This window comes from Schistocerca piceifrons, chromosome 9, assembly GCF_021461385.2.
Source record: "Schistocerca piceifrons isolate TAMUIC-IGC-003096 chromosome 9, iqSchPice1.1, whole genome shotgun sequence".
Lineage (NCBI taxonomy): Eukaryota > Metazoa > Arthropoda > Insecta > Orthoptera > Acrididae > Schistocerca > Schistocerca piceifrons.
In genome coordinates, this window is record NC_060146.1 from 24,175,597 (window position 1) to 24,752,312 (window position 576,716).

At 42.2% G+C, this 576,716-nt stretch overlaps 1 protein-coding gene and 1 pseudogene across 1 annotated transcript; one reads left to right on the forward strand and one right to left on the reverse strand.

The window, feature by feature from the left end:
* Positions 1–46,119: 46,119 nt before the first annotated feature.
* LOC124717221 (YLP motif-containing protein 1-like) lies at positions 46,120–334,529 on the forward strand. Its single transcript, XM_047244009.1, has 20 exons — positions 46,120–46,125; positions 48,854–49,092; positions 60,634–60,685; positions 118,367–118,743; positions 170,002–170,074; positions 183,008–183,195; positions 216,674–216,812; positions 225,610–225,828; positions 229,391–229,634; positions 235,844–236,254; positions 244,566–244,776; positions 248,020–248,104; positions 250,598–250,714; positions 264,776–265,024; positions 268,778–269,129; positions 281,905–282,224; positions 297,106–297,180; positions 310,723–310,848; positions 324,523–324,589; positions 333,473–334,529. Exons 1-20 carry the CDS (start codon positions 46,120–46,122, stop codon positions 333,583–333,585), a joined length of 3,663 nt encoding a protein of 1,220 aa, XP_047099965.1. The 3' UTR covers positions 333,586–334,529.
* A 160,338-nt stretch (positions 334,530–494,867) lies between these two features.
* Positions 494,868–494,985, reverse strand: LOC124717606 (annotated as a pseudogene).
* Positions 494,986–576,716: the final 81,731 nt, after the last annotated feature.

Consider the following 576,716-nt stretch of genomic DNA (forward strand, 5'->3'; position numbering starts at 1 on the left):
GATTAGAGATCGACAGTATCAAGAGTGTGCCGGGAATATCGAATTTCAGCCATTACCTCACCATGGACAACCCGTTTGTCGACGGCCTTAATTAATGACGGAGACCAACGGCGTTTGCGTGGCGTTGACAGTGCTAACAGACAAGTTGGTTTGGGTTGTTTGGGGGCAGGGACCAAACAGCGAGGTCATCGGCCTCGTCGGACTGAGGGAAGTTGGGGATGCAAGTCGGCCGTTCCCTTTCAAAGGAACCATCGCGGGATTTGCCTGGAGCGATTTAGGGAAGTCATGGACGGTCGGATGGTCGGACGCGGCAGAGAACCGTCGTTCTCCCGAGCGCGGGTGCAGTGCGCTGTAACAGGCAAACAACAGTGCGTGAGATAACCGTAGAAATCAGTGGCGGACGTACGGCGAAGGTATCCGTTAGGGCATTGGTGCTCAATGTGTCGTTAATGGGATACGGCTGCAGACGACCGACGCGAGTGGCTTTGCTAACAGCACGACATCGCCTGCCGCGGCTCTCCTGGGCTCCTGCCGTATCACTTGGACCATAGACGATAGGAAAACCGCGGCGTGGTCAGACGAGTCCCAGTTTGAGTCGGTACGAGCAGAGCGTGGCGCAGACTCCACGAAGTCAGGGATCCAGGTCGTCGACATGGCACTGTGGAAGGTGGTAGGGGTTCCATAATGCATATGGGATTGGTTCCCAAGAATGTGAGTGGCTCGAAGACTTCTTAACTAATAGAACCCAGTACGTTGTCCTCGATACTGAGTGTTCATCGGAGGTGAAGGTATCATCTGGAGTGCCCCAGGGAAGTGTGGTAGGTCCGGTGTTGTTTTCTATCTACTTAAATGATCTTTTGGATAGGGTGGATAGCAATGTGCGGCTGTTTGCTGATGATGCTGTGGTGTACGGGAAGGTGTCGTCGTTGAGTGACTGTAGGAGGATACAAGATGACTTGGACAGGATTTGTGATTGGTGTAAAGAATGGCAGCTAACTCTAAATATAGAAAATGAAAATTAATACAGATGAATAGGAAAAGAATCGTGTAATGTTTGAATACTCCATTAGTAGTGTAGCGCTTGACATACTCACGTCGATCAAATGTTTGGGCGTAACCTTGCAGAGCGATATGAAATGGGACAAGCATGTAATGGCAGTTGTGGGGAAGGCGGATAGTCGTCTTCGGTTCATTGGTAGAATTTTGGGAAGATGTGGTTCATCTGTAAAGGAGACCGCTTATAAAACACTAATACGACCTATTCTTGTGTACTGCTTGAGCGTTTGGGATCCCTATCAGGTCGGATTGAGGGAGGATATAGAAGCAATTCAAAGGCGGGCTGCTAGATCTGTTACTGGGAGGTTTGATCATCACGCGAGTGTTACGGAAATGCTTCAGGAACTCGGGTGGGAGTCTCTGGAGGAAAGGAGGCGTTCTCTTCGTTAAACGCTACTGGGGAAATTTAGAGAACCAGCATTTGAGGCTGACTGCAGTTCAATATTACTTTCACCAACTTATATTTCGCGGAAAGACCACAAAGATAAGATAAGAGAGATTAGGGCTCGTACAGAGGCATATAGGCAGTCATTTTTCCCTCGTTCTGTTTGGGAGTGGAACAGGGAGAGAAGATGCTAGTTGTGGTACGAGGCACCCTCCGCCACGCACCGTATGGTGGATTGCGGAGTATGTATGTAGATGTAGATGTAGATGTGGGCTGTGTTTGCATACAATGGGCTGGGTACCCTTGCGAAAATGGTTATGTTCGGCTTCTGGGACTTCATGTTCCCAAACAACAAACTGGACTACAGTTGCTCGCGATTAGTTTGAAGAACATTCCCGAAAATTCGAACGAATGATTTGGCCACGCATGTTGCCCGACACGAATCCCATCGAATATTATTGGGACAAAATCGAGAGGGCAGCTCGTGCACAAAGTCCTGCACCGGCGAAACCTTCGCAGTTGTGGACGGCTGTAAAGCCAGCGTGTCTCAGTGTCTGTGCAGTGGATTTCCAGGGACTCGTCCAGTCCGTGCCACGTCGTGCTGCTGTAGTAAGACAGGCGGACGGAAGTCCGATACGATAGCACAAGGTGTCCCACGACTTTATTCACCTTACTGTTGATCACATCCTGAGTACCGCGCACTGGATGGCTCTGCCAATGATCGTATTAATTCGTTTATCTGTCGGGAATGTGGCGGTAACAGTTAGGCTTAGGAAGGTTCGAGAGACGAGGGTTAGCGGGTACGGCGGAGTTGGGGCGACCTTGAGCCGCTGCCCCCGGCCTGCGGCTGTTGCTGGGGGCGGGAATCCACCCCCGGAGGCAGCTGGCGTCGGCCCGGCCTCGCTCGTATCGACCCGGCGCGCCGGCGAGTCCTGGGGGCGGCGGCCAAGCGGGGCGGCCTTCACGCCCCCACTCGCCGCTACGTAAAGCCGCGGCGGGCTGCACCCTCCAGTGTCAACAGACACGGAGGAGGTCTGAAGGCGGCTGGGCTCACGTGAAGAGGCGGCTGCCACTGGCTCTGTTGCTCTTCTGGTTTCTCTAGAGAATTTCATTTATCACCGTGAGGGGCTTTTAGTGAATGACCAGTAACCCCCTCCTTCATCACTGATTTCTTAAAGAATCGGACTACTGTCTAGGAAATAACTTCAGAAGTCTGATTATTTTCCCTCTCTCTCTATTCGTTTACTCGGTTCCGACTCTTCGTGGCCCCATGAACCAAATCACGCCACTTTTTCCTGTCTTGCACTTTCTCCCGTAGACCTTCCAGGTTGGAACACATTGCTTCTGTGATGCTATCGATCCATCTCATCCTCTGACGTCCTCTTCTTCTAGTTCCTTCAATCTTCCCCAGAATTAATGTTTTTTCCAGCGAGGCATGCCTTCGCATTGTGTGTCCAAAGTAGGTCACCTTTTGTTTTAACATTAGACCTTCCAGGGAGAAATCTGGTTTAATTTGCTCCAATATTGATCTGTTGGTTCTCTTTGCAGTCCATGGAACTCTAAGAAAAATGGTTCAAATGGCTCTGAGCACTATGGGACTCAACTGCTGAGGTCATTAGTCCCCTAGAACTTAGAACTAGTTAAACCTAACTAACCTAAGGACATCACAAACATCCATGCCCGAGGCAGGATTCGAACCTGCGACCGTAGCGGTCTTGCGGTTCCAGACTGCAGCGCCTTTAACCGCACGGCCACTTCGGCCGGCGAACTCTAAGAAGTTTCCTCCAACACCACAATTCGAAGGAGTCAATTCTCCGCCGTTCAGCCTTTCTAATGGTCCAGGTCTCACATCCATCCATCACAACCGGAAAGACCATAGCCCTCACAATACGGATCTTTGTTGTTAGTGTTATATCTCTGGACCTTATAACCCTGTCAAGGTTTGACATCGCCTGTCTACCGAGCAACAGGCGTCTCCGGATTTCATGGCTGCAGTCGCCATCAGCAGAGATCTGGGAACCGAGATAACTGAATGTGGTCACTGCCTCCATGGTTTCTCCTGCTATATCCCACGAATTGGTAGGTGTAGTTGCCATAATTTTCGTTTTCTTCACATTCAGCCTAAGACCGGCCTTTTCACTTTCGTCTTTCACCTTCAGCAAGAGTGTTCTCAATTCTTCTTCACTTTCTGCCAACAGGATCGTATCATCCGCGTACCTGAGGTTGTTTACATTTATTCCAGCTATTTTAATTCCTGTTTCTCCTTCATCTAGCCTCGCATTCCTCATAACATGTTCTGCATACAGATTGAATAAGCACGGTGACAGTATGCAGCCTTGCCGGACCCCTTTCTGAGTCTTTATCCATTTCGTTGTTCCATACATAGTTCTCACCGTGGCTTCTTGGTCATGGTATAAACTCCGTATGAGGTGATCTGCTACACCCATGTTTTTCAGTACGTTCCATAATTTGTTGTGATCGACGCAGTCAAAGGCTTTGGCGTAGTCAATAAAGCAGAGATACACATCTTTCTGGAATTCTCTCGCTTTTTCCATAATCTACCGAATGTTAGCAATTTGATCTCTAGTTCCCCTTCCTTTCCTAAATCCAGCTTGTTCTTCTGGTAGCTGTCGATCTAGATATTGGCGAAGTCTATTTTGTAAAATTTTCAACATAGCTTTGCTAGCGTGTGAAATAAGTGCGATTGTTCGGTAATCTGAGCATTCTTTAGAACATCTCTTCTTTGGAATGGGGATGAATACTGATCTTTTCCAGTCTTCTGGCCACTGCTGCGTGATCCGTATTTTTTATCATATTGAGTGCAGCACTTTCACTGCACTTTAACGAATGTTAATAACTGCTTTATACGAGGTTTGGAACTTTAATAGTCGCAACTATTTATCAACTTTACCACTCAGTTAATGTGTTGAGTATCTGATGTTACGGCTGAAGACGCGAAACCGTTAATGTGTCACTTTTGTCAGTTTTGAATTATTCATCCTTAGACTAACGAATATTTTTTATGTAGGTGGTGTTGTACAGATTTAACGAATGTTAATAACTGCATTGTACGAGGTTTGGAACTTTAATAGTGGCAACTATTTATCTACAGCTCGTACAGCTGGTCGTAGATTGTGTTCCAAAAATGAACAGCATAGAGACAGAAGTGATGACACTTTCTGCAGAACCTGACCATCATTTTGTAGGACAATGTTTAAGCACTGATTTGTTTTACTGATGGGGCCGCTAAGTGCTGTACCACACACTGCACTCCTGTGACTTGAGCACTCGTAAGTTCAACTCGATTTCTAAACTGAAGGAAACATTTTACGGCATTCGCTTCAGAACTACTACAAGTTCTTCGAGCAATAGACCGCGCCGCTCGAACTGTCAATACAACTGCACTGCTAAGAGTACCCTACGACTTCCACATCGCTGGCAACGGGTTATACACAATGCTGGTGACTACTTTGAAGCCGGCCGAAGTGGCCGAGCGGTTCTAGGCGCTACAGTCTGGAACCGCGCGACCCTTACGGTCGCAGGTTCGGATCCTGCCTCGGGCGTGGAAGTTTGTGATGTCTTAAGATTAGTTAGGTTTAAGTAGTTCTAAGTTCTAGGGGACTGATGACCTCAGAAGTTAAGTCCCATAGTGCTCAGAGCCATTTGAACCATTTGAACCAGAGATATGTAATCAGGCAGAATACGGCACTGTGTTCGGCAACGCCTATATAAGACAACAAATGTGTGGCGCAGTTGCTAGATCCGTTACTGCTGCTACAATGGCCGCTACAATCGGCGCACGAGCGATGGGACACAGCATCTCCGAGGTAGCGACGAAATTGAGATTTTTCCCGTACGATCATTTCACGAGTGTATAGTGAATATCAGGAATTCGGTAAAACATCCAATCTCCGAGATCGCTGCGGCCGGAAAAATATCTTGCAAGAGCGGGGCCAACGACTATTGAATCGTTCAATGTGACAGAAGTACTACCCTTGCGGAAATTGCTGGGCCAGCGAACCAGACAACGAAACATAGTCGATATGGGCTTTCGGACCCGAAGGCCCCCTTGTGTACCCTTGATGACTGCGCGACACCAAGCCTTACGCTTCGCCTGGGCCCGTCAACACCTAGTCGGACGAATCTTGTTTCAAACTGTATCGAGCGGATGGACGTGTACGGGTATAGAGACATCCTTGTGAATCCATGGACTCTGCATGTCAGCTGTGGACTGTTCAAGCTTGTGGAGGCTCTGTAATGGTGTCAGGTGTGTGCAGTTGGAGTGGTATGGGACCCCTGAGACGTGCAGATACGACCCTCACAGGCGACACATAAGCACCCTGCCTCATCACCAGCATCCATTCGTCTACATTGTGCATTCCGACGGACTTGTGCAGTTCCAGCCGGACAATGCGACAGCCCACACGTCCTAAATGGTTGCAGAGTGGCTCCAGGAACACTCTTCCGAGACTTCCGCTGGCCACCAAACACCCTAGACATGAACTTTATTAAGCGTATCTGTGATGTCTTGCAACGTGCAGTTCAGAAGAGATCTCCACGTCCTCGTACTCTTACGGATTTATGGAGAGCGCTGCAGAATTCAAAGTGCCAAATCTCTCCAGCACTACATCAGACATTAGTCGAATCCATGCCACGTCGTATTGTGACACTTCTGCATGTTTCTCGTGGTTACGATGTCGCCCTCTTATTGCGGGCAATAAAGCGGTTAATATGGAAGTACTTCACACTGCTGTGTACTGGAAATGGAAATGAGCGTCTGCCGCCATTGGCCAGGAGGCCCCTTACGGGGCAGGTCCGTCCGCCTCGGTGCAGCTCTTATCACATTCGACGCCACACTGGGCGATCTGCACGTCGGATGGCGATGAAATGATGATGAAGACAACACAACACCCAGTCCCTGAGCGGAGAAAATCCCCGACCCATCCGGGAATCGAACCCCGGCCCGTAGGACGGCAATCCGTCACGCTGAGCACTCAGCTACCGGGGCGAACGATAGAGCAGGAATCGAGGTTGTTTGCGTCAGCGTGACAATGCAGCGTGTCGTAAAGCTGTACCCGTGAGGCAATTGTTTGTGGACCTTAACATCCCTGAAACCACGAGTAGATTCGTTGCGAGATCCAGCGCCGATTTTAGGATCTATACACCACTTAGAAATAATTTTACGAACACTAACACGTATAAATGACATTTTAGAGCAATTGTCAAATTGAAAGGCTGCAACGCATCATTTAAGCTTTGCTATTTAATTGTATCAGTTTATGGTGTAACAAACAGATGCTGTTAGGGAACGAAAAGAATCTTAATCATTCAGGGATTGAATACAATTTATTAATACGGCTTTGAATAACTTCCTTTGTTCAAATACAGAATAAATAGTTGAGATCAGTGATATAGCAAAATACAGCTTTTTTAATTCTAAAAATTACAAAAAAAAATGGTTCAAAGGGCTCTGAGCACTATGGGACTCAACTGCTGAGGTCATTAGTCCCCTAGAACTTAGAACTACTTAAACCTAACTAACCTAAGGACATCACAAACATCCATGCCCGAGGCAGGATTCGAACCTGCGACCGTAGCGGTCTTGCGGTTCCAAACTGCAGCGCCTTTAACCGCACGGCCACTTCGGCCGGCTAAAAATTACATATTGCCATTATAAACAAACATGTTTCTTAGGAAAATAGACGATGACAGTAGGAAAGTATTGACCAAACACTACTTAGCGATATTCAATTCGAATACAGTACTTTCACCAATAATTAACGGTAAAATGGAAGTTTTCAATTATTTTATGCCCCACTTACATTTGTTACTAGTGAAGCTACTCAAAACGTCTTTGTAAATTAGTTGTCCAAAAATATCTCAATCAGTACCGCACTGGACGAAAGGAAAATGTTGAGTCTGTCTTCTAACATAGAGGTTTGGACCCTGTCTTCGACCAAGTTCAGTTTTTGAAATATCCTTGTCCACAGCTCTTAGTGCTCACCAGTAAACTGTCGAGTCTTTAAAGCAGTGTTTTCCAACCTCTGGGTCGCAAAGCCTTGCTCAGGGGGCCGCGGTCCCAGGAGAAAAGGAAGTCGTCCGTTTTATGCTCGCTCGGAGCGAAGCGCGAAGACAATAACAACCTCCGTACTTGCCGAGGTACCCGGACAACTGACTGCAGTGACCGGAAACGCGCGCCTCGACTACGCCCCCGCTCACCGCTTCTCACACCCACGCCTCTACCGCGGCAAAGAATATGATTATGTCTCTGCCTGCAGAGTACTGCCACCTCTTTGCACATTGTACTTGGATTCTCGATCGGTATAGTATCAATAGAAGGAAAATTAAATACGTTGCCTTTGAAATCGTTGACATACTTTTATTATGGTTCAGGGGCTCGCCAGAATATTTGTACTTGGAAAGGAGTCGCGAATTCGAAAAGGTTAAAAAACACTGCTTTAAAGAACTCCCATGTCAGGTTCAAACGTACGATTACTTTGCAAATGAGGTAACTATTTGAGGTAGGGAACCTGCGGTCGGAGAAGGGAGGAGATATGGGAGTAAACTTGTCTAGCCGGCCGCAGTGGCCGAGCGATTCTAGGCGCTTCAGTCTAGAACCGCGCAGGCGCTACGATCGCAGGTTCGAATCCTGCCTCGGGCGTGGATATGTGAGACGTCCTTAGGTAAATTAGGTTTAAGTACTTCTAAGTTCTACGGGACTGATGACCACAGATGTTAAGTCCCATACTGCTCAGAGCCATTTGAACCATTTTTTGAATCTTGTCTACAGCTGTTTTCAGCTTATTTACAACTAACATGCGTTAAGTTTACACGTTCTGTGCTGCTTATTTACATGTACATTCTGGGCTAGCATTGTAGGCGACTCTCCCATTGGGCCATATCTTCTACATGGCTGTCTGAATGGCCACCTGTACTTGAGATTCGTACAAAGAGTTCTACCTGAATTGTTGGGGAACGTAGCCTTGGCCGTTCGTGAGAAGATGTGGATGCAACATGACGATGCGTGGATGTCCGCAACTGTCTCAATGCTTCATTTCCTGGCCGCTGGACTGGAAGGGGGGCTCTTGTCACGTGGTCTGCGAGGTCGCCTGAATTGAATACCCTCGATTATTTGCTGTGGGGATATGTAAAGTTACTCCCGTACGAGACCCCAGTGGATACGGAAATGGAATCAGCTGCCGGAATTGTAGCTGCCTGTGATGTGATTCGAAAAACACCAGGGATATTTGCCAGGGTGCATCAAAATCTTGTTCACCGATGTCATACTTGACTGAGGTTGATGGTATTTTATACGATAGAGACCAAACGGTACGTTCATTGTCGCACTGATGGTATTTGCAGTTAACTATAACTACTATAAATAAACAAGTACAGAGTAATGTGATTTAATTTCTATGACCTCGTTAAGAACATAATAATTCCAATCCCAAAGAAAGCAGGTGTTGACAGATGTGAAAATTACCGAACTATCAGTTTAATCAGTCACAGCTGTAAAATACTAACATGAATTCTTTACAGACGAATCGAAAAACTGGTAGAAGCCGATCCCGGGGAAGATCAGTTTGGATTCCGTAAAAATGTTGGAACACGTGAGGCAATACTGACCTTACGACTTACCTTAGAAGAAAGATTAAGGAAAGGCAAACCTACGTTTCTAGCATTTGTAGACTTAGAGAAAGCTTTTAACAATGTTGACTGGAATACTGTCTTTCAAATTCTAAAGGTGGCAAGGGTAAAATAGAGGGAGCGAAAGGCTATTCACAATTTGTACAGAAACGAGATGGCAGTTAGAAGAGTTGAGCGACATGAAAGGGAAGCAGTGGTTGGAAAGGGAGTGAGACGGGGTTGCAGCCTCTCCCCGATGCTATTCAATCTGTCTATTTAGCAAGCAGTAAAGGAAACAAAAGAAAAACTCGGAGTAGGAATTAAAATCCATGGAGAAGAAATAAAAACTTTGAGGTTCGCCGATGACATTGTAATTCTGTCAGACACAGCAAAGGACTTGGAAGAGCAGTTGAACGGAATGGACAGTTTCTGGAGGATATAAGATGAATATCAACAAAAGCAAAACGAGGATAATGGAATGTAGTCGAATTAAGTCGGGTGATACTGAGGGAATTAGATTAGGAAATGAGACACTTAAAGTAGTAAAGGAGTTTTGCTATTTAGGGAGTAAAATAACTGATGATGGTCGAAGTAGAGAGGGTATAAAATGTAGACTGGCAATGGCAAGGAAAGCGTTTCTGAAGAAGAGGAATTAGTTAATAATGTGTATAGATTTAAGTGTCAGGAAGTCGTTTCTGAAAGTATTTGTATGGATTGTGGCCATGTATGGAAGTGAAACATGGACGATAAATAGTTTAGACAAGAAGAGAATAGAAGCTTTCGAAATGTGGTGCTACAGAAGAATGCTGAACATTAGATGGGTAGATCACATAACTAATGAGGAAGTATTGAATAGGATTGGGGAGAAGAGAAGTGTGTGGTACAACTCGACCAGAAGAAGGGATCGGTTGGTAGGACATGTTCTGAGGCATCAAGGGATCACCAATTTAGTACTGGAGGGCAGCGTGGAGGGTAAAAATCGTAGAGGGAGACCAAGAGATGAATACACTAAGCAGATTCAGAAGGATGTAGGTTTTAGTAGGCACTAGGAGATGAAGAAGCTTGCACAGGATAGAGTAGCATGGAGAGCTGCATCAAACCAGTCTCAGGACTGAAGACCACAACAACAACAACAACAACAACAACACCTCCTTAAGCTGGTTGGTGTCTCCGACTGCAGGTTTTGTACCTCTAACTGTTTAGTGGAGCACCCTCTATGCCGTGTTAAATTTTAGCACGCTGTTAGGAAAACACCCTGTATACGCACACCCATTTTTAGAATATGATTGGACTCCAAGAGAAGACATTTTTTTTTAATTTTAAATTTTTGTGGTGCTGGTCCCCCTAGACTGCAGCCTAGAAAACTTTCAGTGTAAAAGCGGCTATCAGTCAAATATGAAGTAAACCACTCGGTCGTTGTGATTTGCACAGGTTGCGAAGCGTTGTGGTGAGACCGCGCGGCGGTCACAGCCTCACGCGCGGGCGACTACTGTAAAGGGGCCTGCACTCCGCGCGGGACTTCCCCTCTCCGGCGGGACTTCCCCGCGCGGCCTTGAGGTGCGCTGTGCTCTGCCGACGCCCCCCCCCCCTTCCTTTCCGCGGCGCCGACCACCGCTATTGATCCGCCACGTCCGCAGCCAGCCGCCGCTGTCGGGCCGTCGACCCGCGTCGCCCCACTCCCGGCTCGCGGGTCACGGGTTCGAATCGATGCGGCGGCCGGGCCGCTGCCGTGACGTCACACGCCGTCTGTCGGTCACGGCCTTGCTCTGCGGTTAACAAGTGACGGCGGCGGTCTGCCCGAGATCCCGGGAATGCGCACCGCGCATCGCGCAGGGGGGCGTCGGCACGAGTCACGTGCATTAGCCGGCGGTACAGTGATGAGCCAAAACGTCCCAACCATCTGCTTCATAGCATCCCAGGACGACCATTAACTGTGTGAACTCAAAATGGGGGGCATCAAAATCACACCAAATCGCATTAAGGGTACCCGGAGACGGGGGAGGGGACGGGGGGAGGGGGGCGGTACATAAAAAGCCTCACGTCGACTTTCAGAGAATATACACTACTGGGCATTAAAATTCCTACACCACGAAGATGACGAGCTACAGACGCGAAATTTAACCGACGGGAAGAACATGCTGTGATATACAAATCATTAGCTTTTCAGAACATTCACACAAGGTTGGCGCCAGTGGCGACACCTACAACGTGCTGACATGAGCAACGTTTCCAACCGATTTCTCATACACAAACAGCAGTTGACCGGCGTTCCCTGGTGAAACGTTGTTGCGATGCCTCGTGTAAGGAGGAGAAATGCGTACCATCACGTTTCCGACTTTGATAAAGGTCGGATTGTAGCCTATCGCGGTTGCGGTTTATCGTATCGCGACATTGCTGCTTGCGTTGGTCCATATCCAATGACTGTTAGCAGAATATGAAATCGGTGAGTTCAGGAGGGTAATACGGAACGCCGTGCTGTATCCCAACGGCATCGTATCACTAGCAGTCGAGATGACAGGCATCTTATCCGCATGGCAGTAACGGATCGTGCAGCCGCGTCTCGATCCCTGAGTCAACAGATGGGAACGTTTGCAAGACAACAACCATTTGCACGAAGAGTTCGACGACGTTTGCAGCAGCATGGACTATCAGCTCGGAGACCACGGCTGCGGTTACGCTTGACGCTGCATCACAGACAGGAGCGCCTGCGATGGTGTACTCAACCTCGAACCTGGGTGCACGAATGGCAAAACGTCATGTTTTCCTATGAATTCAGGTTCTGTTTACAGCATCATGATGGTCGCATCAGTGTTTGGCGACATCGCGGTGAACGCACATTGGAAGCGTGCATTCGTCATCGCCATACTGGCGTGTCACCCGGCCTGATAGTATGGGCTGCCATTGGTTACACGTCTCGGTCACCTCTTGTTCGCATTGACGGCACTTTGAACGGTACGTTAAATTTCAGATGTATTACGACCCGTGACCCTTCATTCGATCCCTGCGAACCCCTACAGTTCAGGAGGATAATGCACGACCACATGTTGCAGGTCCTGTACGGGCCTTTCTGGATACGGAAAATGTTCGACTGCTGCCCTCGCCAGCACATTCTCCAGATCTCTCACCAATTGGAAACGTCTGGTCAATGGTGGCCGAGCAACTGGCTCGTCACAATACGCCAGTCACTACTCTTGATGAACTGTTGTATAGTGTTGAAGCTGCATGGGCAGCTGTACCTATATACGCCATGCAAGCTCTGACTTAATGCCCAGGCGTATCAAGGCCGTTATTACGGCCAGAGGTGGTTGTTCTGGGTACTGATTTCTCAGGATCTGTGCACCCAAATTGCGTGAAAATGTAATCACATGTTAGTTCTAGTAAAATATTTTTGTCCAATGAATACCCATTTATGATCTGCATGTTTTCTTGATGTAGCAATTTTAATGGCCAGTAGTGTGCGAGAGGCTATCGATATGTAATACAACACTTTTTTTTCTGAAATCAGGCTTCTTGTTTTCGGGATTCCAAATACACCTTGCTGTTGCTCACTCTTTTGGCTTCAAAACCCTGTTTTTAAACATGATCTCCGTTCAGTGCGACGGGGGTGCCTGCGTGCCCACCTGGTACAACTCTACTGGTCGACCTCGGAGTCTTGCCGCATCAGTAACCTCCGCATGTCCTGTCTCTTTTGGAGTAGATCATTCGTGGGGTCAAGTAGATGGAAGGTGCGAGATCTGGGCTGTAGGGAACAGTCCAATGTAGTTTCGTGAGCTCCTCTTGGGTGCGTAGATTGTTTTCATGCAGATGTTCATTTAGATTGTATGGCAACGAACACGCTGAAGTCGTGATGGTAGCAGAATACACTTCCGAGTTGATAGTTGCTCAGTGCGGGAAGACGTGAAACAAATTAAATAAATAAAATATTAGGAGCATCTGGCGGCCAGTGGTCAGCGTCTGTTCCGCTAGTTGAGGCGGCTGCACAAAATCTTCTCGAACTCAAAAATCGAATCGTATACCTGTGGTCTCAACAGAGATCACCACAAAAACTAAAATTCAACTTGAACGCATGATGGAAAAGACGACCACAGAGTGACTACCCCAGGCACCAGTCGATTGACTGGATTCACCTGATCATCGGATTCTGGGGGATCAGTGACACCATGCGGAGAAGAATCGGAGCTTCTCAACAACTCCTCACACTGTCAAAACGAAACGTAAAAATTTTATTGGTACAATTAATGTGAACACCCTCACTAAAACAGGCAAATTAAAGCAGCTTACCATCGCAATGGGAAAATTTAACCTGAAAATCACTGCACTGCAAGAGACAAGATTCACAGATGAAGGACACACTTTAACACAGAGAATTACAGGATCTACAAGGGCAAACCTGCCATAAAAGTAAGAGACAAACTACCACTTTTCGGAACAGGATTCGCCGTACACACTTCCGTACTCAGTTATTGACTTCACGTCTCCCAATGAAAGAGTCTCCCTGTTATCAGTAAAATCAGCAAATAAAGCATACACTCTGATCAATGTGCACGCCCCCACAAATCACCACAATAAAATCTACCCTGAAACAGTGGACAATTTCTGGGAAACACTAGAAGAAACAACAAATAAAGTATCTAGGCACCATGTGAAAATCTTAGTAGGCGATTTTAACGCACAATTAGGGAAGGAAAAAAAATTCATAGATACCACTGGACCCCACACCAAACACAAACGAACCAAAAAGAATGGTGAAAAACTAATCGACTTCTGCAGAAACTTTGGACTTAAAATAATAAGTACCCAGTTTCAAAAACCTGCACATAAGTTAACCACATGGAGATCATCCAGTCTTAGACAGGGTGAATACCAAACAGACCATGTCGCAATTTCCAAAGAAAACATAAAAGAAATTCAAAACATCAGAACCCGCAAAGGTGTCTTTAAATCAGATCATCATCTTCTCCAAATAAAAACAAAATTCCAACCCAACAGAATGCTAAAAAGGCCACCCAAAAGTACCAAACCAGATCCGGAATATCTGCAACTCAACAAAGAAAAAAATCATCATGCAAATTAATGAGGAAAAATCAACAGACTGGAAGAAACTAACAGAGAAAATTCAGGAAGCCCTCAAATTAGGACAACCCCCTCGCAACAGGAAACATCGCTGGTGGAATGCAACCTGTGATGAGGCAGTTGACAACCGAATAACTGCATGGAAAAAATTTAGCAGTCACAAAACTGAAGAAAACTGGGAGAATTTTTATAAGACTTTCGGAGAATACTTACAGGGATACAAAGCGCCTAGCTTGTGCTTCAAGAAACCCGATGGCTCTTTGGAAACCAACACGAAAAATAACTACAAAATCTTAGCCCAATATTTCAGTTCCCTCCTCAACTGCGAACCACCCCAAGAAAAACTTGTCTTCTCTTCTCCAGTATTCACATACCCAGACTCACATGCCCCGGATCTTGAAGAAATTATGGAGATAGTCAAGCAGTTGAAAAATAACAAAGCACCAGGAGAAGATGGGATCATTGCTGAGTTCTGGAAACTAAACGATCCTATACTTATGCAGAAATTACACCATATAATGTCAGACATATGGATAACGGAGTAGATACCAGAGGACTGGAAATGCGCTCTAATTCACCCGCTACACAAAAAGGGCGACAAGACAGACATGAACAATTACACAGGAATTTCCCTGCTCCCAGTCGCTTACAATATCCTTTCCAAAGTGCTTTTAAACAGGATAGAATCCCTAGCAGATACACTAATTGGTGAATACCAGGCCGGATTCAGAAAGGGACGCTCATGTGCGGAACAGATCTGGTGCTTAAAGACATTATTACAAATGAGGAAATGCAGAAACACAGTAGTTACATTCATCGACTTCAGGAAAGCATATGATTCAGTGGACCGTGGAACCCTGTTTAAAATCACGGAAGAATTTGGAATCAACCGAAAGACACGAAAAATCACAGAACAGACACTTACAGGAACAACGGCCAAAGTGAAATTCATGGGCGAAGTATCAGAACCCTTCGAAATCAAATCTGGAGTCCGACAGGTGGACAGACTATCCCCAATCCTTTTCAATATTGTTCTAGAAAAGATAATCAGGGAATGGGCTCACGTAAAGGGTATCCAAATTGGTATCAAGAAAGAGAACCGAATTAAAGTCAAGTGCCTTGCTTTCGCTGACGATATTGCAATTATCACCAATAACAGAACAGAAGCGATTCACGCAGTGGAAAAACTACATGAAATTTCGCAAAAAACCGGACTACAGACATCTTATGAAAAAACCCAATATATGGAAAGGCAGCCAGAAAATGAATCCCCTTTAATAACAAAATATGGTAAAATTGCACAAGTCTGCCATTTTAAATACCTCGGTGAAACTATACAGTCCTCAGGATTAAACCGAATTGCCAACGAACAAAGAATCACCAAGCTCCAGAAGGCCTACAAGCTAACATGGACGCATTACAACAAGAAGTGCATTTCGACAGACGCAAAATTAAGGCACTATACAACAGTGATTCTTCCAGAAGCAATCTATGCAGCTGAAACAATGGTGATTGATGGTCATTCAAAAATTAAGGAAATAGAAAAGCAGGAAAGAAAAATTCTCAGGAAGATTTACGGTCCAATCAACAAAAATGGCATTTGGATGAAGAGACCACAAAACGAACTCTACAGAGAGATCAACATAGTAACAGATGAAATCAGAAAGCGCCGAGCCAAATTTTATACACACATCTACAGGATGGAAGACTCCAGAACAGCAAAGAAATTATTCAATATTATAACAAGGAGTAAATGTGGCACAGAATGGCTGAAAGAAGTCCAGAGGGATCTACAGCAGATCAACATAAAAAATCTCGAAGATCGCACCGAGTGCCGGCATAAAATCACAAGTGTGAAGTTTGGGGAAAGAACATCGCGTCAGCCTGGTAAAAAATGGACAGAGGAACGGAAGAAGGAGCATTCTGAGAGGACGAGGAGGTTTTGGGGAGCAAAGAAGAAAAACATCCAAAGATGAAATTATGAATTCAAGTTCAATCGCTCTCCTAAAGGGGAACAATCGTTATAATAATAATAAATTAGCAGCTCTTCGGAATGTGTTCTCGCTATCAGCTATCACTATTTAACCATCGGTAAATAGTAATGTCATAGAATAATTCCTTTCGTTTACCGGTGTAACCCATTGCTTTAGCACGCCATCAATACAAATATTGAAATGAATCGGAGAGAAATCGCTTCCTTGTCTTATTCTGAATTAACTGCATCATGGGTGAGAAGTCTGAGACCGCTACTGATATTGTCTGCCAAGTCATTCGTTTGAACAGCAGGGCGCCCAACACATTTCACTAGGGCACGCCTGAAGTTACTTCTGTATGTGTCGATGACTATCTATCCGAGGTAACACGCACCGAGTAACACAATAAAGTGCAGATATTGTTAGATCCTTTTTTTTTTACTACAGTTGCGCTCTACAAAAACTGGGTTCAGTTCCCGGCAGGGGACTGGATGTTGCGTGTCCATCATCATTGACTCGCAAGTCGCCGATATGGCGTCACCGAAAAAGGACTTGCAATACGGCGGCCGAAGTCCTCTGAATGGGGTCTCCCGGCCAACAATGCCATACGATCATTTCCATTTTTTTGCAGTTCGTGAATCTTGGTACAATAGACTACATAGATGACGTAATAAACTGTATCATTACAGGCAGCACTGGTAGCATTGGTAGGGAAAGAAACATAAATGAATGTGTGAGAGAGAAATTGGAAGCGTAGGACTTCTCTTTGTTGTTTGTTTGGCTTCTTCTTTTTCTGGCGTGTTATTAGAATAGCACGTTGTTCCGTGTTAGTAAATTGTGTATTTTACCTGCTTACAAAATATAAATTGCACTTTATAAGTAAAAATAATTTGTTGATTGGGTAACATATGAGATTTTGTGTAATCAAAGCAATTACTTCCTTGTAGTAACTGCATGTATCCACAAATATGAAAAATCTATGTAATTATTGTTATTGTATTGTAATCAATAGAACATGTTTACATCATGACCTGAGGCAAGAGTTTCTGTTATTGCTGATAAGTGCACAAGTTGTTCATGAATATCAGAAACATGTTTTACATTAGTTCAATTGAGGATTAAAGTGATGTTTGATATGTTTTGCATCTTTTGTTTTAAAATTTTACCTTTTCTGGCGAAATTGGTTTTCTAGCACTATATGATAAATATGTACTTTTATTTTTACTACCTCATCCCTGTGTTTCACGATACAATTCAACAATTTTCGAATAAAAACCGAATTAAACACTGACAATTTCAATTTTTCTATAAACACTATTTATTTTTTAGTAAACCACAGGAGGATAACTAACCACGTAGAATAAAAGTTTTTTGTACGTTATGTGGCGCTTTATACATCCTGAATTAGTCTCTAAGCGGTTCTCCGCTTCTGGTTTCTAAGGGAATCTGGTAAGACACTGATCGCATACGCAAACAAAGCGATCGAAATGAGGTAACGCCTGATAGATATGCAACACACCTTACATACAGGTAATGCAGCTACGATATTATCTGACCAAGACTATTAGGGGAACTACCGTACATTGATAGTCTGCAGTAGCCTACGTTACTTTTTCAAGTCTGTTTTTTACTCTTCTTGTGTGCATTGCGGAGAGTTTGTGACGTGTTGCCTGGTGAGGGCCGACGCTTGCCCATGTGCTCCGGGCGCTGCGGCAGGCCTGAAACGTCCCGCGTGTGACGTCATCGAGAGCCCCGCCCGTCGTTGTGAGAGGCACTGGGGACCGCCAGCGAGCAGATCAATACAGCGCCTACCCCCATCCCAGCTCCCCCTCCCCATCCCGTTTTGTCTTCTGCATCGGCAGACACTGAGTGTTTAGGGCATCCTGTGGCTGTATTCTGCACGTGCGAGGAACAGTACAGAGAGAGATGGGGGTGGCCTGCGCAATGCAGTGCGCTGTACGAGCGGTGTTAAACTGCTGGGAAGGAGGCTCCGACGTGGACGCATTGATATTACGACACCATGAAAGCGACGCGCAATAAACGTCGACATGCCACATAGTGTCCAGTCTAACTTTACAATCTGACTGCAAAAATAAAAGCTTTATTTGACTTTTGCAAAAAATTATGTATTTTTACTTTTCAGGTGATTTATTGAAGCTTTAACCCAATACGTAAACGGAACCCGTCCTAACCATTACTAAAGCGATTATAAGAACAAAGCTACATAGCTAGCATAGGATGCAGCACACAGATTATATTACTAACAAAACCACCGCGCTAAGCCTCATCACCTATTTCGTCCAAATTTGTGGTAGCTGCAGGGCTTGGCCGGAAGTGAAAGTGTGATCTCTAGGTGGCCAAAACATTAAAAAAGTAAAATTTTTCGCGCGGGTCGGACAGGGCATATGCCATTTATGTTAGCGCTAGAGTTGTAAAACTACCGTAGCCTATCATATTAAGGGGGGTAGGACGTCAAACGGGCCGACTTGGAGCAGGAGAGACACCACAGGACATTTTAATTTCTACTGTCTATACTTTTACTAATAAATTCATAAAACTTTGTCACCACGACCAGGAAGGATTGAGGACTCACACTCATCGCAGTGGAAGTTCGAAAACTTAGCAAAATACCTTTTTTTTACATCTGAAGTTTCATCAAATGCAGCCAGTAGTAAGTGAAAAAATGATGAAATTTCACATGTAAAAAAAAATCTGTTTTGTTACGTTTTTGAGCTTCCGCTGCTAAGAGTATGAATCCTGAATCCTTCCTGGTCATGGTGACAAAGTTTTATGAATTCACTTGTAAAAGTATAGACAGTGGAAATTAAGATGTCCTGTGGTGCCTCTCCTGCTCCAAGTCGGCCCGTTTGACGTCCTACCCCCTTTAAGTAGTTCTACTGGTTGCATTGGCCGGTTACAATCGTAGCCACGTTGCCAGTATGTTGGGTGTGTTGCATATCCATCAGGCGTCACCCAATTTCGATCGCTTTGTTGGCGTTGTTGTTGTTGTGGTCATCAGTCCTGAGACTGGTGTGATGCAGCTCTCCATGCTACACTATCCTGTGCAAGCTTCTTCATCTCCCAGTACCTACTGCAACCTACATCCTTCTGAATCTGTTTAGTGTATTCATCTCTTGGTCTCCCTCTACGATTTTTACCCTCCACGCTGCCCTCCAATACTAAATTGGTGATCCCTCGCTGTCTCAGAACATGTCCTACCAACCGATCCCTTCTTCCAGTCAAGTTGTGCCACCTCCTCATTAGTTATGTGAGCAACCCATCTAATCTTCAGCATTCTTCTGTAGCACCACATTTCGAAGGCTTCTATTCTCTTCTTGTCCAAACTGTTTATATTACACGTTTCACTTCCATACAAATACTTTGAGAAACGACTTCCTGACATTTAAATCTATACTCGATGTTAACAAATTTCTCTTCTCCAGAAACGCTTTTCTTGTGATTGCCAGTCTACATTCTATATCCTCTCTACTTCAACCATCATCAGTTATTTTGCTCCCCAAATAGCAAAACTCCTTTACTACTTTAACTGTCTCATTTCCTAATCTAATTCACTCAGCATCAGCCGACATAATTCGACTACATTCCATTATCCTCGTTTTGCTTTTGTTGATGTTCATCTTATATCCACCTTTCAAGACACTGTCCATTCCGTTCAACTGCTCTTCCAAGTCCTTTGCTGTGTCTGACAGAATTACAATGTCATCGGCGAACCTCAAAGTTTTTATTTCTTCTCCATGGATTTTAATTCCTACTCCGAGTTTTTCGTGTGTTTCCTTCACTGCTTGCTCAATATACAGATTGAATAACATCGGGGAGAGGCTACAACCCTGTCTTACTCCCTTCCCAACCACTGCTTCCCTTTCATGTCCCTCGACTCTTATAACTGCCATCTGCTTTCTGTACAAATTGTAAATAGCCTTTCGCTCTCTGTATTTTATCCCTGCTACCTTGAGAATTTGAAAGAGAGTATTCCAATCAACATTGTCAAAAGCTTTCTCTACGTGTACAAATGCTAGAAACGTAGGTTTGCCTTTCCTTAATCTTTCTTCTAAGATAAGTCGTAGGGTCAGTATTGCCTCACGTGTTCCAACATTTCTACGGAATCCAAACTGATCTTCCCCGAGGTCGGCTTCTATCAGTTTTTCCATTCGTCTGTAAAGCATTCGCGTTAGTATTTTGCAGCTGTGACTTATTAAACTGATAGTTCGGTAATTTTCACATCTGTCAACATCTGCTTTCTTTGGGATTGGGATTATTATATTCTTCTTGAAGTCTGAGGGTATTTCGCCTATCTCATACATCTTGCTAACCAGATGGTAGAGTTTTGTCAGGACTTGCTCTCCCAAGGTTGTCAGTAGTTCTAATGGAATGTTGTCTACTCCCGGGGCATTGCTTCGACTCAGGTCTTTCAGTGCTCTGTCAAACTCTTCCTGCAATATCATATCTCCCATTCCATCTTCATCTACATCCTCTTCCATTTCCATAATATTGTCCTCAAGTACATCGCTCTTGTATAGGCCCTCTATATACTCCTTCCACCTTTCTGCTTTCCCTTCTTTGCTTAGAACTGGGTTTCCATTGTTGGCGTATGCGGTCAGAAACTGGAAGTGGTGACCCGTCTAGAAACTGAGTAAGAATGTATGATGGGCTACGTAACCTTCGGAACTCTTCAGTTCTACATAGTTATCCTCCTGTCAGTTGTTTAACAATAAACAGTGTTTGTAGCAAAATTGAAATTGTTAATGTTTAATTATTGTTTCATTCGAAAATTGCTAATCTGCAACGCGAACCAGAAGGATGTTGTAGAACAAATAAAAAAATAATACAGATTTAATCATGTAGCGCTCTAAAATGCAATTTCCCACAAAAAGAGGTAAAATTTAAGAAAACGGTAAAACAGGAAGATATGAAACACCGCTTCAGTACTTTGTCGACCTTGCATAAAACATGTTTCTGATACTCATAAACAACTTTCCTGTTATCAATAGTAACACGAAACTTTTTGCCTTCAATCCTGATGGAGAACGTTCTGTTTAGTACATAATAACAATAATTATATAGATTTTTTATGTTTCTTCATGTACTCTGTTATTGCATCAAAAGTAATAGTTTTGGTCAGAGGGAAGCGCGGCATTTACGCGATCAGCCAATAATTATTAGTTGTAATATGCGTTTCAGTCCGGAACCGCGCTGCTGCTACGGTCGCAGGTTCGAATCCTGCCTCGGGCATGGATGTATGTGATATCCTTAGGTTAGTTAGGTTAAAGTAGTTCTAAGACTAGGGGATTGATGACCTCAGATGTTAAGTTGGTTCAAATGGCTCTGAGCACTATGGGACTCAACTCCTGTGGTCATAAGTCCCCTAGAACTACTTAAACCTAACTAACCTAAGGACATCACACACATCCACGCCCGAGGCAGGATTTGAACCTGCGACCGTAGCGGTCGTGCGGTTCCAGACTGTAGCGCCTTTAACCGCTCGGCCACTCCGGCCGGCTCATATGTTAAGTCCCATAGTGCTCAGAGCCATTTGAACAATTTTTGTAAAATTCGATTTATATTTTGTAATGATAAAAAATACACCCTGGGCTAGCAGTAATGGAGGAGGAGGAGGATATTGGTGTTTAACGTCCCGTCGACAACGAGGTCATTAGAGACGGCGCACAAGCTCGGATTAGGGAAGGATGGGGAAGGAAGTCGGCCGTGCCCTTTCAAAGGAACCATCCCGGCATTTGCCTGGAGTGATCTAGGGAAATCACGGAAAACCTAAATCAGGATGGCCGGACGCGGGATTGAACCGTCGTCCTCCCGAATACGAGTCCAGTGTGCTAACCACTGCGCTCTAATGGTGTGCGATTCTAATTACGTGCAAAACAAGCGAACAGAAAAACAAAAAACAAACAGAGGTCGTCGGGTCCCAGTTTCTCGCTCACACATTGATTTAATTTTCTTTCGGTGCCAATGGTGCCGACATTCTCCATAATCTTACGATCTGCCACGTCATTCGGGTACTGTACCTAAACTACCGAACCCTAGGTTCGGCAGGAGACAACTCTAGTTAGCGGGCTGTCCAGCCAGAGCTGCAGCAGTGCACAGTGTTGATGCGAGGTGGGGCGGAGTGCGCCACTGCGCCGGACTTCTTGTTCTTCTGTTTGTACGTTACTACAGATAAACCGTGTACTGTATTTGATAAAATGCATGAAAAGGATATTGAAGCATCCCCAACTCTCTTGTGGTTCCATTTTTAGGTACTCCACGCCGACGTCTGCTCGTAGATACGTATCGTCGGTAGGTTTCCCGGCTTTACTTCTCGGCGTGACAGCGACGACTCTCCGATGAGGTGCGGGCCTTGTGTTTTGCTATTACTGCGAGTCTTGTAAATATCGCTTTTGTTTAGTAATTTGCCCGGCTAAAACTCTCCCCTTTTATGATTAAGACAGCCTGTGCCACCTTTCGGAGGGAGTGGGAACATCAAAGAGTCACAAAAGTTCATATTAAGCAATCCGTAGAACACGTAAACGTTCACTTAGCGTGTTAGATAATGCCAATGCTTTCCGCTAGATGGTGCTAACTTACTGCTCAATAGCTTTGGTTCCGTAAAACCTACACTGATTCGTACTAGGTAAATGAAATAAGTACAACACTCTTGTATTTCACTTTCACTCTATATTCAAGAATTAAGATGGTGATGGATGATGGTCTATTTAAAAGGTTCCTAGCCTGGAGGAATCTAAATAGTCCGCAAATGCCGATTCGCAACTAACGGCACACGACACTTTCAAAAGTCCACACGTTAATATCTGAATACCGTTACCTCTGAATTCACTCGTATCAGCAGATAATTTGAGTTTCTGTCGTCTATATGTACGTAAAGTCCTACAATCCCCTTAATACTCTGTTGCTACCAACAGTCAGAGATCGCACACTACATCACTTTTAATCTCCGTAATATTCTAACAGTTTATCGTGAATCTTAACACGATAACGTCCAATCTAATTAATGTCTCGCTGACTGACACGGGTTCCCCGCCCTTTAACGAAACAATCAAGGAAAAAAGGTCGCAATAATGACGATCAGGCCTTTTTATAGGTTTTTCATCACAAGAGTGTAACGTCACTGCCTTCTCCATGACGGAGCTTCCGTGGCTTTGCTGTACTTAGACGTTAAACTACTTGCTGATATACTATAATTTTGATCTGCAATACCGAGCTCTGATTCTACACTATTTTCCCCTCTAAAAATTCTGTTCTTAATTTTAAATTATTCTTTCTATAGCTTTTATCACTGTAAACTGAACCGAGGTGTTACAATATGCAAAGGAAAAATTGGGATTACAGATAAATTTCAAGGTTAATGATTTGTACGTGATACGGTAATATTCATTGTAAAAGCTGTGCAAGCAACAATTTCTGTGGCATCTTGCACGCGTTGTAGACGTCGCATTTTTCAGTCTCATGGATGTTTTAAATGTTCTAATAAAAACAGATTTGGTTGACAGTCGTAAAAGATTCTCTCCCGTCGCACCGTTTGTCAGTAAACCACGTGTGAGGCATAATTTCACCTAATATTGTCGAGGAGACTTTGTGATTAGAATGAAATGGATTTTCATGCAGTCTCCTGGGAATGTGATTTCTTTTTCTTTCTCTCGACAAGATAAGAGTAGTTTTGAAGCTTTGTCGTCAAAGCATTTAGCTGACGATAAAAACAGACATCGTAGGGTTGCATTAGCAGTGTGCATTTGAGGGCGGGGGGGATGGGAGTTACTCCAACACTGCAAGATGGGAATTATTCTTCATTTGAAAAATCTTGTCGTATACGTGTGGGTTTGCTTGTACTTTCCACGAGTCAATTACCAAAAGAAAGTTGTTCTCATACACTTAAGGTTTAATCACCTGAAATAATGTTTTAATTTATTCGAGTCATCAGACTTCTGACTGGTTTGCTGCGGCCGCCACGAAATTCTCTCCTGTGCCAACCTTTCCATCTCAGAGTAGCACTTGCAAGCTGCTGGATGTGCTCCTCTACAGTTTATATCCTCTACAGCTCCCTCTAGTACTACGGAAGTTATTCCCCGACTCTTAACAGATGTCCTAGTGCAATGTTACATGCCGTTGAGGCAAGCGACATTTTCCACGCCCTGTTTGTGACAGGGAAAGATGATCGTAGGCAATAAGTCACGAAACAGGTAATGTGCGCGGTGGTTTTGTTTCACGTTTGTGCAGAGTTGAATGGCGAGGTGTGCGGTTCGAGTAATCGGCAGGGACGTAGGTTGCAAGTGCTCCTCTGAGGTGGAAAGGTTGCTGCTGTGGGCGGGGGCGTTTATGTTCTGACGTCGCGGATTGGCGGTGTCTTGACTGTGAAAGAGCAGACACCCTCTCCAAAGATGCATACAGCAATGCATAAAGGAAGCTATAAAGTGAAATGGCACTTAATTCTTGTCAGCCTTCGAGTCGGATGTCATGTTTGAATTAAGTTGTATCTGCTACAAGTTACGAAGTAACTGCCATCTGTACACCTACTGAAAGAAACACAAGATAGTCAATGATGAAATACTGACGCATTTCGTAATTAGAACAGATATCGTTTTTCCTTACTAAGCACGGGTCTTCGTAGATGCTACTTTGCAGGATCTCCACATAAAGGAGATAATTAAAGGCGACCGAGTTACATTAAAGGTAAATTAACACGCGATACGTCGGGTGACAGATCAACTGTGAATGTTCTGGCTCAGCTCCAAATACATAAGAAGAGGTTCGGAAACACTTCACTATCGGCTTGTCCCTTCTTCTTGTCATTATCTCGGCTTGTTTACAAAGTAACGTAGAAACTGGAAATAAAAGTTAAAGATTTCGCGTAGCGTCTCGAACCCATGCCTTTAGCACTATCGTTCTGTTCTCTGTCCGCTGTGTGGAGCCTACGTCAACATAAATGGCTTACGCCTCGCTCGCCAAAAATGCTAATTTTTGTACACGCTTGGCCGTCTGGAGCATGCAGTCTGTCACTTTCATTTGAGGGCAAGTCCAGTATGTATCATAAACTTGGACGAAATTAAGTTATGTGACAAACAATTATAAACTTCATTTTACGGAGCTATATGAAGATATATTAAGAAAATTTTCATATAGCATGTTGCATAATAATTAACGTAACTAGAGAAGCAAACGTGTTCTTACACATTTACGTGCTTATAGAATCTGAAATATACTGTGGCGTTTAGTAGACTAATGTATCGTGTTCTCTTACATGTGCGTCTAGATCTGTGGCATTACATCAACACTCTCAGTCGAGACAGGGAGTGAAACTGAGAGTAACAGAGCAAAACCTTACAAACGTCCCTTACAAAGATAAACTCAGGAGTAATGGCTCGGTTTAATTCTCGTACCATTGCAAAGAAGAGTGAAAGAGATATTAGTGTCGGTGTCTAAAATTCTCAAAATGCTATGCAATCACTATAAGAATTTAAACGGAATTTGCGACTGATTATGCCAATTTTTCAGCCATAATACATACAACAAAAAACCGTGCTCTATGGTTGGTCATCTGTTCTATAATTCTAGAACGTGTTGTGAATTTAGATGTAAAGAGGTATCTCCAAAAGGATGGCCTCCCCTATGCCAACCAGCATGCATTACGAAAACATCGATCGTGTAAAATCCAACTCGCAATTTTCTCACATATCCTGAAAGCCATGACTCGAGACAGTCAGGGGGGCGGGGGTAAGCTACTACGACAAACATAACGATTGCGTTACCGTAGCCAACGTGAACAACAGTAGAACAGGTTTATATGAAAACTATGTAGATGAAGAAGATAGTGAAAGAATGTACGATAAGATTTAGCTGGCTATTCAGAAAGTTAAAGAATACGAAAATTTAATTGTGATTGGTGACTGGAATTCGATAGTCGGCAGAGAGAAAGGAAGAGCGGGAAAAATACTAGGAGAAATGGACTTGGGAAAAGGAATGAAAGAAGAAGCAATGTGGTAGAATATAGCACAAAGCATAATTTATTCATTCTTAAACCACGGTTTAAGATTCATAAAAAATGACTGTACACGTAGAAAAGAGATGGGAACACTGGGAGGTTTAATACTACATGTATAATGGCAGGATAGATACTTCAAAATCAGGTTTTAAAGTGCAAGACACTTTCAGGAGCAGATGTGGACTCTGACCGTAATTTATCGATGTTGAACTGCAAATCAAAACTGAAGAAATTACAAATAGGTACGAATTAAAGGAGATGGGCCCTGGATAAGTTGAGAGAACCAGAGGTTGTTGAAAGTTTCAGAGGGACCATTAGCCAATCTTCGGCTGAAACAGCGGAAAGCAATACAATAGAAAGCGAATGGGTAGCTTCGAGAGATGATGTAATTGTGGCGGCAGAGGATTACATAGGTAAAATGAATAGGCCAAGTAGAAATCCGTGGGTAACACAGAAGATATTGAATTTGATTGGTGAAAGCAGAAAATACAAAAATGCTGGCCTGAAGCTAGCGGAAGGAAATGGTGAAAATGAGATTGACAAAAAACGCAAAATGACCAAGCAGAAATGGCTATGGGACAAATGCAAGGCTATAGAAATATGCCTGACTAGCGGAAACATAGATCCCACCTATTGGATAATTAAAGAGACCTTTGGAGGAAAGGGGAGCTACTGCGTGAACATCAAGAGCTCAGATGGAAAACCAGTTCTATGTAAGGAAGAGGAAGATGGAAGGTGGAAGGAAGATGTAAATGGTGTTTATGTAAGGAAAACAAACCTGGGGGAAGTAGGCGCAGACAGGACGGGGGATATGATAATCCGAGAATAATTTGACATAGCGTTCAAAGACATGTGTGGAAACAAGGCCCCTGAAGTAGACTAGATTCTCTCAGCATTACTGAGATCCTTCGGGAAGTCAGTCGTAACAAAAGTATTCCACATGGTGTCAAGATTTGTGGGGCAGGTGAAATACCCTCAGACTTCAAGAAGAACGGGATACTTCCAGTTCCAGGGAAAGCACGTGTTGACAGGTTTGAATACCGTCGAACCGTCAGTTGAATATGAAATAAAAATTAAATCACCAACAAACGTCACTTTTTCGTTTAATCCATTTACGCAACCGCTTTCGGTGTTCATTTACAACACCTTCAGGTTCCCTTACCAACGTAAATAGGGAGGAATGCAATCTCGTGGGCAGCCATAACAAGAGCCAGTATTATACAACTGGCGTCCGTAGATCTCTCGCTTACACGACACTATCCCTTTGTTCATCAACCTACGACGGTTGATACTTAATATTAAGCCGGCCGCGGTGGCCGAGCGGTTGTAGGCGCTTCAGTCCGAAACCGCGCGACTGCTACAGTCGCAGGTTCGAATCCTGCCTCGGGCATGTATATGTGTAATGTCCTTAGGTAGTTAGGTTAAAATAGTTCTAACAAGGGAACCTCCCAATCGCGCCCCCTTCACATTTAGTTATAAGTTGGCACAGTGGATAGGCCTTGAAAAACTGAACACATATCAATCGAGAAAACAGGAAGAAGTTGTGTGGAACTATGAAAAAAATAAGCAAAATATACTAACTGAGTAGTCCATGCGCAAGAAAGGCAACATCAAGAATAATCTAAGCTCAGGAGTGCCGTGTTTCACTGGTTAGCGTGAACAGCTGTGGAACGAGAGGTCCTTGGTTCAAGTCTTCCTTCGAGTGAAAAGTTTATTTTTTTATTTTCAGACAATTATCAAAGTTGACGCACTCACACATAATCAACTTCGCTATTCAGAATTCCAGGACATGTTCAGATTTGCTTGGATATATGCAGGATTTGATGTTCTATCATCATCATCATTATCATCATTTAAGACTGATTATGCCTTTCAGCGTTCAGTCTGGAGCATAGCCCCCCTTATACAGTTCCTCCATGATCCCCTATTCAGTGCTAACATGGGTGCCTCTTCTGATGTTAAACCTATTACTTCAAAATCATTCTTAACCGAATCCAGGTACCTTCTCCTCGGTCTGCCCCGACTCCTCTTACCCTCTACTGCTGAATCCATGAGTCTCTTGGGTAACCTTGCTTCTCCCATGCGTGTAACATGACCCCACCATCTAAGCCTGTTCGCCCTGACTGCTACATCTATAGAATTCATTCCCAGTTTTTCTTTGATTTCTTCATTGTGGACACCTTCCTGCCATTGTTCCCATCTACTAGTACCTGCAATCATCCTAGCTACTTTCATATCCGTAACCTCAACCTTATTGATAAGGTAACCTGAATCCACCCAGCTTTCGCTCCCATACAACAAAGTTGGTCGAAAGATTGAACGGTGCACAGATAACTTAGTCTTGGTACTGACTTCCTTCTTGCAGAAGAGAGTAGATCGTAGCTGAGCGCTCACTGCATTAGCTTTGCTACACCTCGCTTCCAGTTCTTTCACTATGTTGCCATCCTGTGAGAATATGCATTCTAAGTACTTGAAACCGTCCACCTGTTCTAACTTTGTTCCTCCTATTTGGCACTCAATCCGTTTATACTGATGTTCTACACATGGCAAAATTTGAAAACGTTAAAAACATATGTTTTGACAGAGCACAGGGAAAACTGTGCGACTCTGAAACTGTTGCATTCATTTGTTGCAGTTTATGTGACAAACTCTTATGTTTCCATCACTTTTTTGGGAGTGATTATCACATCCACAAGAAATCCTAAATCGGGCAAAGTAGAAGAATCTTTGTACCCATTCGCCAAGTGTACAAGTTAGGAGGGTCGACAACATATTCCTGTCATGTGACGCACATGCCGTCACCAGTGTCGTATAGAATATATCAGACGTGTTTTCCTGTGGAGGAATCGGTTGACCTATGACCTTGCGATCAAATGTTTTCGGTTCCCATGGGAGAGGCACGTCCTTTCGTCTACTAATCGCACAGACACTAAACTTATTACAGCGAACAGAGACGTCAATGAACGAACGGTCAGATCATAACTTTGCGAAAATAAAGAAAGTAAATTTTCCACTCGAGGGAAGATTTGAACCAAGGACCTCTCGTTCCACAGCTGTTCACGCTAACCAATGGAACACGGCACTCCTGAGCTTAGATTATCCTTGATGTTGCCTATCTTGCGCATGGACTACCCAGTTTGTATATTTTGTTTGTTTTTTTCATAGTTCCATACAATTTCTTCCTGTTTTCTCGATTGATCTGTGTTCAGTTTTTCAAGGCTTATCCACTGTGCCAAGGGAGAGAAGGAAACGTAGTAGGTGAATATGGATTGCGGGCAAGAAATGAAAGAGGAACCCGCCTGGTAGAATTTTGCACAGAGCACGACTTAATCATAGCTAACACTTGGTTCAAGAATCATAAATGAAGGCTGTATACATGGAAGAAGCCTGGAGATACTGACAGGTTTCAGATAGATTATATAATGGTAAGACAGAGATTTAGGTACCAGGTTTTAAATTCTAAGACATTTCCAGGGGCAGATGTGGACTCTGACCACAATCTATTGGTTATGAACTGTAGATTAAAACGGAAGAAACTGCAAAGAGGTGGGAATTTAAGGAGATGGGACCTGGATAAACTGACTAAACCAGAGGTTGTCCAGAGTTTCAGGGAGAGCATAAGGGAACAATTGACAGGAATGGGGGAAAGAAATACAGAAGAAGAATGAGTAACTTTGAGGGATGAAGTAGTCAAGGCAGCACAGGATCAAGTAGGTAAAAAGACAAGGGCTAGTAAAACTCCTTAGGTAACAGAAGAAATATTGAATCTAACTGATGAAAGGAGAAAATATAAAAATGCTGTAAATGAAGCAGGCAAAAAGGAATACAAACGTCTCAAAAATGAGATCGACAGGAAGTGCAAAATGGCTAAGCAGGGATGCTTAGAGGACAAATGTAAGGATGTAGAAGCTTATCTCACTAGGGGTAAGATAAATACTGCCTACAGGAAAATTAAAGAGACCTTTGGAGAAAAGGTATGAATATCAAGAGCTCAGATGGAAACCCAGTTCTAAGCAAAGAAAGGAAAGAAGAAAGGTGGAAGGAATATATAGAGGGTCTATACAAGGGCGATGTACTTGAGGACAATATTATGGAAATGGAAAAGGATGTAGATGAAGATGAAATGGGAGATATGATATTGCATGAAGAGTTTGACAGAGCACTGAAAGACCTGAGTCGAAGCAATGCCCCGGGAGTAGACAACATTCCGTTAGAACTACTGACAACCTTGGGAGAGCCAGTCCTGACAAAACTCTACCGTCTGGTGAGCAAGATGTATGAGACAGGCGAAATACCCTCAGACTTCAAGAAGAATATAATTTGACAGATGTGAAAATTACCGAACTATCAGTTTCATAAGTCACAGCTGCAAAATACTAACGCGAATTGTTTACAGACGAATGGAAACACTGGTAGAAGCCAACCTCGGGGAAGATCAGTTTGGATTCCGTAGAAATGCTGGAACACGTGGGGCAATACTAACCTTACGACTTATCTTACAAGGGAACCTCCCCATCGCACCCCCCTCAGATTTAGTTATAAGTTGGCACAGTGGATAGGCCTTGCAAAACTGAACACAGATCAATCGAGAAAACAGGAAGAAGTGGTGTGGAACTACGAAAATATAAGCAAAATATACAAACTGAGTAGTCCGTGGTAAGATATGCAACATGAAGGACAGTCTGAGCTCAGGAGCGCCGTTGTCCCGTGGTTAGCGTTAGCAGCTGCGGAACGAGATGTCTTTGGTTCGCGTCTTCCCTTGAGTGAAAATTTTTTATTTTCAGACAATTATTATCTGACAAACTCTTATGTTTTCATCACTTTTTTGGGAGTGATTATCACATCCACAAGAAATCTTAAATCGGGCAAAGTAGAAGAATCTTTTTATTCATTCGCCAAGTGTACAAGTTAGGTGGGTCGACAACATATTCCTGTCATGTGACGCACATGCCGTCACCAGTGTCGTATAGAATATAACAGACATGTTTACCTTTGGAGGAATCGGTTGACCTATGACCTTGCGATCAAATGTTTTCGGTTCCCATTGGAGAGGCACGTCCTTTCGTCTACTAATCGCACGGTTTTGCGGTGCGGTCGCAAAACACAGACACTAAACTTATTACAGTGAACGGAAAGATCATAACTTAGCTAAAATAAAAGAAGTAAACTCTCCACTCGAGGGACAACTTGAACCAAGGACCTCTCGTTCCGTAGCTGCTTACGCTAACCACGGGACCACGGCGCTCCTGAGCTCATACCTTTCTTGATGTTGCCTATAATGCGCATGGACTACTCAGTTTGTATATTTTGCTTATTTTTTCGTAGTTCCACACAACTTCTTCCTGTTTTCTCGATTGATCTGTGATCAGTTTTTCAAAGCCTATCCACTGTGCCAACTTATAACTAAATCTGAGGGGGGTGCGATGGGGAGGTTCCCTTGTTAGAAGAAAGATTAAGAAAAGGCAAACCTACGTTTCTAGCATTTGTAGACTTAGAGAAAGCGTTTGACGATGTTAACTGGAATACTCTCTTTTAAATTCTGAAGGTGGCAGGGGTAAAATACAGAGAGCGAAAGGCTATTTTCGATTTGTACAGAAACCAGATGGCAGTTATAAGAGTCGAGGGTCCTGAAAGGGAAGCAGTGGTTGGGAAGGGAGTGAGACAGGGTTGTTGCCTCTCCCCGATCTTATTTAATATGTATATTGAGCAAGCAGTGAAGGAAACAAAAGAAAAATTCGGAGTAGGTGTTAAAATTCGTGGAGAAGAAATAAAAACTTTGAGGTTCGTCGATGACATTGTAATTCTGTCAGAGACAGCAAAGGACTTGGAAGAGCAATTGAACGGAATAGATAGTGTCTTGAAAGGAGGATACAAGATGAACATCAACAAAAGCAAAACGAGGATAATGGAATGTAGTCGAATTAAGTCAGGTGATGCTGAGGGAATTAGATTAGGAAATGAGACACTTAATGTAGTAAAGGAGTTTTGCTATTTGGGGAGCAAAATAACTGATGATGGTCGAAGTAGAGAGGATATAAAATGTAGACTGGCGACGGCAAGGAAGGCGTTTCTGAAGAAGAAAAAGTTGTTAACATCGAGTATAGATTTAAGTGTCAGGAAGTCGTTTCTGAAAGTATTTGTATGGAGTGTAGCCATGTATGGAAGTGAAACATGGGCGATAAATAGTTTGGACAAGAAGAGAAAAGAAGCTTTCGAAATGTGGTGCTACAGAAGAATGCTGAAGATTAGATGGGTAGATCACATAACTAATGATGAAGTATTGAATAGAATTGGGGAGGAGTTTGTGACACAACTTGACAAGAAGAAGGGACCGGTTGGTAGGATATATTTTGAGGCATCAAGGGATCACAAATTTAGCATTGAAAGGTAGCGTGGAGGGTAAAAGTCGTAGAGGGAGACCAAGAGATGAATACACTAAACAGATTCAAAAGCATGTAGGTTGCAGTAGGTACCGAAAGATGAAGAAGCTTGTACACGATAGAGTAGCATGGAGAGCTGCATCAAACCAGTCTCAGGACTGAAGACCACAACAACAACAACATTTCTTCAATAATATTGAGAGATTTCAGACGCATTATAAAGTTAGTTACATCATAAAGCGATGAACTGAGGATAATTTTTTTACTGGCTATCACCACACAGCTGTGTGTGTGTGTGTGTGTATGTGTGTGGTACCAAAAAACCATGCTTCTCCTTTCCTTTCGCTCTTAGTAAAAAAGGCAATGAATGACATACGTAGGTTTGAGCGTAAATATTTACTAGCTTTTAATATAGGGGGTATCGTGACATTCCTTTTTTTAATTGATAAATTATACATTCCAGCAGTAAAAAGTTTATAAAGTACTTTTTTTTGATAAATGGCAAGATTTTGGGCTTCTAAAATTGTTTGGAGCAAATTCCCAGGCAAATGGCCATTTATAAATGCCCTGCCCACTGAACACTTGTCCGCCCCACATTTCTACCGCCGAGAGACCTTAGACCTTAGTATTTGACATAAATGTCGGCTCGATACCTGTACCCGTTGCTGGGAAAAACGTGACTTAACTTTACCACCTCGCTGGAATAGCAGCGCCTCGTTTTCGAAGAGCAACAGCTGCGAATGAGGAAGGAAAGACAGTGGAGCAGGGGGGAGAACGCATGCTGTGTATGGGCGAGAACCGCACCCGCAGCCACCCAAGCCGAGGAAGTTCCCTTAGGACAGCGACGGCACTCGGAACTACTGATGAAGAAGCTGGGTTGCAACTGCGTAGGATCACGACCTGCCTTCTCCCTTCGTAGAGAGTATGAATTTTCGTACCGACAGAATGTTAGTCTAAGCAGTTCTCACAGCAAGCAGCGTCAGCTGCGCTATACCTGCGTCGCTAGGAGGAGGGCGCAGCAAGACGTCAGTCTCATTGGCACTATCGGATGCTGCCTCGGGCATGGATGTGTGTGATGTCCTTACGTTAGTTAGATTTAAGTACTTCTAAGTCTAGGGGGCTGATGACCTCGGATGTTAAGTCCCATAGTGCTTAGAGCCGTTTGAACCATTTGAACAAACGTCAAGAACTCCAGACTTCCCACTCACTACCGACTTAAATCGTCTGGGTTGCTGTAGCGACTCACTAATAATTCCTGGACGTATGTAATTTAGAGCAACCAACGGAACAACGGAGAACAGATAAAAATGACAATCACAAATAATTGATCATAACGTCCGCCACCAGAGTCGCATGATCGATTCACAATCGCACCTTCGATATGCATCGTTTGGACCCAGCGACCCCGATAGGCAATCATTCTTGGAAATTACCAGGAGACGCGTTACGACGTCGACGGTAACATCAGGGTACTCCGTAGCGCGGAGCATCCCTTCCACGTGGTCCTGATCAGGCCGATCGCAAGCCTGGTTAAGGGCTGTCGAAATTACAGGCATTCGACGAGCGTGAGCAAGAGCTGTTAAGTTCTGATAGCGACGGAGGGCAGTGCGGATGTTATTGGCACCTCGCAAAGAAGTTTGATTGCAGGAGACAACGTACCGAGCCGCCCGTTTAACCCGCGCGGCCAACAGCCAGGTAAAGATCTCAAGCAACAGTTGTAAATCACATACTGGATGCTGGCAATTTCGCTGCCACAATATAAATGAATACAGATTGTGTAAAAGTGTGAAGTGATGTAGCAACTGGCGATCAAAATGGAAACAGGCAACCGGCTGGTGTGCCCGAGCGGTTCTAGACGCTTCAGTCCGGAGCTGTGCGACTGCTACGGTCGCAGATTCGAATCCTGCCTCGGGCACGGATGTGTGTGATGTCCTTCGGTTAGTTAGGTTTAAGTAGTTCTAAATTCTAGGGGACTGATGTTAATGACGATGTTATGACGATGACAAATACACGCTTCCAATGTGCGTTCACCGCGATGTCGATAAACACGGATGCGACCATCATGATGCTGTAAACAGAAGCTGGATTCATCAGAAAAAATGACGTATTGCCATTCGTGCACCCAGGTTCGTCGTTGAGTACACCATCGCAGGCGCTCCTGTCTGTGATGCAGCGTCAAGGGTAACCGCAGCCGTGGTCTCCGAGCTGATAGTCCATGCTGCTGCAAACGTCGTTGAACTGTTAGTGCAGATGGTTGTTGTCTTGCAAACGTCCTCATCTGTTGACTCAGGGATCGAGACGCGGCTGCACGATCCGTTACAGCCATGCGGATAAGATGCCTGTCATCTCGACTGCTAGTGATACGGGGCCGCTGGGATCGGGCACGGCGTTCCGTGTTACCCTTCTGAACCCACCGATTCCATATTCTGCTAACAGTCATTGGATCTCGACTAACGCGAGCAGCAATGTCGCGATACGATAAACCGCAATCGCGATAGGCTACAATCCGACCTTTATCAAAGTCGGAAAGATGATGGTACGCATTTCTCCTCCTTGCACGAGGCTTCGCAACAACGTTTCACCAGGCAACGCAGGTCAACTGCTGTTAGTGTATGAGAAATCGATTGGAAACTTTCCTCATGTCAGCACGTTGTAGGTGTGGCCACCGGCGCCAACCTTCTGTGAATCCTCTGAAAAGCTAATCATTTGCATATCACAGCATCTTCTTCCTGTCGGTTAAATTTCGCGTCTGTAGCAAGTCATCTTTGTGGTGGAGCACAGTAGTGTATGTACATCACATCTACACGGTTTCCGTCATATTCGAATAATTCCTTCGCAATGTGTCGTATTTTTCTTTTTTTTTACGTGTATTTTCCTTACTGCGTCAAGTTCTGAAACGCCATCAGGTGTCATTCCATCTCGCAGTGGGCAGTGGTCATAGTATATTGACTAATTAATGTAGATTCCTCTTCTTCTTCTTTTGTTTCAGCCTCTTTGGGGTACGCTGGATCAATGATTTCTTTGTGCGTTGTTCATTTTTTAGGGCCTAGTATTTCTTCATTCTCTCTGATCATTCGATTAACAGTCAGGGTTCTAAGATATACGCTGTGGATAAGCTTAATCGAATGATATTTGTGTGTCTGCTGACTACCATCAAGGGGCTGTAATTGCATATACGTGAGGTAGTACGAGGCTTGTGGATTGGAATGAGGAAACCGTCGAGGAAACCGTCTGGGACTGGCACGAAAAGGTGGCGTAAAAATGTGACCGATCTGCGTTCACACTGGCGACAGAAGGGGACGAGGTGTCCGGTAAAACTTCAGTGCGAGGCCGTCAGGGCAGGGCGGACTGTTCGTAGAACCCGCCTGGACAGCATCGTGGACTTCGTCCACTGCAACGTTAGCAAGCAGATCCATCGTCGTATCCACGGGACCCGAGCCAAAGGAGAGTCTGGAGACCGCCATAATGTTGTCAGGGTGGTGACGTTCTTCATAGTACAGCATAAAATGGAGGCCTTACCCTGTATGTCCTTGGGTATCAAAACGCCGCCCATCATCGGTCGTTAAGAACAGTAATTAAAATCGTCCGACGGTGGCGTCCTTCAGCTAAGGCGTGGTAGGTAGAAGGACGCTCCTGAGCTAACCCATCGTGTGTGCGCGCCCTGACCGTAGCTCCTTCAAGGTGGCGGCGAGAGAGAGATGTGAGCTGTGCTTTGGGACGATTCACCATCGCCTGGCGCTCTGGTAAATACGGGACCATAGTACATTCCCGGAGAATGGTGAAATGGAATTCCTGAGTTCGCCGCCGCCACGCCAGTACCTTCCTTCAAGGCCTTGCGGGGGGCAGGCTTTGCACAGCACACCGCCGAGACAGGACAGACTCATAGGCATCACGCCGTCGGAAATAAGCTGTCCACGTGGTCTCGATGAACTCCGGGCAGTCGGGTGAGGCAAGGTGGATCGTGGTGAGTTCCCGTGGTCCACAGCCCCGCCACATCCTTTGGAGGCAGAGACTGATGGCCCAGATACACTACTGGCCATTAAAATCGCTACACCACGAAGATGACGTGCTACAGACGCGAAATTTAACCGACGGGAAGAAGATGCTATGCAAATGATTAACTTTTCAGAGCATTCACAGAAGGTTGGCGCCGGTGGCGACACCTACAACGTGCTGACACGAGGAAAGTTTCCAACCGACTTCTCATACACAAACAGAAGTTGACCGGCGTTGCCTGGTGAAACGTTGTTGTGATGCCTCGTGTAAGGAGGAGGAATGCGTACCATCACGTTTCCGACTTTGATAAAGGTCGGATTATAGCCTATCGCGATTGCGGTTTATCGTATCGCGACATTGCTGTTCACGTTGGTCGAGATCCAATGACTGTTAGCAGAATATGCAATCGGTGGGTTCAGGAAGGTAATACGGAACGCCGCGCTGGATCCCAACGGCCTCGTATCACTAGCAGTCGAGATGACAGGCATCTTATCCGCATGGCTGTAACGGATCGTGCAGCCACGTCTCGATCCCTGAGTCAACAGATGAGGACGTTTGCAAGACAACAAACATCTGCACGAACAGTTCGACGACGTTTGCAGCAGCATGGATTATCAGCTCGGAGACCATGGCTGCGGTTACCCTTGACGCTGCATCACAGACAGGAGCGCCTGCGATGGTGTACTCGACGACGAACCTCGGTGCACGAATGGCAATTTTTTCGGATGAATCCAGCGTCAGTTTACAGCATCGTGATGGTCGCATCCGTGTTTATGGACATCGCGGTGAACGCACATTGGAAGCGTGTATTCTTCATCGTCATACCGGCGTATCACCCGGCCTCATAGTATGGGTTGTCATTGGTTACACGTCTCGGTCACCGCTTGTTCGCATTGACGACACTTTGAACAGTGGACGTTACATTTCAGATGTGTTACGACCCGTGGCTCTATCATTCATTCGATCCCTGCGAGACCCTACATTTCAGCAGGATAATGCACGACCGCATGTTGCAGGTCCTGTACGGGCCTTTCTGGATACAGAAAACTGCCGTAGCCAGCACATTCTCCAGATCTCCCACCAACTGAAAACGTCTGGTCAATGGTGGCCGAGCAACTGGCTCGTCACAATACGCCAGTCACTAGTCTTGATGAACTGTGGTATCGTGTTGAGGCCGCATGGGCAGATGTACCTGTACTCGCCATCCAAGCTCTGTTTGACTCAATGGCCAGGCGTATCAAGAACGTTATTACGGCCAGAGGTGGCTGTTCTGGGTACTGATTTCTCAGGATCTATGCATCAAATTTCGTGAAAATGTAATCACATGTCACTTGTAGTATAATATGTTTCTGCAATGAATACCCGTTTATCATCTGCATTTCTTCTTGGCCAGCAGTGTATATGCGTCACGGTCAGAGAACGCAACGGGCCAGACCTCAGCGGCCTGCACCCCGCTGACAATATCGCGGCAGATGTAAACACGATCGGGGCGGCTGGAAGAATGGCTAGTGAAATCCGTAATATGCGGACGATCCCCATGAACATGCTCCCAAGAATCCACTAGGTTGAGGTGCTGGAGAATTGTTGACAGCGCCGCGCACGGAGAGTAATATGGTAATGGGTCTTTGGGAGCCTGTGTGCGGTTGAAATCGCCTCCGATGACTAATGCATCCTGGTTACCCAGGAAAAGAGGCGTGGCTGTCTGTGAGGAGAAGGTGGAACGTTCGCGGCGGCGACCCGAACCAGATGGCGCAGAGACACTGACGATCGTCAGACCCGAACTTTTCGACTCTGTAAGCGCAGAACAGGCACTCAGTGATCATAAGGCCGTTGCTGCATCCCTGAATATGGAAGTAAATAGGAATATAAAAAAAGGGAGGCAGGTTTATCTGTTTAGCAAGAGTAATAGGAGGCAGATTTCAGACTACCTAACAGATCAAAACGATAATTTCTGTTCCGACACTGACAATGTCAGGTGTTTATGGAAAAAGTTCAAGGCAATCGTAAAATGGCTTTTCGACAGGTACGAGCCGAGTAAAACTGTGAGGGACGGGAAAAACCCACCGTGGTTCAACAACAAAGTTAGGAAACTACTGCGAAAGCAAAGAGAGCTTCACTGCAAGTTTAAACGCAGCCAAAACCTCTCAGACAAACAGAAGCTAAACGATATCAAAGTTAGCGTAAGGAGGGCTATGCGTGAAGCGTTCAGAGGATTCGAAAGTAATATTCTATGTACCGACTTGACAGAAAATCCTAGGAAGTTCTGGTCTTACGTTAAATCAGTAAGTGGCTCGAAACAGCATATCCAGACACTCTGGGATGATAATGGCATTGAAACAGAGGATGACACGCGTAAAGCTGAAATACTAAACACCTTTTTCCAAATCTGTTTCACAGAGGAAGACCGCACTCCAGTTCCTTCTCTAAATCCTCGCGCAAACGAAAAAATGGCTGACATCGAAATAAGTGTCCAAGGAATAGAAAAGCAACTGGAATCACTCAACAGAGGAAAGTCTACTGGACCTGACGGGATACCAAAAAAATGACTCTGAGCACTATGGGACTTAACATCTATGGTCATCAGTCCCCTAGAATTTAGAACTACTTAAACCTAACTAACCTAACGACAGCACACAACACCCAGCCATCACGAGAGAGAAAATCCCTGACCCCGCCGGGAATCGAACCCGGGAACCCGGGCGTCGGAAGCGAGAGCGCTACCGCACGACCACGAGATGCGGGCGACGGGATACCAATTCGTTTCTACACAGAGTACGCGAAAGAACTTGCCCCCCCCCCCCCCCTTCTAACAGCCGTGTACCGCAAATCTCTAGAGGAACGGAAGGGTCCAAATGATTGCAAAAGAGCACAGGTAGTCCCAGTTTTCGAGAAGGGTCGTCGAGCAGATGCGCAAAACTATAGGCCTATATCTCAGACATCGATCTGTTATAGAATTTTAGAACATGTTTTTTGCTCGCGTATCATGTCATTTCTGGAAACCCAGCATCTACTCTGTAGCAATCAACATGGATTCCGGAAACAGCGATCGTGTGAGACCCAACTCGCTTTATTTGTTCATGAGACCCAGAAAATATTAGACACATGTTCCCAGGTAGATGCCATTTTCCTTGACTTCCGGAAGGCGTTCGATACAGTTCCGCACAGGCGCCTGATAAACAAAGTAAGAGCCTACGGAATATCAGACCACCTCCGTGGCTGGATTCAAGAGCAAACAGAACACAGCACGTTGTTCTCAATGCAGAGACGTCTACAGACGTTAAAGTAACCTCTGGCGTGCCGCAGGGGACTGTTATGGGACCACTGCTTTTCACAATATACACTGCTGGCCACCGTAAATGCAACACCCTGAAGGAAGCATCCGAATCGAGTGAAATTTACACCATGGGTTTGCAGCGATGAGATATGCAACTGATTAGAATTTCAGCGCAGACGCACATCACGCGCGCCTGTGGCGCCAACTCATAGCGCCATTTAAGGCTTGGCGATTTCGACGAGTGTACGTTCGGCACGTGTGTTTACCTTGTGGTTGTTTCACAAGACGATCAGTTATGCCTCGTAGACAACAGGGAACATCGTTTGATCAAGTATCCGAGTTCGACAGAGGAAGGATAGTGGCTTACCAAGATTGTGGATTATCATACAGAGAAATCGCTAGTCGTGTTGGACGAAACCAAACAACTGTAATGCGGATATGTGACCGTTGGATGCAGGAGGGTACGATGGACCGACGTGGTCGATCGCATTCACCTCGGTGCACCACTGCACGTGCTGATAGGCAAATTGTGCGCATGACAGTGACGGATCGCTCAGTGACATCCCGAACCATAGCACAGCACATTGCGTCTGTAACGCATCATCCAGTGTCTGCGCGTACCATTCGACGGCGTTTACAGCAGAGTGGTCTGTCCGCAAGACGTCCATTGCTTCGTCTACCATTGACGCAGAACCACAGACGTCTCCGTCGCCAATGGTGTGATGACAGACGGATGTGGACGGCAGAATGGAATGACATTGTCTTTACTGACGAGGCACGCTTCTGTCTGCAGCACCACGATGGTCGGATTCGAGTGTGGAGACACCGTGGAGAGAGGATGCTGGACAGCTGCATTATGCACCGCCACACTGGTCTTGCACTGGGTATTATGGTATGGGGCGGTATTGGATATTACTCTTGCACGTGTCTAGTACGCATTGCCGGTACTTTAAATAGCCGGCGCTACATATCCGAGGTGCTGGAGCCAGTTGTCCTTCCTTACCTTCAGGGCTCGGCCACAGCCATATTTCAACAGGATAATGCGCGACCACACGTGGCACGCATTGTCCAGAGGTTCTTCGTCAATAACCAAATTGAAGTGCTTCCCTGGCCGGCTTGCTCTCCGGATCTTTCGCCGGTAGAAAACATGTGGTCCATGGTTGCTCAACGAGTGACCCAGATTACATCCCCAGCTGCCACACCAGATGATCTTTGGCAACGTGTGGAAGCTGCTTGGGCTGCTGTACCCCAGGAACACATCCAACGTCTCTTTGACTCAATGCCGAGACGTGTGGCAGCGGTGATCTCCAACAATGGCGGCTACTCTGGCTACTGATTCTGGCAGGAACCACATGTCACAGACGTCTGTAAACTTAGTCATTTGATACTTGGTCAACATGTTATCTACAAAATAAATTTTGTTGTGCTACCTCTTATCGTTCTTGGTGTTGCATTTACGGTGGCCAGCAGTGTATATAAATGACCTAGTAGGTAGTGTCGGAGTTTCCATGCGGCTGTTCGCGGATGATGCTGTAGTATACAGAGAAGTTGCAGCATTAGAAAATTGTAGCGAAATGCAGGAAGATCTGCAACGCATAGCCACTTGATGCAGGGAGTGGCAACTGACGCTTAACATAGGCAAATGTAACGTATTGCGAATACATAGAAAGAAGGATCCTTTATTGTATGATTATATGATAGCGGAACAAACACTGGTAGCAGTTACTTCTGTAAACTATCTGGGAGTATGCCTATGCAACGATTTGAAGTGGAATGATAATATAAAATTAATTGTTGGTAAGGTGGGTGTCAGGTTGAGATTGATTGGGAGAGTCCTTAGAAAATGTAGTCCATCAACAAAGGCTTACAAAACACTCGTGCGACCTATGCTTGAGTATTATTATCAGTGTGGGATCCGTACCAGATAGGGATGACGGAGGAGATAGAGAAGATCCAAAGAAGAGCGGCGCGTCTCGTCACAGGGTTATTCGGTAACCGTGATAGCGTTACGGAGATGTTTAGCAAACTCAAGTGGCAGACTCTGCAAGAGAGGCGCTCTGCATCGCGGTGTAGCTTGCTCGCCAGGTTTCGAGAGGGTGCGTTTCTGGATGAGGTATCGAATATATTGCTTCCCCCTACTTATACCTCCCGAGGAGATCACGAATGTAAAATTAGAGAGATTCGAGTGCGCACGGAGGCTTTCAGACAGTCGTTCTTCCCGCGAACCATACGCAACTGGAACAGGAAAGGGAGGTGATGACAGTGGCACGTAAAGTGCCCTCCGCCGCACACCGTTGGGTGGCTTGCGGAGTATAAATGTAGATGTAGATGTAGATGTAGATGTAGATCGTGACGCCACTAAACGTGAGGCCACATCTCCGACATCAACGAGGATAGCGTCACATGAGAGGGTCTCCAACCCACTACGAGTAGGGGAAGGATGAGAGACATGTGCTGTAAACCACGGGGAGCACGCAAAGCTGCAACGCGAACCTCCTGAAGGAGAGCGATAACGTCCTTTGCATACAGCATGTCACGGAGTAAAGCCGGTTTGCGGCGCACACGAATGGTGTTGACATCGACCGTAGCCGTGCGGTAAGTCTGGAAAGGTGCCATCGCCGGGACGACTCAAACGCGGGTGAAGTTCGGCCTCTGTGGAAGGGCGGACAACTGTGACGGGCAGAGAACCGACTCTACCCTCGCTCTGTACACTTCCAGAATGTCGCCCTCCTGGGAGACACACGTGTCACCGGGCCGGTTCAGTGGAGCACTATCAGAGGTGTGCCCACAGCTACCATCAGACAGGGGAGGGGAGGCAACTGCAGCCGGCGAAGGCGGGGAAAGGTCTGTGTCTGGGGGTGGGCGCTGCGCTGACTGTACGTGGAGGCGGGGAGCACGTCGCACCGTCACGTGTCGGGGCGTCAGAGGACAGCGCGCCGGCCACCCTGCGCAGGCATCCGGTGGACGCACTCTTTAGAAGGCGCACGGCGTTGTCTCTTCCGTTTTCTCCGCGACCGCTGCTTCCTAACGTGCTGTTGGATAGCGGCTATCGTATGGCGGGTGGCTAGATGGCAGAAAAGCGAGCGCGGTACTGCTCCGTGATCAACAAGCATGGTGCGGGGACAGACAGCTTGTGGGTGCTGACGGTCATCGTTCATTTGTATTGGCTCCTGCAGCAGTGTAGGAGAGACAGGCGAAACGTCCATCCCGTCGTCGCGAGGGGTCGAGAGCGGTACCGAGTGATTCAGCACTGCTGCACGCGTGAGATGGGGGGGAAGGGCGACGGCTGCGATCGGCGTCTGAACCTGTTGTCTACGTCGGCGACACTCTGAACGGACACAACCTGAGAAGGTGCGGGAGTCGCCATAGTATGTCACGACAGCCCTACAGCCGGCAATAGCCAAGAAGGAAGGCACAAGTTTCGTAGACACCAAGGACACGGTCTGTTTCGCACGTTTTCCACATTTCAAAAAAAAAAAAAAAAAATGGGTCTGAGCACTATGGGATTTAACTGCTGAGGTCATTAGTCCCGTAGAACTTAGAACTACGTAAACCAAACTAACCTAAGGACATCACACGCTTCCGTGCCCGAGGCAGGATTCGAACCTGCTGAGCGGTTCCGGACTGACGCACCTAGAACCGCTCGGTCACAGCGCCTGGCCGCTCTCGTTTGTCCCACCTGCATGATGTATACGTTTCATATCTCTCCGTACGATATTACACCTCGTTGTACTTTGGGCGTATGGTGATATCTTCACTACGAGCAATGCTTTCCAAAACACTGAATTGTTTCTTCGCAAAGTAAACGCATTTATCCTCTGTTGTCCGTTTCTCAGACTAACGTGGAGCTAAATCAATCGAAACAACTGCTACCATCATTTCTTGCTAACGCTATTTTCGTCTTTCGTGTAAAACTTTTTAAAAATATGTGTACCTTACGGGATTCGAACATGTGACGTCTTAGTTTGCAGTCGGTTGCGCTCCCCGTTGCGCCACTTTTTTTTTTTAATTTCTTTTTGTTCGTTATGGCTCGTTGCATTTGTTCGTGGTGGACATCCCATGACATCCATTCAAGTTCATCATTGATTTCACTCAGTTTTTTTTAAATTATTACAACAGAGGGCACCTAACCCTCTGACCGAACACGCTGGGCTTCTGTGACGGCGCCGGCCGAACACATACTGGATAAAGAGTGTCTGCTGAGTTCCTTCTTCACAGGAAATCAGCAGTAAGTTTGGTTAAGACTAAGTTTGTTGTGCTTTGGGTTGTAGCTCATGACTCGACAATCTAGTTATAATATAGGGGCCGATTTGGAAAAGTTTTACAGTTCCTTAGTTTTGAGCGAGTTTAATGACGTTGCCCGGAGCAGAATGTCCGTCATCGCACATATTGCTGCCCTGAATGGGTGCAGCAAAAACGCGTCAACTGTCGCAAGGCTTCCACTATCAGCGTTCACAAAATTCCTGTCTATTGTTGCTTAAAAGTTGTAATTGCTGTTTGCAGAAAAAATACGTGATATCCTAGTAACTTCGGATAACGCTCCTATAACACACGTATCGCTTCATCTTACTCCTAGTCTGTGACGTCACCAGAGCATCAGCCAATAACAGAGCATTTTCGATCACGTGACCAGATCTTGCGGTTTAATGATTTTTAAGCTTTAATTACATAAAAATAACAGATACGAGGATCACTCCGAAAGAAATGCACTCTATTTTTGTAAAAATACAGTTTTCATTCTGCATGTGTGAAAGTTTTCAAGTGTGTAATACATCCTTCCCGTTTGTTTTCAAACTTAGTTCAACCTGTTCTCGTGAGTGGCGCCGTCACAGCATGTCTTCAAGGTGGCTGCTACACTTGACGTTCGTCAGAAGCAACGTGCTGTCGTAGAATTCCTGTGTTGTGAAAACGAGACAGTGGGAAACATCCAGAAGAGGTTGAAAAAGGTGTATGGAGACGCTGCTGTCGATCGCAGTACAATTAGTCGGTGGGCAAGCAGGTTACGTGATGAAAGCGGGCACGGCAATATCGAGGATTGTCCTCGCAGCGGCAGGCCTCATACTGCACACACTCCAGACAATGTGCAGAGAGTTAACAAATTGGTGACTGCTGACAGACGCATCACAGTGAACGAATTGTCACGCTACGTTGGGATAGGGGAAGGAAATGTTTGCAGAATACTGAAAGAGTTGTCGTTAAAAAAAAAAAAAAGGTTTGTGCCAGGTGGGTTCCCAGGATGTTGGCAGTCGCTCACAAAGAAACAAGAAAAAACGGGTTGCAGAGAACTTTTGGAACAGTACGAGAATGGTGGAGATGAATTTCTTGGAAGAATTGTGGCAGGTGATGAAAAATGGCTGGATCATTTTCACTAGAGACGAAGAGGCAATCAATGGAGTGGCATTATGCAAATTCACCCAAGAAAAAAAATTCAAAACCACAGCTTTTGCTAGAAAAGTTATGGCTAGAGAGTTTTTCGATTCCGAAGGACTCTTGCTTGTGGACATTGTGCCAAGTGGAACCACCATAAATTCTGTTGCCTATGTGACGACACTGAAGCAACTTCAAACTCGACTGAATCGTGTTCGACCACATCGGCAAAAGCAGGATGTTTTGCTGTTGCACGACAGTGCACGGCCACATGTCAGTCAAAAAACAATGGAAGCGATCACACAACTCGGATGGACAACACTGAAACACCCGCCTTACAGTCCTGACCTGGCTTCACGTGACTATCATCTTTTTGGGAAACTGAAAGACTCTCTTCGTGGAACAAGGTTTGAAGATGATGACTCCCTCGTGCACGCTGCCAAACAGTGGCTCCAAGAGGTTGGTCCAGAATTTTACCGTGCGGGTATACAGGCGCTGGTTCCAAGACGGCGTAAGGCAGTTGAGAGGGATGGAAATTATGTGGAGAAATGAAAATATTGTTCCTAAAGGATAAACCGGTTGTCACGCGGGAGACGGACGGTTTTGAACTGCGTAGTACTGAGGGCGCGGTGGTGGGAGGTGGTTGTGGTGGGGATAGTTGTGATCCACACCAGACGCCATTTCATTTACTTACTCACTATGGAGCAGTGTGACTTGCAACGTTTGTCTATGGCAGTTTCGTGAAAAGTGGTGAGTCTATTATTGCTATGCAGCGATTGTTCCGTACGCGGTTTAATGTCGGTCGACATGGGGCTGTTCCGAGCCGTAACACAATCCTCAGATGGGTGGAAAACTTCAGATCAACTGGAAACATACTGGACAAGAAAAGCATCCTGGGCCGAGACGCAGAGTAACGACACCAGAAAATGATGAAAGGGTGAGGCAAGCGGCAGTCAGATGCCCAGGACGGTCGGCTAGACGTCATGCTAGTGAGTTACGAATCAATCGTGAATCGGTTAGACGAATTTTGCACAAAGAATTAAAATTCCATCCCTACAAAATGCTCATTGTCCAACAACTTAAGGAAACTGATTTTGCTGTACGAGAAGACTTTCCTTGCAGAATGCAAGTGATTTTGGGATCGAATGAAAAAGAAATTTTATTGATGAGCGATGAAGCTCATTTTCACTTAAACGGGACCGTGAACAAGCAAAACCTACGTTACTGGGCTCCAGAGCATCCACCCTTATCCACCGGCGTCCTCTACACTCAGAAAAAGTAACAGACTGGTGTGCTCTTGGCTCTGTTGGCATTATTGGACTTTTTTTTTTTTTAAGAGAACGGGGCCACAGTTACTGTTAATTCGGTTCGTAACATTTGTGTGCTTGAAACACTCTTGAAACCAGAACTAAGGAGACGACGAATCGCTTTAAAACGCGTTCGGCTCCAGCAGGATGGGGCAACATCGCACACTGCAAACACTTCAATGACAGTTTTTAGACGCACGTTTCGTGGCCGGATCATCTCACGTTTTGGCAGTGTTCTTGGCCTCCCAGGTCTCTCGACTTGTCAGTATGTGACTTTTTTCTGTGGGGAGTACCTTAAGAACTGTGTCTATAACCACAAACCGAGAAATTTGCACGAGTTGAACAATGCAATAATTCAAGAAATTGCTGCCATCCCTGCAGAGATTTTAGTCCGTGTGATGGAGCATTCTGAGAAGAGACGTGAAGTCCTGCATTCGAAATGATGGACATCACCTTGACGACATTATTTTTCACAAATAACTTTGTTAACTGAAATGGCAAATAATGAGCTTTGATTTTGTGTAAATAAACATGCCTTAATTTTACAATTGGCTGAGTATTATTTCATTAAAAACCGTCCGTCTTCCGTGTGTCACCCTGTGTCTATTGTTGTTGTGGTGGTCTTCAGTCCTGAGACTGGTTTGATGCAGCTCTCCATGATACTCTATCCTGTGCAAGCTTCTTCATCTCTCAGTACCTACCGCAACCTACATTCTTCTGAATCTGCTTAGTGTATTCATCTCTTGGTCTCCCTCTACGATTTTTACCCTCCACCCAGCCCTCCAATGCAATTTGTGATCCCTTGATGCCCCAAAACATGTCCTACCGACCGGTCCCTTCTTGTAGTCAAGTTGTGCCACAAACTCCTCTTCTCTCCAATTCTATTCAATACCTCCTCATTAGTTATGTGACCTACCCATCTAATCTTCAGCATTCTTCTGTAGCACCACATTTCGAAAGCTTCTATTCTCTTCTTGTCCAAACTATTTATCGTCCACGTTTCACTTCCATACATGGCTATACTCCATAAAAATACTTCCAGAAACGACTTCCTGACACTTAAATCTATACTCGATGTTAACAAATTTCCCCCTTTATATCCTCTCTACTTCGACCATCATCAGTTATTTTACTCCCTAAATAGCAAAACTCCTTTACTACTTTAAGTGTCTCATTTCCTAATCTAATTCCCTCAGCATCACCCGACTTAATTCGACTACATTCCATTATCCTCGTTTTGCTTTTGTTGATGTTCATCTTATATCCTCCTTTCAAGACACTCTCCATTCCGTTCAACTGCTCTTCCAAGTCCTTTGCTGTCTCTGACAGAATTACAATGTCATCGGCGAACCTCAAAGTTTTTATTTCTTCTCCATGGATTTTAATACCTACTCCGAATTTTTCTTTTGTTTCCTTTACTGCTTGCTCAATATACCGATTGAATAACATTGGGGAGAGGCTACAAGCCTGTCTCACGGCGACGAAAAACGTCTTTGCTTTAATAAGTTCCATCCCAACTCGCATATCATATCTGCCACACTCTCTCCCCTATTACGTGATAATACAAAACGAGCTGCCCTTTTTTGCACCCTTTCGATGTCGTCCGTCAAACCCACCTGGTATGGATCCCACACCGTGCAGCAATATTCTAACAGAGGAAAACGAGTGTAGTGTAAGCTGTCTCTTTAGTGGACTTGTTGCATCTTCTAAGTCTACTGCCAATGAAACGCAACCTTTGGCTCGCCTTCGGCACAATATTATCTATGTGGTCTTTCCAACTGAAGTTCGTAATTTTAACACCCAGGTACTTAGTTGAATTGACAGCCTCGAGAATTGTACTATTTATTGAGTAATCGAATTCCAACGGATTTCTTTTGGAACTCATGTGGATCACCTGACACTTTTCGTTATTTAGCGTTAAGTGGCAGACCATACAGGAATCCTTTCTAAATCGCTTTGCAACTGATACTGGTCTTCGGATGACCTTACTAGACGGTAAATTACAGCATCATCTTGAACAACCTAAGAGAACTGCTCAGATTGTCACCCAGGTCATTTATATAGATCAGGAGCAGCAGTGGTCCCAGGACGCTTCCCTGGGGAACACCAGATATCACTTCAGTTTTACTCGACGATTTGCCGTCTATTACTACGAACTGCGACCTTCCTGACAGGAAATCACGAATCCAGTCGCACAACTGAGACGATACCCCATAGGCCCGCAGCTTGATTAGAAGTCGCTTGTGAGGAACGGTGTCAAGAGCTTTCCGGAAATGTTGTAATGAATCAGAATAACAACCATATTTTTAACATAGGGAAGTAGCCTCGTACGGGGTTTCGTAAGAAGTGGTGCTGTGGTTGTGTTGCGCGGTGTATATTGGCATTTACCGCGGAATGCGAGTTGCTGCAGTCTGCGCGCGTGACTCACTCTGGTGCGGCGCTGCACGGCCGCGGCCCGCCCGCTGCCAAGGCGGCCGTGGCTGCCGCGGCTACCCGCGCGGCCGCCCTTGGGCCCCGACCCGGGCAGCGGCTGCCGCCAAACAGGAAGACCCGCCGGCCGCCGGGGCCGGGAATAGCGGCCGGCCGCTGCTATTCCGGGCGCGGCGCGCGCGCGAATAGCCCGGGTTCACACCCCGCGCCGGGCAGACGGCCAGCGCCGCACGCTATAAACTCCCGGAATAGCGCGGCGCGGGGCCGCGGTTCAAGTCCCCGGCAGGCCGCACCGATATAGATCGACCGCAGTGGCTATTCGCGGCTCGCGCGCGCCGCTTCGCTTCGAAAATGTCACCGCCAAATGTCTGGTAATGTTGGCACCATTCAGTAGAGCCGACGCAGCCAAGTCGAGGGCCGAGTGCACCGACCTCCATTAAAAGGTAACCGCAGTGTTAAAAAATGTATCGGCTCGACCGCTTGTTTATAGTGCAAAACACTAAGATTGACGCGTTTCGGAAGTCAAGCTTCCATCAGCAGAATAATAAAAAGTAAAAGAACCTGTTAAAACTCACTAAAATGGAACATGCACCAGGCACAATAGAATTCATAATAAAATGAAAACATCGTGGCTAACTCCCTTGTTGCAGCCGTGTCTTCCAAGGTGCCTCTCCACATAGTCGTCAAAATATAAAAAAACTCTAGTAAGGTTATCCGAAAACCAGTATCAGTTGCAAAGCGATTTCGAAAAGATTGCTGTATGGTGTGGCAGGTGGCAGTTGACGCTAAATAACGAAAAGTGTGAGGTGATCCACATGAGTTCCAAAAGAAATCCGTTGGAATTCGATTACTGGATAAATAGTACAATTCTCAAGGCTGTCAATTCAACTAAGTGCCTGGGTGTTAAAATTACGAGCAACTTCAGTTGGAAAGACCACATAGATAATATTGTGACGAAGGCGAGCCAAAAGTTGCGTTTCATTGGCAGTACACTTAGAAGATGCAACAAGTCCACTAAAGAGACAGCTTACACTACACGTCTTCGTCCTCTGTTAGAATATTGCTGCGCCGTGTGGGATCCTTACCAGGTGGGATTGACGGAGGACATCGAAAGGGTGCAAAAAAGGGCAGCTCGTTTAGTATTATCACGTAATAGCGGAGAGAGTGTGGCAAATATGATACGCGAGTTGGGATGGAAGTTATTAAAGCAAAGATGTTTTTTGTCGCGGCGAGATCTATTTACGAAATTTCAGTCACCAACTTTCTCTTCCGAATGCGAAAATATTTTGTTGAGCCCAACCTACATAGGTAGGAATAATCATCAAAATAAAATAAGAAAAATCAGAGCTCGAACAGAAAGGTTTCCGTGTTCGTTTTTCCCGCGCGCTGTTCGGGAGTGGATTGGTAGAGAGATAGTATGATTGTGGTTCGATGAACCCTCTACCAAGCACTTAAATGTGAATTGCAGAGTTATCATGTACATGTAGATGTAGGTATCGCCTATGGTGTTCAACATCTAACCACATGGCTCTCTCTCTCCTCCATCGTCGTAAACCGCCCGTGCGTCTTCGTTGATACCACACACCACGTAGCCAAACACGACACTGAAACGCGAGTGAGCTCACGCGCAAGTAAACAAGGAGGTCACAGACATGTCTATACTAACAGATAACGTATACATCTTCCAAGGACCTCATCAAATGATGGTATCCTGCCAGTTGCTAAAAATGAAGTTTAATTTTATTATCAGTTTTATTGTGCCTGGTGCAAGTTCCATTTTAGCGAGTTTTAACAGGTTCTTTTTCTTTTTATTATTCTGATAATGGATTCTTGGCTTCCGAAACGCGTTAGTCTTAGTGTTTTACACTATAAACAAGTGGCTGTGCCGGTATATTTTTTAACATTGACATTCAGAACCACGACCTCTCATACAGTATGGATAAAATAGAAGTTAACCGCGTTGGAATCACCGTACGACCCTGTCCAGCGCCAAATTCTAGTGTATCGATCTCTTGACACTGTCCAGAAACTGCGCGGCCACACCAGAGTCGACACGACCAATCGACGCTACAGACATTAGCGAGGAATCGCAGCGCCCTCACGCTGACGAAGAGAGGATTCCAGTGATGTAATGGACCTTCTGCAACCAGCTATATGGTTTTGTAGGTTAGTTTTACTTAAACATCGACAGTTGTCACATCCGATATTATCGATAATAACTTAAAATCCATCGACGTGTCGATTAACTATCGATCATTCTGGACAAGTATTTCAAATGAAAAACAGCTTTCTAAGAATTTTTATTGCTTAAAATACAATAACATGATTCAAATGGCTCTGAGCACTATGGCAACATCAGAGGTCATCAGTCCCCTAGAACATAGAATTACTTAAACCTAACTAACCTAAGGACATCACATACTTCCATGCCCGAAGCGGGATTCAACCTGCGACCGTAGCGGCGCGCGGTTCCAGACTGAAGCCCCTAGAACCGCTCGGTCACACCGGCCGGCTATGCAATAATACAAAATATGCAAATTTTGTTTTATAAAAAATAAGGTATTTAAATTCTCGTCTTGTAGTCTGTTGTTTTCATTTATTTATTTATTTACACGTCAAGTTCCGTAGGACTAAATTGAGGAGCAAAGCTCCAAGGTCATGGAACGTGTCACTACGTGAAATTACAACATATAATAACAGATAAAAATAAAATCTCTATGAACCCGAAAAAAGTCAACCATAACTTTAAGTAAAAGCAATCAACACAACAACAAGAATCAGCTTAATTTTGCAACGGAATTGCTCGACAGAACAGAAGGGGTGACCCATGAGGAAACTCTTTAGTTTCGATTTGAAAGCGCCTGCCTTACTGCCAAGATTATTGAATTGAAGTGCTAGCTTATTGAACATGGACGCAGCAATATAATGCACACCTTTCTGCACGAGAGTAAGGAACTGCAATACAAAGGTAGATTGCATTTCTGCCGAGTATTAACTGAGTGAAAGCTGCAAATTCTTGGGAATAAGCTGATATCGTTAACAAGGAACGACAGTAAAGAATATGTATATATAGAGGCCAATGTCAAAATACCCAGACTCGTGAACAGGGGTGAACAAGAGGTTTGCCAACTGACACCACTTATTGCCGGAAATAACCTTTTAGAATGGGAAGAGTTACGCAAAAATATAATACCATACGATATAAGTGAATGAAAATAAGCGAAGTAGACTAATTTTCGTGTCGAACGATCACTCACTTCAGATATCGTTGGAATAGTAAAAATGGCGCACTAAGTTTATCAACAAGATCCTGAACGTGGGCTTTCCACGACGGTTTACTATCTCTCTGAACACCAAGAAATTTCAACTGTCCAGTTTCACTAATCATATGCCCATTATTTGAAATTAAAACGTCGGGTTTTGTTGAATTGTGTGTTATGAACTATAAAAACTGAGTCTTACTGTGATTTTGCGTTAGTTTATTTCCAACAAGCCATGAACTTATGTCATGAACTGTACTATTTGAAACCGAGCCAATGTTGCACACAACATCTTTTACTTCCAAGCTAGTGTCATCAGCAAACAGAAATATTTTAGACTTATCCGTAATACTAAGGGCATATCATTTATATAAATAAGGAACAGGAGTGGCCCCAACACTGATTCTTGGGGCACCCCCCCCCCCCCCCCCATTTCCCCATGCCTCACTCAGACCCCACATCACAGCCATTCTCAACACTGAATAATGACCTTTTACTGTCGGTTGCTAATGTAACTGGTGAACAAACAGTGCTGGTCCAACTTCTGGAGCAATATTTTGTAATCAACACAATCACACGCCCTGTCGCTCGAAACCTTTTGCTTAACCCATCTAGTACCTCACAGAGAAAAGAGAGTATAGCATTTTCAGTTGTTAAATGACTTCTAAAGCCGAATTGTATATTTGATTGCAAATTGTGTGGTATAAAATGATCAATTATCCTTACATTCAGAGCCTTTTCAATAACTTAGGAAACACTGATGGCATAGAAATAGGTCTAAAATTGTCTACATTATCCCTTTCTCCCTTTTTATAAAGCGGCTTTACTACTGAGTACTTTGATCGTTCAGGAAACTGACCATTCCTAAAGGAAAAACTACAGACGTGGCTAAATACAGGGTAACATGTGCAGCACGGTACTTTAATATTCTGCTGGGCACTCCATCATTACCACGAGAGTCCTTAGTCTTCAGTCATTTAATTATTGGCTCAATCTCCCCCTTGTCTGTATCACAGAGGAGTATTTCAGACATTACAACATTAAAAGATACACGTAAGGTGTTTAAATTCTTTCCTTTCGTCTGTTGTGTTTTAAGTAATTATTTACACTGTCATGGAGAAAACCCTCACTGCAGGAATTGAAGTCACTGGACACCACGAAAATTTATTGGCCATTACGCGCAACATAGTATTAGATTTTGCACAGTATTCTAATACACAAGTATGCTTGTCTATTACAGGTATTTCAAAATATTGATGTAGGCCAATTATGGAATTACTGACTGGTGTAACGAACATCGACATTCCGTTGTTGCTGGTTGGGCAAAAGAAGTAGATCATACGATTTCAAACTGTTTTTAGACGTATCAGTAGACGCATTGCCTCAGCTGATGGATGCTTCTGTTTGAGGTGTTATTTTTTTTATGTAGTTGATGCGATGATAGCAGCATACTCTTTCAGTAGTACTTGTGCAGCGTTCTCTGCCTCTTTAAATCTACTGAAACAAGTTTTTTAAACCTAGGATCTAATAATGTCACAAGCATATCAACAATCAATGTGTTAAATGGTTTCACTCTTTCATGGAATGATTTAGTCAAACAATACTGTTTAATCTAGGAATCCAGAACACTTTATTTTAAAATGCATTATACAGTACAATCAGAAACACTTGACAAATCTTTAATATGTCATTTTTTCCTTTACTAACTTCGGTGTGTTACAACAGCCTTATTTGTATTTGTATTTCTTCCTACAAGTAAGCAAGATCATACATTTGAAGATGAAAATCAGTATAATGCACATTCACGGACCCATGTTATTTACGTGTGTAGGTACGAGATGCGCACGACTGTGAGTTGTCATCACTGGAAGGCAGACAAGAAAATTCCCTCTTTTATGACCCCTCCCCCACAGCGACCAATCTGTTAACAACACAGTTTATAAACAATTTAGCCGGCCGGAGTGGCCGTGCGGTTCTAGGCGCTACAGTCTGGAGCTGAGCGACCGCTACGGTCGCAGGTTCGAATCCTGCCTCGGGCATGTATGTGTGTGATGTCCTTAGGTTCGTTAGGTTTAATTAGTTCTAAGTTCTAGGCGACTAATGACCTCAGAAGTTAAGTCGCATAGTGCTCAGAGCCATTTGAACCATTTTATAAACAACTTAGACTGGCTAAGCCGCCATGATATTTGTTGTTGATTAAATATCCCCATACAATCTACTTTCCCCCTGCACTCCAAACGCCATGGAGGTAATAGGAACCTACAATTTTTCAGGTGCCACTTCAAAAAGAATTATATTATAAACTATAGGACTATCGATAGTTAAACCAGACTACCAATAGGTGTATAGTGCAGTTAATATTGATTAATCGATAGTTTATCGACGTTTAAGTAATACTAGTGTAGGTTAAGAACCCAGGTAACACACCCTAAAGCCATTCCACCTGGTGGGCTGTCGTTTACGAGTAAAAGCCGAAAAACAATTTAGCTTGTTCCGCTAGAGTATTAAATCAGTTTAGTAATGGGTAGCATAACAGACTGGAACACTGATGGTAGCGGCGTCGAATCCCGTATTGTTCCTATGATTTACCATTTGTTAAAGTTTCATTTTTCTTCTGTTATTTGCTTCTAATGTAATGTTTTTAAATTTTCTAATTCTTTGCTAAGTAATTTGAACGATTGTATAAACTTCCTGATTTCTTCTCATTTCTCCATTTGGGCTCAGAATTGTTGGTGGATTTGCAGTTACCAATCACAAATCAGTTCTTTTTTGTTAATTTTTTTGCGTTTTCCTCTCGCATTTGTTTTGTGAGTGTGCGGCATTTAAAATGTTCGACGGCGCAAACTCATCAACCAGCAACCAGCAAATATTATGACGAAAGAATGGAGGAATTTGATGAAGAAACCATATGAATGTAGAAACACAGCTTTTATAGTTCGTCCATTATGCGAGAGCAATTTGTGTTTTAAATGTTTGTGTGATTATTACCCCCCAAAAATCTCGCAACGAAAAACAAATTTTTGTGACTGTTGGACAATCAAGTATACTAATAACTATTTCGATTTTTTAGTCCTTCGATCGGTATTTTTTAAGTGGTTAAATATTACAATATATAAATAAAGAGCATTGAAACCATTGGACAAAGTTTACAAATGGAAAAAGAATGACAGGAAGACAATATGATAAAAAAATGAGACACTTAAAATAATGGTTAAAATGACTTGACAAAGGATTGGAAATTTTAAAAAGATTACATCTGAAGCTAATAACTGAAGAAAAATAAAATTTAAAAATAAATTTGTAGGAACGTGACGAGATTCAAGCTCGTCACATTCAACGTTCCAGTTTGTTACGCTATCCAGCACGCTACGGCGGCAGTCGATAGTTTGATGTTAATTTAACGCTGCAGCGGTACAGGGTAAACTGTTTTTGGGTTTTTGATCGTAAACGAGGGCCCAACAGGGAGAACGGTTTCAATGTGTTCTACCTTGGTTCTTAACCCGCAAAACCAAATATGTGGCTGCACCTCTGCTGACCTCCTCTCGTGAGGTCAGTATAATATGGAGCGTGGAAGGGCTCAGCCCAGATCGAGACATCAGCTGCACCAGTCAACGTAGTCATGAATTGAGGTGAAGCTAAAAATGGTTGAAATGGCTCCGAGCACTATGGGGCTTAACATCTGAAGTCATCAGTCCCCTAGAACTTAGAACTACTTAAACCTAACCAACCTAAGGACATCACACACATCCATGCCCGAGGCAGGATTCGAACCTGCGACCGTAGCGGTCGCGCGGTTCCAGACTGAAGCGCCTAGTACCGCTCGGCCACAGCGGCCGGCATGAAAACACAGCTGACTCCATCATGGAACCACCACTAGCTTACGCAGTGCCTTGTTGACAATTTGGGTCGATGGCTTTGTGGGGTCTGCACCAAACTCGAACCCTACCATCAGATTTTACTAACTGTAATAGAGACTCATCTGACCAGGCCACTGTTTGCCAATCGCCTGGGTCACGAGCCAACTGTAAGCGATGTGCTGTTAACAAAGACACTCGCGTCGGTTGTCTGTTGGCATAGCCCATTAACGCCAAATTTCGCCGCACTGACCCAACAGATACGCTCGTCATACGCCCAACATTGATCTCTCCGGTTATTTCATGCAGTGTTGTTTGTCTATTAGCATTGACAACTCTACGGAAAAGCCGCTGCTCTCGGTTGCTAAGTGAAGGCGATCGGCAACTGTGTTGTTCGTGTGGAGAGGTAGTGCCTGAAACTTGGAATTCTCGGCACACATTTGACGCTATGGATCAGACTATTGAGCTCCCTAACGATTTCTCAAAATGAATGTCCCATGCGTCTAGCTACTACTATGATTCCGCATAAAAGTCTGCTAATTCCCGTCGTGGGGCCATAGTCACTTCAGAAGCCTTTTCACATGATGCACCTGAGTCCGACGGTTCAAAATGGCTCTGAGCACTGTGGGACGTAACATCTGTGGTCTTCAGTCCCCTAGAGTTGGAACTACGTAAACCTAACCAACCTAAGGACATCACACACATCCATGCCCGAGGCAGGATTCGAACCTGCGACCGTAGCGGTCGCGCTGTCCAGACTGTAGCGCCTAGAACCGCTCTGCCACAACGGCCGGCCTAGTAATTGCAATGAATCCTGATGCAATTGGGAATTCCTATGTGATGTTCTGAATAGATGTTTGCCTATTACACATTACGACCCTCTTCAGCTGTCGGCGGTCTCTGTCAGTCAACAGACGAGCTCGGGCAGTGCGCTTTTGTTGTATACGTGTCCCTTCACGTTTCCACACCACTATCATATAGCAAATAGTGGTCCTAGGGATGTTTAGCAGTGTGGAAATGTCGCGTACAGACGTATGGCAAAAGTGACGCCGGCGGGTGTGGCCGGGCGGTTGTAGGCGCTTCAGTTTGGAACCGCGAGACCACTGCAGTCGCAGGTTCGAATCCTGCCTCGGGCATGGCTGTGTGTTATGTCCTTAGGTTAGTTAGGTTTAAGTAGTTCTAAGTTCTAGGGGACTGATGACCTCAGATGTTAAGTCCCATAGTGCTCAGATCCATTTGAACCATTTTTGAACAATCACCCGACCACGTTCGAAGCGCCCCATACTGCTCTCTCACTATGTCTAATGACTACTGAGGTCGCTTATATGGAGTACCTGGCAGTAGGTGGCGGCACAGTGCAACTAATATGAAGAACTTATTTTTTGGAGCTGTCCAGATACTTTTTATCACATAGTATAGATACAAATTGTATTTATATTACATGTGGTCAGTACTTTGCAACCTCCAAAGCGCTTGTAGTGGCTTGCAGAAGAACGTTCTTCGTTCAGCATGTGAGGTACAAAGGGAACTGAGGTGTTTGGCTTGTGATTTGTCCTTGTCCACAATCACAGGACGTGTCCTCTGTTGAGAAGCCCCGTATCCTCAGGTTGTCTCTGGATCGTGCAACTCCTGGTCGTAATCTGTTTAAAGATTTTCACACCAGCCAGCTTTCATTGTGTCCAGATGGCTGTTCTTCAGGTTCTGGCACCCATCCGCGCAGGTGAGGCGTCGACTTCTTCCGTAACTCCACCCTTGCCATCTCTGGTAAGACGGTGAGCTTCTCGGATGTCCTCTGGAAGCTCTTTTGCGATCTCAGCCGTTGCTGTGGTGGATTATGTCCGTGCAGTGGATGGGCACTGTTCTGTTCCACTTTCAGTCTCTCCTTATCGGCCAGCCACTGTGCATGGTGGCGGTGTTCCAGCCAGGTAGTAGAGCTTATCGGTTGGGATAGGTCGTAAGCAACCTGTGATCCCCCTGCAGGTTTCGTTGAGAGCAGTGTCTACTTGTCTGGCATGAGATGACCTATACCAGACTGGGGATGCATATTCGGCAGGAGAAAAGCACAGTGCCATTGCAGAAGAGCGAATAGTTTGTGGTTGTGAGCTCCAGTGTGTCCCCGCTAGTTTGCGAATTAGGTTGTTTCGAGTGAAGATTTTAATGTTCTTGCAGTGGGTTTTGAATGTCAGAGTTCTACCGAGATTGACTCCTAAGTATTGAGGGGCGTGATGATGCTGCAACTGGATGCCTGATCGCCGGCCGCTGTGACCGAGCGGTTCTAGGCGCTTCAGTCCGGAACTGCACTGCTGCTACGGTCGCAGGTTCGAATCCTGCCTCGGGCATGGATGTATGTACTGTCCTTAGGTTAGTTAGGTTTAAGTAGTTCTAAGTTTAGGGGACTGGTGACTTCAGATGTTAAGTCCCATAGTGCTCAGAGCCATTTGAACCATTTTACGAGTTTCCTTGGCTCTGTAGTGTACCTACTTCTCCATCTACGCTCTTAAGCCAGTGTACAGTTTATGGCGGAGGGTGCTTCATACCAGGTGTAGTGATTTTCCGTCCTGTATCTTTCACCTACTGAACAAAGGAAGAATGAGTTTATACAGGTGAAGAGTATCCAAACACGTGTTAGTGAGCATTAATATGGAATGTGTACCCTCTTCGCCTTTATGACTGAACTCTGCTGGGGACACTTTCAATGAGGCGACGGAATCTCTGTGGATGAAAGGCGGCCCCATTCAACTCAAGAGCCGAGTCGAGGGAAGGTAGTGATGTTGGACGCTGGAGTCTGGGGCGAAGTCGACGTCCTGACTCGTCGCAAACGTTCAGGTCGGGACTCCAGGCAGGTTAGTCCATTTCAGGAATGTTACTGTCCACAAACCGTTGTCTTGCAGATGTTGCTTTACGACACAGTGTATTGACGAGCTGATATCAACAATCGTCGCCTCTGAACTGTTCCTCTACTGTACACAGTAGTCAATGCTGTAAATCGTATTCATATCCTTCCACATCTAGCGTTTCCTTAAGCCCAATAAGAGGGCCACGCCCTAACCACATGTATCTGTTCAAGATAAGGCTGATCGCCCGGAAGATCATGGCCACCTATGTAATCTGATCAGCCAGAGCCCCATACCTATTAGCCGGTATCTCCACTTTTGTCACAGTTAACAGCTGCGACTCGTCGTGGCATGGAAGCAGTGAGGCATTGCTAGGTCGCTGGAGGTACTTGACACCACAGCTGCACACACGTCACCTAATACCCGCAAATTCCCGGGAGTGGGGCTGTGAGCTATGACGGATTGTTAATCGCATCCCAGATATGTTCGTTTGGTTCAAATCTGGCGAGTTGGGGCCAGCACATCAATTGGAACTCGCCACTGTGTTTCTCAAGCCACTATATCACACTCCTGGCCTTATGACATGGCGCTTTATCTTGTTGAAAAACGCCACTGCCGTCGGGAAACATGATCGTCATGAAGGAGCGTACGTGGTCTGCAACCAGTGGACGACGCTCCTTGGCCATCAAGGTGCCTTTCACGAGCTCTCCTGGACCCATGAATGCCCATGCGGATGTTCCCCAGAGCGTAATGGAGCCGCCGCCAGTTTGTCTCTGTCCAGCAGTACTGGTGTCAGGGAGCTGTTCTGCTGGAAAACAAGAGATTAGCGCCATCTCACCAGCATGATGAAGAAGGTATTGGGTTTCATGAGACCATGCAACGCTCTGCCACTGCGCCCCCGTCCAGTGCCGATGGTCACGTGCCCATTTCAGTCGTAGTTGTCGATGTCGTCGTGTTAGCATTTGCACATGATTGTTTGCATCGTCGGCTGTGGAGGCTCATATTTAGGAGTGTTCGGTCTATTGTGCGTTCAGACTCACTTGTACTCTGCCCAGCGTTTACGTCTGATGATAGTTCCACCACAGTCCGCCGCCTGTCCAGTTTTACCAGCCCACCACGCCCGACTCCTGTAATGAGAAGTGGCCGCCCAACCCCACGACGTCTGGATGTAGTTACACCTTGTGTTGAAGTCACTCCCACAACACTCTTCGAACACCCAACAAGTCGTGCAATTTGCGAAATGCTCGTGCCTCGCTTCCGGACCATCACAATCTGGCATTGGTCAAATGCAGATAGATCGTGCGCCCTCCCCATTCTACACACAGACAGCACGCTCACTGATGCTGCATGCACTGTGAGTGTGTCTGACTAACAGCCATTCCTCGCCAGCTGATGCTGCTATCGCCTATCGATAGTAGGCTTGTGGTCATAATGTTCTGCCTGATCTATGAAAGAGATAAATTAATCAGCAGCAGTCTTTCACGTTATCTAAACTATCTGGCAATGCTTGAATAGTCTTTTGACTTCACGCCTGTGCACACTGTGTTGGTAACACTTTGTCTGCTTGCAAGCTATGCTACTTTAGAGACAGTACAGCTGTGTGGTTCAGCATAACCTTGAGGTGTGGGGTCCAGCGAATTCAATCAACGACAGTACGTGAAAAACATGCAACAATAGGGTCACGTTGGTCGTTAATCCTTGTATCGGTAACTTCAGTATGTCGTTTAGAAGTTACACCGTGAATTTTGAGATAGAATTTCCTGATGATGTCCCAGCTCTAGCAGAGCCCTAAGAACGTGTTCTTTGTTCCAGCGCTGCCCAGGCGTGTCCTAGCTGCCGCCATGTCACCTTCCAGCTGCCAAACGTGAGTACCTTACTTTTATTTCACACACACCAGTAAAACTCCACAGCCCATTCTGCTACTTTCGTTCCTCCTAATAGCCGCAAGGCGCATTTTCTACAAAGTTTCAGCAGATACGAGGGTTGTCCAGAAAGTAAGTTCCAATCGGTCGGGAAATGGGCACCGCAGTGAAAACCCGATGAAGCTCTGAACAGACGTGTTGGGCAGTGTCTCTAGTATAACCGTCGATCGCATCAAGACGTTCTTTCAGTTGTGAGCGCACTGTGAGCGAGTAAAGGTGCCTACAACAGCGATGTCTCCCGCCAAGTAGGAGGGCCAGCTGACAGGCTTCTCCTTAATGAATGCAGCCCCCCTAACACAACTGCCACGCACTTCCTTCTTCACGGCAGTTCTCAGCTGCACTCTGCAGGGGCAGTGAAGAAGCTCCTGCAGCCTTTTCTATGGGAAGTGTTGGATCACCCACAACACAGCCCTAATTGGCTCGTCCTGAGTATCATCTCTGTTCACATGAAACGCTGGATACGAAGACAACACTTGGGCGCAGGCTACGCGCTATAGACCAGCGTAGAGAATTATCGGAAAGCACAGGCGGCTGCCTTCTGTGACGATGGAAATTTGGTGTAACCCTCCGACAAATGTCTAAGTCGGAGAAGTATTTGGGAAGTGTAGCTAACTCTTGCAAATAAAATGTTTCTGATTTTCACTGTGGTTTCCATTTAGCGACCGATTGGAGCTTACTTTCTGGATAACCGTAGGATTAGGATTTACAGTTTCTATTTTGCAATGTGTAGTGGGAGTTAACCCAAACAAATACTGCTCGTCACATCTTTTATGCGACGCCCAGCATCGCGGTCCTCTAAATTCCTCGCAGAAGAATTACTTATTGCTGATCATTCTGCGAGGAATTTAGAGGATACCATAATTCTGCACAAAGAGGTAAAACGGTGGAGATTAGATTTATGGGGGGCACTTGAAATTTTGAAACACTTTGCGTAAAAAACGGAAATATTTTGAAGTAGGCATTTCCTCCAAGGCTTCAAGCCGCTACTTCTGGCCGCGTAGCCAAATTTACCGCTCGCGTGATGTTTGTTTTCATCAAGATTCTGTTTCCATTTATGAAGTCTACTTTTAGTTTTGTAATTTCATATAGCGTACTTTTTCATGTGTAGCTACTGCCTCTCTCTTTTTATATTTCAGATTTAATACATGCCATTGGTACCCCTCTTCCCCTCCCCCGCCTTACACCCTTTTTCACCGTATTTAAATCTGCTTATATCCTTTTTAAGTATCTTGTTCTTTCACATTATGTACGTACTGCTCAGATCGATTTTACCCATTTTTGTTTTTATTGACTATTCTAACATTTCACTATGTACCTGCTTTACTTTCCTCAGATTTTAATTGTTTACATAGTCTGCTTCATCATTCACTCCTACTTTCCCTATTTGGTATTTCGCATATTTCGTATACCCCTTCCTCCCGCCCTAGAGTTACCAACATTTTTTATCAAAATAAGGGAGACTTCGACCGACAAAATAATAGCCCTATGCAGTTTTTATTAAATCTTAAAACAATTTATTTTGACAATAAACCAAAAAAACTTGGTAATAGCAATTACAAACCGAAGGTTTACAAATTTTTTTTTACTTAAAACTACATTTGCTTACATTTTTGGCACCCTGAAGTTTGCTATCATTCTCTACAAATTTATCAAATGCTTCACATGGGTAACCGAAATTAATACTCATTTGTTACTCAGCTTTCATTAAATCTACTTCACAACGGTTCCTATCATCAAACCATGTACTGTTTATCAAAGAAAAATTCTTTCTGTTTGAGCATTAGATGCCAGTATAATGAAACGAAATTCAAGAATCTTGTTTATGTATGGGGCTTTAACACCTTTGACCTCTGTCTCAATCAACACTGATACCCACTTTTTCACTGTGCTACAGTCAATGGAAATTTTTGTGCTTATTATATTTTTCAAAATAAAAATTCATGACGTCGGTTGTGTTCGTTTATGTCCAGCTGATCATGAGTAAGCATGTTCTGAAAACCATTAAAATTAAAAAATATCCTTAAGGACATTGGGAGCAAGGACTGAATTGTACCATTGTTAGAAATGTTTACATTTTTTACAATGCAAGAGTGAAAGGTATCGTAGAATTCAACAAGATTATTTTGAATGCTCTTCTGACTGACAGGATCTAATTCAAAGTGCTTGAGCGCTTCAGGAAACATTTTACTATTCTTGTAACTCGATGCATCCGAAGTCACAGAGAAAAAGATGCTACACTTGTCTGGATCATGAAGCACATCTGTGAAGTCACTTCCACTTCGTGCTGCTAACAGATTTTTTGCAATAGTCTGTTCTCTCGTCCGATCAAAATGCATTTATTTGTCCACACCAGAATGGACAATTATGCTCATTGAAAGTTTATTTGCACAGTCCACCCTAGTACAACTAAGGTTGTGTTGTGTTTCCCCGAATGATACATCACTACTAAGTCAGCTACTGGAGCTCAGTCGGATTCACCACTTGTAGGGCCATCACTTCGGCACTGAGAACAGATGGATGTCTTAGAAGACGTATTAATTCCCCTGACTCCGCTGTTGTGCCCTTCAGTTCTGACCGTGCTGTATTTTGCCACCTAATGCTGTGCTGATCTCAGGCTTGTCACACCTTACCGGATTAACCCATAAATGAATTTCTTGCCACTTGGAAAGATACTCAAATGATGTGGGCTATAAATTGAAACTAACAGCGTATGCAGAAGAACATGGAACCAGAGCAGCTGAGCGGTACTTTGGGCCCCCGCCATCAGAAAAACCATTCGTGGTTGACGAGCTAGTGAAGAAAAACTGTAAAAAATAGGAAGACTAAATGTGCAAATAGAGGACTGAATGCAAAATGGCCAAAACTAGAAGATGACGTATTGAAATGGATTAAAGAACACCGTCGAAATGGGACTGGAATCAACGCAAAAATGATTCAGTTACACACTCATAAGTTAGCGCTACAATGGAACTTAACGGATATTAAGGGTGAAGTTGGTTGGTGCTACAGGTTTGTGAACCGTCATGTAAGTAGCAATGCGAACCAAAACCAAAATATCTCAGTAAATGCTACAAGAATATGAAGAGAAAATATTATCTTTCCATCACTTTATTATTCAACATTGAAAGAAAACCAGTGCAGAGCAAAGCCAAATAGCAAACATGGACGAAACTCCTCCGACACTTGATGTGCCGAGTAACAGAACTGTTGGCATGAAAGATGCTAAAACTGTAACTATAAAAACAAGTCGACATGAAAAAAATGCACTGCACTGTTGTCCTTTCATGTTGTGGTGACGGTATTAAGCTTAATCCAATGATTATTCTCAAGCGCAAAACAATGCCGAAAACTTCTGAAATAATGCCAGGCGTTGTTGTTCACGTACATGAGAGGGGTTGGATGGATGGGGTTGTTATGAAATTGTGAATTAACAGCGTGTGGGAGGGAAGGAAAGGTGCTTTACTGAAGAAGAGTTCTCTTCTTGTGCTAGATCATTATAGATGTCATTTGAAAAATTCTGTTAAAGAGGAACTGAGACAGGGAAATAAAGAGCTTTCTGTTATTCCGGGAGGACTTACTTCACAGTTGAGACCTCGATGAATAAACTTTTAAGCTATGTATGAGAAAGGAATAAGAAGAAGAAGAAGAAGAAGAAGAAAGTCCAGATGTCGATTTTCAAGGATTTTAGGGATCAATTCTGTTTTATTAACTAAGAATTTTTTAGCATGGCTCTGCAATCTAATAAGGAAAATGTTAAGTATCTTACTTTCTTAAAAACCTGCTTAAAATTAAGGTGCGTCTTATAGTCCATAAAATACGGTACTTTTTCTTGGCATGTTCCCATATTTATTTACAATTCTTGGTATGTTCCCATATTTATTTACAAGTTCTTCTTGTACTGCTTGATGCTTGCGTATGCATAAATTAGCACTGTTTACCTGACCCAGCTTGCTCTTTACTTGCCATATGTCTTTAATGCGTCTCTCTTTCCCTCACCCTACCTCCCCCCTCCCCCTTTTAATTTTAGCTGTTAGCCTTGTTTGCGCCATATAAATGTCTGCTAGAGCCAATGTGTTTCATTAAAAAAGTTTTACGGCCAAGTCCTACAGTATTGGGCTACTACCATCAATTATCTGTTTGAACTGTTGGTTGCTTCGTTGATTGTGGGAGTGGATCAGACAGTGAGACCACCAGTCCCTTGCTCGAAGATGGTAGAAATAAAGGGACGAACAACAAAAACCGCAGATTTAGTCAAGGGGAAGGGCAAACGACCAAACAAAGAGGCAAAAGAAAAGTCAGGACAGAAGGAAGATGAAAGAACAGGAGGGGATAGGGGGAAACGGGGAGAGCAGGGGTGCTCCAGAAACGCTACACACAGAGGGGCACCAGGACCGCCACCGGCCTGTCCTGATCGCCATACCATATCACGATCACTACGCAACAGTGACGACACCAGGGGAAGAAGAGACAAGGAAGGGGGAAACAAAACTGCACGAAAGACCATACAAAACACAGGGAAAAGGCGGGAAGAACCCGACCAGTGTGAAGGCAAGTCCTAGGCCTTCATAACCGAAGCTAACGGTAACCGAGGGGCTTCAATTCCAGAGGAAGATTCAATGACTTAAACCTGTGAGGACAAACCACTTTTGTCATGGACTGTGCGGCTGGTCCCGGCGGAGGTTCGAGTCCTCCCTCGGGTATGGGTGTGTGTGTTTGTCCTTAGGATAATTTAGGTTAAGTAGTGTGTAAGCTTAGGGACTGGTAACCTTAACGGTTAAGTCCCATAAGATTTCACATACATTTGAACATTTTTGAACAAACCACTTTTGCGAAGAAAACCGAGGACAGACCTAACCATGTGAGGGGCGTCCACTAAAAGCCGAGACAAGGAAGGTGGGATGGCATATTTAGGGTGAAGGGGCAAAAGTTGGGGGCAATCTACCAAAATATGGATTACTATGAGGGGAGCACCGCGAATACAAAGCGTGGGAGGCAGCTCATTGCTGAGTAAGAAATCTTGGGTCAGCCTATTGTGGCCAAGACAAAGACAACAGAGGATGGTAGATTCCCATCGGGAGAGGTGGAGGGAAGAATACCGCACGGTGTGAGTCTCCTTGTAAACACGAAGTTTATTAGACATGGCATAGCCTCAGAAGAGGCAACCCATGATTGAGCAAAAAGGGATTTGACATAAAGCCACTTCCCCCCCCCCCCCTCTCCCAACCCCCAGGCAGACTATCAACAAGTTCATTATCCTAGATACCCATGTGCCCAGGAACCCAAAGGAATCAACCAAACAAGCAGCATCACCAATATTAGCAAGGAAGGTCGTGAATGGCAGAGACCAAGGGTTGGCAGGAAAAACACCGTGTGACAGCATGGAGGCCACCCTTCTAACCCATAAATAACAAAACACTGGTGAGGTTAGACTATTTAATAAAGCAGAGGGCCTGATAGGTGGGTATCAGGTCCACAATAAACACCCCACACCTGGCGGGCAAGACATGGTGTCTTCTGCCAAAAGAAGGTGTGAAGGCACATCCCACACGATCAGCGCATTTAGAGCCACTTTTGTAAAAAAAAGGCATCCCGAAACTCCCGTAAGAACATTCAGAACAAACAATGGAACACTAGCAGAGTGATGGAGACTTTTGGAATCGGAAGAGATCCCTCTGAATCTGATCTGAGGCTGAGGAACAATCCAAGGGGGTGGTCAACAGAAAACCGGGCAAAGAGGAGAAGGAGGGGAGATGGAAATCATGGTGGAGAGAAGTGAGGCATATCCAACCAGTAAACACACACAAGGTTCAGCAGTGGGCAGGCAGTGGTCAAGGGCTGCGAAAAGAATAGATTAAGAGTGGTGAACAGGGGAAGAGCTCATAGTGATGGCATAGGATACCAGGAGCGTGGATGACTGAACTGAAAGGGGAGGGATCCTAGGGTCAACCAGAAGACTGTCGATAGGGCTCATGCAAAAGGCACCAGTGGCTATATGGATACCATGATGATGAACCAGGTCCACGAGGAGCAGCGTGGGAGAGGCAGCTGATCCATAAACATGACAACAATAGTCTAGAACAGGGGAAGAGCTCATAGTGATGGCATAGGATACCAGGAGCGTGGATGACTGAACTGAAAGGGGAGGGATCCTAGGGTCAACCAGAAGACTGTCGATAGGGCTCATGCAAAAGGCACCAGTGGCTATATGGATACCATGATGATGAACCAGGTCCACGAGGAGCAGCGTGGAAGAGGCAGCTGATCCATAAACATGACAACAATAGTCTAGATAGGACAGAACTAATGCCTGATAAAGGTGGAGAAGGTTGAACAATCTGCACCCCAAGATGTGGGCTCAAGGAAGCAAAGGACATTGAGTTTGTGAAAACAGCTAACCATTAGAAATGGGTATGGGACAACCAAGTTAGCTTTCTCTCAAAAAGAACACCCAAGAAACAGAACTGAGGGGCCACAGGTGTTTGGTGTTGAGGTAGAGCTCCAGACAGTAGTATGCGCCACCCTAGACGTAAGGGGAGAGAACTGAAAAGTGTGCAAGAATGTATATATGGAAGTGCACCTGATGGCAGCCTGGAGCTGTTATTGAGCAGAGGCCACTGAGTGGGAGGTATCTCAAATACAGAAATCATCCACATACAGAGCAGGGGTGACTAACGGTCTGTCAGAAGCCACAGGTCCATTAATATCAATGAGAAAAAGGAGGACATGTAATATGGAGCCCTATGGAATGCATTCTCCTGGGTCTGAAGAGAGCTGAGAATGGTGCCATCCTTAACTCTGAACGACCTGTGGGACAGGAAATGGTGAATAAGAATTGGGAGGTGGCCCAAGAATCCTATTCATCGAACGTAAGGAGGATGTGATGGCGCCAGATTGCGTCGTGGGGCCGGCCGGAGTGGCTGTGTGGTTCTAGGCGCTACAGTCTGGAACCGAGCGCCCGCTACGGTCGCAGGTTCGAATCCTGCCTCGGGCATGGATGTGTGTGATGTCCTTAGGTTAGTTAGGTTTAATTAGTTCTAAGTTCTAGGTGACTGATGACCTTAGAATTTAAGTCGCATAGTACTCAGAGCCATTTGAACCATTTTTGCGTCGTGGGCCTTACAAAGATCGAGGAAAATGGTGGCAAAATAGCAGCACTGAGAAAAGGGCTGCCCAGTTGTGGTTTCCAATCGAAGCAAGTGATCAATTGGAGACCATCCCTCCCAAAAGCTGCACTGGTAAGGAGGTAAAAGGTTCCATGACACAAGGACCCAGTTGACTTGCTAAGCCACCATGCATTCTAGTAACCTGCGGGGGACAGTAACTATCAAGGGATGATGGATCCTTGCTGGGATTAAGGACAATAACCACCATATTATCTCTTCATTGAGAGGGGAAAATGACTTGGAGCCAAATACTGTTAAACACCTGGATGAGATATCGTCATTGTGAAGGACTGAAGTGTAGAAGCAATTGGTTATGGATAGAATCAAGGCCAGGGGCTGAACCATGGGAAGAAGAGAGTGCCAGAAGAAACTCCCATTCAGTAAAAGGTTCATTGTCAGATTCCGCCTGACAGGGGGTAAAACATAAGTGGGGGCTTAAGCCCACTGTTTCTGGAGAAGGAAAGCAGCTGGATAGGAGGCTGACGCTGTTGCCGTCGTAAAATGGGTCATGAGGTGTTCCACGAGAACTGAGGATCTGTACAAAGGCCACCTGGAAGGGCAAGGCCTGGAGTGAAAGACTGCCACTGACAAACTTGGAGAGGGCAGAGTGTATTTCACACCTTTGACGAAGGGATAGTAGGAACTAGAGAGGAGACGAAGCATTCCTAACACACTGACGTGATCTTATCTTACACTGAGGCTTGTCAGAAATATGACCGACTTCTCCCTGTGTTGATCAGTTCTTCCTTTGCCTTTAGTACGTCACTTCCCCCTCCTCCCTCTTCCTTACCCCTGCAGTTTCCAAGCCTTATCCTCCATGTGCCGCTCCTCCCTCCCCCTCCCCCTTCCCAGCTGGAGAAGTGTGGAGGCCTGCTTGCTACTATTTCTTGGTAACAGGACACACAGTCTCTGAGCCCCAAGGTCATCCACTCTTCTACTGTTCCAAATCTTTCAGAAGCCTTGTTTCCACCGTGAACTGCCCTCCTGGACCTATAAACGAGAAGAAGAAGAAACACAAGCTTTGAACAAGTCACCTCTGATGAACCTGAAAGTGCCATCTCTCCCCTCACAATCTTAGTATGAGCTTTTATTTATGGGTGTCAGCCCATCCAGAGAGAGACCTGGCAGTGTAATGGGCTCCTGCCCATTCGCCTCCCAGTTGGATGCCCAGTCCCTGCTTATTCAATAGAATTATCGTCACGTGTCAGAGTTTTCAATCACTTATTGCCTTTAATTCGACAGCTTTTGTCACTCTCCAGGAATCTCATTTTACTGATGCGTAATCACCGACCCTTTATGGTTTCTGTGCTTTCTGTTGGAACCAGTTCGGATCTCTGAGAGGTCCTGGTGGCGTTCGCACGTTGGTCCACACGGATGTTGTTAGTACCTGGACCCACGTTCGTATCACATTGGAAGCAGTTGCTGTCTGGATCCGCTTGGACTGTGCATGCACAGTTTGCAATCTCTATCTCCCTTCTGACACGTCACTTACACATATTGCTCTCACTGCCCAGCTTCACCAACTCCCCCCCCCCTTCCCCCTCCTTGAGGATTTTAATGCCCACCACCCTTTGTGGGACAGTGCCTTTTCTTCTAGTCGGGGCTCCTAACTGATCAATTTCTTTTGGACCACGACCAGCGCCTTCTTTATGATGGCTATCCTACTTATTTGAGTGCTTCATATGGTACTTTCTCTGCCATTGATCTTTCGCTCACTTCTCCTCCTTTTTTTCCTTCCCTCCACTGATCACCACACGACCTCTGTAACAGTGACCACTTCCCATAGATTCCCTCGTTCCCTTCCCGCCTCCCAATGGCCAAGTTACCTCGCTGGTCTTTCCACCACCACCCACTGTGATCAGAGGCTCTCTTTGGGCGCCACCCAGCCACACCAAGGCACAACAGCCGTTGCTGGGAGTTCTGATGCTCCAGAATGACAGGCAACCACTCCTAGGCATACATGGTCAGGCAAGCCCAGGTATCAGAAGTGTGATCCCTGTCCTGTTAGGGAGCTCAGGAAGATGAGTACACATGGACTGGCTACAGATGCTGGTGACGAAGCAGGACAGAGAGAGGCTACAGCGGAAAGGAAGAGGGGAAGGAGGGGTGGGGGGGAGGGAGGGGAATCCACGCTGTAGATCCTAGGGAGGGAGTTCTTCCAGAAATGAGACACACTATGGCGAGAAGCCCCAAAGGGGGACCAAAAAAGTCAGAGAGGGAAAATGAGAAAGAGAAGCAAGGGGAACAATGCCACGAGAAAAACAGAAAACCAGGTGGATAGCCAGATTGATATAAGTAAGAATACTGAGAGATGGGAAGGTGGGGACAAAGTACAGGGAAGGGAATGCAGCCTGGGAAGGAAGAATGGTCTGCAATAGCTCAGGATCCCGTGTGCACCACGCACGAACTCACGAAAGAACCGTGAGCCGCTGGGGGCGTATTTTAGCTGTTGATATTTGGGGGTTACATGCACATTGTACTAGGCAGGACCCTTATAGCTTCAACATCAGTTTATGTCAAAATGTGATTCTGTGAGTGAGTATACTCTTCTAAAAATTTTTGGAAATTAATGCTTATCAAATCTGGTTCCCTTCTGTGGTTGACATTTGTAACTATTTTGTAATAATTTGTTCAGTAGGTCCATATTCCTTCTGAAGAAGACAAATTTGGTTTTGTCGAAACCATGGTAGAAGATTAATAAACCATTAATGCTGCAACTGATTGGCTGTTATTTCCCAATCCTATCAAGTTTCTACGTGCACCGTTGCTGAACTGCTTCCATGTTTAAAATATTAAAATTTTGTGCAATGGCACATTTCAAATTTTAAAACAAGCAGACACGTGATGTTGTGATTGCATAATGGAAACGCGAAGAAACAACCACAGCTAAACAAAGAGCAGGTAGCCACCATTTACTCACGGACAGGATCACAGAGAATTGCAGAATGTGGCTGTAAGAAATAACATGAAATCGACAAAATGGATCACTCTTGAGTTCCAAAGTGCTATCAGCTGCCCAGCTAACACAGTAACCTATAAATTTCTGAAATCAATGATAATCAACGCTTCATGTGATGTAGGGAGCGACATCACTGATGAGTGGAAACGAGTGATCTGGAATGATGCGCTCTGGGAATCCGATGGAAGGGTTTTGGGTTTGGCGGATGTCTGGAGAACATTAGCTGCGGCCATTTCTAGTGACAGCAATGAGGTGCAGGGGAGCTGGTGTGCGGTATGTGGGTATTTTCGTGGTTAGGACCTGGTTCCCTTATTGTGCGTCAGAAAACACTAAAAGCGAAAGGATGTGAATGCGTTTTACAGTATTGTTTACTGCCTACACCTGAACAGTTCAGATTCGATGACTGTTTCAGCACAACAATGCACTGTGTTATAAAGCAGCATCTGTGAGACAATGATTTCTGGACAATAACGTTCCTGAAATGGACTGGCGTAGCCAGAGTTCGATCCTGTATCCAATGGAACACCTTTGGGATGAGTTACACTACTGGCCATTAAAATTGCTACGCAAAGAAGAAATGCAGACGATGAACGGGTATTCAAAGGACAAATATATTATACTATAACTGACATGTGATTACATTTACACGCAATTTGGGTGCATAGATCCTGAGAAATCAGTACCCACAACAACCACCTCTGGCCGTAATAACGGCCTTGATACGCCTGGGCATTGTGTCAAACAGAGCTTGGATGCCGTCTGCAGGTACAGCTGCCCATGCAGCTTCAACACGATACCACAGTTCATGAACAGTAGTGACTGGCGTATTGTGACGAGCCAGTTGCTCGGCCACCATTGACGTTTTCAGTTGGTGAGAGATCTGGAGAATGTGCTGGCCAGGGCAGCAGTCGAACATTTTCTGTATCCAGAAAGGCCTGTACAGGACCTGCAACATGCGGTCTTGCATTATCCTGTTGAAATGTAGGGTTTCGCAGGGATCGAATGAAGGGTAGAGCCACGGGTCGCAACACATATGAAATGTAACGTCCACTGTTCAAAGTGCCGTCAATGCGAGCAAGAGGTGACCCAGACGTGTAACCAATGGCACCCCATACCATCACGCTGATTGATGACGAATACACGCTTCTAATGTGCGTTTACCGCGATGTCGCCAAACACGGATGTGACTCTCATGATGCTGTAAACTGAAGCTGGATTCATCCGAAAAAATGACGTTTTGCCATTCGTGCACCCAGGTTCGTCGCCGAGTACACCATCGCAGGCGTTCCTGTCTGTGATGAAGCGTCAAGGGTAACCGCAGCCGTGGTCTCCGAGCTGATTGTCCCTGCTGCTGCAAACGTCGTCGAACTATTCGTGCAGATGGTTGTTGTCTTTAAAACGTCCCCATGTGTTGACTCAGTGATCGAGACGTGGCTGCACGATCCGTTACAGCCATGCGGATAAGATTCCTGTCATCTCGACTGCTAGTGATTCGACGCCGTTGGGATCCAGCACGGCGTTATTACCCTCCTGAACCCACCGATACCATATTGTGCTAACAGTCATTGGATCTCGACCAACGCGAGCAGCAATGTCGCGATACGATAAACCGCAATCGCGATAGGCTACAATCCGACCTTTATCAAAGTCTGAAACGTGATGGTACGCATTTCTGCTCCTTACACTAGGCATCACAACAACGTTTCACCAGGCAACGCCGGTCAACTGCTGTTCGTGTAAGAGAAATCGGTTGGAAACTTTCCTCATGTCAGCACGTCGTAGGTGTCGCCACCGACGCCAACCTTGTGTGAATGCTCTGAAAAGCTAATCATTTGCATGTCACAGCATCTTCTTCCTATGGGTTAAATTTCGTGTCTGTAGCACGCCATCTTTGTGGTGTAGCAATTTTAATGGCCAGTAGTGTAGAACGTCGACTTCGCTCGAAACCCCATCGTCCAACATCACTACGTTCCCTGGTTTCAGCTCTGGAGAAGAGCGGGCTTCTAATCCTCATAGACATTCAGACACCTTGTATTGTATTGTATGTCAACCGGGGGCCGAGAAACGACGGAGAGGCTCCGCCCTTCCGCAGTCGCAGTGGTCCTCAACCCCACGCAATCCACTTCACCCCTCCACCGCCCGGCACCGAACCATTCTTTCAGCGTTACTGTGCGGTTTGGCCCCCGGTGGACCCCCCACCCCTCCCCCAGGGTACGTCTCACACCAGACGAGTGTAACCCTAAGTTTGCGTGGTAGAGTAATGGTGGCGTACGCGTACGTGGAGAACTTGTTTGCGCAGCAATCGCCGACAAAGTGTAGCTGAGGCGGAATAAGGGGAACCAGCCCGAATTCGCCGAGGCAAATGGGAAACCGCCTAAAAACCATCCACAGACTGGCCGGCTCACGGGACCTCGATACAAGTCCGCCGGGCGGATTCGTGCCGGGGACCAGGCGCACCTTCCCAACCCGGAAAGCCGTGCGCTAGACCTCACGGCTAACCGGGCGGGCTTCAGACACCTTACTGTAGGTGTTCCGAACTGAACTGAAGCCGTCGTAAAGGCGAAGGACGGACGCACCCTCACCGCTGTCCGCTAATGTGTGTCGAGGTATTTCTGATTAGATAGTGTACAATGGGATGCTGAAAAATGGGGCCTCCGAATTTTTTATTGTGTTCTCAATATCAGTTGAGGTATTGCATGTCATGCCTGTTACTCGGTCGACTTCCCCGCTTCGATGACACAAGTTGCAACCCTCTGCCGCTGAGGTCTCCGACTATATCGTGTAACATGGCGATGTGTAACTACGGGGTGTTCAGAAAGTCTCTCTGCAGCGCCGTATGACTGCTAGCCGCGCGTGCCGTATGCCGCAGTGAGTATACCGAAATGAAAGTCAAGTTATTAATTTATTGAATATTCATTTTTACTTACAAATTTTCATATTAAATGTTTAATTAAATGTTGAAACTGTCCCCCGTGTTGTTGAATACAAATTCAATTCGTCTAATCACGTCTCCAAACACAAGCTGTAACATTTCTTCTGTAACAGAAACAGTGAAATTGGATATTGCCGTTTTCAATTCATCGATGGATTTTGGACGGTTTTTATAGACAGTTGCTCTCGCTGCACCCCAGAAGAAAAAATCAGGTGGTGTTAGGTCAGGGGCCTGTGAAATTGTGCGATCACCAAAAACATCAGCAAGCAGTGACATTGAAACGCGATCTGTATGCTCGGTTGCTCCATCTTTTTGAAAATAACCGTTCAGTACATCACTTAACACAAGCTCTCCTATGAATGGGTAGAGAATATCACCGCAGTATCGTTGTACGTTTATTGTTTCGTTGAAAAATATGGGGCCGACAATCCGACGTCTAGAAATTGCTATCCAAACTCCTATTTTCACAGAATGATGTGGTTCCTTATGAATACACAATGGATTTGCAGTACTCCACATTCGAGAATTTTGCGCCTCATCAGTGAAAAACGTTTCTTTAACAATATCCCTTCCATTTTTTTGAACGAAATTTTTGAAACATTGACAATAATGCAGTCTCTTACCATGATCACGATTTTTCATTTCTCGCACGACTGTCACTTTGTGTGGGAAAAGTTCTAATTTTTTCCTTACAGCTGTGTGGGACCTTCCGACACTAACATCGATTTCCTGGACGAGTTTTCTTACTGATCTGTTCGGACTCGTGGACATTTTATCGGAAATATCGAGTAGTTTATCCTCAGACTAAACGCTAGGACGAACACCCCTCGGTACTTCTGTCACTGAACCCGTACTTCGAAATTTGGTAATCAAATCTCGCACAGTTTCGCAGTGTGTGAGAGTTGTCTCCGGGAAAACTGAATTAAATGTTTGACGAACTGAAACTGTGTGTTTACCGCCAGCTTTGAACACTTGTTCGACTAAAAACACACGTTCTTCAATGGTTAGCATTTGAACAGTGACAAAAACGAAACAAACGAACAAAGGCGCTAAACTTAAACGTTCACGTCACCACGTAACGACAGACACCAACGGCACTACTGACGCTGGCTGAGATAAACGAAACAGTGGAATGTTGGGAGAGTCCACTTGAAGGGACGTGACCCTGGCAGGCGAACAATCACACGGCACGCGCGGCTAACAATCATACGGCACTGCGGAGAGACTTTTTGAACACCCCGTGTATCACTGCGTGAGCAACAGCGTCCTGTAATTGAGTTTCGCGTTCGAAGAGGTCGTCCTCAAATGGAGCACTCCTTCCTTCAGCAGGACAATGGCAGCGCTGCGACATCTGCAACAGTCCGGTGCCTCGGGTTTACTGTCATCGATCATCTTCCGTGCAGTCCCGATTTGGCCCCATCCGATTGTTATCTGTTTCCAAAACTTAAAGAACGCCATCTTGGGCTTCACTTTGACAGTGAAGCAGACGTGAGGTTGTGGCTCGGTCAATATTCCGTCAGGAAGGTCACTGTTCGTAGTAATTGACGGAAGGTTATCGAGTAAACCACAAATATCTGGCGATTCCAAGGAAGTGTTACATGCCTTCTGCTGTTCGTAATCTACATAAAAGGTATAGGAGATAATGTGAGCAGCCCTCTTAGATCGTTTGCAGACAGTTCTGTCTCTTAATATCTGGTAAAATCATCAGATGTTCAAAACCAATTACAAAATCATTTGGACAAGATATCTGTATGGAGCGTAAAGTGTCAGTTGACCCTATATAACAAAAAGTGTGAAGTGCTAAATGCAGTGCTCTATGTTTTGGTTACATGATAAATCACGCGAATCTAAATCCTGTGACTTCAGCTAAATACTAAATGTTGACAATTACGAATAACTTGGAAAGGTCGCATAGATTACCGTGTACCCGACTTTCGCCTAAACCGACAGGCAACGCCTCGGGCACTGAAGCTTCGCGGGATTGCATAAGCACAAGGCGTTGCCTCCTCAGGCTGCATCGTCACAACGGGGACGACAGACGGCAGGACAAGCGCCACCAGAGGTCATCGGTGCCAGGGATCTACTTCCTCCGCCGTGTGACGTGTGCGGATCTGGATCGGCACGAATCCCTCCGCGGCCAGCTATATAGGACGGTGCAAGCCGACACGTCGGCAATTTGCTCCACCAAGACTCTGGGCCAATCCATGCGCCGGCTCTCAGCAGCCCATCCGTCAGAGCCCGCTCGGAAGCCTCCGCAGCGGGGCGGATGACTTTACATAGATATCCCGAGACGTACACTGTGTGATCAAAAGTATCCGGACACCTGGCTGAAAATGGCATACACGTTCGTGACGCCCTCCATCGGTAATGCTGGAATCAATATGGTGCCTGCCACCCTTAGCCTTGATGACAGCTTCCACTCTCACAGGCATGTGGTCAATCGGGTGCTGGAAGGTTTCTTGGGGAATGGCAGCCCATTCTTCACGGAGTGCCACACTGAGGAGGCATCGATGTCGGTCGGTGAAGTACATTGTGTACCGTGATTCCTCGCTTCACACAACATTTTTCCACTGTCCAATCGTCCATTGTTTGCGCTCCTTACACCAAGCGAGGCGTCGTTTGGCATTTACCGCCGTGATGTGTAGCTTAAGAGGAGCCACTCGACCATGAAATCCAAGTGTTCTCACCTCCCACCTAACTGTCATAGTACTTGCAGTGGGTCCTGATGCAGTTTGGAATTACTGTGTGATGATCTCGATAGATGTCTGTCTATTACACATTACGACACTGTTCAACTGTCCGCGGTCTCTGTCAGTCAACAGACGAGTTCGGCCTGTACGCTATTGTGCTGTACGTGTCCCTTCACGTTTCCACTTCTCTATCACATTGAGAACAGTAGACCTATGGACGTTTAGGAGTGTGCAAATGTCGCATACAGATGTATGACACAAGTGACACTCAATCACCTGACACATTCAAAGGCCGTGAGTTGCGCGTAACACCCCATTCTGGTCTCCCACGAAGTCTAATGACTACTGAGGTCGCTGATATGGAGTACCTGGCAGTAGGTGGCAGTACAATGCAACTAACTTTCTGGGGATGTCTGGATGGTTTTTATCACATAGTACACTTGTCAGCCATCTATGCTGAACCCTCAATCTCTGTCGCTGATAACCGCGCAGTTGAGTGCCCCACAAACCAAACACCATCATCATCATCAGCAGCAGCAGCATTCGTTATGGATTATCAGTGGCATAGTCTTCATACTCCACTACGTTTATTTACTGTGTGTTCCAGGCGTATGGCTATTGGTGTCTGACAAGTTCTATTATTTTTATTGAGAAAAATGTTTTAAATGGCTCTAAGCACTATGAGACTTGAGGTCATAAGTCTCCTAGACTCCGAGCTACTTAAACCTAACCAACCTAAGGACGTCAGACACATCCATGCCCGAGGCAGGATTCGACCCTGTGACCGTAGCAGCAGCGCGGTTCCGGCCTGAAGCGCCTACAACCGTTCAGCCACAGCGGCCGGCCTTTTATTGAGAAGAGTTGTTCCTTTGTTATTAAATATGTAGAGTCTTGTACCGTAGGAAGCAAGGGAGAGGGTGTTATTATGCTTTGCCAGTATTGAAACTTCTTTATTTAAGTGAGTGTTTCTGTACTTAAATTGAAGAATGGCTGTGGAGATGAAACTTGTGCGTTATTTGATTCTGAAACAGCTGTGTAAAACTGAACGTAGCGAGGCTACTTTCTCTTTACTTTTTCTTATCGTGTCAACACTGACCTACAATATTCTAGCACAACGCAATCTGACTGCTCAAAAAAATCGCAACCTGACTTCAAATGATTCATTCAAAAGAATGGCCCTGACTAAAAAGAATTATTAACAATAACATATACATTTCATTAAGCGCTTACCTCACAAAAATCTTCATTACGCGAACTACTGCAATTCAGCGAGCGTCAGTACTGGCAGCTAAATAAAAATTCTAAGTACCTAGCCTAATAGGCGAGTGGTTAGCAAAGGAAAGATTTTATTGCAAACCAAATAATGTGTTTTTTACCATAATAATGTGACATACAGTTCAAACACGAATATGAATCGTCACTGACATCCAGTACAAAGATATATAATCATGAATAATTGTCAGTCTCCAAGTGGGATACTTCCAGATCGTTATCCTACGCCCACACTTCAGACCTCTACCCTCCATCAATGCTAACTTCCCACACGTAACATCCATTACTGCTGGCTGTTCACCTCCAACTGCGCAACAGTACTTCTATCACTGCTGGCTACTAACTTCCAACTGTCCGACAGTACTGGCTACTAACTTCCAACAACGAGTCCAACCAGCCACAGAGTCTCTTACAAAGAAAGCGCAGTCAGAGATCCAATGCAAAGCGCTACACAGCGGTGCCAACACAGAAGCAGCGCACTTACAGTATCCTCTTTCTACAACAGAAATGCCCACATGGATTAACACAGTTCTTTATTTACATGAACAGATAGCTGCTACTTAACTTTAATAGCGTCCATGTGTTGTGGTACAGGCTCATCCGTAATAGTTGTCTTGCACACAATATGGGTAATCTTACTATTACAAACTTTCAGTCTCGCTGCTAGTCTCGATCTGGTTGCTGTGCCCTGTCGCAGCCCGGGTGAGTAAGTGAGGCGCTCTGGTCAGCGGCGGGGACCTAAATACGTGCTGTCGAGCGGGCGTTGGCGGCGTGTTGCCTGTGGGTGTGTCTATGGCCTCTGTCGTGATAGGTGCGCTCGATACAGCACCTGCTGTTGATCTTCCTGCTACGTCTTTCCCGACTGGTTTGCTGGCGACAGCTTACGCCAGAAGAAAATAAATCCTTCTTTTTGTTTACCTATGTCTTACTACTGCTTATCAAGCATCTCCCCATGAGAGATATACACTGGTGTACAAAATTAAAGCAACAAACCGCTATTTCCTCGTCCTGTATCTAATTAATGATGTAATCATACAAACTGTGAGCAGATGTCCGTATGATCGCATTCTGCATGGATGGTGTCAGTTCGGTCAACTGAAAACCGCGTCAGTGATGACGTCAGGGCACCTATCAAAAGGAGTAGTGTTTGCCGGTAGTCCCACATCCACAATCGCTGCATACGCAGTCACAGATGGTGCAATATGGCACAAAGAAGACGCCTACCAGACTCTCTGTGCTGGTGGGCCATAAGAAGAATGGAAGCAGGACAGTCGCAAACTCGTGTGGCCTAATGGCTTATTGTGAATCGTTCTGTCGTTTCTCGTATGTGGCGACAGGTTATGGAGACCGAAACTGTATCCCGAAGGTCAGCCGACCACTTGCGACACCAGAAAGAGGGGCTGTAAGGGCGCTTCAGTTCAACCTGAGTACTGCACAGCAGCTGGCGTCTGAGCTCGCACCGTCCACCGGCCGTGGTGCATCGAGGCAAGCGGTGTAAAGCAGGTGCTGAAACAGCGGCAGGAACGGGCGCGGGGTTGCCGCTAACGAAAACGCGGCGGCACCGAACGGGAGCGGCCCGCGAACGAACAACCGAACGAACGGGAATGGAAGGGCAAGCACGACGAGAGACAAGCGAGCAAGACGCTAACAACAAAGTATTAAGCAACGAGGTCACAAGAGATAACCTCACGAAATCAAAACAACGTCCACTCGTAAACGGGAAGTAAGCACACGCCACGTAAACAGCGAGATATCAACCGACTCAGCACGAATACCAGACTGCCTCACTGAGGTTTTTTTTTCCTTTATTGAATTTCGATTCCCTCCTAAGGGGGCGGGCTGGCAGCAGCTTAGAACGCTGCTCTGCAGCCTACAGACTTTTTAAAACGTAAGAAGAAGATAAGAAACAAAAACAGCAGGCGATAAAATAGTGACTTAAATTGTAAAATGGCGGAAAAGTGTGGAAAGAATGAGATTTTCGCTCTGCAGCGGAGTGTGCGCTGATATGAAACTTCCTGGCAGACTAAAACTGTCCCGAGTTGGAGTCTCGGTCGGGCACACAGTTTTAATCTGCCAGGAAGTTTCAAGTGTGGAAAGTTAAAACATAAAACAAAGGGTTGGCAATGCTAATAAAATACACAGGAAGCAGACAGGTAACATAGTAGACATACAATTAAAAAACACGGCGACAGTCTGGTTTCTGTTCGCAAGAGATATAAAAATCACACCCAGCGACAGTATGATGTCCGTTCGCAACACTTCGGAAAAGACTCACAACACTGAACGCTCACTGTATACACTGCACTAAAATGCCGGCACAAAGAGGGCAGATGGGGGGGGGGGGGTGATGGACCTGGACAGATGAGGGGAAAAACAAGGAGGGAGGAGAGGAAAAACGAAAGGGGGGGCAACCAAAGGAGGTAGAGGACGTATAAGGGGGGGGAGGGGCAGGGCAGACGCGAGAGGGAATGGGAAAAGGCAGAGGAGGGGAATGCAAAAGGACTCGGGGGAGAGAAGGGGGACAGAGAGAGGGTAGGTGGGGAAAAAAGAGGAAGGAAGGGGGGAGAGGGAGCCTGGGAAAAGGATGGAGGAAAGGAGGGGGGGGTGAGAATCAGAGTTGATAGGAGGGATAAATGGAGGGAGAGGGGGCATCATTGGGGAGGGGGAGTTGATGGAAGCCACCTTGGGAAAGGAGGTGAAGGGTGTAGAGATGGAGGGTATGGGGGACACAACAGTGAAGGCGTGGCAGGGGGTGGGTATGGGAGATGAGAGGAGCAATCAGGGGGTGAGGGGGATCAAGGCGGCGGGAGGTGGAGAGTATGCGGATATGTTCGAGGAATAGGAGCAGATGGGGGAAAGGAATGAGGTCATAGAGGACCTGCGTGGGGGACGGAAGGCGTATACGGAAGGCGAGGCGGAGTGCATGACGCTCAAGGATCTGGAGGGGTGGGGGAGGGCGGATATCCAGACGGGACTGGCAAAACAGAGGATGGGACGGATTAAGGATTTGTAGGTGTGGAGGATGGTAGAGGGGTACAACCCCCAAGCCTGGCCAGAGAGGAGTTTGAGGAGTCGGAGGCGTTTGTGGGCTTTGGATTGGATGGAGCAGAGATGAGGGATCCAGGTGAGGTGACGGTCAAACCTCACTGAGTGAGAGGCAGGAGCCTAAATACACGACAGGGTGTGTCGCTATTGGTGGCTGGGACCACTTGCTCCACAGTGGCGCCCTCACGTTGGACTCGGGACCAGGAGCGCGCGCGACTGCAGCTGAGACCTCTAGTGGTCATCGAACTCCATGCCTCCTGGCGCGGATTCGAAACCCGCGGCGCCCGGTACCGGAGGAGACTTCGACAGAATGGCCTTTAGATAACTGATGATGGTCGAAGTAGAGAGGAGATAAAATGTAGACTGGCAATGGCAAGGAAAGCGTTTCTGAAGAACAGAAATTTGTTAATATCGAGTATAGATTTAAGTGTCAGGAAGTCGCTTCTGAAAGTATTTGTATGGAGTGTGGCCATGTATGTAAGTGAAACGTGGACGATAAATAGTTTGGACACGAAGAGAATAGAAGCTTTCGAAATGTGGTGCTACTGAAGAATGCTGAAGATTAGATGGGTAGATCACATAACAAATGAGGAGGTGTTGAATAGAACTGGGGAGAAGAGGAATTTGTGGCACAACTTGACTAGAAGAAGGGATCGGTTCGTAGGACACGTTCTGAGGCATCAAGATATCACCAATTTAGTATTGGAGGGCAGCGTGGAGGGTAAAAATAGTAGAGGGAGACCAAGAGATGAATACACTAAGCAGATTCAGAAGGATGTAGATTGGAGTAAGTACTGGGAGATGAAGAAGCTTCCACAGGATAGAGTAGCATGGAGAGCTGCATGAAACCAGTCTCTGGACTGAAGACCGCAACAACAACATTGTCGGAGACCTGCTGTATGTGTGCCTCTGACGCGTCTTCAGAGAAGAAAACGTCGGGAGTGGAGTCGCCAACATTGTCCCAAACATTGCGGAAGAAGACCGACATCGAGGAGGAACGCTAATGGTGTCGGCAGACATTGTGTTGACCACTCGAACAGCCCTTCATGAAATCGTGTCGGTGAATCGGAATTGTTTAACTGATGTCAGGTTCGTGATGAGGTCTTGGGACTTCAAGTATGCTTGTCACGAGGTGCTGTGCACCCACACTTCGTAATGGTGGACGATAGTACTCGACCTCGTAGAGAACGAGAGGTTGACGTTTTCTTGGAAACGAACATACTGCACGCATGGCGTGGCCTGCTCGCCCTCCCGATTTAAATCCCATAGAGCATGTCTGCGATGCACTAGGCTTGCGAGCAGCTCCGCAGGACGAATGGGCATTATTGCCCCAACATGACACAAATGACGCTGTCCGTCGTTGTCAGGTCTGTATTGCTGCCAGAGATGTTCACCTCCCCACAGCGAGCGCATTAACCAGTTGTCGCAATGTGCGTGCAAATCTGTAAAGTTGGAAAAAGTGAAGAACTTTTTCGTCTGCTGTCATGTATGTTGCAGTGTGTACGTTCTGTATCCTTCATGTTGTTTCAACTTTACCACCACCTGTTTATACTGTTTTGTGGCAAAATAAACGCAGCCTTGCAAAATTTCCGTTTCTTGCTTTAATTTTGGACACCAGTATAGCATAGATAATGCTGTGGGATGGCAAACCAAAGACTGCAGCAGAGCACTTAAAAAATGCAACAGCCCTACTAAAGAGACTGCCTGCACTACGTTTGTCCGTCCTCTTCTGAAGTACTGCTGTGCGTCGTGGGATCTGTATCACATGGGACTGATGGAGGAGATCGAAAAAGCCAATATAAGGTCAGCGTTTTTTTACTGCCGCCAAATAGGGGAGAGAGTGTGACGGATATGATATGTGAACTGGGATGGCAGTCATAAAAACACAACTCTTTTCCGTTGCGACAGTATTTTATCATGAAATTTCAATCACCAACTTTGTCCTCAGTGTGTGTAAATATTTTGTTGGCTTCAATCTAAATATGGAAAAATGATCATTGTAACAAAATAACAGAAATCGAAGCTCGCACGGGAAGATCGCAGTGTTCGTATTACCTGCACACCGTCAGAGAATGAAACGGTAGAGAAATAGCTTGAAGGTACTTAATTATGAATTTCATAGCAATCACGTACATGTAGATGTAGAACAAAGAGTCTACAATGACGATGTCAATAAACTGGTACATCGTTAGAAGCCGCGTACTCGTCGCCAGGTTGACTATGTTGAGAAGTAAGTAGGTGGACATCAAGAATAAGTAAGTATGTAGAGTGTTCATAACGTTTGTTTTGTTTAAGAAATTTTTAATGTTTTCACGGGAAAAATTTGGAGACATTATTTTTCGGGCCACCCTGATGTTTAATGTCATCAGAATGTCCGCAGGCCAAGTTTTTAACTTTTCTGACATATTTTTAAACACAAGAGCAGCGATAGGTCGTGAAGAGTTCGAATAATGGTGGTGCATCTAGATTCTAGATCTGCATCTGCATGTGCATCTACATTTCACTAGCCACTGTGAAGTGGATGTGCAGAGTGAGTGGAGGGCAACAGGCAGATGCCGTGTTTCTAGATTTCTGGAAGGCGTTTGGCACGGTGCCCCACTGCAGGGTGTTAACAAAGGTACGAGTATGTGGAATAAGTTCACAAGCATGTGAGAGGCTCGAAGACTTCTTAAGTAATAGAACCCAGCATGTGGTCCTAGAAGGCGAGTGTTCACCAGGGACAAAGGTATCGTGAGGAGAGTTCCGAAAATCTTATGCGACTTAACTGCTAAGGTCATCAGTCCCTAAGCTTATCCACACTTAAATTATCGTAAGGACAAACACACACACCCATGCCCGAGGGAGGACTCGAACCTCCGCCGGGATCAGCCGCACAGTCCATGACTGCAGCGCCTCAGGCCGCTCGGCTAATCCTGTGCGGCGGAGAGTTACAGGAACGTGTGATAGAATCGCTGTAGTTCTCTATTCACATAAATGTTTTTTGGGACGGGTTGGGCAGCAATTTACTCGAGCAGTACTCACGAATAGGTCGCATTAGCGTTCTATATGCTGTCTCCTTTACAGGTGAACCACTCTTTCCCAAAATTCTCCCAATAACCACAGTTGACCATTCGCCTCCCCTACCACATTTCTCACATACGCGTTCCATTTCATATCGCCTTGCAACGTTATGACCAGATATTTAAGTGACTTCACTGTGTCAAGCAGGACACTAGTAATGCAGCATTAGAACATTACAGATTTTTTCTTCCTACTCATCCGTACTAACCTACATTTTCACACATTTAGAGCTAGCTCCTTTTCATCACACCAACTAGAAATTTTGCCTAAGTGAGCTTGCGTTTTCCTACAGTCACTCACCTCACCGCACCACAGCTTATATGCAGTAGTGTCAACGAGTAATTCGTTGATCCTTCTTTTCAAACCATTCATTACAGAATGTTCAAGTAAAACATCAGGCTACGTCTTCAATTATTTGCCGGATGTTTTCTAATCTCCGTCTTCTTCTATAGTTTCTGCCCTCTACAGCTCCCTGTAGTAGCATGGAAGTCTTTCCCTCATGTCTTAACGGATGCGCTATCATCCTGCACCTTCTCCTTGTCAGTGTTCTCCACATATTCAAAAATGGCTCTGAGCACTATGCGACTTAACTTCTGAGGTCATCAGTCTCCTAGAACTTAGAACTACTTAAACCTAACTAAGGACATCACACACATCCATGCCCGAGGCAGGATTCGAACCTGCGACCGTAGCGGTCGCTCGGTTCCAGACTGTAGCGTCTACAACCGCACGGCCAATCCGGCCGGCTTCCACATACTCCTTTGCTCTCCGATTCTGCACAGAATCCTCTCATTACACACCTTACCAGCCCACCTAATTTTCAGCATTCGTCTGCAGCACCACATCTCAAATGCTTAGATTCTCTTCTCTTCCGGTGTTCCCACAGGCCATGTTTCACAAGCATACAATTCTGTGCTGCAAACGTACATTCTCAGAAATTTATTCCTCAAATTAAGGCCTATGTTTCACACTAGTAGACTTCTCTTGGCCAGGAATTCCCTCTTTGCCAGTGCTAGTCTGGTTTTGAAGTCCTATTTGCTCCGTCCGTCATCGGTTATTCTGCTGCCTAAGTAGCAGAATTCCTCGACTTCATCTACTTCGTGACCATCAATCGTGATGTTACGTTTCTCGTTGTTCTCATTTCTACTACCTCTCATTACTTTAGTCTTTCTTCGATTTGCTCGCAATCCTTATTCTGTACTCATTAGCGTGTCCATTCCATTCAACAGATCATGTATTCTTCTTCACTTTCACTCAAAATAACAGTGTCATCAGCGAAACGTATCATTGATAGCCTCCCTCGCTGAATTTTAATTCCACTCCTTAATCTTTCTTTTATTTTCATCATTGCTTCTATGCTGTACAGATTGAACAGTAGGGGTGACAGACTACTTAATCCGAGCGCTTCGTTCTTCGTCGTCCACTCTAATTATTCCCATTTGGCTCTTACACATGTTGTGTAATACTCGTCTCTCCCTATAGCTTGCCCCTGTTTTTCTCAGAATTTCGAACATCTTGCACGATTTTACGTTGTCGAACGCTTTTTATAGATCGACAAATCCTATCAACGTGTCTCGATTTTTCTTCAATCTTGCTTCCATTATCAACCGCAACGTCAGAATTGGCTCTCTGGTGTCTTTACCTTTTCGAAAGTCAAACTGATATTCATATAACATATCCTTAGTTTTCTTTTCCATTCTTCTGTATATCATACTTGTCAGCAACTTGGATGCGTGAGCCGTTAAGCTGATTGTGCAATACTTTGGGTTTGTCTTGTTATAACTTATTGTTCTATGAAATTTCCTCGGTAGGTCGCTGCAGAGGTGAGGAAATGAAGTAAGTCTGTTTCTTACTACTTTTATGATGTTTTACTTGAACATTCTGTGATGAATGGTTTGAAAAGAGGGATCAGTGAATTACTCGTTTACACTACTCCATTTAAGCTTCACTTTCGCATAAAATAATTGTTCCGTTTCGTCTCCAAAATTAACAACGATGCTTTTATCACAGAATGGCTAAATGTTGCAAAATACCTGTAGGTGTTCTGGACTAAATCCCCTCAGTTCCAGTAAAGCGACGACAATTCTTCAATGATAAAACACGCGAAAAATAACATTCAGTACACACTGCGCGAGATTATTTCACCTGAAGATATGATTCGGCTGTCGAAAATAAAGCTTTCTAGCGAAGCATTGAAATCTGTGCTTCCAACATCGTTACCCAAGAAAGAAAGAAAGGAAGAAGGATGCATGGGAAAGGAAAAAATTGCTACTGAAAGGGTTCAAATGGCTCTGAGCACTATGGGACTTAACAAGTGAGACCATCAGTCCCCTACAACTTAGAACTACTTAAACCTAATTAACCTAAGGACATCACACACATCCATGCCCGAGGCAGGATTCGAACCTGTGACCGTAGCGGTCGCGCGGTTTCAGACTGACGCGCCTAGAACCGCTCGGCCACCCCGGCCGGCTACTGTGAAGGGAACACGTACCAAAGAAAGGAAGAGTGTCATATAGAAACAAAATTACGTAAGCTAGATTTCGTTACATCAACGCCAAAACAGGAAGAAAACAGATCAAACAGGCAGTTGATTTTTTTCCGGAGTCAGATCCAGACTTAGCACGCCATAAGAGTAACTCAGATGTACTGGGTGACAGTTACTGAACTATATGAGAAAAAACTCAAATTAGCTGGAAACTACGGGGCACACACTTTATTCAATATGTAAGCGTCACTACAGGTATTCGGATTTAGGTTATGACGTGTTCGATATGCCTGCCGTCATTGGCGATGATGTGACGCAGACGAACAATTCTGCATGGCCCGTTGAAGTGTCAGAACATCGATGCTGTGGATGACTTCCTGAATGGCTGTTTTCAGCTCAACAATGGTTTTGGGGTTATTGCTGTATACCTTGTCTTTAACATTGAATGGAAATGAAGTCCCATGCTCTTGACGGAGTGTAGAGGAACGATGCCAGAACCCGCACCATCTTACTTGGCAAGGCCCTAATGGAGATGGTTTGGCGTTGCTCCGACCGTAATGGGGATGAATGATGATGATGAAGGCGACACAACAACACCCAGTCACCTCGGGGCAGGTGAAAATCCCTGATCCCGCAGGGAATCGAACCCGGGAGCCCGTGCTCGGGAAGCGAGGACGCTACCGCGAGACCACGAGCTGCCGACGTCTTTAACATGGCCCCATAAAAAGGACTCGCAAGTGTTCAGATCCGGAGGATATGGCGGCCAATGGAGACCCATGCCAGTGGCCTCTGGGCGTCCCAGAGCCAGAATGCGGTTCCCCAAGTGCTCCTCCAGGACATCAAACACTCTCCTGCTTCGATGGGGTCGAGCTCCGTCTTGCATGAACCACATCTTGTCGAAATCAGGGTCGCTTTCGATAATGAGGATGAAATCATCTTCCAGAACTTTCACATACGGTTCGGTAGTCGCCATACCATCAAGGAATGCTCCACTCATTATTCCGTGACTGAACATTGCAAACCATACAGTCACCTGTTGAGGGTGAAGAGACTTCTCGGACGCGAAATGCGGATTCTCAGTCCCCCAAACGCACCAGTTTAGTTGTTGACGAACCCATCCAAATGGAAGTGGGCTTCATCACTAAGCCAAACAACAATGTGCATACTAATTTTCGTCATACCCCGCGACCATCCGTGCAGTTTGAACGTCCTAACGCAAACCGTTCAGAAGTTATGGCGATTTTATTTCATATTGTTTAATAATTGTCACCCTGCAGATATGGACTTATTCTTTGGCGAGGAAGTATCCGAAGAAGAACAGTAGCCTAGGACATCAACTAAGAATCAGAGGAGCTAAAAAAGTACGCTATTTACTAGGGACCTAGATTGCTTAGTCTCTGTGATTGTACCTTACTAATCGTCCTTTCGTGGAGAAGAAAGCACTGTTTTTGTGCAAGTACTTTTGAGCATTATAATCAAATTTACAAGACATTTCAGTTCAGTGCTGTGTTGGCTAACTTTTGGCTGCAATACAACAGTGCTACAGAGCTCCATTTCAAGGTTTTTTTCCATTTTATTGACCTTTATCTCAATTGTGGCACAGACCGCCACAGAGGGTCTTTTCTCTATTTTGTGGGGTAAAATCCCGCAATTTTTGTTTTAGCTAAATTGTAAATATCTCGTTGAGAATTAATCGTACAGAGCTGGCATCTGGAGGTATTATGGGTAATAACCGAAACTATGACTTTAATTTGAAATCGAGGGGAAAATCTTCTCCTCATTTACCAAAATATTAGAAAAGCTGAGAACTGCGGGGCTTCACTCCCACCTACCCTATGGCATTCGATACAACGAGTCTAATTCATGTAAGCTTCCAGAATGTGAAATGCGAGTCATCGTATTTCAGATGTTCCGACATAAAGAAAGGCATAAACCTTCGAAACAGTAACCATGTTTTTGAAGTTAAGGAAATATTGGGGGAGGAAGTGTCCCACAAGTTTTTAACAAAAACTAGCGTTAAGTAGCCTTCTTTTGCGATTAAAAGCAGAGTAAATTGCGGAGATACGTTCGTTGTAATTGTGTAAGATGAGAATGTTATCTGTAGAACGTTAATAAGCGGTACGCGCAATATCTCACTTTTTCCAGAAAAGCTGCAACAGAAAGGTAATCGAAGGCGAATGTGAGTGTAAAGCAGCCTGTCGGACGCTGTAAACATATTGCTGCATTTTACTGCTTCATTAATAGTGAAAGAGATTTTTTTAAAACAACCGTTTTGGAACAATGTGAGAATCCAGGCCGCTCTCACTGCAGCTTGTACTACGAAGGCGAAACGGTTATAGAACACACACAGTCTATTCAATTTTCAGCAACGGATCAGCAGTCTTAATAAACAAGAGATAATTGAGTGTGCCTCTTGTCATATGTCACGAGGAGTATGTGAAAGTGAAGGTAAGGTTATACCCTACTCACTTGTGAAAGAGTTGGCAATTCCGCCTCGCAGTAACATCTTGAACTACAAGGGAATATTTTTATGCTATTAGAAGGATTTATATTTCTGTACTCGTTCCGCCCTATGTAGGCCGGTGTCAACAAAATATTTCCGCATTCGGAGGAGAAAGTTGGTGGTTGGAATTTCGTGAGAAGCTTCCGTCGCAACGAAAAACGCCTTTCTTTTAATGATTTCCAGCCCAAATTCTGTATCATTTCTGTGACACTCTCTCCCATATTTCGCGATAATACAAAACGTACTTCCTTTCTTTGAACTTTTTCGGTTTAGTCCGTCAGTCCTACCTGGTAAGGATCCCACGCCGCGCAGCAATATTCTAAAAGAGGACAGACAAGCGTAGCGTAGGCAGTCTCCTTAGTAGGTCTGTTACATTTTCTAAGTGTCCTGCCAATAAAACGCAGCCTTTGGTTATCCTTCCCCACAACATTTTCTACATGTTCCTTCCAATTTAAGTTGTTCGTAATTGTAATAGCTAGGTATTTAGTTGAATTTACGGCTTTTAGATTAGACTGATTTGTCGTGTAACCGAAGTTTAACGAGTTCCTTTTAGCACTCATGTGGATGACCTCACACTTTTCGTTATTTAGGGCCAGCTGCCACTTTTCGCACCATTAATATATTTTTTCTAAATCTTTTGCAGTTTGTTTTGATCTTCTGATGACTTTATTAGTCGACAAACGACAGCGTCATCTGCAAACAACCGAAGACGGCTGCTCAGATTGTCTCCCAAATCGTTTATAGAGATAAGAAACAGCAAACGGCCTGTAACATTACCTTGGGGAATGCCAGAAATCACTTCTGTTTTACTTGATGACTTTCCGTCAGTTACTACGAACTGTGACCTCTCTGACAGAAAATCGCAAATCCAGTCACACAACTGAGACAATATTCCATAAGCACGCAATTTTACTACGCGCTGCTTGTGTGGTACAGTGTCAAAAGCCTTACGGAAATCCAGGAATACGGAATCGATCTGAAATCCCTTGTCAATAGTACTCAGCACTTCATGTGATTAAAGAGCTAGTTGTGTTTCACAGGAACGATGTTTTCTAAACCCACGTTGACTGTGTGTTAATAGACAGTTTTCTTCGAGGTAATTCATAATGTTCGAACACAATATATGTTCTAAAATCCTGCTGCATATCGACGTTAAAGATATGGGCCTGTAATTTAGTGGATTGCTCCTACTACCTTTCTTGAATATTGGTGTGACCTGTGCAACTTTCCAGTCTTTGGGTACGGATCTTTCGTGGAGCGAACGGTTGTATATGATTGTTAAGTATGGAGCTAATGCTCAGCATACTCCGCAAGGAACCTAATTGTTATACAGTCTGGAGTTGTCCATTGATGAAATGATAACTACAAACGCGAGAAAGTTTTGCAGGAAATCATTGCGTACCATCAGTTTTGGTCCCAGATTTTCTTCTAGTTGCGTGTTGCTTTGCATTTGGAAAGGAGAAGAATTTAGTTTCAGAAGGAGAGCTGCTACATGTGAAGTCACAGCCAACGTCAGAACGATTGCAGTTACCCTTCCTAGAACCTGAAGCTGCTTTGTGGGTAGCATGACATTTCCACGCTCCCTATAGTTTCTTCACTAAATAGCCCGTTGTTATGACCATGAAACTACGATAGTCCACCCATAGCTCTGGCTTTTTTGATTACTCTGGGAGTTGGATCATTGGAAATATGACATATGAAAAATTACGATATTGCAGTGCCTGTATTATTCCGAATGCAAGTCAGAAGCAAATTTGCATCGTAAATCGGAATAACGCAAGCACTGCAGCATCGTATTTATCTGTCGATACCGGGCAAGCAGCTTTCAAGTAAAATGTCTCCCCGGTATGGGCATATACGTAATGGATATACGAGTACAGGTATTGGGCACATGGTTGACGACGTATGGAAGTTCGGTTCTGGCCGTGAGTCGTGTACGGATAGCCAAATGGTAAGGCGGCCGCTCGTGATAAGCGAGAAACTGGGGTTCATTATACAGCTAAAGGTAGCTCATATTTGCAACTGCGAATGTGAAATATTAATTCGTTTTATTACATGAATGATAAAAATGTTTACGTAACTTGACAGAACCATTTGGCACAGGAGTGCTTGACAATTCGCAACTGTCATTGACTACTAACGCACGTGATGCGTTAGTTCACAAACACTTCTCTTGAAGTACAATGTTCAACATTTACAAAAGTACATTTCCGTCTGAGTCTTGAATAACACTTTAATCCTATTCGATGAGGCTTACTGCTTCAGCTCAGGTTGCGAGGAGGGGCAAAGCGCTTCAATGATCGGCTCTGTATTGTCCTCTGTGTCAGGGCATTGATGGATTGGAGTGAGACATTGCTAATGTCTACGTCGTTGATACATATTGCCGACTGTGGTGTGGCACCGTGATCTTCGGACGATACTACAATCCTACTGGTCACTGAAAATTTATAAGACGGCGTTTATTCGATCTTAGGTGTCTACCTCAAAAAATCCGCCAAACCAGGTTTTCTGCATATTCGCGAGGTGTTCGTTAGTCAGAGTAACGTGACACCGTTCGAGCTGTCTTTATTTTATATACGTTCAATATATCCTCTTAGTCCCGTTTAGTATGAGCGCCATACAATTGTGCAGTATTCGAAGATGGGCTACGCAAGTGATTTGTGAGCGTTATCCATGCAGACCAGCTGCAGCGTCAGTCAATGGAGTGATGTCTGCCACCTGCGTTATCTATGAGTGAGTCTTTGTTATTATTCCATTCCACATCCCCATAAATTTTGACACCTTCGTATTTGTATTAATTTACTGACTGCAATCGTGCTTTTGATAGTGTGGTCTTAGGATATTTGGTTTTGTGATTTTTTTGCAGTGCACAACTCTACATTGCTGAACATTTACGGCAAAGCGCCACTGTTTGATCCACTTCGAGATCTTACAAAAATGTGGCCTAATATACGTTCAGCATTTTTCAGGTAGTGTCTCTTCGCAGATGTCTGCGTCATCTACAAAAAGTCAGAGATAAGTATTAATATCGTGTGCTAGGTTATTAACATACGAGATCGACAGCAAGGGTCCACACCCATTTTCGTCGGGAAAGTCTGAACATACCTCAACATTACATGCTGCAACATTCGCACCAGTAACTATTCAGACTAGAGCCATTTCTGAAACATCCTGGCAGATTAGAATTGCCTACCAGCCAAGGACTCTAAACTGGGACCTATGCCTTTCGGGCAAGTGCTCTTCCGGCTGAGCTACCCAGACACGACTCATGACCGCTCCCGTAGATTTACTTCTCATTATTTTTTAGTCAACTGTCTTGATCGCAAAGTTTTTTGAGCAAGCTTACCAGTTTCCGCTATGCAATATTCGTCCTCGGAATCTACAGTAGAAGTAAGAGAAGAAAACATTACTGTCTGCTACATTAAGAGATTAAAAAAACAAAACAGAAATTATAAACATGGTACACCTCTCATTCTGATGCACTGCAACAAAGCCTTAACACGTAGAAGTAACACATGTGAGGGTTGTCGTGCATGTTTCAACCAGTTTGTATAGGATACAAACTGAATCATAAAGGTCGCTGAAGCATGCATATTGTACAGATAATTGTACAAAATAATTAAAAGAAGATTCATTTAGAGTTACAGTTAAAAGTGTTCTAAGTTGTATGGAAATAAGCACAAAACTTCTCTATCTAACAATATAAAGTGCTATTATTTTCTCACAGTTTATAGCTGATCGCATTGTAGCAAATTGTTCGTACAGTAAAATTTGTTTACAAAATTTGTGCTAACATTGCGTATTTTATGATTTTTTCTTTATTGTTATTTCATCCCCCCCCCCCCCCCCCCCCGCCGCCCCATATGATCAGGGAGGGGGGTAGGGGGCGGGAGTGGGCTGCCAGCGGTACAGTCTAGCAAGGATATTTATGGATTAAAAATTTGAGAAGCTTTTAAATACAATGTAGAGCTGATTACACATGTACAGAATGGGTTTGGCTGAAAGTTTAAAAGGAAATGAAAACTCTGACAGGTAAAGATAAAAATGGACATTTAAAACTGAAAATGAAACTGCAAAGTTCGTTAAAAAGAAGCACTGCACTTTCACTAAGCAGCTCAAGTACCTGCATTGGTTGAAGAAACTGTAGAGAGACTAAGCGTTTGCCTGATGCTGGTTTTAAATTTATAGGTCGTATCTGTAGAAAGAGGGTAGGCGGTAAGGTGGGTGTTGGGAAAGGCGAAAAGGAAGGAGAGGTCTGGTGGGAGGACGGGGCCATGGGAGGACAGATGGGAGGGATATGGAGAGGGGGGAAGATGGGGGAGCTCTAATGTGGAGTGGAGTTAGGTGGGAAAAGCTGTAGTTGTTAGTATGGATAAACATCGGAGCGTGTCTCATTGTCTGGGAGAGGGAGTTGGTTGAAGCTGCGTTCAGGTAGGATATGGAGAGCCGGTAGGCTTAGAGACTGTGGGACACGCTTGTAAAAATGTGGCAGCATACCATAGTTCGTGATCAGAGGGGAGACAATGGGGTTATTGGAATATAGTTTGTAAATAGTATGGGAGATCCAGAGGTGTTCAGTGTCAGTGAAGAAGGATGGGAATGTGATGAGATGGCAGAGTATCCATGTGGGAGAAGGTAAACAGATGAGGAAAGCGAGGTGGAGTGCATGGAATTTGATTATTTGGAGAAATTTGTAGAAATTTGTTGGAGCGGAGAAGATGCAACATTTACAGGGTAGAGAGTGGTCAGATTAGGATTTTGTAGGTGCGGAGAACAGTGGAGGGGTATGATCTCCAGGTTCAGCCTGTTAATAGTTTCAGTAGTTTTATTCTGTTGTGGGCTTGCTGTTGGATGTTCAGTACGTGAGTTTTACATGTTAGTAGCAGTGGCGTAGCGTGGTTGTAAAGGTTGGGGAGACTCTGCAGTTATTATAGGGAGACAAAACAGTACAATAAACAATAATTTCAACAAATGAAACAATATGCATCAAGTAAAACAACAACAACAACTACTATCACCACTACCTCTACCACCGCCACTAATAATAACAATAACTCGTTCAAGAAAAGATGACAAATTTGTAGAACTCCAGCAGCAAGAGAAGAAGCACTTGTATTTTCTTGTACACAAATGCAATGCGCATGTCTTTTCTTTCCACGAATAAGTCTGTAACTCCGTCTACAAAGATCTGATCACTGGATAGCTTTCCAAGTAGTCTTTTCTATTGCTAAAGTGCTGAAACACGACAGCCGGATATTGGACATTGAATTCCTTAAATAATTCTTCACTCTTTTAAGAGCACTCATGCTTCGTTCACTGCTTGCTGTAGTTGCGGGTAGGGTCAAAACCGAATGCAGGACTCTAAGTCATTGTTGACAATGTACTTTAAGAGGATTCTTGGAGATAACTGTTTTTTTTTCTCATCAGCGTATATGTTACACAGTTCATTTTCAAGTTGTTCTTGTTTGAAAAAAGGGTACTGTTCTAATAATTGAAGCAGTTTCAACTTTGGGAATTCTTTTTGATAGTTCGGGAAACACTTTTCGTTCAAAAGTTCAACAAACTGAATTTGGGGAAAGTCTTGAAATCTTCTTTCCATCTGAACAATTTGCAAATCTAGTATCTCGTAAGTTAGTGCCCTGAGAGATGTCTTTTGACTGTCACAGAATGATAAGTTGCCATTCAAACACAAGCTGCATTTCATGCATTCACAATGCATGTCTCCGTTCTTAATTGTCTTAAGTTTCTCAAAACAGTTCTTATTTCGTCGTGGCAAGCAGTTATACTGACAGATTTTGACTGAAGAACATTAAAGAGATGACCAACATAAACGAAGCACCCTCGGTAGAAGCAAAGCAAGTAGACAAACGTAGGATCATCCATCCGTCGTTTCGTTCCCACGGCACAGCTCAAAGATTCTGGGTCCCACTGAGAGTCTGTATCATCAAATATATGATCAAAAACACTATACAGCCCTGAGACATGACTAGATGTTGTTGAGACTGCCCTGGAACGAAAGTTCCAGCGAGTGTTGCTTGCATGTTGCAGTTTAAATCCTTTCTCAGTTAGCAATACAGTTCGTTTTGATGATTTGCTGAGAAACGAATAGAATGCAGTAAGATCACTTACAAACATGCGTACTTGTGTTATGATTTTGGAGGCATGTAACAGTACCAAATTCGGTTGGTGTGCGTAACAATGAATAAACAGCGCATGGGGACAGAACTGCTTCACCAATTGTTGTAGTCCTTTTTCTCTGCCCGTGATTACTGAAGCGCCATCATATGTTTGACTAACCACTTTTCCTTCCACACTCCATTCTTTCAATACTGAATGAATATGCTTGACAAACCTTCAGCAGTTTTATCTCCAGAAACATCGTAAAATCCAACGAATATTTCCTCAATGTTGTCTGCAATACAGTACCTGAATATTATACTCATTTGACTCTTGCATGACACGTCTAATGTTTGATCAGCCTGAATCGAAATGAAATTGCAGTTCTGAATTTCAGATTTTACTTTCTCATTAACTGCCAGACTTATCATTTCTATTACGTCATTCTAGGTATCTGGAGAAGTTCCTTTAAAGGTTGACGATGATGACAGATGGTCTCGGATTAACTGTTCTCCTTCAGCTAGTAAATGCAACAATCCCAGATAGTTACCTTTGTTGCTGGGGGATTCGTCTTCTCGATGGCCGCGAAAGGCTAGTTCTTGTTTACAAACAAAGACGATTGCCTGAATAAGACGGGCCAGTACTCTCCTGCTGGATGCAACTTGTTTGTTGTTTTTTATTGCCGTCAGACGAGCGGCTTCAGAAAGGGCGTGCTCAGTTCGGTGTGCGGACATTTGCCACGCTGGTTATTTGCCACGCCGGACATTTGCCACGATTTTACCTGCTCCGAAGGGTTGGGTCCCTTGTCTCCCCCTCCTCCCCCTCATCGCTGTCGCGCGGGAAAGGTTTTTTCTGAACCTTTCCTCTGGTTTACTTAACACAGGGCCAGAATCTCTTTGGATTTTCCGCCACATTTATAGAGAGACTTTCGTTGTGGAAACTATTAAATGCATCTCGCATTCAAATTCGCACCAAATTTCGAGCCGCAGTAAAAGTTCGCCAATCTTGGACATTTTGCGTTCGCCAAAATATAAGTGCCTTTTTGGATGCTCCTGCAGCAGCTTTCTGTCCTGTTTTGTGTACCATGGGAGATCAGTGCCGTCTCTTATTAATTTATTTGGTATGAATCTCTCGAGTGCTGTTGATAGTATTTCTTTGAATTTCAGCCACATATGGTCTTCACTTACATCGTTTGGAAGTATTGAAGACTGTCTCTTAGAAAGACGTCGAGCGAATTTTTAGCTGATTTTATAAATATATTTCGCGTTTAGTTTTGGTGAATTTCTTTGTTACGGAATTGATCCTCGCTCGACTGTGTGTTCACTAATCCCTGTATCCGTTGTGATGTTCAGGATTATTTGTGGCTAAGAGGTCAAGTGTATTTTCGTAACCATTTACAATTTGAATGGTCTCGTGAACTAATTGTACAAAATAATTAAAAAAAGTATTTAGAACAATTATGGAAGTTGTTTTCTATCTACAATAGGGTCTAAAAATGTATTTTTGCCAACATACGGAAGGTAGACTGAAGTCACTGCCAACTTTAATTGTATGAGTAGGGTACCTATTTGTGATGAGACTCAAGTTTGCTTTGAACTGTCCAGCAACTGTTTTATCTGAGACCAGGGGTCGTTAAAAGGAGCCAGTTATTAATTTATTCCGGTTGTCCAATATAACCTCTGCCCATACTAAGTCACAGGAACTATCTGCTTCAACGTCACTTGTGAGCTGAAACACACATTACATTATTTTTCCTTAAGTTGTGCTTCTTGTTTCTGTTGTAGTGCAGATCATTACAATTACAGCTTTTCCCAGCAAAACCTAGGATGCTTTCTCTGTGACCTGTAAATACCAGAGCTAAACAATGAAGAATAACAACGTACGTTACAAGCATAGCATTCTGTACTACTTCATTTCCTTATTTCTAAAATTTTAAAATTGTACGTCGACTTTAGATGACTTGTCAATCATAGATGTTCTTATCTCTATTTAGTGAAAGTATTTTCAGTCATATTTTGAACATTGTCCCGCTACACTTTATTAACTAATATTTCGCCGCAAGGGATATCGGATTTTAGAGAGTAAATTAATATTGAGTATGTCGTTCTTCTTTTCAAACATTCACAGTCCCACTTCTTCTTTCCTTATTGTCTTTTGGGCATGCAGTTGTAGTAATTAAAGTAGGCACAAATGCAGTGATCAGAAAGAAATCATTAGCATACATTCGGATTCTCTTTACATCGTTCCTTTCTTGTTGCTCCCCAGCCGATGGACTGTTTCTATCGCGATCAGTAAGCGTGAAAGGAACGTACCGTACGGACAGAGGAATCTGTATTTATACTTGGCAGAACTAATTACATACTGACATAATCGTCGGTATTGCTTTCGTTTCCCAAAAGTTATAAATATTTCGATTTCGGGAAAGAAGCTCTGTATTTCGACAAGATGTCGAAGAAGAACGTCCCTTACGTACTGGTTGTATCGAGTAAGATGTGGAGACGACGGTTTGAAAGCGGACAGAAGTACGAGGAAAGGCGTCCCTTACCTAAGGGATCGCTACTCAAGCTACCTGGCGAAGGAGCAAGTGTGGCAAATGTCCTCTCCGTACTACTTTTGCCCAAAAACTGAAATGATTCTTTGTTCTGCAGGTGACGTTTTGATATCTGATGCTTTTGTGCTTCCCTGTCAAAGTTCTTTATTGTACAAATGCCCTCATTGCATCATTCCGTTTCAGCACCAAACAGAAGACATGTATAATTATATAGTCTGTTATTAATTGCATTCGCAGTCAGCCAAGCATACTTTTCGTACCAGGCTGTCTGAAAAGTGCGTCTCTGTTTGGCTTCACTTATGACTACACTGAGTATTCTGTAGGAGTAGGTCATTTGTCCTTCAATTGGCACTTTTTTTTCGTACGTTAATGTAGAAAAAGGCGTTTTTAATAAAAATTCTATAAGGTGTTCAGCTGCTGGCTCACTCATGTTGGCGACACAACGAAAATATGCACTAAAATCACACAAGAATGACTATGAACACAAACCGCGCGACTGTTCACTTCCGTGTTAAAAGCCAGCATAGAAGCGGCAGAGACTAGTCTCGATACCTGCTAGCAAGTGCAGCGCACCGGCCTTCGTGGAGGAGGGAAAGTGGAGGGGAGCCGAGAAAGGCACTAAAGCGCGCAGGCGCACACAGCCAGGTAAGGGAAGGGAGGCAGAGACTGGCAGCAGTCGAGTCTCAAGCAGGCAGGCACACCAATACTCAGAGTGCGGCGACGCGGGCTACAAAACTGATGTCTTCGCACATTTAGTGCTCTTAGTAGAAAGTTGTTTATATTTTTGTTATGAATTACTATTGCATCTTTTTTAGGCACGAATACAGGGGAGACTAAGTCTCCCCTCACGCTACGCCACTGGTTAGTAGCCAGTTGAGGGTTAGTCCAAGATATTTTAGCGTATTAGTTAACAGGATACTACAATCATAAATCGTAAGGCAGAAGTCATGGAGAGGGAAGGTGCAGGTACTTCATCCTATAATTATTGCCTGGGTTTTGGCGGAGTTCATGCTGAGAAGCCATTAGTTATACCAGGAAATAAACTAACTGAGATGAATTTGGAATGACCGTTGGGATTTCTGGAGTGTATGGTAGAGGATGAGAAAAACGATGTCATCAGCATACTGAAAGAGATGAACTGATAAGTTTGGTTTGGACTTATCGGCACTGTAGAGGAGATAAAAGAAAGGAGAGAGGACAAATCCTTAGAGAACTCCTGTACTGAGATGGAAGGTGCGGGGGCTGGTATTATTAATAGTGACAAAGGATGGGTGGACAGAGAGGAAGGATGCAATAAGGCGGACATAGTTAATGGGAAGAACATGTACTGGAGTCTGAAAAGGAAATGGGAGTGCTCTAGGGATTCAAGGCTGTCGTTAGGTCGAGGGAGACAAAAATAGCGGATTTACGAGAGTTGCGCTGGTAGGGCAGGAGGTGTGGGAGCTCGTCATCAGAGGAGAAATGGAGGCGGAAGCCACACTGGCTAGTGGGAAGGAGGTGGTGTTGGTTCAGCTGTTGATGGATGCGTCGGCAGACGATGGACTCAGAGACTTTTGCTAAACACTGAGGTGAGGCAGATGGGGCAGTAGGAGAACGTATCAGTAGGAGGTTTGTACGGTTTAATGAAAAGTAGGATTTTGGAGGTTTTTCATTGTTGAGGATAGAAATCTGTGGAGATGATAGCAGTGTAAAGGGTCGCTAGGGTGACTAGAAAGGAGACGGGGAATTCTTCAAGGTGTCGATAAGTAATGCAGTCATGACTAGATGAAGTGTTGCGTTTTTTATGGATTACTTGTTTTATGTCATGTGCTGTGGTTGGTGTATTTAATTTTGTGTATGGTATGTTGTCCAAATACTGGAAGATGGGAGCCAGGGATGTGACAGCGGTATGGATGATGGGGAAAAATGAGTAATCAAAATGAGGGGCATCAGGGATGGAGAAGATGGTGAGATAGAATGCAAAACGAGAAGCTTCGCTCAGGTTGGTGGTTGAGGGATAATTGTTGTGGAGAAGCTGGTAGTGAGGTATGGTGTTATTGCCAATGAGAAGATGGAATGCTTTCCAGTACTTGGGAGAATTAATGGGGAGTGTAGTTTTGAGACTGGTGCATGTCTGTCCCACCTTTTTTACATTTAATAAATTACTGACATGTTTCCGTACTTGCTGGTGGTGTATGAATATATCCCAATCCTGAGCCTGCAAGAAGGAACAGTACATGAATGGGAGTCTCGGCAGAATAGTAGGGCTTGTGGGGGAGGGGGGAGGGGGGGGGACAGAGACAGTACACGGTCTTGGTAGGAATGTGGGTGGGTATAGCATCTCACAAGTTCTGCTACAGGAAGGATGCTGCGTGGGAGATATCGGCATGTTGCTGGAAGGTTAGGGGATGTCTTCCTGTCGTAGTTTCTGTGAGTTCCTGGTAAGCATTCCAGTTGGCACGGGAGTGGTCTTGGTAAGTCTTGGATAGAGATTGGGATGGGGCCACGGGCATGAGGCTGTGTGTAAGGGATGTTGGAAGAGTACAGGAAGGTCGCCTCTTCCAGTCAGACTGAGGACTTCTGCAGTGAGGTATCCAAGGAGGTTTTGAGATACTAAAACGACATCTGGGGTTGTGTTGCTTTCATGACAGGTGTGGTGTGGGATGGGAAAATGACGCCTCGCTGGAAGCTGGTAAACTGACGTCACCGCTGGAGTTCTGTGGGGGAGCTACTATGGATGTTGAGGTCAACGCCGTTAATATAGATGGAAAAGGTATGGTTTGTGTGGTTGAGGAAGACTTAGGGGATGGGATGATTACGTTAGATATATTTGGTGGCACATGTAATGGTTAGAATTAAGAAGAGGATAAGGTTTTCGATGGGAGTATTGTATGAAGGTTTCAGCTGAACAGGGATGTTCTTGTGGAAGCCAACTGCATCTCAGCCTCTGGCCAGGGGAAGGAGGTTATCTGTTTGGAGGAGAGGTTTGGATGGTGTGACAGGGTTGGAGGAACGTTTCATTGAGGATGAACTTAAGGATGATGAAGAGGGAGTGGATGTTGTGGTAGAGTAGTTTGTAGTGCTGTCGCGCCATGATAAAGGATGAAATTGGTTTGTGTGGGTGAGGTGTAGAGGAGGTTTATACAAGAGCATCGAGGCGGCTGCAGACAGAGTGGACTTGGTTGTAGAGGAGGTAGCTTGGGTGTCGGGATGGAAGATGGGGCAGGCAGCAAGGGAGATTTTTTGGTATGTGTGTGTGTGTGTGTGTGTGTGTGTGTGTGTGTGTGTACGTCAGAGTCGATGGACGTTTTGGATGACGATTGTCATGAGTTTGATAATGTCTTCAACAGTGGGAGTTGGATGAAGGGAATTGTTGGGATCAATGTTGCTATCAGTGGGCTGGATTGGGACAGTGAGCTCAGATTTGGCAGGTTGTGGCTTACCTTTGCATTTCGCAGATTACGTAGGGTGGGAGTTGCAAGTGCTGCGGATAGGAGGGGATGCTAGGTCAGGCCAGTGTTTGAGAAAATGAGAATTTTTGCAGTGTGGACAAGTAGGTGGATTTTTTCAATCTGCAGTATGGTGATCATTGTAATGTTGGCAGTTCTGGCAGAGGTAGGACTGAGGATGGGATCTGGAAGACTCGACCCTGTGTCGGTGGTGGTGTATCAGGGCTCCCTCTTTAGGGAGGGCAGATTCAGAGAAAACACGGACGAGGCGAGTGGGTCCAATGTCATTATTAATCCGAAGGGCATTTCAGACTTCTAAATCCGGGTGGTTGTTCATACATTGTGATGACTTTAATTGGTATTTATAGAGGAAGAAGAGGGAAGAAACTTCGAGGACATGTACGAGGTGTGTAAGAAACGTAATGAGACTGACAACCCTATGTTGTCCTCCTTGTGTAGACCGGTGTCTTCATCCCTTCCAAATGCTCAGTCCGAGATTCAGCTCCGTAAAGCCGTCATGTGATTTTTGAGAGCGCCATCAGTGAAGTTGTGTTTTTGTTGTATGTTATAAAAGTGAAACAGTGGAATTTAGAGCAAGGTTATGCCATCAAATTTTGTGCCAGACTTGGAGAATCAGCTAGTGGGACCTTCGAAAAGTTGAAACAGACTTATGGGAAACGTTTCTTATCAAGAGCATAAGTTTTCGCTGACACATATCAGTTTTGGAAGGCCGAGAACACGCTGAAGATGAACCTCTCTCACGGAGACGTTCAAATTAAGAAACGTTGTGTGTGTGCGTGCTCTTAAGGGGAATTTTACTATCTTTCGGTTCAGAAAATCTACTTTTTTAAAATTGCATTTTTGGATCCTTAAAAGTGTTTAGAATCCACCCCTAAAACGGTTTTTCCGAATACGGAACGGAAATGTTTGTTATTCGCGGTTGTACAAAAAAATGCACCTGCCTGAAATCGGCCTTTTTCACACACCAGTTTTTTTCTTTCGAAGGACGAGTTATTGTACCGGTGCTTGGGAGGAAACGCACAAAATTGAAATGAAAGTTTGAACGCTTGTGTTTGGAAGTTAGCCCCCAAGCATTTGCATTCTGGTGCGAAGACTGTGGAGATTGCGACTTTTCTGGCAGTGAGCAGCTTCAACGAAAGATATTCAGCAATTCTGAAGATTATGACAACGATGGACGTCACCCTGGGACTCTATTCGACGCAGTTCACCAAGCATTCGGACGACCACCGGATTCAAGCGGCCGAAAACCGCTTGTCACCGGCCGTACGAGCGGCTCTGGAGCAGCGCAGGATGGCCCAGGTCGAGCAGAACGCCCTCTATGAGGAAGAGAAAGGATTAGTTTATGGATCCGGAATAGCAGATTGAATGTACGTTGCATAATATTGCATTTATATGTAGTCTAAACTTCAAACGCGTTTTCCTCAAAATGACCTATTTTTTTTTTTTTTTTTTTTTTTTTTTTTTTTTTTTAGCGCGGTATGGTAACTTCAAATCTACTGAACCGATTGGCACGATTCTTTGTTTCCGACGAAGTTAACTAAATTGTCTAGGAGTTGTACCACTTTTATTCCGATCCATCAACTATAAATATTTTTACTTGGCCGACGAAGTCGAAAAATCGATGAAAAAAACCTATTTTTTTCAAATGGCTGCCATTTTGTTTCCTATGGTCTAAATAACTTAATCGTGGTACAAGTCCAAAAGAATCTTACAGATTTAGCTAACGTGATCTCGATTCTGATTTCAGACGAGTCGGCTGACCTGTGACATACCGCGCGTGGAGGTCAACATCGAAATTTTGTTTCGTTTCGACGGCACTTCTGCCTTTGCTCTTCGACATTTCCACTCGAAAAATTCCAGTTTATAGAGGAAATACCAATAAACATTTTGACCAAAGTTGACTTTGATATCTATAACTCATCACGAGAAAAAAATTCTCAAAGAACATGCTTTTTTCGGGTCAAAAATAGTAAACCCTCCTTAATCAAGCGTTTTACTAAGATGTCCTGGAAAGGCCCAGGAAAAGGGTGAATCGAGTGAGGCCGGACATTGCAGACAAGAGGATGCTGAATCGTGACAACGCCCCATGTCATTCGGCCAGTGCCATCGGAATTTTTCACCTGAAAAGGTATAGCTGTTGTTCCACAGCTACTACACTCACCTGAACTGAGTCCCTGTAACTTTTTTCTTTTCCCGAAACTGAGAGATCTGTTAAAAGGACGCCACTTTAGAATTATCTAGAACATAAAAACATTGTGACTGTTAAGGGTCCTATGAATTGAAGTCCTTAAGCGCTGCCACCAAGGCGGGGAACAACGATTCTGCCGGTATATAGCTGCCGGAAGAAATTACTTTCAAGGGGGCAGAATTGTTCTTTAAAAAAAAATTCCCAGATAAGAAAGTGAGTCTCATTACTTTTGTCACACGCCTCGTATATTAGTCTGCTTCACATATTCCAGTTCGTATTGCGGTTAGGAAAATAAGTAATAAAAATGAAAATGGAAATGAAATCGGACGTGGAATGACAGAAAAGAGTGAATTACAGGGAAGTGTCAAGAAATAAATAAAGGAGATAGCATAATTGATGGTGGTACGACAGTGAAGTATAGCGTTCATCGGTAGCTAGCGCGGGCTGGCCGCAGGTCCGTGCCGGTCTATCTCGGCTGCAGTGCTTGATGTGCCGTTCAGCGTAGCGGCCGTCCTTCGAGGGAGAGGCGCGCTGACCCCTGCGCCCTGACCTCACACAGCGCGCCAGTTGAGGTTGACCTCTGCGACCCTGCGACGACATTCTCTGACAATTCACACTAGGACCTCAAACGTGAGGAGTTAAATTCTTCAAAAATTTCCGAATAAATGGTTGAAATCACTTTGCCCGTTAAGGACACGACCGGAATGCTTGTAACATCCCATCCGTTGCTTGTCTCTGGTTTTTGCGTGTCTTCGCCCCTGACAAACAACTTACAGAGAAATTGGGAGTGGAACTGTACGCAAAAATGGATAACGCTAGATTTAAATGTGGCCCTATCACCCCTAATTAATCTGCGGTGGTAGTGTTGTCGATAAATCACACCTATTTTTTCTTCCAAACTTGAACGATCACGAACACTTAGGGTGTTCAATGACACTAAAGACGTACACAAAAATAAAATAAAGCAAAAAAGGTGAATTCAGGATCAACTACTGAAAGTAAAGGCCGTACTGAATCTCAATAATTTTGTTACAATATTCAGATCAATGCCGAATAAAACACAATGAACAATTTACAAGTTATCCTCCTAACTGGCATTCGGAGTAACTGTGTTAAAATCGGTCCAAAACGCGATCTCTTATAACTTATATACGAAGAACCACTACACTGCAAAGTAATGTGAAACCTCTGTGTAAACAGAAATTGCCCGTGATCCAACTCTTTAACGTTACTCCTAACACAGGCCGAAGCGGGAGCCATCTCACCGTAATGTTCCTGCTGCAGCGGCGGTCTCCGACGGCGACGGCGCGGCCGTGCGGTCGGCGTGCTGCGTCTCGGAAAGTACACTCCTATACTACTCGAACAACAGTCTGTTGTCCGTAAACTTCTCCAATTGCAACAATGTTTCCGTGAGCAATGAGCTGGCGCGGCTGACGTCCTCCGTCCTCTCGGTACGAGAGCCCAGAATGAAAGACCTCTACCGAGAGTCCAGCAAGATCGCTCTTCACCTTTGTTTTCTCACATCAACTGATACCGAGCGAATCACACCACTAGAAGCTCTCAAAATACCCAGTTTGCCAGTGCCGACCAATGTACGGCCTGGGAATAGAACTCTTTTCCTCAATTCTTTTATTTCTACAAAATTTCACAAGTAAACTTCGCCCTCGCCGGCTGGGAAGAACCACAGCTGTGGCCAATAACACGTATACTGGAAGTTTTCTCCCAAGAGACCACTCGAGATTTTCCCGGCAAGATTCCCCGCCGTAGCGAACACAGATTCTTGCATCGAAAGTTTGTTATTCGGAACTCCTGGCCTGCCCTACTTGAGTGACTCGAAGGCGTAAAATTAGTGGGACACAGGCGAGAGCACGCACAGGAAAGCCCGTCCAGCTATCCCCTGTTCTGTTTTGGTAAACACTTGAACACCTGCAGCCGCGCGTCCCTCTCAGGTTGGCGGCCGCTGTGGCCTCTCTAAACGGATTACAGGAATCCCCCAGTTCACCATTCGTATCGTCAGGCTGTGGCCTTCTGCGGCTAGCCGGGGAGGTGGCCGAGCTCTGTCTCGCGTACTGCCTTTCCGCAACATCTCATAATTATAAAATCGCTGAATTCTCGCGTGCCGACGCGTTTCCACATAGATTTTCTACACCGTAATGTAGAGTATTACTACAACAAAACTTAAAGTGTCACGTTAAATGGACTCATGTAAGGTGAAAGGCCGTTGCCACCTTACATGCTGTCTCTTATTGCCCACAATTTCAAATTCCTCCAAACTGCTCAGATATCTACATCTTTATGACTTGCCATACTGCAGCATAATGAGAGGTATATTACGTTTGTATTATAATTTCTGTTTCGTTTTTTAACCTCTTAATCAAGTAGACTGTAATGATTTCGTCTTTTAATTCTATTGTAGATTCTGAAGATGGTTATTCCGCTAATCTTGTTCAAAAAACTTTGGTCATCACGACAGTTGCATAAAAATTTATGTAAAACGTATAGTCGCTCTCCAGTTGATTAAAAAATGGTTCAAATGGCTCTGAGCAGTATGGGACTTAACATCTGAGGTCGTCAGTCCACTAGAACTTAGAACTACTTAAACCTAACTAACCTAAGGACATCACGCACATCCGTACCCGAGGCAGGATTCGAACCTGCGACCGTAGCGGTCACGCGGTTCCAGACTGAACCGCCTACAACGGCCGGCTCCAGTTCATTAGTCTGTCAGATTCTTCTCAAGCTTTTCTTCTCCCCAACTGTGCCGACCGGCAGCCGTGTCATCCTGGGCCCAAAGACGTCACGGGATGCAGATGTGGTGGGGCATGTGGCCAGACACCGCTCTCCTGGGCGTATGTCGGTTTACGAGACTGGTACTGTTGCGGTTCATGGCTTGTTTGGGCGGAGTCTTCTTCCGCCAGCACCTCAGCTCCTACACTCTAACAGAGTATAGTACACTGCCCAGTGACGTTTATACGACCACCAGTCGAACGCCTGAACAACCACCTTCTGACTAGGGGACTCGTTCATGCAACTGGTTTCCACTGACTGCTACTCGACAGACGTGGACTCTTCACGCCTTTTGTTAGAGGTGTGAGCGGTCCTCGTCTACCAAGTTGAAATCTACGGTAACCAGCTGGCTAGTTCGGGGTGTAAAGGCACCAAACTACAGGGTCATCAGTCCCCTCTTTCCTGACGCAAGCAAGGCTCGAGGTACAGAAACATCCAACACCACACGTAAAAAGAAAACGAATGGAATGAACAAAAATGGGGAAAACATACACCACAAGGAAAAGTAGAAGGTATTAGAACCAGAGACCAGATGGTCTGGGCTGGCTGATCACAATAATAAAAGAGGATGAGCCAACCACTCTGCAACACATTAAAATGTCCATCCCAAAAAGACAAGGCGAGGTGAACACATGTAGGGAAAAGACGACCACAAAGACAAACAAATGCAAAGTGCGACAGAGTTAAAATGGAGGGAGGGTGGCGACCTCAGAGAGAAGGCTAAAACCCCTCCCTTAGATGGTACGTTAAAAACCCCCGCTCACGAATAAAAGGTAGAACTAAATCTGCTGTTGAGGCATTGCCGCACAACACCGAACGTAGGGTGCTGGCAAATTTAGAAGTCTGCCGCAGAGCGGCTAAAAGTGGGCGGTCCGACAAGACGTGGACGACAGTCATATGAGAGCCAGAGTGACACGGAGGTGGGTCCTCGTGACAGAGTAGGTAGCTGTTGTGTCACCGCCAGACACCACACTTGCTAGGTGGCAGCCTTTAAATCGGCCGCGGTCCGTTAGTATACGTCGGACCCGCGTGTCGCCACTATCAGTGATTGCAGACCGAGCGCCGCCACACGGCAGGTCCAGTCTAGAGAGACTCCCTAGCACTCGCGCCAGTTGTACAGCCGACTTTGCTAGCGATGTTTCACTGTCTACATACGCTCTCATTTGCAGAGACTACAGTTTAGAATAGCCTTCAGCTACGTGATTTGCTACGACCTAGCAAGGCGCCATATTCAGTTACTATATTCAAGAATGTATTCTGAACAGATAATATCGTGAAGCATGTACCGTCAAGAGCGACGTTAATCGTTTATTGATTAAAGTTGAGTACGAAACTAATTACGTCCGCTTTCTGAATTCTCATTCCTTGTCATGTTCCAGACCTCACGTCAGTATAGTTCTTCCCTCCTCACGCCAGCCTGCATGAGCTAAAACCCGTGCATTTCGGCCTCCTGTAGTAATACGGTGTTGGCTCTTCTGCCAACACAACAGTAGCGGAGCCGGCAGAGAAGCACAGAGGCCCGGACGGAGGTCTTCCACACGCTGGTGACCGCCTTTTGAAGCGCAGACCGCCGCGAGCCGTGCAGGGAGAGGGTCAGTGAGGTGCTGGAAGGCGCCGACTCCAGGGCCGTGACCAGCCTGAACCAGCTGGTCACACACATTCTCGATTCGGCTTAACCCTGGGGAGTTTGGTGGACAGGGTAGTACCGTAAACTCAGCTGGGAACAACGCACGAACGTTATAAGCTGTGTGACACGTTGCGTTGTCCTGATGGTAGATGCCATTATGCCAAGAAGACACAGACTGCATATAGTGGTGGACACGGTCCCCGAGGACGAATTAATGCTCGTTTTGGCCCATAGTCCTTTCCTGAATGACGAGATCGCCCATGGAATTCCGCGAAAGCATTCCCCAGACCATAAGGCTCCCTCCTGCGGCCTGGGCCCTTAACACGATTGTTACAGAGTCCGATGTAGCCTAAAACACGATTCATGTGAGAAGGTCACGTGTCGCTACTCGGTGGACGTTCATTTGCGGCACTGGCGTGCGAATTGCAGCCTTCGTCGCCGATGAACAACAGTCAGTGCACGAACCAGTCGCCTGTCGGGGTGGCCCATAAACAACAACGTTTGCTGAACGGTCGTTGGGGAGACCCTGCTGGCAGCCTCTTGCTTTATCTGGGAAGTCAGCTGGTCTGCAGTTGCACGACTGTTCGCCCGTAGGCCACAGCCATCGTTCAGCCCTGTCATCTGTACAGTATTGCAATGCCTTTGTTGTTCAGGACTACGGCGCAGTGTTCGGTCGGACATGCATGCATATGCAAAGGAACAGCCACCGCAGCGGCTACGTCCATTGTGTAAGACGTGAACTGTATTCACAGTTGAGAATATGGAGAATCGTCAGCTGTATAATGGAACGACGAGTACCAAAATTGTCGGACGGAGACTCGAACTCTGGTTTTCCGTCTATCTTGAGCGGTCGCCTTACCGTTAGTCTATCCAACACGACTCACGGACATGTAGTTTGACGACATGAGGATGTTTGGGTCTAGCGCTGAGTCTTGCTCGGACAGCCTAATGGTAAGGCGACCGCTCACGATAGACGGGAACCCTGGGTTTGAGTCCCAGTCCGGCACATTCCATTAGACAGCTGATGGTTGCTCGTATTCGCAACTGCGGAAACATTTCAAGCTTTTCATCTGTCACCTGTTGTGAACCACAGTTGCCTTGGCGCCGATTTTGGATAGCGGCTTCTACCACGAGCCGTATACTCTAACCGCAGTGGCACTCGAACAGTTCACAAACTCAGCCGTTTTGGAAATGCTTCCACATCTACATTTACACCTACATGGGTACTCTGCGAATCACACTTACGGGGGGCAGGACGTCAAACGGGCCGACTTGGAACAGGAGAGGCACCACAGGACATTTTAATTTCCACTGTCTATACGTTTACAAAAAAATTCATAAAACTTTGTCAGCATGGCCAGGAAGGATTCACGATTCACACTCATAGCAGTGGAAGTACAAAAACATAACAAAATAATTTTTTTTTCGATATGAAATTTCATCATTTTTTCACTTACTGTTGGCTGCATTTGTTGCTATAGTTACATTTTTCTTCGCAAATAGGAGAGATTCTTCGATGAATTTTGCACAGCATACAAACCATACTTACAGGTGTCTGAAACTCTAGAATTTACCAAATCTATTAAAAACTGTGGTAAAAATTGAGATAATTAACTACAAAATTTGATTTTTTTCTAGACATAAAGTTTAAAACGTAACAGCTCATTCATTTTCTCATAAATTTAATAGATTCTAGAGTTTCAGACACCTGTAAGTATGGTTTGTATGCTGTGCAAAATTCATCGAACAGTCTCTTTACTTATGAAGAAAAGTGTACCTATAGCAACAAATGCAGCCAATAGTAACTGAAAAAATGATGAAATTTCACATGTAAAAAAAATTATTTTGTTATGTTTCTGAACTTCCGCTGCTACGAGTGTGCATCCTGAATCCTTCCTAGTCATGCTGACAGAGTTTTATGAATTCACTTGTAAAAGTATAGACTGTGGAAATTAAAATGTCCTGTGGTGCCTCTCCTGCTCCAAGTCGGCCCGTTTGACGTCCTACCCCCTTTAAGTGCCTGGCAGAGTGTTCATTGAACCACCTTCACAATAGTTCCACTGTCGAACAGCACGCGGAAAAAATTAACATCTGAATCTTTCCGTGCGAGCTTTGTTTTCCCTTACTGTATTATGATGACCTCTCTATGCAGGTCGGCGTCAACAGAATATTTTCGCATCCGGAGGAGAAAGTTGAGGATTGAAACTTCATGAGAAGATCCCGACGCAAAGAAAAACGCCTTTGTTTTAATGACGTCCACCACAAACACTGTGTCTTGCACGTGACACTCTCTCCATTATTTCTCGGTAATACAAAACGTCCTGCTCTTCTTTGTACTCCGTTAATCCTGTCTGGTAAGGATCCAACACGTCGCAGCAGTACTCCAAAAGAGGACGGACAAGCGTAACGTAGGCAGTCTCTTTAGTACATCTGTTACATTTTCTAAGTGTTCTGCCAATGAAACTCAGTCTTTGTTTTGCCTTCCCCACAACATTTTCTGTGTGTTCGTCCCAATTTAATTTGTTCGTAATCATCATTCGTAGGTATTTATTTGAATTTGCAGCCTTCAGATTTGATTGATTTATCGTATAAACGAAGTTTAATTGATTGCTTTCAGCATTCACGTCGATGATCTCATACTTTTCATTGCCTACGGTCAATTGCCAATCTTCCCACCATACGGATACACTACTGGCCATTAAAATTGCTACACCATGAAGAAATGGAGATGATAAACGGGTATTTATTGGACAAATGTATTGTACTAGAACTGACATGTGATTACATTTTCGCGCAATTTGGGTGCATAGATCCTGAGAAATCGGTACCCAGAACAACCACCTCTGGCCTTGACACGCCTGGACATTGAGTTAAACAGAGCTTGGATGGCGTGTACAGGTACAGCTGCCCATGCAGCTTCAACACGATACCACAGTTCATCAAGAGTAGTGACTGCTGTATTGTGACGAGCCAGTTGCTCGGCCGCCATTGACCAGACGGTTTCAATTGGTGAGAGATCGGAAGAATATGCTGGCCAGGGCAGCATATTCCTGTCTGGTAAGGATCCCACACGTCGCAGCAGTACTCCAAAAGAGGACGGACAAGCGTAACGTAGGCAGTCTCTTTAGTACATCTGTTACATTTTCTAAGTGTTCTGCCAATGAAACTCAGTCTTTGATTTGCCTTCCCCACAACATTTTCTGTGTGTTCGTCCCAATTTAATTTGTTCGTAATCATCATTCGTAGGTATTTATTTGAATTTGCAGCCTTCAGATTTGATTGATTTATCGTATAAACGAAGTTTAATTGATTCCTTTCAGCATTCACGTCGATGATCTCATACTTTTCATTGCCTACGGTCAATTGCCAATCTTCCCACCATACAGATACACTACTGGCCATTAAAATTGCTACACCATGAAGAAATGGAGATGATAAACGGGTATTTATTGGACAAATGTATTGTACTAGAACTGACATGTGATTACATTTTCGCGCAATTTGGGTGCATAGATCCTGAGAAATCGGTACCCAGAACAACCACCTCTGGCCTTGACACGCCTGGACATTGAGTTAAACAGAGCTTGGATGGCGTGTACAGGTACAGCTGCCCATGCAGCTTCAACACGATACCACAGTTCATCAAGAGTAGTGACTGCTGTATTGTGACGAGCCAGTTGCTCGGCCGCCATTGACCAGACGGTTTCAATTGGTGAGAGATCGGAAGAATATGCTGGCCAGGGCAGCAGTCGAACATTTTCTGTATCCAGAAAGGCCCGTACAGGACCTACAACATGCGGTCGTGCATTATCCTACTGAAATGTAGAGTTTCGCAGGGATCAAATGAAGGGTAGAGCCACACATCTGAAATGCAACGTCCGCTGTTCAAAGTGCCGTCAATGCGAACAAGAGGTGACCGAGACGTGTAACCAATGGTACCCCATACTATCACGACGGGTGATACGCCAGTATGGCGACGACGAATACACGCTTCCAATGTGCGTTCACCTCGATGTCGCCAAACACGGATGCGATCATCACGATGCTGTAAACAGAACCTTGAGTGATTCGAAAAAATGAAGTTTTGCCATTCGTACACCCAGGTTCGTCGTTGAGTACACCATCGCCGGCGCTCCTGTCTGTGATGCAGCGTCAAGGGTAACCGCAGCCATGGTCTCCGAGCTGATAGTCCATGCTGCTGGAAACGTCGTCGAACTGTTCCTGCAGATGGTTGTTGTCTTTCAAACGTCCCCATCTGTTGACTCAGGGATCGAGACGTGGCTGCACGATCCGTTATAGGCATGCGGATAAGATGCCTGTCATCTCGACTGCTAGTGATACGAGGCCGTTGGGATCCAGAACGGCGTTCCGTATTACCCTGCTGAACCCACCGATTCCATATTCTGCTAACAGTCATTGGATCTCGACCAGCGCGAGCAGCAATGTCGCGACACGATAAACCGCAATCGTGATAGGCTACAATCCGACCTTTATCAAAGTTGGAAACGTGGTGGTACGCATTTCTCCTCCTTACACGAGGTATCACAACAACGTTTCACCAGGCAACGCCGGTCAACTGCTGTTTGTGTATGAGAAATCGGTTGCAAACTTTCCTCGTGTCAGCACGTTGTAGGTGTCGCCACCGCTGCCCCCTTTTGTGAATGCTCTGAAAAGCTAATGATTTGCATATCGCAGCATCTTCTTACTGTCGGTTAAATTTCGCGTCTGTAGCACGTCATATTCGTGGTGTAGCAATTTTAATGGCCAGTAGTGTATTTTTTCTAAATGGTTTTGCAACTTGTTGTGATTCTCTGATGACTACTGGTCGATAAACGACAGTATCATATGCAAACAACCTTGGAAGGCTGCTCAGATTGTCTCCTAAACCGTTTATATAGATGAGGAACAGAAGAGCGCCTATAACGCTACCTTGCGGAACGCCAGAAGTCACTTTTGTTTTACTCGATGACTTTCAATCAATTACTACGAACATCTACCCTTCGCCGAAAAGCGAATGATGGTGCCCTTTTAGATGGTTCAAATGGCTCTGAGCACTATGGGGCTTAACATCTATGGTCATCAGTCCCCTAGAACTTAGAACTACTTAAACCTAACTAACCTAAGGACATCACACAACACCCAGTCATCACGAGGCAGAGAATGTTGTGTCTAGACAAGACAGCCTAGACACAATGAGAGGAAGCCGAAAGGCACGCGCTACGCTCACGCAGATGGGCGTGAGGTCTGAAACAGGATACGTAATGAATGCTATAAAGAAAAGTACGTAGCTTCTGGAATACTTAACTTTAATCCATCCTTTTGGTACATCTGGAGATTGTGGCGATACAAGTGAGACTCTTTAGATACATGCAATGTTGCTAATGGCGCCTTGCTAGGTCGTAGCCATTGACTTAGCTGAAGGCTATTCTAACTATCTGCTCTGCAAATGAGCGAGGCTTCGTCAGTGTGCATCGCTAGCTACGTCGCCCGTACAACTGGGGCGAGTGCTAGTTCGTATCTCGAGACCTGCCTTGTGGTGGCGCTCGGTCTGCGATCACACAGTGGCGACACGCGGGTCCGACATGTACTAATGGACCGCGGCCGATTTAAAACTACCACCTAGCAAGTGTGGTGTCTGGCGGTGACACCACAGAGAAAATCCCTGACCCCGCCGGGAATCGAACCCGGGAACCAAGGCGTGGGAAGCGAGAATGCTGCCGCACGACCAGGAGCTGCGGACCATTTTAGATGGCAGATAATCGGTCCGTGACCGCATTATGGCAACGACTGCAGTGTTTTCCGCGTCCCCCGGCTCATTTATATACCCTCTACTGCTAGCGCTGCCGCTGTCCCCCCTACCCCCCATCTCTACACCCTACATCTCCTTTCCCAAGGTGGCTTCCATCAACTCCCCCTCCCGGATGATGCCCTCTCTCCCTCCATTTATCCCTCCTATCAACTCTGATCCTCACTCCCCCTCCTTTCCTCTGTCCTTTTCCCAGGCTCCCTCTCCCCCCCTTCCATCCTCTTTCTTCCCCACCTCCCCTCTCTTTGCCCCCTTCTCTCCCCCCAGTCCTTTTACATTTCCCTGCTCTGCCTCCTCTCATTCCCTCTTGCGTCTGCCCTTCTCCCCCTTTATTGGTCCTCTCCCTCCTTGGTTCCTACCCACCTTTTTCGTTTTTTCCTTCCTCCCTCCTTGTTCTTCCCCCTCCTCCAGTCCCCCCCCCCCCCCATTTGTCTTTGGCTCGGGAGTGTCATCTTTGTGCCGCCACTTTCGTGTTGTGTTCTACATTGAGTGTTTTACAGTGGGTGTTCCGTGTTGTGTTTTTTGGGAAGTGTTGCGAACGGCCATCATACTGTCACTGAGTGTGCCTTTTATCTCTTGCGAACAGGAACCAGACTGTCGCCGTGTTTTTTAATTGTGTGTGTGCTATGTTACTTGTCTGATTCCTGTGTCTTTTATTAACGTTGCCAACCCCTTTTGCTTTCTGTTTTAACTTTCCGCATTTTTCCGCCATTTTACATTTGACGTCACCATTTTATCGCCTGTTTTTCTTGTTTCTTTTCTTCTCCCGTTTTTTAAAATAAAAGTCTGTAGGCTGTAGAACAGCGTACTAAGCTGCTGCCAGCTCGCCCCCTTCGGGGGAATTGAAAATCAATAATGGAAAAAAAAAACGCTGCCGCCTGCTGTCTCTGAGTGCTTATCGCACGTTGACGTCGAGTATAGGCGTTGGTCACATAAATGTGACTGGCTGTTGGCCTTGCAGTTTGAAGTGTGGCACCACCTGTCAGCTTCTTATAATAAGTTTATTGCAACCAAATGGGCATAGAAATGCACAGTACAATGATAATAACAAACGAAACTAGAAATTTTACCTATTGACGCAGAAGAAACTGACAAGGGAACCTCCCCATCGCACCCCCCTCAGATTTAGTTATAAGTTGGCACAGTGGATAGGCCTTGAAAAACTGAGCACAGATCAATCGAGAAAACAGGAAGAAGTTGTGTGGAACTATGAAAAAAATAAGCAAAATATAGAAACTGAGTAGCCCATGCGAAGATAGGCAACATCAAGGATGAATCTGAGATCAGGAGCGCCGTGGTCCCGTGGTTAGCGTGAGCAGCTGCCGAACGAGAGGTCCATGGTTCAAGTCTTTCTTCGAGCGTAAAATATTATTTTTTATTTTCAGACAATTATCAAAGTTCAGGCACTCACACATAATCAAATCCGCTCTCCAAAATTCCAGGACATGTTCAGATTTGCTTGGACATATGCAGGCAGGATTTGACGGTCTACACACGGCAAAATTTGAAAACGTTAAAAACATGTTTTGACAGAGCGCAGGGAAAATTGTGCGACTGTGAAACTGTTGGATTCATTTGTTGCAGTTTATGTGACAAACTCTTATGTTTTCATCACTTTTTTGGGAGTAATTCTCACATCCACAAGCAAACCTAAATCGGGCAATGTAGAAGAATCTTTTTATCCATTCGCCAAGTGTACAAGTTAGGTAGGTCGACAACATATTCCTGTCATGTGACGCACATGCCGTCACCAGTGTCGTATAGAATATATCAGACGTGTTTTCCTGTGGAGGAATCGGTTGACCTATGACCTTGTGATCAAATGTTTTCGGTTCCCACTGGAGAGGCACGTCCTTTCGTCTACTAATCGCACGGTTTTGCGGTGCGGTCGCAAAACACAGACACTAAACTTATTACAGTGGACAGAGACGTCAATGAACGAATGGACAGATCATAACTTTGCGAAAATAAAGAAAAATTTTGTACTTGAGGGGAGCCTTGAATTAAGGACGTCCCCTTTCGCAGCTGCACACGCTAACCACGGGACCACGGCGCTCCTGAGTTCAGATCATCCTTGATGTTGCCACCTATCTTCGCATGGACTACTCATTTTGTATATGTTGCTTATTTTTTCATAGTTCTACACAACTTCTTCCTGTTTTCTCGATTGATCTGTGTTCAGTTTTTCAAGGCCTATCCACTGTGCCAACTTATAACTAAATCTGAGGGGAATGTGATGGGGAAGTTGCCTTGTGAGTAGCACAGTCACTGTGCTGTAGTGGTTGTGATACTAGACTGTTGCATGGAGGGTCGTAAGTTCAAAACCCACCTGAACTGCAAAATTTTAATTTCTATATTCGATTCGAGTACTTTCTAGAAGTATCCAAAAACGTCAAGAATAATTGTGCTGGAATGTTCTGTAACTGTATATATACATTATGTATTCTGGTCAGAGGCAGTTCGCTCCGCGCTCTTGTACGTGGAAGTGCTGAATAAGCTTTCGTTAAGTCAAGTAGTGTTCGTCATTCATCTAATTACACCTTCTTCTACGTGACATTATTCTGGTGGAGGTGCCGGGTATTGGAACTTGTGGTAGCGCACGTTATCGACGACACAGTGGCTCCCATCAGGCCTCGACAGAGCCGCCGTTTACGTGGCGAGAAACCCGAGATCGCAATCTACTGGAGACGGAAGAAGAAGAGGAAGTTAGGATGACAGAATCTGTGTGCCACCACATGAGGCACCACATGGCCAAAACCCAAACAAGTGGCTGAAAGTATATGAGTGTATAGCCAAATTTAACAAATGGGATGACACCGTGTGTTTGATTGACGTATTTTTCTACTTGGAGGGCACTGCCAAACAACGGTATGAGAACAACGAGGAGAAGTGTTCCAGGCGGAACTGCGCAAGTATTTCTGCGACACTAAACGACAGAAGTGCAAGGCTGAAGATAAATTAAAGTGCAGGCACAGCGTCCAGGAGAAACTACAGCATCCTTCATTCAAGACGTCTTGGAGGTGTGTAAAATAGTGGATCCTAGGATGAAGGAGGAAGATAAGGCTCCACATCTCATGAAGGGTGTTCCTGAGGACATGTATCAAGCCCTACTCCTGAAGGAGGTTTCGACAGCAGAGGACTTCATAAAATGGTGCCAGTATATCGAGACACTGCAACAGTGTAGTATCATAACCACTACACCACGGTGACTCTGCTACTCAGCTTCTTCTGCGACAATACTGTGAATTGCACAGTCACTTGTTGACCGTGTCCTTTTGGTACAGGGTTCTATATCGTAACGTTTGCATATTTGATGACACAGTTAACACTCACACATTGCATTTAGTTCATGATACGACGTGTCGTTGCCAATAAGGTGGTGGAAACCATGGGATTGCCGTTGTGATGGTCACGTGTCTCATTTGGAAGTTGTCGCTTGTCCATGTTCGGTCAGTCATGGAGCCTGTGCTGTAAAATTCTGGAGGTACGTCTTCCCTTTTTTCCTTCATTGTTTGAAGTAGACTTTCCAAAGCGCTGCTCATGCGTAGCATCAGGTTTGTCCGCAGGTCTCCAGTGAGGAAAGGTTCCCGCGCCAGCAGGTGCACAAGTCTGGATCGTGTTGTTTTGGACACTCCTACTGCTTTCTTTATATAGTCCGCCTTCACTCTTTCTAGTATCGTTAGGTTGAAATGGGTCTAAGCATTATCCGGCTTAACGTCTAAGGTCATCAGTCCCCTAGATTCAGAACTACTTAAACTTAACTAAGCTAAGGACATCACACACATCCATGCCCGAGGCAGGATTCGAACCTGCGACCGTAGCAGCAGCGCGGTTCCCGACTGAAGCGCCTAGAACCGCCCGGCCACAGCGGCCGGCAGATCGTTAGCTTTTCCTCTATAAGACGCGGTCCGATAATTTCTATGCCGTACGTCAGTATTTGGAAGATTTTGGCTCTGAATAGTGCCATTGGTATCTCTACGCTAAGCGATCTGATGTTTTGTATTTCATGTACTGCCATTATTGCTTGCATTGCTTTCTCTGTTACATGTTTTGTGAAACATTTTGCAGTTGTTTGTATTGTGACCCCTAGGTATTTGAAGTCTAGTACGATTTTCAATTTTCCCTCCCGTATGAAGATCTCGGCTGATGCAGGTGTTCTTTCTCCATTTCGGATTACCATCATTTCTGTTTTCGCCACATTTATTTCGAATCCTTCTTCAACACGCTAATCTTCCATATCGTTTATCGCTTCTTGTAACTTTGCAATTTCCTTTGCTACTATTATTCGAATGTTATCTATCAGAGTAAATCGCATGGTATGGTGAGAGCCTTACGTTGCGACTTAAGCCATTCGTGGCAAGTCTCTGTATTTCCGTCTTATTATGGATGGCTGCGGGACTCGGCTGTTCGACAGAGGATGTCACATTAAACATCTCTCAGCCGTCAATTTTCACCCTTATTTTATTTGGCAACCAGTTTCAGCCTTGTACTAAGGCCATCTTCAGGCTCCTGACTGACGTGTAGGAAGAATCTACTTCGGTCGTGATCAAAACAAATGGTTCAAATGGCTCTGAGCACTATGAGACTTAACTTCTGAGGACATCACACACATCCGTGCCCGAGGCAGGATTCGAACCTGCGGCCGTAGCGGTCGCGCGGTTCCAAACTGAAGCGCCTAGAACCGCTCAGCCACTCCGGCCGGCGATCAAAACAGGGGCCAACGGTCGGTAGATGATGGTTGAAGTGATCACTGTAGCAAATATCTACTAATACCAGTATTGCTGGCCCCTGTTTTGATCACAACCGAGGTAGATTCTTACAACGCGTCGGTCATGAGCCTGAAGATGGCGTAGTAAAAGGCTGAAACTGGTTGCCAAATAAAATAAGACTGAAAATTGACGGCTGAAAGGTGTTCGATTTGACATCCTATTTCGTAGCGAATGTGGAGCGCACTGGAGTGACTGGCGGCTGTGTGGCGTGCCACAGGAGACGAGGCCGCCCCCGCCGCCCCCGCGCTGCCTGTCGGCGGCGGCCCTGCAGCAGGCCGAGGTGGCGCTGGGGGCGCAGCGGCGGCAGCTGGCCGACCTGGAGGCGGTGCGCGCCCTCTCGCCCCCGCGGGCGCCGGTCCCGCCCCCGTCGCCTCCGACGCCGCCCCCCGAGGCGGAGGGGGCTGCTCGGCGTCTGGAGGACGCCAGGCGGCAGCTGGAGGCGGTGCGCGGCGCGCTGGAGGCGGCGCCGGTGGTCAGCTGCCGCAGCGTCGCCACCGACACTTCCTCCGAGACGCCGCCCCCGCCGCTGCGGCCCTCCAAGCGCGTCCAGGCGTCGCCGCCGCGGCGCGGGAAGGCGCCGCCGCCCACAACCAGGTCAGCTCTACAGCGCGTTTAAAAGTACACTGAAGCGCCAGAGAAACTGGTATAGGCATGCCTATTCAAATACAGAGATACGTTGCGGCGGCGCGGTTCTTTCCGTCCCTTTACGACGGACCTGCACCTACCTGTGAACATTGTCTCAGCAGATCATCAGTAGGGAAGCCGAGTGAAACCTACTGTACTTCGACGTGAACCAGGCTGCAATTAAAGTCACTAATCTACGTTTCGGGAGAAAGTTTTCACACGAAATGAAAGGTTAGAACTTTTGTCCTCAATTAATATATTCTGAAACTTAGGTGAACAAGTATCACTGCCAAGCCCGTGCTAGTCTTAACACAGTCACTCGCAATCCCTTTCACTCACGTTAGCAAGTTTATGTTGTTGCATTTCCCGAAAACGTAATAGTTACAAAAATACTGATTGTTTTTGATTGAGAATGCTCGCCAAATATTAAGTCTGTCGGTACCTAATGCAGTCACAGTTCTTAGCCACCGACCTGCTGAATACGCCACGCGCAATATACGTCTTTTCTCGTCACAAAATTCACTTAAAAATTCCGAAATTTCCACACACATTGCAATAATTATGCCGTCGCTTCCCAACACTTTTGATGTATGAAACACTGCTAGATCCGGCAACTTGTCATTTCCATCGGAACTACTACTACACATGTCCGATCTCTTTCATGGCTACGCTTCTGACTCCTCTCTAGATTGGCTCTGAGCGCTATGGGACTTAACTTCTAAGGTCATCAGTCCCCTATAACTTAGAACTACTTAAACCTAAGCAACCTAAGGACATCACAAACATCCATGCCCGAGGCAGGATTCGAACCTGCGACCGTAGCGGTCGCGCGGTTCCAGGCTGTAGCGCCTAGAACCGCCCGGCCACCCCAACCGGCTACTCCTCTCTAGAATTCTCTGTCTTCCCTACCAGCAGAGAAAGGCGCGCGAAGAATACTGCTCTTCCATTGGTCTGTTTAGTCAACAGCCAATCGCAAAACAACACTCTCACCAATAACCAATTGCAAAGCAGTAAACCTAATGACTGCACTTTTTACCGACGTAATTATCTAATATGCTGAAGTTTTGCGTATGCATAAAGTTATTTACTGTTGTTATTTATACCTGAATTAACTTTCCCTTTACCATAAACTTACTTTACAAATCTATTCTACAAAAATCCCCTTTGTCCATATCCATCCTTCTTCGAAATGTTCCCACACTAAATCCTACTACATAACTCGTTAAACAATTATCTTCATATTAACCTTAAACCACACTCACGCATCATTCATACTGCTAAAACACATTTATAACATTTTACATACACAAAAAGAACAAATAACACTTTATGAAAATACTAGAACAGTCTATGAAAAACATTCTATTACCTTAGAGCACTCTACTGGGCACAATCGAAACTAAAATCACAGTCCCCCCTGTACAACATTGTCCTCTATCGGCTGACACATAAACTACGTGCGCGTCCAGTCTCGCGTCACTATCTGTCACTATCCAGCTCTGAGACACATCTCCCACTTAACCGCCCCCAAGGCAGGATCGTTATACGGCGCTACGCCTCAACGTGAACAGGCAGAATACGGCGCTGCGGTCGGCAGCGCCTATATAAGACAAGTGTGTGGCGCAGTTGTTAGATCGGTTACTGCTGCTACAATGGCAGGTTATCACGATTTAAGTGAGTTTGAACGAGACGTTATACTTCTCGAACGAGCGATGGGACACAGCATCTTCGAGTTAGGGACGAAATGGGTATTTTCCCGTACGACCATTTCACGAGTGTACCGAGAATATCAGGAATCTGGTAAAATATCGAATTTCCGATATCACTGCGGCCGCAAAAAGATCCTGCAAGAACGGGACTAATAAAAACTGAAAAGAATCGTTCAACGTGACAGAAGTGCAACCCTTCCGCACATTGCTGCAGATTTTAATGCTGGCCAATCAGCAAGTGTCAGCGTGCGAGCCATTCAACAAAACATCACCGATATGGGTTTTCGGAGCCGAAGGCCCTCTCCCGTACGCTTGGTGACTGCACGACACAAAGCTTTACGCCTCGATTGGCCCGTCAACACCGACATTGGACTATTGATGACTGGAAGCATGTTGCCTGGTCGTACGAGTTTCGTTTCAAATTTTATCGAGTGGATTGATATGTACGGACGTGGAGACAACCTATGAATCCACGGACCCTGCATGTGAGCAGGGTGGAGGCTCTGCAATGGTGTGGGGCATGTGCAGTTGGAGTAATATGAGATCTCTGATATGACTAGATACGAGTCTGACAAGTGAAGCGTACGTAAGCATCCTATCTGATCACGTGCAGCCATTCATGTCCATTGTGTCCATGTCCATTGTGTATTCCGACAGGCAATTCCAGCAGGACAATGCGAGACCCCACACGTCCAGAATTGCTCAGAGTGGCTCCACGAACACTCTTCTGAGTTTAAACACTTCCGCTGGCCACCAAACGCCCCACACATAAAGTCTGTTGAGCATATCTGGGATGCCTTGAAACTTGATGTTCAGAAGAGGTCTCCATCCCATCGTACTATTATGGATTTTTGGTAAGCCGTGCGCGATTCATAGGATCGGTTCCAGTTCCCTCCAGCACTGCTTCAGACATTAGTCGAGTCGATGGCACGTCGTGTTGCGGCACTTCTGCGTGCTCGCGGGGGCCCTGCACGACATTAGGCAGGTGTAACAGTTTCTTTCGCTCTTCAGTGTAGTTATTGTGATATTTCGATATCAGGTAAACTAGTGCATGAAATTATTAAGTTTACAGTCAAAAATAATGGTCGTTATGACTTTGCTTTTGGTGCATGTTACGTCTTAAGTTGCTGCGCATGAAACATAGATAACACATTGAATATTCTTTAAACTGTGAAAGGTATCGCTATCTGTCTCGAGGAAATGGAATATGCCTCACATCTCTTAAACGGTCTGAGATATCAAAACAAAATTTTGCCAAATGATAGCACGCAAGGAGGAGAGTATTTTGCTTATGATTAATATGTGAAATTTCCCTACCTGACACGATGTTCAAGCAGCTAGAGATTTTTTCAGTGAAATAATGCAATTTTTAAGGACCGTCGATGCTGGTAGAGCGAGGCTTTGTGTGTTTTGCAAAAATACACTCCTGGAAATTGAAATAAGAACACCGTGAATTCATTGTCCCAGGAAGGGGAAACTTTATTGACACGTTCCTGGGGTCAGATACATCACATGATCACACGGACAGAACCACAGGCACATAGACACAGGCAACAGAGCATGCACAATGTCGGCACTAGTACAGTGTATATCCACCTTTCGCAGCAATGCAGGCTGCTATTCTCCCATGGAGACGATCGTAGAGATGCTGGATGTAGTCCTGTGGAACGGCTTGCCATGCGATTTCCACCTGGCGCCTCAGTTGGACCAGCGTTCGTGCTGGACGTGCAGACCGCGTGAGACGACGCTTCATCCAGTCCCAAACATGCTCAATGGGGGACAGATCCGGAGATCTTGCTGGCCAGGGTAGTTGACTTACACCTTCTAGAGCACGTTGGGTGGCACGGGATACATGCGGACGTGCATTGTCCTGTTGGAACAGCAAGTTCCCTTGCCGGTCTAGGAATGGTAGAACGATGGGTTCGATGACGGTTTGGATGTACCGTGCACTATTCAGTGTCCCCTCGACGATCACCAGTGGTGTACGGCCAGTGTAGGAGATCGCTCCCCACACCATGATGCCGGGTGTTGGCCCTGTGTGCCTCGGTCGTATGCAGTCCTGATTGTGGCGCTCACCTGCACGGCGCCAAACACGCATACGACCATCATTGGCACCAAGGCAGAAGCGACTCTCATCGCTGAAGACGACACGTCTCCATTCGTCCCTCCATTCACGCCTGTCGCGACACCACTGGAGGCGGGCTGCACGATGTTGGGGCGTGAGCGGAAGACGGCCTAACGGTGTGCGGGACCGTAGCCCAGCTTCATGGAGACAGTTGCGAATGGTCCTCGCCGATACACCAGGAGCAACAGTGTCCCTAATTTGCTGGGAAGTGGCGGTGCGGTCCCCTACGGCACTGCGTAGGATCCTACGGTCTTGGCGTGCATCCGTGCGTCGCTGCGGTCCGGTCCCAGGTCGACGGGCACGTGCACCTTCCGCCGACCACTGGCGACAACATCGATGTACTGTGGAGACCTCACGCCCCACGTGTTGAGCAATTCGGCGGTACGTCCACCCGGCCTCCCGCATGCCCACTATACGCCCTCGCTCAAAGTCCGTCAACTGCACATACGGTTCACGTCCACGCTGTCGCGGCATGCTACCAGTGTTAAAGACTGCGATGGAGCTCCGTATGCCACGGCAAACTGGCTGACACTGACGGCGGCGGTGCACAAATGCTGCGCAGCTAGCGCCATTCGACGACCAACACCGCGGTTTCTGGTGTGTCCGCTGTGCCGTGCGTGTGATCATTGCTTGTACAGCCCTCTCGCAGTGTCCGGAGCAAGTATGGAGGGTCTGACACACCGGTGTCAATGTGTTCTTTTTTCCATTTCCAGGAGTGTATAAGTGAAGAAGTTGCACGTTGATTTTACAAGTTGATTCTTATAAAGAGAAGGGGCTTTTTCATAAATTATTGACCGTCTAGCCTTAAATTGCTAGTTTAATATTATTCTGTTTCAAGATTCTGTCTCAATTTCTGTATAAACTGTGTTAGAATGTTGGTGACGCTGTGCTGTCTTTCGGCAAAAGAAGCCGGTTTTAACATGTCAAAAAGGGAGTTACGTATTACTGTCTCTATCAAGTACCTTCTTTATATGGTCGACAACTCGAGGCCAGTCCTGTGGTGTAACATTTGAAATGGCTTCTTTTGTCAGTATTACTGCCTTACTGAAGGTAAATTTCTTCTTGTTTTTTGCTACATTACTTTTCATCTAGGGCCATATATCCCGAATAGGATTTAAAGGAGCATAATACGGAGGAAGACTGATGAAACTATGCCCTTTAGTATTAGTTAGCTCGTCGACCTGGTGGAGTGGAGTATTTATTTGGCTTATGCAGCACCACAATTTCCATTCACTCTGTCTTATACATGCCACGTTCAACTTTATCCAATGGAACATTTCTTTCTATCCAGAGTAAAATATCCGCTTATGTCCACTGCATTGTTGGAGCTTTATGAAGCACAACAGTGGTATGCGCATTGTCCATTACTATTGTCGAATTCGGAGGAATATTTTGCAGCAGAACGTCATCTTCACAGCTGGTATTCGTGTTTTGGACGACGGCTTTTAGCGCGAACCTCGTGTTCAGACGTGGTGCACTGTTGTTATTAATGCAACGCAAACACCAAACACATGTTCACAAAACCTGACGGCTGCAGAACACTTCAAAGCCAGAGAATACCATTTTACAGGGAGAGCTGACGAACGCAGATAAGCATCTACCGTGCGACACAACATGGGCGTGGCCGCAGGAGCGCCGAACCAACCGAGTCGCTGGCAGCGTGGCAGGCAGAGCCGGCCCCCCACTGGTGTGCCAAGCGTCAAAAGTCTCAACTACACTACTGGCCATTAAAATTTCTACACCAAGAAGAAATGCAGGTGATAAACGGGTATTCATTGGACAAATATATTATACTAGAACTGACATGTGATTACATTTTCACGCAATTTGGGTGCATACATCCTGCGAAATCAGTAGCCAGAACAACCACCTCTGGCCGTAATAACGGCCTTGATACAGCTGGACATTGAGTCAAACAGAGCTTGGATGGCGTGTACAGGTACAGCTGCCCATGCAGCTTCAACACGATACCACAGTTCATAAAGAGTAGTGACTGGCGTATTGTGACCAGCCAGTTGCTCGGCCACCATTGACCAGACGTTTTCAATTGGTGACAGATCTGAAGAATGTGCTGGCCAGGTCAGCAGTCGAACATTTTCTGTATCCAGAAAGGCCCGTACAGGACCTGCAATATGCGGTCGTGCATTTTCCTACTGGAATGTAGGGTTTCGCAGGGATCGAATGAAGAGTAGACCCACAGGTCGTAACACATCTGAAATGTAACGTCCACTGGTCAAAGTGCCGTCAATGCGAACAAGAGGTGACCGAGACGTGTAACCAATGGCACCTCATACCATCACGCCGGGTGATACGCCAGTATGGCGGTGACGAATACACGCTTCCAATGTGCGTTCACCGCGATGTCGCCAAATACGGATGCGACCATCATGTTGCTGTAAACAAAACCTGGATTCATCCGAAAAAATGACGTTTTGCCATTCGTGCAGTCTGGTTCGTCGTTGAATACACCATCGCAGGCGCTCCTGTCTGTGATGCAGCGTCAAGGGTAACCGCATCCATGGTCCCCGAGCTGATAGTCCGTGCTGCTGCAAATGTCGTCGAACTCTTCGTGCAGATGGTTATTGTCTTTCAAACGTCCCCATGTGTTGACTCAGGGATCGAGACGTGGCTGCACGATCCGTTTCAGCCATGCGGATAAGATGCCTGTCATCTCGACTGCTAGTGATACGAGGCCGTTGGGATCCAGCACGGCGTTCCGTATTACCCTCCTGAACCTACCGATTCCATATTCTGCTATCAGTCATTGGATCTTGACCAACGCGAGCAGCTATGTCGCGATACGATAAACCGCAATCGCGATATGCTACAATCCGACCTTTATCAAAGTCGGAAACGTGATGGTACGCATTTCTCGTCCTTACACGAGGCATCACAACAACGTTTCACCAGGCAACGCCGGTCAACTGCTGTTTGTGTATGAGAAATCGGTTGGAAACTTTTCTCATATCGGCACGTTGTAGGTGTCGCCACCGGCGCCAACCTTGTGTGAATGCTCTGAAAAGCTAATGATTTGCATATCACAGCATCTTCTTTCTGTCGGTTAAATTTCGCGTCTGTAGCACGTCATCTTCGTGGTGTAGCAGTTTTAATGGCCAGTAGTGTAATTTTAAGCGCACTATACTTGTCTACACTGACAGCGCTCTTTATGCTGCTTCACCTGTTATCTTCCAACTGTATTCACGAGGGACATTTCAAAACTAATGCACACAATTTTTTTACGTGCGCATTTATTTTTTTGTCTCTCTTTACAGTCCTTCAGTATAGTCTTCCTCCATGATTGAATCCCAACGTCTCTGAAACTCTTTTATGCCATCTAGGTGTAACTCCCTCTCACATGAAAGGTGAATTGTTATAGTTTTACTGAGATGTAATGTTTCCGGAGTGGAGTCATTATTTCACCCTGAACTCAGTTACTGCGCGGAGATTTGTGTTGAAGATTTCCTTTCAGAGGCAAAAAATAACCTCGATGAACTGCTTTTATTATTAGTATTATTCATTTAATTGCCGCTTTGATTTAATTATTATTGTGATTACTGATTCAAAGAAAATGGTTCGAATGGTTCTGAGCACTATGGGACTTAACTGCTGAGGTCATCAGTCCACTAGAACTTAGAACTACTTAAACGTAACTAACCAGAGGACATCACACACATCCATGCCCGAGGCAGGATTCGAACCTGCAACCATAACGGTCGCGCGGTTCCGGACAGTAGCGCCGAGAATCGCTCGGGCACTACGACCGGCCCTGATTCAAAGAATTAGTGCTTTAGTATTCAGTGTCTCTAAGAAAAGAGTGTAGATTTTTGAAGTGAGTAAATAACGAAACAGATTTCACTAGACGACGTCTGTGTTCAGGGGATTGTGCATGGTAGACTAGAGATGTGGACCGCACGCTGACTCAGCTGTACTCCGCGCCTCGTCCGGTCGTCGAACTGCGTGCTGGATTTGCAGGAATTGTAGTCTACATTAACTACGGCCCAATTCTCCTCTCTATGGAAGCCTGTCTGCCGAAGTGGAGTTGTTTAAAAGTCTTTAAGTTAATGACCATATAGAGTTTGCATTTTCGAGCTTACACAGTCCAAAGAAATGTCTCGTAGGCGTGCACAAATATCTGAAAATGTGAATACATAAGATGGAGAATAATTTACGCAACGCACGCCTTTTCTATGCTGCCGAGAAATTGGTTTATTGGCTTATTATTCTCGCACAAAATCAAAAAATGCCTTTCAATTAGAAATGGCGGTCTCGCAACAATGCCTTCTCTCCTAAGTCGTGATACATTCATCCATACTACTTAAGATCAGACGCTAGGCTATATCTTTTCACAATAGTTAACATCGAACCAAATTTCTCTTAGTTTAAGGAATAGAAAGAGCGTCAGCGATAATGCTGCTTTCTCGCAGTCAGTTGCGCGCAATTACGCTTCAAATAATATCTTGTGCAGCCATACATATATTTGTCGAATGGCTCCGATAATAATTCAAAGCTCTTCCAGAGAAAGATAACCACATCCAAACATAGGCTTTTCCAGTTTAGGGAACAAGTCGAACTCGGGTGGACTTATGTCAGCTCTGTAGGGAGGATGCGAAAACACTTCCCACCCGAATTCGCGCACTTTTTGGGCTACATCATTGCGGATATGCGGGCGAGCATTGTCGCGGAGAGTAAATGGCCTAGCCTCGAGCAACTGAGGTCGGGTTTTGTGCATATTTCTCCGCAGGTTTTGCATGAAGATACGATGTGACATTGCTGTGCCACTTGTTCCACATTGGACTCTATCTGTCATGATGATTCCTTGATGATCATAATCAAAAATCGTCATTTGGTTGAGCGCGTCGAAATTTTTATGGACGTGGACAATCTGAAGCTTTGTACTCATTGGACTGTGCTTTCAACTCCTGTTCAAAGTTCCTAATCGACGTTTCATCAACAGCGATAAATCGACCCAAGAATCCTTGACGTTCACGGTCGAACCGTTGTTTGACCAAGGTTGCAGTGTCCAGGCGTAACTGCTCTTCAGCAGTCAAACAATGTAGGACCCACCCTGTAGGAATTTTTATCTTCTTCACATCATTCTTCAGAACACGAAATACTGATGTTGAGGGATTTTCCGTGGCTTCAGAGAGTTTCTCTAAAGTCGCACTGCGATGTTCTTGAAGAACATATGCTAGAAGTTTCTCACTTCGTTTCACGTTTTTGGCATTTCGGATCTTGGTCTGTCGTCTATGCTCATACGTTCACCACGAAAACGATTAACCCACGTGAAACTGTACTACGGTCTGCTGTAAAGTCACCACAAACTTCACTTCGCGCACCAGTGGATTTCTGTTGGCTTTTTGCTGTGTAAAGTTTAGACCTTGATGTACGACCTCTAGTCTTCAACAGTCACAGTACCCCCTACTTCTCGCCAATTTTATGTTAGAGTGCACAGCGAAAAAACAAAAACTTGTGCTGCTTGCTGAAGCTCCCAACTATATCTGACGTAATTTTGATTGCTGTTTTATCAAACAATCGACCGTAATACCAACCTGTGCATTATCTATGAAATGTTCCTCGTATTTATTTTTTGCTTATTTAGCATAACCAGATTAGGGCCGTAACCATTCAAAAGTATGATAAGTTTTACAGTTCCGAGTGAAAGTATACTATCACTTAACATGGAAGAACGCCGGTAAAAGTGTATTTTTAACCGGAAAAAATCCGGGAATTTTTTTCTTTCTCCGTGTATACACCATGTGTTTACTTGAGTATAAGACGACCGACCACCCCTTCCCCCTTTTCTTAAGAGGTTCCCTGAGAAAAATTTATTTTTAATATATCCTGACTATACTCCGTACGTGGACAGAAGAGCTCTGGCAGCAGTTGCCAGTATTCGACACGGGCGGGGTGAGGGGGGGGGGGGGGGCAGCGGCGTGACTGATCTTTCTCCCCCCCAACCCCTCCGGGGAACGCGGCAACACTCGGCTCGTTGAGAACCTAACAATGCCGCGTCATTCATTGCAGCATTCCTGTAGGGGCAGCATTCTGCTGACCGATGTGTTCCTTTATGGAATATTTTTTCACATGCGCTACCAGTGTTTGTTACCTGACACAAACACACATAAAAATATTTTCTTTAATGATATTGCAGCCATTTGACGGCAACAATTTTTTTTTTATTGTTATACGGTTCAGATTTCTCTGTATTGTATACCAGTTTGATACCTTTTGCACCAAGTTTTTGTACTTGAAAATGGCCTATCGGCGAACTCTGGAACGTATAATAGTGAAATAAAAACTGTTACCGCCAAGCGGCCGTATCATCATTAAAAGAATTACCACGACTATGGTTCCAGCCAAAATAAAAACTACACACAATCAGATTTTCAACATTAACAAGGTAGATCAAGATGCACAAATGTTACATGTGAAATATCGAATAAGGACGTTACCTCTATTTTTCGTGCGGGAGAACGGAAACCCCAAGATCGTCGTCATCTGATTGGTCACCTCTCGTCACGACCACGCAGTCTGCGGTATCTTTGCTGCTGTCCTCATCGTCTGGCAAGGGAATTATAATATTATGAACGGATTCTTCCCTTACGCCTTCTTCTGTGTTTGATCTTGTAATCTCTTTCCACGCGTGGTTCACGACGTCCTTCCAATTTTCAGGCGTTATTCGTTGGGGGTTGGGGGGTTGTTTGGGGGAAGAGACCACAGCGAGGTCATCGGCCTCTCGGATTAGGGAAGGACAGAGAGGGAAGTCGGCTGTGCCCTTTCAAAGGAAGCATCCCGGCATTTGCCTGGAGCGATTTAGGGAAATCGCGGAAAACCTAAATCAGGATGGCCGGACGCGGGATTGAACCGTCGTCCTCCCGAATGCGTTATTCGTGTGACACCCTCATTTACCAGCCTCTCTGTGTCTCGCAACGTAAAGTTTTTTTTTCGCTCCGTAACATCTGCTTTTAATTGAGCCCAGATGAGTTCAATTGCGTTGTAATGGCAGTGATACGGTGGAAGACGTATAACTTTGAGGGTGGAAGACGTATAACTTTGAGGCCGTGGTTCTCTGCTAAATGTATCAATCACATAATGCGTCTTCTGTGGGTTGTATCGTTTCACTAATTCCAGAAGTTCCACTTTCCGCATGTTCTGTTCAAAGAATATTTGATTATCTTTCAACCAGCTGACTATTTCGTCTCTCCTTGCAGCAGCGGTTGGTGCCTTATTTAATTGTACGGCCCATTCTCCATTACAAAAACACTACCAGAACTGACGTTTGGTAGCAAACGAGTAACGAACCAGTCTTTGAATGTAACTGCACTCATCTCCTCGTCGTAGTCGACAGTCTTTTTTTTCGTCTAACTGTAACATCATCATAGCACCGGGCACAAAACCGTTCATAGAGCCAGCATGAACTCTAATTAGTCGCCCTCCTTCACCAGTTGGCACAGTCATAGTCCTTGCGACGGAACGTGTATGACGCACGACGCATATTTCGTCAATCCGTGTTACATTTCCCGGACTCACTGCTAGCAACTCGCGCAGCAAACGACATCTCCATGCTAAAATGTCTCCGCATTCCATTAATACCTTTCGTCTAGAGAACTTTTTGCAACGGAAACCAATTTTTTTTTCAAAACAATGGCAAGACATGTCGTTCTACTTGTGAACAAACCACTGTCCGACAGTGATGCGACGGCCGGTGTGGCTGTGCGGTTCTAGGCGCTTCAGTCTAGAACCGCGCGACCGCTACGGTCGCAGGTTCGAATCTTGCTTCGGGCATGGATGTGTGTGATGTCCTTAGGTTAGTTAGGTTTAAGTAGTTCTAAGTTCTAGGGGACTGATGACCTCAGTTGTTGAGCCCCATAGTGCTCAGAGCCATTTGAATCATTTTTGTTGTTGTGTGATTGCACTTTCGTCAAAGTTGTCTGTTTTAGTCACACGACACGATCTCTTCCTTGACTTTCCAGACGTCAGAATAACACGGGTTGGAGCTGAACTGGCAGCCTCTACAGCCTCTACAGCGACAGCGAAGAGAGTCACAAATGATAGTGACTCTCTTCGCTGTCGCTGTAGAGATGTTCAATGCTTCTGCCACTGTGTCCATCACTTTACTCACTGATATCAAAGGTGCACCATTGTACTTTTCCCTTTCAATGTAAACACGCAATCTGTATATAAATTCTTGTGCTTGGCATTTCAGCGTAGCTCCTTTCCCAAATGCCCTCTTCTCTGCACTACAGGCAGCCATTTTCCACTTATAGATGACTGGGTGTTGTGTGATGTCCTTAGGTTAGTTAGGTTTAAGTCGTTCTAAGTTCTAGGGGACTGATGACCATAGATGTTAAGTCCCATAGTGCTCAGAGCCATTTGAACCATTTTTTTCCACTTATACACACTTTTTCACTTATACACATGGCAAGAAACTCACAGAAGTAGGGGAATGCACACGTATGCACACGAACCTGAACGTAGCACGTGGCGCAACTGACTGAAAGCAGCGGTCGCCCGGCACTATGGCAACACTGGGGCGTTGCCACAGTAACGTAAACAAAAGCCCACGATGTGATTGGCTGTTGTGAATGCGCAAAGCACGTGCGCCAAGGCTGAGTCAACTGTCAAGAGCTCTTCTCTCGTCATATGGAGCATAGTCAACATTACAAACTGTTTTATTGACACTATGTATCTCTACATTTTGATAATACGAGGAGAACTTTTATAGAAGAGAAATTGTTTACATTAATTTTTATATTCTCTACCGTTTTTGCTTACTAAGTCTTTGATATCACTATTTTTAATCACCACCACCATCCTAATAACACACTTGTGAGATTTGGATCTTCCGAGTACGTTGCGATTTTTGAGGTTGTGGTTACAGTGGAACCTGAGAACATAGTAGGTTTTTGCCGAATACTTATCTGATTTCATTTCTGTGCTGATGTGGAAATGTTACAATGTCCCTTGCTTCCAAATGTGTCACCTACCCGCCACGCAGTCACTGGCTACGCAGAACCAACAGCTTTCCATTCCCGTCACACTTCACAATGCGCATCGACAACCCTGCTACACTTAACACATAAGCACGCCACCGGCCTTTATCTAGACTTTTACCGTCTCCGTTGTTGTGTAGTTGTACAAATTTGAAACTCAGTTCAAATGGATTCAGGCGAACTACATTTTAAACGTTGTAGATGCTCATAGAAAGTCAAAGTATGATGTATGGATTTCCACAGTTGGCAGCACGTTTGTCATTCCCCTCCCCACACTCATCGAAGCTGGCGTCACTGTTCCCCCTTCCACTCAGGCCTTCCGTAGTGTTGTGCTTGAGACAGCACCAGCTAATACATAAATAAAAGTTCACAATCCCGATTCAGCCCAATTCTCAAATTTTAACCTGTCCTAGGATCTTGTGACATCTATTGATGCTATCTCCATGAACGTTCTTGCCTCTGTTATTTATTCTCACGATAGCATTTACAGTCAGTATTTATTTTGTTTATTAGACATTTAATTCTGAATTAATTTTCTTTCTTGTTTTTTTCTTTTTTCTTTTTTCCATTTGAATTTTATCATCTCGTTCTAAAGCTGATTAAAAGGTGGTAATATTTTCCCGATATTGGTTCAAATGGTTCAAATGGCTCTAAGCACTATGGGACTTAACATGTGAGGTCATCAGTCCCCTAGACTGACAACTGCTTAAACCTAACTAACCTAAGGACATCGCACACATCCATGCCCGAGGCAGGATTCGAACCTGCGACCGTAGCGGTCGCGCGGTTCCAGGCTGAAGCGACTAGAACCGCTCGGCCACAGCGGCCGGCTCTCCCGATATTCTAATATGTAAACAGTGATCAAGTTCCCCATTTGCAACCCATTTGGTTAATCATTACAGTACCTCGTAGCAAAATAAAATTGTGACTTGTGTTTCAGAGTCAAGTAATGTTTTTTGAAGGGCAACATTTTCGGCTTTCATTGTTACCTTTACTTAAAAATCACCATGAATGTTTGTATACAGTATCCATACATATGGGAACTTTTGTGGCAAACCTGTTAAATACAGCAAGAGTTGGTAAGATGGTAGAATTTATCGCTATGTCCTCAAGTGTTTCAGAGACTTGACAAACTTTAAGGTCCTCTCTTACATCTGGTACAACATATACCAAACGTACTGCAAAACATGCCTTATAATAATGATAAGTGCTTTATTTTTTTTAGAAAAGAGTGTCGGTACCGTTACATTCTGGCCTGTGTTTTTGAAATTAACCTTCTTAAAACGTCATTTTGACAATGAGTTAAAGATGGATCCGGTTCCTCGCAAGTACACAAATTATTGTTTTCTTTTATTACTTAAATGTTGCAGCACAGCCATGGCAGCCTCAGTAGGTATTTTATTATTTTCCTGAAATACAGGTTTTTTCGGGATAAGGAATATGATACGTCACATTTAGTTGTCCATTAAACTGTATGTGCACTTAACCTTTTACTTTACATTGTGTGTGGCCTGCGGCTGTCAACGAAAATCAGCCACAGGTCTAAATTAGGACACCACGTCATCTACAAACATGAAGCAAATTAGAAAATCGTCTGCATTGTTTTTTTTTGTTTATTACCCAACCTTTAAAATCTATATTCTGGAGAAATTCGTGGCATTTGCACGTTTGCGATCTTACCATTGTAGTATTTTGCTCGTCCTTAGCTGTAACAAGTTTGTTTTTATGTACCAAATATGTTCTTGTGTAGTTGAGCTGAACCTGCGGACATCGATAAAAATTTTGTAAAGCTTAGGTATGGCGAACCATTTCGTGTAGTTTGTTGTCCATGGTTTACGTTTCGCACTTTGACAGTGTTTACTCTCGTTTTCCCCTGCTCGTATGTAAATACTGCGCCCTGTTGTGTTGCTGTGGCTTGGACACACGTTGCACTGCACAAATCTACGTCTCTAACGTGCTTCCGACTATCGTTTATTTACTGTTTTCTTTGGGTTTGACATCCGCGAACTTTGAACTGTTTCCAATCTGCGTTTTGTGTGTGTGTGTGTGTGTGTGTGTGTGTGTGTGTGTGTGTGTGTGTGTGTGTGTGTGTGTCTGTTTGTGTGTGTGTGTATGTGTGTTCTTCGGAGTACTTCAAATGGTTCAAATGGCTCTGAGCACTATGGGACTCAACATGTGAGGTCATCAGTTCCCTAGACTTAGAACTACTTAAACCCAACTAACCTAAGGACATCACACACATCCGTGCCCGAGGCAGGATTCGAACCTGCGGCAATAGCGGTCGCGCGGTTCCGGACTGAAGCATCTAGAACCGCTCGACCACAGCAGCCGTCTTTGGAGTACTGAATACTGTTTTGTCACGTAGTACTGTTTGGTCTCTGATAACTTTTTTGTCCTGTGTGACAGCTTTCAGGATGTGGTGTTTTTCTTTTATTGTTAAAAATTGGTACAGATGGTTACTGTGTTTTAGTTTTTGGAGGCCTGATGGTTGTTTTTGATGTGGTGGTATGCAAATGTGGAATGTGTGCTATCACTTCTCAGTTCTCTTAAATGTTCTGAGTATCTTATCCTGAAATTTTTACATGTCTATCCCATATATATTGGATCACTGTCTTATTTTAACGTTTTTGGAAATTTGTAGTAAAGTCTTACGGGACCAAACTGATGAGCTCATCAGTCCATAAGCTTACACTCTACTTAATCTAACTTACACTAACTTACGCTAAGGACAACACACACAACACACACACACACACACACACACACACACACACACACACACACACACACACACACATTCCCGAGGGACTACTCGAACCTCTACATCTACATCTACATCCATACTCCGCAAGCCACCTTACGGTGTGTGGCGGAGGGTACCTTGAGTACCTCTATCGGTTCTCCCTTCTATTCCAGTCTCGTATTGTTCGTGGAAAGAAAGATTGTCGGTGTGCCTCTGTGTGGGCTCTAATCTCTCTGATTCTATCCTCATGGTCTCCTCGCGAGATATACGTAGGAGGGAACAATATACAGCTTGACTCCCCGGTGAAGGTATGTTCTCGAAACTTCAACAAAAGCCCGTACCGAGCTACTGAGCGTCTCTTCTGCAGAGTCTTCCACTGGAGTTTATCTATCATCTCCGTAACGCTTTCGCGATTACTAAATGATCCTGTAACGAAGCGCGCTGCTCTCCGTTGGATCTTCTCTATCTCTTCTCTCAACCCTATCTGGTACGGATCCCACACCGCTGAGCAGTATTCAAGCAGTGGGTGAACAAGCGTACTGTAACCTACTTCCTTTGTTTTTGGGTTGCGTTCCCTTAGGATTCTTCCAATGAATCTCAGTCTGGCATCTGCTTTACTGACGATCAACTTTATATGATCATTCCATTTTAAATCACTCCTTATGCGTACTCCCAGATAATTTATGGAATTAACTGCTTCCAGTTGCTGACCTGCTATGTTGTAGCTAAATGAGAAGGGATCTTTCTTTCTATGTATTCGCAGCACATTACAAATGTCTACATTGAGATTCAATTGCCATTCCCCCCATGTGTCAATTCGCTGCAGATTCTGCTGCATTTCAGTACAATTTTCCGTTGTTACAACCTCTCGATATACTACAGCATCATCCGCAGAAAAGCCTCAGTGAACTTCCGATGTCATCCACAAGGTCATTTATGTATATTGTGAATAGCAACGGTCCTACGACACTCCGCTGCGGCACACCTGAAATCACTCTCACTCCGGAAGACTTCTCTCCATTGAGAATGACGGGGAGAGAGGCGCGAACTATGACAAGGTGCTCTGGACACCGCGACTACCCCGCGCAGCATTTAACGCTTTTCTGAACTTTTGAAAAGTCTGAATACAACTCTTACACTTTCAAAAAGTAAAACATGCATGTGCACCAACAATATTCTATGAGTCCTCGCAGTCTTTTTCGGCGGCATGTTTCAGTAAAATCTTCTCATGGTCGTCTGTGGCTGAACATTGAATAGAAAACTGGCGTAAAATGCAATTGGAAAAGGCGAGAAATTTAGCTTAAATACCATGAAACTGAGATCCTGTTATCAAAGAGTGCCATTTCTGTTCATAGAAGGCCCCTTTCGTTGTCATCCGCGGTGCCCCTAGAACACAGCGCTACGCCGGCGATATTCGACGCCCTGTTTTGTTGCCCTTCTTGGCAAGCCGTCTTGGAGGCTGCATTTCAGCAAGATAACGACGTCCGGCACACGGCGAGAGTTTCCACTGCTCGTGCTTGTCAACGCCTGCCTTGGCCAGCGAGGTGTCGCCGCATCTCTCCGCGACTGAGAACGTTTGGAGCGTTATTGGCAGGGCTCTCCACTCATCTCGTGACTTTGACGACTCAATCCGCCAAGTGGATAGAATTTCGCACGATAACTCTCAGGAGCACATCCAAAAACTCTACCAATCAATGCTAAGCGGAATAACTGATTGTATAAGGGCCTGAGATGGACCAACGCGTTATTGACATGCTCAATTTGTGAAGCTCTTTCGCTTGAATAAGTCGTCCAATTTTTCTGAAGTTGTAATTATTTGTTTGTCTGCACAGGTAGATCACATGTACACATTTCCGTCCCATTCGGATTATTACTTCGTCGATTTTTTTCTTTATCTTAGGGTGTACTTGCGATGAGCAATCTGTTGACGAAGCGCTTGATGGGATACATGACACGAGGACCAGAAGGAGAAAGCAGAGGTATCATGATAGGCTTCGAAAGTGAGAACCTACTAGAAATATTAGTTGCGACAGAATCGACAAAATCACTCTGGCAGATTATCATTTGAAAATTAACATATATTCTTAACGAAGTAATAAATGATGAACTTCTCCCCAACGAATTTAAAGAAGGTCTAACGATCCCCATTCAGAAGGGGAAATGATTTTAGGATGTCAATAAAATAACGGATGACGAGAATGGCTCAAACACAGAACGGAACACAACAGAGACATAAGCAAGAAAAATGATAGTATTGGCTAAGAAAATGCCTTGAGCAAAATTCTGAAAAGAAATAGAAGAGAATTTTGAGGATGGGAAGATTATACACTGAAGCACCAATGGAACTGGTACAGGCATACGTATTCAAATACAGAGATATGTAAACAGGCAGAATACGGCGTTGCGGTCGGCAACGCCTATACAAGGCAACAAGTGTCTGGCGCAGTTGTTAGATCGGTGACTGCTGCTACAATGGCAGTTTATCAAGATTTAAGTGAGTTTGAACGTGGTGTTATAGTCGGCGCACAGGTGATGGGACACAACATCTCCGAGGTAGCGATGCAGTGGAGATTTTCTCGTACGACCATTTCACGACTGTAACGTCAATATCAGGAATCCGGCAAAACATCAAATCTCCGACGTCGCTGGGCCCGTCAACAGCGACATTGGACTGTTGATGACTGGAAACATGTTGCCTGGTCGGACGAGTCTCGTTTCAAATTGTATCGAGCGGATGGACGTGTACGGATAAGAAGACAACCTCATGAATCTATGGGCCCGGCAAGTCAGCGGGCGACTGTTCATGCTGGTGGAGGCTCTGTAATGGTGTGAGGGAAGTGCAGTTGTAATGATATGAGACCCCTGATACGTCTAGATACATGAGTCTGATCACCTGCAACAATTCATGTCCATTGCGCATTCCGACGTGCTTGGGCAATTCCAGCAGGACAATGCGACACCCCACACGTCCAGAATTGCTCAGAGTGGCTCCAGGAACACTCTTCTGAGTTTAAACACTTCCGCTGGCCACCAAACTCACCACACGTGAATTGTATTGAGCATATCTGGGATGCCTTGCAACGTGTTGTTCAGAAGAGGTCTCCATCGTACTCTTATGGATTTTGGGAGAGCCCTGCGGGATTCATGGGGCCAGTTCCCTCCAGCACTACTTCAGACATTAGTTGAGTCCATTGCAAATCGTGCAGTGACAAATGTCTGAAGTAGACGACCAACTCGCCGACCGCAAATAACCGCCGCCAGATCACAACAGGGGCAAAGGTCGTAGTACAGTCGTGCCAAAGAGCTGGTGTTCCAGAAAAGGCGCACCACGGTTCAAATACGGCCAAAAATTATATGAAGAACGAGATGAAACAAACCGGGATGAAACAGAGACGAAAGAAATACCACAATCGCAAAGGAAAGAGAAACAGATGTGCAGATGTTGTACGTACAGAACGCTGTATTAGAAACGAAAAATGGCAAGGCTGCTGGAGTAGATGACATCATAGTGGAAATGATGAATTCCGCAGAACCTATCGGAATTCAGTAGCTGTATAGAACAGTGGGGATAGTATGGACGTATGGAAAGATTCCTGATGATTGGACAAAGTATAAATTATGCGTGTCCTTTGGAAGTCATATCTGGAAGCTGGAGAGATTGAATAAGAGTCCCTAACCGTTCTTTTCACCAACCTGTCACCTTCTAAGGTTGTGTCCCCAGCGCAGAAGACAGCTCGTCAGTCGTGGGATCTTCTTTGGCGCAGGCTGCTAAGCTGCCAACGTGAAACTGTGATTGTGCATTTATGGGATGCCACCTGCCGAGCTTAGTGTCCGTATCTACAGACGGCAAGATCTGTAGTACTGACAATGATGACAGGCGACTCTTCACATTACGCTATCCTGTTTTGTTATATTTTAAATAATCACACATTTTGTACTGTCCTTTACAACAGTCGACATAGCTTTCTTAATTGTACAGTAACTTTTCTGACAATTTCCGATAAAGGGTATAACAAAACAGTCTGACTAGCGCAGCTGAAGTACTTCGTCTCCCAGGAGCGCCAAAGCGACCCGAAGGTGTCCGAAGCACTTCGGTTGCAATATCGTTACCCTTATGTTTCTCGAAACTAGTGAAATTTAATAAAAAAAAGCACGAGAGATTTTCATACTGAAAACTGGGTTAAATACAATGAAAAGTATATAAGTAATCAATAAGAGATGTTAGGCGTTTTGGCGCCTAGCGCCCGAATATGCCGACCAGTCAGAAGCAAGTTCAGTACAATTGGCGGACTCACCCACGGGAGTGGTACATACTGTACCATCTGTCGCTTGTACCTCACTCCACTTTTGTACCACATGCTACTTCACGTGTATCAAGCTGCATCAAGGTGAGCTTCTAGCAAAATAAAATGCTGGTGGTCAGAGGCAGGAATATAACAAAAGGCAATTATTGTACCAATCTGTAAAAAGGGTAACACGGCGCTCTGTGAGAATTACAGGGTTTGTACTACTGTGCCACTGCACGAAGTTTCAGGAAATGATAGTTTTGCAGAAAATCAGGAATAAGACACTACTACAACTAAGAGAGGAACAACAAGAATTTCGAGCTGGAAGATCGCCTATAGATGCCGTATTTACTGCCAGACAGGTTGTAGAAAAGAAATGGTAATTTGAGAAAGACATCGTAGTGGTATTCAGAGATATAAAAAAGGTCTACGACATTTTTCGAAAGGCAGAGACATGGTAACGTCTGAACGGACTGGAACTCTCACAAGGAATGGAACTTACGAGGGTTATTCGGAAAGTAAGGAACGATCGGTCGCAAAATGGAAACCGCAGTGGAAATCCGATGAATTTTTTCACAGATGTGTTGTTGCGCAGTGTCCCTAGTATGCCGGTTGATCGCGTTACGTCGTTCTTTTTAGTTCTGAGCGCACAGGGAGCACATAAAGATACCTAGAACAATAGTGTCTCCCGCCAAGTACGAGGACCTGGTGACAAATTTCGCCTGAAGCTATGCAGCCAACATTACATAAGTGTCGTGCGTTTTCTTCTTCAAGACAATTCTCAGCAGCATTCCTCAGGGGCATTGAAGATGATCCTGCATCGTTTTCAATTGGAAATGTTTCGCTACCCACAATGCAGCCTGTTTTTGTCTCCCCATGAGGTTCATGTCTGCTCCATGAAGACAACATTTCGGCAGAAACAATGAGCTGTAGGCCAGCGTAGAGAATTGGCGGAAAGCACTGGCGGCTGCCTTCTGTAACGGGGGTATTGGAAAGTTGGTACAACGCTACGTTAAAAGTCTAAGTCGGATCGGTGACTACGGAGATAAGTAGCTGGAAGTTGTAGCTAACTGTTGCAAATAAAACAGTTTTGATTTTCACCGTGGTTTCCATTTCGCGACCGATCGTTCCTTACTTTCCGGATAGCCCTCGTGGAATCAGACGTGGCGTGTTTCCTGGGTCGCCTGCAACACGGCTACCCGCAACATAGAGTCGCTATGCGGGTCATCGCTCCAGCGCGGCAGGCGCATCGACAGAAGTCAACCGAACCTCGCCTGACCTGCAGAAAGCACATCTACGGATCTTTTGCTACATCCGCGGCTACATATTCTTCAGTCAGTCCGAGCACACACTGCTAGACCGACAGCTATCTGGTAGTCAGCCGCCCTCGCCCGGCTAGCAGCAGGCAGTGCCTTCTCTGCTAGCAGAAGCAGAAGTTCGCCGCCCGGACCCGACATCGCCCTTGCAACCCGGCACCACCGCGCATCTGCTCCAGCCGTGGATTCTGAGCCTGGAAGTCTATGTGTTGTTTGTGAGATGGGACTTAAATTTTCTGCGTACTATTGATGTCTAACAAGACAGTCCGTTTCGTTTGCAAGAGAACTTTTCAGAAGAGAGTCTCGCGCAGAGATTTACTTCATCTACATCTACATGTACATACATACTCCGCAGTCCACCATACGGTGCGTGGCGGAGGGTACCCCGTACCACAACTAGCATCTTCTCTCCCTGTTCCACTCCCAAACAGAACGAGGGAAAAATGACTGCCTATATGCCTCTGTACGACCCCTAATCTCTCTTATCTTATCTTTGTGGTCTTACCGTGAAATATAAGTTGGCGGCAGTAAAACTGTACTGCAGTGAGCCTCAAATGCTAATTATCTAAATTTCCTCAGTAGCGATTCACGAAAAGAACGCCTCCTTTCCTGCAGAGACTCCCATCCGAGTTCCTGAAGCATTTCCGTAACACTCACGTGATGATCAAACCTACCAGTAACAAATCTAGCAGCCCGCCTCTGAATTGCTTCTATGTCCTCCCTCAATCCGACCTGATAGGGATCCCAAACGCTCGCTTAATGTTTTATAAGCGGTCTCCTTTACAGTTGAACCACATCTTCCCAAAATTCTACCAATGAACCGAAGACGACTATCCGCCTTCCCCACAACTGCCATTACATGCTTGTCCCACTTCATATCGCTCTGCAGTGTTACGCCCAAATATTTAATCGACGTTACTGTGTCAAGCGCTACACTACTAATGGAGTATTCAAACATTACGGGATTCTTTTTCCTATTCATCTGCATTAATTTACATTTATCTATATTCAGAGTTAGCTGTCATTCCTTACACCAATCACAAATCCTGTCCAAGTCATCTTGTATCGTCCTACAGTTACTCAACGACGACACCTTCCCGTACACCACAGCATCATCAGCAAACAGCCGCACATTGCTAACCACCCTATCCAAAAGATCATTTATGTAGATAGAAAACAACAGCGGACCTACCACACTTCCCTGGGGCACTCCAGATGATACCCTCACTTCCGATGAACACTCACCATCGAGGACAACGTACTGGGTTCTATTACTTAAGAAGTCTTCGATCCACTCACATATTTGGGAACCAAATGCTCGTACCTTAGTTAGGAGTCTGCAGTGGGGCGCCGAGTCAAACGCTTTCCGGAAGTCAAGGAATATGGCATCCGTCTGATACCCTTCATCCATGGTTCACAAGATATCATGTGAAAAAAGGCGAGTTGCGTTTTGCGTTTCTAAAGCCGTGCTGATGCATGGACAGCAACTTCTCTGTCTCAAGGAAATTCATTATATTCGAACTGGGAATATGTTCGAGAATCCTGCAACAAACCGATGCTAAGGATATTGGTCTGTAATTTTGAGGATCCGTCCTTCTACTCTTCTTATATACAGGCGTCACCTGCGTTTTTTTCCAGTCGCTCGGGACTTTACGTTGGGCAAGAGATTCGCGATAAATGCAAGCTAAGTAAGGTGCCAATGCAGTAGAGTACTCTCTGTAAAACCGAATTGGAATCCCATCAGGACCTGGCGATTTATTTATTTTCAACCCATTCAGCTGCTTCACAACCCCAGGGATGTCTATCACTAGTCCTCCACACGGGAATCTGTACGAGACTCAAACGGCGGTTTGTTTTCCAAGAAATTTAACTTGTCAAAGAATTTCCCCCGATGTTTTAATTTCACAGAATGGGCATACGATTAATGAAACTGAACAGTTGAAATTTCTTTATGTTCAGATAGATAGTAAACTGTCGTGGAAAGTCCACGTTCAGGGTCTTGTACAAAGACTTAATGCTGCCGTTTTTGCTATTCGAATGGTATCTGAAGTAAGTGATAGGTCGACACAGAAAGTAGTCTATTTTGTTTATTTTCATTATCTTGTGCCGTATGGAATTATATTTTGGGATAACTCTTTCCATTCTTAAAGGATATTTTCGGCTCAGAAATGGGCAGTTCGGACAATAAGTGGTGTGAGTTCGTGAACCTTTTGTCCACCCCTGTTCACGTGCCTGCGTATTTTGACGGTGGCCTCTCAATATGTATATATTCTTTACTGTTGTTTCCTATTAACAATATCAGCTTATTTACAATAATTAGCAGCTTTCAGTCTGTTAATACTAGGTAGAAATCCGATCTGCATTTGTATCGCACTTTCTCGACTCTTGTGCAGAAAGGTGTGCAGTACAATGCAGCATCCGTTTTCAATAAACTACCACAAGAATTCAAAAATATCAGCAGTAATCCATGCGCTTTCAAATCTAAGGTCAAGACTTTCCTCGCGGGTCACTCCTTCTATTCTGTCGATGAGTTACTTGAAAAATTTAGCTGATTCCTGTGTTATATTGTTGACTACATTTATATAAACTTATGGCATTTTATTTTTTTATTTTATCTATTATTACTTTAATGTTGAAATTTCATGTACTGACACGTTCCATGACCTTGGAGATTTGCTCCTCAATTTGGTCCTACGGAACTCGACGTGTAAAATAAAAATGTATTCAATCCGTTATTTTCAAGAAAGGCTTTTCTTATTTATTTGAACTACTAACGGATCGCAGAATTTGTGATCATAAACTGATTGTGTCAATAACTGATTTCTGAGTGTGATCACCTGACTTACTGTGAAAGTGCCCTAAGCCAGGACTCTTCAGAAGATGTACAAAAAATGCTTGAACTGTGTTATGACAGACGTAAAAAAAAAAAAGGTTTATAAGAGACGGACTGGTTCGGCAGGAAAGTGCGCTCTTAACAGAGCTTAGTCATTGGCAACACCATGAGGAAAGTTCGCCAAGAGTCAACAGCAGATGATGTGAAAATCATTGCACATGCAAATGATGTGATGACTTGGGAAGAAAATAAGCAGAATTTGCAAGAACAACTAAACGCCTGGCAGAGGGTAACTGAAGAAGAAGACGTAGAAATAAGCTTAACAGAAAGCGAAGTAATGAAAATCAGCAGGAAAAAATGAAGAAATTGAGGATGTAACTTACACTGGAATAATTAGTGAAGATGTAGAAACTTTCAAGTATCTAGGAAGAATTTTGTACTTTGACCAAGAAATATATCAGCAGAATTCAAACAACAGAAATGCACTTTCTACGAGGCGATAAGGGACAGGATAATGAATGAAATAATACGAAGCACCCTCCAGATTAACCCCTAAAAGAAACTGTTGAGAATAATGGGCTTAAGACCCCCCCCTCCCCCCCATGAACCATGGACCTTGCCGTTGGTGGGGAGGCTATCGTGCCTCAGGAATATAGATAGCCGTGCCATAGGTGCAGCCACAACGGAGGGGTATCTGTTGAGAGGCCAGACAAACGTGTGGTTCCTGAAGAGGGGCAGCAGCCTTTTCAGTAGTTGCGGGGGCAACATTCTGGATGATTTACTGACCTGGCCTTGTAACATTAGCCAAAACGGTCTTGCTGTACTGGTACTGCGAACAGCTGAAAGCAAGGGGAAACTACAGCCATTATTTTTCCCGAGGGCATGCAGCTTTACTGTATGGTTAAATGATGATGGCGTCCTCTTGGGTAAAATATTCCGGAGGTAAAATAGTCCCCCATTCGGATCTCCGGGCGGGGACTACTCAGGAGGACGTCGTTATCAGGAGAAACAAAACTGGCGTTCTACGAATCGGAGCGTGGAATGTCAGATCCCTTAATCAGGCAGGTGGGTTGGACTGTAGGTTAAAGTTAGATGTAGTGGGAATTAGTGAAGTTCGGTGGCAGGAGGAACAAGACTTTTGGTAAGGTGAATACAGGGTTATAAATACAATATCAAATAGGGGTAATGCAGGAGTAGGTTTAATAATGAATAAAAGACTAGGAGTGCGGGTAAGCTACTACAAACAGCATAGTGAACGCATTATTGTAGCCACGATAGACTCGAAGCCCACGCCTACCACAGTAGTACTAGTTTATATGCCAACTAGCTCCGCAGCTGACGAAGAGATTGAAGAAATGTATGATGAGATAAAAGAAATTATTCAGATAGTGAAGGAAGACGAAAATTTAATAGTCATAGGGAACTGCAATTTGACAGTAGGAAAAAGAAGAGAAGGAAAAGTAGTAGATGAATATGGAATGGGGGTAAGGAATGAAAAAGGGAGTCACCTGGTTGAGCCAGGAGCCACAGAGCATAACTAACACTTGGTTTGTGAATTATGAAAGAAGATTGTATGCGTGGAAGAAACCTGGAGACACTGTAAGGTTTCAGATAGATTATATAATGGTAAGAGAGATATAGGAACCAAGTTTTAAATTGTAAAACATTTCCAGGGGCAGATGTGGACTCTGGCCACAATTTATTGGTTATGAACTGTAGATTAAAACTAAAGGAACTGCATAAAGGTAGGAATTTAAGGAGATGGGACCTGGATAAATTGAAAGAACCAGAGGGTGTAGAGAGTTTCAGAGAGAGCATTAAGGAACGATTGACAAGAACGGGGGAAACGAATACAGTAGGAGAAGAATGGGTAGCTTTGTGAGATGAGGTAGTGAAGGCAGCAGAGGATCAAGTAGATAAAAGACGAGGGCTAGTAAAAATCCATGGGTAACAGAAGAGATATTGAATTTAATTGATAAAAGGAGAAAATATAAAAATGCAGTAAATGAAGTAGGCAAACAGGAATACAAACGTTGACAGGAAGTGCTAAATGGTCAAGCAGGGAGGCTAGAGGACTAATGTAAGGATGTAGTGGCATATATCACTAGGGGTAAATATATACTCCCTACAGGAAAATCAAAGAGACCTTTGGAGAAAAGAGCAGTACTTATATGAATATCAAATGCTCAGATGGAAAACCATTTCTAAGCAAAGAAGGGAAAGCAGAAAGGTGGAAGGAGTATATAGAGGGTCTATACTAGGGCGATGTACTTGAGGGCAATATTATGGAAATAGGAGAAGACATAGATGAAGGTAAAATGGGAGATATGATACTGCGTGAAGAATTTGACAGAGCAATGAAAGATTTAAGTCGAAACAAGGCCCGGAAGTAGACAACATTCCATTAGAACTACTGATAGGCTTGGGAAAGCCAGCCCTGACAAAACTCTACCAACTGGCGAGCAAGATGTATGAGACAGGCGAAGTACGTTCAGACTTCATGAAGAATGTAATAATTCCAATCCCAAAGATAGCAGGTGTTGACACATGTGAATATTATCGAACTATCATTGTAATAACTTACGGCTGAAAAATACTAACACGAATTCTTTACAGACGAATGGAAAAACTGATAGAAGCCGACATCAGGGAAGATCAGTTTGGATTCCGTAGAAATATTGGAACATGTAAGGCAATACTGACCCTACGATTTATCTTAGAAAGTAGATTAAGGAAAGGCAAACCTACGTTTGTAGCATTTGGAGACTGAGAGAAAGCTTTCGACAATGTTGATTGGGATATTCTCTTTCAAATTTTGAAGGTGCCAGGGATCAAATACAGGGAACGAAAGGCTATTTACAATTTGTACAGAAACCAGATGGCAGTTATAAGAGACGAAGGGCATGAAAGGGAAGCAGTGGTTGGGAAGGAAGTGAAACAGGGTTGTAACCTATCCCCGATGTTATTGAATCTGTATATTGAGCAAGCAGTAAAGAAAACAAAACAAAAATTTGGAGTAGGAATTAAAATGCAAGGACTTTGAGGTTTGCCGATGACTTTGTGATTCTGGCAGAGACAGCAAACGACCTGGAAGAGCAGTTGAAAGGAATGGACAGTGTCTTGAAAGCAGGATATAAGATTAACATCAACAAAAGCAAAACGAGGATAATGGAATGTAGTCGAATTAAAGCAGGTGATACTGAGGGAATTAGATTAGGAAATGAGAGACTTATAGTAGTAGATGAGTTTAGCTATTTAGGAAGCAAAATAAATGCTGATGGTCGAAGTAGAGAAGATATAAAATGAAGACTGGCAATGGCAAGTAAAGCGTTTCTGTAGAAGAGAAATTTGTTAACATTGAATATAGATTTAAGTATCAGGAAGTCGTTTCTGAAAGTATTTGTATGGAGTGTAGCCACGTATGTAAGTGAAACATGGACGATAAATAGTTTAGACGAGAAGAGAATAGAGGCTTTCGAAATGTGGTGCTACAGAAGAATGTTGAAGATTAGATGGATAGATCACATAATTAATGAGGAGGTAGTGAATATAATTGAGGAGAAGAGGAATTTGTGGCATAACTTGACTAGAAGAAGGGATCGGTTGATAGGACATGTTCTGTGTCATCAAGGGATTACCACTGTAGCATTAGAGGGCAGCGTTGAGGGTAAAAATCGTAGAGGGAGATCAAGATATGAATAGACTAAGCAGATTCAGAAGGATGTAGGTTGCAGTACGTACTTCGAGATAAAGAAGCTTTCTCAGGATAGGGTAGCATGGAGAGCTGCAACAAACCAGTCTCTGGACTGAAGACCACAACAACAACAATGGGCTTAAATGGTTTGACCACATTAAAAGAATAGGATCAGAAAGACGTCCGAGAAGAGCCCTACAATGGACAGAATCTGCAGGAAGTCCAATTGGAAGACGACGAACAAAATGGAGAGACCAGGTGAAGGACGGTGTGAACCGAAGAAAACTGCAATGGGGTGAGACGATAAAGGATAGACAATGGAAGAAAAGAGAAGCTCGGAAGAGGCTCCGTGAACGACCTGCAGATGCATAAACGTTTCAGAAAGAAGAATAATAATATGTGTGCAATGTAATTGCTGAATACAGACTACAAACGACGGAATCAAATTACTTGTCAGAACTGAAGCGGGAATGTGCAGGGACCAAATCTGCTTGGCAGAAAGCAGTATCGTAGCAACGTTAAGCGAGTGTAGAAACACTATCGCAATTTTTTCTATTATCACCTTAACAAGTTTTGTCTACATCGATTTCACCAAAATATTTTTCCTGTTTCCAGAACCAGTTTACATTCTGCAGCGGAGTGAGCGCTGGTATGGAACTTCTGGCCGTTGTGCTGGACCTAGACTCGAACCCGGGTACTCAGTCGATGGAGCACTCGCCCGCTAAACGCAAAGGTCTCCTCCGGTCCTGTAGACAGTTTTAATCTGTCAGGAGGCTTCAATAAACATTTGTTAAAAATAATGCTAGAAATGGGCTTTTCGCATATACTTCCACAAGTTCTGGGGAAAATGGTGAGAGTAATGACAACGAAAACAGTTATTAATGGCGAATATAAAAAATTAGTTGAAATTAGAGGAGGTGCCCACAAGAAAGCTTATGATCGACGTTACTTTTTGTTACTGAGTTAGTTCCATACCTAAGGAAATTAAACAGTGACTTGCAAGGAATCAACGTAATGGGTACTAAAAAAAGGTCACAAATTATTATGGTTATGGCTTATGTGACAGGAGTAGAAAATCGAACTGAATATTATTATAACGCCTGAGGTTCAATGGCCAGCGAGACCGGCGTTCGTCTTTGAAGTAAAGGAGAACTCGGAGAAGTGAAATCAGACTGGACAAGAGATGCACAGCATCACAAATCCTTATACATCGTCTTTCAGAGGCGTCCGCTTAAAATGAATGGCGTAAACTGGAAAACAATGCTTTAGCTCTGCTACAACAGAAAAGAGCTGCTAGAGATAAGCCTGTTACAAAAAGGGCAAAAGTGTTTCACTTAATACAGTACTTGCCAGTGGCTACGCGATTGGCGAAATTGATAATGACTGAACTATGCAATTATACAGCGTGTTTCCGTAAGAACGCGCGAAAATGCAACAGGACGTAGAGAATGCTCCACCGAACAATTTGAGGTAGAGTACCTGGGGTCGGATAAGCCTGCGTATGGAGATATGGAAGTGAAGTTGTCTACCGCTTGGTCTAACGTTACTGTTTTCCAGCTTATTTAGAACTAACACGCGTGCAAGTGTACAGGCACTGTGCTGTTTGTTTGAATGTGCATTCCTTATTTCCTGCAAGGAAGCAAGGAGGACGAGCCTGATTACTACGAAGTGGATTGTAAGGGGAGGTCCTATACCGTGGCCTGCGGGAGCACCTGACCTGAAACCTCCTGATTATTTCCTGTGGGGACATCTAAAGTCATTCGCGTCTCAGATCCGAGTGCGAACAAAGATGGAATTAGCTGCCGGCATTGTAGCTGCCTGTGATGTGATTCGAAAGCGACCAGGGATATTTGTCAGGGTGCGTCAGAGTCTTGATCGCCGATGTCAAGCTTGCACTGAGGTTGACGGCCGTCAGTTTCAGCTCATTTTATAAGATACACGACAAACGGTACATTCATTGTGTCAATGAAAGTATCTGCACTTAACTGTAACTAATGTAATAAAAAAGTACACAGTTCTGTGATTTTATTCCTATCACCTCCTTAAGCTGGCTTTTCTGATCCCAGGTTCCATACCTCAAATTGTTCTGTGGAGCATTCTCTAAGTCCTGTCAAATTTTTGCACGCTCTTATGGAAAAACCCTGTATGTCACAAGGTAACATGTTCCCAGTCGTATCAAGTGTACTTTAACACTAACTATAGGAGAAGGAGGTTTACCCCGGATAGATATCCACAAAAAACAACAGCATTGTATTTACAAAATGTCTAGAATGCATCGAAAGTCATCCAGGCACTGTCAAAGCGGCCTCACTGAAAGTGACAGAACCTATCAGTCTCGATCCATCGACTAATATTGCGCCGATCAGTCCTAAACAAAAACACGTAAGGCAATTTTAGACTGAAGTAACTTACATCCGTATCAAGCGAAAGAAAACCAGTGAAATTCAGCCACTCGTTCGATCGCGGATTAGGTGATTCAGAATGCGAACTGAAGCAAAATAGACCAAATGGTTCAAATGGTCCCAAGCACTATGGGACTGAGGTCATCTGAGGTCATCAGTCCCCTAGACTTAGAACTACTTAAACCTAACTAATCTAAGGACAGCACACACATCCACGCCCGAGGCAGGATTCGAACCTGCGACCGTAGCAGCAGCACGGTTGCGGACTGAACCGCTTACAACCGCTCGGCCACAGCGGCAGGCCAAAACAGCGCAGAAATAGCCAGACAGAAATGGAAGATGTCATGAAGAAATCTAAATACAAACATCTTGTCAAGCGAAATGGAGTCCTGGCAGGAAGTTGCGAACAATGTTATCGGCACGAATGGCACACTTAACTGGTTTACACAACACAAATGTATGCCAAAAATGCTTCCGCGTAGACACGCTATCAGACAGATTCACATGTGTCGGCTGTCTATAAATCCGGAAAGATAAATAAACGAAAATAGCTTTAATTGAAAGAACTGATAGTAAACAGATAGAAATGTCCTAATTATTGATTCCGGACAAGGTAGCTTATCTAAACATAGAAAACAGTGTCGTTGTGTCGCTTTATGGCACTTGCGTCAGCTACACCGGAGAGCCAGAGGAACCGGTAATCCTGCCTAACATCGTGCAGGGCCTCCGCGAGCACGCAGGGTGCCGCAACACGACGTGGCATGGACTCCACTGATGACTGGAGCAGTGCTGGAGGGAACTGACACCGTGAATCCTGCTGGGCTCTCCATAATTCTGTAAGGGTACGAGGGGCTGGACATCTGAACAGGCATTTCAGATGTGCCCAATAACGTTCACGCCTGGGGAGTTTGGTGGTGAAGTTTTCAAACTCAGAAGAGTGTTCCTGGAGCCACTCTGTAGCAATTCAGGACGTGTGGGGTGTCGCATTGTCATGATGTAATAGGCGAAGTCCGTCGGAATGCGCAATGGAGATGAATGGATGCAGGTGATCAGACAGGATGCTTACGTACGTGTCACCTGTCACAGTCATGTATCTAGACGTATCAGGGGTTCAACTGCACACGCCCCACACCGTTAAAGAGCCTCCACCAACTTGAGCAGTCCCCTGGTTACTTGCAGGGTAAATACACTCCTGGAAATGGAAAAAAGAACACATTGACACCGGTGTGTCAGACGCACCATACTTGCTCCGGACACTGCGAGAGGGCTGTACAAGCAATGATCACACGCACGGCACAGCGGACACACCAGGAACCGCGGTGTTGGCCGTCGAATGGCGCTAGCTGCGCAGCATTTGTGCACCGCCGCCGTCAGTGTCAGCCAGTTTGCCGTGGCATACGGAGCTCCATCGCAGTCTTTAACACTGGTAGCATGCCGCGACAGCGTGGACGTGAACCGTATGTGCAGTTGACGGACTTTGAGCGAGGGCGTATAGTGGGCATGCGGGAGGCCGGGTGGACGTACCGCCGAATTGCTCAACACGTGGGGCGTGAGGTCTCCACAGTACATCGATGTTGTCGCCAGTGGTCGGCGGAAGGTGCACGTGCCCGTCGACCTGGGACCGGACCGCAGCGACGCACGGATGCACGCCAAGACCGTAGGATCCTACGCAGTGCCGTAGGGGACCGCACCGCCACTTCCCAGCAAATTAGGGACACTGTTGCTCCTGGGGTATCGGCGAGGACCATTCGCAACCGTCTCCATGAAGCTGGGCTACGGTCCCGCACACAGTTAGGCCGTCTTCCGCTCACGCCCCAACATCGTGCAGCCCGCCTCCAGTGGTGTCGCGACAGGCGTGAATGGAGGGACGAATGGAGACGTGTCGTCTTCAGCGATGAGAGTCGCTTCTGCCTTGGTGCCAATGATGGTCGTATGCGTGTTTGGCGCCGTGCAGGTGAGCGCCACAATCAGGACTGCATACGACCGAGGCACACAGGGCCAACACCCGGCATCATGGTGTGGGGAGCGATCTCCTACACTGGCCGTACACCACTGGTGATCGTCGAGGGGACACTGAATAGTGCACGGTACATCCAAACCGTCATCGAACCCATCGTTCTACCATTCCTAGACCGGCAAGGGAACTTGCTGTTCCAACAGGACAATGCACGTCCGCATGTATCCCGTGCCACCCAACGTGCTCTAGAAGGTGTAAGTCAACTACCCTGGCCAGCAAGATCTCCGGATCTGTCCCCCATTGAGCATGTTTGGGACTGGATGAAGCGTCGTCTCACGCGGTCTGCACGTCCAGCACGAACGCTGGTCCAACTGAGGCGCCAGGTGGAAATGGCATGGCAAGCCGTTCCACAGGACTACATCCAGCATCTCTACGATCGTCTCCATGGGAGAATAGCAGCCTGCATTGCTGCGAAAGGTGGATATACACTGTACTAGTGCCGACATTGTGCATGCTCTGTTGCCTGTGTCTATGTGCCTGTGGTTCTGTCAATGTGATCATGTGAGGTATCTGACCCCAGGAACGTGTCAATAAAGTTTCCCCTTCCTGGGACAATGAATTCACGGTGTTCTTATTTCAATTTCCAGGAGTGTAGATTCGTGAGGTTGTCTCCATACCTGTACACCTCCATCCGCTAGATACAGTTTGAAACGAGACTTGTCCGACCAGGCAACATGTTTCCAATCATCAGCAGTCCAATGTCGATGTTGACGGCCACAGGCGAGGAGTAAAGCTTTCTGACGTGCAGTCATCAAGGGTACACGTATGGGCCTTCGGCTGCGAAAGCCCACATCGATGATGTTTCATTGAATGGCTCGCACGCTGACACTTTTTGACGGCCCAGCATTGAAATCTGCAGCAATTTGCGGAAGGGTTGAACATCTGTCACGTTGAACGATTCTCTTCAATCGTCGTTGGACCCGTTCTTACAGGATCTTTTTCCGGCCGCAGCGATGTCAGAGGCTTAATGTTTCACCGGATTCCTGATATTCTCGGTACACGCGAGAAATGATCGTACGGGAAAATCCCCACTCCATCGCTACCTCGGAGATGCTGTGTCCCATCACCTGTGCGCCCGCGCCGACTATAACATCACGTTAAGACTTAATTAAATCTTGATAAACTGCCATTGTAGCAGCAGTAACCGATTTCACAACTGCGCCAGACACTTGTTGCTTTATATAGGCGTTGCCGACCGCAACGCCGTATTCTGCCTGTTTACATATCTCTGTATTTGAATGCGCATGCCTATACCACATTGTTTGGCGCTTCAGTATATATCGTCAACGAGAAAGGAGCTGACAGCTTGGAGGCACTCGAAACATACATTGAAGAAGCGTACGACAGTCTCCACTCATTGAAAGATCATAAAGGAAAGTTCGCGAATATGCTGAACATCCTCTTCCAAAAGAAAAATGTTGGGTAAGAAGTATGTAAGTATGTAGCTCCAGATTTTTTGCTAGGAAACGAAATATAGAGGTTCTGACAACAGGCGTCTTGTTTTGCGGTACTTGTTAATGCATACTGTTCAACCAAATATCCCACTGCAATGTTCCCGCAAAAAAAAAAAAAAAAAACTTTAAAGTAACAGAAAGTAGATGGGATCAAATATCAAATACGTGACGTTCAACAAATGCACTGAGCTTTATAAACTTTCTGGATTACGTTGATATGATGCTGTAATAAAAGTTTTTGAAGTTGTCCAGTCAAAAATCATCGTCTGTAGATAGTGAGGTGGTGGATGAACGCGCTGAACATACATTTTACTTGAGTAATCTGCGTCGAAAAGATGACCCGCTGTTGCTGTGGAAAATAAGGTCGAAATCCGGGTATAACAACAACTCACCAGGGTGAGCAAATTGCTCACAGTAATTTGTGCCGCACATTATTTTAAACTTCGAAGTAATTTATTTCCATGTTGAAGTGATACAAATAATGAGCAAGCAGTTGTACACCGTACAGCGTGCGCCTTGAAGAATCATTATGTTCTCACAGATCAGGCCGGCAGACTAGCCACCTCGAAAGTTCGTGCAAAACTCAACTACAACAGTGGTCGCACATGGGCCTTATTTACATTTTGCCACAGAGTGGGTGTATTAAAACCAGAAAATTAATGAAATACAATGAAATTTGACATACATACGAACAGAAAACGACATTGTGTGAATGGCAAAATAAAATGTCATTAGGCAGTAAATCTATCTCGTTTCAGAACGGTCTTATTCGCAGTGAAAAAAGTCAGCTACATAAATATAACAATACATATTGCATTCTGGTGGATTACATTAAAAATATCGGTTATAATTTCTTCGTAGCTTGTTTCCTAGCTTCAGTAAAAATGTGCTTCATTTCAGTAGCAGCAGTCTTTCGAAAAACAGTCGGTAAGTTCCTTCAAGAAGTTTCTGACGTATATGCTGTTAGCTTTCCTGTTAACAACAGTGCTTACATTTCACACAGACAGGAAAACGCTTTGCAATTATGTAGTAAGACTCGTATTTTAATATAATTCGGTTTTTTAGTTACGAATAATATCGGCTTTAAAATGTATGTCACAAACAGTGATCATAACGGTTATTTTAGTGGTTTAAGTAAACAGCATGATTTCAAACATTCCTGCCAATTACGGTGGCTACGTCAGGCATAAGGAACACTTTCTACAGGTTTATTTAATCATAACAGTTCCTGAAGTATTACCTTCACTGACCGTATTTTCTTACGCTTTTCAGTTAGTCAAATGTGAGCGAGAATCTGCTGGTGATAAATTTTAAGGAATTGGAAAAGGTCTCAGCTGTAACTTTTCAGTACTACTCCAATGTAGGACCTTTTGTCCAATGGGCACATTTATTGCACTTTAATATCATTTTGTATGTGACAAGAAACAAACCGATATCTTCCATCGAACGAGGGCATCCCATGAAGTACGAAATGAGCAGTATTCCGTGGGCTGGCTTCGTCTAAAAATTGCAAAAACGGAATTGAAACTGTCTACCGAAATAACAGAAAACTACATATGATGACTCACCACAATCAGAGGAACAATTCTTCTGAAAAAAAAAGAAAATTATGCCCGCTAGTAAAAGCTACGATATTTTGCTGCAGCTCAGTATATTTCCGTCTAGTCCTGTCAGTTGTTAACATGATATTTCTGGATCTATACTATTATTCAAAGATCTGTTGCTATTAATTGTCCGATTATTCTGCTCTATACGTTAAAGCGTTTGCTCTGTGCCTCTTCATTTATAACATTACTTCGGCCCGACGTAGTTACTTTTTTATTTACTTTTTGGACGATGCAAAGATGTTGCTAATAGTACCTGGCAGCCAGAGTAAGTTTACCGATAGCCGGCGGTTGCAGTAGGATCTCTGGCAGGTTCGGAGCCATCTGTTTACATCAGTATCAACTCGTGTCAGCAATGCCCAAAATTTCAGTTACGGTAAATCGGAAGGGAGCAGCTCAACATAAATTTTTTCGTGTCATTGTAAGTATTTCAATAACGTCCTTTGTAATCAGTAGCAGTTGTTTTCTCGCATTCGTTAGTCACGCAATAAGTATCTACGTAAACGTACGTACTCAGCTACCCACCGTATGGTGTGTGGCGGGGGTACCTCCGTCATCCTCTCATTCTTCCTCCTGCTATTATTACATTATATTTATTTATTTTTTTATTTAACCTGAGCAGGCCAGGAATAATACTTGTCAGTACACACACGTACAGATACAAAATACACATACACATACAAAAATAATTGACATTAATAATAATAATAATAATATTGACTAGCTTAGAGATTTTTAAAACTGTGCTTCGTACTGCCAGAAACAGAAGGTGTAGATAAAGGGGAGAGGATTGAAACTGTCGGCAACAGGAGCTGTTAAGAAAGTATGATCTCTCAGTAGAGGACAGCGTAGAGGGAAGAAGTGCAAGGGGATGGAGTGTGACAAGACTGAGCTGCTGACAAGTATATGGCAGTGACAGCTATTGTGATAGGTGGACCATGAGCTGCCTTCTGAAGTTTGAAAGTAATTTAGTTTCCTAAATTAAATTTTCCGTGAGAAACTTAAGTCTCTAATTTACCTACGATAACGTTGGAAGCTGAAGAAGTGAATTAAAATTTGTGCTGCGGCCGGGACTCGAACCCGGCTCTTCTTGCTTACTAGGCGGCACCTACGGATAAATTAGAGACTTAAATGTCTCAGGGAAAATTTAATTTAAGATCTATACGATCACATGTAGTGCAGCACTTCTCCATTACGTCCAATGCTGGGGTTCTATTTCAATGTCGGAGAGCACTGGTAATAGTGACAATATAAGTGGAGATGTGAATTGGAGTTTGTGTTGGGGAGGGTATTTGACTAGGGTAGTTCGTGCAGCTATGTTGACCATAATGCTGCGGTGGTGTAATGTTCAGCAAATCTGCTTTGGAACCAAGAAGACCTCAGTTCGAGTCCCGGCCGCAGCGCAAATTTTAATTAACTTCTTCAGCTTCCAACGTTATCGTATAACTTAATTTCTGGTATATTTTGAGGAAGATCAGTCCAGAATGGGCTTTCTGATAAAGGACACGATTTCGAGATGATGGCTGTGTTCATAGGCGTCCGAAAAGAGGGGGCGGGGATAGGGAGGAATGGGGGAGGGGGCAAGAGAGGGCGCTTGTCCCTTCCTGGCTTTTTTTCAATTACAGCTCTGAAACGTTCTGGCAGATTAGAACTTTTTACGAGTCCGGGACTCGACCTTGGAACCTTTGCTATTTGCGGGCAAGTGCTCTGCCGTTTGAAGGTACTGCAAAGTACGGCAGGAATCACGAGCTATATGTGTAGTAGCAAACCGCGCCGCTGACGTCAGAGTGAACCCAATGGGGCCAATGAGCTATACGGGCCCTCAACGATCTTGTGACGTCACACTAGTCACACTAGTCGGCTTGTCTGCTACACTTCGCGAACGCTTGCCTCTGTGCAGGGCCCATGGGAAATCGATATTTAATTGAAAAGGTACCCACTGAAGGTCTTAATTTTGTCATGTGCTGTCGAGAAATTGCATGCATGTAAACACGCAGTCAAGAATTGTTAAACCCCTCTGAAATACAGGGTTATTCTAAATGACTGACATATTTTCAAAATTTTGTATTTATTCGAGTACAAATCCAACATGAACAAGCCTTATACCGATGAAAAGAGAAAATTTCAAAGTTTTTTTTTCATAATGTTTGATATAAATTTAATAATTTGTAATGATTTGGTTTTTAATAATTATTTACTAATTAGAAATGTGATACATGTTCAATGTGTCCACCATTGGCTGCACGGCAAACATCAACGCGGTAGCCAAACTCGTCCCACACATGCAAAAGTTTATCTGTTGTTACTGAGTACATGGCAGCAGTGATCTGGTTCCGCAGATCAATCAGAGTGGTTGGTAGAGGCGGGACGGAACAGCTTCCTTCACATAACCCCATAAGAAATTGTCGCAGGGCGTGAGATCAGGAGGTCTCGGAGGCCAGAAGTGCAGAGCCAGGTCCTCAAGTCCCCAGCGACTGATCCGGCACTGAGGAAGGGAGTCATTCAAAAAGCCCCCAATGCGACGGAGCTCCATCCTGTGGGAAAATGAATTCCTGGGAATCTTCCACAACTTGAGGAAACAGCCATTGTTCCAACATGTCCAGGTACATCATTCTCGTTACAGTTTTTTTTTCTGCAAAGAGAAATGGTCCATAAACCTTTGTACGGGACATGGCACAGAACACGTTGAGTCTCTTTCGTGTTGCAATGGAGAATGCGGATTTTCCAAATCCCATATGCGAACTTTGTTTCTATTGACTTTTCCACTAAGGTGGAACGTCGCTTCATCGCTAAATTTAGACGCTGTAGAAATGAGTCACCCTCCATCTTTGCTACCACAAAATGCGAGACGCTTCTCTCCGTCATTGGGGTTGAGAGCCTGTACAAGTAGTAATGGGTAGGGCTTTGTACAGCAAACGCCGTCCAGAACTTTCCGTACAGTTGGTTGGGGGTATTCCAAGTTCTCGACTGGCTCTGTTGGTAGACTTACTGGGACTGCGCACAAAACTTTCTCGAATCCGTCGGACATCATTCTCCGACACACGCGGTCGGGCTGTTACCTTTGCACACACGCCCAGTCTGTGTAAATTACTTCAACCAACGGCTAATGCTTTTGCGAGTTGGTGTGTGTGAAATCTTATGGGACTTAACTGCTGAGGTAATAAGTCCCTAAGCTTACACACTACTTAACCTAAATTATCCTAAGGACAAACACACACACCCATGCCCGAGGGAGGACCCGAACCTCCGCCGGGACCAGCCGCACAGTCCATGACTGCAGCGCCTAAGAACGCTCGGCTAATCCCGCGCGGCTGTGCGAGTTGGTGGTTGAATACCGAATTTGGTACGAAACGCCCGCTGCAATGCAATTTGCGACTCACTTCTCGCGAACTCAAGAACGCAGAAAACCTTGTGCTCCCCAGTCGCCATCTCACTCACAACTGACAGTGAAACTGAATGACGGTCCGATTACCACGCGAACTCTATAGGGCGCTTCTGGAACCACACCTCCCGCCCGCCAAAAACTTTGAAACATCTTCTTTCCATTGGTATAAAGCTTGTTCATTTTCTATTTATACTTGAATACGTACGAATTTTCGAAAATGCGTCCATCATTTGGAACGGCTGCCGGTACGAAAAGACCTGCAGTGTCGCTTGCGTGCTGTGACGAACACACCACGGTCTGTCTTTCTCGTGGCTCTCGGAATTCAACCAGCGCTCAGTAGCCCGCAGTTGCCGGAACGTATTGTGATAATTGCGTTTACTGGTGAAAACAAGATTGTTTAAAGAAGTGTGAATTTTTATCCGTAACTGATGGTTGAATACAGAATGACGACGTAATTATCAGTATATTGAGGGATTTTGTAGAGTAAGTTTTTAAGTGAAGAATAATGGTTTGCTGCGCGATCGGCACTTGTACTAATCGCCGCAGAGAAATAAGTTAGGAACTAAGTTTCATGCCTTTCCTAAAAACAGTGAGACGAAACGAAAATGGATAAATTCTTGTAAACATGTAGATCCGTTTTCAGTTGGAAATGCTCGTGTCTAGCTGAAAATTCTCGTGTCTGCTCAACACTCTTTGCTGATTCCTATTGTGAAAGAGATTTGAAAAGTGAACTGTTGAATATCAGTTCGAAACGCAAGTAGAAGACTGATGCTGTTTCAAATGTACATGTACGATCGTCCTGCTCAATGAGAGATATATTCTGGAAGAAAAATGAATCTGCCATAAAGAAGTAGAAGATATTTTACGGGTAAATATATTACTGACTAATGAAGAACTTACTAATAGACAAAACGTTAACGGTGAAAACATACACTTAACGGTGAAAACATATACAGCTCTGAAAGCGACAATGCGTACTTACGCCAACAATTAGAGATTATGGAAACGGATATAAAAGATCGTAGGTAAAAGAATGCAGATTTAGAGGATCGTTTCTTTCGACGTGTTCAAAATGTGATGCAGGGTTCTTTTTCTGTCAACAGGAATAGGTTATGAAACGACCGTGTACCAACTGCTTATCTGAAGATATTGCAGAGGCTGCAACTTTACGTTGCCTATCTTATAAATCGTTATCTTTTGCCAGGACTTTACTGTAATGTGTTTCGTCAGTTTGTAAGCGACCTGAGAGTGAATGAAGACTAAAACAAAAAAAAGTTGTAGCACAACTTTGCAGTATAGAAAAAGAAAACCTGTTATTATAATTAAAGATTATAGAGGGCTTGTCCGTACTAAAACTCTGTGAGGCCTAACCGTGTGTCAGTCTCTTCAAATGGTTCAAATGGTTCTGAGCACTATGGGACTTAACATCTGAGGTCATCATTCCCCCTAGAACTTAGAACTACTTAACCCTAACTAACTTAAGGACATCAAACGTCCATGCCCGAGGCAGGATTCGGACCTAAGACCGTAGCAGCAGCGCGGTTACGGACTGAAGCGCCTAGAACCGCTCGGCCACACCGGCCGACCGATACAAGGCGATTTAGACAAAATTTCCAGTGGGTGTGATGAATACCAGCTAGCTCTAAATGTGGAAAAGTCTAAGTTAATGAGGATGAGCAGGAAGATCACACCTGCAATGTTCGGATACAGTATTTCAAGTGTCCTGCGTGACACAGTCAAGCCGCTTAAATATCTGGGCGTAACGTTGCAAAGCTATTTAAGATGGAGCGTGCGTGTGAGAACTGTGGTGGGGAAGGCGAGCGGTCGACTTCGGTTTATTGGGAGACTTTTAGGAAAGAATGGTTCACATGTAAAGGTGCGACCTACTCTTGATTATTGCTCGAGTGTTTGGGATCCGTCCCATGTCGAACTGAAGGAAGACATCGAAGCAATTCATAGGCAGACAGCTATATTTGTTACCGGTAGGTTTGAACAACATGTAAGTGTTTATGGAGATTCTTCGGGAACTGAAATGGGAAATCCTGGAAGGAAGGCTGAAAGACGGCGGTGCCTTCCAGGCATGCCGCCGCCATGGTAATACCCGTCAGGCACTTCCCCTTTCATTTTGTTTCGGTGATTATCATACAATTTTGTATGATGTATCGTGTATCTACACTACTGACCATTAAAATTGCTACACCAAGAAGAAATGCAGATGATAAACGGGTTCATTGGACAAATATATTATACTAGAACTGACATGTGATTACATTTTCACGCAGTTTGGGTGCATACATCGCCGGCGGCGGTGGCCGTGCGGTTCTAGGCGCTGCAGTCCGGAACCGCGGGACTGCTACGGTCGCAGGTTCGAATCCTGCCTCGGGCATGGATGTGTGTGATGTCCTTAGGTTAGTTAGGTTTAAATAGTTCTAAGTTCTAGGGGACTGACGACCTAAGATGTTAAGTCCCATAGTGCTCAGAGCCATTTGAACCATTTTTTGGGTGCATAGATCCTGAGAAATAAGTATCCAGAACAACCATCTCTGGCCGTAATAACGGCCTTGATACGCCTGGGCATTGAGTCAAACACAGCTTGGATGGCATGTACAGGTACAGCTGCCCATGCAGCTTCAACACGATACCACAGTTCATCAAGAGTAGTGACTGGCGTATTGTGACGAGCCAGTTGCTCGGCCACCACTGACCAGACGTTTCCAGTTGGTGAGAGATCGAACATTTTCTGTATGCAGAAATTCCCGTACAGGACCTGCAACATGCGGTCGTGCATTATCCTGCTGAAATGTAGGATTTCGCAGGGATAGAATGAAGGGTAGAGCCACGAGTCGTAACACATCTGAAATGTAACGTCCACTGTTCAAAGTGCCGTCAATGCGAACAAGAGGTGACCGACACGTGTGACCAATGGCACGCCATACCATCACGCCAGTATGGCGATGACGAATAGACGCTTCCAATGTGCGTTCACCGCGATGTCGCCAAAGACGGATGCGACCATCGTGATGCTGTAAACAGAACCTGGGATTCATCCAAAAAAATGACGTTTTGCCATTCGTGCACCCAGGTTCGTCGTTGAGTACACCATCGCAGGCGCTCCCGTGTGTCATGGAGCGTCAAGGGTAACCGCAGCCATAGTCTCCGAGCTGATAATCCATGCTGCTTCAGACGTCGCCGAACTGTTCGTGCAGATGGTTGTTGTCTTGCAAACGTCCCCATCTGTTGACTCAGGGATCGAGACGTGGCTGCAGGATCCGTTACAGCCATGCGGATAAGATGCCTGTCATCTCGACTGCTAGTGATACGAGGCCGTTGGGATCCAGCACGGCGTTCCGTATTACCCTCCTGAACCCACCGATTCCATATTCTGCTAACAGTCATAGGATCTCGACCAACGCGACCAGCAATGTCGCGATACGATAAATCGTAGTCGCAATAGGCTACAATGCGACCTTTATCAAAGTCGGAAACGTGATGGTACGCATTTCTCGTCCTTACACGAGGCATCACAACAAAGTTTCACCGGGAAACGCCTGTCAACTGCTGTTTGTCTATGAGAAATCGGTTGGATACTTTTCTCATGTCAGCACGTTGTAGGTGTCGCCACCGGCGCCAATCTTGTGTGAATGCTCTGAAAAGATAATTATATGCATATCACAGCATCTTCTACCTGTCGGTTAAATTTCACGTCTGTAGCACATAATCTGCGTGGTGCAGCAGTTTTAACGGCCAGTAGCGTAAATTTTGCGTGACTGAAGTTAATCAGATGGACTATTAGGGCTAGGGTAATCTGATGGACTATTAGTGTCAGGGTAAACCACTGATTGATCTCACAGTACTTGCATGACTTGAGGAGTAGCACTATCAGAATTAAACTCTGCTGTAGAGACAGATTTTTAAGTGCTGGAGGTGGCCGTTGCATTAGGAGCACGGATTCCCGTGTAGTCACCGAAACTGGCCGTGGACCCTAAAGGGCAGTGCTTTAATGGGCCGCCTTTCTGGCGGACGGACTTTTTCCGCCAGCGGCCAAGCAAGAGGGTGGGAACTGTTCTTTAGGAACTGGCGTCGCCGGCGTAACCGCTTTATTAGCGAGTGGGCGTGATGCGGGAGCGTGGGTTCCTCATCCCGTGTGCGGATGCGGGTAAAGCGGCGTCGGGCGGCCGACGGCTGATGCGTTTATTACGAGAACAGCGTACCTTGTGAGACGGGACGACGAATTTCCCTGGATGTCGCGTTTCATGGACGCCGCCGCACCTCGCCAAAATGGCGCCCAACAGATCGGTTTATGGACGAGACAGAGCTTGTTTTCACTTGGAAGCTTCGCTCATCTTGTGAAATGCGCCTGGCGTTTGGCTGCAGAACTTCCGGGCATTGTGTGCTGTTTTTTCGGAGAGCAGAATGTGTACTGCACTGCAGTGATTTGTTGAGCAAGTTTGGATCTCCTTGCTAGAAAACACGATTGGCATGATAACCACTGCTGTGCCATGTTAGGTTCATTCGAGAACATGGAGGGGGGGGGGGGGGGGGGGAATGGCTGTTTTCCGGAAGATTTTGAGCAACAGGGGAGAAGGGCTTGCTTCTCGAATGCCGCGGAATGCAGGCGCTACAGCTCTTCCGTTTCTACGGAGAGAGAAGTTAATTGTAAACACGTCCAGACAGCCGGGCGAAAGTTTGTGTTTTCGTGGGTGTGAGACAATCAGTGGTGGACGTAGGGTCATCTCCCGCAGTAAGAACCTTTGGCAGCAATCGCGCGCAGGCGGCAGCATCTCATCTCTGACCGGCTACACCGGTAACATTGCACAGCTTCCGCAAATTCAGAAGCCTATCAATCGTTTCGACGACCATCTGTTTTTCATTACAGTCTTGTACTCGCAGTAGCCACTCCCAATGTCCATTGCATGCTTAATCATAATTTGACGTGAGAAACCGGGGAGTGGAACGATACAGTAGAGTGTGCTTGATTAGGTTGGCATTCTTCCACTCACAGTAGCCAGTCTCATTTACACATAAATTCCAGTTAGGTTCCCCAAGTCTGTTGCCAACCAACCTGAGTTCGTTTTAATGAAACGTTATACAGTTTAAGTTTTTGTTTATATGTTTGTTCTGTCCTGACCTTGATATTAGTAAGTAAATCTCTTTGTGATACCGTAGGTCCTTCAATAAAACGTTCTCGGTTTTCAAGTCGCGTCAGTTCGAATAAAATGCTTGAACGTTGTACCGAGCACAAGCCCGATATAAAAGAAAGGGAGCTTGACAAGTCGGCCATAGCGGAGCATTGCCTAGAAAATGGACATAAAATACAGTTCGAAAATACAAAAGTGTTGGCTCGTGCATATACATATTGCGACTCCGTTATAAAGGAAGCGACCGAGACTTGGTTAAACAACAACAATTTCAACAGAGACCAGGGTTACACACCCAGCAGAGCATGGGGGCGGGCGTTGGACGTCGAAAGGAAGCAGAGAGACAGACGCGCGACGCGGGAACGGCGGTTTCAGAAGTGGCGCCTGCCCCTGGCGCCCACTGACGTCACCGGTGCTGCCACGGCCAATAGCTGCGCTAGCTGCTCGGGTCCACTTGAGCGCGCGCGCCGCATTGGATCGATCTGATTGGCTGCTGATGATGTCATCATGCCTGTATAAGCGGGAAACGGTAGCAGCCCCGGCAGTCAGCGAACTCCTGACGACGCTGGCGGAGTGGTCGTCGAAAGCTCGAGGATTTTATTCGAACTGACGCGGCTGGAAAACCGAGAACGTTTTATTCATGTATGCCGTGGCGAAAGACTCCGAGGACACCTTAGCTCCTCGTTATCAATTTTTCAATGACACCCATTCTCACTCCGTACGACGTCATTTATTTTGTTGTGGGTTAAAAGGAATTAAATTAATTTTATGTCAAATTAGCCAACTCAGGGCTGATCCATAATGGGGCCACTAGTCAAACTTACTTGCGCTATTCATAGACGTGGCACCTATCGGGTGCGGTGGTTACTACTTTTTAGTCTTTTGGCAGATGGAGAACTGCCGCCACCATAGGCTAACTTGCAAGGCGATGTTCTTTTCAACACACTATTGAGAAAACTTAGAGAAACCAGCATTTGAAGTAGACTGCCGAACGATTCTACTGCTGCCCATATTCATCGCGCGTAAGGACCACAAAGCTAATAGACGAGAAATTAGGGCACGAGGCACACACAATCTTTCTTTCCCTCGCTCTGTTTGTGACTGGAACAGGAAAGGAAACGACGTGACAAGTAGCGGTACAGTGTACCCTCCGTACAGTGGCTTGCGGACTATCTACACGCATAAAGAAAAAGTTTTGCATCACCACGGTTCTCAGAACTTCTGAAGTTAGACGTTGACTGTGGATATTGTATCACAGTCCCTGTCACTGTTCGGAGACGTCACTAAACCCACACAAGCCGGCCGGTGTGGCCGAGCGGTTCTAGGCGCTTCAGTCTGGAACCGCGCGACCGCTACAGTCGCAGGTTCGAATCCTGCCTCGGGCATGGATGTGTGTGATGTCCTTAGGTTAGTTAGGTTTAAGTAGTTCTAAGTTCTAGGGGACTGATGACCTTAGATGTTAAGTTCCATAGTGCTCAGAGCCATTTGAGCCAAAGCCATCCAAAGATGTAAACAACAATGCATGAGCAGCACCTACTAGACACAGGGGATCTGTCAGCCGATCAGTTCGTCATTCCACCAGGAAGGAAGTACATGGTTCGTGTTGTCTGTAGTTCAACCATGCCTAAACAGTCAATACTGCGGTTCGATCGCGTCCGCTTTGTTATTTTGTGCCAGGAAGGGCTCTCAACAAGGGAAGTGTCCAGGCGTATCGGAGTGAACCAAAGCGATGTTGTCCGGACGTGGAGGTGTTACAGAGAGACAGGAACTGTCGATGACATGCCTCGCTCAGGCCGCCCAAGGGCTACTACTGCAGTGGATGACCGCTAGTTACTGATTATGGCTCGGAGGAACCCTGGCAGCAACGCCACCATGTTGAATAATGCTTTTCGTGCAACCACAGGACGTCCTGTTACGACTCAAACTGTGCGCAATAGGCTGCACGATGCGCAGCTTAACTCCCGACGTCCATGGCGAGGTCCATCCTTGTACCCACGACACCACGCAGCGCGGTATACATGTGTCCAACAACATGCCGAATGGACCACTCAGGATTGGCATCACGTTCTCTTCACCGATGAGTGTCGCATATGCCTTCAACCAGACAATCGTCGGAGACGTGTTTGGAGGCAATCTGGTCAGGCTGAACGCCTTTCACAGACTGTCCAGCGAGTGCAGCAATGTGAAGGCTAAAAATGGCTCTGAGCACTATGGGACTTAACTTCTGAAGTCATCAGTCCCCCAGAACTTACAACTACTTAAACCTAACTAACCTAAGGACATCACACACATCCATGCCCGAGGCAGGATACGAACCTGCGACGTGGCGGTCGCGCGGTTCCAGCCTGTAGCGCCTAGAACCGCTCGGCCACCCCGGCCGGCCCAATGTGAAGCTTCCCTGAAGTTTTAGAGTGGTATTATGTGGGGCAGACGTACGCCTCTGGGGGTCATGGAAGGCGCCGTAACGCCTGTGCGATACGTGAGTGCCATCTTCCGACCGCTAGTGCAACCATATCGGCAGCACATTGGCGAGGCATTCGTCTTCATGGGCGACAATTCGCGGCCCCATCGTGCACATCTTGTGAACGGCTTCCTTCAGGATGACGACATTGCTCGACTAAAGCGACCAGCATGTTCTCCAGACATGTACCCTTATCGGAAATGCCTGGGATAGATTGAAAAGGGCTGTTTATGGACGAAGTGACCCACCAAGCAGTCTGAGGGGTCTACGCCGAATCGCCATTGAGGAGCGGGACATTCTGGACGAACAGTACCTTGATGAATTTGTGTATAGTATGCCACGATGAATACAGGCATCCATCAATGAAAGAGGACGTGCTACTGGGTATTAGAGGTACAGGTGTGTACAGCAATCTGGACCACCACCTCTGAAGGTCTCGCTGTATGGTGGTACAACATGCAATGCGTGGTTTTCATGAGCAATGAAAAGGGCGGAAATGATGTTTATGTGGATCTCTGTTCCAGTTTTGTGTACAGATTGCGGAACTCTCGGAACCGAGGCGATGCAAAACTTTTTTTGATGTGTGTATATAGATTTAGATGTGGACTTTACAAAATGAGGGACATGGTTCTTAAAATGGCACATAATCCCTACGGACGGTAGTGCATGCTTAGGAAAGGTCTCCAGTGTTGGCCACAAAGTTGGTAAGGAGTCCTTTTTTAGGGCATCCCATTCCTTCAGCAGCACGATTGACAACTGTTGGAACACCGTTGGTGCATGTGGACGTCCTGCAATGCATCTCTGTAACGCATCCCACATGCGGTCAGTGGGGTTTGAGTCCAGGGAATGGGCAACTAGTCAATTCCCCGTTTTATCCTCTCGTTCTAAGAGCTCGTCCACTTGTACAGTTAGATGTCGTCGCGCATTACCGTCCATAAAAATGAAGTCAGGGCCGAATGCACACCCTGAAAAGACGCGCATGGGAAAGGAATACAGAGTCCCAACTACACTGATAGGTGAGTGTACCGTGATCAAAGATTTGAGGGTCAGAATGCCCGTGCAACTTTACTCCCCCGCACACCATGACATCTGGACCACCAAAGTGATTGTATTCGACAGTGCACCGTGGTGTATTACATGTTCTCACCTCTCGCCACATAAGGATACGTCCAATATTGCAGCTAATATTGCAGCTGATTGGTACGAGGCGCGCACGCTCGTGAGTTGTCATCACTGGATGGCAAGCAGGAAATATTTCCCTCTCATGCCCCCACACACAGCATCAGCCGTGCTACTTTCCCCTCTGCGCCCCACACAGGCCTGAGGTAAATCCTTTAATGTTTCGTGCGTTACTTGCAACACAGAGAGCAATAGAGGACACCGATTCTGGTTTCTTCAGTGTAGCAAATCGATGTTACGAAATAACAATAAATTTATTAATTCTTGGTAATTTGTAAGTTTTGTAACTTCGTAGCTTTATATGTACACACACACACACACACACACACACACACACACACACAAACAAACTTGTCTAGCTTGAAGGGGGGAACCAGATGGCGCTATGGTTGGCCCGCTATATGGAGCTGCCATAGGTCAAACGGATATCAACTGCGTTCTTGTAAATAGGAACCACTATTTTTATTACATATTCGTGTAGTACGTAAGGAAATATGAATGTTTTAGTTTGGCCACTTTTTTCGCTTTGTTATAGATGGCGCTGTAATAGTCACAAACGTATAAGTACGTGGTATCACGTAACATTCCGCCAGTGCGGACGGTATTTGCTTCGTGATACATTATCCGTGTTAAAATGGACCGTTTACCAATTGCGGAAAAGGTCGATATCGTGTTGATGTATGGCTATTGTGATCAAAATGCCCAACGGGCGTGTGCTATATATGCTGCTCGGTATCCTGGACGACATCATCCAAGAGTCTGGACCGTTCGCCGGATAGTTACGTTATTTAAGGAAACAGGAAGTGTTCAGCCACATGTGAAACGTCAACCACGACTTACAACAAATGATGATGCCCAAGTTGGTGTTTCAGCTGCTGTCGCGGCTAATCCGCACATCAGTAGCAGACAAATTGCGCGAGAATCGGGAATCTCAAAAACGTCGCTCCTGAGAATGCTACATCAACATCAGTTGCACCCGTACCATATTTCTATGCACCAGGAATTGCATGGTGACGACTTTGAACGTCGTGTACAGTTCTGCCACTGGGCACAAGAGAAATTACAGGACGATGACAGATTTTTTGCACGCGTTCTATTTAGCGACGAAGTGTCATTCACCAACAGCGGTAACGTAAACCGGCATAATATGCACTATTGGGCAACGGAAAATCCACGATGGCTGCCACAAGTGGAACATCAGCGAACTTGGCGGGTTAATGTATGGTGCAGCATTATGGGAGGAAGGATAATTGGCACCCATTTTATCGATGGCAATCTAAATGGTGCAATGTATGATTATTTCCTACGTAATGTTCTACCGATGTTACCACAATATGTTTCACTGCATGACAGAATGGCGATGTGCTTCCAACACGATGCATGTCCGGCACATAGCTCGCGTGCGGTTGAAGCGGTATTGAATAGCATATTTCATGACAGGTGGATTGGTCGTCGAAGCACCATACCATGGCCCGCACGTTCACCGGATCTGAAGTCCACGGATTTCTTTCTGTAGGGAAAGTTGAAGGATATTTGCTATCGTGATCCACCGACAACGCCTGACAACATGCGTCAGCGCATTGTCCATGCATGTGCGAAAATTACGGAAGTCGAACTACTCGCTGTTGAGAGGAATGTTGTTACACGTATTGCCAAATGCATTGAGGTTGACGGATATCATTTTGAGTATTTATTGCATTAATGTCGTATTTACCGGTAATCACGCTGTAACAGCATGCGTTCTCAGAAATGATAAGTTCACAAAGGTACATGTATCACATTGGAACAACCGAAATAAAATGTTCAAACGTACCTACGTTCTGTATTTTAATTTAAAAAACCTACCTGTTACCACCTCTTCGTCTAAAATTGTGAGCCATATGTTTGTGACTATTACAGCGCCATCCATCACAAAGCGAAATATGTGGTGCAACTAATACATTCATATTTCTTTACGTACCACACGAATGTGTAATAAAAAATTGTGGTTCCTATTTTTAAAAAACGCAGTTGATATCCGTTTGACCTATGGCAGCGCCATCTAGCGGGCCAACCATAGCGCCATCTGGTTTCCCCCTTCAAGCTAGACAAGTTTCGTTCTTTGTAGGTTTTTCGTTTGACGCTTATTTCATGAGATATTTGGCCCAACTAAGGACCGCGTTACATATTCTATTTCATGTTCACTTCTTTCTTTCTCTTCTCTCGGGCTGCTCTCCTGCCTGCTGCCAATTTTGCCAGATGTTTAGCTGTTAGTTTCCTGTTGGTCTTCTGTTTTGGAGCCTCCTGAAAAACCTCGAATTCAGTTATTGCCTTTCTGTACCTGTCCCTATTCATTGCCTCCATTTCTGTAAGTCCAAGTTCACCGAGGTCTTTCTTTATTCCTTGCAACCAAGAGTTGGGTGTTTTCCTCTGTTGAATTATATTGAAGATTTTCTTCGTTAATCTGCCATCATCCATTCTCACCAGATGATCAGAGAACATCAGCCTTCTCTTTCTCATTTCCGTTGTGACTGGTTTAATAAATTGGTAGATCTTTTCACTGTTCATCTTTACCCATTTTTCACCATTTTTTGTGTCCACCAAGGATCTTCCTTAGAGTTACTCTTTCCTTCTTCTCTATCTCATCTGTTAGACCTTTGTTCTTGAGGGGGAGTGTTTGTGCTGCATACTGAAATTCTGTTCTCGTCACTGTATTGTAGTGTAATAAGTTTGCATTTGGTGATAGGCTTTTTTTGTTGTGCAGATTCTGTGAAAAAATGTGTGCCCTCCTGAGTTTAGCTAATCGAAGTTTGATAGCTTCTTTTTCTATGCCAGTGTCCATTATTGTTTCTCCCAAATATTTAAAGTGTATGACCCTTTCGATACATGCAATAATCGTGTGCAATTCTTTGATTTCCTAATATTTGTTAGACACGAATTTAGTTTTTTCTTGTGGTATCTGTAAATCAAATTTAGCTGCATGCTTTGCTAAGGTTTCTGTTTGTTTAATTGCATCTGCTATATTTGAGGATAGGAGAGCAATATTACCTGCAAAAGCTAGTGCATCTATCGTAAGGCCTTTAACTGATCGTCCAGAAGAAATTACCTTTACTGTTCGGTGTTCCTATATTATATTTTTTCTTTAATCCTTTGATTTGAGTTTTTCAGTTTCTTTCATTAAAAAAAGAGCAGAAAGTGCAGGCTCCCCAGAATCCGAAATGCCTGCTTGTGACTTGAGGTCGAGAGATTTTACTCCCTGGGGTAATTTGTTTTCTTTTCCACTCATAATCCATAAAATTTGTAAGGTTGGAGTGCTGGAGCTTTCCGAAGATTGTTCGAGATACAACTACAGTGTTAGTCAGAGGGCTTGTGTTTGGTCCGCGAGAGCTACTTTATTTCGCTCAAGTACTCCGGCAAGCCAGTGAGGACCCCCCTCCCCCTCCCCCGCTATCCCCCACCTGCGGATGCGCCACAATCGAAGTCGCACCTCTCCGCCTGTTACAACAGCGTAACAGGTTAATGGTATACATATAATTTTCAGCCATAATTTAAATCGCCTCGTATGATGAACAGCAGATGAGGAACAGTGATTCAAAATTGGGGCGCTAGTACTGAAAGGTTGAGAAACGCATCAGTACGTATTTATTTGCGTTCAGATGGATGTTATGGTGACGGAATGTTAATTTAAGCGGGGTGTCCAAACGAGTAGCCATTTTCATGAATGCACCACTCTGTGCGCCTTCTGGCCTAGCTATGACTCGTCTGCAATGTCTGGCTGATAGTTTCCACGTAAACATGCACACCGCTTCTGTAATACAAGGCCCACAAAGTCCCGTTTATACACTTCTTTTCCAAAGTCTGTGTCGTCTTTCTTCCGCAACTGATAGATGGTTTCCATTTTTTATTTCAGAAAACCCCAGAAGTCTGAGAAAAATGAAACGTCCAGTTTGAAGAAAACTTCGTCGTCACAAACGGATGTACTGGTAAGTATTACTTACACACCTTCAAATGTTTTACTTGTTGTACATTTCCATTTGGAAGGCGCGAAGTAGTCCAAGAATAGCGCGTATGGTAGAATGTTACACAATAGTTTTCATTATTTGTCTTGATTCTGAGAGTGATAGTAATCCTGATAATCGGTGTCAGTTGATAACAGTAGTCTCCAGAACACTGTAATATCCTTATCTGGTAATGTTGGTTGGAATACACTCTAAGAAATTCTGAAGCTGGCAAGGATAAAATACAGGAGCGAAAGGTTATTTGGAATTTGTACAGAAACGAAACAGCAGGAATAAGAGTCGAAGAACGTGAAAGGGAAGGGACTGAGCGAGGGTTGTTGCCTATCCGTGATGTTATTCAACCTATAAAGTTATCCAGCTGTGAAGGGAACCAAGGAGCAATTTACCGAGCGGAAAAGTAATAACTTCGAGATTTGATGACACTGTAATTCTGTCAGAGACAGAAAGGGACTCGGGAGGGCAGCCGAACGGAATACGTATTGTTTTGAAAAGCGGTTAAAGATGACACTCAACAGACGTAAAACAAGTATAATGAAAAGTAGTGAAATTATGTCAGGTGAATTAGATTAGGAAATGAGACACTAAATGTAATCGATGAGTTTTGCAACAAAATAACTGTAGATAACCGATGTAGAGAGAGTATAAAATACCGACTGAGAATAGCGACAATAGTATTTCTGAAAAAAGAGAAATTTGTTAACATGGAATATAAATTTGTGTGTTATAAAACATTTTCTGAAGGTCTCTACATGAAGTGTAGCCTTCTACAGAAGTGAAACATGGACTAAAACAGTTCCGGCAGGAAAGGAACTGAAGCTTCTGAAATGTGGTTGTATTGCAGAATGGTGAAGGATAAATGGGGAGATCGAATAGGTAATGAGGTACTGAACAGAATTGGGGCGACAAGAAATTCGTGGCACAACTTGACAGAAAGAAGGGATCGGTTGATAGGACATGTTTTGAGACGTCAGCGGATCACCAGTTTAATGGTGAAGAGAAATGTGGGCGGCAAAAATCGTAAGACCAAGAGACGAATACAGTAAGCAGATTCAGAAGGTTGTAGGCTTATTCGGAGATGAAGAGGCTTGCACAGGATGGAGTTGTATGCAGAGCTGCGTCACACCTGTCTTCGGACTGGGGATCACAACAACATTATCGTAATCCAGTTAACATATCATGTCTGTTTACATTGCTTACGATACTTGAGACACGTTACTGCGCTAATGTAGATTTTATAGTGACCTGAACCAAATTACTATCAACTGAAACCAGTCATCTGGGCTATCATAATATTGATATGAATAATATCAATTAAAATTGTTATTAGTTACGTTTGGACGTTACTGCACCGCGCGAGGTTGCAACAAAAGGGATTTAATTTTTTTTTACCTTTGTTTGTGGCAATATTATTTTCGTTATCTCAGACTGAGCTCTTTTCCTACCCTCATTCCAGTTGGCTGCTTCTTTCAGATCATCTTACGACGGCGTGCTAAAAAGTAATGCCTCCGAATTTTTTTATGTGAAAATTCTTAAAGCTTTTTACACAAAACAAACGTTATTAACATTATACATCTTTACTCCTCATGTCTACGTATTTCCGCCCCTCTGCCTCTAGAAGGATCCGAATTGTAACGTACAACATGGCGACGTGTAACGTAACTACGTCAGTGCGTGAGACGCTTTGTGCTGTAATCGAGTTCAGAGTTCGTCCCCACATGGTGCATCCTCTCCTTCGGGAAGAGAGTGCCAGACCACGCACCAGCGCCGCAACGTCTGCGACTATCCGATGCCTTGGATTCCTGTGATCGATCATCCTCCATACACACAGTTCAAAAAAAGTTTTGCGTCATTTCGGTTCCGAGAGTTCCGGAACCTGTACACAAAACTGGAACAGAGATCCACATAAACATCATTTCCGCCCTTTTCATTGCTCATGAAAACCACACATTGCATGTTGTACCACCATACAGCGATACCTTCAGAGGTGGTGGTCCAGACTGTTGGACACACCGGTACCTCTAATACCCAGTAGCACGTCCTCTTGCACTGATGCATGCCTGTATTCGTCGTGGCATACTATCCACAAGTTGATCAAGGCACTGTTGGTTCAAATTGTCCCACCCCTCAATGGCGATTCGGCGTTGGTGGTTGGCAGGTCACGTCGTCCATAAACGCCTCGACACTTCCCTTGTTGAGAGCCCTTCCTGGCACAAAGTAACCATGCGGACACGATCGAACCGCTGTATTGACCGTCTATGCATGGTTGAACTACAGACAACACGAGTCGTGTACCTCCTTCCTGGTGGAATGACTGCAACTGATCGGCTGTCGGACCGCCTCCGTCTGTTAGGCGCTGATCATCTGTCGTTGTTTACATCTTTGGGTGGGTTTAGTGACATCTCTCAACAGTCCAAAGTGCTGTGTGTGTGATACAATATCCACAGTCAACGTCTGTCTTCAGGAGTTCTGGGAACTGGGGTGATGCAAAACTTTTTTTGATGTGTGTAGTACCTGCTTGGTCCTATCCGATTTTCCTCTGTTCCCAAAACTTAAAACACCTTTAAGGACTTCTGTTTGATAGTGACGAAACCTTGCAAGCAGAGATGAGGTTATGGCTCCGTCAACAAAGTCAAACACTCTACAGTGACGGTGTCAACAAACAGGTCTCTCGGTGGGAGAAATTTGTTCGTCGCCAGGATGACGTAGACATGGAGAATAAAGATGTAGAATGTTAACAGAATTTGTTTCATTTAAAAACCTTTAGCCCCATAAATATACTCTGGGTTAATGAATATGACACCTTCCTGAGAGACTGTCTCCACTCTTTTCCAACTTTATAAGTGTAGACCCGACGTGGTTTCAATTCAGAGAAAGAGTATCTGAGGCAATTGAGAGAATTATGCTGAATAAATTAATAAAAGTCGGTACTGATAGCCCATGGTACACAAAACAGCTCAGAATAGTGCTACAGAAGCAACGAAAAAGCGATGCCAAATTGAAAAGAACACAAAAGCTCCAAGATTGCCAATGTTTTACTGAAGCCCGAAACAAAGAGCGGATATCAATGCGAGATGCTTTTAATCGCCTCCACAACGAAAGTGTTTCTCGAAATGTGAGAGAAAATCCAAAGAGATTCTGGTCGTATGTAAAGTAGAGGAGCAGCAAGACACAATCGATACCTTCACTGAGTGATGCCAACATTAATATTACCGATAACAGCACCACTAAATCCTAGTTATTAAACAGTTTTCAGATATTTCTTTACCAAAATAACGAAGTAAATATTGTAGAATTCGAACCGAGAGCAACTGCCAACATGAGTAACTTAGAAGTGGTTATCCTCAGTGTACCGAAACAGCTTAAAGCACTCAATAAAGACAAGTCTTCCGGTTCCTTTTAGGGTATGCTGATACAATAGCCACATACATAGCAATCACATACAACTGTTCGCTCGACGAAAGATCCGGATCAAAAGACTGGTAAGTTGCACAGGTCACTCCAGAAACAAAATAGGAATAATTGCTGAAACACAGACTCATATCACTAACGTAGATTTGCAGTGGGATTTTGGAAAATATACTCTGTTCGGATATTATTGATGACCTCAAATGTAACGGGCAGCACCGATTCAGTAATTATTGTTCTTGCAAAACACAGCTAGCTCTTTATGCGCACTAAGCAGTGAGTATTATCGTCAGGAGATCTCAGATTAACTCCATATTTGTAGATCTGCAGAAGGCTTTTGACATAATACATCATAAGCAACTTTTAATGAAGTTGCGTGGCTTTAGAGTATCCCTACAGTTGAGCGACTGGATTCGAGATTTAATCTCAGAAAGGCCACAGTAAGTAGTAATCCACGAAAAATCATCAAGTAGAACAGAAGTGATATCCGGCGTTCCGCTAGGAAGCCTTATAGCTCTTTTCTGTTCCTAACCCGCTTGAACGATTTGGGAGACAATCTGCGCAACCCTCTCAGTTTGTTCACATATCACGCTGTCATTTACCGTCCACTAGAGCCATCAGAAGGTCAAACCCAGTTGCAAAATGGCTTAGACGCGGTATCTTCATGGTGCGAAATAAGGAAAAAGTAACAAAGAAATCCTTTAAATTTCGGTTACAAGATAAATCAAACAAATTCAAAGGAAGTAAATTCGACTAAATATCTAGGAATAATGACGAACAAGTTAAATTTGAATGATCATATAGGTAATTCTGTGCAGAAGACAAACCAAGGACTACGTTTTATTGGCATAACGCTTCGAAGAGGTAACAGTTCTAATAAAGAGACTGTCTATACAACCTTTGTTCATCTTCTGCTACAGTATTTTTGTGCTGTGTGGGATCCTTACCAGATGAGATTGACTGAGGACATCGAAAAAGTTCAGAGAATAGCAATCATTTTGTATTATCGCGAAATAGAGGAGAGAGTGTCACATACATGATACTCGGATTATTTGAAATTTCAAACGAAACAGTTGTCTGCTCTAATAATTCTGTGTTTCATTCCACGACGCGTTTCGGGAGTTCACACTTTCATCTTCAGGTGGAACAATGTTGTTGTTATTGTCGTGATGGTCTTCAGTCCACAGACTGGTTTAATGCAGCTTGTCATGCTACTCTATCTACGAGTAACTACTGCAACATACGTCCTTCTGAATCTACTTACTGTATTCATTACTTGGTCTCACATACGTTTATCCCCCCCCCCCCCCCCATCCCCAACCACTCTTCCCTCCAGTACTGAATTGGTGGTCCCTTGATGTCTCAGAACGTGTCCTACTAACCAATCCCTTCTCCTGGTCAAGTTCTGCCATAAATTTCTCTTCTCCCCAGTTCTATTCAGTACCTCCCCATGTGTTACGTGATCTACCCACGCAATCTTCAGCATTCTTCTGTAGCACCACATTTGAAAAGCTTCTATTCTCTTCTTGCCTCAACTGTTTATCGGCGAGGTTTCACTTCCATACATGGCTACACTCCATACTAACACTGTCAGGACAAATTTATTTTCTTCAGAAACGCTTTTCTTGTCACTGACAATGTACATTCTGTATTCGCTCAACTTCGGCCATCGTTATTTTTCTGCCCAAATAGCAAAAGTCGTCTACTACTCTTAAGTGTTTCGTTTCCGAATCTAATTCCCTCAGCATCACCTGATTTAATTCGACTGAATTCTATTATGCTCGCCGGCCGAAGTGGCCGTGCGGTTCTAGGCGCTGCAGTCTGCAACCGCAAGTCAGCTACGGTCGCAGGTTTGAATCCTGCCTCGGGCATGGATGTGTGTGATGTCCTTAGGTTAGTTAGGTTTAACTAGTTCTAAGTTCTAGGGGACTAATGACCTCAGAAGTTGAGCCCCATAGTGTTCAGAGCCATTTGAACCATTTCTATTATGCTCGTTATGCTTTTGTTGATGTGTTCATCTTATATCCACCTTTCAGAACGCTGTACATGCCGTTCAACTGCTCTTGCGACTTCTTTGCTGTCTCTGACAGAATTCCAATATCATCGCAAACCTCAAAGTTGTTATTTGTTCTCCCTGAGCTTTAATTCCTACTCCAAATTTTTCTTTGGTTTCCTCTACCGCTTGTTCAATGTACGGATTGAATAACATCGAGGACAGGCTACAACCATGTCTCACTCCCTTCTCAATCATTGCTCGGTTTTTAAGCCCCTCGACTCATATAAGTGCCATCTGATTTATGTACAAGTTGTAAATAGCCTTTCGCTCCCTGTATTTTACCCCTGCTACCTTCAGAATTTTAAAGGGAGTGTTTCAATCAACATCGTCAAAAGCTTACTCTAAGTCCACAAATGCTCCCTTTAGTTGTCCTATCTTCTGCACTGTCAGTAGTGGCTCGCGTGCGCCCACATTTCTTAGTAATCCAAAATGATCAGTTTCGATCTGATGTCAACTATTTATTTAGTATTCTGTTAGATAACACGAGTATCCTCGATTTAAAAGTATCAGACACCCATGTACAAAAGAGTTTGAAACATATGATTTCTTTATAGATGAGTTAAGGGGGGTTAGGACTTCAAACTGGCCTACCTGGAGCAGGAGAGGCACCACAGGACATTTTAATTTCCACTGTCTATACTTTTACAAAGAAATTCGTAAAACTTTGTCAGAATGACCAGGAAGGATTCAGGATTCACCCTCATAGCAGTGGAAGTTCGAAAACATAACAAAATATTTTTTTTGCATGTGAAGTTCCATCGTTTTTTCACTTTCTATTGGCTGCACTTGTTGCTGTAGATACATTTTTCTTCATAAGTAAGAGAGATTTTTCGATGAATTTTGCACAGCAAGAAAACCATACTTACAGGTGTATGACACTCTAGAAATTATTTAATTTATGAAAAAATGAATGAGCTGTTACATTTCAAACGTCATGTTTAGAAAAAAACTCAAATTTTATAGTTTCTTATCTCAAGTTTTATCACAGTTTTTAATAGATCTGGAAAATTATAGAGAGTTTTGCTTTAAGGAGTTTGTGTTTAATAAGCATACCAGGTTCGAGAGTAGTAAGATATTTGTTTTGGATGTTACATGTACCTAAGTACAGAAATTTGAATTTTGCGGAAAATGGCCGTTCAAGTTTCTGCTTGTATTTGGCATTCTTTTAGAACTGTCCAGCACCATAAGCTGGTTCTCTTTCATTTTCTAAATCAGTTTTCTTCCTTTTCACATTCCTGTGATGCACTCCTCTTGATTTTATCACCTCCAAAAGTGGTTTATCTGCTTTCACTTCACGACACAAAGCTTTGATGCAATTCACTCTGGGCTTAATTCCCATTTTCTCTAAAACATATTTCCCACTTTGCTCACCATCATTGAAACATGAAACTGCATCATAAACACCAATAGTAAGTCCATTTCTTCCCACAAAAATGGTTTTTGGCAATATTTCCCATACAAATTAGTTAAAACTTTCATTTCGGTTTCGGGCGCCGCCATGAAGTTTTCATTTGCAAGGCCCCTGGCTTCCATTACAGCAGTTGGTAGAGAATTCCTCTCATGATATTCTTCACTTACGTATGACAGAAGAATGATGTCGAGAGGGGTATGGCGCTGCGTTTTGGTACACTTAAGACCAAATAACGTTCTTTTCTAATCTTTCAAATATATATGTTTTATACATCGATCTATTCAGGTAGATGTGCGCTGCAAAATAGGCACATTTTTGAAAAATAGATGTTTTTAAACATTTTGACGTCCTACCCCCCTTAATGCGTTAAATATTTTACTACAAGGATGTAGCACCTTTATGGCTGGACGCGCTAAACCTTATTTGTGTTCTTTTTATTAGTATCGAATCATCCCCTGGATGAGTATAGTCTAGGTAATTTGTGCTCCATTTTAAGGAAAGATGGAAACCCAGTTCTAAGCAAAGAAGGGAAAGCAGAAAGGTGGAAGGAGTATATAGAGGGTCTATACAAGGGCGATGTACTTGAGGACAATATTATGGAAATGGAAGAGGATGTAGATGAAGATGAAATGGGAGATACGATACTGCGTGAAGAGTTTGACAGAGCACTGAAAGACCTGAGTCGAAACAAGGCCCCCGGAGTAGACAATATTCCATTGGAACTCCTGACGGCCGTGGGAGAGCCAGTCCTGACAAAACTCTACCATCTGGTGAGCAAGATGTATGAAACAGGCGAAATACCCTCAGACTTCAAGAAGAATATAATAATTCCAATCCCAAAGAAAGCAGGTGTTGACAGATGTGAAAATTACCGAACTATCAGCTTAATAAGTCACAGCTGCAAAATACTAACACAAATTCTTTACAGACGAATGGAAAAACTAGTAGAAGCCAACCTCGGGGAAGATCAGTTTGGATTCCGTAGAAACACTGGAACACGTGAGGCAATACTGACCTTACGACTTATCTTAGAAGAAAGATTAAGGAAAGGCAAACCTACGTTTCTAGCATTTGTAGACATAGAGAAAGCTTTTGACAATGTTGACTGGAATACTCTCTTTCAAATTCTGAAGGTGGCAGGGGTTAAATACAGGGAGCGAAAGGCTATTTACAATTTGTACAGAAACCAGATGGCAATTATAAGAGTCGAGGGACATGAAAGGGAAGCAGTGGTTGGGAAGGGAGTAAGACAGGGCTGTAGCCTCTCCCCGATGTTATTCAATCTGTATATTGAGCAAGCCGTAAAGGAAACAAAAGAAAAATTCGGAGTAGGTATTAAAATTCATGGAGAAGAAATAAAAACTTTGAGGTTCGCCGATGACATTGTAATTCTGTCAGAGACAGCAAAGGACTTGGAAGAGCAGTTGAATGGAATGGACAGTGTCTTGAAAGGAGGATATAAGATGAACATCAACAAAAGCAAAACGAGGATAATGGAATGTAGTCGAATTAAGTCGGGTGATGCTGAGGGAATTAGATTAGGAAATGAGGCACTTAAAGTAGTAAAGGAGTTTCGCTATTTGGGGAGCAAAATAACTGATGATGGTCGAAGTAGAGAGGATATAAAATGTAGGCTGGCAATGGCAAGGAAAGCGTTTCTGAAGAAGAGAAATTTGTTAACATCCAGTATTGATTTAAGTGTCAGGAAGTCATTTCTGAAAGTATTCGTATGGAGTGTAGCCATGTATGGAAGTGAAACATGGACGATAAATAGTTTGGACAAGAAGAGAATAGAAGCTTTCGAAATGTGGTGCTACAGAAGAATGCTGAAGATTAGATGGGTAGATCACATAACTAATGAGGAAGTATTGAATAGGACTGGGGAGAAGCGAAGTTTGTGGCACAACTTGACCAGAAGAAGAGATCGGTTGGTAGGACATGTTCTGAGGCATCAAGGGATCACCAATTTAGTATTGGAGGGCAGCGTGGAGGGTAAAAATCGTAGGGGGAGACCAAGAGGTGAATACACTAAGCAGATTCAGAAGGATGTAGGCTGCAGTAGGTACTGGGAGATGAAAAAGCTTGCACAGGATAGAGTAGCATGGAGAGCTGCATCAAACCAGTCTCAGGACTGAAGACCACAACAACAACAACAGTTTTTCACACATAACAATGTTTATGATGTATCTCCTGAACTGTGCGTCGTACAGTGATCTTATTTTGCATGTAATTCAGTGGTGTATGTGGATACTACTTGCGAAATTGATTACGGGTAGAGTTGATAGTAAATAAGTAATAAATTATAACGTGAAGTCTTATGTTGAAGTTTTATTAAATGAGCAGCGAAAATTTAGTGAGACAAAAAAGTTTGTAGATTGTACTTAAAGTTCTCTCATTGTCAGATAGTGGTTTGTGTGATTTCCACACGGCGAGTTGCGCTGCTTCAAGACACAAACACGGTTTCTAACTTTAATACTTGGCGTATTGTGTTAACTCTGCAATGTAAGATTATAACTCTTAATCAGTAGGCTATAGTAACATTTTAAAATTTTGAAGCCGATCAATAATACAAATATGAAACATTGATGAACAAATTTTTGTAGACTCTGGCATCCGTCAGAAGGGTAGCCTGCAAAAGGGATTGGATGAACGGTTTAGCTGATTGGTAATATGGACAAGTGACATGTAATAGCGAGAGCACAAGACTTAACACCTTAGTCTGCTGTTACTTATCAATTATCTTGTTTCAATATCTCGATCTGTTTCATGTTTTCATAACATAACTTCCTTGTAAGTTAGAAGAACATAGATGGCAATTTGTGGGGCACTTAAAATACGCTGGAGTCACACACAAGTTAAAAGTTGGATACAGTATAAAACACACAGAACAAGAGGCACTTAAAAAAGCACTGTAAACAAGGGAGCACGCATGAACAATAAAAACCGCTGGTAGGGACCTGCTGAGGGATGGGACGCCTGAGAGGAGGGGAGGAAGGTGCACAGGGGCTGGAGGGGGTGAGAGGAAGAGGCTGGGGGCGCACAAAGGGGCAGGAGACGGGCGGGGTGGGATAGGAAGTGTGAAGGCCAGGCAGAAGGGAGCACAGAGACACAGAATGGAGTTTGGGAAAGGGAGGTGGGTGTAGGAGGGAGGAAAGCCACTCAGGGTGAAGGAAGGAAGGAGGGACGGAGGCCTGGGTAGTAGGTGGGGGGAAGGTGGGGTTAGAGTTGGTAGGAGGGGTAGAGATGAGGGCGAAGCTCATCATATGGGAGGTACAGGTGCTGGAAATTGCACTGGGAAAGGAAGTGGTGGTGAGGAGATGGAGAGGGGGCAGTAAACAACGGTAAAGGCACGTAAACAAGCACAGGGTGGGGAGGAGAGAAGACACCAGGGGATGTGGGGGATTGAGTCTGTGGATGATGTACAGGGTGCAGATGTGTTCAAGGAAATGAAGGAGGTGGGGAAGGGGATGAGGTCATAGAAGGGATAGAAAGCAGGTATATGGAAAGTGAGGAGGTGGACTGTGTGGCATGCTAGGCTATGGAGGGCTTTACAGAATCTGGAAGGGAGTGTAAATCCAAGTGACACTGTCATAAAAAAGGATGGCGAGGATCAAGGATTTGTAGGTGTGGAGGATGGTGGAAGGATGCAGTCCCCATGTCCGCTCAGATAGTAGTTTCAGGAGGCAGAGTCTGTTGTGGGCTTTGCATTGTATTGTAAGGAGATGGGGAGTCAAAGTGAGGTGATGGTCGAGGGTGAGGCCAAGGTATTTCAGGGTAGGAGTGAGGTGGATAGGATGACCATAAATGGTGAGGTAAAAATCGCAGAGCCGGAAGGAGTGGGTGGTATGACCTATGATGATTGCCTGGCTCTTGGAAGGGTTGATACGAAGGAGCCACTGGTTGCACCAGGTGGTCAACTGTTTGAGGTGGGGGAAGGGTACGATGGGACTGTTGAAGGGTAGGATAAAGGACCAGGAAGGCGGTGTCATCAGCAAATTGGAGGAAGTGAACAGGCGGGGGAGGTTTGGGCATATCGGCAGTGTACAGGAGATAGAGGAGAGGGGAAAGGATGGCGCCTTGGGGCACGCCGGCATTGGGATAGAAAGTATGCAAGTTGCAATTGTGGATAGATGACGTAGGAGGGATGATGGGAGAGGAAGGAAGCAATGCAACAGATGATGTGGAGAGCATAGGTCTGGAGTTTGAAGAGGAGCCCAGGATGCTAGACATGTTTGTAGGCATTCTGGAGGTCAAGGTATCAGAGCGACAGGAGTTTAGTTGGAGAGAAAGATGAGCTGGTGGTCGACTGAGAAGGAAGGCCAGCAGCTGCACTCGGTCTAGCCAAACCGCAACTGTGTGGCCTACATCATTCATGGGTCGTTAATTTAGCTCCCAATAATATAGTTACTTTTGGTGTATGTTATATAAACGTTGTATGTTTCATACAATTTCATACAATTTCGCAAACTTGCCATCGGCCAGAGAGTTTAACCAAAGGGTCACTAGTGTTTAATTTAGGGCGTGTAATGCGACCCGTGTGGCTCAACTGCTAAACGAGTTTGAGCCAAGACATTTCGATGAAGAGGAACTGCATGTGAGCCCAAACATCTTTGGGTTGTTAGCTTGCACTCTTCGAACACAGCATCACCATTGGGGAACAAACATTGTACCACGGGATGGATCTGATAGTCAAAATGGTCACATGATCCTCGACACTAACGCAGCCTTGCAGAGCGTCCATAGTGCCCATGGAATAGCACGATACGGCTGCCCAGATCTTCACCGAACCCCCGCCATGTTTCACTCTTGGGACGTAAACTGGGCCAGAAGTTGGCAACAGTGTGAAAAAAGACTCATCCTACCAAATTACTTTCATCAGTTGCTCCATAGTCCAGGTTAGATGCCCGCAGCAACACGTTTTCCTGTTAAGCACAATTGCAGCACTTATGGGGGTATTAGAATTCCACCTCGCCTTGCAGTTTGGAGCTGTGGAGCTCCGTTCATGTCTCTTTTGCTACTGACAGGGTTTGCGAGTGACACTCAGCCCTGCAGCGAGTCTTCCTCTTATTTTTCATCACAATCCTCTTGGATGAGCATCCATAACGATTGCCCAAGACGTACTTTTATCTGTGTTGTGTCTTAGCAGATGCGTTTCAGCTTTCCACATAGACCGTAAACATCTTGAATACGGCGACTCTTGGAACACAGAACAAACACTTTGCCTAACTTGTTTACATGAACACCCGCTATACGAGCAACAACAATTTTCCCACTCTCGAATTTACTTATCTCTGACGTAATGCACTGCCAACTACACAGAACACCGTTCTGCCCGTGACTTGGCACTTGTAATGTGTTGAGGACATTACACAGGTTCCATCCGTAGCCAAATACAGCAGTGCAAACTCCAGGCTTGGCTAGCACGTGAATTTTGTTCCAGCGTACATTTCTCCTGTGTTTCCATATTTTTGTCCACACCCTGTGCAAATTCAAGCAAAGTTTTAACAGCATGCGGTAGCTATAGTCATGTAGTCTTACTACAGGTAACCTGAGAGCAAGAAGTAGCGAAAGTCTGACTTGGTGATTTTTTCCTTGATAATGACTTAGGTGCTATCGATATCGAAGTACTCGTACGTAATTTATAAGGAAACATTCCAAGTAAGAAATGACAAAAAATACTTCTAAATATAACAAGCTGATAGAATTTGATTACGATAGATGTTAATTATAAAAAAAAAAAAAGATCCCAATACTTGTCTTTTCTGCATCAAATCTGCAAATGCGAATTATCCAAAATGCAATTTTATAAAATAAATTCAAATTTTCGTGACTAGGTTACTTATAACTGCAAGCAAAGTCTTTAAAGTATCATGTTGTCTTAATACAGCTGAGGTGTTAATAACAGAGATGAAAAATGTGACACGGTAGATCACTTGCACTAAAATGAGAGGAGCTCTATGTTGAACTTTATTAGTAAATATGTGACAGAACAGCGTGGTAGCACAGTGCGGTTTTGCGCCCACAGGTGCGTCCCGGAACCAGTGGGGGACAGCCGGTGCCGCGGTCGCGCGTCAAGGAGGCGCTGCTGAGGACTGCCGAGCAGGTGTCCGCGTCTCGTGCCAGTGTGGGCACCCTGAGGACGCTGCTGATGCCCCGCCACCACCAGCACCAGCACCAGCACCAGGCCAGGCCGCAGCACCAGCCACACTGCAAGTCAGTACGGCTCTCGCCACACTGTCCTCTCACTTAACGATTTAAAGTTATCCATCCTTTTCCACGCAGCTTCGCTCTAGTGCACGTTTGACACATACATTATACACATCTCCTCTGTCCTTTCTCTCTTTCTCCACCTCTTTCTCTCCTCCACCTCTCTCTGCACTTTATACTCCCCCCCCCCCCCCCCCGCACCCTCTCACTTATCCACCTCCTCCCCACCATCTCTCTGCTCACTCGTGCCAATCCGCACTTTTAGTCCCTGCAAAAAAGATGGATTAAACAGGGTGATACTGCTCCCACAACATGGCTGTGGTGCACAGCAGCTTTACATATCAGGGGCTTGAAAATAATATTTTCCATCTAACTTTAGCCTGTCCTTCGTGTCAGGTCAATAAGGCAGGGCAATATTGCACCAACAGAACACACTTGTCGTGTAGGGCTGCCTACATGTTGGGCCCAGGGAAATGGTTTGTTGCACCTGAGATACTGGCTTGCCTGCACAGCAGCGCAGCGCAGAGCAGGCTATACAGCACAGGATGAAGAAAACGCGTTTCTGCCCAGATTTATGCTCCTGTTGGAACTACGAGATTATAAACTTGCAGTGTTGATGCCCCTGAACTCTGCCATTTGTGTGTCTGATTTGGCTGAAATTCATTTGAGGGTTTAGGAGGAGATCTGAGACACACATATATACAGTGTTATACATACAGAGTGAAGAAAATTGCCGCTCTTGGAGGTCAGCATGCGATTCTTCATCCCGATTCAAGACAAACGTTTATGTACATGTAGCAAAATCTGATTGATTCCATTTTCGGAACACTTGTGAAAACGAGGAGCTCCCAACACCGTCACATTGCACAGTGCGTCGAATGTATAGAGGAACGTTTCTCACCTCACACTACCATTCCAGATGTTGTAGCCCACTGAGTAGACTCCTGGGATGTCAAACTCACGTCCACATTGTGCTACGGTTCAAATCCTCACCAAGTTGCTTTTTCACTTTTTAGACGTCTATTCCATACTTCTCGTCATTTGTAAACAGGACATCATTTTGTCACGTGATAATTGTGTATCACTTCAGAATGGTATCCATTAACCTGCGTACATGTGTCTACTAACCATCCACTGCACAACTGTATCTGGTGCTGTCAGAATCATGTACGGAGGCTACCTGATGGGGTTCACAAACAATGCATACCTTGATAAGCTTTTAGTGCTCAGTGCATACGATAACCAAGCTGCTGTTCTGCTCATGTGTATGGTGCACTGTACCCCCAACAGTGCCATACTAATATGATTTTTTTTTGTCACCCGGAGCAGTCCCTCCGGGAAACTGGTAATCTGCATCCGTAAGTAATGGAAGGAGGTTGTCCAAGAACTAGACACACTCCACAAACAGAGGACGCAATTCTTGAAACCATTCACCAATCACCTTGGTGAAATTCCCTTGATATCGCTAGGACGTTTCAGATGTCTCAGTCTGGTTGTTCAAGTGTTACACGATGAAGAACTGCATCCACTTCATTACATATTAACTCAACATCAGCAGCCAGAAAAACGCATTGGACGAATAGAGTTACATGCATGACTTTTGGACCAAGTGGAAGATAAAGAACATTTTATAAATAATGTGTTTTGAACTGACAACTCTAGCCTCACTCATGAAGGTATTTTCAACCTCAAAACAGCCATCATTGGTCTGAACAACACCCAGGTGTTTACCTGTGAACATGGATTTTCGGTATGCTTTGGCATAAACCTGTGGGCTAGAATCGTGGGAGGAGTGCTTTTGGCCGTTATCTAACGAATCCTCGAACAAGCTCAAGGCAAATAGCCCGCCAACGTGGTGTAAACCAAAGTATGATTATGTGCATTCTGCACGACAACCGCTACTATCTCTATCACCTGCAATGCCATGGAGGCCACTTTCAACGTCTGTTGCGACACGGAAGCGATGCAGCTCTGTACTACGCTACGGGATGATTTGTCGTCGTTGCACCCACACCGTCCATTTCTGGAGACATGTTCGTAGGACCTTTTTTCCCCCATTTTCCGTCAGAAATCCGTCCCTGCAGTTTGTCGGTTTTATTAATGTTAACCCTGTGTATATGACTATCGACTTGCCCTGGCTTCGCAGGGGTAGCACTGTCTACGGCCTAAAGACTCATCTGCAGTATCAGTAATTTTGTTTTTGGACTGCTGTGCCGAGTTGCGATTAAAATTTGGAGAACAATGTTAAGTAACTGAATATCATCACTTTAGTATAACTTAAACCATTTAAGCAGCACACATCACTTTGCAGTGCTAGTCCAGTGGGTTGACCAGCCTCAGAGTCTGTCCAGAATACAGTGGCCAGTAGAGGCGCAGTTGGCAGGGCGTGTGTGGGGGTTTGGGCAGGCGTTGTAGGGGAAATGCTGTTCTATGCTGAAAAATATTAAGTGGGACGCCTCCATGCCCACACTTTCATGGTGACCATTCGAAAAGATCTTTCACCTCTTTCACCTCTGCTTTGGTTAGTATCAAAAATGCAGCGATTTATTTTCATCTGGCTTATTAACCATTTATAACTTTCAGAGAAGTGTCATCAGCGATGAATTTTGAGTAAAACCTAACATTTCTCTAGTTGCCATATTAAAATTTGCTCCTTTTGCCAAAACGCAGCGGAGTTTAGACAGTCGCACCTCCCCAAAGTACTGTGCAGACACAATTGCGAGAGAATTCTGAAACACTGGTTTATTAAGTTTATCAGGTGAGGCACTGAGGGAAAATAAGATCAGTAGCTAATGAAAAAGCACATCCCTGGTACGAAAAAAAAAAAAAAAAATGATGTCTTCACTTATGTTGTTCCAAAATCAATAACATTTCTCGTTTCACCGGCTATCGATGGCTCTTAAAAATCACGTTCTCTCGTCGAAGAAGCCTGTGGTTAGTCGAATAACACGGCAGATAATAAAGTTTTGCATAATGGTGATATGGAAAATACTCTCCTCTTTGCGTGGTATCATTCGCCAAAATCTCATTTTGATATCGGAAATATGAGGCATATTTCACTGTGGGTTTACCGCCGGCGCAACGTCATCACAAGTGAGTATGCTGCGTCAGATCAATTTTCTCGTGATTGGTGACAAATAGACCCATCTTCGCAACCGGTCCCTTCTTCTAGTCAAGTTGTGCCACAAACTCCTCTTCTCCCCAGTCCTATTCAGTACCTCCTCATTAGTTACGTGATCTACCCATCCAATCTTCAGCACTCTTCTGTAGCACCACATTTCGAAAGCCTCTATTCTCTTCTTGTCCAAACTATTTATCGTCCATGTTTCACTTCCATACATGGCTACACTCCATACAAATACTTTCAGAAACGACTTCCTGACACTTAAATCTATACTCGAAGTTAACAAATTTCTCTTCTTCAGTAACGCTTTCCTTGCCATTGCCAGCCTACATTTTATATCCTCTCTACTTCGACCATCATCAGTTATTTTGCTCCCCAAATAGCAAAACTCCTTTACTACTTTAAGTGCTTCATTTCCTAATCTAATTCCCTGAGCATCACCCGACTTAATTCGACTACATTCCATTATCCTCGTTTTGCTTTTGTTGATGTTCATTTTATATCCTCCATTCAAGATACTGTCTATTCCATTCATCTGCTCTTCCAGGTCCTTTGCTGTCTCTGACAGAATTACGAACCTCAAAGTTTTTATTTTTTCTCCATGGATTTTAATACATACTCCGAATTTTTCTTTTGTTTTCTTTACTGCTTGCTGAATATACGGACTGAATAATATCGGGGAGAGGCTACAAACCTGTCTCACTCACTTCCCACCCACTGGTTCCCTTTCATGTCCCTCGAGTCATATAACTGCCATTTAGTTTCTGTACAGATTGTAAATAGCCTTTCGCTCCCTGTATTTTACCCCTGCCACCTTCAGAATTTGAAAGAGAGTTGACGTTTACATAAATCTTAAAAAGCAGCGGACCTATTACACTGCCCCCAGGCACACCTGAAGTTACGCTTGTTTCTGTTGAAGTCACCCCGTTCAGGACAACATACTGCTCCCCGTGACCATTAACGAAATGATGGACACATTACTGTGAACCTGACACATCAAGCTATAAGTAAAGCAAAAATGAAATATTTGTGCGTAATACGTCCTGTAAAATCGTTTGAGAACGATTGCAGGGCGTGCGCCTTCGATTCTGTCATCGCTGACCCGCCGAAAGGTGGCAAAAACTTGTCGTCCTCCCCTTCCGAACAAACGAATGAACTCGCCCAGAACTCCGGACGAAAACTTGTCACTGCGCATCGGCCACCGTACAGACTCTACCAGTGGGAACCAGCCGCCAAAGACAGCGCTCCGCCTTCTTCACTCATTTGTGGAAGGCAGAGATCGGAAATGTCGGAATACTCACCGACGGGTCCCACGACGTCCTCTCCGAACTCGCTGTCTCTGTACGCTCGGAGAGTCGACTCGGCAGGGCCTGCCGCTGCTCGTGTAGCTGAAAACTCGCCACTGGCGTCTGTTGTCGGGTACAAGTGGACTACGCCAGCGTAGGCAGGAAAGGGAGTACACGAGTTGGCAAGGTGTCCACTGCACGCGTAAGCACCCGACCGAACCTCGTACGGTGTTATGCGTTACTTTGTCGTGCGAGAACAAAGCACCCTTTGCTGACAGTGTCGTCCAACTTACATAACTGCAGTCGGCTTTTTGGCTAGTGAGGTTGATGTGTGTCTCGCTGCTTCTCAGTTCGAGGCTGGACTCATCACTGAAGACAGTTCTGCTCCAGTCAGTAAGATTCCAGGCCGAAGACGTCTCTGAAGGCGGCCCGGGCAGCGGTGCTAGTTTCTGTTCGTAGCAGATCCCCTTCGTGGCACACTTACGCCGCAGTGGTATGTCGACGATATACTACGCCCCAATCTGTTGCCCTTCGTGGCAAGCCATCCTGGGCTTACGTTTCAGCAAGATATATGTCGAGAGTTGCTACTGCTCGTCTTCGTGCTTGTCAAACCCTACCGTGGTCAGCACGGTCGTCGGATCTTTCTCCAATTCAGAACGTTTGGAGCATTATGGGTGAGGCCCTGCAGCCAGCTCGGGATTTTAACGATCTAACGCTCCAATTGGACAGATTATGGCGCAGAATCCCTCAGGAGGACGTCCGACGATTCTGTGAATCAGTGCCAAGCCGAATAACTGCTTCCGTAAGGGCCAGAGATGGGTAAAAGCGTTATTGACTTGCTCAATTTGTGAAACTCGTTCTCTTGAATAAATCATACAGTATTTTCTGAAACTTTAGTTTACTTGTCTCTAGATGTCCATCACATCTGCCGATCTCCATTCCATTCGGATAATTACTTCCTGATGCGTCGTCATATTTTCTTAGAGTGTAGCGAAATACGAACAAACATCTGGTGCAAATCTCAATAGAACAAAGTCCGGAATATTCATCATTGCCCGTGGAATAGGTCCACAAACTCAAGGACAAGTACGTGAGCTTGCAAGCATGAAATGTTGAGGCATTTGATTTAAAAGCAGTTACAACACACTGTCGCTGCATTATTACCGGGACCACTTAACATATGCTGATCAGGCAGAACATTTTGACCACTTATCCAATAGCCAGTATGCCCACTTTTGGCACGGATAACAGCGGCGACATATCATGCCGTGGAAGCAGTCTGCCCTTAGTAGGTCGCTACAGCAAGTTGGCACCACGTCTGCACACGCAAGTCACCTAGATCGCCTAAATTCTGGGGTAGAGTGCGATGAGATCTGACGCCACGTTCAATCACCAGTGTTTGGTCGAGTTTAGATCTGGCGAGTGGGTTAGGGGAGGGGGAGGCACCACACTCGCCACTGTGTTTCTCAAACCACTCCATCACACGCCCGGCCAGGTGCCATGGCGCATTATCCTGCTGAAAATTGTCACTGCCGTCGAGAAACGTGATCGTCATGAAGGGGTGTACGTGGTCTGCAACCAGTGTACGATGCTCCTTGCCCGTCATGGCGCCTTGTACGACCTCCAATGGACCCATGGAGCCGGCCGAAGTGGCCGTGCGGTTCTAGGCGCTACAGTCTGGAACCGAGCGACCGCTACGGTCGCAGGTTCGAATCCTGCCTCGGGCATGGATGTGTGTGATGTCCTTAGGTTAGTTAGGTTTAATTAGTTCTAAGTCCTAGGCGACTGATGACCTCAGAAGTTAAGTCGCATAGTGCGCAGAGCCATTTGGACCCATGGATGCCCACGTGAATGTTCCCCAGAGCATAATGGAGCCGCCCCCAGTTTGTCTCCATCCCGCATTACAGCTGTCAAGGAGCTATTCCCCGGGAAGACGACGGATTCGCGCTCTCCCACCGGCATGGTGATGAAGGTGTCGGGGTTCATCAGACCCTGCAACGCTCTGCCACTGCGCCGACGTCCAGTGGCGACGGTCACGTGCCCATTTCAGTCGTAGTTGCCGGTGTGGTGTTAACATTGGCACGTGTGTGCGTCGACGACTGTGGAGGCCCAGCGTTAGCAGTGTTCGGCGCTCTGTGTGTCCAGACGCACTTGTAATGTGCCCAGCATTAAAGCCTCGTGTTATTTCCGCCACAGTTGGCTGCCTGTCCTGTTTTACCAGTCTGCCCAGCCTACGACGTGTGATATCCGTAACGAGGGGTGGCCACCCAGCCCCACGACGCCTTGGCGCCGTTTCGCCTCGTGTTGAGGACACTCACCACAGCACTCGTAGAACTGCCGACAAGCCGTGCTGTTTCCGAATTGCTCGTGCCGCGCCTCCGGGCCATCAAAATCTGCCCACGGTCAAACTCAGACAGATCGCGCGCCTTCCCCGTTCTACACTCGCAAAGCACACTTGCCGATACGTCCACCGTGCGTATGTCTGACTAGCCATGTGCCGATGCTTTTGCCTGGACGGACTTATATCAATAGTAGGTCGGCGGTGATAATCCTCTGGCTGGTGAGTGTACGTATCTGTCTGCAGGATCATTATGTAAGGAAACTGGATGAACTGCAGAGAGTAGCTGTAGCAAATGTATACATCACTTCCAAAGTCAATTACGTAGCACAAGTTCTGCCATTAGCCACAACTACGGCTAAAAGTACACGTCCAGGACACTTTGTGAGCCGAGATCACATCGTTAAAGTGAAGTATGACACTTTGATGCTCCCTACGAAATATGGTGGCTTGAAGGATACAGGGTACTTATAAGTGGTGAAAAACGAATTTTTTATGACTTTATTAAATTCTATAGTCTTTCCTGATTACATTGAGATATACACTATAGGGTTTTAAATGAAAAATTATCTATACAGGGTGAGTCACCTAACATTACCGCTGGATATATTTCGTATACCACAACAAATACTGACGAATCGATTCCACAGACCGAACGTGAGGAGAGGGGCTAGTGTAATTGGTTAATACATACCATAAAAAAATGCACGGAAGTATGTTTTTTAATTCAAACCTACGTTTTTTAAAATGGAACCCCGTTAGTTTTGTTAGCACATCTGAACATATAAACAAATACGTAATCAGTGCCGTTTGTTGCATTGTAAAATGTTAATTACATCCGGAGATATTGTAACCTAAAGTTGACGCTTGAGTACCACTCCTCCGCTGTTCGATCGTGTGTATCGGAGAGCACCGACTCACGTAGGGATCCAAAGGGAACGGTGATGGACCTTAGGAACAAAAGAGACTGGAACAGCACATTACGTCCACATGCTAACACCTATTTATTGGTCTTTTTCACTGACGCCAAGTCTAAACTGCACATAATGTGCTTTTCATTGTATATCCAATATATATTATTGGTAACAAATTTATCCATTGCAAACTTAATTCACAATAGTGGTACACTAAGAGACTAAAGTAAACGAATAAAATATAGTCATATAAAATAGTCCGCTAGACATTAAAGTTGGAACACTAAACTCGTATGCAGCGTGCACTGAATGAAACTATCCACAATGAATGACTGCGACACCAGGGTGAGCTTTATACAGCCGCGGCATCGTAATGTCTCAAAAATGGCTCTGAGCACTGTGGGACTTGACATCTGAGGTCGTCAGTCCCCTAGAACTTAGAACTACCTAAACCTAACGGACCTAAGCACATCACACACATCCATGCCCGAGGCAGGATTCGAACCTGCGACCGTAGCAGTCGCGCGGTTCCGCACCGAAGCGTTTAGAACCGCGTAGTGTCTGGAAGCGTCAAGGTGACGCGAGGCGGAGGGTTCCAGGTGCTTCTGCTGCAGTCCTTTTGATGTCGCCGCAGCCGCAGCCGCAGCGCTGGATCACGGGCGCCAGACTTTACCCGAAGGTTCCCGCACGGCGACAAATTCCAAGTATGCCCACAGCACCGTAACACTGTCATGGTTCACACCACTCATTTTCAGTTAGCCTGCTTACTACCGTAATAGTTATTTGTTTTAACTCATTACTGAATGTAGGACTGAAGACCACAACAACAACAACGAATGTATTTTAAACGGTAACTATCGTCAAACAAGGAAAATAAAAAAATTCCAACATAATTTTGTGATTTTACAAAGCATAATATAAGTAATAATTTTCGTAAATTATTATGGGGCTCCGTCCCCCCAAACGAATTTTTGGGTGGGCTCGTGCCCCCTCAGGGCCCATGGAGTGGCGCCTCTGCCTGTCGCAGTCGACACACTGTCGAATTCAAACTGTTGTCAACAATGAACGGTACACCGTACGTTGTTGAAATTCTTTATACGATCACTGTAATAAACAGGCTTACCAATCATGAAGGCACAACAAAAATGTTCAATTCTTTCAAGGTAATGTACCGTACTTATCAAACTAGCTTCGTATGATGCGCACGAAAAACTGTAAAGATAAGTACAAAATTTTTTTTAACCTGGACGATAATGTAAAATATAGAAGAAAAGAGTTTACAGGGTGTCCTCTAAATGGGTTTTCACTGTTTATCTGAGGAGCTATTAATGATAACCTGAGCCAGTTGTGATTATATGGTGCTCACATGGCTGATGCGTGCATCCATTCATTTGTTTGTCTTTTATTTATTTTCAGCTGTCAGCAGCTACACGCAAATAACAAGATTTCTGGAAACTTGCCCCTGCAGCAAAGAAAGTTTATTTTAAGGTGTTATTGGAAATATGGAAGCCTGAAAGAAATGCAGGGCGTTTGATAGACAACCATTCTTGGAAATTACCAAGTGCAGAGGCCATGGCGGACAGACCTTGATACTACACTACCGCCACGTGTAGCAGTAGCGAAATTACGCAACGAATTTGAGAGGGTAAGAAGTGTGCGTGATCTGAAGATCAGAGCGTGTGGCAGGAAGCAGTCAGCGGACGAAAGAGGGGTGAACATGTGCTGCAATCTTTCACAAGATCCCCATAGGAGTCCATATGACCAGCTACACGTGAATCATGAGTAAACAAATAAAGTGTTCACCGCATTTTAAAGCAAGCCAAATGGAAAGCCTGCGGTCCCAAGTTGCCTGATACGATGACTGACGATGCGGATGGGCGTCTCAAATTTTGTGAATGGATTTGCGATTAGAATAGTTGACTGATGTCTTTGTACGACATTTCAGTTGAATGGGACCATCCGTCGTTCTAACTGTGTGCCAGGCAAGAGATAACACCCCCCCCCCCCCCCCCCGAATCCCACTCCGCCACTGATTGTAGTACTATTCTGATGAAATGGTTGTTTAACAAACCATACGAACAAACATACTCTGCTCGACTCCAACAGCAGTAGTGGACTGCTGGAAGTACCTACAGTTACTTTTGCACAGCGTATTTCTGCCTTTTGAATAATAGGGTCTCTAACAGCTACAAGTAGAAAATTTTAGGAAGATAGGTAACATTTTCGACGAGAGCCGTCGAAACAAAAGTCCTGGCGGCGGCATACAAGTAACCGCGCGTTACCGCGCACTTAGTCTTTCGTAAATAAAATGCGTTCATATGTGACACGATGCAACAATGACGTCTCAGATGTTACCAAAATAAATTTCATAGTTTTCTTAACCACCTTCTCGTTGGAGGTTCCCGTGCTAGATCCAAACAGATCGCAAATTCTTCAGTGACGGCATGTTTCATTACACGTGCGAAACAGTTTCACACCTCTTACGGAATTTTATTTTTTTATCCTGGAATAATTTCACGTTTTCATCATAAAACATGTATCAAATGCATCTATAAACTGTGAACATGTTCATATATGTTTTTAGTGCAAACGTATTTTTTCGCATGTCGAAGCAAAGAAGAAATACTTTTTTGAAAATTTCATATAACGCTCGTTTTTACTTTTTTTGTAGCGACCGGCATGTATTGTCTTTCGGAAAATACTTCTTCATACTCCAGAGTAAAAATAGAAATGTATAATTGTTTTTCGGAATTTTTATTAAGATTTGAAATTATAAGTAACTGAGAAAGAAAAATGATCTTGGTCTTTCTAATTTCGTGATGGCCGCTTTAGTGTCTTCAATTCCAGAGCATCACGGAATTTCATCTCATTATCTGCAACCAACAATATCGAATCGTTGTGATATAAATTCAAGTAATGAACCACACATCATGAGCTACACCGCTGTGAAACAATCTTTTTTTTTCATTTCAGCAATATTTGTAATGTGTTTACTAAAGTATGCTTCCATGGCTGAAAAGTGGAACATCACTTGAGGAGGTATGAAACTACGGTAAAAAAATGAAAGGGACCTCTAGCCGCTTTTATTTCTTATTTTAATGTTTCAAAGAAAAACATTTGAAAGAGGAGACATCACACTCACTTCAAATACCTGTTTTTATTTGTTAAGTTAAGATAGGCAAATGTACTTAATAAGTATTTGTAACAAAGCTGTTTTATGTTCAACAACATTTTGCTAAAGATTTTCTACATGTTGTGAATTTAATCTATTCGTCCATCATGACTGGTCTTCTGTTGGTATTTTTCAGAGAAAGCATATTCTATTGCTTGTCTCAGTCACCATCAAAAAAAGGGAACGAACAAGGAAAAAAAATCTCGTAAGCGGAATAGAATGCCTGTATTTGACAATTCTGGGCATATCTGGTGCTTCGTTATTGACGTTATTTGTGTTCGACTACTGGCGGAGACTTTGTAGATACTAATTCTTTCTTGCAAGTCATCCTTTAATTCAAGATGACATTGAACCGCAAGAGGTTAGGTCAGATGTACTGCCATCTGCCTGCGACGCTAAGCAACAGTTCTTGAATTGTAAGATGCATTATCCCTCGCTTTAACTCCGCTATCCATAAGCGACGACAAGCAATAAGAGCATAGTTGAGTAGCATGCCGTTGGGAGCAGCACACGCTACTATTTGTTGACATTTAATATTTTTTAACTCCTCGGTAAATGTTCGAAATAGCAGCCATCTCCTTAGGTATTTTGAATACTTACTTTTAGTTTGATAAGAGATTTTATTGTGATCATACACATTTTCGAAATATATGTGACAGTATGTTCTATACTCAGCAATATTTTTCTGGAGTGTTGTTATATATTGTAGGCAATACAAGCTGCGCAATGGTGTATTGATCAGTTCCATTACAAAAATTTTTGGAGGCTCAGATCTCATCCAAATGATTTAAGCCAGATTTGTGGGTATGTAACGGAAAATGTTGGTAACGTCTGGGTGTTTAGGTGTAATTGCTGCTGTGTGACAGCAAATACTTCGAGTAAGTCTCTGTGTTTGATTGTTTGCAGTCAATTGCTTAATTATACACTTGTGTCCAAAATCAAAGCAATAAACCGCTATTTCCTTGTCCTGTGTCTAATTCACGATATAATCATACAAACTGTCAACCTGACGTCTGTACGATCGCTTTCTGCATGGAAGATGGCATTCCAGTCAGCCGGCAACCATACCAAAAATGACTCCAGGACACCTATGAAATGAGGTATGTGGGTAGCCCCACATCCACAATCGCTGTGTACGCAGTCACAGACGGTGCAGTACGAAACAGAGAAGATGCCTACAAGACTCTGTGGTGTAAGGCGGGAGAAAGAAAGGAAGCAGGACTGTCGCAAACTGATGTGACTGATGGCTTAGCGTGGATCGATCTGTTGTTTCTCGGACGTGGAGAGAGTGTATGGAGACATAAACTTTATCCTGAAGAGCAGGACAGGGTCGAACAAGTGTGACTTCAGGACAGTTATTTAGCTGTAAGGACACGTCCACTGGACGTGCTGTATCGAGGCAAACGGGTTGCAGGAGGCATCGGCAGAGCGGCCTTTACTGCTGGAGACCTGCTGTATGTCTACCTGTGACGCGTCTTCACTGAAGATAATGTCTAGAGTGGAGCCATCAACATGCCACCTGGGCAGTCGAACAGTGGGCCAATGTCGTTTGCACGGATGAGACTCGGTTTAGTCTGGAGAGTGATGTCGGTGGATCCGCACCTGGAGGGAACATGGAACTCGGTTTAGGGGCCCAAACATTGTGGTAAGAGACCAATATCGAGGAGGGGCCCTAATGGTGTGGTCTAGGATTGTGTTTACCACTCGAACCCCTCTTCAGGAAATTGTACAGGTGAATCGGCAAGGTTTAACTGCTGTCAGACGTCGTGACGAGATCTTGGGACCTCATCTGCAGTTGTCGCGAAGTGCTGTGGGCCCAGACTTCGTACTGATAGACGATAATGCTTCATCTCATAGAACACGGGTGGTCGACGTTTTATTGGAAATAGAAGACATTGCACCTATGACGTGGCCTGCTCGCTCTCGTCATTGGAATCCCATAGAGCATGTCTGGGATGCACTAGGGAGACGGCTTGCATCACGTCAGCATCCACCAAACACTCTCCAAGACTGCGAGCAGCTCTGCAGGAAGAATGGACGTTGTTGTCTCAATAGGAGACTGATGACATCACTCACAGCACGCCCCTTCGTTGTCAGGCCTGTTTTGCTGCCAGAGGTGGTCACACACCATAACTGAGCACATAACCACTTCTCGAAATGTGTGTGCAAATCCGTTAAGTTGGAAAAAACGAAGAACGTTTTTGTCTACCATTATGCATGTTCCAGTTGTTTGCGTTCTGCATTCTTTACATTGTTTCTACTTTACTATCACTTTCGTGGCAAAATAAACGGAACCTTGCAAAATTTCCGTTTCTTGCTTTAATTTTGGGCACCAGTGTACAATCATTTGTTTTTCTCATGGAGGTACACACATCAAAAAAAAGGTTTTGCATCGCCCTGGTTCCCAGAACTCCTCAGGATAGACGTTGACTGTGGATATTGTATCACAGACACAACAGTTGCCGGCCGGTGTGGCCGAGCGGTTGTAGGCGCTTCAGTCTGGAACCGCGTGACCACTACGGTCACAGGTTCGAATCCTGCCTCGGGCATGGATGTGTGTGATGTCCTTAGAGTTAGTTAGGTTTAAGTAGTTCTAAGTTCTAGGGGACTGATGACCACAACAGCTAAGTCGCATAGTGCTCAGAGCCATTTGAACCATTTGAACACAACAGTTTTGACTGTTCAGAGATATCACTTAACCCGCCCAAAGATGTAAACATCCATGCATAAGCAGCGCCTGTTACACGGAGGGGGTCCGACAGCCTATCAGTTCTAGTCATTCCACCAGGCAGGACGTACACGGTTCCACCATGCGTGGACGGTCAATATCGCGGTTCCATGGCGTCGGCATTGTTACTTTGTGCCAGGAAGGGCTTTCAATAAGGGAAGTGTCCAGATATCTGGGAGTGAACCAAAGCGATGTTGTTCGGACATGGAGGAGATACAGAGAGACAGGAACTATCTATGACATGCTTTGCTCAGGCCGCCCAAGGGCTACTACTGCAGTGGATGACCGCTACCTGCGGATTATGGCTCGGACGAATCCTGACAGCAACGCCACCATGTTGAATAATGCTTTTCCTGCAGCCGCAGGACGTCTTGTTACGACTCAAACTGTGCACAATGGACTGCTTGATATGCAACTTCACTCCAGACGTCCATGGCGAGGTCCATCTTTGCAACCACAACGCCATGCAGCACGGTACAGATGGACCCGACAACATGACGAATGGACTGCTCAGGATTGACATCACGTTCTCTTCACCGATCAGTGTCACATATAACTTCAACCAGACAATCGTCGGAGACGTGTTTGGAGGCAATCCGGTCAGGTTGAACGCCTTAGACACACTCTCCAGCGAGTGCAGCAAGGTGAAGGTTTCCTGCTGTTTTGGGGTGGCATTATGTGGGGCCGACGTTCGCCTGCTGGTGGTCATGGAAAGCGCTGTAACGGCTGTACGACACGTGAATGCTAGGCTGCAACCAATAGTGCAACTATATCGGCAGCATATTGGCGAGGCATTCGTCTTGATGGACGAAAGTTCGCGCCCCCATCGTGCACATCTTGTGAATGACTTCCTTCAGGATAACGATATCGCTCGACTAGAGTGGCGAGCATGTTCTCCAGACGTGAACCCTATCGAACATGCCTGCGATAAATTGAAAAGGACTGTATATAGACGACATGACCAACCAATCACTCTGAGGGATCTACGCCGAATCGCCGTTGAGGAGTGGGACAATCCGGACCAACAGTGCCTTGATGAACTTGTGGATAGTATGCCACGATAAGCCATGCATGCAATGTAAAAGGACGTGATGCTGGGTATTAGAAGCACTGGTGTGTACAGCAGTCTGGACCACCACCTTTGAAGGTCCCGCTGTATGGAGGTACAACATTCAATGTGTGGTTTTCATGAGCAATAATAAGGGCGAAAATTATGTTTATGTTGACCTCTATTTCAATTTTCTGTACAGGTTCTGCAACTCTGGGAACCGAGGTGATGCAAAACTTTTTTTGATGTATGTGTTTGAGACCAGTTTAATATTTAGTAGCAGAGTGTTCAAATAGACTCACGCTCTCGGTAAAATGTGACAGAGTTAAGGGCTTTATTCGGGGCTTTTCCATTGAAATTCTCATTTTCCGCCTGACACCGGACGTAGCCGAGTGTTCGCCACTTTTATCGACAAGAGGACTAGTGTGACGTCACAAGTTCGCTGCAGGGTATTTCAAGGTCCTCGTGCAATTTTCTGGCGTTTGGACCACCGTATGTATAATAAAATCATCTGTGATTGACAATGAAGTGCTCAGCTTCGCTACAGTTAACAGTGTATTGAGGGGTCCCGAGAATATGTTTTGAATGCTTTTGAATGAAAAACAGTGATTTGCTGTGCGATGCGAATTGGGCTAACCACTGCAGACAAGGGAAAACATTACGTATTAAGTTTCATACATTTGCTAAGAACAATGAGGTGAAAGAAAAATTGACTAAATAAATGCTTGTAAAAGTGCGATTCGTTTTCAGTTACTAATAATTCTGCGCACTCAATACACTTTGCTGATTGCGATTATGAAAGGGACGTGGAAAGTGAACTGTTAAACCTCCCACCTGCGACAGCACCTAAGGGTGACTGCAGGGCAGCTGCTCATCCAGTATGAGCGAACCAGTCGCGCCTTCGCCTGCAGTTACTCCTGCTCCACGTACTTGGGCTGTGCACTCCTCTGTTTAAAAACAATAGCTCGATGTAGTCGCAAGGTGGAGCCGCGCACGTGTGCTGCCGTGCCCCGTAGCTGATTCGCTGCAGATAATAACCATTAGCTATGATCATGCAGTCAAATAGTCTTGGCATTGGCAAGGATTGCGAGTTAATAAAATACACAGAAATTTAAAATAAAACATAAATGAATAATTTAATAAGGGTTCTATTCTAATGTCTGTAATTGATGTAGCCGACAGAGAATTATGCTCAATTACGTTTATTCAAGAGAGGACATCGCAAGTAAATGGGAAGTGGTCCTACATATTCAGTTAAATTACAGATAGAAAATACCCTCATCAAATGCAGTAAAGTTACTTTGAAAGTGTTATGACACTGGTACCAAAATCCCCAGACTAAATAGTCTTCAATGATACGCGAAAACTAATTCCATTTCGTGATGAGGATACACTAATGATTCACCACCTCAAACCAGTTCAAAATTGGACATAATGATATACAAATTAACACACATGATACAAAGAATAATTACTCATACTGTCTCTATGGATAGTTCTGTATTATAAAAGGAAAAAGTTACAGTCCTACCATATTCAGTCCTCTCGAAAATAAGTACATCATTCTTACGTTCTACAAACATCATTTGACTCATCATGACCATTTCCTGGACTAAACCAATATATTGCAATAGTATTTAATAAAGAAATGTTATGAATATTTGGTCACACTCAGATCGTTCATAATAATTACAAATAAAGATTTGTTCATAAATAAATAAGCGACTATCCTTGCACAAGTGCGCTCACGTTAAATGACGACTAATTGTGGCTAAATATTATTTGCACAATTACACTCATCAAAAAAAGTTTGCGTCACCTCGGTTCCGAGAGAACCAGAACCTGTACAGAAAATTGGAATAGAGATCAACATAAACATCATTTCCACCCTTTTTATTGCTCATGAAAACCACACAATGTATGTTGTACCACCATACAGCGAGACTTTCAGAGGTGATGTTCCAGATTGCTGTACACACCGGTACCTCTAATACCCAGTGGCACGTCCTCTTGCATTGATACATGCCGGTATTCTTCGTGGCACTGTTGGTCCAGACTGTCCCACTCCTCAACGGCGATTCGGCGTAGATCCACCAGAGTCGTTGACAGGTCACGTCGTCCATAAACACCCCTTTTCAATTTACCCCAGCCATATTCGATACGGCTCATGTCTGGAGAACATGGTGGCCACTCTAGCCGAGCGATGTCGTTATCCTGAAGGAAGTCATTCACAAGATGTACACGATGGGGGCGCAAATTGTCGTCCATGAAGACGAATGCCTCGCCAATATGCTGCCGATATGGTTCCACTATGGGTCGGAGGATGGAATTCACGTATCGTACAGCAGTTACGGCGCCTTCCGTGATCACCAGCGGCGTACGTCGGCTCCACATAATGCCATCCCAAAAGAGCAGGGAACCTCCACCTTGCTGTTCTCGCTGGACAATGTGTCTAAGGCTCTCAGCCTGACCGGGTTGCGTCCAAAGACGTCTCCGACGATAGTCTGGTTGAAGGCATATGCGACACTCATCGGTGACGTGAACGTGATGCCAGTCCTGAGCGGTCAATTCGGCATGTTGTTGGGCCCATCTGTGCCGCGCTGTATGTTGTGGTTGCAATGATGGACATCTCCATGGACGTCGGGAGTGAAGTTGCACATCAAGCAGCCTATTGCGCACGGTTTGAGTCGTAACACGACGTCCTGTGGCTGCACGCAAGCCATTTTTCAACATGGTGGCGTTTCTGTCAGGGTTCCTCCGAGCCATAATCCGTAGGTAGCTGTCATCCACTGCAGAAGTTGCCCTTCGGCGGCCTGAGCGAGGCATGTCATCGACAGTTCCTGTCTCTCTGTATTTCCTCCATGTCCGAACAACATCGCTTTGGTTCACTCCGAGACGCCTGAACACTTACTTTGTTGAGAGCCCTTCCTGGCACAAAATAACAATGAGGACGCGATCGAACCGCGGCATTGACCGTCTAGGCATGGTTGACCTACAGATAACACGGGCCATGTACCTCCTTTCTGGTGGAATGACTGGAACTGATCGGCTGTCGGACTCCCTCCGTCTAACAGGCGCTGCTCATGATGCATGGTTGTTTACATCTTTTGGCGGTTTTAGTGACATCTCTGAAATGTCAGAGGGAGTGTGTGTGTGTGATGCAGTATCCACAGTCAACGTCTATCTTCAGGACTTCTGGTAACCGGGGTGATGCAAAACTTTTTTTGATGTGGTTATATATGCCTTCTTGATAGAAGCGTCTTTTGATTCGTTTTTCTCTTGTGGTGTCTGATAGCAAATGACTGATCAATTTTATATTATCACACTTTTTAATAACACTTGCTAGTAAACATTTAAGTAAAGTTACTGGGAAAATAGTAAACTGTTCATTACATGAGTACACAAATATGAGGACATGCGAGGTATTCATACTATGTTCATTAGCTGCGCAAATGTGGAGAAAACCATGTTTAACAAACACTTGCTTAGCAAAAATGTTAAAGAAAGTCGTACGTCAGTATATAAAATAGATAGAGATAAGTGGCTTTCAGGGGCGATAGCTATTGTGTAATGCTACCATATGAGATATCGCATGAAGCGTTAGTTGTCGTTGTGGTCTTCAGTTCAGAGACTGGTTTGATGCAGCTCTCCATGCTACTCTATCCTGTGCAAGCCTCTTAATCTCCGAGTAGCTACTGCAACTTACAGCCTTCTGAGTCTGCTTAGTGTATTCGTCTCTTGGTCTCCCTCTGCCATTTTTACCCCCCACGCTTTCCTCCAGTACTAAATTGGTGATTCCTTGATGCCTCAGAACGTGTTCTATAAACGGATGCCTTTTTTTAGTCACGTTGTGCCACAAATTCCTCTTCTCCCTAGTTCTGTTCAGTACCTCCTCATTAGTTACGTGATCTACCCTCGTAATCTTCAGCATTCTTCTGTAGCAACAAATTTCGAAAGCTTCCAAACCACACCAAATTTCTCTTCTTTCCTTGCCATTGCCAGTCTACATTTTGTATCCTTCGTACTTCGACCATCATCAATTATTTTGCTTCCCAGATAGGAAAACTCATTTACTACTTCAAGTGTCTGATTTCCTAATCTAATTCCCTCAACTTTCCTGACTTAATTCGACTACATTCCATTATCCTCATTTTGCCTTCGCTGATTTTCATCTTATATCTTCCTTCCAAGACACTGTCCATTCCGTTCAACTGCTCGCCCAAGTCCTTTGCTGTCTCTGACAGAATTACAATGTCATCGGCGAACCTCAAAGTTTTTATTTCTTCTCCATGGATTTTAATTCCTACTCCGAATTTTTCTGTTGTTCCCTTTACTACTTGCTCAATATACAAATTGAATAACATCGGGGATAGGCTACAACCCTGTCTCACTACCTTCTCAACCACTGCTTCCCTTTTATGCCCTTCGACTCTTATAACTGCCATCTGGTTTCTGAACAAATTATAAATAGGTTTCGCTCGCTGTATTTTACCCCTGCCACCTTCAGAATTTGAAAGAGAGTATTCCAGTCAACACTGTCAAAAGGTTTCTCTAAGTCTACAAATGCTATAAGTGTAGGTTTACGTTTTCTTGACCTATCTTGTAAGCGAAGTCGTAGGGTCAGTATTGCCTCGCGTGTTCCTACATTTCTCCGGAATCCAAACCGATCTTGCCCGACGTTTATTTTTTGGTTAAAAGAATTGTGAGTACAATTCGGATTTGTTGTTTTATGCTGTAGCATTATTAAGTTTTTTATTAGTTAAAAAGGAAACAAAGAAGCTTAATTTAAAGGATAACGCTTTATAAGATATAAAATGTAAAGATGCGGCCGTTGAAATAACTGCAAATGTGCCATTAGTACATCTCTCGTCCATAACACTTGTTGTTGACAGTCAAAAAGCACTTAACTGGAATTTTTCTTTTAAGGAACTCAACATTACACCGTGAGAGACGGTCCCTTAATTTTAATTATTTTGCATAAGTTCTTTTTCCGTAGTTTCAAATTGTCACATTTATAGCATTGTGTGTTTTCATAGTTAATGTTTCTCTGCTAGTAGTTTCGTCATTAGTTACTAGTACCTTTACTTGAAAAATCTCATGTACGTTTTTACGGTAACTCTTGTTTTGTTGCCTGAATTTTTGTCTCATTATTAGGCTCATTACTCCCCTAGAAATCAGCTCTGCAGGATGTAAGATACAGAGCTCGTACAGCATCAGGCTTCAACTTGCGTTTCGGCGTGTAACGTTAGGAATATGTACACGAGCTATTCGTCCACCTGGGGCCGCTCGATGGGGTGGGTGCGAGTGGGCGGCACGAGCGCGTCACGTGGGCGCTGATGCACAGACAAGGAGCGCACGGCCGGCTCTTACAAGCAGGACGTTTGAACACGAGGTGCTCCAAGACATGGCGGAAGGTCAGATAAGCTGAAAGATGGCTAAGTTACAATTCTTTCAGAGTCTATAGTAATTTACAGTCCAGTATTAATGCAAATCAGAATACATCAGCCAACTCAGAGAAACGGGGTGCATCCAATGACGCAACAATATTTTAATATATTTAAAACTACAGACGTTGAGCACTGAAACACTTAAGTCAAAACAAGGCCCCGAGAGTAGACAAAATTCCATTAGAAGTACTGATAGCCTCGGGAGAGCCAGCCATGACAAAACTCCACCATCTGGTGAGCAAAATGTTTGAGACAGGTGAAATACCCTCAGAGTTCAACAAAAATATAATAATTCCAGTCCCAAAGAACGCAGGTGTTGACAGGTGTGAAAATTACCGAACTATAAGTTGAGTAAGTCACAGCTGCAAAATACTAACGCGAGTTCTTTACAGACGATTGGAAAAACTGGTAGAAGCCGGCCCTGGAGAAGATCACTTTGGATTCCGTAGAATTATTGGAACACGCGAGGCAATGCTTACCCTGCGACTTATCTTAGAAGATAGATTAAGGAAAGACAAACCTACTTTTCTAGCATTTGTAGACTTTGAGAAAGCTTTTGAAAATGTTGACTCAAATAAGGAGCGAGAGGCAATTTACAACTTCTACAGAAACCAGACGGCAGTTGTAAGAGTCGAGGCACCTGAAAGGGAAGCAAGCAGTGGTTGGGAAGCGAGTGAGTCAGTGTTGTAGCCTATCCCTAGTGTTATTCAATCTGTATACTGAGCAGACAGTAAAGGAAACAAAAGAAAAATTCGGAGTAGGAATTAAAATCCATGCAGAAGAAATAAAAACTTTGAGGTTGCTCATAGATTGTAATTCTGCCAGAGACGGCAAAGAACTTGGAAGAGCAGTTCAGCGGAATGGACAGTGTCTTGAAAGGAGGATATAAGATGAAGATCAAGAGAATTAAAACAAGGATAATGGTATGCAGTCGAATTAAATCAGGTGAAGCTGAAGGAGTTACATTAGGAAATGAGACACTTAAAGTAGTAAAGGAGTTTTACTATTTGGGCAGCAAGATGATGGTCGAAGTAGAGAGGATATAAAATGTAGGCTGGCAATGGCAAGCAAAGCGTTTCTGAAGAAGAGAAATTTGTTAACATCAAGTATAGATTTAAATGTCAGGAAGTCGTTTCTGAAAGTATTTGTATGGAGTGTAGCCATGTATAGAAGTGAAACATGGACGATAAACAGTTTAGACAAGAAGGGAATAGAAGCTTTCGAAATCTGGTGCTACAGAAGAATGCTGAAGATTAGAGGGTAGATCACGTAACTAATGAGAAGGCACTGAATAGGATTGGGGAGAAGAGAAGTTTATGGCACAACTTGACTAGAAGAAGGAGGCATCAAGGGATCACCAATTTAGTATTTGAGGGCAGCACCCATGGCCACACCCATGGCCCAGGGAGGACTCGAACCTCCGACGGCGGTAGGCGCGCGAACCGTGGCATGACGCCACAACAACCCAGACCAGCATAACCACCCCTATATTGACCGGCCAAGTGCAACAGGCAAGGAACTCAATGCCTCAAACTGACATCTGGCACCTGTGCAACGCAATGAACACACGTTTCCATGTTTGCATTCAACATTCTGGCGGCTACATCGATTATTAATATACCAGTATTTCACGTTTGCAATGGCTCATTTCGCGCTTACACTAATCTGTGGTCTTGCAATGTTAGTCACTTGAACACGTTATCTAGACAACTACATTTCCTAAATTACATTGTTGTTGTTGTGATTGTTGTGGTCTTCAGTCCTGAGACTGGTTTGATGCAGCTCTCCATGCTACTCTATCCTGTGCAAGCTTTTTCATCTCCCAGTACCTACTGCAACCTACATCCTTCTGAATCTGCTTAGTGTATTCATCTCTTGGTCTCCCTCTACGATTTTTACCCTCCACGCTGCCCTCCAATACTAAATTGGTGATTCCTCCATATCTCAGAACATGTCCTACCAACCGATCCCTTCTTCTGGTCAAGTTGTGCCACAAACTTCTCTCCTCCCCAATCCTATTCAATACCTCCTCATTAGTTATGTGATCTACCCATCTAATCTTCAGCATTCTTCTGTAGCACCACATTTCGAAAGCTTCTATTCTCTTCTTGTCCAAACTATTTATCGTCCATGTTTCACTTCCATACATGGCTACACTCCAAACGAATACTTTCAGAAATGACTTCCTGACACTTAAATCAACACTGGATGTTAACAAATTTCTCTTCTTCAGAAACGCTTTCCTTGCCATTGCCAGCCTACATTTTATATCCTCTCTACTTCGACCATCATCAGTTATTTTGCTCCCCAAATGGCAAAACTCCTTTACTACTTTAAGTGCCTCATTTCCTAATCTAATTCCCTCAGTATCACCCGACTTAATTAGACTACATTCCATTATCCTTGTTTCGCTTTTGTTGATGTTCATCTTATATCCTCCTTTCAAGACACTGTCCATTCCGTTCAACTGCTCTTCCAAGTCCTTTGCTGTCTCTGACAGAATTACAATGTCATCGGCGAACCTCAAAGTTTTTATTTCTTCTCCATGAATTTTAATACCTACCCCGAATTTTTCTTTTGTTTCCTTTACTGCTTGCTCAATATACAGATTGAACAACATCGGGGAGAGGCTACAACCCTGTCTTACTCCCTTCCCAACCACTGCTTCCCTTTCATGTCCCTCGACTCTTATAACTGCCATCTGGTTTCTGTACAAATTGTAAATAGCCTTTCGCTCCCTGTATTTTACCCCTGCCACCTTTAGAATTTGAAAGAGAGTATTCCAGTCAACATTGTCAAAAGCTTTCTCTAAGTCTACAAATGCTAGAAACGTAGGTTTGCCTTTCCTTAATCTTTCTTCTAAGATAAGTCGTAAGGTCAGTATTGCCTCACGTGTTCCAGTGTTTCTACGGAATCCAAACTGATCTTCCCCGAGGTTGGCTTCTACTAGTTTTTCCATTCGTCTGTAAAGAATTCGTGTTAGTATTTTGCAGCTGTGACTTATTAAGCTGATAGATCGGTAATTTTCACATCTGTCAACACCTGCTTTCTTTGAGATTGGAATTATTATATTCTTCTTGAAGTCTGAGGGTATTTCACCTGTTTCATACATCTTGCTCACCAGACGGTAGAGTTTTGTCAGGACTGGCTCTCCCACGGCCGTCAGTAGTTCCAATGGAATATTGTCTACTCTGGGGGCCTTGTTTCGACTCAGGTCTTTCAGTGCTCTGTCAAACTCTTCACGCAGTATCGTATCTCCCATTTCATCTTCATCTACATCCTCTTCCATTTCCATAATATTGTCCTCAAGTACATCGCCCTTGTATAGACCCTCTATATACTCCTTCCACCTTTCTGCTTTCCCTTCTTTGCTTAGAACTGGGTTTCCATCCGAGCTCTTGATTTTCATACAAGTCGTTCTCTTATCTCCAAAGGTCTCTTTAATTTTCCTGTAGGCAGTATCTATCTTACCCCTAGTGAGACAAGCCTCTACATCCTTACATTTGTCCTCTAGCCATCCCTGCTTAGCCATTTTGCACTTCCTGTCGATCTCATTTTTGAGACGTCTGTATTCCTTTTTGCCTGTTTCACTTACTGCATTTTTATATTTTCTCCTTTCATCAATTAAATTCAGTATATCTTCTGTTACCCAAGGATTTCTACTAGCCCTCGTCTTTTTACCTACTTGATCCTCTGCTGCCTTCACTACTTCATCCCTCAAAGCTACCCATTCTTCTTCTACTGTATTTATTTCCCCCATTCCTGTCAATTGCTCCCTTATGCTCTCCCTGAATCTCTGTACAACCTCTGGTTCTTTTAGTTTATCCAGGTCCCATCTCCTTAAATTCCCACCTTTTTGCATTTTCTTCAGTTTTAATCTACAGGTCATAACCAATAGATTGTGGTCAGAGTTCACATCTGCCCCTGGAAATGTCTTACAATTTAAAACCTGGTTCCTAAATCTCTGTCTTACCATTATATAATCTATCTGATACCTTTTAGTATCTCCAGGGTTCTTCCATGTATACAACCTTCTTTCATGATTCTTAAACCAAGTGTTAGTTATGATTATGTTGTGCTCTGTGCAAAATTCTATCAGGCGGCTTCCTCTTTCATTTCTGTCCCCCAATCCATATTCACCTACTATGTTTCCTTCTCTCCCTTTTCCTACACTCGAATTCCAGTCACCCATGACTATTAAATTTTCGTCTCCCTTCACAATCTGAATAATTTCTTTTATTTCATCATACATTTCTTCAATTTCTTCGTCATCTGCAAAGCTAGTTGGCATATAAACTTGTACTACTGTAGTAGGTGTGGGCTTCGTGTCTATCTTGGCCACAATAATGCGTTCACTATGCTGTTTGTAGTAGCTTACCCGCATTCCTATTTTCCTATTCATTATTAAACCTACTCCTGCATTACCCCTATTTGATTTTGTGTTTATAACCCTGTAGTCACCTGACCAGAAGTCTTGTTCCTCCTGCCACCGAACTTCACTAATTCCCACTATATCTATCTTCAACCTATTCATTTCCCTTTTTAAATTTTCTAACCTACCTGCCCGATTAAGGGATCTGACATTCCACGCTCCGATCCGTAGAACGCCAGTTTTCTTTCTCCTGATAACGACATCCTCTTGAGTAGTCCCCGCCCGGAGATCCGAATGGGGGACTATTTTACCTCCGGAATATTTTACCCAAGAGGACGCCATCATCATGTAATCATACAGTAAAGCTGCATGCCCTCGGGAAAAATTACGGCTGTAGTTTCCCCTTGCTTTCAGCCGTTCGCAGTACCAGCACAGCAAGGCTGTTTTGGTTATTGTTACAAGGCCAGATCAGTCAATCATCCAGACTGTTGCCCTTGCAACTACTGAAAAGGCTGCTGCCCCTCTTCAGGAACCACACGTTTGTCTGGCCTCTCAACAGGTACCCCTCCGTTGTGGTTGCACCTACGGTACGGCAATCTGTATCGCTGAGGCACGCAAGCCTCCCCACCAACGGCAAGGTCCATGGTTCATGGGGGGAGGTAAATTACATTACTCTACATTAATTATTTTTTGGTGTTGCGATCTTTTACGCGTCCGGGTATTTCTATATCTTTGTGAATATACACCAGGCCACTGCATGTAAGGTGTTTTCTGCCATTGTACGTTTTCAAATGCTGCAGCATTGGAAACGAACGTTCTGGAGCTGCTGTAGTTAACAGCAGTTTATGGAAAATTTCAGCGCCTTATTGAGTGCAGGGAAAAATAATTTCACTACACATATTTAAAGGTATAATAAAATCGATGGGCACTAAGTGAAGATCTTCTGTTTACGGTAATTTCTTGTCCACATCTTCAGTTCATTGAGGAAAGTCTCTGGGGGTTTATCATCATTAGGCCACTAATTTGCCATAGCATTAATGGCAATTTGTAACTTCTCATCTGACGCTCGCACTATGTTTTTCTTTAACAAAATCTGTATGTTTTTTAGGATTCCATTATAATTTGAAAACCTGCTCTCGCACTGGCTGATGAAACTGCCTATGAAATGAGGAAAAGTTGTACGCCTAAAGTATTCTTCAGAACTCTCGAAGTCAAGGGCGTTGTTCTCGTCTCCCCGTGGGTCAGCCGCACTTTGTTTACTGGTTGGAAATGTGATCTAAAATCTTCAGTTTCCTTAACTACATTCTCATACAGATCAGCACGTATCTTAAGAGCCACCTGTTTTGGTTATAGTAAACTGGCTAAACTACGTCACAGGCTACAAACCTAGCTGCAGCCATTGACACCGAGACTGTCGATTTCTGCATTGCTACTAAAAATGCTTGAAGTTTCTGTATCTGGCAATTCACGTATTTCAGGCAAAGATTCAGTGACATTTGGAATAGTTCAACAAACAAGGAAATTGCTTCCAGCGTTTCTCCCCACCAAGTCTTGCAGAATTTCATAGCCCTTGTTCTTCTTATTTTGGCACGAACCTGTAATACTTTGCCCTTCATCATTTTTAACTCTTAGTGGAAGCTCTGAAGAATATGATCATTTTGTTTATGTTGCCTAAGGATTCCTTGATTGCCGAAACTGTATATGAAAGGTTAAGAGCGCAGGCGCCGACTCCATGGGCCTTGAGGGGGCCCGAGCCCACCCAAAAATTCGTTTGGGGGAACGGAGCCCCACAATAATTTAAGAAAATTATTACTTATATTATGCTTTGTAAAATCACAAAATTATGTTAGATTTTTTTATTTTTTCCTTGTTTGACGCTAGTTACCGTTTAACATACATTCAGTAATGAGTTAAAACAAATAACTATTACGGTAGTAAGCAGGTTAACTAAAAACGAGTGGTGTGAATCATGACAGTGTTACGGTGCTGTGGGCATACTTGGAATTTGTCCCGTGCGCGAACTTTTGTGTAAAGTCTGGCGCCGGTGTCTAGCGGACTATTTTATGTGGCTATATTTTGTTCGTTTACTTTAGTCTCTTACTGTACCAGTATTGTGAGTTAAATTTGCAATGGATAAATTTGTTACCAAAAAGGTGCGCTTGGAAGTTGATGATACTGCAAGTCAACCTCCAACAACTATTGTGTCGTCAATTCAGGCGAGAATTGTTCATAGCCGAAAACTGGACAATCCGGTAAGCGAAGATCATTTCAGAAGTCTTGGTTGATCAAATATACTTGGATGGAATATGAAACTTCTACCGAAAAACTTTTTTGCAAAACATGCAAAGAGGCAGATGCTAAAATTCCATTACAATTTTCTTAAAAAAGAAAAAAAAAAGAGAAGCTACATTTACTTCCATATGGTTTTCTAACGGGGAAAAGGCTTTGGAAAATTCCGTCTTCTTGAAAATACGTTTAAGCATAAAGAAGGTGTTTTGAAAATAAATTCTATCACTAACGAAAGTGTGGCCTCCCAATTGAATGGACAGTTATATAGTGATACGAAGAAAGGACGTTTAGTTCTTAAGACAATTTTTACTACCATGCAATCTCTATGCCGACAAGGACTAATAATTAGAGGGCACGAAGATGTGAACTCAAATTTTTTTCAGTTGTCGGAACTCCGAAAGAATGACATACCTAAGTTTAAGGATTGGTTAGGGCGTTCAGGGTATAAGTGGACGTCCCATTATATTCAAAACGAGATCATTGATCTACTAGGAAAATCTGTGTTGAGAAAGGTATTGGCTTCAGTCAAGAAGACTGAACATTTTTCTGTTATGGTTGACGAAACAAACGATTCTTTGATTCATGAACAAGTGTCATTTTGTATTCGTACTGTCGATGATTCCTTAATCATCAACAAAGACTTTATTGGATTATACGAGACCCCCAACACTGAATCACAAAAGCTGTTTAGTATTTTAAAAGACTGTTTTGCTCGTCTTGATTTGTCATTGGAGAGGGCATTGCTATGATGGCGCCTCGAATGTGAGAGGTAAGTTCAAAGGACTAAAAAAGTTAGTTTTAGATATACAATGAGAAGCACGTTATGCGTATTGCGCTGCTCACAACTCTGACTTGGCAGCTGTAGACAGTCTCCGCCACCTTACATCATTGAGGGATATTATGGCTTTAGCCAAGTTCTTAATAAACACCGTAAGGGAATCCAGCAAAAGGATGGGACTTTTCAGAAGCATACGTTGTGATAGCGCCAACAACCAAGCTGGTCTACAACCCCTTTGCCTGACTCGATGGATTATGTGAGTTTCTAATATCTTGGGAATATTGAAAAACTTCGAAGAACTTCTAGAGTTCTTTAGAACATTTACTGCAGAGGACAAAACAAAGGCAGGTTACAAATGTGCAGGCTGCCTTGAGTCAATGTTACAATTCAAGATTTATTTCTTTTTACGTCTTAATTGCCATGGAATGAACCCAGTATAGTATGTCAATGAAAAAATTCAATGCCCTCATGTAAGTGTTGCTGATCTGGAAAAAGTATATGAGAGCTTGATTTGTATATTGAATGGAAAGCGTGATAGTTTTGAACACTTCTGGGAATTGTGTTTAAAAGATGATCCTTCGCTTCCTCAGAATCAAAGTATACCGAAGAATTATGAAAACAATGAAGCCAGCTCACCACACACTTTCAAAACCCCCAAAGGAGTACTACAAAGCTATTTACATTGAAGTTTGTGAAACTGTGTAGTCTTGCATTACTGTGCGTTTTACTTCAACTGGACTCATACAGGTTATTACAGTTGAACAAGAGTGCTTGCTTTTAGTAAACAGAGGTGAAACAAATTTGGAAAAATCAACTGAGTTTTTCAAAAATGACCTAGACATTGAGAGACTGCACTTACACTTGAATATGTTAGCCGATATTGCTAATAAAAAACAACTGGTCTTAAAAAACATGCGTGTGGTAGAAATACATTGCACAAGAGCCCACAGTTGAAGAAATGTTATGTGAAGTAGTGAAGTGCATTAAGCTTCTCCAAGTAGTTCCAATCATGACAGCAACACCAGAACGGTCATTTAGCACCCTTAGACGTCTGAAGTCATATCTCCGATCAACAATGACAGAGAAGCGATTGAACAACTTGGCTGTTCTTCATGCCCACCCAGATGTTTTGGATGAATTGGATATCCGACCAGTCATCAACGACTTCATATTCAGTAATCCAGTCAGACAGTCAACATTTGCACCTTTCTAAAGACACTCTATCCCTAATAATGGCATTTAGAGTAATATTAAAAATGTTTATAAAACAGAGAATTAAATACATACATAATGTTAAATTTTCAGTTTCGAAATATTGATACTAGTTTAATATTGTATTGCTATATTACTATAGTACTGTATTATTTATTTTCAAATACTTACATATTTTTAGGGCATAAGACCCAATTAAAACCTGCTAATTACATTTTTTGACTGAAAGTATTAGGCATACTGTATTAACTTTATTAATTTTATTAAAGCATTGACTTTGAGATATTGTTTGTGTTTAATGAAGCCAGAGCCTTATTCAAAGTAAGCTTAAATTAGCTATTTCACTTATTAATCAAAGTGCTACCACTGTACGAGAGCAATATTTTGTGTTTTATGCTTTTAATGATAGTTTAGGAATTATTTAAATATAATTTCAGTCATGTGTTCATGTTTTGCTTCTTTTTTCAAAGCCAAAAAATGTGTCAGGCTTGTTGAGTTTCCTGAAGTGTCAAGTTATCGAGAGTCCAGTTTTCGGGGTTCTAATGTTGATCATAAGACTCTAAAATGCTTAAGAAACTTTAAAACTCACTATTTTTCATCTAAAATTTAGAAAATTTCCCAGTGCAAGTCCCGCAGTATGCCTCCTCTGCCCCTCCAATATTTTTTATAAGTTTTCACCCCTGCCCAAACACAACTCATAATCCATCATCGTACCTTCCAAACTTTGCAGAAGTTTTCCAGAGAGACTTGCAGCCATTACACAACTTCCACACTGTCCCGATTCCTCCCCGTGCTATTTCCATGTTATTGGAGTCTTGAAGAAAGTTTTTACCATTGATTTTCTGCTGATGAGGTGGTGCAGGCCTGAGTATAACTCTGGTTCTGTAGGCAACCGGAAACAGCCTTCCATGAAGGCACTAACCATCTTATCTCACAGTGGTGATTACTTTTGAAATAATAAACAGCTAAATTACTTTTTTCCATCTGTCTTGCTTTCATTTGACTGCCAGTTATAGATACTGGTGGCAAACAGTGGCCCAGCTGAATGTTTACATAGCTGGCAGTTTGTGTCTGCAGTCCGATGCTGCCCTATGAGATGCAGACTTCTGCCATATGGGAATGCAAGTTCCAGAAAAGTCAGCTGAGCTGTAAGGAACTTATATTTCAACCACCTGCAAAAGTAAGCAGCTTTCAAGCACATGTGAAAGATAACCTCGGGCGTCATACACCTGGGCATCTACCACATTTAAAGTTGTAAAACTACTGCACTAAATGTAAACTATGATAGTTTACTAATAATCTTGGTCATTTGAATTTATAGCAGCATTACCTGTATGTTAGTTGTGTTGCATATCTATCAGGTGTTACCTCATTTCAGTCACTTTGTTTGCATATGTGATCAGTACTATATTTCCTTAGAAACTGGAAGTGGTGAACTTTCTAGGAACTGAGTGAGGACGTCTGAAAGGCACCATAACCTATGGAACATTTTTGTTTTACATACATATCCTCCTCTCCTTTAGTTAAAAATAAACAGTATTTCCACCAAAATTGAAACTGTTAAATTTTAATTCAGTTTTTATCCGAAAATTGTTGTTTTTTATGTGATACAGAGAGATCTTGCACAAAAACCTACCAGATTACTTGCAAGTGTGCAAAATCTTACATCGGACAAAATGCGCTGTGCCTCCCAGCATTGCACAGAGCATATATGCAACTTAAGACCAGAGCTGGAAAATAAATCAGCACTGATTTCCGATTTCCAAAAGACGTGTGATTTGCTCAGCCAATGGTTTCTGGGGCAGCCTTATTTAGGAGGCACCTGAGGTATGACTGTTGACGAATGTTGTTAATTGAGGCAAGGGTTTCACCCTCAGGGTAGCTGCCAACTAGTCACTGAAGGAATAAGATTATCCCGTCTCATGCACTCGAAATATGGGCTTGATACCTTTCTTAGAGCTCGGCTTATTTTTGGGGAAGCCATACCCATGTATGGCAGGAGTGCAATCTTCTGTTCTTTATCTCAGTTTTCTCTTTTTCCTTTTCTGCTCATCTCACAGCATCTGTGTGCCTCTGCCACCTTCTTAATTGCTCCATTTCTCTAGCCATTGGAAGTGAAAGTGTTTTTCAGGCAGACAAGCCCCATTGGTAAGTTACTGTCACTAACTATGGTCTTTGCACTATGCATCAGTGTCATCAGATTGGAGTATCTCTCATGTTCACAGACATTTTGACTTAGGCCGTTCCAGTTGGAGTGCCTTCCCGTGAGCTCTGTGGGGGGACCTCAAGCAGCAATGGCCAGGGATGGGCAAACAGCTGACATGTGGACAGCCAAGCAACCGGGCTGTAGCATACCATCAGATGAAGTTTGCTGATGATATTGTTCTGTTTGCAAACATTATAGAAGAACTTCAAATATTGGTTACTGAATTTATTGCTACTCCACTCTGAAGTTGGTCTAAAAATGAATTGTGATAAAACCAAGACCATGATGAATAAATAGACACTGGAGGGAAATATATCTATAGTAAGTACACAGCTGCAAATGGTCACAGAATGTGTCCATCTGGGTCAACTTGTAAAAATGAAATGAGACCTAAAACCAGAAAAAAAAGAAATGATTGTATGGCGCTGTTGGCCGGGGGCCCCATCCGGGGAAGCTCTGCCACCAGGTTGCAAGTCTTATTTCAAGTGATGCCACATTGGGCAACTTGCACATTGATGATGATGATGATGATGATGAAATGACGATGAGGACAACACAACACCCAGTCCACGAGTGGAGAAAATCTCCGACCCGGCTGGGAATCGAACCTGGACCCAGTCTGTGGCAGGCAAACACATTACCACTCAGCTAAGCAGGTGGACTGAAACTAGAATTATTTTAATGTATTAAATAGGCTGGCAAGCTTATGGAAGATAATCTTCAGTTTTGATGTCTAAGATGTAGGCTGAGCTGAAAAAAACAGTTTTTGACCAATGTATACTGCCAGTTACGACTTATGGCTGTGAGACATGAACATTAAATAAATTCTTTGTTAGAATACTAATAGTAACCCCAAGAGGAATGGAAATATCAATGCTGCACCTAACAAAGAAATACAGAAAGAAAGCTGTTGATCTCAACAAAGGTCAGTGATGTAGTGGAAAGAGTGAAAACCTTGAAATGCCAGTGGGCTGGTCATGTCGCTTGAAGAAATAATTGCAGGTGGTCAAAACAAGTACTGGATTGGAGCCCAATTTACCAGAAAGGACCAAGGGCTGACAGAAATGGAAGAATCTGCAGGGAACCTATATTGCATGCTGACTCAAAGAGGTTGCATTACCAAGTGATCGAATTGTCTGCTGTTGCTGCTGCTGCTGAACGTATAATATATTTACTGTTAGAAAGTTCTTAATTCGTGGCTATGGCAGAATGTGTGCTATTTCAAACCACTATGAGAATACCAATCGTTTACAGAAGAACTGATTTTATAAAAACTTTTTTGATGAGCTGAAACTTTATTCATGTCATTGGCATAAACAATTCTTGTGCCTAGGTCTTATGTATGTTGTGTGTTAACCCTCCATGAGAACAACTAATGTAATAAGAAAAGTTAATATATTACTCCTAGATACTTATAGACAAATAAATAAAACTTAGCAAATTTTTAGGTGAAGCTGTCCATCTTTTATCGAGGGCTACTGTTATGAATAAAAATCCGTGAATGTGGTAGATGCAGCAACAGTAGCGTATAATTGTCTAGTGGTGGAGTGACGAAATGATTGTTGAAATTGTGTATATGATAACTTTTGAATTTGTCAGGTGGAACCCAGTTCTGTTTGTTGTATCGTATAGTTGGGATGGTAGGAGTTGTCAGTGTGAAAAGGCCGCGTGTGTACAAAAGTGAATTGGGTGAACTGAACAAATATCAGTATAGCCTGGATGTTTTAGAACTGTCCCTCACACATATTTTAAATGGTAAAATAAGCATTCTCAAGACTCGCTGGCTATAAAATTCCCGAAGGAACTGTGATAAACAATATTCTAAGTCATTGTGATAAAATCCAAGATGATGAGCAAGGTTTTAGTTCTAAAGAACGATGTTGTGTGTTTCTTTGGAGTTTTGTAAAGCATGTTTGTGATCAGGTTTTTTTGCCCTTAACATTACTTTCTGTGTTACTGTGAGATTAGTACTAAAATTTAATGACTATGCCACATTTATTTTTGAGTTATAAGTTTCAGAACAATTGAAAGTCACCCTAGAATCATAAACATTTTACAATTATCAGAAAACAGTTTTTTTTTAAGTTTTATGATCTGTTGGAGTGAAAGGTAATAAACAACAAAAATTTTACTACTATAGCTCAGTGTCTGTGATGTGAATGGAAAACCAATGTATTAATTTTATTGCTTTCAGAAATAGTTAAGTTTAAAGCCAAAAACGAGTGAACTTCACCCCATTTGATGGTATGTGACGGTACTGCCCCGAGCTTGCTCCCTTGGGCTGGGTCGGCCAATTGGTTTGCACCGTGTGCAGAATGTTTGCTGTAGGTGTACCTGGTAGGTAGCCTATACTAGCTGCATCTGACCGCTGGCAAACTGATGGACACTTCCCAGCACCTGTGCTCCGTGGGGCAGCTTTGGAACAGCCTAAGTTTAATGTGTTGTCTTCAGAGTAATTAATATCTGAAGGTGCTCGTGTCTAACGAGTGAAACCAAAGATGCACTGAGTCATCGTGTTGCATGATGTACAGTCTGACTCCAGCTTACAGCAGGTGCTCACTGTCTGGCAGATACTACCAGGGTGAGCCACCAGCGAATGCCGCCATCTTCGACGTGAGGAGCCAGAAGGACGAGGAGCAGGCTGAGGTGCGCCATTCCAGGCTCCAGCTCCAGAGGCTGCCTGCACTCACCATCCGCAGGCAGCTCCAGGTAACTCCAGCAACCTATCAGTTTGTAATATCGTGCTTCCATTCATATATAGGGCATTCAAATGAAAACGAGTTACACGGAAAAAAGTGGGTTAACTGTTTATTGTTTCAAAACTAGGACTGTAAGTGTTAATACATTTATCCCACAGTAAACAGGACAGTCACTGCCATCGTGGAAAAAAGTCTGCAGTTGCCTACAGAACTGTGATTGTACCCAGGCATGATAGTACCTCTTCATCGGAAGCAAATCTTTCTTTAGGGTTACAAAAATATGGAAATCACATGGGAAGAGATTGGGACTGTGTGGAGGATATATAAGGACTTCACTGTGAAACATCTGCTGCATGGCACCACCCACATGTTGCGAAGGTCGTTTCAAATGTGCTGTAAAAGTTTCACTGGGAAGCTCGTACACATCCCCCGTACAGTCCAAAATCCCTCCCCGGGTGATTCCACATTTTTGGAGCCCAGCTGGAAAAACTTCCACGGCTGTTGATTTTCTTCTGGTGAAGAGCTACACACCTGGGTTCATAATGGTTCCATTGGCAACTGCAAATATTTTTCCACAAAGTCAGTGACCATTTTGTCTCACAGTGGGGTAAATGTGCCAACAATTGTCATGATTACTTTTGAAATAGTAAATAGTTACTTACTTTCTTTCCATCTGTCTCATTTTCATTTAACTGGCTATTATATCATGTGTTCAAATAGTGTGCTGCGCAAGGGTAATCATAAAATTTTAATTTTCTTCTTCTTAATGTGTCAATGACAATCATTTGGATGGAATTTAGATGAATTGTAGCACTTCAGGCAGGTGCTCTGTGTTGGGCTTGATAATGCCAGGTCCTCTTGTGTCACAATGCCTTGAGAAGGTGGTATAAATGGAACATTGAAGGAAATGACTCATTGTCTGCTTGGCACCAGATATACAGTACACATCTCAGTTATCACAGGGTCCCCATTTTGACATGCCAGTTTTACTTTGGTGAATGCCCCCAGGAAGGCAGTTGAGTGACCTCCCCTCATGTCATTTGAGACATGCTGTTTCTGTGATTATCTCCTCTTTTGGTGGCATCCAATCACATTTAGCTCTGTCTTGACAGCATTGGAGTCCCTCTTCAGCCTCTGACTTCATTAGGGGAATGTTACGTGAGAGAAAGCTTTTCGTGCAGGCTGTCCATCTAGGGAAAATCCGTGAAGTGGCTTGGAGTTGATACCAAGCATCCTGTCACCTGTCAGAAAATTTGGTGAGAGGCAATGTCAACCTATTTCAAGTGACACTTCAAGGTATTTAGGGGTAGAGCTGCAGTTGAGAGGAGTTCTCAGCCATTAGACTTTTAACTTGTAGCTGACATGTTCGTAGTGGAGGTGAAAACCACTGACTGCTATCTTGCTAGGATTTTGCTTCAGGGTGCTGACTTCATAGTAGACTCCTGGATCATTAAGAGCAGATGATTCCTTCAAATGTCTTTTGGCTGGTGAAGAGACCAAATCACTTAATTAATGGACTGGAAGCCTTTTTACTTGGTTGGTCGGTGTTGTAAAAGTTAAATGCCACGGGAGCAAGAACGCTACCTTGGGGAGGATTGGTTTTTGTCTTTTGCCACGGACTTTTGGTGTTTTGAAAGCTAATATAGACTTTTCTGTTGCTGAGCAGCTCTGTAGTGGTCTTCATAAAGCCAAAATCTTTTGTTGTGTTGTACATCTTTGGGAGAAATCTCCCGATGTTTATTGCATTGTAGGCGACTATCTTCGAGAACATTTTCATTATCACCTCAAAAAAATCAAGCTGTGACCACGAAATTCAGTGTATTGTGTTAATTCTGCTCCACATATTCACCCTTCAATGCGACACATTTTGCTCTGCGGTCGATACCTTGCTGGAGATCTTGGTTGTAGAAGCCTACATTTTGTATGTTTATATTACATTCCACTTTGAATATCCTGCAAATCATCAACCTGGAAATGCCTGCCACACAACAGCTTCTTCATCTGAGGTACAAGGAGAAAGTCCCTGGGTGCCATGTCAAGAAAATATGTGGTGTGACCTAAACTATGGCAGCCCAAAGGAGCAGCATATGTGACTGCATCCTATGCAGAATGAGCTGTGATGCTGTCGTGGAGCAGAAACATCTCTGGACAGTTTCCTGTGATGTTTTGTTTTGACAGGCTTCATCTGGAGATCTTGGTAGTATGGTATGCTCCTGTGGTGGTTTGCTCTTTATGAGTACAATCTGTTTCTAACACACAATGGCAGTCCCACAAAATGGTCAGCATCATGTTCCCTGATGATAGTCGGGTCACTGCCTTTTCAGTGGTATGCTCCTGTGGTGGTTTGCCCTTTATGTGCATACTCTGTTACCAACACACAATGGTAATCCCACGAAATGGTCACCATCATCTTCCCTGATGATAGTTGGATCACTGCCTTTTCAGTGATGGTGAATCTCCATGTCCACACTGATTGCAGCGTTCCTTTGTCTCACAGTCCTAGTGATATGTGAAGATGGTTTGATAAGTGTGGTAAATTTCTATGCAAGAATGGAACATTTTTGCTGTGTCTTCATTGTTGGTAAGGTTGATTATTCCAAGGATTGTAAAATACCATACACACTTCATTGTTGACAGCCATCTGAATTGGTCAGTGTGTCAACTGCGATTGGAAATGGAGGAAACTGAGTCTCGTGCTCTTATTAAAAATTTTCATTTGAAGGGTTGAACTGCTGCACAAATCAAAACAGAATTGGGTTAAGCTGATGTGGACTCTGCACCATCATTGAAGACCATTTACTTTCGGATTAATGAATTTAAACATGCTTGGACGAGCATCAAGGACAAAGTGTGCTTCAGCTCTCCAATTGAGGTCACCACAAAGGCAGAATCCGTGGTGTGGTAATGCAAGATCACCAAATAAAAATTCATGACACTGCTGAGGCTGTAGGCATATCAACTGAGTGAGTGCATAAAATCGTGCATGGAGAATTGGCTGTAAACAAGCTGTGTGCAAGGTGGGTGCCATGATTGCTCACAGTTGACCAAAAGTGTATCAGGCACAACATTTCAACACCTTTCTGGCGATGTTTATTCACAATTTGCAATACTTTTTTCACTGATTTGTGACTTATGACGACACTAGAGTCAAAAAATATTTACCATGACCTAGCTTATCCAGGAATCAAAGCTACCAGAAAATTGCTTGTTAATAAAATAGTCTGGCCTGATTTGAAGCATTGTTGTCACAAAAGGGCAAGATGCTGTTGAAGCTTGGCAAGCAACAAAAATATGCTGCCATGTACCTGTTCTTTTTTCCTCTTTCTCTGCCCTTCAGGACATTTTGCCCATATCCAGTTCGATACTGTAGGACCTCTCGCTGCTTCTCAGGGTTTCTGTTACATCATAATGGTTATCGACAGGTTTTCACAGTGACCTGAAGCTATTCTGGTCATTGAACATTTCTGATCGTTCTATTGCTTGGGCTTTGATCATGCAGCATCCCTCACACTATTACTGCAGACAGGAACAAATAGTCTGAAAGCCAAGTATCTGCAGATATATTGTGTTTGTGCAGGTATGGCCATATCTGTATTAGAAGCTACCATCCTGCAAGTAATGGATTGGTAGCGCACCTACACCACACTTTAAAGGCAGCCCTGGCTCTCCACTCTGAATAATGATCTGACGCCCTCCCCATGGTTTTGCTTGGCCCGTGTGCAACATTAAAGGAAAATATCAGCTGTTACCCCACCCAACTTGTTTATGGTGAAACTCTGAAAGTTCTGGGTGATTTCTTTTCTCCTCCCCCTACCTGGTATGCAACTTGGGGACTTTGCATTTTTCTTACACAAATTGCAGTCATATAGGGACACATTTGTGCCTCTGGACCCTGTGTGTTACGATTCAAAACCTGTCTTTTGTTCATTGTGTTCCTGCTCTTTTATCTGGGTTACTGATTTTAAAAAAGCCTGTGGTTCTGTCAGTAGAGATAACACTATTCAATGACCAAGAAGGATTTGGAACTGACAATCATTAAGCAAACTTACTTATGCAGCTTCCATAGTAAAATTTTTTGATGAGTTATCAAAACCTTTTGAAACCATCAGGCAAGAGACAGGGGGATGGAGTGTCTCCATTACTCTGCAATTACATTTTGAAGGAAGTAGTATGAGAATGGAGAAAGAGAATAGAAGAAGGGTGCATGAATAAAGTGAAACCTGTAAGAAAAAGAGAGAACCTTGAAATTGATTGCTTAGCTGTTGCTAATGATTTAGAAATCTTAGCAGAGAACCTAAAAGATGAAAGGAAATGGATAAACATTCTCCAAGAGGCAGCAGAAAAAACTGGATTGCAAATTTTGTTTTAAAATACCATTTACATGACCAATACTAAAAGTGCATCAAAACATATGGAATCAGAATGTTGTTGTTGTTGTGATCTTCAGGCCTGAGACTGGTTTGATGCAGCTCTCCGTGCTACTCTATCCTGTGCAAGCTTCTTCATCTCCCAGTACCTACTGCAGCCTACATCCTTCTGAATCTGCTTAGTGTATTCATCTCTTGGTCTTCCTCTATGATTTTTACCGTCCACGCTGCCCTCCAATACTAAATTGGTGATCCCTTGATGCCACCTTCTTCTAGTCAAATTGTGCCACAAATTCCTCTTCTCTTCAATCCTATTCAGTGCCTTCTCATTAGTCATCTGATCTATCCATCTAATCTTCCGCATTCTTCTCTAGCACCACATTTCGAAAGCTTTTATTATCTTCTTGTGTAAGCTGTTTATCGTCCATGTTTCACTTCCATACATGGCTACACTCCATACAAATACTTTCAGAAACGATTTCCTGGCACTTAAATCAATACTCGATGTTAACAAATTTCTCTTCCTCAGAAATGCTTTCCTTGCCATTGCCAGTCTACAGTTTATATCCTCTCTACTTCGACCATCATCAGTTATTTTGCTCCCCAAATAGCAAAACTCCTTTACTACTTTAAGTGTCTCATTTCCTAATCTAATTCCCTCAGCATCACCCAATTTAATTCGACTACATTCCAGTCAACATTGTCAAAAGGTTTCTCTAAGTCTACAAATGCTAGAAACGTAGGTTTGCCTTTCCTTAATCTATCTTCTAAGATAAGTTGCAGGGTCAGTATTGCCTCGCATGTTCCAATAATTCTACGGGATCCAAACTTATCTTCCCCAAGGCCGGCTTCTACCAGTTTTTCCATTCGTCTGTAAAAAATTTGCGTTAGTATTTTGCAGCCGTGACTTATTAAACTGATAGTTCAGTAATTTTCACACCTGTCAACACCTGTGTTCTTTGGGATTGGAATTATTATATTCTTCTTGAGGTCTGAGGGAATTTCGCCTGTCTCATACATCTTACTCACCAGATGGTAGAGTTTTGTCAGGACTGTCTCTCCCAAGGCTGTCAGTAGTTCTAATGGAATGTTGTCTACTCCCGGGGCCTTGTTTCAACTTAGGTCTTTCAGTGCTCTGTCAAACTCTTCACACAGTATCATATCTCCCATTTCATCTTCATCTACATCCTCTTTCATTTCCATAATATTGTACTCAAGAACATCGCCCCTGTATAGACCCTCTATATGCTCCTTCCACCTTCTTGCTTTCCCTTCTTTGGAAAATAAAGTAAGTTGCAGAATTTAAACACTTGGGAGAAATAATCCAGCCAAATTCTCAGAACAAAACAGTTAATGTAAATGGTGCCAGAGGAACGGAAACTGCATTCCACCTAACAAAGAAGACATAGTTATGCCTCAGAGTGCCTCACCATAAACATAGTGAAACAGTTCGATAATGTGGGGAAGAAAGAAAGTAGAGTTTGGAAATTCAGAAGCAATAAGGAGTTGTTTGGAAAAACTAAGAATAATGAAAATACAAGGTTCTATCCAAAATTTTCGGGACTGGTGCTGTCATCTGTTGAAAATCTTACCTTTGGACTAATGGTCACCATCACCCTCGAAGTAGTTCCCATCCGCGCGTACACACTGGTCCCAGAACTTCTGCCACTGGTCAAACGTTTTCTAGAAGTCCTGTTCTTTGAGGGTGTTTACCACCACCAGAGATACTTGTTGAATCCTCTCTAGAGTGTTGCATCAACGGCCTTTCAACTTGAGTTTCTGTTTTGGGAATAGTGTAAAGTCGCAAGATGCCAAATCTGGCAAGTATGGTTGATGGGGTACAACCGCCATGTTGTTTTTTGCCAAAAAGGTCCTGGTGGGCAAGAATGTGTGACAGTGTGCATTGTCATGATGCAGCAGCCAGTTCCCTTGACACCAAAGTTCAGGCTGTCTTCACCACACGTTTTCACGGAATCATCGCAAAACATCACAGTAGTATGCGGAATTCACTGTTTGGTTGTGTGGGATGAATTCTTTGCACAATTCCCTTGGTATCAAAGAAAATGATGGTCGTGCTCTTCACTTTGCTCTTCAGCTGTCTCGCTTTTTTGGGTCTTGGAGAGCCACTTAAACACACGCATATGGCTCATGCTCTGTCCCCCAAACACTTGTCGAATCATTGCATGGGTCTCTGTAGCACTTTTCCTGAGATTCACACAGAATTTGATACACATTCATTGTTCTGTTTGTGGATCCATCATAAAATCGCCACACACCAAAAAATAGAGTATTATGGAAATCACTGTGAACACACAACACTTCCTCCCAGCTGAATGCCACTCCGCACACTGATTCGTCAGATATGCAGCTCTTGCCACCTAGTGGTGCAAAGATCTACCACTCCTACTTTCCAGATGGCAGCACCAGTCCTGAAAATTTTGGATTCCACCTCATATTATGAATCCAGAGGAGACGCGAGTCACAGACAGGCACAGCTAAATGTGTGAGCTTTTGGCCAAAATGCCTTCTTCTAAACTAGACAACATTAACACAAGCACAACTCACACACACATGACCACTGTCCCTGGCCACTGAGGCCATCCTCTCTGACATCAAATCCTCATTCATTGTGAACACTGACTCATTTTTTCAGACAAGCAGATGTGAAGTTTTAGTAGATAAAATGATAAGCAAACATCATCACTATTGGTCTGCTTTCAGCTGATAGTGACTGATAGTGAGAAATGAATCAACAGTGTAGCACTAGCTTTTTACGTTTATTAAATAACTTCTTTGCAAAACACTATTGTATATTAGGAATACGACATTAAAGGTGGCACTATTTTAAACAGATTGATCCTGTATTTGAAACAAATACTAACAAAGAGATAGAGGGGCTGGCCAGTACTTACCTCAGCTCAGTACAGCCGATAGATACACATAAAACAGAACTGAAAATTTACATTCCTAGCTTTCAGAACTTTGTTCCTTCATCAGGGAGGAGAGAGGGGAAAAAAGGGAAGAAGGGAAAGTGGATTCAGTTACTCACAACCCAGGTTATGAAGCAACAGGGAAAGGTAAACAGGGAGGGTAGCAAGGACAACCATGCCTCCATCCTTGCTACCCTCCCTGTTTACCTTTCCCTGTTGCTTCATAACCTGGGTTGTGAGTAACTGAATCCACTTTCCCTTCTTCCCTTTTTTCCCCTCTCTCCTCCCTGATGAAGGAACAAAGTTCCGAAAGCTAGGAATGTAAATTTTCAGTTCTGTTTTATGTGTATCTATCGGCTGTACTGAGCTAAGTACTGGCCAGCCCCTCTATCTCTTTGTTAGTATTTGTTTCACATCTTATATGAGATTTTCCATTAATCATTTTGATCCTGTATTTGGATGGACATAGACTTAGATCTTCATGTAGCCATCCTGATTCAAATTTTTCATCCTTTTCTTGAATTACTTGAAGCAGATATTATTCCTACTATAGGGCTATGGCTGGCTGCACACCCCATCCTTATCAAACTACACATGTAAACAAGGGCACTCATATGATAGTTTGTAGGGGATGGGGGAGGAGCAGGGCCTAGACCCAAGGGTATGAAGTATTTTTAATAGTTTGGAAGATGGATGGCGTCTTATAAATAGCCATAAAAAAGTTCCAGTTGTGACCCTGTAAGAAACCTACATAATACTGACTTTTAAATAATTTTTTTGAAATAAAAGTAGCTGGGGCGTGCAGCCCCACTTGCCCCCAGGCATGGCCACCATTGCCTGTAAATACATACATTTTTGTATATATGAGTAATCTACTTCATTCTCAAATTGGACTGCCATGACATGTCCAATGCCTGTACAGAAGTGGTCTGGAAGTGAATGTAACTACTACTATGTAAATTGAAGGTAGAGGGGAGAGAAAGGGGAGGGAAGGAATTATTGATATGAGCTGCATCACGACTTTATGTGGAATCAGTGGCAATAAGCAAATATCTGCGTCGGACGAGGACTCGAACCCAGAGTCTTCTGCTTACTAGGCAGTCATGTTACCCACTGTACCTCCCAGACGCAGTGTTTATCGCAAATGTGCAGACTGTCTCAGCATGCTCCGTGGCTGACCCAGGCTCCCAACTACTGCTACCTATTCACTGTCCCCTTTGATGCCCTCTACGCTTGCTAATTTTAGAGTTCCATTGGAGGTCAAATGTAAATGTGCATCTGCACTCGAAATTGTGGATTCATTACCCTTAGAAGTGAATCATTTGTATGAATGCGTGGTATCCTATCAGACATGTCTGAAACAACAGGCATAATGCATTCCTATAAAACTATTACTGTTCTATTACTGCTGCTACTATTACTGTAATATGTTTCACACCAGAAAAAGTGTTTCCCCTGCGGTGTTTCAGTTACCCTGAGTTTGCCATTGTCAGGGTGGATTGTGCTGCAGGTGCAGTGGGGCCCCACAGTGTCACTGCCACAGCCGGGAGAGTCTCCGCCACCGGGCCCGCCCCCCGGACACAACGTGCGCCTCTTCGAGGTGCGACACGGTGACGCGCGGGCCGCTGCGTCTGCCCGCACTGCAGCCACTGCCCCCACCCTCGGGCAGACCTCTGCGGTGCAGAAGCAGGCAGAGGCTTGCAGCTCCCAACAGCTGCCATCTCCAACAGTGAGTACTGGCCACTGCGAAAGGTCCTTTGTCACTCCGTTTAAAGTACTGAAGTTGTGTCAGAGATTTCTGTGCTAACTGGATGGAGAGCTCTGGTGCTGGAACATAGAACTTCTCGTCTGTGCAGGTTTCCCTCATCTTCGTGTAGCTGAGCGTGAAGTTCCGGTAGGTCTGTTTATGCATTGTTTTCTTTGTTTCCACGTACAATGATGACCCAAATATTGTGATCACCTTTTTAATAGCATGAAAGTCTACCTATGGAATGCAGTACAACATCAGTTTTGTGTAGCACAGATTCAAAACGTCCTTGATAGGTATCTGGAAGTATGTGGAACCAGATATCTGTCATTGGATGTGATATCTATCCTGCTTCCCACAGCAAGCAAGCCTCCTGTCTCCCCAAGGAAGGAAAATTTGGGTTTAACATCCCATTGAAATTAAAGTCATTAGAGATAGAGGACAATCTCAGTGTGTATTGAGGATGGTGAGGTCACTCAGACATGCTCCTTCAAGGGAAGCATCCTTGCATATGCCTGGAATAATTTAGGGACATCACAGAAAGCCTAAGTCTCCATGGTCAGATGTAGATTTCAGTCATCATCCTATTGAACTGGAGTCCAGTGTGTTAACCTCCGTGTCACCTTGCTAGGTTACCTACCTCCTCATTCTGTGATGACATATGGACATCCAACACCTTGTCACCTTGTTACATGTTCTTCCAACTGCTTTCCATAGATGCTTAGGACAATAGCATCTTAACAGCCGACCAGCTTCACTGTTTTTGAGATGCTTATAAGGGGGTACCCCAAAAAAAAATCTGAGTTATTTTTTTAAAAGCTATATATTTTCAAATTGTTTACAAAACAGTCTTATCCTCTTCAAAATACTCTCCATTGCAACTAATACATTTCTCCCACCAGTGCTTCCACTGTTTGAAATATTTTTGTAGTCATCTTTAGAAATGTCTGACAGATCCTCTCTCATTTTTTTCTTGACTTCTTCAAAGTTGTGAAATCAGTGTACTTTCATGTCCCTTTTCATGCATGGAAATAAGAAAAAGTTCCATGGTGTCAGGTCAGGCGAGTAAGGTGTGCAGGTCAGTGGAACCATGCCATTTTTAGCGGAAACTGTCTAACAGACATGGCTGTGTGTGCAGGTGCATTCACCTGGTGGAAGAACCAACCTTCTGTCTGTCACAAGCTGGATCTCGAAGATAACCCACTAATTAGATTAGATTAGATTAGATCATGAATAAGACACTTCGTAATGATGTGGAACATGTCAAGTTAATAAAAGGTGTCTATACAAGATATTACCATTACACAAAACATTACATGACACTTTTTTGTGGGGCTTGGGGAAATTACCCACTTATGATATCCAAAAATTCATCTAATGAGTAGAAGGAGTTGCCATTAAGAAATTCTTTTAATTTACTTTTAAATGCTATAGGGCTATCTGTCAGACTTTTGATGCTATTAGGTAAGTGACCAAAGACTTTAGTGACAGCATAATTTACCACCTTCTGAACCAAAGTTAGATTTAACCTTGAGTAGTGAAGATCATCCTTTCTCCTAGTGTTGTAGCCATGTACACTGCTATCACTTTTGAATTCGTTCGGATTGTTAATAACAAGTTTCATAAGTGAATATATATATTGTGAGGCTACAGTGAAGATCCCTAGCTCTTTAAATAAGTGTCTGCAGGATGATCTCGGATGAGGTCCAGCAATTATTCTGATTACACGCTTTTGTGCAATGAACACTCTTTTATTCAATGATGAGTTACCTCAGAATATGATGCCATATGAAAGCAGAGAATGAAAATAGGTGTGGTAAGCTAATTTACTGAGATGTATATCGCCCAAAAGTTGCAATGACCCTAATCTCTGACAGTTGATCAGTTTCCTGTCAATGGCCTGTGAGCACAATCTCTTCAATGTTTTCAATATTTTCATCTATTCGTGCAGTTGATAGACGTCCAGAATGAGGATTGTCACCAATCGACATGTCACCATTTTTAAATTGAGCAAACCACTCATACACTTGAGATTTTCTGATAGTGTCATCTTGGTAAGCTGTTTTCACCATTAAAACAATTTCAGCAGCATTTTTACGAGTAGAAAACAAAAATTTCACATCTGCACTTTGTTCACTTAAATTTGCCATAGTAAAAAACGAAACAAGAATAAACCACCGCTAGCGAAAACAGTCACTGCAGATGAACAGGTCAAGCCAGGTCAACAACACAGGCTGCACTCAACTGGCAATGAGTTGCACTATACATCCCTAGTGGTAGAAGTGCAAGCTCCACCCACAGGAATGCTAGTCCAGTCTTTTTTTCCCATTCATCTTGGCTCCAGTTTCATACATTCTTTACTGTGTCATATGCTTGCAATGCCACCAGAGAGCATTCAGTCTTGTGGTGAGCAGTGGTCATAATGTTTTTGGCTCATCAGTGTATAAACCTTATGTCTGAAGTAGGGAACTATTATATGAGCACAAGATTGTGATACTTCATCAATAGACATTCACATATCCAGAATAATTCCTTCCTTCATACAGCCTATAATATTAAAAACAGTCTTATGGGTCTATTCCTGTAAATGGTTACAGGAACTTTAGTGTTCCAGAAATATTTTATGTGCTTTGGGTCTTTTACTGCATATATTATGCAGGAAATTGACAAGCATTTGCAGTACTATTCTCGATATTTATTATCTCGCACCTTGTATTTGTTTCTCTGCTGGCAAAATACACCACATACAGGATGGTCAGAAATAGCCTGAAAATCTTGTAAGGCTGTTGCAGGGTAGATTGTGATGAGAAATAACTGTTAGATAGATTGTGCCATTTCCTAGTTAATTAGCATTGAAGGTAATCCTGTGGTGCATCATTTTCACTTCTGTGGTCAGCTTTTAATGGTCACTTCTCTTGCATTGAAACTTCCTGGCAGATTAAAACTGAATGATGGACTGAGACTCGAACTCCGGACCATTGTCTTTCACGAGCAAGTGCTCTACTGACTGAGCTACTCTAGCATGACTTGTGACCTATCCTCACACTCTTACTTCTGCCAGTACATTGTCTCCTACCTTCCAAACTTTATAGAAATTCTCTTGTGAAACTTGCAAGACTAGCGCTCGTGAAAGAAAGGATATTGTGGAGACATGCCTTAGCCATAGCCTGGGGGATGTTCTCAGAATGAATTGGGCACATGTCATAAAAATATCATCAAAGGTACCTCAGAATTTGCAAGAAAACATAATAATTTAGTCGGAAAGAAAAACATAACAGCTGGAAAGGATACACCTGCTTTGTTACAGCCTGACTAGCTGGTACCAGTTCTATGCTGTGTACCATGCTACAAAATGACTAGTGTGCCCTTTTAAAGGATGATTAATATTTTATCCAGTGAGCTCATTATTGATACACCCTATACTTAAGTGCAGTTCACTATATACAATTTCACATCTGATAGTTCACATGCATGAGCTGCTGAAGTATGTCCAGTATGAAGATCATAAGGTGCAAGTAGTTGAGCAGTATTCTGTGTGTTGCAGCCACCACTCAAGCTGGTGGATGTGTCACCCCTGCGAGAACTGCCCCCAGAGCAGCCCCCGGTACAAGTGTCACCTCAGCCACCACCTCCAGTACCACGCCCGCTGCCCCCACAATCGCCGTCCCCATCGCGGAGGGGCAGCCCATCCCGACAGCGGACATCTCTTGCAAAGGCGACCTCTCGGGGCAGACCTGGCCGGCACGCTGCTTCCAGGACGCCGAGAGGTCACCCGCTGGCCATAACACGTAAGCTGTTAACAGCTCTGCACTTTGCATACTGTCTTGTGACTGTACCTACTTGGAAAAGTAGCTCACAGTTGGAATGGAATGGAGGAGTGGTTTCATTAACTGCACTGATGAAAGTGGAAAGTATTATGCTGTGCAGCACAGTTTCATATTGGTCAAATATTGTGTAGAAACTCATCACATAGTGGGAATTAACTGATAAAACTTTCATTCCATTCAAACTTATGTCTGTCATTGAACCATGAACACACTCTTTGTATTCAAATAAAAATGAAAAGTCACAATCTAAATCACATTTATTTTTACGTTGTTGGAGGTAACCAGTTTTGGTTATAATAAACATAATTTGAGCAAGATTACAGACTGCAGTAGTACAGTAAGTTCCAGCTGAGTTGGTGATTGGTATCTTATGATATTACCCATCAGTTCCAGGCAAGGGCTCCTCATGCTGTATGAAATATTGTCTGATGATTATTTGTTTGTAATTTGTGCTAACAGCCACTTTTATTTTTATTTGTTTTATGTTTAATCTAACACAATACAATGAGTTTCGAACATGTTCTGTTCATCATCAAGTATTTTTACATACATACATACATATGTACATACATACAGAGAAATGTTACTTAAAAATAAATTTTCTTAAACTAAATTAACTTAGAACATTTTGTCCGCTTTTTGTTACTGTAGTGGCATTTGCGAGGGAGGGGGACAATGGATGGCCTGAAATCGATGTCAGTCAAATCTTCTGCTGGTTTTTCTTGTTGTTGGTTATGTGATGTCACACCAGCCACTACAGTAACAAAAAGTTGACAAAAAGTTCTAGGTTAATTTAGTTTAAGACATTCATTTTTAAGTAACATTTCTCAATATATATTTATGTATAAATGCCTGATGATGAACAGAATGTGTTCAAAATGCATTGTATTATGTTAGATTAAACATAAAACAAATAAAAATTAAAGTGAATGCTAGCAGAAATTACAAATAAGTAATTATCCCACACAGTCAAAGTTCACAAACATACCCACTATGGCCAAAAATAATTGCCGGATGGTAGTTATTATAGCTTAAACTGGTTACCTTCAGTGCAACAAAAATAAATTGCAATTTGCACTGTTACTGTGTTTTTTAACCCTTTTGTGGTTAAAATTTTTTTATTTACATTTGGAGAATAAATGGTCAGAATATTTCTTCTATTATAGTCAATTTCGTAATGTTACACTAGAAATAGTACTGTGATTGAAAATAAAGTCCAATATTTTGATTTTTGAACCATATTACAAACTTCAGTAAAACAATAGCAGAACATTACACAGCGTATACTTACCTCTTGATTATTAGGTACACAATGGGGAGGCAATAACCATTTCAGTGCAAATAGAAAGCCTAAAAGGTCTTGCATCTAGGATTTCCTCCATGCACTCCACCAAATTATGTGATTTTTCATTTCAATCTACAATATTTCTTATTAGATAAATCCATTACTAAAAAATTTTAAGCTGATTGATTTTGAAAATGAGTGAGGTGGATCACAGGTGTTTCAAAAACTTAATTAAGGTTCATATTTTCATTTGAACCTAGGATTTCCAAAGTTAAATTATTTGTAGAGTAGTCTATCAGGGTGGAAAATTTAGGAAAAAAGTATAAAAAGTCAGTACAAAAACACATTTATTCTCGTGGCTATTGAATACATGAAATGTCGCACACAAATTTTTGACATAACATTTCAAGATGGCTTTGACAAATCATATACCACTGCTGTCTACATTCTAAGAAGTTTGTTGGAGTCTATACATACCACTAAATACAAGTTGTGTACAAACCAGCAGAATTATTGAAAATTTTAGAAATTTTTGAAAATAATGACTGTGATGGATAAGAAACTACAATAATAGTGTTATTATACCAATAATGGAAATTTATGGATTGAAAAATATGTAAAATAAAGGAAAGGCAACCACTCACTTATAGAGGATTAGTGGGTGGTGCACAGACATATGTAACAGAAAGCAGTTAACACTACATTTCAAGCACTTGTTCTTTTTTTCTTTTTCTCCTCATACTATAAAAAGAGCAAGAGCTCAAAAGTTAGTGTCAACTGTTTTCTTACATATTTCTGTGCACCATGCACCAGTCCTCAGTAGAAAACACAATTAGTTACTTCAGACATTCTTAGAATAGAGAAGATAGTGTTTTGATCTGATTTTCATGAAGGAGATTCACTGTGCCGGGTGCAAACACGTGCTGCCCCATCTGATTACTCAAAAATCCACCCCATGATCTGTAGTATTTTTCTACAATTTCTGAAATGTTCTTGCTAGATGGCAGCATTAGACAAATATGGTATATAGACTTCCCAATGCTCAAAACCGCATATTACTTTAGTGGTAAAAATGTGTCCTTCAACCACAAAAGGGTTAATATGAAATATGATTGTTGAAGTTCCAACATAATGCCAAAAAAAGTACTCTGTTATTCACATGGCTTGGAAATAAACTGCCTCTGAATGTCATCTTGAGGAATTTCTTGCTGTATCTGAGACACTTACTGTGTTAGTTCATGAAAGTTGCTGGGTGGAGTGTGGTACTCTCTGGGTGACAAACCAGAGGACCAGGCAGGCCAGTCAAAAATCTGTATACTCATAAAGGCATCTGTGGTGTGAACTGCAGCATAAGGTCTTGCATTATCCTGCTGAAGTGTGAAGTAAGCTATTTGATACTGTAGCAGGCAGAAATGCACTAAAGTTCAGTGAAAGTTGTGTGGTTTTAGCATGTAATTTTTTAACACTGGCAAATTGCTTCCACGCCAGCTGCCAAAGATGCTGTATTCTATGAAAAACTATTTTATATTCTGGGCATCTGCATCTGTTGAAAGGTATGATGTTACGAAGAGTTCTGCTAACAACTGTTAAAATTATTGTTTTTTGGAACGGAGTTGGTGCCATGGCCTAAAGCTGCGTCATCTGGTGCAACCTACATGGTAAACAGCACTGTACAGTGTCAACACTATGTTAGTATTAAAATTAATAAAGGAATGTCTAAAATATACACACAACATTAAGAGGTTGTAGGCATAACCATTGCTCATAATCAAAATGTACTGTTCACTGAATATTGTCAATATTATGGTGAATGAAAGGTAATGAAGACATATTTCATTCAATTATGACAATTTGCTGATAGGTGAAACTTGCAAAAATTTGCCTGCATCTAAAAAGAAAAAAAAAGAAAAATATTTTGTAGTGAGAGGACACTAAAAATACTTTTTAAAAAGGCCTAGACTGACTATCGAAATTGTCACTGCTAACATAATTAGTCATGGCACTATGCAAATTATTGAGTGGAACATATCAGATGGCTGTGTCTTATCAGCGCAACGGCAGGGCAACCTAGTGTTGGACAAAGTAAAAATGGCCCACATGAACGACTGAGAGAGATTAGCTCGCTAGCTAACGGATGCTTTCAAAGTGAACAGTGTGACATTGTATACTCATGACTAGGAGCGTTGGGTTGCTACCTTTACAAGGGCGACTAATACAGAATTTTATTATGTACTAATACCTAATTGTATAAAGAATCAAAATTAGCCAGAATGCAGTGCTTTAATTCTAAATGTTATTCAATGTGAAGTATGCATTTTCTTTCTTTACATCTAAAAATTTCTGCTTCCACTAATACATTCAAAATATGACTTTTTTCTTTTCTATAAAACATTTTAAAGGGCTTATCATGTTATGTTCCTCTTCTGTACATAAGTGTGCTGTTAATGCGGACTGGGGATAATTTAAGTTAAGGTGTTTGTGAAATCTTATTTGAAATGATGTACCAATTTGCACCATATATTTCTTAGGGCAATCATTACATGTAATGCTGTATACATATGCTTTATTTATTTATCACTGCTTTTTCCGTGTGCCAGAGTTTTCTAGCTAGATCCAAAAAAAGTAAACTACTCTGGAATAATGTTTTCTGGTCTCATATATCTACCCATTTTTTCAGATGTTGCATCCAGGTATGGTATTCTACAAAAAATAGTGTCCTTTTGTCTGCTTAGCTGGTCTAAGCATTATAAAATCTCCCTCTGATCCACTTTGGGAAAGATTTTTCTTTTTTAATATGCTTCTATTAACTGCATTAATAAATTCTGGATTGTAACCGTTTTGATAGGTTATATACTTTATGACCAGATATTCAGCCATTTGAGCTTCCCTAGTAAGGGACACTTCATACATACAATTTAATACAGTTCACAATGTAGTGGATTTATATTTCATTGGGTGACGTGACTGACTGTGTATAACGAGATCTGTCATCATTGGCTTTTAGTAAATATCCAAGACAATATTTCCAATTTTTACAATCACAATTCAAGACAATATTTTCATTTTTACCAAAAATGGTAAAGTGACATTCTCAGCACACTGCATAGTACATTGTATCTTTTGGTTCAAACTATTTAGATCCACGAAACTGTTGACTTTGACTGTTATTGCTATCATATAATATGAGAACCTAATCAGCATATCTGTTGTTGCTGTTGTGGTCTTCAGTCCCGAGACTGGTTTGATGCAGCTCTCCGTGCTACTCTATCCTGTGTAAGCTTCTTTGTCTCTGAGTAACTACCACAACCTACATCCTTCTGAATCTGCTTAGTGTATTCATCTCTCCCTCTACAATTTTTACCCTCCAAGCTTCCCTCCAACACTAAACTGGTAATCCCTTGATGCGTCAGAATGTGTCCTACCAACAGATCCCTTCTTCTAGTCAAGCTGTGCCACAAATTTCTCTTCTCCCCAATTCTATTCAGTACCTCCTCATTAGTTATATGATCTACCCATCTAATGTTCAACAATCTTCTGTAGCGCCACATTTCAAAAGCTTCTGTTCTCTTATTGTCTAAACTATTTGTCATCCATGTTTCACTTCCATTCACAGCTACACGCCATACAAATAAATTCAGAAACGACTTCCTGATATTTAAATTTATACTCGATGTTAACAAATTTCTCTTCTTCAGAAACGCTTTCCTTGCCATTGCCAGTCTACATTCTATATCCTCTCTACTTTGACCATCATCAGTTATTTTGCTCCCCAAATACCAAAGCTCATATACTACTTTAAGTCTCTCATTTACTAATCTAATAGCCTCAGAATCACCTGATTTAATCTGACTACATTCCATTATCCTCATTTTGCCCTTGTTGATGTTCATCTTATATCCTCTTTTCAAGACGCTCTCCAATCCATTCAGCTGCTATTCCAGATCCTTTGCTGTCTCTGACGGAATTACAGTTTCGTTGGCAAACCTCAAAGTTTTTATTTCTTCTCCATCATATCTATTCAATAAAATTAATCTTGTAGCATGTTGAGGGCCTTTGGACATAAATTCTTGCTCAAAGTTCATCACAAAAATATTTGCTATGCAATAGGCAAATGGTGGACCCTATGCTAAGCCCACTTGTTGTGAGTAGAAATCACCTCTTAATTTAAAATAATTACAAGATAAGGCCGTCATTTCCTTCACCTCCATAGAGGGTCTCTCTGAAAAGTATACAGATTCTCTGCGGTAATACTTTGCAGTTTTGTACATTTCAATGTTTCATTGGAACAGGAGCAGCAACATGTTAGTGTTTCATGATGCAGTTATTAACAATCCGTCACAGTTATGGTACATATGTTTGGTGACTAGTTTCGAATCAGCTGGTTCAGTCTGAAGCCTGGCCTACTGTGGCTGCTCTTAAAGCCCTGACTCATGAAAAACTCGCTGGGTGACGCTGAAAAGCTCTCATACAGCCAACTTACAATGCAGATGTGTCCCCATGTGACTACCATATGTTTGGTCTGCTGAAGGAGGCGTTAGGAGGGGGATGTTTGGATGATCACAATGTGGTTGAATACTACATGTGCAATTGATAACTGAGGCAGCCAATTTCTTACTTCCATCAAGGGATCAGAAAGCTTCCTGTGTGATGGAGAAAACATATTTCTGTTGATGTTTGGAAAAATAAGGCACTTGATTTGTATAGGTTTTATGATATTCTGATTTATATCTCAATAACCTGTGTACGTTACTGTAGCAAAGCAAAGATGAAGAGATTTAGACAAGATAAAGTAGCATGAAAGGCTGTGTGAAACCAGTTATATGACTAAAGGTCATGGTAACAACATGTCTGAAACAGTCCAACATTGGAATTGTGGTTAATGCAGTTTCTTCAGTGCGGCGTCCACCCCTCGGCGGTTTCCGAGGGGCAGCCAGGTCGGGGGTTGCAGCCACATCTGACACCAGTGGTCGAATTCGGGTCACCGGTCGATCTCCGAGAGGCCGTCTGACCGCACACCGTGGGTCTCCGACTCGCAAATCGCCACCCAGAGGAGGTGTCAGTGCCCCCACAGCTCGCAGATCTGTTCCCGGCACGTCTGCACCACCCCCGGGTCACAATGCTGTTCCAGTTGCCTCTCCAGCAACATGCCGAGCTCCTGCCAGGGTAGACGTTACGGTGACGTCACTGCCTTCCTCAGTGCCAGGGGGTCTGACCCACAGTAACCCACCCGATGTGCTGTTCCGAGAACTGTCAGCTGCAGCGGAAGCACGTCGTGTCACCAGTATACCTGCTACAGGTGCAGTATCGGATAAAACAGTCTCTGTTATTTTCACCAAACTACAATAATGCAATTAATAATGGTTAGAAAACCTTATCAACTGCTACTATGATCTGGTTAGCTTTCATTTTTCTCAGTATTTTGGGAAGGAATAAGTGGAACTTTTTGTAATTTAAATTTGAATATTCATAATGAGTGAAATGTAAGGAATAACTGTTTTTATGTTACCAAGATAAACATGTATGAGCAAAATCACAGTTTACTCCTTGTTTACTTAAATCATGATAAAATAAACTTACATTATATGAACTAAATCGTTGTTTAATTAAACAGTAATAAAATACTCTTTTATTGTATCACTCTGTTGCTGCATAAAAGCATTACTCCATTGTAATGACCCATTTGAAGCACTAAACAGTGCAGCTGCAACTTACTCCTGCTTTTCTTCTAACTATCCACATCTTATTAACAATTATCTTTGCTAATTTCATTCAACACCTGACAGGAGGTGCATTACACCACCACATTACATGACTATGTTCAACGACCCGCTACTGCTCCTGCCCAAAATTTACATCAAAGATATTGCAAAACAAAGCTAGCCCATTGGTTTCAGTGTTAGCACTTGGAGAGAACAGAAATTTGCTCATATCATATGTCTTATTTGCCATTTCCAAATGTTTCAATAATCATTACTAATTGTAATAAAAATTGCAAATGCAATTTGAACATAAAAATTTAAAAAAATAATTATTATAAAAATGTAAAAAATTTACACTAATTTTGAAGTAATATGATTTGAGTGTAAACACTATCTATATATGCATTTTATATTAATACATATGTGAATATGATGTAAATGTCATTTAAGTTTTAATAAGTCTGTGTAGGGGTCATGTTGTATACTAATGTGGTGTGTTGTGTTCTTCAGTGTGAAATGAGAGTGTCGCATTAACCTTTGCCATTAGAATCTGAATGCATATATCTCAGCTCGCTCTATTTGTTTGATTATCTATGTATCTATCTATCTGTGTATCTATCTATTTATTCTATTTATGTGATGGAGCGAGTGAAGGCTACACATTCCTGGAACAATTTAGTGCACAGTTTACAGAATGCTCATTAGAAAATCAATAAACAAAAGAATTAAAGAATTAATGAAACCTGAAAATAACTGTGAGAGAGTGAATAACAGATTACAGAGAAAAGTTCTCAACTACTGCAATAAACCCCTGTACAGAAAAGAAGAAGTGTTCCATAAGGAAACTTTGCAACTTGGATTTGAATACATGAGATTTATCACTCAGTTCCTTCAGTTCTGCTGGAAGCCTCCTGAAAATCAAACCTGCTGAACAGTGCATACCTTTCAGTATAGTGACCAAGTGCAAATCACTTTTCTGTTCACTGTTCACAGACTGGAAGTTGCAGTTCCTTCTGAATGAGTCCTTTTTCTGGGCTGAGAATATTCTTGGCGAATGCCCACTGTTGCTCCAAAATGTAGCACCATGTGACCCAGTAGAATGAAAATAAGCAAAGTCTGAGAGATCCACAGCCCTGTTCCCAACAGCACATAAACTGATGCCATATTTCTGGTATGGAGGACAGTATCTAACTAGCCAAGAGACAGATGACACAAAAAAAGTTTTAAACTTAACTGATCAGACAAAGTAGTAGTTTTCACCTTAAATGAGCAGACTAGTAACTTTGGAGCACAGAGTCAGTGCCAGGTGGTCATGTAAGCCACACGCTGCTGACTTAAGTCATGGCATTAGAGTGGTATGCATGTTCCAGTCAACTACATGGAATCTGTGCAGTAAATTGGATCAGTATGGAAGATCGATGTGTGTATGAGGAATGGTACAGCACAGCTTACAGGGCCAGAAATGAGTGTCGTGCCTTCTTGACAACAATTGGTTTCAAATCTGAGGGGAATTGTTGCTGTTGGTGAACAAAGACTGATCTCAGTCAGTTTCAAAGCAAACACTGTGGAATTAACTGCACTTAATAAAAGTTTGAAGCAGGGTATCTCCCCATTGCTGATAGTACCACCTAAAGCTGCACATTTCCAATGGACCAGAAAATATGGAAACTAGATGGTAGCTGACTGGAGGCTTGTAGATCAGTCTGATGAATCACAGTTTAGCCTCTTTTCATATGAGGATAAGTCAATTATTATCTGCAATTTAGTTATATTTTGTTTATTTTGGTAGTACTGTCACTTTATGTCAATGACACATGCTTTGTTTATTTGTTGTTATATCTTTGCAATAAAATCTGCTACGTTAATTTTGCCATCACTGTCAGGCTGTTAATCATGGCTGCTCCACTATCTATATGCACCAAAGAAGAGAAAAATTTAGTGATCCATTTTCTGTGGGTGGAAGGCATATCAGATGCCGAAATTCATCGGAGACTTTCGGTACAGTATGGGAACAGTGTTTTGCCACAATGGAGTGGCTACAAATGGATTGAAAAATTCCGAGATGGTTGCACAAGTGTTGTGCTCGACGGAACAGCCGGATGACCATTTAGTGCCACAAATGAAGAAACCATTGAACATTCACGTGAAATGATTCTCTTGGACAGACAACTAACTATTGATGAAATGGTACATCATCTGCAAATTAGTCATGGTTTTGCCTACATTATCATCCACTACAGACTTGGGTTTCATAAAGTTTGTGCAAGTTATGTCCCAAAACAACTCACACTGTTGCATAAGCAAACACACTTGGACATCTGCAAAAAAAACATTTTGATCGCTATGGTAACAAAGGAAATTGCTGGTGTCAAAACATGGATCCACAGGTAGACTTTGTCCCAGAGTCCAGCCACAGAGGACAATTGTCCTTGTAAGTCAGTGCCATCTGGGACTGGAGCAACTGAATTACAGGGTTTCAAGTACCTCTCGCCATGCCCTGAAATGAGAAATGTCCTGCACACTATCCTTCCCACCCCTCCTACAGTGGTATTCCGCTGTCCACCGAATCTACACAATATACTCATCCATCCTTACACAACCAGTGCTCCCGATCCTTTACCTCATGGCTGATACCCCTGTAATAGACCTAGATGTAAGACCTGTCCCATACATCCTCCTACCACCACCTACACCAGTCCGGCCACTAACATCGCCTATCCCATCAAAGGCAGGGCTACCTGTGAAACCAGTCATGTGATTTACAAGCGAAGATGCAACCACTGTGCTGCATTCTATGTAGTCAAGACAGCCAACAAGCTGTCTGTCTGCTTGAATGGCCACCGACAAACTGTGGCCAAAAAGCAACTGGACCACCCTGTTGCTGAACACACTGCCAAACATGATATCCCTCATCTCGATGACTCCTTCACAGCCTGTGCCATATGGATCCTTCCCACCAACACCAGCTTTTCTGAATTGCACAGGTGGTAACTTTCCCTGCAATACATTCTACGTTCCCGTAACCCTCCTGGCCTCAACCTTTGTTAGTCACTGTCCTCACCCGTCTAGCCCCCTCCCCGTTCCCATTCCAGCACTACACAGCTGTCAGTTCACCACCACACCCAGTTTTTTAATTTCTTTTCTTTTTATTTCTCTCCTTTCCTTTACTTACCCTCCCTCCCCGCCTTCTCTCCTGCCCTCCATCTAAACTGCAGCATTTCACTGTCTGCCACCCCCACCATACTATCCGTCTCCCTCCCCACCCCAGCCTCCTCCTTACCCCCACCCAGTCGCCACTCCCATAATGCACTGGTGCTGCTGCTTGCAGTATGGTTTCAACTGTGCAAGTTGCGTTTGATAGCACGCGCGCGCGCGCGCGCGCGCGCGCGCGTGTGTGTGTGTGTGTGTGTGTGTGTGTGTGTGTGTGTGTGTGTGTGTGTGTGTGTGTGTGTGTGTGTGTCAAGACTCAGCATCTCCGATATATGGAATTTGATGGAAGGGTTCCATTAGACCTCATTCTGTTGTAACATGTATAATCTTAAGTATACTAATAAAATTAATTAACATAGATTCCTACAGACTGCACAGAGGAGGCACATTTAAGAGTAGACGGTTCGATGTCTGTTAACGTTTCACAAATTCCTTCTCCAGATAAAGAAATGTACACACACATTATACACACACAATGCAATACATGTTGTTACTGTATCTCAGGGCACTATGGCCACATTGGTGTGAGTGTTGATTTTGGACGTGATGGGTAGTGGGTGGTAGGATGAGGAGGGATGGCAGGGTGAGGGGGGGGGGGGGTGAATGCTATAGTGCTGCCTCTGGGAGAGTGTGGGTTCAGGATAGAGGGCTGCCAGATGGCTAGGTTCTGAGGGGAACAGGGGTGGGAGATAGGAGAGAAGCAGACAAAATGAGAAAGGACTATACTGATGCACTGGGGGGGGGGGGGGGGGGGGGATAGAAGGCATGTGTGAGCCTAAAGTGTGGGTAGGAAAAAGGATGGAGGCAGTTTGAAGCAAGGGACTAGTGTAGGTTGAGGCAAGAAGGTTAAGGGAATGAGAGGTCCAAGGGAAGATCGGAAAGAAATGCGCAATAATTTAATTACCAAAAAGTTTAATAGCTAACAAAACAAAAAATGTCAACTGAACATGCATCTCTTACCTACTTTTCTACATAGTCACCAACATTCTTAACACATTTCTCCCATCATGGTACCAGTTTCAGTATGCCCTGTTTGTAGAAGTCTGTTTGGTTGGAGCATAGCCATCTGTGAACTGCTGATTTGGCTTCGGCATCTGTTGCAAATTGTTGGGCAGCCAGGAATATCTTCATGGAACCAAACAAATGAAAATACAATGGTGCGAGGTCTGGACTGAATGATAGATGTTGGAGTGTGCTTGCTGGTAATAGCTCCCTTGAAAGCAGAAATAATTTTGATTTAAACAATATTCCACTGTACTGGAATGTTGTCAGCAATCAGATGGTCTGGCAATGGGGTCACCTTTATCCCCCTTACTAGCAGAAATATTCATGGACAAGTGGGAGACTAGTTTTCTGAAGAGAGAACCACTCGCAAAACCTGTTGGGGATTGGTACAGATACGTAGATGACATTCTTTCTATGTGGAAAGGTTCCAACAGACAACTCCATGAATTTGTGGAAAATATGAATCAGTGGCACACTAACATAAAGATCAGCATGAAGTTGGGGGGAGGGGCAGCATAAATTTCCTGGACATTAGCCTAAAGATAGAGGACAGAAATCATAAATTTAAAATTTACCAAAAGTATTTCTTGACTGATACTTTTATACCAACTTTCTCCCAGCATCCTACAACCTACAAACATGCAGCATTCCATCACATGATCCACCGTCTCCTTTCTATCACTATGTCCCAAGAGGACTTTGACTGAGAACTTAACACATTAAAAACAGTAATCATAAATAATGAATTTGATCCCAACACCATTGATAAAATTTTAGGTAAAATTGAAGCAGCAAGCCAAGTTGCTACTGTCCCCAATGAAAAACAGACAAACAGGAAAAGAAATAGTGCAGATTACCTTTTGTAGGTAAAACATCAAACAGCATAAGTAACATCTTGAAGGCAAACGGTTTCTCTTTGTTTTTCTATGTCCCTCAAACAATAGGTAGTTTTTTGTTCAATGCAAAAGACAAACAACCAGCTACCACAAAAAGTGGGGTTTATAAAATCACATGCTGTGTGTGTCAGTCTTGCTACACTGGGCAGACGGGGAGGTCAATCTGTACCAGGCTTAAAGAACACCACAGAAGCTGGAGACTGAAGAAGCCTTATTCAACCTTTTCAAAACATTGCCTGAACAATAACCACAAACATACAATAGATGTGCAAGTCCTACACACAGAGAAAAAGAGGGCGAAACTCAACCAATTAGAAATTTTAGAAATAAAAAAAGAGATGTGTATATCCCCACACCTGTTATTAAACAAACAAACTCAATTCAATTATTCACCTCTTTTAGGTGAGATCACAACTGAGGGATAGAAGCAAAACTTTGGGCCCCAGTCTATCGTAGTTAAAAAGCTCTTGGCTACTACGTAACTTTAGTCCAGTCATTGTAGTGTAATTTGTGAATGTGTAATAATGTATATAATTTGTTAAAAAATGGTCATTCACATAATTGTACATCAAGCTATTGATCAATACCTTAAGAAATTGAGATGATTACCTTTGCTTTGTCATCATGTTTATCTGTGCATTATCATCTTTTGGATTCAACAATGTACTTGAAAATGGGCTTATAACCTGCAACCTAGGTTGTGCAATAACATTAATAAAAACAGTGTTTATTTAGTTAATTTACACTGTTTCATTAATAACCCACAGCTGATTCAATTATTATTATTATTATTATTATTATCATCAACATCATCATTATTACTGTTATTACAATTTTCACTATTAATGGCAGCAGCTGGAGTAGTTAAAGTACAGCCAGTATTAACATATTTAGTTCATATTCAGTACAGTTACACTGTCACTTAGACACTTAAATTGTTTTAATATTAATTATTGTAGTAAAATTGTTATGTCATAGGTAACTATGATGTAATAGATACCGTGTATGTGAAACCTGGGTTGATGTAAGATGGGTCTGATAGCCATAATCAGATCAAGTTAAATAAATAAAGAAAAGAAAAATATTTCATGATATTTATAACTACTTGCACACAATATTCAGAGACTTTTGGATACCACATCAGAGGTAGATTTGAAAGATTTCCATGGAACATGTATTGTTTGTTTTTAAAATAAGTTTTATTGTTATATCTGATATTCCCTCAATAAGTGAAGTGCTGTTTTTAATTTTGTTTATAACAAGGCCTGCAGCAGAATTTTCTACCTGCTCAGTCCATCTATGGTAAGACATATGTCCTGTTACAAATTATATGTCATACTTATTAATGTGCCCAGAAGAAATCACTGCTAATGGACTGACTCTTTAGAATAGAAAAGTCTGTGGTAGAAAGGATATGAGGAAAGTTTTGCAGGGGGGGTCTCGATGGAGGTAACACAGTCTGTGAGCTCTCACATTTTCTCAGCATGATTAATTAACGATGCAGTTTCAGGTGTACAGTCGAGTTGTTGACTCCATTTTATGCAAAATATTTTGATGATTGACCTAGGTGTCTTCTTATGTCTGGTTGCATTGCAGGAAATCACTGTGCATAACAACACAGCTTGTAGAACCTCAGAGAGATGACTAGGTTGGTCATTGAAATATTGTGCATGAAAAGGAATCAACAACTTAGTTCAGGGGTTTCTAACCCATATCCCATGAGCTGCATGCAGCCCAAAGCTAGTATCAATGCTGCCCAACAAGTGAGCATCTATCACATGTAAAGTTAAGAAGAATTGAAACATAATCCTAAAGATAGGATCTGATGCAAGCATTCGAAAATCAATTTGAGAATCAAAATGGTATTTATCCGACACATTTTACAAACAATATAGATACGTTGCCAGCAGATTTTCAGGTGGAATGCATAGAGCTGCTGTCTGATGTCCAACTAAAAGGTGGTTCAAACCCACACCTGGCCATCCTGATTTAGATTTTGCATGATTTCCCTAAATCACTTAAGGTAAATGTTGGGATGGTTCCTTCAAAAGAGCGTGGCTACTGTCCTTCTCCATCATTCCATAATCTGAGCTTGTGCTCCATCTCTAATGACACTGTTGTGTTGTAGATGGGTCATTAAACACTAATCTCCTTCTCCTCCTCCTCCTCCTCATAAAAAAAAGAATCTGTATCTTTGTTGGACTTTTAAAATTCTCCCTGCCCAAAGACAAATATCCCTTGCTGCACAGTCATGTGTTATACATGTCATCTTTGTTTGGAAGCAAGTATGTTTGTGAACAGCTGTTTTCATCAGTAAAGCACACAAAGAGTAAAAATAGAACCAATATCTCAGATCAACAGCTTGAGAACATTATGAGAATTGCAACTACTTTGATCAAACCTGATATTAATACATTAGTCTCACAAATTAAAAGTCAAATATCACTTTAAATCTATGATTTGTAATTAGTTATATATAAATTATTAATGAACTCTCATATATAAAGTGTAAAATAATTTCCATCTTGCTTTTTTAGAATAAAGAATCATAAATTAATAAATTCTAAACCTCTGGCCACTATATTATGTGTGGCCCAAAAATACTCATCTTGTTCCAACAGAGCCCAGATATGCTAAAAGGTTGGACACTCCCGACTTAGCTGTTCATCCACAATAAAAGCACGTCATTTGTTCATAGTCTGCTTATTTTCACTTTTAGGTCTCATAAGAAATGAATGAGTATTTTTGTGCCGCGCATTATGTGATAACAACAGAGCTCTTCTTTTACACTTCTCAGGGGCTGACAACTCTGCAGACAAACCACTGGGTGCAGAGCACGAAGCGAGTCCCTTTGCAGATGCGTCCGTGACAGACAGGGAGAGACTGGGTCTTATGGACAAACTGGACACAGAAGTACATGCCGACACAGACGCAGACTTGTGGGCCGTCGCTCAGCGGATCCGCAGGCAGCAGGAGGTGACCGACATAGAGCACAGGGTGCTGGACCTGTGAGTACACTGAACACTCCTCCAGAGATGAGTACATTAGATGTATTACTTCATTTGTACAACAATATTATGATGAGGATAGATTGCTATTCACTATAAAGATGACACACTGAGTTGCAGACAGGCACAATAGGAAGACTGTTATACTCTGAGCTTTCAGCCAGTGCCTTCCCCACATCCCTCACACAGACACACATGACGGCCGTCTCCAACTGCTACAACCAGAATGCAACTGCCATGTTGAGTGTTGAGTGAAAGCACCAATCTGAAATGGGGCAATGATGAGGGATAACAGGATGTGGGTGGGGGTACTGGGCAGGGAGGGGGGGGGGGGGGAAGAACACTGTCCGGTGGAGTGTGCAGGGACTAGACAGTGGCAGGACAAGGCTGCCAGGAGCAGCATTGGGAGGCTGTGGGTGTTGGAAGGGGGAGGGGGGGGGGGGTTATTGGCAACCCTCCCACCATCCAATCAGCTACAAATTATCATCCCTTCATCACTCAATACCTTACAGGATTGGAACAACTGAACCGAACCACATTCTTCCTCGGAGCTTTGGTTACCTATCATCATGCCCTCAAATAAGGGATGTCCTACCCGAGATACCTCCCATCCCTCCTATAATGGTGTTCCATTACCCATCAACCTCACAACATCCTAATCCATCCCTATGCAATCCAGTCCTGAGCCATTGCCACAGGGATCATATAGGTGTGGAAGATCCAGGTGTAAGATCTGCCCAATCCACCCACCCAGCGGTTCCTATTCCAATCTGGTCACAGGTCTATCCTACCCCACCAGAGACCAGGCCACCTGTGAAACCAGCCACGCCATGTACCAGCTCTGCTGCAATCATTTCGTAGCTTTTTATATTGTTGACTACCAGACATCATCTGTCCACCAGGATGAATGCCCCCCCCCCCCTCCCCCCCGCTCCTCCAAACTATGGTGAAGAGCAAAATAGAGCACGCTGTGGCACTATATGCAGCTGCCCATAATGTGCTTCATTTAATGGCTGCACTAGAACTCAAGTCATCTGGATCCTCCCCTCCACCATCAGCTTTTCTGAACTATGCAGACTGCAGTTATCCTTGCAACACATCCTCCATTCCTGAAATTATCCAAGCCTCAACTTATGGTAACGTACCACTCCCACACTCTACACCCAACAGTTTCTGCCCCCTCTGTCCAATCAACTCCTTCTAATACATGTTCCTTAACCCTCATTGTACACCACTCTTAGCCATCACACCTATCAGTCTTCTTCTCTGCTCCTCTCCGTTTTTGCTCTTTGTTCCCTCCCTCCCTCCCCCATAGTCTCCCAGTGGTGTGCCTGGCGCGCCATTTCCATGTCGTGCCATCGTATTCTCCCAGTGATGTGCCTGGCGCGCCATTCCCATGTCGTGCTATCGTATAGTCCCTGCATGCTCTGCCAGACAGTGCTGGCTTCTCTCCTCTGACCCATACCCTGTTATCCTTCCCACTTCCCTGCCCCACTCTCGATTGCAACTTTTGTTCAACAAGACTGTTGCATTCTGGCCATATTGGCTGGAGAGCGGTCATGTGTGAGTAAGTTGTGCTTGCTTATGTGAATTTACTGAAGGTGGCCTTGGCCAAAAGCTGTACTGTGGAACAATCTTTTCATTGTGCCTGTCTGCAACTCAACATGTCACTTTTATGGTAAGTAGCAATCTATCCTTTTCATTATGCTGTTGGCATTACAGTCTGTTCTTTCCCTTTGTGTCATTTGTTCTCTAAGTGAAAAGCTAGAAAACCAACTACGAGAAAGTAATGGTAAAATTTTGCCCATCGGTGCTCGTCTTGAGTCCAATCGGTTATTGTTTGGTGGTTTTTCTGATGTGTTACAAGCACAAGTTGCTAGCATTGTTAAAGATTCAACTTCCAGTGTTGGGGGGAAAGGATGAATCTTTGACAGTACTAGCTATTCATACTTGTGAAATGCTGAACAGCTTCTAAATGATCATTGCCCAAGTTCCCAAGATGAAAACCAACAAGAAGAGGTCATGAAAGCCACAAAAATTTTATGTTGGAGATAACTTACTAATCTGAGAATTTTTGTAGATAATAAATATGTCAAATTATTATACATGTGCTCAAAATGTGTGATGAGTAGCAACTGTCCCTTTCATAATATTATTACACTCCATCCTGGGTTTTCCATTGTTTAAAATGCAATAAAAGTGAGTACTGTTTATTAATGTAAGGGGCATTGAAAAAGAAATGAGCTGGAGGCATAATTACAGAAACCAGTATCTGTATGTTAGAAGTGTTGAACCTGGCTGTTGAGACACTTGTCCCACTGTGACACAAGGTGGTGAAAGGCTGTTTGTCTCATAAAATTCCCGGGGCTGCAATTTCATCCAGTTCCTCATGTACAGCTGGACGTTATCCGAGGTGAATCGTTTGTCTCTCAGAGCCTTTTCAAGGTGACCAAAAATGACCCCCTTTTGATTCATTTCCTGCAGCATGGGACAACAGTGCATGCCCAGCATTACTTGCAAATGTTGACTACCCTTCGCCAAGCGATCAAATCAAAACGACCAGGCAATCTCACCCGTGGGGTCATTGTGCTCCACGACAATGCAAAGCCTCATACAGCCAACACAGTCACGAGACTCCTACAGAAATTAAAATGGGAGGTTCTCGGCCACCCTCCATACAGTCTGGACCTCTCTCCCTGTGATTACGCCAATTTTGGTTCCCTTAAAAAGGCTCTGAGGAGCAAACGATTAACCTCGGACAACGATGTCCAGCTGTACGTGCAGAACTGGTTAACACTGCAGCCCCGGGAATTTTATGAGACAGCCATTTACCATCTTGTGTCATGGTGGGACAAGTGACTCAACAGCCAGGGTCAGTACTTCCAATGTACAGTTACTGGTATCTGTAATTGTGCCTCTGGCTCGTTTCTTTTTGAATGCCCCTTTTACAAACACCACTGACACATGTTTCATCGTTATGTGTGATATGACTATTAAAGAACCACTCAGATTACACTGTATTGTTGACCACCACTGGAAGATTGGCATGCAAGAGCAACGGTTGCTAATCTGTGATAATGATTCAGTCTTGTCTGAATCACTTCTGTATTTCCAGAGGTATGGTCTATATATTCTACAACATGGGCAGGTCATCTAAAACTGCAACTGTTCTTTGTTATTCATAGTTTTTTTGCTGAAGTCTTTCTGGGTGTGTAATATCTTTTTTTTCCTTCTGCAATTTAGTATTGGTGCCAGGGTGGTAGCAGGACTCTTAAACAAGGACAGAAAGCTGGAGACAGAGAAATGGAGAAAACATTGTGGGCAACAGGTGTGTATTACGTGTAGTAGCTGGTCTGGCATGTGTCATATGATGTCTGTATTTGGAGGTATGTCTAAAGTGAGCTGTTTTAGACTGTAAATAAAACATGAGAAAGCAAATTTGTTTGAAAACTCTTAAAAATACATCTTTGTGCACTCTATTGCTCAAGATAATCACCTTTCAGTTTTATATCTTTTAATGAACTGTCAGACTCCTCCAGCATAATATTCTGCTGCCTGAGATTGCAGGCAGCTCATGATAGCCTCTTGGAGTTCTTTGTCAGAGTCACATTGTTGGGAACCAAGCACTTTTTCAGACATGTGGAAAGGTGGTGCTCACAAGGAAACATCACCAACTTGGCTTCATATTTTAAGGAGAGTCTTTGGAAGGCCCACGAGAGGTGTACTGTGTAGGAGCCATGCTACCAAACTCTGCTACATACAGTGTAACTATCATTTTGGAAAACATGTCAGCAGTTCCAAAACCGTTAGTGTCATTATGTAAATTTGTGTCAGAAATATTCAAAATGTGTCCTGGTAATTTAAATTCTGTATTAAGTTATTAATAAATGTATTTTACTGTATATTCTGGAATGCCTCCACCTCAGAGCCTCTAACTTTGAGCTGTCCCTGACTTTCACACAAGGTTTCACTCTTGAGAAACATTTTCAGTAAAGGCATCTGAAGATGTAAATTTGTATTGTATGTTAACGTATCTCTTTTTCAGAAATTATTTGTTGGTATTTCCAGCCCTCAGTCTATGTTTTCTATGCTTCTGGCATTTGTACTGACTCTTCTGTCTAAAAAGCAAAAACTAATCCCCTCAGCATCAACTGACTTACTGTATGTCAACTACACATCCATTATCCTTGTTTTACATTTATTGATATTCCTCTCACAAAATCTTTTTGAGATATCATCCATTCTCTTCAAATGATTTTTCTCAGTATGACCTACCCTGAAATTTGATTACAAGCTTTTCAGACTGTTTGTTACCACTCTGTTTGTATGTATAGATGACACAAATTTCTTTTCTCCAGAAACACTCTTCTTGTTGTGACCATGATTAATTGCTTTGCTGCACAAACAGCAAAACTCATCTACTGCCTTTAGCATCCCATTTTCTAATGTAATTCCTTAAGAACCAAATGATTTAATTTCTGCTAACCTAGTTTTACTTTTATTTCTGTTGATCTTGTAACATATTTTAAAGACACTGTTCAGCTGCTCTTCAATCTCCATTGCTTTCTCTGATAGAATTACAGTGTTACTGGCAAACAACAAAGCTTTAATTTTCTTCACCTTGAATCTTAATTCTCTTTCCAGCTTTTCCTTAGTTTCCATTACTGCTTGCTCAATATACATTCATGTACTCATTTATTTATTCCTCCATCTTTAAGCTTTGCATGCAGTTGATGTCATTGTGAGTAGTGTACCTGAGATGTTATAAAATATGACTGAAATGTTAAGAAACGTACTTACATACACTGTGGTATTACACATAATAAAAGAACATACATTATGAAACAACATAATGTGATACACAAAGAGTTGTCCACATGGTTAATTGTTAAATGTGGACATAAACATTATGAAGTTGTTTCCTAAGTTTTACATCATGAAAGAATAGAGGACATACCCAGAAATTTCCCAGTGTGGTTAATAATAAAATATGAGGTGATCTTATTTAGTTACTTGCTTATTCATTATGCACATAAGACAAAATACCAGAGGGGACAGACAAGCAGAGAAAGAAGGTACAAACAAACAGTGCTATAATTATTTAGTAAATCAGGTCTACTTTTGAAGAGCTTTCAGCTTTCCCTTTCAGCCAGTTTTGGGTCTTTTTTTTAAAGGTATTAAGAGAGGCAGATGTGCCTGTACAGTTAATGTGTTGAAAAGCTTTATACCTAAATGCCTTGTGCTTTTTTAAAATGCTGAGTTGTAGATATGTCTCACTTTAATTCTTGACAAGTGTTATGGTAATGAACAGAATGCCCAAGGGTGTAACTTTGTGTACAAAAAGGCACCTGTATATAAAAACAGATGAGATGGTCATTATTTGCAATTCTTTGAAATAAGGCCTATGTGACATGTTACTTTTGGTAATCCTGGAGATGCTCCTGATGGCTTTCTGGTTCCAAATTAAAATTTTCTTGGTCCCTGGAGAATTACCTGACAAAAGAATGCCACACTGCAGATGGCAATGAAAGGAACATAGTAAGAGCAAATCAGCAGTTTTTCAGAAAAGTGTGTTGTGTTCTTCACTGAAATGTGTGTGACATTGGTGGACCGGACTTTTATACTAAAACAGTATATCAGGTTGTATACTAAAATGAGGGTTACACAACAAGTGGGAGGTGTGGGTGTGTTGCAGGGGCTATCTGAGGCAGATGCCACGGGCAGAGCTTAGTGATGATTCCAGTCAATGTATTTTAGAGCAGTTACACTCAATAACACAGCAAAGTGGTGCACTTTTATAACAGCTGATCTTATTTTACAGTCTTCCCTGCCAAATGAAATGGATGAAGTCGGCGAGCACAGGGTGCTCGGTGAAGGCATAAGCATGGAAGAGACAGAAATTCGGACACCCATCAACTATGATGACTACTTGGATCAGGTAAACTCTGTTAGTTATGTTCTGCCCCAGCAGTACAAATAAGCCACTACCACATAGTACTTGAAATTGGAACTAACCGTGTTGTGAGTACAGCAGTTTAGTGAGCAGCATCTGATCTGAGCCATCAGGTTTATCTTGGTGAACATTTCCACTGTAATGTTACAGCACGTTCACAATTGTGTGATTGCTAACCTGAGTGAGCATCACTTCAGACGTGAACTGTAGGAGTATTGTGTGACAGTTGTTGATCTTGCAGAAGCCTTTTTAAGAATCTTGGAATTCTTGCACTAACTTTCCTTTGCACTTACCCCTTAATGGGTTTTGTTGCTGGTGATTTAGAGACACAATATGAGACACACAAATAAATTTCATGTAGTCTTTGCCTACTTGCCAGGGATTGAGAAGGGAATTTCATACCCTGGTGTGGAGGTATTCAACAAGCTCTCATCTGGTATAAGCAAATGATTAGGAATCCCTACTAGCTCAAATGAAAATTAAAAACTTATCTCATTAGCCACTTTTTTGACAAATTATCTGAAGATCTAAATTCAGAAATTGAAAAGTTAACTGCATGGCAAGTAGCAGTGTTCAGTATAAAGGTGTATGAGAAATAATACATTATACTGCACAAGCTACCCAATGGTGTGTGGTGGAGGGTGCTTCTGGTACCACTAACTGATCCTCCCTTCCCTGCTCCACTTGCACATTGCACGTAGGAAGAACGACTGTCGGCAAGCCTCCGTATTATCTCTGATTTCTCAGATTTTATCGATATGGTCATTTTGTGAGATGTATCCGGGAGGAAGTAATGTGTTGTCTGCCTCTTCCAGAAAGTACTCCCTCGAAATTTCAATGCTAAGCCTCTCTGTGATGCGCAGTGCCTCTCTCGTAATGCCCACCACTGGCGTTTGTTGAACTTCTCTGTAACACTCTCAGGCCAACTAAATGATACCTTGATGAAACATGCCACTTTCCACTGGATCTTCTCTCTCTCTTCTATCAGTCCATTCTGGTAAGGATCCCAGGTTGACGAGCAATACTCAAGAATGGTTACCATTGGTTGGACAAGTTCCTTTTAAGTTACTTCTTTTGTGGATAGCTACATTTCCTTAAGATTCTTCCAATGAAATTCAGTCTGAGATCTGCTTTTCCTGCTAGTAGTTTTATGTGGTCATTCCACTTTAGGTTGCTCTGTATAGTTACTCCTAGATATTTTATGGTAGATACTGTTTCCAGCAATTTGTCATCAATAGTGTTGTCATACAGTAGGACATTTTTCCCTATGTACACACAGTGTGTTGCATTCAGGGCCAACTGCCAGAGCCTGCACCACTCGTCAATCCCCTCCAGGTCATTCTGCAAACTGGCACTGTCTTCTGGGATTGCTATTTTTCATGGACAAACTCATCATCTATGAACAATCTTAAAGAGCATCCAACACTTTCTACTAGATCATTTATACAAACTGTAAACAGTAACGGTCCTGTCACCCTTCCTGAGGGTGTTCCATGAATTACCTTTCATCTGTTGATTTTGTACCGTTAAGAATAGATTAGATTAGACTAAATTAGATTGATACTTGTTCCATAGATCATGATGTGGAACGTGTCAGGTTAATAAAAGATATCTGTACAAGATATTACATTACACAAAATATTGCATGACACTAATGTTTAAGTTGTTTTTTTCCCTTAATTTATATCTAAAAATTCAGCCAATGAGTAGAAGGAGTTGTCATCTAGAAATTCTTTTAATTTATTTTTAAATGTTAGTTGGCTATCTGTCAGGCTTTTGATGCTGTTTGGTAGGTGACCAAAGACTTTTGTGGCAGCATAATTTACCCCTTTCTGTGCCAAAGTCAGATTTAACCCTGCATAGTGAAGATCATCCTTTCTCGTGGTGTTATAGCTATGCACACTATTACTTTTGAACTGGGTTGGATTATTAACAACAAATTTCGTAAGTGTATCTAAAAACAAAGATGATGTGACTTACCAAATGAAAGCGCTGGCAGGTCGATAGACACACAAACAAACACAAACATACACACAAAATTCAAGCTTTTGCAACAAACTGTTGCTTCGTCAGGAAAGAGGGAAGGAGAGGGAAAGACGAAAGGATGTGGGTTTTAAGGGAGAGGGTAAGGAGTCATTCCAATCCCGGGAATGACTCCTTACCCTCTCCCTTAAAACCCAAATCCTTTCGTCTTTCCCTCTCCTTCCCTCTTTCCTGATGAGGCAACAGTTTGTTGCGAAAGCTTGAATTTTGTGTGTATGTTTGTGTTTGTTTGTGTGTCTATCGACCTGCCAGCGCTTTCGTTTGGTAAGTTAAATCGTCTTTGTTTTTAGATATATTTTTCCCACATGGAATGTTTCCCTCTATTATATTAAATTTCATAAGTGAATATATATATACTGTGAGGTTACTGTGAGGATCCCTAGATCCTTAAATAGATGTCTGCAGGATGACCATGGGTGGGCTCCAGCAATTATTCTGATTACACGTTTTTGAGCAATGAATACTTTGCTACTCAACGATGAATTACCCCAGAATATGATGCCATACGAAAGCAGTGAATGAAAGTAGGCATAGTAAGCTAATTTACTGAGATTCTTATCACCAAAATTCTAATAGCATACACAGCTGAACTCAGACATTTCAGCAGACCATCAATGTGTTGCTTCCAGTTTAACCTCTCATCAATGGACACACCTAAAATTTTTGAAAATTCTACCTTAGCTACAGACTTCTGTTCAAAGTCTATATTTATTAATGGAGCTGTGCCATTTACTGTACGGAACTGTATATACTGTGTTTTATCAAAATTTAAAGAGAGACCGTTTGCTGTGAACCACTTAATAATTTTGTGAAAAACATCATTTACAATTACATCACTTAGTTCTTGGTTTTTGGATGTTATTACTATACTTGTATCATCAGCAAAAAGAACTAACTTTGCATCTTCATCAATGTGGAATGGTAAGTCATTGTTGAGTTCTGTTTGCAAGGAAGTCTTGAATCCCACCACAAATCTTCTCCAATACTTGATAAGCTCATATTTTTTTCACTAGCCGACAGTGCCGGATGGTTCCGACGCCTTCCTGAAGTCAAGGAACATGGCATCAACCTGAACGCCATTGTCTTACAGTGCTATGGATCTCATGGAGGAACAGAGCAAGCTGAGCTTTGCAAGCATGCAGAATCCATGTTGATTTTTATAGATGAAATTTTGATACTCCAAAAATGTCATAATACATTAGGGTAAAACATGTTCCATAGTTCTAGAACAGGTTCATATCAACGATATGTCTATAATTATGTGCATCTGTCCTACAAACTTTCTTGAAACTGGGAATGACTTGCACTTTTTTCCAATCATGAGGTACCTGTAATTGCTCCAGAAATCTACAATGAACTGCTGTTAGAAGGGAAGCAAGTTCTTTCACATGCTCTCTGTAGAATTCCATAGGTGCCTCATCTGGTCCTGACACCTTTCCTCTACTGAGTGAGTGATCAGTTACCTCAATATCTGCTGCTGAAACATTAACATGGTGATTGAAAGGAGTGACTGTGTTCTTATCTCCCACAGTGAAACAATTTTGGAAGACCAACTTTAGTATTTTGGCCTTCTTTCTGTTGTCTTCCATTTTGGTGCCAGTATGGTCACTGAGTAACTGAGTAACTGAAGAGATGATTTTAAACTGCTTACAGCAGTATTCACACGATGATTGAAAGTAAGTACCATGTTATGATCTTCCATGGTGAAACAATTTCGGAAGACCAACCTCAGTATTTTAGCCTTCTCTCTGTTATCTTCCATTTTGGCGCCAGTATGGTCACTGAGTAATTGAACAGATGATTCAAAACTAGTTACTGATTTCACTTAAGGCCAAAACCTCTTAGGATTTTTACTCAGGTCAACTGACAAAATTTTACTTTTGAAGTCACTGAATGCTTCTCTTATTGCTCTCCTTATGCTCATTTTCACTTTTTTCAGCTTTAATTTGTGAGCTAGGTTTTGACTTGTCTTAAATATGTGCTGAAGCTCTCTTTGTTTACATAGCAGTTTTCTAAGATGGCTATTAAACCATTGTGGGCTTATAGAAGCTACACATAGGAATCAGTATTTACAGATCGAAGAGATATATTTTCTTTGAAAACTACCATTGTAATCAAGTAAATGTGTAGCCACTAATAGCTGATAAACAGCAGCTTTTTAATAGAACTGGGGATGCAGCAGCTTTTCCCAAAGCAGAGGATTACTCAATGACATGGTACTAAACAGTATAGTATACAGATTAAGTTCCTGTGGTGTCTGTAGGTTTTCCTTCTTGATGGGATCTGTGGAACTTGATAAATAATGAATTGTGTTTTATGATTAAGGGTAGTGCTGCAGAGGCACAAAGAATATCAAAGCAGTTTTTTTTTTGTGACAATGCTTAAGTCAAGACAGAAAGTTATGATAAAGATAAGCATTTCAAAAATAGATGTAGGCTGACTGATGATCATTAGGGCATTTACTGACTTCCAAGTGCAGAAGCCAGCCTGTACAATGTGTTTCAGAGTTGTCATTATACACTTATAGTTGTTGTAGAGGGGACTCAAATTTGGTAATAAACCCATTTCCAGAAGAGTGTCATTTGGAAGATATATGACTTTGAAAGAATGTCAAAAGATATGCTGTACATGCATCAACAAATACATACCAGCATGAGCTACAACATATGCTTGAAGTGGTGACCACAGGTTTTACTGTACAAAGTGTACCTGTGAACAATGTTCACATACACACAGTCCAAAAGTCCTGAAGTTCCCTGAATGGCCTCTGCTGCAGGCAAGAAGATCGTCCTGTGACACCACAGGAGTCTTTTAAATAATAGTCTTCTTGTAGCCCTTCAGGTAAAACTCCAGAGGTGTTGAACAGGGCAATCATGATTACCAACAAATTGGACCATCATGATGTATCGACATTTCTCCGAAAGTTTGGTGAAGGTGCTGATGGACATTGCATGAAAAGTGGACTGGTACACCATTGTGCTGGAATACCGTCTGATATCATCTGATGGATATGCAATGCCACACCAGCATGTCTTGCATGAAGACCAAGTAGCTGTGACCCATTAAATAGGGTGGCTGAATACATGGGCCAGTCATACAAACATGGATAATCCCAGCCCACACATCAGTACCAAAACTATGTTGAAATCTATGGGCATGTGCAGCATGAAGGTTTTCCTCATGGCAAATGTGGTTGTTATGACAGTTAAGCAGACCTTCATTTGTGAAATGTGTTTCATCTGTGAAAAGAATGATTTAAGAAAAGTAGAGAATGTCACAACAATGTAGGAACTGTGCACAGTAATCTGCACAAGGCGGCGTCTGAATGTTGTCATAATCCATGGAAATGGCCAGTAGGAATAGTGTTCAGCTACGACAGCTTTGTCTCACTGTAGAAGGTAGGTGTGTGCCTTTAGCACAAGGGTGCCAGTACAATAGTTTGTTTGCAAGGAGGGGGGGGGGGGGGGTGAGACTGGAGGTGTGGAGTATTTGTAATATTTTGGAAGATGACCGGCAACTTGTAAGTAGCCATAAAAAAAAAATTATGACCGAGTTTAAAACCTAAGTAATGCTGTTTTTTAAGTCATTTTCTTGAAAAGAAACACACCTGATTTAACTATATCTTTTCCTTTGCCTGAGAGATTGGGGGAGAGAGGGCACAGCTTGCCATCATCCACAGGCTTGGGTACCCTTGCATTAGCATTTGGTACATCTACATCTCTACCCTACTAATGACTGTGAGGCACATGGCAGAGGTAAAAGGTTACATCGTGCCAGTTATTAGAGGTTCTTCCCATTCCATTTGGGTATGGAGTGCAAGAAAAATGATTACTTAAGCACCTCTGTGCACACTGTGATTAGTATAATATCACCTTTGTGATCCCTATGGGAGCAACATGCAGTGTGAGCCAAAAATGACTTTAAAAATGTGGAATGATATAGAAATCCATTGAGATAACTTATAGAATTGGTAGATGCGTCATTTTGTAACAAACAACCTAAAGTTCTTTTTTATGTAGTGCATCAGTACCCTATCCTGCCACCAGGAGCGCCAGCACAGTCAAAATGAGTGCTTTCGCTGACATGGAGTGTGCTTGCTGTGTGTTTTGGTTTCATGAAACCATCTCTGCAGCAACTGTTCGGCATAAATTCCACACCAGAACCTCCAAGCATGCCTACAATTTACTCTTGGTAAAAAACTTTGTTGAGACAGGTTGTTCATTGCAGCATGATAAATCACCAGGTCACCCACATTTTGAGATTATGTCGAACAGGTTAGGGAGAACTTTGTCTGCAATCCACAAAAATCAAGCATTTCACAAAAGACTGTTTGATGAAAACTGAGTAGATGCTTACACAGAAACCATATGGAGTCACAATGGCAAAATACATTAGTGATGCAGGTAAGGTTGCTCATGGGGAATTCTATGCAGAAATTTTACATCGCATAGAGGATGACGAGACATGAACACAATAATCTTCAGTGATGAGTCAACATTTCATGTTAGTGGCACTGTGAAAATGCATGACTGCAGAATATGAGTCAACAAAAATCCACATGCAGACATGGAAAATATTCATGACAGCCCCAACATTAATGTGTTTTGTTTTGTTAGCAAATTGAAGGTGTGTTTCCTTTTTTCTTCACAGAGAAAATTGTCACTGGTATTGTGTACCTGGATATGCTTGAAAACTTTTGAATTCCAAAGATTGATAGGTCAATGAAGGGGACTGAGATGGGATGGTTTACTACCAACAAGATGGTGCACCACCTCATTCCCTCACAGAAGTTAAAAGTTTCCTTGATAATCACTTCCCAAGTGATGGATTGGGCATGGAGAGCCAATTGCATGGCCACCTCACTCTTCAGATTTGACACCATTGGATTTCTTTCTTTGGGGTTTTATTAGAGATCATCTGTAAGTTCTCCACTGCTAAACAACATAGCCAACCTGAAAAATCGAATGTACACTACCGTTGCACAAGTTATTCCCACTTTTCTGTAACAAGTGTGGGAAGAAATTGATTACTGGTGGGGTGTTTGCCACATTATAAATGGTAGTCACATCAAACCAGAATACCACTTGACACCTTTATGCGAAACTTCAGATTGTTTGCTATAAAATGACACATCTATCAATTCTGTAAGTCATCTCAGTAAATTTCTGTATCATTCTGAAACTGTAAAGTCATTTTTGACTCACCCTGTATAGGGAGTTCAAATAAAGTCCTAGATTCATCACTTAAATTTGGTAGTTGACACTTGTGAGTAGACTTTTATTGAGTAGTTCATGTCTGTTTTCTAGTGTGTGTGAGTTCAGATTGTTCAGCATCTCCATGATGCTGAAGTTCACTCATGGGTCAAGCAAACATGTGACAATTTCTGCTACCCTTCTTTGCTATGTTCAATATCCCCCATTATTCTGACTGCACTTCCCTAGCATTCTATCAATGAAGTGAAGTCTGACACCTGCGTTACCTTTTGACTGAGCCTGTAGTTTAATTTCGTATCCTTACAAACTGTTACACCCAGGCCGATTTCAGCTGTGACTCATTGGTGTTGTAGTCATACAATACTACTTTTTTCATTTTATGATTTGCATATTTTTTCATTTTTGAACATTTAAAGTAATTTGTCAGTCTTTGCACTCCTTTGAAATTTTATCAAGATCTGACTAAATATTTCTGCTGCTTTTTTCAGACAGTATGCCATTTTAGATAAATGCATCATCTGCATAAGGTCTGAGAATGTTATTAATATCATTTGCCAGGTCATTAATATACAACGTAAATATGTCTCATCCTCCCTACCAATAAATCCCCAACACAGTCACAAATTTTACTTTATACCCTGTACGATCATACTTTTGATAACAATTATAGATGTGATAATGAGTCGGAAGATTTTTACAAGCATCTACCTGAGTGCCTTGATCCATTGTTTTCAGAATGCCATGTGAGAAGTGTGAGTTGGTTTTCACTGGTCAATGTTTTCAGAACCCATACTGGTTGGTACAGAGGAGGCCAAGCTCTTTGCAACACCTCACTGTGTTAGAGCTCAGAATATGTTCTCAGATTCTACAGCAAGTGGATGTTAAGGATATTGGATGGTAATTTTGTGGATTACTTATGCTACCATTCTTATTGATGGATGTGTCCTGGGCTTTCTTCCAACTACTGGTCATAGTTTTTTGTTCAAGGGATTTACCATTTATTGTAGTTAAAAGAGGTGCTGACTCAGACAGTCTCATACTCATACATTATATCTGATTTTCTCCATATAAGTGTAGATTTTTCTAGATTCCTGGATGTCATTGAAGTAGATCACAGTACCGAGACAATTTGCCATCTTGGCCAACAGTTGAAAGGCCACCTTAACCTTGTATGGATTCTGGCATTTAATGTTTCCCACACAGAAGACTAGCTATAGACTTCTCAGTACTTCTTTCTTTTTGTGTCGCTAGTCTGATGTTCTTGGCTCAGAGAGTTTCCGTAATATGATCTACCAGATGTGACCAAAATGTTGTATACTCATTAGCTGCTTTTATGTCATCTCATTGTCTTTGTAGAGCTGTACCATGGAAAGCAAGGAGAGGATGTTGGTTGGTGGCCGGTATCCTTGTTCTATAACACAAACTGCATGCCATTAATAACTGGGTTCCTTATTCATAAACAAAGAGCTACTGAACTTAAGTTTCCATGTGCTGTGGTACAATCTCTCTTCTGTATAGTCCATATAGTCTCAATGCTGTTGAAGCAGAAGTCCACTATGTTCACTATGAGGTTGCTATGTGCTGCCTGTCTCTGTACTAGAGGCTAAGTCTGCGATTAAGTCTTGGTGACGCGCTGGAAGTCCATGGCATATGGACTTGAACTAACTGACATAACAGGCAAACTAACTGACTGAACTGGCCCTCCGGTCTGTGGTGGCAATCCTAAATACTAGCGGCTGAAAGGGCACTGGCGGTGTGTTTCCAGTGAGGCTTTTCATTGGCCTCTATCAATACTCTTGTAACCTCTACGCCACAAGGCGTGGTGGTGCCAGCATAGGCCAGCACAAAAAGGTAAGGGAATTTTTTAATTTTGTGGGCTTTATACATCCAATTTTCAAAAACATTTTTTATCTTGTTGATAAACATGGTCCTGATGTATTTTTGCATTTTCAACTGTTTTGAATATTTAATTTAGTGTTGTCTGTAAAAAAAATTATACGTGTTTTTGAGTACTCAGTGAATTTCTGCTTTCAAAAGCATGGATCAAAGAATTTGCATTAAATTTTGCTCGAAAAGTGGAATAGTACAGCCCCCATTTATAATGTTGACTGCAGCTTTTGGTGAATCTACTGTGAGTAATCCAAGAGTTTATGGGTGGTAGAAACATTTCAAAGGTGATCGAAAGATGTTGAAGACGATGACCACCCTGGATGCCCAATTACTGGTGACACTGTGAAGAAGTAAAGAAAATCATTCAGGAAAATTGCCAGATCACCATTAGAAAGGTCGTTGATTCTGTTGGCATAGCCTATGGCTTACCAAGCAATTTTTTCAGATGTTTAATGTACCAGCAAATTTTTTTGTAAAATTGTTGGATTTCAACCAAAAACTATGTCGCATAGAAATTGCTCAGAAATTGCTGAGTGAAGTTTGCAATGATCCAGAACTTCTAAAGAAGGTTGTAAGAGGTGATGAAACATCAGTTTATGAGTATGACATTGAAACAGGGGCCCAGTTGTCCCAGTGGAAACTGCCTGAAGACCTAAGACTGAAAAAACTTCAACAAGCTCAATCACATGTGGAGGTTCTTCTTCCTGTTTTCTTATATTACAATGGGATATTGCATCATGAGTTCCTACCTTATGGGCTTATGGTCAATAAGGGATACTACCTAGGAGTAACGTGCTGTTTGTGTGAAGCAATCCAAAGAAAATGACCGGAATTGTGGTAGAGCACTTGTGGAAATTGCATCATGATAATGTTCTTGATCACACCTCAATGCTTGTGATGTTTTGGGAAAAATTTGACAGACATGACCCCTTGAAACTTCTCTCCATTCCCAAGGCTGACGAGAACCAGGAAAGGATATTATTTTGCCACCACTGATGAGATAAAAGCAGAATCACTGTAGGAGCTGACACCATGATGGAAAGTGAGTTCCAGAAGTACTTACAAGATTGGAAAAAATGCTTGCACAAGTGTATTATATCTGAAGGGGATTACTTTAAAGGGGACAAAGGTGATGTTGATGAATAAATAAAGATTCCTTAAGAAAAACAAAAATTCTCATTACTTTTTGATCACACCTCACGAGTATTTGTTTATCCTGAATATAATCTCATGGCGTACCAGCTGATTTTAGAGACAGTCAGCATCAGACTCTACACAGGACCTGTGAAGCAAAGCAGAGCAAAGCAAGCAAGAGAATGGTGCACCTGGATGCCTGCAAACGATAAATCTGTCTGGGTGGCCTTATGGTACACAGCATGTGCTGGAGACCTGTCTTTCTTCTATCAAGGTAGTGTGTCCAAAAACATTTCACATATATTCCCATAAATGGATTTGAGATGAGCCAATAACTCCATCAATTTTCTTCAACATGGAAAAACAATATTAATGGATCATCATTGTATCTTCAGAACTCTGTCACTTCTAAAACTGCAGCATTAAGCATTTCCTCTACAAAATCTTTCACAAAGGAATCTCCCATAGGGTGTGAAAATGTACTATTCTTGACAGCACTGCCAATCTGTTCAAAAGACAGGCAATCAAATACAATCTAAGTGCAGATAGAACACGCTAAACTTGCTGGAGTCCAGTGACAAAGAATCAACTACAGGTACTTTTGTAAACAATCAAATGGTTTCAAAGCTAACAAATATATAAGAACTTACAACACTCTAATGAAATCTGCTGTTTTATGCATGATCAGATTTTTCCAAAAAAGTGCTCAACAATTTTGCTAAATATTTGGCCACCCAGTAAATAGGTGTAGATGTGTTGGTCTGAAAGGCAAAGCTTTTAGAACCAGCTGCAAACAAACTTCTGATTTTCCTATTCATGTGGGTGGAACTGTTGTACCTTTCTTCATGACAATTTTGTTCACTTAATTTGGCTTTCAAATCCTTTATCTCTTATATTTGTTTCTTCCCATTTGCCTCAATCCAACAAGGCTATTGCATGATATTGTGCATCGTTGGAAGGCTGTATAATCTGAGAGGCACAGAGGCAGCTTTGCTTTGATTATGGGTCATGGAACCTTTGTTGATCTTCCATGAATCATCAAGCTGCTTCTTACGTGGTGACCATCATGAATTGGATGTTTTCAAATAGGTGTTATGCACCACTTGTGTAGTTAGGGTGGAAGAGCTGTCACCTTGCTACATAATGCCATTTCAGTAGAGATGAAGCAGTGAATGCTAAAGCACTGTTTCTTTGCAAGTGACACAAGTGTTCTTATTGGTATATCTGTTTGGTATGTCTGTCATGGCAGATCAGTGGCTTCTTCATGTCATTTCAGCCTTGAGTGCCAACATACTGACCTCAGCATCTGTAAAATTGTCAGTTGGAGAACAACAGGAATTATAGTGGTCCAACTGAGATCATAACAAAATCCATATTCTGTTCAACCACATTAAAAAAATTTACTATACCCATGTGTAATGTCGACAATCTGTAAAATGCATATATTTGCCAGACAATTTTTGTCTCACATTTTGTAAAAACTCATTTTGTATAACTTAATTCATAATTGTTAATTCCTGCAGCCATATCATCTGGTATGAAATACCTCATGATTGGTGGCAAACATGTTAATAATTTTGAACACCCATGATTATCTGTACCTTCTCCTGGTTCCCATCTGTTACCGTAGTGAAGGATTTTTTTTTTTTTTAATCATTGAACAACTAGAAATTCCTAGTAAACAGAAAAAAGCATCCCACTCTTAATGGAGAGAAATCTTCAGACATAAAAGAACTTTGGGAATACCCAAAGGAGTGATACAGAACCATTATTTTTCATTATATAAACCACAAAAAGGGCAATGTCTGAACTTCTGTGAGATTTTTTTTAGATAGGGTTCCTCTTTTGTAGAGAAGTGGCAGCACTAGAAAACTGTAGCGAAATGCATGAAAGGCCTCTTGAGGATTGACAGTTGACCCTCTACATAAAAAAATGACATACTGCACGTAAGTAGATGGAGAGATCTATTATTGTGTGATTACAGGTTTGTAGACAAATTATTGGAAGCATTTACTGCTGTTAAATACCAGGGGGTAAGCAAATGGACTGATTTAAGGTGGAACGACCACATAAAACTACTTGCAGGTAAGGCAGATGCCAGACTGAGATTCATTGAAAGAATCCTTATAAAGTGTAGTCCATCCATGGAGGAGGTAGGTTACAGACCCATGATTCGACCAATACTTAAATAATGCTCATCAGTCTGCAACACTTACCATACAGGATTGATAACCGAATTAGAAAAATGTCCAAAGAAGACCATCTCGTTTCATCACAGATTCATTTAGCAACTGCAAACATCAGGAAGATGCTCGGCCAACTCCAGTGGCACACACTGCAAGAGAGTTGTTGCAAATGATGGTGTGGTTTACTGTTAAAATTCCTTTAGTGTACAGTCCTAGATGAGTCAGCCATTATGTGGTTTGTATAAAAAGTATCAGAAAAGTTTCAGAAAAATTAATTTCTTTGAGATATTGCTGCAATGCCTCAAAATTCTTCAGAGCCCTCGAGTGTTGACACCCTTTCGACAGTAACTTTCCCACGAATCAAAGGCTTCCTGTTTGGCAGATATTGGTAGGTCCTTAAGAGAACATGTGTGAGCTTCTTTGATGGCACTGAGGGTCCCATGGTGGATTTCACTTTTGGGAATAAGAAATAGTCTGCTCGAGCTAAGCTGGGACTGTAATGGGGTTGGGGAATCTTCCTGATGCCATTTATCATCAGGTAGTTGGTGACCGTGGAGCAAGTGTAGCTGGGTGCGTTGTAGTGATGCGATTTACAGTTTCCTTCAGTGGCTTGCCTGGTGGCTGGCTGGTGTACACTGTCATCTTATCAAAGTAATTGTATCTGTGACGTGCGCGCACTTAACAGACAGTCTGAACTCAGCACTTGACGCACACATTTTATGTTGTTGTCAGCTCTTGACATCAACAGCCATCAAATAGGGGGCTCATCTTTCACACTGTCTTGGCCATCTTTGAATAGCTTGTGTCATTTAAAGACTGGCGTTTGTGACATGCTTTCATCCTCGAATCATGTCCAATGTCTTTGTACTAGATTTCTCCAGTCTGACAAAAAAATTTGATTGCATAACACTGTTCAATCGTTTCCTGCATTTTATGCTGGCACTGAGTTACTCAACAGGGTTCCACTAGAAAGACAATCTTGCCTGAACGAATGCTTGCAGATGTCTTGCACTTGGTGCACGTTGGAGGTAACATTCCCCACCATCAAGCATGTGTGGTGCAAGTGTGCTGTGACATATGAGTGCATCAGGAAAAAATTGTTGTCAATGCTTTCTACTCAGACTCTGTGTATCTCACAAAAAAGACCAAGAAGGTAAGATTAGAGAGATTCAGTTTCACTCGGAGGCTTACCAGCAATCATTCTTTCCGCAGAACATTCGGGAGTGGAACAGGAAATAGGAAAGTGACAGTGATACAAAAAGTACTCTCCACCATACACCACAAAATGGCCAGCATATGTGCGTGCATGCGTGCGCGCGCACACACACACACACACACACACACACACACACACACACACACATACACGTTAGTCTTGCTGCAGGTTTTCTACTTTCAGCAGTTGTTAAATTTATGGTCCAGTTGTGCCACTAAAGTTATTATTATGTATTTTTATTTGAAATTTGAGTAAAAACAGTGTTCATTGTAATATAAAGTCATTCTGTACAAGTCAGAGAGAGAGCACAGAGTAACACCATTTCTAGTGATACACAGAGTAGTATTTCTAATCTCTTGTGCAGGAACCAGCAGATAGTGAGGTGATGAACAATGGAAGTGAGGATGGAGGCAGTGTCGATGGTGGCTCACTTGACTATGAAGATGACTTTGAAGATGAGGAGGGAGAAGCAAATCACCAAGAAACTCCTCCTGTGCTTGGTGATGCAGCAGAAAAGGAACCAGAAGAGCAGGAATCCACTTCTATCCCAGAGATCCAGGTGGATGGCAAGCTGCTGAAGGATGACAAGCTGAGACAAGGAACTCCTGAGGTGGTGAGTTTTGAATTTTACAGTTTTCAGAACATACTAGCATCATACAGTGTTTATTACAGATCACAAATTCATCTCCATGTCCAAGAGCGTTATCAGCTTGATTTGAAATAATGTGCAAAACTGTGACATTAGCACTATACGAGATATAAAAGAGGTTTGTCTTTACCTTCAAGTTAAAAATGAAACAAATAGATCAAGGCTAAAAGCAAAGAAAACAACAAGAGGAAAAGAAACTACAATTTTTGACACAGATGCAGTTTATTTAAATTCTGCTACTGTAATTTTGATCTTAAAGCCATGTTTAAGTGGTTAGACGGGAAGGTGCACCAGCATATGGACAAGTTTACCAGAAAACTGTACTGAGTCTGGTTTGCACATAGAAACCTCTCTCATTGTGTTGACATGCAGACAGTTCTGTTTTATGGAAATAACATTCTGGGGCAAGATAGCTAAGGTATAAGAAAGTGTTTATTCTACAGAGTTGTGCAATGAAAATATCATGTAAAGCCAATAACTGAATTTTTTGTAGGAGATTCTTTAGAATACTTTGGATTCTTACAGTTATGAGCTAGTACAAATTTTTCTACTGGTACAGTAAGAGTAAATTAGGTTTCACTAATTGAAATACTAGAACTGAAAGAAATTGCCCTGTAGACTTTTGTCTGACTTTGTGGGATTCAGAATGGAGTTTTATATTTTGATGCAAAAGTTTTCAACAGGTTTCCTGCAAACACCAGCTGGTAAATTGGAAATACATAACTATTTAAAACCAAAGCAAAATTGTACCTAATTAGCCACTTTGTACCTGATTTATTGAAATGATTAGGCTCAGTGATATTATGATTAACACTAACATTCATTTTAAATAGATTTTTAACTTTTGAGCAATACAGGCAGTTGGTAGTGTACTGTGACATCAGTTACGTTAGAGAAATCTACGAATCAGTAAGTAGAAAGAGCAGTTAAGCAGTGTAGGAGGAAGAGAAGTTGCTGTTTTTAAAATAAATAATTTTCCACTAATATGTGCAGTACCCTTGTGTTGAACAAATTTTGAAAGAAGTATCTAGAATTAATTCCCACAGCATCATTATGAACTGGTTTGCACTAGTCACAATTAGCTATCTCTGACTGTTGGTGTATAAGTACATCCAGTGCACTCCCTCGGAGGCTTTCCTTTGTGACAGCTTCAATGTGTAAATGAATGAATGAGCAGCAACTATATGAGAAAGCTTATTGTACCATGGAAGAATTCGCAGATCTCTGCGTACACATATTTGCTTGTCATAAACATTCTAGGTCCACAAAATGTCACATCACTCTACAGGTTCTAATTTTGTAGAATAATCATTGTATGAATCCCATGAAGTGCTCTGGAATTTTTGGATGGGCAGTGTCTATGGAAATTATGTTTGCTGTTTGCACTGTGGTTGTTAACTCTAAAGTTCTTCCTTAATTTATTTTTCTATCCTTAGGCAGTAAATGTACTGACTGGTAAGTTTAAAAATACAAAGTTCATTCAGGAGCCTGAACAAGATGTTCAGACATCAACTTTATATAATATTTTTACTGCACACTTCTGTAGAATAAATACCTTTTTGACCACAGCTGCATTGCTACAGAAATTAAGCCATAGGGCAGTATCCAAAGTCTGCTAACAGTCCCACTGTAGCTCATGATGCTGAGAGAGATTTCTGTGTGTAAAGCAGGCACAAATGAACTTTTTGGTGAACTTATCCACTTGCTGGTGCTGCCTGAGTTTATTACTGACCTGGATGCCAAGGTATTTCACACATGGAGTCCCACCCAGTGTGTGCCCATTGTTCTGTACCTCTGAAACCGTGTGGTTATAATTAAGTGCAGCTAGTCACAGAGGTCCAGTGGTGGCTGTAATTATGATATGGTAGCACTACTTGATAGATATGCAAATGTGTTAATGTAGGGCTGATTTATGCTGGAAAAGAATTAGTTTGAATTGTGGCCACCAGTTGTAAATCTAGTGCTTACACAGTTTGTTTGACATTATGACATCCACGCTGTCATTTGACAAGCCATAGCATAAGTGAACAGTATGGCTATCGGGAAGAGAGACTGCGCGCTGTTAGTGAAACTGTTTTACGTGTTCAGTAGGAATTACAGTGCTGCACTGAGAGTGTGTTGCTGATTGAAAGGTCAGAGGAGAGGCCTGATGTCACTAAATGGCTTAAAGACAATGATAATGAAATTAGAAAACACATGTGAGCTTGGTGTGGCACCTGGAAGAGGAAGGTGTCCTATCCCAGTGGAAGTTATTGATGAATTTGCTGTTGTTGTAACTGACCATACAGCACATGTGTTGGGTAATGCTAGCGGTTGTGCAGTATCACTAGAATTGTCTATCCCACAGTCAACACCGTGGAAACTTTTGTGGGTTATTTTACACTGGTACTCATATGAGATCCAGATTGTGCTGCAACTGAGATCTTGAGACCCGCAGCAGCATTCTGGATGTGCTCTATAGTTTCTGGGATGGATCAAAGTTGATAACATGTGGCAAGGCAGTACTCTATAGAGTGATGCATACTTTACTCTAAAGAGAGTAGTGAATACACAGTAGTAGAGAGTAGTGAATACAAAGAAGTGCCAAATTTTATAGTTAATTACCTCAATTTTTACCACAGTTTTTAATAGATTTGGAAAATTCTAGAGTTTCATACACCTTTAAGTATGGTTTGTATGCTATGCAAAATTCATCAAAGAATCTCTCTTACTTATGAAGAAAAGTGTACCTATAGCAACAAATGCTGCCATTATTAAGAGAAAAAAATTATGAAATTTCAGATGTGAGAAAAATTACTTTGTTATGTTTTGGAACTTCCACTGCTATGAGTGTGAATTCTGAATCCTTCCTGGTCATGCTGACATAGTTTTATGAATTTATTTGTAAAAGTATACACAGTGGAAATTGAAATGTCCTGTGGTGCCTCTCCTGCTCAAAGTCGGCCCGTTTGATGTCCTACCCTCCTTAAAAAACAAAATCACTATTATGATATTAGTCAGCATGTAAGTGTCAATAAATCAGGTTAAAAGAAATTTGTAAAAGAGATGATGGGGAAATAAAAGAAACATGTGTTGACATTCAATCCAAAATTAGAATTAACTGTAAGATTTGAGAAAGGGGAAACTGCTGTAAAACTAAGTGCCGATTACATAGGGAGAGATAAATTCCTACTTACCATACAGAAGATATGTTAACTTGGAGACAGGCACAATTAAAAGACACTTACATAAAGCTTTTGGACACAGCAGAGAAAAACATACCGTTCATACACACAAGCAGCACACGTGACGCATACATGACCGCCAACTCTGGCAGCTCGGGCCAGATTGCAACTGTCGTGTGGGATACTAGCAGCAATTAGGAGGATAAAGAGAAGGGGAAGGGATAGTAGTGTATGGATGGGCAGAGAGAGGAATGCTGTCAGGCTGAGTGTGCAGGGACTAGAATGCCAATAGGCACAGAGTCAGAAGGTTGTGGGGAAGGGAGGTGGGGTCACTTATGCTGCTTTCTATTATAGAGCAAAGGTGTAGAAACTTCAAGTAGAAATCATCACTGTGATCTGATAATGCACCAAGGCCCATCACTACTTAAAGAAAAAGTAAAAGGAATTATTGTTTCAAAAACAGTGTGTCCGGAAGCAATTTTCTTTCTCAATGAAATTTCGGATATGTGTCGTCAAGTGTGTCCTTACAATATAAGCTGCTGGTGACATTCAGGAATCGACCAGCCACCACATGCCACCCAGCCCGGAGCCTGCCACTCGCCCGCCCTCGCGTGTACCGCCGTCACCCACGCGTACGCCACTCTCGCCCGAGCGATTCGGCACAGTCAGGATCCGCAGCAGGCGCACGGGCGGAGTGACCACTGTCCACCTCCCTCTCCACCTCCCAATCCCTACTCCTGTGTCATCTCCAGAGCGCAGCCAGCCCGGGCCTGCCCACCGTGTCGTCACGCCAGAGAGGTCCCCGTCGCCTCGGAGCGGTGGGTACGGCGCTGGCGAGAGAGTTGCCACACCGCCGCCCAGTCCGGAGCATGTGAGGGAGCGTGTCACAATGTACAAGTGGCGATGTGAGTATGTCTCTTTCTATTTCTGAACCGTAGCCTTAAGAGGCCATTCTGCTCTAGTAATATTAAATATTTTCGCTGGTATAAATGTAATGTAGGTAAACTTAAGAATGCCCAGTTTCTGTAATCACAAAGGAAATGAATAACTTAAATCTATGATAAGTCATTAAATAAAAGTGCTAATACAGAATATGTTATAAGCCAAAGCATTGTTACATAACTAAATTTGTCTCACATCCTTGGCGAATGGTGAAGCCTTCGGTCAGAAGACTGGTTTAATGCAGCTCTCCATGCTATCCTTGACGTCTCAAGATGTGTCCCATCAACTAGTCCCTCTTTTTTGTCAAATGGTGCCATAAACCTATTTTCTGTCCAACTCAATTCAATACCTTTTCTTTAGTTACACATTCTAGCCATCTAATCATCATCAACATTCTTCTGTAGCATCACAGTTAAAAAGTTTCCATTCCCTTTTTGTTTGTGTTGTTTTTCATATGTGTTTCGCCTTCATCAGGCATGGCTCATGGTTTCTATACTGGGGAAGGCTGTAACATTTATCAGTTGGAACCAATATGGGCCTCAGGCTACACTACACATTGGTCTGTCACCACAACATAGATTTCGAGGGGGGGAATATCACACTATAGCCAAAATTTTACATATTGTATCTTCTTTTTGTTTTACTGCGTGACACTAAAAGTTAACACCAAGATAAAATCTATAGGTAGCTTATTTATCTGCTGACTTGACATTTCTGAACGCTTTACCACAACAAATCGTACTAGAAGACATGTTTTTAAGTGATATTTAAAGCTGCATATGTTAGCTGCACTGTATGCTTAATGTTTTTGGTATTTTGAATTCTAGACCTGAGATTTTTAATGTTTTGTGCCTGTTCAGTGTGCAGCTTTTGTGAGTTCATGTGACAAGACAGTGACATGTCCACACATTATGGACTTTGTGCTATGGTTGTGGTTTTTGGCTGAATAAATAAACACTGAATTGGGATCAAATCAAGCTGTGAGATAGAAAACAATCTTTGTCGGCCCTTATTTTGTAGCATGTTCACACGATGGAATGAACTCTTTCCTGAGAAAGAGAGCTTTTATTCATACATAACATCTAATATTACAGAACATACTTTGATTAAATTAATGAGAAAGTCCCAATATAGCTTACTTTTCATGTAAGGTTACACTCTAGAGATATATTTTCAGTAAAGGCTTTTTAAGATGTTAATTTGTATTAGATGTGAACATATCTTTTTTTCAGAAATTGTTTGTTGGTATTTCCAGTCCTCAGTGTATGTTCTCTTTACTTCTGGTGTTTGCACTGACTCTTTTGCTCAAATAATGAAACTCATATACTGATTTTTGAGTGTCATTTCCTAATCTGTTTCCCTCTGCATCAACTGACTTATATCAACTACATGTCCATTACCCTAATTTTGCATTTATTGATATTCATTTTGTATGTGCTCTACTCTCTCTGTGAGAAATGCAATGTGATCAGCAAACCTTAATTTCTTTTAATTCATAACCTTGTACTGTTTTCAAAGATATGGGGGATAGGCTACAACCCAGTCTCACTCCTGTCTCAATTACTACTTCCTTTTCAAGTCCTTCAAATCATGTAATCCCAGTACCTGTGAAGACAGTCTTTAATGGAGTAGAAAGATTTCAGCTACTTAAAAGCCATTAATTCACTCTTAAAATCAACTATATTAACCACAAGACATTTAACTGCCCAGAAGAGATGTTGAATACATGTGTAGGTGCATATGTGGGCCTTTTCTAAAAATAATTAAATGCTTGAAGTTCTTGTAGATACATTTTGTACTTTTAAACATTGGAAAATCCAGGATGTAATGTGACAATATTATGAAAAGGGAAGCTACTACTCACCATACAGTGGCGATGCTGAGTCCCAGATAGGCACAACAAAAAGACTGTCCCAGTATAAGCTTTTGTCCAAAAAGGCCTTTGTCGAAAATAGATGACAGACACACATACTTATATTGTGATAGTCTTTTTGTTGTGCCTATCTATGACTCAGCATCTCTGCTATATGGTGAGTAGCAGCTTTCCCTCTAATTTTGTCCTTTTTGAGAAAAGAGAAATACTGGTAATTATGGAAAGCATTCATGACTATACATTGTGAAACAGGAATTTTTTGTGGGCTATCGAAGGCCTACAATAGTGTGAACCACTGCTAGCTGCTCTGTAAACTGGGAAAATATGAGATTAAGGACCCTGAATTAGAATGGTTTATGTCAGGGATAGCCAACCTATTCAGTGAGTGGGCCAAATTTTTAAGGGGGAATTTCCCCACTGGCTGCATGACTAATTTTTGTTTTGTGAACCAAAATGAGCAACAAATATTAATTCATTTATTAAAGAAAATAAAACAAATCTGAGGTAAGAATATTTATTATCTGATTTAATGAAATACAATATTAGTGGGGTATCTGGCTTTGTTTGACTGAACTGAGTGAGTCAATATTGATGTCAACTGAAATTGTTGCTTCATGCAGAGTTTCCCAAATGAACAACAGTATTTTGTGTTCTCATTTGTGATTTTATGTAATTCATCCAACTAAAAAGCTGTTCACACTTGTAAGTGTTTCCAAATACTGAATTTTTTTAAACCTTGTTTTGTAAAGTGCTGGATATTTCTTCCTATTAGCCATTGGCCAAAAGCTTTAAGTGCGAAAATCTTTTGTTGTGCCTATCTGCATCTCAGCATCTCCACTATATGGTGAGTAGCAACTTTCCTTATCATAATATTGTTACTTCCATCATGGATTTTCCATTGTTTGATTAAATTTCCCTTTTAACTGTGCATCATATTGCATTTCGCAGCATTCCATTTGTAAATGTCTCGGTAGTGAACTCATGTCCATGGAGAATAGCATAGCAAATACAGAAAAAAGCAGATGATGTTTCTCAAAATCTTGAAATTGGTTTTCGAATTCATATTTCAAATCAGATATCAAGCATTTAATTGCTGCTGCCAATGTGACAATCAATTACTTTGACAAAGTAGGAAAAGTGTGAAATTTTTTGTTTGTAGCTGTTGTTCCCATTTGGAATGCATAAATAAGTTCAAGCATGACATTAATTAGCTAATCTTTCCCTTGTAGTTGAGTATTAACATCATTTAGGTGGCTAGTTATGTTGACCAAGAATGCAAAGTAGGAAAGCCATTATTTATCCTCAAACTCCATGAGTCTCTTTGACTTGCTTTCAAAGAATGATTGTATTTCTTGCTTCAAATCAAACACTCTTTTCAACATTTGGACACAGGTTAGCCATCTTACTTCTGTATATATTGTTATGCTCTGACTTCAAAGACTTCATAAATTCTTGGAACTGATGGTGATTCAGTCCTTTTGACGTAATGAAGTTCACTCTTTTGACAACTACCTATATGACATGGTACATTTTGAGGGAGACTTGGCACATAAATTCTCTCAATGGATAATGCAGTGAAAGTTTAGTATTGATGTATGACAATTTTGCATGCCTCATTTTTATTTATCTCAATCTCCATACTTTCCAGCCATTTCTAGAGCACCATCCATTGTTAGCCCTGATATGTTGTTAAGTTCTAACAAAAAGCAACTTAATGTCAATATAACTGCTTTCAACAAATCTTGTGACTTTGTGGTACCCTTAAGTGGATACAATGCCGCTAATTCTTCTGGTTTGTTAAAATGGGCATCAAAAACCTCTGACATAAATTGCCACTTGTGTGGTATCCACCATATCTGTGCATTCAGCCGAAGCTAGAGAATAAAATGTAAACTCAGATGCATGATTTTTTGTTTTCAATTTCTCTGCCAATGCCATATACATGTCTAGTAATAGTTTGATGACACAGGCTTAGTTTTGAAAAATCCTTTTTTTTTCTGGACACACAATTTCAGCGACGGTCTCTAAGCATACCTTAATCATTTTGCCATGTTAAAATAGCTTTGATTCTACATTTCAAGTAGATAACATTATTAGTTGCTGTAAATAAGAGAGAAAGACTAGGAGAGGACATTGAAAGGGTGCAAAAAAGGGCAGCTCGTTTTGTATTTTCACATAGTAGGGGAGAGAGTGTGGCAGATATGATACGCGAATTGGGATGGAAGTCATTACAGCAAAGACGTTTTTCGTCACGGCGAGATCTATTTACGAAATTTCAGTCACCAACTTTCTCTTCCAAATGCGAAAATATTTTGTTGAGCCCAGCCTACATAGATAGGAATGATCATCAAAATAAAATAAGAGAAATCAGAGCTCGAACAGAAAGGTTTAGGTGTTCGTTTTTCCCGCGCGCTGTTCGGGAGTGGAATGGTAGAGAGATAGTATGATTGTGGTTCGACGAACCCTCTGCCAAGCACTTAAATGTGAATTGCAGAGTAGTCATGTAGATGTAGATGTAGAGAGTCCCTTTACTACCTTTGACAATTGCTAATGTCAATTGGTGTCCCTACCAAATTGAATACATGAAATACAGACATCAAAAAAGTTTTGCATCACCCCGGTTCCAAGAACTCCTGAAGACATTGACTGTGGATATTGTATCACAGACACAGTCCATTTGACTGTTCCGAGATGTCACTAAAACTGCCAAAAGATGTAAACAACCATGCATGAGCTCCGCCTATTAGACGGAGGGGGTCCGACAACCGACCAGTTCCAGTCATTCCACCAGGGAGGAGGTACACGGCTCAGGTTGTCTGTAGTTCAACCATGCCTAGACAGTCAGTACTGCAGGTTGATCATGTCTGCATTTTTACTTTGTGCCAGGAAGGGATCTGAACAAGGGAAGTGTCCAGGCATCTTGGAGTCAACCAAAATGATGCTGTTTGGACATGGAGGAGATACAGAGAGACAGGAATCGTTGATGACACGCCTCACTCAGGCCACCCAAGGGCTACTACTGCAGTGGATGACGGCTACCCATGGGCTATGGCTAAGAGGAACCCTGACAGCAACACCACCATGTTGAATCATGCTTTTCATGCAGCTGCAGGATGTCATATTATGACTCAAACTGTGTGCAATAGGCTGCGTGTTGTGCAACTTCACTCCCAACATCCACGGCAAGGTCCATCTTCGCAACCATGACACCATGCTGTGCAGTACAGATGCACCCAACAACATGCCTAATGGACCGCTCAGAATTGGCATCAACCAGACAATCGTCAGAGATGTGTTTGGAGGCAGCCCAGTCAGGCTGAACGTCTTAGCCACGAGTGAAGCAAGTGAAGCAAGGTGGAGGTTCTCTACAGTTTTGGAGTGGCATTATGTGGAACTGACGTACAGGAAGGAGCCGTAATGACTGAACGATACGTGAATGCCATCCTCCGACCAACAGTACAACCATACTGGCAGCATATTGGCAAGGCATTCATCTTCTTGGAAGACAATTTGTGCCCCCATCATGCTCATCTTCTGAACCACTTCCTTCAGGATAATGACATCGCTCGACTTGAGTGGCCAGCAAGTTCTCTATACATGAACCCTATCAAACATGTCTGGGATAGATTGAAAAGGGCTGTTTATGGATGACGTGACCCATCAACCACTCTGAGGGGTCTACACTGAATCGCCGTTGAGGAGTGGAACATTCTGGACTAACAGTTTCTTGATGAACTTGAGGATAGTATGCTACAATGAATCAGTGCAAGAAGACGTGCTACTGGGTATTAGAGGTAGAGGTGTAGACAGCAATTTGGATCACCAGCACTGAAGGTCTCACGGTATGATGGTACAACATGCAATGTGTGGTTTTCATGAGCAATAGAAAGGGCGGAAATGAAGTTTATGTAGACCTGTATTCCAATTTTCTGTACAGGTTCCCGAACTCACGGCCTACTGAAATTAAAGACAGGCACCACAGCTTAATTGTAAAAAAGATATAAGCTGGCTCATCTGATGTGATGATAGGTCAGTTGCAATCGAATGTGCACTTCGTATGCATGTGAAGGGCTGTAACTTTACATCCAATAGTGTTGTGAGTTTGTCGCAAAATTAAATATGGAATTATCGGCTATGCCTGGCACTTGCACATCACAAGAAATGTATCTGCTTGCTCAGTCCATACTACAGCTAATTGTTGCCTGGTCAAGGCAAAATGTATTTTCTTCAAGATGGAGTGGCAACTTTTCAAAATAAATCCAACACAGTTATTTTTTTCCAGCAGGAATATAGATGAAAATCTAACAATATTTGAATCAATGATCTACCTATTGTAATTGGATATGATGTGAAATATGGTTGATGGAATGCTGTTTTGGGGGTTTTAACTGCAATAAAAGTTAAATTTTTCATTTGTGTGAAACAGCTCCACGGGCCAAAAATTGGTGCCCCAGGGGCCACATGTGGCCCGCGGGCTGAGGGTTTGCCACCCCTGGTTTAGATACTATCAAACCAATAATGGTTATTATATCAGAGAGGAATTTATGTTTCAGAATGGAAAACCATTCCCCAAGTTTCAGTCTTAGGTCCTATACTGTTTCTGTTTTTCCTAAATGAGATACAGCTTAATATTGAGTGCCACTGAGTTTTGTTTTCAGATGACACATTTTTAATCACTGAAATTAACAGTACTGGTCCAGTTCCTCAAACTATCATAAATACTTTAGAGGAATTAGGTATGTCGTTTAACTTAAGTGGGTTAAAATTAAAAATGGAAAAAACTCCATTAATGCAGTTTAAACAAAACAAGAAGAGTTAAATGATGTTCAAAACAATCACAACAACCAGGATTTGCAGGAAGCCAGCTGCCTGAAATTCCTAGGAATGCATGAGGACAAAGTATTTGATGATGGCACTGTTGTATAAAACATTCTTAGATTTCTTGCCTTGTCAGTTCAGGGTAAAACCTTGAGCTTTCAACAATTTCCTCCATCATCTTCATCAGGAGCAACTGATCCTGATAAAAATTCATCATGGGTCTCACATAAAGGATACTTAGCAAATAAATTAAATAGCTCAGTATTTGTGATGGTTATATTATACTCTGAAGCACCAAAGAAACTGGTATAGGCATACACATTCAAATACAGAGATATGTGAACAGGCAGAATATGGTGCTGTGATAAGACAAGACAGCAAGCGTGTAGTGCAGTTGTTACATCAGTTACTGCAGGTTATCAAGACTTACGTGAGTTTCAACATGGTGTTATAATTGGCACATGAGCAGTGGGACACAGCATCTCCGAGATAGGTGTGAAGTGGGGATTTCCCCATATAACCATTTCAAGAGTGTGCCATGAATATCAGGAATCTGGTAAAACATCAAATCTCGGACATCAATGCGGTTGGAAAAAGATCCTGCAAGAATGGGACCAGTGATGACTGAAGAGGATGATTCAGTATGACAGAAGTGCAACCCTTCTGCAGATTGCTGTAGATTTCAATGCTGGGCCATCAGAAAGTGTCATTGTGCGAATTATTCAATGTAACATCATCGATGCGGACTTTCACAGCCAAAGGCCCACTTGTGTACCCTTGATGATACCTGTACCTGTCAACACCAATGCTGGACTGTCAATGACTGGAAACATGTTGCCTGGGTGGATGAGTCTCATTTCAAAGTGTATCGAGCAGATGGACGTGTACAGGTATGGAGACAACCGCATAAATTCATGAACTCTGCATGTCAGAGGAGACTGTTCAAGCTGGCAGAGGCACTTTAATGGTGTGAGCTGTGTGCAGTTGATGTGATATGGGACGCCTGATATGTCTAGATATGACTCTGAAAGATGACACATATGTAAGCATCATGTCTGATCACCTACACCCATTCATGTCCATTGTGAATTCCAACAAACTTGGGTAATTCCAGCAGGACAATGTGACACACCACACATCTGGAATTGCTACAGAGTGGTTCCAGGAACACTCTTATGAGTTTAAACACTTCCACTGGCCACCAAACCCCCAGACATGAACATTATTGAGGATATCTGGGATGCCATGCAATGTGCTGTTCAGAAGAGATCTCCACCCCCTTGTATTCTTATGGATTTATGGACAGTCCTTCAGGATTCATTGTGTCAGTTCCCTCCAACACTACCTCAGACATTAGTCGAGTCCATGCCATATCATTTGGTGGCACTTCTGTGTGCTTGCTGGCTCTAGTTGATATTAGCAGGTGTACCAGTTTCTTTGGCTCTTCGGTGTCTTATGCTACCAGCATGGAATAAGGCAAGGATTGTTTCACAGCTACTTCAAATCAGTAATAAGGTACAGAATTGGGGTAACTCAAATTAAATGTCTTGAATGTCAAAACCAAAGAAAAGCATGTCACCCACTCCTAAAAAAAATCTGAGTATATTAAATGTTCCTTCACTCTGCATATATGCACTGATTATATTTGTACACACTAACTTTGATTTATTTGTAGTGAATCAATTTAAGATGATTACAACAGCAGGAATAAAATAATTATATGCTGTCCACCCAACATGAAAACTTTATGCTAAAACTCCGCAGAATGTGGGTGTGAAAATTTACAACAAAGTAAAAGGAAAATAATTGCTCAATATTAACTTAGAAACATTATAAAAAATCTTATATGACTAATTGGTGCAGAAATGTTTGTGTTCCATTGAAGAGTTCATGAAGGACAATCTGAAAATTTGGTCAGGAGAGAACACATACTTAGGATGTTATAGTTTGTTGTTAAAAAAAGGTCAATTTGTATCAATTATGTAGTTGATGTAGTATATTATGTTAATGATATTTTAAGAAAAACTGTAAAAATATTTGTGTTTTGTTGAGTCTCATGTACATTAATTCAGTGACTTAAAATTGTATGTTATGAGACAATAAAGCTATGTTTTATTCTCTTCTGTTCTACATTGGGGGTAAGAAATGAATTGGGTCTGGTAGAATTTTGCACAGAGCATAAATTAATCATAGCTAACACTTGGTTCAAGAATCATGAAAGGAGGTTGTATACATGGAAGAACCCTGGAGATACTAAAAGCTATCAGATAGATTATATAATGGTAAAACAGAGATTTAGGAACTAGGTTTTAAATTGTAAGACATTTCCAGGGGCAGATGTGGACTCTGACCACAATCTATTGGTTATGAACTGTAGATTAAAAATGAAGAAATTGCAAAAAGGTGGGAATTTAAGGAGATGGGTCCTGGATAAACTGACTAAACCGGAGGTTGTAGAGAGTTTCCTGGGTAGCTCTGAGGGATGAAGTAGTGAAGGCAGCAGAGGATCAAGTAGGTAAAAGACGAGGACTAGTAGAAATCCTTGGGTAACAGAAGAAATATTGAATTTAATTGATGAAAGGGGAAAATATAAAAATGCAGTAAATGAAGCAGGCAAAAAGGAATACAAACGTCTCAAAAATGAGATCGACAGGAAGTGCAAAACTGCGTAGTGGGGATGGCTAGAGGACAAATGTAAGGATTTAGAGGCTTATCTCACTAGGGGTAAGATAGATTCTGCCTACAGGAAAATTAAAGAGACCTTTGGAGAAAAGAGAACCACTTGTATGAATATCAAGATCTCAGATGGAAACCCAGTTCTAAGCAAAGAGGGGAAAGCAGAAAGGTGGAAGGAGTATATAGAGGGTCTATACAAGGGCGATGTACTTGAGAACAATATTATGGAAATGGAAGAGGATGTAGACAACATTCCATTAGAACTACTGACGGCCTTGGGAGAGCCAGTCATGACAAAACTCTACCATCTAGTGAGCAAGATGTATGAGACAGGTGAAATACCCTCAGACTTCAAGAAGAATATAATAATTCCAATGCCAAAGAAAGCAGGTGTTGACAGATGTGAAAATTACTGAACTATCAGTTTAATAAGTCACAGCTGCAAAATACTAACGTGAATTCTTTATAGACAAATGGAAAAACTGGTAGAAGTCAACGTCGGGGAAGATCAGTTTGGATTCCGTATAAATGTTGGAACACGTGAGGCAATACTGACCTTACGCCTTATATTAGAAGAAAGATTAAGGAAAGGCAAACCCACGTTTATAGCATTTGTAGACTTAGAGAAAGCTTTTGACAATGTTGACTGGAATACTCTCTTTCAAATTCTGAAGGTGGCAGGGGTAAAATACAGGGAGCGAAAGGCTATTTACAATTTGTACAGAAAGCAGATGGCAGTTGTAAGAGTCGAGGGACATGTAAGGGAAGCAGTGGTTTGGAAGGGAGTGAGACAAGGTTGTAGCCTATCCCTGATGCTATTCAATCTGTATATTGAGCAAGCAGTAAAGGAAACAAAAGAAAAATTTGGAGTAGGTATTAAAATCCATGGAGAAGAAATAAAAACTTTGAGGTTCGCCGATGACATTGTAATTCTGTCAGAGACAGCAAAGGACTTGGAAGAGCAGTTGAACAGAATGGACAGTGTCTTGAAAGGAGGATATAAGATGAACATCAACAAAAGCAAAACGAGGATCATGGAATGTAGTTAAATTAAGACGGGTGATGCTGAGGGAATTAGATTAGGAAATGAGACGCTTAAAGTAGTAAATGAGTTATGCTATTTGGGGAGCAAAATAACTGATGATGGTTGAAGTAGAGAGGATATAAAATGTAGACTGGCAATGGCAAGGATAGCGTTTCTGAAGAAAAGAAATTTGTTAACATCGAGTATAGATTTAAGTGTCAGGAAGTTGTTTCTAAAAGTATTTGTATGGAGTGTAGCCATGTATGGAAGTGAAATATGCACGATTGATAGTTTGGAGAAGAAAGAATAGAAGCTTTCAAAATGTGGTGCTACAGAAGAATGCTGAAGATTAGATGGGTAGATCACGTAACTAATGAGGAGGTATTGAATAGGATAGGGGAGAAGAGGAGTTTGTGGCACAACTTGACAAGAAGAAGGGACTGGTTGGTAGGGCATGTTCTGAGGCATCAAGGGATCACAAATTTAGCATTGGAGGGCAGTGTGGAGGGTAAAAATTGTATGGGGAGACCAAGAGATGAATACATTAAGCAGATTCAGAAGGATGTAGGTTGCAGTAAGTACTGGGAGATGAAGAAGCTTTCACAGGATAGAGTAGCATGGAGAGCTGCATCAAACCAGTCTCAGGACTGAAGACCACAACAACAACAACAACAACAACTGTTCTACACTTGTAAAGTAGCAAATGGTTTGAAGAACTGCTGTGATGTTATTCTAGCACTAGCACCCTGTGTAATTCATTGTGCTCTGAAAATTATATCCCTATAAGTTAAATTTCATACGTTGTTAATGAATGAAAAAGTACAAACTAAACTACTGTAGTTTTTAACTAAGTAGTTGTAATTAACAATACTGCAACTGTAAGTGAACTAAATTGCTAAATTAAGTCTGGGGAATTCATTTTCATAAATGAGATTGCTATGTAAATGTAATGTCAAAAGCTGAGTGCTACCTATTTCCTAAATTTGTTTGTTTTATGGGTTACATGCCTGTGTAAAATGAAAGGTGGACGCTTTAAAATCATGAAGGGGTAGTTCAGCCATCTATCTGGAAAGGATTTCCACTACACACTGTGGCATGTTTTCTTTGTGAGGTGTGACAGTTGTGTCTTAGGGTGACTGGCTCAAGTAGGTGACTTTGGTGGGTCGGAGTATAGTGTATGACACAATCTGTGTTGTTATAATAGAGGGAAACATTCCACGTAGGAAAAATATATCTAAAAACAAAGATGACGTGACTTACCAAATGAAAGTGCTGGCAGGTCGACAGACACACAAACAAACACAAACATACACACAAAATCCAAGCTCTCACAACAAACTGTTGCCTCATCAGGAAAGAGGGAAGGAGAGGGAAAGACGAAAGGATGTGGGTTTTAAGGGAGAGGGTAAGGAGTCATTCCAATCCCGGGAGCGGAAAGACTAACCTTAGGCGGAAAAAAGGACGGGTATACACTCGCACACACACACATATCCATCCACACATATACAGACACAACCAGACATATTTAAAGACCAAACCCACATCCTTTCGTCTTTCCCTCTCCTTCCCTCTTTCCTGATGAGGCAACAGTTTGTTGCGAAAGCTTGAATTTTGTGTGTATGTTTGTGTTTGTTTGTGTGTCTGTCGACCTGCCAGCACTTTCATTTGGTAAGTCACATCATCTTTGTTTTTAGATATACAATATGTGTTGTGATTGACAATGCAAGAGATGGGAGATGATGAAACCTCACATTGTCACACAGACTACTCCTCTTGAATATCACCAAAGCGACCATCATCTGTAATGTCTGCATCTGATAGACAGATGACACTCTATGCACGGTACAGTTTGGAGCAATTCAGAAATTAGTATGGGACATTGGGACGAATTCTGTTGATAGGAAATGCTCACAATCATCTTGCCTACCCTTAGCAGCCAAATACTAATGGTGAAAATTTTTTTGCAACCTGGATTTGAACGGGCTCTCTTCTAGTCAAGTACAGCCTCAGGCATGATTGAAAGTATTTATTGTACAGAAGCATGTAATAAGGATAATATGTGATGCCAGTCCAGAACCTGTTATAGAAAGCATACTAACAACTCATTTACTCCCTTATGAAAATTGTTGTCAGTTCAAAAGCAACAGTAACATTCATAAATACCAGAAGGAGAAATGACATACACCATCCATCACCCAGCCTTAGTTTGGCACAGAAAGGAGTGAGGTATTCAGCTACAAAAATCTTTGACCATATACCCAGTGATGCAAGGAATTTAATAGATAATAAGATTAACTTCAAATAAAAACTGAAATTTGCACCAGAAACTGCCATCCATCTGTTTCAGCACGGATTGAGGCACCGCCAGCACCAGCGCTCACACCCCCGGAGTCCCCACCCCCTGAGCCACGCAGCGCTTTCAGCTTCACTCCGGAGGGCCCCTCCCCACGCTCCAGCCCTCCCCTGCCGAATTCTGCCAGTGCCAGAGAGGCGGCGACTGAGACTCGTACTGAACCGCTACGTGTGGATGCCGGGCAGCAGACTTCGGAAGAGGCACGTGCCGCGGTGGAGGCTCGGATCGTGCAGGGCCGCCTCAGCTGTGCAGTGGAGTCGTACCTCACCTCTTCGAGCAGCCTGACCTACAGCTCCTCCCTCAGTTCCAATCTGGTAAGCTGGCACACTTCTATCGGAAACTTGTGGATATTGGTTGGGTCACTCACTGGCCATTAAGTTTGAGAGAGCTGAGGAGCTCACATGATGGCCTAAACTATTTATTATGAGTAAAAGTTTGCAATATTCCAACATGTTAAGAAATGTAAATTTCCTGGATTGGATGGTCTTCTTACAAAATTATTTCAGTGGATGTATGAAAAGTGCATGGCAGAAATGACAGCTTTGTGGAGCATCATGTGAGAAAGTGGTACGTGGTCAAAAAGTTTTGTCGAAACACTGCTGATTCCAAACCCCAGAAAATCAAGTACCAAAGAATATACAGAATAGAGAACACTAAGTATAATCTGCTGTACAACCAAAAATACGTTGAGAGTATTGAATCTTAGGTTGGTACATATAATGGAAAAGAATACAGGGAAGGGACAATCTGGTTTCAGGAAAGGCAGAGATACAAGACATGCTATTGGACTAATAAGAGTAATTGGTGGAAGTTGCATAGAAAGAGGACAAGAAATAAGTTTGTGTTTCACAGTTCTAGAAATGGCCTCTTATTGAGTGAAGTGGGATAATATGATGGCAATCATATAACAGAAGAAGGTGAACTGGAAGGAAAGGAGACTAATTAACACATTGGAGACCAGGCCAAAGGATAGCTTGGGCTGCAACTTTGCATTAAAATGACCACACCTGAGTACTGTTCAGGTAGTGATTTTCATATGAAAACAATGTTCATACATCTTATGACTTCCCCCTTGACTGGTGCTGCCTTCTATAGTCAGTTTATAGGATTATTTTGAAAGAAACACAAGCAAATGTAACAGTTGCTGTTGTGAATGGCTGAGCCAGTGAGACTGCATTGACATAATTTCGCGTGTGAACTCATTAGCTTTCACAGTTAGCTGTAATTCTGCAAAAATATGTCTCATTTGTTGAGTGAGCAAAGATTTTGCAGCCTCTAGAGGAAGAAATTTGCTCAATAACTCACCTTGCACATTTTTCTTTGAAGGATAATTGTACTATCTGTCAACATTACTTGAAATTTAGTAATCAATCAAAGAAGTGAAGTAAATATGAGAAATAAATCTTGAACCTATGCCATTTTTTAGTATGTGTTACTCTTGAAGACATATCAATTACATATTGGCCAGTAATGCTGTAAATAATGAGATAAATGGCTAGTTTCCTAGGCCCAATATCTTATAGAGTTATAGACATTGCAGAGAGCAACCATGAAGCAAAGAAATGGTAAGACAGACTGGTTTGAAACCAGAGGAGGCATAAGAGTGTGTTGTTGCCTGTAACAAACTCTGTTTACATCATATATTGGAAGCTTGAAAATGAAGACACTAGAAGTAGAATACAAAGGAGTAAGCATAGCAGCCAGGAAGATCAGCTCAGTTGGATTTGCTAATGTCATGGCCCTGCTCGCAGATTAAACATTATCTCTTCAGAGAACACTATCCTGACTTGAAGAAGTATTGCAGGAGTACAGAATAAAATCCATATAAGTGCAAGTAGGACTCATGCACCAATTGTTCCATACAAACTTAACTAATTATACAGATAGTTCATCCATCCTGAGAATTGAGAACTTTGACAACTTTTGCCTGTTATTGATATTAACACTAGCAAGATATGAAAATATGTGACATAAATGACCATATCTTTTGAATGCATTGATGTAGAAGCTAAAATTTCTTACATCACCAAGGGACCATAGACTTCTGTACATAACATAAATTTCAAGTTGATACAGACACTCATACCTGAGAAAAATGATTCTTAGCATGTGGAGAGGCAGACAGTTGGATAATGGAACAAAAAATATTTTTTTCGTGTGATACTAACATTTTTTGGATTTTTTTTCTTTGGCTGTACCAAGAAACCTTGCTTCACGCCAAACATCATCATTCTAGGTCAACAGGTTAGCATTTTGATGAATGAGTTTGCGAGTATCAAAGTGTGTGACATAAATGCCTGTATCTTTTGATTGTATTGATGGAGAAACTTAAATTTTTTACAATGCCATGGGACCGCAGTAAGTAGACCTTAGTATGTGACATAAATTGTAACATGATACATCTACCTGTTTCTGAGAAAAGGGGTTCTTATAGAGTCATGCAGACATATAGACAAATGGACAACAATAAGTGAATCTAATGTAATGAGAGTATGTTACAAATTGCAGCAAACTAGGGTTGGAGCTAATTAAAAAAGTTCATTAATTTTTTTCTGTACAACTGTGAAGGTGGACATTGGACAAGAGAGGAAGAGACAGAAGTGAAGCATTAGAGGTCTAAGTTTGGAGGAAAATGGAGAAAATAAACTGGGTGGATAAAGCAAAGAACAGTGAAGCACTTCTGAATACGTCATTAATTTACAACAGAATTACAATAAGATGTTTACTGATTTCTATTCACGTAGTTTCACAAAGCATTTGTTGTTCTTCATATAAGTATGGTACTCTTCTAATGCGTAGAAAGGATGTTTTACTAAAAATTTCTTAAGCTGATGTTTCAGTTTAATTGTAGGAAGAACCATGACTGCACTAGGCAGTGCATTAGCTAATTTTATACCTGTGTACTGAGGCCCCTTTTCATAAAGTGCTGTTCTGTGAATGCCAATGTAAAATATTTATTTATTTCTAGTATTGTACAGGTGGAAATCTGAATAAGTGTTTGGGTGCAGTCTTTTCACAAGTAATATGGCTTCGAGAATGTATGTGTTTATAACAGTTAACACCTCTGTATTTGGAAACAAGTTGCGACAAGATTCCCTATATTTTACTCCACAGATTATTCTCACACCCCTTTTTTGAAGAATGAGTAGCTTATCTAGATTAGCTTTGGTTGTTGCCCCCCCCCCCCCCCCCCCCCCAAATTTCAATACTGTAGTTCAAGTGAGAGGAGAAAAGAGCATGGTATGCATTCTTTAGGACTACAGTGTCTTTACAGAACTTGCTAATAGTGCTGATTGCAAATATATTTTTCGACAACTTAGTTGCTAGGGAGTCAATATGTGTGTCCCATTTCAGGTTGCTTTGGACTGTTATGCCAAGGAATTTTACACTAGACTCTTTCTTTGCCAATTCGTTACCAATGTATAATTTAATTTCATTATTCAAACTACTTTTGTTGAACTCCATCAAACATGTTTTACTGGTGCTTACATTTAAGTGGCTTTCATTAAAAAACTGAACAATTTCTTTTGGCACATTATTACACTCGGCCTCTAGTTCATTACACGATTACTTTTTACACACAATGGACGTGTCATCGGCATACAGAACAATTTTGTAATTTATAGTACAGTATTTAATATTATTTACATAGATCCAGAACAGAAGGGGGCCCAACACCGAGCCCTGGGGCACGCCATATTTTATGCAAGCGATCTCTGATTTGTAGACACCACTTTCCATTTTAAGCAGAACAAACTGTTTTCTATTGCTCATATAACACTTTATTAGCTCATAAGCAGCGGATCTAATGCCCATGTTTCATAGCTTGTCTAATAGGATGTCAACATTCACACAATCAAAGGCTTTTTCCAGGTCTAGGTATACATCTGGCACACGTTCCTTGTTTTCGATACCCCCTAACACCTCTTCAATTAGCTCAGCAGCTGCAATGCTAGTTGATTTACCTTTTAGGAATCCATTTTGATTTTCAAACATCAGGTTGTGTTTGTTAAGAAAGTTTATAATCCTGTTGTATATAATTTTCTCAACTATTTTGGAAAAGACAGGAAGGATTGAGACTGGTCTGAAGTTTTCTATTTTCTGTGTATAGACTGAAGCATGAAAATTTTTGCTGAGGCCAGGGACTGGACCCAGGTCTTCTGCTTACTAGGCAGGGGTGCTAGCCACTGAGCCACCTCGGCACAGCGGTGCACACAACTGCACAGATTACCCTGGAACGCCTCCCTCCACGATCCAAATTCTCACTGCCACCCCAGTCTACCTTAAATTCCCCCTTACGTACAAACAGGATTGCCGAGTCTCTCCATGTTCTGGAATGGCACCTCAGTGACAATTGTAAATGGGGATCCAACCCAAAATCCAGGTGCAGGTGCCCCCACAAATGAAATGACACAATTTTAGAGACTTTTCTGATACCTTAAAAATCATATTTGTATGAGACTAGTAAAGTCTCTGAAATTGTATCATTTCATTTGTATAAGTACCTGCTCCTCGGTTTCAGGCTGGATCCACAATTACGTTTGGCACCAGAGTGCTACTTCAGGACGTGGAGTGTCTAAGAAATTGTGTTCGTGTGCGAGGGGGAACTTAAGGCAGACTGGGATGGCACTGAGAATTTGGATTGAGGAGGGAGGTGTTTTGATGACCAATATGGGTAGATTATTCTATAATGCCTCAACACTCTGTCAGAGTTCATCAGTTGTAGTGGCTGGTCAGAGGTGGCATGCCAACCTCTTGCCAATCTGTAACAGATGGTCTCAATGGGTGAGAGAGCTGAAGAACGTACCATTGAGAGCTTGTCAAACATCCTCTGTACTGAGGCAGGTGAGAACAGCACATGCAACATAAAGCCTCACATTACTTTGTTGAAAAATTATGTCACAGAGAGCTCAAAATTAAAGAACAACCATTGGCCTAAACACAGCACGAATGTGTAGTGTTCAAATTATTGGCTATGAGAACTCCAGGTGATTCTGTTGTTCCATGGATCAAACAAACCTGTGATCAATCGTGCTTCCCTACCCTGTATAAGTTCAATATCCCCTGTTAGTCCTATTTGGTATGGGTCCCACACACTTCAGCAAATTTCCAAAATGGGTCACACTAGTGATTTGTAAGCAATATCTGTTGTATACTGATTGCACTTCCCCAGTATTCTGCCAAACAACTGAAGTCTGCCACCTTTTTACTTGTAACTGAACCTATGCGATCATTCCTTTTCATATCCTTATGAAGTGTTACACAGTTCTTCAGCGTCCAACACTCGTTCGTAAGTTGATCGTATTTTCTGTTGCTGTTTCATTAGCAATTCTATTAATTATTGTGACTTCATCTGCGATGAAACAAATTTACGGTACTACCGACCTTGGCCTGTTTGCAATCATATAGATCATGTTGTTTCATATGTGAACACGTTCAACTCATTGTGCTTCCAAACACCAATCAAGTCCAAAAATTAGGTATTATATAAGCTTTCATTCCAGCACTAACAGTTTCATGTTTTACATGCTGTTAGTTTTTTTGTGCAGATTCCTGACAACAAATGATTTTTAATGTATTATGTAAAGGTAAGTATACTTGTTTAGACTCAGGTGGCTCTAGAGGAAACATTTTTTGTGAAAATTTGTTGTTAATTATACAAATTTTAATTACTTTGTTTAATAGTCCAGAAACCAGTTATAATATACTCTAATGTGTATAAAAAGTTGTAATGTTATTGTACATTATTTTGTTAAATAAGATGTATTAAAGTATCAAACAATGGAAAATCCAGGATGGAATGTAACAATACGAGAGAAGGAAAGTTGCTACTCACCATATAGCGGAGATGCTGAGCCACGATACGCACAACAAAAAGATTCACACAATTATAGCTTTCAGCCATTAAGGCCTCTGTCAGCAGTAGACACGCACACACACACACACACACACACACACACACACACACACACAATCAAGCACAACTTGCACACACATGTCTGCAGTCTCAGAGAGCTGAAACTACACTGCAAGCAGCAGCACCAGTGCATGACGGGGTAAGGAGGAGGCTGTGGCAGGGAGGGGGAGGGATAGTATGGTGGGAGTGGCGGACAATGAAGTGTTGCAGTTTAGAAGGTAGGAGAAAAGGTGTGGAGGGGGAGGGGGTAAGTAGCAGAAAGGAGAGAAATAACAATAAAAATAAAAGAAATTAAAAGACAGGGTGTGGTGGCGAAATGACAGCTGTGTAGTGCTGGAATGGGAACAGGGAGGAGGCTGGATGGGTGAGGACAGTGATTAACGAATGTTGAGGTCAGGAGGGTTACGGGAACGTAGGATATATTGCAGGGAAAGTTCCCAGCTGCGCAATTCAGAAAAACTGGTGTTGGTGGGAAGGATCTATGTGGCATAGGCTGTGAAGCAGTAATTGAGATGAGGGATACCACGTTTGGCAGCGTGTTCAGTTACAGGGTGGTGCACGTGTTTTTTGGCCACAGTTTGTCGGTGGCCGTTCATGTGGACAGACAGCTTGTTGGTTGTCATGCCTACATAGAATGCAGCACAGCGGTTGCAGCTTAGCTTGTAGATCACATGACTGGTTTCACAGGTAGCCCTGCCTTTGATGGGATAGGTGATGTTAGTGACCAGACTGGAGTAGGTGGTGGTAGGAAGATGTATGGGACAGGTCTTGCATCTAGGTCTATTACAGGGGTATCAGCCATGAGGTAAGGGGTTGGGAACAGGGGTTGTGTATGGATGGATGAGTGTATTGTGTAGGCTCGATGGACACACAATACCACCGTGGGAGGGGTGGGAAGGATGGTGGGTAGGACATTTATCATTTCAGGGCACAATGAGAGGTGATTGAGAGGTACTCGAAAGCCAATTTCTGCGGTGCTATGACAATTGTGATTGGCAAAATCATCAAAATATATTAGTTCAGTTTCAAATTTTGAACTATTACTTATCTTCCATGTTCTTGGAATAATTTTCCACTGGGCTATGTAACTATCAAAAATTTTTAAATGAGCATGTACAGGTACACTTTTAGTGTGGAAGCATCAATTAATGCTAAAAAATTATGCAGATGTTTTATAAACCTCATAAATTCATTGCTGAAAAATATCCTCATTGGTGAATTTCAGCACCACCTACTGTGCAGTCCTTGTGGTGTTTTTGAAGTTCCATGCCAATCTTGTTGTGCTGTAAAGGCAGTTGCTGGCGAACTGCAACTCTAGCTGCCTCAAACAAATAATAATACAACACAAAACAAATATTTGTACTATCACATAATATATATGTATGAAAATAGGCACTGGTCTATTATTTAAAAGACATAATTTTTAACATAAAATTAACTACCAACATCTTTACTCACTTGTTGATGAGGGTACAGAAAACTTTGCAACTCTGACTCTTAAGGACAAAAAAAATATCTAATTTAATTCCGCAAAAATTCTGTACCCTCATCATACTCAGAAACAAAAGACACATAAGTCACCCCGAGTAGGAGATTTTATGTTCATCATTAAAGTGGTAGCTTGTGTTCTACATTGGTGCAACTGTTATACGATGCCCAGTTTCATCACATTAAAAATGTAAATGTCATGTGACTAGGGTCTCCCACTGGGTAGACCATTTGCCTGGTTCAAGTCTTTCGATTTGACGCCACTTTGGCGACTTGCTTGTCGAGGGGGATTAAATAATTATGATTAGGACAACACAACACCCAGTCTCTGAGTGGAGAAAATCTCCGACCCAGCTGGGAATTGAACCTTTTTTTTTTTTAACGTATATACACTTTTATTTACAAAATAACAAATTTCATTTTACAAATACAGTTTGCATTTTACTTGTAAAGACGAGACAATCCATTCTTTACTTTTATTTTTCTGTTACTGTCCAGGTAATTATATCATTTGGTGCTTTTTTTTAAAAATATTTTTCAAAAGTCTGTCAGTCTGAGTTCGTTAGTGGTTTCTTGTACTGTTTATTGTTGCAGTTCAGCTTTTTCTGAGACTTTGTACACTACATTTGTACATGTGGCAGAAGGAATGTGGAATAGGCATTGATTGTATGATCTAGTTATTTACACAGAATAATTAATAAATAAAAGTTATTTTATGGAAATTTTGCTTATTACTGGTTGTTTTATTATTATTATGGTTATCATTTTTATACATATTTTGAGTTGTGGATGTGCTCTATTCATTTTAAGATAATGTTGAATTATTACTATCTTCTTATTAATTCTTGTGTTAGAAAACAAAGGGGGAGGCATTTTACGTTAGGTCTTGAAAACGAAACCTTAATGGGATATGCACTATACTTGAAATCAGTTTGACGGAAATATTAACAAGTGTATCAATTGTCAGCTGTTGTTTGATGAGTAAATTGGTATCCACAGGGGAAACACTCATGAAAAACTATCTTAACATATTAAACAATCCATGACAAAAGAAAGGGACATTACCATTTTAGCGAATTATTAAACCTATTTTTTTTTTCAGATTGAGCAAAGAGCAATACACTAGGAAGCATTATACAATGCGATTGTAGAGCTAGTTTAATACAGGTAGTGCGGGAGAGTAAGACTAAAAGGAGGAAACTATTCGTGGTGGAAGAGAGACATATATAAGCATGTGAATCACTAGTTTGTTGTACTGATAGAACTGTAACAGTTTTGTGGTACTCACAGTTGCGTGCACCTAACGATTGCACATGATGGAGGGGGGGGGGGGGGGGGATGGGGAACAACACTCGGAGCTATGGTTATGTTGACACGATATTGGAGACTTTTACGTGTTAAATCACTTTTCACTGTCACATTTTTTTTTTAAAAAACACTTTAGCACTTTAACACACATATCACTGTTGGTGCTTTTGGGGTGTGGGAGGGCATCTGCGATTGCGACAAGCGCATGGGGGGGGGGGGGGGGAGGGGGTTGTGTGGCAGTGGGCAGTGGTGGCGGTGGCAGCGATGGTGGCGGCGGCGATGGCAATGGTGGTGGCGGACACGTCACGTGGTGGCAGACAGGGCGTCCCTGAAGGCGGCGGTCAGTGGGATCTCCAGGAAGTTGTGGTAGGTCTCGCAGTATTTGGCATGTTGTTTTGCCTTCTTGTGCTCTTCCCACAAGTCCGTGAGGAACTGCATGCTGTCTGACTGCTTTTTGGTAATGACTGCGTGTGCAGTCATGGCGAGTATCCACATCGTGGCCGTTCGTTTTGGCCTAGGGAATGGTTTCGCATCAGGGACGGTGAGAGCTGTGACTTGGATGTTTCTTGCGTCACTTCTGTTTATGTGGGCTAGTATTTTCTTGCTTGTCTCCCATATGTTGCTGGTTGCCCTGTATAGGAATCGGTGTTCTACAGTGTCCTTTTCGTTGCAGGTTTCACAGGTGGGTGATTCTTTCATATGGATTCGCGCCAGTCTCTCATTGGTCAGTACGGTGTTGTGCACTACTTTGTACCATGTGGACCTGGCGTGCTCCGGTATTGCTTGTTCCGAGATGTTTTTCCAGATGACTGGCCAGTCGTGGTCTGGAGATTTTATCTCGATTCTTGTTCTGTGTGTTTGCCCTCTTAGTGCGCCGTAGATGTTTTTCGCCGTCCTTAGTTGCGGGTTTGTTATGATGGGCAGTGCGCAGCTCTTATTGAGGATCAGTTGCCTGATGTGTCGCATCTTAAATGGTATGTGACTGGTGTCTACCGGTGCTTCTTCCGATCGTGGCCTGTAGATGTTTATTAGGCAGGCCGTGATGCTGCCTTTGTTTTTGCCCTCCCCTCCATTTGGATTTCTCTGTGGAGGAGCAGCGCAGCACACCTTGTCCTGACATCCACCAGCCCCAGCCCTCCTTCCTCCTTCTTCATTGAGCACATCGCCTGCGATACTTTGAATATTTCCCGCCTCCACAGCAGGTAGTAGACGGCTCATTGTATCACCCGTGCGATTTCTGTTGGTGCAGTCAGTATCTGTGCCACGTACCAGGCTTTCGACAGGATCGTTGTGTTGATCAATCCTGCTCTTTGTCCTAATGTTAGATGTCTACTCGAGTGAGTCCTGGTGAGCCCTCGTATTGTATGTAGGGTCGTTCGCCAGTTTTGTGTCTCCATCTTTAGTGGGCATTTTTGAATCTGTATCCCTAGTGTTTTGTGGGTCTCAGTTTCTCGATACCACTCCCTGTTGTTGGTCAGACTTCCGTTGCCAATGGGGAGCAGCACAGTTATTCTGGGATTGACCCTTGCTCCCGATGCATTTTGAAATGTTTTGATTATCGGTTCTATTTCGTCTATCTCCTGCTCGTTGTTGACAAAGATTCCCACATCGTCGGCATAGGCCATGCATGTGACCTTCTGTTGCCCAATTTGGTAACCGTGCATGCTTACAACCAGTTTACGTAGCAGTGGGTCAAGCGCTGCCACGAAGAGGGCCATGGGCAACGGGCAGCCTTGTCCTACTGACTTCCCTAGTTGTATTCTTTTTGCTGTCCATCCGTTCGCAGTTGTTATCGATGTGGCGTTCGTTAGAAAGTTTCTTATAATTTTGGTGAATTTTTGTCCAAGACAGAGTTTTGTTAACGCTTGCAGGAGATATCGGTGGCTGATCCTGTCGAAAGCCTTGTGGAAGTCAACAGAAATTATTGCTGTGGTCATTCTGCTGGCGGCGGCATGCGCAATCACGTCTGTGTATGCGGAGGCAGCGTCGAATATGCTCCTGCCGAGCACTGCATATGTTTGCCATGGGCTGATCGCCTTCATTAACGCAGTCTTGATGTTATTTGCGAGGCATTTTGCAGCAATCTTGTAATCTGCATTCAGCAAGGTTATGGGCCTGAACTCCTTGATGTGTTTCGCTGCCTGTGTTTTTGGGAGACCGGTACTGTTGTCCCATTTAGGATTTCGTTCACCATTTCTGTCAGATGTCTTCCTACTAGGTCCCAGAGCTGGCTGTAGAATTCCTTGGGGATGCCATCGGCTCCTGGTGTTCTGCCATTTGCGCTGTCTTTGGGGATGGCTCTCACCTCATCCTCCGTCACGTTTTCAGTCAGTAGCGCCCGGTCTTGATTGGTCAAGAGCCGATGTGTTTCCAGCAGGATGTCTGCCATTTCGGTATTGTCCGCCTCTTCGCTTCTGAAGAGCTTTTCGAAGTGGTTTTCCACGTGGTCCACAATTTCCCGCTTTGTGGACAGCTTGTTTCCGTCCTTATCGAGGAGTTCGGAGATAACCTTGCTGTTTGCCCTTTGCCTTTCCCTGACTAAGTGGTGCAGTGTGGCAGGCTCATCCTTGACGACGCCGTGCATTTGACTGCGAGCGATGACGCCTTCCATTCACTGCCGTTTCATGTTGAGCAGACGTGCTTTTAATCTTCTCACGCACATCAGGAACTGTGGGTTGTCTGCAGGGGCATTCAGTGCGTCCTTAAGACAGAGTGCATAGAAGTCTGCTGTGCTTTTCTTCCAGTATGCTTTTTCCACACTGTATCTGATCAGTGCTCTTCTGATCGCTGGCTTGGCAAGTTCTGTCCACCACTCTATAGTGGAGTTGTATGTGTGACGTCTTTCTGAGCATTTCCCTACTGTCTCGGAGATTTCTGACCGTAGTTTCTCATCTTTGAGGTGTTTTATGTTTAGTTTCCATCTCGCCTTTTGTCCAGCGGTCTTTCTTCTCGGCAGGTGGATTTTGGTTTCATATGCGCAGTGATCAGAGAAAATCGCTGGGTAGACCTCTACGTGTGATACAGAGGCAGCCAACTCTCTGCTCACGTACACCCTGTCTAATCTGCTTTTCCCCCTGTTGTACTGAAAAGTGAACTCTGTATTCTCTTTGTTAAGCAGACGCCATGGGTCATCAAGTTTTAGACTCCTTATGGGCTCTTGCAGCTCCATGCATAGATTCGGTACTGGGATCTGATCTTCTGGCACAGCTATGCAGTTAAAATCTCCTCCAAGCACAATGTTGGTGTCTTTGTGCGGGAGGAGTTCGCAAATGCATTCGTTGAAATATTGTCCTCTCCCCCTCTTGTTCTCTGAGCCCAACAGTGCGTAAACGTTTATGAACTCCGTTCCTGATATTTCTACTGTGATCCCGCTTCCATCTATCATTAGTTTTGGCTCCCCTGTCCCTATTTCTTCTCCTATCATAATCGCTGTCCCTCATCGGGTTTCGGGGTCGATGTTGCTGATAACTTTGTATCTGGGTACCTCTTCTATTTGAGTCGTTAGCACCTCCTGCAGGAGAACTACGTCTGCGGTTCTATGCTGCAAGAACTCTGATAGGGCGTCTAATTTTACTGAAGGGCTCATTCTATTGACGTTGCATGAGAGGATCGTGTGCGTTGTTTTACTGTGAATTTAATATGAGAGGTGTCGGGCGCTTTGCTGGGGCAGACCAGGCATGTGCTGTGGCCAGTCACGCTGTAGGACGACGTCCTCGGGTTTGCTGGTGTGCGTTACGGTTTTTGCGGGTGGTGCGTCTGATGATTCTCCATCAGGTGTCTCCATCCGTTCTGCGTTATTGTGGCTCCTCCTGGTGCCTTTCCTTTTCGGTTTTGTTGGCTTTTGCCACTTTGTGTTGGTGTCCTTCCTCTCTTCGTCTGACTCTTTGAGTATGCGTGAGCTGACATTTCTCTCCCGTGCTATCTGCACTGGCCATGGCCGGGGCCGGGATGGCGGCAGGGGGTGGGGCAGCCGGTTGGACCTCCGTGGCGGCGGCTCTCGGGACTGCCACTTCCGCTGTCGCTTCTGTGGCTGCTACGGCTATGACCAGCTCTTCGTTTAAACGTGGCCCGTCTCCAGCTACAGCTCCGGCGTAGCTGCCAGTAATGTTCTGTTGCTCGGCATTCGTATTGAGTTGCCGTGGCAGTTGCGCCGGTCGTTTGTTTCTTGGGCAGTTTGCAAGCATATGCTCTGTGGAGTTGCATAAGGAGCACATCTGGGGCTGGCCATTGTACTGCACCACTCCCCTGTGCCCTCCAATCATCACGAAAGATGGCTCGTGTTTCTTTAACACCAGCGTCACAGCCCTGACGCTTGAATCGACCTTGTATCTGTGTCCCGCTCCCCAAAATTCGCGGTTCACCGACAGAACTTCTCCATACAGTCTGATACATTGTGCAACTTCCTCATCTGGCACTTTGAAAGGCAGATTGTAGACCTTCAAGTGCCTCACACCGTAACCAGCGTACGAGATTTTTACGTCAGTCACACCACTGTCCCCGTGCGTGAATTTCCATGTGCCACTGTGGGTGGTGACCAAGGTTTTAACTTAATGAAAAGACTATTTACTGTGAAGTCCAGCATCAGTCCTTCAAGTTCATTGTCCTTTATCCTCAGTTCACTAAACATCCATTGCTCAATTTCAAAGGACGTTGGCCTAACGAATTCTCGGTCAAATTGCAATTGCAGCGTCGTATTAGATCGGTTGTAAGTAGTCATTTTGACTCACCAAATCGTTGAAACTCACATGCCCTTAGGATTGCCATTCTGTCATGCTGACCACTCAGCTACTAGGGGTGGACTTTATCACATTGCCTGCGATAGCATATTAATACCTGTGATGAAACAACGTGCATTACTTTGGACTGGAGTTTGACTAGTTTGCCTGTACCTAGTTTAATATAATCATACTGCATCACAGCATTACCAAAAATTAAATATTTTTATAAAATTAATTCAGCAGATGGTTTAATTGCCAAATACCCAAAAAATATTCCCACATGCTAGATCAGTAATAAAAACTTCTTATATTAAACTTAAATGCAAAATTAATTAGTGCTGGGTTTTTATTTCATAATAAACAAACACACATCTCTTACAATATTTCATTTATATTTGGCAGATGCAAGGCATAGTTGCAAATATCTTCACAGCCACCAACTTTGACTCAAATATCAATTTGGACAAACACATACTGAGCTGAAGACAAACCAATCTGAACTGAACTGGCCTACACAGTCACAGCTGTGTTAACTTTGATAACTTTTGAGAGTGAATTTAAGCTTCCTTCTGTGTTATTATTTATGATATAATTAAATTTGTAAAATGCAAGTAATTTCACAACTGATTTATTATTCTGTATCACTTGTTATTTTTAACTAAGATAATCACAATCATAATATTCATTAACATTTCTTTTTACTGTAGAAACTACAGACAGATCTACATTCATCTTTCATTTCTTGTAATTCAGCAATGTTTTACTTACTAAAGGATTTAACATTTGCACACACTTTTATTATTATATTTATTTTTTACAATGAACAAAATTTTTATGAAACTATCATCTTTTTAAGACAATTTTAAGATTTAGATGATGTGAACAATGCATTGCTCCATACATGCATATTGCTGATTGACATTATTATTTTACAAAATTACTATATTGAAGCTGTAAATGAAAGAAATAGAATTGAAAATTAATCAAAATTGGGAAATATCTATGCAAAACCAAATGACAATGCAAAGAGTAAAGAGATAAGTTATGAATATGAAATACCTGTATATATCAGGTTGTACAGTAGTTTTGTGTGCCATGTTCTCAAATACAGTACAATAAGAGCCTCAATTTTAATGGTGATTGATTGATGATGATGATGAAGTCCCATACTCCGTAACAGAGAGTAGGGGACGATGCAGGAGACCCGCACTGCCATACTAGGCAAGGTCCTAGTGCAGGTGTTTTGCCATTGCCTTCCTCCGACCACAATGGGGATGAATGATGATGATGAAGATGACACAATAACACCCAGTCATCTCGAGGCAGGTGAAAAATCCCTGACCCCTCCGGGAATCGAACCCGGACCCCGTGCTTGGGAAGCAAAAACACTACCGCGAGACCACGAGCTGTGCACGGTGATCGATTATGTAGAAAAAATGGCTTTAGAGCATACCTTTAATATATACATAATAAAATTTGGGTTTTCCATATTGTTAATGTTATATTTCAAATTTTCTGTTACCTTCTGGACAGCCCTCATACTACTTGACACTCACAGTTTACAGTTGCACAGTTAATTTAGTTCCCACTGTGGCCAAATATAGTATTTGATTATGCTTTCACCAAGACTAAGAAAAGTATGGTGGAATGTGCATTAACAACCTTTGTGATACTCTCACTTCCCTTCCCAGTCAGAGTAGTGACTGTAGGTCTGTACGTTCCTTACTCCTGTAGCACCTACAGCTCATGTGGTTTCCTCTCCAGCAGGTGCAGAGCCAGGACTCACTGTCGTGGGGAGAAGTGCGGCCGCAACTTGATGCCTCCTCCTCTGCTGACACGGTGAGTCTGGCAGCCGTTGCTTTCTCTCCATCTGAGGATAGACCCTCTTTCAGGGAACTTTCACTTTCACCTTGGATGAGCAAAACTATTGTAGATATAGTGAGCTCGTGAAACAAATCTTGTACAGCTAAGCGAACTATCAAGCATCCCAAGTGAAGGTTGGATTGGATTGGATTGGATTGGAAAAACGCACCCATCCACAGGAAGAGTATCGGAAGTGATAAAATGTTGTACGAGTGTGGAGAGGAGCATGTTTGGAAGAGATTGAGCCAGTTACATGTAAACTACTGTAAGTGCAAAATAGTGTTATAGATCAGGACAATCATAAAAAAGTCAGCAGGCTACCATATTGTTGATGAGAAAGAATACTACACTACTGGCCATTAAAATTGCTACACCACAGAGATGACGTGCTACAGACACAAAATTTAACCGACAGGAAGAATATTCTGTGATATACATATGATTAGCTTTTCAGAGCATTCACACAAGGTTGGCGCCGGTGGCGACACCTACAATGTGCTGATATGAGGAAAGATCCCAAACGATTTATGATACAGGTAGGATGATGCTGTAAGAGTGCATCTCACTACTTCCAGCTACTGAATGCTTAACACATATTCAAAACTAATCTTCTGTATTGTTTCAACTATGTATGTGAGTTGTGAAGACAGATCAAAATATCAGTAACTCATAAATTCAAATACATCAATCAATATATCTGACCACATTGCACTTGGGTTAAGATCTAAGACTTAAAATCTTCATTTGTCTTGAATGTGCACATTGTAGAATATCCGATTTCTCTGAAGTGTTCTTGACACCTTCAAGGGGCGGCACCAAGCCATAAATGTCCACATTCAGCAAGTGCTACCACACTCACCATACTTTGCCTTGCCCCTGCAATGTTACATCACTGCATATGCACCGTGTGCACAGATCACAGATCAGGGCAAACACAGTGTATTTTTCCCACTACATAAAATGTTTATAAGAGACATAACCATCTTTTGGCAACATGAGTATTCTCAGTGGAACATTACTCATTCTCACAAATAATGCATGTTACACTACAGTGTACAATGTGGTAGGTAGGTTCATGGTATTACTCAAATCAATTAATGTCAGATTAGGTTCTGGTTGTGGCCTTTCGTCACAAGTTTGGTTTGATGGAACTCTCCGTGCTACTCTGTCCTGTGAAAGCCTCTTCATCTCTGCATAACTAATGCAACATACATCAATGTGAAGTTCTTTATTATATTCAAGCCTTTGTATGTCTTTATAAATTTTTACTTCCCTCTCCCACTGCCAAAAAAATTTATGATTCCTTGATTCTCAGGATGTAATCTATCATTCAATCCCTTCTTTTAGTCAAATTGTGCCATAAATTTCTTGTCACCCCGGTTTAAAGTTGTGCCATAAATTTCTTGTCTTCCTGGTTTGATTCAGTATCTCCTCATTTGTTATGTGATCTTCAGCATTCTTCTGTAGCACCAAATTTCAAAAGCTTCTGTCCTCTTCTCGTCTCAATTGCCTATCATACATGTTTCTCTTTGTTACAAAGTTATGCTCTAAATACCTTCAGAAAAAAACTGCTAACACTTAAATTTTGTATTATATGTAAACAGATTTTGTATTTTCAGAAATGCTGCTCTTGTTATTACCAATCTGCAATTTATGTCTTTCCTACTTTGGGCATCATCAGTTTCTTTCCTGCCCAAAAAAGCAAAACTCATCTTCCACTTTTAGTGTCTCATTTCCTGATATAATTCCCTCCACACTGCGTGATTTAATTTGACTACACTCCATTAGCTATGTTTTACTTTTATGATTTTCATCTTTCAACCTCTTTTCAAGACACTACCCATTGCATTCAACTGCACCTCCAAGTCCTTAGACACCTCTGACGAAATTACGATTTCATTGGCAACCTTGGAGTTTTTATTTATTGAGTTTTTATTTCTTCTCCCTCAACTTTAATTATCTCCTTGCTTTCTCTCACAGCTTGTTCAATTCACAGATTGAATAACTTAAGAACAGGCTATAACCCTGTCTCATTCCCTTCTCAACTATGGCTTATCTTTCATGTGCTTTGACTCTTATAACTGCAGTCTGATTTCTGTACAAGTTGAAAGTAACCTTTTTGTCCCATTATTTTATCTCCATTACATCTCTCAAAGCTACCCATTCATCACCTGTGACATTCCTTTACCCTGTTTCAGCCCAGTGTTGCTGAAAGCTCCCTTTAAAACTTTGTACAACTTCTGTTTCCCTCGATTTATCCATGCCCTATCTCCTTAACTTCCTACCTTTTTGCAGCTTCTTTAGTTCTGGTCTGCAATTCATAACCAATAAATTATGGTCAGAGTCCACATCTTCCCCTAGAAATGCCTCACAGTTTAAAATCTCATTTCAGAATTTCTTCCATACCATTATATAATATGTCTGAAACCTATCAGTATCCCCAGGTCGTTTCCATTGTTACAAAATTCTTTTGTGATTCTTAACCCTTTGTACTCTGTAATGCAGACACATGGCATCTCCATGCACTCTTATTTAAATCACTGTCACCCGGACAGTCAGCATGCCACAGAGAACTGCACAAATCTCTTGGTGGAAACGATGAGGCCACTGACCAATGGTTAAGGTATATATTAAAATAGAAAATGTGCCTTTGTCCAAACATATTTACATAACCATTACAATACAAATCTTTTCACCGTGTGATATTTTGTGAAACTCTTCAGGATGGACTGCTCCCATCACCATTTCTCTTGAATTGCTTACAAATGAATCACTGCCATCATCATCTCTTCCTCAGAAAGGACTGTGTGTGAAGAACTAGACATTTCATGCCCACTATCTTGAATGTAACAGTTACAACCTTTTTATCAACACACCTGCTACAGTTCATGTTTGCAGCTTATGGATGCTCAGTGCTGGGATTATCAGCAGTCACATCTGCTACAGTTTGATAATGAGTTAACAAAGTCTTTCCTAGATGGCAGTACTATGAAGCATTCATGCCTAGTATAGTCTGATTCGAGAGTGGAGTATGTGAGAGCCACAAAAAGTTGTGTCAAATAAGGCTCAACATTGGAGTGAAAACCAAAATTTGCAATGTCAAGTGCCATTCACTGTTGGGAGTGGAGAGGGTTAAACCTAGTGTTATCAATCATTACGTTGCACTCCATGCAAAATTCTAGCAGGTGGCTTCCTCTCTCATTCCTCCCCCACTGCGTGCTCTCCTACTATTGTTCCGTTTTCTCTTTTTCCTACGTTCAATTCCACTCTCACAACACAAATGAATTTTAATTTCCTTTAACTATCTAAATAATTTCCTTTATCTCATCAAACATTTTTTTAAAATTCTTAATCTGCAGAGCTAATTGACATATAAACTTGTACTATTGTAGGGGGGGGGCCTCATGTCTGTCTTGGCTACGATAATCCATTTACAATGCTGTTCATAGTAGCTTATCCAGATTCTTATTTTCTTGTGCATTATTAGGCCTACTCCTGCATTATCCCTCCTTGAGTTTGTGTTGATAATCCTATACTAACATAACCAGAAGTCCTGTTCATCCTGCCACAATGTTTCACTAATTCCCATAGTATCTAACTTCAGTTCCATTTCCCTTTTTAGATTCTGTCATCTACCTACCAGATTAAAGAATTTAACATTCCTCAATCTAACCTTTAGAATGCCAGTCTTGTTTTTTCTGATGACATCATCCTTCTGAGTAGTTCTTACCTGGAGATCCAAATGGGGAACCGTTTTACCTCCATGATATTTTACACAAGAGGATGCCATCATCACTATGCCACACAGCAGAGCTACATGCCCTCAGGGTGAAAAAAGTAATGACTGTAGTTTCCCCTTGCTTCCAGCCATTTTCAGTACCAGCAGAGGCAAGCCCATGTTGGCTAATGTTACAAGGCAAAATCAACCAATCATCCAGACTGTTGCTTCTGCAACTACTGAAAAGGCTGTTGCCTCTCTTTAGGAAGCACACATTAGTCTGATCTCTCCACAGATACACCTTTGTTGTGGTTGCACCTGCTGCATGGCTGTCTGATTCATGGAGGCAAGGCCCATGGTTCATGGTGGGGCAACATCATAACACACAAAAATAAATAAAGTACTTAAATATGACAAGTTCCTGCATAAGGGTAGAGTTTGTGTTATTATTACGTAAGTTCAGGTGTGACCTCATGTTGTGGCTATGATATCCACATCTAGTTTTGAAAAGAGAGTACTTTTTATTAATGACACATATGAGGGAGAAGATATAGTAAGATGTCATTGTAAAAACCTGTAATTTCCAACAGGTTACTGGAAGAGTGTCTCGTATTGAATGCATATAACTCTTGTCTGAGTGCCAAATATTTTTTGCCATGGACTGATTATGACCAAAAGGTGATGCTGTTAGACAACAGTGCATGGAAATATCCCATTTAAGCAGCTCTGGTGGCATTCTTATGTGTAGGTGATGCAATTATGCACTAGAAATATTCTGCAGAATGAAATCTTTTTGCCAGATCTAGGATATGGTAGGACCAATGCAATTTGTTATCAATTTGGATGCCTAAGGACTTAGCACAGTCCACTTGCTGTATTCCTTTTCTTTTTTTGTCCATTAAATTTTATATTTATGTCCTCGTGTTTTTCTGTCACACACCAAAATGATACATAATGAGTGCTTTATTTTTGACATTCCGGGAGAATCCATTACAGCTAAATCATTTGAGGATATTATTAAATATGCTGTTTGTTGATGTTTCCTAGCTGCTTCACCACTAGGAAAGACGTATCACCTGCAGAGGGGATGAACTTGCTCACTGTGATGGTCATTTATAACACAAGAAACAGGAAGGGCTCCAGCACTGAATGCTGTAACCTTGTTGCACTCCAGTGTTGACTGTGTTCCTCTTAAACCTCTCTTTGATCCAGAATAATTTCTCAGCTGATACAGACAAAAGCCTCAGAAACTTCACATAGGATTCTGATTGATGCCAGTCTACTGTTACAGTATTGGTGAAGGTGCAACGAGTATTGTCTGTTTATAGCCCGTGCCAGAAACGAAAGTGACATTGACTGAGAATGCCATGGCTGTTCAAGTGATAAATGGTTCATCTGAAAAGCTCCTTGAAAAGTGGTTTCACACAAGCATATTTTAATCTCAGTGGGACAGTATGTTGTGCAGGGATTCATTTAATACATAAGATGGGGCTGCACTAGAACACCTTGATGTCCAGAGATGGATATTTGTATTCACTGGACGTGGACATTAATATGTTCAGCAGAAATGATTAGCATTTGAACCCTGTCAGCCCTTGGGTTCAAGGTCAACATCGATATTGCAGTGCAACACCACCAACAGTAAAATGTGGCTGTGGCTCTTATTGTCACTACAAACTGAAGGTAATGGATCAGTGTGACTTGAGCAAATGTGCAGGTTGCCTCATAGATGTATGCATTAGATCAGTGAGTTTGAAAGATGGTGCATTATTGGCATGAGAGAATGTGATGCATCCATCCGGGAAAATGCTGCTTTTGTGGGACAAAGTGCTTCAGCAGTGCAACGGGTATGTACAGAATGGTTCACTAAAGGCTGTAGATCCTGATAACATGGGTCAGGATACACCACCCAGGCCACCCCCCAGAAAATCTGATGCCTCATCCAAATGGCATTGTAGGACAGATCTGTGTCCTCCTCAGCTCTGATGCAACAGTGTAACACATTGTACACTATCAGGGGTGACAGTCTGTCACTATTTATCGTGGCACGGGTTACGTATGTGTCATCCACTTCTCCACCTACCTTTGACAAATGTGCAGAAACATGCTAGATGGCAATGGTGTATGGAACAACGCGTCACTGGGGAGAGGAATGGCAGCAGATAGTGTTTTCAGATGAATCCAGGTTCTGTTTTTTTAATGATGGCTGTCTTTCATTTTAACACAGACAGGGGAAACAGCATTTGCACAAGGCACAAGGCATACAGTGCCAACTCAAGATCTTATGGTGTGCCAACTCAAGATCTTATGTTGTGGGGTGCTATTGGGTACAGCGACAAATCACAGTTGGTGCATGTCTAGGGTGCTGTGACCAGTGTGACGTAAGTGACTGACATCCTGCAATCCATAGCCATACCGTTTTTGCACAATATTCCAGGTGCCATTTTTCAGAAAGACAGTGTATGACCACATGTTGCTGCATGAACACATGCCTTCTTGGTGTCACAGAAGGCCAGTCTTTTGTCCTGGCCCACCAAATCACTGGACTTGTTGCCCATCAAAAAGGTGTGGAGTACGGTGAAACAACAGGTGCAGTGGCGTGACCCAGAGCCAACCACCACAAACGAACTTTGGAACAAGGTGAATGCAGTTTGGATTGCTATACCACAGGACACCATTTGCACCTTATACACATTGATGCCATTGTGCATGGAACAAGTTGTCAGTGTCCGTGGTGGACCCTGTGCCTACTGGGCAACAGCACACATGCTGGACTGTGGTGACTGAAATGCTAATCATTTCTGCAGATCATACTTATGTACATGTCCTGTAAATATGACAGGCCTGCCTCTAGTAATTCAAGGTGTTCTTTTTTCTGAACAATTTTCATCTCTTTGACTGTCTTCTTGATGTCACTAAAAGTGATGGGAGTTACGTGCATCTGATGGACTTTGGTGCTGCTAGATTTGTGCAAAGGGCTACTGCAGCACTCACTGAGCCTTTATGGCCAGTTTTCTCAGTAACTGTTGGGTGATCAAAAAGTCAGTATAAATTTGAAAACTGAATAAATCATGGAATAATGTAGATAGACAGGTACAAATTTACACACATGCTTGGAATGACATGGGGTTTTACTAGAACCAAAAAAAGTACAAACGTTCAAAAAATGTTCGACAGATGGCGCTTCATCTAATCAAAGCAAAGCAAAGATGATGTTCTTTACAGGAAATGCTCAATATGTCCACCATCATTGCTCAACAATAGCTGTAGTCGACGAGTAATGTTGTGAACAGCACTGTAAAGCATGTCCAGAGTTACGGTGAGGCATTGGTGTCGGATTTTGTCTTTCAGCATTCCTAGAGATGTTGGTTGATCACGATGCACTTGCGACTTCAGGTAACTCCAAAGCCAATAATTGCATGGACTGAGGTCTGGGGACCTGGGAGGCCAAGCATGATGAAAGTGGTGGCTGAGCACACGATCATCACCAAACGACGCGCGCAAGAGATCTTTCATGCATCTGGCAGTACTTTTTTTTTTTTTTTTTTTTTTTAATAAAACCCCATGTCATTCCAAGCATGTGTGTCAATTTTTACCTCTCTATCTACATTATTCCATGGTTTATTAAGTTTTCAAATTTATACTGACTTTTTGATCACCCGGTATATTGAAGATATTAGCAACTTACTCCTTGTTTTTTATTATATTTCCACCCTGATTTATTTCTGAATCAGACATGCACTCTACTTTTTTCCCAGACTCCCTTTTTATAACTTGACATTTTTTTCTCTTTGTTGCTGGAGTCATCAGTTTCAGATGTCATATACATAATTTTTAATTTTTAATGGGATAATCATATATCCTTAGTAATTCCCATAAACTTATCTTTGTTCTATAGGAAATTCTGATCCTCTTGGTAATCCAGTGTTTCATTTTAGTAGTGTGAGGACTGTTTCTTATGATTTCTTTTCTTTAGACATGCAGCTTCAAACACTGACTCAAACTCATTAGAGAACAGGTTAAATTTGTCATAAGCATCCCTTGTTATGTATATAGGACTGCAGGTGATCTACTACAAGTCAATATGGAAGGTTTCTGGGGTGTCATTGTTCACTGACATGGAAGATTTAAATAAATCTTTAGCTGTATCAGACAGCTGATGCATTTTCTGTAAGCAGCTGGCTGTCACGAACTCACAGTTCATTGAGGATTTGGCTTGCAATCATACAGCTTCTCCAGCCTCTGTCAATGAATATTTATTGACAATTGGGCTCTCCAGCTACTTTTTACATTAGTAGGAAAGTTAACTACCGTAGTTAGGTTAAGTGATTCCATCACATGATCTAGCTCTAGCTAATATTTTCAGTCAATAAATTTATATTAAAATCACCTGTGATAGTTAAATTCTTTGTTTTAAAAAATATTTGGTTCAAATGTTGTTGCATCTGATTAAGAACACGCAGTTTTCCCTTCACGAGTTTATAAACTGACAGCAGTATGACTGACACATTATTTGCAGCAATTTCAGTTCCACAGAATGCAAAGAGTTTTAACATAAATTCTGCAGTAACTTGCTGCTTATGTGTGTCTATCAATTTGAGACATTTCAGTTCCAGTCATTACTTGGAGTTCTGTGAGATATAATACTTAGGTTCTGTGACATCTGGGTCAAGGTTAAAAGCTCCACTTTGCTTCTGATGATAGGACACATACAGATTTTGTTATTGGCATTTCTTGTTGCATGTACTTTGCTAGCTAATCCCTAAGTAACCTGAACTGTTTTTAACTCTTTTAGTAGGTACACTGCTGCAGCACCTGTTTAACAGGTTATTACTTCTTACATTTGCTCCACTTAAACACTGACCAAAGCGTGTACTTCACTATTTTTGGGATAATACCATAAGAAATCATCACTCAGAATAGTTGCTCTTCTTATCATAGAGTACTTAGTTCAAGACATTTCCAAAGGCTGGGTAGTCTTTGTAAAAGGCAGGCTATCACACTTTGTACCAGGTACACTATCCACCCTTGTTATTTGGATTCTCATCTGTGAACTCTCTGTGACTGGTGATCTCAGGGTTAGCGTCACTGTCCCTAGATTGTGGTGTACTAAGTTCTGATTCCCAGTCAGGGCCGAGATTTTCTTCACTCGGGAGCTGGGTTGTTCTATCGTCCAAATCATTTCATTTAATCTTCATCACAAGCATGCACAAGTCACCAAGTGGGATCAAATAGAAAGACTTGCACCAAATGGCTGAGCAATTCCACCCACCTAATAATGCCGTACAATAATTTTTCCCCCTTCAGTGAAATGGTTACATTGGAGGTGTTCCATTGCTCTAACAAAATCTCACATTTGGCATGGAGCTGTGTAGCTTCACTGATATTAGATTTTACTCTTGATTCTCCATTCTCCAAGTAACACATACTTCTTGTCCATAAGAGGTATGATGTACATAGCATCACACTGCTCATTTGAGATCTTATTTATTACTTATCTTTGTTATTGTAATGTTTTTTCCTAGTGGGTTTAGGTGAAAACTGCATAGTGTGGAATTTTTTTCTGAAACTGATTACTGTATTTTCAACCAGTAACTGCACTTCATACTTCTTTTGTCATACGGGACCATTCTTTCAAGTCATGACAATGTGGTGCAGAAGAGATGAAGCCATTTGTTCTTTTCAGTTCATTCTTCTTCTAAGTAAGATTACAAGATCCCACCCCAAAATCCTTTCATTACACCAGGAAGGGAAAGGTATTTGTTACGTAATGCTGAGATCTTATCTCAACTCACTGATGTAGCTGTATCGAATTTTGTGCCTGACTTTATTATGCAAGTGTAAATGGTTTTACTCTGAAATTCAGTGACCATACTTCCCCCTTGGCTGTATGCATATAGTTCAGCTTTGCTTTTATTAACTGTATAGCCACCTTGTTCTTTGGCTCATTGAATTATAATTTTTCTTATGCTGTTTGTGTTAACATTAATGATTCTGCTTTACAGAGAGAACTGTGACAGGTTTATAGGTTATTATGTCTTGTCTCTCTCCTTTCTTGTGAAGAAAAATAACTTTGGTGTTTCAGTTTTTGGTACTTGTCTTGCTCAAGAGTGAGCACCGCTTTTGGTGGGGGCAGTGGCCTTTCCCGGAAGAACCCTGCCACCAGCCTACAGGGGCACCCAAAATTAATTGCCCGTTACCTGTCTAGCGGCGTAGATCGGTGTGCTGCCAGTGTCAGTCAGTTAACTTTGTACACTCACTGATATACTTCGGTATCCAGAAGTGATGGATAATCGCCCAGCATTGCAAGAAAATATGCAGAATACGAAGAAGAGGAGGTATTTGCGGAGTAACGAGTGTCCGATCCTCTCTAATATTATTACAACGTGTGTTAAAGAGGCGACCCAAAAAGAACTGTTGGCTAATATTACCAGTCCAAATCAAACAGCTGCAACTTTATGCAACGGTCAGCTTCGCCACAATAGGACACATAAGGAAGGAATGCGAAAATAAGCTGTGTCGTTTGCTGGAACGCCACGAAAGAAAACTAATAATTTTGGGAAGAAAGCCATCGTAATAGACAGTTTCACTGATTTGATTCAAGCACTAGAGCAACCAGTCATTTACATGTGCATTATTCATTTGTTTTGAAATTCCACCATGTGCAGATGCATTTCCTTTCTCAGTGGCATTGTGGATTTCATCTCACATTACTTACACAATGTCTTATTCTTCATCTCCTGGGATTCATAAATGTGGAACTTGTTTTTAGTTGTTGTGGTCTTTGCCTAAAGACTGGTTTGATGATGATCTCCATGCTGATCTATACAGTGAAAATCTCTTCATCTCTGTGTAAGTACCACAAACTTGTCACATTATTAGACCTACCTGTCATGATGTAAAACTTTGGTATGTGTGCAGTTTCACTTAATCTCAATCTGAAATTGCTGTTGTAAGATTCTATTCTTAAAGTGAATTGCTAGAAATTTGTTTTAAAATTTCAAAATTGGAAGTTCAATTAGTGAAGTTCACCTTTCTTTAATAATGTCCTTGAGATCCTACTGGTGATGACCAAGTCTGTATGTAGTATGTATGTAGTTAGTGGTAATGATCAGAAGTTGCTTCACAGAGTCAACTAAGGAACTCATAGAAGTGTTACTGTAGCAATAAAAATTTTTCACCAGAACCAAAATACACACATTTTTAATATACATTTCTTATAACTATAAAATATATTTCTCAGTCTGAATTGACAAACAGATCAGAAGTTGCTTCACAAGCAGTTAAGTAAAGAAGTCACAGAAATGTTACTAGTCACAAAAATAATTCAACTGAACTGAAACACACACATTTTAATGTATCAAACAACAGAAAACCCAGGATGGTATATGTCAGTATTATGAAAAGGATAGTTGCAGCTCACTATATAGCGGAGATAGGCCAGCCCTGACCTCAGCAGCCAGAGACTCTCTCTCTCTCTGTGTGTGTGTGTGTGTGTGTGTGTGTGTGTGTGTGTGTGTGTGTGTGTGTGTGTGTGTGTGTGTGTGTGTGTATTTCCGATGAGAGCCTTGTTAGCCAAAAGCTTACTTTCCGTCAGTTTCTTTGTTGTGCCTATCTGCAACTCAGCATATCTGCTGTATGCGAGTAACAACTGCCCTTTTAATAATACTGTCATTTTTATATATATTGCTCATAATTATAAAATATGTTCTCTCAGCCTAATGAAATGAATGAAGAGCTAGTGCAAATGGGTCCTGAGGCTAGACTAAAATGCAAACTAGCTGGACTGAAGCAATACTAAACAGGGGCTAAGAGCAGGCAGACTGAAATAGCATGAGTGCTCCACAATATTTTGCAATTTTCGTTCAATAATAGTATTTTATAAATTCTCTGGTTTAGAATTTTTGTCATTTGCTGGCAATCAAGACTAATATCAAGTTTTTTTTGGTATGAGCAGCAGCTAATGAAGTATGCAGTAATAATTTATACCTATTCAGTTGGAACCCCAGGTTTATGATGATGGGATCCATCTTGTATGATGAAATTCAGTTATTGAAAATTTAATAAGTCTTAATTAGAGACCCTTGCTGACCAATATGGGTGTCACTAGATTCATAAAAATCAAGTGATCCAAAGCCTATCAACATATCCCAAAAATTTGTAGTAGTCTGGCTATAAGTCGCACTGAAAGTTTGGACTATGTGAAATCTTTAATTAACAGTATCTTCTGAACTAATTAAGTTTCAGGTTAATATAAACACACACAGCTCAAAAAAAATTTAGAGCACCTGTAAATTTGTTGATTTTGATCCGATGACAGCATAGAGTACCTGAGGGAAGTATTAATAGTATACTGATAATGGTTTCAAGGTTGTCTGCCAGCAGATAGCATAGTGGCATAGCTAGCAGAGCACCGTCAGTGTCTACCATTTAAGAGGGAATACTTACTGCCAGAATGCTCAGTGTCATGCAAACTTGTGAAGCAAGCAGGTAACCGTGCTATGGAGATACACTCGTACGAGTCGAGTCGAGGCCACGAAAGGGAAGCAGTGGTTGAGAAGGGAGTGAGACAGGGTTGTAACCTATCCCCAATGTTATTCAATCTGTATAATGAGTGAGCAGTAAAGGAAACAAAAGAAACATTTGTAGTAGGAATTAAAGGGATCAAGACAGACAATTATAATGACTAGTGACAATGATCACAAACTTGTACACTGGTTTATGCCATTTTCAGGCTAATCCAAATTGTTTATGTCTACACTGCACTCCAGTACTATGCTATACTGCCGACAAATACTGTCATAAAATACTGCCTAACACTCAACTTTATATTTAGTGTTAGCAAATTTCTCTTTGGCAGTAATACAAATTCTTGCTATTATCATTCTGCATTTTATATGCTCTTTATTTCAGCTCAAAATTATATACCGTAATATGATTTTACCACAGTTATCCTCAGAATCACATTTAAAATCTTAACATACTGTTACTTGTTGGATCTCATGTACTGCATGCTCAGTGTACACACTGAATAACATAGGAGATATGCTAAATCCTGTTTCACTCCCTTCACATCCACTGGTCCCCTTCCAAGCCGCTCTTTTTATTTATTTAGTTATTTCATGTTCATGGATCCAGATACCAAGTAAATCAGAAGGACATGGGATGTGTCAAATTGTACATATTTCAGATGGTGCTGCTGTGGTCTTCAGTCCAAAGAGTAGTTTGATGCAACTCTCCATGGTACTCTATCCTGTGCAAGCCTCTTCATCTAATAATAACAATAGTAGTGGTAGTAGTAGTAATTGACAAGATATAGTGTAGCAAGGCTTTAAATGTGTTTCAGAGAATGGCTGTGGCCAAAATGCCTTAAGGTGTACAATTAAAAAAAATAGCAATCAAGATGGACAACTACATTGAATTCACATAAGAAGAGAACAGAAGTTTTTGAAATGTTGTGCTACACAAGAGTGCTGAAAATTAGACAAGTAGATAAATCAAATGATGAAGTTGTAGTGAACTGAACTGAGGAAAAAAGAAGTTTATGGCACATCATGAGGCTTTAAGGAATTGTCAATTTTGTAATGGAGGGGTGTGTGGAGCTAAAAATTGTAGAGGGAGATCTAGTCTCGAGTACAGTAAGTAATTTGAAGTCGATGTAGGTTACTGTAAGATGAAAACACTTGCACAGGATAGATTAGCATGCACAGCTGTGTCAAAACAGTCTTAACAAACAACAACAGCAGCAAGAAGAACAATGGTGCCTGTTGCTAATTTGCTTACTTCTGCTCTGCCAACAGCAGCTGAGTCAGGGGGAGGTGCTGCCAGGAGCCGTGCGGGAGCCAGCGTGGTTGTGCAGCAGCCTCAGTGAGGGAGAGGCGCCTGGCCAGCACCGCTGTAGCAGGGTCCCCTCCAGCAGCCAACAGGTAATTCTGAAGGAGTTGTAACTCTGTGCAGTGTATAATCCACTTGTGTTTATGGCAATATTATGAAAAGGATGAGTCACAGATAGGCATGACAAAAAGACTGTCAAACAAGTAAACTTTCAGGCAAAAAAGACTTCATCAGATTTAGACAACACACATACACACATACAGTCTCACAAATGCAGATTGCATAAATGTGACTGCAGTCTCTGGCTGCCAAAGCCAGACTGCGAGCAGCAGTGCACGATGGGAGAAGCGATCAGGGTGGCGGGGGTAAGGAGGAGGGAGGGGAAGGGGGGGGGGCAAGGTAGGAGTGGGGGATGATGAAGTGCTGCTTGTGGGAGTGTACAGGGATGAGGTGGAGAGAGGGTAGGGCAGCTAGGTGCTCTCAAGAGATTAGACAGCGGGTGGGGGGCAGCGGAAGAGGAGAGAAGTAAAAAGACTGTCGGTGTGTTGGCGGAATAGAGAGCTGTGTAGTGCTTGAGTGGGAACAGATAAAGGGATATGTGGGTATGGACAATGACCAGCAAGGTCATGGCCAGAATTATTACAAGACTGCAGGATATACTGCAGGCAGAGTTTCCACCTGTGGATTTCAGAAAGGCCGGTGTCAGTAGGATGGATCCAGATGTCATAGGTTGTGAAGCAGTCACTGAAATGAAGAATGTCGTGTTGGGCAGCATGCTCGGGAACTGGGTGGACTGATTGTTTCTTGGCCCCAGTTTGTCAGTGACCATTCATGTGGACAGACAGTTTGTTGGTTGTCTTGCACACGTAGGATGCAGCACAGTGTTTGCAGCTTAGCCTGTAGATTGTATGACTGGTTTCATAGGTAGCCCTTCCTCTGATGGGATAGGTGATGCTAGTGACTGGACTGGAGTAGGTGGTGGTCGGAGGATGTATGGGACAGGTCTTCCATCTAGGTCTCTTACACAGATACGAGCCATGAGCGGGGATTCGACAGCGATGGACGAGGAGGATATTGTGTAGGTTCAGTTGGAGGATATTGTGCAGGTTCAGTTGGTGGTGGAATACGTCTGTGAGAGGGGTGGGAAGGATAGTGGTATGACATTCCTCTTCAGGCATGACAAGAGGTAGTCAAAACCCTGGTGAAGAATGTGATTCACCTTTATTTGAAAACCTAAACTAACATGCATTTCAAGTGTGAGATTCTCATCTTCACAAGAAGAAACCCACAACATTTTGAGGGCAACTGCTTCTTGCATCAGTAGAACACTAGACATAGGGCAAGTTATTTGTTACCTACCCACAGATTAAAACTATACAAAAAAACTCCGCTCCGTATTGACGTGAAATTTTTAAATAAAATATGGAATGGGAAGTGTGATCCATATCTAAAAAATACTGATGGAGACCTTGAAAAATACTTGAAAAGTAAATGCTGTTATTGTGTTGAAGATTTCTTGAATAATAACCGTGTAATATAGTATCTATCTAAAAATGTAACACCATATGTATTATAACAATAGATTATTTTTTTAGTGATAACATTGTAAAGTAATATCTCTCTGAAGAAGCAACAACAAATACATTGTAACCTTAGATTGAGTTTACTAGTCTGTATGTAGTTTTAGAATTTACGAATCACCTATCTCACAATCTTTGATTGTAGGAGGCATGCTATGTGATAACAAAAATTTTGATTTTGCTTTTGAACACTGTAGATACATTCATTAATCGATGCCTCACAAAGTATGCTGAAGAAGATAATAGTTCCCCTTAAGCCACCAGAATGCAAAATGTTTCCTGTTTTTACATCAGTATGTTGATTTCATTTATGAAGTGGCAGTTAGTATAAAGGGATAAGAAGGTTGAAGTTTGCTGTATGAAACACAACAGCTATTGATGAGAAAGACCGTACACTGCTGGTAAATCATTTTTCAGAACGGCAGTAATAGCAGTGCTACAATGTGAGGATATTCCTGACAGAAACAGCTGTGAAGAAGTCTCATGTCAAAAAATGGACTAAACAAGATGATCAAGAAATATGAAGAAACAAGTGCATTAGATGGTGCATTGAGGAGAGGGAGATGGCCCATTCCCATGGCAGTTGTTGAAGTTGCTACAGCTATAGCTGACCATGCAGTACATGCCTCAAATTCTGCAGCCAGTGCTCAAGCCGTGTCACAGGCATTATCTCTCCTTTGGTCAACAGTTCAAAAAATTTTGCAGCTCATTTTACAGTGGTATCTGTACAAGATTCAGAATGTGTTCCAAATGAAGCCCCAAGATAGGCTAAACCTCCATGACTTTGCCCTTCATTTTTTACAAACATAGAAATGATTGACACATGGCCAGGAAATATTCTTTGGATGGCTGTGGCACATTTTACTCTGCACAGTGCCGTGAACATGCAGAACTGTTGCATATGGGGTTCAACTCTGCCACATATTTTGCAGCAACATCAACTGCAGTCAACTTACGTGACTGTGTGGTACAGTTTCACAAGCTCCTTCATTCTCAATGCAGTTTTCTTTCAGGAGATGACACCTTATGGACCTTGTCACGTAGCAAACAGGAATAATTTTACTTTCCCTCTTGTTTTGCCATCTGCCTCCTTAAAATTCATTTTTTCATTTTTGAACTAATTAACAGTAACATACGTGAGTATAATCTGTATTTTCATAAAAGAGAAAGGTTGGCCCTCAGTTTTAAAGAATATAACACCAGATATAATTTTGTGCTTAATTTTGTGTATGTAATTGATTTTCTAATTTATTTTGACTCTAGGTGAAATCAGTAATTGTTTCATAACTTAAAATTCTATTGTTGACGTATAAACAAATATAAATTCTGTACTAATTATGAACATTTGGTGAAACAACTAATAGTAATCTTTAAGTAGTTATTTGGTCCTATTCAAAAACATGTTAGCAAAGTCAGCCCTTAATTAATTCCAAACTAATTAACAGTTTTGTCAAAAGTATTGCTTGTGTAACGATATTTGTTAATTTCATGATTTAAACAAATAATTCAACTTGACCCTCGTAGTAGAAGAAACTGTTAAACAGACAGAATTTTTTGATGTATTCAGTTAGCTTAAGGAGTTAAGTTTTAATTGTAATCTCTTCAAATTTTAACTTTGAACAGCATGTAGTTTCAGTACCTATTATTTAGATGTATAAGGGACCGATTTTTGGTCACGAGACAGTTGGTCCGCGGCCCAGTTTCAGACAAGAAACCTGTGTTGGTTAGAACAACAACAATGCTTCAACTTAACAGTGAAATAAGTTTTACACCAATAGGCTGTGTGTTAAAGCAGTGACAGTGTCTGTACCATACACACCTGATTATTCTGAAAGAACTGAGAATTATGTGGTTATGCTTTTACTGCTCGTTGATGTTCAACAGGAAACTATTGTAGAAATGTGTGGATGTTCACCTGATAACTATTAATGAGGCTTATGGGAAGTTATAGCAATAGTGCACTGGCCAAATAATTGTGTATTATTGGTGTGTGTGAAAAGTGATAGTAAAGGACTGTAAAACGCGACTCTGCATCTGTTGGCTACATCATTTAAAGTAGACAGTAGTTGCACTTCCACAACCCATTTTTCAGCCAGTGTAGCAATGCAGCATGTCGACACTGAGTACAATCAATGGAGAAACAAAAGAAGGCAAACCGATACAGCCTGTTAGGTATACAGTGACACCTTCACGTTATAAGGACCTCCTTGTGCAACACATGATTCCTGCTTTGCAAGAACACAACCGTGTCCACACCACTATTTCTATGCGAGATGGGGCAACACCAGATGTTGCTCATCAGGTGAAAGATTTGCTTCGAGAACCCTTTGGTAATGACTGCATCATCTCTAGGAAATTTTAAGATGTTTTCCTTCATCCTTCCAGATCCCCCAACATAGTAAATACTTGGGGTATCTGAAAGATTGCGTCTATCAGGGATGCACTCTTACACTTCTCTATCTGAAGGACAGTATACAACACAATGCTCTGACAATGCCGGGTATGCTGTGAGCATCTTTCGACCATACCGTGTTATGGATGCAAGTTGTTGCTGAGCCAGGAGATTATATTGAAGACATTTTGTAACTTGTGACCATATCCTAATAAACATGCCAGAACCACCATTATCATGTGTATGATCATTCCTCTCCTTTTTGTGGACTAACTTCCCATTCTGACTGTTTAATGCACCATATTTTCACCTACTGGCAGGATGTGGAATTATTACATACTCTGTGAGCAAACCAGTTAATCAACATACCTACAATGTTTCAGCATCCTGTGATGTATACGGCCCACACTCCAACACTCAGAGAACTGTCAGTTTAATTATAACTCTGTCAGTTTAATTATAACCACCTGATACAACCATATCCTACCTGCTCCTTTCTTATTGCTGTTGGAAATGTTCTTGCCTTACCAAACAGAATACATTACTTACCTCCTTTATTGTAGTCTGTATTTTACTTCTGTATTACTCAATCCACTTGCAACAGTATATGCCCCTAGATATATAAACATGTCTACCTGATGTGACTTCTGAAGATGTCTACCTGACTCAAAACAGCTCCTTCATTGATGTGTACTTCATATCTAGGGTCGCTATTCATTAGCAGATATTTGGTTTTGTTACACCAATTTGTAGTCCACATGTGTCGTATTCCTGTTATACATGTTGTGACGTAAACTCAGGATCGTATTCATCTTCTGCTAGAATGGCCTGATCATTAGCAAGATTTAATGAAAACACCTGTACATTGTTAACAATGATTTCCATTTCTGCACAGCTGCTCGTCCATCTTTGGAAAGCCATATCAACTGAAACTTTGTCTCAGTGCTTTCATTACACTAATAGATTCTGCAGTGTTACCATTTTTTCTATCTCTAGTGAATGCCCTGTACGCTGAACTCTCATTTTCTGACAGTCTTTTTGTTGTGCCCATGTGCGACTCAGTATCTCTGCTATATGGTGAGTAGCAACTATCTGTTTATTAACACTGTTAGATTCCATCCTGGAATTTTCACTGTAATAGATTTGACCCTTTTTTAATCTGTACCTTATACCTCTATAAATTTCAGTAATAATCTGCAGAAGATGGTCATTCATACCTATCTCTTTCAGAGCTTTGCACAGTTTTGTTCTAGGAACTTTGTTGTAAGCTCTTGCTTAATCTATGTAGGCAATGTGTAACTCTTTCCTTACTACTGTAAATTTCTCCATTAGCTGTGTCCAGGGGTGTTGGTACACACAGTCATATGATATTTGAGTTGATCTGCAATATAATGTTTATTGGAGCCGTAGCCACCATACATTGTAGAGATTGAGTCAAATCTGTATCACAAGCATGGAAAAGTGTGTCTGTCTAATAACTAATGTTTAGCAAATTATAATTCTGAAAAGCAATATTCTGGGATTATACAATATTAAATTACAGATTTGCTTACATCATCTATGCTGTATATATAGTTTTAGAATTTATTTCTCTCACTTTCAGGGACATATTTTGTGGTTTGTCTAAGCTACATCCCATTTTGTATGCAGCCTTACATTGCAGTTAGTGATACTTTGTAGTGCACATAAAATCATTTGTGCTACAGAAACAGTTTTCTATCAAAAATGTTTTGAGGATTTTTTTTTGAAAATCTTTCTCAAATTTGAAGTAAATTTTTCTTCAGTTTTCGGTCCTGTATAGAATGACTTCGATGTGAATTGTATGGTGCTGTGTCTGGTCCATGGAACAAGCTCTGTTTTGTTGTGTCATGTCTCAATACCTTGAGTACTGGGAACATATTTGAATGTAGTGTTGTGTAGGAATTTATGTAGATATAAGCTTCATACCATTAATTCTTAAGTGCTTCGAATACTGGCCTACATGATTCTTCCATTTAAATTTGGCTAGCATACTTATTTACTCATTTATGCACTTTAAATACTCTATTAATATGTGTTTTGGATGAACTTTTCCACAAAAGTATGCCATAACTTAATGTAGAATTAATTTTTGCACTAAGCTACTTTCATAGCATTTGTCTCTTTTTACATAGCTGAGTTTTTTCAGCACATATAGGTTTGAGCTGTTTTTTTTCCACTTATGTGTGTTACATGCTTATCTCAGTTTACATTTTAATCAAGCATTATGCAAGGCTGTTTCTGTATGTGGAGTTTCTCCAACTCATTCATCTATGCAAATGTTGGTATCTTTACTTTGTTGATGTTTGATCCAATATTCAAGAAATGGTTTAGGACTGTTTGCTATGAAAATTTATTTCAGCAAACCTTTGAATAGAAATATTTACTTTCAAGTTGGCTTTCATTCCCAAATTTTTCTATATTCTTATCTTTGAATAGTAGAGTTGCATCACATGCATAAGTACTTATATTGCTATAATTAACAGTGTTTGGGTTGTGATATCTGTCAAACATATAGGTCTTAACAACAAACAGAAACTTTATGCACTGTTTGTTTATTATTATTATTTTTAACCTCCAGTGACAAAGTAAGGACATGTTACCTGCTGCACTTCAATATGGCCAGCATCAGGATTGCCACCACACTATTTCTTATAAATGAAAATATCCAGTGTCATCTGAAGTTAGCAGACCCCACCACTGAATGTTGCTTCCACCCCTGTGCTAGCAACCACAATAACTGGCACAATCTACAGCTGAGACAGCTTGTTTTCATATGACTTGTGCTGTCATTTGTATGGAGACAACTGAGTCTATGTAATTAAAAAGTATGTTTTGAACCAAATTATCACTTACGCAATTTCAAATGACAATGGAGGTGAATTTAAAGCAAGTTTTAGTCTATATAAACAGAATTTGAGAAGTCTCACAGATTTCCAGTTCTGTTCATGTACAAATCATGTTTATTGTGTGAACTGGATTGTCATGGGGATGGAAGTGTTGAAAACATACTAAAACAAGAGTCACTATAAAATTTCAAAATAAAAATTACACAGAATATGAACCATGGACCTTGCCGTTGGTGGAGAGGCTTGCGTGCCTCAACGATACAGATAGCCATACCGTAGGTGCAACCACAATGGAGGGGTATCTGTTGAGAGGCCAGACAAATGTGTGGTTCCTGAAGAGGGGCAGCAGCCTTTTCAGTAGTTGCAGGGGCAACAGTCTGGATGACTGACTGATCTGGTCTTGTAACACTAACCAAAACGGTCTTGCTGTGCTGGTACTGCGAACAGCTGAAAGCAAGGGGAAACTACAGCCGTAATTTTTCCCGAGGGCATGCAGCTTTATTGTATGGTTAAATGATGATGGCGTCCTCTTGGGTAAAATATTCCGGAGTTAAAATAGTCCCCCATTCAGATCTCCAGGCGGGGACTACTCAGGAGAAAGAAAACTGGCATTCTACGGATCGGAGCGTGGAATGTCAGATCCCTTAATCGGGCAGGTAGGTTAGAAAATTTAGAAATTGAAATGGATAGGTTAAAGTTAGATATAGTGGGAATTAGTGAAGTTTGGTGGCAGGAGGAACAAGACTTCTGGTCAGGTGAATACAGGATTATAAATACAAAATCAAATAGGGGTAATGCAGGAGTAGGTTTAATAATGAATAAAAAAATAGGAGTGCGGGCAAGCTACTACAAACAGCATAGTGAACGTATTATAGTGGCCAAGATAGACACGAAGCCCATGCCTACTACAGTAGTAAAAGTTTATACGCCAACTAGCGCTGCAGATGATGAAGAAATTGAAGAAATGTATGATGAGATAAAATAAATTATTCAGGTAGTGAAGGGAGACGAAAATTTAATAGTCATGAGTGACTGGAATTCGACAGTAGGAAAAGAGAGAGAAGGAAACGTAGTAGGTGAATATGGATTGGGGCTAAGAAATGAAAGAGGAAGCCGTCTGGTAGAATTTTGCACAGATCATAACTTAATCATTGCTAACACTTGGTTCAAGAATCATAAAAGAAGGTTGTATACATGGAAGAATCTTGGTGATACTAAAAGGTATCAGATAGATTATATAATGGTAAGACAGAGATTTAGGAACCAGGTTTTAAATTGTAAGACATTTCCAGTGGCAGATGTGGACTCTGACCACAATCTATTGGTTATGAACTGTAGATTAAAACTGAAGAAATTGCAAAAAGGTGGGAATTTAAGGAGATGGGACCTGGATAAACTGACTAAAACAGAGGTTGTACAGAGTGTCAGGGAGAGCATAAGGGAACAATTGTCAGGAATGGGGGAAAGAAGTATGGTAGAAGAAGAATTTGTTGCTCTGAGGGATGAAGTGGTGAAGGCAGCAGAGGATCAAGTAGGTAAAAAGACCAGGGCTAGTAAAAATCCTTGGGTAACAGAAGAAATATTGAATTTAATTGATGAAAGGAGAAAATATAAAAATGCAGTAAATGAAGCAGGCAAAAAGGAATACAAACGTCTCAAAAATGATATCGACAGGAAGTGCAAAATGGCTAAGCAGGCATGGCTAGAGGACAAATGTAAGGATGTAGAGGCTTACCTCACTAGGGCTAAGATAGATACAGCCTACAGGAAAATTAAAGAGACCTTTGGAGAAAAGAGAGCCACTTGTATGAATATCAAGAGCTCAGATGGAAAATCAGTTCTAAGCAAATAGGGGACAGCAGAAAGGTGGAAGGAGTATATAGAGGGTCTATACAAGGGTGTGTACTTGAGGACAATATTATGGAAATGGAAGACGATGTAGATGAAGATGAAATGGGAGATACGATACTGCGTGAAGAGTTTGACAGAGCACTGAAAGACCTGAGTCGAAACAAGGCACCGGGAGTAGACAACATTCCATTAGAACTACTGACGGCCTTGGGAGAGCCAGTCCTGACAAAACTCAATCATCTGGTGAGCAAGATGTACGAGCTAGGTGAAAGACCCTCAGAATTCAAGAAGAATATAAGAATTCAAATCCCAAGGAAAGCAGGTGTTGACAGATGTGAAAATTACTGAACGATCAGTTTAGTAAGTCACAGCTGCAAAATACTAACGTGAATTATTTACAGACGAATGGAAAAACTGGTTGAATCCAACCTCGGGGAAGATCAGTTTGGATTCCGTAGAAATGTTGGAACACGTGAGGCAATACTGACCTTACGACTTATCTTAGAAGGAAGATTAAGGAAAGGCAAACCTATGTTTCTAGCATTTGTAGACTTAGAGAAAGCTTTTGACAATATTGACTGGAATATTCTCTTTCAAATTCTGAAGGTGGCTGGGGTAAAATACAGGGAGCGAAAGGCTATTTACAATTTGTACAGAAAACAGATGGCAGTTATAAGAGTCGAGGGACATCAAATGGAAGCAGTAGTTGGGAAGTGAGTGAGACAGGGTTGTAGCCTCTCCCCGATGTTATTCAATCTGTATATTGAGCAAGCAGTAAAGGAAACAAAAGAAAAATTTGGAGTAGGTATTAAAATCCAGGGAGGAGAAATAAAAACTTTGAGGTTCGCTGATGACATTGTAATTCTGTCAGAGACAGCAAAGGACTTGGAAGAGCAGTTGAACGGAATGGACAGTGTCTTGAAAGGAGGATATAAGATGAATATCAACAAAAGCAAAACGAGGATAATGGAATGTAGGGGAATTAAGTTGGGTGATGCTGAGGGAATTACATTAGGAAATGAGAGACTTAAAGTAGTAAAGGAGTTTTGCTATTTGGGGAGCAAAATAACTGATGATGGTCGAAGTAGAGAGGATATAAAATGTAGACTGGCAATGGCAAGGAAAGCGTTTCTGAAGAAGAGAAATTTGTTAACATTGAGTATAGATTTAAGTGTCAGGAAGTCGTTTCTGAATGTATTTGTATGGAGTGTAGCCATGTATGGAAGTGAAACATGGACGATAAATAGTTTAAACAAGAAGAGAATAGAAGCTTTCGAAATGTGGTGCTACAGAAGAATGTTGAAGATTAGGTGGATAGTAACCAATGAGGAGGTATTGAATAGGATTGGGGAGAAGAGAAGTTTGTGGCACTACTTGACTAGAAGAAGGGATCGGTTGGTAGGACATGTCCTGAGGCATCAAGGGATCACAAATTTAGCATTGGAGGGCAGTGTGGAGGGTAAAAGTCGTAGAGGGAGACCAAGAGATGAATACACTAATCAGATTCAGAAGGATGTTGGTTGTAGTTGGTACTGGGAGATGAAGAAGCTTGCACAGGATAGATTAGCATGGAGAGCTGCATCAAACCAGTCTCAGGACTAAAGACCACAACAACAACAACAATGGTTGATATGCACATCAAATGATTCCATTTGTTTAATAGGGCATAAGTCTGGAATCTGATATTTTGAAGGAAAAGTATCTTGAAAGTAATAGGTGGATTTTATTGGTGTTTTGATTATTATAGTGGTAATTGAAACATTACATTTGGGTGAAATAAGTTACCTGTAATCAGATTTTTGATCTCATACTTCAACTGAGACACCCAGTTCATGAAATCCATCCTCCATGAAACCTACTATGTCACTGTCAATGAGAGCTGTTTCCTTACTTTCAGTAGGTGGCAGTAATCTTCTAAAAAGGAAATGAAAAGTGAAAACCTGCATTATATGATTACAACTAACAAAGTAAGTGTAAGTAATCAGACTGAAACAAAAAAGATGGACAATTTCAAGCAACTTGGTATTCTGTTCAGAAGTATCTGTTATGTTACAACAGAAGTATCTTTTACCATGTGAAACTTTAGGTTATGATGAACGAAGAGGCTTCTTTCTGAACCTCTCAGTTAGTATACAGTGCTTGTTTGAAATTGATCAGAGTGAGTGGAGAATTCAACAGAATTATATTACATATATATGGTAGTATTTACATCTGACCTAGAATAACATGAAGAGGCAATGATCCCACATGAATCGAGTTTTATCTGCGTATTATACAAGTCCTGCCATTGGCTTGTCACTGGATCCAGTTAACTGATGAGTTAAATATACTCCACAAGAACAATATCTAACTGACACTATTGTCTGCAGTCTGTGACTCTCTTTCTTACCCACATGCAAACCATTTACCACTCAGTCTCAAACAGCATTTTGAACAGCACTGTGTTGTGAAATGTTGTCACAGAAAATGAGCTGCTGTGTATTGCAACAGTGACAGCTGGTCAGTGTTTGTCAACTAATATTCACAAGAAAAAAGATAGGAGTTGAATTTTGTTAAATTTTTGTTACACTTCTCCTGGAAACTGTAGGCTATGTTGCAGAATACGTTAAATTTTTAAACACCACCAAGTGTTACAAATGATCAGCCATTTGACTGCACTACCAAAGCTTGGAGTAGTGACTGCAGAAAAATTCTGTTCCAGTATTGGGAATCGCACCTCAGCCTCCTGGGTGAAAGCCAGGCTTCCTAACCACTTTCTGCTACATTTTTTTATATTATCAATAGCAGTCCACTGAAGAATCTATCTATAATAAGTAAAACATGTTTTCTGTTTTATCCCGTATAGTATTATTTTATACCTTTCTGCTGCATTATACTTTATTCAAATTATGGAATCAATATTTTTGTTCCAGTCTCAGTTCCATACCCTGCATTCAGAAACAGTAAAAACTATGCATATTTACATTTTAATTGGTATGGAAGGGAAGCAACCCAGAAAGGTTCTCTCCAGTCTGTATTCTACAAAAAGTCTTAAAGTCTTCAGTTCTGTTCTCATTTATTACTGTTGTAAGTTCGCTACAGGTAGATACTCTGTGGGTTTCCAATCTCAGTGTGGCTATAAAAATGTTATAAATAGCGGTGATTGCTGGTTCCTGCAACTCTTGTACAAATTATATTTGAGAGAGATTGAGCATATGAAATAGCAATGGATTTAAGTATAGTGCTCATAGGGTTATGCTTTTGAAAATATTAATTTAGAAATTGCGTTTTAAGTCACTACCCCCGCATACTGAATTCATTGAATTTCAATTTCTATGGAGCAAGTTTCAAAATGCTTATTACTGCAAAACATGAGAACATCAGTGCTTTTGTATTTGATGCTTATCTACAGTATTTTCATAGACGGTGATGGGAAGATGAAGCAGCAGTCATTTGACAAAAGATAATATGCAGTGACATGCCTTAGATTTACTTTAAATGCAACAAAGAGAAGTGCGTACTTGTGGTATGTGTGCCCTGTTACTATTATTAATAATATTGTTTCATTTGATTCTTTAAAGAGCTCTAGAACCAATATGTAGCTTTAGTCTTTCTGTTTTTATTATCTTCTCATAACTTCTTTGTTCTGTGACTATGGGTCTATTGACATTCTATTATCAATGCGTTTTTTAGTTTCAGATTTCTGTCCATTGTTGACATGAACTTGTTTGAGTCAGTCTTCAGCCAGAATTGTGTCCTTGTAGTTTCCAGAGAGTCAACAGCTATTTCTTTGAGATACTTCTGGATGTTGAGTAGCCTTAATGGTTTGGTTTTTCAGGTCCCATTTATGATGCAGAATGTTTTCTTGGTTAATTGACAGTTTTGATACATGTTCAAGAGTTTTCAAGCATATTTACCATACAGTGAAAGAAGCCTTCGGTCATGGAATACAGTTGTCTCAAACGTTTGCACATGCAATTACCATCTTCGATCTGAATATTTTCCTCTGTATCTGTTATTCCATTTTCTCACTGACAATAGCATTTATGGTTAACAATGATGTCTCAGTTGCATAAAGTGCCTGTGGGAAAATTAATGTTTTCTGGTGACGTAGTTTGGGTTTGGTGGAAAAGGAGGGGGGAGGGTGGGGGGGGGGGGGGAGGGAGGTGATTTGTCGGAAGGGATCAAACAATGAGGTCATCAGTCTCATTGGATTAGGAAAGGATTGGGAAGGAAGTTGGCCATGTGCTTTCAAAGGAACCATCCTTCCATTTTACTGAAGCGATTCAGGGAAATCACAGAAAACGTAAATCAGGATGATCTTCTTGTGGTGCAGTTCTTCTTGTTATGCCTGTGCTTGCTATGAAAATGGAATGAGATTCCACTTTATGCAAGACACTTTTTTTCCTGTTTTGTTTCACCCATACATGTTTCAGCACTTCTATGCTATCTTCAGTAGGTTTTTCAAAAAAAGTTAAAAATAAAAATTAAACCCACTGAACAAGGCACAAAAGTGCTGAAACACATATGGGTGAAACAAAATAGGAAAAAAGGTGTCTTGGGTGAAACAAAATAGGAAAAAAGGTGTCTTGCATAAGGCGGAATCTCATCCCACTACATGAGGATTGTCAGACAGGGGATTGAACCGTCATCCTCCCGAATGCGCCACCATGCTCGGTAGGTGGAAAAGGATTTCTTATTATAAATATTCATTACCACTGTGTAGGCTTTATGCACTTTTTGTATATGAGTTTTCATTGCTCACCTTGTCATTGCCAATGTTCCTGACAGTTTAACCTTAATGCTTGAAGTGTCAAACATCAGTGCCATTACCACAATGAGGCTACATGTTTGGAGTCCATGTACTGTTTTGTATCACAAGAGATTTGCAGGTCAGCTCTGTCAGCAATCTCATGAAGCTTGTCAAGTATCACCTTGACTTTTGTCTGTTTTTATTGGAAAAGATTTGCTGATTTTTGCCCATGATTTTGTACATTTGCAGAACATTCTTTATTAATATTCTTATGTATGTAAAGATGTCATATGAAACAATGTGTCTACATTTGTGAGTTTGATTTTGTCCTCTGTGTTATGCAGGCAAAGGCTGTGCCAGTCAGATTCATAGCAACTTCAACTGCTGCTGTTGATGGGAAAGAAAATGGAGGTGAGTCATTTTTTCAGTACTAAGAAATGCGGCAATATAGCTTGTTTGCCATTAGATTAAACTATTTGGACCAACACTAAACAGTTATACATGCTGTGTGGGTGGCATGTACATCTACATCTACATCTGCATCTACATGATTACTCTGCAGTTCACATTTAAGTGCTTGGCAGAGGGTTCATCGAACCACAATCATACTATCTCTCTACCATTCCACTCCCGAACAGTGCGCAGGAAAAACGAACACCTAAACCTTTCTGTTTGAGCTCTGATTTCTCTTATTTTATTTTGATGATCATTCCTACCTATGTAGGTTGGGCTCAACAAAATATTTTCGCAAAATTGGTGACTGAAATTTCGTAAATAGATCTCGCCGCGACGAAAAACGTCTTTGCTTTAATGACTTCCATCCCAACTCGAGTATCATATCTGCCACGCTCTCTCCCCTACTATGTGATAATACAAAATGAGCTGCCCTTTTTTGCACCCTTTCGATGTCCTCCGTCAATCCCACCTGGTAAGGATCCCACACTGCACAGCAAAATTCTAACAGAGGACGAACGAGTGTAGTGTAAGCTGTCTCTTTAGTGGACTTGTTGCATCTTCTAAGTGTCTTGCCAATGAAATGCAACCTTTGGCTCACCTTCCGCACAATATTATCTATGTGGTCTTTCCAACTGAAGTTGTTCATAATTTTAACACCCAAGTACTTAGTTGAATTGACAGCCTTGAGAATTGTACTATTTATCGAGTAATCGAATTCCAACGGATTTCTTTTGGAACTCGTGGATCACCTCACACTTTTCGTTATTTAGCATCAGCTGCCACCTGCCACACCATACAGCAATCTTTTCTAAATCGCTTTGCAACTGATACTGGTCTTCGGATGACCTTACTAGGCAGTAAATTATAGCATCATCTGCGAACAACCTGAGAGAACTGCTCAGATTGTCACCCAGGTCATTTATATGTATCAGGAACAGCAGAGGTCCCAGGACGCTTCCCTGGGGAACACCTGATATCACTTCAGTTTTACTCAATGATTTGCCATCTATTACTACGAACTGCGACCTTCCTGACAGTTGCACAACTAAGACGATACCCCATAGGCCCAAAGCTTGATTAGAAGTCGCTTGTGAGGAACGGTGTCAAAAGCTTTCCAGAAATCTAGAAATACGGAATCAACTTGAGATCCCCTGTCTATAGTGGCCATTACTTCATGCGAAAAAAGAGCTAGCTGCGTTGCACAAGAACAATGTTTTCTGAAACCATGCTGATTACGTATCAATAGATCGTTCCCTTCGAGGTGATTCATAATGTTTGAATACAGTATATGCTCCAAAACCATACTGGAAACCAACGTCAATGATATAGGTCTGTAGTTCAATGGATTACTCCTACTACCCTTCTTAAACACTGGTGCGACCTGCGCAATTTTCCAATCTGTAGGTACAGATCTATCGGTGAGCGAGCGGTTGTATATGATTGCTGCGTAGGGAGCTACTGCATCAGCGTAATCTGAAAGGAACCTGATCGGTATACAATCTGGAACTGAAGACTTGCCCGTATCAAGTGATTTGAGTTGCTTCGCAACCCCTGAGATATCTACTTCTAAGAAACTCATGCTAGCAGCTGTTCGTGTTTCAAATTCTTGAATATTCCATTCGTCTTCCCTGGTGAAGGAATTTCGGAAAACTGTGTTCAATAACTCCGCTTTAGCGGCACAGTCGTCGGTAACAGTACCATCGGCACTGTGCAGCGAAGGTATTGACAGTGTCTTGCCACTTGTGTACTTTACATACCACCAGAATTTCTTCAGATTTTCTACCAAATTTTGAGACAATGTTTCATTGTGGAACCTATTAAAGTCATCTCACATTGAAGTCTGTGTCAAATTTTGCATGTCTGTAAATTTTAGCCAATCTTCGGGATTTTGCGTTCTTCTGAACTTCGCATGCTTTTTCCGTTGCCTCTGCAACAGCATTCGGACCTGTTTGTGTACCATGGGGGATCAGTTCCATCTCTTACCAATTTATGAGGTATGAATCTCTCAATTGCTGTTGCTACTATATCCTTGAATTTGAGCCACATCTCGTCTACATTTGCATAGTCAGTTCGGAAGGTATGGAGATTGTCTCTTAGGAAGGCTTCTAGTGAAATAAAATTATTTTGCATTTGTTTCTGGTGGATTTGGAAGAAACGGTATTGAGCATAGCTACAATGACCTTGTGATCACTAATCCCTGTATGTCATGATGCTCTCTATTAGCTCTGGATTGTTTGTGGCTAAGAGGTCAAGTGTGTTTTCGCAACCATTTACAATTCGCGTGGGTTCGTGGAATAACTGCTCGAAATAATTTTCAGAGAAAGCATTTAGGACAATCTCAGAAGATGTTTTCTGCCTACCACCAGTTTTGAACAAGTATTTTTGCCAACATATCGAGGGAAGTTTGAAGTCCCCACCAACTATAACAGTATGAGTAGGGTATTTATTTGTTACGAGACTCAAATTTTCATTGAACTGTTCAGCAACTATATCATCAGCGTCTGGGGGTCAGTAGAAGGAGCCAATTATTAACTTAGTTTGGCTGTTAAGTATAACCTCCACCCATACCAATTCGCACGGAGTATCTACTTTGACTTCACTACAAGTTAAACCACTACTGACAGACACAAACACTCCACCACCAATTCCGCCTAATCTATCTTTCCTGAACACCATCTGAGACTTTGTAAAAATTTCTGCAGGACTTATTTCAGGCTTTAGCCAGCTTTTTGTACCTATAACGATTTCAGCTTCTGTGCTTTCTATTAGCACTTGAAGCTCAGGGACTTTCCCAGCACAACTACAACAATTTACAACTACAATTCTGACTGTTCCTTGATCCAAGCACGTCCTGTATTTGCCATGTACCCTTTGAGATTGCAGCCCACCCCGTACTTTCCAGAGGCCTTCTAACCTAAAAAACCGCCCAGTCCACACCACACAGCCTCCGCTACCCGTGCAGCTGCCAGCTGAGTGTAGTGAACTCCTGACCTATTCAGTGGAACCTGAAACCCCACCACCCTATGGCGCAAGTCAAGGAATCTGTTCCCAACTACCAATAAGCCCACCCTCTGCGATTGCCCGGACCTTGAAGGCTGAGAATCATCCTCTGAAACAGGGCAGGCAGCTGCATCTGGCTCAGGCAGAGACAGTACCTGAAACCTGTTTGTCAGACACACCGGGGAGGCTTTCTGATCAGCCTCCGGGGACGTCTTTTCTGCCTGCCATGCCTTGCAATGACCTCCCAATCAACCACAGGCGAGGGCTCAGCCCCACTGTGGGCAGCAACCGGGGCAACCACAGTGGCAGACCGATCTGGGGACAGACGGGACGAGGTTGATTGACATCCCCGTGATACCCAAGTCGGCTCCCCACAGTGGTGCCCATTAGCAACAGCCTCAAGCTGCGCGACTGAAGTCAGCGCCGCCTGCAGCTGTGAGCGAAGGGATGCCAACTCAGCCCTCATCCGAACACAGCAATCACAGTCCCTGTCCATCCTAATCGATGTTGAACAACAGTTACTGAAACACGAGTCCATGCCTAGATAACGCAAGGGAAACACGCAAATAATGTATGAACTAACGTGTACAAATGCCTAATGACTGTGCTACAATCTGCCTGAATTTGCGATCACAATAACTAAAACTTAAGTAAGAATCTACGAAGTAAACACAGAAAAGAAGCTATATACGTATACATGTAATTATAGCATAGACAGCACAGGATTTGGAAGATCAATTGAATGAAAAGGACGATGACTTGAAAATAGTTTATAAGATGAACATAAATAACAGTGAAACTAGGATGGTGAAAATAATCAAATTAAGTGAAATGACACTGAATGAATTATTTTAGGAAATGCGGCACTAAAAGTAGTGGATGAGTTTTGTTACTTGGGCAACAGAATAACTGGTAACAGCAGAACTAAACAGGATACAAAAGGTAAATGACCAATACCAAGGAAACTTTCACGAAAAAGGAAAATTTGTTAATGCTGAATATAAATTCAGGTGTTAGGAAGTCTTTCCAGAAAGTATTTGAAGAGTTACTGAATTGAATGAGGGAGAAAAGATTTTTATAGTACAACTTAATCAAAGGATGGCCTTTGTAATTTTTTAAAAAAAAAAAAAACACACTAAGCCATCAAACATTAGTCAGTTTGGTAATGGAGGGAAGTATAGTATGTAGAAATTATAGAGGGAGACCAAAGCTTGAATACAGTATTCAGTTTCAAATGAATATAGTTTGCAATAGTTATGCAGAGATGAAGAGGCTAGCAATGGATAGATTAGCATGGAGAGCTGGTTCAAGCCAGGTTTTGTACTCTCTTAACTACAACAACACACCAGATGAGAGGTAGGTTTCTAAGGAATTATTATTATACATGAAGAAAAATATTTTCATTCACTTTAAAAAGGCAACTAACACAAGGTCCAGATTTAGTGCCGTAAGGCACTCCAATTTCTCAGTGAGGTTGAATATGACAGCCAAATGTAGTTATTTTGCGCAAAATGTCATATGTAAGACTTTTTATTATTCTTTGAGATAAGCGGTATAGGATTTTTGTTCCTGTATAGAATGGAATACTGGTTATGAGGCTGTGAGAGGCTGCCCCCTCCCCCCCCTCCTCCCTTCCGCTCCAATCAATGAGTTAATGAGTTCTTGTTCCAAAACATGAATACATAGTTCACAGATAAAAAATTCTGCTGGAATGAACAGATTGTCGTAGGGACACAGTTGTATTTTGAATATTTAGGAATTTAATAAAGTAACTGGAAGCAGTCTTGTACACATCAAAACCTGTACTTTGAGAATCTGCAACACATAGGTGCATTTTTAACTCCAGGCAATACACGTTATACTTAATCTTCATTATTTTAATATATGTTAACTTACAATTTCATGATCTCCAGTTCTTTCACATATTTCATGACTTCCATTCGAGAGTCCTCTAAAATATTCCCGTATTATTCATTTGCATCATTGTCCTCAATATTTGTGGCATGTATGTAAATAATGAATCAAGTACCAAAGAATGATTATTTGAGTTATTGGTGAAATTCTGCTGTAAACGCCAAGGCCAATTATGCATATTTGATACAAGCACCAGAACAGCAGGGAAAGTATTTTATAGATGTTGTAAGATGACACTCGTGCCTAACACTGACGTTGATGTTCAAATAATGAGTCGTGCACCAATTCTCTGTTCTCTGTGAGAGTCTTGGCATGCACTTGTGTGAACTGCTTACAATTGAAGTAGCTTTGTGGTTCATTTGCAACAATAGGGCGTTGCTGAAGTAATTATTACAAATACATAATATACAACATTGTAAAATGGAAAGGAAAACTGAACCAAAATGGAGAGATGAAGGTAGTACTGAAAATCAAGGAAAGACATTAGTCAATGAAGGAAAGGAAATTCTTGAAAAGCCAATATTGTGCTTCCAGTGAAGTAGGCTCCCGAGTACCAGTAGGGCTTGACTGTGTGCATGGGATGTGCTTGGTTGTGTGTATGAATGGTGTATGTTTTAATTTTTCTTATGAAGTCTGTGGTTGATAGCTTTGTTGTAAGTGTTTTTAATTGTGCCTGTGTGCATCTTAATGTGTCATCTTTACAGTAAGTAGCAATCTATGTTTTAGTACATTGTTGACAGTCTTTAAAGACAAATTCTCTAAACTAAAATTTCATCATTTGTTCAAGTTACACATATTCTACATGCATTCTTCTTAAAGCCAAACTGAGGTGTGATCCCAGTAATAAAGACAATAAACTCCAGCTAGAATTCCATCACCAAAAAGCAAAGAGAGCTATGGATTCTGTGAAATCTGATGCAATTAGGAGTCAGGGGCCTAACTCAGAAGTGTGTAGAGCTGCAACAGATTTACAAAAAGCGATTTCACTTCCTTCATTAAGGCACAGTGAAAAGTTTTATTTACTGCAGCTCTCAGATCACAACTTTCACATTCATGTTGGTGATAATCAAACCTGTCACATTTCTCTGGCACGAGGTCATATGTGGCAGGTGTGAAAATGAAATTGCAGCCTACATGCACAAAGCCTTTACAACATGACTTTCTTGTAAAAAGAAATTGATGATGTGGACTGACAACTTCTGTGGACAGAAAAAAATGATGTTTCTTTGGGTTTACCTAACAGCAAAGTGTTATTTTATGGAAACAGAACACATGCTTTGATGAAAGGACACACTTTTATATCTTCCAGTCACAGTATTGCTCACATTGAGAAATGAAAGAGGCTAACTGTGTGTGAAGTTCCAAAAGATTTAGTTTATATCACTGCAGCACAACACCATTCATAGTGACTGTTAAGCAAGAAACAGATTTTTATGACAACGTCATCTGCTGAAAAACATGTGAATTTCACCACTGCGCATATTCCAAAATCATAGTGGATCAGACTGGCTGCTGAATGGATAGGGGGTACTGCAGGTTCAATCAGCTCTTAATGCAATTGAAGAGTTAGAGGCACATGAACTCTTTCGATCTCCAATAGGTGCAGCTGGAAACACGACACTGTGAATCTAGGTTGTCTGAAGATAAGAGAAGGAACTTAGCTAAAATGACTCCATACGTGAAAGAGAGAATAAGTGGTTTTACAAGAACCTCGTGAAGTGAGATAAAATGAGCACCGTGGTAGTTTTACCATTATTTATGTTAAACCGTTGCATACGGAACGTTTCATTTTTTTTTCAAATTTTGTACCATTTTGTTCTTAAATGTACTAATGTAAAATAAAAACACATATACAACAAGAAACCTATATCATTTTTGTGTAGCAATCTTCAACTTTTATACTGCTTTTGTATAAGTGCTATACACATTTTGTGGAATACCACTCAATCACTTTTTTGGAATTTGTCCCTTTTTTATTTGTATGCTACACTGATTGTCCAATCACACTCATTTATTCATTACTGTACCACAAATTATTCACTCATCATCCTCTGCAGCTTTCTACACATTACTCCACAACAATACTTTTTAATAATAGCGTTTGGAACCCTACCAATATACATCTTTTTAATAATATTATGTATAACAACAACTTGGCATCATTACAGTTAAGTAAATTGCAGTTCAGGTCACATGCATACATGTATGAAAGCACGGTGTCTGTTCTTCCAGACATGTCTGAAAGAACAGACACTGTGTGGAATCTGCAGCTGTGAAACATATTATGTAAATTGAAGGAGGGGAGAGGGCGGAAAAGAATGTAATTGATTTGCCTCGATGGACAATGGATCCACCACATTCAGTGTGGATGCACATTTAAGTCTGATCTCCTATGGAAATCTCAAAGTGGCAAATCATGGAGTACACGGACAGGGACTACGAATAGCTGATGCTAGGTGGGAATGTGAGTCGGCTGACAGGCTGGTTACAGGAATTGAGGATAGGTCACCAGGAGAGTTCCCACCTGTCCAGCTCAGAAAATCTGGTGGTAGTGGGATGAATTCAGGCTGTGAAGCAGTCATTCAAGACAAGGACACCACATTGTGCAGTATGCTCGGCAACTGGGCGGATCAACTCTCTCTCAGCCACAGTTTGGCGGTGGAAATTCATGCAGACAGATAGCTTGTTTGTGGTCATGTTCATGTAGAATACTGCACAGTAGCTGCATAGACCACATGGTTGCTTTTGCAAGGTGGTCCTGTGTTTTATGGGATAGGAAATGCATGTGACTTGACTAAACAAGGTGTTAGTGCAAGTATATAGGGTTACAGGTCTTGCATTTAGGTCCAGGTTTAAGATATGAGCCATGGGACAAGGGGTTGGGAGTATGAGGGGAATCGGGATGAACAAGGATATTGCATAGGTTGGGTGGCTGATTTGGGTGGAGGGGTGAGGTTGGGGAGGTGGGGGGGCCACTCCTTTGTAGGGCACAGCATGTGACTGGGGAGAGACACAAAGAAAATCTGCTTCTGGACAGGGCACGGAGGGTAATTTTGGTCTGCTGCAGCCTCAGTGAGCCCCTCGGCATGTTTGGAGACTGACTGCCCATCACTGCAGATGCTGCGACCGTGGGTAGCTATGCTGTATGGGTATACTGACATGAACAATGATAAATGTAAACTACAAATACTCATGACGAGGTTCTAGGTTTTCCTTTCCATAAGACACTGGTAATCCCTCTATATTGTACTCATTTATTGTTAGTTCAGCTTCAGATTTTTCACAAAAGATGTCATTTATATATTGAATGCCAAAACAGTTTTCCGAGTATGACATTTTTATGTATTATTTGCAGTCATCTATGACTGCTAAAATAGTTAAAATATTTTTTAGTTTTAATTTTCTGACACGTTCACAATTATCTGTTGAACTTCTTAAATGAACATTTTCAGAGAGTTGAAACTAGTTAACTGTAAAGATAATTCTGATTTTGTTGAAAATAAAAAAAGTTTTAACTGAAATCATTTTTTGTGTATACCATAGGCTGTCAGGAACTTTTTATATAGGTGAACTTTATTCAGTTACAGACCACACTTTCAATATAAAACATAAATGAACTAATACAAAACCAATTTTATAATCAAGCTTTCTATTCATTAACAATACACAGTTTTGATTCCATAAATTAATTAATGCATTTTTCATATAATCATATAACATGCGATTTGTGTAATTATAATGTGAATTTAGAAGCTAATTTTTATCAACAACACAAATTGACTTCATATAATTAAGTTTGACTACAACAAGGGCTTCACAATTGATGAATGCATGTTATTGTTCACCCAGTCTTTGTTGTCTTGTCTTATGGTTGCTGAAAGGTAAATGAAGCTCTTACAAGAAGTGTTCAACCTTTTGTTCCAGGGACTCTGAAGGACCTGAGTGAAGGGGAAGTTAGCGAGGGCCTGGTTCCTGCAGTCCTTCCGCACAGTATGCCTGATGACACGGACAGCACAAGTGTGAGCGACACGTCATGACAGAGGCTGCTTCTGTTTCCCTTCACATTCTCAGTGATTTACTCCAATGTCATTGCCTGTACCATAGCACCTGTTGTTCCTAATTCAGTACTGAAAATGGCACCAGCTGAAGATATATACAATACAATGGTACAGAGCTTACTGTTTTGTTACAGTCGAGGAAAACTAGAGGTTTTTATTTTGTTTTATTATTTTTTTCTTACATAATGTAATGATGACCAAACTGAGAAATGGAGACAGCACATTATTTTCAAGAGTGTCTGTTAGTAAGATGACATATGAAACTGAATATGCTACATAAGTTGAATGCATAGTTGTCATGATGAAAGAAATTGTAACCTAATTGAGTCCCCTTTGGTGCAACAGTGACTTGGTAATACAATACCTCAAAATAATGTTGACATCATATCAGGGTTTTAACATAGTTCAGATAACATATGTGAGAACACAATAACAGTCAGAGATAAGGATCCAGCAACTGAAAGAATAAACATCATTAATTACTGCTAGTTAAGGAGATCACTACCAAATGAAAGAAGGAAAACGAATGAGTAATGACTCAAACTCTTTACATACTACTGTCAGTTTTGTTTGATATGACATCTGCTAAGGAAATCTGATTGCAATCAGTTAATAATAAAGACTGAAACATCCTGTTGTTCAGGAACTGATGTGGATACCTTTCAGTTGCAGCTGACCTATCATTTACAATCTGTAATATTTAGTGTTGCCAAATTTTTTAAAATCTGTTTTTGTGTTAAGCAATATGCACATTAAATCAATGTGCAATAAAACATGAATATCATATTTCCTGTATTGCCCACTTTCACAAAATATTCTACAGTGCACACTTTTAATACACATTCGAACATTTGTGTTCTCCTTAAATGTTTGTTTCATCAACACCTTTCTATTCCCTTCAACAAATTTGTGAAATAAGAACTTACACCTAACCTGTAGTTAAGTAATCAAATTTTTGTAGTCTAATTTTATTTTTGAACTGTTTACTAAGATTATGGTGAACTGATTGTTTGGCCTTAGAATTTAATTTAACTTAGTATGATAAGAATACTAAAATCTTATAAAATATAAGAAGGAACTTTCATAAAAACCAATGGTGAAATATCAACATTCCTTTTTTTATTAATTGTAACAAATAATTTATTGTAGTGGATTTTTTTGTCCCAATTTTTGTAAATCAGTAAGAAACATACGGCAAAGTACAATAAAATGAGTTACCTGTCATGGGATAACTATGGCATCAAAGTCGATTTTGTTTTTATTACATGGTGACCATACTTATTTTGAAGCGGTGCATTTTCAATTCTGTTGAGATAACTAGCTGTAAAATTGCACTTACCGTGTCTGTGTTGCATGTGTTGCTATGAATAGCAGGACTGAGCACAATGAATCATGAGTCAGATGTGAGTAGTCAATCACATTGCTTGTTCATAGTTTCCTATGCTTCCTAATTCAAGTTATCTTTTCCCCTTACCCAGCCTCATATCGTTGTTGTTGTTGTCCTCAGTCCTGAGACTGGTTTGATGCAGCTCTCCATGCTACTCTATCCTGTGCAAGCTTTTTCATCTCCAAGTACTTACTGCAACCTACAGCCTTCTGAATCTGCTTAGTGTATTCATCTCTTGGTCTCCCTCTACGATTTTTACCCTCCACGCTGCTTTCCAATGCTAAATTTGTGATCCCTTGATGCCTCACAACATGTCCTACCAATCGGTCCCTCCTTCTCAAGTTGTGCCACAAACTCCTCTTCTCCCCAATTCTATTCAATACTTCCTCATTAGTTATGTGATCTACCCATCTAATCTTCAGCATTCTTCTGTAGCACCACATTTCAAAAGCTTCCATTCTCTTCTTGTCCAAACTATTTATCGTCCATGTTTCACTTCCATACATGGCTACACTCCATACAAATACTTTCAGAAACGACTTCCTGACACTTAAATCTATACTCGATGTTAACAAATTTCTCTTTTTCAGAAAAGCTTTCCTTGCCATTGCTAGTCTACATTTTATATCCTCTCTACTTTGACCATCATCAGTTATTTTGCGCCCCAAATAGCAAACCTCCTTCACTACTTTAAGTGTCTCATTTCCTAATCTAATTCCCTCAGCATCACCCAACTTAATTCAACTACATTCCATTATCCTCGTTTTGCTTTTGTTGATGTTTATCTTACATCCTCCTTTCAAGACACTGTCCATTCCGTTCAACTGCTCTTCCAAGTCCTTTGCTGTCTCTGACAGAATTACAATGTCATCGGCGAACCTCAACGTTTTTATTTCTTCTCCATGGACTTTAATACCTACTCAAAATTTTTCTTTTGTTTCCTTTACTGCTTGCTCAATATAGAGATTGAATAACATAGGGGAAAGGCTACAACCCTGTCTCACTCCCTTCCCAACCGCTGCTTCCCTTTCATGCCCCTCGACTCTTATAACTACCATCTGTTTTCTGTACAAATTGTAAATAGCCTTTCGCTCCCTGTATTTTACCCCTGCCACCTTTAGAATATGAAAGAGAGTATTCCAGTCAACATTGTCAAAAGCTTTCTCTAAGTCTACAAATGCTAGAAATGTAGGTTTGCCTTTCTTTAATTTATTTTCTAAGATAAGTCGTAGGGTCAGTATTGCCTCACGTGTTCCAACATTTCTACGGAATCCAAACTGATCTTCGCCGAGGTCAACTTCTACCAGTTTTTCCATTCGTCTGTAAAGAATTTGTATTAGTATTTTGCAGCTGTGACTTATTAAACTGATATTTTGGTAATTTTCACATCTGTCAACACCTGCCTTCTTTGGGATTGGAATTATTATATTCTTCTTGAAGTCTGAGGGTGTTTCGCCTATCTCATACATCTTGCTCACCAGATGGTAGAGTTTTGTCAGGACTGGCTCTTCTAAGGCCGTCAGTAGTTCCAATGGAATGTTGTCTACTCCCAGGGCCTTGTTTCGACTCAGGTCTTTCCGTGCTCTGTCAAACTCTTCATGCAGTATTGTATCTCCCATTTCATCTTCATCTAATCCTCTTCCATTTCCATAATATTGTCCTCAAGTACATTGCCCTTGTATAGACCCTGTATATACTCCTTCCACCTTTCTGCTTTCCTTTCTTTGCTTAGAACTGGGTTCCCATCTGAGCTCTTGATATTCATACAAGTGGCTCTCTTTTCTCAAAAAGTCTCTTTAATTTTCCTGTATGCAGTATCTATCTTATCCCTAGTGAGATAAGCCTCTACATGCTTACATTTGTCCTCTAGCCATGCCTGCTTAGCCATTTTGCACTTCCTGTCGATCTCATTTTTGAGACATTTGTATTCACTTTTGCCTGCTTCATTTACTGCATTTTTATATTTTCTGCTTTCATCAATTAAATTCAATATTTCTTCTGTTACCCAAGGATTTCTACTAGCCCTCGTCTTTTTATCTAGTTGATCCTCTGCTGCCTTCACTACTTCATCCCTCAGAGCTACCCACTCTTCTTCTACTGTATTTCTTTCACCCATTCTTGTCAATTGTTCCCTTATGCTCTGCCTGAAACTCTGTACAACCTCTAGTTTAGTCAGTTTATCCAGGACCCATCTCCTCAAATTCCCACCTTTTTGCAGTTTCTTCATTTTTAATCTACAGTTCATAACCAATAGATTGTGGTCAGAGTCCAAATCTGCCACTGGAAATGTCTTACAATTTAAAACCTGCTTCCTAAATCTCTGTCTTACCATTATATAATCTATCTGATACCTTCTAGTATCTCCAGGATTCTTCCATGTATACAACCTTCTTTTATGATTCTTGAACCAAGTGTTAGCAATGATTAAGTTATGCTCTGTGCAAAATTCTACCAGACGGCTTCCTCTTTCATTTCTTAGCCCGAATCCATATTCACCTACTATGTTTCCTTCTCTCCCTTTTCCTACTCTCAAATTCCAGTCACCCATGACTATTAAATTTTCGTCTCCCTTCACTACCTGAATAATTTCTTTTGTCTCATCATACATTTCATGAATTTCTTCATCATCTGCAGAGCTAGTTGGCATATAAACTTCTGCTACTGTAGCAGGCATGGGTTTCGTGTCTATCTTGGCCACAATAATGCATTCACTATGCTGTTGGTAGTAGCTTACCCGCACTCCTATTTTTTTATTCATTATTAAACCTACTCCTGCATTACCCCTATTTGATTTTGTGTTTATAACCCTGTATTCGCCTGACCAAAATTCTTGTTCCTTCTGCCACCGAACTTCACTAATTCCCAGTATATCTAACTTTAATCTATCCATTTCCCTTTTTAAATTTTCTAACCTACCTGCCCGATTAAGGGATCTGATGTTCCACGCTCCAGTCCATAGAACGCCAGTTTTCTTTCTCCTGATAACGACATCCTCTTGAGTAGTCCACGCCTGGAGATCCGAATGGGGGACTACTTTACCTCTGGAATATTTTACCCAAGAGGACACCATCATCATTTAACCATACAGTAAAGCTGCATGCCCTCAGGAAAAATTACGGCTGTAGTTTCCCCTTGCTTTCAGCCATTCACAGTACCAGCACAGCAAGGCTGTTTTGGTTAGTGTTACAAGGCCAGATCAGTCAATGATCCAGACTGTTGCCCCTGCAACTACTGAAAAGGCTGCTGCCCCTCTTCAGGAACCACATGTTTTTCTGGCCTCTCAACAGATACCCCTCCATTGTGGTTGCACCTACGGTATGGCCATCTGTATCGCTGAGGCACGCAAGCCTCCCCACCAACAGCAAGGTTCATGGTTCATGGGGGTAGGCCTCATATCACCCACAGCAATTTAAGCTGTTCTGTTCGGTCCCAACCTAACCGTAACCTCAGAAATTGTTACATCTTAAAAAATAAACATCCAAATATTTGTATCAACCACAGTTAGGAGACTAAGAGGTTATCACTGTCTGGTGTATACTGTTATCATCCAGCTGAGTACTGACAATGATAATGAATCTCCCGCAGCACCAGCACGCATGCTGCAGAAACTGTAAGTGCATTCAGCCAGTCTAGTTAATGAAGGGAATATCCTACCTGGGAAGAGCTGCTCTTAAGACTTCACAAACATGTAATCACAACAGCTATAGGAGCATTATTAGTTTCTCCATCTGTTTGTTCAATTAATGAAAAACTGCTACAGTTGCTGTTGAGAACTTTATTATTCCACTACCAGATTCAGGCTTCGTATTGCGGCATTTTCAAGTGGTTCTGAAATGACCGTAAATATGACTGATATATAAATACTGTATATAATAGAAGATAAAAAAACAGGGACTACACATTCATAATTTAAGTACAGATAGAGTATAAATCTTACCAAAAAAACAGGAAATAAATCCCTGTCCACAGCTCACTTCATGAGAGTCACGCAGTGCACAGTATCGGACACTACCTTGTAATTCTTCAAATGATGAAGAATTGATACATTGTGAACATTTATAAGCAATTAGAGATTTATGTCCATCTGAAAAAATTCAAGGAAAAGGTGCTAAATGAGACACACACACCCAAAAAGTCCGGCTTCATGGGCATCTGCCATCCTATTGTTGACAATGTCCTTTAAAGTTATTCTGAAAATTTGTAACCGTGTCTACACCTTTGCAAACAAGCCCTGTAAGCAGTTCACAATGTATGCAAGCTACACTAACTTCTGCATTTTCTTGTAGTTCAACTTTGGCATGCTAGAGAACATAATTCCACACTTAAATTGGATCCCCTTCCACTGCAACCATTTTTACAATTTTTTAAAGATATTTTAGCCATTTATTTGTAAAATTTGTAATTTGCAATTTACAAATATGTCTAGACTAAACCCTATCAAAACCAAAGAGTTGTATAGGAGAAATTATAAATAAAATAGCCTCTGCAGGGTGTATACGTGGACAAGGAAAAAAAATTCCTGAATTTTTCCCGGATTTCCCAGTTAAAAATACACTTTCTCCCGGATGAAAACACACTTTTTCCGTGTTATTAAGTGACAGTATATTTTCCCTCGGAACTGTAAAACTTATAAATTCTTTGAGTGGTTATGTTTTTATACACGGACGTAGAATTTCCTGGCACTTTATAAAATGAAACTCAGGGAAGAAGACTGCTTTTGGAAAGATTTTTGATGTGCAGCAACATAAATGCTGCATATTTTCATGTTACGAAAGTATAGATTCGAATTCCACCAAACACCACATGTTACTTTCCGAACCATTGTAATCAAAATTGTGATGCACTTTTGCAAGCCAGTCATAGCTCCTGTCACATGATCCCGCCAGGCGATGATAGCAGATATTCAGACCACAGGACACGTGATGTAGTCAGCTAATAGCAACATCACTGTTATGTAGCGCGGATACACAAACAGGAAAAGTCACTGTTTTAAATTAATATGCATAGTTTTTCTACAAGAAAAGCAAAGTTTTCACATATAATATTGGTCTCTAAGGTTAATAAGCTGCAAGAGAAGCTAAACTTTCACATATAATGTTGATATTTTTTGCGCGTGTTCCACTTTAATATATATCACACAAGTGTGCCATTAAAATTTTTTTGCCAAGTCCAGTGACTTGTCCTCAAAGTTTTCCACAGTAAATTAGCTACCGCAGAGGAGAGAGAACTTCCCGTAGCACTACATCAATTTGCTCATAATAATGACATGAATTTCTGATCTTCTGGGCTCGAAATACTTATAAAATGGGTCGTCATCAAACATTCTGTGATTTAAGAAATTCATTGTACATTCTCGCACATAGTTCAACTTGCATAAAAGGAAATCTACTTTGAAAGTAACTCTTTTCAAACCACCATTCCCAATATTTTCCAGTGACCTGTTGGAAATAGGTTCGTTTCAGTAATCGTCAGAGAGCACCAGATAACAGGTGCTACCACGCTTTGGCAGCTGCTATGATGCAGGAAGCCAGTATGTTCCTACATGTAAAACATTAAAAGATCTTACATTATGTCATAAAAGAAACAAGACATCAGAGGATACTCCAAGAGCATCAGAATTTTGTGAACCATACTAAAATGGCAAATTTAAAGTGCATAATTAAAGAGCACATTCGTATGTCCAGATCCCCAATGAAGTAGGCCTCGACCCGATTTTAAGCTTTTCAGTGTGGGTTTTGGGATGTAAATTTTCCTGGAGTACCAGTACTGTATTAACTCATTTTTCTTTATTATGGCATAATACTATACGTGCTAGAACATGAAAACATGCACTTGAAATGCAGTGAGCAGTTGATATTTGCCAATAGTGTGGAACTAAACACTTCGTATCAAACACATTGACTGCCTCAGGGTAAAAGATTAATAAAAACCAAATTTCTTTAGCAAACTGACAAAAATAACTTCATTGTTCTACAAGGCAATTAATGTATGGCTGCCAGAAAAGTGGAAATAAAATAAAATCTGAAACTAGTAACGTATATTAGCCTTCCATAATGATGTGAATGTACTTTAATTCACTTGACACTTCCCAGCCACAGAAATCCATTTTATTTTATTTTGACATGAGAGCAGTATACGAAGAGGAAACAGCAAAACCGCTAAATATAAACACAGGTCACGTGGAGATGACACACTTCCCCACTATAACTCAGACTGCTCTGCACATCAGCCTCCCTCAGATCTATGATATTTCTGAACCAGGGCAATACTAAGGTAGTGGCGTCACCCCCCCCCCCCCCCTCCCCCCCCCTTCCTCCTCCATCTAGCGTTTGAGATAAGACATCAAAAATTTTAAAAAAATTGAATTTTTGAAAATATGTTCATTTTGTGGCGCACATCTTTCTGAAGAATCTGATACATAAAACATATATGTTCGGGGAAATGTAAGACATGTTATTTGGTCTTAAGTGTGTCAGAGTGCAGTGCTACCCCTCTTCACACAACATTCTTCTATCGAACGTCACAGTATTTCGCTCTGTGGAATTGAAACGCATATATTTTGTGCTGGATGCCATCAAACTGCATTCATGACAGTGGAAATTAAAATAAATTAAAATGTCCTGTGGTGCCTCTCCTGCTCCCAGTCGCCTGGTTTGACAACCTGCCCCTCTTTTTTTTTTTTTTTTTTTTTTTTTTTTTTTTTTTTTTTTTTTTTTTTTTTTTTTTTTTTAAAAAAACACCTCGCTATTGACACTGGATGGGATTATTTGTAATCAGGAGAACAAGAACTCTTCAGAAAATTTGCACTCTTTATTGCCTGTTAGCTATTGACTTTCTGTTTTGGGTGACATAAAATTAAATATAGAATACATAAAACCAGAAAGACAAGAGACAAGCAATACAGTACACATTTCTTCAATCCTTAGCTCCTAGCATTGTTTTCTCTGTAATCTTGCTACACCTTTACATGGCGTGCTTTCCTTTCTGTGACAGAATCTATTATCTCATCAAAGTTCGCCAAATATTTTGCTACATGAAAAATAGAAATATCATTGTCTAATACTGCATAAGCTGTTAATACAAATAGTACCCAAGATTGGTGTGGTATATCTGATTACATCTATTTTGTCACTGTCTGCTAGATAAAACAAAATAGGCCTTTCTAAAACTGCAGAAATTGTAACACACATCAAATAAACGTGACTGTTTTGGCACAAATGGTCATTTTTATAACATGACAGAATATAATTCACGAAGACCAACATAAAATGCCTATTAGGCCTACTACAAGCAAAAAGGTTTATGTTAGAAAAAAGTTTCACATTTCATTCATATGCTCCAGTTTCTCGAGCGTGAGATCGGAAAGTAGTAGTAGTAGTAGTAATAGATTTTTACATAAATTTGGAATCGTCATATTCTTCCCTAATTTGTGTGATGTCCCCATTTCTTCTCCTTCCTCATTCTAACAAACAATTTTGTCATGTCTAATACTGGAACTATTGCTGCCTTTGTCAAAACTTATTCGCTGGTTAACCCCAGTAACCCTGCCAGAAACACGGATTTAAATTTATCCCTGATTATTCTCTGGTTAGGTGTTGTTATGTTCGTACAAACCATTTTCCGCACTACTTCCAGAATAGAACTTAAGCGCCTGCTAGACAGGGACTGTACAACTGGCCCTTACTAGTGTTGCGATCTGGTCAAAATTTTTCTGACAGAATTTCATTTTCCTGGATACACCGAGAAATAATACGTGCCCAGAAAATATTAGATACAGGCTCCCAGGTAGATGCCATTTTCCTTGACTTTCGGAAGGCGTTCGATACAGTTCCGCACTGTCACCTGATAAACAAATTAAGAGCCTACGGAATATCAGACCAGCTGTGTGGCTGGATTGAAGAATTTTTAGCAAACAGAACACAGCATGTTGTTCTCAATGGAGAGAGGTCTACAGACGTTAAAGTAACCTCTGGCGTGCCACATGGGAGTGTTATGGGACCATTGCTTTTCACAATATATATAAATGACCTAGTATATAGTGTCGGAAGTTCCATGCAGCTTTTCGCGGATGATGCTGTGGTATACAGAGAAGTTGCAGTATTAGAAAATTGCAGCGAAGTACAGGAAGATCTGCAGCGGATAGGCACTTGGTGCAGGGAGTGGCAACTGACCCTTAACATAGACAAATGTAATGTATTGCAAATACATAGAAAGAAGGATCCTTTATTGTATGATTATATGATAACGGAACAAACACTGGTAGCAGTTACTTCTGAAAAATATCTGGGAGTATGCGTATGGAACGATTTGAAGTGGAATGATCATATAAAATTAATTGTTGGTAAGGCGGGTGCCAGGTTGAGATTCATTGGGAGAGTCCTTAGAAAATGCAGTCCATCAACAAAGGAGGTGGCTTACAAAACACTCATTCCACCTACACTTGAGTATTGCTCATCAGTGTGGGAGCCATACCAGGTCGGGTTGACAGAGGAGATAGAGAAGATCCAAAGAAGAGCGGCACATTTTGTCACAGGGTTATCTGGTAAGTGTGATAGCGTTACAGAAATGTTTAGCAAACTCAAGTGGCAGACTCTGCAAGAGAGGCGCTCTGCATTGCGGTGTAGCTTGTTGTCCAGGTTTCGAGAGGGTGCGTTTCTCGATGAGGTATCGAATGTATTGCTTCCCCCTACTTATACCTCCTGAGATCACGAATGTAAAATTAGAGAGATTCGAGTGCGCACGGAAGCTATCTGGCAGTTGTTCTTCCTGCGAACCATACTTGACTGGAACAGGAAAGGGAGGTAATGGCAGTAGCATATAAAGTGCCCTCTGCCACATACCGCTGGGTGGCCTGTGGAGTATAAATGTAGAATGTAGAATCTTACCTGTTACTCCTGTTAGTTGTTTACTTCCACTCTGTAGTCTGAATCTATGGATTTCCCTAGTATTTATAACGCTAATAATTCGCAAACCAAAACAACAACATAATAAGACAGCAATTGGCATTCACTCGTTCGGCTTTACTCTGCTCACTTTTTCCTGCAGGAAAGTCTATTTCTAGATACAACGAGCATTCCCCTGACAGAGACATTACGTACTCTATGCACACATTCAAAAATCAAATTATGATTCTTTTTTTCCATAGGACCAAACTACTTAATCTAACTTATGCTATGGACATATGCGCTTTGTGAACAATGTTTTTCTCCTCAAGAATATGAATTTACCCCCCCCCCCCCCCCCATCCCCAATAGATCCGGACCTGCTGCGCATGCGAGAATCTGGCAGCTTGGGCGCGGCAGTAAAATTTTTCCCGGTTGCATCTACCTGCTTACTGCCAACAGCCACATTTCTGTAGCCAGAAACGGGAGAAGGTACTACTCATACGCCACTCAACTGCGCATGTGCATGAGCCTGCTCGTAACTGCTAAAACGAATCTAATGTAAACAGCCTTGACGTCACGCTCATCGGAGCAATTTGTTGTTATGAAGCATTGCATGGTCTTCCTAAAGCCTTTGACACATTTTGCTGTTGGCAAACACTTGTATGAGCACCATGTTTTGTTGTTGTATATGGCACATTTCCTTGGCAATTTGTTTTATTTTTGTTTTTTTTCTCGTTCATGTTTTATTGTTGCAGTATTATTCTCCAGTAGCAGGTTACAGTACTATTCTTTGTTAGGATATTGATTCTTACCAGTCAAAATTACAAAAATTTAACTGAAAACTAAAATAATGAAAAATTCCTTGATTTCTGAAAAATTCCTAGTGTTTTACCCGATTTTCTCCCGGATGAAAAAATTCCGGTGTTATTCCCAGATCTCCTGGTTGTCGCGGGTCGTATACACCCTGCTCTGGCTGCAAGGTCAGTTTTATAACTTTTTTTATTCCATGATCTATATTGAGACTCCAAATCTCATCTTCAGATGAGCTGGTTAAGTTGCCTGTGGGCCACTGATCTTACCTACATCTATATGTAAATGATTATTATGCAATTTGGTACGACGTGCATGCCACTGGATTCATCAAATCACCTCTACGCTATTTCTCTACTGTTAAAACTTCCTGAGCTCCTCATAGGGTGGCTAACGATTTGGTATTCCAAGAGGTATTTCCATTTGTCAGGTTGACACAAAGATTCGCTTTTTACAAGCATATATTTATTGCTTTGAGTAGCACAGGTTTCAAATACAAAATCTGTTACTAAACCAGCCTTCTCACAGCTGATTCACTACTTCTTATATATCATCTCAGTAATTAAAGGTGACATCATCTATTATTACAGACTGAAAATTTGAGGATTACTATGAAAAACATGTTGACATCCACAGACTGATATAAGAATATCAAGCACCAATTTTCTCCTAGCATGCTGGAACAGTAATTTTGCTTGGTTCTTAGTTTTGTAGGGCAAAAATTTGCAAAATATGTTCAAACATGATGTGTTTCATAAGATCGCTGATCGTGAAAGTTATCAGTTGTTTTAAGCAAGAGCAGAGCAGAGATGTTTTTGCACTTGATGAAACTGAAATGAAATTAATGGCAAAATATAGCTTCCTGCCATTATTGAGAATTTGTTTTTTGTTTTGTTTTGTTTTGTTTTGTATTTATTGGTCCAGTAAATCTTACATGTACAGTACAGCACATCAGATATTGGACAGGTCAAAGTATATCTTATAATTAAAACACTTTAGAAACTAGAAAATTATGTTCACAAAATTTTACAGCACTTCATATACTGGGCAAGTTAATGTGTAAGTTATAATTAAACCACATTAGAAACTTGAAGTTTACAACTGAATACATGTATAAGCCAATATTAACGATTAAAGTATTTGCATGATCCTCACTTAAGCTCTAAGGATTTTTGAGGAACTCTTCTACACTATGAACTGACATGTACACTAGAGAATTACATTCACAGAATTTTACTTCATATACTGGGCAAGTCGCTATACAACTTATACTTGAACCCCATTATAAACTTGAGAATTACATCTGAATGTATTTATAGGCCAATATTAATGGTTGCAGTATTTGCATAATCATCACTTAGACTCTCGAGGATTTTGGAGGAACTCTTCCACACTATAAAAGCAATGTGTCAACAGATATTCTTTTAATGCTGCTTTAAAATTTTTTACATCTGTCATTACTTTAATTTCTCTTGGCAATTTATTGTAGATAATTTTTCCATGGTGTAATGTTCCTTTTTGGCACAAACTGGTTTTTGTATGGAGTACATGAAAGTCAGTTTTCTGTCTTGTATTATGATGATGAACATTTTCATTTTTGGGGAGGATACTAGGATTTGTTATTGTATATTTCTTTATAAACATTGCACTTTCAAATAGGAAAATACATGGAAGGGGAAGAATCCCCATCCTTTTAAATAATGGTCTACATGGTTTGTTCTTTTTTATTCCAGCCATGATTCTCACTATTCTTTTTTGCATCCTGAAGAGTTTTAGGCAGGATGGCGAGTTACCCCAAAAAGTGATCCCATATTTTAGGACAGAATGTATATTAGAATAGTAAACTGTCATTAGACAGTCCTTATGACAGCAGTTTTCTAGCACTCTCATTAAATAACACATGGTACTTAACTTCTTTAATATGTTGTCAATGTGAGTTTCCCATCTAAGATTATCCTGTAGCCAGACCCCCAGAAATTTTGTATTAGGCACACTTGCAATATCCGTGTCTGACATCTGAATTTTTATATCCTCTTCAATGTTTCTCTTGATATTATGAAAATTTAATGCTACTGTTTTGCTTTTATTTATTATTAGTTTGTTTTGGTTGAACCAGTTTACAACATTTGTCAATGCTTCAGACAGTCTTGCCTGTAGTATCTCTGCAGTCTTCCCGCTGACTAATATGCTTGTGTCATCTGCAAACTGGATAGTGCTATGACACTGGTTGGCTGATGTTAGGTCATTTATATATATCAAAAATAGGATAGGGCCCAGTACCGAGCCCTGCGGTACTCCATATTTTACTGCTTTATAATCAGAATAGTGTCTTGTTGATTTATTTTCTTTGTGAAAATGTATTTCTACTACTTGCTTGCGGTCAGTAAGATATGATCTAAGCCATAGCTTCTTCAACTGTTGTAGGTGCATCATTAAATGTTGGGCTGCATATATTTCATAGCCAGAGTATTCTTTAGGTTTAGGTACATGAAAATATTTCGTCTTCATCCTCTAAATCATCATCTTCATAGAATGTATCTCTGCATTCATTGTCATCTTCCTCTTCTTCATTTTCTGCTTCTTTTCAAAATTAGTAGTTCTTAATTTGATGGCATTAATGAAGAGAATATACTCACTTGATGATCCTCTTTTATGTCATTTTTATTATTCTCAAGAAATAAATCTCTACTAATCTGTATCTTCTTATTCATAGGATTCATTAGTTGGTAACCCTTTGAATCTTCACAATAGCTTACAAAAATCAATTTCTTAGACTTTGGGTCCTCTTTTCCTCTCAGTTGTTACAGGAGCTGTACCATAGCCTCACACCCAAAAACTTTTAAGTTGCTTCTTCCCTCTTCACATTTTGTAGGGAACTATATTTTTGATGATGATGATGATGATGATTTGGGTTGAGGGGGTGCTTGACATCACGGTCATCAGTGCCTGGATGAAAAGTCGGCATGCAAATCTCATGGGTGGGGATGAAGGCTGTCCCCACATGCAGAGCAGTTTACAAAGTCTGCTGCCCTTCCCAACCAATATAGGGATGAGGCCTGACAGTTCACAAAATTTTACCACCTGTGTAACACTGGTATCGGTATCTGCAAGGATAGTCGGCAAACCTCCAGCAAGACTGAAGGCTGCCCTAATAGCAGTATACAGGACACACATAGCCACAATATGCTGAACTGAGAGCAGCACGCCACAAACTTCACAGAGCGGTGGATCCTCCTGCCAGAGGAGGAAGCCGTGTGTTAAAGAGCTATGCCTGATGCACAGCCGGGTAAGCAGAATCTCCTTCCAGTGGCGAGGCTGACACGAAGTCTGCCAAGCCTTTGTGCTCGATATGAGTGACCACAGTTTGTTGTCTGTCACCTACAACTATTCAGTCTCCCACTGATGCATGATGCATCTTTCAGAAAATGAGATGATGGTGTGCAACGAGATGGGACACTGATGAACAGCACTATCCCAACATGCTTCCTCGGTGGCTTTGTCGGCCATGTCATTGCCCTGTATCCCAATGTGGCCAGGTATCCAGCAAAAGATTGCTTCCTTGCCATGGTGTTGGAGCCACTGTAAGGAGTCATGGACGAGTTGAATGAGCGGGTCTACTGGATACAAGTGGTGAAGTGCTTGCAGTACACAGAGTCGGAACAGACAAGATACCTTGTATGGTGATGTCTATGAATCCTCTCCAGTGCCATCATAATGCCATATAACTCTGCATCATAATTTGTAAATTGTTCTGGAAGACACACTTTAAAAACCTTGTCAGGGAAAACAGCAGAACAACTGAGAGAGTTCTCCTGCTGGATTCCATCTGTATAAAGAATAATAAAACTGTGGTACATACTTAAAACAGATGAAAACAAAGTTGTAAAAACAAAACCTGGAGTCCAAGTTTTCTTGTACTGTGTCAAGCTTAAAATTACTTTGGCCCTCTGAAGACACCAAGACGGAAATGCATTCCTTCCGTGTCTGTGTGTTTTGATGCCTGAGAGATCCAGATCCTTGAGACAGCCTTTAGCACACATACCAAATTGCTGGGTTGCATGGGGCCGATTCCTGAGCAGCCGTTCAAAGGTGGGTTGGACCACTGAACTAAATGTCAAGCTTTTTTTTTAATACCTCTTTGCTAAGTGATCGATTGATCAAATATGCAGCTGTCGACACTGCCTCTGGCCAAAAACACATTTAAATAACCCAATATCAGTTAAAATCAAACAATGGTAAATCCAGGATGGAATGTGACAATATTATGTAAAGGATAGTTGCTACTCACCATATAGTGGAGATTCTGAGTCACAGGCAGGCACAAGAAAAAGACTAAAGGACTGTCAGAAACTGTGTGATGTCTATTTGCAATGAAGGCCAGCAGCTGACTTTATGACAGTATTTTTGTTGTGGCTGTGTGTGAATCAGCATCTCTGCTATATGGTGAGTACCAATATACATCTTGGGTTTTCAATAATAGTCCTGTTTGCTTTACCTGCAACTTCATTCTGGGACAGACTGCATCTGATGGTGGTTTGGTGTATAATTCCTGCTTCCTTCAAACATTTCTTTAAGTTTGGATCGGTTATCATCTGTCCCATTATCAGATCTAATAATTTTAATCTTCTTTGTAGTTTCTCTTTCTACCATATTGCAAAACTAATTAATAAACATGGTTAGATCTTGAATAGTCATCTATAAAGATAAGAAAATCATCGTTTCCTCCTGCACACTCACACTCCATCGGCTCATAAACATTAACTGCAAGACATCTGTGGTTCTGCATTTACTAGGCTTAAAGAGTTATCTAGTCTTTCCCTTGCATACATATTTACAGATATCCTTGCTTTTACTGCAATCTGCCATCCCTTTCACCATATCCTTTAATAATAACATGCCTCTTCTTTTTAGGTGCCCAAGCTTTTTACATCATAAGAAAGCTTTTGGAGATTACTTAGAATGGTTTACATCTTCATCTACATTTTAAGAAGTATCTAACATGAAAATTTGCATTTCATTTGTTGCCATAGCTATAATTTCCCCATATTGGTTAACTAATTTTACTCAACTTATATCTAAGGTTACTCTGTTGCACTTCTTGACTATCTTACTTACAGATAACAAGTTAGTTGCAACATCTTTTACTTTCTTGTTCTCCATTTACAGTTATCTTAAGATAAACTTTCCTAGCAAGCTCACACTGTAACTTGGAACCATCCACTGTGGATATACCTATATGTATTTTATTACCATCACCATAAAGAGCTGTTTTGTCTCCAATAATATGTATCAATGCTCCAGAATCTTATTTCTGGTTCTCTGTTACTCATTTCTCCAAGAGAGTAACAAATGGAGAGTGACACATCTTGATTGTCTGGTCTGCTCTCTGGACTATTTGCATCATACCTTTTTTTTTTCCTTCTTTTTTGGTAGCATTGGGGTGTAATGTGACCCATCTTCTGACAGTTTTAGCACTTGACTGGTTTCTTCTTAGAATAAAGTGCTGTAGCTACTTCCTTCTCGAGAGTAAGGCACACTGTCATATTTTTGACATCCTACAGGACCTTAACTTTTACAGTGTTTCCCATAATTGGTATGCCTGAGCTTCCTAACCCAATAATAATGGGTGCACATCTTTCTGGCAGTTCTGATAGCAATAATGTGCCTACCCATTCATTGACAATCTTGGACCCAATGTTTTTAAGTCTTCAGTGTGGATTTATCTCATTTACATACTCATCCATGTTCTTGCAGTTATCCAGTCGAGTGGTTGTAAGTTCACAGATTAAACAGACTTTTCTTGTAAGGCAACCATCTTCAAATGTCCTCCGTAATGGGTCCCAAAATTCTGCCATCACCCTTTCTCTATGTGTATACAGTTTAACAGATCAATCAATAATGTCAACTTTGAGATTTCTCTCCACTCTTTTTAGCAGATCAATCAATAATGTCAACTTTGAGCTTGCTCTAGAGTTCTTATATGCATAATTTTGCTTAGTGAACATAAGTGTACCAGTCGCTATGTCTCATGTATTGCCCAAATGTAAGTATGCTTTCACAGCAGATTTCCACGTAACATAGTTCTCGCAACCTACAAGCCGATCTATTTGTGGTATTTGTGCTGCACTCATTTTCACTGTTACTTTTACTGGTAGTAAAGGCAGTATTAAATTACAACCAGCTTGTCTTGATAGCTTTCACTAAATACAGATACTTTCGGGATTATTCCGACGATTCTTTCCTTCTATATTTCAGAGAATGCACTCGCTTCATGCTGGGCCCATATCCTGTTGGAACTAGTGCAAAAAAATAAGTACAAGTACATCTACATCTACACAGATGCTCCACGAGCCACCGTACAGTGCGGGCGGAGGATATCCTGTACCAGTACTAGTCATTTCCTTTCCTTTTCCACTCGCAAGTGAAGTTGGGAAAAAGGACTGCCTATATGCCTTCGTACGTGCTCTGATGTCTTGTATCTTATCTTCATGGTCCTTACGAGAAGTGTATGTTGGTGGCAGTGAGAGTTGTTTGGCTGTCAGCTTCAAATGCCAGTTCTCTAAATTTTCTCAATAGTAGTTCTCAAATAGAATGTGACCTTCCCTCCAGGGATTCCCCTCTGAGTTCCCGAAGCTTCTTTGAAATGCTTGCATTTTGTTCAAACCTACTGGTAACAACTCTAGCATCCCGTATCTGAAATGCTTTGATGTCTTCCTTCAACCCAACCTGGTATGATCCCAAACTCTTGAGCAGTACTCAAGAATAGCTCACACTAGCATGCTATATGCGGTCTACTTTACAGGTAAACCACCCCTTCCTAAAATTCTCCCAACAAACCGAAGTCAACCATTCACCCTCCTTACCAAAGTTCTCACGTGCTTGTTCCATTTCATATCAATTTGGAACATTATGCCCAGATATTTAAATGAGTCGACTGTTTCAAGCAGGACACTAGCAATACTGTATCTGAGCACTGCAGGTTTGTTCTTCCTGCTCATCTGCATTAACTTACATTTTGCCACATTTAGAGCTTGCTGCCATTCATCAAGTCAACTGGAAATTTTGACATTCATCAAGTCAACTGGGAATTTTGTCTAAGTCATCTTGCATCTTCCTACAGTCACTCAGCTTTGACACCTTACCATACACCACAGCATCATCAGCAAACAACCACAGATTGCTGCCCTCCTTGTCCACCAAATCATGTGTGTGTAGAGAACAAGACGGGTCCTATCACACTTCCCTGGGTCACCGATGGTGATAATCTTGTCTCCGATAACACTCACTGTTGAGGACAACATGTTGGGTTATATTACTTAAGAAGTCTCTGAGCCACTCATTTATCTGTGAACTTATTCCATATGCTCGTATCTTTGTTAACAGCTGGCAGTGGGGCACCGTGTCAAACACTTTCCAGATTCTGACTATCAAAATGTAGAATAAGGCGAGCTATATTTTGACATCCACAATTACACAGAATGTCGAATTACAGTACGTTGTCAAGGTGATGTCACAGAATATACAAAACACATCGTGGAGATCTATTGCACTTCATGAAGTACACTTTGCTGCACACACATGTGCAAATAAAATATATTGTTTACATATCCCCAACAAATATCTTGTTATTCTTCTGATCTCAACATCTCTCATCACTACTGATCCAGTTTTTCATATTGACTGAGGATCACAGCTAAAAATGCATGAGCATGGAATCTGCTTTACGAACAGCCTGGAGTTGTTCCAAGAGGCACAGGCTTCTTCACAGTCCTGGAGTCTCCAACGGCTGTCCATAGTGTGTATGGTGACGAACGGAACTGTGTTTTATAGTATGTGTAACCAGAAACAAGTTGTTTGTAAATCAGAAAACATTGTATAACAGGGACGAGCCAAATGGAGCAGTGCAGCTGTTAATAAACTGACCTCATATTGGGGGCCACCGTGATTTTGGTTTTCCTACATCACTAGCACAAATTCTGAGATCATTCATTAATCAAGACTACAGTCCTCACAGGAGCCAGTCCTATATAAAGCATATTATGTATGCTGTGCATTGCATATTTTGAACTACTGATTTGTAGTATACTACCCTGACAATTCCTATATCCTTTTGAGATGATCCGTGGAAGAATAAAGATAACAACAACACCAAGTTTCAGAACCACTAAAGGCCGAATCCAGTACTGACCTCAACAGTGATGGGGACAGTTTTTCAGTCATTAATTCTAGGAATTTTCTACACATAATATGTACTGAACAAAATGGCATTTTGTACAGAAACCAGCATGGATCCTAAAAGCACCAGCCACGTGAAACAAAGCCTGTGGTCTTCACACACAGTATTTCAAGCATAATGAATTGATATAATTTGACTGGTCCAGTGCTACTCAACTTCTGAAAAGCGTTTTATTTGCTATCACGCTGACATGTGCTAAAGAAAATGTGTGGGGAATGGGATGCCTAAAGAGGCATACAGTTGATTTGAAAAATTTTTTGTAAGCAAAATGCAGTACGTTATCGTAGAAGGATAGTCACCAACCCAGACACTGAGGTAACCTTTTTTTGTGTGCCCCAGTGATGTGTAATATGACCATTACTGTTTTACTAATTTTATACACCAATAAGTTAGTAGATTCTATTTGTCACAATCTCAGACTTTGTGCAACTGATGCAATTCTCTATGAAACAGTTTTACCCATTTATGCATGAGCAGTGCACAAATAGAAGATGGGATGTGAAAGTGCTTTAGAACAGAGAGTGGTGTGCACAGAGCAGTTCTATTTCACCATTACTTTTCATCACACTCCTTTCCATAAAAATGTAAAATATCAAGGAAGGAAAAGCAGATGACATCACCTTTTAGGGTGAAACCCAACACGAAGGTCTTATCACATCATCCCACCTATAGCAAAATAACAACTGAACAGTGCTGTTAATTAAAGAAAATATTTCAGCATATCACATAAAAACAGATAAACTACATAGAATTTTTAAATATTTACTTCACATTGATTGGCTTCATGTCACATGAGTTAATTTCCCCCTTGCTTACTGGGGACTAGAAGAGGTCCACAGTGACCTTGAAGGTCCACACTGACCTTGAAGGTCAACTAAACACTCAACTGAAACAGTGTTACAACTCAAATTGTTTTCTTTGACAGCAAACAGTTTCTGATATTTTCTAAACAGTGAAGTATCAAACAGAGTTTATCAGTTTTATATCTCATCTGACTGAATAGGGTGAACTCTGACAATGCCCCACATGTCAACATAGCTAGTAACCACATAACTTGATCTGTAATTTACTATATGACCCTGCACTTTGTGCAAGCGCATAAATTTCCAACAGTGGAACTACACACGTGCATTTTTGCATGCGTAATTTCCTGGAAATGGAAGCTGTGCGTAAGGCCCATTGCTACCTGCCTCCGGTGGGAATCTTTACGAAAAAAGCAGATGATAGGCAGCTGGGGACCATGTGTGTTTGATTATGTAGTGTGCTGAAGTTATGCTATGAAGTGATTTATGTGCAATAATGTCTCTTGACTCCTAAGGAAGCATGCTTAAGTTTATAGATGATTACAGACAGAAAAAAAACTTGCATGGAATACTGCTTCTAAAAAAAAAAAAAAAAAAAAAAAAAAAAAAAAAAAAAAAAAAAATAATCAAGATCTGTTGCCCAGAGCCTCATATATTATATAAAAAGCCCCCAATTATATTTGCGTAGAGAATAAGATAGTGTAAGTTTTGAAGTAGGAAATCAGAGAAGCATAAGCTAGAAATTTATGAAAAGTTTATATGAAAACTGTGGATGAATATTCATGCTATGGCGAAGCAAAAACATAACAACTGAGCAGCCCAACATCTAAACAGAAGAAGTGATGAGGTATGTGTAACTCCCCAACAAACTACAAAAAATAGAAATGAAGCACAATGATAATGCAAAAAGTATGAAACTGAAAAACACAACCTTTGTTCCAGTGGATTCTGGCGTCTATGTAGAATTTGGGGATGTTAATCTACATATCATGTTTTGTGATTAAATACAAATGATGAATTGAAATTTAATTAACTTTCACATAATGACTAAGAACTTCCCTTAAGTATTTCTCAGTTTCAGAAATAATAACTTTTATTTTTATTTATATATTTATTCATCTTCCGTTGGCCCAGTATATAAGAGAACTGCATGGCTATGGAATGTGTCATAATTGTACATGAGAACAGTACTTCTAGATGCTAACAGGTAAAATTTTAATATCCATATAGGAACAAAATATGCTCATAATTACAAGCTTAGGCATTTCCTACAGAGGACAGGAATATAAAACAATCAAATAATTAATTACAATTATTCTACATTACAAGTTACAAATTTGATAGGATTGAAATGCTTTATTTTGAAATGAAGAATAAGTAATTTAAACAATTACATATAGATCGCCAGTTACTAGCTAACAAAATTTTATTGCCAGCCTTATCATTGCAATTTCCCAAGTAGGAAATCTAAAATCTCATCATGTCTTCCTCCCGAAATTTGTGGACCATATGGTATCATCACAATAAATGCAACACAACCATCCTAGTAAAGAAGGTGATTCATAACAGACTGCTTGCACAATGAGGCAATGTGTGGACACAGTATTGCCCATGCATTCGTTCTACAAATTTTTGTGCATGCCCTTTTATTCTGATGTACCTGGAACTGTGCATGACAAAAGAGGCATCATGTGGAAACCTTAGTAGGCACCATGTTGTTTCTGGTATTTGTTGTATCTTTCCTATGTTACTGGTCAAAGCTGAGGACTGCATCAAACAGTCCTGAATTAAACAATGGAAAATCCAGAATGGAATATAACAATATTACGAAAAGGAAAGTTGCCACTCACCATATAGTGGAGATAGGCGATGTTTGTGATTGGACTGGGGTAGGTGGTGGTGGGAGGATGTACGGGATAGGTGTTGCATCCAGGTCTAGACCCATACTTATCCCATCAAAGGCAGGGCTACCTGCGAAACAAGTCACGTGATCTACAAACTCAGCTGCAACCACTGTGTTTTGAATTTTATGTGCGCATGACAACCAACAAGCTGTCTGTTCCCATGAATGGCCACTGACAAACTGGTCAAGAAACAAATGAACCACCCTGCCCAACATGAATCCTTCATTTCAATGACTGCTTCACAGCCTGTGCCATCTGATCCTTCCCACCAACACCAGCTTTTCTGAATTTTGCAGGTGGGGACTTTCCCTGCGATGTATCGTATGTTCCTGTAGCCCTCCTGGCCTCAACCTTCATTAGTCTCTGTTATCACCCATCCAGCCCCTTCCCGGTTCCCATTCCAGCACCACACAGACTTCATTGCACTATTGCCCCAGTCGTTTTACTTCTCCCTTTTCCACTACATATAACCACTTTAAATTTCAGAATCATGGCAAATCTTAAAGTTTCATTTGACCATTTGTGGGGATTTGATGCAGAGACTTTCTCTAAATCTTTTATGTGGTCTGAACAATGAAACATTTTCAGCTTCCTCTCCATGCCAACTGTCTTGTCTGTCTTCCTTTTAACCTGTGAAGAGATAAGAATGCTTTATATGCCATCTAGCACTATGTAAATGATGCTGTATCTACTAGGACACAGATTGGAGTTGTGCATCTTATGAAGAATGAAAGTTGATATTCATATAAATCCTTACTTCTGGGGCATTCCATTATCAAGGACAGGACAGTTGCACTATGTTTTTCAACAGTCAAAAGCTGATATAACAAAAAGTATGCATAGAAATAAACTAAAGATTGATAGGGTGTCACACAAATAGTTGTTTTACTTCTCCTTTAAATCTGAATATCAGAAGTTTACAAACTGAGCTGTTAATCATCTTTAAAACTTTGTCTTGGGTGGGACAGCAAATGGACATAGGGCTGAATACCCACCTACATTTTACATGAAATCTGTTAATTATGCACTTATTTTCCTTTGAAAATATTGAATTCACACACTTGCCTACATGACATAATATCAATAAATATATTATTAATACTTACTTGTAATAATTGCACTCGAATACAGTCATGGGTGGGACTTGTGTGAGGTAGAACCTGTTTTTTAATTTTAAATTAATTTTATTACATCAATCATCTTTGAATCAGCAGGTAACATCTATTTAGATGGAATTTGCTGTTTTAATAACCTTGTAGAAAAGTTTTGTTGCCTATAAATAACATAAATTTCGGTATGGTATTACTTTAAAGCCCTGAGTACTTAATTATTTCACTTGAAAAATGTGCCGCATACAAAAATATGCTGTTGACTTCTCGCCCACCTCCAAAAATGTCTAAATTGCCTGAAAACTCATAATATGTGTCCCTGGCATGTTTGACACCTGGATTCAGGAGAATAGCAAGAAGTTGTTGAAACTTTATGCAGGATACACTGTTCTTATCAACTCTGAATACCTTTGCTGAATCCCCTACAGATTCCATACACATAATCTGTATTTCTCCACTATCTTTAATACTTCTCTGTGCAATTGGAGTGTACGTGTATTTAGTGGATTTCTTTCTTTTAGTTTGGAGCTCCACTAAAATAAATGTTCCCGGCATGATTTTTTCCACAGTTGGTTCTGAATCTGTAACTTCTTGGGGATAGTGTGTTAATATCTTGTCCCCATCCTCATAACTCATCTCGGAATGTGTGTAGATGAGAGGATAGATGTAAGGTGAAAGTTGAAAAACTTGCACTTTTTCTAAATCAGATTTTAGAAAACTTCTAGCACATATTAGGTAACAGGTGTTGCAGCCATTGATGTGAATATCTTTTATCTTTTTAACAGATTTCCAGCATCCATACAGGTCTCTGTTTTCATCAATATGATCTCTTGTCAGAAGAAGAAAGGTTATTTCATAAACAACTGATCTGGCACAGTCTAAAAGCTCCTGTGCATTGCTGATTTGCTTTATTCCAAACAGCCCTTTTCATCACAGCTCCAATGCCATCCACTGCACCTTTCGCACATGATGTTGCAAAGAAAAACCACTGTCCAGTTACCCCAAAGCCTTACATCATGTAGCAGAGGTTAGAAATGGTGAATTTGTTCTTAAATTGACCTGTGCAACCACCAGAAAAAATTCTAATTGATGTCTGGTTTGGAAGTTCTTGTTTCAGTTTAGTTATTACCATCTACAAACAAGCATAAAACTGAGTACTGGTCATGGCACAGTTAATTGCTCACAACTGTTTTCAACCACGCACAAACAGTGACAACTGTAATCTGTGTATGATCTCAGTGGGCACTTTGTATTTCATCTGGTGTCACTGCTAGACAGTTTTCTGCAAAATCTATTTGTAGTATTGCTTCATTATCACTAACTGATGCCTCCACAGCCTTGAAAGATCCAGACTGCATCCTTTTAGCAAAGAAGTGCTCTTTGAATTTTTGTCAGTTGAGACTGGAGTTCAGAGATGGCTTCATCAAGACTTCCACTAGCAGTAATCTGCTCATGTTTGGTCTATTGTCTTCAAGATGTTCTTTTGCATAAATCAAACTTTCCCTCAATTAATGTGTGCAAATTATGATTCACTTCTTGCATTCACTTGTCATGCATACTTTACTTCCTGCGTCACAGCCAACCAGATTCATAAGGTCAGTGTGAGCACCAGGGAAACTGCCTATTTTTCAGAGAAAGACCTCAATGACAAAGTTGAAGTCAGCATGACATTTGCACACAGATACTCAATTTAAGTGTAGCAAATCAAAGGCATGTCTACTATATAAGAACCTGAACTTTTCTGTTGTTGCCACAAAATAGATTAGGTAAAACTAATAAATTGTCTAAGAATGCGTCAATCAAGCCTGACAAATTATTTAAAGAAAATGCACTTAACTTCTTGTTAACTGTTATGTCCTAGCCAGTAATGCCACCCGAGCCCGCTGCCAAAAGGTTGGCAGCATCAAAGTCTGGACGCCGTCCGCATAAGCAGCGCCAGCGAGACAGCAAATCGCCGCAAGTCTGCGCGCGCCACCACTGGCTTCTGGCTTCTTAAGCGCTGGAGTTGCGAGCGCTAGGACAGTTCTGTATTCGCCGCTCAGTTGTATACTCGCCACCGAATTGTGTACTTGTTAGTCAGTTGTGTGTTCATCGCAGCAGAGTTGTTGTTTGTCGTCAGCCGACGCTGACCTAGCCGCTCCGACTCGAACTAGACAGATTTCTGTAGACACAAAGTTCACTACTGTGTTTCTGTATCTTCATCAATAAAGATAAGTACCGACTTTTATTTAATATGAGTGTTTGGGCTTTCATCTTTCTGTTTACTGTTCCAGCGGACCGGTCGGCCCGCTATTAAAAGTGTGGCGGTGACTTCGTAAGCCATTTCTACAACCAAGTGTTTGTCGCTACGAACACCGCCACAAAATTAACTAATCCATTCTATTCATTAGAAGAATTTTTAGAAATGCCCAATATCCACTTAAGTATGTAAAAATTTACTTTGTAAAATTAATAATGCTGAATGACCAATAAAGAATCTGAATCTGAATCTGTGAGGCATTTCAGAAGTTAGAGGAAAATTTTTAAGCCACAAGTCTTTTCTCTCTTTTTTTTCTTCTTTTCTTTTAAACTGCACTTATACTGCACAGAAAAATACTATATTGTACATGTAATCGCTTCACCAGATTAATTATCTCACACTACTTGAAATGTAACATGGTTTCCATGTGCCACTCCTACAGTTTTCTAAACCTTTTGCTATTTTTTCTTTATTGTTATTTGAATACCTTTACAATAAAGGTAGGCTGGCAGCGGCCTATCTATGCTGCTCTTTGGCCACTGTTAACACATATAGGAAACAGAAAGACAGAAAAACAAACAAACATGGTGGAAAAAAATGGGAGACACACACATTAAAAATAAATGAAGCCGTTCACAAGTGCACTTATTGGATAAAAATGTACACCACTGTACACAACAGGAAAGAATGAGTTTACACTCGTGAATGGAGGAGCACAAATGAAGAGACACGGATTCACTGACACGAAGAAGATGGTGCAAGAAGATGCACTGTTCACGCACAAAGCCGGGGACCTGCCAAAGGGAAGAGGTGCAGGTAGGAGGGAGAGGGGGAGGGTGTTGATGCCAGTGGGAGAGGAGAAGGAAGGGGGAGGGGAGAGGGTAGAGGGGGTTGTGGAAGCCTGGGGGGGGGGGGAGGGAGGGGAAGGAGGGAGGAAGAGAGGAGGGAGAGAAGGGAAAGAGGCTGCCCTGGAGGAAAAACACAGGGGGAGGAAGGGGAGGATCAAAGTTGGTAGGAGGGGTAGATGGAGGGGATGAGGGCATCATCATCAGGGTGGGGGAGTTGGCAAAAGCCACCTTGGGCGAGGGTATGGAGAGTGGAGAGATAGAGTGTGGGTGGGATGTGGGAGTACAGGTGCGGCAGTGGAGGAGGGTGGGAAAGGATGGGAGAGACAAGCAGGTGAGGGGGATGAAGTTTGTGGGAGGTGTAAAGGATCCGGATACGTTCTAGGAAAAGGAGGAGATGTGGCACTGGAATTAAGTCATACAGGATCCACATGGGGGAGGGGAGGCGAATGCGATAGGCGAGTCGGAGCGCATGGCGTTCCAGGATTTGAAGGGATTTGTAGAAGGTAGGAGGGGCAGCGATCCAGGCAGTATGGGCATAACAGAGGATAGGGCGGATGAGGGATTTATAGGTGTGGAGGGCGGTGGAGGTGTCCAGACCCCATGTGCGGCCAGAAACAAGCTCGAGGAGGCGGAGTCAGGAGCATGCCTTGGCTTGGATCATCCAGAGATGAGGGGCCCAGGAGAGGTGACAGTCAAGGGTGATGCCTAGGTACTTGAGGGTGGGGCTCATGATGATAGGACGGCCATAGATAGTGACATAAAAATCAAGGAGGCGGAAGGAAGGGGTGGTTTTGCCTACAATGATCGCCTGGGTATTGGAAGGATTGACCTTGAGCAGCCACTGGTTACACCGAGTGGTGAATTGGTCAAGATGGGATTGGCGAAGGTGCTGGGAGTGTTGCAGGGTGGGGGCGACGGCAAGGAAGGTGGTGTCATCGGTGTACTGGAGAAGGTGGACGGGGGGTGAAGGCGGCGATATGTCTGCCATGTGAAGGAGGTAGAGAAGAGGGGAGAGGATGGAACCTTGGGGCACACCGGCAGAAGGGTAGAAGGTGTAGGAATCCGTGTTATGGATGGTGACATAGGAAGGATGGTGGGAAAGAAAGGAGGTAATCAGACGGACTTAGTTAATAGGAAGAGCAAAGGTTTGGAGCTTGAAGAGGAGACCAGAATGCCATACATGGTCGTAGGCACGTTCAAGGTCGAGGGAGAGGAAGATGGTGGAGTGACGGGAGTTGAGTTGTTCGGAGAGGAGATGAGTGAGGTGAAGGAGAAGGTCATCGGCAGAGGAGGATGGCTGAAAGCCACGTTGGCTAGCGGGAAGGAGGCAGTGCTGGTGGAGATGCTGGTGGATGCGTCGGGTGAGGATGGATTCCAGGACCTTGCTGAAGACTGAGGTAAGGCTGATGGGAAGGTAGGAGGAGACAGCAGATGGCAATTTGTCGGGTTTGAGGAACATCAGGATCCAGGAGGTTATCCACAGATCAGGGTAGAAGCTGGTGGACAAGACCACATTATATAGTCTGGCCCAGGTGGAGAGGAAGGAGGCGGGCGCTTCTTGGAGGTGACGATAGGTAACACGGTCATGACTGGGAGCGGTGTTGTGTTTCGTGCGGGGTGTAGATATGATCTCTTGAGTAGTGATCAGGGCATTGAGTTTGGTGTGTGTAATGTTGTCCAGGTACTGGAAGCCAGGAGCGAGTGGAGGGGCAGAAGTGTCAGTTCAGTCATGGACATCAGGGAAGAGGGAGTAATCGAACTGGGGATCATCAAGGAGGGTAAAGATATCAGAGAGGTAAGAAGCAAAATGTTGGCCTTACTAAGGTTATCAGGAAAGGGGTGGCCATCAAGAAGGAGAGGGTAGTGGGGGGGAGGGGGGGGGGTTAGACCCGGTAAGGCGGCAGAAGACTGACCAGTACACCTTTTGCTCTGCGATTGTTTTCTGGATGAAATATGAATAACCTGATCTCTTTCTGCTGAGTTGCCGCTACAACTCGGTGCAGCTTAGCACCCCTTTGAAATATTTACTCTCACTAACGAAAATGATGTGCAAACGAACACTGCGAGTTGCAGTTCAAATTGACTCCCCTCCCATAGTACCAAAGTGCTTGTGCATGGTCTAACCCTGCTGACGCATCAAGCTGCCATCAGTTGGCGATGCCCAACAACAGACTTATAGGTATACGGCCCGTCGTGTGGGAGAAAAAGGGGTTGATTTTATTTCATAATTAGAAAAGTGATAGCAAAATGCAGGAAGTAACAATCCTCATCCTTTGGTGATTCAATTAGTTTGTTGACAAAACACGCGTGTCTCTAAACTACAGTAAAATATTATTTCATACCCATCATTATATGAAGTAATGTATGCTATGATATTTGCTAACATACGATGTGTTATGATCGGAAATTTATTCATACATAGAAATTTTTGAAGGACAATATCATGTTAAAGTGAATGGACTCACTTGGCATTGTAAAAACCTACCTCATCCAAAAATTATGCATGCGAGCAATTTGTGTGGTGGTCGGGGGGGAGATGGATGGAAACAATAGCAGTGGGAGGTATAAGAGAGAGTAGATACTGATTGTCAGTGAGAGACTGCTGCAGTAAATGAGAAAGAAAGAGATAGATGGAAATAGAAGCAGTGGGAATAAAAGAGAGGTGACAGCGCTTTTTGGACTGAAATTTTAAACAAGTGGATATAGGGGGATAAAGAAGTTGACCCTGCCAGAATTCTTGAGTTATAGTAGAGAAGTACCAGTGGGAAAGAAAAAGAAGACAGTGTAAGTGAGAGAGGAGACAGAAGCAGTTGGATATACCGTAAATCAGTGTGAGAGAAAGTTGACAGTGGGAGTGAGAGGAAGATGCTGAGTGTGAATGCTTCACTGGAGAAACTGAAGAAGAGGATTAAAGCTGTTCTGTGCTAAACACATGTGAATATTTTCATATGACAAAATTTTTGGTGAGGGAGGCATAATCAGGACTGAGGCAACTGGCTCCCCACTTTTCTGTCAGCATATTTTAAAGAGGGACATATTTGCCTTTGTGGTGCTCCAACGAGAGCATTTTTCTGCTGGTGATATTTTCCACTATATTTGTCCCATACATTGCTTGTGTGACGTAGAAAAATTGTGTTTTTTTCATATTTCACTTGGAATGTGACAGTGCTGTGCCTTTCGTTGTAATTTTTGAGCTGAGTGTGGATGGAAACTTGATAGGCTTCTTTCTGAATTAAGAGTTGCAGCAAGAAGAAGAATGTGGGTGATGAAAGTCAGCAGAGCAATCTTGCAGCCATCAAGAGAAGCTCGGTTGTTTGCAATAAGTACAATTTTCACCCATTTAAGGTAATTTAGAAGATCTAAGGTTCACAAAAATGTACAGGATGACAATTATTGAACTATATCGAAAAAAACGTAAATCAGTTACAAACTACAGCATGTACACTCTTTATTCAGCATATAAACATCACTACAGATATTCAGAACTAGGTTATGACATGTTCGATATGCCTGCCATCATTGGGGATAATGTTGCGCCGACGAATTGCGAAATGCAAAAATCGAGGTCCATGCCAGTGGCCTCTGGGTAACCCAGAGCCAGAATATGGTCCCCAAAGTGCTCCTGCAGAATATCAGACTCTCTTCTGCTTCAATGGGGTCGAGCTCTGTCCTACATGAACCACATCTGGCTGAAATCAGAGTCACTTTGGATACTGGGGACGAAATCATCTTCCAAGACCTTCACCAACTGTTTGGTAGTTACCATGCCATCAAGGAATATTGCACCAATTATTCTGGACATTGTACACCACACAGCCACACCTTGAGGGTAAAGAGACTTCTTGATCACGAAACACGGATTCTCAGTTCCAAAAAGCTGCCAATTTTGCTTATTGATGAACCCATCCAATTGAAAGTGGGATCATTGGTAAACCAAACCATACAGTGCATACTAATTCCCAACATGCCCCATGACCAACTGTACAGTTTGAATGTCCTTAAACAAACTGTTCAGAAGTTAAGATGATTTTATTTCATATAGTTCAATAATTGTCACCTTGCTTATGTACTAGAAGTGGTAGTTTTATTTATCTGTAGACCTCTTTTCACAGGAATATTGGACATGTATTGGTAATACAATTTAAGAACAACAAAAATAAAATAATTCACATATACCAACTATTACAGGTTTGCAGGTTTAGAATGACAAGGTTGGGACTGGCAGTCGGCTCTGGCCTTATTGTGGGAACTGACTTGTCATTTCCTTGAAATAATTTAGAGAAACCACAGGAAATCTGAATCAGGATGGCTGGATGAAAATTAGAGACTCAACCTTCCCAGATACAAGGCAACTCTGTTTAAAATAGTGCTGCCTCATTTGGTGTATCGCTACGTACTGTAATTATTTGGTATAAATGATGGTACAACGGCGTGACTGACCTCAGAAAGTAAGACATATGTTACAAAAATCATTATAATGGATTCCTGAGTCAATTTTGGAATCCATGTATTTCGTTAAAGGTGTGTAAAATTTTGGGTATTTTCTTACCAAGCTCTTGTACAGTGATTTTACTTTTGCACATGGGGGAAATTCTTCTGGCATCTTTTATAGCCACGGTGTTGTATCTCTTCTATATTGAACATGTTGCTTATAGTTTCAAAGTTATGAACTTTTTTTCTCTGTGTTGCCTAATGAAAAGGATCAAACTTTACTTTCTTTCATTTGCAGCTGTAACCCTCTATACGTACAGCTGCGATACATTACAGTCGTCTTTATCATTTCCGTGATACAATATCTTTTGTTTATCATTCAGAAATGACGTCTGGGGTAGCAACTTCACTATTGCTCAAGAAAGTAGCTCACATACTGTAGTATAGAGTTCATAAGACTTAAACTAATAACATGTCTTTAATTAACGGTCTCAATACAAATTATTGTCTCTCAGTAATTATTCTTAGACATGAAAAGGTTATGCTCAAGATATTGCAAATTTTATATTTGGTAAAAGTAAAAGCTAAAATATTTTTATTCATTTTTGTTTTTCATTTGGGGTCTTTTAGCATTTGTTACAACAAATTTTGTAATTTTAAAAATCAGCCTATAGCAGGTGTCATACACTTAAATGATACATTATACTTGGTGTACAATACTCTTTTACAGTTCTACACCTACACTCTGCAAACCACCATGAGGGGTACATGGTGGATTGTATGTCACATTTTACCATTTATTAGGGTTTCTTCCTGTTCCATTCATATACAGAGTGCAGGAAGAATGCATGTTTGAATGTGTCTGTAATTACTTTGATCTTATGTTCACAACCCTTATGTGAGCAATACGTAGGGGGTTGTAGTATACTAAAGCTGGTTCTTGAAATGTTGTCCATAGACTTTCTCGGGATAGTTAACAGCTATTTTCAAGAGTCTTCCAGTTCAGTTCCTTCAGTATCTCTGTGACACTGTCACATGGTTTAAACAGACCCATGACCATTCATTTTTCTCCAGAGTTATTCAGTAACGATAAAAGACTAATGCTGCACTGCTCATTAATTTCAGACTCCCAGTTATTAACGCACTATCAGCTGATGTCAGCACCATAACTTCCCATTTGCTAACCTGAAAAACTGAATCACCATTCCGCTATAACAACTGAGATGCTGAGTTCAGAATGATAAAGTGTAATAAGTATTATACATTGCATAGCTTTGGGATTAAGTTGTTCCACAAAAGGAAAAAAAAAAGAAGGAAAAAATATAGTTTGAAAGTGGCATATGGACTGTACATAGATGACACATTGTAGTTATATTTTTTCATAATTTGTTTCACTGTAAGAGAAAGAGAGGCACAAACAAAAACAAAGAGGAACAGATAGCTGTAAAAATAAATGAGACTTTGATAACTAGTGTACGTAATGTTACAAACCTCTTAAACAAGTACTTCATTTCTGTTACTGACAGCTTGGGGTTATCAGGCTCAGTGAACAGTGCAATGGAGTATCTGGGACCAGTCTTTAATGATAATTTCAGTAAAATGGAAGTGACACTCACGTCTTCCAAAGAAGTAGCATCCATCATAAAATCTTTGCAATCTAAGTATTCTAGTGGGTATGATAACATATCAATGAAGTTAATCAAAGATTGCTCATGTGAGTTGAGTTCTATCTTATTTGTGTACTCAGTCTCTTATCAATGGAACATTTCCTGACTGACTAAAATATGCTGAAGTTAGGCCTCTTTACAAGTAGGGGATAAAGAGACACCATCAATCCCCTTAAGCATCTGACTGCATATATTGCCCAAGTCACAGTTTGGGTTTCTTAAGGGTTCTGATAGAGAGAAAGCTATTTACTCACATGATAAGAATGTATGTAATTCATTACATAACAAATTAGAGGCTAATGGCATTTTCTGTGATCTGTCAAAAGCCTTTGACTGTGTGAACCGTAGCATCTATAAGTAAATTAGAATATTATGATGTCAGTGGCAATGATGCGAATCTTATCTAACTAACAGGAAACAAAGTGTGTCGCTAGTACCTATGCAGTAAGCAGTCAGTCTTCATTTGACTGAGAATTAATTACCTGTTGTGTTCCTCTAGGTTCCATCTCAGGTTTGTTGCTTTTTCTTGTATACAGTAATGACCTCTCATTTGTTACATTTCCAGAAGCTAAATTTCTTTTGTTTGCAGATAATACAAACATCGCAATAAGTGGCAAGTAAAGTACAGATTTAGAAATGTCTGCTAATCAAATTTTCACTGACATTAATAAATGGTTTAAAGCTAATTCACTGACTTTAAACTTTGAAAAGATCCACTTCTGGTATGTGTATAACATATCAAGATATGCAGATTGAAGATATTGACAGTGTTAAATTTTGGGGATCACAACTTGAAAGTAAATTTAGTTGGGGAGTGCATACCACAGAATTGTTTAAGCGCCTAAACAAATCTGCATTTCTTGTGAGAATGATGTCGAATGGAGGAGGTATAAATACAAAAAAATTTGCATACTTTACTTACTTTCATTCTATTATGTCATATGGTGTCATATACTGAGGTAACTCATCAAACTGAGCAAAATTTCTTAGTGTGCAAAAGCGTAAGAATCATTTGTGTTGAAAATTCAAGAACATCATTTACAAACGTGTTGAAGGAACATTTTTATTCTAGCCATTGCTTCTCAGTATATTTATTCCTTAATGAAATTTGTTGCAAGCAATATACAAAGTATCTCGGTCTCCAATCACTAGCTCAATACATAGTATAAATACTAGGAATAAGAACAATTTACATAAAGACCTAAAATCACTTGCCTTGGTCCAGTAAGGGGTCCAATATTCAGGAAGACACATTTTCAATAAATTGCCAGCGACCATTAAAAACTTGGTTTCAGATAAAACATAGTTTAAGCAGAATTTTTTGTAGTCAATTCCTTCTAGTTTAGAGATGAGTATCTCAATGGGGACTGTTAGACCTGCTCAAGTGTTTTGACAGCACTTCGCCATAACAGTCCAGATTAGGAATTTTGTGTATGCTAAATTTATTAAAAGTGCGTAACTATGTTTCATTCTGACAGTGTATTAATTCTGTAAATATTACCAGTTTCAGGCTAATGAGTATTATTTCCAAACGTTTTATGCTTTTTATGTTATACTTTCTGACATGTTCCACACCCACGAGAATGATCTAATTGTTGGGTCTATGGAACAGAAACTCAATCTAATCTAATTTAATCTAACGGGGCCATCGGGATTCGATCATCGATCAATGGAAACGTGTTTTCGGATGAATCACATTTTGCCTGTATTAGGTCGATAGTCGTCTCCACAACCTCTGTCATCGAGATGAACAGCGGCTCGGAACATGTAGCGCGCGACGTCATGTTTCAGCAGTATAATTGCCAAAACCGTGCTACAGTGATCTGAGGAGGATTATAGCGAACTCACGTTGATGTCTCGGAGACCAGATTCGCCTGAAATAAATCCTATGGAACCTGTCGGTGTCACTATCGGGCACCTTCACCACGTACGTAAATCAGAGGACCGTTGTTTACGTGAATTACATGACCTGTGCTTAGACATCTAAGGCCACGTATCTCCTCCAACCGAACAACAAACCGTCGCATCCCTGGTACGCAGAAACAGTGATGTATTTCGTTCCAAAGACGGACAAACAGGCTATTAAGCAGGTGGTCGTAATGTTTCGGCTCATCAGTGTAGAGACGGGCATTACGGATCATGATGTTATCGTAGCGACGATGGTTCCCAAAGTTAACGAAAATGTCGAGAACGCTAGGAGAGAATATTCTGTAGAAAAAGCGGATAAGCAGTTCTTAGCACCTCACATTTAGCTCCAATATGACTGACGTAGAGCAATTATGGGCAAACTTTAAACAGATTGTAAATCGCGCTCCAGAGACGTGTATACGGATGAACTGGATTAAGAATGAAAGGGACCCTCTGTAGCTTCATAATCAAAATCGGAAAAAGCTGAGGAAAGAGATATTGTTGTATTTTCGGTGAAAAAAAAAAAACACTCAAATGGTGACAGGCAAAAATTAGTGGGAATTCGTGCGTCATCGCTCCTCGCGAGCACGCAGAAGTACCCAAACACGACGTGGCATGGTCTCGACTAATGTTTGAAATAGTGCTGGAGGGAATTGACACCATGAATCCTACAGGGCTGTCCATAAATCCGTAGGAGTACGAGGGGGTGGAGATCTCTTCTGAACGGCACATTGCAAGGTATACCAAATATGCTAACTAATGTTTATGTCTGGGGCGTCCGGTGGCCAGCGGAAGTGTTTAAACTCAGAAGAGTGTTTCTGGAGCCACTCTGTAGAAATTCTGGACGTATGGGGTGTGGCATTGTCGTGATATAATTACCGAAGTCCATCGGAATGCACAATGGATATGAATGGATGCAGGTGATCAGACAGGCTGCTTGCGTACGTGTCACCTGCTACAGTCGTGTATCTAGACGTATCGTGGGTCCTATATCACTCCAACTGCAAACGCCCCACACTATTACGGAGCCTGCACCAGCTTCAACAGTCCCCTGTGACATGTAGGGTTCATGGGTTCATTGAGCTGTCTCAATACCTGGACACGCCCATTCGCTCGATACAATTTGAAACCAGACTCGTCCGACCAGCCAACTAGTTTCCAGTCATCAACAGGCCACTTTCGATGCTGACGGGCCTAGGCGAGAAGTAAAGCTTTGTGTCGTGCAGTTATTGGGGTACACGAGTGGGCCTTCGGCTCCGAAAGCGCATATTTATGATGTACCATTGAATGGTTCGCACGCTGACACTTTTTGATGGCCCAGCATTGAAATCTGCAGCAGTTTGCGGAAGGGTTGCACTTCTGTCACGTTGAAGGATTCTCCTCTGTCGTCGTTGGTCACGTTCTAGAAGGATATTATTCCGGCCTCAGGGATGTCGGAGATTTTATGTTTTACCTAATTCCCGATATTCACGCTACACTCGCGAAATAGTCGTGAGGGAAAATCCCCACTTCATCGCTACCTCGGAAATGCTGTGGCCCATCGGTCGTGCGCCGACCATAGCACCACGTTCAAACTCATTTAAATCTTGATAACCTGCCATTGTAGCAGCAGTAAGTGATCTAACAACTGTGCCAGACACTTGTCTTATATAGGCGTCGTAGAAAGCAGCGCCGTATTCTACCTGTTTATTTATCTCTGTATTTGAATATGCATGCGTATAACAGTTTCTTTGGCGCTTCAGTGCATATAGCGACTCTCTGGTCCAGCGTGCGGACCTCGTGATCTAGTAGCTAGCGTTGCTGCCCCTGGATCACGCGGTCCCGGGTTCGATTCCCGGCTAGGAGGTTTTTTTTCTGCCCTGGGACTGGGTGTTTGAGTTGTCCTCATCATTTCATCATCATCATCATTCGTGACAGTGGCTACATTTGACTGTGTAGAAAACTGGAGTGTGAAAAACAATTGGGTCTTTGTACGGGCGCTGATGATCGCGCAGTTGAGCACTCTACAAACAAAACATCATCATCATCTCGCCGAGCGTAAAGTCTCAAGCGACTGGGAATAAGCGCAGTTGACTTCTATGTTTGAGAAAAGCAAAAGATGGGCCATCTTTATTACAGACCAATATCCTTAAAATCGGTCCCCTGCAGAAATGTCGAACACATCCTGCGTTCGGATGTAGTAAATTTACTTGAGGCAGTAAAGCTTGTAATTTAAATCCTTCATTTGTATAGACGTATTGTCTGCAGTTGCTTTAGAATTATTGTGGGTATTTTCGTACTGTCGTTGCAACAACAAAAATACGTATTTTTTTCAGCAGACGCGTTTCGCCTTATTGAGGTAAAGCATCACGAGTGGTCTGTAATTAAGTTATTTACATTTTGATTTGGTTTTGCTTAAAGCAGGGAAGGCGAATGCTCGACTTCGTTTTATTACGAGAATCTTAGGAAGATGTGGTTCGTCCATAAAGTAGACGGTGTTTAGAATGCTAGTGCGGCCCATTATTGAGTACTGCTTAAGTTTTTGGGATCCCTACGACCTCGGATAATGGAGCAGATCGGAGGCGGGCTCTCAGATTTGTTACCGTTAGGTTCGAGTGGCATGCAAGCATTATGGAGATGCTTCGTGAACTCAAACGGGAATCCCTGGAGGGAAGATGACGCTCTTTTCGTAAGGCACTGTTTCCGAGATTTAGAAAACCGGCATTTGAAGCCGACTGCAGAACCTGTCTGCTGCCGCCACTCTACAATTTGCGAAAGGACCAAGAAGAAATTATGGCAGGTACAGAGGCTTCTAGACAGTCGTTTTCTCCTTGCTCTACTTGCGAGTGAACAGGAAAGGAAATTTCCAGAATGAGATTTTCACTCTGCAGCGGAGTGTGCGCTGATATGAAACTTCCTGGCAGATTAAAACTGTGTGCAGGACCAAGACTCGAACTCAGGACCTTTGCCTTTCACGGGCAACTGCTCTACCAACTGAGCTACCCAAGCACGACTCACGCCCCGTCCTCACAGCTTTACTTCTGCCAGTACCTCGTCCCCTACCTTCCAAACTGTACAGAGGCTCTCCTGGAAACAACCCCTAGGCTGTGGCTAAGCCTTGTCTCCGCAATATCTTTTCCTTCAGGAGTACTAGTTCTGCTAGGTTTGCAGGAGAGCTTCTGTAAAGTTTGGAAGGTAGGAGACGAGATAGTGACAGAAGTAAAGCTGTGAGGACGGGGCGTGAGTCGTACTTGGGTAGCTCAGTTGGTAGAGCACTTGCCCGCGAAAGGCAAAGGTCGTGAGTTCGAGTCTTGGTCCGCCACACAGTTTTAATCTTCCAGGAAGTTTCAGGAAAGGAAATGCCTAGTGGTGTTCATAGTGCCCTCCGCCGTACGCCGTTTGTTTGACTGATGGACATGCTGAACGACGTGGAGTGGAAGATACTTGAAGGCAGCCGCCACCTATCAGGTGAGCCTGCTTGCAAATTTTCAGCAACAGCATTTACATCTGCGTCCCAGGAAGAATGGTCAGTATTCAGGGATGTGACAGCAACGCTTATTCAAAACGAAAAAGTATTATTCAGTAGATTGTCGGGTTTACCCACGTACAACAGTTAGTAAACATTACACCGTGTGTTCTAAAAATTATCAAATGATAAATACGAAATTTTCGCCATACGCGTGTTGGTGGGAGATTGATAGGTGCAGAAAGTCGCCGTGTGCTGGTACCGGGACTAAGCTGCAACATTTTAACAATGTGTTCCTGTTCCTGTGCAGGCTGTTCAAGAACACATTTAGAGAAAAATGGAACTTGGAATAATATCTGTTGGAATAATATCTGGTAAAATCTTTACGACCAGTTGTTCGACACGTTGCCGACAGTGTTCTTAGACAGCCACAGCAACACTACCTCCGCAGAAGCTGTAAACTTTCTTAATATCCGCATATTCTACATTAGTGGACATGTACGGCATTTTATCCAGAACGTGTACAAACACAGTAAACCAATATAATCGTAGGCTTGCGCGGCCATTGTCTCAATCAATAATATTTTTCTGGGTTTGTGACCGCAGTGTCAATATGTAAAGGGGCGTTTACACTGAGTTCGCAACATTGTTCACAACATTGTTGGCAACATTGTTCGTGGCTAGTAATGGACTACCGATGTTGGCAACATGTTGGCAACACAAAATCAGTGTTCCGCGGCTGTGTCGGTAGAGATCAAAGGAACATTGTTCGTGGCCTGCTACCACTAAATTCGGCTACGCAGCGTTACTGTTCGTTTGCTCTGAGTGAGTGTTTTGGTATTTGGTTTGCTGGAGTGTAGTGGTGCGTTTATTTTATGTCCCTTCAGTTTTATTTGAAATATAGTGGTCACGAGACAAAATTTGCCAGCTGATGTCGCTCTATGAGGCAGAAGAGCGCCTGTGGAATGTACGTTGCGCAGGTTACAAAAATACTAAAATCAAACATGATTCATTACAAAAAGTTGCTGCGGCGCTTTGCACCAGCAGCAGTGACGTGGACAAAAAAAGTGAATCTCTCTTGTCTCAGTACCGACGAGAGAAACGAAAAATACAGGAAAGTAAAAAATGTGGATGTGGTACTGACACACTTTACGAAACGAAGTGGTTTGGATTTAAATATTGACGTTTCCTGGATGATATGGAAGTATTTGAGATACGGCTGGTTTTGATAGGTGTCTCCTGATGCCAGAAAACGAAGAGTAACAGCAAGTCTTTAATTCACAGGGATTGCCTTTCTGAAATTTGTGACTTTCTTTGAAACAAATGGTCCTATAATATTCAACAAAATTTCAAAATCTGACGGCAACATCCTAGTGAAGTTGCGAAAGCCAGAACCGTCTTCCAAATTCAGCTCACAAAGCACGTCAGTCCCGCCACGTCTTCTACAGTATGTTTTGGTCCACCGACGACGATTACATCGTTTCCTTCGTCTGTTTATTTCGCTGAGTATTATTAATGTAGCACCAAATGTGATTAACTCTTCCTCTTCACTTGACATAGCGTATGTCTTGATGTGAATACACAAAGTAACCTATCAGTTCACGGCAGCAGACCATGCGAATACGTAGAAATGTTGCTCGCTAGCGTAAACGGGAATGCGAACAACGAACAATGTTGCCAACATGTTGAGGGAACAAGTTGCACACAATTTTACGAACATAAAGATGTTCTGAGCTCAATTTAAGTGCCTCAACACTACCGACGTTTCAGTCACTATTGCAACTGACCTCCTTCAGGTTGTTTTGATTCTGGTGAAGCTCCCCTACTGGCGAAAGAGCCTCTTACTTTCAGGAGGATGATTAGAAAAGCAATAGAAACTGCCAAGAGACCCGCCAACGTAAACAGAGAAGACGTGTATCGACCTCTGACGACTTGGCTGGCAGCAATAACAGCGTTACGGTAGGACAGCTCACGTGAAGCAGTACACACAGTCGCGGGGCAGACCGCAGCGGCCGCAGTTACATAGAATACTGGCGCGGCTCAGCCGGCGCTAGAAGGCAGGAAAACGACGACACGTCACAACTGCCGCCTGGCTTTCCATTCGCCGATTTACACCAATCACAAGCGGTAGTACAAACACCAACCAAAACGTCAGGTTTCCACCAATGAAAAGAAATCAGTACATGGTAACAGTTATTTATATGTATGTGGTAACGCAGAGGACGGAATTAATGAAAACACCAATAAAGAACTTCTAACATCCTTCTCCTTCATCCTTAACGGATTATCAGAATTAGTTAACAGCGACGTCTGCAGGTATATAAGAAACAAAATTTTCCCACTCAGCAGTAAACAAAAACACGCTGAAGAAGGTCACTTGCAATAGTGACCGAAACGTCAGTAGTTTTACATATTGACAATGCATTCACAAACCCAGAAAGATTTTATTGACAGTAAAGCAATGTTTCTCTCTGAAACACTCGCAGTCTCTCGCACTTTTTCGGCCGCAACACACCACGAACAACTGTGCGTTCAGCAAGCTAGTTTACTGACAGAAAGACGTCGCGAGCAAAGAGGTTGAAAGCAACTGTGGTGTCACCGGCAGACACCACACTTGCTAGGTGGTCGCCTTCAAATCGGCCGCGGTCCGTTAGTATACGTCGGACCAGCGTGTCGCCACTATCAATGATTGCAGACCCAGCGCCGCCACACGGCAGGTCTAGAGAGACTTCCTAGCACTCGCCCCAGTTGTACAGCCGACTTTGCTAGCGATGGTTCACTGACAAAATACGCTCTCATTTGCCGAGACGATAGTTAGCATAGCCTTCAGCTACGTCATTTGCTACAACCTAGCAAGGTGCCATTAACAGTTACTATTGATGCTGTAAAACATGTACCGTCAAGAGCGATGTTCACTATTTATGGATTAAAGTTAAGTATTCCTCAGCTACGTCCTTTTTTGCTAGTCTCATTTCCTTGACCTGTTCCAGACCTCACGCCAGCCTGCGTGACCTAAAACGCGTACCTTTCGGCTTCCTCTCATAGTGGGTTGGCTCTCTTGCCAATCCACAACAGCAACGATGTAGGTTCAGCTAGAATAAAACGTCAGAGAGGTTGTGTGGGTAAGACATACTAGTCCAAAAACAAACGTAGAAGGAGTGTTCAAATGAAAAGGTAAGAAACGTCGTAATAACGAAACCAGTTGAAATTTGCTCATCTGGTTTGGTATAATTTACTGAGAATTTCGGTCCCGTGGTCTAGGGTTAGCGTCTTAGATCCATAATCAAAACGTCTTCGGTCCCGGGTTCGATCCCCGCCACTGCCTAAATTTTGATAAACAATCAGCATTGGCGGCCGAAGACTTCCGGCATAAGAAGTCAGCCTCATTCTGCCAACGGCCTTGTCAAAGAGGGCGGAGGAGCGGATAGAGGTTCAGGGCACTCTCTTGTCCTAGGGGTGGGAAATTGCCCCTAAAGGCGGAAGAATCAGCAATGATCAACGACATGAGAATGCAGAAGGCAAGGGAAACCACTGCATTAAAGACACGTAACGTGTATCCACAGGACATGTGGCCTGTATTTGAAGAAGTGTCATGATGATCTCTCCATTGGCAAAAGATTCCGGAATAGTCCCCCATTCGGATCTCCGGGAGGGGACTGCCAAGGGGGAGGTTACCATGAGAAAAAGATTGAATAATCAACGAAAGGATAACGTTCTACGAGTCGGCGCGTGGAATGTCAGAAGCTTGAACGTGGTAGGGAAACTAGAAAATCTGAAAAGGTAAATGCAAAGGCTCAATCTAGATATAGTAGGGGTCAGTGAAGTGAAGTGGAAGGAAGACAAGGATTTCTGGTCAGATGAGTATCAGGTAATATCAACAGCAGCAGAAAATGGTATAACAGGTGTAGGATTCGTTATGAATAGGAAGGTAGGGCAGAGGGTGTGTTACTGTGAACAGTTCAGTGACCGGGTTGTTCTAATCAGAATCGACAGCACACCAACACAGACAACGATAGTTCAGGTATACATGCCGACGTCGCAAGCTGAAGATGAACAGATAGAGAAAGTGTATGAGGATATTCAAAGGGTAATGCAGTATGTAAAGGAGGACGAAAATCTAATAGTCATGGGCGACTGGAATGCAGTTGTAGGGGAAGGAGTAGAAGAAAAGGTTACAAGAGAATATGGGCTTGGGACAAGGAATGAAAGAGGAGAAAGACTAATTGAGTTCTGTAACAAGTTTCAGCTAGTAATAGCGAATACCCTGTTCAAGAATCACAAGAGGAGGAGGTATACTTGGAAAAGGCCGGGAGATACGGGAAGATTTCAATTAGATTACATCATGGTCAGACAGAGATTCCGAAATCAGATACTGGATTGTAAGGCGTACCCAGGAGCAGATATAGACTCAGATCACAATATAGTAGTGATGAAGAGTAGGCTGAAGTTCAAGACATCAGTCAGGAAGAATCAATACTCAAAGAAGTGGGATACGGAAGTAGTAAGGAATGACGAGATACGTTTGAAGTTCTCTAACGCTATAGATACAGCAATAAGGAATAGCGCAGTAGGTAGTACAGTTGAAGAGGAATGGACATCTCTAAAAAGGGCCATCACAGAAGTTGGGAAGGAAAACTTAGGTACAAAGAAGGTAGCTGCGAAGAAACCATGGGTAACAGAAGAAATACTTCAGTTGATTGATGAAAGGAGGAAGTACAAACATGTTCTGGGAAAATCAGGAATACAGAAATACTAGTCGCTGAGGAATGAAATAAATAGGAAGTGCAGGGAAGCTAAGACGAAATGGCTGCAGGAAAAATGTGAAGACATCGAAAAAGATATGATAGTCGGAAGGACAGACTCAGCATACAGGAAAGTCAAAACAACCTTTGGTGACATTAAAAGCGACGGTGGTAACATTAAGAGTGCAACGCGAATTCCAGTGTTAAATGCAGAGGAGAGAGCAGATAGCTGGAAAGAATACATTGAAAGCCTCTATGAGGGTGAAGATTTTTCTGATGTGATAGAAGAAGAAACAGGAGTCGATTTAGAAGAGATAGGGGATCCAGTATTAGAATTGGAATTTAAAAGAGCTTTGGAGGACTTACGGTCAAATAAGGCAGAAGGGATAGATAACATTCCATCAGAATTTCTAAAATCATTGGGGGAAGTGGCAACAAAACGACTATTCACGTTGGTGTGTAGAATATATGAGTCTGGCGATATACCATCTGACTTTCGGAAAAGCATCATCCACACAATTCCGAAGACGGCAAGAGCTGACAAGTGCGAGAATTATCGCACAATCAGCTTAACAGCTCATGCATCGAAGCTGCTTACAAAAATAATATACAGAAGAATGGAAAAAGAAAATTGAGCATGCGCTAGGTGACGATCAGTTTGGCTTTAGGAAAAGTAAAGGGACGAGAGAGGCAATTCTGACGTTACGGCTAATAATGGAAGCAAGGCTAAAGAAAAATCAAGACACTTTCATAGGATTTGTCGACCTGGAAAAAGCGTTCGACAATATAAAATGGTGCAAGCTGTTCGAGATTCTGAAAAAAGTGGGGGTAAGCTATAGGGAGAGATGGGTCATATACAATATGTACAACAACCAAGAGGGAATAATAAGAGTGGACGATCAAGAACGAAGTGCTCGTATTAAGAAGGGTGTAAGACAAGGCTGTAGCCTTTCGCCCCTACTCTTCAATCTGTACATCGAGGATGCAATGATGGAAATAAAAGAAAGATTCAGGAGTGGAATTAAAATACAAGGTGAAAGGATATCAATGATACGATTCGCTGATGACATTGCTATCCTGAGTGAAAGTGAAGAAGAATTAAATGATCTGCTGAACGGAATGAATAGTCTATGAGTACACAGTATCGGAGAAAGGCGATGGTAATGAGAAGTAGTAGAAATGAGAACAGCGACAAACTTAACATCAGGATTGATGGTCACGAAGTCAATGAAGTTAAGGAATTCTGCTACCTAGGCAGTAAAATAACCAATGACGGACGGAACAAGGAGGACATCTAAAGCAGACTCGCTATGGCAAAAAAGGCATTTCTGGCCAAGAGAAGTCTACAAATATCAAATACCGGCCTTAATTTGAGGAAGAAATTTCTGAGGATGTACGTCTGGAGTACAGCATTGTATGGTAGTGAAACGTGGACTGTGGGAAAACCGGAACAGAAGAGAATCGAAGCACTTGAGATGTGGTGCTATAGACGAATGTTGAAAATTAGGTGGACTGATAAGGTAAGGAATGAGGAGGTTCTACGCAGAATCGGAGAGGAAAGGAATATGTGGAAAACACTGATAAGGAGAAGGGACAGGATGATAGGACATCTGCTAAGACATGAGGGAATGACTTCCATGGTACTAGAGGGCAAAAACTATAGAGGAAGACAGATATTGGAATACGTCAAGCAAATAATTGAGGACGTAGGTTGCAAGTGCTACTCTGAGATGAAGAGATTAGCACAGGAAAGGAATTCGTGGCGGGCCGCATCAAACCAGTCAGAAGACTGATGACCAAAAAAAAAAGTGAGACATCTAGGTATGTGAATGTAGTGCCGTCACCTCCCCTCCGCCCTCAGCAGGCAAGGTGACGCTAACCCTCCGATGTTCAATCCCCATCGAATTCCTCGAGTCCGGAAAAACCATTAACAGTGGCGTGTACTGTGAGACATTCGGTTGCCTACGTAAGTCCATCGAGAGCAAACGGCCTCGGCTTTTCACGGTGGGAATGACTCTGCTCCAAGATAACGCGCGTCTGTAGGTCTCCAAAGTCACAAGTGCGATGGCCAGGTTGAAGTGACGCTAGCTTGAGCAGCTTCCCTACAGCCTGAACGTGTCGCCCTGAGACTTCCAAGTCTTTGGTACGTGAAAACAAACATCTCAGAGGGAAGTGCCTCAACTCGGACCACGTTCTGAAGTGCACAGTGCAGGACTGGCTCCAACTACAGCCACAGGAATACTGGGAACACCGAATCCTTCGGCTCTTGTAACAGTGAGCAAGTACTGCTTACTAATTAATAACTTGAGGAACAATAATTACGACGGATGTTTGCTGTCGCCGCACAAGAGGGGCAACAATAGTGAGTTCGCTCTGGAGCGTGTGTTTCGGCTAATTTAAGGACACCAAGCACATTCCAGACAGTCAGGCCAATGATTTTTCGTATACACAAAAAAATCTGTAACATAAAATGTTCAATTATTAGATGGTATTTTCTTCTAGCCTTGAAGTTCTTCACTTCCTCATTCTTTTCTGTTTTCCGTCTTACTAAAGAAACAGGGATTACACATAGTTTACAGAACAAGAAACATATTCCAGTCACATTTACAGACAACAGTCAAACCTGATAAATACCAAGGAGCACGTATACACACCAACTACAAACTACAGTGCCAAGAATGTAAATCAGTATATCTGGGGATGACAAGCAGAAACTTCAAAATAGTTATAAAGAACATATAAGAAGTTGGAAATATGAAAATAGTGATACTACCTTCGCTGAACACCTGATAAAACATGCACATGAACTATCCAACATGGAATGTGACACGACAGTTATAACATGCACATGAACTATCCAACATGGAATGTGACACGACAGTTATCAGAGTGAATAATCAAAACAAAAAGCTCCTTACATTGCAAGAAAACTTTCATATACAAAGAGCCATTGCAGTGGAAAAGAAGGTACTCAACGACTAAATCCATCTAAGCAATAACTCTGTGATCATGCTAGCCACAAAACAATAACAAACCGAACCCACCCTCCCCTCCGCACACACACACACAAACACACACACACACACACACACACGGACACGTACACTCATATTTATTTAAATGTATTGAAAAAATTACAAACAGCAAAATACACACACACACACACACACACAAATATCCATAAAAAAAGAAACTCTCCCTCTCTGGAAAGAATTACACAATTACACACAGGAAATACACACACATACACACAACAAATGAAAAATATCAAACCATACTACAAACAGAAGACAGACAAAAACACAACAGTTGGCAACACTACACACGAAATACAGACGTGTCGATCACGAAATGGAAAGTGCAAGTGATATATGCGATGTGAGAAATGTGAAAGAACGTCAGAAATCGACTAGTTGCAGTATGGAAACTAACGAATACATCTCTAGGACCACACACAAGAGTTAACAGCGCTAGAAATCGTAAATAATACGGAACGATAAGTTCACATGACGAACTGTGCTACAAAAGTTGATTGTAACCTAAAAAACAAGAGAAAGGCACGACAAAATGTAACATAGCATATTATATGTACCACATAATATGTCTATCGTATGTATAAAAGGAAACATGTATTACAGGCTTCTCAAATAAATGGAGCGAAACGCGTATGGCAATAAACAGTGCCTTCAATTAGTTGCACAGACGGTACCTACCTCCACGTCTTTACCTCCTCTTCTTTGAAGACGGCGTTACGGCTTGCGCCGCTGCAATTTCTTTCTTCTCTGAAGTATTACAGGTACTGGTGGCACAGATAGATAGATCAGGTGAAATAAAGAACTAATAAGCGACTTCGGCTTATCACTATATGAGTTAATGTATTTCACATTATTAGCGAACTAAAGAGAGATTTACGTCCTCTCTCTACCACGGACGCGAAAAAGACAGACAGTACAAGATGTATGACATATTCGACAGGAGTTTTTATAAAACGTAAGGAAATTAATGGTCTCTATTTTTTCCCGCTGTGTCCACAGGCTTGATTGCTATGAGCATACCGCATTTTAATCTTTGCCGTAAACTACTAAGGCGAATTAATGAATAAAAAATAACAGAGAAAAGTTAAACTTACACCCGTGTACGTAAACCAGCATAGGCCGCAATACAAAGTTGTGCTCAGACCTCTGGTGATAACTTTCAATAAAGATTTCAGTTGTACCGACAGTGTTGTTTCGTACCTTTTCTGTTGAACACCCCTCATACATTAAGCGCGATTTATCAGAGGAACCATTCCGAATAGGCCACTTGACGATATGAAGCGTTTAGTTTCAAGTGCACATTCCTGTCATATCCCTGAATACTGACCATGCCCTGTATACTCCGCGTAACATTGCACACTGCAGTGGTTCCCAGTCCGTGGACCACAGCTCGCTTGTGGCTTGCTGACACTGTGGTACTGGGCCTTGGGTGCTGGTCGAGAGTCGCAAGACAAGATAAAAATTATCGGGAGATTCAAGGGTTTCACTCGCCAGGCGTCAGAGTCAGAGAGCACAGAATGAAATAAGAGCTGAAACGCCCTGTCACTACCCTATTACACTCACAAGGGAATGGTCCATCCTGTCATGTCGAAGCCTACCCTACACAAAGAACGAATACACCAATAGAAGCTACTAAGACGTGCTGGCAGTTTTGTTCTTACGTTTAAAATTACCGACATCATGTGCCCGTAGGCGGCTGGAAGTGTGCATCCCTACCGACTGCATTAGAGGGTTGGCATATGGCATTGACTGGCTGCACATGGCGTAAACACACGGCATGTCGCAATCCGATCGTAATTTGTCTTGTTGGTAGTTTCTCTTACGAATATCTTTCATTCTATGTTCTTTGGCTGCTGCTGTCGCCACGGCAGTGGCCACGTGACCCGCACTGGCGCTAGGGCAGGTACTGCTGCTGTCTTGCCACTGGGGACAGCCTGGGGAACCGTCGCATCATCCGTGTGTTCTTCTTTCATTCATTAATACTGTTTTACTGAAGCGCAACGGGCGTCAAAAAGGCACCCACTTACCGAGCTGCCACTATCCCGTGTGCTGGGGTGGTGGGTCGGCCAATGGCCTGGCTACAGTGGTAACACCAGTGCGCATCATATCACCGAAAATAAGGGCTGTCAGGCTTGGCCCGCAGTTGGACGGCTGACCATGCGATCTGCCGAGCGCTACTGGCAATGGAGGAGCTGCTTGACGGAGAAGTGGTGGCTTCGGTATCGTAAACTAGATGTGGCCGGCAGACGGCTGTGCTGGCAACGGGCCCCTCCATATCTGCACCCGATGAAGCCTGTGGGTTGAAGATGACATGGCGGTCGGTCGGTAACGTTGGGCCTTTATTGCCTGTTCGGGTGGAGCTTAGTTTTGGGATGGTGATTCATAGCGTCATGACCTCGACCTGCCCTTAACTGCTACCCAATGTAATGTGGGACATACACAGTAATTTCCCCACCACTCTGTACACGAATAGAACAGTAAACACAATCGCTAATGCTGGTGCAGTGTACCCTCTACCATGCAGAATACTAGCTGTTCGCAATCTTTTTAGCACCTATTTTGTAAGAAATGTTTTGAGGCGCAGTAACTAAATACACAAGTAAAAGATATAAACGCACACACACACACACACGCACACGCACACGCACACACACACACACACACACACACACACACACACACACACACACCACACATATGTATGCGTGTGTTCCAGGAAAGACTTAATTAGGAAAACATACTGTACAAGAAGAAAATTTTTATATCTTCTTATAAAGTAAACATTTTCATTATGTTAAATTAGATGTCAGAACAAGATGGAAACTCAAAATCGAATTGGCAGTGTTAAAAAGAAGTAAATTGGATTTCTGACTATGTCACTGGCGAGAAAATGAATGTCTGGATTAAAACTCGTTAATTTTAGACTCAAATTATTATCTTCATTTAATCTATCCACAGAACATCGTTGGCGTAAAGAGTTTCTTGAAAAGCTCGCCAAGCGTCTCAGTGAACATTAATTCAACAGTATTACCACGTGGATGAGCGAAGTGTTGTAGTGACGACCGCCTCGCATTCCAGAGGTCCAAGTTAAGTTCCCGGGCCGGCTATCTGTTTTCTGCAGTCGCCCGGAGATACGCCAGGACGGTTCTGTGAAAGAGTCACGGCCGCTCCCTTTCACTCCAGTAGTAATAAATCCGATCAAAGCTCGATCAAAATCTAAGCCGCGGATGGGACGTGAAGCACCAACTGTCCCTCCTTCCTTCTTGCGTCTGAATATTAAACGAGCAAAACTCAAGAGAATCGTTCTTGTGAACAACTGTGTCCGAGAAACTACCAACACGAGAAATTACGATCGGATTGTGACATGTTGTGTGTTTATACTACGTGCAGTCAGCCAACGTCGCGCGCCGACCCTGTAACGCAGTCAGTAGTGCTTCTTACAGTGGAAAAAATGTCTTATTATGAATTACTACTATGTCCGGGTAAAGACAACAGATGAACAATACAGGCACGTTCCCGGGTAAAAAAAACACTTACTTTGGAAACGGGGACTTTTGGTATAATTTCTCGGAACTCTGACAAGAGCTGCCTCGTTAGTAAGACTGAGTAGCAATTGTTTCTGCTGCGTCTCAGTTGTGACAGGTTATGTCACTAGTTGGACTGACGTGTGTTCCTAACTTCACGCGTTTCGGTTAGAATTTTAAAGTGTTCTTAGGAAAGTACATCGTAGTAGGAAAGACAGAGTTAACGAAATACGGGAACAGCGTTCACCACCTCAAATGATTTTCGGTGGTGGAAGTTGGTAAGCATGGAACGGCTGACTTCTCAGGCGTCTTCGTACACACTAAATGCAAGGGCTACTTCCGTCTCTCGTGCAACTGTCCTACCTATTGCTCCCCCCCTCAATCCCACAGACACACTGCCTGGAGACATGCCGATAGCCAGCGAACAGCGAACATTATGAAGTCCCTCACAGAGGGCATTTCCTTACTGACGTTGCTCCGCAACATGTATTTACTTCGTTTGCAAAATTACGTGTACAACGCACATATGCATTTGATGCATATATACAACACTAGACTAGGGTGTCTATTTCATTTTCATTGAAAAATGGGACATTTAAAATAAATTAGAGAAAAACCTGGGACATTGAAGAAAAAAAAACGGGACATAAATATTGTATTGACTAAATTTAATACACAAACAAGTTTACCTTTACAATGTGCACTCACAAGAGGAGGCCGCCAATTGTGAAATTCAGATTCGATTCATACTGCGCATAATAAAAGCTCATGGCCAGAGGTGTAATGTGGCAAAGCACCAAGATGCACTTCTCAGCCGTTGTCGAGAAAATCGACAGTTAAAAGAAACCGTTGCCGTGAAATACTCTCTACGATTAACAATTTTCTACAGCGCTGTGGTGCAGCGGTAAGCGCTCGGGTTCGTAATCCGGAGGTCGCCGGATCGAATCTTGCGCCATGCAACCTTTTTTATAAGTATTTGTTTTTTGTAATTCAAATATATATATATATTTGTAATTCAAATATATATATATATATATATATATATATATATATATATATATATATATTTGAATTACAAAAAAATCTAATAATAAAAAAAATTGCATGGCGCGAGATTCGATCCGGCGATCTTCGGATTACGAACCCGTGCGCTTACCGCTGCGCGACGACGCTGTAGAAAAATATTAATCGTAGATAGTATTCCACCGCAACGATTTCTTTTAACTGTCGATTTTCTCGACAACGGCTGAGAAGTGCATCTTGGTGCTTTGCCACATCACACCTCTGGCCATGAGCTTTTATTATGCGCAGTATGAATCGAATCTGAATTTCACAATTGGCGGCCTCCCCTTGTCAGATGATCCCAAATCACTTTTTACAGTTATTCTGCCACACTATAACCGTAATTTTCACTTTTATGTACTTTATCAAGAAGTGCATTTTCGTTTGAAATTGTATCATAAAAGTCAGTACGCGATACACCATTAAAATGTGTTTTGACAATGAGCAAAGCCCTCACTGTTTCAACTTTCATTCTGTTTTTCTTCATCTGACCACAAAGAGTTCACTAACGAAAACACACGTTCCACAGCAGCATTTGACCCAAGAATTGCCAGACAAAACTCCACCAGATGAATCATGTTTCTCATGTTAATGTTTTTACTTTTGAAATAAGCAAATATTTTACACCACGTTGCACTAACACTTTCTTTGTCTCCTTCTTCACTTTTTATGAAGTTCTGTGCACATGAAAATTCATGGAACAGTTCGTCTTCATCAACAGGAAAATTTGGTACAATACTTTTAACAAAAACACAACAGTCCTGAATATCCTTCCTCTTTAGCTGCTCCTTTTCAGTATTAACCCAGTCAAATGCTTTAAAAGTTGTGAGAAATGGTAAACACCATTCTTCAATATACTCAACGCAAGAGTCATAGAAGATGTCAGCATAAATATGAAACTGTTCTACAGTAATTTCACCCGCATCTTCCAACTTTCTTAGAGTCTCATGTACAAAGGATGAGAGAAATCTTTCAGATTTTCTACATTGTAATTTGCCCAATGATTTGTTTATTTCTTGATAAGCTTTCACTATTGTGATTTCTTGTTTCTCAATGCATTTAATTGTTGTGGAGAAAGGTTTTAGCTGGCTGACAAGAAAATGTAGAAGAACAATAGACACAGGGTTATCAAAGGATTGTTTAAGGATGACAGGACACTTGTCAAGGGAAATTAAATATGATTTCCAAGCAGGAAATATCTCTACATTTCTTTCCAATGCTGGTAGCAGAGATAGCCATCTTGTCTTCCTGTGCCCAAGTACAGTTTTGTATTCAGTTCCAGTAAACTTACAGAATGACTTCAGAGATTCAACCCTTACTGTATGTATGTGGAAATGCTGGTAGATTTTGTTTACAATTAATTGGCAGTCGGTGGGTAGGCAATCTGAGCCAGTTTGTAAAGAATTGTGCACAACATGTGCTGGACAGCCAACACCTACTATATTATTCACTGTGTTCTGTTGCAGTTTATAGAACAAATTGTTTTTTTCCTTTCCTCTGCTTACCACCAAAATTGGTGTTAGTGTTGTCTGCAGAAACTGCAATCACCTTTCCCTCAAGATCTTATTTCTTTAAAACCTCCAGCACATAATTCTGAAGTAAATCTGAAGTTTCTCCAGCTAAATTAACCAATTCGAGCACTTTCACCGTGACGCCATTTTCAGGGTGAAAATACCTGATAAGGAGAGGAACCAATTCAGATGATTCGATGTATCACTCATTACAGAAATGAGTCGAGCACTTTTCAGTTCATTTAAAACCTGCTGAGCTGCATACGCTGCAATAACATTTGAAATGATTGCATTACATTTTGTGTGTCCACATGTGAATTTAGGACTGAAAAGTTTTTTTATCAAGTGCTGTAGTACAGTCCATTGACTTAAAGCTATGGTTATGCATTGCACTGTGGTATGCAAACGTAGCTTCTTGTGCTGCCAACTGCCTATGCAATTCTGTTACTGATTTTAAGTTTACATAGTAGCCACTCGCGCATTTATTTGCTCTTTTCGTTTGATCACTCATGTGATGTTTCTCCGTCTTAATGTGATTTCACAACGTCAGACCTTCCACCATCACCAATAGCAAATTTTGATCTGCACAACGCACATTCTACAGTTTCTCCACTACCAGTGATAAAAGGAAACTCGCTTTTTATATTGCTGTTAAAATTACACTTTCGTTTTGACATAATGAAACAGTCATTGCACAGTGCAAAACATTAACAGTGTGGAGACGAAAGCCAGAGAGCAAGTATCAGTGGTGTAGAGTGTCTCTGGACCGAAAGGACGGATTCAGTGGGTCGATTTGGAAGAGAAGAACCCTCGTTGTTATTCGTAACATTTAGTGCGTTTAAAATTACTTGCGATTTTTGACAGTTCGGTACATGTTTGGGGTATGCTGAAAGTCATCAGACGCTTCCTAGCGTAAATAATTGCGCAGTTAATAGCAAGTCAAACAACCAGTAGCGTAAAATATTCTAGCCAAGCGGAATCATAAAAAAACGGGACATTTGAGCGTCCCCCCAAAAAAAAACTTTCGGGACAGCGGGACATTTTGGTAAAAAACGGGACTGTCCCGGGCAAAACGGGACGAATGGACACCCAACACTAGACACCTGTCAAATTTTACGGAATACGACACTTTCTTTATGTAATAAAATCCAGGTTGCTGCTATAGTCAGTGGCGGATTTAAAAATTTTGCGCCCCTAGGCACACCATATTATATGCGCCGCCCCCAGAAAAACATGTTTTAAACAATAACTACTACCCGATCATTTCACAACTGCTGTTTTGGGTGGGACCGCTGTGAGCTGTTTGCGTACTCTGCTATTCGTTGTTCTGCAGGACGCGTCAGCGGTCTAGTCGCACTCAATCAAAATGGTAATATGGTTCCTGAACTATATTTGGTGTACAGTAGCGGATAAAACAAATTTAAACCTGCATTGTTTTAACACATTCTTCTGTTGAAAGACAATAGAAGTGAACACAAGGAAAATAACTTTTCTTTTATGGCCTAAAAATCCAGCACAGAATTTAGGAGACAACCGATTTTCGTTATACACTAATTCACTTTTAATATGTTCTTTTACACTAAACCGTTGAAAATGAAAACAAAAAAGCTGTGTTACGATCTAAAAATTGAAGCCAACGTGTCATACATTAGAAGTTAATAGTACTTTTACAGAGATGCGTTCAAAACTAAAATTAAACTGTCGTTTTACATTCTAATAACTTGAATGTGTAGCAGATAAAAAAAAAAAACCATGTTCGGTATTAATATGTGAATCTATAGTAAAGCGTAAGAACAGAAAATGAAATAGACATTTCGGTGCTCGAACTAATAACTAAATACAGACGAACGAAGACAAAGCTGGATTTGCTATTACATAATTTTACAGACTAGTGTGGAAAAATCAAATTTGTTTAATAATCAAACAGTTAAAGCGTAAAGCATTAAGGGCTGTGCAGCTAGGTGCTTAATAATAGGTGTACCTTTAATTTATGCAAGGGCTGAACAGTTTTGTACAGCAGCTACTGCTCTCACCATAGCTCTTTCTTACGATATTAGCAAAGCTTTTACATATGTATCGACAGAACTGAACTAACTTATTTATTAACACTTTTTCACCTGAGCGTACTCTCGGACACCGTATATTTCCGCGATAACTATACACATCAGTTGTAATATGCTACACTATCAGCGAAATCTCGGCACCGAGCGGCCTGGGCCATTCCGGTGTTGTTTAGTACTGTCGGGCGCCCTCGGTCACGTCTGCACGTAAACGATGTTTAGTTCCGCGTTCTGTCATCGGCAATTGTAAAATAAACAAGTAATACGTAGTTGATAAATCCAATGAGTGCGCTCCAAGTTATAATAAAAATCACATTATAATCTTAAATTTTTGAAACTAATATGAATAAATAAACAAACTCACCAGTCAGCAAAGTTTGCATCTGGCTTTGACGGCAAAAAACTCGCTGACCATATCTTCATAGTTCAGACGGTTGTCAGTTAGGAGATCGGCTTTGATGTGAAGAATGGACAAGGTGTTCAATCTCTCCTCGGCAACGCAGAACGTGCAGTAGATACGATTTCAGTCTTTTAAGAGCCGAAAACGTGCGTTCTGATGAACAATTTGTAAGTGCCATACATATACATATTCTAAGAACAGCGTCAACATTCGGAAACATGGACTGTAATCTCTCTTTTCGTAAAAATTTGCTCATTTCGCCTGGTATATCACTAATCTCAGAAGGTTTCAAAAGTTCCGCGAAGTGTATACATTCACTAGGGAACGAAGGCTCTAAATCTGTATCATATGAAACTTGGAGTTTTGCTGCATGTCCAGCAATATCGTCAGGTGAACTGTTCTTAAGTTTACTGAAAACTGTGAAGGAGTTCAAGAGTCTTCTATAGCTTTCCTTTCCTCCACAGTAATTCGGTGTACAAGTTGTCGAGTACTGGGAGATATGTTTCGACTCTAAATTTTTCCCTTCCAGTCAGAAAAACTTCTTGTGAGTCCGCTTCTTCATCATCGTGAAGTTTGCGTTTTAGTGATCTTTTATAGGTGCATTCGTAGTCTATATAAGTCACAATCTCCGTGGATTTATTTTCACAATAGTCGAACATGCCACGAATAAATGCAATAAATCCTACAGGTGTTTCATATAATTCATGCACTATTTTCGTTTCAATATTTACACTTTGCAATTTCAGATTTACACTATTAAATCTCTGAAGTATGTCCTTCCAAACTGTCATAGTGAATACTGTTTCTAGTCTGCTGAGCTGATTCAATGAAGCTGAAGCCTCATTTCGCACAAGTAATTTTTCAAACGTATTATTATCAATATGTGTGAGGGTATTGTAACACCCAATTTTCATACAGAATTACATATGCTTCCTCTCTTTCTCACCAACGTGTCTTTGTTAAACTTTTTACCGCCTTGCTTCCTGGTATCATGAAAGAAAGAAGTTTATCCCAGCGCTGTGTAGAAGCAGAGAGAAATTTATAAAGGTTTTGCACTACACTGAAAAATGAACATGCTTCCCGACAACAGCTTGGAGCACTAGTGCTCACTAAATTCAAAGAAAGCTCTGCACAAGGCACATACTGCGCTTTCGGATATCGCTCTTTAAGGCGTGCCTGCAAATCAGTGTAGGCTCCTGACATGTTGCTTGCGTTGTCGTATGACTGGCCTCTACAGTCAGTAATATCAGTGGAATTTATAGACAGGACTTTTAGTACGGTCTCAGCTAAGTTGCCCTGGGTTTCGTAAAAACAGAAGGAAATGTTCAACAGTTTCACCATTCTCGTTCACATATCTTAATATGAAAGAATATGTGAAATGTCTGGAGTAGAATCTACTATTATAGATACATATTTGGCCTGTTTGATTTCACTTATGATAATTCTTTTTATTCGTTCAGAAAGAAGCCCGATTATTTCATCACAGCTTGCTCTATATCTGTTTAACATACATCGATTCACAGACAGTAACGCACTGTTTTATGTTTATCCTGAAACTATAGGGAAGAAAGGGTCAAATGAAGTAGTTTCTTTCCTGCATCATTATGTTACTTCGTTTCTGGATCCTGAGGTTAAAAATTTGTAAATCTTCTGTGACTCATGTGGTGGTCAAAAAACAAAATCCTTTTCATGTTCGTCCATTATCTTGTCCATCATGCAAAGCGATTTGAATCAATTCGTGTAATATTCCCGGTAAGAGGACATTCATAACTGGAAAGTGACAAAGAGATGAGCCTCATCAACCGTAAAACAAAAGCTGAGCTCCCAAAGGACTGGACAGACATAAAGATTTGAACTTCCGTGCAAGTACTGATTTTTTACCTTCTTATTCAGCTGTTATGTGTGTTATATGGAATTCAGTATCAGTTATTGTTACAGCATTCGTCCCTCAGATACTGGACGAGCTTGAACAATAAACTTAAGTTCAACAACATATAATCAACGTATGTTGTATTCTAATATGGTGCTACTTTCGGTGTATTGAGTAAGACGTCCGGCAGTTACAAATCTTTTTTCATGTTTGCAGGTGAAGGTATCTGTACATCGATGTGTCACCACATGAGGACATCTTAAACAGTAAATACTCAATCCAGGGTCAGCAGGTTGGGCTGGTGTGATGGAACCAACACATAAACAGACTCCTCAAAAATTTTGAAAGATGAAGCTGATTCACAGCTAACTGCTGTACGCTTCCAGGACGATGGGGAATAATATGTCTATACATTTACATGTTTTATTTGTGTGTGTGTATTTGCTTGTGACTCCAGTAATGATGATGATGACGATGATGATGATGATGATGATGCACCAAACTCACAACTGACCTGCACCTCTGATATGCATGTCTAGGTAAGGATGTGGCTGATGATCTCAAGGTAATGATATCAGGATGGCATAATACATACATTGGTGTTGCTTTAGGTAAGATCAAAACAATTCAGTATTTACACATGTAATATAAATATCCAGTATTAAAAATATCCAGTAGTGACGTTTCTCGTTATTTTTTTCTACAGAGAAGCATTTGAACCATCAGCTGGAGGACGTAGGATGCAATCACCATGGTGTGCTCTGACATCACTGTTAACACCTGCATGACCGCCACTACCCGGTCTGGTCCAGCTTGTCTCCCACAGCCTGCAAAGTCCACTGCACGGTCGCCACAACATCTGTCATCATGACAGCACTTGGACCCTATCCGCTGGCGTCCTGGTCCATTCCTTGCTGTACAGACTTCAACCTCCACTGCCGATAGTTGTTGTGATATTCCGGCTAGCTGCAAACCTCTGTCACATTCTACTAATAATGCAGGAATACACCAGGTTAGTAGCTTGCCATCTTTTAATTACACAGTCATGGCAGTTGCATTTGAATACTTGATATCATTTGCCCATATAAATAGTTGTACTGCTGGGTACAGAGATACTATACATATTCTAAACTCTCGTCTATTCATTCAGGAAAGTGAGTTTTCCAAAATGGCTGGCAATCTACAATGTCCCACCATTAAGTGTGGCACACTGTTATGCTGTGAACTGATGCACACAACAAAACAACTTTTCCAGTATGCAGGAAAGAGGGTCCATTAAGGCACTGAGCCGAGTACTTCACATTGATGTCCAGTCTCTTGTTTTTGATCCATTAAATGAAGCGTCCAGCTATATGCAGCTTCCATAAGACATTGCTAAAAAGAAGCCCCTTACTAATGTCGAAAATCTTGATGAGATTTGTTTTGCATGATCAATTCTGGCAAGTGAGAGAAATTATTGAGTCATTCATGTACATAATAATGTTTGTGTGTGTTGTATAACTTTGATGGTACTGATTTCCCCATTTAACTTCAGGATATACCCAAAATTGAGAGACAGAATACCAGTGTAATAATTTATGTCACAAAGTAGTTTCTTGGACCCCTTCATTCATCTAATTTTGGGAGCTTGCGTAAGGTCAGATGTGAATTTGCTTTTGTCCTCAGAGGGAGAAAATCGACATTACACTGTAGGTTGCCCTTCAAAGAAACTGGGACATGTTGATATGTCCATAGAGGAAAATAAATTCTCCAAATTTAAGAACACTCACTATCAAAAGGGGTTTCCCTTCGTTATGTATGCTAACTTTGAGTGACTCCTTGCTCCTGTCACATCCAGCTTCTGGTGCCTTGTGATAGTAAACAAGTTCTTTGTGGGGATGGGATAGATGTTCTCCTGTACTCCGACTATTTATCAACGTTAATGTATTTGTTCCTAAATTGTGTGTATGTGTGTGTGTGTGTGTGTGTGTGTGTGTGTGTGTGTGTGTGTGTGTGTGTGTGCGTGTGTGAGGGAGAGAGAGAGAGAGAGAGAGAGAGAGGGGGGGGGGGGGGGGGGGAGTTTACTGCTTAAAATGTGTGCTGTAATGAAATGTACACTAGTGTGTCTGAGTTTATAGAACAACATGTGTGTGCCATAATGCAATGCATCTGTACATTTCTACATTAGTCTTTCATCTGCTGCCAGCTGCCAGAGTCTTTAGTTTTTAGTGTAATCTAATTGTTATGTTAATTCAGTCTATTTTGGAGAAGGGGTCTGTCAAACAATATTGCAAATTTCTCCATTGCATCAAATGACACTGGGATTGTAAATGTTTTCCACTCTGTGTCAAATGACATTGCAATAACTGAATTATAATTATTTCTGTTATGCCAATGTCTGCTTTCATCGACAACATACTGCAGGGGGACTATCTTTCTACACAAAAAGCATTCATTATTATTACTGAAGCAAAGCAATTGTGTATATGAATCTCTGTTTTATTATTAATGAAGCAAGCAAAGACTGCATAAAATGAACTGAATAAATGATGAAGAAGTTTGTTGCCTTAAAGCCTTGTTATTATTTACAAGAGCCCAAATCACAATTTTGTCAATGTGATGTAGTATATGAAGTGTGTGACAGTCTTTCATTTTTTTTTTAGAAAAAATGGGTAGTGTTATTTAGAAGCTGCTGTTTACAGATGAGAGTAACAGTGTTCATAGACTGATCACTTGGGGTTTTAGATATTGATACCCACTTGTACGTTTCTGGGAACAGGCAGTGCATGCCCACTACTGTTTCGTAAGCATAGAAGCTATGTCTAAATTTATTTCACTTGTGCTTGAAGGAGAACATAGGCTATGCATCTGGTTGTAGTTGTGTGCCGAATAAAAATATATCCCCATATATCCTGATGTTAGCTGAAAACAAAGTAAAATTAGTACAAACTCATTAATAACACAGTGAATCTGTTGTACATTCGTTTATTTGTCATCTAACTTAAAAGCATTTCCAGATTTACTGAAGCAAACGTAACACTATTTTGTCCATTTCCACACTTTGCTTGAACTGCTGGACAGCTGAGCAATATCATCCATCCACATAGCCTTCTTGGAGCATATGGATAGACATGTTAATGAGTTTGTAGGTTTGAAACAATGTCACCACATACTAATAAGTAATGTCAGGATCATTACAGTGAATTCCATGGAAAAAGTATGTTACCCTTACTCCTGTCTTATGTATTATGACATACTTCACATTTCACATCCCTCAGAGGTTTCAGTGATGCTATATTTGCTGAGAACGTCATTATTACTCACCCACAATTTTTGTAAAAGCAGTGAAGGCAATATCCTTAACTACGAACTGCCTGCATTCATTGAAAAAGACTTGAGTATCTACAATGATGTGCCATCGTTAACTGCTTCGAATGCTGCACAACATATGTTTACCTATACTGCTTGCACAATTCCTGTGAGTGGTGAATAGTTAGTCACCCAGTCATGCAGAAGTTCCTGCTGGGGAACAAATTTAACTGTATTGTTCTGTTTTGAACACTGTATAACGATAAATGGTGCCAGCTCCTTAACTGTCCCCAGAGTGAACAGATATCCTTCTCCTTTAATGTCCTCATAGTAAGAAGGGCGAAACCTTACATACATATCACATGTTAGATTGTAGATATAAATTGTGATAAGGATAATATACTGAATCCAAGTTGACTTTAACATTAGTTAAATTATAGCTGTCAAATACGCTTGAATCGTTTACTGTGTTGCCATTTCTATTGGTTTGAAATGCTAGTATAATGAATCTTGATATTCCTAATTGAATTGACATTTTAATAGCCTATGTGTGCTTCGATTCTATCGGTAAAACAGGGTAGTCAAAGTGCTCCCATCAACGGAAAGTTAATGGCAGATGAATACCAGGATTCAAAACCTTTAAAAATTCAAATGTTCCTGATCTATTACACTGATATGGGACATCTTCTATCATATTTTATCTACGATAATCTCATCCAAATTACCACATCCTCATTGAATATATGAGTTACAATCCATTGCATTTTTTACCAAGACAAATTCCAGCTTCAAACTCATAATTACATGCTTCATGCCCTTGAAGTATCTCATCAACTTGTTTGAGACGTATACATGCATTTAACTGACCACTATTTTGCTGCTCTACCCTTCAGCTCATCTTTGAAACTTCCTGCGTTTTCACAACCATTCAAATCTAACGTTTTAAGAGTTAATGCTTAAGCATTAAAGTTACAATCACATTACGTGTGTGGCCAATATTGACCCTCTTCTGTTCATATCTTATTCCCTGAAACACAAATGTTAAAGCATCACATGTAACATTCTATCAAACTGTAGCATTATCAACACGTTTCCGAAATTCCCCGTTGAAATATAGGGAGCTATTACTATTTTTATCTGGCACATAAAAATCATCAGAATTACGCTAAACCTGAATGCTTTACGCTAAACCTGAATGCTTTACGCTAAACCTGAATGCTTGAGAAAACTAGTATTGATCCTATTGAGCAATTGTGGATGAAGTGTATTGCTTTTTCCATTGTCCTTATTTCTGAGCTAAGCGAATTCGGCTGTTTGCCTGTAGCACAGGCCCTTTTGAGACCATTTAAAAATCTGATTTTAATGTCAATATCAAATGTGCCAGGTTTTATTTCCCTAGCTTCACCATCCTTAAGATGTAGCTTATGGTTTGCCTTTGTGATATTGGGAAGACTGTTCTATGTCTCCACTCCAGTCAGTATGATACTGCAGTGCCCTCTGCTTAAATCAATTGGTGGAAAAAAATTTGCACATTGTACTGAAAAGTCAGAATGTACAGTATCCCTCCCACCAGAGATTCGAGTCCTCCCTCAGGCATGGGTGTGTTTGTTGTTCTTAGCATAAGTTAGTTTGAGTAGTGTGTAAGTCTAGGAACTTTTGAATTTTTGTACAATATCACATTTAAATCTCAGCTAATGAACGGACGGGTAATGCTGACCATTATAGATCATTCTGCTTTACAAATGTCAGGCGAGCTTGATGCACAGGTGAGCGTACAATTGTGTATCACTGTTTTGGTAGCTTCGAAAAATATAGAACACAAGGTTGCTGGTAAGGTAGCAGCGTAATTCTGCTGGCGGATGCAGGTCATCTTGTCATCAAACAAATCAAAATAGTAGACACTATTCATGGGTTTTCTAACATATCCCACCCTGTGAGTTCTAGGTCCCCCTGCTACATCTAAAGTCACAATTCTCAATCCATTTGTTTTTCATATAGTCTTAGACAATGTGACCCATATAAACACTTTACGAAACCTTGGAATATCGAATATTTGGGCAGATTTAAGGAGATTAGTATTTGTAAGTGGTCAGTTGGGTAGTGTAGCCAGGAGCTTTTGTTGTTACAAACAGCCAAAACCCTTTTCTAAGTTGTTTTAAATACAATTCTTTCCCAACAGCGGAAGATCCCATCATCCAAGTATGCTCTTTCACCTCATCAAGCTGTGCCTGGATACTTTTAGCATTTTTCAGTGTTCAGGCGATGACTGTCACATCTCTAACTAATATGCCAGTTGCTGAAAGATATGCCAGTGTAAGAAAAGGAATAATTTCACATATGGCCTTATGTATCGGTAGAACCTTAGGCATTTTAATTCATTCTTCTTCTTCTTCTTCCTCTTCTTCTTCTTCTCCTTCCCCCTTTGCTCTTCAATGCACTTTTTGTTGCTTACACCACTGAATGGAAACAATTTTTTAAACACCGTTGAGTTGTCTTTTTATTCTTTAGTGTATGACGAACAATGCTCGTAACTTATTGGAAATTTACTTCCAAACCCTATTTAAGCTTGGTGCTCATCGTTTAATAAGCTACAAATGCTGTAATGCGTAAATATGTCTCTTCTCGCACGTATTGTCTTTGCTTTATCAGCCAATATTTGATCCACTGCCTGAGATTCTGCCAAACACTGATTTGTAGGACGTGCAATGTCATACTTCTTCCACGCCTCATCCGACAGATTAGTTCTCTCATTACCATTTGCTAACTGTTTTTGAAGCGTCGTTCCAGGTCCATAGTATTTATATGTTGGGATGTGTAATTCGATCGGTAGTTTATCTGTAATACTGTAAAAAAGGGCAGCTCGTTTTGTATTACCACGTAATAGAGAAGAGAGTGTGACAGATATGATACGCGAGTTGGGATGGAAGTCATTGAAGCAAAGACGTTTTTCGTCGCGGCGAGATCTATTTACGAAATTTCAGTCACCAACTTTCTCTTCCGAACGCGAAAATATTTTGTTGAGCCCAACCTACATAAGAGAAATCAGAGCTCGAACAGAATGGTTTAGGTGTTCGTTTCTCCCGCGCGCTGTTCGGGAGTGGAATGGTAGAGAGATAGTATGATTATGGTTCGATGAACCCTCTGCCAAGCACTTAAATGCGAATTGCAGAGTAGTCATGTAGATGTAGATGTAGATGTACTGCCACCTCTGATGCACTTCCTACCACTAATGTTACGCTACAGCATGGTTTGATGTTTGCATCCCCTGTTGGACAGGGTGTTTCTGTTAGAGAGTACAAAAACGTAACTGAACGTAGAGAATACTCCACTGAACAATTTTAGATAGGGAACCTGCAGTAGGATAAGTCAGGTTAAGGCGATATGGAAGTAAAGTTGTCTACCGCTTTGACTAGCATTACTGGTTCCCAGCTTATTTGTAACTCACATGTGTACAAGTTTACACATACTGTGCTGTTTCTTTGCATGGTTCTTTATTTCCTGGAAGAAAACTAACAGAACGAGCCTGATCACTAAGAAATATTTCCTGGTCCCTTGATTGGAAGGGGAGGTCCTTTTCTTTGGCCTACGAGTTGATTATTTCTTATTTCTAAAATCACTTGTGTATGAGACATCAGTGAATACGGAGATAGAATTAGTTGTCAGAATTGTAGCTGCCTGTGATGTGATTCGAAACACACCAAGGATATATCTCAATGTTCGTCAGAATCTTGTTCGCCGGTGTTATGCTTGCATTGAGGCTGATGGCCGTCAGTTTCAGCACGTTTTAAGAGATGCAGTGCAAATGGTTCGTTCATTGTGTCACTGATGGTATTTGCAGTTGACTGTAACTAATGTAAATAAAAAAGTACACAGCACTAATATTGTATTCCTATTATCTCCTTTAGCTGACTTCTCTGACCCAAGCTTCCCTACCTCAAATTGATCAGTGGAGCATCCACTATATCCTGTTAAGCTTTTGCTCGCTCTTGCGGAAACACACTATATAGCAAATCACAGGCATCTACTCAACTATCGTCTATTGATGGGAAACCAACCTATTTAACCAAAGATCTAATCCTGGATGTGTTATGAAACTCTCTACAAGAAACACATCTGGTTCAGAACTTTTCTCCACTTCTTCTGTGACAAAAAGCCAGCACTTTCTTCGCCGTTTCCATCTTTTAAGACATATATAATGGAATGTAGTCGAATTAAGTCGGGTGATGCTGAGGGAATCAGATTAGGAAATGAGGCACTTAAAGTAGTAAAGGAGTTTTGCTATTTGGGGAGCAAAATAACTGATGATGGTCGAAGTAGAGAGGATATAAAATATAGGCTGGCAATGGCAAGGAAAGCGTTTCTGAAGAAGAGAAATTTGTTAACATCCAGTATTGATTTAAGTGTCAGGAAGTTATTTCTGAAAGTATTCGTATGGAGTGTAGCCACGTATGGAAGTGAAACATGGACGATAAATAGTTTGGACAAGAAGAGAATAGAAGCTTTCGAAATGTGGTGCTACAGAAGAATGCTGAAGATTAGATGGGTAGATCACATAACTAATGAGGAAGTATTGAATAGGATTGGGGAGAAGAGAAGTTTGTGGCACAAATTGACCAGAAGAAGGGATCGCTTGGTAGGACATGTTCTGAGGCATCAAGGGATCACCAATTTAGTATTGGAGGGTAGCGTGGAGGGTAAAAATCGTAGAGGGAGACCAAGAGATGAATACACTAAGCAGATTCAGAAGGATGTAGGTTGCAGTAGGTACTGGGAGATGAAAAAGCTTGCACAGGATAGAGTAGCATGGAGAGCTGCATCAAACCAGTCTCAGGACTGAAGATCACAACAACAACATACTTGCGTTTGTTTTCTGTAGTTTGAAAATGGTAAATATCTCTGTTGGTCAGTTCGATATATGTCATTTCTTTTACTCTGAAATGCACACCAAATTATCTACATTAAATGTCTGACACTACGGATCTGCCATTTTATTAGGATTGTGTACAGTATTTACGATGTCATTATTATGATGTCTAGCCATTTGTGTGATATTCAGAGATTAAACTGCTTGAAAATTTTGTTTTTTATCATCCTATTCAAACATTCCAAGGTATCAGATTTCAAGTAGGAGGACGCAGTGTATTAGTGTATTCTAAACCGCTATATTACCACTTTCAAATGCCAATAGTAAATTTCACTTCCATGGCCAGTTTGAAGGTTTTCAGGCAACCGCCTTAGTTGGCCAAAAAATGTGCAAGGTGCATTCTCCTTTATGTTTTCACAGGTAATACCCAGGAAAAATTGGAATATATATGAATAACCATTAAGATGTACTTGAATCCTCTTTCACTCTTAAATACTGCCACAAGTCATCCAGCCCATGTACGGTAACATGCCTATAAGAGAACGTTTTGTGTGCTGGTTTGTGTAGTTCTCGAACTACTCTCTACATTACTGTTCAATGATTTGTCTTTCCCTAAATTATGAAATGACTGATATGGTTTCATTCATAAGAGCTTTATTCTCAGCGGTGGCTAATGCTGTGGGCAGTCATACCTGCCCTATTATTTCAGTGGGAGCGTCATAATATATGTACTCCAGAGACTGATGTTCTTCTTTTTGTGCTGAATGTCAGTACCTTTACCACATAACACATGTTTAATAATGTTTGGGTGTTTCCTACTGTTATGACCTTTTGTTCGTCTGTTTGTTTGTCATATGCAGTATTTCACTACAAATTTTTAGATATTTGGGTACATGGTTGCCAGGTTTTGAAGGTTTTAAGAATATTAGATACATTAGAGCAAGCGTTCTTTCAGATTCCTTACCCTCAACACGTAGAGCATGCTTGGCTAAACTTATAGGCTGTGGACCATAAGTATATGGTTCTTCCCTACTAACCAAATATGTAGACTGCCCCCAAGACAGCTAAAGCAATCAGCAATAATATATTATATTTCTTCTTCTTCTTTACCCTCATCTGACTTAGGAAGTGTGTGTGAAAGTGATTATAGATACAGCTGGATTAAACTTTTCTCTAAGAGACTGAACTCATTCTGAGAGTCCCACCTTAGAAATCGTGGTTTCTGTCGAACCCCTTTCTGTGCATCAGTGACTTTACCTTTCGTCAACATGCTGTTGCATACTCAATTGATTTCTATGTAATACGCAACTTATATGGTGTCTGTAGACTCATTTTCCCCATATTTCTAAAATTCGTTCGTTGTCATCAATCTTTATATTTAATATAACGATTAACTTCAGTAGGGTTCTAACATTTACTTGTCCCCTTAATATCTTCAGGTTAGTTTTTTTCATATCTTGTAATGTTTATTCAGTTAACATGGTCCTTCCACTTCGCACATTAATTATCTTCAACATGTTCTTGTTGTGAGCTAATTAACCATCACAGACTTAATGTCGACCATTTTAGTCGATCTTCTGCTGATGCTTTTTTCCCAATTTCCTCGCTATGATACGATACATTGCTTAAATCTGTGCACTACACATGGACAAATGTTCTGTGTATTCATACCCCTCGTCTCAGACTGAACATGTGACATATGTGTGAATATAATCACAATGTACTGTATACTGATATACTCAACTCCTTCATTCTATATGTAGGAAAATTACTGAAAGTTTCGGTTTTATTGTCTGTCGTTCATTTACCTGTTTCCTCTGTTATCTCTATAAATTAATTGTACATCACAGAATTTCCTACATGTACTTGATAAATGTGTTTTGAATTCATATTGTCTTGTTTGAACGCAACAATAAGGTTTACATTATCCCTTACCAACTGCTTAGGAACCATAGAATATAAAAGATGTCAGCTCCAATACTTAAGTATTTGAACCAGGTTTTCCACTGCAACATCATCAAATATAAGCACTGTGTTTGCCTTCAATCTTTCTGGCTGTAGGATATTGCCTCTTTTGCTGAATGTTGTGTGTGTTACACCATCTATACAAGGCAAATCTACTGTAATAGCTGGTGTTTAGGCTACAATAGCGTTATCGAAAATATGTACACATATTCTAAGTAGATAATATCTGGATGTGTTAGCAATGAATGATAACATTCATCTTGCCACAGTTAGGTGGATCTACAATTATCACTCATATATTATCAGGGAATAGTGTTCCATTCATCCTCTTCTTCCAGTCTTCGGTGGCACTGCAGGATGAGTCAGTTACTGTGAGGTCCTGAGTAGCTGTGAAACAAGACTTTAACCCTAAGTATAACATTACATACAGTAAGCGTCACTGTCGGTCACTAAACGCTCAGTCTTCAATGTCTCTCCTCTGCTGACAGACCTAAGTGTGATGATGTAAGCTAAATAACCTATATAGTCCCCTGAGTCCTAACTTACATTTTGTGAATGCAGGATTTATACTGGTTATCAATGCAGTGTTCTGTGGCAAAATAACACTAAAACAGGAAATTTAAGAAACAAAATGTAATTCACCAAATTTTTAGGACATATCCAAACTGTTTAGTATTGTTGTTCGAAGATAACTGAAGTCTTTGAAAAATCAATGTCCAGTGCCAAAAAACTGGGAAAACAGTTCCCCTGGAATTTTTAATACAGGTCATTGCCGAATGTAGACCCAGTGATACATCGAAAAATATACCACTAGGGTGTTGTCATAAAACAAATAATAATTATTCGATAGATTTGAGTGTATTAACATGTTAAAACACTCTCTAAACACGTTGTAGACATAAATTAGTAAAAAGAACCGTACTTATATATTTATTTTATTACTTGAAACCATGTTGACTCACAGATAAACAGTTTTCTTCAATCACATGTTAATACACTCTCTAAACACGTTGTAGACATAAATTAGTAAAAAGAAATGTACTTATATATTTATTTTATTACCTGAAACCATGTTGACTCACAGATAAACAGTTTTCTTTAATCACATATTGTCACTTGCTGGAACATTCAGAGAGAAAAACAACTGATTTATATAAAGCACATGGTGTATGCTACAATCGAGGACAGCGAGTTTCAGTCTACTCCATGAGATGAAAAAGGGAAAAATGAATGTAGCATTTATGCTACGGTAGCATGCAGTTGGACAGTGGTCTGAGAACGTATATTTTGGCCATTATTAAGTGTTCTGTTCTGACATTTTTCATTGTAATTAAAATACATATGGAATGCGATCTAGTGGCGAAACTGTGCCACAGTCAATACCACCTTCTCATGTGACATTGATTTGAGCAGTTCTTGTGATCCAGTCGAGGAAGTATGTTACCCTTGAGTAGCCACCAGGTAGAGGTACTTCACACTTCTCATAGTAAAAGCTGGCAATGCCGATCTGCTTGTAGCCATCTTTGGACTTAAGGACAAGGGGTCCGCCATGGTCGCCCTATAATTTAGGCAATTATTAGCTTACAAATATCTAGGAGACTTCTGCTGCTAATATTAAAAATTTATGAACGATATTGCACCTTGAACTATATAAAGGATGCACCAGGGGAATGGAGGCCTCTCCAAAATCTGTTTGCTTACAAGTAAGCTGATGAACGGCACAAACATGACCGTACTAGGAACAGACTGGATAATTACGTGACAGGCTTATAACTGGTCCCCAACAAATAACTTCCCTTCCTAGGAAAATCAGTATTGCTGGAATCCAAGTATTCTGATAGGAAAAGTGAACTAGAAGTGTTATGAATGACATACAGCTTCGAATTAGTGATCACCTTCCCTACAAGTATAGCTCAAAACAGTAGCACTCTAATAGATAATGTATTTGTATGGCAAAAGGATGTAAAACTAACACATACTTTGCCTGTTATAAATGGATTTTCGGACCGTGATGCACAACTAATTAACTTACAAAAGATAGTAGGGTGCACAGTTCAGAAAACATTAAGTAAAAGTGTAAGATTGGTCAACATGCTATCTATTAAACACTTCAGAGAAAGCTTAAGAAAGATTAATTGGAGAGATGAACATATTGGGCCAAATGCTAATGATAAATACAACGTACTACTTGATAAATTTATATCCCTTTTTGGACACTGTTACCCCAAAAATTACTAAATGTAATACCAAACAGGTTTCTAAGAAAACTTGGATTACTGCCGGTATTAAAGTGCCTTCAGGAAGATAAAGAAAACTGTATGAGAGCAAGAGTTAGTAAAGATCCAGTAGTAATTTTACACTATAAAAATTACTGTAACATACTGCGAAAAGATGTCAGAAAATCAAAAATTGTGTATACTAGAGATGAAATCTCGCAACTGGGGCAAAAAAATCAAATCAGTATGGATTGTTGTTAGAAGAGAGACAGGAAAAGCAACCACAGGGGTAGGTACTATTATTATTAAAGAGAATGAGACCATCTTACCGAACAGTACACAAGTAGCTAATCTATTTAACAATCATTTCTTAAGTGCAGGTATAAAAATTGGTGAGAATAGTTCAAAAGAAAAAGCCAACAAGTACATGGAAGATTCAGTTTTGGGAAATCCTTGTCAGATCAATTTTCATCTAACAATATCTTTAGAAATAAGGAAAATGATTAAATCTTTGAATAGTAAATGTTCTGTTGAAGTAGATGACATCTCTAACGAGATATTAAAACAATTTGGAGCAGTTGCAGCTGATGTTCTGAGTCATATCTGTAATCCATCACTAACTCAAAGTATTTTCCGACTGGTTAAAACATGCCACTGTCAAGCATTTTTACAAAAAGCAGACACCATAGATGCCAATAATTACCGACCAGTATCCTTACTTTCAGCATTTTCAAAAATCGTTGAAAAAGTAATGTACTCAAGAGTGATTAGCCATCTCAACAGTAACGGGACACTTAGCAAATCACAGTCTGGATTTCAAAAATGCTGTTCTACCAAAAAAGCAATATACAGGTTCACTGCGAACATAATAGACCCTTTAAATAGTGAAATGTCACCAGTAGGAATTTTCTGTGAGTTATACACAATATTTGACTATTGGAACAATGACATTATGTTACAGAAATTACAATTCTATGGAATAGACGGAACAGCATATGAATGGTCTAATCCACATCTACACAAAAGGAAGCAAAAGGTTTCTTTATATGGTTTAAGCGATTTAAGGACGTTTCATACTTCATCGAACTGGGGTGAAACGACATTAGGTGTTCCACAGGGCTTGATCATGCGTCTTTTTCTTTTCTTGATATATGCAAATGACCTCCCTTCTTATCTGAACGAGAAGCTAAACTGACACTGTTTGCTGATGATAAAGGCATCATTATTAATCCAGTGAAAGAAACTCCATTATAAAATGATAGAAATAATGTCTTTAGAATGTTATTGATTGGTTTCCTGCGAATGAGCTTGCTCTGAACTTTGAAAAAAAAAAAAAAAAAACACGGTACATCCAATTTTCTACTCCAAGGAGTACAGTTCCTTCAATAAATATAACACATGAACAGAAGTCAGTAGCCAGGGTAGGACATACTAAGTTTTTGGGTGTGCATATAGCTGAGAATCTTAATAGGAAAATACATATTTTGGATCCCCTAAAGTGACTAGATTTGGCAACTTTTGCAATCAGAATAATTGCTGATTTTGAGGATACCAGCAAGCTAACATACTTTCCATACTTTCACTTCCTGATGTCATATGAAATTATATTTTGAGGTAACTCAACACTTTTGCAATCAGAATAATTGCTGATTTTAAGGATACCAGCAAGCTAACATACTTTGCATACTCTCACTTCCTGATGTCATACGAAATTATATTTTGAGGTAACTCAACACTTAGGCAAAAAGTATTCACTTCTGTAAAGAAAGTGGTTAGAATAATGTATAGGGGTCATAGTCGCACGTCTTGTAGGCATCTGTTTAAAAGGTTAGGAATTCTTACGACAGCCTCACATTACATTTACTCATCAATGAAATCTGTCCTCAAAAACATGGACCAGTTTAAAAACAACAGTGACATTCATGATTACAATACCAGAAGAAAGAAAGAGTTATGCTATCCTCTACTTAACCTATCTTTGCCACAGAAAGGGGTAAGATACGCTCCTGTAAAACTTTTCGATAAATTACCAGATGACATAAAATACCTGACAGGCAGCAATAATAGTTTCAAAAATAAATTGAGATCATATCTCCTTGACAACTCCTTCTATACTATAGATGAATACTTCAATAGTAGTAAATAAATTATTATTTTAGATTATTCCCTTTTGAGAGAGAGATTGAACTTGAGTAGTCATGATTTCTTCTTCTTTCTTTGTTCTCCCCAAATTCTCTTCATACGTTCAGTGTGTTCCCTTGTACATTCTTCCGACCATCTTTTTCCCGTTCTGTTCTCCGTGTGTTCTTGTTTAAGTGTGTGTTTCTTCATGATGTTTCTAAACTGTTCTCTATTGTTTATGTTGCCTCTTGTGATTCACGGCTCTTTTATGTCTTCTTTGATTTCGGTGATACACTCATTCTTGTTTTTGCTTTTGTTTACTATCTCAAAGATTTGCCTTGTAAGCTCAGTTTTATTCATCCTGCTGATATGTCCATAAAATTCCATCCTTCTCTTTCTAATGGTGTCTGTTATTGTTTCTGTCTTTGTAAATCTCTCTAGTTGGCCTCTTCATCCAACTTCCTTCCCAAAGCACTGGCTCATATATTTTCCTCTTAATTTTTCTTTTTCTTCTTTTCAATCTCTATGATCTTCGAACGACCATGAACCACTGTAGTTTCTGCAGCGTATAGTGCTTCTGGTAGGATTACTGTGTTGTAATACCCTAGTTTCGCATTGACAGCAACAGATTTATTATTATAGTGACTCAAAATGAGCTTATATGCTTTTTGTAATCTGGAGAGTCTATCTTTATTGGGTATTGAGTTCAGTCCCGATAGTTGGATGATCTCTCCCAGATATCTGAAGTGGGCAACTTGTGCCACTTTCCGGTATTGAGTAATAATGCGGAGATTATCTACAGCTTTGTTTTGCATGTACTATGTTTTCTCGTAGGAGATTTGTAGCCCAGCTTTCTGTGAGATTTCGTGAAGTTTTTCCAATGCAAGTTTGGCTTCCTGTCTATTGTTCGTTATAACGACAAGATCGTCCGTGAAAGCCAGACACTTCACCCTCATTCTCTGCTCTTTTTTAATCCCAAGCTGAATTCGTTTTATTTTCCCACGTCCTTACAATGTTTTCCAGAACCATGTTAAATAGAAGGGGAGACATTCCATCTACTTTGTAAACACCAGTATGGATATGAAATGCTTCTGTTTCTCCCATGAATTTAACTTTGGAGGTTGAATCTGTTAATGACTGTTGAAGACCTTGATTTCCTGTGAATCCTGAACTCCTCTAAATTGTGAAATAATGTTTGTCTATCTATTGAATCGTAAGTCTTTTTAAAATCGACAAACGTTACCCCAGTATTTCTACATCTTCTCATTTGCAAAATTGTTTTTAAGTTACATATCTGTTAGATGCAAGATCGATCTTTGCAAAACCCTGCCTGATACTCCTCTATTAATTGGTCCATATATTTAACAGGACCTTTGAAAAATTTTGTATATTATAGAGAGCAGTAAAATTCCCCTGTAATTATTTGGATCAGTTTTTGCACCTTTTTTGTGGAGAGTATGAATTAATCCACATTTCCACTTTGCAGGTATTCTTTCAGTTTCCCAGATGTTTGATGTAACTCTGTGGGTTGCTTGTGTGAGATTATTGTCATTTAATTTCCATACTTCTGCTATAATTCGGTCTTCCCCTGGAGACTTGTTGCTCTTCAAAGAAATTATTATTTCCTTTACCTCTTTAAGTGACGGTGGATTTAAATCGGGGTTGGACGTGGGTTTTTCGAAATCTGGTTGTTCTGTCAGAGGCCCGCAGTTGAGAAGTGAGTGTAGCTAAAATTTGACAGTTACTTTTAAGGTTGGTTTCCAGTGATCCATCAGGCTGTCGAAAGCACAGATTAGGTAGCTAATACCCAGTTAGGTTTTCTTTTAAAATTTTGTAAACAAAATTTTGGTGTTTTTCTTGATAAATTCTTGTTCAACTTATTTAAGTCGGCTTATATTATATCTGCGTCTTTCTCTTCATATTGCCTTGGATGAACTCTTCTGTATTCTCAAAAATTCCTGTCATTTTTCTGTACTTTTGTTGCTACCGAAAGTTTTCCAAGCTTGTATTCTTTCTTCCATTGCTTGATCACACGCACTGTTCCATCATCTGTGTTTTCTCTTTCTTGGGGGTTCGCCAAATTTCATAGTATTTTTTAGTACTTCTGCAAGTTCCTTCCAGTTCGTTACGTTTTATTGCCCAATTTCCTGGAGAATTTCCCTCTTGCTAAGCTTAAGGTAATCTGGATCTATTCTAACTGTTTCGTTCAGTGATGGTTTCTTTCTGTTAGGTTGAAATCTAATCTTTATTTGCAGCAGATGGTGGACTGACTCAAAAAATATATTTCTTGTTTGTAAATTTAGTATTTCTTTGGTAATCTTATTAGATACGGCAACATGGTCTATCTGAAATTCACCCAAAGTTGAATTTGGTGACTTCCATTTTGTAAGTTTGTTTACAGGTTTAAGGAATTGTGTGGACATGTTTTTAAGATCAAAATTTTCCCAGACGTTTATCACTCTCTCCCCGTTTGTATTTGTTCTCTTGTGACCTGTAAGAATTCCCGTTGTTTCCCTGAATTTTTTCTCGGTGCTGAGTTGTCCATTGAAATCTCCTAACACAATTTTTATGTGATGAATAGGGATTTTATTTGAGATTTCCTCCAATAGTTTCCAGAAGTCATCTATCACCTGTGGATCTTTTCTATTGTAATCATTTGTGGGGGCATGTGAATTTATCAGTGTGTATGCCTTGTTTCCAGATTTTACTGAGATTGTGGAGATTCTTTCTGATGTTGAATGGAAGTTTATTATTGAATGTATAGCTGATTTGTGCACATCAAAAGCTGTGCCAAATTGTTTGGATTCCTTGTTCAGCTGGATACAGGTTGTCCTTTGTAGATTCTGAAGTTTCTTGAATAAAAATGATTTTCATCAGTAAATCGTGTTTCTTGAATCACAAGGATTTTTATGTGGAATTATTGCATTGTATTTTTGAGTTGTTTGCGTTTACCTACTTTGGAGAGTGTGTCTGTGTTGAGAGTTCCAATGAAGTTTTTCTGTTTTGGTCTTTCTCCGACCCTTCGGCACATGACACTCCTTGTCCTCCCCCCAGAATCCGATGAAAAGGAAAATTCAGTCTATAGACTGTTGTCTGGGGTAATGGATTTCTTTCCTTTTGTTCCGTCATGCTTATTCAAGTTGAAACTTGTTTCGTGGTGATCTTCTATGAAGGTCATATGTTTACGACTTGATTGTTGAGATCAAGGACAGCATTAAGCAGCCGCGCCAACTAGGTGAACAGACACTGACCACTGCCCGCTGGATTCCGGCGGGCAGTAGTCTCTTCCGCCGTACCGGTGACCTTCATCTCTGCCTCCGCTGCCGTTGAGGTCTCCACCGTGTTCCTGGCGAGGGGGCCTCAGTATCTTTTATACGTTTGTCGTTATCTGCTCTGAAGTACTAAATGCAGTCTCGGATTTGGGCCGATCCTCAGTAAGCTCGCACTATATTCTTCATTCGAAAATGCCGAAACTGCTTCGAATGCTTTAGGGAATCCCGGAAACAAGTGCAGTTCTGCGCTAAAAGTATCTGAACAAAAATGGACGCAATTATATAGTCAATATGAATTACATTCTATCGATGCTTAATGTCCTGCAGAAGTGTACAATGGAAAATAACCAGATTTGTCCACCAGAGTAAAATTGCACTGGTACGGAAGTTATGAGAGTAGTCACAACTTCGGGTCTTTAAAAGTATGAACTTACCGCCACTATTATAAAAGCATATTTATGTTTCTGCTAGTAAATAAATATGTTTTTAAATTAAAATCTTGTCATTCTCAGGCCATTTTGTTTGTTTGAGATTGAAACTGTCTGTTCACGTTTATCTTTGTCGAAAATTTTGTGGGATTTCTGTACTTTAGGTTATTCCTGTTATTTTTTCCCACGTAGGGGTTTGTTTTTGTTCTACCCATTGATACAGCATGAGAAGGCTTCTTGCACGTGCCTGTGAGAACTGTTATCTGCCACAATTTATTTTTACTACAGATGTGATGAGCTGAAGAATATTTGTAGCTTCGAAAAAGACAGTTCTTCGAATTTTCTTCCAAGTTTCTCGCAATATGTCCGGCGTCTTCCTCGGGGTGTCCGCCAGTTAATATTTTCCCACATATCTGTTATACTCTCCAGCCAGTCAAACAAGCCTGTGATCATTCGCACTGCCCTTCATGACATGCTCTTGGTGATTCGTGTTGTTCAGACCCTCCATCGAAGAATCTATTGTTTTCTCTGGGTGCTTCCTACCATCAAATTCTCAATGCAGTCAAATGCAGTTGTCAGCCATAGTTGCTGTACACGCTTCTGTCCTGAGCAGAAAGAAACAATTTCTTCGTTTTAATCTAGTTTACTGAACATATAAATCTATATACTTATTTTTGTTGCACTTTTTACATTGGTAATGGTTGATGCTACAACTGCCACATGGTCATTGAGATCAGTTTCACTGTGGACATCCTCAGACAGATCAGGTGTATTTGTCCCAATTAGATCCACTATACAGTATTTCCATCATGACTGGAATTCGGAACTATATGTTGTTGGTAGTTGTCAGAGAAAGCATTTAGTAATGTGTCGCAGGATGTCTTGTCACACCTACCGCTAATAAAACTGTAATTATACCAACTGGTTGTTGGATGATGAAAGTCTCATCCAACGATTGCATTACGATTGAGGAACTTACATACTAGTGATCTAATGGTTCCTTCTCAAGTTTTCGCTAACATTACGAAGTGAGCTTCGTTATCGATAAAAAAAGCCAATTATACATTTATGCCTAAGCCTGTTGTTGAGTCTTGCCCAAACAATCTTGCATACAGCTGCAAATTTCTTCCTCAATGGATTTGAGTTTTTTGTCTACTACACAGAACACACAACAATTTCTATGACCAAATTAATCCTTTTATTATCCTTATATTTAATAAAATTGTTATCATTAATTATAAAAATTTGTAGAAAGTGTTTAATATTGCAAAGCTCTTTAGTTCGAAAAATCTAATTGTGAATGCAGTGTAGCGACTGGTAACTTGTTCAGTTTTCATAGAACAAACCTGGATTATGTAATTAAATTGTGAGAGACAGAGTAGGCAGACAGAGGAAGCATAGACCTCAGGGGAAGTTGGCAAGGTGTGGTGGGCATGCAGGGTGCCAACATCTAGGAGCCAGGCGGCAGTGCATGACTGGAGCGGACGTGTGTGGGGCTCCGAGTGCACCAAAGTTCTTGCGTAGAAAGTTGTGGAGAGGATCAGTATTCAAACTGAACAGACCCGCAGTGGGTGGAATGCTTAAGCAAGTCTGTATTTGCAATGCTAATGGTGTCAGATGTTGGAGATACAAATGATAAAAAAAATTGCATTCTGTAATGTCATATGCAAACATAATTTGGGGTAACTCATCAAACCAGGAAAAAGTTTTTAGGGTCCAAAAATATGTACATAAGACTCATTTGTAGTGTAAATTCGGGAACATCATGTAGAAAGCTGTTCAACGAACTTGGTATTCTAATCATTGCTTCTCGGTATATTTACTTCTTAAAGAATTTGTTGCAAATAATATGTCTCTATATCAGCCAATAGCTCAATATGTAGTATCAATACTAGGAACGAGAACAATCTGCATAAGGACCTAATATCACTCACCTTGGTTAAAAATTGATCCAATATTCATGAACATGCATTTTCAATAAATTGTCAGCACCATTAAAACTTGGATTCAGCACAGTTTAAGCAGAGTTTGAAGGACGTCTTTTGTAGGCAACTCCTTCTACCCAACAGATGAATGTCTTAACAGGGACTGTGAGACCAGCTTAAGTAAAATTGTTAAATTTCTCTTATGATAGCACTTGGTCACAACTGTAAAGATTAGGTATTTTGTGTACGATAAATTTATTAAAACTTCTTAACTTTGTTACCTTCTGACAGTGTACTAATTCTGTAAATATTAGCAGTCCCAGTTTTCTGTAATTATTCATATATTTCGAAAAAATGATACGATCGTGTGGGTATTGATGGCCAGGCGCCCCATCCTGGGAGGTTTGGACACTGGGTGGCAAGTGTTATTTCAGGTGACGCTACATTGGGCGACTTGCGTGTCACTGATGATGAAACGATGATGAGGGCAACACAGAAGTCAGTCCACGAGCGGAGAAAGTCTCCAATTCAGCCAGGAATCGAACCCAGGCCCGCTGCATGGTAGGCAAACATGTTGCCACTCAGATAAGCATGCGGGCACATGTTCTGACAATCTCCTGACAAATGATCAGAGGAGTGAGTTTTATACTCAAATTTTCTATGCTTTTTACGTTATGATTTCTGACATGTTCCTCACCCACGAGAATCATCTCATTTTTGGGTCTATAGAATGAAAACTGAATCTAATCTACTCTAACCTAATCGGCATTACTGCCGATGACGCTAACCGCTATGACACGTTGCATGCAGCACTGTTCATGACATTTCTCCCTCTCCTGGAGAAACAGCGCTGTGCTGTTTCCGAAGTTCTCATTGGAGCCGACTATAGCACCCTGGATCTATATCTTGTCAGTGAACCTTGGCAAAGCAAAGCTGGGGCTCCTGACTTTCCAGTCATGTCACAACTTCTTCATGTTGACGAAGACTGAAGGTAGTGAGTCCGGCCATCCTGATTTAGGTTTTCCGTGCTTTCCCTAAATCACTCCAGGCAAATGCCAGGATGGTTCCTTTGAAAGGGCACAGCCGACTTCCTTCCCCATCCTTCCCTAATCCGATGAGACCGATGACCTCGCTGTTTGGTCTCTTCCTCCAAACAGCCCAACCAACCCAACTGAAGGTAGTTCCTCAGACAAATCTTCACAGTCGTCAATGGGGTCTTCAGTTTCCTTGAATGAGAAGCTTCCAGAGTTGATCTGCTCCTCAGGGCTCTAGTAGGTCGCTATATGAAGTTCATGGATGGCATCTCTGCGGATTGGTCTTCTTGATGAGTGGATCATGATCCTCGACTGTATGTGGCATCTGAGAACCGACAAAGGATACGATACAACCCAATGAAGATCTGCTTTAGTACCTTTTCCTAGATTCCAAATTCCCACACTGCTGCAAATGTCCACATCAAGTCTCCCAGGCTGTATCACACAGGATGGCGTTGGGCATTATAGTGCTCTTGATCTTTTCCCTGTCTAAGGTCTGTATGTGAGCCCCACTGTCTTGCTTCTTTCGTCCTGATGATGTGTTTCATGCAGTTATACTGAGCATTGTCGAGATGAAACAGGCACTGTGTACCCGTTTTCATTCCTGCCTCACGACTGCGGAACAGAATGAATGTCGTGAAGACCGTTTTAACGAATGTTACAAGGGTCAATTTATATAGTGCTCTTTAATTGATGTCAGTTTACAAGGTCAGCCAAGGTGTCATTAAAGTGTTCCGTGAGGCCATTTGTCTGTGCGTGGATAGCAGTCGTCATCCTGTGGCTGATGTCGCAACATGAAATTACTTCACATTCTAACCTCAACAAGAAAACATTTCAGTGACAAGAGATCATCACTCTTGGAGCTTTGTACTTCAAAATGATGTATACTACAAGGACAATTGAAACTCCCGAAGCTTTCACAAGTGGAACTACTTTGGTGACAGCATAAAATGTGAGGTGCTCAGCCAAAATCTTTGCCCTTTGATTAGTATATGGCAGCTTAGGGTACCTTCCGTAGATGTCGAATCCATTTCGCTGCAACGGTGCTGCTGCTGGCAGAATAGGCGCCATATGTCCTGGAAGCAGTTTTGGCGTGTGCTTGCGTTGCTGGCATTCCTTACAGTGGCTCACATAATGTCTAGCAGAGCGATAGAGATCTGCCCAGAGATAACTGAGACTAAGGCAGTCTAGTGTCGTTAAGAATTCTAGGCGATCAGATTTTGGAGGTCATGGAAAAACAGGAGAAGGGCTCACGATACATGAATTGGGATGATCATCAACCATTTCTGCCCCATCAGATTGAAGTACTTCTAATTCGATGTTCCATTTATTAATTGTAAACCTCCTTTGGTCGGTACCTCCTCCTTCAGTATGGCTATGGTCTTCTGCGGAACTGAGTCTTCCCTGTGTTGAGGAGCCATGTGATTTAATGCATGACGGTCCACCCTCTTATGTTCTGTCAAAGGATTCCCTGAAAGGCAGTCAGCATATTAGTGGTTGAGTTTGTTTTTGTGTACCTCTGTGACATCACGCTCCTGAAGCTTCAGTGTCCATCTCATCACTCAACCTGACAGATCTTTCATGCTAATCAGCCAGAATATTGAACAGTGGTTTATTTCAATGATGAATGGTTAGACAAATAAATATGCCCAGAATATTTTAATGATCCAGATAACTGAAGGACACACTTTCTCAGTTGCAGGTTGTTCATCTGGAATGCAGAGAGTACTGTGAAAGTACCTTCCTGAATACTAGAACTGAACCACTCCACATTCCAGCAAAAAGTTCTGCCTCAGCATTCTCGTTATACAATGCTAGTACTGGAGAAGACGTTAGAGACACCTTAAGGGCAAGAAAACATGCTTCTGGCCTGTTGTCAGAGGGAGATTTTAACTCGCCCTCAAATATCCCATGCAAATTAGGTGCCTTGGTACACAAAATAGAAGTTCTTTATGAATCGCGAGTAGTATCAGGACATTTTGAGAGAATTTTTCACATTATGAATACGACGAGGATCGTTACAGCTAGTATCTTCACTGGATCATAGAGGACTCCGTCGGTATGAACTAAGTGCCCAAAGTTTCTTGTTTCTCATGTGGCGAAGATGCACCTTTTCTGAATCAGCAATCAGTCAGAAGAGATTTCATAACCGTTGTCAGGAGACTTAAGATGTTATTCAAATGTCTTCCAAAATCGACAGTGTCATCCAGATAGCAATAACGCTTCGTTCATTAATGGGAATAAATAGGTTACCCATCATACGTCGAAGGTCCGGTCACGTTCCTCAACCCCAGCTTGCTAGTAGCCTGTTTGCAAGTCATTACTAGAGATACTTTTTGCCACTTTCAAACACTCTAGGATGTCATCAGTATGCAGCAATGTGTAGACATATTTTTCAAAATTTTGTGAGTCGATGCAGGAACGCCATATTCTGCACTTCCTCACAAGGGGCCCAGGTGAGGACCAAGGACTCTGTGAGGTAACGGGCGAGTCTTCGCGCCCTGAAAGTATTCTAAGTCTGAAGGAAGCAGTGGCCGCACCGGCCGCTTGGTGGGCGCGGGCCGCTCACCAGGGCGACCATGTGGTGCCGCACGCAAGAGGGGTCCAGACGCGTGGCTAGCAGTTCCGTGGTGACGCTGTGTCGATGAAGGAGACACGCAGGGAGTGCCAAAGATGGTGGACTTTGTGAAACCTTAATACCAGACATTTCACAGCTCGTGTAGAAATTATTAGTAGCTAGATGAATCATGATACCTCAAAAAGAAACATGAACATTACTATTATCTGCACGACGATTCTGATGGTGTAATCATATTTTCAATATCTTTGTTAGTTTAAAGTTTAGTATCTGACGGTAAATTATACAAATAACACCCAGCAACAAATTTCCAAAATATAAACGCTTCATCCGATTTTGTCGATGCCATGTCTTTAGTAAGCTATTAGTGTAAACCTAAATTGGTATGAATTACAGGCATGTAACTTGAATAGTATATGAGTTATTGGAGGTCAAAAGTGGCCGATTACTATCGATCGCGTCAGGCCATAAGTACTCCACAGTTACACGAAAAACGGTATCAGCATGCTTGTAAATATATCTATTCATCTACGTATTTGTTTGTATCCGATATATACTATTCATGAAGAAGTTGGTTGAATATTCACTGTGTGTGTTAGAAACCACAGAGACATTAGGCTCCTGGCCTACCTTTTGCTTCCTTTCTTTTGATATATGTTTATTTAATTGTGTATGTATTTAATAATGTGTGTTGAAGCGTGTTTATGGTCCAGCCGTGGCAATATTTATTTAATTTCAAGTTATTTAAATGTAAATCCAGTATTTCGTATGTGTTTGAATACGTTTGTGAGTGTTCATTGGCTTGGCGACATGGAGGGAGCGGTCTATCCAGCCACAGCGCTCGTTACTACGGGAGGCAACAACCGAAGTGAATGGATGGGTAGTCCTGAGCAGGGCGGCAGTACTGGAGAGTACGGGACAGGGCAGGGGAAGTGCTGGACGCGACGGCGCGGCGGACAGAGAGTCGCGGGAAAGATCTGGAGCAGTTTGCGCGTAGTCGCGCGCGGTAGAAATACACTCCTGGAAATGGAAAAAAGAACACATTGACACCGGTGTGTCAGACCCACCATACTTGCTCCGGACACTGCGAGAGGGCTGTACAAGCAATGATCACACGCACGGCACAGCGGACACACCAGGAACCGCGGTGTTGGCCGTCGAATGGCGCTAGCTGCGCAGCATTTGTGCACCGCCGCCGTCAGTGTCAGCCAGTTTGCCGTGGCATATGGAGCTCCATCGCAGTCTTTAACACTGGTAGCATGCCGCGACAGCGTGGACGTGAACCGTATGTGCAGTTGACGGACTTTGAGCGAGGGCGTATAGTGGGCATGCGGGAGGCCGGGTGGACGTACCGCCGAATTGCTCAACACGTGGGGCGTGAGGTCTCCACAGTACATCGATGTTGTCGCCAGTGGTCGGCGGAAGGTGCACGTGCCCGTCGACCAGGGACCGGACCGCAGCGACGCACGGATGCACGCCAAGACCGTAGGATCCTACGCAGTGCCGTAGGGGACCGCACCGCCACTTCCCAGAAAATTAGGGACACTGTTGCTCCTGGGGTATCGGCGAGGACCATTCGCAACCGTCTCCATGAAGCTGGGCTACGGTCCCGCACACCGTCAGGCCGTCTTCCGCTCACGCCCCAACATCGTGCAGCCCGCCTCCAGTGGTGTCGCGACAGGCGTGAATGGAGGGACGAATGGAGACGTGTCGTCTTCAGCGATGAGAGTCGCTTCTGCCTTGGTGCCAATGATGGTCGTATGCGTGTTTGGCGCCGTGCAGGTGAGCGCCACAATCAGGACTGCATACGACCGAGGCACACAGGGCCAACACCCGGCATCATGGTGTGGGGAGCGATCTCCTACACTGGCCGTACACCACTGGTGATCGTCGAGGGGACACTGAATAGTGCACGGTACATCCAAACCGTCATCGAACCCATCGTTCTACCATTCCTAGACCGCCAAGGGAACTTGCTGTTCCAACAGGGCAATGCACGTCCGCATGTATCCCGTGCCACACAACGTGCTCTAGAAGGTGTAAGTCAACTACCCTGGCCAGCAAGATCTCCGGATCTGTCCCCCATTGAGCATGTTTGGGACTGGATGAAGCGTCGTCTCACGCGGTCTGCACGTCCAGCACGAACGCTGGTCCAACTGAGGCGCCAGGTGGAAATGGCATGGCAAGCCGTTCCACAGGACTACATCCAGCATCTCTACGATCGTCTCCATGGGAGAATAGCAGCCTGCATTGCTGCGAAAGGTGGATATACACTGTACTAGTGCCGACATTGTGCATGCTCTGTTGCCTGTGTCTATGTGCCTGTGGTTCTGTCAGTGTGATCATGTGATGTATCTGACCCCAGGAATGTGTCAATAAAGTTTCCCCTTCCTGGGACAATGAATTCACGGTGTTCTTATTTCAATTTCCAGGAGTGTATGTCGTAGTGCTGACTTGCGCTCTTGTGTGATTTCCGTCGCTTCTACAGTGAAGACGTAGTATGCATTTAGAAGTGAATATCTTGCGAGCTATGTTGTTGTTCATAACTAATTACGTCAAGTATGAATCTATTGTTTCCCTGTTATTCAACTTATATTTTATTTAATTGCTGGACCATCGACACCAATAAGTGTTTTGGAGAAATAGACCGCATTCTCAAAAGTACTTCTACTATAGTACTCATCATTTAAAGTCATTAAGATAGTACCTGCAGATTTTATTTAATTGCAATCTTTCATTTATAAATTTATATGTTACTTTCATAATTCGCAACTGCTGACTGACAGAAACCTTTGACCATTTGATTCATGTGTATATTATTATCGTATACTGTAGACTCAGCAGTATTTGACCTGTAATGCGGCAACTACGCATCGCAGCCCCTAGACAACGAAACCAGCCAAAACTTTTAATATTGCAACTCTGAGTCGAAAGGTACGTAGTTGAGGGCCAAAACATCTTCACCATCATTTCATTCATATTGTTTGGAAAGCCCACAACTCTCTGAAGTTTGAATGGCCATGCAGCACCTTCAACCCAAAGTATTCATCTTTCAGCTGGCGACTTTCTAGACTCATAGGAGCCCTAGGCAACGGGTGGACAATGTCCAGTGTTGATGCAGTGTTTTACTGTTGAGCACTTAGTCTGCTTTTTCTTCACCTTAGATTCAAAAGCATCAAAATACTGTCGCGGAAGGGCTAACACTCACCGCCGTTGGTCCTCAGTCTGGCCAGATCCAATCAGCAGTGTCTGTAGCGGTAGGGGAGAACAGTGAGCCGTTGCTGGCACTGAGCTGCCAGTCCTGGACTGGTTGGGCAGTTCCTGTGCACATACTTTCAGGGGTGAGTAGTGGCTGCTTGTCGTAATTAGTGATCAGTAGTCTCTTGTCAGCCTGTAACGCTTATGGTCGTCACTAATATGTAGAGCTCATTTATGAGCCTGTGTAGCTTCTTGCAATCGAAAAAACCTTCATAGTTAAACCATCATCGAGAATGACGAATGATACTCGTGCGTTGATGGTGGCTAGATAACAATGTTTCAACCACAAACATCCATCGAGACCAATATCCGTTAGGTGTTGTTAATGGAACATGTACGTCAGTCTGCGGCTATGTTGTTCCAGATTATTACTAAATGTGATATGTTCAAGGAGTCCCTTACGAAAGTAACGTTATGACTGTATTCTGCTAAAACAACGGATTTGGAGGGCTGTATTGTGTCACTGACAGTTACTCTTGCAGTATACAGTCCTGTTGATTAGACTATTTCCCATTTGTGGCTGTCAGCAACAATCGCTATCGTACCACAAAACACAGTCTTTTTGATGAGGTGCGGAAAACATTCGACATTACAGAGATAGGTGCCCCTGAATGGACTAGCAATTGGATAGTATGACATTGAGAATGATATCGATGACATTTCCTGACATCCTGGTACCTGTCATACATGCCATTTGACCTTTTAAGTATAATGGCGGCCGATTAAAATTTTGTCGAGGAATTAAAAAAGTAGTCCAATTGGGCTAGTGTGTTTCCTGTGGAAGTCGGGCAGTTTTTGTAAGTATAAACTGGCGGGAATAGCACGATGCCGCATTCTCATGTTGGATGACTAGAAATACTGGGACAGGCTCTAGGATGTCACAACACAATACAGACCCGTTGGGTTATTTGTAACAGCGTAGAATTCTGGTATAGTCGCACAGATCCAGAATACTGACACTGGCTCTATGACGTCAAAATCCATCTCAGACCTATAGTGCTAGATACAACAGTGTGGAATTCTAGTTAGACTTGAGATGCTGGGACAGGCTCTATGACGTCAGAGACGAAGGATGTTTGTGCAAGTCCAGGCCTGTTTTTAACCTACGTGACATGTTTTTCCCTCAAGCTACTATTCACTCACTATTCTCCAAACTCTTGGTTTGAATCTCTCCACTTGCGTCTTCAATTAAAAAACACTTTTCAGGGAAGGGGAAGGACTTGGCAACTCCCACTGCCACCCCAGCCACCCTGGGCGCTGGGCTGTAGTGTCAACCTAGTGTAGCGTGACACCCACAACGGGCAGCTTCCCTTCCTGCCACAGACATGTTGCGTGATTCACCTGATACATATAATTCCTGTTATACACTATTGCGATGCATCATGTCACGTGGTACAGGGCATATATCAGATTGATACATAGAGGATTAACCATCTACCACAGGAGGAGTTGTCGTCTTGGATTTTGATGTATTTGTAAGACTTGTTAAACGAAGAATATGTATTTTGCTTTGTCTAACAAGAAGACGCAGAGGGTGCAGTTTGCAGAAGAAGGACAAAGTGAGAGAGTTTAAACATTAATCGCTTGGGATTTTGGCTGTCGTGTTTACATACTGGTCCATGGAAGCAGGCATCCAGTGATCGTAGTTGCTTCCAAAATTGTGTCACCTGTACTGGGCGAATGCCACAAAAGTATATTTCGATTAAATTTCATGACAAACATTTTTCGTAGATACTATACATCGGAACAAAAACATTAATTAGAGCAGGCTCATCCAAGAATTGCGCCTCGCGGGCGCAAGGCAGTGTAGTTCAGCGCCCCGTCCGCGACCTTGTGTCGCCATAGTAGCGAGAGAGAGAGAGAGAGAGAGAGAGAGAGAGGGAGAGCTGCGGAGCAAGTGAGATCTCACAATACTGTCTCGCGGTCATATCCAACGTAAACAAAATAACAGAGGAAAGCTAGATGAGCGGTAAAACAAGCAAACCATTTACTGTCTAGGCAACAACTAATGTTCGTGTGGCAGAATTACTGCGCAAAGCTTTAGGAAACAATATGCAAAACAAGAATCGAAGAACAACTTAGTAGTTCTCTGACCCACAGGTTGATTCTACTAGTACTGCACAAGCACACTCGTCATATGTACAATAGGCGTCTTCTGAAAAATATATCAGTTTCTTAAATGAACTAGAGTCATAAATATTCTATTTTAGAAATAATTTTATGTAAGGGATATAGAGTCTCATTCTTACTGTTAGTAGTTACAAGTAAATATTTTTTGTTGTAGTTCGTGCTACAACTTTTTGTATCCCTTTTCAGAGTTTAGAAATCGGATGCTTAGTTTGCTGTTTTGTACGTAATAATTTTAACTGACCAACTATGAAAACTTATAAAAATAGAATTAAGGTTATAAAGCTCTTTTTAATTCTTACAGTCATTTTTGTTAAACAAGACAGTTAACATTTTACACGTTTTTCTTTTTCGAGGAAACGATTTTGTCTAGGCTTGGTACAATATTCCGTGGGACTACTAACCTCAAAGAATTAGTCAAATTTTTATCGCCAAGTAATGAACGGTTCGTAGTTTTAGCAAGCTTTAAAAGAGAGAAAAAGCGCTCCCAAATATACGTGGAGCCAAACATTGAGAGAACTTAAGCCGCGTGCTCTCTTGAAAAGCAGCTGTAGAAGTCACCCAAAGTTTTACACATAAGAAAGCGGCCCTTCAGGCGGATATCGCACTGCATGTCAATCAGCTCTAGTTGAAGCACTTGTGAGACGTCCTCCGCCCGAAGGTAAAACGGGCGAACAAATATACCTAAGACCGGTTGAAGCTTACTTATCTCCAAAAATCTGTTTTCAAACTGTTCTCGTAATTCGCAAATGATGTGAACATAACCTGAAAAATCCACATCTTCTTCAACGCAGTCTAGTGTAGGAGAGTGTCCACAATTCTTCTCCTGCAACTGTTTTTCCCAGGAAATAAGTTTTTTTATTTAAAAAAAAATGCTTGAATCAACTGCACTAAACCAACAACAGAGTGATTCTCGCCTTGGAGTGAAATGTTCAAAGTATTTAAAAGACCAGTAAGGTCACTCAAAAAAGCCAAATTCGCCACCCACTTAGGATCACAGACTAGTTCTTCTGGACGTCCTTTCATTTCCAAAAGGTATTTATTTCGCCCCTCAAGGAGAAACACCGATGAAGAACCTTTCCTCTGCTCAGCCATCTTACTTCGGTGTGGTAGGGGATGTCCGGGCATTCCGCCAGAAATTCTTTAAATTGGCGATGTGTGAATCCATGCGATCGCAGATAATTAACCGTTTGAAGAACTGTGTCCACAACATTTTTTACGTTGACAATCTTCGTACAAAGTGCCTTATGGTGTATCAGACAATGGATTGCCGAGAAATAGGAACAGCCAACTTCAGCCATTTTTGACCTCATGTAACTCAGAAATCCAGTGCGTATGCCTCGCAGCGCAGGGGCTCCATCCCTTGTTACACTGGTCAGGCGTTCCCATTTTAAACGCACTGACTCTGACGCGTTTTCTACGGCTAGAAAAATATCCAAACCCGTGGTTGTGTCTTTTAATGGTATAAGGTCGAGAAATTCTTCTGTGACACGCAGATTGTCGTCGACACCTCGAATGAATATGACGAGCTGAGATGTGTCCGCAACGCCCGCGTCTCGTCAAGGGTGATAGAAAATGAAATGAAGTTTGCAGCTCTCTCCATTAATTGCTGCTCCATATCTGAGGCCTTATCTTTAACTCGGCGAGCAACAGTTTGAGACGAAAGAGCTATTTTTTCAAAATTTCCCGTGAGGTCTGCTGGATAAATACAAGCCGCCGAGTCGACCAGGGAATCCTTGATGAGATTCCCAGCCGCAAAGGGTTTCCCTGCTTTCGCAATTCTCAGCAATCATTTGTAGCTTGCGCGCCAACTTTACCCACTTGTTTCCTGCTCCTACCACGGCAAAAAAGAACATACAATTAATTTTGTACAATCCTGTTTTTTAAAACACTTTTATCGTTTTAACAATTAATTGTTTCATTCATTGAAACTCAAATAAAAACTAACAAAAAAAAGATTGGCTTTAGGTGCGTTTACCCGCAGTTCCTCTGAAAAGCGGCCTTAGACGCTGGCGAGGACAGCGAAATGTGGTCGCAAAATAAATTTTTTTCTCTTGAAATATTTACGTTTTAATTAATCGAAAACATAGATCAAACTACAACATATGTTTTCCCATCCATAAACACACGAATGTACAAAAACAAAGAATTACTGTTAATGACGCTTTGCTGCCCGACAGCGTTTGTGAAGGGTTTTCAGAAAGTGGCAAAAAATAACGCACCTGAAACTTCTACTTATGTCTGTGCGACGCGATTTAATGCAGCCCAGATATAAAAATTAACCGAAAAGAAATGTTCCTTGTTGCTGACAATCTGATATTCGATAACTGGCACATTGCTAAGTGACATATCAGATTATAAAATGTAGTTTTATTTGTCATCATTATAAATAATAAAGAGTCATACGATAGAAAACACTTAGTTCACAGTGATGCTGCTTGAAATTTTATTTCAGTCCTTCAAGCTTTCACTGGCGTTCCTCTTGCGACAAATTTTCGAATGGTTCGAATGGCTCTGAGCACTATGGGACTTAACATCTATGGTCATCAGTCCCCTAGAACTTAGAACTACTTAAACCTAACTAACCTAAGGACATCACACAACACCCAGTCATCACGAGGCAGAGAAAATCCCTGACCCCGCCGGGAATCGAACCCGGGAACCCGGGCGTGGGAAGCGAGAACGCTACCACACGACCACGAGCTGCGGACGACAAATTTTCGAACTGATATTTGTGACAGGTATTAAAGTGCCGTTCAATCGAGTACTTTAATAAATACATGAGGTTCTGATGACATACTAAACATTTGGCATGATTTTCGACAGCAGTACAAAGGAAATTAATTTCCCACTCAGTTTTAAATAGTGCGGACGCGCCGCTCCTCTTTCTTTTTGTCTGCTGCTGTTGACCATCCATCTCGATCCACTGTAACCTTACGTCTGTTGACTAACGGCGTTGTTTCGTATCAATGCTTTTGACCGCTGCTGGTGCGACGGTGTTCCGTCCGTAAGGGACATAGTGAGGCTCAGCGGGCGGTCCGCACGGCCAGCTAAGCGACACGGCTCGGCCACTGTAGCAACGCCCGGGCGATCGCGGGCTCTAGGGCCCCAGGGGCACAGTTTGGACGAGCCTGAATTAGAGCAAAGGATGGAGCTAATACGAGGGCCGAATTTTACGACGGAGGAATTTCCAAGCTCGTCCATCGCTACGATAAGTGCCTTAATTTAAATGGCAACTATGTAGAAAAGTAGTATTTAAGTGTGGCTTTCATCTGTATATAATAAAAAAAATTTCCAATACTTTATTAATTTTTAATTCCAAAACGTAATGTGCTTTGTGCAAGGCCCTCGTACTAAACTTCAGGAATACGTAATCGTTGCTATTCCTAAAGTATTAGGTGTATTGTCATTTGAACAATATGTGATTTTAAAGGCTACAAATGTGCTAAGTCTCTTTGATAACCCCCCCCCCCCCCATGAACCATGGACCTTGCCGTTGGTGGGGAGGCTTGCGTCCCTCATCGATACAGATAGCCGTACCGTAGGTGCAACCACAACGGAGGGTTATCTGTTGAGAGGCCAGACAAACGTGTGGTCCCTGAAGAGGGACAGCAGCCTTTTCAGTAGTTGCAGGGGCAACAGTCTGGATGATTGACTGATCTGGCCTTGTACCACTAACCAGAACGGCCTTGCTGTGCTGGTACTGCGAACGGCTGAAAGCAAGGTGAAACTACAGCCGTAATTTTTCCCGAGGGCATGCAGCTTTACTGTATGATTAAATGATGATGGCGTCCTCTTGGGTAAAATATTCCGGAGGTAAAATAGTCCCCCATTCGGATCTCCGGGTAGGGACTACTCAAGAGGACGTCGTTATCGGCAGAAAGAAAACTGGCGTTCTATGGATCGGAGCGTGGAATGTCAGATCCCTTAATTGGGCTGGTAGGTTAGACAATTTAAAAAAGGAAATGGATAGGTTAAAGTTAGATATAGTGGCAATTAGTGAAATCTGGTGGTAGGAGGAACAAGATTTTGGTCAGGTGAATACAGGGTTATAAATACAAAATCAAATAGGGGTAATGCAGGAGTAGGTTTAATAATGAATTAAAAAAATAGGAATGCGGGTAAGCTACTACAAACACCATAGTGAACGCATTATTGTGGCCAAGATAGACGCGAAGCGCACGCCTACTACAGTAGTACAAGTTTATATGCCAACTAGATCTGCAGATGATGAAAAAATTGATGAAATGTATCATGAGATAAAAGAAATTATTCAGGTAGTGAAGGGAGACGAAACTTTAATAGTCATGGGCGACGGAATTCAACACTAGGAAAAGGAAGAGAAGGAAACCTAGTAGGAGAATATGGATTAGGGCTAAGGAATGAAAGAGGAAGCCGCCTGGTAGAATTTTGCACAGAGCATAACCTAATCATAACTAAATCTTGGTTCAAGAATCATGAAAGAAGGTTGTATACATGGAAGAACCCTGGAGTTACTAGAATGTTTCAGATAGATTACATAATGGTAAGACAGAGATTTAGGAACCAGGTTTTAAATTATAAGACATTTCCAGGGGCAGATGTGGACTCTGACCACAATCTATTGGTTATGAACTGTAGATTAAAACTGAAGAAACTGCAGAAAGGTGGGAATTTAAGGAGATGGGACCAGGATAAACTGACTAAACCAGAGCTTGTACAGAGTTTAGGGAAGAGCATAAGGGAACGATTGACAAGAATGGGGGAAAGAAATACAGTAGAAGATTAATGGGTAGCTTCGAGGGATGAAATAGTGAAGGCAGCAGAGGATCAAGTAGGTAAAAGGACGAGGGCTAGTAGAAATCCTTGGGTAACAGAAGAGATACTGAATTTAATTGATGAGAGGAGAAAATACATAAATGTAGAAAATGAAGCAGGCAAAAAGGAATACAAACGCCTCAAAAATGATATCGACAGGAAATGCAAAATGGCTAAGCAGGGATGGCTAGAGGACAAATGTAAGGATGTAGAGTCTTATCTCACGATAGATAATGCCTACAGGAAAATTAAAGAGACCTTTGGAGAAAAGAGAACCACTTGCATGAATATCAAGAGCTCAGATGGAAACCCAGTTCTAAGCAAAGAAGGGAAAGCAGAAAGGTGGAAAGAGTGTATAGAGGGTCTATACAGGGGCGATGTTCTTGAGGACAATATTATGGAAATGGAAGAGGCTGTAGGTGAAGATGAAATGGGAGATATGATACTGCGTGAAGAGTTGACAGAGCACTGAAAGACCTAAGTCGAAACAAGAACTACTGACAGCCTTGGGAGGGCCAGTCCTGACAAAACTCTACCATTTGGTGAGCAAGATCTATGAGACAGGCGAAATTCCCTCAGACTTCAAGAAGAATATAATAATTCCAATCCCAAAGAAAGCAGGTGCTGACAGATGTGAAAATTACCGAACTATCAGTTTAATAAGTCCCAGCTGCAAAATACTAACACGAATTCTTTACAGACGAATGGAAAAACTGGTAGAAGCCGACCTCGGGGAAGATCAGTTTGGATTGCGTAGAAATGTTGGAACACGTGAGGCAATACTGACCCTACGACTTATCTTAGAAAATTGATTAAGGAAAGACAAACCTACGTTTCTAGCATTTGCAGATTTAGAGAAAGCTTTTGACAATGCTGACTGGAACACTCTCTTTCAAATTCTGAAGGTGGCAGGGGTAAAATACAGGAAGCGAAAAGCTATTTACAATTTGTACAGAAAGCAGATGGCAGTTATAAGAGTCGAGGGACATGAAAGGGAAGCAGTGGTTGGGAAGGGAATGAGACAGGGTTGTAGCCTCTCCCTGATGCTATTGCATCTGTATATTGAACAAGGAGTAAAGGAAACTAAAGAAAAGTTCCTAGTAGGCATTAAAATCCATGGAGCAGAAATAAAAACTTTGAGGTTCGCCGATGACATTGTAATTCTGTCAGAGACAGCAAAGGAGGGTATAAGATGAATATCAAACGAGGATAATGGAATGTAGTCGAATTAAGTCGGGTGATGCTGAGAGAATTGGGTTAGGAAATGAGACACTTGAAGTAGTAATGGAGTTTTGCTATTTGGGGAGCAAAATAACTGATGATGGTCGAAGTAGAGAGGATATAAAATGTAGACTGGCAATGGCAAGGAAAGCGTTTCTGAAGAAGAGAAATTTTTTAACATCTAGTATTGATTTAAGTGTCAGGAAGTCGTTTCTGAAAGTATTTGTATGGAGTGTAGCCATGTATGGAAGTGAAACATGGACGATAAATACACTCCTGGAAATGGAGAAAAGAACACATTGACACCGGTGTGTCAGACCCACCATACTTGCTCCGGGCACTGCGAGAGGGCTGTACAAGCAATGATCACACGCACGGCACAGCGGACACACCATGAACCGCGGTGTTGGCCGTCGAATGGCGCTAGCTGCGCAGCATATGTGCACCGCCGCCGTCAGTGTCAGCCAGTTTGCCGTGGCATACGGAGCTCCATCGCAGTCTTTAACACTGGTAGCATGCCGCGACAGCGTGGACGTGAACCGTATGTGCAGTTGACGGACTTTGAGCGAGGGCGTATAATGGGCATGCGGGAGGCCGGGTGGACGTACCGCCGAATTGCTCAACACGTGGGGCGTGAGGTCTCCACAGTACATCGATGTTGTCGCCAGTGGTCGGCGGAAGGTGCACGTGCCCGTCGACCTGGGACCGGACCGCAGCGACGCACGGATGCACGCCAAGACCGTAGGATCCTACGCAGTGCCGTAGGGGACCGCACCGCCACTTCCCAGCAAATTAGGGACACTGTTGCTCCTGGGGTATCGGCGAGGACCATTCGCAACCGTCTCCATGAAGCTGGGCTACGGTCCCGCACACCGTTAGGCCGTCTTCCGCTCACGCCCCAACATCGTGCAGCCCGCCTCCAGTGGTGTCGCGACAGGCGTGAATGGAGGGACGAATGGAGACGTGTCGTCTTCAGCGATGAGAGTCGCTTCTGCCTTGGTGCCAATGATGGTCGTACGCGTGTTTGGCGCCGTGCAGGTGAGCGCCACAATCAGGACTGCATACGACCGAGGCACACAGGGCCAACACCCGGCATCATGGTGTGGGGAGCGATCTCCTACACTGGCCGTACACCACTGGTGATCGTCGAGGGGACACTGAATAGTGCACGGTACATCCAAACCGTCATCGAACCCATCGTTCTACCATTCCTAGACCGCCAAGGGAAATTGCTGTTCCAACAGGACAATGCACGTCCGCATGTATCCCGTGCCACCCAACTTGCTCTAGAAGGTGTAAGGCAACTACCCTGGCCAGCAAGATCTCCGGATCTGTCCCCCATTGAGGATGTTTGGGACTGGATGAAGCGTCGTCTCACGCGGTCTGCACGTCCAGCACGAACGCTGGTCCAACTGAGGCGCCAGGTGGAAATGGCATGGCAAGCCGTTCCACAGGACTACATCCAGCATCTCTACGATCGTCTCCATGGGAGAATAGCAGCCTGCATTGCTGCGAAAGGTGGATATACACTGTACTAGTGCCGACATTGTGCATGCTCTGTTGCCTGTGTCTATGTGCCTGTGGTTCTGTCAGTGTGATCATGTGATGTATCTGACCCCAGGAATGTGTCAATAAAGTTTCCCCTTCCTGGGACAATGAATTCACGGTGTTCTTATTTCAATTTCCAGGAGTGTAGTTTAAACAAGAAGAGAATAGAAGTTTTCGAAATGTGGTGCTACAGAAAAATACTGAAGATTAGATGGGTAGATCACATAACTAATGAGGAGGTATTGAATAGAATTGGGGAGAAGAGGAGTTTGTGGCACAACTTGACTAGAAGAAGGGATCGGTTAGTAGGACATGTTCTGAGGCATCAAGGGATCACCAATTTAGTATTGGAGGGCAGGGTGGAGGGTAAAAATCATAGAGGGAGACCAAGAGATGAATGCACTAAGCAGATTCAGAAGGATGTAGGCTGCAGTAGGTACTGGGAGATGAAGAAGTTTGCACAGGATAGAGTAGCTTGGAGAGCTGCATCAAACCAGTCTCAGGACTGAAGACCACAACAACAACAACAACTCTGTGATATAGTAACAACTGAACTTTAAAGTCTCTTTGACATTGTAATTGTATGAACTATTAAAACACTGATAACTTCAGCGTTGAGCGGCCATAAACTCCTTCTTCCTTCCAACTACTAAAGCTCTCTCTTCAACATCTGAACCGTTAAGCCTCATGGTAGATATATGTATGATAAAATAAAACATACAAAAAGAAAAATATTGTTTATTATTATATGCGTTTTTTACAACTTCTGTACGTTGTAAATACATATTTGGCACCTTGTAAACTGTGGAAAATAAATCATCATCGTTAAAAGAAAACAAGACTGGTATTCTCCTTTTTCTACATCAACGCTATTCATCATTCTGCAATATTTTACAAGTAACGGTTTTTATATGCTTTACATGCAGCATGTATTTCACTCAATCCAGTTGGATCAGTAATGAACTTGCAAATGCCTTCTGTAAACTCTGCTTGTATGGAATTTCTGTTTGTAGGAGTATCACTAGCAGACGTGTAGACAACCTCCAAGATGGTGCACCCCAGGAAACGGACTGCGATAGCAGGACAAATGGCGGCCGAACTAGATCATTGATCTTTCACGGCCACACACAGCGACAAAACAAGAAAAAGAAGAATGCTATCATCGAGAAAGGCTCTTCTGAGAGCCAACAGACTAAAGATATTGGACCCATCGTCCATGTTCTGCAAATTAATGTAGAAGGCCTGACAAGGGATAAATGTGACTACATAAGCAAGCTGGCTAAGGATCATAAAATCGACATCATAGCACTCCAAGAAACTCATCAAGTGCAGGAGCGCATAACAGCATGCACCATTCCAGGCTACAGGATGGTCGCAGCACTGCCATCGCACATTCATGGATCCGCTCTGTATCTTGGTAACAACATTGCTGGGTACAAAGAAGTGATATGCCAAGAAATTAATGACATAGAAACAATTGCTATTGAACTTAATGGAATGACCATAGCAGCCGTTTATAAGCCCCCACAAAGTAAATGACCAACACCTGCTTTACCAGTACTGCCCAACCTCTGCATGTATGTGGGGGATTTTAATAGCCCTCACACTCTCTGGGGGTATGGCACGTCTACGGAAACGGAGAAACTCTGTCTGAAAGGGATTGAAGCACAAGACATGTACGTGATATATATGATGCCACGGACCCTAAGACATTCCAATCGGCCAGATGGCAAACAGATACCAATCCTGATCTCTGCATTGTGTCCACTGATCAGAATAGAGTCCCACTAGACCATACAAAAAGAGAGACAACATCGTCCCACCATACTTGACATAGGCCTCCAAATCATAGTACTAAAATCTATCAATAAACCGCGATGGAACTTTAAGACAGCTAATTGGGTAAAATATGCTCAAGAAGTTGATCAAAATTTGCACTGGATTACCCCAAATCAAGAAAACCATAAACAATTCACTGGAGCCGCCATCGCTGCAGCCAAAAGGAATATACCACGCAGAGTTAGACAACAGTATATTCCTTGCTGGGACAATAATATTAACAAACTTTATGATAAATACCAAGAAACAGGAAACTCTGAAATCGGTGGACAAATATTAGAGGGCCTAAACACACACAGAAAACACAAGTGGCAGGAACTCACGTCCCAGCTGAATTTTACACATTCCAGCAGAAAAGCCTGGTCATTACTGAGAAAACTTGGTAACTCCTCTTCAGCACATCACCAGGAACCTAAAATAAAACCGTCGGAGATGGCATTGCACATAAAGGCGCGTGCTGAGAAAACCCCTCTTGATCCAACAACTGAAGCAGAAACTAAAGAAGAACTACAAGAACTTGATAAAACTCTGAATCACGATACATCGCTTTCGTCACCATGTAGCGAAGAGGAAAGGAAGGGTGCTATAAAGACCTTCAAAATAAGCAAAGCGGCGGGATTGGACGGTATATTCCCAGAATTTATAAAACACCTCGGACCTCATGGAAAAGCGTGGCTAAGAAACTTTTACACCAACATCTTAAACACAGGAACAGTCCCAGCACAATTTAAAACAGCCCACACGCTAGCAATCCTTAAACCTGGAAAGCTGCCAGAAGATCCAACTAGCTACCGCCCCATCGCCCTCTTGAGTTACCTTTATGTTGTTGGAACGCCTAATACTTAATAGAATTCAGGACATCGTGGATGGAATAACCCCTCCATATCAGGCAGGTTTCAGAAACAAGCGCAGCTGTTGCGAACAAGTTTTAGCCCTAACATCATATATAGAAAGCAGATTCCAGAACAGGATGAAGTCAAATGTAGCTTTTGTTGATCTGTCGTCGGCATACGATACTGTGTGGCTCCAGGGTCTTATGCTTAAGTTCAAGAGACACATACCTAGTTTAAAACTGGCAGCCTTAATGAACAACATGCTGACGAACAGGTCTTTCAAAGTGAGCATTGGCCACAACCCCAGCAGATCGTATAAAATAAAAAATGGCCTTCCTCAAGAATCTGTGTTGGCTCCAACCCTTTTTAATTTGTATATTAGCAACTTGCCAAATACAGTCAGCAGGAAATTGTGCTACGCCGATGATTTGGCACTAGTTGTACAAACTAAAACACTTGGGGAAGGAGCGAACGTACTCACAGAAGATCTGGAGTCCTTGAATTCCTATTATAAAAAATGGCGACTCTGCCCTAATCCAACCAAGACTGAGGTGTGTGCTTTCCACTTGAACAATAAAATGGCCCACCACGAACTGAATGTGAACTTCTGTGGGCAAAAAGTCAAACACAACTTCAACCCCAAATACCTTGGCATAACACTAGACCGCTCCCTGACTTACAAAAAGCATCTAGAAAACGTAAGCCAAAAGCTAAAGAGTCGCAACAACATCCTGAGAAAATTGGGTGGCTCGACTTGGGGAGCTCAAGCATCCACCTTACGTACTGCCGCAATAGCCCTGGTACATCCTGTTGCCGAATATTGCTCTGTTGTCTGGCATTCGAGCACTCATACTAGGAAAATCGACGTCCAGTTGAACGAGTGTATGAGGATAATAACAGGTACTATTAAATCCACCCCAGTCCCTTGGCTGCATACTCTAAGCAATATCCCACCTCCACAATTGAGAAGGCAAGAAGCAGAAGCAAAGAGAGTGGTCAAAAATTCATGACTCAGATTACCCACAGAATCTACCAATCCATGATGTTTTGAACGAAATTCCATCGACCCGCTTGAAGTCACGGAAGCCTATATGGGTTAATGCACAAGAACATCAACCTGACATCAAGGAGCAATGGCGGCACTTTTGGAATGTCTCTGGAATTAATAAACAAGGTAGCCAAGATCCTACTCTGGAATTACTGGGCTTTGACCTGAAGAGATGTACATGGACTAAATTAAACCGTATCAGAATGCGCCATGCAAGATGCAATGCATACAAATACAAGTGGGGCCTATGCGACTCACCAGCCTGTGACTGTGGGGCACCAGAACAGAACGTCCGCCATATTATTGAGGAATGCCCCTTAAGAAGATACCCCGGACCTGTCCCTGAGGTTATACCGGTATATGTGAAACCCTCTGCTCTGGATTGGCTGTGCAATCTAGGTATTGAGCTTTAAATATGAATGAGTTTCTAGTCAGGCTTGACAAGCGTTTAACGTGTAGTTATTTTGTCTTGAGTGTTTGTAATTTATCCTTTTGTGCTATTGCTTGTTTTTTTTTACACATGAACTATTTACACATTGTTTTGTTTTATACATTTCGTTTACATATTGTTGTACTTATATAAAATATTGTCGCTGTATTGCCATACGCAAAATAAAACTAGCAGATTTAGGTATAGCAAACATGTACACACCTGTATACACATCTAACTCCTCCTCTTCACCATGAATTCGTGTTTCAATAGATACTTGGTAATAGCATCAAAGAGTGGTTTAACATCCCTTCACCATAGACTAAGTCTTTCATGACAATCTGCAGTGCATCGTACAGACCATACAGCTTGGATGCTTTAAAGATAGATCTTGAGAACTTAACTTGATTGTATCACCCCGAAACATGTCGATGATGGATACACCATTGCTGCCGAAGATACTGATGTCTCAAGTGAATGGAGTGTACTCGGTTTTCATGCCATCCTCAATGTATTCGAGCTTGCTGCACAGCTGGTCCCACTCTGTTTAATTAAACTGCACCTTTGTAACCTGATAGACATTCTCTGTTTCCACTACAGTCAGGAGCTAAACCAACATTAACACAATTCATTCCATTGACAAACAAATGATAAGCACTCTGTAATGACTTAGCTATGACGTGTGGTGTAGTCGTTGAATGTAATGCAGTACGGAAAAAATTCCTGTCCTGCTCTGATCAATGAGGTGCTGCATCAGAGAGTGTGTCTGCATGGTGACATGATAGTGCCTGTAATGGATGCAGTAGAAACTAATATTCTGGAAACAGTTCTCCATGCTGCCTTAATTTCTAATCCATGTTGGAGTCTACATCAGGGAGATTGTCCTCACACTAATTTGATTTCTGCTTCTGCTGCTGTTCAGATGTACTTTATTTCCACTGCAACGTGTTCAGAGCTGCATCAAGATGTGTGTTTGCGTGTTAGCTTTATATCTCCTGTTCCTCCTCAAATCTATCAGCTAACACATCATTCATGTGGAGAAATAAAAGAATACCGTGGAAAACAAATACATACACATAAATGTATAACGAATAATAAAATAATGGAAATTGTGGGTAGGAACATCAATAACGTAGGAAAAGACAGATTGCTACTTACTGTGAAGAAGACACATTAAGCTGAAGACAGGCACAATTAGAAGACAGTTACATGAAGGTTTTGGTCACAGTTTCCATCCACAAAAGGGAAATACACACCATCCACATACACAAGCAAGCACACCTCATGCGCCAACTCGAGCACCTCGGGCCGCAGCGTGACTGGCGTTTGGTGTGGTACTCAAGCAGTAGTGGTTTAATAAAAGACTAACGTGAAAATCTCTCCTGTTGGGGCAAGTGCTCTGTAGTTTGACAGTCTCCCATTATTTCAAACTTGTGTAAGTGAATTTCCTCACCATTTGAACTAATGGTACAATAGTTAGCGTGGAGGAGTAAATCGTAGAAAATGTGTCAGAGGGGGTGTGGAAGGTTGTTGGAGAATAGCACAAGAGAACTTGTGTTGGGGAAGAGAGCTGCCATAGGACAGAGGGGCCTTTCGCTTCCCACTGTTAGTTTAAGATATAAAAAAAAATGTAAATGCCATGTTGCTAGGGCCTCCCGTCGGGTAGACCGTTCACCTGGTGCAAGTCTTTCGAGTTGACGCCACTTCGGCGACTTGCGCGTCGATGGGGATGAAATGATGGAGATAAGGACAACATAATACCCAGTCCCTGAGCGGAGAAAATCTCCGACCCAGCCGGTTCAAAATGGTTCAAATGGCTCTGAGCACTATGGGACTCAACTGCTGTGGTCATTAGTCCCCTAGAACTTAGAACTAGTTAAACCTAACTAACCTAAGGACATCACAAACATCCATGCCCGAGGCAGGATTCGAACCTGCGACCGTAGCGGTCTTGCGGTTCCGACCCAGCCGGGAATCGAACCCGGGCCGTTAGGTATGACATTCCGTCGTGCTGACCTCTCAGCTACCAGGGGCGGACAATTTAAGATAGATGTGATGAGATCGAAACATAGAGGTAGGAGAAGCAGTACACAGTGATCTTAGACCTCTGAAGAGCCAGTATGCTTGAATTCCATACTATTTCAAATAGCTCGATAGGACTGAGCTAGATTGTGATTTATAGAGACAGTGCCAGTATTTCAACTCTTGGATTATGCCGTCATAGAGCTGCACCAATATGTCCCCAGGTTCCATTTTCGATCGCCATCTTGTATTCTGACGTCATAGAGCCTGTCCAACTATTCCTAGTCTTGGCTTCCAACGTCACAGAGCCAGTATTCCAGGTCAGCCATCGTGCATCGTCATCTTCGATTATGATGTCATAGATCTAGAGGAAACATCTGACGTGATTATACTTCCCGTAAAACTGTAGAGCAACGACACTTTAGCGAGGTTCTCACGTGGGATATGAATCGCTCAGTGCATGGTGTTCTCGTTGTTGATTTATATTTTCACTGTACTTATATGGTTGTTACAAACTGTAATCCAGTAACACCATCAACACTTGAGAGTTGAACATTGGAGTATTTGTACTGAATTCTGATCCTGCCTTACTCTACCCTACAACAAACACATCTACACACACGTCGGTAATGACATGTCCCGTAAAGGAAGACTCTAGTATGAACAATTTTAGTGCATAAGAAACAGATATCGATCGAAATGATAGACATCCTGTTAGGATCATACATTCATGTATGATCCAGACTAGACAAAAGCGTGCCTGTATGACGCGAAATTCATTTCTTTCGAAACATTTTCATCGGTTTAAAGACATAGTTGGGTAATTTGGCTTGGATGTGTGCTGGGTGAGCGAAGAATGTGTTGTTCTGTGTTCTTGCTTCCCTCGTCGATGATGTTGGTCAATTCTGCAATCGTGGTAAATGCGAGGTAGCGTTATTTGTGTGCAGCTGCGAGCAGTGACGATTTAATATGTAGTCATTCTCAATAACGTCTCAATGAATGTTTGCTGTTTTCAACCTAAAATTATTTCGAAATGTTACTCATTGATTTCACCATCACATTCACGTGAAAATTCTGTGTTGTCAAAATTTTCATCACGCCGACGCACACCTACATCGAGAATCGTAGAGGTGAGGCCTGCGCTGTCGCCCCGACATAGGCTGCTGGCGGAGACCGCACTAGCAACGTCCGGTGTAGGCGGGTAAGGAGGGGTAAGCACAGGTGCGTCGTATCATACGGCCGTGATGTATTTGTAGAGGCGAGTAACTCTCTCTCTCCTGCCCTGCTAGCATGACAAAGCCGTTACACGGGCTGTGCTCGCAGACTCGAAGCCCGGTCTCCTCCAGTTGATGCGACAGCACGGCGCCAGTCAGGGAAATAAGTCAGGGCGGCTGGAGACTCTCACCCTCCCGGTGCCTCAGCGTACAGCCTGGACTTTACCTCAGAGGGTGGCGGCACAGAGATGTGAGGGGCTTATGTTACTGTCGTCCATTCCATGCAAAAGTTGCTGGTCAATTTTGCAAGCCTAGTACCTCAACCTCCCTTTTACTTCGTACTCAGAATCACTGAGCTCCAAGGCTCCTGCCCCGCTGGGTCAGCGCTTTTGCACTGCCACTGCCTTCGCCACTGCGCCACCGGCTCGTGGCCCTGCACCATGTGCTGGCTGTGCAGTCTTCTCTGGCTGGGTGTGCACTGCTTATGTCCCATGGGCGTTGGTGTCATGGGGCATCGTCACAACGAATGCCTTCTGAGTAATAAATGAATGAGTTTTCACTGTTTCTCTGGCGTACCATCCAGAATCTAACAAGCACCCATTCACCACTCTACTGCAACTTGTGATTTTCTGGCAGCCTGACCACGTTATACCTGGTTCCGCTGTCCACCGTAGAGGCGTTCAACATAGTCGTTAAAATACAAATCTTCCTCTTTCACCTTCATCAGTCCCCATCTTACAGACTGACCAACAGTCCAGCCTCCTGGCACAGAGCGACTCACATGCCAGGTGTCTACATACTGAAACAATGCCACAGCGACTCGACAATGCCCCCACTGCCAAGAAGTGTGCGTGGCGTACTCAGTGTTCTAAAATGTCAGACTCGCTGGCTATCGTGTCTTAACAAAAGATTATGAATCTAGAAAGCACGCTACTATTACGTATTGTGGAACACTTTCTGCAGAGTTGTTGATGGGAGACGGACGGAGTCGCCGAGCGGTTCTAGGCGCTGCAGTCTGGAACCGCGCGACCGCTACAGCCACAGGTTCGAATCCTGCCTCGGGCATGGATGTGGGTGATGTCCTTAGGTTAGTTAGGTTTAAGTAGTTCTAAGTTCTAGGGGACTGATGACCTCAGAAGTTAAGTCCCATAGTGCTCAGAGCCATTTGTTGATGGGAGGGAGAGGGGATAGCCGGGGGCTCATGAACCTGCTTGAATGTGTAAGTGGTCGCTGGCTGTCAGTCAGGGTCATCACTGGCGGACATGGGGGCCACGTTGTTGCCTTCACTGCTGCTGCTGAGAAATTCTGCTACCTGAGGCTCTCCACATACGAATATAACAGAGACAATTCAGCATTGCTGCAGACGCTAACAATGAAATGCGCAACATCACAGCACCACGATGAAGTGCCTGTAATGACTAATATCCAAGAAAGTGGTACTGAGGTTGTGAGTAATGCAGTGGGAAAATGACTGTGTTCTTTGTTAACTGTACTGTATGATGGAAAAATAATACTTGTGTGAGAATAAGCCTAGGAAGTGTTCACTGCAGTAAATCTGCACTTAATCCATTCACCTATTCTCTGGAAATAAAACGATTGTTTTACTATATGTCTGTATTCCTCAAGCTGGTGCACCTGCAACTTTCATCTGTTACTGAATCCTAATCGTACATTCAATAATTAATAACGTATATTAGTTTCACAGTGTCTCACTATCGGTGTTTCCACCACCACACAAACTGCTTGCTTGTGCTGCCATCAACAAACCCATCAATCAGATGTTCTGGAAAAGAGATGCAAGAAACGGTTTCATTTCCATCTAGTTTCATTCACATTGATATCTGATGACACTAACTAATTAATAACAGAAAATCATAGGAGATTAGGTGTCGATCTTAGCTATATAAGAAAATAGTCGATAGTTTATCAAAGTACTGGGTGATCAAAAAGTCAGTATAAATTAGAAAATCTGAGTAAATCACGGAATAATGTAGATAGAGAGGTACAAATTGACACACATGCATGGAATGACATGGGGTTTTATTACAAAAAAAAAAAACAAAAAAAAAACAAAAAAAAAACAAAAAAAAATGTTAAAAAATGTCCGACAGATGGCGCTTCATCTGATCAGAATAGCAATAATTAGCATAACAAAGTAAGAGAAAGCAATGATGATGTTCTTTACAGGAAATTCTCAATATGTCCACCATCATTCCTCGACAATAGCTGTAGTCGAGGAATAATGTTGTCAACAGCACTGTAAAGCATGTCGGGAGTTATGGTGAGGCGTTGGCGTCGGATGTTGTCTTTCAGCATCCCTAGAGATGTCGGTCGATCACGATACACTTGCGACTTCAGGTAACCCCAAAGCCAATAATCGCACGGACTGAGGTCCGGGGACCTGGGAGGCCAAGCATGACGAAAGTGGCGGCTGAGCACACGATCATCACCAAACGACGCGCATCTGTTGACATTTTGTGAACTTTGGTTTTTTTTTGTTCTAATAAAACCCCATGTCATTCCAAGCACGTGTGTCAATTTTTACCTCTCTATCTACATTATTCCGTAGTTTATTAAGTTTTCAAATTTATACTGACTTTTTGATCATCCGGTATACCAGTAGTCAGCATGACTTAGCTATGACAAGCAAATTCTGTTAATTCGACCGAATAAATTGTGACAATATTAATCACCTACAAATTAGCATTGTAAAAAATCATTTATGAAATGTCACAGAATAATATGTTAATAAGTTGTAGTGGTCGACCACACTTTTTACTCACACTGCAAATGCCTCTGTTTTCGTTTCCGGCACACAGCGTACTTTCAAGAATGAATCCTGGTTCATACTTCTGCTCGCATACTGCATTGGGAATAACCGTCACCTCATTATACTGAAGAGTCTCAGAATGGTCCTCAACTGTAAAAAAAAAAAAAAAAAATTCAATCGTGTCGTATTCGTGTCTACGAATGTAAGCATGCAGTTACTGCGTCCTTCAGTACCAACACAAAATAAATAACTATTATCAGTTCCAAGGTACTCTCAGTATGAGGATCTCTGAGTTGCTAAAAAACTAAACTCCTCCCGGACAGGCCATGAAGGCCCAACGCCACCGACCGGCCGCCGTGTCATCATCAGTCCCCAGGCGTCACTGTGTGCGGATATGGAGAGGCATGTGGTCAGCACACCGCTCTCCCGACCGTATGTCAGTTTCCGAGACCGGAGACGTTACTTTTCAATGAAGTAGCTCCTCAGTTTCGCCTCACAAGGGCTGAGTGCATTCTGCTTGCCCACAGCGCTCGGCAGGCCGGATAGTCACCCATCCAAGTGGTAGCACAGCCCGACAGCGCGTAACTTCGATAATCTGACGGGAACCGGTGTTACCACCGCGGCAAGGACACAATAATAACTTTTACAATAATTTTTGAACGCTCTTGGAATGTTTACCAAATTCAATTTGCACAACTTGTTTTATTATGGCAGAGACTGAATCAGTTTGCGTGCCACACATTTTTGTGAACATCGTTACATAGTGACTATTCATTGATGCACGGACGCCACAGGAAAACTACTACGCTTTATTATCATGTATATAATGGAGGGAGCAGGCACCCCGTCTGCACACACAAATCTCCTAATTCCTGTAAATTCTGGGAAGGGACTATGAGCTCTTCATCACGTTCAGTCACATCCCAGATGTGTTCGATTGGGTTCAGATGCGACGAGTGGAGGAACCAGCACATCAATTGCAACTCGCCACTGGGTTCCTCGAACCACTCCATCACAATCCTCGCCTTGTTGCATGGCGCATTATCTTGCTGAAAACTGGCACTGCTGTCGGGAAACATGGTCGTCTTGAAGTGTTGTACATGGTCTGCAACCAGTGTGCGACACTCCTTGGCTGTCAAGGTGCCCTGCACGAGCTCCACTGGACCCATGAGTGCCAACGTGAATGTTCTCCAGAGCATAATGGAGCCAGCTTGTCTCCATCCCACAATACAGGTGTCAAGGAGCTGTTCAACAGGAAGACAACGGATTCGCGCCCTCCCATCGGCATGACGCACAAGGTATCAGCACTCATCAGGCCAAGCGACGCTCTACCACTACGTCAACGTCCAGTGACGATGGTCACATGTCCATTTCAGTCGTAGTTGCCAATGTCGTGGTGTTAACATTGACACATGCCTGGCTCGACAGCTGTGGAGGCCCTTCGTTTGGTGCACTGTGTGTTCATACACATTTTTATTCTGACCAGCATTGAAGTCTGATGTTAGTGCCACCGTAAGCCTGTCCTGCATTACCAGTCTGCCCGACCTACGACATCCGACATCTATAACGAGGGGTGGCCGCCCACCCCCAAGATGTCTGGACCTGGTTTTACCTTGGTTTCGCCACAGGGTGAAGACACCACAGCATTCCTCGAGCACCTAAAAGTCCTGCAGTTTCCGAGGTGCTCGTGCTGAACGTCTGAGCGACTTCATCAAAGCGCTGCGTTGCAGCCAGTTCTTCGTATTGGGAAACAAATGGAAGTCGCTTGGTGCAAGATCGGTCCTGTAGAGCGGATGAGGGAAAATTTCCCACTTGAATGAATTAAGGAGTTCTTTAGTGAGGCTTGCAATGTGAGGTTGGGAATTGTCTTGCAAAAACAAAATTTTGCACGTCAGCTTTCCTCAGCGTTTGTTTTGAACTGCTCATGTAAGGCAGTGCAAAGTTTGACAGTACCAGGCAGAATTTATGGTTGCTCCGCTTTCGCGAAAATCAATAAGAAGCACATATTGCCTATCACAAAACACTGCCGCCATCAACTTCCTTGCTGACAAGGTCTGCAAACATTTTCTTGGTTTTTGGGGGGACCTTGTATATCCCCACTCCATGGACTGTAATTTTGTCTCGCTATTAACGTGTTTCACCCACGTCTCGTCACCGGTTACGATACGATCCAGTAATGAATCACCATGTTTGTGGCAGGCCTCCAGAAATGTAAACGTTGCCCCCTTTCGCTGTTTCCACCACCACACAAACTGCTTGCCTGTGCTGCCATCAACAAACCCATCAATCAGATGTTCTGGAAAAGAGATGCAAGAAACGGTTTCATTTCCATCTAGTTTCATTCACATTGATATCTGATGACACTAACTAACTAACTAACTCTGTAAGAATTTTCAGCACCCACCGTGCACAAAATTTGTGTGAGCCGTGCGTGGCTCGTGTTCATGCCGTTTATTGCTTGTCGTTGCAGTTATGGCATCTCCTTTCTTTTTCGATTTACTGGAATCACTAAGTTGCTGGCTGCCTGGTTGATCCTGTCAAAGGCACGATCAAAATCCACCGATACGAACGCCGCTCGCATGCGAAACGCTTCCGTGAGGGAAATTATGTCACGGTATTCGCCTAGGATAGAATGGATGTTGCTCCGAACCCCTAGACAAGCCTGGTCTGGCGGTATTGTCTTGGATATTACAGCATTCGCACAAAGATCTTATAGTCAGTATTGAACATTGTGAGCGGTCTAAATTGATGGGCGCTGACACCCGCTGTCGATTTCGGTATTAGTATGAGCAGACCCGCCATGAACTGAGACGGAACGTCCGTGTCAGGGCTCCATAACTCATCATACATCAGCACCAACTGGGACATCATTAAATCTGCAAATTCGCGATGAAATTCGAGTGTCAACCCATCTGGCCCAGGGTATTTATGCACAACACCCTTCGTGAGTGCCCTCCGTATGTCATCTTCCGTTAGGGGTTACAATGGCGCCTCTGCATCCGCATCATCCACCTCCGTTTGCATCTGTCGCAAAATTTCTCCTCCTATCCGATTGTCCGTCGGCGTCCCAGTGAGAAGGAGGCGGTAATGCTCCAGAAACCCAGCAGCAATGTCCTGTTGTGACGTCAAGGGCCGACCATCGTCATCATGGAGCACTGTGATCAAGGATATCAAGGACAGGCGACTACGCGCGTGTCCCTTGGACACATGATGCATGCTAATACGTTCTCCATCGACATTTTCCAACATTTTCCATGCACCGAGCACGGATGGAAAGTCCCTCCAGTCGATGTCTAGTGATCGATAAAATGCACACCTGAATGCGATGGAGTTCTGTTTGTTGCTCGGGCGATGGGGCCCTGGAGGACAGGTCGCAGAGCACCATGTAGTAATAATCAAGTGTATCTCGGAGCCATTTCGCTTTTTCCTTGCCATACGTTATGAGAGCTCTTCGTATCGCCGGTTTTGCACATTGCAGCCACGATGAAAGAATCGTATGGTGCACCGGCAGACGGCGAGTGAATGTCTGCCATGTTTCTTCGATCCGCTGGCGACAGTCGAGATCCACCAATAAGAATGAATTAAGTTTCCATGAACTACAACTCCGCCAGACCCGCTGCCGTGGAAGGGTTAACGTGCATAAATACGCAAGGTGATCCGTAAAAGCTGTGGGCCAACGTTCAGCAGCCAACACGTGATCCCTTAATCTGTCAGAAACATAAATCCGATCCAGCCTGCTCGCCGAGTGGCTACTAAAATACGTGTAACCCTCTCGCTGCCCATGGATGTTTTCCCACGTGTACATTAGTGCCATGTCCCTGCAGATCGTGTTCAATGCGTGGCAGGAGCTGAAATTAGGAGTTTGATCCTCTGGTGTGAGAACGCAGTTAAAATCCCCCCCCCCCCCCCCCTACCAAGATGTGGTCATACCTCCCATGGAATAGGGGGGCAATCTCCTCCGAGTAGAATCGTGCACGCGCCTGTCGATTGTCAGATCCGGAGGGTGCATAGATGTTGACGATACAAATGCCGTTCACGGTCATAGGCAAACCCCGAGCCGAAGGGAGGTAATCGAGGTCACACATCGGAATCCCTTCCCGGACTAATATCGCTGTGCCACGTCCTCCATCTGGAGTCGGCGCTAGGTAAGTGTTGTAACCACGCACGTCGGGAAAAGCAGCATTGCAGGTTTCCAGCACCAGCAGAATATCAACGTCTGTGGCGTAAATCATGTCCCGGAGAAGTTGCATCTTTGCAAACGAACGTGCGGTGTTAATGTTCACTGTGCCCACCTTATATGCTTGGTCCGTTGTTGCTGTGATGCTCGTGTCATGTCATTGAGAACTCCAAGGGCGTTAGTCCACTACTTGTGCTCAGAGGGGTGCCCGCCAACAGGCTGCCCTCCGTCGATTTTGTTCTGTGGTGTGCATCCTGTAAGTGAGTTGTCATCATTTGGGGGTAACAATTCGTGTATGTCTTCGACTGGTTTTGCCCAGTCGCAGTGGTCATCAATCCCACAAACGTCCGCTGATGTATTTCGATGTGGCTGCCGGGACACTGGTGTCCCTGACCCCTCCGTCGGAAGTGCTGCGTCAGTCGGTGTCAATGAAGAGGGACCGTCTGAAAGGCAGGGCATCCGGTCGCCATCTGAAGGAATCCTGTCAGCGTCCTCTAAAGGCACGTGCTCCGTGTCAGACAGTTCTTCGGTTAGGATAACTTCCATGTCCCCTAGGCGTGTCGCCCGAACTGTGGCGACGCTGTTTGCGTGCCCTGCCCTCTGCTGCCATAGGCGACGCCTCACCGTGTTCGTCGATCGTTCGCTGGTCCGTTGCTGGCGCCGCTACTTCCACGCCGCATGCTACACGTGAGTGTTCGGAGGTTCCTCCCTCATCTGACGTGACGTGGGTCTAGGGGCATTCTCAGAGTCACCCCCATGCTCCCGTAACTCGGTCTGCTCTTGCATCAACACGTCCTTGTCACGCTCCGAACTTGGCAACGCCTCCCGGCGGACCACCGACACGTACGCCATCTGCAGTTGCGTGGGAACTTCTCGCTGTGACACTTCTCTATGTAGCAGTTCCACAACGCAGCGTTGTATGCACTCCGAGCGGATATGTCCTTCTCCACCATAGCCAGAACATGTGCGTGGCTGGCCATCGTAAATCACAACAGCTCGACATCCTCCATTGTATAAATAAGAAGGGATATGTTTGTTAAGGACGATCCGCACCTGTCGGACGCCGTTTAGCACAGGATAGGTGCTAAAACTTGCCCAGCGTTCAGGCGTATGACTAAGTACCATTCCATATGGTCGCAGCGATTCAGTAAAGATCGATTCTGGCACCTCAAACGGCAATTCAAAGATCCGAATGACACTCATATCCAAGCCGGAAGGAGCTGCTGTTACATCGCTGATATGGCCATCAGAGTGTCGAAATTTAAATCCTCTTTGAGCAGCGGTGAGAGTTTTTTCACACGCAGCTTCATCGGTCATGTTGATGTACATTGTACTGCTTACAATGGACAGATGTATTCCAATTATGTTTGCAGCAGGTAAACGGACTTCTTCCCTCAAAAAACGCTCTATTTCGAAAGCTTTGGGTCTGGCATATTCGTTGTCGAACGTAAACTGGAGTGTAGTCTTTCTGAAATTCTGAGCCATGGCGATCGAGTCAGACAACAACACACACGAGTACCGGCGGTGTAAACACTGCCTCGTCCAAGCGCGCCCGTGGCCGGGACAACACGTCCGTGCCGCGCCACCTACAGCAGACTGTTTCCATCTGAGCTTACCCAAGCACGACTCACGTCCGGTACTCACAGCTTTACTTCTGCCAGTACCTCGTCCCCTACCTTCCAAACTTAACAGAAGCTCTTCTGCGAACCTTGCAGAACTAGCACTCCTGAAAGAAAGGATATTGCGGAGACATGGCTTAGCCACAGCCTGGGGAATGTTTCCAGAATGAGATTTTTACTCTGCAGCGGAGTATGCGCTGATATGAAACTTATTGTCAGATTAAAACTGGTTGCTGGACCGAGATTCGAGTTCGAGTCTCGGTCGGCACACAGTTTTAATCTGCCAGGAAGTTTTAGAACAGATTATATTTTGGATACCACTGAACCAAAGATGTTGCCAAAGTAGCAGAATCGACGTAAGTAGGGGCACGCAGAGAGCAGCAGCAGTTGCCATTGCACTCTGTCATAGGTAGGATGTAAGTCTTAAAGCTAGTAGCTACCTGGGAGAATTTAATTGTTGGTCTACTGACGCAGAAAAATACAGTTTTTATAAAATAAAGTGATGAATGGCTATAAGATAATCAAGAATGGAAGTGATACTGATCGTTGACACTGTTGATCACTGTCCATGGCAATCAGATAAGAGCACTGATTTGATACTGTAACTCCAAGTAAAAGCAACTGGAATAAATTTGTAAGGTAATAAAATTTTGTATATTTAGTTGTAAGTACGCAGCAACGCCATGTGGATTTAGCTGAATTTTACAATCCTGACCCTTAAATGTAGGAACCAGGTATTTTCCATCAGGTTTAATGTATAGGTTGATTAGGTGTACCCAATTTGTAATATTTGGTGTATTTTGGAATCCTGATACAGAGAAGTTAAATTTTGTAATTTTTTTCCCAAACGATGTCAGAATTTTTTTCATGTAACAATACAATTGTTTTTAATTACGACACTAAGTGAGAATTATAGAACAGTTGAGAATTTCACTGATTATGAAGTTAATGTAAAATGCTTCATATCAGCTTTTGTGAAGCAGAAACTATTTTGAATACAGTTTTTAAGCTGAAGCGTTTGGTCTTAGGATTTCCCCTTATCAGTATCTCATCCTCTTCCATGTCACGTTTATTTGAACCCAATGACTATTTCTTTAAAGAACTCATTTTTCAGTCAGAGTCAGAGATATAATAATGTGCCAGAATGAGAAAAGTGTTAATGTTTGTAACAGCTTCAATGCATTGCACATCGCTGAGCCAATTTTAAGTATTTTTACCAAACATTTGCAAGGTTATTCATTTATCAACCAATCTACCGATATGAATTGTATGAAGGTATTTTACAGCTGGCATTGCACTTCACTGTGCAGAGATTAAATATTTTCTATGCCTACAGTGGGGAGGACAGAATACCAAGGATACATCTGTTGCGACTCGAGACCTAAGGAAAATATATTTCATTGTTTATTTGCACAGGGAATTTTGTCAGTTTTTTGTACAGGGCCATAGAACTCAGTGCTCACCAGACTGAGTGAATTTCAGAGATATTGATTTCATTATAGGCATCGCATACTGGTATTCCAGATTAAGTTGTTTACTTTTTTTGGATTACAGTAAAACTAGTTAAGCACACCATCTGCTCAACAACTCATCACACAGTAAATTTGTATGACACAAACATTACGCATTGCATGTTCATTGGCAACCAAAACCACAAATCCTTTTAAAAGAACGTTACAAGATTAAGCGGTGACTGGAAGGATGTCATATTAATATAAATAAGCATGCTGACAAGTCAAGACACGTCTGAGGAACTAGAGGACGATTATGATAACATTGAAGCTACAGATAAAGAAAAACGAAGCGACTGCATAATGGTAATGCAGTGGCAGGAGAGGGAAAAGAATGGGGAGTGGTTGGAAGATTTTTATTCGATAATAGAACGACAGAGGTGTTGGCTGGTTGTTTCTGCAGAATGGAAACACGTTCTTTGGACATCACAGAAAATGAAGATATACATGTATATCTAGGCTCAGCTAAGGAAAGGTACATAAATGATTGTGTCATAATGGAGGATAGGTACAAAAACTGTGTAAAGAAATGTTGGAGTAGACATAGGTTGGACTACAGCTTGGTGAAGGAAGACTTGCAAATAAGGTTCAAAAGAGTAAGAAGGGAAACCAAGAGACAAATTTGAACTAGAAATACAAAAGTAAGAAGACAAATATGCTGAGTGGGAATGCACAGTTTCGTCAAAATGGGATAGAAGGTCCAATGAAGAGAATGTGAACGAGAAATGGAAGAGGGTGGCCCAAAAGCTTAAGGTAGCTCCTGGAGAAGTTGGACAGCTGAGAGAGTGTGGAGAATAATGTTAAGAATGGGTAGCAATGACAGTGCTGGACGAGATGGAACAGAGAAGAAAATGGAAGATAATATTAACTGAAGAAGGGAAAAGAATGGACACAAATCTGAATAATGAATTAAGAAGAGAAACAGAACAGCCAAGGAAGACATGAATGAAAGTGAGATGTAAAGAAATGCTGCAACTAGAATAGGAAGGAAAATATGGAACAATGTATGGATTAGTTGCTGACATAGTCTCCGAAGCAAAGTAAAGCAGAACAAGTATGGATGTAGAAAGAAGAGATGGCAAATGGTATACAAACTGGATTAAGTGCTGGAAAGGTGACAACGATATGTAAAGTACCTATATGAGACTGATTGAAAACCAAACGATACTGAATTAGACGTGGAGATGAGAGTTGTAGAAGAGGACAATGAATGCTGAATCTAGGAAGGAGATGTAGAAAGGTCTTTGGGAGACATGAAGAATCATAAAGGAAGTAGAACTGATGGATTACCAGCAGAGTTAACTTAGCAATGTAGTAAGACATCTGAATAAGGTGAATGGCTAGTTGTCTTTCTCTTGGCGATAATGGTACTGACTGAGAAGAAACACATTGCCAAGAAATGTGGGGATTTTAGAATCATGATTTCTCATGCAGAAAAAGTTCTACTGAGATTGATAAATAGAAGACTTCGTGGGAGACTGGAAAAAATAGTTGCATAGGAGCAGCATGAATTTAGAAGAGGGAAAGGTACAACAGACGCTACTGAACTGTTGAGAATTATACATGCAAAATTCACTGAAGGTTGGAAAGAAGTTTATACTATTTTCATTGACTTCAAGAAATCCTTTACAGAGTATGGCGGTATAAATTAATGGACATTCTAAGGAAAAATGAAGTCAGCTGGAGGGATTAATAGCTGATTAAGAATTTATATATAACACAGAAAATATGAGTACACATTGGGATGAGGTAACAGAGGAAAGCATAGTTGGAAGGGGAGAGTGGCACAGCTGTTGTTCCTCCCCAATATTGTTTAACATATATATTTGGAGCATGTTATTCAGAAATGTTTGAAACGAAAAAAGATGACTGCAAGTTGGTGGTAGAAGGATAAATTGTATTCAGTCTGCGGATGATGTGGTGTTATTGGCAGAGATCGACAGAACTATGACTGGAATGTTATAAGAATTAAATAAGAACCATGAGGAATTCAGAATAAGAATTAATAAGAAAAATATAAAATGCATGATGATAATTGCCAGAACCTACTTTTCTGTTCATTTTACAGTAATATCCTTAGCAACAACAATGTTGGGACAGGAAGACGTTGGTGCTTTCAAATATCTGGAAGAAGGCATAATTACAGAAGACATAAGATGCAATAAGGATGGGGAAACATGTATAGCAGTTGCCAAGGAGACAGTTGATAAGAAGAAGAAGCTTTTAACTGAGGAAGGGACTAGCAAAGTGTTTTATGTGGAGATTGGCCTTATAGGGAGCTGAGACATGGACACTGAGGAATGAGGATGTAACAAGATTAGAAGCATTTGAAATGTTAATTTGAAGGAAGATGGAAGAGAAAAAATGGGTAGAAGAAAGTGAGAAATGAGGATGCGTTGAGAAGAGGGGGGTGGGGAGAGGAGAGAGAAATTTTGAAGTAATCAGAAAGAGAAAACACAAGTGTCTGGGACACCGGAGAACAAAATATTGTTTACTGATGGATACTGTGGAACAAATGGTGGATGGAAGAAGAAGAAGAGCTCACACAAGATATCGGAAAGTGCATAGTATAAGGATAGAAAATAATTATGAGAAAATGAAGAGGATAGCAAATGACATGACTACTGTCAGTAGGACAGAACACTGACGATGATGAATCTAGATCCTTTGCTATGCTATCTGTCAGACAGAAGAAAGCAGATACTAAACTCTGGTGGCTTCAGTATAGATTTTCTAAAGCATTCTGGGATGCTGAGTGACTTTTGTGTAGCTCTAAGCAAGAAATAACTGTTACACAATAACAAATCCTCTCTCTGATCATGATACACACTCAGTTAGTCTAAATAAGAGAATGTCTTACTGTTATAACTCAGTGGAAATTAGTTACAATAATTAATGACTACAGGACAAATGTTTTTTAGAATAGTTTACAAGAAATTTCCCATGATGAAATTTATGATGGAATAATTGTTAACATAAAATTTAATCCATTCCATTATGAAGTAGATACCTGAATATAGGAAATTACCCATGATGAAATTTGTGATAAAATAATAGTTAACATAAAATTTAATCTTGTTCCTGATAAAATAAATACCTGAAAACAGCTGTCCAAATAATCTAATCAGAAAGGATATGAAACAGCCATATAAAAAAGTATCTTGTGAAAGGAAACAGTAAATGTACTCATCTGTTGGCAAGAACAGTAGTTGTGCAAAAAGTGAACAAATTACTAAGAAAAATAATTAAAAAGTCAAAGGGATTAAAGTATCTTGTGAAAGGAAAAAGTAAATGTACTCATCTGTTGCCAAGAACAGTAGTTGTGCAAAAAATACTCAAACTTACTAAGAAAAGAAATTAAAAAGTCACAGAACATGTACATAATGCCAGAAATCAGTAACCGTGACAACAGACTGAATGCTACATGTAATGTAGTGAAATGAGAGATAGGACAATCAGCCATAGACAGGGTAACGTCACTCTTGAACCGAATGGAAGGGCTGTAATTGATGAGTCACAGGTAACAAATATCTTTAATAATCATGTCTTAAATATAGTTGAAAAAATAGAGAAAAAAGTTGAAGAGTAAAATCACAGCAGTTTGTTGAAAAATAAATCATCATATGAATGTACACCAGCTTCTCCTTCCAAGATTAATGAAATTATATAATGTCTTAAAAATTAAATCTCATCTGATCTTGATGGTGTTTCCAATACAGTACTGAAGATTTGTTCAACTATAATAAGTCTTGCCTTATCTGAAATCTATATGGATCAAAAACTCAAGGCATTTTTCGAGAGAGACTGAAATATGACATTGTTAAACCCTTCTTTAAGAAAGGTGACAGGAAAGATGTCGATACCTATCACCCTGTTTCGCTGCTGACAGCATTTCCCAAATTTTTTGAGAAGGCGATGTATTTTGTAATAGTGCCTCACCTGAGTAACAATAATATCTCCAACAAAGTTGATCGACTCGCAACACTATTTACATGTTCATTCAAATTTTTCAAATTCCACAAACATTAAATAAGACATTTGACTGTTAATCACAATATTCTCCTAGACAAACTAAAGTTTTATGGGACTGATGGTACAGCCAACAAGTGGATAATCTCATATCACACCAAACGAATGCAGAAACTGGTATTTCGTAATTTAAGCAATATTGTCAGGGGACATTATTCTGACAGGTGGGAAATCACATTTGGGGTTCCCCAAGGATCAGTCTTTGGTCCCCTGTTGTCCATCATATATGAAAATATTCTTCCATCTAATATACAAGCAAAATTAATTCCTTTTGCAGTTGACAATAGTATTATAATCAACCCAAACATACAGCAGCAGAAGAAATGGTAAACGATGTTCTTAAATGTAGCATTGACTGGTTTTCTGTGAATGGTCTATGCTTCAAGGACACAGTATATTCAGCTGTTCACGTCTAGGGGTAGAATATTAATGATGTGTAATACATGATGAGGAAATAATAAATAGCATGGAAAATTAAAAATACTTTGGTGTCCAATTGATGAGGATCTAAAATGGAAAACGGACTTTTTTAAACTCTTAAAACACCTTAGTCCAGCCACATTTTCATTTATATTGGCGTTTTCATATTATTCATTCAATAATTTCGTATGGAATAATGTTTTAGGTTCACTCATCTTTAACAGAACAAGTGATTATTGCTCAGAAATGTGCTGTAAGCATACTGAGTGGTGCTCACCCCTGATCATTTTGTTGCAAAATTTTTAAGGAGGTGGGCTTTCTGACTACTGCTATACATTGTATTTATATCCCCATGAATTTTTGTAAATAATCCAGTGCAGTTCAAAAGGAACAATGATGATATTATTGCAATACCAGAAGGAAAAAACATTCATTACTCCACATTAAGCTTGTCTTGAGTAAAAAAAACGGGTGGTCAATGCTGCGACTAAAGTTGTGATATAAAACATCTAATACACAGAAAAGTAAAATTAGAAAACGAACTTAAATAATTTCTTCTTGCAGCTTGTGCTGTTTCATAGAAGAATTTCAACTGTTTTAACATGCAAAAGGTGATGGTTAGAAATTACAATGTCATATCTGCATATTTAGTAAAAATAATGAAAAACAGAAAAACTATGCAAATGTCCAATATATAGCCATATTTACAAACTAATTTGCGATGTGAAAGTAAATGAATTCATCCATATTACTATGAGTTATCATGCCAATGATCCATGGAACATGAAATTAACTAATTAATACCTCTCCCAAGCTAAGTAACCATCCAGTAAACCAGAACTTATTGTACTTATATGTCCAAATGACACAACTGCTCATCGCAAATACTCCTTGTGTCCCACCACCACTGCTGAAGATATCGATCTATTTTATTATTAGTGTGCTGCAGAACATTTATCTCTTTGAACGACTACATAATTTCCAACAAAAAGTATTAACAACTCGATCTGCTTACCAAAGTAGTATCCATGTTACCTACTCTCTTCAATCATCCTGGTATTCTAGTCTGAAACTGGTGCCCAACAACATTTCTACCTAACACACTATGGCACAACAGCAGTTTAATGTCCTATTATGTAACATCCATTCGCTCTTAATTTGCATGCTATTCCCAAACTCCATCCATTCATTTATCTTTCATTAAACATTCTGACTACTGTCCAGAACAATTTGTGTGTCACCCAACACTACACACATATTCCTAAACCTATAGCTCAAATGGGAGTTTCAATGGGCCACCTCTGATATAACCTCATTTTCCCAACACACTTATTCAAAATTCAAGTCAAGCACGTCATCTACATCACTTACCTCAAGAGTATGACAGTAACAGGTGTCACCGACTGTATCTGTCTAAAATACTCTGCTTCCAAAGCCTTCATTGTACACATTAACCAGATTGCACTGACATACATTACTGCCACAGCTGTTAACATGGGTAGATGATTCCTTGGCAAACTTGCCCAGTGGTGTCTGGTTATTATCACTATAAGAGCTGACCATGTTCCCTTGCACAATACAAATGACCTGAAAGCAGCCCCCTCTGACACTATCCTCACCTCAACCAACCTTCTGAGATGAAAGTCCCCAATGCAATTGCAAGTGATCACATTCCTATCCTTTTATCGACAGCTTGCACTACATCCAAAAAACACACTGCATACCATTGACCCTTCATCAGTTTCACACAAGTTTACTCCAATACTAACACCAACTATACCCACAATGAAGGCTACAAAATTATTCTGTAATTAGCATATTCGAGAACTGACATAAGATACCCTTCACTGTCTATGTCCTCAAGACATGTCTCAAGCCACAAGTTGGACACACAAAAACATAGCAATCCCATGTGCTAACGATTCATTTAAACCACCATAGCAAACTGTTACTGCCACATGGGGTAATTGCATTATGTGAGGTGCCTTGCCACAGTTTGTGCAGTTCCCACCATCAGAGGTTCGAGCCCTCCCTCTGGCATAGGTGTGTGTGTTATTCTTAGTGTAAGTTAGTTTAAGGTAGATTAAGTAGAGTGTAAACCTAGGGACTGATGACCTCAGCAGTTTCATCCTATAGGAACTTACCACAAACTTACAAAAAATTTTCCAGACTGTTACTGCAACTATTAACAGGACATATCTTTATCTACACTTACCTGTTGGAGGTCCCAAACACTGGATCAGTACTCAACAGCATGCCACTCTGGTGTTCTCTAGGTGGTCTCCTTTATAGATGAGCTACTCTTCAATACATTTCTCACAGCAACCCAAAGTCAACCATTCGCTTTCCCTAGTATCAAACTTACATGGGTGTTCCACTATACATTGCTTTGCGGTTTTATGCCCAGATATTTAATAGAAATGACTGTGTCAGGCAGGACACAACTAACACTGCGTTCAAAATTTACAGGATTTTTTACCTACTTATCTGCATTAGCTTACATTTTTCTAAATTTAGAGCAAGCTGCAATACATCACAAATTAGAAATTCTCTCTAAGTCATCCTCTATCCTCCAACCATTATTCAACAACGATATTTTGCCGTAAAGTACAACATCATCAGCGAAAAGTCGCTGCTGCCCAACCTATTGGTCATTATTTATGCATACAAAGTACTTTGGAACAAATTTTCACATTTGGAGAAAAATTAATTTTCTAGAGTAATTTTTGAAAAGGCCTGCAGAACCTAAAAAATGAATGGCAACATATACAAATACATGAAACTTGTACATATTATAGACTTTTGTAGTCATTAATGGACAATTTGTTCATTATTTTCTTATTGTGCACAGAAGGGCAAGACTGTACAGCATTGGTCACTGTACAAAATAAGTTCTCTCCTTTGTTATCATCATTTTCTTGAGGCCTTATTCCCGCTGCAATGTGTTAATTACAGAGGGTGGTTAGATGCCCTTCCTGCCGCCAGGTTCTCTCCTGTGTTGTAATTCCAATTACTTCTAACCCATTGTCAATGCAAAATAATGATAAGGGGCTTCTTCTTGTATACTTGGTGGCGTAATCGTAATTAACCTAAGATGCCAGTTATGTTTCCTTGCACACAACATACTTGTAGCGACATCTTAATTTTACTCATAATTTTCTGATATTTTTGGTGGCAAACGTATTAAATGCATTTACGCGCACAGGCATGAATCCCATGTCAGTTGTCAGATTTGCTTAAACACACAATCGTTCCATCGTTAACTGGAAGATGGAAATATACACAGCTCATAATGACATAAGAGACATGGGAAAGGACGTCTCACAAGTCCATCATACCTGAAATATGGTGAATCTGATTGTATTGATTACAGTACATATCAGAGCAATTGTTCTAGTGAAAACATCGTAGACTACCTACCAGAGTATAGGTTACTAAATGCATGTAAGAAGCCATATTTTAATTAATAATGAAGTAATTAAAAGATTCACACTATATCATTAAGTATCTGAGATACCATAAGAAAGATTTTTAAGAGATATTGTAACCTACATGTTCAAAACTAATGTGAATATACTAGTAAGCTGTTTTTACATCTTCACATCCTATGCAGAAATTACACATTTTCGTATTTAAATGTGATTCATGTTGAAATCTTACTTTAAATCTGTAAGGGACAAAAAAGGACTTGAAACATAAACTGAATGGAATGGATAATGTCTTACAAAAAGGTAGCAGAATTAACTGAATTAAATCAGGCTATAACGAGGACTGCTGCCAGTCTGGAAATAGCAACAACAGCGTTTCTGAAAATAAGAAATTTGCTAATGTTGAGTGCCAAATTCAGTCTAATGAGCTCTTTTCTGAAGACATTAGTCAAGAATGTTGCCTTTTATGGAAGTGAAACGTGGAAGAAAAATAGCTGAGACAAGAATAGAATACAATTGTAAGGAGGAAGTCCATTTTTTACCACCTTCCATGGGCAACAGGTAAGGTGACAGTCCTTTTTACCACCTTTCATGGACTTCTCCTCGGCGAGACGATTCGAATAATATGTCACACGGTATACTTTTGGCGTAACATACTTAATTTGCATGTTACATGATAATGAGAGCATATTTTGCTGCTTGGAATACGATGCCAAATAATCCCCTGCTCCATTTGCATGTACATACATTTTGGTAGCAATGCAGACATGGAACCCAGACAAGGTGATGAGCTGTGATGCAACTTTTTCTTTAAAAGCCTTTTTTCAGAGACTGTGTCTCAGGATAGGGATGGGTCATAAATATAACGGCCGTGAGGGACGCAGCAAGGGTCTTGACAGAGCTGCTTAGCTTGTTTTGCCACAGAGAGTCCACAATGAGTTTACTGCCTGAGGTGTCCCAAGGGAAAGGAAACTGCGCAGTTCAGAGTAATTGGATAGGCAGCAATTTTGCATGCAGAGAACGGAATACGTAATTTAAATGGCTTGTCGCACTCACGTGAACAGTACATGATCTCTGCACATACAAATGAATCTCATAGAACGCTCTCTAATTGGCGGAACAGTCTAAAACCTTCGAGTGGAGGGAGATCGCCCTGTTTTCGACATTTATTTATGGAGGTGGAGTTACCAGATATGACAATTGAGAGTTTTTTTTTTAATTTAATCGTATGGCTAGGTCCTCCCGTCGGATGGGCCGTTCGCTGGGTGCTGGTCTTTGAATATGACGCCACTTTGGCGACCTGCAGTTGATGAGGTTGATAGGATGGTGATGAGGACAGCATAACTCCCAGTCCCTGGGTGGAGAAAATTCCCCGACTCAGATGGTAATCGAACCCCGGCCCAGAGGATTGACAATCCATCACGCTGACCATTCAGCTACCAGGGGCGAACAGCACAGCTGACAGCAATGTTTTGAGAGTGACAGAAGTAATTCCTGTACATAGCAGTTTGATCGGCAGACTCAAACTTTGGAGCGTGGCAATGCTGTCCAGAGCCAGCGGAGAGGTAGCTCAATAGATCCAATTTGTAGACGGGAAAGTACTCTCTCTCTCCAGAATGTTGTGTTGATACATAGAGTGCTTTATTCTGTGGTCACTTTGATCACAATCGACTCTAAATAGATCAGCATTAAGTAAGCTGAGAGTCTCGAAATTTCTCCAAGTGGAGAGAGATAGAAGAGTCATGTCAGTTAGTACGTTCTTCTGGGGCAAGGGCGTCACTGTGCACATCGCCCCACCAACCAGGGCGAGTGTACGCGTCCATTATAGACAAACTGAACAACTCGGTAAGAATATGTGACTAACAAAAAAAAAAAAAAAAAGGCTCAAATGGCTCTGAGGAGTATGGGACTTAACATCTGAGGTTATCAGTCCCCTAGAACTTAGAACTAGTTAAACCTAACTAACCTAAGGACATCACACACATCCATGCCCGAGGCAGGATTCGAACCTGCGACCATAGCAGTCGCGCGGTTCCTGACTGAAGCGCCTAGAACCGCTCGGCCACAACAGTATGTGACTGACACTTCAGTCAAGAATATGCAGTTGACAGGCAGTACGGAGTACATATAGTTATCTGGCATCCCACACGTTCAATGGCACACTGTGCGGCAAAGGTAAATTATGCCTTGCAATTGCACAGAATGCAGATTACAAATGATGTTGTCACAAGGGTGCCACTTCATCCAGTTCAGTGTTTAGTCTGGAGTACTATATTAAGCCCTCCTCCGTGTTGCGTTCAGTCAAACAAGAAAGTAATGCTGAATGTCAGTTAGACATGGTTGTCTAGCTATGTTAACTAATGTTCTTTAAGCATAATATATTTCAGAATACATTTCTGCAGAGTTTTCCCCTTTTCTTACTTGTTTACTTTATCTAGAACTATCTGACGCTTGTATCAACACTGATATGTCCTTTTTTAAAATTTATTTACCAGTAAACGTTTTCTATGCTGTATCATTTTCTAAACAACATGATAATAAAAACAATATAACAATACATGGCAATGGATTGTTTTCCTGGAAATAGGCTTCCTACTCTCATTATATTAAAGAACTTGATAGATAAACTCTTTCAGGAATCCACATATTACCGTTCTTCTGATGTCTACCTAATTCCACAATTCGTGCTCCCCACCTGGCAGAGCCCAAACACAAACACTTCTAGACACACTTGTTGCTGTTGTTGCTATTTTTGGGTGGCTAGCGGTGGGGAGAAGACTGTAAGAATCGCCGGTACAGTACAGAAGATTTTGAAATGTGGTGCTACAGAAAAATTCTGAAGATTAGGTGGGCAGATTCGATTAAAGAGGAGACATGGAATCGACTAGGGAAGAAAAGTCATTTGTGAATCTGTTAAAGAAAGAAAGGTTTACGAGGGGCAAGTGCGTAAAAATTGTAGTGAGATGCCGTAACTTGCTTCCTGTAAGCAGTTTCAAACAGGCATGGGTTGCACTAGTCACACAGTGATGGGTAGGCTTACGCAGGATACAACGACTTGGAGGGCTCTATGAAACCTTTATTCGGAACAGAGATCACCACAAAACTGTCTTGTAAACTCAGCTCAGTTACATTTCTGTAAACAGTGATCACAACCAATAAAAGTGATATTGTTTAATATTTTCCTCTACTTGGCCTATTTTGCGTTTGAATCTGTTTCTCAGCCAAAAATAATGTTATTCAAACTGACTTGTCAGTCGTGACTGATGTTTGTAGACGCTGCTAACACGAAATAAAAACGAATGTGAGTGGTAGTTACTGCCAATCTCTCAAAGGAACTAGGTATGTGTGCCTGCAGATACTTTTTTTTCAATATTTCAGACTGATAATGTGTCAGGCATGTTGGGTTGTGATGAAAGGTGAACGTGTCCACGTTTGCTGAGAGATAGAGAAACATTTCAGAGTTGCTTGTCCTGATATGCAGTGGGGTACATAGGATGAAATGTAGTCTACTACATCAGACAGTCACCTGATGTGGAGCTGTACGCAAAACTTAATTTACAAAACTCCTGTGGAGACAGAGGAACATCTACTGGCACAAATTCTGGCCTCTGCACTAGAATCTGAAGAGACACTGGGTGGGATGGAGAGTGTGTACAAGAACATGCTCCAGAGATAGAATGTCTGTAACATCGTTTGTGGTCGCAACATCAGTCTGTAGTTGTAATGGATTAGTACTGTTCTGTACGTACAGATGCTGGATTCCTTTTTGTTCTGGAACGTGATGTTTAAGTGTTAATACAAATAAAAGTGTTTAAATGATAAATGGATATTATGTATATGTTTCCTTTCAAACTGTTGCCTAATAATCGTAGTGCGCCAGGCCCAATTCAATTCTTCAAGATGAACTGGATGAGTTAAATATGTGAGTTGAAACCATCGTAGAACGGAAACGGTATGTTTCCAGACATGGGTTCCTATTCAAAGTATTGTGTACACACTCCCCTCTACAAGTCATAGAAGGCTGTAACGGGAATTTACGAACACCGTGTATACGCAAGTGAAACGAGCAGTATTTCCTTACACTAGTTACGTGATATTCTTTAACTTAGCAATTCCATAAAAAGTGTGCTTGAGAATATTCAACACTGGATAACGCTGCTGATCGAAATGTGAATGTCTTCCTTAATGTGCAGATGGTCATTACTGAATTGCAGCTAAACTTCTTTGCGTAAATAATGAGAAATGTCCAACAATGCCATGCCTTCCACGAAATGCCAAGGTATGTGAGAGGTTATGAACCAAGGAAACAAACTTAATTCAGTACTGTATCACAAACTGAACTAAGTCAGTAACTTACAGTCACCCTTTCTTCCCCAGCCGCTGATCAAGGCACGTTTTCCCACGAAGGTTTCATTGACCTCACTGAAGGATGGTAACGTCACCAGCGCAATATAACCTACAGGAAAAAATGTTGAATTATTTATACCGACTGTATTTTATGTTTGCATTCTCCAAATCTCGAAAGCAGTATCATCTAACAAAGGACATAGATTGAAATAACTTACCTTTGCTTTCCTCATGTTAGCTTGAAAAGAAGTCATAACCAACAATACTATGAGGTGGTAATACAGACGGTTACCAGAATAATAGTGGCGGGCGCTTGAAAATGTGTGTGTGCGCGTGTGTGTATGTGTGTGTGTGTGTGTGTGTGTTGTTCTAGGCATAAGTTAGTTTACGTTAGTTTAAATAGTGTGTAAGTCTAGGGACCGATGACCTCAGCGGTTTGGCCCCTTAGGAATTCACACACCTTTCACAATACCTATGTACCGTTCCTTGTCAGATCACAGTTTCACCTGACATGCGGTTATGTGTTCCTTTTCTCTTCCCTTTCATCGTCTTAGTGGTAAAGGAAGATGAATTAAGTCGAAAAGAACGGTCTATTGACACTTACGCAACACGTCGTTCTAGAGAAACACAATTAGCTCTTTACTCACACGAAGTGTTGAACGCTATCGACAAGGAATTTAAAATTGATGCCGTATTTCTAGATATCTAGACGGCTTTTGACACAATACTTCACAAGCGGTTTGTAATGAAATCGCGTGCTTATGAAATATCGTCTCAGTTATGGGACTGCATTCACGATTTCTTGTCAGAGGGGTTACAGTTCTTAGTAATTAATGGAAAGTCATCGATAAAACCGAAGGCGATTTCTGGCATTCTCCAAGGTAGTCAAGCGACTGTGTAAGATTATTTGCAGATGATATTGTCGTTCATCGTCTAGCAAATTCATCAAAATATCAAAACAAATTACAAAACGACTTAGAGAAGATATCTGTTCTTTGGTTGTTGTGGTCTTCAGTCCAGAGACTGGTTTGATGCAGCTGTCCATGCTACTCTATCCTGTGCAAGCTTCTTCATCTCCTAGTACCTACTGCAACCTACTTCCTGAATCTGCTTAGTGTATCATTTCTTGGTCTCCCTTTACGATTTTTACCCTCCACGCTGCTTTCCAATACTAAATTGGTATTCCCTTGATGCCTCAGAACATGTCCTACCAACCGATCCCTTCTTCTAGTCAAGTTGTGCCACAAACTCCTCTTCTCCCCAATTATATTCAGTATCTCCTCATTACTTATGTGATCTACCCATCTAATCTTCAGCATTCTTCTGTAGCACCACATTTCGAAAGCTTCTATTCTCTTCTTGTCTAAACTATTTATCGGCCATGTTTCACTTCCATACATGGCTACATTTCATACAAATACTTTCACAAAAGACTGCCTAATGCGTAAATCTACAGTCGATGTTACCAAATTTCTCTTCTTCAGAAACGCTTTCCCTGCCATTGCCAGTCTACATTTTACATCCTATCTAATTCGACCATCATCAGTTTATTTTGCTCCCCAAATAGCAAATCTCATCTACTACATTAAGTGTCTCATTTCCTAATCTAATTCCTTCAGCAGCACCTGATTTAAATCAACTACATTCCATTATCTTCGTTTTGCTTTTGTTGATGTTCATCTTGTATTCTCCTTTCAAGACACTATCTATTCAGTCAACTGCTCTTCCAAGTCCTTTGCTATCTCTGACAGAATTACAACGTCATCGGTGAACCTAAAAGTTTTTATTTGTTCTCTATGGATTTTAATTCCTACTCCACATTTTTCTTCCTTTACTGCTTGCTCAATATACAGATAATAACATCAATACAATACATATACAATATACAATAACATCGGGGCTAGGCTACAACCCAGTCTCACACCCTTCTCAACCACAGCTTCCTTTTCATTCCCATCGACTCTTATTACTGCCATCTGGTTTCTGTACAAATTGTAAATAGTTTTAGCTTCCTGTATTTTACCCCTGCCACCTTCAGAATTTGAAAGAGAGTATTCTAGTCGACATTGTCAAAAGCTTTCTCTAAGTCTACAAATGCTAGAAAGGTTTCCCTTTCCTTAATCTGGCTTTAAGATAAGTCTTAGGGTCAGTATTGCCTCGTATGTTCCAACATTTCTATGTAATCCAAATTGATCTTCCCTGAGGTCGGCTCCTACCAGTTTTTCCATTTCGTCAGTAAAGAGTTCGTGTTAGATTTTGCATCTGTGACTTATTAATTTGATAGTTTAGTGATTTTCACAACTGTCAACATCCGTTTTCATTGGGATTGGAATTATTATATTCTTCTTGAATTCTCAGGGTATTTCGCCTGTCTCATACAGGTTGCTCACCAGATGGTAGAGTTTTGTCAGGGCTCGCTCTCCGAAGGCAATCAGTAGTTCTAATGGAATGTTGTCTACTCTTGGGACCCCGTTTCGATTTAAGTCTTTCACTGTTCTGTCAAACTCTTCAGTCTGTATCACATACCACATTTCATCTTCATCTACATCCTCTTGCATTTCAATAATATTGCCCTCAAGTACATTGCCCTTATATAGACCCTCTATATTCTCTTTCCACCATTCTGCCTTCCCTTCTTTGCTTAGAACTAGTTTTCCAACTGAGCTCTTGACATTCATACAACTGGTTCCCTTTACTCCAAAGGTCTCTTTAATTTTCCTGTAGGCAGTATCCAGCTTGCCCCTAGTGATACCTGCTTCTATATCCTTATATTTGTCCTCTAGCCGTTCCTGCTTAGCCATTTTGCACTTCCTTGTCGATCTCACTTTTGAGACGTTTGTATTCCTTTTTGCCTGTTTTATTTACTACATTTTTATATTGTCTCCTTTCATCAATTGAATTCAATATCTCTTGTGTTACCCAAGGATTTCTACTAGCCCTGGTCTTTTTACGTACTTGATCCTCTGCTGCCTTCACTATTTCGTCTCTCAAAGCTATTCATTCTTCTTCTACTGCATTTCTTTTCCCCATTCTTCTCAATCGTTCCCTGATGCTCTCTCTCAAAACCTCTGGTTCCTTCAGTTTATCCAGGTCCCATCTCCTTAAATACCCACCTTTTTGCAGATTCTTCAGTTTTAATCTACAGTTCAGAACCAATACATTGAGGCCAGAGTCCACATCTGCCCCTGGAAATGTTTTACAATTTAAAACCTGGATCCTAAAACTCTGTCGTACCATTATATATCTGAATCCTTCCAGTGTCTCCCGGTTTCTACCACATATACAACCTTCTTCTCAAACCAAGTGTTAGCTGTGATTATGTTATGCTCTGAGCAAAATTTTACCAGGTGTCTTCCTCTTTTATTTCAGTCCCCCATGGCTATTAAATTTTCGTCTCCCTTCACTATCTGAATAATTTCTTTTATCTCATCATACATTTCATCAATAATGTGTTCACTAGGCTGTTTGTAGTAGCCTATCTGTGCTCCTATTTTTTATTCAGTATTAAACCTATTCCTGCATTACCCCTGATTGATTTTGTATTTATCTCCCTGTATTCATCTGACCAGAAGTATTGTTCCTTGTGCCGCTGAACTTCACTAATTCCCACTATATCCAACTTGAATCTATCCATTCCCCTACCTACCTGCCCTATTACGAGGATCTAACATTCCACGCTTTGATCTGTAGAACACCAGTTTTCTTTCTCCTGATAACGACGTCCTCCTGAGTAGTCCCCACCCGGAGATCCAAAGGTGGACTATTTTACCTCCAGAATATTTTACCCAAGAGGATGCCATCATCATTTAACCATACAGTACAGCTGCATGCCCTTGGGAAAAATTACGGCTGTAATTTCCTCTTGCTTTCGGCCATTCGCAGTACTAGCTAAGCAACGCCGCTTTGGTTAATATTACAAGGCCAGACCAGTCAATCATCCAGACTGTTGCCCCTGCAACTACTTAAAAGACTGCTGCCCCTCTTCAGGAACCAGAAGCTTGTCTGGCCTCTCAACAGATACCCTCCATTGTGTTTGCACCTCCAGTATGGCTATCTGTACCGCTGACGCAAGCAAGTCTCCCCACCAACGGCAAGATCCGTGGTTCATGGGGGAAATATATCTGTGTGGTGGTAAAATTTGCAATTGACGCTAAATAATAAAAAGTTTGAGGTCATCCACACGGGTGCTAAAAGGAATCCATTAGACGTCGGTTACACGATAAATCAAATAACTCTTAAGGCTGTAAATTCAACTAAATACCTAGGAACTACAATTATGAACAACTTAATTTGGAAAGAAGAAATAGAAAATGGTGTGAGGAAGACTGCGTTTTATAGGTAGAGTAACAGATGTAGTAAAGAGACTGCCTACACTACGCCTGTCCGTCCTCTTTTTCTGCGTGCTGTGGGAGTCTTACCAAATAGGATTGATGCAGTACATCGAGAAAGTTCAGATAAGGGAAATAGGTTTTGTACTATCGAGAAATAGTGGAGAGAGAGTCACGGAAATGATATAGGATTTGGGGAAGACATCATTAAAATAAAGGCGTTTTTTTGTGGCAGCAGGGCATTTTCACGAGATTTCAATCACCAAGTTTCTCCTCAAAATGCGAAAATATTTTGTTGCTGCCGACCTACATTGGGAGAAACGATTATCAAAATAAAATAAAGAGAATCAGAGCTCTCACTGAAAGATGTAGGTGTTCGTGTTTTCTGCGCGCTGTTCGAGAGTGGAAGGTAGTGTGAAGGTAGTTCGACGAACCTTCTGCCAAGCGTTACGTGTAATTTGCAGAGCAGCGATATAGACGTAGATGTATGCCAGCTCATGATATAAGATTCTAAAGCATTTTTTTTTTTTTTTTGCATATATGGATGATGTGAGCCCAGACGAGTTCTATGAACGCTAAGAGGAAACGAGTGCAGGAAACAGAAAGCAGCTGCTGATACAGAGACGGTATATTCTGTTGAGGGACTTTTTGAATGACTCACATAGAGTAATAAAACGCTGTGAGCTCATACGTCAAAGTGACAACGTGTTTTTTTAGATATGAAGTCAATGAACTCCCGAGAGTCTGCTACGAATATTGTTGCCAGGGAGGAAACTGAATTTAAAAGTAATTTAACTGTTTGGTTGTCTGAAAACCCACTAACGTTCGAAATTGACCATAAAGAGAACAGAATTTGCGAAAAGATAAGAAGCATGGCATCTTTGTGAGCTAGTTAGAATGTTATTGCCTAAAAAGAGGAAACTCGTAGGTTAAGCTGATGTTTTATTGGAAATGAAACAAGAAAATTATTCCTATTAATTACAAACAAAAGTTGTATAACGTAAATTTAGTCACTTAATTACTATAAAATTATTCCATCTCAATATTTTAATGCTGATTTAATGTGAATCTTGAGCCACAGTGTAAAGCAAACTGAAACTTCTTTTTCATTTCCGATAACAGTATTTATTGCTCATTGCACGTGTCTGATAAATAAATGTCTATGTCAATAGCCACGTAAGGTAGCCACATGTGAGTTGCTAACAAATACACAATGTAAATAGTGGAACCGAGGGTAGAACGGAGTACTGGGGCGGAACCAATATCGACATTTTCAGGAGTGAAGGAGATGCTGCCACTTAGCAGCAATAAGTTGAACTATATCACCATGGTACTCTTCAGCTAAGGCAGCCATGTATTTTCGTGTTGAGCACTGATATGTGAAGTTTCCATTGTGTGATATTATGCTCCTGCCTTGGAATTCCTGATTATTTTTTAACAAAGATAATGTATACATACTTGTCTACTAAGGCAATGAACAATCCTGTCGATGTTATTTCCATCAAGTCGGTGTATTTGAAGGCTTCAAACAATTTGCTCTTTCCCAGTCTATTCTGGTTAACATACATTACAAAAAGATGGCTGGAAAGTTTAGAAATGTATTTATGGACGAATAGAAATTTGAGCACTGCTTCAAAACAATAAAACCTAGGTTGTTCGGTCTAACAATGAAAGACTTGCGTAGCTTAGCTACTCAGTTCGCTGTAAGAAATAGCATTGTCCACAGATTAAATATGAAACCGCAGGCGAAGATTGAGTTAGCGGATTCGTTAAGAGACATCCTCTTTTATCTGTTCACTAACGCGAAGCAACATCTGATGCAAGAGCCATGGGCTTTAATACAGCAGCTGGAGATACTTATTTTCATTTGTAACAAGTTTACTTGAGAAGCACAAAATAACGGCTTCTCAAATATTTAATTGCGATGACACAGGCTCTCGGTGACCAATCAAAAGTCAGAGCTTGCCAGGGGAAACTTCAGGTCAGATCGTTACTATCCACAGAAAGGGTTGAAACTGCAACCTGCCTTATTTATAGGTGGTCAAGATGAGCTTAGATGCCACCGACGCTAATTTTTCCTAAAAAGAAGAAACAGAAGAATCCGAGCTACGATTGCCACAGGAAGTTGGACTAAGGTACGCACCAATGGATGAATTACAGCAGAGACATTTTTTGTGAAATTTTCTAAGGCATCAGAAACTTCCCAGTTCTTTTTTTTTTCGATGGTCACTCAACACATACCAAGAACCTTGAAGTTATAGATTAGGAGAGGGAGAATGGCATATCGTTGCTATTTCAGGCTATGAACAAGCTTAAGAAAGGACACAGGTGATGAATACTGTAATTAAAACTTTATACTCTCTTAAAACGAAACTAATGTAGAGCAAAAAAAAAAAAAAATTCTGCATTTCCCCTAGTTCTATACGTTTCTATAGCTCCTTGTCCTTACCATCCCATTCTGCCCAATGCGCAGGGGTGAACGGGGCAACTGACACACTTTCCCTTTCTGGAATATAAAAGTTTTATTCTTTTGTTTGCCAATGATATTAATATATTTTCCTTTCTAAAATAGCACTAATTTCTCTTACAGCTAATACAAAGAGAGCGGTGTTGACGGAGAACTGCAGGAGGCTGGTTATTGGAGAGTACTGCCAGGTTGTTTGGACACTGTGTATGGTGTGGACAGCAGTAGGTCTACAGGAAAATTATATAATTTAACACAAGTCTTAATAAATGGTCAATACTAAAGTCCCAGACTTATGTAGGATTATTTCCATGAAAGAGACCACATATTCAGATCTGCTGCAAAAGTACATTTTTAGTATTAGAAAACATCAGCTTGTGTATTATAATAACAGAAAGAGATTATCTTAAAATTTTATTTACATGTAAGTATGTAGACAATTTGAATACTGCCCATGGGGTTCCACTTTATGCTGAGCTGAGCAGATGTTTGAGGTTCAATTGACAGAGGATATAGATTGTTGTAATTTCATATGGTGATGCAGGACAGTAGTGAATGAGAAATGATGGAGTTGAAAAAGGACAAGACAAACCAATATCAAGATTTTGCATGACTGTAGTGCATGTGTAGGTACAAGGGATATAGCCACAAATTTTGCATCAACACTGAACTGTCATCACAATGCACAAATTACAGTAATTACAGAAACCATAGACTGCATGGAAACTACCAAATTTAGCACAATGATAAACTGACTTTATAGTATATATAAGTAACCCACGAAACGTTTAGTGCTTTTTGACTAAAAGGGCAGAAGAACAAAAGGAAAAGAGGGGTAAGGAAACATAAGAGGCGAGGCGGGAGAGAGAAGAAGAAAGGCCATAAGAGGGGCAAGAAAGAGGAAGGGAGAGACAACAAGAGAGGTGAGAAATTTTTAAACAGTTTCAAAAAATATTTGGTGAATTCAGAAAAGATATGAATAACGGTCTTACTCAATAATTAATGACAATAGATATTAAAGAGGTAACAGTGAATGCTTCAGAAGCCAAACGAATTGTCAAAGAACTGGAGAAACAGAATGAAATCAAACATTTATGAAACCGATAGAAATATTTAATAAGGGAAATCAAAGTATTAAATGAGATCGCAGTACTAGTTGGATAAATGTATTGATGATGTGCAAACCTAGGTAATTAAAAACTGAAATAGAGTGAATTGTCTGTGGGCAATGTGAGTGCCACAAATGGTGAATTCAGCCATGAAATGAGAAAGCAGTAAGGCGGAATAGTTAAAAGTAATGATACTACACAACTCTACAGTAGTTGTTGAGATGACGTTATACTATTGGGAAAACTTAAAGCACTTATAGCTAGCATAATTGTCAGTCAGATGAGGTGTGCTGATAGTCCTAATTCAGAAGGCGTGAATTCGAATGAGAGTCACGACTGTTGGGAAGAGTTTCGCTTTTAAATTGGCTATGATACAGAAACTAATACTGTTTATCACTACCATGGTTGTAAAAAATGTCTTAAAAGTGAGACATTTAACAATAATAATAAAGAAACAATGAATGACCTTTATCAAACAGAAGTTCAGAAATACGAAGTGCAAGATGTAATTTAGTAGAGATGTGGGAAGTCATTATTTGTATGCTATAGGCAAACACTGATTTTTAATGATTTACAGAGAATGTGTTACATACTGGTTCCAATATTCCATGGCGAATGGTATATGTGTATAGGTTCCAATAAAAGTTGCCAACATGACAGGTGGGCCACTCCATATACTTATTTTTTGAAGCCAGTAATGTAAACATAATTGACAAAATTTTCGATAATTTAGGCAATTTAAATACTTTCACATATTTTTGCATTATAGTTAGAATACTTCTGAGAACAGGCTAGATTGAGTTACATTGTAATAGTAATTTTAGACTCTGATTGGGGGAGACGAGAGACATGTATGATGTAGTTTTCCATAAATAACTTCGGTTGTTTCAATACTTTCGACTACAGGCCGGATGGGATACTAGTGCAGTTTGCTCTTTTAATTTTAATGGTGACTAAAATTGTAGGTTATGATAGAAGGAGATTTGAGAGAGGTGGTATATTATGCAGTGTGTCCTCAAACAATTTAATGTATGGTGTGATTTCTGTGCATCATTTTAAACTACACATTGATTGGTTGGAAAAAGAAAGGGAGGTGTATAAAGTACACAATTAGTCTGTACATAAATTATGTCAGTTGACACAATTTAAACCGGAAACAGTGAATATGTTTGATTTTCAAGTGAAGGCTACGCAATTTTTACTGCATATCTGGCACCATATTTGCACATCATTTTAATGCTGCATTCTGATTTGTTGGAAAAAAGAGGAGGAGGCGTACAAAGCACAAAGTTCATCTATTCCCACAATCTTGAGTTTTTAATATTGTAATATGGTTAGAGATGTAGGGGGAGACACTGTTAATTCCTAATGAAAACAATTGGTCTGTTACCTCCATACTGAACTTTTGTTTCATTTTTCAGTACTGCACTAGGTGTGGCTGGATATGAGGGGGGGTGACTCTTAATTTCCCCTTAACGCAGTTGGGTTATTTCCACTATCTTACAATTTTAATATTGTGCTATGGCTGAGTAGAGATAAGGAGTACTGCACTATGATTCGTTGCCGAAAGGGGGAGGATTTTTGATACTGCATTACAATTGGGTGGAGATAAGAGGTCCTGCATTGTGACTGATTGGAGATATGCGGTGGAGGACACGGTTTCATTTCGCACTAACACCATTGCGCAATTTCTGCAACCCTGCAGTTTTCGTTTTTGTCTTTCATGTTTAATACTGCGCTACATCTACGTTTATACTCTGCAGACCACTGTGAGGCGCATGGTAGAGGGTATGTCTCATTGTTCCAGTTATTAGGGAGTGCAGGAAGAGTGATTGTTTCATTGCCTCTGTGTGTACAGTAATTATTCTAATATTGTCCTCACAATCGCTTTGTGAGCAGTATGTAGGGGGTTGTAGTATATTCCTAGAGAAATCATTTGTGCATTCTGACGGACTTGGGCAATTCCAACAGGACAATGCGACACCACATACGTCCAGAATTGCTACAGCGTGGCTCCAGGAACACTCTTCTGAGCTTAAACACTAGCGCTGGTCACCACACTCTTGAATCTTTGTTAATAGACTTTTTCAGGATAGTCTACGTCTATCTTCAAGAGTATTCCAGTTCATTTCCTTCAGTATCTCTGTAACACTCTCCCACAGAGTAAATAAATCAGTGACCATTTGTGCTGCCCTTCTCTGCATACTTTCAATATCCCTTGATAGTCCTATATGGTACAGGTCCTACATTCTTGAGCAATATTCTAGAACCAGTCGCACAAGTGATTAGTAAGCAGTTTCCTTTGTATACTGTTTGCACTTCCCCAGTATTCTACCAATAAACTGAAGTCTACCACTTGCTTTATCCACGACAGAACCTGTGTGGTCACGCCATTTCATATCCCTACAAAGTGTTACATCCAGGTATTTACATGAGTTGCCCTACTCCAACAGAGACTGACTAATATTATAGTCGTTGCCTACTACATTTCCTCGCTTTTTGAAGTGAAAATTTTACATTTCTGAACATTTAAAGCACGTTGACAGTCTCTGTACCACTTTGAAACCTTCTTAGGATCTCACTGAATATTTACACAGATTCTTTTAAATAGTATTTCATTATACACAGAAGAACCTAGGAAACTGGTATAGGCATGCGTATTCAAATACAGAGATATGCAAACAGGCAGAATACGGCGCTGCTGACGGCAACGCCTATAGAAGACAAGAGTCTGGCACAGTTTTCAGATTGGTTACTGCTGCTACAATGCAGGTTATTGAGATTTAATTGAATTTGAAACTGGAGTTACAGTCAGCACACGAGCGATGGGACACAGCGTCCTCCAGACAGCGATGAAGTGGGGGTTTTCCCATACGATCATTTCACATGTGTTCCGTGAAAATCTGGAATCCGGTAAAACATCAAACCTCCGACATCGCTGCGATCAGGAAAAAAGTCATACAAGAAAGGTACCAACGACGTCTGAAGAGAATCGTTCAAGGTGGCAGAAGTGCAGCCCTTCCGCAACAAGTGTCAGTGTGCGAACCATTCAACGAAACATCATCGGTAAGACCCTCTCATGTACCCTGGATGACTCCACGACACAAAGCTTTCTGCCTTGCCTGGGTCCGTCAATACAAACACTGGACTGTTGATGACTGGGAACATGTTGCCTGCTCGGACGACTCTCGTTTCAAATTGTATCGAGGAGATGGACGTGTACGGGTATGCAGGCAACCTCATGAATCCATGGATCCTGCATGTCAGCTGGGGACTGTTCAAGCTAATGGAGGCTCTGTAATGGCGTGGGGCGTGTGCAGTTGGAGTGATATGGGACCCCTGATACGTCTAAATACAACTCTGACCCTCTGACAGGTGGCACGTACGTAAGCATCCAGTCCGATAACCTGCATCTATTCATGACCATTGTGCATTCTGACGGACTTGGGCAATTCCAACAGGACAATGCGATGCCACATGCGTCCAGAATTGCTACAGCGTGGCTCCAGGAACACTCTTCTGAGTTTAAACACTACCGCTGATCACCATACTCCCCACACATGAACGTCATTGAACATATCTGATACGACTTGCTACGTGATGTTCAAAAGAGATCTCCGATCCCTCATAATCTTACGGATTTATGGACAGCCCTGCAGGATTAATGATGTTAGCTCCCTCGAACACTACTTCAGACTGTAGTCGAGTCATCGCCACGTCATGATGTGGCTCTTCAGCATGATCCCGGGGTCCCTACACGATATTAGACAAATGTGTCAGTTTCTTTGGCTCTTCAGTGTGGATAACTGCATGAACTTCAAGAAGCCTGATTTTACTATTGATATTGTCTCCGAGGTCATTAGTACAAATATGAACCGTAAGGATCCCAACAGACTTCCCCTGGCACACTTAAAGTTGCTTCTACATCTGACAGTTAGTCTCCATCCAAGGTAACAAGTTGCGTCCTTCCTACCACAAAGTCTCAATGGAGTCATAAATTTCACTTGATGCCACATATGATCTTACTTTTGACAATAAGTGTAGGCATGGTACTGAGTCAAATGCTTCCCGGAAATCAAGAAATACAGCATCTACCTAATTGCCTTCATGCAAAGCTTTTAGCACGTCATGCGAGAAAAGTTCTAGTTGGCTTTCACATAATCGATGTTTCTGAAACCCATACTGGTTGGCACTTATGTGGTCATTCTGTTCAAGATATCTGATTATGTTTGACTTCAGAATATATTCTAGGATTCAATAACCAGTTGATATCAGTGACATTGGACGGTAGTTTTGTGGATTACTTCTACTAACCTCTTTGTAGGCAGGTATGACCTGTGACTCTTTTCAGAAACGAAGCTTGGTTTTTTTTTTCTACTGATCTATGATATGTTATAGTCAGATGAGGGGCCAACTTGGCTGCAAATTCAGTATAGAATCTGAGAGGGATTCCCTCCAATCCTGGAGCTTTTTAAAATTTTAACGATTTCAGCAGTTTCTCAACACCACTGACACTAATACTTCTTTCATTCATCTTTTCAGTGGTATGAGGATCAACCTGGGCAATTCTCCTGAGTTTTCCCTTGTAAAAGAACACTTTAAAACGAAGTTAAACATTTCAGCTTCTGCTTTGCTACCTTCAATTTCAGTTCCTTCTCGTTCACTAGGGACTTCAAAAATGGCTCTGAGCACTCTGGGACTTAACATCTGAGGTCATCAGTCCCCTAGAACTTAAAACTACTTAAACCTAACTAACCTAAGGACATCACATACATCCATGCCCGAGGCAGGATTCTAACCTGCTACCGTAGCGGTCGCGCGGTTCCAGACTGAAGCGCCTAGAACCGCTCGGCCACACCGGCCGGCCACTAGGGACTTGACACTAACTTTGGTGTCATGGACAGCCTTTACATATGACCAGAATTTCCTTGCGATCTGTGAAAGATCACTTGACAATATTCTGCCACGGTAGTCACCATAGGCATCACACATCGGTCTATTGAAAGCCAAACGCATTTCACTGAGCATCTGTCAATCTATAACTCTACGTTTTGTTTTACACCTACTATGCAGTAATTTCTGTTCTTTAAGAATTTCCTTTACAGTGACTGTATACCAGTGAGGGTTATTCCCAATATGAACTGTTCTACTGTCACATGTATATCAAGAGCATGTTCAACTATTCATTTAAACTTTAGCCAGAGTTCCTCTGCATGTTCCTGCCCTGTGCTGAAAGTTTGAAGATCCTTATACAGATATGACACTGTTGTTGTTGTTGTTGTGGTCTTCAGTCATGAGACTGGTTTGATGCAGCTCTCCACGCTACTCTATCCTGTGCAAGCTTTTTCATCTCCCAGTACCTACTGCAACCTACATCCTTCTGAATCTGCTTAGTGTATTCATCTCTTGGTCTCCCTCTACGATTTTTACCCTCCACGCTGCCCTCCAATACTAAATTGGTGATCCCTTGATGCCTCAGAACATGTCCTACCAACCGATCCCTTCTTCTGGTCAAGTTGTGCCACAAACTTCTCTTCTCCCCAATCCTATTCAATACTTCCTCATTAGTTATGTGATCTACCCATCTAATCTTCAGCATTCTTCTGTAGCACATTTCGAAAGCTTCTATTCTCTTCTTGTCCAAACTATTTATCGTCCATGTTTCACTTCCATACATGGCTACACTCCATACGAATACTTTCAGAAATGACTTCCTGACACTTAAATCAATACTGGATGTTAACAAATTTCTCTTCTTCAGAAACGCTTTCCTTGCCATTGCCAGCCTACATTTTATATCCTCTCTACTTCGACCATCATCAGTTATTTTGCTCCCCAAATAGCAAAACTTCTTTACTACTTTAAGTGCCTCATTTCCTAATCTAATTCCCTCAGCATCACCCGACTTAATTAGACTACATTCCATTATCCTTGTTTTGCTTTTGTTGATGTTCATCTTATATCCTCCTTTCAAGACACTGTCCATTCCATTCAACTGCTCTTCCAAGTCCTTTGCTGTCTCTGACAGAATTACAATGTCACCGGCGAACCTCAAAGTTTTTATTTCTTCTCCATGAATTTTAATACCTACTCCGAATTTTTCTTTTGTTTCCTTTACTGCTTGCTCAATATACAGATTGAATAGCATCGGGGACAGGCTACAATCCTGTCTCACTTCCTTCCCAACCACTGCGTCCCTTTCATGTCCCTCGACTCTTATAACTGCCATCTGGTTTCTGTACAAATTGTAAATAGCCTTTCGCTCCATGTATTTTACCCCTGCCACCTTTAGAATTTGAAAGAGAGTATTCCAGTCAACATTGTCAAAAGCTTTCTCTAAGTCTACAAATGCTAGAAACGTAGGTTTGCCTTTCCTTAATCTTTCTTCTAAGATAAGTCGTAAGGTCAGTATTGCCTCACGTGTTCCAGTGTTTCTACGGAATCCAAACTGATCTTCCCCGAGGTTGGCTTCTACTAGTTTTTCCATTCGTCTGTAAAGAATTCGTGTTAGTATTTTGCAGCTGTGACTTATTAAGCTGATAGTTCGGTAATTTTCACATCTGTCAACACCTGCTTTCTTTGGGATTGGAATTATTATATTCTTCTTGAAGTCTGAGGGTATTTCGCCTGTTTCATACATCTTGCTCACCAGATGGTAGAGTTTTGTCAGGACTGGCTCTCCCACGGCCGTCAGTAGTTCCAATGGAATATTGTCTACTCCGGGGGCCTTGTTTCGACTCAGGTCTTTCAGTGCTCTGTCAAACTCTTCACGCAGTATCGTATCTCCCATTTCATCTTCATCTACATCCTCTTCCATTTCCATAATATTGTCCTCAAGTACATCGCCCTTGTATAGACCCTCTATATACTCCTTCCACCTTTCTGCTTTCCCTTCTTTGCTTAGAACTGGGTTTCCATCTGAGCTCTTGATATTCATACAAGTGTTTCTCCTTTCTCCAAAGGTCTCTTTTATTTTCCTGTAGGCGGTATATATCTTACCCCTAGTGAGATGGGCCTCTACATCCTTACATTTGTCCTCTAGCCATCCCTGCTTAGCCATTTTGCACTTCCTGTCGATCTCATTTTTGAGACGTTTGTATTCCTTTTTGCCTGTTTCACTTACTGCATTTTTATATTTTCTCCTTGCATCAATTAAATTCAATATTTCTTCTGTTACCCAAGGATTTCTACTAGCCCTCGTCTTTTTACCTACTTGATCCTCTGCTGCCTTCACTACTTCATCCCTCAAAGCTACCCATTCTTCTTCTACTGTATTTATTTCCCCCATTCCTGTCAATTGCTCCCTTATGCTCTCCCTGAATCTCTGTACAACCTCTGGTTCTTTTAGTTTATCCAGGTCCCATCTCCTTAAATTCCCACCTTTTTGCAGTTTCTTCAGTTTTAATCTACAGGTCATAACCAATAGATTGTGGTCAGAGTCCACATCTGCCCCTGGAAATGTCTTACAATTTAAAACCTGGTTCCTAAATCTCTGTCTTACCATTATATAATCTATCTGATACCTTTTAGTATCTCCAGGGTTCTTCCATGTATACAACCTTCTTTCATGATTCTTAAACCAAGTGTTAGCTATGATTATGTTGTGCTCTGTGCAAAATTCTACCAGGTGGCTTCCTCTTTCATTTCTGTCCCCCAATCCATATTCACCTACTATGTTTCCTTCTCTCCCTTTTCCTACACTCGAATTCCAGTCACCCATGACTATTAAATTTTCGTCTCCCTTCACAATCTGAATAATTTCTTTTATTTCATCATACATTTCTTCAATTTCTTCGTCATCTGCAGAGCTAGTTGGCATATAAACTTGTACTACTGTAGTAGGTGTGGGCTTCGTATCTATCTTGGCCACAATAATGCGTTCACTATGCTGTTTGTAGTAGCTTACCCGTATTCCTATTTTCCTATTCATTATTAAACCTACTCCTGCATTACCCCTATTTGATTTTGTGTTTATAACCCTGTAGTCACCTGACCAGAAGTCTTGTTCCTCCTGCCACCGAACTTCACTAATTCCCACTATATCTAACTTCAACCTATCCATTTCCCTTTTTAAATTTTCTAACCTACCTGCCAGATTACGGGATCTGACATTCCACGCTCCGATCCGTAGAACGCCAGTTTTCTTTCTCCTGATAACGACATCCTCTTGAGTAGTCCCCGCCCGGAGATCCGAATGGGGGACTATTTTACCTCCGGAATATTTTACCCAAGAGGACGCCATCATCATGTAATCATACAGTAAAGCTGCATGCCCTCGGGAAAAATTACGGCTGTAGTTTCCCCTTGCTTTCAGCCGTTCGCAGTAGCAGCACAGCAAGGCCGTTTTGGTTATTGTTACAAGGCCAGATCAGTCAATCATCCAGACTGTTGCCCTTGCAACTACTGAAAAGGCTGCTGCCCCTCTTCAGGAGCCACACGTTTGTCTGGCCTCTCAACAGATACCCCTCCGTTGTGGTTGCACCTACGGTACGGCAATCTGTATCGCTGAGGCACGCAAGCCTCCCCACCAACGGCAAGGTCCATGGTTCATGGGGGAGGATATGACACTACTGACGTTTTTATCTAGTTTATTGAACGTTTATATCTTTCTGCATGTTTTAATTGTCCTTGTACTTTGGTAATTATTGCTGCCACAACTGTGTCATGGTTATGATACCAGTTTCGATGTGTACGTCCTCTAAGAGTTCATGTCTATTTTTTGCCATTAGATCCAATATATCTCCATAATGAGTTTTAGGCATGTTTCAGAGAAGGCATTTAGTAATGTTTGACAGAATGTCTTAAGAAGCCCACAACTAACAGAACCGCAATTTTCCAAATTAATTGTTGCATGATTAAAGTATGTGCCGTGGATGACGATGTGATTGGGGGACTTATGTACAAGTGAACTGAGGTTTTCTCTATAGTTTTCGGTTATATTGGGAGATGAATCTGGTGGGTGATAGAAGGATCTAATTATTACTTTACGTCCACACTTGATGCTGATACATAAATTTTCCCCAAAAACCTCACTGATATAAATTTCAGGTTTCAATCAGCCTTCTGTACCTAGTATTATGAGAGCTTTACTGCTTTTCATGAGCGCTTGAAACTCTGGCACTTCGTTGGGGATGCATCGGCAGTTCACCATTAGGATTTTAATATTCTCTCCTGTAAGTGGCATTGCTTTCGATCTTACACTAATAGTTATGGGTTTCTTACAGCTATCGTTATCTGGATTGGATGGAGAATCGGCTAATCTAAAAAGCCTTGCCTACAGTTGATACATAGTCAGCTACCTGAGTAGCAGAATCTGATGTGTAGTGCACACCAGACCAGTTTAGGGGGACCCTACAGTTCTGAACCCTATGGCGCAAGTCCAGGAAGTCTCAGCCTAGCTTTTCACAGAACTTTCAAAGTCTCTGCTTCAGTCCTTCCACTCTGCTCACTACCAAAGTGCCACAATCAGTACTGGAGACAATGCTGCAAATTGTGACCTTCGTTGAAAGTCCATACACAAGGTTGGTCTTCTCAACCTTGTCTGTCATTCGCAGGAATGACCCAAGAATGGCCTCAGAGCCCAGACGAGAGGCATAATTTATTCCAATATGCCCCACAATCTGCAGTTGGTTGCACACTTTTCCCTCAGTGGCTACTGGAATTGTGTCTTCAGCATGTTGAATGAGGCCAAAAGGCATACACACTGAGTGCATCTGGCGTCCTTCCCGTCCCTTGCTGCCATCATTTGCTGTATGTTCGAGCTACTGACGATTAATAGACCCTGTCCTTATGCGTTTGCCACTTCCTAACACAGGACAAAACAGGTTTCCCCAAAATAGTTGAAGTGGGTCGTACTGTCTACGATTCGTTGGAAATCAGGAAGGGTCTTGACTTCCCACTTATAAAGTTGATGTCAATGTTGATGTCAGTGGTTCAAGATCATCAATGATATCATGCGTGATTTATAAATAAGGTCAGCGACCAATTTCTAGGTCAAGTAGGGTGTCTGGGAGTTTCTACCTGTGTCAGAATGCTTGTAGTTACAATATCCTGGTAGCCAATTGGTTGGTTGGATGGTTTAGGGGGGCAGAGGCACGAAACTGCTTGGCTATCGGTCCCCCTGCAGCTGGAATGTTGCACAAGTTGTCGATGTCACAGCTGGGTGCAAGATAGGCAAACAACGTGAAATCAACGCATGTGGTTCACAGTCGTTTTCAGGGTAGCTCAAGGCAATGTACAATTTAACTCTGTCATTCGGGCACTTGGGTTATGTCATGGTACCTTGTCTCGTGTATGCTGTGAGAACTTACGTATGAGGGCCAGTAACTCAATGATGACAGTGCTTGGCCTCAACCATTGCAGACTGTAACAGCGAAAATATGCGACACAGTACAGCAAATCACTCGTGAAAAGAGCAACAAGTAGTGAACAACTTTGAAATTCAGAGCTACAAGTAGTGAACAACTTTGCAATTCATATCACTTATTTGCTGCGGTGTAGAATGTATCTTTCCAGTCCCTGAACTTCGATCCAGTTCACAAGAATCTTCTCATAGATTTGGGAGGAGGGTGAAAGAATACCATCAATGGATTTCAAAGACACAGTAACAGGTCGGTTGAAGTGGTGGTACACTCCAGTGGCAGCAAACCCATGGAAACGATATTAGGTGCTTTCTTCTGTCTATTAACTGGGCGCTACGTAGGTTGTAAAGGGAGGTATTATTGTCTGGTAGTTTTTACTTTGGATGAAGCACAGATCTTTATTTGATTCCACATCGTCTCTCATCTGTGAAATATTAGAAATATTATAAAACCTGTTATATCCTCATGGAAGTTCACTAGTTGTGGAATGGTCTAATACATCTACTGACATACACCCAATCAAGAACGCTTAGGGTTGGAAGAAACTTGCAGTGCAATATCACAGGAACTTCCTTCACACAGAAGATGATCTCAGGAGAGCCCACATCAAGGAGTGATACAGGTTTCAATAGCAACTCCTTGACTACCTTGTGGGTAGGCCTAGCATATTACAGTGCACAACGTAGAACAAGACATCATTGAATGTAGTTCAGCAGCGACGATGATTTCACAGACACCACAAAAAAAAAAAAAAAAAAAAAAAAAACTGCATACCTGTAGATTCTTCCATGATTTACAGTCTTCAGATATGCACCCACGTTAGGTGCTACATTTATTCTAAAGTCATCCAGTCTTCACCCATTGTTGAACAATCAGTTAATTTCTATAAAACAGATTAAAAATAAACTGAATAAACAAAGAACTGCTACATTTATTCCAAAGTCATCCAGTCTTCACCCATTGTTGAACAATCAGTTAATTTCTATAAAACAGATTAAAAATAAACTGAATAAACAAAGAACTGAAAGAAAAGCAACTATGTATCATATTACACGGTGCAGTCACATTAACATAAACTCCTATCGAAATACTGCTGCTTCTTTGGATCACGAACGTACACAGCGAGCTGTGTGACATGTTGCATTGCCCTGCTGGTAGGTACCATCGGTTGAGGAAAAAGGAACTGCATGACAGTGGTGGACGTGGCTCCCAAGGATAGAAGCATGATTGTGTTGGTCCATTGTGTCTTCCAGAATATCGAGATCACCCAGTTAATGCCGCAAAAACTCTCCTAAGACCATAACACTCTGTTCTATGGCCAGACCCTTCTGCCGATTGTTGCAGGGTGTTTACTTTCAGACGTTTCACGCTGTACAGCTCAACTGCCATCTATCTCAGCAAATTCCAGCCTCTGTCACCAATGAAGAGCAGGCAGCATGGCTGCATGAACCAGTCGTCTGCTGCAGAGAGCCATATATATAGCAACATTCGCTGAACGGTTATTGAGGAGATACTGTTGCTAGCCCCTTGGTTTATCTGGGTGACCAGTTGCTCAACACATGCACATCTATTTGCCGCAGTCATCGTTCGTATATGGTCCATGGTATACAGCAGAAGCCTTACGACCAATTTTGGATAGCGCCATTATGCCATGCATGTTGTACTTCAACAATGGTGGCATGTGAACAGTTAACAAACTTGGCCATTTCGGCAATGCTTCCAATGTTATCCCAAAAAGCAATGATGAAGCCGTTTTGGATGTCAGGTAAATCACTGTTTCTGCATTATGACACCTGCACCTGGTGCGCTGTCAATCTCCCCCCCCCCCCCCCCCCACTCAAAACTCTTTATATACCCTCCACTGTTAATGCTGCCACCTGTGAGTGGTTATTGCACTTGACGTTGAACACAGGTGATGGCCACATTAATGTGACTGAACTGTGTAAAAAGAAACTATAGGTTTCCGACCGCACACACTGCTTTGCGAGACTGCAGCACATGACTTGCGCTACTATCTCTCTTGCTCTCTCTCTGTCACTTTATCTATGTATGTATGTCCCTCTCTCTAGGAAGTAAAAGCGCTACTCTACTTTTACACTACTTACTGCTGAGAGGGGCTATGTATCTATGAAGTAAGAGTGTTAGTCTACTTTTACATTACTTACTGCTGAGAGGAGCTTTCTCGGGCAGGAATATAACAGCCACATTATGGCTCAAATAGCCCTCCGTTTTGTAGTCCAGGTGGGCTGCAGCCCAGTGCGCAACCACGATCCAGGATGTGCTCTCGTTCTTATCCCGATGAACGCTTCCCAGTTTAATGGTAAACTTCTTACGTCTGCAAGAATAAATGTATTTTAAATTGCAAAGCAGACAGGCGATGCCAATAATTTTTGCGTATAGCTAATGGTAATCAACGCCACGAACATTACAGAGCAGAATGAAACACAGCTTCTCTCTAAAGCTGTAATAGGTGCCTTTTCGTATATCTAAAGACACGCACAAATACAATCTTATCTATCTGACTACAAATAATATATTGTCTATGACTCAGTTAGGATTTTAAATGATTACAAAATAGATAATGGCTATTTACACATTGTATTTGAAAGAGCATCACAAACATTTCTGGGCAAGGTGAAGGAAGAAACAGGTTGGAGGAGACTGTAAAATGAAGAAATATACGATATGATGAACCGGTGTAATGTAGTACAAAAAGTAAAAGTTGAGCTACTACAATGGGCTGAGGATATTGTGAGATGACCGACGGTGCTATTTCAAAAGTAATACTGGTAGCAAGGTCAGAGCGAAAGAGGCCCTTGCAAAGCTTCTGATCAACACGGGAGGATATGCTACAGACAGACCTGCAGCAGATATGATTCAGAGGAAACTGGATGGGAGCTGCACATGACAGGATCTTCCAACGGGCGAGGGTGGGAGGCCAGTTTGTGAAATCGGTGTATGATCTGGAAGGTCCCTTATCGCTCGTTAAACAAGTAATGAGTACCAGAGGGTTATAATTAAGATGTAGCTACTCACGGAGGTCCGGTGTGGTCTGTAATTATCGTGTGGCAGCGAGACTTGTTAGATACGCTAGCGCGTAAATGCGGAACCGATTTACGCTGGAAAAAAATGTTTTAATTTCGACCACCACGTGCAAATCTGGCGTTGTACACGGTTTGTATGGCGGTATGTCATCCACGCTCTCATTTGACAAGCCATGATGTCAGTGCACGGTAAGACTATCGAGAAGAGAATCCTTGCGCTTTGAGTGAAACTGTTTTATGTCAACAACACCTGCTACTGGGCTACATTGAGAAAGTATCACTGACTCAAAGATCTGAGGAGACGCCCAATGTCATTAAATGGTTTAATGACATCGATAGGAAAATTCGGAAACACGGGTGAACTTGGCATGTCACCTGAAAGATGAAGATGTCCTATCCCAGTGGAAGTTATTGACAAGGTTGCTGTTGCTGTACTGAACGTACAGGATGTACCATGGCTAGTGTTAATGCCTGTGTTATGTCACGAGAATTGTCCGTCTCATGGTCAACAGCACGGAAAGTTTTGCGGTCTGTTTTAAACTGGTACTCCTACAAGATACAGACTGTGTAGTAACTGGAATCTCATGATGTGCAGCATCGTTCTGAATTGGCTCTTTGGTTTTTCGCATGGAACGAAGTTCATGAGATGTGGCCAGGAAATATTTTATGAAATGACGAGTCAGATTTTACACTGAATACAGTGAATACACAGGATTGCCGCATTTGGAGTACCGTTCAACTGGGTGTTGCACTTGCTGTATGTGACTGTATGGCATGGATTGACAAGCAACTTTATTCTTGGCCCATTCTTCTTAGAAGACAAGGCACCCAAAGGGTCTATCAGGTGAACCATCACGTCTGTATGTTCTGGAAACCTACTTGTACAGCATGTCATTGTTCCTTTGAAGAATCACAACTGCGTGGATACCCTGTTTTCTTGCGATACCACAGAGCGAGGTGGCGCCGTGTTAGCACACTGGTCTCGCATTCGGGAGGAAGGTTCAAACCCGCGTCCAGCAATCCTGATATAGGTTTTCCATAATTTCCCTAAATCGTTTCAGGAAAATGCGCGGATGGTTCCCTTTAAAGACTATGGCTGTCTTCCTTCCCCTTCCATCCTTAATCCGATGCGACCGATGACCTCGCTGTTTGGTCCTCCCCCCCCCCCCCAATCAACCAACCAAACATACAAGATTGGGCAACACTTCATTCCGCTGCTCAGTGCAACCTTCAAACAAACGTGTTATCTCCAGAACTTTTCCAGATGCATGGCCTGCAAGCTCACCTGTTATGGATCCATGAGACGTTTAACTCTGAGGATATCTAAAAGCTAAAAGATCGTTATTGCTGCCTGTTCTGAAGGCCAGTTTACAGGGACACGTTGCTCAGCTTTCACCAAAACTGCTCTGTGAGCAACTGTTGATCATGTTGTCTTATGGATGGAGTACCCTGTTGTCATTTCTGGTGCTTGTATTGAACAAATATTGTAAGTGGTGGTTATAAATAATATCAACGTTAGACCTTTCTCGCTTGTTTGACCTTTTCTGTCCGCACCCCATTCCTAATATGTTACACATGGAAACATTTCTATACTTTTTTTTACACCTGGTAGCTGAAACTGGAACTAATTTTTATCCAGCATAAATCGGTTCTCCGTTAATGCATTATAGTATCTACCAAGTTTCACTGCCATGTGATAATTACAGCCCACACTGGACCTCTGTGAGTAGCTGCAGTTCAATTATAACCACTCAGTGTGTAGACATTTAGCGAGATCTTACCTAATTCAGTGAGCAATTTTGGTTACTGGTGTATTTTATGGTCTTTCAAAGGCAACTGTCGAAGGAAATTACAATAAGCTTTTAAGTAAGTTAAAACATTTTAGTGTAACAGGAAGTAGTGGAAAGTGGTTGGTATCACATCTCTTTGATACGAAATGCAGTGTGTCATTAGGAATGAGTCTTGTATTAAGATTTTAGGCATGATACAACTGAGACTTTATTACATGCCACCATTACTTTTTCTCAAGTGTATCACTGACGTTCCGATAGGTCATATTTGTTTTGTTTCCAGTTGATACAAACATTTCAGTAAAGTGCCAATCGGTTAATGAAATGTAGAAGTGAGGCATGTTCTGCATGGTCAGTTACAGCTGCAGCAACTTCAACTTCCGTGGGACTGCGCCACCTCCCTCTCTGTGCTGCACCACCCAATTCTCCTCTTTCTTCAAAATTCTTCAGCAAATACTCTAGCCCATTTATTGACATGAGACTTCTTCACAGCTGTTTCTGTTGGCAGTATTCCCCCAATGCAGTGCTGCTGTTGCTGCCATCCTGATAGAACTATTTTACCAGCAGTGCATGGACTTTGCTGTCAATAGTCATTGCGTTTGGTATGGAAAACTTCAACCTTCTAAAATCTTTACACAAACACTCTCTTCATAAAAGAAATCAACTTACAGGAACAAGTGACAAGCAGCAGGCTTACATCAAAGCAGGAGGAAACATGTCATAGTCGGACTGCTTATTTTGACGTGGTGGCAAAAAGTGGTAGTATAATTTCTTACAGCACACTCTGTGAGTGCTCTGATTTATGAACATACCATCAATGTTTCAGCATCCTGCAAGTATGAAGGAACCTTCCATCGTATTTCTGAATATCTGCAATATTGTACCTATCTGCTGACACTGGATATGCATTTTCGAAGGAACTTTGCATTCTATTGCTGAATAACACAGGCACTGCTTCTGTAAAGATTGGAAGGTAGGAGACGAGGTACTGGCAGAAGTGAGGCTGTGAGGACGGGGCGTGAGTCGTGCTTGGTAGCTCAGGTGGTAGAGCACTTGCCAGAGAAAGGTAAAGGTCCCGAGTTCGAGTCTCGGTCTGGCACACGGTTTTAATCTGCCAGAAAGTTACAGGAAAGACGTATTTTAAAGATTGTTACACAGAAATAAGTAATCAGTATTCAGCTGATGGAAACAAGTGATAAAAATTTGAGTCTTGCGTGGGTGACACATAGAAAAAAAGAACACATGGAAGCTTTATACTTTTTTTCTTGTAATACAATCTTTACAGGAGAGTTTTTCGCTTGAATTTAATTTTTTTCCGTCACGGCACTGAAGTTTAACTTTCAATGTCAGGTGAGATAACTTTTCCTTTTAGGGCCAACACTATTTGATGAAAATGAAGTTTAGGGATATAATGTGCCAAAATCAAGCTCCAAATCAGGAGAAAGAACAGTTGAGATAAACAAGTCTTTTCATTCTGCTTAGTGTTCTTGAGAAATTTAATTTTTGATGTGACAGTTTGTACTTAGGTTTTGCAGCCATGTTTCTGATGTTGATGGTTTTGAAGAAGTAAGATGAAACATACAGAGGTTGATGAATAATATGGGGCACTGATGGATGCTCACATAAGAAAAATAAAGTAGAGAAGTTGTCTTAGTACTTATTGAAATATGAACAAAAGTAAAAGTATAAGAAGCAATGGTAGTAATAAGTAACATGGTTTGTAATGAGGGGAAATAAGACAAGGCTTGATGAAAATAGCTGTATGTGAGTCAATGGTAATAAGACGTAATATGTTTATAATGAGGTAAATGACAATCATAAAAATTCAGTAAACTGGGAAGAAATTTTGGTTACGTCATTTTCACCTGTTTTATATTGCTAACTTCATCTAAATCCTTTTTTAGTTGTACTTTGGTTTCGTTTAAACAAAAGCACTGTAGGTGAGGGAACAAAACACGTCATTTGTAACATTATTTAATCACTATGCTGAATTTACTTTTTAGTATCTGCTTAATAATTGTATCTTTTTTATTTTCTTTGTTCATATAAGATGGTATTTTAAGGTTGGTTTCTTTTTGTGACCGACAGGTGACTAATGACTGTCTAATAGGAGTTTTCTGGTACCTAATTATCTGACTGCATTCAATAACTTTTTTTAGTTAGTCCAACCATGGTGGTTTCCCGATTTCATATGTGTTTCTGGTTGATTTGTTCCCTGTCCTTATACATGTTTGTAGTTGAGTAGTAATGGTCTGTGTTCTGTGTGTAGTTGCGTAAAATTGTGAAATATGTGAAATGTATGTACACAAATAATATTTATTTTTCCTTCTTTTTTATCTTTAATGAATGATGTGTAATGTATATGTTAGATTTTGTTACTTATTTTGTACCATTTGAGCCATTTTATCTTCACAATGTCTAGAAATATCATTTTTGCTCATTTGCCGTTATGATTACACTGCACGAGCAGTGTATTAGTAGTAAGTTTAATGAAAAAACCGGTTACAACTTCTTAGGTACATATGTTATCATGTATGTCAGTTCTTATATTCCAGCCATTTTTGTTGTATAAGACTTAGATTGTAACATATATTCTGTTTGGCAAAATAAACACTTTTTGGCAAAAAAAGGGTAACACAATATTTGGCAGAAACGAGTAAATCGAATTTCGCATGAACACTGTACCTTCAAAAAAATAACACCGAATTTACATAAAAATTACACCGAATTCGGAAAAAATAAATATCGAAAAGGGAGAAACCTAACTTGAAAACTGAAAAAACCGCCATAATGATAAAATAACACAGAGTTTGGCAAAAAAAATGAATTTGGAAAAAAACACTGAAATTAGTAGAAAATTAAGACAGACAACGAATAAAATAACATCAAAATTGGCCAAAAATAACTGCGAAATCGGCAAAAAACGAATTTGGCAACGAAGTAGCACCGAAACTGGCAAAAAGCAACACCGAGCTCGATCAGAAATAACACCAGATATGGCACTAAATTAAAACTATTTTTTCGTGACTCTATCGATAGGTAGTCGTCAACTTTAAGTATCATCGATTTTAATTCTGAATATACGTCATTGGAGTTGTAATGTCGGATCGTCCTTAGTGTCCACAGCTAAACTGTGTACGGAAAACAGTACTGTGAGCTCGCTTGATGAACTGGAAGCCTTGCACTAATTCGCACTTCCGTTTGTCGTGACAATCACATGTAATAGTTAAATAGCGAAGTATCGGAATCATAGCTGCGAATACTGGAAACAACAGTTTATTGAAGTGTAACGTAGGACGCGGTTCTCCCAGACGAGCATACATCTGCAGCCCCCTAAATTAGACATTACATCATGAAGCGGCGTCCCTTGTTGCGCTCGCAAGACAAGCGCCCTCCTAGCCCAGCTGCCGCTGCCGCTGCCGCTGCCGCTCACCCGACGGTGCAGAAGGCGCCGGTGAGGACTGCGGTTCTGGTGATGAGCGAGCCGCCGCATAAGTACTGCCCGTCGGCGAGGACGACAGCCTGGTGTGGGAACTGGCCGAGCGCGGAGGGCCTGCCGTCGACGACGCGCCCCTCTCCCTCCCCGTGAGGCGACTGTGTGCCTGAAACAGGACGTCATGTTGTGGTACAGTTCTGCTGAACTCTCCTGGCGTATATTAGTTTGAGATCCACCGCCAACACAGAACCTACATCTAATTGACAAGTAAACACGGAAGGCTCTTTGTTCACTAAATATTGTCGTCGTCGGCTGATACTCGTATCCGAGTTTTCATTTCTCTCCTGAGATTTCCTTTGTCACGGTTCAGGCGCGAAAGTGTCGTTGATGGCTTAGCAATGCAATCCTAGCGTGGAACAGGCGGCCACAGACATTACAGCTGATGGAAGGTGGAGGACGTGGCTGAGCCTGGAGGAGTTTACGTCTCCGGCGTTTGTCATTCTCCATTCTTCGACGTTCCAGCTCAAAGTTTTCAAGAGCATTTGAGGTAACTGAGCGCCAGCGACTTCGATCTTCTGCTATTGTGGACCAGTTACTAGGATCGATGTTCAGGTTTTTCAGATTTTTCTTGTACTGATCCTTATAACGTTTGAGAGGGGCACCTCCTGGCCTTTTACCTGTGCTCACTTCGCTGTACAGCATTTGGCGTGGAAGTCTGTCATTTTTCATCCACTGGACATGTCCAACCCATCTGAGTTGATGCCCAATGATAAGAGCTTCCATGCTATGCATTTTTGCTTTCCCAAGAATAGCCGTGTTCGATATGAAGTCATCCCATTTCAGGTTCATGATGTATCGTAGCTTCTGTGGGTTGAAGCGTTCTAGTTTCTTCAGATCACAGCAATATAACGTCCAGGTTTCGCAACCATCTAGCAGGGTGGAAATGACTACAGCTTTGTACACCATCAGTTTGGTGTACAGTGTTAGGTCTTTACTCAGGAAGACGTCCAAATGCTACATGGGCAGCACGTAACCTATTCTCCACATCTTTTCCAGATGAGCAGTTAGTATACTTCCTAGGTAGAGGAAATGGTCCACTTGTTCCAAGGGTGTATTATAAATGGATATGCTGAAATCAGGAACGGAGGAGCCAGGAGCTGGCTGCGCCATCACCTTTGTCTTTGGAATACTGATGGAGAGACCAAATCGTTCGTACGCCCTGCTGAAGGAATCAACTGACGGCTGCAACTCTGCAGGCGAATGAGCTGGAGAAGCATTGTCATCAGCATACTGCAGCTCTGTCACACGAGTGGTACTGGTGAACCGTTTTGAATGGAGTCTGGACTGGTTGAATAATCCTCCATCGAACCTGTACTTTACTTGTATTCCTGCATTGTTTACGGACGTCTCGTAAAGCATAGCTGCCAGATACAATGCAAATAATGTTGGTGCCAGAACGCATCATTGTTTAAGCCACCATTTGTTCTTGATTGCTCGTATTTCACTTTGACATTTCTGCTTGAGTTCTTGAAAGTGTGCTTTCTTTTCTGCGCAGGACGGATCTTGAGCAAAGGACAGGTAAGCATCCCACTTTGCATTGATGATGGCTTGGATTTCTCCATGGTTGTCACTAAATATAACAAATTCACAAACAGAAATTACATTAGTTACAACATAGAGTTGTTTCAAATTATTTCTACCTTTTTATACCTTTCAGTGTGCTTATATTTACTCTGTCAGTTCACATAGCTCTATCCCTGTTTTCGCTATCTGCTTCCTTTTTAGCAATTATGTCTATTATTATTATTATTATTTTATGGCCTTCATTGGACCACTCTACTCAAAAATACAAAGTTGTAAACAAGCTGTTACACAGGGACACAATTTGGCTCAACAATAACTTAATATGATATTTAGATAATATAATTATTAGAGTCTATTCTTATATGAAAGGTGTTTTGCTCTTCTGTCTGGCCAATATTCCTTCATTCTTTCAGATATTTTCTTTCTGAGACCACTCTTCCTGTACTCCTTTTATTGATTTTCATTTGTAGTCTGGCTGCAGGTCTTGCAGTTTCTGGTTTTCTCTGTCTTGTTTTTTAGGTCATCTACTGTAATTTGGAGTTCTTTTATATCCTCCTTAATTTCTGTATCCATTTAATGTCGCTCTTGCTATTCCACAACTTTTGTATTATTTTTTTACTAATTCTGTTTTCTGGAGTTCTCATCAGATGTCCAACGAATGAGATGCGTTTCTTGCTGATCGTGCTCATGACTGGTTCTATTTTCTTATATACTGTTTCATTTGATGCTATTCTCCAATGTCCATTTATTTTATACTGTTTATTTATACATGTCCTAATTATTCTTCTTTCTATTTTTAGTATTCTGTCAATTTCTGCTGTATTAGTCGTTTTGAAGATAGTTTCAGCTGCATATGTTATTTCTGGTTGTGTAACTGTTTTATAGTGTTTTAATTTTGCATCTATAGATAGGCTTTTTTTTTGTATGTAGTTTTGGTAATCTAATCTGCGTAGTTCGGTTTTTTTATTTTATTATGCCATGATGGTTTCTCATTTAGATTGTATGTTATTATTTCGCCTAAATATTTAAATTTATCAACAATTTTGATTTCCTGTTTTCCTATTGTAATTTTGTTTGCAAGTGGTGGATCAGTTAGCATAATCTTCGTTTTTTCAAATGATATTCTAAGGCCTACTTTCTCTGCTATTTCTTACAGTGATTTCACGGTGTTGGCTAGGAGAGCAAGATCATCAGCGAATCCCAAGTAATTTAAGCTAATGTCATCTTTTGCACTTCCAATTCTTATCACCTTGGATTGTCCTTGTACCATTCTCTCATTACGTATTCCAGTGCACGGTTGAACAGTAATGGTGATAGGCAGTCAACTTGTCTTAAGACTGTTTTTATGAGGAATGGTTCCGATATTTCTCCTCTAAACCTCACTTTTGATTTGCTGTTGGTTAGAGTGAGTTGTATTATTTTAATTACTTTTGGATGGAGTCCTAGATTTCTCAAAATTTTTAATACTGAAGGTCTGTGGAGACAGTCATATGCCTTCTTAAAATCTACAAATGTTATTGCCAGAGGTTTGTTCCGTTTCTTGTAGTATGCCATAATCAATTTCAAACTAATTACCTGCTCTGCACAGCTTCTCCATGGTCTGAAACCTCCCTGATATTCCCCTAACTTCTGTTCTAATTGCTCCTTGATTTTTTCATATAGGATCTTGGATAGAATTTTGTATGTGCAATCTCTGAGAGAGATTCCTCTGTAATTGCCTGGGTTGCTCTTATCTCCCTTTTTGTGTAGTGGGTGGATAACAGCTGTGGTCCAATGTTTGGGGAATCGTTCTGTTACCCAAATTTTTGTTAGAGCCGTGTGTAAGGAGGCCTTGACTGTGTCACTTGCATATTTCCACATTTCAACAAAAACCTGATCTTCTCCACATGGCTTATAATTTTTTTGTTTTTTAATAATTTTTTCTACTTCTTGGAAAGTTGGAGGGTCTAGTTTGTTAGGTTTGGTTTTTATTGGGCTATTTATGTTGATTTGTAAGGGTTCCTTGGGTTCCTCGTAATTCAGAAGTTTGTTTAATGCTTTTGCCAAGATTTCTGCATTTTGCTTGATACTGTGTGTCATTCTTCCATCTTCATCTTTCAGTATTAGTGTAGGGGCCTCATATTGTTGTAGTTTTTCCCAAAGATTTTATAGTAGTTCCTGTCTAACATTACTAACATTTGTTAAAAGACAAAAATATTGTCTTATTAGCAGTCACATAACGGACCTAATGGATGACAACCTCGATAAAATGATTCCAACAAGCCCAGTATGAGAGCATTACTTAACTTATTTTGTGGCTCAACTTGTTCTTCTTCTTTTCTTCCCTTTAGTCAGGACGCAGCTGACGCATCTGTGTCAGATGCCGCCTGTGCAGTGACTCAGCCTGAATGGTACGAATATTTGTACTCCATATGAATCTAAGTGAACTACATGAGTTATTCTCCGATTCTGTTGAGACTTTACACATTGCTTTTTGTTATTGCTAAAATGATAGTGGCCAAATTTCATTTTATTTTTCATCATAGTTTCGAAGACAGAAAATTTTACCTAAATATCATAAAAAACCATTCTGGTATTTCAAAATTGAACTAGTTACAGCAACAGATTAACCTTCAATATCGTATGGATATAATGAAAAGTTCAGTAGCCAAAAGCCAGTTAACATAACATTTGCAATTTTTATTTGACGTGATGTTGACGTGATATTCAAACATTTTAAAATTGATATTCAGTTACATTTTTTATGTGAGTGAGTGGGAGTGATTGAGAGAATGAATGAGAGACGTTAGAAATTGGGAAGGTTTTATTTTGTGAAGATCTATGTGAAATGCAAATCTTAGGAGCATTCGTTTGAGTGAGCATCGTTTTGTAAAAGGCAGCCAGAAGACAAGTTAAGAAGGTAGTAATTTTGTTATTTAATTCTGGATTTACTTCGTACTTTATTTGGTTTATAGTTAAAAAACAATCTAATAGATTGATGGTTTTGCTTACGTAAATGTACCGTCTGAATTCTGGTTGGATAAGACAGGATCTGGCCATGAGAATCATCTAGGAGAAATTTCTGATTGCTAGTTGAGACCAACAGTCAATCAGAATTGAGACCTTCCCGTGTCGAGAGACTGGTGCTGTATGTACGAACACACTGCTTGGGAGAATCGATTCCGGACCACTGTGCTGAACACATGATCTTAGATCACTCTTCCCAGATAGTATGTAAAATGAAGAATTAGACAAGTAAATTCCATTCGTTTAATGTTTGGTCATTTTATGTGCTTCCACGTGAAAGAAAATCGCGTGTGAAATATTCTGCTCGAACTTAGAAAAATCGCGCAGCGTATTACATATACATAACGGAGGAATGTCACGAGGACTTCTATAAAGGAAGATCACTGAATCGACCGACTGCTTAACTCAAGTAAAGTTATAGGTCCTTGACTGTTTGCAAATAATATCCGGGTCAAACTTCCAATATTTCTCATTGCTTTTGTGAAACTATTGCATCTTGCCCCCATGAACCATGGACATTACTTTTCGTGGGGAGGCTTGCGTACCTCAGCGACACAGATAGCCGTACCGTAGTTACAACCGCAATGGAGGGGTATCTGTTGAGAGGCCAGACAAACGTGTGGTTCCTGAAGAGGGGCAGCAGCCTTTTCAGTAGTTGCAGGGGCAACAGTCTGGATGATTCACTGATCTGGCCTTATATCATCAACCAAAATGGCCTTGTTGTGCTGGTCCTGCGAACGGCTGAAAGCAAATGTAAACTACAGCCGTAGTTTTTCCTGAGGGCATGCAGCTTTACTGTATGGTTAAATGATGATGGCGTCCTCTTGGGTAAAATATTCCGGAGGTAAAATAGTCCCCCATTCGGATCTCCGGGTGGCGACTGCTCAGGAGGACGTAGTTATCAGGAGAAACAAAAATGGCGTTTTACGGATCAGAACGACGAATCTCAGATCCCTTAATCAGGTAGGCAGGTTACAAGATTTAAAAAGGGGTATCGATAGGTTAAATTTAGACGTAGTGGGAATTAGTGAAGTTCAGTGGAAGGAGGAATCAGACTTCTGGTAAGGTGCATACAGGGTTATAAATATAAAATGAAATAGGGGTAATGCAGGCGTAGGCTTAATAATGAATAAAAAATAGGAATGTGGGAAAGCTACTGTGAACAGTACAACGAACGCATTATTGTAGGCTCGATAGACATGAAGGCCACGCATACCACAATAGTGAAAGTTTATATATCAACTAGCTCCACAGATGACGTAGAGATTGAATAAATGTATAATGAGATGCAAGAAATTATTCAGATAGTGAAGGGAGACGAAAATCTAATAGTTATGGCGGACTGGAATTCGATAGCAGGAAATGAAAGAGCAGGAAAAGTAGTAGGTGAAAATGGACTGGGGGTAATGAATGGAAAAGGATGCCGCCTGGTGAAATTTTGCACAGAGAGTAACTTAATCATAGCTAACACTTGGTTTAAGGACCATGAAAGAAGGTTGTATAGGTGTAAGAGGCCCGGAGGCACTGGAAGGTTTCACATAGATTGCATAATGGTAAGACAGAGATTTAGGAACCGGGTTTATAAGTTGTAAGACATGTGAACTCAGACTACAAATTATTGGTTATGAACTATAGATTAAAACTGAAGAAACTGCAAAAAAAGTGGGTCGGTCGGAGTGGCCGAGCGGTTCTAGGCGCTACAGTCTGGAACCGTGCGACCGCTACGGTCGCAGGTTCGAATCCTGCCTCGGGCATGGATGTGTGTGATGTCTTTAGGTTAGTTAGGTTTAAGTAGTTCTAAGTTCTGGGGGATTTATGACCTCAGAAGTTAAGTCCCATAGTGCTCAGAGCCATTTGCAAAAAGTGGGAATTTAAGGAGATGGGATCTGGATAAACTGGAAGAACCAGGGGTTGTAGAGGGTTTCAGAGAGGGCATTAGGGAACGAGTGACAAGAATGGAGGAAAGAAATAGAGTAGAAGAAGAATGGGTAGCTTTGAGAGATGAAATAGTAAGGGCAGCGGAGGATCAAGTAGGTAAAAAAACGAGGGGAAATCCTTGGGTTACAGAAGAGATATTTACTTTAATTAATCAAAGGGGAAAATATCGAGAAACCATAAATGAAGCAGGCGTAAAGAAATACAAACGTCTCAAAAACGAGATCGACAAGAAATGTAAAATGGCTAAGCAAGAATGGCTAGAGGACAAATGTAAAGACGTAGAAGCTTATGTAACTATGGGTAACATAGATGCTGCCCACAGGAAAATTGAAGAGACCTTTGGAGAAAAGAGAAACACTTGTATAAATATCAAAAGCTCAGATGGATGTCCAGTTCTAAGAAAAGAAGGGACGGCAGAAAGGTGGGAGAAGTGTATAGAAGGACTATACAAGGGCGATGTACTTTAGGGCAATATTGTGAGAATGGAAGAGAATGTAGGTGAAGATGAAATGAGGGATATGATACCGTATCGAGACAAGGCCCTGGGAGTAGACAGCATTCCATTAGAAGTACTGATTGCGCTGGGAGAGCCAGCCAGCCCTGACGTAACTCAACCACCTGGTGGGCAAGATGTAGGAGACAGGTGGAATACCCTCACTCTCCAAAGAAAGCAGGTGTTGACAGGAGTGAAAATTACCAAACTATCAGTTTAATAAATTAGGGCTGCAAAACACTAACACGAATTCTTTATAGACGAATGGAGAAACTGGTAGAAGCCGACCTCGGGGAAGACAAGTTTGGATTCTGTAGAAATATTGGAACATGTGACGCGATACCGACCCTATGAAGTATCTTAGAAGATAGATTAACGGAAGGCAAACCTGCGTTTCTAGCATTTGTAGACTTAGAGAAAGCTTCTTACAATGTTGACTGGAATACTCTATTTCAAATTATGAAGGAAGTAGGGGCAACATACAGGGAGCGCAAGGCTATTTACAATTTGTACCGAAATCAGATGGCAGTTAAAAGAGTCGAGGGGCATGAAAGGGAAGCAGTAGTTTGGAAGGGAGTGAGACAGGGTTGTTGCCTCTCCCCGATGTTATTCAATCAGTATATTGAGCAAGCTGTAAGGGGAGCAGAAGACAAATTTGGGGTAGGAACTAAATCCGTGGACAAGAAATAAAAGGTCTGAGGTTTGGTGAAGACTTCGTAATTCTGTGAGAGAAAGCAAACGACCTGAAAGAGCAAGTGAACGGAATTCTCAGTGTCTTGAATGGAGGCTATAAGATGAACATCAACAAAGGCAAAAGGAGGATAATGGAATGTAGTCTAATTAAATCAGGTGATACTGAGGGAATTACATTAGGAAAGGAGACACTTGAAGTAGTAAATGAGTTTTACTATTTAAGGAGCAAAATAACTGATGATGGTCGAAGTAGAGAAGATATAAAATGCAGATTGACAATGGGAAGGAAAGCGTTTCTGAATAAGAGAAATTAGTTAGTATAGAGTATAGTTTTAAGTGTTAGGACGGCTTTTCTGAAAGTAATTCTATGGAGTGTAGTCATGTATGGAAGTGAAACATAGACGATAAATAATTTAGAGAAGTAGAGAATAGAACCGTTCGAAATGTGGTGCTACAGGAGAATGGTGAAGATGGGTAGATCACGCAACTACTGAGGAGCTACGGAGTAGAATTGGGGAGAAGAGGAATTGGTGCACAATTAGAATAGAAGAAGGGATCGGTTGGTAGAACATGTACTGAGGCATGAAAGGATCACCAAGGTAGTATTGGAGGGCACCGTGGAGGATAAAAATCGTAGAGGGACACCAAGAGATGAATACACTAAGCAGATTCAGATGTAGGTACTGGGAGATGAAGAAGCTTGCACAGGATAGAGCAGCGTGATGAGCTGCATCAAACCATATGTAAGTACGTATTTGACAGCCATTTCATGAGTAATTTGTGTTATATTCACACTCATGTAACCGTAGCTACATAGCATTTCGACACTAATTAAACAGATAACCGCTGATCACGGAACACTTTCCATTTACGTTCAACTATCTCCACGGCAATTACTGATACACAAACACGACACTGTTTCGGGAATAAATCTACCCGCTCGCTTTTTCGTGAAATAACTGGAGCACAGAAACACTTTCCTTCTACAATGTGACAAAACAGTTTCAACTCTTAATCACCATTCCACCAAACTCTTCATGCTATTGGTTCGCGACCGTTGCGACTGCGCGCGACCCTCGTGCAGGAGTTCAACACCGACTCTTCCTCACACGCCAAAACGGCGCCTGACCTCTACTGCCGGAGCGTTTGGACATTTTACAGCAAGGAAACGCTCACTCAGAGGAAAGACCGGCTTAGAAGCTTCCACAAGCCAGCGACAAGTAAATGCAAATGTCGTGTGACGTGGGCCTCCCGTCGGATAGACCATTCGCCGGGTGCAAGTCTTTCGATTTGAAGCCACTTCGGCAACTTGCGCGTCGATGGGGATGAAATGATGATGATTAAGGCAACACAACACCCAGTCCCTGAGCGGAGAAAATCTCTGGCCCAGTCGGGAATGGAACCGGGGCCCACAGGACTGATATTCTGTCGTGCTAACCACTCAGCTACTGGGAGCACACCGACATTTAAGGAGTGCGTTATCGATACGTTACAACATCAGAGATGGAAGTAGGGAAGGCTGGGGTTAGCTGAACCCAAGAGTTAATTGGACCATCACATTAATTAACAATTCAAGAGGTACAATTTTCTTGTACCATAAAGTAGTTGCCTTAGATTGAATGTACTACTGGACAGTATATGGCTGCTCTATGTTAACTAAATTCACAGATATATTTTAAAATGAGAAATCTACCAGCGAAAGTAGCTTTTTTCGCACCAAACAAATTGTCGTAAAATTTTAATTGCTAACAGCATGCAGTTTTGTTTGTTTGCGTTAAATTCAGTGTTTATTGCATATGATACTCCAAGAAATACAAACTGTTCGTTTAGTTATTTTCCCGCTATTTTGAAGATTTGTGAGAAAGTGAAGGTGGGGTTAAGTGGACCAGTAATGTTTGGGATTAGGTGAACCAATTCAGTTAACCACAGAAAGTTGCTCTTGAATGAATGTAACGAGTGATTCGCAGGAACACCTGCCAGTGACCCCAAAATATAAGTCATTACAGCCTTTTAGGGATAGCATATCTTTTGGCTTTTACTGTCTCCACGATTTTGAAAGACTTTAGTCTCAGTCTTATTGAACTTAAACATATTTACCGACCAAGATTTTCTTGTCATCATATGTAACAGGTAGATCACTACCGACTCAGCAAAAACAGCAGCTGATTCACTGGCAGAAGATACCAGCAAACTTGCAGATGGCAATACGCAGAACCGTGGGCAACAGACAGGATCAGCAAACAGAAATTACACATCCAGTACAAGTTTGGCCATATTCTAAGACTGGTGCAAGGACTACAGCAAGAGGTAGAAATAAAGGGAAATCAACTGTCCCTACCAGTACACCAGTTGAACAACAGTTAGATGCAGCAGCAGAAGACGAAAGATCACAGCACTGCCAAAAAACCATACATAAAACGAAATAAAGATTTCAGTCAAACGTCAAATATTGGGAGAGAACAGTAGCAACTCTGAAGATACTAATGACGTCCAGTACATTGATTCCTGTGATACTGACAGGTACACAAGTAGTGATTAAAATGTCGAAACAGTGGAGAAGGGGACTTCATTGTAGTGAGAAGGAGAAGTGCCGCGAGTGTTCACTATTATGTTGCTCAAGACATTATAAAGGACAATGATATCTGGGAAGTAAAATTTTTTAACAGAGTTGTTTCTACTACAAAATTTGAAGCTCAAGTAGAAGATGGTTCTCCTGTTGCTTCAAATGGAATAATTAACTACCCAATCCAATAAATTGCGCTAGAGCTGGCAATGAAAACATGATTTGGTTCTAGACTGATGTCACTGGATTCACAGTGGAACAGTTTTGTTATTTGTATGATTTTTTTATTAATATGACCATATTTTAATATAACCACATTTTACTGATAGCACCATGAAGGTGTATTTAGTATTATTACTAATGCTGTTCCATGAATTTGTATATTTATGGTCCTGTAGTTAATTTATTTAGCGAAAGGTCTACTTAACACTGACATATGATGCAGTTAACCCAGTAACTGAGGTTAAATGGGCCAAAAGTAGTGTCGATCTGCGTGAAATGCAGCGAAAATAAAAGCGCCTGTAGTCATCGTATATGTTTTCCTCCGTATTCGTGAATAACAACTGAAAAGAAAACTTTTCTTTAAGTAAAATCTCAAGGAAAGAAAAAGAAAGACCACTCAACCCGAACTTCCCTAGTCCTTACAAACTTGGGAACTTGGCCTATTGCGGGCATATGCTGTGCAGAGGTATCCAAGCACGATGCGGGATCCGCCCTTACAACTTAGGTTCCTGGAAACTTGCGACTCTAGTCTTCGAGGAAGAAACGATATTCTACATCTACGTGTTTCCTCTGCTATTCGCAATAAAGTGCTTCGCAAAGGGTTCAATAAACCACCTTCAAGCTGTCTCTCTACTATTCCACTCTAGAACGGCATGAGGGAAAAACGACCACTTAAATTTTTCTGTGCGAGCCCTGATTTCTCTTATTTTATCGTGATGATCATTTCTCCCTGTGTAAGTGGGTGCCAACAGAATGTTTTCGCAATCGGAGGAGAAAACTGATGATTGAAATTTCATGATAAGATCCTGTCGCAACGAAAAACGTCTTTGTTTTAATGATTGCCACTCCAATGCACGTATCATGTCTGTGACACTATCTCCCCTATTTCGCGATAATACAAAACGAGCTGCCCTTCTTTGTACTTTTCCGATGTCATCTGTCAGTCCTACCTGATACGGATCCCACACCGCACAGCAATACTCCAGAATAGGGCGGTCAAGCGTGATGTAAGCAGTCTCTCTAGTAGACCTGTTGCACCTTCTAAGTGTTCTGCCAACGAATCGCAGTCTTTGATTTGCTCTACCCACAATATTATCTATGTGATCGTTCCAATTTACGTTATTTGTAATTGTAATCCCTAAGTATTTAGTTGAATTTACAGCCTTCATATTTGTGTGACTTATCGCGTATCGAAATTTAGCTGATTTCTTTTAGTACTCATGTTTATAACTTCATGCTATTCCTTATTCAGGGTTAATTGCCACTTTTCGCACCATACAGATATCTTATCTAAATCATTTTCCAAGTCGTTTTCATCATGTGATGACTTTACAAGACGGTAAATGACAGTATAATCGCCGGCCGGTGTGACCGAGCGGTTCTAGGCGCTTCAGTCTGGAACCGCACGACCGCTACGGTCGCACGTTCGAATCCTGCCTCGGGCATGGGTGTGTGTGATGTCCTTATGTTAGTTAGGTTTAAGTAGTTCTAAGTTCTAGGGGACTGATAATCTCAGATGTTAAGTCCCATACTGCTCAGAGCCATTTGAACCATTTGACAGCATCGTCTGCAAACAATCTAAGACGGCTACTCAGATTGTCTCCAATGTCGTTAATATAAATCAGGAACAACAGAGGGCCTATAACACTTCCTTTGGGAACGCCGGATATTACTTCTGTTTTACTCGATGACTTTCCGTCTATTACTACGAACTGTGACATTTCTGACAGGAAATTACGAATCCAGTCGCACAACTGAGGCGATACTCCGTAGGCACGCAGTTTGGTCAGAAGACGCTTGTGAGGAACGGTGTCGGAAGCCTTCTCTCTCCGTCTTCAGGCCACGAGTGTCCTACCGGGACCATCCGACCGCCTTGTCATCCTGAGTGGAGGATGCAGATAGAAGGGGCGTGGGGTCAGCACACCGCTCTCCCGGTCGTTATGAAGGTATTCTTGACCGAAGCTGCTACTATTCGGTAGAGTAGCTCCTCAATTGGCATCACAAGGCTGAGTGCAACCCGAAAAATGGCAACGGCGCATGGCGGCCTGGATGGTCACCCATCCAAATACCGATCACGACCGACAGCGCTTAACTTCGGTGATCTCACGGGAACCGGTGTATCCACTGCGGCAAGGCCGTTGCATGTCGGAAGCCATCTGGAAATCTAAAAAGATGGAATCAATTTGACATCCCCTGTCGATAGCACTTTGGGTGTTGGTGTGACGTTAGCAATTTTCCAGTCTTTAGGTGCGGATCTTTCTGTGAGCGAGTGGTTGTATATAATTGCTAAAAATGGAGCTATTTTATCTGCATACTCTGAGAGGAACCTGACTGGTATACAATTTGGGCCGGAGGCATTGCCATTATTAATTGATTTAAGTTGCTTCGTTACTCCGACGATATTTACTTCTATGTATCTCATCTTGGCAGTTGTTCTTGATTGGAATTCAGGAATATTTACTTCGTCTTCTTTGGTTGAGGAGTTTCGGAAAACCGTGTGTCATAACTCTGCTTTAGTGGCACTGTCATCAGTGACTTCACCGTTGTTATTGCGCAGTGAAGGTGTTGACTGCGTCTTGGCACTGGTGTGCTCTACGTATCACCAGAATCTCTTTGGGTTTTCTGCCAGATTTCGAGACAGAATTTCGTTGTGGAAATTATGAACAGCATCTCGCATTGAAGTACGCGCCATATTTCGAACTTCTGTAAAACTTTGCCAATCTTGGGGATTTTGCGTTCTTTTAAATGTGGCATTCTTTTTTCGTTACTTCTGCAACAACGATCTGACCCGTTGTGTGTACCATGGAGGATCAGTACCATCACTTATTAATTTATGTGGTATATATCTCTCTCTTTGAAAACATTCTACAACTTTTCTAAACTTACATGATCAGAACGGAAGGAGTGAAGATTGTCTCTTAAAAAGGCGTTAAAAGCATCTTTATCAGCTTTTTTTAAATAGATACTCTTTGCCTAGCACAACTGCCTTGTGGTCGCTAATCCCTGTATTCGTCGCAACACTCACTATTTGTCCAGGATTATTTGTTGCTAAAAGGTCAAGTATGCTTTCGCAACCATTTACGCCTCGAGTGGTCTCATGAACTAATTGTTCAAAATAATTTTCTGAGAAAGCATTCAGTACAATTTCGGATGATGTTTTATACCTGTCGCCAACTTTAAACACATAATTTTTCCAGCATATGGAGGGTAGATTAAAGTCACCACCGACTATAATTGTATGAGCGGGGTACTTATTTGGAAAGAGACTCGAGTTTTCTTTGAACTGTTCAGTAACTATATCTTCTGAGTCGGGGGTGGGGGGGGGGGGGGGCCGGGGCGGGGGGCGGTAAACGATCCAATTAATAGTTTAGTCCGATTGTCAGGTATAACCTCTACCCATACTATTTCACACGAACTATCTGCTTCAATTTCGCTACAATGCAAACTGCCTCTGACAGCAATAATACTCCACCACCAACTGTATTTGTTCTATCCTTTCTGAACACTGTTAGTTCGTTTGCAAAAATTTCGGCTGAACTTATTTCCGGCTTTAGCCAGCTCTCTGTACCTACAACTATTTGAGCTCCAGTGCTTTCTATTAGGGCTTGGAGCTCTGGTTCTTTCCCAACACAGCTACGACAATTTACAAATACAATACCAATTGTTTCTCCAACTACCTTACTGTGCCTTACTTGCCCACTTTTAGACGGACGCCCCTTCTGTGGTTCCCTGAGGCCCTCTAACCTAAAAAACCGTCCAGTCCCTTCCACACAGACCCCTACCCGTGTAGCCACCTCCTGCGTGTAGTGGACTCCTGACCTATTAAGCGGAACCCGGAAACCCACCACCCGATGGCGCAAGTCTAAGAATCTTCAGCCTACACGGTCACAGAACCGTCTGAGCCTCTGATTCAGACCCTTCACTCGGCTCTGCACCAAAGGACCACAGTCGGTTCTATCGACGACGCTGCAATATTACGGAGACGTGGCTTAACCACAGCCTGGCGGGTAGTTTCCAGAATCAAATTTCATCCTGGGAAGGTGACTGCGCTGATCTGAAACTTCCTGGCAGATCAAAACGACTCAATCGGTAGAGTAAATGCCCACGAAAGGCAAATGTTCCAATTTTGAATGCCAGTTTGGCACACAGCTTTACTTTTACCTATCTTGGAACACAGCTGGAACAGACAGAAAGTCGCTTATGTTGACATATATCAGTGTATGTGTACCGCGGCTTGTGGAGCAAACATGGGTTGGATAAAAAGTACTGACAACGCTGCTATAACGTGAAGGATTTGCATCAGATGAGGTGCTCACTCTCTGCAGCTGATTAGGAGGTCAGTTGAAGTCGTGCAGTGAGTGTCTACAGCTGTGTTTGAGTCAGTTGCTGTGTGTACTGTCTGAAAGTGTGGGAGGCCAGTGCGAGCGCCCTAACCATATTTAAGAAACACGAAGAGTGTGCTCGAATCAAGACTGAAGTGGCATGTGGTTGGAGTGCACAATAATGTTTCCTTCTGGCAATGCATCCAGTCATACTTCACGACGGCGAACCCCAGTCCAAGAGCTCCTGAATATGTGGGGGTGGTAGATACTTGAACATCCATCCTACTCATCCAATATGAGACCATGCGATTATGATCTGCTCTCCAAAAGAAGGAATCTCCTAGTGGTACTCTCAACAACACATTAAAAGACATCATTTGTGTCATAGGCGGTTCTTACAAGACGTCGACGGAGAAGGATGCACTGACTGGGTATGGCGCCTTCCATCTCTGTACGAGAAGGAAATCGAGATATGGGGGCCATTATACTGAGGGCATTAAATATGGTGGTATGAGTTACAACCATGCTACCCATGTGTATTTTTATACGGACTATAACGTACCAATTAGATGTAAATGCGAACAAAAACTGTTGTCGAAATTTCAAATTTCAGTTTGTGAACAGTCACAAAGTATTGATTTTAAATATTGACGGCATTGTATGATAACTTGCAAGCTTGCATGCTACATCGCAAATCATTCTGTTGAAATTTAATGGAGCTTTCAAAGAACTTCATTAGTCGACAGTTTCACTAAAGCGCAGATATAGATTTGAAAACAATTTTATGTTGAAGACTAAGCTAATCGTGTTCATAGATATAATGCTCTTACACTCTCTGACTCACTCTCTCTTTATCTAACTCACATTACCTTTATCTTGCACATCATCTCTTGCTTCCTTACTCATTCTCTCTCTCTCTCTCTCTCTGCCTGTCTGTCAGTCTCACTCTATCTACACTCCTGGAAATGGAAAAAAGAACACATTGACACCGGTGTGTCAGACCCACCATACTTGCTCCGGACACTGCGAGAGGGCTGTACAAGCAATGATCACACGCACGGCACAGCGGACACACCAGGAACCGCGGTGTTGCCCGTCGAATGGCGCTAGCTGCGCAGCATTTGTGCACCGCCGCCGTCAGTGTCAGCCAGTTTGCCGTCGCATACGGAGCTCCATCGCAGTCTTTAACACTGGTAGCATGCCGCGACAGCGTGGACGTGAACCGTATGTGCAGTTGACGGACTTTGAGCGAGGGCGTATAGTGGGCATGCGGGAGGCCGGGTGGACGTACCGCCGAATTGCTCAACACATGGGGCGTGAGGTCTCCACAGTACATCGATGTTGTCGCCAGTGGTCGGCGGAAGGTGCACGTGCCCGTCGACCTGGGACCGGACCGCAGCGACGCACGGGTGCACGCCAAGACCGTAGGATCCTACGCAGTGCCGTAGGGGACAGCACCGCCACTTCCCAGCAAATTAGGGACACTGTTGCTCCTGGGGTATCGGCGAGGACCATTCGCAACCGTCTCCATGAAGCTGGGCTACGGTCCCGCACACCGTTAGGCCGTCTTCCGCTCACGCCCCAACATCGTGCAGCCCGCCTCCAGTGGTGTCGCGACAGGCGTGAATGGAGGGACGAATGGAGACGTGTCGTCTTCAGCGATGAGAGTCGCTACTGCCTTGGTGCCAATGATGGTCGTATGCGTGTTTGGCGCCGTGCAGGCGAGCGCCACAATCAGGACTGCATACGACCGAGGCACACAGGGCCAACACCTGGCATCATGGTGTGGGGAGCGATCTCCTACACTGGCCGTACACCACTGGTGATCGTCGAGGGGACACTGAATAGTGCACGGTACATCCAAGCCGTCATCGAACCCATCGTTCTACCATTCCTAGACCGGCAAGGGAACTTGCTGTTCCAACAGGACAATGCACGTCCGCATGTATCCCGTGCCACCCAACGTGCTCTAGAAGGTGTAAGTCAACTACCCTGGCCAGCAAGATCTCCGGATCTGTCCCCCATTGAGCATGTTTGGGACTGGATGAAGCGTCGTCTCACGCGGTCTGCACGTCCAGCACGAACGCTGGTCCAACTGAGGCGCCAGGTGGAAATGGCATGGCAAGCCGTTCCACAGGACTACATCCAGCATCTCTACGATCGTCTCCATGGGAGAATAGCAGGCTGCATTGCTGCGTAAGGTGGATATACACTGTACTAGTGCCGACATTGTGCATGCTCTGTTGCCTGTGTCTATGTGCCTGTGGTTCTGTCAGTGTGATCATGTGATGTATCTGACCCCAGGAATGTGTCAATAAAGTTTCCCCTTCCTGGGACAATGAATTCACGGTGTTCTTATTTCAATTTCCAGGAGTGTATTTACATTAATTTCTTAGTTTCTTCCTCCCTTCCACACACAGACACGCGCACACACACACACACACACACACACACACACGCACACACACACACACTCATATACTCACACATACAAACAAGTTCCTGTTATGATGATAGTCATCACATAGATGTGCAACTGATACGTATTCCTAACATGTCTAACAACAACATATGTATTTAGCTGTCAGTATATACAGTCATATTGCTCAGACCAAACATTTATATGTTCATTGCATATTGTTACAAACTAGTTCAAAGATCAAAGTGCGACGCAAATTCTAAACAACAGAACGAATTTATTTAACTGAGAATCTATGATTATTCTGCAGTTAGATCCAGACATAGAAGCATAATTCGTTTGATTACCAAGTCCAACAAATGAGTGCTGATCACCTGCAGGCTAAGTGGGGTGGCTGATGACTGAACATGGGTTGTGGGCCAACGAAGGCCCAGAAGAAGCAGCTATAAAAAGCCACAGTTTATTTCTTATTCTTACATCATCACCGCTCTAATGCTGGGAGATGACCACGACTGTGACCCAAGAAAAAGGGCCAGCAGCTAGCCAGGCAGGTGCTAGCAAATGGCTGCAGCACGTGCTCGTGCCCTGCTCTGCTGATGCCTGCCACCTGACCCTGCTGTTCGGCCTCCAGCACCGGCGTCAGCAGCACTTGGAAGTGGACAGGAATCATGCAGAGGCGGCCTACTCTGTGATGGGTGACTACTCGCTGGTGGCGAAACCATGCAGCAAGGAGGCAGGCTCCCTGCTGTGCCCGGGATGCGATTCGTTTCCACCGGGCAGGAGTCTGGCTGCGGTTGGACTGAGCTGGGAAGCCCGCAGTCCAGAGGGCAGACTCTGTACAGGAAGCAGGTGCCGCGATGGAGTCCTAGACCTGTGGCTAATGTTGCTGGCTCCACGTCGCTTCCTTGGGTGGAGTAGTCCCTTCCTCCTGGTAGACTGCTGGGCTGGGAATGATTCTAGTACAAAATCTACAGCACCTGTCACACAAATGAGCCGCTTCAGGTCACCACCAAAACACCGTTGACGCAGAAATCCTCTTTCCTATGCCACGTGTTATCAGTGTGCTGACAGGTTACAGCGAGTGAGCCTAGCCCTCCTCGCTATCAACCAACATCGTTGTTGTCTCAGCCCAAATGACGACACACTGTGCTCGTCAGCTAATACAGTATTTCACCGCACTTTCTCACAGATTTTGCCGTTACAACGGAAGTGGCGCTGCACTACCCTGTTCCATGGAAAATGGTTGGCTCCTTGGGTCTCACTTAATACCAGTATACACAGCATGTTACGTATTTACATCTACGTCTACATCCATACTCTACAAACCACCGTGAAGCGCGTGGCAGAAGGGACGTCCTATTGTAACAGTTATTAGCGTTTCTTCCATACAATTCAAGGACGGAGCGCGGGAAGAACAATTGTTTGAATGCCCCTGCGTGTCCTGTAATTATTCCAATCTTGTCCTCACGATCACATGAGCGACAGGACGTTCTTTTCAGTCCTCAAGAGTCTACCTGCTCAGTTTCTTCAGCGGCTCTGTAACACTGTTCCACGGGTCAAAGAAACCAATAACCATTCGTGCTACCCTTCTCTGTATACCTTCAATATCCCTGCTAGTCCTATTTGGCATGGTCTCAAAGACTTGAGGAATATCCTGGAACGGGCCGCACTAGTGATTTGTAAGAAATTCCTTTTTAGACCGATTGCACTTCTACCAAGAAACAGAGATCAGTCACTCGCTCTACCCACAACTGAGCTTACAAGATGTCACGCCCATGTATTTGTATAAGTTGACCAATTCCACCTGCGACTCATTGATATTATAGTCATACGATACTACGTTTTCTCGTTTTATAAAGTGCTCAGATTTACATTTATAAACATCTGAAGCAAGTTGTCAGTGAAACTTCCTGGCAGATTAAATCTGTGTGCCGGACAGGGACTCGAACTCGGGACCTTTGCCTCTAGCGGAAAAGTGCTCTACCGACTGAGCTACCCAAGCTTGCGTAGCTCAGTCGGTAGAGCACTCGCCCGCTGGAGGCAAAGGTCCCGAGTTCGAGTCCCTGTCCGACACACAGGTTTAATCTGCCAGGAAGTTTCATATCAGCGCACACTCCGCTGCAGAGTGAAAATCTCATTCAAGTTGTCAGTCTTTGCACCACTGCAATCTTATCAAGATCTGACCTAATATTTACACAGCTTATTTTAGACTGTACCTCATTATAGATAACTGCATCATGTGCAAAAAGCCTGACTTTACTATTAATAGTCTGCAGCGTCATTAATATACAGCATCGACAGCATGGGTCGCAACCCACTTTCACTGGCACCCCGAAGTCCTCAGCCCAGTCACAAATGTCATTCGATACGCCATATGATCGGACTTTTGACAATAAACGTAGGTGTGGCACTGAGTCAAATGCTTTTCGGAAAGCAAGGAATACTGCATCTACCTCGTTGCCTTGATTAAAGCTTGCAGTATGTCATGTGAGAAAAGTGCGAGTTGGGTGTCATACGATCAATGTTTTCTAAATCCGTGCTGGCTGGCAGGGAGGAGGTCATTCTCTTTAAAAGCCTCATTATATTTGAGTGCAGCATATGTTCTAACATTCTACAACAAATTGATGCCAAAGATATTGGACGGTAGTTTTGTGGATACTTCTGCTATCCTTCTTACAGATGGGTGTTACCTGTGCTTTCTTCCAATTACTGGACACGGTTTCTCGTTCAGTTGATCTAAGATGGATTATAGTTAGAAGACGGGCTAACTCAGCCGCAGATTCGATACAGAATCTGGTAGGGATTCTATCAGGCCCTGGGGCTTTGTTTCAATGATTTCTGCTCTTTCTCAACACCACTGACACTAACACTTATTTCATTCATCTTTTCAGTGGTACAAGGATTAAATTGGGGCAATTCTCCTGAGTTTTCCTTTGTAAAGAAACATTTGGAAACAGCATGTAAGCATGTAAGCTTTTGCTTTGCTACCCTCAGTTTCAATTCCTGTCTGATTCGCTAGGAACTTTGGTGCCACTAACAGCCTTTACATAGGACCAGAATTACTTTGGGTTTTGTGAAAGATCGTTTGACAATATTCTGCTATGGTATCACTGTAGGCATCATACAATGACTTATTCATAACCGGACGTGATTCATTCTGTATCTCCCTAACTATAATTCTATTGTCGCTAGCAAATAAAAACCTCGTAACTCCATCTGACAATGGAATCCACGTAACTCCATTACCAAATGTAGACAGTTATGCCACATAGCCTGTTGAAACCTTCCTTCTTCAAGACGTACGGTGTCGCCATCTAGCGGCAATAATGAAAAACTCACATCTCCAGCGATATGTAGTTTGTGCTGTAAACCTCGCATCTCCGGTAATCGCCCTTGTTAACGTGCAGGACGAACACATGCTCCGAGATTAAAATCTTTTTTGATGTGATAGTAACCTTTTTGACTGACAGACCGAACACTGCTTTATTGCTACAGGTATGTCTTAGTATTTCTAGGTATTTGTATACTGTATTTTACTTTACAGAATTAATAATGACCTCGTAAAAAACAATGTTGATTTACGCGTTATTCATCGCGCGTAAAGCAGACTGCACTCTGTACATACGAGGTTTTAATTTTAGAACTTAACAGAATCCTATACATTCTACAGCAACTACTTTGTTTTCAGCTATAGGTAAAAAGAGTAAATTCACTCTTTACTTTGTGAAACGAGCCGACAAGGTGACATATCGTATAAAATCACCAGAAGAAGATTCTAGTCAGGTTCCTCCTTGTCGTGCACCAAAAGAAAGAGTAGACCTACAAAATGAAGGTAAACCGTAGTTTATATTGTTGTAACTTCAAGTAAGATCCTTGTTTGAAAGTAGAGGTGATTAAATTATTTAAACATTATTGATGAAATTATTGTTTCCACTACAGATAATGTGGAAAAAGAAGCCAAAATAGAGGCGAATTCCACTTCTCAGTTTGAAAGTCTTTTAGAACGCAGCAGCGAGGATGATATCTCCAGTGGCAGTAGTGATGTGTATGATCCAGATAAAAACACAAATGACCATAGCAGTAACAACAGCACGGAAGACGACGATGACGAAGGTGATGAGGGAGTAAAAAGTACTAAGCAGCGCCGTAACAGGAAAAGCAATCAATCACTTCAAAGTTTGCAGAAAGAAAAACGTATGGAGGGACAGGATTATTTAAGAAGGAAAAAGATGAGTTTGGCAAAAAGAGACCAACAGTGAGCAGAAGTAGGAGGGAAATGAAACCACGATGAACTTGTAAACATTCTTCCTTAAATCGGAACAGGAATTGCAAGGATAGTACAGAAGAGCACAGACAGCTAATATTTAATTAATTCTGGCAGGCTATTTCTTGGGGTGAAATAAAAATTTTTGTTAGAAGCCATGTCTACTACGTTCCAGTTGAAAGACGCAGAAATAATTCAGAATCTAATAAATCTCACCGTTCTAACACACTATATTACAATTTTGTTACAGAAGGACAGGGAAAAACTGTCTGCAAGACTATGTTTCTGAATACTTTGTGCTTAGGCAAATGGAGTGTCAGAACATGGACATCTAGTGCACCAGGAAGAACGCTTGCAGTAGGGCCTCAAATGCAGAAGAGACCAACGAAAGTTTCAGGTGGACGACAATGAGCATCAGATTTTTTTGCGGAGTTGTCGAAATTGGAATCGCGCTACTGCCGTCGTTCTTCCACAAAACTCTACTTGGAACGTAACTGGCAGAGTAAATCAGAACTACATAGGGAACATATAGAATTTTGCAAGAAAAGAGGACAAATCCCAGCAGCTTACAAACAGTTCTGCGAGGTATTCGATGGAAATAATCATAACTTATTTTCGCCTAAAAAGAATCAGTGCGATCTTTGTTGTTCTCACCAGACAGGCAATCTCTCAGACATTGAATACTCTTTGCATATGGCCCGAAATTGAGGCAAGGGAAGCGAAAAATAGTGATAAATTAGGACCAGCTAGAGTGTTTACTATGGACCTTTAAGCACTTCTGCTTTCTCCCAGACTAAAAGCATCTGCACTGTACTATAAAAGCAAACTAAAGGTCCACAACTACCATCTATGATTTAAAAAGTAACGATGGTTGTTGTTACCTTTGGCAGGAGAGTGAAGGTGGACTAACAGCTTCGGAATTTGCCAGTATACTCGTGCATTTTATAGAAACGTACGTCCAAAATGATTCAGAAGACTTTTTTATAGCGACGGATGCACGCACCAGAATCGAAACTCAGTCATGAGTAATGCACTGGCTCATCTCGCCAATCAGAAAAGCATTACAATAGTGCAAAAATTTCTGGAGAAAGGTCACACTTAAATGGAGTGCGATTCTATGCACTCCACCATAGAAAGGAAGTTAAAAAACAGACACATTTATACTCCTGCTGGCTGTGTAGAAGTTTTTGCTACCGCAAGACAAAGTCCTAGCCCTTATGTTGTCAGTTATTTAGACCACACGTTTTTCAAGTCCTGTGATAAACGCCCGGTGTATTAGTCTATTCGTCCAGGATCCAAAATTGGGGATCCAACAGTGACTGATATCCGGTGTCTCAAGTATGATCCCTCCGCAAAAATGGAATATGAATTGAAATTGAGCGATACATGGAAACCACTTCCAAGAAGGATGTCGAACATACCCAGCTCATTTACACTGCCCCCTCTCTACAATTCACAACTAAAGATCAGTGCAGAAAAGTTTACACATGTACAGTAATGAAAGTTTACAGTAATAATAGTTTAATTGAAGCTAACAACATTGTTTCTATGTCTTTAAACACCGTAATTTATTAACATCCATATTACAATGTTTTGATCAATGTGAAGTTATTCATTTCACTTTGTATCTGTTGCAATGTATCCTTACAGATGTTTCATAATACACAAATAATGCAAAGTTTAAGTAAGTACTTTTTTAAAAAATATTAAACATTCATTCATTTCAGTTCTTAACTGTGCACATGCCTCTTATCTCCGTCACTACCAAACAAATAACTGTGAAAATCTAGTAACTCCAAAAACCGGCAGACAATTTTTAAGTGCCTAGTAAAGTCTTATGTACCAGTGACCGGATCCATATTGTGTAGCGGAAACCACTACATTTGACTAATCAGGTCCCCACGTGATTTCTATAATTAGTTTTTTGTTTCTCCTGTAAAATTTGACCAATTTGAGTTACGAGGTTTTCATTGCCTAGCGACGCTATGCTTTGTTTCACACCCATTATGCACTTGTCTCTAGAAGTATCTGTAGAGTGACTGTATATCATGGAGAGCCCTCCCATTATGAAGTGTTCTACTGGGTACTTATACAGGGTGAGTCACCTAACTTTACCGCTGGATATACACTCCTGGAAATTGAAATAAGAACACCGTGAATTCATTGTCCCAGGAAGGGGAAACTTTATTGACACATTCCTGGAGTCAGATACATCACATGATCACACTGACAGAACCACAGGCACATAGACACAGGCAACAGAGCATGCACAATGTCGGCACTAGTACAGTGTATATCCACCTTTCGCAGCAATGCAGGCTGCTATTCTCCCATGGAGACGATCGTAGAGATGCTGGATGTAGTCCTGTGGAACGGCTTGCCATGCCATTTCCACCTGGCGCCTCAGTTGGACCAGCGTTCGTGCTGGACGTGCAGACCGCGTGAGACGACGCTTCATCCAGTCCCAAACATGCTCAATGGGGGACAGATCCGGAGATCTTGCTGGCCAGGGTAGTTGACTTACACCTTCTAGAGCACGTTGGGTGGCACAGGATACATGCGGACGTGCATTGTCCTGTTGGAGCAGCAAGTTCCCTAGCCGGTCTAGGAATGGTAGAACGATGGGTTCGATGACGGTTTGGATGTACCGTGCACTATTCAGTGTCCCCTCGACGATCACCAGTGGTGTACGGCCAGTGTAGGAGATCGCTCCCCACACCATGATGCCGGGTGTTGGCCCTGTGTGCCTCGGTCGTATGCAGTCCTGATTGTGGCGCTCACCTGCACGGCGCCAAACACGCATACGACCATCATTGGCACCAAGGCAGAAGCGACTCTCATCGCTGAAGACGACACGTCTCCATTCGTCCCTCCATTCACGCCTGTCGCGACACCACTGGAGGCGGGCTGCACGATGTTGGGGCGTGAGCGGAAGACGGCCTAACGGTGTGCGGGACCGTAGCCCAGCTTCATGGAGACGGTTGCGAATGGTCCTCGCCGATACCCCAGGAGCAACAGTGTCCCTAATTTGCTGGGAAGTGGCGGTGCGGTCCCCTACGGCACTGCGTAGGATCCTACGGTCTTGGCGTGCACCCGTGCGTCGCTGCGGTCCGGTCCCAGGTCGACGGGCACGTGCACCTTCCGCCGACCACTGGCGACAACATCGATGTACTGTGGAGACCTCACGCCCCACGTGTTGAGCAATTCGGCGGTACGTCCACCCGGCCTCCCGCATGCCCACTATACGCCCTCGCTCAAAGTCCGTCAACTGCACATACGGTTCACGTCCACGCTGTCGCGACATGCTACCAGTGTTAAAGACTGCGATGGAGCTTCGTATGCCACGGCAAACTGGCTGACACTGACGGCGGCGGTGCACAAATGCTGCGCAGCTAGCGCCATTCGACGGGCAACACCGCGGTTCCTGGTGTGTCCGCTGTGCCGTGCGTGTGATTATTCCTTGTACAGCCCTCTCGCAGTGTCCGGAGCAAGTATGGTGGGTCTGACACACCGGTGTCAATGTGTTCTTTTTTCCATTTCCAGGAGTGTATTTCGTAAACCACATCAAATACTGACGAACCGATTCCACAGACCGAACGTGAGGAGAGGGGATAGTGTAATTGTTTAATACAAACCATACAAAAATGCACGGAAGTATGTTTTTTAACACAAACCTACGTTTTTTTAAATGGAACCACGTTAGTTTTGTTAGCACTTCTGAATATATAAACAAATACGTAATCAGTGCCGTTTGTTGCATTGTAAAATGTTAATTACATCCGGAGATATTGTAATCTAAAGTTGACGCCTGAGTACCACTCCTCCGCTGTTCGATCGTGTGTATCGGAGAGCACTGCAACATACATCGCGTTTCTACAGAATTATCTGCCAACGTTGCTCGAAAATGTCCCACTGGAAACGCGTCGACGTACCTGGTATCAGCATGATGGTGCACCTGCACATTCCGCAATTAACACTAGGCTGACCCTTGACAGGATGTTCGATGGGCGTTTCATAGGACGTGGAGGACGTATAAATTGGCCAGACCGTTCTCCTGATCTTACACCTCTGGACTTCTTTCTGTGGGGTACCGTGATGTGTCTACAACCTCAGAGGATATGAAACAACGTATTGTGGCAGCCTGCGGCGACATTACACCAGATGTACTGCGGCGTGTACGACATTCATTACGCCAGAGATTGCAATTGTGTGCAGCAAATGATGGCCACCACATTGAACATCTATTTGCCTGACATGTCGGGACACACTCTATTCCACTCCGTAAGTGAAAACGAAAATCACGTGTGTACGTGTACCTCACCCCTCATGGTAATGTACATGTGCGTCAGTGAAAAAGACCAATAAAAAGGTGTTACCATGTGGACGTAATGTACTGTTCCAGTCTCTTCTGTACCTAAGGTCCATCACCGTTCCCTTTAGATCCCTACGTAATATCACACTCACCACTAAGAAAACTGTAATTTTCCCAATTGATTGTTGGGCGAGTAAAGTCTCTATGGATGATTATAATATGGCTGGAGAACTTACATACAAGTGAACTCATGTTTTCTCTAAATTTTTTGGTTACATCAGGAGAGGAATCTGGTGGGCGATAGAAGCATCCGGTTTTCATTTTATCTCCACTCCTGAGTCTTGCCCAAAACAGTCTGACATGCAAAATCAATTTCTAGCTTGATGGATTTGAGTTTGTCTACTGTGACAAACACATGCCTTAATCTCTAATTAGCCTATCATTTCGATACACAATTAAATTTTCCCCAAAAGACCTCACTGCAGTCAATTTCAGGTTTCAACCAACTTTCTGTACCTAGTATTATGTGGGCTTCACTGCTCTTCAAGAACTCTTTGAGCTCTAGCACTCCGTTCTAAATTCTTTAGGAGTTAACCTCTAGTATTTTAATTCTCTCACCTTTCTCTCACCTGAGGGAGAGATTTCTTTCTATCTTACGCTGATACCTATGGGTTTTCTACAACTGTCGCTATCTGGATTGGAGGTGTAGTCACCAAATCTAAAAGACCCTAGTGTACACATCACACTCAGTCAGGTACCTGGGTAACAGCTTCTAATGTGTAGTGCACGCCTGACCCATTTAGGTGCACCCTAATTTTCTCAACCCTGTGGTGCACGTGGAGGAAGTCACAGACTAGCTTGTCATAGAACTTTCGAAGTCTATAGGTTCAGCCTTCCGCTCAGAACCAAGGGACCATGATCAGTTCTAGGGACAGTGCTGCGAATTGTAAGCTTCGTTGAAACTACATGTGCATCGCTGGTCTTCTCGGCTAGTGGCTGGAATGATCAAAGTATGACCTCAGAGCACAAACAAGAGGCATCATTTTTCCAACGTGTGCTACAATCTGCAGCTGCATTCATCCTGTTTCGTCAATGGCTACTGGACTAGTCTCTTCTACATGTTGAGGCCCACAGGCATACGCACTGAGTACACCTGGTGTAGACTCCTACCCTTTTGCGTTTGCCTCAGTTTGACAATGGACAAAACGAATTTCCCCAACTCAGGTGAAGTGAGTCTCACTGGCTCAGTTTCAGTTCCAGTCTTTAGGGTTTGTGTTACCAGTGGATTGGTCTGTGCGGTATCGGCTGTTATTTGGTCCGCCGTACTTCCAAATACGCCTGCCGCCGCGTTTCCTACACCCGCCACCGTGGCATGAGGACCTCGCCTCCCATCAACGATTCTCAATATCTGTCTGAGTTTATGGTCGTCTCAGGTTGCATGAAATCGATGAGGAGTACCCCCTTCCAATCCCAAAACACAGTCGCCATAACCTTTCCTGCCGACTGCGTTTGTTTGAATTTCTCTGGTGGCAGTGAACCGGAGTGACGCCGCTGATGAGATGGGTGTTTTGTTCTGGGGATGTAATAAAAAACCCACGTTTCATCTCCTGTGAGGATAGAATCCAACAACTTCTCCTTGTTGCCTCCCCCCTCACATTTTTGAAGGAACTTGTGAGCACAGTCAAGGCATAGCGCCTCGTGTCCGTCAGTCAATCTGGGGACCCAGCGAACTCGCACCTTGAGATAACCAACGTTTGTGTTAAAGTTCATTCATTTATGCCGTGGAAAGCTTCAGGAATGTGTTAAGAAGTTCACAGACCTTCTGACCTTTGAGCAGTTCATTGTTGATCTTCTGGACAATCGCATCCGAAACCAACTGCCTTCCACTCCGTTCTTCATCGTGAACTTCCGTGCGACCCTCAGTGGAAGCTCTGCACCCCATTTGCGGATGTGCTGAATGGACATGCATTCTTCCCCATAAACCTCATTCAGTTTGTGATGAATCTCTACGGACGGCAACTTCCTTGCGTGGAGAACCCGGATTACTGCTCGAACCTTGCACTTGGCGGGAGCGGCGATCAACACTTCCATCTCTGAAGGCTGCCAAACCAATACTGAGCGACGTATCGAACCGCGGACTCGCGGATGGGCGGGCTCGAGAGTGGGGGAAGCACTGCGCACGGCACTGTTGTCGGATTTAGCCTAGCACCTTCCCTCGAGGCTGTAGCTCATTGGGAACCTTACTTTTCGTACAACCCTCGTAAGTATCCTCTCTCTGCAGCTCCATCGGTAGGTTTACTTAAGTTCGAACATTTATGCACTGACCCCTTTTTGTATGTCTGCCAGTTGAATAAGATTTATGGACTTTCATTTGGGACAGGTCTCTACATTTTATGAATAGAGGTTGTGTTGAAGAGTGACAGATTTATAAATCTGTTGTACCTGTATACAATTCAACATTCAAATCTACTGTTACCAGATGCTCCAACCTCAGAAAGAAACTTATGTATTATTTTTACAGTTTGACGTTAGATGTGAAATAATCTAATATCTGAATTCCCTGTCGACGAATGGCATCTGTTTCTCGCTTCTGTACTTACCGAGCGTGCGAAGGATGTCACAAGAGTCTGGTGGGATGACCAGACAGATGAAAGCTATCCACAGTAGAGTTAGAGCCACTATGGCACTAGGCATCGTGGCACTCGAGGTCACAGTCACTCGTTGTTGGCCTCCCCAGTATTGTTCAACACGGTACATCAACCATTCTGCAGAACGGCTCTTAACTGGTGTGGTTCTTACCTGGTTCAGGAAATTTATCAAGTTTGGTTTCGACGTATGGTTCAGGAAGGTTAGATTCTGGTTTGAGGATATCTCTAATAGTTCGTCTCACCAGTACAGCTGTGTCTGTTCAAGTGAGTAACTCCTATCACTGTGGCTGTTAGACAGAAGTTTGACCCTGTTAAGTGGCATACTGCGCCGTTAAACAACAACCCACTACTTCTCAGTTCCAACTGCCTCACGCCAGTTAGCATTCCTTACTACCACCATACAGAATAAATCCAGGGCAGTTCCGGTTTCTGGGGAGGACGTCTAAGTTCCACAAAATCCTTTGGACAAACAGTCCTCCTGTGCTGCCAGTGAATAGCTGCAGCACACATGCGTCTGCGCCAGTTTGAAACACTCATGCTGGACGCACTGTACTTTTCTAGGTCCAACCATTGTTACACCTTCTACTCTGTCATAACCACATGTCTGTACCCATCTTCACAAGTCAGTGGCACCCCTAGTATCCCCAATTGGCATTTCACTGCGTATGGGTTAATGATGTAACAAGTAAATTATGCATGTCTTCCCGTCACTAGGATACTAACAAGTACTTACAACTGTGCCTAGTCCATCCTCAGATCTACCGACGTCCTATGATAATAAAAAGGCAAACTCTGTCGATTGAGCCCCCATACCAACCCCAGTTCTGACGTCAGTTCCCCCTGCACTTTCCTCAACCCAGGCAGAAGCTATTCTGGCGACAACAAGAGGGAACGCAACGGCCTGTGCAAAATGTGATGAATAGCCTCATGAAAGCTAGTCAGTTCCACTCCCACGTCACAAACACTGTTCGCTAGTGCAGCAGTCTTATCGTTGTGACTGTCGCATCCAACATACTTACTCATGCCTGAAAGGACGCTAGGTCTCGGTTCACAGTGTCGTCCAATGCCTTTGTGTACTCCATCACCTCGCTTCTCAGCTTGCAAAGAGTTGCAAAGCATACGCGATTTAATATTCCGCTCTCCAAGATCGTCGTCTACTTCGTGTGACACTTCATCACTGAATTATTACCCTATGTCAACCTCCTGCACTACCTCCATCGTCCCATTTAGTTCTCTTACATCATTGGCATCCGCTGTCCCGAACACAGTCTTCAAAACCCTCCCCACAGCGTGTATCCAACTTATCTTCTCTCTCTGTAGCCAACATGATACAATCTCCACTGCTTGCTACATCTGTTCTCATTTTTGTTCATACGACTTATGTAACTTCTCACACTCCCCAAAATTTCCCCAAGTACTCTTCTGTTCTTGGCTTTCCGTCGACAACCAGAAAACACCTCCTCCAGCGTCCTTACTTAATTTTGTCATTCCTATGCATTAAAAACTAGACTCATCGTCCACTGATGGCTAGTAATCACCAGATCTTCCTGCCTGACAAAGAGAACTCCTCTTTCCAGGCGTAGGTTCCACAGCACTTCCACTCTGCCCAAGGAAAATAGGTACAACACTGCCATAACTAGGATCCTTCCCATCCTCGACCTCAGTGTACACCAACCTAATGACAGGGACTATCATCATCCTCCTTTCCCCCTTCAGAGAGCTCATATCACCGGGCGCCAAACAGAAACCGTTACTTTAACAAAATTTCTTTGTCTTCCCCTTCTGTATGCAAGAATTGGATAACATCATCCACTGTCCTATTCTATAATGCGGTAAGATCCCTGTGGATTTCACAGTGCCGGCCGCGGTGGCCGAGCGGTTCTAGGCGTTACAGTCTGAAAGCTTTCACGACCGGTTGACATATCTTCTGGTAAACCTTCCGGGATGTAAGGTCGTGGTCCATGAAACTCTTCAGCTCCTAACGTTTCGTCCAGAGCTGCGCTGGACATCTTCAGAGGGGTGTTTCTCCTCCGGTGAGTCTTTCCTCCTGTTTCACTAGTGTCTTTGAGTTGGCCTGCTGAAGCCACTTCCAGACTTCTTGCACTGTTCTTGCGAACCTACGTACTGACTCTCCACCCTTGCTTTTTTTTACCTTAATCTTATCAAAGTGGGATGGCATTTTTCTTCCATACACCACCGCCAACAGAGATAATATTGTACTGTTGTGGAGCTTCAATTTTACAGGGCCAACGCAAAAGAAATATTTGTGTCCCAATCATTGTGGTGTGAGTTCACACAGTAACTTAGTATTCTTCTGATTATCCTGTCTCTCCATTCAGCATTACAGTTTTACTGCAGGTGAAGCCTATCCTTCATCTAATCTGACTTAAAATTCGTCCATGGGTCAGTATCATCATCTCCAGTTCCCGTAATTCGTTTATTCACTTGTTGACCATTGCTTGTGAGACTGTAACTGCATTCTGGTTCGGTATAGGTGTCAGTTGTACATGCTGAGAGAAGTGATCTTTATTGTTAGCACAAAAAAAAAAAATTGTGGTTGAGTCCAGCTAAACCATTAAAAACCATCCACCCATCATTTCATACGACTGTGACAGTTTTGGTAAATCTGTAATGCTATCCGTTTAAAACTCGAGTCCATAGACTGTGAACACTGCACAAAATTTTTTACATACTTATCCACGCCTCCTTTTCTTCCCTTCCTATAGTATCTCTCAGCCACCTTGGATTCGTTGCTCTGAATCCTCCACGAAGAGACAGCACGTGATAACGCAACTCTCTCAGAACTTCCTTTTTCAACTTAAGTGATACTTGGAACGAGGGCACATGAAATAGATATTTCAGTGTGCCATCTACTCACGTGTTACCACCTCGCTTGGCTTCTCGCTCTGGTGGACTCTCCAATGTGTAGCCCTTTTGGTGCACAGATCACAGTAAGCCACCTTTTACTAGAACGAATACTATTTTCAGATGAAAGGGCGGCAACTCATTGCAGACAGATTTGCTCTCTATTTTAATTGACGATCAAGCGAAACTGACACGACTTTTAGGGTTTTGGGAACATTGGATGCGTTCCCCAAAACTTGTGGGTGACGTTTTTGACGTGTTATCAGGGTTGTGGTCTGATTCGCGCTTTCTGTAAATTATCAGCCAGCTACATACTTGTCTGAATCTGTTTTAGTTTTCCTGTTGTTTTACTTAGCTTTACTTAATAGTTGTAGAAAATCTGAAACATTTTAACGCTATCTTCCATTGAGCTAACTATGTGACGTTTGTCCAAAAAGTAGCGGTAATTTTCATTTTCTAAAAATACTTTTATTAATCGTCTACATTAATGTTATCTTCTTCAAAGTAGTCCTCATTACTTGACATACACTTATGCCACCGCTGTTTCATATTCCCTGAACATTTTTGGAACTCTATCTTTGTGACAGCACGTAGATGTTTTAGCGATGCATTTTTAAACTCATCCAAGCTTGTAAAACGACGGCGCTTTAAAGTTCGCTTCATTTAGAAACAGAAAAAGTCACACGGGGTGATATGTAGCGAATTTAGAGGCTGGGAATCAATATAATGTTGTTTTTTCCCAAAAATTGATGAGCAGGCAATGAAGTATGAACAAGTGAATTATTGTGGAGCAAAAGCCACGAAATGTTTTGGATGAAATCCTGCAGTTTTTTTCGGATTAATTGTATTAATCGGCGTTAAAGTTGTAGATAATTGTATTTCTAACTGATTATGACCATTTGGCAAAAACTCGAGATGCCCTACATGGTTAAAAACACTGAGGATAATCTTCCCAAATAATCATTTCTTTCGTTTTTCTTCCACGTTTCCGTCGGTTGTTGATGTGGTAGGGCGGCTAGGAAGTTTGTCATCCTGAAATTTTTCACCGCCATCTCCAAAACGCTTATAGCCCTCGAAACCCTTGTTCCACACGTAAGAGACTGACCAAAAGCAATATTAAACGTTTATAAAACTTCGTTACATTTTATTCCATTTTGATAGGAAAATATAATGCTAATTCTCTGACCCATTTCGAAGACAAATAAGTATTCGCTACCCATGGGCAAACACAAGCAACTTACGTGACAACGGACGCCTCACTAAACGTCCAATACAGCGATCAGTGAACACATAGTTTGACATGTTGCCCGCCACAACAACGAAAAATCGCGAGAATTGGACTAATACAATACTCGAAATTAAAAGTTTCCGACACTCTTTGAACACACCTGTATACAGCAAATAACAAAGGATGGAAATGGTGCTCCGAGATTGACAGATTGGCAGGAAATCATAGTAGGCCATTATAAACTAGTCAGGAGAAAAGAACACAAATTAAATGATGCATTGGTTAACGCTTGATAACGAAGACAGAATGTGTAAAAACATTGTGTTAAACCAGTTGACTGACTCACTCGTCGCCGCCATCGCCACCAGCAGGGCAGCCGCGAGCGCACAGTGGGAGCGCGTGGCCATGGCCGCCGCCGTCGCCGCCTGCTCTGCTGCCGCTACTGCGACCGCCCGGCAGCACGTCGCCTCGCGCACTGCCGAGCCGCCTGGCGGCGTCGTGCCGAAACAGGCGTGTGTGAGCGCAGCACACGAGGACGGGGGCACCCGGGCGAAGGCAGAGGGCAGATTACTATAGGGCAGGGCCCGGGAACGAGTACTCGAAAACGGCGAAGCTTGTCGAATGTTCACGTGCTACTGTCGTAAGCTTCGTCAGAAGGAAGCAGGACTGCGAAAATATCACTAGTCGCTAAATGGTTGGACGCCCATGACTCTTCATACAAAGTACTGTTTGGAGCCTTGTCTGCACTGTCAAGGAGGATACATTGTGATCTGTGGTATTTCTGTCAAAGGAGCACAACCCTGGTGGACGCACAAGAGTTCCGGGGAACACCGTCATCGTACATTGTTCGACATTGAGCACCACTGTCGACCACCCCTACGTGTTCACGTGTTGACCGTACGACATCATCAGTTACGACTGTAACGGGCAGGGGGCCACCAGAATTCTATCGTCGACCAACTGAAACCTGTCGGCTTTTCGGGCGAATCACATGTTTGCCACAATACTTCACCGGTCGTCTCCACAAACGCCACCGCCAAGATGAACAGGCCGGCCGAAGTGGCCGTGCGGTTCAAGGCGCTGCAGTCTGGAACCGCAAGACCGCTACGGTCGCAGGTTCGAATCCTGCCTCGGGCATGGATGTTTGTTAAGTCCTTAGGTTAGTTAGGTTTAACTAGTTCTAAGTTCTAGGGGACTAATGACCTCAGCAGTTGAGTCCCATAGTGTTCAGAGCCATTTGAACCAAGATGAACAGCAGTACGAAACGTGCCGCGCGCCGTAGTTGCAAGCTGGCGGGAGCAGTGTTGTGGTACGGGAGACACCCTCCTACGCCTGCATGGGACCTCTGGCGATAACCGAAGACACGTGACAGCTGCAAACCACCTGCATCCCTTCATGCTTGATGTCCTCCCCGACGAACTTTTAAATTCTGTGGGACCCATCTGGTTCACTATCGGGCACCATCGCCGCAAATGCAAATCAGCGACGCTTATTTACGAGAATTACATGACCTCCGAGTAGACATCTAATGCCACATACCGCCACGAAGCTATCAACAAACTGTCGGATCGCTGGTACACAGAATCAGTCATACATTTCATTCCAAAGATGGGCACACAAGCTATTAAGCAGGTGTTGATAACGTTTTGGCTCATCAGTGATGGATTCGTTCCAAAGATGGGTAAACAAGCTATTAAGCAGGTGGTCGTAATATTTTGGCTCATCATTCTATGCTGTTAATGACGCAGGGGTGGTGTACCGTTCTTAAGAACGCTACACACGTCAGTAGTAGATGTGTTACGAGCTCGGTGGTGCTATCTCCCACTATCCAAGGACGCAGCAATCCACAGCACCTCATGCTGTTCCAGCAAAGTCACGTTAATATGCAGGGTATCCATGAATTTAAACTCTCATTTCAAAAAACCATAATTTCGAAACTATTTGAGACAAGTTATCGTATTGGATTGGTGCACAAATTTGTACCGCTGTTCCATAAATGTAATAAACACAACAGATACACATACCAAAGATATTAGTCATCAATAATATATTCTCCTTCACTGTTTACAGCAGTGTGCCAAGGCTGGGGTAACTTTTCGATTCCGCGACCTTAGAAATCACGTGGTTTTGAAACGAAGAATTCGTCGATCCCTGTTCAGAGCAAATTTTCTTGCGAAAACAAAGTTCGTTAAAGGTTGTTCGATAGAGAGCGAAAAAAGAGAAAATGTGAGGGCACAAGATCAGGTAAATAAGGTGGGAACAGATTCACTTCCCAACCCAACTCACTAGTCCAGCAGAACGTGGGCGGCCGTTGTCGTGGAGTAGCGTCAATTCACGCAGTCTGCCTGGTCCTTGTTCTTGAATTGCATCTGTAAGACGTCTCAGTCGTCGACAATAAATGTCAGCAGTGGTGGTTATACCTCACGAAAAAAATTCGAATTACACCGCACCGTCGCTGCTCAACCAGATGCATAACATTATCTTTTGTGAATGCGAACAGGTCTTTGTATGGGAAGCTGTTGCTTTGTTTAGGCTCAACCAATCCCTTCTTTTCCTTGAGTCAGCAGAGAAACGCCATCTACCGTCATCAGTAACGATAGAGCATACTTATGGTCGGTGTTGTTCAAGATATAATTGATTACCAGAAAGCAGGGATACCCATATGGGCACCTGCTGATTTGTGTGATTTTGGCTTGCAGCGTGAGGTACCAACGTACCCGATTTTTGAACCTTCCCCACCGTACGCAAATGTCGCACTGTGGTGGAATGACTACAACTCATCACGTTTGCTAGTTCTTGAATACACATGCGTGGATCATTGTGAATTAATGCGTATGGCGATCTCTGTCAACGTCTGAATGTCTTCCTGAACGTGGAGAGTAACTAACATCTAAAGGATCCTCCTTAAAAGGAAAAAACCATTTTCTTTGCCGTTCTGTGTCCAATTGCACTATCCCCGTACACGGCGAAAATGTTTCTGGCTATCTCCACTGCTGTCCCTCTCTGCTGAACGCAAACAGAAGAATGTGTCGGAAATGTTCCGACTTCGCCAGTTGGAACTCCATTTTCTAGCATCCAGAGCTCCACTTAGTACCTCCAGCTGACAAAATGACAAAATGTAAACTCAAACAGCAACAATAAACCACAAATGGTAAATGACAAGCAGTACATAAACCCATAGCAACACGCTAAACAACAACGCTACGAATTTATGCGCCATTCTTATACTTCATTGGAAAATTATTTTAAATTCAGCTCAGTCTTAGATATGACTTGCAATGCATCAAAATGACGATAGACTAGGAGAATGTGCAGTATCTAATCTGGTATGCAGAATTCAAAACTGTGACAATGGTATCACATAATTATATGTAGACGCCATTTTAGCAGAACACGACCTCAAAAGTTAGCACAGTGAGATGGATCAAAACCCTTAAAAGGCAGACCTTTCTCTAAACACAGCCCGCACCCTACCACACACACACTCCTCCAGTGCCTCAAGCACGTGTTGTCATCTTGAAAGCTGCCAGAGTGGTGGTGAGCTGCGACCTCACACGGCAGATGGAACGTGAACGACCCGCTTGCTGAGGAGTGGCTGGACCGCGACGGCCTGGACGTCACGCCATCAGACTCCTGTTTGTGGTGTTACGTCAAGGAACCCGTGTAGACGACGTTGGTCGATGACATTCCTACCCTTCTTGCTCCTATCACTGAAGCAATTTGAAGTGTTGATACCACAATAATGACCCCCGCATGGGCAGAGCTCGAATCTCGCCTTGATGTGTTATGAGCGACATGTGGGACACACATTGAAAGTCCGACACAACAGAACAAAATCTCTGAGAGCTCTTTAACTTTTTACAACAAACCACAATGATCTTTCACGAATAATTTCCAAGTTATACATTTTTTAAGTCATGCAGGACCTTATGAACTCCCTGTATTTTATTGCAGCTGCAAGGCAAAGCTGAAAAGAACGATAACAGTGTGTTGTTCATCTGTCATCTGATGTTGGTGATACTGTACGTAAAGATGATGATTTAAGTAGAGGGAAATTTGCAGCCTCACTGAAATGTCTGTATTACTGATGTACTGAACCCTACCCTGTCTTCCACTTTATATAACGAGCGCTGATGCGGAAGTAAATTTAATGCTAAATGTTGAATATGTAGGATACACCAAAGCTCAGCTCGTAGAAACTGAAGCATGTGATTCTATGTTTCGTAACACTGATGAGCATCAAGTCTTGGCAGGAAAACAGGGGAAGAAATTTCTCTTCAGAAAAAATCTGTTATTGGGGAAAATGTACTATTATCACACATTTGTAGTATTGAAAATTTGAAAATGACAAATGAAAACGGTAACTCTGATACTGTAGTTGTTGTAATGTGGTACATGTATAACGACAGTACGTATGTTTACTGAAAGCAGGAAGTTGGTTCCATTGCGTGCGTTCATTGTGTAAAGATAGATGTAAATTATATTTGCCTTGTCGTTAACGAATATTCTTAACAAGGTAGCAGTTTCCTGTTGATGAGTAAAAAGAAGTTTGTTATTTGAAATAGCAGTACTTGGTTGTGTACAAAAATGAAGACAACCACCCGACAAGTGTGCTTTATGAAATTGGACATGGCTGACATTAAGATACGAGAGTATGATGGAGAAGGCTACTGGAACTGAAAACGGCGAATGGAATGTTTCTGAAAATGAAGAAAAGCTATACAGTGGCTTCGAGGGCAAAACCAAGCAAGGACAAATCGAATACTTTCGAAGAAGAAAATCTGAATGCAATGAACTACATATGTGGAACGATTTCGAAGAAGCAACTGGAATTCATGAGTAATAAGAAAATTACATTTGAAATAATGAAAAAATGGATGTATTATACTCCAAGGAATCGATAGCATTGCAAAGGGTGTGCAAAAACGAATTAAGGAAACTGAAGTTATAAGTTACAGTGACAGAGAAACAAATTTTATACCTGCTGTTGGTATATTTCTTGATCAGTCCAAGGCATTTGACATGGTCGACCACAAGCTGCTTCTTATATAACTCGAGAAATGTGGGATTACAGGTGTAGACCACAATTGGTTCCATAAACAGCTTAGTGATAGAAAGCAATGCATAGAAATAAGAAAATCAAAGACATCCAGGCACTGCAGGTCAGATACGCTACATACAATAAATGGCGTCCCTCAGGGATCCGCTCTTGGCCCTGTTATTTTCATATTGTTTCATAAATGGTCTCCCAGAATCTGTAATATTAGTAATTTTCGCCTCACAAACATTAATATACGCTGAACAGTAAACGCCCTATGGCCTAAAGTTATCGAACAATTGTAAAGTAAAAGAAATGAACCATCGCATAGCAGCGACAGAGTCTAATACTCTTTATCTTTGCCGTTCTTGCGCGGTGCCTGTAAATCTCTATGTACCTGTATCAATTAACGTTATAAAAAAGAATTCTGTTGCTTCAAGACAAATGAGGCATTTGGCGCCTCACCTTTTACTGTTTGTATTCTATGAAAGGCGGACGTGGACTTGCTGCGTTCCGCAACGGTATTTTATATTTCATGTGAAAATATTGAGTGAATATGCTAACTGTTATTTTTCCAATCAGAAAACATGCAGTTTCATGTAACTGATTACGAGCAGACAACATCAAGAGGGCATTTTGACTGTTATGTATAAAGTATTTAACCACAATAGTCATCTATTGTGATTTAATATAAAAGGTACGTAGCATTAAAAAAGTGTGCTTATTTTAGTAAATTAACCTTGATGATTTCCATCTCCTTATTTGCCTGAAAGATTATTATTGCGTGTTACTTCATCACCAGAAATTACGATCACGCTGATGGGCCGAACGCAGCATGAGGCAGAAGGAACATTATCGTTTTCCCATTATTTCTGAACAATTTTTTTTTAAATTGTGTAGTGTTGCATTTCTTTTAAAGTCTATAAATCTTCTGGTCCCTTAGTGTTGATCCGGGTATGACTACATCGCGACTTTAAAAATGCAAAGAAATGATAATGATTCTTCCGAACGATCTCAAATATATATAAATATGCTGCTCTTATTCGGGTATTTAATGCTCAATGTATGTTATTATAATAGTGTAATCAATCCCTGATTCTGTTGCCAAGTGGCCCACCAAAATATTCACTTTTTCGACATAAAAAAAAATCTTTTTATTTTCGTCCCCCAAGGGCAACGTTACAAACCCATACTAAATGCCAGCTCCTTTCTGTATACCGACAAAACAAATATTCTGATAACCAGTAGAGGTGACACAATGGAAGATGAAACTATTTGTCAATTACAATCTTCGTTTGAAGCAAATAGACTACTCATACATATTAAAAAAATGTAAGCATGAACTTCCGCACTAGACAGAATCTTATCCCCTTCAATGCAGTTATAGTTATTGGCAAAGATGACGTTACAAACAGGCAGGACACCTAATTTCTTGTACTTACTATCAGTAACACACTAAACTGGAAACCACATATTGAGGCACTGTCACAAAAGCTTAATAAAATCTGTTATTTATTAAGATCATTAAAAGACACAGCCAGTGTAGATACCTCAAAGCTGGTGTACCATTCCCTCTTTGACTCTGTCTTGAGCTCTGGCCTGATCTTGTGGGAAAATACCTCTGAATCTCTCAGAATTTTCAGGTTACAAAAAGAGGTGGTAAGAATAATGAAATGTAAAAAAAAAAGAACTGAACACTGTAAACCACTGCTTCAACAGCTAAGAATTCTATCACTGCCATGCCTCTATATAATGGAACTAGCTTGTTTTACAGTACAGCACTTGGAATCCCTCGACAGAAATGCAGACCACCACACACATGCGACCAGAAACAAAACCCAATTATAAATTATAGCTCACAACACAAAATTATATGCTAATGGATTTAAGTGTATCAACGTTAAGACATACAATCACCTCCCAACAGACATACAAACACGCAAAAACCCAAAAATAATGAGAATTAAATTAAATCAATTGCTACTCAATCACTGTTTCTATTGTTTACATGAATTTCTTGAAACAAAATTTTAATTACTTACAATAAGGTGTTTATTCACTTGTAGATATTTCTGATAGATATTTCTACTTAGTAAGATAATTTAATTACTGTATCTTACTAATATTCTGTCTGTATCTCATATATGTATTCGGCTATGTGAAGTATGTACCACAAAATTTTAATTACTTGTAATAAGAAGTTTTTTCACTTGTAGATATCTCTACACAGTAAGATTAATTAAATCTTGTATGTGAGTTATATTCTGTCTGTATCTCCCAACATGAACCATGACCTTGCCGTTGGTGGGGAGGCTTGCGTGCCTCAGCGATACAGATGGCTGTACCGTAGGTGCAATCACAATGGAGGGGTATGTATTGAGAGGCCACACAAACGTGTGGTTCCTGTAGAGAGGCAGCAGCCTTTTCAGTAGTTGCAGGGGCAACAGTATGGATGATTGATTGATCTGGCCTTGTAACACTAACCAAAACGGCCGTGCGGTGCTGGTACTGCGAACGGCTGAAAGCGAGGGGAAACTACAGCCGTAATTTTTCTCGAAGGGATGCAGCTTTACTGTATGGTTAAATGATGATGGCGTCCTCTTGGATAAGATATTCTGGAGGTAAAATAGTCCCCCATTCGGATCTCCGGACGGGGACTACTCAAGAGGACATCGTTATCAGGAGAAAGAAAATGCGTTCTACTGATTGGAGCATGGAATGTCAGATCCCTTAATCGGGCAGGTAGGTTAGAAAATTTAAAAAGGGTAACGGACAGGTTAAAGTTAGATATAGTGGGAATTAGTGAAGTTCGGTGGCAGGAGGAACAAGACTTTTGGTCAGGTGAATACAGGGTTATAAATACAAAAGCAAATAGGGGTAATGCAGGAATAGGTTTAACAATGAATAAAAAAAATAGGAGTACTGGTAAGCTACTACAAACAGCATAGTGAACACATTATTGTGGCCAAGATAGACACGAAGCTCACGCCTACTACAGTAGTACAAGTTTATATGCCAACTAGCTCCGCAGATGATGAAGAAATTGATGTAATGTATGATGAGATAAAAGAAATTATTCAGGTAGTGAAGGGAGACGAAAATTTAATAGTCATGGGTGACTGGAATTCGAGAGTAGGAAAAGGGAGAGAGGGAAACATAGTGGGTGAATATGGATTGGGTGTAAGAAATGAAAGAGGAAGCCGACTGGTAGAATTTTGCACAGAGCATAACCTAACCATAGCTAATACTTGGTTCAAGAATCATGAAAGAAGGTTGTATACATGGAAAAATCCTGGAGATACTAATAGGTATCAGATAGATTATATAATGGTAGGACAGCGATTTAGGAACCAGGTTTTAAATTGTAAGACATTTCCAGGGGCAGATGTGGACTCTGACCACAATCTATTGGTTACGAACTATAGATTAAAACTGAAGAAACTGCAAAAAGGTGGGAATTTAAGGAGGTGGGACCTGGATAAACTGAATAAACCAGAGTTTGTACACAGTTTCAGGGGGAGCATAAGGGAACAACTGACAGGAACGGTAGACAGAAATACAATAGAAGAAGAATGGGTGGCTCTCAGGGATGAAGCAGTGAAGGCAGCAGAGGATCAAGTAGGTAAAAAGACGAGGGCTAGTAGAATTCATTGGGCAACAGAAGAAATATTGAATCTAACTGATGAAAGGAGGAAATATAAAAATGCTGTAAATGAAGCAGGCAAAGAGGAAAACAAACGTCTGAAAAATGAGATCGACAGGAAGTACAAAATGGCTAAGCAGGGATGGCTAGAGGACAAATGTAAGGATGTAGAGGCTTATCTCACTAGGGCTAAGATAGATACAGCCTACAGGAAAATTAAAGAGACCATTGGAGAAAAGAGAAACACTTCTATTACTATCCAGTGCTCAGATGGAAACCCTGTTCTAAGCAAAGAAGGGAAAGCAGAAAGGTGGAAGTAGTATTAGAGGGTCTATACAATGACTATGTACTTGAAAACAGTATTATGGAAATGGAAGAGGATGTAGATGAAGATGAAATGGGAGATATGATACGGCGTGAAGAGTTTGACAGAGCACTGAAAGACCTGAGTCGAAATAAGGCCCTGAGAGTAGACAACATTCCATTAGAACTACTGACGGCCTTGGGAGAGCCAGTCATGACAAAACTCTACCATCTGGTGAGAAAGATGTATGAGACAGGCGAAATACCCTCACACTTCAAGAAGAATAAAATAATTACAATCCCAAAGAAAGCAGGTGTTGACAGATGTGAAAATTACCGAACTGTCAGTTTAATAATTCACAGCTGCAAAATATAACGCCAATTCCTTACAGACGAATGGAAAAACTGGTAGAAGCCGACCTCGGCGAAGATCAGTTTGGATTCCACAGAAATGTTGGAACACGTCAGGCAATACTGACCTTACGACTTACCTTAGAAGAAAGATTAAGGAAAGGCAAACCTACGTTTCTAGCATTTGTAGACTCAGAGAAAGCTTTTGACAATGTTGACTGGAATACTCTCTTTCAAATTCTGAAGGTGATAAGGTAAAATACATGGAGCGAAAGGCTATTTACAATTTGTACAGAAACCAGATGACAGTTATAAGAGTCGAGGGACATGAAAGGGACGCAGTGGTTGGGAAGGGAGTGAGACAGGGTTGTAGCCTATCCCCAAAGTTACTCCATCTGTACATAGAGCAAGCAATAAAGGAAACAAAACAAAAATTCGGAGTAGGTATTAAAATCCATTGAGAAGAAACAAAAAGTTTGAGGTTCGCCGATGACATTGTAATTCTGTCAGAGACAGCAAAGAACTTGGAAGAGCAGTTGAACGGAATGGACAGTGTGTTGAAAGGAGGATATAAGATGAACATCAACAAAAGCAAAACGAGGGTAATGGAATGTAATCGAATTAAGTCCGGTGATGCTGAGGGAATTAGATTAGGAAATGAGACACTTAGAGTAGTAAAGGAGTTCTGCTATTTGGGGAGCAAAATAAGTGATTATGGTCGAAGTAGAGAGGATATAAAATTTAGACTGCCAATGGCAAGGAAAGCGATTGTGAAGAAGAGAAATTTGTTAACATCGAGTATAGATTTAAGTGTCAGGAAGTCGTTTCTGAAAGTATTTGTATGGAGTGTAGACATGTATGGAAGCGAAACATGGACTATAAATAGCTTAGACAAGAAGAGAATAGAAGCTTTCGAAATGTGGTGGTACAGAAGAATGCTGAAGATTAGATGGGTAGATGACATAACTAACGAGGAGGTATTGAATAGAATTGGGGAGAAAAGGAGTTTGTGGCGCAACGTGACAAGAAGGGACCGGTTGGTAGGACATGTTCTGAGGCATCAAGGGATCACAAAGGGAGGGCAGCGTGGAGGGTAAAAATCGTAGAGGGAGACCAAGAGATGAATACACTAAGCAGATTCAGAAGTATGTAGGTTGCAATAAGTACTGGGAGATGAAGAAGCTTGCACAGGATAGAGTAGCATGGAGAGCTGCATCAAACCAGTCTCAGGACTGAAGACCACAACAACAACAACTGTATCTCTTATATGTATTCTGCTATGTGAAGTATGTATCACCACTATCATCTCTCATCACACAACACACTTTTTATATATTGTCTGTATATCCCATACGTATTCTGCTATGTGAGTTATGCACCACTACTCTAATCATACACCGTCTTAACATAATTTTCAAATTGACATGTCCTGTATCGTGATGTGCTTTACTGTACAAAATGTAGGATCTAGATAATAAATAAATAAATAAAATTGTTCAGTCTTTTCTTCCGATTAAATTTCTCCCTGAGGCATTTAAGTCTAGTCTTACTTCTGCTTCCATCATTAAAGCTAATTTTTCAGTTTCTTTGAAAAAAAAAGCGACCAAATTAAAATTTGGGGACGCGAATGTGACGGAAACAATACAACTCAAGTACATGTTGAAAACGTTGCCGGAATATTTCAGCTATGTAGGGCACTTGATCATGCCTAGAAAGAAGAGGATAAGATAGTCAAATTAGTTAAAAGCAAAATTCAGATGATTGATTTAAAAGGCAAGGATGGAACTGAAGCTGAAAAATATTGAATGCGTAGAATACACAAAAGAGAAACTGAAGGAAGTGATTCCCCATTTTGTAACATTGACGAGGCTCAAGTCATTTTGCAATAAATGCGTTTGACACTGAAAAGAAAATGAGTGAGAGCTACGAGGAATAGTTAATTTGTGGATGAGGCAAACAAAGGTACCTTTAGAGGGAATGACGTAAGTGGGAAAGAAGCAGAAATTAATGGACTCGTGGCGTACATCATCGGGCAGCCGTCGCGACAGTTGGACGAAGCGAACTGCGTAGGGTGGGTAACAACAGCTGGTCGCATGGTAGAGGTAATCAGCGTGGTTCAGGAGGCGGTCGTCATCCAGGACGCCGAGGCTACCAACGGAACAGAACCGGCGTGGCCATTGTTGTAACGGAGGTACAACCCACGACAGCATGTAATAATGATAAGTCATGTAGCATAGTCCCGACTCCCTGGTTATCGGATAGTCCTTGTACAGATACTGTTGTTAATTTTGGAAACTATGTATATGTATACATAACTTTAATGCTTTCTGTGAATGTCAAAAATGCAGACAGTAAAGTTTAGCAGTCTAAAAAAATAGGAAGTATAGTTAGATATTTTCCAGTTCATGATGACATGATTCCAACCAATATGAGAAATATAGTTGGCGTCAAAGACATGGATAGAGGTTTGATTATACACGTGAAAGTAACAGAACAACATTTTATTTGTAGGAAACATCTCAAAAAGATTTGATAAGCACTATAAGTTACTAGCGATTAGATTGAAAGAAGATAGGCTGTATAAAATGACAATTATAAATTATAAGGAAGAGATGAATGTTAATAGAATGAACAGTTAGGATATTATCTCAATAAAGGAGGAATAGATTTGGCAGTGGGACATGTAAATTTTTAAGGTTTGAGTATATTGTGTAAATATCAGGTAGCACATATACGTATTCCCAAAAAATTTAGAGTAAGAATTTATGAAATGAAGCACTAAGAACCATAAGGACCGAAAGTATACTGTCGTCAAATCTTCATGACAGTGAATGACAGAGAAACAAGTGAGGCAGATTTTCGTGAACGTTGATCTGTACGGTTTGGACATACAGCACAGATAAACCTGGCTCACCGTAAGACAAACAGATGCCAGAAGCATGCATACATGCTACAGTCACAAAATCGACGATGGTGTGCCTTAGGTCATTATGGTTCTCAGTGCCTCAACTGTAAACTTTGTATTGAAAATAAAACGCATCATTTACATTTTGAAAAGAATGTAAGCAAGCTAGAAGAAACAATAGAGATTATTCACAAAGATGCGAATGGGTCACACTCAACTGAAAGTTTTCGTAGGGGGAACCACCCTCTCACTTTTATTGATGACAGTAGTAAAGCAGGTACAGTCTACACTGTCAAATTTTAAATTCAGGTTTATGAGTGTTTTGGGGAATACGTTAATGAAACTGGAAATTTATCTGGTAATAGCATTAAGAAATTCAGGTGCGACAGTGGGAAGGAACGGTTAAATTCGGATGTTTATCGGTTTACAAGACAACAAGCTGATTATGAATATGTCACGATGCCTGAACTCTGAAACAAGAGTAAATAGGGGAGTTTTGCCTGAAGTAGTTTGTGCAGCTGCATACCTCAAAAACAGAAGTTCAGTCAATACTGTTGAAAGAAGAATGGCTTTTTTTGGGAAGAAATCTAATGTCAGACATTTAAAGTTATATGGAACTAGTATTTTTGTACATGTACGAGAGTGACTGATAAAATCAAAGTGTGTTCGTAAAGCAGCCTTGAGTACTGAAATGGGCTACAGTGAAGTTGGATACAGAATATTTATTAACAAATCATAACAGTATATTAAATTTTATACAGTCGTGGGAAGCTCCGTTTCTGAGGTTTCAGTAAAACTGCTGGTCTCTCAAACAGCAAAACTGTATGACAGACATTCCATGGCTTTACAGTGCGTATCGATTTCTTGTAAAAACCTGTCGATGCACTCTAACATTGACCTTCTCTATTCCTGGTGCGATATCAGCGTTTCGTCTGCAGCTATCACTCCACTTATGATTTTCTTATTACTCATAGTTGTACTTTTTTCCACAGTGGTTGGCTTCACCTACGACAATAGCCTATAAACATAAAAACCACAAAAAGGGTAAATCAAAACATTGCAGGCACCAAAGTTTGATCATCTCCTTTGATTTCTGTAATTTCCATAGAATCAGATAATTCTTAAGTGCCACAAATAATCTTTTTAAAGCACTGAAACACAGGATTGGTGTTGTAGTTAAGATACTTTCACGTACGTGATGGTGTGATCACTACAGAGTGAAGATTAGACGGGTAGATCACGTAAGGCACTGGGTAGAATAGAAGAGAGGAGGAATTTGTGGCACACCCTGACTAGAATAAGAGGTAGGACACATTCTCAGACATCAAGCGATCACCAGCCTAGTACTGGTGACGGGGGAGGGGGGGGGGGGGGAAATTGTAGAGAGGAAACGAGAGATGAATACAGTAAGCAGGGTGAAGAGGATGTAGGTTGCAGTAGTTATTCGGAGCTGCTGAAGAGGGTTGCACAGGAAGAGTAGCGTGGAGATCTGCATCAAACCAGTCTTTGGACTAAAGACCAGAACAACAACAACAACAACAACAACATATTTACCGGGCAAGAAACAGCTAGTTGCGTGCTGTCACAGTGTTCAGTGTGTAAAGATAAATGCCGTGCCTTGTCGTCAATAAATATTTCTAAATGTAGCAATTATTTCCTAATTGGAAAAGAAAATTTCGAAGCAATACTCCGAGCCAGAGGCAAGAATACGAGTATATACAACCATAGGTTGAAAATGATGTCAGAGTAGCTGCTGAAGTTAAAGCTGTACACAAAAATTGTTTTAAACGCAAAAATACTATTTCAGAAGTTGCTGAGAAAAAGGAAATCGGATACAATAGTGTAAGGTGTCATGCCTAACCGAATAATAGTGTCGCATAGAGGTACGTTGTATAGACAGAGCCACAGTTTTGATAGCACTGCACAGGAAACAGTTGGTGCAGTTGAAGCACAGAGACATGCACCCAATTCTTATGAGATGGAGCAAAAATCGTTCGAAATGTTGTTGATCTGCAATTAGTAACCTATCGACTTACAGTATCAAAACAGACTCAGCTCTCAGTAACAATTTCTCAGCTTTTGCACGTCGCGACAGCTGACGACGCAAGATGTAAATTCAGTCGTTTTAATTCTCAGGGAACTGTACGGAATTTGCATGCATCTGTTATTTTGGTGTGTCATTCGATGGGAAAACAACACAGTGAAACCGGGAAATGATGTTGGCGTGTTTAAAAAGTGTTTTTTGAGGAAATACTGATCAAATGAAATCCAGCAAAATTTGTTAACTGACATGTGAACCGGAATAAGTATCAGTGAGTAGAGTTTGGGGGTATTCCTGGACCATCTCAGCTATTTAGACGCATGTATGGAGGCAAAAGTTTTTTTTCTCAACTACAATTCTCGTTTAACTTGCGTCGTAACATGATGGCAGCCAGTGGAAATAATTATGACTAACGTATAAAATTATGTTGAAGTTAACGTTTTGAAGAAAGTTTTCTTTTCCGTTTTTGTAGGAAGAATCTGAACCCAGTCTGATGCATAGCTGATTGAAAAGATAATTTACGTTGCTCACTTCTCGTGACGTTGAAAGTTAAGCGGAGCTACAGATAAAAGGCTCACTTTGTCCTCGGTGGCCAGAGCATTAAGACAAAGAAATGACATTCACATTTCCTGTGGGTATTAAAAGATGATTACTGGTTTTACTTCGAGAATTAATTCTGTTTTACCGGTAATTGGATTTACAACCTCTTTTCAAATCCCGTTATTACACTGAAATACCTCAGTCTGTTTTTGGAGCGTTGGATTATAAAGCAAATAATACTTCTGTCTCCACAGATAATTGTACATATACACTGGGAGACGTTGCTTCTGATGAAAGGACCTTAGCAGTATCTCCTGCACTCCACGTGACACCATTTCCATTTCTTACTGACCTTTTATGTCTAGCGTGTCCACAGTCATTCCAGTCTTATATTTCATGTAAGAATAACTAATTTTTTTGTGATACATAAGTTTAGTTATATTGGTACTTTTCTTGCGCCATATTTCTGTTCTTTACTGTCTCTATTTGCTTCTTGAGGACCTCCATTTTTTTATCTCAAGCTCATGTGGATGGATTCGCAAGTGATTCAGTACTGATTGCCTGGTCAGCTCTTCCCTTTTCTCGATGTAATGAATGAAAACTTGCTAAGGCACTTCGTTTCGACCCATATCTCTGTTAGTCTCATATTGTGACGATATATAGTCAAACATAAACAACCAGTATACCAAATGTTGACAAAAAAAACACATGCAGAATGGAAAAAAGAGAAATTTTACTGAGTAAACTTTAGTATAGTTAAGAAATTACTTCTTACGTAACCTCCTACAATAAATCCCCGTACAGCATTCTGTGTGTTACTTACATGATATTTACATACTTTGTACGAATGATCTGCATTTGGTGTCAAGCACCTAGTCAAAGGGGGGTCCACACCCTCCATTACCTAAAGAACATTACACGCGACAGTTGCCAAGTAGTAAAATACTTTGATTTTCAGTTATACGACGTAAATGGGATTGCACTATCGGCAATCAACGAAGCTAACGATGGATTTAAATTATCTACATATCCATAGCACTATCGACTATCGCCCAGCCAAGACGAACTACTTTACGTTTTTTTTCCGTGCTAGAGCTCATTTATCTTTTTGCTAATCAGTCCAGTTCTCACTTGCAGCTGAATTTAAGGTGTTACCGTTTTTTTATTTTTTATTTTTTTATTTTTGCTGTTCTGATATAGTTTCTAATTGTGTACAAGTCTGTATCACGAAAGAAGAGGAAAACGGATTTTGTCACAGAAGAACTCAAAAAAGTGCACTGCGAGTTGTTTTAGGAAATAAGTTGTCCTTGGTAAAGAGCCTTAAGGGCAAATTCCCAAGACCCGCATTCAAACGTATAAACTGCTGGAGAAGAAAATCAGCGCACCTGGAGAGACGGCGTTGATTTCGATTCGATTACCGAGTACGCCACCTGGTGGATAGCAGAGGCACTGATAACGGTTTCAACGTCGTCCACCCACAGTGGCATAGCTACCAGAGTGCCATCTGTGTTTACCTTTTAATAGGGAACGCTCACAGCCAGAAGGCTCAGCGTGGTGCAAACGCGTGATGCAACCAGGCTACCATGCCGCCTACATCCAACTGAGCCAGTTTCATAAGCGTCAGATCGTGTCCCTCCGAATGGAGGGATGGTCCTGCCACACAAGTTGATAATTTGGGGTCACTGGTCACGTGAACATCCCCGCAGACATAGACGTGGTTCTGGACGTCCATATATCTTCGTACTGTAAGGGCAGCAGTGACAGGTCGAGGACCCACAGGCACTACGGGCACGGAGAGACTATTTCATCTCTGAAAGCTACCTATTCGTCTTCTACTGTATTCCTTTCTCCTGTTCTTGCTAACTGTTGCCTAATGCTCTCTCTGAAACTCTCAACACCCTCTGCTTCTTTCAACTTACCTAGATGCCATCTCCTCAAATTTCTACCTGTTTGCAATGTCTTCTGTTTTAATCTACAACTTATAGCCAATAAATTGTAGGCAGAGTCCATATTCACCTACTATTTTCCCTTCTCTGCCTTTTCCTACTATCGAATTCCAGACTTCCATCACAATTAAATTTTCGTCTCCCTTAATTATCCTACTAATTGGTTTTGCCTCATCATACATTTTGTCTATCTCTTCATAATCTGTGGAGCTAGTTGCCACATAAACTTGTACTAATGTAGCAGATGTTGACGTCGTGTCTATCTTGGTTACAATAATGCGACCATTGTGCTGTTCATAGTAGCTTAGTCGCATTTCCATTTTCTTATTTATTATTAAATCTACTCCTCCATTTTTTATTTACAACCCTGACCAGAAGTCCTGTTTCTCGTGCCACCGAACGTCACTAATTACCACAATATCCAACTTCAACCCATCCATTTTCCTTTTGAAATTTTCGAACCTACATGCACGATTTAGGGTTGTAGCATTCCACGCTTCGCTATGTAGAACGTTAATTTACCTCCGAAATATTTTAACCAAAAGGACGCCATCATCATTTAACCATACAGTAGAGGTGCTTGGGCTCGGGAAAAATACGGTTGTGTTTTCCCCTGGCTTTCTGCTGTTCACAGGACCAGCCCAACAGAACTGGTTTGGATGATGTTACAAGGCCAAGTCAGTCAATCATGCAAACTACTGCCCCTGTAACTATTGAAAAGGCTGCTGCCCTTATGCTGGAACACCACATTTGTCTGGCCTCTCAACAGATACCCCTCCGTTGTGGTTGCACCTAAAGTACACCTGACCTGAATCACCTGAGGGACGCAAGCCTCTCCACCGACGGCAAATTCTATGGTTCATACTGGGGATTGAGGCGAGGGGGCGTGTTGGCTGGAGAGGGCTGTAGCATTAAGTCCATAAATTCCTGCTTGAACTCTGAATGCACACCAGTCACCGTGGGGGTAATGTCCTACTCTTGTATTCGGCACGTTGTTACAGCCAGACCACACTGTTCAGTAACACGGAAAATATTCTCCGTTACGACAACGCATTGTTCCTAGTTTGCTGAAAATAGCCTAAAAGTGACTCCTTTACTTCTAATTCTATGTTTCCTGTGTTAACGTGACGAAAGATTTCACTGATATGATCCATGTGCGAGGTGTCGTCTTGGTGTCAACGATGATACAAAGTTATATCGACTTTTTAATGTCACTGAAAATGTTTTCCTAAACAAGCCAACACAAAAGTGAGATGAAATCGTTTTGTGTAGTGGGCGTTGGAAGCTTCTAAACTTCAGGTCGGCTGTTACAGAATGGAGTGTTCTGCCTTGCTCAAGTGTTCTCATAGTACAGCATTCCATTTAGATAGCAGTCTAATAAACTGATGAAAATTTCCTCTGTTTTCTGCCAACATGTGCTCTCTGTGGTCGTGTAATGGAAGATTACGCTTAGCCCAAAACACAGTGACGTATAACAGTCTTTCTAAAGTATCTCCGTTTTCGTTTTTCTGTTTCAGACGCTGCGTAACATGATCAATTGTTCTGTTGGAAATCAGACTACCTCTTAAGCTTTTCCGTTTTTGAAGCAATTCCGATGTTTTTCAGAGGGTTTGTTAGTTACAAACTTTCGGACTACGTGCCCACAATGCTTAAAAACCAGAGACAAATTTAGATAAATTGTTCAAACTTGTGATTATGCTACGGAGTCTACAGCAGAACCAGTACAAACTTTGGTTTTCCGTTGAGTATGCCATCCAGTTTCTCATACGTCTCTCACTATTTGGGTGACTGGTCTAGAACCAATCAGAAGTCAAGTGTCAGTTAACGCATTTTCTCTCTTAAAAGTGCAAGTAATCCAACAATTTTGAAATCATTCACTTCTTATTTTATTTAATATAACCCTTAGATTTGCTGGAACGGGGTAAACCTTCTGAGATACGTCAGAAAACAAAATGTTGTTGCTACTTTCAGTTTTTTCTTTTTCACTTGCTCCCCGTTGATCCATAAGCTGTCTTTCAATCTATTTTCGTTTATATCGCAGCTACCTACAGGATTTTCTACATTCCTCTGAGCTCTTCATTTTCTCCGTCCACGTCTTCCCTAACTTTTACCTAATTTTTGTCACTGCTGTCAGTTTTTTCGCTATCTACTAACTCAGTCTGGGATTGAGATAATTTTAAGCCTTCTTTCGTTTGATTTTAGTGAGGTGTGGTCTGAATGGTTGTTGCTGACGCGAAAGGTTTAACAAATTTCACCACTGAGCTGACCACCGACTGGTCACCAGAACTTCGGCTCTCTGGTTTTCCTTTGCTTTGCTCCATCTGGACGGTGTCATGTTTAAAAAACTATCATATATTCTTATGGGAGAGAGTAATAGATAAATTTAGAAGAAAAGTTCGTATAGAGACATGTCTGGAAGGCAACACTTGTTGAGATGCGTGCGAATCTGTCCACTGAGTCACATCTGTCCGTTATGTAAAAGCAGACACTACGGTTATTGTTGCATGTGGTTGTCACGCACCCTGACAGACCGTTCACCACTTGTTTGCAGAACATATCGCTCTCTTTCAAATACGTATGGCTCCAGTCGGACTGCATCACATAAACTGTTCACACGCTCCTGTAACGCCTGTACTTTGCCTTAGTGACGGGCATACACCAGTGTATTGTAGAACAAAAGCAAACTGGTGCTTTTCATTTATTATACACCAGTGTCTTCAAACATTCCAAAAGCTAGAAATCTGACGGATTCAGGCACATAATGAGGTTAATGAAAACGGTGATAACGAGAACTGTGAAGTGTCGGAATAGGTCGTAAGTGTGTGTATGTCTGTGTGTCTGCGTGTGTGTGTGTCTGTCTGTGTGTGTGTGTGTGTGGTAGATTTAGTGTCTGTTCTTTATGTTCCGATTAGGTTTCACACTAATTTTACTTTACAACTTTAAAGCTTTAAAATGATACTATTGTCACTGCTTAAATATGAAAATTTTGTGAAATAACATTAATAATAATACATTCTTAAAGATTAATTGATATTTCATACCTTAATTTGGTACATTATTTTTTCGTAGAAAGAATAGAATGTTGAGACTTTGTGAAAAGAAATTCAGACCTATGAGACTGGTAGTTTGTCTATAAATTTGATTTTCACAAAGATCTATTTTTCTCAAAACTTTGTGTCTGTACTTTGGGCCCCTATGGCTCTCAGTACCACATTTATTTTAGTCAATAAGTGGATTTGGTCTATGATAAAAACGAAATAATTGTAAAAAAATTGTAAATTCCTTAACCACAAGCAACATTTACTTATTACTGTGTAAAATAAAGAATACGTCCGTAAACAGTGTTTCAGAACTATAAAACAAAATGTTTTGTAGCATTAAGCTTCACTCCGCCTAAACATTTCGTGCATAAAGCGTTGGAAGGAATTTTGCACATTATTTCCTTGAATACTAGTTTACTTTTGAGCTAGGGCATATGCAGCATCTCTCCACTTTCTTCAATGTTGGTTGTAACGTTAAGTGATTGCCTTATCATTTTTAATCATTCACTAATCGAGCAGTCGCTCGGCAACAGCTACAGTTAGCAAATAATGTTGCGAGAATGTAAAAGGTGAACGACCTGTGACGTAAATTGTTTATTGTCGAAGCGCCGTCAGATATGCAGTGAGTTACCGACTTAGAAAACCACGGCGCGAAAAACGGACAGAAGAAGAACACTTTTACACATTCTTTTGATGTAAAGGGATATTCTCGATGAACAGTTACTCAGTTACCCATTTTTTTTCTCTTGTCTCTTGTAACTTGTGTCGGACGCGCATGTCTTGCCCCCGTATTATTATTGTTGAAAATAATATTATTTTAGTGTAAAGTAAAAGTTCAATACTAAAAGTGCAATACTAAAAGTGCAGTACTGCATAGCAGTAGATTTATTGTGCGACGTGTATGTGAAAACGTCAAAGGAATTATTTTCATTACGAGAAGTGCGAGTCAAAACGGCATCCATATTAAACTCTTCATTGCAGTGTAAGTTCATGTATTAATTGCCATAAATTGAGAGTTAAATGGAACTGGTGTATGGACTATTTATTTAGTATAGACTCTATGTCTCACTCCTTCATGAAGTTATTTAATTTTCTTTATATTTCTGCTAAACAGAGAGTTCACAGTCACGAATTCTTTCGTCGAAATCGGACGGAAGTTGCATGCGGCGAAATATTTTCTCCGCGCCATACTCTACTGGTAAATGCATGATAAACTACGGTCCCTTAGGAAATTCATATTGAGCTATCCAAAAATAATTATATTTTGAATAGGCATTTACTGTCCTCTGCAATGCAACTTCCGACTGATCAGACGATCCAACAAGAAACAGCCGCACAGGGTCGGCATTCGCAAATATATTTCCACCGCTGATTATAGCTATATGTTACAGCACAAAAGTAAACATATTGTTATAATTAGCGGCTACGAACGGGGACATTTATAACTGTATGTTTATGCATACGCATTACGTAAATATATCGTTATAATTGGTGCACGAACAGGGACGCGAATAAAAAAAAACTCAAAGGAATAAAAATTTATACCCATTGTGAAAATATTCATAAAGAATTGTAGCTAATCTTGTGCTTTTTATTGGCAAATGGCATCATACACCATCCAAAAAAATTTACATTGAGCGAAAGAAACGAGATATTCAGAGATAATTACGGAAGAGAGATTTTTTTTTGGAACAGAATTTGTGCGAAAATCTAGTTGCAACGCCCAAGGCAGTCATGACCAACGTAAGTTAAAATTTTGTTAGCCGTAGCCAAACTTCCTTAATTTCAGCCGACAGTAATCAATTTGTGACGATCTTTAGTAGTTGCAGTAAAAATTTGCTTTGAATTCAGTAGACTGGTAATTTCCTTAAGTATTGATTAAATTCCATTGTTGTGTATTGCATATCACTTGTTTTTAAATGTACGCTGCCTGTTCACGGAGCTGACCAGCCTTAGTTTTCATTTATTTTGACCAGTGTGCAGCCATACTTTCTTTACGGTCCAGAATAGTCTCTTGCCCTCGTGACGTGCAACTCCCGACATTCGTATCTTGTGACGTAGCAGTGACAACCGACTCGCAACCGATAAATTACATCTCTGTCGACAGCTGGCGGCCGTAGCGCAAACGAACTTCATTGACTTCCTGTTTGTAAATAAATGAGCTATGGCAGACGATAAAATGTCATCACTAGATTCAAATGAACAGAATGAAACGAGTGAAGTGTCGCGTCGGTTGCGGTCCTGCAGGATAATTAGTAGGGCTGAGACACCATTCGAAACAATTGTAGAAAGTGAAGTGGGAAATCTGATGGACTTTGTTGCCCACACCATAATGTTACCGGTACTGAACTAGACAATGCCAGCATAGTTTCTGCCACTAGTACTCGTAGCTATATATCGGTTACAAGGGAGGCAGGTGAAAGCAATTCAGGGGTAGTGACAAACGATGTATTCAAACAGCTACTGAGTCAAATAAGTCAAATGATGCAGGATGGAAATCGCCAAATGGTGAATTCCATTAAAATGATTTGAAAGACGAAAATCGTCAAATTAAAGAGGAAAATAGACAAGTGTTAGCCTCGCTTGAAGATAAACTTTCTACAGTACGCGAAGAAATAAAAACTGTTAGAGAAAACGTAGCCAAAGAAGCAGCAAAGCAAGTTAAGGATGCTGTTTCTCAAATGCGAAGTGGAATAATTTTCGAACTGAATGACACTTTAGCTACCATGCAAAGCGAGACCGCTGACATCCGAAACGCAACCAAGAATCTCGACTCCACCGTAATCACGGTTACTCACAGATTAGACAGAGTAACTAAGAAGGTACAAAAACTAACCGAGGAAAAGTCAAATTTGATTCTGGAAACTGAAACGAAAGTAAAGGAGAGGCTAGACAGTCATGAGAGAGAATTTAGAGAAAAGTATGAGAACTGGATTGCTGGAAGGGACAACTTTGTCGAAAATAAAACTAACAAACACCTAGTAGAGACTGTGAAAGCAACCACTCTTGGTATCTTGTCAGCTCCTGGAAGCTCCGGAGATACCGCAATGTCTGAACTCGGTAGCATTAGGCGTACCCTTCAGCAAGTATTACCAAATTGGAAGCAAGAGGTAACGGAACAACTAAATAACCTGAAGGCACAAGTGAGTAGTAGTTCCCGAATACAGAGACAGAATTATCCTAACTCTTTAGCCTCAGAGGAAGAAGATGAATTACTTCGGCAATTCCGAATACCTGTTGAATCTAAAGAACACACTTCACCACCACATATTCCAGTTAATAACCGAAACCAAGAATCTGACTCACTTGTACAAATGACGAAGGAAGAAAGCACGATTAAGCATCAAGTTTTTCAAACCTTTAACCCGGAAAAACGAAGTATCCACCAAATTGTTTTTCATCGTGGATTCTCTGGCATTTTTCACAATTCGTGGACTGATAGACAGCATATCCAATTTGTTACCGGATATATAGGTGGCGGATCGGCAATATGGGGAACCGAAATGGTTTAAAGTGTCGAACGTATGAGGAGTTTGAGCACTGTTTCCTCAACAAATTTTGGAGCGAAGGTGTTCAGAAGCGCCTTCGTAAAGAAGTCTATAATGCAGAACAATTTGACCCCAGGAAAGTACTTCGAAAAATATATTGGCAAAATCAGGTATTGGGATACCCCTATTAATAGTAAAGATGTAATTATGATTCTCAAGTCTAAATTACCCACAACGATTCGTGAAAAGCTGATAGCCATACCAGATGACGACCCAGATACCTTTCTGTCTATGAGGACATGAGAGCTAACAAACCGCGGAATACTCCGCACAATTCTTGGCCGCAACATTACGAGAGTAACGGCTATGAAAAGCCAGGGAACGGTCACAAAAATAGTAACGATTGGCAAAACGGAAATAAAGGAAATGGGTATCCGTACAAAAGGAATATACATAACCAACACAGCCGATTCAATCCCGTGTATAACATGACTGGTAACCAGAACGGCAATCAACCGTGCAAGCAGAAGTTTGGAAATGCTTTCACTCAAAAAGGTTGGCAACAGCAGAGCGGATCGCAATGGAATGCACCATACTCGCGCGGTCAACACTCAGATTACGGGCAACAACAAACAGCTGATAACGCCCACTCATACCAACACAACTCCGCGCCTAGTGAAAATCAAGCGCAGGAAATGTACAGAAACACACAGTTTAACGGCAAGCCACAGTGTGAAGGTGGATTTCACCGTAACAATTCCGGAAATCGTAATAGTAATAACAATCATCAGACCCCGCGAAGGCAGTACAGTCCCCCTGTATTTTTCGCAAACGCGGAAGACAGTAACGCGTATTGGACACCAGAACAAACGCAACAACATTTTGACACAAGGTTTGTGCATAACAGTAATTTTGTTCCTCAGTGTTCTCACAATGTCAGATTGGTCGAACTTTCTAATGATGAAGGCCAATCAAAACCACACAAACAGGAAAACTAAGTTCAGCATGTGAAAGCTCCCTAAGTGATGCTGCGAGACAGAATGGGGGCGACCACTTCGACGGAGAGACTAACCATGACGTACATGTACTGAGATACAATGACGGGATTGACATGAGACAAGAATTATTACTCGAGAAAGAGACGACTGACGGTGATGAACAGATAGATGACCAAGTGCAAGCTATGACAAAACTTCCTATAATCGGAATTTTGACGACTGTAATCCTAGATACAGGTGCAAATATTAATGCTATGTCCTTATGTTTCTATAAGCAAATTAGTACATTAATTAAAATTCCAACATTACCCGTCCAAGGATGTTCAATAACAGGAGCCATCGGCTCCCAGACACAAAAGGTCAGTATACAAGTTTGAGTACCACTGGCGATTCAATCAATACCCATAAAATGTATTTTCCTCGTTGTCAAGAATTTGGCAGTGACATGTCTCTTGGGAATGGGTTTTCTACGACGATATAGAGCCCGAATAGATCTTTATACAGGCATTTGCACACTGTTACTACAGCAGACAGAAGTTGCACTGGATTTAGTGAAAGAAAGAGTAAAAACTTTGGCACTTGTAATAGCATTAGATTACAAAGGATAGGCAGAAAACCTCCTTGTCGTAATCATTTCAAATTGTTCTATGGTAACTGTGATACATTTAATGATACAATAACAGTCAGTGACTTACCCTCTCAGCAGGAAATAACCAATAAGACTGCAGAATCAACAGTGTCATCCGAACCTCATCGACAGGAATTATTCAAGTTGTTGTCACACTATATCAACGTGTTTTCAAAACGACCGGGTATTATAAAATACTATGAATATACCATGGAAGTGGTGCCGCACCAAGCTTTCTGTCGCACGACATATCCCATACCGTATGCAAGAAGGGAAGCAGTTCGTAATGAAATTAAGAAAATATTGAACTGGAAAGTCATAGAGTATTCTAATTCGCCATATAGTAGTCCCTTGTTGACGATTTTGAAACAGGATAACACCGTACGACTCATACTTGACGCACGAAACATAAATAAAATTGTTGTGCCGGTACGAACGAGACCTGAAGCGATTGAAGAACACCTGAACAGATTTTATGGAATTAAATATTTGAGTAGCATAAATTTGAAAATGTCATTTTGGCTAGTGAGACTAAATCCTAACTCACGAAAGTATACGGCATTTATCTTCGCCGGCAGATCCTATCAATTTCAGGTCATGCCTTTTGGATTGAATGTTAGTTCTGGAGTATTCATCTCTGTCCTAGATCATGTTCTTGGTCCAGATCTTATTGATGAAGTCACTCTCTACGTTGATGATCTTTTAATTGCTACTAAAACCTGGGAAGGCCACGGTGAACTAGTACAGAAAGTGTTTCAGCGATTCCTGGAATACGGAGTCACTGCCATCTTGCAAAAGTCACACACTTTGGCAGAGCCGAAATCAAATTCTTAGGACACGTCATTTCATCTGACGGAATCCGTCCTGGTCAGGCTAAGCTAAGTGCAATTAGAAATTTTCCTATCCCATCTTCAAAACGACAACTTAAAGGTTATCTTGCACTCGCTTCATTCTTCAGAAGATTTTTACCAAAGCAAGTAATGAACAACCCTGATCTATTGAAATTGTTAAAGAAAAATACTCAGTGGAATTGGACAGACGACTGTCAAAAGACATTCGTCGATATCAAAGAAGCTTGGTTAAACAGCAACATTCTTTATCATCCAGAAATGTAAAAGGAATTTTGTGTGTCATCTGACGCAAGTTTTCCGGGGTTAGCCTTCAGAAGATTTTTACCAAAGCAAGTAATGAACAACCCTGATCTATTGAAATTGTTAAAGAAAAATACTCAGTGGAATTGGACAGATGACTGTCAAAAGACATTCGTCGATATCAAAGAAGCTTGGTTAAATAGCAACATTCTTTATCATCCAGAAATGTAAAAGGAATTTTGTGTGTCATCTGACGCAAGTTTTCCGGGGTTAGCCGCATGTCTCTTCCAGATCCATGAAGCCAATGGAAAACGAGACATCAGAGTAATTAGTTTTGCTAGTAGGGTTCTTAAATAAACTGAACGATCCTATTCTGTTACTGAATTGGAAGCTCTTGCAGTAGTTTGGGCGTTCAAGGGATTCAACTACTACATCAATGGCAAGAAAATCAAAGTATGTTCTGATCATCACGCTCTTAGTTTTCTTCTGACGTGTGAACTCCTACATCCTCGCTTAACGAGGTGGTGTCTTTTCTTACAGGAATATGACTTTCAAATAATCTATATAAAAGGCAAAGGTAACATCATTGCGAATGCTGTACCTCGCATGCCTGAAGGCTATTCGGACAGTACTGAACTTTTGGAACAAATGTCAAATTACAGAATTCTTTTGATGAAGGATCCAATACATCGGAAACATTTTCTTGATCTTTGTAACCAGATTGTCCAATAGCAAGAAACTGATCCAAAATGGAGAGGTGTGAAACAGATCCTCGAAACTAATCCTACCCATCGCATGTGCAAATATTACAAATTGCATAATCAAGTTCTTTTCCACCGAACATCATTGTCATCAGAAAATTGGCTAGTATGCATTCCGCAGGAATATGTAGGAAACTTACTCTGGTATACACATATTTCGTGGGGACACTTTGGTCCAGAAAAGTGTAAGCGTAAAATAGTAAAGTATTGCTACATCCTTAACCTTCATAGCAGAATTCAGAAACTCTTGAAACACTGAATCATTTGTCAAAAGGCAAAACCTTTTAAACTCTCGAATGTACTGCCTTTGAATCCTATTATCACAGAGAAACCTAGACAAATCCTAGGCATAGATTTGGCAGGACCCCTCCCACGAGGTCGTTGAGGACTAAGGTACCTTGTAGCTGTCACTGATCTATTTACCAAACATTTCAGATTGTACGCTACGAGATCTGCAAACAGTCAACTAATCATCAATCGTTTAGAACGTCACGACTTTCCAAGATTCGGAAAACCTGAATAAATTCTCTCAGACAATGGGTCTAACTTGTCTGCAAAAGATGGAGACTTTTCCTTGCTAGTCATCAAATTAGGCAAATCCTTATCTCCAAGTTTAGACCGCAGTCGAACCAGACTGAGCGGGTGTTCAAGGAGTTTAATCGTTTTATTCGTACGTATATACCAAATCAGCAGACTCGCTGGGTTGACTTTGTGTCACCTTTCGAGGAAATTGTGAATAATCTACCACACCTGTCTACTGGTTTCACTCCGAGTGAGTTGATGTCTTCTGACCAAGAGAAAAACGAATGGGTCAATTCAATTCCTAAGTGTAACAACACAAGCGCTAGTTTAGACGCCAGAATAAGACAAACTCTAACAACGTTGACCACCCAAGCCAATTTACGCAAGAAGGCGAATGCCAAACATATTAATAAGGTGTTAACCTATAAGGTATGCGAAAAGGTCTTGCTAAAAACACACTTTAAACCATCGTTGCTCTTACGCAAAAACCGAAAATGGCAAAGTCTTTTTGATGGACCTTACAAGATCCTTCGAATACCGCACACAGGTTGTTATCTGATTTCTGATCCCGCAAATGGAAAAATAAAGGGGTTATACCATCACTCTGATCTGACTTCGTTAAAAAAATGCTTAGAATAAATTACACGACAGTGAGTCTATCCTGCTATACAACAGAGAATTTAAAATATGTTATCTTGAGCCATAATTTAAGTACGGACAAGCTCATAAATAAAAAAAATAATTGTTTAATAAAGAAAGTGATCAACTTCAAGAACTCTAGTTTTAAGCTTTAGTTTTATGGAGATAATATTTAAGAGAGAAAAATGAAATATAAAGCGAAGGACGTGCCTAACAAACCGGCTTCTGCGATACGATATGGTAAAGAAGTGAAAATAAAACATAATATGTAAGAAATTTTCTTTTAAGTTCAAGGAGCAATAATCGAGAAACGAAATTTATTTTCGTCACGGACAAGGGTCGCTTGACAAATATTGGTTCCTGATACCACTAAAAAGGAAAACAAGTAACTAGTTTCTAAGTCAGCTATGTCTAGATTAAGTTCTAATGTACATAGAAATCTGGAACAGGTTCATCCCTGCATTAAAATAACGCAATGTTTACGGAGCATGTGAGTTACTTGTAAGTACCAACATGACCACGAAAGCGCTATCCTTCAGCTAGATAAACAAAGTAGCATTAACTGTAATTGCAATATGCAGGTCAGATACATTCAAAGCCATAAGTGAAATAAATACCAAGTATAAGAGCGCAAGTGACAAGGGCAAAGCAATGATGACTTAAGGTCATATATAGAGGTCAATGCAGTGTAGCGCAAGCAGGCGTCAAATCGAGAATAAAATGACAATGAAACCGCCGGCAAAACAAAGCAGCTAGTTCTTAATTGCAGCGCGTACGCAGACGTACAGCGCAAAGGAAAATTAATTTCTAAATCATAAGGAGCAAGGTGTTGTCTGCTAGATTTCTTCTTCTATGTGCTATTATATCTATGTCTTTCTTCTGAATTTGTGTAAATATCCTAACCCGCCTAAACCCGTCCCGTAGACTTGACGTCACACAGATTGAGAAGTGCGGCTGACGTGGAAGGCTGGTTTGGCATACGATTTTCAAAAGGAAACGCGCGAACGAAATCGGGAAAAGCTAGTTTTGAAATGTCTTTATTTTTCCTTTTAAAGTCAATCCGAGACGCAAACCGAGATCGCGATAATGAATTTGAATATTTTCTTGAATCGTGTTCTGTTCTCATGTGAGAGGGCGATCAAATGTGATTGATTGATCCTCACATCTAGTAAAAAGGAAATTTTTGTTGAAATGACAGTGATAGCCTAACTTTTTATGAATCAAAATAATAGAAAGAACGATTCAAATGAATTAAAATAATAATAATAATAATAATAATAATAATAATAATAATAATAATAATAATAATTGCTATCAGATCGGAGAAACTAATGTATTGTGACTGTGAACTAAAAGCATAAGTAGTCTTAGAGAAAGATGATAGAACAATGTAAAGCGAAATGTTAAGGTAGTAACCAACAAAGCAACAGAAATTGAAATGGACATGATAATCGAAGCTCTCAATTAGCAAGCTTCAAAGTGAGACAAACTATGTGATTATAGACTGTAAAAAATTTGTGTACATAGTAGTGTATAAGTGAAGGCTTAAAATGCTGTGGAAGTCTGCCACAGACACGAAGCAATGCGTCGTTGTTATAAGTAAGAGATAATTTCATTCACGATGAAGATAAAAAGTGTTAAACGGACAGTGATAGTCCGGTTGTGTAACCGAAGGCGTTGATGTGATTAAGTGCAGTGCATCGGAAATCAAGTGTAAGTGTTCGCTGCTTTGCAAAGTGCGGGCGCTAGCCTACCTTAAAATCTTCAAAATCGGCTGGAAAATGTGGAGGCAGGGATGGTTTCAATGGAGTCTCTGTCCCTGGTAATCCTCGTACCTCTGCACCAGCTCAGCAAACCACAAAATACCACAACACCATCGACGCAACGTGTTCACTGAACCGTGCGCGGAAAAGCTGAAATACCGCGTGGAGGCTAGTGAGCGCCTCGAGTTGCGATTCAGCTCTAACAATCAGCCCGTGCCAACGTCCATCGACGCAACAAACGCGTTAAATTTAAAGTGATGTACCAGCACAGCACTCCCACTGCAGTTCGACGAAACGGACTTTCCATGAAAGCCGCTCCCAAAAATGAGTTCACAACATATCACTTACTATGTTAATGTTATATCCCGTGAATGAAATGCGAACAGGCAAACCACACGCGAATAGTGACAAAGTCAAATTCCTATGGATCCCAAGTCCTAAAATTAGATTAAAGCTTAGTTATTAGACTAATGGGTACATGTAACGTGTGTACCTAACGTGCGAGCGAGACTCGCCGACCAGAGCTGATGAAAAGTTTTCTACTCGGAGAACGCAAAGTTGCGATCCAACTTCTGAAGGGATAAGCTTCGCCTGGAGAAGAATCAAATTTTAACTTACCTTTCAAATACACAATCAATGAAAGCGTAAAAATTATGACAACTAGTGAGTAATGGAAAATGGACACGTGCGAGAAATTCCATGTGTGAGAATTATGTGTGTATAAAAAGATGAATGTCTATGTGTTTTCTTTCAGGACCAAAGAGCCTATGAGCTCTGGACAATGACTTGAGGCCACAAAGATGGTCGTTATGAATTCTGTAAAAAAAAAAAAAAAAAAAAAAAAAAAAAAAACTGTAATGAGCATAATGTATAACCTCCATTGCAAACTTTGTAGATTTACTGTCTTAGTTTTTAAATTTTTTGTGTATCTTTGTGTATCTTTACCTTAAGAATTGTCTGTCTATGAATGAGAGATCACCATATTTGTGTAATCCTGATAATCAAATGACAGGAATACTGTGTTTGATCCTTGTAAATCTGTGAAGTACTGAATCCCATAATGTTAACGGCGACATTTGAGTCTTGGTAATCTTGATTTCCAAGATTAAATGCATGATAAACTACGGTCCCTTAGGAAATTCATGTTGAGCTATCCAAAAATAATTATATTTTGAATAGGCATATACTGTCCTCTGCAATGCAACTTCCGACTGATCAGATGATCCAACAAGAAACAGCCGCACAGGGTCGACGTTCGCAAATATATTTCCACCGCTGATTATAGCTATATGTTACAGCACAAAAGTAAACATATTGTTATAATTAGCGACTACGAACGGGGACATTTATAACTGTATGTTTATGTATACACATTACGTAAACATATCGTTATAATTGTTGTCCATTTCTTATACCGTCGTGTCGTAGTTGGTTCTGCTACTGCTGCTTACTTGCAGGTTCTCTATCAGGAACAAGTTCTGTCTCTTATGATATTGGACACTCGTATATGACTATGCTATTACTAACTTCCTACCGATCTTTCTCACGATAAGTTAGCTTTGAGCTAATTTTTCTGTGTATTTTTTTCTGTTGCTAATTTTGTAAATTACACAGTTGTTTGAAACGCAGATGTTTAAAAATTAGAACACGGTAAGTGGTCACGTGATCGTTTAGCCATACATGCTGTAACAGCTGAGTGTGTGTTAGCATGTGTCGAATCCTCCCTTAGTGTAAATGTAAAAGGGTGCCTGTATCTTCTTGTATTTTGGCATCAGTCTGCATTGCTTATACTGTATTAAAACTAAACAGTGAAACTTCTTGGGAACACAATACATTTGTCTCGCAAAAGCAAGCAAACTTGATCTCAATAAGCTCAATAGTAAATTAACGTTAATTTTACCAAAAAAATTCCTACCAAAGCCAGGATTTTTGGAGTTTTAGGAAATTACTGCTTAGAAGAACTGTGATCCCAAAATGAAATTAGTTACTCATCAATTGTCACATATTCTTTAATGATATCAACCTTCAACGTACTTTTTCCTATAAAGAAAAGTAACTCACCAATATTAAACGAAAGGCAAGTTTCTTCATCTTATAATCACGTACTTGCACTTGGTCGCCCTAGCTCGAGGTAAATGTATAGTAGCGGTATTATGTTTTTAGCAGGGCTACTTTGGTTGAATAATTGCTTGTTTCATTTGGTTTTACCGTTCAGACTACAGTATTTTAACATTTGGAACAGAATCAAGATATATGGTGAGTAAGCTGCGTAATTTATGTCAGTGCATGGCAAATAAATTTGTTATATAAAGTTTTCTTTGCAAACTACCGCAAAATGTCTGTGTTTTGTGTTTATTTCACGTTCAGTGACGATTCTTGGCAACAGGAAATTGATCTTCTAGTGCGGTTATAAGACTTACAGGTGGTGGGCCAGGTTAAAGCAGATTGCAAAGCCGTTCCTCGCAACAATATGAGTGTCGCTGTGTTAAGATGGCGCTGATCGTGAGTAAAATTTATAAAAGATAAGAACAGGATAAATGTTCATGTAACAATGTATGAGTTCTTTTCGAGCCTCATTAAATAACACATGCTTGTTTGTCAACATAACATTTTTTAATACGTAGCAATGTGTTGTAGGCCTACACAGTTAAAGTCCAGTAATATTTATCAGATTTTTTCAAAACGGATAAGTAGTTTATGATGGTACCGTTATCTGAAACATTAAAATGTGCATAACGGAGGAATGATTACGAAAGGCAGGAAAAATTGATGTTGTTGATGTTGTTGTTGTTGTCAGTCCTGAGACTGGTTTGATGCAGTTCCCCATGCTACTCTATCCTGTCCAAGCTTCCTCATCTCCCAGTACTTACTGCAACCTACATACTTCTGAATCTGCTTAGTGTATTCATCTCTTGGTCTCCCTCTACGACTTTTAACCTCCACGCTGCCCTCCAATGCTATATTTGTGATCCCTTGATTCCTCAGATCATGTCCTACCAACCGGGCCCTTCTTCTTGTCAAGTTGTGCCAAAAACTCCTCTTCTCCCCAATTCTATTCAATACCTCCTCGTTCGTTATGTTATCTACCCATCTAATCTTCAGCATTCTTCTGTACCACCACATTTCGAAAGCTTCTATTCTCTTCTTGTCCAAACTATTTATCGTCCATGTTTCACTTCCATACATGGCTACCCTCCATACAAATACTTTCAGAAACGACTTCCTGACACTTAAATCTATACTCGATGTTAACAAATTTCTCTTCTTCAGAAACGCTTTCCTTGCCATTGCCAGTCTACATTTTATGTCCTCTCTACTTCGATTATCATCAGTTATTTTGCTCCCTAAATAGCAAAACTCCTTTACTACTTTAAGTGTCTCATTTCCTAATCTAATTCACTCAGCATCAGCCGACTTAATTCGACTACATTCCATTACCCTCGTTTTGCTTTTGTTGATGTTCATCTTATATCCTCCTTTCAAGACACTGTCCATTCCGTTCAACTGCTCTTCCAAGTCCTTTGCTGTCTCTGACAGAATTACAATGTCATCGGCGAGCCTCAAAGTTTTTATTTCTTCTCCATAGATTTTAATACCTACTCCGAATTTTTCTTTTGTTTCCTTTACTGCTTGCTCAATATACAGATTGAATAGCATCGGGGACAGGCTACAATCCTGTCTCACTCCCTTCCCAACCACTGCGTCCCTTTCATGTCCCTCGACTCTTATAACTGCCATCTGGTTTCTGTACAAACTGTAAATAGCCTTTCGCTCCATGTATTTTACCCCTGCCACAGAATTTGAAAGAGAGTGTTCCAGTCAACATTGTCAAAAGCTTTCTCTAAGTCTACAAATGCTAGAAATGTAGGTTTGCCTTTCCTTAATCTATTTTCTAAGATAAGTCGTAGGGTCAGTATTGCATCACGTGTTCCAACATTTCTGTGGAATCCAAACTGATCTTCGCCGAGGTCGGCTTCTACCAGTAGTTCCATTCGTCTGTAAAGAATTCGCGTTAGTATTTTGCAACTGTGACATATTAAACTGATAGTTCGGTAATTTTCACATCTGTCAACACCTGCTTTCTTTGGGATTGGAATTATTTTATTCTTTTTGAAATCTGAGGGTATTTCGCCTGTCTCATACATCTTCCTCACCAGATGGTAGAGTTTTGTCAGGACTGGCTCTCCAAAGGCTGTCTGTAGTTCTAATGGAATGTTGTCTACTCCCGGGGCCTTGCATCGACTCAGGTGTTTCAGTGCTCTGACAAAGTCTTCACGCAGTATCGTATCTCCCATTTCATGTTCATCTACATCCTCTTCCATTTCCATAATATTGTCCTCAAGTACATCGCCCTTGAATATATACTCCTCCCACATTTATGCTTTCCCTTCTTTGCTTAGAACTGGGTTTCCATCTGAGCTCTTGATATTCATACAAGTCGTTCTCTTATCTCCAAAGGTCTCTTTAATTTTCCTGTAGGCAATATCTATCTTACCCCTAGTGAGATAAGCCTCTACATCCTTACATTTGTCCTCTAGCCATCCCTGCTTAGCCATTTTACACTTCCTGTCGATCTCATTTTTGAGACGTTTGTATTCCTTTTTGCCTGCTTCAATTACTGCATTTTTATATTTTCTCCTTTCATCAATTAAATTCAATATTTCTTCTGTTACCCAAGGATTTCTGCTAGCGCTCGTCTTTTTACCTACTTGATCCTCTGCTGCCTTCACTACTTCATCCCTCAGAGCTACCCATTCTTCTTCTACTGTATTTCTTTCTCCCATTCCTTTCAATTGTTCCCTTATGCTCTCCCTGACCCTCTGTACAACCTCTAGTTTAGTCAGTTTATCCAGGTCCCACCTCCTTAAATTCCCACCTTTTTGCAGTTTCTTCAGTTTTTCGTGATAGTTACGTGTTATTTTTAAAGAAATGACAGGAAGTGTTCTACAATAATCTACCGGTTCTTCAAAAAGGGAAAGATAACTAAAAGGGGATTTATATGGAAGAAAGTTTTGTTATTAGGTCAGAAGGAATTTTGTATATATTATATTTACTCGGATAGAAGGGACCAAAGGGGATGGTTAATAATTTTAGGGACCATTGGTGTCCAGAGCTATATGGCTCACGAGAACATAGCAGAGTGCCTTTAATAGAGATTTGTAAAAGTGTTAATATAGAACACACCAAACGGGGCTCTCGCGCTTGTTTCTCCTAAATAAATTGCCATTACCCAACAAGGTGTCCGAGGGTAAAGAAAGCCGTGCCGAGATTCTAAAGAAAGTTTTGCTTGATTACTTCTTGACCCCAGGCATAAATAAAGCATTAGGGAAAAGAATGAGGTAAAGTAAATAGTACTGTTACTTATTGTGAGAAACTTATTAGTAATATACATTTTTGGAAAGAATAACTCTAGTAAATGAATAAACCTGAAACTAATCTATCACAATTTGAACGCTCTGTCCCAATGTAACAACGTTAAAGAACGTACTAAATTATTATTTAGTAGCAACTATTAAATGAAAAGAAGTAATCTCCATATATTCGGTTATGAATTACCATAATAGCACAATTAAAAGTAAATGACAAATAGTCACAACAATATTGTAGTAAAAGGATTAAATCTATCTAAGAGCAAGGGCTCTAGATTACGTAAAATGTGAGAAAAATGTGTTAACAGTTAAACATTGTATATAGAAAAAGTTTTATTTTCGGCTAAAACCTGATAAACTGAGCTTGTGGGTGGGGTATGTAGTGGGACGTGAAATTGAAGCGTCCCCCATCCACCAGTGTCAGCCCAGTTTGCAGATGAATATAAGTTTAATTTACTGTTTTGTTTATGTATTTTTGTAATATTTGTAATAGCTGTGAATTATCTAAAGTTTGTATTTATTTTTTATGTTTCATGTACGGAGAGGGCGGGGCAACGAACGGAGACAGCATTTTCGCTGCCGGGACCACTGGCTGGCCACTATACGTCGCGGGTCGACAGCCAAAGAGCAACAGAAGATCCTGAAACCGAGTTGTTGCGTCGTACTTCTAAAAATTAAAAAATTGAGAATTTGTAATGTTTGTACAACGATGACGTCATAGAAAGTTTAATCATGTTGAAAATGTTCAGTTCTGTCTTGTCAAGGCTCAGGTTCACGTCTATATGTAGGAAGATAATAAACTAGTGGATGCTACAAAAGTTTAAATACGTGTTCCGAGAATTTATTTATGAAGAATTATGTGAATGAGTTAATAACATATTTGACAAGATTATTAAATTTTGACAACGTTTGAATCTCGAATGTTTATTCAATGTGGTTCTAATATTTATTAAATCAGATAACGTGCATTAATATAATATCTGAGGAGAAAGAAACGACATCTAAATTGAAAAAGTTTGCGCAAACCAATTGGACTGAGTGACGAAATTCTGCGCATACGACTCAAATGATGTTTTACAGTTTCGTTCAAGAACCATTCTGAGACAATTTAAAAATAATATAAATAATTTTGAAGTGTGTTGTAACTGACGTAGGTGACGAAGTCTACACATGGTCATATGTCAAAAGAAAATCATTTATAAAAAACTTACGTCGTTACACTACACTTATCGCAGCGCAGACCATAATGTCTGGACTAGGACTAGTGACTATTGGACGAATGCACTCTACGAGACAGCGCTCACCAGGTCTGTGTCATACGCGCAAACAGAATCGTCTCTCATCGCTGAAGACCACGGCGAGGTGTTCCAGCTTGCAAGTGATCCTCCAACGGCACCAGCTTGAGCCAAGCACGTCGATGCTGTGGCGTGAGTGGAAGACGGGCTAGAGGTGTGCGTGCCCACCTGCTAATAACCGGTTCGCAACAGTTCGTGTTGACACGTCTGTGCCCACGAGCCTTCCTGTCTGAGCTGTGGCAGCTGTACGATCTGCCTCTGCTGCCCTCACAGTACGACGATCCTGGCGGGCGTCTGTGGTGCGTGGGCGTACAGGAGCTCACCTATCGGCGTGAGGATGTTCACGTGACCACTGATACCAGCATAGTTGCACAAATGACGCCGAACGTCCAACTTGCGTGGCAATTCTCCGAATAGACCATCTCGCCACTCGTAAGGCGACAATGTGACCCCTTTGAAACTCGCTCAGTTGGCTGTAGGAAGCAAGAGCGCGTCTCCGTGTAGTGGTTGCACGTCATTCAGCATTCTGGCTGTGAGCATTCGCTGTTACAGGGTACACACAGGCGGCGCTCTGGCAGCTATGACACTACGCTGTCTGTTGGCAGACTTCTGATATCCGCAGGTGGCATATGCCGTCATCGGCCTAAAATCGGCGTCGCTTTTGCAAGTTATATATATATATATATATATATATATATATGAGACACATAATTGAAAGTGTGGCCCACAGAGCGGATTCACCACATATTTACACTGCTGGTCATTAAAATTCCTACACCACGAAGATGACGTGCTACAGACGCTGAATTTAATCGACAGGGAGAAGATTCTGTGATATGCAAATGATTAGCTTTTCAGAGCATTCACACAAGGTTGGCGCTGGTGGCGACACCTACAACGTGCTGACATGAGAAAAGTTTCCAACCGATTTCTCACACACAAACAGCACTTGACCGGCGTTGCCTGGTGAAACGTTGTTGTGATGCCACGTGTAAGGGAGAGAAATGCGTACCATCACGTTTCCGACTTTGTTAAAGGCCGGATTGTATCCTTTCGCGATTGCGGTTTATCGTTTCGCGACATTGCTGCTCGCGTTGGTCGATCCAATGACTGTTAGCAGAATATGGAATCGGTAGGTTCAGGAGGGTAATACGGAACACCGTGCTGGATTCCAACGGACTCGTATCACTAGCAGTCCAGATGACAGGCATCTTTCCGCGCGGCTGTAACGGATCGTGCAGCAACGTGTCTATCCCAGAGTCAACAGATGGGGACGTTTGCAAGACAATAACCATCTGCACGAACAGTTCGATGACGTTTGCAACAGCATGGACCATCAGCTCGGAATCCATGGCTGCGGTTACCCTTGACGCTGCATCACACACAGGAGCGCCTGCGATGGTGTACTCAATGACGAACCTGGGTGCACGAATGGCAAAACGTCATTTTTTCGAAAGAATCCAGGTTCTGTTTACAGCATCGTGATGGTCGCATCCGTGTTTGGCGATATCGCGGTGAACGCACATTGGAAGCGTGTATTCATCACCGCCATACTGGCGTATCACCTGGCGTGATGGTATGGGGTTCCATTGGTTACACGTCTCGGTCACCTCTTGTTCGCATCGACTGCGCTTTGAACAGTGGACGTTACATTTCAGATGTGTTACGACAGGTGGCTCTACCCCTTATTCGATTCCTGCGAAACCCTACATTTCAGCAGGATAATGCACGACCGCATGTAGCAGGTCCTGTACGGGCCTTCCTGGATACGGAAAATGTTCGACTACTGCCCTGGCCAGCACATTCTCCAGATCTCTCACCAATTGAAAACGTCTGGTCAATGGTGGCCGGGCAACTGACTCGTCTCAATACGCCAGTCACTACTCTTGATGAACTGTGGTATCGTGTTGAAGCTGCATGGGCAGCTGTACCTGTACACGCCATCCAAGATCTGTTTGACTCAATGCCCAGGCGTATCAAGGTCGTTATTACGGCCAGAGGTTGTTGTTCTGGGTACTCATTTCTCAGGATCTATGCACCCAAATTGCGTGAAAATGTAATCACATGTCAGTTCTAGCATAATATATTTGTCCAATGAGTATCTGTATTTCTTCTTGGTGTAGCAATTTTAATGGCGAGTAGTGTAAATCGAATAATGCATGTCGGCATCATTTTAAAAAGACAGTACGTACATAGCTTAATTGTTTATAATTTTACTTGGCAAGTTAGATAGTTTTACATTTCACGGAAGAGGGTATGAACAGGAAGCCAGGACATCCTCATGCTGTCGCGGGGTAATGACCGTTTCACTAAATTTCGGACGTGGGGCAGCATTAATTCCACTTTTTTATCTGATATTTCGGCTCCATACTCTTCAGCCATCTTCAGAGTGAGCCGGAACGAGTGCTTTCCTTTGAGTATCGAACTGCACCACTGCGCATGCGGCCACAGATATATGGGTGTCAGAGACGTTGGTCGGCCGCAAAGGAGCACACACATGGGTGAATTACAGCTGCCGCTACATAACCGAGCCACGTAGGGAAGTCGATGTAGCACCGTGAGCTGCACTGTCGGTAAGTCTTCGCCAAGTTTGTCAAAGAAAGCGTCTGATTTCATGACTTATCGAAGCTAAAACAGCTGCATTAAATTAATCGTCAAACGAATTTTAATTATTTCTTTTGAAACCGAGTCCCGAGCAGATGAAATTTACGCCTGAACTTCGATGTTTTCGTACGACATAGTGTTCCCAGTGTCAATGCAGTACACTGTCACAGCAGATTTTTTGCGCTGTGACAGCCGAATGTACCCACGGTGTTCCGTGCAACTTTCACGCTCTGCACTAGACGCCTGTCCGATGTAAGAAAGGCCCCTGCCACCATGTATCTTGGGGAACCCAGCCTTCCGGATCACCAAATCGTCTTCAGCGGAACTCAACAACGCTGCTGTCTTCGCTGGAGGGCGAAAAGTCACATTTACGAGGGTTGTTCAACAAGTAATTCCCCACTTTTTTCTTTTACTGAAAGGTCCTTAATATACATAGAAAAGCGTCCTCGTTGGTGATTCACATTTGAAGGTTTCTCTGTGCGTCGGCGAAGTTTCTAACAGTTCTGGCAGACGGCAGAGCCGTAGTACAGGGTCAAAATGGCGTATACCATCGACCCACGTTACAACCAGCATGCTGTTACTGAGTTCTTGTGTGCAGAAATAGAAATCGTGGTGAACAATCATAAACTTTTGCGTGCAGGGTATGGAAATTCTGCAGTTGATATGAGTACAGTTGGGCGATGGGTAAAGAAAGTTACAGCCTCAGGAAAGGCAGAAACAGAGCTCCAGCCGGCCGAGGTGGCCGAGCGGCTCTAGGCGCTACAGTCTGGAACGGCGCGGCCGCTAAGGTCGCAGGTTCGAATCCTGCCTCGGGCATGGATGTGTGTGCTGTCCTTAGGTTAGTTAGGCTTAAGTAGTTCTAAGTTCTTGGGGACTGATGACCTCAGAAGTAGAGTCCCATAGTGCTCAGAGCCATTTGAACCATTTTTGAACAGAGCTCCATGAGCAGCCACGCTCGAGACGTCCTGTCACAGCCATTGCTCTAGACGTGCTGAATCGTGCGGATGCCATTATTCGTGTCGATCGATGCTTAAAGATTCTTGTGGTGTCACCGCCAGACACCACACTTGCTAGGTGGTAGCTTAAATCGGCCGCGGTCCATTTAGTACATGTCGGACCCGCGTGTCGCCACTGTGTGATTGCAGACCGAGCGCCACCACAAGGCAGGTCTCGAGATACGGAATAGGACTCGCCCCAGTTGTACGACGACTTTGCTAGCGACTACACTGACGAAGCCTTCTCTCATTTGCCGAGAGACAGTTAGAATAGCCATCAGCTAAGTCCATGGCTAAGACCTAGCGAGGCGCCATTAACCGTGTCTGAAGATAGTCTTATTTGTATTATCAAGAGCGATGTACCACAAGGATGGAATAAAGATAAGTATTCGAGGAGCTGCATACTTTTCTTGTTAGAATTCACTACTTATCCTTTTCCAGAATTCACGCCCGTCTGCGTTAGATAGCGTGCATTTCGGCCTCCTCTATTTACAAGGTGTTGGCACATTTGCCAACACATCATTGGCGACGAGGGAAACGTGTTCTTTCTAATTGCTTACATTTACTTGTGTCATGGCTTCGCCACAATCTCCAGATGTACTGTCCGAATTTTATCGCTTGCAGAATCAGCAGACGCAGGCGTTATTGGATGCCCTGGACAGCTCGTCCAGGGTCAACGTGCCATTCAAACCGATGCGGCAGCCGCCGCTTCACCGCTACCGCAGCCACAACTCGCAGTTGCACCGCCTTTTAGGCCCTACGACCCAGACGTCGAATCCTGGACGGAATGGTCACGCCAGTTTGGATTTCATCTCGCCGCCTACAGAATTCAAGGCAACGAGCGGCAGCCTCACTTATTGTCTTGTGTCGGCGTGCAAATGTACCGTGTGACAGTGAAATTGTTTCCCCGACTCGACGTAGCAACTCTGTCCTACGATGAAATTTTGTCGGCATTGGACGCCTATTTCAAAGAATCAGTAAATGTCGTGGCAAAAAGATATACTTTCTTTCATACAAAACGTACGGCCGGTCAAACTAATCGGGAGTGGGTTGCAACTTTGCAAGGCCTTACTAGGGATTGTGCATTTGAATGTGACTGTGGCCTTCCTTATTCAGATACTATGGTGTGTGATGCAATTGCACAGAACGTTTCTGATGTTCGCATACGGGAATAGATTTTGAAACTCGTTAATCCCTCCCTTCAACAAGTGATAGACATATTGGATAGACAAGACACGCTTGACTTTGCTCAGGAATCTTTTGCAACTTCGCCAGCCGTGTGTAACATTAACCGGTCCGCCGGGTACGCTGCGCGGCCCGGTAAACTGCCCTCGCGCACGTCTGCGCAGCTGCAGCCACGCTCTACACCAGGTGTGCCGCGCCAGCCCACAAATGCAGTGAAATCATGCCCGCGGTGTGCTACTAGACATTCGCGTGAACATTGCCCATCACGCCAAGCTATTTGCTTTTTCTGTCGTAAGAAAGGACATGTTCAAAGTGTTTGCCAGAAAAAGCTCAGATCTGACAATCACAATCATTCCTGGTCTTTTGCTTCGCGCTGGAATCGAACCAAGGACACTCAGGCTCATGGACCTTCCCCCATGGACATTCATGAAGTTAATTCCACGTCGTCCAGTGCCACTTTCTCTAACAGTGACTGTGTTCGTCCCACAAAACGTGTGCGTCGACGTCGCCGGAAATCACGTCACTTAGCAAGTGATTCTGTACCAGTGTCTGTTCAAATTGCACAAAACAGTCGCTCTTGTCGTCAGCAGGACAATAAACTTTTAGTAGATTTGGACTTTAATGGCAAGGTCATACCATTCCCGCTCGATACCGGAGCTGCAGTTTCATTGCTCAATCATGACACGTACAAACAACTGGGCAAACCTCCGTTGCGTGCCGCAAATGTTCAGTTAAAAAGTTATTCGGGATAGAAAATTCCTGTGTTAGGACAGTGCAGCCTTCTTGCAACATACAAGGGACAAACAAAACTTGTGTCATTTTACGTTCTTCGTTCTTCTACTGCAGTGAACTTGTTTGGTTTAGATTTATTTCAGTTGTTTAACATGTCTATAGTAAATCAGGTCCTATCAGTGAATCAGACTGTGCCTTCTGACAGTGTTTCTCGTCTGTGTGAAGAATTTGCAGACATTTTTGCACCGGGCTTCGGTTGCGCTAAAAACTATGAAGCACATTTGGAACTGAAAGTAAACGCGCAACCGAAATTTTTCAGAGCGCGCAATGTTCCTCACGCATTGCGTGTTGAGGTCGCAAGAACATTAAACGATTTAGAATCACAAGGTGTGAGTGAATGTGCGCAATGCCTCTTCCCTTTCAGCTCCGCTTCATCGCTTAGGCCGTACAGGTGTTCCGTTTCTCTGGACGACGGAATGCGAACGCGCTGTTCGCCAGTTGAAATCGGCGTTGCTTTCAAATACTTGCCTTACGCCATTCGATCCCCAGAAACCCCTTTTGTTGATGGTAGATGCTTCGGATTTCGGGATCGGTGCTGTGCTTGCGCACAAAGTTGGCTCGCATGATCGCCCTATTGCCTTTGCGCCAAAATTGCTCTCGTCTGCGCAAAGAAATTACTCACAGATAGAGAAAGAAGCTTTGGCTCTCGTCTTTGGTGTTACAAAGTTCCATGATTTCTTGTATGGTCGTCACTTTACCATCATCACAGACCACAAACCTTTGACGTCGCTTTTTCATCCGAACAAGCCTGTACCTCCGCGTACAGCGCAGAAATTCATTCGCTGGTCTATTTTCCTCTCGCCGTACCGCTACGATATCTTTATCGGTCCACTGCTAAGCACAGAAACGCCGATGCGTTGTCCCGTTTGCCTGTTGCTGAGGATAAAGTGTTCGATTCTTCCGAACTTGCTTGCATGTTCATTGCTTCGGAAACTGGTGAAGTGGTCGAACCGTTTCCGATTGATTTTCGTCGTGTAGCTACAGCCACAGCTGCTGACCCTGTCCTTGCTACCGTTTTGCGTTTTGTTGCTACGCAATGGCCTTTGTCAAAGTCTCGGATCGAGGATCCGTTGGTTCGTCGATTTTTTGCTCACAAGGAGAGACTTTTTGTTCGACGTGGTGTTTTGTTGTTGCGTTCTGATAATGATCAGTCCAGAGTCGTGGTCCCACGTTCGTTACAGTCCTCTGTGTTACGGCTTCTTCACCAAGGACATTGGGGTATAGTGCGAACGAAACAACTTGCTCGTCAGCACTGTACTTGGTTCGGAATCGATGCTGCGATTACGAATATGTGTTCTTCTTGCATGACGTGTGCCGAACAACAATCCGCACTGCCGCGGAAAGTCTATGGATGGCCAAAAACCACTTCCCCTTGGCAGCGCTTGCACATCGATTTTGCTGGTCCATTCTGGAATGCTCGATGGTTGGTTCTGGTAGATGCCTTCAGTAATTTTCCTTTTGTTGTCCGGATGTCTTCCACGACGTCCTCTGCCACCATCCAAGCGTTGTCTGCTATCTTTTGCATTGAAGGTCTTCCGCAGACTATTGTTTCCGACAATGGCCCACAATTCCTGTCCGCAGAATTTCAGTCATTCTGCCAGACCAATGGTATTCAACATCTGACATTCGCGCCGTTTTAGCCTCAGTCAAACGGTGCCGCTGAACGATTGGTCCGAACTTTCAAGTCACAGATGTTGAAGTTGAAAGGGTCGCATTCTCGGGAGGACGTGTTGTTGATCTTTTTGTCATCATATCGCTCTCAGCCCCGAGATGGTCGCTCGCCGGCTGAGTTGTTCCACGGTCGTCCTCATCGAACCTTGATGTCTTTGTTGCATCCGCCGCATCAGGTTCCTGTGCAGCGGCAGACTTCTGCTTTTGCTCCAGGCGACGTTGTATTCTATCGCAACTATCGAGGTTCACGGCGTTGGCTCGCAGGGCGCATTCTTCGCTGCCTCGGTCGCGCGATGTATTTGGTTTTGGGGGCCTCTGGTGAGGTGCGTCGGCATCTCAATCAGCTGCACCTCTGTCGTCGCACGGGTTCTGCCGCTCCCCGTCTGCTTTCAGCGACGGTGCCGTCCGGTCAGCGCCCTGGGGACCCATCTACTGGCTCGCCTCATCCCCAGGTGTTACCGACGATGCCTTCCATTTTGCCCCATGGCGACGCGCCGCCGCAGCCGCCGCCGCCGCCGCCTGTTCTCCCGCCGGCGCCGCCCGCATTCGACGCTTCGCTGCAGCCGCCAAGCGCCTCCCTGGGTCACGCGCCGCCGATCGCTTCCCGTGACCAGCTGTCCTCCGCCATGGAACTCTTTCCCGCTCCGGACCACATGACGTCATCGCGCGTCGGGTACCCCGACACAATGGAGGTCGACCCTTCGGCCCCTCCTGTCTCTTTACGGGCGCATACACCGCATGTTGACGTGCACCCTGGACTAGGTTTTCAGGCGTTTCCTAGGTCCCCTCGGACCGAATGGCCGGGTGCGGGTGGCACAGCCTCGCCTGTTGTTAGGCTCCCCACCTCATCGCATACGTCAACATAGGGTCCTCCCCACGGCGGGCGAAAGCCTTATCACACGACCGTTCGCCGATTTGCGGGGGAGGAATGTGGTGTCACCGCCAGACACCACACTTGCTAGGTGGTAGCTTAAATCGGCCACGGTCCATTTAGTACATGTCGGACCCGCGTGTCGCCACTGTGTGATCGCAGACCGAGTGCCACCACAAGGCAGGTCTCGAGATACGGAATAGGACTCGCCCCAGTTGTACGACGACTTTGCTAGCGACTACACTGACGAAGCCTTCTCTCATTTGCTGAGAGACAGTTAGAATAGCCTTCAGCTAAGTCCATGGCTACGACCTAGCAAGGCGCCATTAACCGTATCTGAAGATAGTCTTATTTGTATTATCAAGAGCGATGTACCACAAGGATGGAATAAAGATAAGTATTCGTGGAGCTGCATACTTTTCTTGTTAGAATTCACTACTTATCCTGTTCCAGAATTCACGCCCGTCTGCGTTAGATAGCGTGCATTTCGGCCTCCTCTATCTACAAGGTGTTGGCACATTTGCCAACACATCAATTTTAATCGGGGAACTCTTTGAAGATAACGAGAGCGTCAGTCATTCAGTGAAAACATGGCTAAGGCTACATGACAACAGCTTCTACCAGCAGGGAATACATGCTCTTCCTCAACGTTTGCGTACGGCCATAGAACGTTGCGGAGACTACGTAGAAAAATAGGACTGGACAAAACATTTTGATGTATATGGTCACCAAATTCTGACTCTTAACAATAAATATGTTCTGAGGAAAAGAAATCCTTATTGAACGACACTCGTACTTTGTGCTTGCTGAGTATCTGTCCCACTTTTGACGGTAGCCCATCCAGGAAAGCAATGGATTTAAATGTTTCTGTATGTTCTACTGCGTCCCTTAGGCCTACCTTTGGTTTTATTGGATTTCCCTTAGGTACCAGTTGTGGAGAATACCCGTGGGCCTCAGAAACTCTCTTTAAGTGTCAGCTGCTCATCGCGCAGGCGGCTCTCGTCAGCCACTACTCGCGCTTTGTACAACAAAGTTCTGAGAACACTCATCGTCTGCGAACGATAGTGGCAGCTATTTCACTTAAATATAAATCCGTACGCATCAGTTTCCGATATACTGCGTCTCCCGAAGCTCCGTCATTTTTGCTCCGAAGGAAAACATTGAAAAAGATGTTTAGCTCAGGAATAACTAGCAAGGGAGTCTATGATTGTGCTTCAAACCACTGAAAATGCATAAAAGTAGTAGGCTAAAAGTGTCTGGCTGAAAAAATAAAAAAAGTAAACAAAATTACTCAGGTGAAGCAAACAAGTAACAGACACTATTATCTACTAGGTAAACAGGGTGAACATTCTGCTGAGTTGGAGAGCACGAGGAAAGTGCACGAAGCCCAGCCCGCTAGTGCTACAGGGAACACGATGTGATAGAATCTATCATTCCCACTTTGAGTGGTAGGTCAGAACCCTCCAAATATGAGAGGATTAGCTAGCAATAAAAGAAAGCTGGTGTAGGTGAAGCGAACAACCAGACCCTTACGCATCTCGTACCCATCGTTGGGGACAGAATGAAGTCACTCTGACCTGAATCCGCATAGGACAGTGTCCAGATGTCCGTGTCGTATTCTGGTATAGGAACCTCCAGTATGTGTTGCCCGTTCTACAAAAATCTCTGTATGCTACGTTTTAACTGAGTGAACGAGGGAACGGAAACTTTTGCGGCCCATTCTCAAGTATTAGTCGAGTGTTTGCGATCCCCACAAGCTTCGATTATAGACATCGAAGCAGTTCAGTAGCATTCTGTTGGATTTGTTACGAAGATGTTTTGTGGGCCGAAATGACATTGCCTGGAGAGAAGGCGACGTTCTTTTCGTCAGACGCTGTTGAGAAATATTAGAGAACGAGTATTTGCAGTTGGCTTGAGAACGATTCCACTGCAGCCAAGGTAAATTTACCGGAAGACAAGGTAAGAGAAATTACGAATCACACCGAGGCATAGAGACAGTCTTTTTTACCTAGCTTCATTACTCAGTGGAATAAGAGAGGAAACGACAAGTAACGCTACGTGTTAGCCCCCGACATAAACCATATGGTGGCTTCTAGAACGTGTGTGTATGTAGACGTGAAATATATTCGCAGCTGCGAATATGGGCAACCATCAGCTGTATAACAATGAAAACTTCTGCCTGGCCAGAACTCGAAAGCGGATTTCCCGCCCATCGCTAGCGGTAGCCTTACCATTACGCCATCCGAGCATGACTCAAGGCGAAACCCAAACTTTCGTACGTCGTCAGTTATGTGTCTGCAACCTGCACTCGTTCATTCATTACCTACTTTTCCGTCCGGAGGAAACAATTTAAAGACTCTTACCAGGTGTCGGAAGATAAATATGATATTGCACTGCCTGTGTTATTCAGAAGTACGATCCATAGTTCATTCGGACATGCATGCATCTCCAAAGGGACTTTGCATAGTATTTCTGAACAATACAGGAACTGCAGTATCGCATGTATACTGAGGTGACAAAAGTCATGGGACGGCTCTTAACATCGGCCTCGACCTCCTTAGACCGGCGTAGTGGTGCAACACGGCGCGTCATGGACTTAACAAGTCGATGGAAGTCCCCTGCAAAAATACTGAGCAGTGTTATCTCTATAGCCATCCATAATTACGAAGGGGTCGCCGATGCAAGGTTTTGCGCAAGGACTGACCTCCAGATTATGCCCTATAACTATCCGATGTGATTCATGCCGGGCGATGTGGGCGGCCGAATCATTCGCTCAAACTGTCTAGAATGTTCTTCAAACCAATCGCGAACAATTGTTGCCCAGTGACAGGTCACATTATCATCCATAAAAATTCCATCGTTATTTGGGAACATGAAGTCCTTGAACAGCTGCAAATGGTATCCAAGAAACCGATCACAACCACTTCCAGTCAATGATTGATTCCATTGCGTGTAAACACAGTCCACACCATCACGGAGCCACCGCTGACTTGCAGAGTGCCTTGTTGAGATCTTGGTTCCGTGGTTCAGTGGGGTCTGCGCCACACTCGAACCCTACCAACAGCTCTTACCGACTGAAATGGTAACTGACCGACCAGGCCACGGTTTTCCAGTCGTCTAGTACCCAACCGATACAGTCAGTAGACCAGGACAGGCGCTGCAGGCGATGTGTTCCTGTTAGAAAACGAACTCTCATCCATCGTCTGCTGCCATATCCCATAAACGCCAGATCCCGAGGCACAGTCCTAACGGCTACGTTAATCGTACGTCAGCCATTGTTTTCTGTGATTACTCCATAGTCTTGCTTGTCTGTTAGCACCGACAGTTCCATGCATACGCTGCTGCTCTCGGTCGTTAAGTAAATGCCGTTTTTCCCTAGCTCCATTTGTGAGTATAACACGAAAGGAAATGACTACTAGTGATACATGGTGGGCTCTGACATATACCATGTGGATGTGTTGTCAGTGGTGAGGTAATGCCTGAAATCTGGTACTCTCGGAACACTCTTGTCACTGTGTATCTCGGAATATTTAATTCCTTGACAGTATCCGAACCTGAATGTCCCATGCGTGTAGCTCTAACTACCACTTGGCGTTCAAAGTCTGCTGATTCCGGGCGTTTGGTCGTAACCACGTAGGACATCTGTCCGTCCATGTGAATGTCTTGTGTAGAAATGAAAGCTCCGCCAATACCCTGTCCTTTAATAGCTTTTGTACGCGTTATTGGTGACATCTGTATATGTACATATAGCTATTCCACGAAGTTTGTCACCTCAGAGTAAATAGTAGTATGTAGTAATACGTGTAAAGCATACGTCGGTCTGTCCAGCACTGTAACTGATAACAACTAGTGCCTGATAGAACTTGTAAAACCTCGTATATTGTCTTGGCTCGAACCTAAGCACTGACGTTGGAGGATTTAGTATGCTGCAGAATTGCTGGTATATGTTTGTAAAATGCGGTGGCCAGTCATTCACATTTATCTACTGTACCGTTCTCGATCATTCCACTGCGTTTTTCTTTCTTTTGAGAACTTTAGTAAAGACTATAAATATGATTGTAGTATTTCCGTGTGTCCGTTGGGCAGGCCAAATTCTCAAGTGTCTGGTGGGACGACTGAGTAATTACCACAGCATTTATTTTTTTATGGGAGACTTTTGTTATGCCGGGGACAAAGGGTGCTCATTCCCCCAGTTATAAAGTTTAGGAGATCCTTTACAGCATTTGTAAACCAGAATATTACCTTCGTTATTTCTTATCCGTGTGTTCGTGATCGTAAGATTTCCCAATGCTGTAAAAGAAACGTCCATTTAGCATCAGAATTAGATAGCATTCGCAGCGTGGGCACTCTTTATGGACTGATTTGATAGACGCTTGAGTGCCAGGGAACATTTACTGGTGACACGGCCGCTAGAGACTGACTGTACCAATAGTTTTGCTGGTGGAGTCATTTAATGCAGGAGTGGCGTTGACTCCAAAAATGTGGAAATCCCCCTGGGGCGAGATCTGCACTGTGTGGAAGATGTGCAGGGCGTCCCAGTTCAGCTGCTGCAGCGTACTTGAAACAACATTGGCAAAGACTGAGAGGGCGCACATGGCGATTAATTATGAAATAGTAAACAGTTCAGTTAGTTTTCATCTGAACACCACTTGTATATCACATAACTGTCAAAATTTATTTAAAAGTTTCTGAATTAAATTTTATTGTGCCATACTTAAGTACATATCTTTTGCGTCTATGTACAAAATATTTTTTATTGAACACATTCTGTTTTAATACATGTAATAAAAGACCATAATGTGAACAAGGTTATAAGGTCTCGAAGTTTTAATAGCGAAATTTGATATTTATTTAACGAACAGATACTATGGTAATAAAGTCGAAGATTCCAATAGTATATAGTTTTGTAAAACTTAATGTTTCGATTAGAAATGCGCGGTGATTAGGAAACTACTAATGTCTAGAACGTATATGCACAAAGTCACAAATTATATAAGCACTCAAAATGCGCCAGTACGTCAGTCAGCTGTTAGTTAACTTTTAGACACATACGCAAAAATCGTATAAATATAGAGTACACCCCACATAGTTACTGATGCCAGTGCGTGCAATAAATAATATTCAACGCCACCAGAAAAGACAGATATTATCTTAAAAAACTTGTAGTTATTACTATCCTACATTACTTTCAGTGTCCAATAGTGATTTTCCGTCCACGTGACCTTCAGCAAGACTGAAATGTATTTTATGTACCTTAATATGTACCTAGTTTGGGAAGAATATTTATAATTGTGTTTGCTCAGCTGGGGTATCTAGAATGCTTAGATACCATGTGGTATCTAGGCTTATACAAGTGAATGGTACATTAGCAATAATGTGAGAACAAAAGCTAAAACATAGTTAAGTAAACCATATGTTGTGACTTGGCAAGACAGCCAAGCCACTATGAGATAGCCGAAAGGCACGCGTTTAAGCTCACGCAGGCTGGCGTGAGGTCTGGAACAGTTAAAGGAATTGAGTCTAGTAAAAAAAGTACGTAGCTTCTGGAATACTTAACTTTAATCCATAATTGGTGAACATCGCTTTTGTTGATACATGAATTACAAGATCAATAGCAACTTATAATGGCGCCTTGCTAGGTCGTAGCAAATGACGTAACTGAAGGCTATGCTAACTATAGTCTCGGCAAAAGAGAGCGTAATTTGTCAGTGAACCATCGCTAGCAAAGTCGGCTGTACAACTCGGGCGAGTGCTAGGAAGTCTCTCTAGACCTGCCGTGTGGCGGCGCTCGGTCTGCAATCACTGATAGTGGCGACACGCGGGTCCGACGTATACTAGCGGACCGCGGCCGATTTAAAGGCTACCACCTAGCAAGTGTGATGTCTGGCGGTGACACCACACCATACATAAAATTTCATCTTCTTTTTATTAAACATCCCAATGAAACGCGTATATTTAATAAATTACATGTGCCTGAGTGAACTCTTTAACAAAAGTCTAACTATGTAAGTACGTTGATATATGAGAATAATAGGAGCAATCGAAATTTGCGTCCTGCTCATATGACTCTCGACACATGAAAAGGTTACTCGACGCGAGAAACTCGTTGATTAGCAAAGACAACAGTAGGCGATGGACTAGCATCATCGATATAATGCTTACAGTATTACCCGTGTATAGTTAACGAATAATGCACTGAACAAAACACATATATTTACATTAAAAATAAATATGGTCATGGAAACTACATACACAATTTCGACCCATACTGGGAACGAGAACCACATTTGATTAAAACCATGCTCGGATATCCTTCCTGCATGTCCCAGAAGGCAGGCACGGGACTAAACCTAGTCAACCGTGTGGCTCAACTTTTAGTACAGTCACCTTCTTCCGAAATGAAATCTACCTTACTGTTTATACAGGAACAACCCAGGTAGCTCCCTCTCCATTTGCTGGTAGAATAGGGAAGGTAATTACTAGCAACCTCTACCATGATGTACACCTTTGTTTAAGCTGCGTGTGTGTGTATGTGTGTGTAGAACCTGTGAGTTACAGAAAAAGATCCAGATATATTACGTAAGCAAATTACTTGCAAATTAGTGTGGCTGTTATTTTGCATAGTTTTGTGTAATTTTTCTTGCGCTACCACAATTTAGTCCCATTCCATGGTAAAATGGGCTCCATGAGGTTTGGGCATATTGACACAAAGGAAACGGAAGCCCCTTGGCCCTTAAATCTATAAATGCAAAAATTTACATCTAGACAAAAAAAAAAAAAAAAATGCATCCAGAAGAAATGGTCAGATGTCGATGTAACTTCGTCTGTGCACGCGTCATTAGCTCATATGTAAATGACTGGAGTAGCAGATGCCTTTGACATGTAGAATGGCCACCAAACACCATTACTTTCATCTGCGTTTAGTGGTATAGTGTAGTTACTAAGGGCAGTGAACAGCACCTGATGCTCATTGATCACTGACAAGGAAACGGAGAAACTGCGCTCTTGTTTAAGACAGCGCTGTCACCACGCCATATAACTTGAAGGCGTCTCACGGAGGATCTCTGTTTGTCCTGTTAACTGAATTGTGCTGCATACAGATTTGTGGGGTATTCGGATGTTATAGCAGACAGATGTTGGACATGCAGCGGAACAGCGAAGCAGTGCTCACCGTCTAAGCTCTGGTCGGCTACAGCTGGCCATCACAAGAAATGAGAGCCGTGAGCTACACCAGGCATCTCGTAAATTCTTGAGGGTATTTTTGTTCCCTTTTTGCAACCACAAAAATGTGTGATTTTTTTTCACCAGACGTGTTTCGTTTTAGTTTTATTGACGTAAAGCATCATTAGTGGTCTGTCATAAAGTTATTTGCATTTTGATCTACTCGTAGATCGAAAAACAGTTCGTTAAGAATATGTTGATTTGTACTTACGGCGATTTTCGCTCTATTTCTCGCTTGGATGGGGAAATGCCCTCTGCTAGCACATTGTTGTTTTCCTGCGTTGGACACTGAGCCCTTCGGTCTAATTTTTAGTTGTTCTGCAACACTATGCATTTCCTATGTTTTTCATAGCACACTTCTATGCACACCCCTATATTCTGTTTGTTTTTGTACTTCTGAGTATGAATTGTGGTTTGTGTTGTGGAGTGTTGGCAACACTTCCACTTTCCACTACTTTGTCTTTGACCTACAACCTTTTTCCTTTTATTTTCTTCTTTTCTTTTCCTTTCTTTTCTTTTCTTCTCTTCTCTTTCTTTATAACATTATTGTATGTGTGTAACTCAATTTAACTATGTTGCTGTGTATTTATATACTGTGTAAGAGCAGAGAAGGAACAGTGATGGAGGGCCCATTTTTTCCATTGTAGGGGAGGGAGAAACCATGATGAGTGGACATAAGGGTACAGCAGTGTGATGGAGTGTGAGTTAGAGAGAAGGTGTGGAGCAAGAAGTAACACGAAATTGTGAGTGCGGGGGGGGGGGGGGGGGGGGGAAGAGGAGGGGGGGTAGGAGGGGGGGGGGGGCGCTTGTGTGAGAGTGGGAGGTGGTGAAGGTTGGAAAAAGGCTATTTTCTTTTTCATGTAATTTCATCAATTATTTTGTGTAGAATCTGGTTTCCAGTATTTATTTGGCCATCGAGCAACGGTTGATTTTGTGTTAATGCTTCTTGTAGGTGGAAGTTTTCTTGGAAAGGGAGGAGATGTTTGTCTTCTTTGATTTTTGTGATATTCATATCTTTTTCAATATTGAATGGTCTATGGTGTTCTTCTTTTAGATGATCTGCAAATGTTGAATGGTTTATGCCGTATTTATATGCTCTGGTGTGTTCTAATATCTTATGTAGAAATGTCCTGTCAGTCATTCCAATGCATGTCTTTTCACAGTCTCTGAAACTGAGCTGATGGATACCACATTGTACCTGTCTGGCTTTGATTTCAGTTCTGGGATGTGCTTTTGTGTTGAATTGTTTGTTCTGTAAGCAATGTTTATGCCTTGCATTTTGAGTATATTACACATTTTTGTGTGAATTTGTTGTGGTAGTCACTGTATGCCACTTTTGTTTAGTGAGTTGGTGCAGATTGGTTAGTTTTCTTCATTATATGTCAATTTTTTTAATTTGTCTACCATTATTTGTGTCCATTTTTTAATGCTATTGTTTTATAATGGCTAGCTCTTTCTGGTAATCAGAAGTGTTTAGAGGAATCCTGTTCAGCCTATTTAACATGTCTCTTACTTCTGCTTGTTTGTGATTCTACGGGTGGTCTGAGGTTGCATTTAAAATCACGTGAAGCATTTTTGTAGTTGCAACCACAGAACAAAAATACCCTCAAGGATTGTAAAGCAACGACGTACACTATGGCCACACAAATGAAGAACTTCATAAATTCTTCACATCTGTTCCTGATATCCAATAACAAGTGATGAATTCCCTGCAACACTCTATGTGTCTGGCCGCTTTGGCTGGAGGCTGCCTTCTGCCGCTCTAGGGAATTACGTGTGGGCCACTGCCAACATGACGAACTCAAACGACAGTCACATCAGTGCTAATCCTGGCATCCAGGCATGATGAGCCATCGGGTGTAAGAAGGCAAGATACTGTTACCATACATTTAATATTCTTCTACATTCACTTTTACACTGGACCACTATTTACAATGCACAATCAGATTACTAGTCATTTCACTGGCTGATGCAACAATTTCTGTAGGGCTGCATGTCAGTGTCAGGGAGTTAATTGAGGCTGAGCACTGACAGAAAGAGCTGAGGGAGCTACGTGTTGCACAGAAGCCACTAACGGCTGAAGAGGGGCTGGGAAGAGACTCGCTGTACGCGGCACAGGTTCGACACTCACTGCCCTCAGAGAGTCCAGGGCGTGGCCGTTTTACGACGATGGAGCTGGCAGAGCCCCTGTAGCCTGGAATAACGGGTGCGAGGTTTCTCTCTGGTGGGATGTAAAAAATTTCAGAATATCTTAACCTGGAGAAAGAGTGTCGAGGACGGAAGAAGGCGAATGGACATTCTTTCAGTGCGAATGAATGTTCAGAGTCACAACCTGACTTCCGAGGAATGGGAAGAACCGGGACACACCTCCTGCCGAACAACAAGAGACGCGTTTTGACTGTCGGAGTCCTAAAGATGCAGAAGGGGAAATGCAACCTTCCAGAAAATCTTCTGAGTTCCAAGTGAATGGCTGGCAGATCCGTAACCCACATGGTGGGAGGTAATGTTTAGGAACGGTCACAGGGATTCATCGCCTGAGCGCAATACAGATGCCATGTGTCCATGAGGTTGTGGGTAAGGCTCGGCTGAGGAGTTCCCTGTGGGAGTGATCAGAGAACTTAGATCCCCATCAAAGACATTTCCCTCTAGAGGCTGAGCAGTAGTGGTGAATCTGGTGGTTATATTCTAATAAGTGTTGCTTTCGACACAGTAAGTTCGTGATGTCTTTTCTACATAAGAGTGCTGTTAGTCTGTTTACTGAAGTGGAGATCGTTTAGCTCTCTGTGGAGACTGACACGGTGAAGTGCTCCCCTATGGGAGAATACCTGAGTAAAATTTCTGTTTGTGACTAATAAGCAGACAGAAATCTTGACTCGTGTTCTGAGATAATTTCAGCCCTAGGAATTAGTGGACGCCGTGCTGGGCAGGCAGAGAATTGCAGCTGCGCCACGTAAGTCATATGCATAGCGGCCAATGACCCAGCGAAGAGATCATTGCTGCAGCACTTTAAGAGCTCAAATGTGTTCTCTGGTTTGGCGGATACGTAAACACTCTGAGTAAATGTGTTGAGTTCCATTTGCTTGTTACCTGAAAGATTCAGTCAGGGTGAAGGTCCGCTGTTTCTCACCGCTCAGCAGTGTCTGTCCATCTAAACATCGGGATGTGGTCTAAAGAAAGTCAAATTTAAGTTCTGCCAGTCTCGAAATTACATGCGTGATAGAATCTATTATTGTCTACTTCCTATTTATACAATTTTTTGCACTCTAGATGATTTTTGAGAATAAATATTTACGGTATTCACGTTTTGATTCATTGTAGTAGCATCCCGATTGGAATCATACGTTTAATGTGCTAAACTGAAGTGAAGTAAAACTGCAACTCAACATTTCTTTTTATGGAAATCTCTATGTATAGGCTGTCAATCGCAGCGTCATCTCAACCATTTCTGAACGTGAGAATTCCATTTCGGGGACAACATTACACGACGACACATCCCACATGCCACATGTCAGACACTGCACGGTGGTTTTTACAGGGGTAGTACTTCAGGTCACGAGTGGTAGTATTTGCGGAACGGAAACTATGATGACACAACTGTTACATTCACGGTCATCCTGCGTGCTCCTGTGTTACTTCTCATGGAAATGTATGGTGGTAGAATTTTTCAGTAGGACAATGCTCCTACACACTTTACGTATGTTTCTATAGACTGTGTGAACTATGTTGAGGTAGTGCTTCAGATCTGTCACGAATAGAACATGTGTCGGACCAGCTAGCTAGATCATAATCGCAGCATCCGTCACGTTGTCAGTACAGAGGATATCAACAACCAGATATAACAACTGTGGCCAGCTTGTCACTTGAAATGACAAACAGCTTTATCGTAATTTTCTAACCAAATCACTGGATGCATCCAGGCCAGAGGGGTGCATCGTCATACAGTTAAGTGCACTCAGACTGCTACATCCTTCGTTCATTTGACCGGATTCCATTATCACTTAAATAACGTCGTATACCCTATCACCCTATGAAGTTTTATTTCGTTTCCTCCTGTCCTGTGTGCTTCACCTTTTTTGTCAGCTAGTGTACGTATAAAAGCATAAGCTTTCCAAACTATTAGTTCCACATAATACATTCAGTTTGTTTACCTCATTCTCCTTACCTCAATGTGTCCTCAAGTCACATATCTCTTTTTTTAGGTCACGTGACAGCCCATTGTTCTTAAAACAGGCAGAGAGGGGCAGAGAGGGGTGGTCCTTTCTCTTCTACTGTCCATTCCAGACCACTTCAGTAGTCGTTCTCTTTCAAAGGTAGGTATCCCTGATAGCAAGGACAGCGTCGCCATCTCCACTTCATTCACACGAAATGATCAATTTACTCAGTTATTGTTCTCACGAAATAACTGAAAGCCAACAGGTCCCTGTCAGACAAACTTTAAATGTTTCTTTTTAAAATTTGCCGATGTGTAAATTAACTTTGATCCGAAGTACCATACTCGCCGCACAGGAAGTAATAATTTATCGGGGCAAAACCGCGAACTGCTGTCTTCCGTGGGGGCTCATAAGAAGTTTATGAAAGCCCTGCAGCCTTACAGTACCGTGAGTTAGATCAAAGTTTTATATAACCGAATCTTGCACGGTCTACAGAAACACCTGGACAGTCCTTGGTGTGTAGCCCGGCCCTAACCTCTACTGTGTTTGTCGAGGAGTTCCCTTTGAAAAGCGCTGCCATACATGTAAAGTCGCTGACTCTGTCGTACGACCGGTCTCTCACCCGCAGTGTAGTTGCTCAGTATCGTAACCTTGGCGACCAACCATAACGAGTTAGTGCTTCTTGGTCTCGTTTACGAGTAACCCAAATTTGCTGGCAGCCATCTCCAGTGTGTTGGTCATTTGTTTTAGTCCCTCTTAAAAGCTCCTGATTAACCTGATATTATCTGCGTAGACTAGATATGTCAAATTTTTCACTTCGACATGAATAACTCCAAAGGTATTCTCAAGGCCAAAACTGAAGAGGGTAGGAGATAAATCATCTCATTTCTTAAGGACAGTGACAATATGAAAGTCACCTGTTACTCAGTTTCCCATCTTGTTTTTACCGCGTTTTTCACTAAGGCACATGTGTGCCAGGATTGATGAGATTCTGAGGCATCTCGAACTCTCTTGGACAACTGAACAGGCTCTTGCAGTGTATGCAGTAATAGGTCTTCATGAAATCTGCAAACACAATGTGTAGTTCTTTACCGCGCTCTCCGTTTTTCAGTGAGCTACCGGAGACCTAAGATGTGATCTACTGTTGACCGTCCTGGCCGAAAACCAATTATCGTTTCTTCCAAGGGCTGAGTTCCATGTAGGATGCAGCTGGACACTATCTTGTTGCTTTTTGACACGTTTCAGCTTGTCCCCCTTTTTATGGATTGGATAGATCAGAGCCGTTTTCCACTCTGTTCATTTTTCTTCTTTGGTTCACATTACTTGTATCAGCCGATGTAGTATTTCCGAAAATTCCTCACCTTCTCCCTGGACCATCTCGTCGGCTGTATTTCGTCTTCCCGCGGGTCTTATTCTTCTTACACCATTTAATTTGCATTATGATCTCAACAAATGTGGGTGGGGGAAATCTGTCTGGCTCAGCTGTGATTAGAGACTGGACAGCAACCGCCCTTTGTGTTCATCACAGTAGGTGAACTGGCTGAAGTAGACCTTCCGTCTTTCGGCGATTTCAGTATTGTTGAACAGAATCTTTTCATCTGTGTCCTCGACAAACTTCTGCCTGGTCTGTTATAATTTACTAAAACTCCTCAACATTTGAAACGTTCCCTGTTCTTGGTTCCTCTAAAGTCTGCTTCAGCCTCAACAGTGATGTCCTTAGCGCACTTTCTCTGCGCTCTTTTCAGAATTGCTTGGGTAGCTCTTCGAACCTCTATGAACACCCTGCAGCCAGTTCCTCCTGGTTTCCTGTCTCCGTTCCAAAGCATCAGAACACTCCTTTTCAAACCAGAATTTCTTGGCAACTGTATTTCTCTTGATTGATTCCTTTGCCGTGTCAGTCACTGATTTCTTGATGTCTCTTCATATATGTTCAAGGTCTTCCAAATGGTTGTTAAGTTGCAGCTGATATTCGGTCTTTATCGTTTCGTCTTTTAGCCTTTCAGAATAGTTTCTCACAGTCTACTGTGCTTTATCCGTAGTCGTTCCTGTACCTCTGACCATAAAATGCTCACCTCCACACTCTACATCCCATGACGTCTAAATATCTGACACTCGTCTTTTAGCTATCAATGTCGATGAGGCCTGTCTAGTTTACTGTCCTCCTTCCTGGTGACGCATATGTTTCCTTATGTATGCCTTTATGCTGGAAATTTGTGCTGGAGACGAATACACCTATTTTCGTGGTGAAGCTAATGAACTCCACACCATTATAGTAGTTTTGCTCACGTAAGATGTGTCTTCCTACTCTGGTCTGGAATATTTGTTCTGTTTTAGAATTCATATCACCAATAAGGATTCTCAAGTGTCTATTTAGGACACTATCCACCACTGCTTCCAGCTGCAGATAGAACTCATCTTTAACTTCAGTCGCACTTTCTTCTGTGGGAGCATGACAGTCGTCTTGTTATGATTTGCATTGATCGCCAAGACAGAGATTTTTGGATTGACGGACACAAACTCTTAAACATTAGTGGCTAAGATATTGCTCACACAAAACCGATTACCTAGCATGAGCCCTCACTTACAGGCTCCATAGAAGATTCTATAATACTCAACACTGATGCTGGCCGAATCTTCCCACCACATTTCTTGCAGAGCAGTTACATCCACGCTGTATTGCCCGATTTCTCTGACGACACAGGTTGCAGCTCCTGCCTTGTACAGACTCCTCACATTCCACGTTCCGAATTGTGTACCATTTCCTTGCCATTGTCATAGTCTGTTAATTTTATCAATGTTCCGCGGCTTACTTGCAGCTTTGAAAGTATGTTAATTTTTTCCTTTTTGTTTTTTTGAAGAAAGAATGCTAGCCTGTCTTCCAACCTGAAGTTCAAAAATGGTTCAAATGGCTCTATGCGACTTAGCTTCTGAGGTCATCAGTCGCCTAGAACGTAGAACTAATTAAACCTAACTAACCTAAGGACATCACACACATCCATGCCCGACGCAGGATTCGAACCTGTGACCGTAGCGGTCGCTCGGTTACAGACTGTAGCGCCTAGAACAACACGGCCACTCCGGCCGGCCCAACCTGGAGTGCTACCCTCACACCTTGCAGAGTTATTGGGTTTACTCTACCGGTGGTATTCCGTAGCCTATTTAGATAGATTTTCTCTTCGTTAGCTCATAAGGTGTAGCTGCAGTTAATCTCCCAGCCGTCCAACATAATCAGCTCACCGATCCAGCTCACGACTTTGATTGATTACCCAACGAGTCCTTATGTTACAAATGCCGTCGTTCTGGATCTATGCACCAAACTGCCGTTTGTCGAGTTCTCATGATACTCTGAAGACACGCCCTGGTTGATTCCAAGGGGCGAGTATCCGAGTATTGGCACACGTATGCAGGGCATAAGAAAGCTCGTATCACAGATTAATGATTTGTACCAGAAACTATGACTTTTTTCGTCATGTTTCCCTTACAGACGTTGCACATAGTAGCGTTACATATTAAATTAGTAAAGTCAATATCACAAATTTAATAATGAAGTACATGACAGATTTTTAATCAGCTGCTTTAGTGAAACATGCTGCTGGAAAAAGAGTTATTACGCCTGAACAGACGATGTCGGTTTTGAAAGGATAAGGGCATATGCCACCTGGCGGATAGTAGGTGTACTGATGGTTTCAACGTCGTCCGCCAACACAGACTGTAGTGGCGCAGCTACCAGGACGCCTTTTAATAGGGAATGCTCACAGCCAGGAGGCTCCGTGTGGTGCAACCGGTGAAGCAAGCAGGCAGTCGTGCCACGCAGTTGCACTCATACTTCCTACAGCCATCTGAGAGAGATTGGAGGGAGTCCAATTACGGCAGTCGGAGTGATGGGATGGTCCTTTCGGTGATCTGCCACAACACGTGGACGTACTGCGTCAGTTTGTGCAACGATGCTGCTATCAGGTGTCATGTGAACATTCTCACACCCACAGGCGCCCGCCAGGATTGTAAGAGCAGCAGTGACAGGCTGTAGGCCTACAGCTACCACAGCAGAGACAGGAGGGCTTGTAAGCCCAGACGTGTCAACACGAACTGTTGGGAATCGGTTGTTAGCAGTGGGAGTATAGGCACGCACTCCTCTAGCTTCTCCAGTACACAGACTGAACAGCAGACAGCATTCCCACCTCGTTGTTATCGTTTTGGACTAGTCTGACGCAGCTCTCCACGCACTTGTATCCTGTGCCAGGCTATTCATCTGCAAATAACTGCATCAGTCTAGATCGACTTGTAAGAGCTTACTGCATTCGATGCTTGGACTTCCTGCTCACTTTTTATCCACATCGCCCTCTCCTACCAAATGGATGATACCCTAACATCTCAGGATGTCTCCCATCAACATATTGTTTTTAGTAAAACTTGGCTATAAATTTATTTTTTTCCTTAGTTCTACTCAGAATCTCCGCATTAGCTATTCGGCCAACCCATCTGTTCTTTAGAATTGTAGAGGACAAGGGGCTATTTTTAGGAAATACGGTGCGAAATTGTGATTTAGTGTGTTTCAGTGCGCGATGCGCCAGCCTCATGGCAAACGGCGGACGAAGGCTGGCCAGTGCGTTATACAGGTGACAGTTTTGCAACGACCGTCGGTACGTGTGTACACGCATGGCAGCCATCAGAACGCAGCATTAGCAGAATTACGCAGAATTACGTGTGGCGCGGTTGCATTAGCCAACTCATCGAGAACCTTCTAATAAACACGCCGCCGCGTAACCGGAGGATTCAGCAGTGGCCTGCACTATTTAAGGGCATCAGACGTGGGCGTCGGCATTCGGTTCGACCGATTGGGCGTCCGGTCTCTGTCACGTCGTCGTCATCAGTGACGCTGTCCCCGAGGACCGGCCGGCGGGGTGCGCTGCCCGCTGCTGCACCGGCGACTCCCGGCGTCGTCACGAGCTGCCGTGACTGCAGGGGGCGATCTGGGCTGGGCCTCGTGTCGTTAACCTCCTACCGCCTGCGCAGCCACTGACCGAGCACGGCGTCACGTTCCCCAGACTGCGTGCATTAGCACGTCTCCACCACGACACGAGCAGTGGGTCTGAGCTACCGGAAAATGTATTGGGAGAACCGACAATGAAGAGGAAGACTGCTAAAAACAGCAACCTTCTTCTACCCAGGCACACCCTACAACCCCGACTACACCACCGGCTCCGGTCATCCTATTACAGAATTCTTCTACAACAACACATGTCAAAAGTATATATTCTCTCCGTGTCTGAACAACATATCGTCCACGTTTGACGTCCGTACACTAGAGGTAAATACTTTCAGAAAAGACTTTCTATCATTTTCATTTACATTCAGTGTTCTCCCTCTTTGAAACAATTAATTGCTATTGCCACTCTACATTTTATATCGTATATACTTTCCTGCCCAAATAAGAAAAGACATCTACTAATTTTAATGTGCATAATCTAGTTCCCTAAGCATATTCTGACTTAAATCGTCTACATTTCCTTTCTTTTCAGGAGGAAAACAATGTACTCTTTGCATCAGATATGCACACTGGCCATTGCTCGGACTGTGGTAGGTGACGGCGAAAGCACGGCTTTGGCGACGACAGCGGCGGCGCTGCCAGATGTCATCAAATCCTTCCCCCTCTCCCTCCCCCTTGACCCCTCTCCAAAGCCGAGCCTACTTCTTGGGCCAATCAGACAGCGTCTGACACCGAGGTGACAAAAGTCGCCATCGTGTCGGATCTCCTCTCTCCCAGTGCAGTGCAGCAGCTCGACATGGCGTGGACTCGGCAAGTCGTCGGAAGCCTGTCGCAGAAATACTGAGCCACGCTGCGTCTGGAGCCGTCCATAATAACTAAAGTGCTCCTGGCGCAGAGTTTTTCACATGAAATGTCTTTGTTTTCCACAAAAGTTCGATGGGATTCGTGTCGCTTGATCCGGCTGTCCAGAATGCTCT

Coding starts and splice junctions, on each gene's coding strand:
- LOC124717221 (XM_047244009.1), top strand. Junction 60,686..118,366: donor TCACCTTCCAGCTGCCAAAC/GTGAGTACCTTA, acceptor GGCGTGCCACAG/GAGACGAGGCCGCCCCCGCC. Junction 269,130..281,904: donor CACAATGTACAAGTGGCGAT/GTGAGTATGTCT, acceptor CATCTGTTTCAG/CACGGATTGAGGCACCGCCA.